The sequence below is a fragment of the Dromaius novaehollandiae genome, chromosome 19 (assembly GCF_036370855.1).
Source record: "Dromaius novaehollandiae isolate bDroNov1 chromosome 19, bDroNov1.hap1, whole genome shotgun sequence".
Lineage (NCBI taxonomy): Eukaryota > Metazoa > Chordata > Aves > Casuariiformes > Dromaiidae > Dromaius > Dromaius novaehollandiae.
This window is the reverse complement of record NC_088116.1, coordinates 1,584,076-1,996,295: the sequence shown is the minus strand read 5'-3', so window position 1 is coordinate 1,996,295 and position 412,220 is coordinate 1,584,076. Positions and strand designations below refer to the sequence as shown.

At 41.7% G+C, this 412,220-nt stretch overlaps 8 protein-coding genes, 2 long non-coding RNA genes and 1 other non-coding gene across 52 annotated transcripts in view; 8 read left to right on the top strand and 3 right to left on the bottom strand.

Moving 5' to 3' along the window:
* Nucleotides 1-13,558: 13,558 nt before the first annotated feature.
* AKAP1 (A-kinase anchoring protein 1) lies at nt 13,559-40,809 on the bottom strand. 5 transcript variants are annotated; one of them, XM_064523068.1, is made up of 12 exons: nt 40,625-40,809; nt 39,685-39,812; nt 24,579-26,277; nt 22,377-22,510; nt 21,068-21,194; nt 20,340-20,467; nt 18,899-19,076; nt 18,478-18,628; nt 17,761-17,828; nt 16,217-16,290; nt 15,355-15,420; nt 13,559-15,228 (listed from the first exon to the last, which is right to left on the bottom strand). In XM_064523068.1, exons 3-12 carry the CDS (start codon nt 26,251-26,253, stop codon nt 15,166-15,168), a joined length of 2,664 nt encoding a protein of 887 aa, XP_064379138.1. In that variant the 5' UTR covers nt 26,254-26,277; nt 39,685-39,812; nt 40,625-40,809; the 3' UTR covers nt 13,559-15,165. The 5 variants fall into 5 exon arrangements, with proteins under 5 accessions (XP_064379138.1, XP_064379139.1, XP_064379140.1 ...); XM_064523069.1 differs by having other exon boundaries at nt 39,731-39,812; XM_064523070.1 differs by lacking the exon at nt 39,685-39,812.
* Nucleotides 40,810-43,832: 3,023 nt separating this feature from the next.
* On the top strand, nt 43,833-47,129 carry LOC135323543 (uncharacterized). Its single transcript, XR_010392247.1, has 3 exons — nt 43,833-43,910; nt 44,049-44,211; nt 45,214-47,129. It is a non-coding gene; the product is annotated as an uncharacterized LOC135323543 (long non-coding RNA).
* A 968-nt stretch (nt 47,130-48,097) lies between these two features.
* NF1 (neurofibromin 1) lies at nt 48,098-227,150 on the bottom strand. 3 transcript variants are annotated; one of them, XM_064523066.1, is made up of 59 exons: nt 227,067-227,150; nt 177,825-177,942; nt 146,904-147,047; nt 144,157-144,240; nt 141,663-141,853; nt 139,308-139,414; nt 138,977-139,044; nt 138,657-138,732; nt 137,957-138,114; nt 137,117-137,290; nt 136,476-136,598; nt 136,100-136,174; nt 134,705-134,836; nt 131,499-131,633; nt 130,418-130,531; nt 127,996-128,075; nt 126,552-126,675; nt 124,543-124,686; nt 123,191-123,437; nt 122,801-122,874; nt 122,608-122,691; nt 121,531-121,971; nt 120,964-121,103; nt 120,277-120,399; nt 119,747-119,830; nt 118,980-119,096; nt 118,250-118,431; nt 117,935-118,146; nt 117,143-117,304; nt 116,512-116,615; nt 115,497-115,632; nt 110,539-110,601; nt 108,232-108,390; nt 107,264-107,361; nt 106,966-107,112; nt 106,423-106,569; nt 105,985-106,095; nt 79,094-79,526; nt 78,519-78,859; nt 77,543-77,745; nt 76,263-76,456; nt 74,679-74,819; nt 74,178-74,457; nt 72,308-72,522; nt 72,036-72,097; nt 71,794-71,908; nt 70,859-70,960; nt 69,654-69,794; nt 69,164-69,290; nt 68,476-68,607; nt 67,768-67,903; nt 66,802-66,959; nt 65,791-65,913; nt 64,961-65,088; nt 64,157-64,257; nt 62,642-62,784; nt 61,751-61,797; nt 60,882-61,098; nt 48,098-52,455 (listed from the first exon to the last, which is right to left on the bottom strand). In XM_064523066.1, exons 3-59 carry the CDS (start codon nt 146,904-146,906, stop codon nt 52,313-52,315), a joined length of 8,301 nt encoding a protein of 2,766 aa, XP_064379136.1. In that variant the 5' UTR covers nt 146,907-147,047; nt 177,825-177,942; nt 227,067-227,150; the 3' UTR covers nt 48,098-52,312. The 3 variants fall into 3 exon arrangements, with proteins under 3 accessions (XP_064379136.1, XP_025962709.2, XP_025962716.2); XM_026106924.2 differs by lacking the exons at nt 177,825-177,942; nt 227,067-227,150 and adding an exon at nt 159,528-159,876; XM_026106931.2 differs by lacking the exons at nt 110,539-110,601; nt 177,825-177,942; nt 227,067-227,150 and adding an exon at nt 159,528-159,876.
* Nucleotides 80,739-84,544, top strand: EVI2A (ecotropic viral integration site 2A). 4 transcript variants are annotated; one of them, XM_064523063.1, is made up of 3 exons: nt 80,739-80,949; nt 82,189-82,411; nt 83,112-84,544. In XM_064523063.1, exon 3 carries the CDS (start codon nt 83,128-83,130, stop codon nt 83,896-83,898), a length of 771 nt encoding a protein of 256 aa, XP_064379133.1. In that variant the 5' UTR covers nt 80,739-80,949; nt 82,189-82,411; nt 83,112-83,127; the 3' UTR covers nt 83,899-84,544. The 4 variants fall into 4 exon arrangements, with proteins under 4 accessions (XP_064379133.1, XP_064379134.1, XP_025962785.2 ...); XM_064523064.1 differs by having other exon boundaries at nt 82,189-82,432; XM_026107000.2 differs by lacking the exon at nt 82,189-82,411 and having other exon boundaries at nt 80,740-80,949.
* Nucleotides 87,247-88,679, top strand: LOC112987195 (uncharacterized). Its single transcript, XR_010392246.1, has 3 exons — nt 87,247-87,368; nt 87,476-87,580; nt 88,646-88,679. It is a non-coding gene; the product is annotated as an uncharacterized LOC112987195 (transcript).
* OMG (oligodendrocyte myelin glycoprotein) lies at nt 91,599-95,485 on the top strand. Of its 2 annotated transcripts, XM_026106965.2 has the most exons (3): nt 91,599-91,794; nt 92,526-93,797; nt 95,204-95,485. In XM_026106965.2, the coding sequence occupies exons 2-3, from the start codon at nt 92,532-92,534 to the stop codon at nt 95,210-95,212; spliced, it is 1,275 nt and encodes a 424-aa protein (XP_025962750.1). In that variant the 5' UTR covers nt 91,599-91,794; nt 92,526-92,531; the 3' UTR covers nt 95,213-95,485. The 2 variants fall into 2 exon arrangements, with proteins under 2 accessions (XP_025962750.1, XP_025962741.1); XM_026106956.2 differs by having other exon boundaries at nt 92,526-95,485.
* On the top strand, nt 184,391-194,056 carry WSB1 (WD repeat and SOCS box containing 1). The gene is made up of 9 exons (XM_026106900.2): nt 184,391-184,570; nt 185,619-185,787; nt 186,791-187,059; nt 187,950-188,081; nt 188,485-188,585; nt 190,758-190,930; nt 191,324-191,437; nt 192,258-192,365; nt 192,913-194,056. Exons 1-9 carry the CDS (start codon nt 184,531-184,533, stop codon nt 193,070-193,072), a joined length of 1,266 nt encoding a protein of 421 aa, XP_025962685.1. The 5' UTR covers nt 184,391-184,530; the 3' UTR covers nt 193,073-194,056.
* Nucleotides 212,113-216,599, top strand: LOC112987162 (uncharacterized). Of its 3 annotated transcripts, XR_003260217.2 has the most exons (4): nt 212,113-212,834; nt 213,358-214,020; nt 214,499-214,640; nt 215,053-216,599. It is a non-coding gene; the product is annotated as an uncharacterized LOC112987162 (long non-coding RNA). The 3 variants fall into 3 exon arrangements; XR_010392245.1 differs by having other exon boundaries at nt 213,902-214,640; XR_010392244.1 differs by having other exon boundaries at nt 213,358-214,640.
* Nucleotides 227,151-231,588: 4,438 nt separating the features above from the next.
* KSR1 (kinase suppressor of ras 1) lies at nt 231,589-309,983 on the top strand. Its single transcript, XM_064523067.1, has 20 exons — nt 231,589-231,984; nt 270,231-270,371; nt 282,672-282,819; nt 285,037-285,508; nt 286,963-286,967; nt 289,066-289,126; nt 290,270-290,353; nt 290,938-290,999; nt 291,107-291,213; nt 291,535-291,703; nt 292,942-292,983; nt 294,100-294,154; nt 294,897-294,942; nt 295,961-296,340; nt 298,404-298,500; nt 299,319-299,452; nt 299,878-300,009; nt 300,309-300,444; nt 300,809-300,942; nt 306,485-309,983. Exons 1-20 carry the CDS (start codon nt 231,613-231,615, stop codon nt 306,561-306,563), a joined length of 2,856 nt encoding a protein of 951 aa, XP_064379137.1. The 5' UTR covers nt 231,589-231,612; the 3' UTR covers nt 306,564-309,983.
* Nucleotides 309,984-310,594: 611 nt separating this feature from the next.
* LOC112987060 (galectin-9C) lies at nt 310,595-320,408 on the top strand. The gene is made up of 9 exons (XM_026106751.2): nt 310,595-310,733; nt 311,275-311,363; nt 312,583-312,793; nt 313,316-313,426; nt 314,887-314,922; nt 315,699-315,746; nt 316,456-316,544; nt 317,987-318,149; nt 318,983-320,408. The coding sequence occupies exons 1-9, from the start codon at nt 310,713-310,715 to the stop codon at nt 319,127-319,129; spliced, it is 915 nt and encodes a 304-aa protein (XP_025962536.2). The 5' UTR covers nt 310,595-310,712; the 3' UTR covers nt 319,130-320,408.
* A 2,474-nt stretch (nt 320,409-322,882) lies between these two features.
* NOS2 (nitric oxide synthase 2) overlaps nt 322,883-412,220 on the bottom strand; it is a 91,775-nt gene continuing 2,437 nt past the window's right edge. For 8 of the 30 annotated variants that reach the window (XM_064523031.1, XM_064523035.1, XM_064523020.1 and 5 more), the window contains 37 exons: nt 396,316-396,388; nt 381,782-381,820; nt 377,372-377,442; nt 367,235-367,416; nt 366,526-366,618; nt 355,746-365,262; nt 352,431-353,024; nt 349,375-349,444; nt 346,745-347,042; nt 345,250-345,342; nt 345,064-345,152; nt 343,469-343,644; nt 342,250-342,328; nt 341,680-341,802; nt 341,438-341,586; nt 338,335-338,497; nt 337,811-337,902; nt 337,263-337,404; nt 336,662-336,801; nt 335,659-335,833; nt 334,796-334,897; nt 333,931-334,125; nt 333,406-333,488; nt 332,948-333,092; nt 332,578-332,682; nt 332,352-332,401; nt 332,063-332,237; nt 331,327-331,459; nt 330,812-330,890; nt 329,618-329,796; nt 328,704-328,867; nt 327,671-327,881; nt 327,237-327,324; nt 326,019-326,140; nt 325,272-325,420; nt 324,342-324,536; nt 322,883-323,720 (listed from right to left, as the gene is read on the bottom strand). In XM_064523031.1, the coding sequence (XP_064379101.1) occupies nt 323,628-323,720; nt 324,342-324,536; nt 325,272-325,420; nt 326,019-326,140; nt 327,237-327,324; nt 327,671-327,881; nt 328,704-328,867; nt 329,618-329,796; nt 330,812-330,890; nt 331,327-331,459; nt 332,063-332,237; nt 332,352-332,401; nt 332,578-332,682; nt 332,948-333,092; nt 333,406-333,488; nt 333,931-334,125; nt 334,796-334,897; nt 335,659-335,833; nt 336,662-336,801; nt 337,263-337,404; nt 337,811-337,902; nt 338,335-338,497; nt 341,438-341,586; nt 341,680-341,802; nt 342,250-342,328; nt 343,469-343,575 (3,438 nt within the window). In that variant the 5' untranslated portion in view covers nt 343,576-343,644; nt 345,064-345,152; nt 345,250-345,342; ... (7 more) ...; nt 381,782-381,820; nt 396,316-396,388 and the 3' untranslated portion in view covers nt 322,883-323,627. The other 22 variants (XM_064523026.1, XM_064523028.1, XM_064523025.1 and 19 more) reach the window with 18 other exon arrangements.

Genomic DNA, 412,220 nt, shown 5'->3' with positions numbered 1-412,220 from the left:
GGTCATGGTGGTGGTGGTGGTGGTGGTCATGGTGGTGGTCATGGTGACGGTCATGGTGGTGGTGGTGGTGGTGGTGGTCATGGTGGTGGTGGTGGTGGTGGTCTTCTCTCTGGCTGCACAAGTGGACGTCGCAGTGTTCATTCCCGGGACGAGGGCAGTTCCCGCTGGGGGAACAAACCCAGCTGAATCCCTGCGTTTGTGTTCTGTGCGCGCTGTAAATTCAGCGTCATAATAAAAAGGGCCTAAATCTTGACTGAATAATTCATTTTCAGGCATGAGGGAGAAGTAACGACTCGCGTTATTTTCCAGCTATGGTTTAGGACGCTGCCGGGATTGAGCGGCTGCTGGGTTTCGGACACGGCCGTCGGCAGCCCGCGCCGCGGCCCGGCCGGTCTCACCCCCACGGGCCTCCGCCTGGCCAACGCTGCTGGGCCGGCGTCATGGAGGGGCGGGGGGCCGCCAGGAACGCCAAAATCCCTCAAAATGCGGGAAGTGGCACTGCCAACGAGGGGGCTCGCGGAGGCATCGCTGCCTTTGGTGCTACGTCCGCGTCTGCAGCCGCCCGCGCGAGCGCGCTGCGGGACGGCCCTGGAGCAGCCGCACTTGCAGGCAAATGCTTAAGCGAGTATAGGCTTAATGAGTTGGGTTTTTTTTTTTTAACCTATCCATTTTTTAATACGCAACTGCCGTTTAAGTGGTTTAATCTTCCCAGGCTGTGAGTTCTCCTCCCGGTTACCAGCAGCTAAATCACACGAAGGGGAACCGCACAACCCAGCGTCGGCCGCCAGGTCTACCCTCCCGCGGGGGCCGCACGCCGGCACGCTGCCCCCGCCCCCGGCCGAGCCGCCGGCCCCAGACGGCCAGAGAAAAGCCAGGCAAAAGCCGCTGGAGTTCGGCTGCGCGGAAGGACGTTGCTCAAAGCACCGCGGCCGGGTCCTCGAGCCGCACGGGCCAGCGGGAACCTCGGCGGCGCGAGGCGGCTCCTGCCCGGGCCCCGCGTCTCGGGTGGGCGTGGGGTTTTCTCCCGGGACGCCCCAGCTCCGCACGGAGCCACTTCAGCGTCCCGCCAACGGAGCCGTCGCTGACCTTCCCCAAAACACCAGGATTTTCGTCTTAATTGAGAAAAATGACATTTTTCAACTGTTTCAAAAGAAGAATAAAAAGCCAAACATTATCAGGCCCATCTTTTAGATGATAAGGGAGGGGGGAAAAAGCGTGGCGAGGGAAGATTTCAAAGCCGGCTTTGTTTTCCGCGGCTTTGAAATCAACAGACAGCCCCGAGAATTCTGTTTTTCAGAACTACAGCGTTTAATTCTGTTTACTACTTCCAGGCAATTCTATATATAAAACGCCAAAGAGCCCAAGCAGACCACTTTAAACGAATCCTCCTGCTTTTTTCAGATGTGTCACTCCTCCCGCGGGCAGGATTGCAGGATACCAATCAATTAAATTAAAAACAAAAGCAGAAAGGGGAAGCGGGGCAGGGAAAGGAGCGGTGGCGGCTGGGTTTCGCTCCCGTCGAGCCCTCCCGGCCCGGCCGGCTCCGGAGACCCCCCTCGCAGGCGCCTTTGAGCTAAATCGCTATTTAAAGATGGGTTTCAGGTGGGGATTTCTTCAGGGTCCTTCTTTCCCCTTTGCTGGTTTCCAGCAGCTGTTGGCAGCTGGACTCGCATGGGATGGGATGGGACGGGATGGGATGGGACGGGACGGGACGGGACGGGATGGGATGGGATGGGATGGGACGGGACGGGATGGGACGGGACGGGATGGGATGGGACTGGATGGGATGGGACGGGATGGGACGGGATGGGATGGGACGGGACGGGATGGGACGGGACGGGATGGGATGGGCGGTCCGGATTGGCACTGGCACCCCGCTAAGATGCAGCCATCCCCTTGCCCGAGTCCTCAAACCGTGCATCTCCACGGGTTTTGCCACCGCGGCGTCCCGGGAAGAGGCACTTTTGGGGCCGCAGATGCTCGTGGCCGGGGCCCCTTTCCTGCCCCCGGCGCGAGGCTGTGCCGCCCCGCTCCCCCCGCTCCCGGGGGCCTCGGAGACCCTCCGACAAACCCTGCCACAAGCCCAGACTAGTAGTGTTAGCTATGAATCTTCTCCCATAAATAATTCCCAGAAGCAGATCAATGCTGCAGCTGAGCCAATGGGTTCACGGGAATCATTTCTCCTGCTACGCCGGGATTTTTTTCCCCCCTGTTGCTACTAATGAATTATGATGATAAAACTACCCTGGAACACCCCCAAAATAAAGACAAACAGCGTGTATTATCGGAGACGGGGGCGTGCGCGGCATCGGAGACGCGTTACCTTCCCCGCGGCACATTTGTCCTCCCCTAGAGACGGTTAAGGAGGAGGAAGGAGGCACCGTGAATGGATGGTCCGGCGGCAACACGGCATTAATTCCCTGGCCTTCCGCAGCCAGCGACCAGGAACCTCCATCTCAATTACGCCGCCGGTGACGGGACCTCGAATAGCCGCGGCGGGTCCCGCGCGCCTGCCCAAAGCGAGCGCGGAGGACGCAGCGCGCCGGCCCGGCCGTCGGGTACCGAAGCCACCGTCGTTATCAGCGCCACGTCACGCAAAAAAATTGGCTGCGGGAGGAAGCAAGAGCATCCAAGGAGAGTCGCGGCGAAACGGCGCGTGCGGCGCCTGTGCAAACGCAGAGCCACGGTTACATGGGCGCACGTTAAAATCCCGCATGGATTTAAAGGGAGCCGAGCTGGGGTGGGAGAAAGGAGCCGCTCCCCGGAGGCCAGCAGCAACAGAAATCTCCAACAGGCAGATGGAGAGATGCAGAAGAGCGCGAGGGGCTGGTAGCCGAGAGCAGCCCTCCGCCGACGGCGGGGACCCCGCGGCTACCGGCACCCGCCCCCGCTCGCGAGGGATGCGGCTTCGCGGGGAAAACGGGAACGATTCAGATTTGGGAAGAACACAGAGCTTGCTATTGAGATCGCTGTCCCCACGAACGAGGGAGGTGAACGATGCGGTTTCCCACTGGAAGTTACTCAGCTGCTTTATTCTGCAGCTGGGTTTTTTCTCCTGGGAAGCGGGGAGGGATTCAGACCCCGCGAGAGCCAAGGCTGGAGTCGCCTCCGGAAAGCGGAGCTACGCATGAGCTCTCTGCTCGCAGAGGCTGGTGTAACGAAACGCTCGGCTCTGCCTGCCGGTGCCGCGGGGGCCCTCGGCGGAGCCCGTCCCCCCCCGGCGAGCCGTCCCGGCACCGCGTCGGCGGGTGCAGAGCATCCCCGCGCCCCGGCTCCATTTCGGGTGTTTCCCAGCTGACTTTGGCGAGTTAATGAATTTATTTAGTTCTCTCCCGTTAGTCAGCTAACCCTTGCTGCTGATGCGGGGCGTGCCGTGGCCGTGAGGCGCCCGTCGGAGGCAACGCCGGCAGGAGAGCGGCCGCGAGGCCGCGGAACGTCTCAGCACCCCTCGGCGGAGCAGCGCTGCCAAGGATCACGCGCGCGCGTCCGCCTGCGACGTTATTTTCCTGCAGCTCAAAAGCAAGGATTAAAAAAAAAAAAAACCTCAACCCAACCATGCAAAGCTCTCCGCAGACGGGGCCGTAGTCCCAGCCGCGCGCGGTCCTGTCCCCGCGTCACGTTGTAGCAGGGTGCAGCCGCGTCCCGCTGGCCGTCGCCCCGTTGGGGTCTTGCAGGGTTTCCTGCGAGAAACGGAGCCGGCCGAGCCCGGAGCGCCTCCGCCACGCGCCCAGCACCAGCCGCTCGGGTGCCCCAGGGCTCCTCGGCCTCCCCGGCATCAACCTGCCGTTGGCGTCACTCGCGGGACGCGCGGCACGGGGCAGCTCGCGGCGAGGCTGCAGCGGGACCGGGGTCACCCGCAGCCTCCGGCCACCGCCGAGCTTCCAGCCCCGCGCGTCGGATGAGCGAGCGGAGGACGCCGGCTCTCACGGAAGCGAAGACCTCCTGCAGCGATTTCGATGCAAACGTAATTAGGCGCCCGGTCCCGACGCACGTGTCCCTTCCCGGCCGGAGCGCGGCGGGAGCGGTCGCCGGCGCCAAGCTCGGGTTGCAGGAACAGTAGCCGGAGCGCGGGGTCCCTGCATCACCGTCCGCCCGCGGCACGGAGCCCCAGTGTCCTCCCGGCGCCACAAAGCCGGACTAAGACCGGCACAAATCCCCTGGCTAAGCTCAGCGGCCCGGGGACGGTGCGTGCGCGTGGGCCCTGCAGCGGGCGCTGGGCCGGGCCGGCTCGAGCTGGGTGCAGCATCCAGGGCGGGGGGTTGCGCCTGCTTTTTTTTGGTGATTTGCTTTTGCACGGGTACAGCGACAAACGCGCGGTGTTTCCTCCCGCGCACCGGCGGCACCGGGCGCCCGAGCCTTGGCGGTGCTGCTCAGAGCCTTCCTCGGAGCCCCGGCTGCGGAGTCACCTTCCAAAAACGCTCTGTTTTTCCTTCCTGTCTTGCTGTTTAAAGCAGTCGTGCGGCTTTGAAGTCCCAGGGAAAGCACGTGAAAAATGCGACCTTTCGGGCCCCGATGCTGGGCGACGAGTAAGCCGACTCCAGATGACAGGCCCTGGGAGCAGCCCCGGCTGTTTCGCAGCCAGCGGACGGAGGCGCGAGGACGACGCGCTCTGCTTGGATGCGGAGACAGACCCGGGCTTGGGCACTTGTTTTAAAAGCATCGGGCGGGGGGGGAGCGTTTGGGCTCCTGGGGACCCACCGGGACGCCCGGGTGCCCGTCTGCGCCCCGGGAGGCTCTTCCAGGGGAGGGAAAACGCCGGGGCGGGCAGGATGCTCGGCGGGGCGGGCAGAGCCTCCCGGGCCGGGAAAGGGCCCGGCGCTAAGGCGGCACCGCGGCCCCGCTGCCGTGTTGGGAGACGCAGCATCGCGGTGCCGCCCGGGACGCGCAGCTCTGCTCACGTCGCCTTCGCCGCCGACCGTCCTCGCGTCCGCCGCAGAGCGTGCTGGGGACAGCACCGACAGCACTTTTAACCGGTTATTCCCAAAACTTTTGCAGACTTGCGCCGTTTGCCTTCGAGCTCGGCTTCGTTGCCCTTCGGTTCCCAGCCGGGGTCGGCGCCGGCGCCGGGAGAGCCCGGGAGCAGAGCCGCCGCTCCGCGGGGAAACGCCGCGGCTTCGCCCTGGCGAAGTTTCGAAACTTTTTACCGCCCAGTCCTCCCCTTTTTTCTCGCCTCCCCGCATGGCCGCAGTTCGTCACGGTTATGACGCCGCTGGAGCGAATCAGCACGGGGACGGCATTTAGCCACTGCGCATCAGCAGCGAAAAGTGAGATGAAATAAACCAAAAGCAACGCAAACTGGGCAGAGGAAGGGACGCGCAGGCCAACTCCATCGCCGCTTCATCCGGCGTTATTGCAGCTCTGCTGCGTTTTGTCAGGGACTCCTTCCAGGCCAAACCGGAGAGATTATCTTGTCCGCGTGTTATGAAGTGGCTAATCCCTTCCGGCGGCGGGGCAGCCGACGGCTCCGCGTTGGGCCCGGAGGAGGGGGGCAAATACGGAGGGGACGAGCAGCCCTGGCGCGGCTCCGCGGTGCTGCCGCCCCTCCGCTGCGGCGCGGGGGGACCGAGGGGAACGGGTGTTTTTAGCGAAGGAAAAGCCGCTGTTTAACGTCGCTGCGCTGAACGAGCTCGCTCGGCCCCAGCTCTCCCCGCAGCAAACATCTCGCCCCATCTCGCTTCCCCTGCGGCGCGAGGCCTCCTTCCCGGCAAACCTGCCCCGCCAAACGGAGCGGGCTTGATCCCGCGGCCCGGGAGCGGAGATGGAAACGCTGCCGTCTCCCGCTACCCCGACCCCGGCAAGGCCGCCCTTGCGTCGCCCGAAAGGCCCCTGAGCTTTGCAGTGACCTTGCATCGCCCCCGAGCCTTGCAGCGACCTTGCATCACCCCGAAAGACCCCCGAGCCTTGCGGCAACCTTGCAGTCCCCCAAAAGGCCCCCAAGCCCTGCAACGACCTTGCAACGCCCCTGAGCCTTGCAGCGACCTTGCATCCCCCCAAAAGCCCCCCCAAGCTTTGCAGTGACCTTGCAATGTCCCAAAAGCCCCCCGAGCCTTGCAGTGACCTTGCAATGCCCCGAAAGGCCCCAATCCTTGCAACGACCTTGCAACACCTCGAAGGGCTCCGGATCCTCGCAACGACCGTGCACGGCCCCTCGTCGCCCCTTTCCCGCAGCATCGCCCTCCGCTCGGGCAGCCCGCGCGAGCACAGCCTGCTCCTCCGCCGCGGCTCCGGGCTGGGAAGCTGGCACGTGCCGGGGCTGCCGGGGAGCACGGAGCTGCGCCCGAGGGCTCGGCTGCTTTTCCAGCCACGGCTCCCCGCGGGTATCGGCGACGCCGCGAGAAGCAGCACCAGGAAACCGACCCGCGAGCATCGTCTTCATTAGACTTTATGGGGCAGAGAAAAGCTCCAGGCCTCTTATTTCCAGCAAAGACAAAGTCTTATTTTCACGTAAGAACGGCTGTGTTTCATCCCTTCAAACTGAAACGAAACAAAGATAAACTTGTCTTACATGGAAATTCATAAACATCTAATCTTTACCGCCGTGTCTATGCAAACACCGCTGACGCACCTCCACCCTCCAGCGCGGGGAGAGATTTCTATTACAGCCCCGAGGGAAAAACGGGAGCCCTCATATCATCATCGCCAGGACGAAACCAGCTTCTCGTCCCTTTTCCGCTATGATAATGGGGAGAGTAAACAAATATTCCACTTGCCCATCCAACACCCTCCCACCTGCCGCCAACCCCATGAACTTGGGCAAAAAAATATTTGCAAAATGTGCAAAGCTTGGGGAAATGCAAAAGGTCGGTCAGCAGGAAAGACTGACCATCCACCCAGCGTGCATATATACATACCTCTACATAAATATGTATTTTTTTAATGTTAATTACTTCTTTTCAGCAGCAAGCAGCGTGCCCATTAAAACCAAAACTGATTGTGCTGCTCCAGCGTCGGGAAACCGGCAAGTCGAAGGTGCGGGAACGACGGCGCCGAGCCGCCAACGTTAAAAATCGCAACCTGGCAGCCGGCAGCAGCGGCGGGGTCGGGGAGCGCCGCGCCGACCATCGCTTTTATACCTCTGCGCTTTAAATAGCAATAATGTGTTGAATGTGAAATGGGCTGTGCTGATGCGGTTTGCTCCGCGCTATTAAAATAACGGCGTCGGGACACACGTTACACGTCTTGTGGTTCTTCAGAGACGTCGTAGGGGAAAAATACAAACTCAAATGGAAACGTGGGGGGAAACGCAGAGGCGAGGGCGGGGGGGGGACCAGGCACGGGGGTCCCTGCGGGATCGCGGGCACCGGGAAGGGACGGACGCTCGGGACGGCGTTTCAAGGCCGGGGCAGCAGGTTGGGCGATGGGCTTCGCCCGGGCGAGGACGGGGGCTGCCGAGCTGCCAGGCATCGCTCTGCATCGGCGCAGCAGCATCTTCCTCCTGGGTCGGGTAGGAACCACGCGCTCTGCCAGCGCATCGCTCTTTTTGGCTGAACAGGTCCCTTAATCCATGATTTTGAAGCCACATAGATATATATATATATATTTTACACACACATATATATATATATATTTACATACACACACATAATGCATATCCATATAGAAAAGGTGCCCAAGCCGTGGCTGCATGAGCGCTATAGACCTGAAAGAGGTAAAAAATAAAGGCGCGTTGCCGGGTTCTTTCCATCCACCTGTGCCGCCAGCGCCGGGGCTCGGGTCCCTGGCGGGTGCCGCACTCCCGCAGCGGCGACCAGGAGCAGGATGCGCCCAGCGCTGACCTGCGCCGACCTTGGGCCCAGGCTGAATGAAATTAAAAAAAAAAAAACCCCACCAGCCATCAACGCTCTTCAGATGCGTTTTGCCGAGCACGGTGCGGCGACGCTGGGTGCCGGTGCCGGGGGTCGCGCGAGGCGGCAGCGGGACGGCCGGCTCTCCCGCCGGGATGCTGCAAAGGGCACAGGAGTGGGGGCGGAAAGCTGGGACGCTCGTGTTGCAGAGCAGGGAGATCTAAGGTCCCATCGTACTCGGGAATTTTATCAGCCTTCCTGTTGCTGTTACAGGTCTGATTTTTTTTAATACTAATTTTTAAGAGAATAGGCCTCCCAGTAAAGTTCTCCCAATAAAAAGCGCCAGAACGGCATAAAGGCCGCCGTATCCCTGCTCCTCGCGCCCGCGGACCCCACGGCGCTTAGCCGAGGTCACGGACCCGCGTGGACCCGGCGCTGCCCCGGGCGCCGCTCGCCCGCCGCGGCTGCTCTTCCCTCCCTGCCCGCTCCGACTCTGCGAGAAGCTTCGACGAGAAGCGACTGCCCCCGGAACGGCGACTTCCGCAGCCGTCCTCCAGCCCACGACAACCCAGGCAGCCGGGAGCGCAACGAGTCCGAGCAAAAAGGCCGGGAAGATTAACTTATAAAGGTTAAAGGAGAAGAGCGGAGAAGCCAGACGTGAGCTGGAAGAGGGGTCGCCCGGGGAGGAGGAGGAGGCAGCCGGGGCGGCAGGACGCGGTCCGCGGCACGGAGGAGAAGGTGAGCGGGACGTTGATTTGACGAGCGGATGAGCTGAAACCCCGAACGCGCTGGAGATGCCGACAGGAGAAAAAGAGGTAGATGGGGAGACGGGGGAATGCCGGAGCGTGCACCGAGGTGCACGAAGCGTTATGGGAAGCAGAAGACCATCATGATCCATGAAATCCTCCAAAGCAACAGGAGCCAGGGCGGGGGCGGGGGAAAGCAGGCGTTTCTCCCCGTTTTCAGCACAGGGAACCGAGGCACAAGGTTGGGATTCCCAACGGGCAGCGGGGCAACCGCTGCCTTGCGGCTCCTTTGCAGACCTCGGCGAGGGGCAGCAGCCGGGACAGGCGCGCGGGCTGTTAGGCCACGTTACGCCGTAGCAGCTACCCGCGAGCCCTCGCTCACGCGACGGCGCTCCCAGGCCGCCTTTCCCGCAGCCCGAGGCCGAGCCAGGCGTTCGCCCAGCGCCCTCCAACCCCCCTCGCGCTCCTCCGTCCTCCCCTTCCCCCGGGCTTCTCCACCCCTTTCTGCCTGGCTGGAGCAGCAGACTTGAGTTATTTGTCAGGCCTTGAAAAAACAGTGAAATTACGGTTATGAGATATTGCACCTTTAGCTCACCGAAAGGCTGCCGAAAGCACGACTTTTGTCTGCGTTGGGGTAACGATGTAGGTTCAGGTTGCAACCAGCCTCTAAAATGTAAACGGCTCTGGATAAACATAAAAATAAGGTTCGGATTTGTTGCTCATGAAGCAAAACGAGCGCAGCCCCGTGCACGGCGCCGGCAGTGCCCGAAGCAGGACGCTTTCCCCCGACGCGGCCTCTCCCGCGGCCCCCAGCGCGTCTCTCCCCGGCACGGCGGCCCAGCAGCCCGCTCCGGCGCCGGGGAAGCGGCGGCTCCGCTGAGGCTGGAGTGCCATCTGCTGCCGCGCCGGCCCTGGGGCTCGGGAAGCTGCGGGGCCCCCCGCTCGCCCGCCCGCCCGCCCGGCCACCCGCACGCCCCAACCAGCCGCACCGGCGGGGAACCTCAGCCCAAGGAGGCTCCGGAGTGGCAGCGGCAGAAAGGAGCGACGCGGCACGACACAGCACGGCACGACGCGGGGCTCCGAAGCCGGGACGCGAGGCGAACGAGCCCCCCAGCCCTGGGATGCGGCGGGGAGCTGGATGGAGGCACCGCGGCCGCCCCCGCGTGCTGCCCGGCGCGAGGGCAGCGACCGCCCTCGCAACCTCCGGCCCCCGCGTAGCCCCCGCGCGCGCTGGCTGCGGCCGCAGGAGCGAAGGGGGCACGTGCACTTCTTGAAGATGCTGCGCACGGAGCAAAGGCCGAGGGGGCGGCGGGGGGGACGTGGTGCAGAGCAGCAGCCGCACGAGGAGCCAACGGCCCCCGGGCGCTTCGGCTCCGAGCGGAGACCGACGACGGCGGAGGAGCCCGGCCGCTCGCAAACGGCATGGAGGAGCCGGGCCAGGGCCGGTCCTGGTCCTCGCGTGGTACCCGACCGACGGGGTATCCCCGCGCGGCCCCAGGCAGCTTAGCAAGCAGCCGGAAAGCGCTTTTTCCGCCCAGGCATCATTAAGTCGCGGGACGCGCTGCCGCAGGACGCTGCGGAGGTCAGAGGGACAAACGGACCGGGAAAGCGATGACACCAGCGCCCCGGGGCACGTGCACGCGGCCCTCGCGCAGGACACGCGCTCGCCCGTCACTCGCGTCCCCCGGCCACTGCCAGCCCGACTTTCCAGCGGCAGCACCGACACACGGACGTGATGCTTTCCTGTGCCTCGGTAGCAAAAAATCCAATGGAAACCTTATTTTTTAAATAGAAAAGAAAAACGCCTGCAGCGGTGGAGTTTGCGCCAGGAAGCTGGGGAGCAGGGCGGGGGCAGCCGCCCCAGCGCCGGACGGGCTCCAGAGAGGCCCCCCTCGCTCCTCCCTCCGCTCCCACCGAGGTGCCCTGGCCCCGGCGCTCCCGCCGGCAGGAAGGGCCGGCCCGGGATGGCCCGGAGCACCGCCACCGCCGCGGAGCAGAGCGGCCCCGTCCCCATCCCCGAAGGTGCCGAGCCGGGGGCTGCTGGAGGGGGAAGGCGGTGCTCACCCTGCGGCCGGGAAGCCGGCCAGACGGAAGTCGTAAATTAGGCATCCCCAGAGGCCTCATTCATTTTACCCATAATAAAATCACCGCTTTTCAAAGGGGAAAGCCCCTCTGAAGGGGCCGGCTCAGCTCCGGCGCTCGGTCCCGGGTCGCGCCAGGAGCCGCGGTGCCGCTGGGGCCGGTGCAGCGATGCTCTGCCGGCGGGATGCAGCCCCGGGCGAGGGGAGGATGCGAACGCGACCCACCTGTTTCAGCCTCCCTCGCTCCTCTGCCTCCGTCCCTGCTCTTTTCCAGCAGGCCATGGTCACCCCTTCCCCATTTCAGCCAGGCCCTTTCCTCTCGTCCATATGAGGAAAGTTCTTCCCCCTCCGCTTCGCCGCTTTAAAACGTGGGGTGCCTGCAAGAAGCCACGCGGCTTTTCTGCTGAAGTGGCCAAAGCTGCTTCGTGCCTGGGAAAGGGGGACGCAGCCACCCACCTCGCGGGCTGCTAAGCGGGAGCTACGCACCAGGGAAAGGGCCTCCAGCGGGTCACGGCCCAACTTCCAGCATAGCTGCTTTTGCTGCAGAAGCTAATAACGTCCACACAGGCCGAGACCTTTCTTTCTCCAAGGAGGAGGAAGCGATGCCCATCGGCACCCGCCAGCACCTGGTTTTGGTTAATCCCTCTCTGCAACACTCCACCTACTACAGCTTGTAAAAACCACAGCCTGCAACGCAAACGGGGAAGAGGAGCTTCGCCCGCGTCGTACAGGCTGGGGAAGACAAGGGACGCGCAGCAAGAGCAAGCGCGGGGGCAGGTTCCCCGCACCGAGCCGCCGGCAGCTGCTGGGGATTTTGCCAACATTGGCGAATCACCGCAAAGCCAGGGAAAACACAGAAACGAAGATGAGTCACTGACCTCTGCAAGGAGGAAGGACGGGAACACCTCCATCCCCAGGCGCAGACTAGCAAGTCCAGGAGCTACTCTAAGCTTTCAAGGGGAAAAAAAACGCTACGGAGTTATTAGGAACTTGCTTGAGACCAACGATGATGGACTGCATCTCGGAAAGCTCTTTGGGACATGGCAATAGAGTCGAGGAAGACCCATTTGCTTCCCCACCTCCAAGTTTTAGCCACCGCAGTGTCTGGATAACTTCGGGATGAAGCTACCACCACTGAACTGTCTGCATTACTTTTTCCCTTTCACTTCGGTATTTGGTGAGCAAACCTCCTGGATCTCCGCCACCCCGCTCCCACACCCCACACAGAGGGAGGAGACAGACCCCACTTCATCCGTTCAGCAGGACTCCAACACCAGGACCAGCTTGGCAGAAAAAGTCTGCGTAAAGTGAGCGAGAAGAGCCCCGGACGGGAGATGGGGCAGGCGGTGGGAAAGCGCCCGCGCGGGAACACGCTCCCGGGGCAAAGCAGCCTCCTGCAAGGAGGAGCCCGCTCGCCAGCGAGGGCAAAGCGCCACCCCGGCCACTGCCACCGCTTTAGTTCCATCCTCCCGCGCTCCGGCAAGGCTGCGGCTAGAGAAAGCAGCAGCAGTTCTCTCCTCCGTGCACGTCAAAACCAACAATTTGTAGTCCTCTATCCCACTGCAAAGCAGGTAAAGCTTCCTAGAGCAGAACAAAACGCTTTGGAAGCGCACGTTCACCAATACAAGCAAACACTTCTGGACACGGCGCCGGCACGAGGCTGCCGTCGGAGCGCGGGGCTCCTCATCTTCTCTTGACCTCATCTCCAGCCTGGCTCCTGTTCCGGACACTGGCAGCAGGGAGCTAACAGGAAGGTCAGTGCCTCAAGGCCGAAACGCAGCCCCCTCAACGAGAGGTTGGCTCCCACTAGAACAGGTTTAGTCAGGGAAAACACGGCCTAGCAGAGCAGGTACCCGGCGAGGCAGTGTTGAGCTGCTGAAGCACTCGAGTTGATGACCAGACAACCTCCTCGCAGCTCCAGGGCAGCTCTTTTCCCTCCCCTTAGCCAGGAACTCCGTCCAGGAAGAGACCCCCGCCAGAAGCAGCACATCCAAATATCCCGCCTGCCGCTCCAGAGCTCCTGCGCATGGATAACTCGAGCACTACGTGCTGCACCAAAGTACCCTAGATTTCGACAGCATGTTAACCACAGTGCAAGGGCTTTGCTGTCAAATTCTTACCTGGAAAATCATGCCTGAGGGCAAAAGCCAGCTCAGGAGCTGCTGCAAGGATTGAGAAACCCTGTGGGCAGAAACCACTTTTCCTGGGGTGAGCTGAGGCAAGAGGAAAGGACATTGCTGAACTTTCTTTGCCTCCAACCACTGCTCTCCCACCAAAAACCCAGATGTGTTACGCTACATCTATTACTTGCCTAAGAAGCACAGAGTTGTAGTCCGGAGCATCCACAAGTGGTGTGTAATTCTGCAGTGAATCCGAGGAATTGGCTCTAATCCTTGGGACTGGGAAGATGAACAACTGCATCAAGGACACTCTGCTCCCAGGTGCACACGTCTCGAGACCACGAAGGCCACGAAGGCAGTACTTCTGTTCTGTGCAGCCCTAGAGGAGTCGGTCTGTCCCAGGCCGCAGCTGCTTTTCCATCCAGTGGGGATCTCTCCTACCGCAAGAACAGGCTTTCCTAGTTTCAAGGTGCTCCGATACCAGGATAAAGACGCCCAAGTTTCACTTTTCAGCACACAGGTATGACAGCAAAGCAATCTCCTCAGTTTGCAAGGTCAATTAATTTCAAACAAAACAGCCTCAACAGCCTTGAGCACCAGTGCTTAGACTAAGGGTTTATAAAAAGTAATTCATCTTAACAATAAATCCAGTTTTCAGCTCTTCCACAAAATTTGAAGTAAAAGAAACCCCAGGAGTTTTGAAGCTTGACCTTTCTGCATCTGCTGAAAAGCCATCAGGATCATATCTCACCTGCTTATCCCACTGAGCTCCCTTCCCAACCCTACACCACAAGAGATCTGGAAATGAAGGCTCTTAGTCATCACAGTTTGATTAAGACGGCTTAAAATTCGAGCTTTAATTGAAATGGAAAGAAACATTCCAAGAGGATATATGTTTTATAGATTTAACTGAGTTACCAAATTTAGTTTTCATTGGACATATTGCAAACATGAACATTGAATCATAAGCGCCGAATAGGAGAGAACTCAAAAATAGGATATAATCATACCATATCGGAAGGGATCGGACCAAATGCTTTTGTAGGCAACTATCCAGATGTGTGGTGCACTGACATGTTAGCTCATAAGATGTAAAGACATCCCTGAATTCACCCGAAAAACTTTTCCAGGGACTTACTACATCAACATTTTCCTGGCAAGTGTCTCCTCTGCCAGCAATAAATCCCAGCTCAATACACATCTACAATGATATACATTAGAGGGGCATGTGTTTAATACTATTAAAGTCAGTTGAGCAAAATTTTAAATTACTTGAACAAAATTTTAAATTCCATATGATAGAAATCTAAAAAGGAGCAAAAAAATTGAGAGAGAGAACACCACTGCAACATTAATGCCAAATTGTTACTTTTTTTTTTTTAAACAGATCTGTACAGCAACATAGCAAAGAATGCAGTGATCACAATTCAAACCAGACAGCAATCTAAGGGAATGCTAATCCTGTATACAGCAGAGCAGAAACACTCCCACATTCGGATGCTCCAAATATGTCAGCTATCCTAACGCACTCCAAACCAGTTCTACCTACATAGGACATTTTGGTGTGAAAAAGTTTCTGTAAAGTTCCCTTTGTTTCCAGTGTTTTTCTTGTACAAAATATTACAATGATTTTTTTATATATATTTACAGACTTGCACAGCTAGAAAAATACAAATTACAATTGGGCTTGGCAATCATTTCTTTTCTTTAAATACATTATTTGGAACATAGATTTCAGAGCAATAACTGTAGTGGTAACATATCCTGCACTTTAAGCATCTGCACAGAGAAGCTTTCTTAAGCAGATCAAGCCCAGAAAACATGATTGCAGTGAGACATGTGCCACAGTAAGTGCAATGAATGCAATTCATCTACCTCCTGGCATCAGGAAGATCCCAGATGAATGCAGTTTGTGCAGGCTGGTGGCACAATATAGAGAAATCCATAAACTGAACATTAAACTTATTAACATCCATTGGTTTCATAGGCAGAGCCTGTTAAAAAAGGACAGCCAATGTAACTTTTAGGAAAAGCAGACACTGAGTTCATGGGGTATTATACATATTCAACAGACATGCAACCACAGTTAACATTTCAGGGGCATTTGCTAGCTTCAAGCAAGCCCCAAGGTTTTAATTTTTTCCATTCTATATTTTTGAGAAGAGGCCAGGGAGAATTTTTTGCTTTAAAGCTACAGTATTTCTCATTATGGCTTTTAACACCCTGCCTTTCACTGAGATGAGGTATGTGTTTCTAGTGAAATGGTAACAGTTGAGCAAAACAAGTTTCAATGGACCGCAAAACTTTGTACACAGGTGTAAACAGTTCTTCCCAAAAGGGGTTGCCAAACCGAATTGTAACAGTGCAAAAAAAAAAAAAAATAAAGGGGGATTTTATTTTGTTAGAAAAAGTTGTCGAGGCATCTTGGACATTGCTAGTAGCTGTCAATCCACTGAGCAAATCCTCTTTCCACCAGAGCTCTGTTTATCGACACCACCTAAAGGGAGGGGTAGAAAGAGAGAGGTGAACAACCCACTAGCCAGAAACATCACCAAGCTCTTAAGCCACAAAGTCTGCATAAACTCAAATTGTGATGAAAAAATAGGCAAGTCACCATACACACCTCATCCCCCATCATACTCCACAACTGTATCAGCGGCAGACCGGTTGCACTGTCGTAATTTGTGACCTGGAAACACAGAAGAGCGTCAGGGGGCAGCAACCCTGGTCTGAGCCACGCCAGACCCAAGCTGGCACCGTTCACTGCGCATCAGATACTCCATACGTGAACTTATGCGTAGACCACAGCACCCAGTACACCAGTACATGCTGCCACCACGCCGCTGGGACATTTAGTAAGTTTGCTTTGTTCCCTCAAATCTATGCCATCGCTAGAACTCGCGATGCTCTTGAACACCGGATTAAACCAAAGCAAGCTATGGAGACTGACTGCCACAGACGCCCTCAGCTTCCCACTCACTTCAGTTAGCTTATGTGGATTGCTCCAGCCACCATTGGAGGCACTTCAGAGAGGTGACTCCCCTTTCGTTAAGATCGGGCACCTTGCGTGGAAGCCTCTGGGAGACGAGCAGAAGTCCCACTTCCCCCTTTGCCAGCAAGAGGCTGGATCTTGGATGCGCAAGGCCAGGGGAATGCACCATCCACTGGCCAGCCGCACTCCATGCTGTGCCCTGCAAGTCCATTCAGCCCCCCTTTCCCTCGGCCCAGCACCTAGCAAAACTGTATTTGCCCTGTTTTGAGCATTCCTCAGAGCCACACGCAGCCGTGAGTGGCACTGATGCTATACAAGGAAATTCTCAGCCTGTTCCCAGCACTGAGATCTCTCCTCAGGAACCCAGCCCAGCGACGAGGCTTAGAGGCCCTGGCTTTGTTTCCGATTTTAACGTGAGCAGTATGCTGGGGAGCAGAAAAGATAACGACTGTAGTAAAAATCAGCAAGGCTTTTCCAGACAGCTCTCATGTACCTGTGCCAGTAGTGCTGTCCCTCTGGTCATCTCGCTAACAGCTGCGTCAGCTTCTGATGAAAAATGATCCTCATCTTTGAAAAGAAAAGAATAGCAGAAAACGAATGAGACATTCACAGGCTTTAAAGGCCAGAAGGGACTATTAAGCTAATCTTGTCTGACCTCCTACATAAGTTAGGCCAGAGAACCCTCACCCACTGTTGCTGTAGGCATTTGTGGAAACCAGTCTATTAAGCTGAAGATCACACAAGAATTATGCCTGCTGCGTTGCTGAAGGGAAAGGACGAAGCGCTTTTTAAAGCCGCTAGCTAAGTTAACGTGATCATAAAGTGGCTGATGAATTAGGAGGCTTTAAAGACACAAGAGTATTCTTCTGCAGTACGTTTGAGCTTCCATTAATATTTTGATCCTTAATAAGCTAAGTTCAGGGGCCCCGGGACTTTGCCGACCCTGCACAGAAAGCAATACTGTAAACAGGAACTTGAAAGCATTTGTACCACAGGCCGGCTGGCACCTGAACAGTGCCAAACACGCTCTTTAAGTGCTGGCAGCTCACATCTCTCAGCTTGAGCAGCAGAGAGGGGTACTGTTGCTAAGCCCACATGTAACACTGCAGGAAACCCTTGTGTCCCAGCCAGCAGAGTTACAATCTACACTGTGAAGATGAGACAGGACACAAGAGTGTTTTCATTTTGGAGGGAAGTTGCTTATTTCCAATCAAATAGTGGCAAAATAAAATTTCTCCTTTGTGCTCCCCCACCCAGAGACCATCTCTGGAAGCAAGTAAACTCCTTACGCCTCCACAAATACTGAAGGAGGTCAGTTACCTCATGCAAAACACTGAACTCTGCTAGGACAGCTTAAACTTTGCCATCCATCTACAGTTTTGGCAGGGGCTGCACCAACTGAAGTCCTGCCAGCCCCACAAGTTCCAGTGATGAAACCTAGCCTGACCCCTAGTTCCTACAACTCACCCTCTCAGCACCCAAAAGGGCAGCTTTTCAGACATGAATCCAGCAAACATCTTTAACGGCATCAAAAAAAAACCCAGGAAGGCTTTCCAGGCAGTGACTGACAGTTTTCCAGTGCTTGGAGGGCAGTTTTTAGAACACAAGACTATACACATCAGTCATTTCAGCAGGACCATGTCAAATGTTTGTCTAGCATATTAAAGACTGTGTTTGCATCTGTTTATCCACAGATGCTCAACGACAGAAGGCAGCGGAATAGTTACAGCTACTTCAGTTATATCCTGCCAGTTCTGCCAACTTGCTGTTTAGGAGAACGTAATTTGTTTTCTCTTCCATGCAGGAAAAAGCCTGGACATTTATCATCTTTCCCCTGGAGTCAAACTGGTTGTGCCACGCTAGCACATACAGAGGAATAGAGTGCATTTTTTCCAATCCTTGCTCTAGTCACCTCAGAGGCTGCCCTTGCAATAGCAGGGAGGAGGGGTAGGCAGAAGCACTGCTTGTGCACAGCTGGCATCCACTGAAGCCAGCAGGAGCAGGAGCGGCAACAGCATGTCTCAAGAGCTCCATTACCTGGAAGCGGCACCACGTTGTCTAGCAAAACTTCTGCTCCTTGGAAAGGTAGTGTTACAAAATCAGACCTTAAAGAGAAGAGAATCAGCCTGAATAAGAACATAGCTTTAAAATTACTTCTGTATTCTCTAGTATTGATTAATCAGCTGGCCTAAAAGGAATTAAGTTTTAAATTGATGACTGTCAAAAACCAGTCAATTTTTTCAACAGTCTGAGCAGCAGCAATAAATTTTGTGATTAGCACACCACACCGGACTGGGCTCACAGTAAAGACCACTTCCCATAATGGAAGCTCTGCTGCTTTTCTCCCACCTGTGGGGCACTCTAGCTGGGGCAATTAAGTATTTGTGGGCTTCTATAAGATAACCCTCACTCAATGTGTTCAGCCAAAGGTGCTTAGGCACAGGGAATCTGAATTTTATTGCTGGCTCTTGGAAAAATTGACTACTCCTTTGGGCCTCCTGAAGGCTTCCTTTTGCTCAGCTTCCACATCGAAGCGGCAGGAATTGCAATCCTTCACCCCACTCCCTCAAGAAAAGCCATGCAAGAGCTTGCTGTGTTCCTGAGGAATCCACACCCGCTGCTGGGGCAAACCATTCCACCGTTTCCACTTCATCTCAGTGCTGGAAATCCCGCAAGTGATTCAAACCATATGGCCGCCTATGATGTAGGCTCAAGCTAGATATGGCCTCAGGCCATGGAAGAGGAGCTGGAGACCTGATTTGTCTGAGTGTGTCAATTTTTACTCTCTCGTATCCTCCATAGTCCACGTATCTGATCTCCACTTCACTGCTTTCTTTGAAGTAGCCAACAACTTGAGCTCTCCACCACGCCCCATCCAGACCTGGAGCCGCACAGATAACACCAACTGCAAAGCATAAGAGAACAGAGAAGAAAAGTTCAGTGTTAGGGGTTTTCTAGAAATCAGCACTTTAAGCACTAGCAGTGTTGCAAAATTATCTACTGAGAACCAAAAAAAAAAAAAAAAAAAAAAAAAAAAAAAAAAAAAAGCCAAGTGAGATACCACATTCTCATACACTGGGAAACTTCCAAAGCCTAACCTGGGGGAGTCAAGCTTTTGCATGACCCTCAAGGAACTCCCTCAACTGAGCAATTTGGGAGCAGCTAAATTACTTGCCTTCTACAGGTGTTGGCAGGGTTGGAATTCCAGGCTGAGAATAGCAGACATACATCTGCTGGTCCAGGCTACGCAGGACGTGGAAAGTGGGGTGCGTATGCTGCTGTACAAACATGTGCCCTGCATTGACTTGGTTAACCACAACCACTTCCACAGTGACTCCATCTGGGAGCATCAGCTGTCACAGGGAAGAAAGGTTCTCATTAGTGTTTATCACAACACAAGCTTCACTCGCACCAGACACATACATCTTCCTGGGTTCCACCAGCAACTCCCAAGGCTTACAGCCACAGGTGGGAAAACCCTTGCACTCTGGAATTTTGTACGTCACTTCCAAAAGGCTGCTTTGGAGTCAGGACCAGAAAGCTACTCAGTGTTACTCTACACTCTTCTAATGGAAACCAGATTTGGAGAAGGGCCCATCTCGTACACAAACAGACTATCAGCACAGAGCAAACTTATTTACCCAAAAGATCAGCGAGCAATAACGCAGGTCAAGTCAGGCTGCACTATCACCACAGTGCAACTTGTTGGGATTCCCTGCCCTCAGCGTTTCTTACATTAAGGTAATCTTAATGTAAGAATGTAATCTTAATGTAAGGTAATGCAGGGACTGTTCAAATTAAGATTTTGTCACAGAGGTCTCTTATTTTGAAGATAATTTTCCCTGGCCACCAGAGAGCCACTGTGCTGGGTAACTTCACAGAACTTAAGGCATTACTGTGCTCAGAATGCATCTAAAAGGCCTTTAGTTTCACAGCATAAACCCAGTTTTCCAGAACAAAGCCTGATTTAACACCCATGGAGACAGTTATATGCGCAGTTACTTCAACAGATTCTAGATGCACAATGCAAGTAAAGGAATGTTTCTAAATACCTGGAAAGCAAAAGAAGTGTAAAAACTCTTCTGGGAAACACTGACACAGAAACCTCCTCTAAGTGAAATTAAATACCTTAAAGTAGTAAAACATTGAGAAGACTAGTTCCAGGATTCCAGGACGATAATGGTAATGAAAACTGATCACAGCAACATTTGGATCACACATCAAGTGGTCCTTAAGCAGACTGGGCAGACAATCTACTTGGCTGCAAACTGAAGCCTTATTTCCTCAGGCAAAGGCATCTGCCTACAGGCAGAAACCTATTAGGCCAGATGTGCAACTCCAAGAAATCAACCCAGGCCTGGTGGAGCATTCTGCTACAATTCCCAGCTCAGGCAGAAAGGAAATGATAGCGGAACAGCAGACTGATAAAGTCTGATCTGCAACGGTTACACATAAGCAGGACAACGGATAGCCACACAAACCAAAAGACTGTTTCTGAGAGAATCTGCTCTTACTGGAAAAGGACCACATGGACATAGCATGCCGTGATGACATCGACCAACAACAGCCTTCCCCCAGCCCCCCGACATCAGCATAGCCAGCAAGCTGGGACTCACCCAGGAAGTCATAGGGAGGGAATGAAGCGTCAGTGATGGGGGAGGTGGAGCATAGATGTTGGTGAGACTGAGCTCTTTGAACTTCTTTCCAATCAGACTCAACGCCTTGTCTACATGATGCTGGGATCCTGGAAGACAGAAAAAGCCATCAGAGAAGGTGTTGCACAGACATGCTAGGGACACATAGACACCCCTTACCCAGAACACAGCTACCAGAAGCATTCTGGGCTACATCAACAATTTAAAAGTTTTAATAGACCAACCATGTAATCTGATAATGGACCCACATGTGCAATTCAGGCTGACAGCCCCCAGCCCCCAGTTTTAACAGCTGTAACATCCAGTATAAACCTATTTAACTGACTGCGCTGATATTTTTCAGCCACATTTAGTCCAACAGTCTCCCCAGTTCACACTAGCAGAAGATGCACAATCAGCTTCCATTTGATACACCTACCATAGCCCCTGTAGTGATCCCGCAAAGCGTTAAACTAAAGCAACCGAGGAAGTTAAAAATTCACTCCCTCTAACCTCCAGTATAGAGGGTTCGCATGCCAGGACATACGTGAGCTGGCATCTACCACTACTGTAACAGCATTGTCCTTGAGCAGAAAGGTTTTTTAAAGCACTGGACTCTGAGCCACTAAACCTGTTTAAATTCCTTGCCCGTCTAATTAAGGGTCCCCAAGCAAGATATCGGACTGTGGGTACAGAGACATCTCACTTACCTTCTATGTGGCAAATCTGGAAGTCCTGGGTATAAGGTAGTGTTGAGATATATATTTTGGCACCAGACGTTTGCTTCAAGAAGCTCACATACCTTCCTTGTTTGCCAATCAAGCGGCCAACTAAGTGCTTTATGAAAGAGAGGAGAAAGCAACTGTCAGGAAGAGAAATGCAGATTTAACACCACTATTGCCACACTTTTCTTGTGGTGCATAGGGCCAGGCAGAATACACATAAGGCAACACTGGACCAGTGCAGAGTTCAACTGGTCTGTGATAAATCAAGGTAGACACAGGTCAGTAAGCACCACTTATTTTGATACATCCATCTTTGTATCTTGCAGAACGCAGCAAAAATACTACAGGACCAAACCAGGCCTGGTGAAAGTTACTGTCCTCCTAGAGTCAGTGAAGTCACATCCTCTCTGAATCTGCCTCCCCCCCACCCAAACTTTTTTTTTTTTTTTTTTTAAAAAAACAATGCTACATATATCTGTCATTTAAAATATAAAGTCTTCTCAGACTAAACACAAGCTAACTAGATTGGAACAGGACTAGACAAATTCACAGGGGAGGAAACCAGGTTATCGTGCCTGTTCAACTACAGAGCCCCTGGACTGCTCTGTGCAGGACGGTAAAGACGTCTCTCTCGTCTCTTATACTCTTTCACTGGCACCTGCCACCACCTACTGTCAGAGACCAAATACCAGAGCAGAAGTGCTGGGCCCAAGTCAGTATGGATAATCCTATTTGATTCAAAATTAGCTACTTTCGGGAAACAGTGACAGCCTGTCTTCACTAACCAGTGAAACATACTCTTCTACTGCAGGTCTGCTTCCTTAGGCCTGTGTTTTACCGTCCCAAAGTGTTTGCTACACGTCTTCACTGGGTGCAGAGCATCCAGGTGCTCAAGGCAGCATGCTTATCCTACCGGGAGCTGGTATCTTATGTCAGCAGCTGTCAGCATTCAGGTCCGCTCAGGAGCGGAACTCCAAGAGCAATGTTGTGCATGCAACTGTGTACCCTCAGAGCCTTCTGAATGCTTTCAGAGCATCAGGCTAACACACAGGGGTAGAAGATACAGGGAAATAATGAGTTTAACACCCATTGTGACCCTGGGCATAGCCCTTACACACCTCTTGTTTACAGGTGTGTACAGGCTCTTCATTCCTGCTGAGTTCTAACGGGAGATAAATGCTTAAATCTTTGTTGATCTGTCTGGGATGGCACTGAGCCAGCACCAGACTGCAATAGCCAGAAGACTGCTATGCGGGGCAGGATGGGAAGCGTGACCGGGCAGGCGGCTGGTTACCTTTGGAACCTCTATTTCCCAGATAGTGAGCTCAGACTTGCTGGATTCTCCTCCTGGCTTCGAGTTCTGGCGAGTCTCTGTCTGCCCCAGGGCACAGCCGCTGTCCACAGAATCCATACTATTTACATCCGAACCTACAAAACACATGCATAACACAGCGTTCAAACAATTTGTAGAGTCAGTCCAGCTACTAGACACAAGGCCAAGAAAATACCTCACTTCATACAAAGGCTAGGTTGAGCTTTGCCTATCCATTCACACAGGACATTTCTACATCACACATCCAGTATCTGGTTTTGTATTTCACACAGCACCAAGCCTTGTCACTCAGCCTCCTCAAAGTTTCCTTTTGTTCCTGGAGAAAAATTGGAACGATAGGAAGAAGCCCAAGTTCAGCAGAAGACCCTCAAACATGACGACACTTACACAGCAGCAGAGACAGGACACTAAAAGTCAAAGTTACCCTGGAAGGGAATGCTAGCACCATGCTACGCTAGCATCAGTACTGAGCTGCCTGCTGCTGTAGCACAGATATTCTGCATTTCCCCCCGATTTAACAGGGCTCTTCACAGGGAGCTCAGCATGCGGGGAAGGACACGCAACCTCTTCACTGGTTGCTGCACTGACATCACATTCCTGCCTGAACAGGGGCTGCACAACGACGCAGAGACCCCTAAGTGTCAGGTGTGCCCACTGCTAGCAGAGATTGGGGATTGCCTCTTGCCCAAATTCATCATATATCTCAAGAAGCAAGGTGTCAGAGCTGTTCTCAAACCAGCAGTCAATATCAGGAACATTTCTACTCGAGAAAGGGAAGAACTTAAACAGTTTCCTTCCTAGATCTAAGATAGAGTCAGTGCATCACAAAGTTGATCCTTCCTCCAGATTAACAAGCAGGAGCACGAAGACCCTCACTTGTTCGTAAGTATTCAGGCCATCCAGTGCAAGACCAAAAAGACAAGTGATCCCAACAGCTGCTTTACGCTTGTCCCGTCTCAACCAGTCACGCAGCACAGATGCCTAGAAAGTCAAAGGCTGACAGAGGAGCCGTTTGCCCTAGACTTTCTAAGCAAGGAGGAAGATTTAAATCTCACAGCCAGGGTGTAAAGGAGAGCTGTGGGATATCTTACCCAACATAGTCACATTCACAACTTCTCCTGATATCTCTCCTCTCCCTACTCTTGAGCTGTCTTCACACAGAGTGCTTTCAGCCCTGCTCATCAGATAGGCTGCACAACACATTCTCATATCTCCCCATCACACCAGCATTCACAGCAAGGCAAAACCATCTTCTTCCTTTATTTAGTGTCACCAGTGAGAATGTTTCATGGAGTTAATCCTAAGTACTTGACAATCCCAATCCTCATGTCTTGCAAGAAGCAGCATTCCCACTACTTTGTAGCAATTACAAGAGACATCCTGTCATTAAGAGCTGTTGGCACCACAGGGTCCTACAAAGGATGTTAACATCCATCCCCAAGGTCACCCAGGTCAATATTCATTCAGACAGCTTTGTATGCTGCCAGGCACACACCATGCGGGAATCTAGAAGGCAAAAGCAATGCAACAAGACAGATGGAGGAACTCCATGAATGTCGCTCCCTGTTGAGATTTCTTGGCATGCACCTACCCTTCCAAGCAAAAAGCCTTCAGGGTTATTGGTCTGCAACCAACAGATTTTATCACAATTCATCAGAGCACTTCTTTGATTCACGCAGCAGCATCTCAGAAACCTGCCCTACAGCCTCCCTTCAGCAGCAGCCCATAAACAGAGGTAAGGACCCAGTGCCTACCAGGGGCTGCTCGAACTGAAGCAGAAGTGATTTGCGTTAGTAGGTCTCAAACCAGCAAGGTGTTCAACAGCCGGACTTTCATCCAGACACGCTCCATTTCACTACGCTACTCAAGCACATAGTTAACTTCAGACAACATGCGTTGTGCTGCAAGGAGCCAGGCTGTCATCCCTTTTTGACATATCCTGAAAATCATCTAGCTAGCACTGGATCCTACAGCGATGAGAATTCTGACAGTAAATGCTTGTGTTAGTTAGATCCATCTGAACACACAGGGCAAGGATTCATATACTGGGGAAGTTTACCATAAAGAAGATTTATCCAATTATTGCATTGTGAATTAGAAGTGTTACATCGCATAAAACCCTTGCTCACCATGTTTTTGTAGGACGCTTTCCACGTCCCTTACCTCCTGAATGATCTCCATCTGTCTCTGTCGTCCAGTTACTCTCATGACGCAAGTCTGGACTGTCTTCTTTCAGCATCCCATTGCTGTATGGCACTTTACTGTCTTCAGGTAGCTTCGGGGTAGGAGGTTTTTCGCTTGATACTAAGCTCTGCTCAGCAGATGTGTCTTGGGTTGCAGATGTGCTCAGCAAGTCCGAATGCTGGCCTGACGTGACAGACAGCATTGTGTTTTGCAATGGGTCCTCAACGCTTGTCCCATCTTCAGACGCACACGTGTTGCACCCAGAGTCCTCCATAACCATATGCAACTCTCCCAGGGACCCTCCATGGCTTTCAACAGGAGTCCGACCAACTCCTGGGGACTCACTGTGCGCACAGTTCTTTACCTGACGGTCTTTTGGGTCTCCCTGAACGGGGCTGGATAAACGGCCGTGTGTTAAACAGCTGGAATATGTCACACACTGATCATGTTCCTCTGCTTGTGGGGATGTAGGTACCACTGCATCATTCTCAGTAGTAACGTGCTCATCCCCTCCCCTAGGTTCCACTGCAAGCACCTGATCAGAAGCAGCAGTGCCTGCCCTCTCCGGAGGTGTCTCAGCTCGACTGGCTGCAGCTTGGCAGATCCGACTAGACACGTCGCTTACGGAACCAGACAGCACTTCCTCGGTTGCTGCCAAAATGACCTTGGAAATGATCTGTATTGCTACTTGCTCAATTTTCTCAACTTCTTCTTTGTCTAAACTCACTCCTCCAATCCTCTCTCTTTCCGATTCATCTCCTTCCGGCTGTGTGTCCTCCCCCTGACAGGTAGGCACAGTACTGTCAATTGACTGGGACATTTCTTCTTCCCTGGACTGCTCCAAGCGAGCAGATTTCATACAACTATCTGATAACATCCCAACTACAGAATCCTTGTGACCTGATACAGCTTCTTCAACTTCATTATTGAGAAAGGCTAGTGGGGTACTGGCTTCCTTCTCCAATCCCAAATGGAGGGCTGTCACAGAGCCAGTATCTGATAGCACAGTTTCTGGCATCTGGCTTTCCTTTGGGGGCTTACATGAAGAATCATTTGACTGCTCTACGTTGCTGACCTCCTCCATGATTCCCGAAGATTCCTGTGTCAGCGTCACTGATGCTGATGGCCACTGACCTTCAGTTGCAGTAGAGCTCGAATCCTGTTCAGGGCTGATCACAGCACTGCTGTGACACTTTGCACTCTTCGAGACCAGAGGGAGAGAGATACAAGCAGGGATACTGCTTTCATCTTGAGAGTCTATTCTTTCCAGTTTTTCACTGTCGTCCTCATGGGTGCTGGGCTGGATGGTCATTATTGCTGGGGCCGGAAGGTCCTGCGAGAAATCTAACCTCTCGTGAGTCTGATGCAGAAGAGAGGGCGTCGTCGACCCTGCTGACAGCACGGAGGTCGAGGTTTCATTCTCTGGGCGTTCCTCTTCTGAGGAGAGAGGCAGTCCTTGAGGAGCGTGTTCTTCTGTTTGGGATGATGAACCATTCACAGGCAGTTCTATCTGCTGCTCTTCTGCGATGGCTATTGCTTGCCTGTCATGATTGTTTCCATGCTCCTTTTTACGGGAAAAAAACCACCACCAGCCAAGAAGTGCCAGCACTCCAGGTAAGGCATACGGGAGGAAAGTGCGGAAACGTAAAGCCATTTTACGGAGCCTCAGCAATTACACCTAGAAGGGGGAATGGAAAGAGAAAATGTTAAAATAGTGAAGTTAACAGAAAGGCTAAAACTTCACAGGATGCCTTGATTTCTATTTCTATTAGTGTGGACAGGCTTGTTCTCAGCCACTGTTTAAATTTGCATCTCTACTCTGTCAGCAGCCCACAGAACAAGACCCTTACCTAGGACTAGGGATACCCAGGCACATCTCACTGTTCCATTTATCTGGGCAAACAGTTTCACCTCCCTTCTCCTTTCTCACCTTTACAGGTTACTACTACACACACGGACGGCATCCAGCACTGCAAGTTTCTCCAGAATCAAACTGGGTCCACAGTACAGCTGTGCTACAAACATTCAAAGACTCGAATCTGATGAACAGCAGCTCTCCTCCAGTTCTCAGTTTAAAAGGGAGCATCCCATTCCTGAAGCACCGTTTTACAGACTGACAACACACACTTATCTCTAAAACGTATCACCTCACCAAAGGAGAAATACTTTGCACACACTCTCATCCACAGCACTACAAAAGGCTGGTGTGCTAGAATGAAACTGCAATCTGCAGTTCATTAGCAGCAAAGCAGCAACATATAGCTACTCCATTTACCTTTACACACACCGTGAAGTAATTCATAAGCAAAGAGGGACTACAGCCTCATGAAGCAAGTGTCTCCCAATAACCAGAAATCCCCCTAAGAGGTTTCGCTCTCCATGGGAAGCTTGACACAGCTCTCAGGAAAAATGACTCTTTTCCCTTTCTAGCCATTAACCACATTAACCACAGGATAGGTGCACATTAAAAACCAAGGGACAATGAGCCCAGCATTTGCTTACCTGTATTCTCAGAGCTCACACATCCTTCCACCCCATACAGTAATCAATGCATTACAAGCTAAGCAGACCAGCAATAAGATCAGGGTCAACTTTCTCATCTACCCGCAGTTTGGTTCCTGCTTGAAGAGCATAGCCACATAATGGAGGACTGAAGATGTAAGTCAGGTGACAGCACTAACAAAGACGAGTTACTTTTCTTGGAGAAACTAACCCAAGACAATGGGCGTCATAAGACCAGCTGGATATGACCACCACATCCCAGCACAGAGGCCTACACAGACAAGAGATAATTACACTTCCCTGTTGTGAAGAGATGCCAGTGGATACCCACTAAGAGAAGGTTTTGCAGGATTGGCTCCTAAGCACAAACGCCTGGGACACGTATGAAACCTGACCTCGATGGTCAAGCGGCTGAGACAGAGGAACAAGATTTGCAAGCTTTTATGTGGATACACAGACTGATTTAAAAATGGGAAGACCTGCAGCTGAAGATAACTTCCAACAAATTCGGGCTACCAAGCAGTGTGCCAAGGATCGAAGGAACACCCTGTGCCCACAGATGCAGCTATTGGATACAAGCAAACCCACTGAAAGATCATTTCAGAGCCTTGCGAAGCACAAAATGCCTGGCTCAAATGTCTTCTGAAACAGCCACTCAAAGATGCCTAAACGACAGGTTTCAAAGTCAGGACTGCAAGAGCAGCAATCATTCGGTCACTGAGCCAAGAAGTAAATGAGAGAGTTGTGCATTTCTAGGGCTAACAGGGACACAAAGCAAGTACTTCAACCAAAAGCCTGGAACCAAGAACTCCAGAGAGGACATGAACTCACTTTAGGAAGAAACATCCCTGTAAGGAGGACACTCCTTAACTTCAAGTTACTTGGATTTCCCTGTACCTTTACACATCTGATACTGGCAGTGCCAAACAAGATTTGCTTTGCAGACCACTCGTCTACTCTACTGTGGAAGTTTGTATTCCTCCCTCAAAGTTTGATCACTCATCAGCTTGCCCATATCCGCTATCAAGCGACCCCCCCCTCCACAGCTGAACCAAGCTTGCTACTCAAGACCGATTCTAGCTAGACACCTCCAAACACACTCCCCGTTTTCAAACTCTCACCCCCATAGTGAATTCCCTCTCAGCTGCACTGAACAGCTTAAGAATAAACCCCCACAAGGAAGCCAGGTCTCCTGCATGCCGAATGCTGTGCTGCGGCAAGTGTATTTATGTTTCCAAAGGACATCGCTCCCAAAGCAAGAGGTCGCCAGGCCTTTCGCTGCTGACTGGTATGTCAGCGTGTCGGTGCTTTAGTAAAAGGTGCGAGTGAAAAAGCCAAAGACTTCTCTTGTCACTAGGAAGCAAGTCTTTTTAACCTCATTAGAAGAATCCCCACGGCTCATTTTGTGAGCCCTTTCAACAGGAATCACCCTGTCATTCCGGCTGAAGGGGAAATCAAGGTTCAATCTTTAGGAGGGAGGAAATCAGAGACATACTGTTTGCTTAGCGAAACGCTATATTCCTTCCATTTCACAATACATTAGAGGGAGAACAGGCAAAGCACTTCCTAGTGCCTCTAACGCCAAGGGAACTCCGGCTGGGTTTGAGCTGCCCGCGGCTTGCAAGAGCACGCTATTCCTGATCCAGTGCATTACAGCGAGCAGCAAGATGACCTTGAAGCTTGCTTACGCTGATCTAAATTACAGCCTTGATACCATCGTTAACAGGACAGGCAGGAAGAGATAAGTTAGTCAGGACTGCACCAGCAAGAGACATCGCTCAAGATATGGAGGTTGCATTTTGTTTTGAGCCAGCTCCTGATAAATGGAGAATCTCTTGCCTTCGAATGGCTGACTAAAGTCACAGCAACAAAGAGGTGTTAACCTCCAGTAGTTGTTTGGGAACACAGCATCAAGAATTGGTGGCCGCAGCCTGTTGCACACCCTTCTGGAAAGTTACTGTGAATTTTGGGAGTGTATCTGCCCATCTGCACAGGGAATACCACTGAAAGAGGGCGATGGTCAGACCTGCCCTGCACGCTTCAGGAACGGTTCCTCTGAGTCAAGCTTAGGGCACAACTGCAGGGCACAGTGTAGAAGACGCAGGCTGCATTTTCTGAGTACAGAGGACAAAGCCCTCCAGGCCTCAGCACGCCACATCGTTCACCAGCACTGCTCGCCCCGGAGAGTCGTCCTTGTGCTATGATCAGAATCCAGGGCACAGGCACATTTGTAACATGCTGAATAGAGTATCACTTAATTGCAGTTTCAGTCTTTTCTTAAAGAGGGTCCTGTGGGTTTTTTTAGGCACTGAAGCAGCTTGGGAGCATGCTTTCACATCTATAAATAGATCAGTAAGCAATACAGCAGAGTGCTTTGCCTCTTCTGTGCATCAGGATGCTGCTTGCATAAAGGCAGATACCATTATGAATCAATTCCATCACATCAACAAGTGCCTAGGTCATGTGAATGGCTAAAGCATTCCCTGCTCTTAGACTGGCCAGGGCATTTGCTCCCCCAAATCTCTGCTGCTCTCTGAAAACAGGCTACCGAGAAAGTACTGCAACAGGGGATTTTCAGAGACGCTAGGCTCCTACGGCTACCTGCACAGCCCTGGGCACCTTGGAGCCTGAGCCGATGCTCCGCTTGTAGTGTTGTCTTCCCTCTAGGCCTAGATGGATCTGCTCCCTGTCCAGCGCTGCCAGTTACATTAAGCAGAGCAGCAAATATAAACTGACATGAGGAGCTTTTAAATTCCAGCTGACTTACAGCACTGGACCTGCAAGAGCGCGCACTCCCCGCGGCCACCCCGCAGGCTGCTCCAGGCAAAGGGAGCCTTTCGCAGTCTCAGCGGGGCCGACTTCTAACCTCACACCCCTGCTTCAGATAATAATCCTCATCCAATTCCTTCCTCTCCTGAGGGAGCTGAAGAGCTCTCTGCAATTCAGCCCCAGACACTGCCAAGAGAGATGCCAGAGACCATCAGCCAGACAGGACCCACTTCTGACCGCGCAGATGCTTTTTGCTGGCCAGTGGACCTGTAAGGGCAGCTCACGATGCGACCGAGGAATGAACTTCATGCTTCCTACCTTGACTTCCAATTCCCCTTGTGCCACACAGCAGTTTGGAAACGGTACTGACCAGGAACAAGAAAGACACATTCGCCTCTTATTTGAATTGTGACCAAGTTTCATTTTTTCTTTCAGCTGCAAAGTAACTGGCCTGTTTAGTAGAATTTTTACTTCATGTTGAGTGAAACCAACACCTTTTCCTCTTTCAGCCTCCCAGGGATGAGCCTTAGTCTTTAGAAGAGATGGGAACTGTGCTACAACATCCTATAATACCGGATCTTTGTCTAGCAGAAGCAGTCTGGATGGAGATCCTATTATTTAGAAGCCCAGCTCCAAAGTCTGTTCCACATCCAAGTTCACTAGGATGACAGCTGTGACCCCTCTGACTTTTGAAAGTTGGAAGCTGCTTCTTCTGTTTAAAAAGTGTGTGGACCCATCCCTGCCTGGACACTGCTGAGAGAGACTCGTGTCCCAGTGATGCTCACCCACTTACAAACCTCATTTGAGTTAAGAGGCAGGGTTCACAGCCTTTCCTTAACAAAGATCTGCACTGGAACACAAAGCTGAACAGTTATCCAGGTCCTCAGAACAACCTCGCTGCAAAGTATTTACAGTTTACATTTTCACTGAGCAGGACTTAAAGCAAAACACAATGTGCCTGACAATGCTTACACCCTATGGACTTTTCTCCAAACAGGCCTCAAGACCTTTGCCAATGAGTGACAAAAATAAAGATTGTTTTTAGCAGATAGCAAAGTCATGGAAGTGGGAAACACCCACTGGAAAAGAGTATTATCTATTTCCTTTTTAGAAGCATAATATTTCTTATACAAGAGAAGACAATCAAGTCAGTCCGTCGCATATGCTTAGTCTGCCTCAACCGGAAAAAAACTGTGTTATCAAAGCAAGCACTCTGACCACAGTTCCCAAATACAACTCCTCATGAAACCAGGGCCCTGAGGAGATTTGATTACATGTTAGCTGGGGGGAGAAAAAAAAAAACATGCCTCCCTCAAGCTCAAACTGAGCATCCAAATCTCAGGTATTTTAATATTCACCCCAGACTTCTCACCTCCTCTCACCTCCCCAGCCATACCCCACAACTTTGAGCTAGCTCAGACTCCAGCCTTGCTTCCTTGTTGTCTACTGCAAAGTCCTAACAACTGTAAAATGAATGTAAATAAATGAATGGCAAGAACAGAGACTAGAAAACTTCCTTGCTCACTCCCAAATTGGACTGACAACAGGCATGATTTAAGAAATCCAGAAATGTCTCCAGTCTACCATGAATGAGATATTTATATAGTTCTGCACAGGAAATTATATTCTGCATTTACTGGACAGTCACATCTGATTTCTTCTAAAAATCAAAGTCACTTCCAAATCGTCAGGTAACTCACTAACTGATGAAGATAAACTTTTGGTTAGTGGCAACATCTGAATTCTCCCTCAAACTAAGATTTAGCATTTAAAAAGAACAATTCTATGCAGTAACTCAGATTTTTTGTTTTTAACTTGGTAAATGGAAAGGATGAAGTCTGCACATTCCTAAGAAAAAAGGTTCACATTTATGCCGTGCAATACAATGGCACATTGTGAGCCCTTGCTAGTGCTCATCTGCTGTCCACTTAAGTTCATTATAATTAATGCAGAACTACCCCACAAGCTGTCTCACAGGCGTACCACAAACTCAAATTAAAGTAGCTCACATAAGTCTATTCCCAACAAGCTTCCCCGATTAAACAGACAGCCCTATTATTATCCCATTCCCTATTAAGTCGCACCAACTGTACAAACAATAGTCCCACACAGTTTTCCAGTGCAGGAAGACAGTAGCAGGATGCTCTACAGAGGGAGAGACCGAGCCCAAAACTGTTTTGTCTGCTAGGCTTCAAGAATCATTTCAAACATTAAGATAATTTAAGACCAAGATCTTCACTCTTCGGCAATATTCAGATCACAGTGGGGATGGCTGGTTTAGCTGACTGCTCCTTGTGGAGCTAGTTTAATTTCAGGTTCTTAATTCGTCTAGTTTTAGCAAGAGCTGCATTGCACTATCAGTGACTGTGTTAACTGGGAATTCCACATCCCTCCTTCTGTCAACTAGCGAAGGAAAACAAGGCAGGCGTTCCGCACAAGATGCCAGCAGACATCTTACAGCTCCGGGTTGGCTAGGTGACAGCTAACACCAACAAACACCTCCTTAAATAAACACGACAGGAAGAATTTGGTGGCCTGATTTTAGCATGCTGGCCACAACGCCACTTTTGATGAGATGCCTAGAAGATGGCCCATTTTTAACCTGCTCAACTGAACAGTGCCACAAAAAAGGCTGCAACATGCGCTCCTCTCTGATTGCTACCATAAGAGAGCTCTCAAAGCCCACACCCACTTTCCAATGCAGCTAAGAGCAACAAAAACCTCTCTCCATTGCTAATTTGACAGCCAGTTCAGGAGTGCAGAGGAGATGGGATCATTTAAACACATGGGGGAAGAAAGCCGGGGATTTTCCTGTCAGCAGCAGAGCAGAAAATGGCAACTTGTCAAGTCACATGGCCTCAAGCACTGCCAAACTGGATGGAGCCTTGCCCTACAGTCTTCGCGCTCCAGAGGCAGGAGGAGCCAGCCGGGAAAGTGCAACAATTCCGGAGGCTTCAGACTCGGGACTATTAGCTTGCAAAAGCCAGAGCCAGTGTGAAGTGCTGGATGCTGCAGTCCCGTTCCCCAGCATGCAGGCCCCATGCACTCCTGCACCAAGAATAGAAGTGAGCTAGCGCAGAGCTCACACGCCGCGTGCGCTCGCACTGCGCCACCGACCACTTCCACTTCCCGCTGGCATTTCGGGAATCTGCTCTAAATGTCACACCTTCTATCAAGGCAGGGCTGCAGAGCTGCAGCTAGGACACGAGACTTTTTCGACTTGCTAAGTAATCCCCACATTAGGTGAGGATGGGATTAAGACATCAAGGGGAGAGCAGCTCTCCAAAACCGTAACTTGACTTACAGAAAATTCCCAATAAGGACCAGGGAGGTGAGTACAACAAGAACAAAAACGCATATGTGCCTACCTTAGCAAATCTGAGGACAAAAAACTCATTCCGCCTGTTTGCATTAGGGTCCCAAAGCAGTGTTTTAAGCCACCTTGTTTCTCTGGCCAGGACAAACAATCCTTCAGTATACACATCCTTATAAGGTTAGAAATGTTTGCAGCATGAGGTTCACAGACAAGCCAGAAACTCATTCTTAAGGTCCAAGAGGAGAGTTTAACAAGCATTCAGTCCGAACGAGTTTCAGAGCTTTCTACACACAAGAAGGTCTGTTCCAGGGGTAAAGCCGCTTCAAGGCTTTGCAAGAAGAGAGATAAAGACAATTCCTGAGGAAGCGAGCCCCCGGCAGCCCCATACTCTGCGGCACCGGCAGTTCCCACCTCACAGTGCTCCCTTCCACCAGGGCACTCCGAGAAGCTACACTTCAAGACCCTGGGGGGGGGGTCAAGGCTGGAACTGAAGACCACCTGAAGCATCACAGAGCGAGTGAGCAGCTAAATTGGAAGTTCAGCTTCCACAGCAAGGCCAGGATACTTCCCTACAAACCCTATAGTTAGTGATACAGCACTTGGGAAATAAATATACTATCTGGGTGAAAGAGAACTGGACAAGGCTGGCACAGTTAAACTAAATGGGACCACGTGGACTCTTAAAATTTTCCATGCTAAAAATAACCAGTAGCACATGCTCTGCCTTACAAGAGGCATAAGAACAGGAGTTGACAAAAACCTAAAGGACTAGAGGCCTTACCAATAAGATTAGGAAAATAGAAATTACTGCGAAGCAACACGCATGAGAAGACCTACCTGCACTTCCCCATGTTCAGCATAAGCCGGGTAGGGTCACCCCAGAAGACCAGGGTGTCACAAGACAGACTATTCAGATCAGCCTCTTCAGCGGGGCTGCTTGTTGCTCCGATTTCCTCCTGGGAAACCTCTTCATGTTCGGACTCGAACCACACATGAGGTGGTCCGAACCACCGAGAGGTCTCCTGCCCCAGGCAGGAGCACGTGGCAAGGAGACCTCACAGGATGGGTCTGTGAAGTCACAATTGTCCGTCTCCCACACAACGGTCTGCGTGTCACCGAGCTGCAACCCCTCGCCTCAGATCCTCCTTTTGAAGGCCGGGGTGTAGACCAGCTCAGCTGCAAGACCTCGCAGCGTTTAAGATCCCTGTCTTTCCCACTCTTTTCTTCCAGCACGTCCTGCTGTACCACAATCAGAAGACCCCCCAGAGGTGACAGCTCAAAACACATGACATCCAAAGACAGGGAAGAGCCAGGTAAACAAGATCTCAAACTGGAGGGGTCTTATTTTAAAGAAAAGTGAACAGGTAAGTTTCTCTATAGTTAACTAATTAAAGTTCAGAGGCCTGTAGTAATTCCTGTTTCAAACACCAGTATCGAAAGACAAGAAGGGCAAGAGATATTCCTTAAGCAGTACCTCCTTTCCAAAGCTCACTTAACATGGGCTACACAACTCATGAAGGAGTCACCTCTGTGGATGAAAGCAATTAATAAAACCACTCCATACCCTTAAAATATTTAAGAATCAAGAGTCCTATTTGCAGAGGGATAAATTATGACATAAGCAAAACTTTGAAAGATCTGGTTGTTGTAGACACCAAACTAGAGCTCTGGAACAAGAAACACTACCAAGACCAGGCTGTCTCTTATCTCTAAGATAAAAACTGCTTTCAGAGAAATCAGCTTCAATGATGTTCCTACAACAACTCCCTCCCTTCCTTTGCAGCTGAAGCTGCAATGCTGACAGCCCAGGCTTTATTAATATTGCATTTAAAAGTTTCTGCTTCTCTGTACTTTCTCCCACTCAGGTGCTAAGGACAGGTCCAGCAGAGCTCCAGAGCTACAACGGTATCACTCCTAGGCCAAAGCAGGGGGATTCAGAACAGCTCGTTCTCACACACTGGAAAACAGAGGTTTACAATAAAAGCACCAGCCTAGACAAAGTGTAGTTCTTCTGCACGTCTTTCTGAAACTACCAAGACACTCACACACATGCAAACACCCCTCCCCATCACAAGCCCTCACCACCTGCACTGCTGCACAGATTAAGGCAAGACCCTGAGCTGATCACTCCTGCTGTGCAATAAGCCCCAGGTTACACTTTGTAATTAACATTAACCCTATCAGGTTATCAAGCTCCTTCCTGCACTTTATATCTTATTACCTTCTTGCTCCAATTGTTTCATTATTTATAGTTTCCTCGACCAAGCTAACCATGAATCCTCTATTACAGAGAAAGGCAAGATACCTTTCTGGCAAAGCAGTGAGAAATTTATCTCAGACACTGAAGCAAACTTCAGAAGTAGCTTCTGTACTGTTTCACCAATACCACTTTTATCTTTCTTTGCTGTTCCTCAAATTTGGTGGATTTGTTTGCCAGTTTTGGAATCTGCTCCAGAAACAGAGCCAGACCAAATGTTCTGCTGCTTCAGATTAGCCAAGAAAGTTTAGCGAACTGGCCAGAGGCCACGTGACCTTCTCATTCTCATCCTACTTTAAATTGCAGAGAAAGTCCTGGGATTCAGACTAATCCTCTCAGCGCACAGGTATCCCTGTCTGGGGAACGCACAGCACTTCTCACAGCCAAGAGGCTTCAGCACCAGTTGTTGCTTCTCCTTCGAAGATCCCTAACCAACAGATCTACACAAAAATAACTCCCTCCCCACCTGCCAGGTACCTGCTGGGACTTGTCTTGCACACGCAGAGCTGCAACCAGCATGGCTGCTTCAGCTGTGCCCTGTCCCTTACTGCATTTCTCAAGCTACTATCCAGAGGTGTTGTGGATTTCACCCCCCTCCCCACTCCCTCTCAAAAAAATCTCTTTCCTCCCTGACACACCTACCAGTCCAGACATAACTTTTTAAAAAGTGTTTTGCATTAAAGACTAAAGAGAACTGGTCCTCTGGAATATACACAAAGCAGCTTTTATCACCTTTATAATCCACCAGTGCATTGCAAACATTTTCCAAAAATCCAAATTTTATCATCTTTCGTTCTTTCTGCATTTTCACCCAGCTTGGAGAATAAGGCAAATCACTTCCCAGAATTTCAGAACAAGTACATTCGATACTTACGCTTTTTTTGCTTGCTTCTACACTGATGAAACGAATGCAGCCTTTGCTACTGGAGGCATTGTCTGAACTTGTGTCCACTAAGCGCAGCTTATAAATGAAAATTTAAGCAAGCAACTAAATCAAATACCTGGCATCTGCATCAGTTTCCACAAAATATGCATACACAACACCCAAAAGCAGAGACTAAACTAACCAGAGGCTTCCAATATACTCCGCCCACAACACAAAAACAGAGATCTGAATTTTCAAGGAGAAAGAATAGTGAGGTTTACATCACAACACTGATACTGCTGTAAGAGACAGTGAGAAAAGAGGCAGTGTTGAGACCAAACAGGTATCCAGAGAACAGCATCAAGACCTGCTAACTAGAAGGTTTACTGTGCACAGCAATGAGACCTTGATAAACAGCTTCTCAAAACAAAAGCTGGACTAGACTTAAACAGAAAAGCTGAAAGTGTTGTTCAGTTGGAATCCCTGCGCGCAGAGCTTGGCTTGCTGAAAATAAACTGCAGAAGTGCAGAGAGGAAGGCTATCGAGCATTTGTGAAATAAGCACTCTATATTCATCTGTGCCAGGAAGGAACAGCAAAGGTTTCACCAAGAGACACTTGGACTGAACACGGAGGGAGATAACTTGTATGCGTTAACAAGCTCGCTGCAAGAAGTTATACAACATACTTGAGACCTAATCAGAGAGAGATAGGCTTCACTTTGATCTGTGTTACAGTAGTACCTACAAGCCCTTGCCCAAATTGTGCTAGGCGCTGTTCTCATACACAGAAAGGCTTTCCCCGACAAAGACTGCAGGCTGCCTCCTTTCTTCGGCTTTGGCAGCCCTTTTTCAAAAGCCAAGTCGAAAGTCTTTCAAAAAGAAAGCTTTCAAAACGCACAGATTAAGTGATTTTCCTGGAGTCACATGGAGTTGGAGGCATCACAGGGGACAGAAAACAGGTCTTCTAACTAAAGACAGGAGCCCATCCTTTTCACCTGGCAGTAAATAGTACTCTAAGTTACATTCAGCTTGGAGTATTTTAGTGAAATGCGTGAATTTCTTTTCTGCACCCCTGAACACCACAAAATTCTTCCTAACCCTGAATTTCAATAGGAAGTGGAACACAAGTCCAAGCTCACAACAGAAGAAGCTCTTATTTAAGGAAGGGGGAAACTGCAGGGTCACAGCACTGAATTTTACAGGGATGCGTACTCCAATCCTTGTTCCAGAGACTTCAAATTGCCAATTCAGAGATTTATCCCTATGCAGAGCTAAGGCCCCCAATACAAGAGGCACATGGACATCATAAGCTCTTGCCAGGAACTGCTGCTATTTATACACAGGGAGTCAAACCCAGGCCCAGCACAGGGTAAGTTTCTCATGCTCATTGCCAGGTGGCAGCAGAGGTCAAAGGCAGCTTCACCCAGGACCCCCTCAGGTCTACAGCAGTTGGTCAGCGGCAGAATTATCTAAAATGATCTTTTTTCTAAAATAACTGTGCCAATAGCGATGTACAAATCCCATAAATTAACAGTCAGCTTCCAGCTAGCGTACAAAACGCAGCAGCAGCAAAGCTGCACAGAACCTGTGCAGGGGACAGTCAAGAAGTAGAGCAGCTGAATGCAGACTGCAGAGCAGTGAGTGACATGCAAACATACCACCTTCTGGGATCCCCATGAGAAGCAAACTCAACAGCCTTAATTTCCAGGAAATATTAAGCACCTGCTGAATAAAACAGCTGCTTACAAGTATTTCAAACCAGCTGCCTGAAGTTACTAATCACTTCATGAAGTTTAACCAGGCCATTTGCATGAAGAGTTGCACATGAGCACTGTAGTTCAAAATCATGATTTAAAGGCGGCTACTCATTAGATCTGAAACATTAAATAACTGAAAGTAATCCATGTTTTTTAATTACTTCTAGATGTTGCTAAGGGCACCTGGGGATACCAACCCTGATTTTATTACAGTCTCCATGGACACTAGAAATACCTTAAATAAATTGCTCATATTAGTTGAGTGCACATGGAAGATGAGAGCTATTGATAAGTGGGGTATATTGCTTTAAAGCATTATGCTCTTCAGATAACTCTACTACTGCAAAAACCATCCTTGCTTCAAATATCCCAAAAGACAGCCTGCAACATTTTCAAAACGCGCACAAGAGTCTCAGCCTAGCAAGTCACCTGCTTCTGGCTCTGAACAGCTTTGGCTGCAATCCTCGACAACCAAACTCCTGTCATGAGACCTATGAGAACCTGCAGGAACTGGGAACCTATGTAGCATGATGGATCTGAACCACAGGAACCTTCACCTCACACTGTGGGTGGCAAGGGGAATTCCTGTTCTCTAACTTCAGGCTTTGGGGAGTGTCTAGGTCAAAGCCCAGGCTTTCTGGGCAGTGGATGAAAGAGGAGAAAGAGAAACTTTCAACGTAAGTATCCCAAAGCACCTCTAGATAGCCTTAAGATGGAATCTGGATCTTCGGCTAGGTATCTAAAGCTGGCATGACTACAGAAAGCATACCTAAATAAGTAGCTACGAGAGTGTACAAGACCTGGGTTCCTACAGCCCTTTCTCCTGCAGCTCCTCCAGAGCCTGACGATATCCTTGGACAGCCTCTTCCAGGTTTTTGTTTCAAGTCTGGCAGAGCAAACAATCTGTGGCCCTACTGGACAAGGTGCTGTACAACTGCAATGAGGTTGTGTGCTCAAATCCCCCAGGCTTGCTGTCTCATGAGATCATTTAGAAGTCCTTGGAGAGCTCAATGAAACACCGGAAAGAGAAGCTGTGGGACTGTCAGACGAGCAGTACAGAAAGTGATGTAATGCAAAGGTGGATTCTAGTAAGCTTACAGCCTAACCTGAGTTCTACAGGTTTATTGTTTCTTTTAACTTACTAAAAAGTTTTAACTTTCTTCAGTGCCTAGAGCACTGGGTGGGCACTTAAATGCAAGCCAATTAACCAAGAATTCAACTGTGCAAGCAAGATACATATAGCAAAACTGCACTATCATTTTTCCAGAAAACACTGTATGTACATTAAGACTCCTAGAAGAAAGGCACATTAGTTCGGCTGAGGGCTGCAGAGTATTTCACCCCCTCCACAGGTAGCTCATTAAAGAACGAGGAGGTTAAGTGAGCTGCATGGGGTCACGTGGTGACCCGCTGGCAGAGGAGCGAGCACTGCTCAGCTCCCTCGCTCTGACAGCTCCAGTCCATGTGCTGCGAGGAAAAGTCACACACCCCTCGCGAGCAGTTGTGCCGCACTCCAGCAAGTCATGTGCTCTTCCTTGGCTACGCCGCGCACAGACATACGGCTGCGACTCCGTAGATCATTCACAGGCGCAAAGCAAACAGGAGAAAAGTAAAGTTACCTTCTCCTGCTACCACCTTCCCCAGCAACAAGCCATTTCCTTTCACCTGAGACAAAGTCCACAGCGATTCCGATAACACCCAGCAGGTGTAAGCACAACAGCCGGCCTTACGAAGGCAGCACACAACCCTGGAAATGCAGAAAGTCAGAATTACTTCCATCCTGTGGCCTCTCACCTCTCCTTACCATACTGCGGCAGCATTCAGGCTTCGTGGCTATTCCCTAACGCTACGGATCACCTGGCGTGAGGAGAATGCCCTTAGCGAGGTACCGACTCATTCTGCGCTCGCGGAGCTGCAGCTTCACGCTGTATTTTACCAGGCTGCTGCAAAGAATTTAGAAAGCCAGACACAGAGCAAGCTGCCCAATGCTACTTTTTTTTTTCACTTGAAGAAAAATAAAGGGCAAAACAACAAGACTTCTTCTAGAAGAGCAAGGACAGTAAAATATTCCTTCCTGAGCAGCAATATAATTTAATTCCCGTGGTGCTGAGTATACCCCAGGCCACGCACTGCCCTTAAGGATAAGTAAAGTTGTTGCACGGTACGAGGAGGTAGTTAACAGCAGCTCCGCGGGGCATTACGCTATGATCAGTAAGTTTTACGGCACCAGAGCGACACGAGCCGCCCTCCCCCCGCTGCCCGGCCTGCGCCCCCCGGGCCGCCCCCAGCCTCCCCCCGCGGCGGCCGGGGCGACCCGCGGGCCGGGCGGCCCCAGCGCCGCCGCGCCGCTGACCTTGGCCCGGCGCGGTCACCCGGCGCGGGCACGGCCGCGGCCTGACTGCCGGCGGGAGCCCCGAGGCCCGGCAGCGCCGGCGCCCGCCAGGCCCGCGGCGGAGCGGAGCGGAGCGGAGCGGTGCGCACCGGGGCGGCCTCCCGCCGGGGCGGCCTGGCGCTGACAGGCCGGGAGCGGGGGGAGGGAAGGGGGGCCGCGGTACTTACGGTGCGTGCGGCGCGGCGCTCCCCGCCCCCGCGCCGGTGCCCGGCGCCGGTCCCGCTCCCGCCCGCCCCCCGCCCGCCGCGGGCCGCGCCGTCCCCACGTGCCGCCCGCCCGGGCCCCGCCGCGCACTGGCGCATCCGACCCGCACCGCCCGCCACGCCCCGCCGCGCCGCGCCGCGCCGCGCCCCGCCACGCCCCGCGCGCGCCACGCCCCTCTCGCGAGAGCGCCGCGCCGCGCGAGACCCGCGCCTGCGCCTGCGCACTCCCCCCAACGACCGTTAGGCGCGAGCGCCGCCGCTGCTACAGCCGCCCTCTGCGGCGCGGAGGGCCTGAGGCGCCTCGCCCTCTCCCGGCGGCAGCCGCTGTCGCGGGGGGGCCCCGCTCCCCCGCCCGGCCTGGTCGCGGCTCTCCGCCCCGAGGCGCCCGCAGACCGTTGCGCCGCCTCCCTGCCGCCCCCCTCGCCTCACGGGAGCGGCCGCGCTCCTGCCGTGAGCAGGGCCTGGGCGTCTGGTCCGCCGCGAGCGGCGAGGAGTGGCTGCTCGCTCCTGTAGGCTGGGTCTGAACCTCTGCTCCGGCTGCTCAGCCCTGTGCTCTGCCGGGAGTACTGGGTTCCTCTCAGCCCGAGTCACAGCATTGGAGCGTCTCCTCATGCAGCTGGACACTGGTAGCTCCCGCCATGCCCTTCCCACACGTAATCAGAGGCAAATCTGCGCTAGTATGCGAAGTTTTAGGCACATGCTGCCAGTGCTCAGCTGGTGAGGAAGTGTTCCGTAGTAAGCAAGCGTACTAGCCAGCAGCTATAGCAGTGCCAGATCGGAGACTCTGCCCAGCAGGGCTGAACCAGACTGACAAATGAAAGTCCATGTTCAGCAAGGTAATTGCTTAGATGCAATAGCACTACCTCATGTTTCACGGGGGATTTGTTTTCATATCGTTGTTAAACACTTGCTATGTTTCCCCCCAGGGCTTTTTGCATCCTTAGGAAAAATACGATGTGTAAATGATTATTGTGTCCCAAGGAATCTCTGAGGATTTGGGGAGGGGATGAAGAGCTGAAAAGGGCATGGTGGTTTTGCTGACACTGGAGTGGTCTGCAGGGCATGGTTCTGCTCCTCACTGGCGGTAGCTTGCAGGACAGTTCTGGGCAGGTCACTTGGAGTAGTCTGTGGGAAATGGCTGTAGTTACTCTGAGGAGCTTGGGATCAATGGAGCTTTGAGCTTTGGAGCTTGGAGCTTTGCACTGCGGGCTGATATGGAGGAGGAAAAGGATACAGGTGTGGCTTGAGCAATCTGAGCTGCAGCCATGCCTGGGGGAAAGTTTGGTGCTGACCCTAATGGTGAATTGTTGTTAATTTCTGTGTTAATAAAACTAACACCCAGAAGAGGAGGAGTTTGGCCTCCATGCTGGGTCTTTGTGGGTAGAACAGTTTGGGAGTGGTGAATCCTCCCTCCAAATAATCCAGCACTGTTGCATGGAAAAGCAAGGAGTCACAGGAGTCAGTTTTTTCTAGGATGCTTCTCCTTCCCATGCAGCCTAGCAAAGTTCTTGCCCCTGCTGCAAACCAGAGGGCATCTGCTGCATCTGGGCACCGAGATGTACCCTGGGGACACTGCTTTACTTGCACCCGTTCGGCGTTTGCTTCTGCCTTGTGTGCAACGAAGAGGAAACTGGTTTTGGTTTGTTACTGGACCCTTGGTAGCAGAGGTGGCTCTGGATTTCCCAAGGGAACAGCTCAAGCACCCTTTTATCATTTTGACATCCAGTGGCAGAGTCAGGGAAGAAATAGGCAAGGGCGAGATGGCTCATGCAAGCATGCTTTGGGGAAGAAGAAAAGAGCAGGGCACAGCAGAGAAAGAAGTGAGAAATGAGCTGTTAAAACAGAGCTGAAGTTTGAAGTATGAAAGCATCAATCTTCATCCTTAGAGCCTGAGTACCTGTGAGAGCTTGGTCTTCCTCTTCATCTAGAAGCAACAAATTGCTCAAAATTAGCCTCCTTTCCCCAGTAACCAAGTCTTTCATTCTATAGAACATTTTCAGTTCTTATAGATTGCCCAGCTGTAAACAGCATGCTATAACTTACGTTCTGTAAATGATGCAGGAAATCTACTATTGTGAACACTTTAACAATCGGATACCAAGCTAGTTTTTTTGGCCTAACGAACCAGGCTAGTAACTGGAATTAAAACTGCTCAGTTGTTCATTTGCACATGTATGCAGCAGACAGTACATTTGACAGTGTAAATGAATCACTTAGAAAAAATCACAAAATAGTGTCTGAGCAGGATTGTCTTCCCAAATTACTCATTTGTATAAGTGTTTTTGTCAAAAGTTCCTGGTTTGTCTAAATCATTTTATTTTGTTTAAAGCAGTCATAAATCAGAAATACCTATTTACAGATGACCAAATGCATAATGTGAAGTGAAAAAAATTAAACAATGCTATGACTTTGCCCTTTTAATGTCTTTAATCTGAAAAAATCTCAGAAGATTGTATAAGAATTCCTGTCAACTGACTGCAATCCTTAACTGTTACAGTGGGGCAGTTCAGGCACTGAGATGTTAAGAGATTTATCCAAGGTCACGAAGACAATCTGTGTCAGACACAAGTAGTGACTGTAAACATTTTAAGCTCTTGGGACAAGAACGCTATCTTACTCTGCACGCATTGCATAGCCTAGTGGAGCTCTTATCTCAGTTGAAGTCTGTACACTTTACTGTAGTGAAACCAAAAAGTAAAATTCTGTTGAGTAATACTAAAATCATAACTATAAGTTAAATAAAACAAACACTGCTAATAGAATGAATAAGTGCTTCTGTGCTGACGAGTCACATTTGTCATGCAGTTCCTGAGTTTTCCATGAGTGGAAAACAGCGTTCTAGACTGCTAGTTACATTTTAGTAATGATTTAAAAAACAAACAAATGTTCCTGGTAAGAAAAATTGGCCCCATACGAAGTAAAAGGATTACTGAAGACCAGAAAAGAACAGACAAGTTATGTCAGCATCCTCAAGGCCAATTTATTCTTGCTTTTTTTTTTTAACCTGTGCCTTTGTTGTAAATTACAGGTATAGCCATTAACATCTCAGGCAGAACTGGAAAATCAAAGCCAGCAGAAGCATACTTGCTGAGTTGCTTTGCAGGGTATTTGATCCATGCCTCAGAGTGATATAGCAGGTTTCCTACTCTTAGCACAAGCTTGGTTTCACCTGTCTGTAAGGGCTCATTGCTCCCAGTGCTGCAGTGCAGAAAAGCCCCACTCCCACAGCCATGACAGACCCGCATGGAAGGTAGAGAGCTGCCACAGCTGAGAGGCTGCGTCACTTCTGAGAGCCATGCCTGTCTCTGTACAGCAGGGCCTCAGAGCAGTGCAGCTACATGGGCACTGGATTTGATGAAGAGAATGGCAGTAATTTTCCCTCTTTCAGGAACTACATGAGACCAGAAGCTAAAAACAAGGGTGGGCCTGGCTGGACAGAGGAGCAGAGAAGAGTAAGACCTGGAGAGCAGATCCTGGGCAGCTTTCAGAAGGACAGAATGCACAGAGTGGGGTGACGGCCTCTTCTCCCCTTTGGACGAGCAGCTCCTCACGTGAGTAATTCAATATTCAGCAGCACAGATACCTTTGCTGTTTGATCCTCACTGCACTGAGGCATTAGATGCTATATATTCTGGGTAAATTAAGTAGTTCCTTCCTTCATTTTGTTGTCCCGCCCCTACCACCTCAGTGGTCTGCCTCATGTTTGTATTTTGGAGCTTTTGTAAGTTTTGTATTGCTCTGAACCAGCCTCTTCTTTGCCTTAGTGCTGCTGTTTCTGCCCTGCCTCCAGCCCATGTTCAGTCATGTCTGTTTACAAACGGTTGGGTGGGTCTCTCACGCTGCACAGAACTGTCCGATGCACTCTCACTGCATGTGCTAGCGGCTGTGAGGCGAACTGAAAAGCCTCTTCTTTTACTTGCCTGACGCTGTGCTAAATGCACTCCAGGGTTCTTTCTGACAATGACTAAGTCTTGCAGTGAGCTCTAGTAGGAGCAGGGAGCAGTTAATAAACTGCCCTTGGTTGGTTTTCCCTACCAAGGATGGGGAAAAAAACTCTGATACTGCAAGGAGCAGGGGGAGCACAGCCAGCAAGTGGAGGAGCTTCATAGAAAGCAAATTAGAGCAAAGGGAATGGAGCCCAGCAAAGGGCAAAGGCAGTCCCCATGGCCTGGAGTCTTCTGTCCATCTCTAAGTAGCCTTTGGCAGCTGAGTCAGTAACCCAGAGCTTGGAAAAGTCAGTCCCAGTTAGGTCTTTTCCTGATAGGCCTCTTCTGGACCCAGCCATTTGATTTACCTGTGTTTTCCAAGGCTGTGGAGGAGGTCTGGATACCCAATTCTTGTTCAGGTGAGTAAATTTGTTGTGTAGGGCATCCAGATCTCCCAGGCAGATCTCATTTTCTAAGTACATTAACCAGAGGGTAGAAGCAGTGTAACAGATCTTGCTAGCTTTTCTAAAGGACAGTCTGCTATGAGAAGAAAATTTAAGTTACAATTTAATAGTTCAGTGGGAGTTTCTTTAGCACATAGTTAGACTTACTCTTTGCTATTTATAGCTGTATCATTTGAATATCCCCAAGGATGCTGTCATCAGACTTTTCTTCATTATTGCTTTGAAGAACAAACCTGTACTTGTTTTAACAAGTCACATCGCGGGAGACATTATTCTACGCTATCCACCCACACAACCCTGGGATTTATTTTCATTTGAGGACTTCTTAAACATTCCAGCAGTCAACTGAAGGAACCAATATTAGAAGACATGTAGGATTCACCACCTGTAAATCATGAACTTTACTTGTGGGAAAGGCACATACTTGCTTTGAGATGGAATGGTCAGTAGCACTCTTCATGGCTACAAGAGGTTGGCTTTAGTTTTTAGTTCTGTGACACTGAGTGACTAATCATAATGCCATTACATGTGTTTAAGTTCATGTGCTTTCTGTCTACCTCTCCTATACAGATCAGTCTAAGAAAGAATAGATAAAAAGCATTTGACAATCACAGAAGTGAGAAACCTGCAGTAGAATTCAATCCTATGGTAGGACATAAAGGACCGGATTTCACCACGTATTATATATACGGGTGTTAGTTTATCTGGAGCAACAGTTAACCCACAACATTTTGTCATGTTAATAGATGGCTCCAAGCCATTCCGGGGTCAGCCAACTGCAGCAAAGAATAGCACATTCTTCTCTCTCACCCCTGCTTCCTCACAACAACTCACTGTGAAAGACAGGATGGCTATTTCCCTTATCATCTGATGTATTTTCTTAAGCCAATTGCCCGTAGCTATGAAGCAGCCTGGGATGAGGCTAATCCTAGCAGTGATATTGCCATTCTGAGGTATCAAATTCATCATAATTTTTGTGCCATAATTTCCCCTAACAGTAGCATTCCACCTGCCTCAGAAAAGGGCTTTTGGCTTTAATGTTTGTACTTATTTCTATATCTGGGATATTGAAAATATTAATATTGAGAGGACTTGTTATTCAAAGTCAGAGCTACTTGGAAATACTTATGCCAGCAGGAGAGACAGCTTAGTACTTCGGAATTATCTGCATCACCTCACAGGTCAGTCCTATTGCAGGAGTTCACAGCAATTGTGAATAACAGCTTCCTTTCCCTTCCTCCCTGTACAGTTTTACCCTACTTAACCTTAGAACAGAATTTATACCCCTGCATCCAGAAAGTTCTGAATTACCTTTTCCTGTGTAAAATACTCTTGCAGCACCAACATCAGTCAGGCGAGGATTTTGAAGCTAAGACATAACTGCTTGCTCAAGGGGTACCATTTTTTCATGTAGGTACACAGTTGTTCAGTTGTCTTAAGACATAGCTAAAATAACTTTCTCCTAACATTACTTTTATTCAATTACTATGTAACTACAGTATATTTTGTGATCTCAAATGGCAGAGAAGGTTAACTGTCCAAAAGAGGAACTTCACAAATGTTTTCAGCAGTAGTGATTTAGTATGCGGTGTTCAGGAAATATCTCCAGTACAGCTCCCTAATTCTAGTCAATGCTGCTATTTCCAATTTAGGATTAACGAACATTTCCTCTAAAGTAAAGAAGATGTGTTTCTTTAGAAGCACAACTAACTCCAATAACTTTAGCCTTTTAATCTTTTTGCTAAGAGGAAAAAACAAAACAAAACAGGTAAGTCCTTACCTAGTTATTTTCATCTGTCCCACCCACATATGAGCTTTGCCTTTGTCTCACTGGGGTGCAGCAAGCATCTGTATTTTCTAATTATCTGGACTAATGCTGGGGTTCATGTAGAGAGCAGGAAAAGTCTGCTTTATTGTGTGGGGAAGGGGAGGTGGATCTCACCTTTTTGTTAGGTAGCAGAACAAGAAAATCCGAAAGCCCTCTCAAAAGAAGTTTCAGAAACTGCTACTCTTCCATCCATACAATCCCTATCTACTGGCAAGAGAAAGGTTACAGTGAGTCAGCTGCTCCCTATTTCGTGTGTGTGGGGTGTGTGGGGTGTGTGGGGTGTGTGGGGTGTGTGGGGTGTGTGGGGTGTGTGGGGTGTGTGGGGTGTGTGGGGTGTGTGGGGTGTGTGGGGTGTGTGTGTGTGTGTGTGGTGTGTGTGTGTGTGTGGTGTGTGTGTGTGTGGTGTGTGTGTGTGGTGTGTGTGTGTGTGTGTGGTGTGTGTGTGTGTGTGTGGTGTGTGTGTGTGTGTGGGTGTGTGTGGTGTGGGTGTGTGTTTTCAACGGAGCAGGCCCAGTAGTGTTTAGTGTGCAGGAACAATAAGATGTCTCAGAAGAAGTCAATGCAGTCTCACTTTAATGTGTTTTTACATCTTTTTACGATTCACAAAGCCAGAATATAAGTACTTATACATTTTAAATAGGAAAGTAATGTATTCCCTAAAAGAAAAATAGATTTGATTAATCAAGTTTGTCATAAAAGTTGCCTCTGACAGTTGAAACTTCAAGCTTCTAAGCTAAAAAAGCCCAAATAGACAAATTATACTGAAATGTTCTTTAAAGACCAAGCAGCTGTTTTATTAAAATATTAAATTTACATTTTAAAAAGAAATATTCTGATTATTTCAGTTATGATAATCTTATTGAAGTGACATGAAATTCATGACAATGGGCATTATTCTGCCTTTGGATAACTGAGTACAGAATTTGGACAATCAGCTTTGCCATTATCTAGAAATGCTCAAGATCACATACAGAGAAAATACACGGTGGAAAGACAAATCCAAGACACTGGATTTCAACTTGATTCTGATTTTTCCCAGAGATAGCAGGTTTTCAGTCCTGGGATTAGGACTGGATCCAAAGCCTGCTGTGATGAGGCCCTTGGTTTAGACCCAAAGAACCAATCCAAATCTCACTGTTCCAAGAAACAGAAAAAGGATTTGAGAAAATACCAATTTTATCCCGAACACAACAAGTCAATGACCTTCGAACAACTTGGAGCAGGTTGAATTTACATTTTACTTCAAAAAAAAGGGAAAGTACATACATGAGGGGAAAATGGGGTGAACAACAATTATCTGAAACCAGGTTTCTACCGTATTCACCTACAGTTACCGACTGCGTTTGAATCAGCAGGGCTCTTGCCAGCTGTCGCACACTTGCTTACAATATGAACAGGATTGTGGATCAAGGAAACATTTTCAAAGTCGAGGCCCAAATGGAAATAGTAAGATATCATACACAGTGTAAGTTTATAATACACAGCATTTTTTTAAATGACATAACGCAACAGCAGGAAGGAGAAGTAGTAGTTAACAGTTACTAACACTAGAATAATCAAATTTGTATGTTATACATATACAGCAACTAACTGCTTTACAAAAAAAGCAAAATAATACAATATATTGTCACATGTATTTACAGTGTAGTAAATATACTTTTCTGTCAAATTTTACACAAAACTATTTACAGGTGAATATACTGCATTAAAAAAAATTGTGGGACCAACACTAAAAGTGACTTTTTGTGGTAAGTTTGTTGCATAACAATAAGACGTGCTTCATTACATTTGAAAAAAAATTAACCTTAGAATGAAACAGAAAAAGCCCTAAAACCTACAACCCAGTTAGGAATAGAGCACTGGAACGCTCCCAAATGCTCAGTCCACAATACTTATTTGAAATGTTTCCTGTTCTTGGAAACCTCATGCACATTAAAGCAGAAACATTGGCATAATTAACAGGTAGGTTATGCACTATTCAAATACTACTGAATTATCTTTAAGTCAGGGAAAATACAAACACAAACAAAATGTTAATCATCTTTACAGTACTTAGCTGTAGTTAGTGTGTAATGGATAACAGGTTCTAAAACAGGGGTGTCAAACATACAGTCCCCATGATGTATTTATATGGTCCACGTTAAAAATCAGATTTTTCTGAATCTGAGTTTTCATTTCAAAATGCACAGATTCCATGGCTGCAGAGCTAATCTTCAAAAACTGATTAGAGTAACCACTGCAATGATGAGTGCCCTGGTCTGCCCTAGCCCTGCCTCAGCCTGCCTGAAACGACGACTCTAAGGTCTGAACTCATGTCTCCCGTTCGCTAGATCAGATTTCAAGCCCACTGATCCTGAAGCATCACCACCAGCAACAAACTGCTGATTACTGTTGTAAATGGAGTAACAGGATGAGGAAAGAAAGCAAGCAGACTGGACTGGGAATCGAGAGTGGTGCTCACAGGAATGAAAGAGAAGGATAGAGAATACTCAAAATAGGAAAAGGGAACAAATAAAGGAGGATGTGAGAAAGAAAACAAAAAGGCAAAATAATAGCAATGGTTATTACAGGGAGCAGGCTTTCTGAGTGATGAATGTGACAGTAAGGCACTGAACAACCAATTACTAACAGAAGTTTAATCATTATAGAAAGGCCATGTTTTCCCCCTTCATCTAAAGAACAAGCTTCCTAACTATTGATACTGGAGATTACTTTGCTGTGTATCTGGGCGTACATGGTCCTGAATATAAACCTTGGCCACAGACTACATATTATACACAAAATTCAGCTCTCTCTTCCTAATGTGTTTGACACCCCTGCTCTAAAATGTTCAGGTCCTCTCACTGAACCCTGCAGTGAAAATATTAAATGACACCCTGTCCCCCCCCTCCCCCCCCCCAAGAAATAGGACAAATCAATTTTGTTGACTTGCTTTATGAGGGTTATCAGTTTTGGTCAGCTAGGACTGAGAGCCTGGAGTAGTTCTAGTTCTCACATGAAAGAATGTTAATTGCTGTCTGTTTTGATTTCACATTACACATTTTAAATAATTTATTAATTCCAATTTAGGGACACCTTTTTTATAGATGCAGTCCAAAATACTGAAAGATACTGAGATGCGCTCAGTCCAAACAAAACTGATTTGGTAATTAATCTGGATTTATTTTTTTAAAGAAAATCTGCTCATAGGTTTTAGTTATTTGTTTCTCCTATCTTTTTCTAACAGTAAATTACCTTTATGGGAGATTCTTTTTTCCTATCTACAGTGAGAACAAATTTTCAGACTTCTACAATTCATTGTCTTCAGCAAAATTGAAAGGGCTGGAATTAGCTTGATTCAACATGATCAAGTGCAAACTGACAGTGATATCAGAGTTGGCTATTACACAATTTGATGTATGAGATGAGAAAGGTTTCTAAATCAGTGACTCTCAAAGTTATACATGCATAGCAGCTTAGAACATGGCACGAGTCACTGCTCTATTCCTAAATTCAGTTCTAGCCTCATAATCCATTTCATAGATTTGTATCAATTCAGTAACCACATTTCTACTGCAGTTCCTACACAATCAATAATAAAAAAATTTGGTTAATTGCACAAGTCTTCATATTTTCCAAGATACCTATTTCAAGATTATTAATTGTAAGTTTTCCTCTTGTTTTGGCAAACTGTTTGCATATTAAGTTTGTGTTCATAGTTTTTCCAGGACTGTAAACAAATTAAAAAAATTAAATTGTTATTTTATGAATCAATACAATAAAGGCATTTTATTTACATAAACATGTTACATTGTTACTGTGTGGATAAATGTGAATTATGTGCTATATCAATAAAATCTGAACAATTAATTGTACCATTCTCTAAATAATTTAGCTGTGGAGTTTGATTTACTGAAAGCCACTAATAAAATTGCACTATAGGATTTTTTTAATATATATATATAGTGGATATAGTTTTTTTTCCTTTAAAGCCACTTATAAATTGTTAATTTCTAACATACAATAGGGATCTGAAACTACGAAGTTTAACTGTTCTTTAGCAGTAGATACACTTAGCCCTAAAATGAGCACCCAGATGACAGGCCCTTTTGTCAGAATTTGTATTTACCTCTGAGATCAAATGTTCTGCACATTTTTAGTCCATAAAGGTAGTATCTGCAGCACTGAGTGCTACATCTTTACACATCATTCAACATAGCAGCATATTATCACAGTCATCCATTGTTAATATACTACTGTAGTTGACAAGTCTTTCACAGTGATAGCAATTTCAGTTTCTTATAACCCCCAAATATGAGTCCTTGCAAACTAAAACCCCTTGAAAGTTCTGCAAGACAGATTTGACTGCAAAAGCCTATACTGATACCAGAAATTGCACTGCAAACATTCAAACGTAACCTGGATTTGACAAAAGTGTCAGTTATCTTTAAATTCATGTACCTTAAGCAAACATTACTGTTTTTATACCATTGCTTGGGCAGCACAAAAGCAGCTTTGCCAAACACAATCTCCCAGAGCTGGAAGTTAACTTCACAAAATTTCCCCCTCCATACCCCAATAGTTATTCTGCCAGGAATTTCTTGAAGGTGCATACTGTTGGGAAGGGTAAAACTAAAGTATATGCTAAATGGAAGAAAGAAGCAATAAATTTTCAACACCACTACAATGACAGCATAGTCAGTTCTTGACGATTTTCCTTCCACTATACAACCTTTTTTAGTGCAGTTAAAGTACAGCAAAAAAACAAGTTTGCTTTGGAAAAAAGCCAGTTTGTCCAGTCTGGTCCATATACAGTCCAAGTATGTGAAGCTATGGTCTGGGGAATGAAGAGACTCATGTGGCCTCCTTGTCCTCTTAAATTTATTGCTAATTACTGGAAATTTAATCTAATCAACCATTTCTGGTTAAGCTCATTGTACTGCGGCTATCATAAGTTTAAGTATGGTAAAAAAAAGTCCACAGCTAAAAATCTTACAGGTTTGAATTAAAACCAGGATTATAGTAATTTCCCCTGGCTCATAAAGCCACTACCTTGAAAGGTGTGCAAACAGGATTAACACTTTCCTTTAAAGGAGAAGCAAACAAGGCATGTAACAGAAGCAAGGGAGAACTGTCTATGAGAAATGGCTTTCGTATTTGGACACGATACGGTACTGCAGCGTTACAGAACTCCTCGCTTCCCTCGGCTACAAGGTCCGTCAGCACCTAGAGACTGTTCTGTCGATGGTTCTGAAACACCGGCTCAAATCAAACACAGAAGAAAAGAAAAGAAGGCATTAAAATTCAGGCAATGCTTCAAGAGTTGATCATCTGGCAACACGGCTGACAGGATGGGAACGTTAAAAATTAAGTGCAGCATCACAACTGGTGGAGGGCTCTTTGCAAAAGCCCACGTCAGTCAGTCTCCAAAAAGAAAAGAAAAGAAAAGAACGCTTCACACAATCTTTTTAATGCTGTGACGTTTGAAACTGCCAGCGCTTCGCTGCTTTTGCACTTGGCTTGCGGAGCCGTGGCGCATCCTCCCGCTGTTGGAGTGTCCGGTGGTGGGCGAGAGCTCCACGTTCTCCTTGTCGATCCCTGAGGGAACACAGGGAGCACAGCGTCACTGGCCGCCGCGGCCCCCCACACCCAGCCGCCCCCCACACCTGGCCGCCCCGGCCCCCCACGCGTGGTCCCCCGCGGCCCGGGCAGCTCCTCCGCCGGGGGAGCGGGCGGCCGAGGCGGGGCAGGAGCACAGAGCGCCCCGCTCTCCAGCGGGGAACTCCTCGGGAGCAGCCCTGGGAGAAGAGGCGAGACTGCACGGCCTGCAATATTTACAAGCGGCTGCTCAGAAACGCAGCGTGTCCAAGCACGGGCTGTCACCGATACTGCCCTATCCCAGAAAACATTTCAGACTCATCCTCCGAACTAGTGCATACGATGGCAGATTTACTAAAATAATAAATTGCAAGTATTTTTAAAATAAGATGCCATACAAAGTCTCTGTTATTGTCTCACAAATGAAGCGTGTGGTATCACTATTTTAGTGCAATGTTGTGTAATACAAAAAAATCATTTTTTCAGGATCAAGTGTGAGTGCCTGTAAATGGTGAAAGCGCAGATTGAATTTGATGTTAGTTTAATCTGGGTCCAAGACTAAAAGATGAAACAACTTGGCTTACAGGCACCAGCTGACATGTTTCAATCCACAATACTTTTCCATGACAAAATGAAAATATATAGGAGTATGAACTGTTTACTCAATTCATCTAGTCACCTGCTAAGCAGAAATAAAAACTTTATTTGATATAGGGAACAGCATACACATTTGTGAATAGAAAGCGGATGGCCAGTCTGATTTAGATGGATGAACCATGAAGATACACTGAATATCTCTGTGCTTGGAACACTGCTAAATTTTATTCTCAGAATATATATTTTTTAAAAGATTCTGTAAATGGGGATTATCTGTTTACTTTAGCCAATGTACATTAAGGATCTGAAGATGCATTTACCTCTTTTGTCTTTCCTCTTTTTTGTTAATTTTCCCTACAGACTCAGTTGAGTAGCAGCATTAAAATTAAGTGCTAACACTAACATATTCCAGCTATTTCAAATTGCACTTTAATAATGCCTGACACGTGGGGCCACCAGGAGAGAATTTTCAGAAGTTTTTGCTCTGTAAAATGCTGAGGAACGTCACATTCTCTTGCTCGTACAATTTGTTTAGTGCACCTTACACTTAAATGTAAAAGCAGCTAAAACACAAACATTTTGAACAGTTGCTAAGCACATGCAGACTAGTGTGTCCCAACGTCTCCTCTATCGCGTGTCCCACGACACCCCCTGGGCAGCAAATCCCACACGCTGAAGAGAGCTGCGGGGCTACGCCTGCTTTTAAATAATCCAGTTATATATATATATATTGCCACTATAACATTAATATACATAATGACAGCAGCATCCGCTCCCGTCCCTGGGGACACGGGCTCCCTGCTCACATGGGCACGCACGCCAACAGGCTTCGTGGCACAATCTACGTGGATACCAGAAAACAAAATACTCTCTCCATTACCCTAAGACGACGTACTTCTGAATTACGAGGAAGGCAACACTAGGGACAAAGCTTGGAAAAATTGGCATTATTGCTTTCCTAAGCCTGCTCTTTCATATCACCTTTTGTGAGAAAGGATTTCTCAGCCAACCAAGAAAGTCCTGCTCTATAAACTGCTGAGAAATAACCAGAGATCCGTACTGAGCAGTTTACAAAGTTACAGCACATTTGAGCAAATGAAGCAAATGTTCACAGTCGAACTCCAGGCACCCACGGAGGGAAGCCCGTCTGCGTACAGCGGGTGGAAAGACAGTGTTCCTAGAGGGACCGGGAGCTCGGCCCAGGCGCCTCACTTTGATGACCTGACCTGCCTTTGGAGGAGACCCCCCTTTCAATAAATACCATCGCTGCAGAGCTCTTGCAGTCACAGGTTCTTGCCCTGACAAGACATCGACAGTCAGAAAGGGTGAAATACTGCTTTCAGGAGCCACTTGATTCCAGCTGAGCTTTGTGTCTAATTAAAATCATATGCAACAGCAATGCAAGAGTTTAATTCCTCTCAGAGTGCAAGCTGTGCCAGGGTATCAGCATATTTAGTTTGTCCTGGGAACAATCCTCTGGCTTAAGGGCTGCAGGTGACTGGCCGGAGGAGATAAAACGTTCACCCAGCACATAAGGGGTTTCCCTCCATCCTCAAAACGTTCACACCAGTATCTGCACTCAGAGGTCATGGAAAGCACTGAATCAAAGTCTCTCTTCCAGAGCCCTTTTTGGCTCTCATTTTGAGAACATCCACTGAACACGTTTTAAGAGCACCCACTGAACAAACTAAAAAGTTTCATGCAAGTTTCTTCTGCCTTTGTATTCCCTGAGAGGCAGAACTGACAGACCGAACATCTGCCTAAACTACAGGCTTCTTCCAGACCAAAATGAGTGTCTGGCATTAAACAGGGGAACAGCTGTGCGAGGAAAGCTCATGTCTGAACCTGCAGAATTCTGTTTTGATGGCAGAAGCCGATTCTTGCTATCAGAGATGATTTCCGGTATACAAAAGTACCCAATCCCCCCTCAATACTGAATCTCTGCGCACGAGCAGAAAGATCAGAGGAAGCGCACAACAGACAAATCAGTAACACCGAGAAGACTCTGCCTCACTGCTGGGAGGAATATGAACTGACAGGTTTATTTTGTACGCATCAGAAGCAGAACTGATGCGGGTTATCACCTGAGAGTTAAACGTCAAAGTGTAGACACCAACTGCAAGGATTGAAATCCTGGCAAATCAAGATTAAAAAAAAAGGATCAATAATTAAGTTTTAAAAAGGAGAACTACAGAAACCGTTTTCTAAGGCTGTTAACAGGAAACACACAAAACAGCTGAGCCTGGAAGTCTTTGCAAGAACTGCCCTCACATAGGCGCAGCTCCACCAAATCAAGGTAGGAGGAGGCTCGCAGAGCACACGGCGAGGCTGAAACCAGGCAGGGTTTACACCCCGGGGCACACACCTTCCTAAGCAGCACTGGAAGTTCCCTGCAGGACAAGGTAACCGTTAGTATGTTGTGCTAAAAGAATCACACTGAACACCCTCACAAGTGAACTGTGTTAGTGTAAACTTCACGCTGACATGACAACACCACGTGAAAGCCTTGGGTTACAGGCCGTTATCCCTAACATCTTAGGGCACAGTCAGTCATTTGCAGATATAAAAACTGAAACTTCCGCTTAATGCTGACGTGCTTCCAGGCAGTTACTGCTTTTGTCCTGATACTACTTAGACATAACCACTCCTGTACCACTACCTCAGTGTAATGGCGCTTCTGCAACACAACGAGTATCTTTGCTGAAGCTTTACTGACCCTCTCACTGCTTACGCTAAGTGTGGGCCATTGGAATGAATAGCATACGGAAAAATATTTTAATGAGAGAGGCTAAAAGTATAATCAACAGCAGAATTTAGGATGCATGACAGTGAATAAAGAGGTTAAGGCAAAATCCTATTCTAAATCATGTCTCCCACAGATTTTTGTCTCATTCATATAAGAAATTCTGTCTCATTTGCATTAGCAAGAGCAGAGAATACTCGCTGCTGTTTCACACAGTTACGGGAACAATTTCCAAAGCCCAGCTGGAAGCTGGCTGTGGGCAGCGCGTCCTTCCCTTCCCTGCGTGGGTGTGATCTCACAAAACCCCGGCTATGATGGGGAGAGGAAGCAACCCACAAGTGGGAGCAAAAAAAAGTCTTCTGCAGCTTTTTCTGACTTCTCCATATAGAAGCAGAAATCAAATGATGTTGATGAATATCCATGTTACTGAGCCTCCATCTGCTACAGTTTAGTCCAACAAACTCATGTCTGTGTTCTGCTGGTGCCTGACTGACGTTAAAGCTGACTACTTATGAATCTAAAGAGGTCAGATGAAATAAATTCTATGTTTTAGTTTAATATCTACAGCAGAAAAATTTCCCATATCAAACTGCCCATTCTCTGTTACCAAATTCATCTTATTCTTAAGGATGTGACTTTCTTTGCCTGCTATATCATCACGTATCATTAGCATCACACAAGAAATGCAACAGCTTAGCACTTACACTGAAGCCATTCCCATGTTTAAAGGATAAGTAAATTACTTCTCATGCCACAAGCCCAACCCTAAAGCAGATCAAGCAGAATCTCGTGCAAATATGATGAAAGTAGAGTGTACCTTGATGAGGAAGCTGCATGAAAACTGCAGATTTAGAGCAAGGCAGAGAAGCTTCACAGACACAGAATGAAAGAAAAAAACGTAAGTGAATAATGCCCATGACAAGGGGAGGGGAAGAGATGATGACAGACAAAACATTCGTAAACAATGATTTTGCCTAGTTCTGTATCCAGAAGCAAGAAATGGAATTTTTTGCATATCTACAATTTAATATATTTCTTACCATAATAAAAAAACTTACTCGGATGAAACTGTTTCTTTAACTCAATGTGATAAAGGAACTCAGCACTGCTAAAACACTTGATTTTCTTGCTCAGTGGTTCTCAGGTCAGGGTAAGCGGATGACCCGCCTGCATCCCTTACTAGTACCACAGCTGCCGTGCTCTGTCAAGAAATCTGTGGTTCACCTTTACTTCATATTCTAGAATTCTTTCACCAGTACTTTTTTTCTTGGTAGACTGTAGGTCTTTCACTACTTACGCTCTCACGCGTGTCAGTATGGTGAGGAAAGAACGGGCTGATGTGCACAGCAATGATAATGCCACCATACCACTAGGCACAATACAAAGTGGCCAGAGCGATTAAATTTTTAATACAATTAAACAGCTTAAAAAGCAAAGCTTGCTCTATGCAAAATTGTAGTGGCTAATATGACAGCTTAAACTAGTGAAAACTGTATGTTGACGAAAGCCAAGCAGTGCAGTGCCAGTGGGATGGAAGTGCAAAATGCAAAGCTCCTGTTGTGACCCGGCCCCCAGTTTGAGAAAGCTGGAGAGCCCGGACCGAATCTCCGGTCCTCTTTCTGTTGAGGCTGCTAAAACAAGGTGAGGACACTCGAGGAATTCAGCAAGACACTAATAAGTAGTAAGGGATGGAGGGAAAATACCACTTAGATTAAGCATTCAGCACAGGCTTTCCTAAAATTGCCATCACTCGAGGCTGTTTCACATTTAGATACCGAGTGTGAAACAGCAACGAAGCTGATCACTGAGCAGCTGCCTTCAGGACACCCATCTTGGCAAAGATGCCTTCAGTTCGGTTATACAAGAAAGGAATCATTAGTAATTTTTTGCCTATATGCAATTTACAGTGTAAATCTGTTTTCTTAATAGATGTCTAAATAAAATGGGATACTTCATTATGCATTTGAAATGCATTTTGTACCGCATTATGCATTTTAAATGTGCAGAAATAAGTTAAGAGATTTAAATGTATCATCTCCTGCACCATGTAATTATCTGCCAAAATTCTTGTTACTAGTGAAGTTTCAGGGGAATAAGCTCCACCTATAAGTTTAATAAAATTACTTAAAAAGAAATAATGTCTAATAATTTAAATATTAGCAGAATAAATAATGCAAAGTCAAGAGTGACAATCCTGCAAACTAGTTTTCAAAGTTTAGAGGAATCCAAGCCTATTCAAATAAGCAATTTTCATAGGTTGAAAAAATTTGTCTTTTTTACTTTCAGCTTTTGAAAAAATCCCAAATCTAGAATAGGTGATAAAATTATTTGAAAATTACACCTGCTTGTTAACCAACAGCTAAATACACTTTTTTTTCTTTCATGTGAACGTCTTGTGATAACGAAGTCCTCCCTTCATAATCACCTGATCTTTGCAATGGTCTTTTAAATTTCTATTTCCATTCAATACATGCATACAGTGGCATAAATGTGTTATTACAGATTCATGAATATCCTGAATCATTTCACAAGTTCACCAGTTCTTCTCTGTTTCCTGAGACGGGACTCTTAACCAGCGCTGGTTAAAATGTGCCTGTTTGTGGAATATTTGCAAGAAATTTTCAACGAGCTGTGTTAATTCCTTCCTCTTAGCTAACAAAGGGGAAAGAATTGAACGTAAAGGGGGAACAAAGAGAGCCATTTGCATAGCATGCTTTTTTTCCCCCAGAATAGGGCCTAATCCTGCATCATCACTTCATCCTTGTGAAAAACTGTCAGAGTTGCCACAGACACTGCACGTGAAATGGAACGCTAGATGCCCACAATGTACTTAGGCTCACAGTGACAGCAGGCTCTACTTTATTTTTTTCTCTTTTTTTTTAAATACCTTTAATTTTATCTCTCTCTCTGTTGTAATATCACAGACAATTTTTAGCTGTACATGGAGCAAGAAGATTTCATTTAAACTACTTTTCTTTTTTTATAACCTTGGTTCTTATCTGTACCTGCACTCTATTAGGGGTAGTTGTTACAGAAATATTTCTAAATACTGCCACTCAAAAATATAACAAGATTGCAATAATTAAATTGCAGCTACTTGCAACCGCTGCTCTTTTGCATCGCTAAAACACTTCCTGAATGGCTTCAAAAGCTAACATCAGTTTTTTAAAAAATCAGTAAAAAAGGCTATGTAACAAGAAAAAAATGAATTCCTGTTATATACCTATTTATAACAAATAATTGACATTGTAAAATGTTAAATAGAATAGCAATCTTTAAAACTTATTCAAACTCATTTTTTACCTGTTCTTACTGCTCAAATACAGTGGGATATTTAAACGGACTAGATGATCTCCAGAGCTTCCTACCCACCTCAGCCATTCTGTGAATGCAACCAGCAAGCCTGTCTCAGGCCAAAATTCTTTTGTTGTTTATTCTCAGGCAGGAATACATAACAAGGAAACAGTACCAAGACCATAATGGTAATAAAGGTCTCCCTGAGGATAAAAAGTGCTTTTAATAAAGTATTAGAGAGAGGTACAACTGTGGAAAACATCCTTCACACTTGGTCTCCTCACTTGGGACAACATTATTTAATATAATAAATCGTTTTGACTTGGAAGAATGCTGGAAAATGAATCCTGTTTTGAGTATATTTAGACGAACAGGCTTCTTAAAATATAATCTTAGAACCCAGCATCAGTATATAAAGAAGGTGATCCCACCAAATTTAAACAATTTCGGTTGGCTTCTCGGATTCTGGAAAATACTTAAAGTTGTAGTCACTTTTCACTGCATTGGAGGGGGAAAAAAACCAAAAAGAAAACACACACTGTTCCCAGAGTACTCAAACACCACAGAGCAATGTCTCACCTCTGCATGTTGAATATTCATTATATTCAACAACAAAACATGCATAGCATCAGTGAGCAAACAGATGATTTGGAAGACCAGATTTCTTGAGTAGAGCCAAGTACAGCGAAGTAGAGCTTATTTTGGGGCTAACAGAAGCCAGTCAACAAGAGAGTCAAAAAGCCCCATCATAAAAACCACACTTTTTAGACCTAAATGCAAGTGGTTACTAACCTACGAACATTCTATTAAGGCTAGAAATAAAACAGATAAAAAGTTGACTAGCTTTCAGAACTGTTGTAGTTAAAACATCATGTAAGAGATATAATACACCATAATTCTCATGAGAAACACGAGCAAAGAATTTCCTCGAGGTATGAGCGAGTAGTCCAAAATCACTTCATGCAGATTTCTTTGACGTATATTGTTTTCTTCCTACATTTAATTTCCCCTAGCTTATGCTCCATATACTATAGTGAATACTTTTTGCTTGCTCTCATTTCTCACCCCTGAAAACCTATGCTGTTAAATTTAACCTCTGCATCTCCCTGCAATTCCCATCTTCCCAAGACAGCCAAGATATTCCATGTTTCTATTCAGTCTTTTGCTGCTTTCGATGACTGTTTTTTCCTGAATGCCTTCATTTTATCACCAGCATATTTTTGGTAATACAGTAGTCTGAACTGACCCAGTATTCCATATGTATCTACAGGAACGCTTTTTTTCTTCAAGGAGGGCTATGACCTCCTTATGGTGCTGCCTATGTAAGTGTATTGGCCTTAAATCATACAGTCAGCTGAAACTGAACCAGCTCTCTTCTGCTGAACGGAGTTCTGGATTATTTCTCCTAATGTGTGCTAGCTTGTAGTACCCAAACAGATATTATTCTCCTTGCAAAATACCATGATTATACATTTATATTTATTAATCTTCTAGGATCCACTGCTGCATATGTTCCATATTAAGATGCAGCTGTTATTCGTTCTGATGCACTTAGTGTTATCTCCTCCATACATAACAACTTGGAAGACAGCTTTTGTGATGGACAAAATCCAACATCTGAAATACCAGTGTAACAGCTTAGTCAACAGTTTAACATTCATTCGACTCAAGAATGCAATGATGCTTGATGCATAAATGTACCCAAGGAGTCGATGAGACTGAGTATTTGGCTAAATAAACACTAAATTCAAGATATTCCCCTTATTTATGTAATATCAGAACAGCTACTGACCTGGGGAGTGCTGGGACGTTGCGAGCGAGGTCATGGAATTGGAAAGGTTAAGGTTAGCAGTAATGCTAAGCTGGCTCTGCACTGCAGGAGGATACGGAGATGTGGGCGTCAGGAGAGATTCTTCACTGGTTTCCTCATCAATTCCAGGCAAATACGTGTCAATCAAGGCATCCAGAAACTTCACTATGAGCTCAGCGTAGTCTGGGATTTGTGTTTGCTGTGGGTAGGGGGAGAAAAAAAGATTGGTTCTTTACTTTCTACTTTTCTGTCATTATGAGCTTTGCCCCAGAACTCATTTAATATTAAACTGATTTTGCCTGAAAACTTTGAAAAGTATTTATGTTAATATCTGTAAAAATCTGATCTTTAAGGTGTACATTTAGTTTAATCGGGAAACCCCAAATCATTTGTAGCTGTAATTTCAGTCACACTAGGAACTACTGAAGTCAGCAAGGAGGAGCAGTTTTATCCACAAGGTGAACAGCCCCAGCTGAACCTCACTAGTTACTAAAAGCAATACTGTGGCCCCAAAGCCTAACGTCCACAACACTGCCTGCTCTGGGCACCTAGTCCTTGCTACAGTGACTAGAGGGAACAAATGGCAGTACAGATGGTCAGTGCTTGATTGATTTGATCTGTTTTAACATAAAATTTATCCTTACGGAATTATCAGTTTTATCAATTCCATAATCCTGTAAACCCCAAGATACATCATCATACAGATTTTCTGAATGGTACTGTATGTCCAGGACCTCTTAGTGAACTTGGAAGCTCTGAAAAAGTTTATTTTCTGGTACCGGGGCACCATGGTACTTTATACAGAGAGCAAAGGTAAAACACTGATAAACATTATAGAATATTGTTCTTACCTTAGAAAATGGGCCAGCAAACCTCCATAACCCATTAAACCCAAAACCTACAACAACAAACTGAATGTTACCACAAAAACACACGTCTTATAATTAATAGAAGACAACCAGAAATCACACATGGTAGGTCACCTGCATTTATTTAAGCATGGAAATGAAGTATTTTGATTTGGGGATGCAAGCATGAGCAACTTTCTGAAATGAGACAACTACACAACACTATTTTATCCAAACCATGTATAAGGTAAAAATGATGGCATTTTAATTTGCATATGAGATACATCAGCTGCAAAAAACTCAGAATTGTCATGCAAGAAATTCTTGGTGATATTTTAGGTGATAAGTTTAGCATATGAATACACATCTCACTTCAAAAATTATGTCAATGTTTACAAGTCTCTCTCTATTATCATCTGTTTCTTATGGATATTCCTGTAAAGTCTTTGGTTAACAGTCACAAAAAATATTTAGGTTTTAAGTGTTTAAGTGTCATATGAAATTGGAGCTGGGGCACTGAAAAACAAATGTTACTCTACAGAATTTACCAATAACACCAGATAATTAAACCAACCCCTAATTTACAAGCCTAATTTAAAATTTCATTTATCACCACCGTTCATGTTTTGTACTGAGTTTCAACTTCTTTTCTACTGTTTACTCATGCAGATGGTGTTATACTTCAATTTTTGATGTGCAGCTGCAACAAGCAGTCTTAACATTCATGTTAGTAGCTGTTTAATATATCAACACTTTTTAATTACTAGGATTCATAAAGTTGAACAGATTCCACATAACAAAACTGATTATTTTGTTAAGGCAGCAATAATTCTGAGACTTTTATTAGTAAATCTAACTTGGAACACAGCAGCGTAAAGAAAGGAAGATACCTACTTTGTAGATAAGAAGTTTGGTATTGGGGTGGAGACTCTTCATGGTAGACAACACTCTGAACAATCCCATGAATTGGATTCAACAAGTTTGGATCCTGGCACAGCGATAAAAGGGTATTGATCTTGGAATCCAATAAATTATGCCTAAAAAAAGAGCAGTGGCTTATTTTTGTTCATTAAATTAAACAAAACTATAGTTCATAACTGACTTTAACGAACAGCTATTAAGGTGGGATTTTCAAAAGCTCCCTGTGATTTTAGAAGCAGAATGCAACTCCTGTGTATGTTCAGTGAGGGCTCTTAAGACAGTGAAGAACTGTAAGAACATAACCCATTAAAGCATTCTCTTTACCTAGCACTGTAAGTTGCAAATATTTTAGTTATTTTCAGCTGAGACATTTTCACTAGATACTTGCACATATTAGAGCTGGAATTTCAAAGCAGCTTCATAAACTTGGGGTGGTACTTGAACTCCTTTGAAAAAATCCAGCTTTAAACATACTGTCTTACTGGAATATGGAATCCCCATGACATTTGATAGTCGGTCTAAGCATACGTAGGAAGGACAGAACAACACACGGTAACTGCACGCCATGACTGAGCTGCAAAAAAAGCATGGGTAGTATTGAGTAGCATTAATACACGCAGTTCAAGCATCCTCTGAGACATCATGAGCTTGCAAGAATTTCCATCATGAGAAAGAGGGCGGTCTAGTCAAGGCTTCCTAATACACTTTTCGGATACAAACTCCAGCTACTTAAAATCGTGATTTCAGTGACTCACACGACTTGCCTGAACTTTGACCATTATTTTATAAAGCCAGAAGAAGCTGGTATTCTTTCTAAATCAGGCACAGGTCAGTTTTAAAAATATACTCAAATTAATACTTGATAGCTGGACTTTGCCAACATGCACTGACTACATTGTGAATACTACTTTTAACTGATATCTGAAGAAATACGTCCACAGAGTATCTTGAACTATACTTCAAATCTGTTTTGATATTCATCTGGGGTACTATTAAAAAAATCCAGATCTGACTGGGGAGAAAGGCTATATTGACTTCTATAGAAACTATTATGAAAACATTAAAATGTAATCTGTTTCTCTGCAGTACCAAATAACTGCTAAAGCCATGCTAAATTGCCAGGCTAGACTAATGGCAGCAATGACACTGAAAGCTTTAGGAGGAAACTGATGGTTGCATAGACAGGCACCCTAGCAACAGCAGTACAGAGCTCTCCCACGCTCTGCCAACCTGCCGAAAAATCTGACACTGAAGAGTACTTGAGTACCATCTGTGGCAGTGATATCTGAGGATGCCTGTTCTAGCGAGAACATTAAATTCATTTAACATAGGGAAAAGGACAATTCTCAAATTGCTACAGAAAATTGTTTCTACAAGGCAAGGATAGTTTTCAGCTACTAACCTACAAATGAATAATTATCTAGGATTAATTTTTTTTTTTTTTTTTTTTAACGGAGTCATCATATAAAGAGAGTTTTAGATACTTACACCACAGGAAAGACCTTTGGGAAGACAACACTGGCTTCTGCTAAATACTCATAAAGAATCCGCTGGTCAAATTCATCAGTAGTGTACTTCACTAGCGTTGCCTGCCACAATGCAAAGGATGAGATCAGCATGCTTCCACTTGAATTTGAGAAGTTATTGGGGAAGGGGGGATTGCTGTTTTTGCTGTAGTTTAAGGTTTTAAGATCTCTGGATTGCAGAAAAGCAGCATTATGAAAGATTATTTTATGTCGTGTTTGGACATAAAGTCAAAGTTTTTTATGTTTATGTGAGAAACAAAAACAGTTGGCAATAGTTTTTATTTTAGCAAATATTTTGGTGCAACCGAGTCTTGTTGAATTATTTCAGGAAGGGAAACTATTGGTGCAGCTGAAGAAAGCACTATCATACCAGAAGCTTTATTACCATTTGCCAAATTTTAAATTGAGTTATGCTGGAATTCCAACAATTTTCATTTCTTAACTTCTAAACTATAACATCCTCTTATTATATAAAGTTAGTGTCTGATATCTCTCTCCCAGGAAAAGGAGACAATTGTAGGAAATGTCTCACAGAAAAACACCAAATAATGAAAATTCAGTATTTGCTCTTACAGACTTTTAAATACATTCCTAAAAGTAATTCCTAGAAAGTTTGAAGAATGGCAAAGAAAGAATACCATTGCACATCACATACTGATTCTGATCCATGCAAATTTAGATATACTGCAATGAACATATGTGCTTCTTTTGAAGATAAAAGACGATCAGAAAATAACGCATAATAATATGCAGAAAGGAGGCTTACAAGAACTGTAAGCAGGAGTGCTTGAATTTTTGGGTCAGTCAGAACCTCTTCATCTAGGAGGACATTTGACTCAGAAACAGAAACTTTTCGAAGATGTGGGTGCTGCTGTGGTGATATTCTCTGGGTTTCTGCCAGACAGAAAAGAGCAACTTATCCAAAGCGCAATAAATGAAAAGTAAAATAGAATTAGTTCTTGCACAACAACTTCACTCATACACAAACTTTAGAGTTCACCAGCTTTTTCAAAAAATGTAAAAGCAACAATGATGCTGTAATACTAGTAGTGCTAGATTGTCACATGGGATGCATTATCAGATGGTAAACAATAACCCCAATTTCCTATTGAGTGAAATACAGGCCCAGGGGTGGTAAGTAACATAGTCGGGGTCAGGCAGCAGACCAACACCAGATACACCAGAAGAACCCTGGTCTTGCATTGCAATTGGGGGTGGGGGCACAGGAAGCAGATGGGGGAGAAGATGAAGAGAGGCATTCGAGGCGTTAGGTCATATTGCAACTTGTGCAAAAATCTGCACTTAGGGCTTAGTCACTTATAGAAAGCCAAATTTTATTTATTTCATTCCACTCCTATATGCTGTAATTTATAGCTGCTCCTTATTCTGGATCTGCAAACTGAGCAAATGAATTCAAATCTCAATTGCCAGTGATATGGAAGACTGTACTCTTCAGATGCCGTTAAGAAAAATACTTATCCCTTACCATGTAGTAACCCAGGCAAATAAACATTGAATTTAGAAATAATCCTTTGTATATATATATACACGCCATTTATAATTAGCATTATTCTTAAAATGTTAGTCCTTTCTCACCCATTTCATAATCATTCTCGGCTACTCTCCTCATTTTGGGGGGCGTTGTGATTCCAGATTCCATGTCTTGCCTTTTAGGAGCCTTTGTGTCCGATATCAAATGGTCAAAACTTTTCCTTGTACCTAAAAACAATTTATCAGGAAATTAAAAACATTAAAGCTAAATCCATACTGCAAGTGTTTCTGATTTGCAAGGTGTGAATTTTTCTGGCCAAGTCATATCTTATCTAAACATATTGATAGGAATCTGGGGACATTTTCACCCATTCTCAGTGGTGGTAGAGAAAATACAGTCACACCATGCCGCTCTCCATCGCAGTTTCCAAAATGCTTCACAGTACATGTGTATAGCATGCAATTTATTCAAATATGTAAGCTGGGGGCATGCTATGGTTTCCTGGTCAACATGTTACATTGAATAAACATGCCAAAATGTGATTACTGAAAAGGAAGCAGTAATAGGATTGTAATGACAGAAATGCCTCTATTCTTCCATATATACCATATAATATAAAAGCGTAACCATAAGTTATGCCAAACAATTCATCTTGTTTCTCTATTATTAAGACTTTGCTTGTAACCCTGATGCATTGAGAAGCCATGAGTAAAAACTACATTTCTTCCAAAACTTCTAAAAAGTTTTGGAACCACCTCTTCTAACATAAGCTAAGGCATTCAACTTATTGGCTTTGCTGGAAGAGAGCTGGTGGCAAAGAATTGGTACTGTGAATCTTTAACATCTGGAACATCTTTTTTTTTTTTTTTTTTGCCACTTCAACATGCACATTTTGTGTGTCTCTCATGCTCCTCCCCCTTCTCTGATCAAAAGAACTAGATTAGTCCTCTTTAATTGCACAGTGTTCTGTAATTTGTATTTTATAGAAACTGCATATATTCCTTTGAATCAGGAATAGGCCCTTAAAGTCAGAACAAATATAGGAATTATTTTTCTCCAGTAACACTTCCTGGGATCTTCTGTAGACAAATGAGCAAATTAGGTATCTTAATAACCTAGAAGCTTTTTAGTGTTGGCTTGTGAAGGCTGCCCCATATCCAAACTCATGGATTTTCGTGTTCGAGGGCTTATCTGTCCCACTGTCGGGTAACTGGCAGCTAGATGTCTTTCTGACCCCTTTGGTGATGACCATGGTTGATTTTCCTTTAGTGTCCTGCAAGTGCAGAGAAATTAAATTAGAAAACCCTTAAAACTGTGCACATTTAGGCATACATTTTTCATCTAGTTAAAGTATCCTTTATTAAAATGATCTTTCCTAACAGACTAATCTCCCAGAAGTACACATTAAGAACAATTATTTTGCTTGCAAAAATATTTAAGCTAGTGAAAACTAACAATCCAAAACGAATGAAATGTCGAAGAGAAAAAACAAACAATGAAATGGAACAGATGCAAATCAACCTAGAGGCAAGGTGAATGACCTTTAAAATCAACTACTCCATACTGGATGCAAAAGCATAGACACTACTGAGAAACCAGGCTCTCCATGTCACTTAGAGGTTGATTCCCTAACTTATCTCTGTGGCTGTTTAGAGATAGGCTATACAGATGTCAAGATTTTCTAATGAAAGGCAATAAGTGACTACTTAGTATAGGCCTAGAGGCTCTTAAGGACAAACAGAATTTTGTTCTAACATACAGATGAGAAACAGGGTGAAATTAAGTCTTGTAGAAAGGGGTCAGCAAAAACCTTAAGAACCATCAGACCAGTTAAGCTCTGAAATTGCTTTATGGATCTCAAAATGAAGTCAATAGGAACTTGATACCCAAATTTCCCTGCGACTCTTGAGCACAGTGTAAGTAGCATATTGGTTTGGAACCACTAACATGCAGCTACATGTTAATTTAGCTTTATGAATGTGGGTTCTAGTTTTCAATATACCACAGGTTATCTAAAGATAACTTACTAAAGGAAATAGACATTAAAATTTGGATAACTTATCCAAAATGAAATAACTGACCTATAGCTAGTGTCACTGTGATGTATGGGATATGTATCCATAGGAACATTTTCCATTGAAACATCTGTCAACAAGAGAGACTTCCTATGCTTTAGGCTGCAGCGACTTCGAACTTCCTCAGATACTGTCAGCAAAGCTAAAAATTCAAAGAAAGCTAACATAAGTTTTCCAAGATAGGAATACAGTGACGAATGCAAGCAATATTCCATCAATTTAAGTTTTTTATTTAGTACAAAGAAGTCCCCTGAAATGTAATCATGCCTTACTGAAATGTACAGATTAAAAGCAAGTGATTAAAAAAGTTGTATTTCCCAACCAGTTAGAATTACTGATTTAAATGTTCTCCCCTCACATGGTCACAATTTCCTATTTCTAGACAACTAGAAGTTTGAATGCTTTAAGGCACACACTTCAGTATTTAATCCAAAAAACCATCAGCCTCCCTGAAGTATTTTCGAAGTGGCACGGTAGCTCACGTGCTGAGCTTGCTCAGCTGGTGAGCCTTCAGCACGCAGTGAGCTTCCACCGACCTGCCCCAGTCTAACGCAGACTCTGGTCTATCTTCAACACAAGTTACAGTGATACACAACGTAAAATTTTATCAACCTAAAGCCACAAAGAATTCCCACAATACCCCATTCCTTTTCAGTTAGCACAACTTTAAAAGTATGTTGCTTTTTTTTTTTTTTTTTTTTTTTTAAATTTTACCTGCTAGGTAAGCCACACTTTGGGTGTTCACCTCAAACTTGTCACAATTCCTATGTTTGTTAACCAGGGCTAGTAGTGTATGTAAAATCCTTACAGTTCTTGCTACAGTAGTAGGAGAAGGATGCCTGTACCCTAAGAAATGAGGTTAAGAAACCAAATACTGTGTTTAATTTTTGAATGTATATTTATAAAGCATTAATATTTTTAAAAATATTTAAAATATTTTTCAGCATGTTCTCAGGAAACTTCATATAGTGGGTATGCAAGCAATACTAACAGAAATTGCACATTCAGAAAATATTTTTTTATGTCCCTCCTCCAAAAATCACATCATTTCATCAAATGTCTGTGCTTATATCTATTTTCTCATAAATCAATCTCCTAAAATAAACAGAAAGTCTGAATACAATCAAACACATGGAGAAAGAAAGCATTCTTAAAGGAAGAAGTAAAGAACAGCAGCAAAGGAAGTCACGCATCCCATGACAGTTCAGCTGCACTAAAAACCATCGTAGGGATTGTGGCAAAGTCCTTTAGTCAAAGTACATTTCATCTTGCCTTTATTCTGTGATCCAAGCAGCTGGAGTAAGTTACTTAATCACAGTTTTCCTCCCTGTATCCTTGGCCTTGCTTTTGTTTCTGAATTAAGGGTGTGACATGTAAAATGAACAGAAGTATGTGCTCTTACCTTTCAGGAGGTGTCCCACTAGCGCAAAATTAAAGTTGGAGTTGAAATTTAGCCCAACAAAATGATCCATCTGCTTACAGTGCCATTCCAGTGGTCTCCTGATCTCCATAAACACCTCTTCTGGGCTCTGACCCAGGAAAAATAAAATATAAGACTATCTCATTGAAAGTTAATTATACCTCAAATTTTTGAAAAGTGACAAAATATAGTAATTTTAAGAGTTTACATGAAAAAAGCAAACACACTCTTGACTAGAACATCTCTATATATTTCCATTCCAATTTGGGATAAATACCACAAGCTTCATCTCTACATTGCAGTTTTACTTTCGATGTTACTCAAGGGACACTATTTGCAACACAATTTTCAGTTTTAGTTGTATAACTAGTGATCATGAGGATAAAGATTTTTTTTTCCTTTTTATCAAATCTAATTGCTTACATGAACTAAGGTTTAATCACAGCTGACTACTAACAGAGGGCTTGCTTACCTTATCATTGAATACCCGAAGGCTGTCCAAGGTATGCAAATTCTGTTCAAGCAGTGCTGTACCTGCTGAGTACAGGTTTACTTCATCTAGCTGGAGTACTGCCATCGCCACCCAAAAGAGGGCCTTGTGCATAGGAGAGTCCTAGAAGGAAGAAGAAAAAGCCATGATTCCGTTTTCAAGTCAGTCCCTATAACTGAAAGAGAAATAGGGCTAATACATGTTTTTATATATGCCATACATCACTATCCTTCTGGTAGCAAGTTCTGTCCTCAAACACGTCCAGCCTGAGAACAAAACGGATGTTCACAGGAACCTGTAGTCTTGATGCACTTCCCAGGTGAAAGTTCAAAGCAAATTAATTTCAAGCTTCTCTCTCTCTCTCTTTTTTTTAAAAAACATGTTACAATGCAATCCAGACGGCCCACACAACACAGCCTTACCACGGAAAGAGCAAAACAGAGTGAAATCAAGCAGATTAACAAACTGTCCCTAAATTCTTTGGCTATGTGAATGAAAGTCAAACAGGCATATTAAACAAGCCTTTCAAATACCCTTGCCAGGAATACCAAAGTTAATTTCTTTTTTGAAGGTATTTTCAAATACACTAACAAATGGGAAGTTGCAGACCCGACCATGCTCTCCAGAAACCCCTTTCAAGAACTTGGCCCTTCTTTTAAATGAACCGCGCCCTTTTAGCTGTGCGTGACAATACAAAGACACAAGGAAATCCCAAGGTGTTTCATAACGGTGTGCCTACTGGTATGCGGCTACGTTTCAAGTTAAGAACTTGAACGTAATATACAGATGGCTGAATTATTTTCAAATCAGAGGAGACTAACATTTATTACAAGCCATGACCCAAAAGGCATATATTAGCAGTCATACATTTGAAAGCCAAGACCAAAGAGCTTTTAGAAAGAATTAAGACAGACTGTAGTATGGTCTCTGTCTACCTGGTGACTGCCCGGTTTGATGAAGCAGAATGGTACGTTCTGCAGCATTTTTAAAGCTTTTGCACAAGTCCCGCATTCAAATTTCTATGACATATTTCCTATATGTAGGACTTTTAAGCATGAGTCGTGGCAGTGAAATGTGAACTTTGGATACCACATCACTTTTATTTTTGAGGTGACACCCATCATTATAATTCTGATTTACAAAAAGTGTTCCCTGTTTACTCTTACAAAAAAAAAAAAGTTGTTTACCTTATTAAGAAGAGGCTGCAGTTTGGTGAGTGCTATAACCGTAGCTTCTATTAGAACTTGGCTGTTGTAATTATCAGGGCCTTTTAAGCAGCTCTCAAGTCCCTTTTCGTAGAAGAAGTAATAATAAGAAATAGAACCCATAATTAGATTTTGCTTTGTAAAAAGATCAAAGTTCTAAACCGTAAGTGTAGCTCTCAATTAGTTTATGAAGCTTGAACTCATTTTAAATGCATTCTCAAAGAGTTTTACAAATTAAGATATACACAGAAGTGATATGTGTATTGCTGAAAATACATATTGCACAATGTATATTGAAAAAAGTCAGGGTGCAGGACAGGATGTAAGAAGTAGAGAATAGCTCTCCTACAATTCAGACACTATTTACTTAAATTTTACATCTATAAAACTCCAATAAAGTACTTAAAAGAAACATCTTTAGCACACTGCTCACCTGCTGTGGAAGACAACCTTCTTTAGAAAACATGGACATAGTTACCAAGTTAGGTAGTCTGTTTCAAATTTCTCTTATATAAATGGTCTGCTCTTTATTGCATTTAACACATTACATTATTAACTTCCTTAAAAAAGCAAGTTGTAAATAATGCAGATGCAGCTAAGTGTCTTAACACAAAGGTTTTCATTTATTTAAATACTGACTTTTTTGATCAATCTCAGTGTCTCAAATTTTAAGCTCAACATTGACAAATACTACCTTTATTCTAGAAGTAGCAGCACTGATGAAACTTACTGCCACCAAATTGATTTAAAGCAAAAAGCTAGGGCTACAAAAACTAAATTTCCTATTAGGTAGTTTTGTGCAAGAATACACTGGAAGAAGGTATTTGTCCTCAAATTATTCTGAGTTCTACATTTCATGGCAAGATAAACCTTTTTAATTGTGAGTCACAAAGGAAAACAGACACAGACCCATATACCTTGCTAAGAATTCGGATTATTTGTTTTATTTGTCCATGAGACACACGTTTGCTTATACAGCCAAAGACAACAAGTGCTCTTGGCTGCAGAGATGGATTATATTGGAACGCAAACCTGTGAAGAAACAAAGTACACTGTATTAAACAAACATATACACAAACAGGCTGTATAATAAAAAGGTGAAAATTGTAAGCGTGCTACACGGACAGTTAGGGGTTACATTTTGTGATCTACAACATACTTTTGAGCTAGCTCAGTCCACTGGTCCAGCCACTTGCATGTTGGAATATCTCTCATACAAGCCTAGAAAGAATTACATCGTTTGAATAAATGTAACATTAAGACAAAGTATTTTTAAAATTCAGAACGTGCAGCTATTTTAGCTCTCAGAAGTCAGCTGCTTAAGTATTTATTACCACATGATGGGAGGTGCATCTCACTACACTGCTTGCCTGCGTGGAAGTGTAAGTAATGCCATTTTTCCCTGCGGATAATTTGTTTTGAACTACATACCTCCATGATCTCCAGCAAAGCTTCAGTAACAGTCTCCAGGGAAGTGAGTGCAAAAGTCTCCCTTTCATAGGAACCGGGTGAGAAGGACCTGTCTCGGTAGCTGGACCGGAAGGCAATGACTGCTGCTGACTTCACTTTGCTGATTCCAAACAGCAAATAAAATTTGGGCAGAGAGAACTCAGTCAAACTCAGCCTTAACACTTGCTTGGTCTCCTCTGTTGAATAAATTTTTTACATATTAGATTTAACATCCTGAAATTCAACTCGCATTTAAACACTATTAAGATCACCCTCCCATGAAAACAAAACTCGATAATCATCCTAGACATCATTTTGCACATTCCAGAACTGTTTTCTTTGCTATTTGTCTCGGCGCGTGCCACGAGAACTGTGGTCTACTGCACAGACTGCTGCAACCGCCAGCACCAGGAACGCGCGTTGCTAAAACAGGTAGAAAGGGATTTGATTGAAGTGGTGGTTCTGTGAGGTTGTTCCTCAAATTGGTTCCCAAAATGGAAACCTGGAGAGTTCCCGTCTGGAAAGACCAACAGGACCGGAAGTCCAAACTGCAGTCAAATTCTGGTTTTGGCCACTGAAGTGAAGAAAGCCGTTTAAATGAGAAGAAAATATGGAGCTGAGCCCTTGGGAAAACATAGGCCCTGCTACCAGCACTGCATATTTTTACAAATCTGAACTTTCATTTCATTTCAGTGTACTTGATTCATTGTTTAAACAGGAAGGCTTGCCTTTCTCTCTGGGGCTCACGGCAAAGCGTGCATGCATGCATGTTTCTCTCTAGCCACATGCAGACGCTGCCTCTCTCTCTCACTCCATATATATATATATATATATATATATATATGTATTTATCAAATGAGTCTTCACATACTTAAAAAACCAAGATTACATAAACATGTAAATATTTCTGCACAACATCTAGCCTGGTTTTATACTGTACTTCTGTGATAACAAACAGCTATATATTTGCTAATATAGGCATTTAAATTTTAATTATTTTAGGACTGCTAAAATACAGCAGTATGCAAAATACCTGCTTTAATAGTATAGTTTCACAGTTGCCTTATGTAATTGATATTTTTGTTACCACATTATGCAACCATTCAAAAGAGGTACATCAGCCAGTTTTAGCACAAGAGTGTTTTCTCCTTTATCTGCATTACAGATACTCACTGATACTTACTTCCTTCCCTTTTTTGGAAACCAGTTATATAAACAATTTTCATTATGCACCTGCTCTTAACCAGCTAGCTATATTTTAACTCCATGCTGTTATCTAGTCTATCTTATATTCTCATTCTGGTTCATATGCAAGCTGAATAGCAACACAGTATTTTCAAACTTTCAGAAGAGATTTCTTAGCATCATAGAAAATCAACCTCCACCACTCACAGAATACTTCTATTTAATTGCTAAGGCTTACTACCTCCACCACTCACAGAATACTTCTATTTAATTGCTAAGGCTTACTAAACGTCTCCCTTTGTTTCAGCTACTCATCTCACCAGTTATTTTATTGTTTTATATGCCAAAAAGCAAGGTTATTCCAGAACTGTTACAGGAAAGAGCAAGTATTTCAACTCATTTATATTTTTCTAACTCCTGGTAATCACAGGTAATTTCTATTAACTTCATTGCAAATAAAATCAATCAATCCAAAAGCAACTTGGCCTTGTCTATCCTTGTCTACACCAGGATTCCTATCTTCAGGGTCAACCTGAAAAGACATCTTAGTCCCATTAGTGGCATGATATACAATGACTTCATGAAAGTGAAGAAAAGACACCTCAAATATTTCTTAAAACAAACTAGAGGAGCAATCAACTTAATGCAATATCTGACAAAAACTTACCACTAAAGTGAAGCTGTGAGCAAGTGCACAGAGAATGAATGATGTTGATAACCAGACCATGAGTGGAAGCTCTGAGAGAAAGGGGACCAGTAGCCACCAATAAAGTAACTACATGGAAGAGGTAGGGGAGATGCGCCGCCACATCCAGAGAATTGTTAAAGGAGAGCATCAGCATGTAACGTGCTAGAATAGCAATATCATCCCACATCAGGTGCTGTTCTAATGTAGGAGTTGGAGACAGACAGGTCTTGTCTATTATTTTACACATCCTTCCAATTACCTGGAAGAGAGCAACCATTTCTTTTAATCAGATGAAGAGCAGAGCCAAAAATTTCAGTCAAAGCCATTATAGTTTAACACTGAAATTATTCTGTTGCTATGAACCCATTTTATAACGCTTGTTGCCTTATTGCCTGTACTTAGTTCTCAGAAAGCAGTGTCACATCATTTTCTCAGATAAAATTATTATATAAGGGGAAATTAAAGCAAAGAGGCACTCACTTTGCTTGAAACCAATTTCACATTTCCAGAAGCAAGAGCTACAGCTGTGTCTGCCATAACCTCAGCTTTTATGGATCCTAACCCTCCCGTGGCACTAGTTTTGATGAAACTGTCCAGCACTACATCAAGCAGATCTGTTATCTGTTAGAGAAAAAAAAACCTGTTAGTATCAGTTAAATTAACTTCATTTTTCTGCAGTAACAGCGTTTTGAATAAGCAATCATTCATTTTTAGTTGAAGATATATAACCAGCATAAATTAAAGCATGTTATAGTGATTTGTTATCCTTCTGGAAAAAAGCCTAATTTAAATAGTTAATAATAGAAGCATAAAGATGAATTCTGTCAGAATTTAAACCAAATCGAAATGCATGCTTCACACCTGTGGAGAAGCTGAAATCTGGTTTGTATTATTTCTATTTTATTTTCCATTTTAAATCTGAACTATTCAAAAAGTACTGATACTAATAACAAGAAACTGGATTTGAAGGGAGAACCCCGACCCCAAACTTCCAAGAAATAACTAAGATTTTATCCATCAAGATTTTGCTTAGAGGACTAGCCATGCATGAGCACAGCTACCAATAAACATGTTTCTTATCAGGTACAAAAAACCTTACATATTTAATATACACAGTTTAGAATCAAATCTGAGCAAGTGCAGAGAGAGGTGTCTGAATGGGATATGTAGGCTAAGATTAGTTCTATTACAGTACAATTCAAATTCATTTCATTTTTATGTTCATAAACTTGGTTGAAATTCTGGGTCAACTAAGTCAATGATAAAATTTCCACCGACTTTTGTGAAATATTTCATCCTTTACTTTCATGTTCTCCACATTTAATTGTTAACGTACTTTCATACTGGACATCACAATCACGTTGCTCTCAGTGTGATTCAAGTTTACAAAGTACATTGATTTATTAGTTTAAGTGGATCAAGTAAGAAAATGCACCCATGCATCCGTTTAAGAATTCCCCCACATTCTCCAGAAGTAATTTTGCAATGCTGGGCTGTATCAGTGTATCAGTTTGGATGACATGGTTTAAAAGCAAAAACAAAACAAACAAACAAAAAAAACACTTCATTTTCTTTTCTTGGGGAGCAGAATGGGGACATAAATTGGTAAAAGTGTTAATTAAGTTAATGATCAGCAGGAGGTTTGACATTCTATTAATTTTGTCAAAATGTTTCTGTTTTAAAAGTTCAAACAGCAAAACAGAAGAAAAGCTCTCCTACCCAGAAGCCTAACATACCTCTGAACGCACAAGTACTTTGTTCTTTCAATTCAATACTCATGCATTCAGGGGTTTTGATGAAATATTTATGACTAATACCAAAGATTTTTAATTTTCAATTCTCAGTAGGGGCCAAGAATATGTTCCTAAAATTCAGAGTTCAGTAGTTAATCACTTGATAAAAGTATTTTATAGAAAAGAAACATATGCTGTTCTCTCCACACAGCTAATATACTTTGCTCCTGTCAAGATCCATCTTATTTTTCTGCATCAACATTTAAGTGACTAAAAACACTATAATTTGCTGTTCACATATAAATTGCAAGAACTTATGGAGAACCTGTACCTGTCCAAGACTTCCCCATATCTTAGCTTGAATGGAAGGATACATCTGCTTTTCATTTATTGTCATTGTTATAAGCTTATCAAGAATAGCAGTGACTCGCTGGCGCTTGGCATCATCATTGTGTTTACAGAATCGGACCAGATTTGATAACCAGGGAGTCATGTACTCCAGACAGAGATGTTTCAGTTCAATACCTGAAATAAAAATTCACTTTGTAACACAAAACCAGCACTGGTCTCTATTTATATGTAAATTATTATTTGCAAGCCCTTTTCATTTCAATTTCATTGTCTAAAATAATTACTATCTGAAATAGGTGAATGAAAGCTGGTGGAACACCTGAGCAAACAGTACTGTGCAAACAGACAAGCTTCAAAAGGAACATACTCTAATAACGACATCGAAGAAACTTCTGCAGGAATCTGGCAAGGAGATTTTGACATTTTAATATCCTATTAAGAGGTGTGAGGTAATGATATGTAAACTCAATATTAGATAGGATTTAAGATAATTTTTTTTTAATCTAGAGAACGTATTCTGAACAGCTTCCAACACTAAAGTTGATGTTGTTTTACGCCTGGAAAAAAGGACTACTAAAATAATACAACAGAACCAGATTTATAATTAAAAGAGATATAAATAATCTGAAAGGATTATCATCTAAATGATATATGAATAAAAAGCCTTGTAACTCTTCTGTGCATGTATCTTCTAGAGTTCAAAACTGCCACTATCATGGACGTCAGATGGGGTTTTGTTCTGCAGTATTTCTGGTGAATTAATTTTTGGCGAATTAATAACAACCCAATATGGATCTAAAGTACATACTGTACAAAATTATCAACAGCCATATGAAACAAATAGCTTGTATTGTGATATCTCTGAATTAACTTACTCATTACAGATCACTGAGATGTCTAGTGAGGCTTGTTCCAACATTAATTTCAGAATATAAAAGACAGATTTTTTTTTTTAATTTAGTTCATCAGAAATGAAAGGGCACATTCAAATGGGCAAATGAAGTAATGTTTTTGCTCCAACAGATTCCAGTCCATTTCATGACACTGCTGGGCTTCAGAGTATTATACAACTTGATTATTAAGCAATGGATACAAATGTGTAATCTTGAAAACCCATCTAAACTGCTCTAGAAAACATCTGCAATTTAAACTTACTGTGACTCAGTAACATGCGATAGCTTAATTGACTAAGACAGACAGCTAGCAACTTAAAGCTTTTCAAATTCATGGTTAGCACTAAGGAATACTAGTGTTACTTACTAGATTTGCTAAATCCAGAAATACACTCTTCCAAGAACTCTAAGGTAAGGTGGGGTTCGTTAGCTGCAAGAGTTTTACTAATAGACACAATAAAGAGCGTGTTGTTGGCAGGAATACACAGACCTGAAGTTTCCAGTAACTGGCCCTCAATCTTTAAATTAAAGGTACAGGTTAAGGCACATAAAAGATTATAGGCAGCAGACCTGAAACAAAGCAGACAACGTGACTTGTAATACTTTTCTCATATATCTTAAAGTATAGGCGTTACACTAAAACACCACAGTAGTGATGCTGATATTTTAAACATCAAATCAATATTGCTATGTAAGTGACTATACTTAAATCCTGAACTGTTTTCCTGTGCTAATTAAGGGTCAGAGACAACAGTACTTGCTTGGAGAAGATGAGGTTACTCCTCCACTTGTTTTAAACGATCTCTGACGAGGTTAAAGAATATGGTTGAAGGACTCTGTATTGGACTTGTCAGAGAGGCCTTCAGTCCCCAGAAATTCTAAGTATTTCCAAGCGCACCTGAGCTGCTGGGAGAGAGATAGCCAAGAGCCCCAAGGCTTCTATTGAGCCACTGTCCGTTTTGAGATAGTCCTTTCTGACAAGATCCTGCTCTGTTGTGAGAGATACGGCTCCCCAATTATTAAGCAAGAAGTTCAACACCATGAAAATCAAGCCTGCCTAATAAGCATACGTTGCAAAGAATAAGTATTTCTCTTTGCAAGTAGAAATTAAACTTCCTAAATGCTTTCAGTTACTCAGACAATATGAATGTTTTTCTTCAGCTACAGAAAAGCTGATCTTTCTTCAGAAGAAACTTAGACTCATTAAAAAGAACATTTTATGTTTGTGGAGCTGTGATGAAAGAAAAACTGTTTTGTTCAAGAGAGATTTGTTAACATCAAGAAAAGCTTGGAAAGAATTCACATTTTTGACCAGAAGTGGTATTAATTTAAAAGATCTGTACCGCAAACTGGGGTCTGAGCTTCCCAGGTTGAGCAGCGCTATGTTCAGCAGAGTTCCCGGGACATCCTTAGGGCGAATCTTGGTGTGCTGCGGGATGGAGTCCGGTTGCGACAACTCCCACCGTGTCCGTATATGAATGATGGACCGAACAATGGCTTCACACTCCTGATGCATGAAAGTGAGTGGTGTGCCTTGGTTGGCAATGGTCAAGGTAAACTGGTTCTCATCAACAAGACATATTTCCTCAATTTCTGAGGCATAGTAAATATCATTTAAAAACACTGTTTGTCCCAGGACTCTTGTTCGTTCTGCTGATGTCACCTGCACCGCTGTAGACCCAACCTTAAAAGCAGAACAGAAGTGTTTCAGCATCATTGGTTAACATTACAAAGAGCAACAGAAGTCTGACACTTAAACATAAGAAACCATAACGAATGCTATGCTTCCTAAAGTGTACATACTAATAAGTTGGGATTTCTCCTCAAGACCTTAGGAGAATTAAGAGACAGTAAAATCTTATTCAAATCTTTATCAAAATACAAGAATTCACTAGGAACAGAGTTAGAGAGGCCTTACTTTAATAGAAACTTTGGTGTCTTTGTGAGCCAGTTTGAGAGCGTTGTGAAACACTTTCAAGTCCTCCTCCAAAGCCAAGGTAGCTGCTGGGAGTTTCTGCTGGTCGTGTTCAATGTGCTCTGCCAGTTTCCCTGGAGAGTCTATGAAAATAAGTCTTTTGCTTCCTTTTAAACCCGTCAGGAGCCTTTCATGGTATTTGGTGTATTCTCTGACCCAAGAATTACAGTTATAAATATAAACTGCTGAGACATTTTCATAAGCAAAGCCTGGAAAAACTACAAACCATTTAGAAAGAAAGTCGGTTTTAAAACGATTACTGGGGCCAGCATGTGTGAGGTCCACTACAATCTCATATGGCTTTGCATAGTATGGCTTCAGAGTTAGCAGGACATGGTATATCAGTAAATCCCCATTGATCTGACCAGTCTTGAACCTGTAAGAAAAGAGGAAAGACATGGTCCGCTTGTTACACCCACACTACAAATATCTGAGTGGTATATTAAACGTACTATTATACTAAAACAGATTGATCTTTCCTAATCCTAAAAACACCATAAATCCATAACACCAAAAATCCATAACAATGCTAATGGACTGGCACCAAAAGCATAAAAGCCTCTGTGATTATTCAGTCATGGATCATCTGTCATACTGGGCTTTAAACTTGGTTAGAGCGTCAAGTCTGACATGGATTCAACTCATGTTCTTCTTGGAGTGCCATGCAAGCCACCGTATAGCCAAGCAATCTCCAGACAGACAGGAGGTCTATTCAACTTCTCAAACAAGGGGAAAAAATAAAATCCATGCTGGAGAGCAATAGTACATCACTCAAATCAAAACTGGATTACAGGAAAAGAGTTACGAGTCTCTTTGAAAACAAAAGTAAAATCCTACAGTCCTTCAAACTCCAACTTATTCATCTTTCTAGGGATTCAAGTTACACCTATTTTTATATGCAGAAAAAGCCTTGTTCTAACTAAGCATCCACAAAAAAAAATCTCAAAGGATCTCCTACTCATTTGATTTGCTCTAGACTGCAGCACACGATGCATCCTAACGCCTGGCTGAGTGCTTTGAGAACGGCCCTCTGCGCAGGACAGGGCATGCGCCTGTGAACTAGCTCTGCCAGAAAAACATTCAGGCAATCAAAAAGATTAAGAACTTTTTGCTCTTATTTAATGATGCTCTGAATTTTATGAGACTGGACATATGATGTGCCTAAAGCAAGTTTCCAGAGATATCACAGCAGATAAAATTCAACTGGGAAGAATTAATTAAAAAAAAAATAAAAAAGAACATACTCAACAGTGGCTTGTGAACCTCTACGACACTTCTAAATACCTGAAACTGTTTCAAGTGAACATCACCTCAAGTCACTCAAGCAAACGAACCGACTACGGAAAGACCTAATAAACACTTCAGGGATACAGGTAGCTTTGACTGCAGTGGAGCACCGCTCTCGGTGACGCTGGAGGTGAGCCACCTCCAAACCAGGCCAACAAGGGGGAGAGACTTCACGAGCGCCGCGCGCTCGGCTGCCCACGAGACCTCTGCCCCTGTGTTACTTCCTGTTGTTCCGAAAGCTAATCTGGGCAAGTTGGTGTTTTTCCCCTCTGACATGTCATGGTATGGTTGTTACAGAAAGGAAGTGTGTCATCTCTGTGGTTTTAGCTCTCCACTTAGAGTAGGCGACATACAATTTCAGTTACAGATTTGTTTAAAGAACACCAGCCTCGTCGAAGTTTGCTTTACGTTAATGGTCGCGTCCTGACAGCGAATATATACACACACAACTCGTATTGTTAGAGAAGTAAAAACCTGCAACACCACTTTTATTTTGACTACAGTTTGACAAGGTAAGTGCACATTTTTCTTCTCCTATTTTAAGTTAAACTTCAAAGGTTTCTTAGATTTTGTAGAAAATTATATGCAAAGGTGTTTTTACAACAGTTCAAGTAATTCAAATACACTAATTTATGATGGTAACAATAGACAAAAATATTATCATATATTAAATTAAGGAAGTTAAATAACATTTGTATTTTCAGCAGTATTAAAGATTTTTCATAAACAGACTCCAAAAAAAGAATCAACAGTGACAGTCGCTGCTCAGCTCTGTTGCTCCCATGCACTGCAGCTCTTACCGTGCTCTCACAGAAGACTCTGTCAATGCCTAGGCACGAAGGGCTGAGCTAAGAACAGCTCTTCAGCAGTCAGTTCCTTTGCTCTGACAATTTTAAGTGAAGCCCTGAACATCATCAGTTTATTTTTAAGCAAAGCACATCTGGTGCAGAACACTACAATTAACAGCGGACTCGCTGTGCTCTCGGAGGGAGCAGGCAGAAACGGAGCTGCAACTCTCAGGCAGTAACATTAAATGTTGGAGTGCATCCGTGCTGTCCTGGCACATGAACCTCAATTTAAAAATTCCAGTCTATGCCATGCAGAAAATTGTTTTGCTGTTGTTGGTGGTGGGTTTTTTTTTTTTTTTTTTTTGAAGTATGCTACAAGGCTACAGTACGCCACAACCTGCACCACATAAAAATAAAAATTCTACCTGGGCCATAGTTCATTACCAAGACGGTTTCTGGTTCAAACTTAAAGATGAGGATTCATCTCAGAATGGAGCCTAGCCTTATGCTCATGGGTGAACAGAAAAGTAAAAGACACATATATCCTTTGCTGTTCCTTTGTAATGCGAGGAGGCAGCCCCACATGTTTTTCTCTGGTTACGTATCAGGCATATCACTGCTTTCGTTTTGCCGGAGGATTTAGGCAAAATGGCCTGCCGTTCCGATTTTGCAAAGATAGGCAAGCTCATCTTTCTGATTTTTGACTGAATATATTAGTTCTTCGGTAGGCATGCTAACCTCTGACTATGACAAAAAGCAAACATTATCTAGCACGCTTCAAAATTACCTAAGCTTACTAGCACATAGATGCCTCTTTTTTTTTTTTTTTTTAACCCATTACTATTAGCAGCTTTGGAAAGAAATTAATAGAAAATAGCAGTGTTACTTTTGGTCAATCTTTATAGTATTTATATTTGAACAAGATATAACACTTGAAAGAAACTTTTCATCCTATCGATGCAGACAGGTGCAAGAGACATTCGATGGGATGAGCGGCCTCAGGCTCCGGAGGTGTCTCACTCGAGCAAACCTGAAGGAGCAGCACTGGACGCGGTTCACTGCTCGCCTAATCTGTCACTATTTAAGTTACCACCTTAGTGCCAGAGCGACGCCCGGATCCGCCTCCTGTCCTCCGGACGGATTCCGCAGGCAGAGATTACGGAACAAACCTGCACATCCCACCAATGTAAATGGGAACATGCTAACAGTAATACCATTTGCATAATCTCAGAAGTTTTAAAGAAAACACACTCTTTGAAGTATATTTGTGAGAAACTTGGTGAGAAGTACATTTGTGAGCACATTTGTGATACATTGCCTGTTGGCTATATATCCTATATATCCTACAATGAAGCAGAAAAGTTAGAGGAGAAAGATTTTGCTAAGCATTTATGAAATACTCAGACAGCTACACTAAGAAATGTAACCAATTAAAGTAAGTTACTCTTGTCGCTTATAGAAATATTTTGTAAATTTTACATGGGTTTCTCCCTTCACCATGTAAAAGCAGAAGTGATGAACTTGAAGATGCAATATGGTTAGCTTTAAAGAGAAGGAACTACGACAGTCTGCATCTACATTTACACATCACTGAGTGCTTAAGAGGAAACACTGTCCTGCCTCTGCTTCACTCCATGTTCTCTTTTAATCTTCGTTTATTTTCTGTTAGCCTCATATCGTCAGAGTTTAGCAGAGAGGAAGTCCCAGACCACGTATTTTTTTCTAGTATTCCGAACAGCTGAACTCATCCCATGTCCACTGAACATGTCAAGTTACAACATGTATCTGTCCATCACAAAGAGCTGTCTACTGTTCCCTGGGAAGTCTGACTCAAATCTCTAAGAACTAGAATTTATTAAACTAATGCTGTAATTTCTATTTTGCAGGTGACTAAACAGGAAGATGAAGACAAAGAGAAGCAGTAAACGACATTTTGCTTTCTTTGCTGCGGTAACCTTTTCTTTGTGTTTGCGTACAAGTGCAAACCATACCGGCCATCCCGGAGTTATAAACGACACCTGGGATTCTACCAGCCCAAACCCAAGTGGAAGCCTGAACACAACTGAAGCTAATACACACTCGCCTTCAAGCACCAATTTCAACAGCAAAACAGTGGCTACTTCTGAAATGCAGCCAGCCACCTCTCAACCCCCATCTTCAACAACGGCCTCGAATCCTCCAACATTTTCTCCTGCCCAAAGTGCCGTTTCTGCCACTGGAGGACCGAGGAACACCACCAAACCCAAGACGACAACGACAAAAGAAACGTGTGAAGACAATAAGCCTCTTATACTGATTTGCTTCATTATAATAGCAGTACTTGTGCTTATCTGCACCTTCCTATTTCTGTCGACAGTTGTAATAGCAAACAAAATGTCCTATCTCAAAAAATCTAAACAAGGCAAACGTACGCCCAGGAGCAACGGTGATTTTCTGGCTGCTAACAGCTTATGGCCGACGGCGGCAGGAACATGGCAGAGGATGCCCAAGGAGGCAGCCGGAACCGACTTGATAATGCAAGACTTGATATCCGAGCGAGATGCCATAATGCAAAGGAGAACTGAAGATGGAACAACCGAGAAACTCACCAAGGAAACGGCTAACGAACAGGAATACAAAGACTCAAAGTCACACGAAAGCATTTTAACCGATTTTGTTGTAGTTGAGATTTAAATCGTATGTAGGTAAAAACTCAGCTTTACCTTTCTACCTCATTCATATGAGGTTAAAAACTCAGCTTTCAAGTAACAACGTGAATTGTAACATGTGAAAATGAAGTTCAGATCTTACATGGGCTTTTTTGTTTTATAACAGCAATGCTGCAGCAACTTGTAGTTCTAGAAGAGATTAAGATGGTTTTAAGTAGCTTTCAGAAATCGTGTCAGGATTGTTCTTACTCCACTGACCAGAAATCACGGTTGAAGGAGCTGAACAGGATAAAACAACAGGACAGAAATCTGCCTATTCTCAAGGATCATTAGGGGAAAAGAGGAAAGGACTGAGAGTCTAGTAGGCATGCCACAACACAAAGTGCTATCTAGGGGTACCTAAGCTGCTATTTTAACAGAAGCATAATGCAGTCACTATTTTACTTGATGCGGTTACTGAATCAGGAACTAGTGTGTCTCAAAATGCTGTTTCAGTTTTTCCATTAAAAATGTCTTACACCAGCTTAGTTGCTTTTGAAACAGACTGAGAGCAACCACATATAATATGCTTTGAGTCCGTGCACGAATATACGTTTGTATGATATGTTCAGATATAAGAACTCTTTCAGTTTGTCATCACTAATAAACTAACAATATAAGTTTTTACATAACTTAAGTTTATGTGAAATTATTTCTCTAATTCATAATATTCCCCCCCAAATTATTACGCAAGACATCTTTAAATATTATATCTCTACAATGCTTGCTGCAGGTCAAAAAAGGTTCTCTCTGAAGATGAGAGGTGATTTCTTGCATCGTGGGAGATCCACATGGAAACACATCCCACTTCATCCTGACACAATCGATTAGAACATGCTGAAAATTTCTTCAAGAATCACCACAACTTTTAGTTACTTTTTTCTGCTAGAGCCTTCCCCGTATTTCTGGGATTTCTGTCTGAATACAAACATCGGACAAAAATGTAATGATCAGCTCTTCCATTTGGGTACTTTTTGTTAAATGTGTACCTTGCCGAAATTTTATTTTCCCAAAAATAGAGCTGTCATGTTCTAATCATTAAGCAACCTCTGTGCAATCATGGCAAGAAGCTAGGCGGTAGCTAGGCACCCCAAGCTAGCAAAAGGGTTTCCACTAGCTACATGCTACAAATGGCAATCCCTGCTCCCAGAGCTTGTAAGCAAAATGCCAATATTATTAATGAGTACAGCTAAAAACATAAAACATCAGGAGTGTTCCCCAACTATGATAGTGAGTTGGTATTATGAACAAGACTGCTTGTAGGTGTGCTTTATTTTCCATAATAACTTCAAGATAAAATTGTGCAGAAGTGTCAATTTTTCTGGGAAAAAAAAAATCAAATAAGGATGAGGGAGCAAAGGCTTGAATTGAAGAAAGTCTTCTCAAGGCTGAAAGTGAGCAGAGGTACCTGCAGGGAAGCATGTTCCCCACTACCATCCCATACACACTCACAGGCTACTTCCCGGGTTAAAGAAGATCAGTTGCACCATGGTTAGAAGCGTTAAAACAGCATGATGACAAAGTTCAAACATCCTGAAATATTTCTGACACACGAAATGGCTGTATGGGTTTGAAAGAATAATTAAACTCCCAATTCATCTCCCATTACATGCCCATTCAGATAAGCTTATGAGTGACACAGAGAAGCAGCAGAGAAGCAAGCAGAAGACAGTATCATTGAAACGGAGAGGGCAAGATCTCAAAAAAATGCAACAGCCCAGGTCAAAGGCAGTTGTCAGAGTAAGGAAGATAAAACTGGAAGAAGGTTGCAAGCCTAGGCCAGAACTGGGAGTCGTTAGAAAGGAAGTTCAGTGGAGATGAAAAATAAAAACCAGATTAGGAAGGGTTTGGGAGGAAATTACAGGAAGAACTCCAAGAACCTCCTGCAACCCACATATTCAGAATTTCAGGGTGGGAGGGAGACAGGGCAACAGAACAGGCAAACGGGGCGGGGGACTACGTCAGGCATTTCTAAAACATGAGTGGAAATGACAGGAGAATAATAGGGGGAAAACTGGCAAATCGGTGATGCAACCTAGTATTTGGAGATGATCAGAGAACATCTCACCTTTCCTACAAGAAAGTAAGCTAAAGGCTGGGGGATGTTGCATCACAGTTACTTTTTTCTTCCAAAAAAATGACTGTGAGCACATCAGGCAACAGCAGAGGCAGCATAAGTACTAAAAGAGAATCTGAGATAGCAGAGGTGGGAATCTGACCTGGAGTAAAACTGCTCACAGCTAGGAAGCGAACATCTCAAAACAGAGAAGGGCTTTGTAAGTAGAATTACCCAGCCCGGATACAGGAACACCAGAAGTTATTAGTGAGTAGTAAGCAGAAATGGTAAAAACATTAATGTCATGAAAAAGGCAGGCAGGCAAAGAGTCATGATCGTATCAGTGGAAGGAAGAAAAAAGTGGAGGGAAAAGGAATCAGTGATAAAGGTAGGAACAGTGGCAAAAGATGGGTAGAGGCTGAGTGGATTGAAAAGAATGTGAACAAGATGAAGGACTCAAACAAGAAGCGATGAGTTATAACGTGAATGTGGGATCAGGATCTGTGTTTGCTGCAGCAGCAGAGAGACTGACTAATGAAACGAGAAGCATGACAATAGCTACTTGGCACCGGCAGGACACACTTGCAAAATGCAGTGAAGACACATTTGTGGAGGCTTTTTTTCTTCTGCCAGGCAGTATGCCTAGACAAATTGCTCATGAAGACAAACGAAAGCAGTTTGGATTACGCTACCAAAAGGTATGGACAAAGACAGATGGTGGGGAAAGAGCTGCTCAGAAAGCATAGACCCTGAGTAACAGTTGCAGCAGCTACCAAAGTTGCCCAAATAGAAAAATAAAACGAGGCACAGGGGGCAGGTGAAGGATGCAGCCTGTAGTTATCTGCCTTTTGATGCAACCAGGCAAGTGAAGATGCACAGGCAAGCCAGCATCCTGGGATCAGATAGCTTTCTATGACTCACTGTAGCGAAGCTAAGGTTGCTTTTCATTAATAATCATGACAGCTCATCAAAACCATCAGTGAAATTAGATCAGTAAGATTCAAATCCAATCCAAACCTACATAATTTGATTTACATAGAAGTAACTATAACTATTTTCAACAAAGACAGGCAAACAGGCATTTAGGAATTTCTACATGCTTGGCGCAGGCTGGACAAAAAGCACAAACATTTAAACATTTGAGTTCTATAAAAACAAACTTTTCAGCGCTGTCGTTCTTAAAGCATGCCATCTCTGAGCTAAAACTCTTAGTCATCTCTCTAACCTTGACACTTCCTGCAGTAAGCTTTGGTAAACTTCCTCTTCAGTTGCAGAAAGCCTGCTCCAACATCAAACAAGCCATTTTAAAGCTGCCTGACTTTTAGCACACGGTCTGTCTTCCTTTAGCTTCGAATGAAAAAGGGAATACAATGTTTGCTTATTAGAAGATAAATGTGCAGGTAAGAAGCAACTTCAAGATGGAAAGGTATTTGTATTAGTATTTGTTTTGAAATGGAACTGCATTATAAAGCTTGTATACAGCGTTTTGTACGCAACTACTTTACAGTGCATTCAAAACTCGAGCAGAGTGTCTCTACCTTCCTCGTATTAGGATACCGAACACACTTCATTGCTAAGACGTTGCCACTATGAACCATCACAAACTCTACACGTGAGTATTATCTGAATATATTTTGGAAGGAGGGGAGCAGAAGAAAATGAAATGGAAACATTTCTACCTGTTATGAACCTAACATACTTTAGATCATAATGTTCTCATAAGCATTAATTTACTACTCATATGCATTTACATTGCTGCATCTGAAATTTTTTAGCGTATTTGTAAATCCACAAAGATTTATGCTTAGCAGTTTTCCAGAGATAGTTTCACATAACTTGCATTACAGCAATTAATGATTTAGCTCAAACTGCACGAAACTAGCTCCAGATAGAAAAAACACTACTTAGTGGACGTACTTTACATGACTTTTCTCATACTGAGATATGCAGAGACTTGGCGGGGGGGCAAGGGGGAGGGATCTGTTCTGTTCCAGCAAGTTAATATGAACAAAATCTCCTCCATTACCAAAAAAATATTCCATGTGCAGGAATTTATTTATAAAAAGTTTAATATTAGAATGCAGTTCCATTACAGCAGCAGTAGTTGGAAACTTTCTAAAAAATACTATGCTCTAAGCCTTAACAGCAAAATAGAAGCAAGAACAGGAAATAAAGTTTAAAAGAACTGTAAACAGCTTTTCACAGGTCTCTGCTTGGACCTACCCCAAAGGTAGAGGGGAAGACAGTCTCCTGCACTCTTGTGACAACCCTCTTTGGCAATTCTGTTGCGACACTGTTTCAAGCGCATAACTATTTATATGACTGATGAAAGTAGCTGCTTTGAATCACTCCTAGATTTCTCCCCTAAGGCCCCTTTCTGGTAAGGTGGGCTGTGCGGGGGAAGGTGGCACTCTCCCCAACGATGTCACTTAAGTAGAAGTATTAATGATCAGTAATGCTGTAGATGGACCTGATATTTGTAAAGTCGGTAGCAAATCTGATGTTAACACAAATAGGAACAGGTGTGAAATTTTAAATAATTGAGTTTAATCTTATTTTTACTACTATAATATTACTGTAAAATTGTCGGAGGGGGTCAGGAAAATATAACTATATAAAAATGCACTTTACAGCTCTAATATTCGAATTAATTTGTTCTATTCTATTGCTGCTGTAGGAGAGGACATATTTAAATAGGCTGTGAGAAAATGGCCAGCAAACAAGTAACGCTGGTTCTCTTCTGTGGAGAAATCTGGAGATCGCTTTCTACAGGAATACCTCCAAATGTTTCCGTGAATGAAGGAGAAGCATATGCCAGTACCAGGAGTCCAGTGGAAGACAAAGTTCCCACATATCAACCGCAAACAACCGTACCCAGCTTGCACACCCCTCAAATCCTCGAAACGCCCGGAGAAGCCACCGATGGAAGCTGGATCGCAGCACTGCTGATTGGCACAATTTTGACTAGTATGATAATTGCTATTGCTGTCATCCTCCTATGGAAATGCTGCAGAAAGCCACGTCTAGTAGATACAAATTGGGCAGGTCGCTCTCCATTTGCGGATGGAGACACGCCAGATGTCTTGCTGGAGCCTGACCAGGCTAACAAACGTTTGTCGATTTTATCCATGTTGCCGTGGAAATTCAGGCAAGATGCACACGTACAGGGCGATTCCTGTGCACCAGAGAAACCACCCAACTGCACTACAGACAATAAGGACGGCCAACCGCCTGCCGCGGGAGCAGACTGCTCTGCTGCAGGAGTCACCAGCACGTCCGTTTCCAGTACGGAGGCATCTCCAGCACCCGGCTCAGAAGGAGCAAGCTGTGCACGCGACCCACCTCCTCATCCAGCTCCTGCAGCCGAATCCCCTGACCTGCCTCCCCCGCCCGACTGGCTCAGGGAACCGCCCGAGAGCCACGGCCCGGGCCTCGGCGAACACCAGGAATCGCCCTCAGAAACACGGGAACCATTTCCCCCACCTCCCGAGCTGGCTGCTCTAGAGATCCACGAATCCCTGCCACAGCCGCCACCGCCAGAACATCCTCCGCAGATGGCCAAAACTGCACTCCAGCACACTTCACACTTCTCTTAAACGGAGTATTCTCTAAATAACTCAATAAAGGAGAAGTCGAGGCAGGCAAGAGCTGTGAGACCACAGCACGGGCAGTTCCCCAGCGTTTCTTAACTTCAGCTTTCACAAAGGGAACAACCTGTTTCTGCCCGAAGCAAAGCATTTCGAAATACAGCAGGGATGGAGCCCACGGCCCCTCGTGATGCCTAGGGATTCCTGATTTTAGAGACTACAGAAAACAGTATAAGCACCTGCATATGCCTGTATATACATATACATATGTGTATATAAATATATATACACACACACAGACACGCTCAAGAAGCAGAGTACAGCTTCAGAGGTACTCAGAGCTTCTAAAATTGTTTGTTCTACTAGACTCTATAATTGAATGCAATAAATTCATTTTTTCAGAATGTCTTTTACAAGTCGATTTTAATAAAGCTTTCTAATTCAAAGCTGTATTGGTCACCTGTATACTTAAAGCACAACTGAATATTTGCTTAGGTCCAAAGCTTCAAATTAAAAACAAAATGTATGTGTCTTGGCACGCATACATGTTGTCCATCATTCAGATAAAGGTCTATTTTCTGCGTATGACTGGATAATGACTTGGTAACAATGGATTGCAAGTATTTAAAGCAAATCCCCATAACAGCTATCAGTTCTTCTTTATTAATAGCAATCAGATTTCCTTTACTGCCAAAAAAATACCACTGCCAAAATCTCCAGTCACTTCATACTATTTTTTGGTAATGCAGAGAATAGTGCAAGTAAAAAGGTAATAAAAATAGTGGATGCTCAAAAGCTGAAGTGGCTCCAAACATACAAAGAACAAGTATAAAAAGGCTTTCTTTTACCTAGATACTTTGATTTTTGTGGACAAAATACAAGCAGTTTATGGAACACCCAGGCACATGAGTGTCAGAACTAGCTATGCGCATTTACTAACTTCTTCCTCTGAAGCAGTACTTTCAGAATGCACTCAATCTTACTAATATGAACTTTAAATTGATGTTGCCTAGACACTAGATTCCTTTTAACTCAAGCTATCTGACTACGGTTTTTACAGGTTCCTGTCTTGGCCCTGAGTATAAGTGAAGCTCAGTATCCTGCCTAAAATCATGCATTTTGGTAAGATAACTTTTTGGGTAGTTGGAGAATAGTTTCAGAGGTAAATTAAAAACAAAACATTTTACCAGTATTTGAATGTTTAGACTCATAGCAAGAAGCTGCTAGATGCCAAAGCTAGCTTTCCATGACATCTCTGCAAAACAGCAAAGGGCTTGTAATTCTGAACTCTTTGGGGCAGGGAATATACTGTGAATGCTGCACAGAGCACTTGTTTGCACATATAACAGCAATAAACTTCAAAGTCTTTAAATTACCACTGAAAATTAAAGTCATAAGCTGTGCATATGCACTGTATGCTGCTGTGCATACAATGGGCATAGGGAAAGATCGTTACAATTTCTTATCATTCATAAGACATATGAAAGCGTGTACCTGAAAAAACGCATTTCTTTTTAAGGCTTGTGACATTATACCACATTCATATTAACAGCATTATAAACCATACCCACCCTTACCATATTGCATGGAGAAATTCAGATAAAGATTTCCTATAGAAACCTGTAAAATCCTACAAGCTGAGCTGTATTTTATCTGACAATATAGTGACAGCCTGATCTGAGGAGTAGAAAACTGAACATTTTAAAATTATAAAAAGATACTCTGGTAGTGTAGATTAAGAAGATTCAGGAGAGGAAGCCTAAATTAATATTAACCATTATCACAAGAGCATAGGTTAAATGAAAGTAAAAAACACCCACAACTTATAGGATTTTTTAAAAAGGATCATTTAAAGGGAAGCATAGGTTAAGCTCAAATAGCCTACAGAAATTCCCCTCGACACTCTTTGCACAGGCAAACTTGCATGCTATATTTTGATGCAGTAACGTATCTATAAAAATGTGCAGAGAAGTTAACTAATTCAAATTACAAAATCCAACTATTTTATTGAATATGCACGCCTTGCCATAAATTTGAGTCAGCACCAACGACAGCTCTGCAGTCCTTCGATGTAGTGCAGATCAGGTGGTTGCAGAGCCCCAGCTAGCAGCAATACGATGCAGCTGAAGAGGCAAGCACAATCCACAGACAGCAACTGTAGCTACTCTCTAGAACAAGACGACCTCTAAGCTCAAATCTTTCATAGAAATGATGTACTGATATTGCAGAAGAGACTACGGTAAGTTTATGTTTTTGTTTTTAATCACAAAAACCTACTACAAAACCAGAGACAGTAGTAAGATCGAAATTATTAGTTGATGACAGATGCTTGCACCAGAAATTTGCTGCAGTGTCAGAGATTTCTTACTAACATTAATTCAGCTTTCAAACATGTGTTACCAGCTTTGAGAATGTAATTAACACTATAATAAGACAAAATAATAACGTGTATGTTGGCATGAGAATGGAATTTAGGTTTCAAAATTCTTCATAATTTAAGATGTATTTTAACCAATTCTATATAAGCAAATAGCATGCATGTATGGGGGGGACTGCTACATTACTGCAGAGATTTGTAAAGCAGATCCAGTTGACAGCCATTTTTTCATCGGTATAAAAGAACACATTATTCCAAATATAATATAGGCTTGAAATCACTAAAAACAAGAAGCAGACATTGTATAACATTTGGAAGAGACTTGCATTTTCGGAAGAAAGCCCTCATTTGAGCTTGAGGGGGAACGGGAGATGAAAAAACAAGTCTCATTCTGCCAGACAACATGACAGTCTATGAAGGGATGCTTTGTAAAGTCTCTCTTGAACAATTATAAAAAGGACTGTGCCACAAAGGGGTTTATTGATATTTTAACTTAATTTCTCCTGCAAGTAGTCAGAGCAAAGACAACCCTTAAAAATAAATAAAATATTATACGGATTTAAAGGGTGTGATTTTGGTATATTTATTTTCAGGCAACAATGGAACACCAGATACTGAAAACATCTACCTGCCTGCTGGCCCTTCTGTTTTTCATACCCATTGCTCTGGGTATCTGTCCTTCTAACTGTACATGCTCAGGAAACGACAGGAATGTGGACTGTTCAGGCAGAAACTTAACTATACTGCCACACGGACTTCAGGACAACATTACATATTTAAATCTGTCCTTTAACCAGTTTATAGATCTTGATCATCAGCTGACCAGATTTACCAATTTGAGGACCCTCGATATTTCAAATAATTGGCTCAAGAACGTTCCTGCTCATCTGCCCAAGTCACTATGGGAATTATATGCCATAAATAACAATATCAAAGTTCTCCAGAAACTTGACACAGCTTACCAGTGGAATCTCAAAGTGCTCGATGTTTCCCGGAACATGGTGGAAAGAGCCGTTCTGATCAACAACACACTGAGCAGTCTCAAGTTTCTCAACCTCAGCAGCAACAAACTTTGGACAGTTCCAACCAACATGCCCTACAACATAGAGACGGTGGATCTATCCAGTAACTTCTTGTCACAGATACTTCCAGGAACGCTGGTGAGACTACAGCACCTTACCAGCCTTTACCTGCACAACAACAAGTTCACGTACATTCCCGACAAAGCTTTTGACCAACTCTTTCAGCTGCAAGTAGTAACGCTATACAACAACCCCTGGTCCTGCAGCGACAAACAAAATATCCCTTATTTGCTTAAATGGCTGCAGGGCACAGCTGCCAACGTCATAGGGGCTCCCTGCGCTAACGAGACGGTGCTTTGGACGAACGCCACACCAACGTCGGCCGCTCCCACGGTCGCAGAGCCTAACCTCATGATTAAGGGAATGAAGGCAGCAGACAAAACTGCTTCTCCGACGGCAACCGAACCAAGCAAAATGACAAAAACGCGTAAACAATTCAAAGCTAAGGAAGTTACTTTAACTGCTACCTTAAGCCAAACTGTACTGTTTACAAGCACAGACCGACCACTGCTCCTCTATCCAGAAGATCTGACCAGCGGGAAAGTGAGCTCGCACGAAGCAGCAGCCACGCGCACCATCTACATCAAAGATTCGACCGAGGTGAACTCGAGCACGGCTCGTCCGACGGGGTCATCCACTACTCCCCTGACGCTGAGCATTACCAGTGGCATGCCTACAAACTACTCCAAAATGCCTCAGAGCACAACTGCTACCTTAAGGAACGAGGAATCCACTACAAATATATTGAATACTCATGTGCCCTCCAAAGCAAGTACCTGTGAGGTATATCTGTTTTATGTTACAATGCTTAATGCAGTGGTGATGTTTATTGGCTAAGGGCTTGCAGTCTCGTGAAGTTTATTCCTGTGATACATAGCCGGAGTAAAGACACCCAGGTCAAATAATGAATCAAAATACAAGAAATTCAAAGTTCTGACTCTGATCTAAGGAGAATAACAGTTCTTAAAGAAGTGCACACTAATGTCTTGATACTAAGCTGCTACTTATTTTAATACGTCTTAATCAAGTAAAACTAACCTATGATTTTGTTTTTAAAAATGTGCTTATTTTGTATTTAAATTTTTAATTTTACTTGCACAGAATAAAACATCAGAATTTTAAGTACTGACTTTATGTATGGTTTTGTCATTAAACATCTGGAGAAAACAGAAGGCCTGTATCATATCTGCATTGTTTTGCTTGACTTGCCAACCAGCAATTCTTGTAATATAGTAGTACAGATCCTTCGTAAGTTATGATGACATGCAAAAGGAAGGGGAAAAAAATAAAAAAAATGAACCTAACTGTTTCACTAACCAGAAGTTATTCCTGGGAAAATGGCTAGCATGTATATCTATGTTTGCTTCATACATACTAGGTATTTTAAATATGAAGAACAACAGTTTTGAATTTAGAAATTAAATATGACAATGCCATGGTGTCCACTAGGAGGGGACAGGCAGAAGACAACACGGTCTAACTTTGGCATGGGGAAGTGGTAGGGGCTGACTTCTCTTTTTGCTCTGTCTTGACTTGGAGGCTGCAGGCAAGTTATTTCTCGCTCTCCATACTTCAAAAAAAGATAAAAGTAGAGAAAAACACAAGATGTTCAATGCCATGACACTCTTGGACAACACAGAGCTTATCTACACAAATTAATGAAATGAAGCACTTAAATTTATTTCAAGTTACATCCAAAAAATCTGAAATAACTGTTATTTCATTATGCTTAACAGAATACCACAACTTGGCCAGAATGTATCAAACTACTACTTTTTGAACAGCAAAATGAAATATCAGCCAATTTGTAATGCAAATTACGTAACATAAGTCAATTATGTAATTAGCTGACAAGCTAACTGTCATTTAAACAATCCTTGAACTGGCCTTGTGACTTAAATTAACGCAATCCATGGCATTGAACATGCCCAAATCATTGTCTTATAAGGATGAGCATGAATGCTATTTTCCTTGATATCTGCACCATCAATGAGTAGAAATAGTTGCACGCATGGTTCTGTCCACTCTAGCACAATAATCTAAATTACGTGGCAAAGGTACTTGATATACTACAGGTAAAGTTTTGCAAACAGCATGAAATGAAAATTGAAGAACAAGTTCATTGAAAAAATTAAGAATTATTCACTTAATATTACAAACCTTTATTAAACGTTTTCCATTCATTTCAGGCCATTTAATTTCCAGTTGTTGTAGCATGAAGGTGCTACAAAACCCAGGAAACCTCACTACTGAGACTGGAGTCCTCTACCTATTTCTCCCAGGTGTCAATGAGGGCTGTCGACCATTTACAACCACTGGTATCAGAGAAATCACAACTTTCCAATTGTGAACAATATTTCTATAACCAGAAATGTATTTTAATTTCTAACAGGAAAGTAAATGTTACACAATGAATTTGTACAGTTATTTCATTGGCATTTAAGTAAAAATAAAGTTAAGTTTGTATTGAACCGAATTAGTAGTAGTGCTTCATTTCAAATATGCCTAGCTACTGTATACTCTTGGGGAGAGGTAACATCACTGAATAGATACTGTTTTAACATACAAACCTATCTTAAACAGGTATTTGGCTAATCTTCATATCTTATGGGAAAATTTATTGCATAATCAAATTATATTACCTTGATACTCAATTTTTCTCTAATGTTGTTTATTAATAAACTGATGAGACCATGGTAACACAGAACAATCTACCCTTCCTACCCTTTAGGACTTGCAAACACCTAAAGCATATGCCTATCCACCACAAAAAAGGTAGCGCTCTTGTGCTCGCTCCCTAAAAATAAAATAAAATAAAATGGCACTTTAGGTAGACAAGTACTAGTTATGCAAGTCAAAGTTTAGACAACCTAGACCATAAGCAACGTATACATGGTACCTTCACTGGCCTGTGGAAGTGCCTCATTATAGAAAGGGGCTACCTGCTGTCTGAAAAATGTCCACTTGCACAGCTCCCGTCTATTTTCCCAGGTTAAGCAATCTGGCACGAACTGCTAAATTCCACAAACTAGAATCAGTACTAAAAAAATGCCACTGCCTGCTTGGATCTCTCTGGACAGTCAGTGTATTTGCTAAACATTAACTCATTATAAAACAGTACCAACCTACTCATCATTTTCAGAATTAGGTATTTCCTAGAATTATCTCACTCATACGGTTTTATCCTACACAGTTCAGAGCAGCTTAGTTGCAAGGTAAGACAGAGATGACTAAATGAGGTGCTAGGACTAAAGCACCTTGAGTGAATTATATTACATCGAGGGAATGATGTGAAATACTACATGTACCCTTGCTGAACAATTCAGTACACGATGCCAAATCCTACTGGATGCAAAAAAGACCCTTCATGGAATCACCTCCACACGCTCTGAGAACGCTTCCCTTAAAATGACACTATTCGGAGAACAGTGATGCTAGCCACAAAAAATTCTGTCTTCAGAAGTTGTTCAGGACAAATTGCAGCTTCCCATACTGGACGACTTGCCACCTGGACTTCAAAGTCTTAAGTGTGCTGATAAAAACCTGGAGGTGGAAACGGGTTTCTGGGGTTTTCCAAACACACATACGTGATATATTGTGAGTATATGCTCACAATCATGGCATGGTGGAAGCTGCAGGGCGTCACAGCCACACTGCTCTCAGGAAAGCAGGTTTCCTTGTATTTAGGTTTCCTTGTATTTTTCTTGCATAACAATGAGTTGATAACCGAGTAGCGAGTAGGCAGGCAAATGTAGGAGTCATGTACTATAGTTGCTTGGCAACAGTGCAGCCAAATTGAAATAAAAGTGATAGGCATGGAGGCGAACGCTACAGAATCAGTTCGTCTAAAACAAACATGCTGGTAAAAAGATTTATCCTCAGAGAAATTCTTTTTTCCAAAATACCTACATAACACTTCAGGATGACTTTTTTTTTTTTAAATGGTGCTAACTTGCATATCTTAATTGCTTGCCCCAAAAAGGTATAGCATAGCTCGTAATAGAAATATGTTTGTTTTTGAAACGTTATAATTGCCGCAGGGATAGTTGTGGCCTGAAGCAATAACTCAGAGGTCTGAATTCCCATGTTTCCTATTAATTTGTTTGGGATATTAGCTTTAAAACTTAATGGCAGTACTTCAAGGTCAATATATATAGACTTATTGAGCATCTTCATAAGAGAGCAAGGATTAAGGAAGGAAGAATACTGGCTTTGAAAGTCAGGTTGTTGCCCAGGAAACAAAATGCAGAGAGAAATGACAGAGGAGATTAAATTTCACAACACGAGGAGGATATAAACTGATCCAGATACATCAGGAAAGTGACTCAACGATGCCCTAGCAACTAGATCTCAAACTAAAAAAAAAAGACGCACACACACCCAGCCTGCTGCAAGCCCTCAAACATACTGGCAGCTCCAACCTAAGCAGTCTTTTCACATTCCACAGCTTAACAAAAAGCATATCTGGCTCTGAACCACAAGACCCCAAATAAGCACCACTCTGGCATGCTCCATCTAGTACAAAAGATGTCAGAATATCCTTCCAGAAAACAGGCCAACCTGCTGGCTTTGAGAAAGCAGCCTCATGGAAGAAAGCCGAAGAATTACATAATTACTGCAGAGAAATTACCTAGCAAAAGAGAGGTAAAGGGAACTAATATTTGAACTAGTAACAAGGCTTATGTCAAAATGCAACTCTGTTTTAGTTAAGCATCCTGTATCTGGATAAAATACAGAGAAATCGGTCCCTTGCCCCCAACTCCATGGAAAGGAGGAGCACGTATCTGACTTTGAGGAGCTGAGGTTTGTGTTCATCCAAAATCCTTGGCACATAGTTTATAAGGTTATTCTATTTAAGGCAACTTTTCAGATTAAGTTGCCAGGTAACTTGGTCAATGACTAAAACTATAGTTTTTACATAGAGTTCAGCATCGCAACACTATGGAAAATATTTCCATCCCTGTAAGACTCAAGAACTGTCTAGCACCATAGGAGATCAGAGGTGGTTTTGGAGCTCATTCTTGTTTATAGTCCTTTTCTTACTCCAAGGGACACTTCCACAGTGGACAGCTTGCCGACTTTCAAACCCTCCCACTGGGGCAGCGGGGGGAACGGGACACAGGGATGACAAAGCAGCATTAGGAAAACAGCACAGCAAACTTTCACAAACACCTGTCCCCAAATTCTTTCAGGTGGCCAGTTACAAAGGATCCTTTTGCGCTGCTAACTGATGCTCAAGCTTTCTTATTCTTTTTCAGTCATCCACTCCTTTCTGCTGAATTCAACAATTTTTAAGTGTCAGTTACTAAATAAGAGGTCACAGCTATCCATACTACTTCCCCAAGGAAAACAAGTAGAAACGCAGTTATACATAGAATAGCTGTTTTAAATTTTTATAGTGACATAAAGGGAATTAAATACATAGTAGTGACATGTGGAATTAAAGAGTTACTATTCTAGGAATTTTATACTGCCTGAACAGCTACTACTTCAACCAAGGAAGTTCAGAAAGATGAAATGAGCTATTTCGGGCAAGTCAGAAGATGAAGAAATATTTGTCTTTACCATTTTCTTCTAAAGTTGTGTTATGTCAGTGTGTGATCAGCTACTAGTAAGCTGGTAATTAAAAAGTATTTGGCAGTACTTTTTATGTAACATTCTCCCCCTTTTTCAACTTAGACATGGAAATTGAAATTTAACTTACAAATATACTTATTGTCTCGATAGGTGAATTCTGCCTGTTGTGGACAAGTTTCAAGGCCAAATTCCAATATACATCCATGACAGAGTAAGACTGACACTACAGTTACAGTCAATAGCTACTGACACCATAAACAAGTTGCATCCTGCTTAACTATATTAGCATTATTCGGGACCATTATTGACTTGCCCAGACCTGTCAAGTTTACTTGAAAACATCTGTGTATTCACAGATGCCTGAGTTGGCAGCTTTGTCCAAGAAACATCACATACCTAAAAGCACAATCAGTATTTAATGATGCTAAGTATTATATACTTTCCCACAAAAGGAAGCAAGCAGAACAAGTTGAATGATCCGCAGAAAAAATGGTGCAAAGATATTGGCCATAAAATCTCATAGTTCTCATCAGCAGCCCTTATACATAGTTATGAAAAGTAAATCCAGCTGTACTTGATGAGATATTCTGCAGGGTTAAGCCTTGTAAGCAATAGCTATAATCACTCTCATGGTCTGGCAACATCAGCTGGTTACCAGGAGGCAAATCACAGGAAGAATTAAGAGCACAAGGTAATTCTCCTGTTTTCTTACCCCAGGTAAAAGTGCAGCTCCTCGTACCCAAGGGAGGAGATTAACTTCAGCACGCGGAGTCATGGCAGCTCCACTGACAAAATGCAGTGCAGAGTACTGATTTACAGCAAAGTTAGAAAGGTAGGTCAATTTTCTCCATTTAAGAAATGCTACTACTTTCCAAAGTCTGTCAGAGAGATCACTGAATAAAAAAACCCAACCCTGAACTTCAAAGCTTCCTGTAGAAAGGTGCAATCTTATTTCAGCGCATTTCCATATATCCTCCAAATTGCGGTCAGCTCTTTTAGCTGACAGCATGCTTGACTCACGACAAGTAGTAAGCAGTACATATACTTTAAAGTGAATGCTACTTAGCCCATTTCAATGACAGATTATATATTTTTGTCAACATATCACCAACTTCATTCTTGGATTTATTACTCTTGGATGTAAACAATCAAGGCCAAGAGTGGTTAATCTATTCCCCAGCTTTTCTTTGGATATCAGCGTTGACTGTGTGAGAACTGCACATTTCTCTAGCTATATATAGACCCAAGAAATATTTATAGGTATCTTACACTGCTATTCTACATCAGCTTTAGGCAGTATCATCTTCAGTAAACAAGAAAATTTTGGACAACTGTTCAAGGCCTCAGCTCTTTTTGCCTTCTTTTTATGTATTCTGCTGCACAGAACTGGAGATGTGCACCTCATGGTGCTGAAGGGGCAGGGTTATTACACACACCATGCCTCTCCAGATGCCTGCAAAACACGCACTAATACTTGCTTTGCTTTTACTCACCAATATTCTAACAGTGTACTTAAAATATTCCTGCACCTTGGACCAGCTAACAGTAAAATATCAAGGTTTCAAATGCCAAAACAAGTGCAAAATAACTATTATGTTATTTTCATGTATGGCAGATTTATATAAGCAGCTGCAGGTCTCAGCTCCAAGTATTGAAACAGTTTGTAAAATTTATACAACAACATATTTTTGCTAAGATGACTTGCACGTGGACCCAGTATCAAGTCAGAGTCACTATGCCTCTTAATTTCCCAATACAACACTGCTATTAAGCCAGATAGTGTGGATAATTTTACTTTTCTGATTTTAAACAAAAGGTAGGTAAGTGCTCAAGCATATGTCACATACTTTTCTATGAAGTTATTTCCAGAAATTCTTTCTTTACATGTGAAATAACCTTTTCTTACTCTACAAATGAAAGCGAACACATTGCGTGTCAAATCTTCACAGAACACATAAGGATGCCCTGGATCACAGCCAGACAGAGAAGCTCTGGGAAGATGGGTTATCACTATCCTTGGCATTTGCATGCTTGATTTCTTGCCTGAAGAGGACAAGATAATAACATAGGCATTTTATTTTAATTGGCACGAAATAAGACATGGATGTCTGATGGAAAAACTGAACTCGAAGAAAAAGAATGTGATGAGCAAACTGTTTCTTTTTGTGGGAGAGGGGGTGTTTTTTCAGCTTTTTAAAGAGAATTTAAGACAGTATCTTCTCTTTGTGTATATACAGGGGACTTACACCAAAGGTCTCTTTGCTCAAAGGAAAAGAGGCAGAGAAAAATTCTGTAATCCTGCCACAGGCTTCCCCCCGGGACACCTCTTTTCCATCAGTTAGTCCTGCGGGTTCACAAGCTATTAGCCACACACCAAGCAGCAGTGCATGTGTGCCCCTTCACAACGCTCCCCTCCCGCCTGCCCTTCTGCAGAGCTACGGGGAATCGCTCCTCACAGTACCCACACAGGAGCAATGGCAGCTTTTATGTTGAATGCCTTTTGTCTAGAGTACATGAATTTAGTTTAGCACAGATGCTTTAAATAATCCTTTCCCATAAGGCTTCCTAATGCTGTTGTATAACCGGCTTTCAAAGGATAACAATCCAGGTCAGAGCAAAAAACACCAGTTCACCTCTGAAGAGAACCGACTTCTGCAGATCTAGTCAACACCACTTTTCTCATTAAACTCCAACAAAGTCCTTCTGTTGAGTACGTAAAAGATGGCACACTTACCCAAACAGACACTGAAATACCACCATCCCACTCCAAATTAAGCTTTCAAGCATGTTGAGTTCCCTTCAATATCTACCTGAGTCCACTGTGCCTCTCACAAGAGGAGCGGGAGAAGAAACTGCATTTAAACAGGCTCACTCATACTAAAGGCAACAACGCAAGTTTACAATGACAGTTTTAAACATACTTCTATAGAAAGTATATTTAGTTATTAGTTTATTTAGTAATAAACTAGATATATGAATAGCTTTGTTGAGCATTCAACACCACTCTTACAGAAGTTGGGGAGGACCTCCCCCCCACTATATGTTTGCCTTAGAAAAGGGCCAGGTATCTTCCAAACCAGAAGTGTTCCTGAGAGTATATTTCTGTTTTTTTCATTAAAAAAAAAAAAAAAATTCTTGTGATGTATACCTGCATCAGTCTCAGAGAAATCGTTTCCGGAACGCATTACTATTACTTGGAAAGGACTCGGGGAGGAATGGAAACACAGGCGGGAGCGGGGAGAAGGGACTCCAGCTGATCCTCCCCCTTTGAGATAGAAGTCTGACAACTCTTCAAGCGTATGTCATTACAACAGCGAACAAACACAACAACTGGGAGAAAACTTGAGTTTCCAAACATCCATTTTTATTCCTAAATTTTAATAACCAGTCTTTTCTACTGACAGCAGTACAACTAGTTTAGAAGGGGTCTGAATATAATACATCATATATATATTTTTTTAAAATTCTGACATTCAACTGTATAAAATTATGTTGTCTAAAACAGTCAGCATGCTTTTTAAAAAAACATTTATTTAAACTGATACATGCTGTCCATGAACACATATCTTTTTTGGCTATATGTTAAAATTTATATTAAGCCTATGCAGAAATCAACTTTTGCAAAATTCATCATCCAAGGATAGGTAAATTTAAGTGTTCACACACTTGGTTACTCACCTACACAATGCAACATTTAAAAACACATCTTTAGTTAAACTTTTGTAACTGTGTGTGCAGATTTAGTTTCAGGAATCTCTAGGAAAAAATGAAATTAAAAACAAAAGGAGTACTTTAAGACAGACAAACGAATTTCAGTGTCAGCACTACATACACTCTCTCAGTGTCAAACTCTGTATCCCAGTTGAATCTTTAAGGCATGAGCCTACTAGCTAGAGTAAACAGTGTCAAACTTAAGTTTCAAGAAATCTGTTCCTAGTATAGAATTACACTGAACATTCAGGCATCCCAGTAAAGTCATTCCACAAGTCTCACACTGTTCAACATTTTATGAAAACTAATGTTAGATATGCAAATATGTTTCTCTGAACACAAAATTGTTTCAGTTTTGGTTCAACAACTTATCACTGATGTTGCAAAAGAAAATTTCCATAAACTAACCCTCTTTTCAACCATTTTGTTGTCAAATGTGAAAGATACACAAGATAATCTAATTTAATACAAGTTAATAACTGTTAGAAACTCATATGATCACTTAATACTGCAAGGTGAAGCTTCATTTAAGATTTTGTGAAGACCCATTTCAGCCAGGACAACAGGCTCAAAGGTGACTCAAAGACCTTAAAAGAGGTCACAAAAGCATAGCGTTGCTTTTAAAGACACAGAAGCAGGACATAAGGTAAGTGGTCCTACTCATCTGGTTTCCTTCCACTCCATCCAACGAGTCAAGAGTGTTGAAAGTGCAGAAAAGGGATCAAGTCAAATGAAGGCAATTTCCCAAGTTCTTCCCCAGACAAGAGGAGGGGGAAGCTAAAGGTTGATTTGTGTAAGTGTTTTCTCATATAGTTTCTATTTCAGAGCTACAAATCACTGGAAAAAAGTTTATGTAAAGTAGGTAAGAACACAAAATTTATGTAACAGAAGTTTCTTCATGCTACTTAGTCACTGTTCCTTTGACTGGCATGGGCTTATGCATTCTTTCAGTGCAGAAATGACACGAAGCACAAGCCTTTCGCTTTCACTGCTACAAAAGCTCTAATTTCCAAATGGTAACAGCTACATTATGCTTTCATTTTTCTTCCACCTCTGAATTTCATTATGTCTGAAGTCTCCCTAGAAGTGATTTAAGAGTTCGAGAACTTTCATAGCTACAAATTTAATAGAATTTAAGCATTTCTTCCTTACCTTACCTGCTTGACAGCAAGGGGTTTTGGTTGTTCCCCCCTCCCCCCCCCCCCTTTTTTGAAAAAGCACAAAAAACCCCGTCTGGCATGACTACAAAATCCCAGAAGGAAGAAACAGTTTGGAGTTTATTTTACCCTCCACAATAATATTGAACAGAAGTTCATTTTGTTTGTCGCTGTGAAAATCAAAAACATAATACAAGAAACATGAACAGATATACTCATTTGTTGAATTTCTAATTGCATCACGCTTAGGAATCCGTATTTAAGCAGCAGAACTCAACTATAAATTTAGAGGTTATATTCGGAAAGGTTCTTCAAAGCTTGTTGTCTATTTTGGCCTTCAACCTGAATTTGGAATAAGGTACAGTTATTATCCAGTGGTAAAACACTAAATAAGTTTTCCAGTTCTTCAAGTTGCTGTCTATTTGAAAATGAGTATTTCTGAGGGGGGATATGGTAAAAGTCATACGGTATAACAGAGCACAAATTTTCTAGGAAAGTAAGTTTGCAACTCAATCTACAACACAGAGTAAAAAAGCACAACTGATGAAAAATTATAAGAATAAAAAAGTAGGGATTTAAAATTTTATTTAATTGAATAAAAAAAATCTTAAATTCACATTAGATAAGATTTCCTTTAGGAATAAGTAAATTCCAGTAAGGCCTTGTTAGCAAGCATCTGTTGACGAATTAAGTAAATCGTTCAACACAAACGGAAGATGCTGCTGGAGAAGCGGTGTGCTCTGCCCGTTCTCCAGTTCTTACGTGAACCCAGAGGGACCGCAGAAAGTTCACCACTGACGACACCTCCTCAGCTCACAACAACGCTTTACACTGGAAGGGGCACCACCGATGAAACTGCCACCCCCGGCCCCCCGGCAGCAGTGCCACCGCCGGGGACAGCTGCACTTGCACCCCCACCAAGAGCTCCCCGCCAGCCCCTCCCCAAGGCGCAGCTCAAACACGAGCCCCCGAGCACAGTCATTCCCAACCATGCCACAGGCAAGCGCACCATCCGCAAGTCTCACAAGCGAGCACCCGGCCGGTGCCAGCAGCAGCCCCACCGGCATCGCAGACACGCGCCCACCAGCAGCAGAAGCCCCAGGAAGAGCCAGAGCCACCACGTGAACTCCACCAGCACGAGCTCAGCTGCTGCCAGCTGCACTAGCAATAGCCCCATCGGCAACAGCAGCGAAAGCAACACCGAGAGCCCCGCTGGCACGAAAAGCATCAGCAAGAATCCCGCCACCACGACGAGCCCCAACGCACCCGCAAGATCTACCAGCACCGATAAATGCCTCGCTGACATGACCCTCACTACCCCAGCCAGTGCCAGTGAGAACTCCCCTGGCCTCAGCACCACCACCACCACCACCACACAACCCCACTGACGCCCAGACCAGCAGTCCCGCTGCCCCCAGCCCACACCTCACCAGCAACACCGCTACCAACAGCAAAAGCACCACCAACAGCACAGAGAAGAGGTACAACAGCTCCGATGTTATCCATCTTTACTGTTCTGCCTTTCATTGCACTTAGCACTTGGTTGTGAGCACAATGACTATTATTAGTATTATTTTTTCTTTTTTTAAGAAGTCTGAGAATGATGTCTAGTACTGAGTGTAATTGTTACAGATACTGTTTTGAATATGCTGTCCTTACTCCATGGATTTCATAGTGCAATTACTTAATAACTAGATTTAAATATCTAGTTTAAATTATATACTTACTGTAATTGCAGCCTTCCTTTATTTCAATCGAATACAAGGTTGGGGTTTTTTTTTTTGTTTTTTTTTTGTTTGTTTTGAACAGAGGTAATTGACTTAGACTGTAATGTGACTAATACTAAACTCTGGGATATTCGTCCCAAATTTTTCAGTACTGCAGCATGTTACTCATTGTCATAATCACTATCTCCCAGAGCAGGGACGACTTAAAGCTTTCAATCTTGCCTAATTGAAAATACATGCAAAACTTGTAGTTCACACTTCAGCATTTGCTTTTCTCATCACTTCAGCGACATTTTCAACACCTCGAACACTTTCAAAACCACAAAACTACTTTCTTAGAACACATTGGTAAAACTGAAGCAATACCACATTACTGACTATGTAAGAAACTTCTAAATATTTGTATTACTCTTGAAAAAGGGATATGGAGATTTCTGAGAAATTTTATCCCACATTTTACTTTGTTCACTTTATACTTCAGAAAGAGACAACAGTAAAGTCACTGATAAAGGGTTAAAATAATGTGACATAGATGTAGTTAACTTATACAGTGAAAAACAATAACATTATTAAAAACTTCAGGTACATTTCTACAGGCACTCAGGTACTACTGGATGGAAAAACTATGGCAGTTCCAATCTAGAAAATATCTCAATTCAAAAATACTCCATCACCAAAATTTAAGAAATAAGCTATTTTCAGATTCTTGTTAAGAAGTTGGTGTCCCTTTCCTAGATACACTTGATACTTTTGATTTTACATGTTTATTTTAGACAGGGGAGGTGAAAGTTTCCTTACCGCCGAGCAATGTAGTAGAAAACAGGATTGCCAGCTTTTGATGTCCCAGCTTGGTAGAAAATATTTAACGTTTTCAGTGCTTTGAACTCCTCTTTTTCATGTACCTGATGCCTAGAAAGCGGTACATTGACATCAACTTTTCACAAGCAACTTGACAAAAAAAGCTTCTTTACTTATATCTTTAGACGAAAGTATTAATAAGCTCACACAATTCTGAACCTTTTTAAACTGTTCAAATTACTGCTTTTTCAGGTTTTCAATTTAACTTTGGATTCACAGATTAAAACCTTCTACTCAAAAATATAAAAGGTATTCATAGAGGCAGCTTTTTAAACTCCCCTTCAAAATGAAAGCTAGAATGATAACTACTTACAATACCTGACATGCTAAAGTCTAAAAACCCACCAGGTATTTTTCCCTCCACAATAATCCTATTACCTTGTCATAAATTCTTCAAATTTGGAACTAGTGAGATTTAAACTGGACCAATGGGTGTCCGCCACAGGTTTATGCTCCGGAGGACCCAGATAGGCAAGAAGAGTGGCCATTTTGTCAAAAGGTCGTCTTCCAACAGCCTTGTGGTCCCTAGAAACAGCAGATTACTTAAAAGACAGGTCTTTCTTCACTCAGCATTATTTATTTTTGTCCAATATCCCTTCTTTATCTTGAACAGGATAAATTTTTAAGAAATTTGTGTCCACTGAAGAAATTAGAAAAATGTGTTACACATGTGACAACTGCTGCAGAAGATAGACATTGGCATACAATTTTACGCTTGCACAAAAGGTTGGCAAGCAAAGAGGGTAACAGTTATGCACATGTCCCAGCAACAGGTTGTCAGTAAGACAAAAAAGCTCCCAAAGGTGAGATATTCTGCCGTGACATTCTTCTCAGTAATTGCTACAAAAGCATTTGAAAGTATTTCAAAATATTGATCTCCCACCAGCAACTCCCTTCTCCATAAAATTTCCAAACTCTTACCTGTTGCTGGAAAGGTACTGGCCAATTTTCTCCTGATTGTTCCACAGCAACCGGTGCAAAGCAAGCACGTTGCCGTCACTGATGAAAGACAGGCTGTGGTTGACAGTGTCGCTAGCTGGGCAATCGGACGCAATATCAAGGAAAAACCTGAAGTTGAAAACCAGTCGTTCCCATGAGCATGGAAGGAAGGGAAAGCAGCTGAGTAGTCTCAATACAAGCTAAAAGGCTATAAGCACACTTTCCCGCTTACTGGTTACACACGACAAAGATTCTTTGCCTAATTTTCCAAAAGGCCTACCTTCGTGCTGCATCAAAATTGCTTTTGACAAAATCATTAAAAGGCCGCATATGTTCTTCTTTTGTAAACAGGACATGGTTGGCAATACTCTGAAGTATCTAAACAACAAAAAGACAGATAAAGCCACGTATAGGTTTAATGTATCAACTGTTATGATTGCCAGGGTAACTTCACTATCACAAATACCCATTTTAGCTTATTGTGAAACTTCAAAACAAAGAAAAGTCACACAAACCAATAAATATACAATACTTTCACTACACTTTCTCTTTCAAAATATTTTCTTTTATGGAACTATTAGAAATAACTTCACTTCTTTATGAACTTTAATCAAGTTTATAACAGAAAAAGAAACAGTCTTCCAAATATACTGTTTAGTTCTTATTTCTTCTGGAAACTTTTACAGACCTATCTAAAGGCAGCAGCATATGCATATATAAAGAAAATTATGATTTCTCAACATTTAAAATGGATAATATACACAGGCCACAAAGGTTACACACCATCATTAAGCCTTCATTTATTTATTTATTTATTTATTAGCAGGAAAATGTACTACATGACACAAGTCTTGAGATTAAGGAGAGCAAAAATGATTTCTTTAGAGCTAGTACGAATTTTTAATCTGTATCTGGCTGCAAAAATTCTCGTTATTCAAAAAGTAATGTCAGTTTCTTTATCTGTTTTTAAATAAGATTAGAAGCTCAAATGAAAGATGCCAGAAGGCATTCTGTTACTTTACACCCAATTTGGGAGAATGTTTCTTCCATACAGACCGATCCCCATAATAGTTAGATTGTTGTGAGCTACAACATTAATATTATGATGTTAAACTACAGTTTAAACAAACATAGTCTTTGCTACAAATAACTAGAAGTTGAACTAAACTTTCTCGTAACGATTCAATCAATGAAAACAAATCAGAGGGAACGCCCAGTATGACCAAATAAAAACATACGCCGATTCACCTTTGACATCAGTTTCAATCCCCTTTCGATCCTTGGTGGAGGCTTTTTGTCCAAAATCCCCGCCTCGTAGGGGGAGACGATGGCAGGGTTGATGAACCGCAGGAACATGGCGCTGCCGACCGCTCCAATGCTGTTCTGAGGAAACCGCTGGCTAACAACCTGCGAGTCGAGAATTGTAAAAAATATTTTTGCATTAAAGAAAGGGGAAGAAAAGTTGAAAAAAGTCTTGCATGGTAATCCAGTTTTAAGTACTCTTTCCACACCATCAAGATCAATACATTTGGGTAGGATTAACCTGACTTGACAGGTCTTCAATCATCTAACAGTCAGAAAAGATAGGGGAAAAGGGCGGAAGCTGGGGCCGGGGGGTGCTACCGGACACTGTCTACTTTTACTTCAGCTTTATGCAAGCTTTCTTGTTAGTGTGAAATTACTACGCTAGCAGTTGTACAAAGCCAAGCAAGCACATTTCACAGTTACCGACCACTTAATTTCAGGCCCCTGCCACTGAAAGCAAAGCGGACACGTGGCGCGTGTTCGTGCTCAGGCATGCATGGACTTCCGAGCCAAAACAGGCAACTCCTTCCAATCTCTCTCGTCTTTTACTTGCATACTTAAAATTTCACTATTACCCACAAGAGCCTCTCCAAAAATAAAGTTTATGCTGTAAAGCTTCAGGAGTTATTTAAATTTGAGGGAAGGAGATACTTAGAGAAACTCTTCAGACCTATCATATCTCAAGAGATTTGCCAAGGGAGAGACAGCATGATCCAGAGCCGAGTGGAAAAATTTTGCTTGGCCAGTGTTCTTCTTTACATATAAATACGCTGTCCAACATCACCTAGCAGGAATTTGCTAGAAGAACTACAGATTTAAGATACTATTCTTTGCTACCCAAAATGAAAAAAATAGTATTTTTTGAAACGGTAAAAGAAAAATAAAAAAACAAGAAAATCCCCACAAACTCCTGGCTTATTAGCAAAACCATTTCATATTAGGAAATCAGCTATGTATTATAGCTTCCAATTAATGGGACAGTTTATTCACTAGATATCCCCCAGCTGATTTTTTAAAATTTCTGAAGTCTTGGGGGGGGAGGGGAAGGGATGTTGTTCTCATTTTTAAATATGCTACATGTGGTTCTATAAAGATTCAGTATCAACACATGTATCTTTATACGAGTAACAGTGATTAATCATAAAGAGTCAGATTCTACTTTTCTCATAATCAGCTTATCAGTTTTATATTCCAGGAGTTACATTATTTAAAAAAGTTACATTATTAAAGGAGTTACATTATTAAAAAAAATTAAGAAAACAAACTCCATCTTACTAAAATACCATAAAACATGACTAGTGCAATCTCAAATCCTATTGAAATTCTTCAGAAAACAAAGCTATTAGCATATACATATCAAGAATTACTCTGTTTCAATAGCTACTTCATTTACAGTTACCTTATGATGTAATTACTGATAACATTTAATTGTAAAATATTAGTTTGCACAATGATTTTGCATTTAAACATAATTACTGTTCTGCTCAGTTACAGCAAAAAGATAAGGGAGTATGTAATAAAAGTCTAAATTTCCATTCTGCCTGTTTTATTCAGAGTATTCATACATTGTATTGTGAAGTCATTGTCAAAAGAAAAGGATAAATCTTAACCTTTAAGGAGACCACTCTAACAACATACATATAAAAACAAACAATATTACTAAGCTGACAACCTAAACTTGTTTCTTTAACAGTGAGTTACTTAAAAAGGGAAATCTGCTTGTCTTATCTTAGTAAATAAATACAAATACTAAATTTTATTGCATAGTCACAAGGCAAACAAAGGAAAATATATAAGAAGCAAGTCACGTAAGTCTCTATTCCTTCCAGTAACCCATAAGTGTTAATTGTCCTTCCCCCAGGATGCGAGCTGCAGTCAAGTTATCTACTGAAGTGTTAAAACAACTAAACAGACTCGTATTATCCCCAAAACCAAGGAAAACATTTTCCTTCTGCATTTGTTTTTGTCCGATTTGAAGATGGTGGCAAAGGTAGAAGAATCAGAATATTAAATACTGAGCAGTAAGGTTAAACATATCTTTCTGTTTACTCAAATAGGCACACAGAGAATATTTTTAAATATAACTTAATTCCAGTGTTAATTGAAATGGAAGCTATTTTGTGCCAGAATTAGTAGAATGATTTTACAGTGAAGGTCCAATAGACTGAAGTGAAGATGTTTGGAACAAACAGCAAAAGATTTCTGTTGTGCTTTGAAAGAAATGGCTAATAAAAAGGTCTCCAAACTTACTGATTTTTTGTTTTCCTTTTTTTCTTTTACGGTAGCTTTATTCAGTAGAGAGTGGCAAGTTGCCTACAGAACAGAGATGAGCACAAACAAGTCACAGCACCAACTACATACAGCAACAAAAAACCAATGTTGACTTGTACATAAATTACACAGTAAAATGTAACAAACATAACCAACAGAAAATGAAATATATAAACTAAAGACTGATGATGGAGTTTTTATTCCACACATTCTTCTTATTAAATCTTATTTACAAAGCACTAAATACAAAACAAGCAAATGTTGCGTTTCAATCATTTCTACTATTTCTGGCTAGATTAAAAGTCAAACCACATTAATGCGTTCATGGTATACAATATTGGGCATTAAATGGTATACTCGGCTTTCAAATGTATTTCACCATCCCCAAATAATTTTAATGGTTGAAATATTAAATGTTACACCTTTGAAATACACATTACTTTTTAAATATATTTAAAGTTTTAAATCTTCCCAATGTTTCTCTGTGTGTCCTTCAATTTAGTTAGGTCTGTGAGTCATCATGGGTTTTGTTACTTTGATAGCTAAACACTGCCGTAAAACACTTTTGTGGAAAAAGGAAGGGGAAAAGAAGCCAGGAGGTCTGCACCTAACTTCTTACAGATTTCCAAATCAAGACATCTGACTTGCTTGTCTCTATTTTGAATTTCATTTCAGTGTAAAGGGACCCCCCCAAGAAGCATCGCACTCCCGTTTCACACCAGGATTTGAGCAAGCTGATACAGCACATCAGCCTTGCCTGCTGCTCCCCCTGGGCAGAGGGGAATTCGGCTCTGGCAGCTCCATCCCTCATCTTCCACATCAGCTGAAACAGTAGGTCAGCACCACTAAAAAGCCCTGTACCAAACAAAACCTGGAGTTGCACCAAGGGAAAGGTGGCAGCGTTCAGCAGGCTGAGAGGAAACACACCCGCAGTTCAAATAAACTTCAGAGTATCGCACAAAAAGGAACTGGAAGAGAATTTCTACAATTTAAGAATGTGAAGGAGTGAAGAGTAAGCGTTAACAAGTAGTGAAAAAGTGACACTAACCAAGTTAAAATTACACAGTTCGAAATTGTGCAAGAACTATTAACATTTAAACAATGGTGCGCCTGCCAAAGTTGACTCTGTATACCTCCTAGAAAGGAGCACAGTTCACCTCCGAAGCAGTCTTATACGTGCTCCATTTATTAGGCTAACACATTTAAAGCAAATCAAATTTCCGCCCCTATTTATTAAGGAGAATGATGTGCGTGCGCGCGTTTTTATGAAAAAGCCAGCACAATGTCTTTGTAAGAGGCACTTTAATCAGGTTTGTTCTCCACCTCGTAACACTGTGAAAGGTGTGTTACCTGAAAACCAGCAAGAGTGAATCTGTCACAGCAACCCGAGGGCTAAAACTTAGTTGCATAATGTTTCCACAAGAAAATAGCTCTGTTCTGGTTAAAAACAAACACCAGCCAGTGTAGACCCCAATATCCAACTAAATACATAACCTGCTTTTCTGTGATATCGCTACCTTAATTGGAACTAGTTGCAAAACATTTATAGAAAGCATCTAATACTTGTTGCACACACTTACTTTAGGACTCCACTTACAAGCATAAAAAGACATGGGGCAAAATTCAGTCTCTTATACCACTGCACCGTATTTTGGGATGGAAAGTAGCCAGTTAACTTATAAAGGTTCCCTAAGTGGTTCTCTTGACAAAAAAATGGATTAATACATACAAAATATTCAGATTTTAATTGTACTTTCTTTCAGATAAAGGCAGCCTTGGCCAGACTGTTCAAAACTCTCTAGAATATGAATGTACAGAACAAATTACTACACTATTTGTGATGTACAAAACACTTGTGCACAAATGTACGTGGTCTAGAAACGGTCAAAGCAGTAAAAGCTGAAGCGGAATCTCAGCCTGCTCAAAGATTCAAATAAATTCACCAGATTCAATTGCCTGATTAATACTTTAAAAATAAACAAACTCAAATTTTCCAGTTAATGCCATGTGTGTATTTGGCAAAGCCCAGTAAGGCGTTTGGTTTCATGAACAAACTACCCTTGCTACCAAAACAATGCAGAAGCAACAACAGAAACGGTAAGTGTTGATATGCTTCCAGAGAAGAATCTTAGACGAAACCCTTTGGTGTACAAATATTTTAGTAATTCCATTTAATGCAGAAATTAAAAATGTTTTGCATAGAAACAACTTTCAGCAAGTTATCTCTGAAATGGAAATAAGTCTGATATATTCTAGTAGCAGCACATAAAAGCTATCCTAGGAGAAGATGTGGTACAAAGAAACAGCAAATAACCAAAGCAATAATGAATGTTTTAGCTGACCTTTTTCAACAGACAACACTTAAATGCAGTCCCAGGCAACATCCGTGAGACCGGCTGCTGAACTCGAAGGAAACCTACTTGTCCTCCTCCTTTCCCAGGTTCACAAAAACCCTGGATACATCCTCCCTATAACCCCTGTCATGGAGAGAGACTGACGGCTTTCCAAGCCATCTACACGAACCATGACAGCGAAAACAGAAGCACACCTCCTGCATGCCTAACGCTTCCCAGCGACTCACAGCAACAGCCCAGGATTCACAGCAGGCACAACATACAAATCACTGGCTTTTAAGTCAGTTCAGTTTGCTGTTTGCTGAAAATCACAGCAGCTACGTTTATTAATACAGTGTTTGCTATAAAAAATAGAAATATACTGCATAGAACTTTTCTTATTACTCATAATTAATAATAAATATTACCACTAATAGCATTAAAGTTTGCTTCACTGTAATTTAAGACAAGAATGCTTTCATTTTCCATAGTGATGCCATACGCAACTAAGCATGATAACTTGTGTCCCTTCCTTCCAAACAGCTCAGACAATCTATTTTCCCTGTTTTACTTTAGACTGAGATACGAGTCCCTGCTTGAGAGGCCAAAATCAGCTCTCTCACAGCCCTTAACTGAGCTCGTAGCTCACAGTCTCTGCTCCGCGTAGCTCCTCTGTGCCAGCCTTCTCCAAAAGGACTGAAAACTGTATTTCCTAGGAGTCCTGCGGGCAGGAGGGACATGCCCGCTGGGGTTTCCACACCAGCCGGACACAGCAGAGGAGCAGACAGCAAAGCAGAGCGCTCTGCGAGCACACTGTGCACGCAACCTGCTGCCGCGCGGCTGCGGAGCGAGCGGCAGGCCCGGGAGGTGACGTACGGAGGCTGGAGCGAGGGTACTCGGGTAGGAAGGTACCGCTACAGAGGAGTTTACTCCACGGAGGACAGTGCGCTACTCAGCGAGGTGTCCTCCCTGCAAGCATCATCTGTAGACGGCAGCAGAAACAAGCCAGGAAGGGGTGGTCCCAGCTTGATGACTTTCCCTTTCAAACCCTGCGTGACAGCACAGAGTTTCAGCCACAAGCCGAGAAGCCAGCGTTACTAACTTGCCTCTTGAAAAGAGCCCTGTAAATAGATTTGGCTGCATCTCTTGCAGGTTCTCTTCCTCCTATTTGATGAATTTCTTTCAAACGATGCCTCAATGCTGCATGTTTGCAAAGTGTTTCATCGCCCATTTGATGAAAGCAAAGCAGCCCCCGGCATATGACAACATGCTCCCAGGCGTGGGGCAGGCAGCTCTTCAGTACTTACATCAAAATGTGTGCAGCCCTCATCAGGAGAAAGATATTTCACTTTATAAACTAAAATGCATACCTGCTTTCATTTTACTCCTCGGCCACAAGGAGTTCATCTATCCCTAGCCATCCTCAAAAGTACAGAGCATCGGCAGCATCCCAGTTGCAAGGCTGTTGATATTTATTAAATCACAGGCCAGTGGACATTCTTCCCAGTACTGCAAGTCAACGGCTTTCCTCACAACTGCCCCAGCAAGCTAGAGAAACCTGCTTCCAGAAAACGACTGCGGGACACGACCGAGCGTGACCAGAGTGAAGCCTGAACGATGCAGTGTCTTGACCTGGCTTAGGGAAGCACACATAACCACAAATGTATTTCTCTAATGAATATAGCCAACAGCATTTTAGATGTGTACTTCCTTCCATTATACTCAGTTTAAATTCATACTTTCTAAAATTTAGGAGTTGTAACTGCTGTGGTCCCACTCAAGTCCATATAGGCTTTCTTCTGTGAGCACCTTATATTCTTTTTAACATATTTTCTATGAAAAATTTAAACTATGAGATTGTGTCCACCTGTACTCGATGACTAAATAATACTCTTGGAGAAGTGACCTGAATAATTACTTTTATAGACTATTTTTGAAAAAATTACTTCAGAGATAAATACTCTTGAAGTAACTCTATCTTTATGCAGAGAAAAACAAATATTTAAAATCAGCAGTTGCACAAGTAGCTATTTTATTCATAGAGTTAACGTTTATCAAGGATGTGATCTATAAGACCTTTGGATAACATGTTGCCTTTGCATAGGACCAATTAAATCAGAAATAAGTAGTAAACAGGCACACTGCTTTTATATTCAAAACATTAGTTTTGCATCTCAACCCAGCAGGGATGATTTTCTTTTTGCTGTCCTCCCCATACAGGACCCATATGATAAACTGACAAAAGCAACTGCACCCATTATGTCCATTGTTAATCTTTAGTCTCCCAGAGATGCTAAAGCACTCAGATTATTGCTGTTTTATTAGCTCTGAGTTCTTAGCTGTGATTCGATTCCTTAAAAAATACCACTGTCACCTCCTGACTGCCAGCCCAAACCCTAAAACACAGTTAAGCCACTAAGCTTAGATTCTGTTGTTTAACAAACCTCTGAAAACAGTCTTTAAGACATGCCCACTATGCTACCACTACTGGGCCAAGCTCCAAACTGCCAAAACGGTAAAACCAAAACCAAAAGTTTGATTTTTGTAATTACTTCAACAACAAATATCAGGCTCTGAAGATCTAAACCCTCCATTCCGGCATACCTGGTACAAACAATGGCACACACTGCGAAGCTGTGGTGGGAACTCCGAAGAAGAATTAATGATTGCATGAAAAAATTTTTCTGTCATTTGCAAGAGACTCCGCTGGTTCTCTTCAAGGCTTTCTGTAGGCTCCAGCCTGAAACAGACCCATAAGTATATGACCGGAATTCAAATAAACCTTATTAGCTGCAATTCTATGCTCAGTGGTAATGTTATTTCCCAGGGTAAACAGGAATCCTACAGAAATGTTAATGATATTTTACACAAAAGATTCCATCAATATTTTAACTATGTAATATACTATGTATATTTTTAAAACTTATTAATAGACAGTTATAAATGGGATTCTTGCACATCATTCCATACAAAGACATATACATATATTCCAAGAGGTTTGCATTATCAGTTTGGGTTTCTCCAAAAGCAGTTTTTGAGGTAGACACAGACGTTTGAGAGCTAAAGTTCTAAAAAGGAAGCCTATCTTTTGGTAAGCTACTTAAAAGAATATGGAAAGTTTTCCCAGAGTTAAAGAGAGAGTCCAAAGTGAGAGAGGAGCAGCTACGAAATCCAAGCCTTCAACAGACAAGAGAGAAATTAAGGCAAAAAAATTACACACAACACACACGCAGTCCCTTTCTTCTGTAACTAATTCAATGACCTAAAGCAGATGCTCTTGGGTACTACTGGAAATCCCCACATTTGTAGCCTACATAGACGTATGAGGCAGCAAGTAGGGGAAGAGGTACAGCGAGGACTCTCTCTCTTCCTTACTCTCAGGGCTTAAAGTGGCCATGCCACAGAATTCATCTCACTGAGTTCCTGTGTTGGACAGCTCAACAATTCTCCCTGACTATAAGGGCTGCAGATACAATGAACGTGCCTGGCAAAGCAAGGAGTGGAAAAGTATGAAACTGAGAAAAAACATTTGCAACAAGGAAAAGGGAATCCTATACCTAAGATGACTGGGAGACAAGTTTATAGATAAATGCATGTCCTCCCCCCTTGTATCTCAAACCTTGTAGGATCCACCTCAAAGCTAACGTGCTGCCATTCGGAGGAGGTGATCACAGTCCTCAGTAAGGGTTCCAAAAGCTTCTGCAAATATGTAGCACCATATACCTATGAAGAAAGAAAAATGAAATATGTAACCAGATTAAAATAGTCATCCACAGAAATACTCTGAAATTCTAGATGCACTATCAGGGCCGAAAACACTTGATTTGTTTTAGCATAAGCCAGTTCTTTAAAATTACTGTTTTTATACTATAGTCTCACTTCTAGAACACAACCATTATCAACTTCTACACATATTGCAGAATATAGATGTTTGTATTTTTATTAATTTTCAATTAAAATTCAGAGAAAACTAAGTCACTTTAAATTTTTGTACTGATCTCCATAATAATCAGATAGGATTCTTGCTTGACTGACTCAACTCCCCATCTCTGTTTGTATAGTACTACAAAACATTTTAAACAGGAATGAAAGCCTAAACAAGACCTCAGAATTTGTCTTCCCATCTTTAAGTGGCCTGTTACATAAAAACGATCAGAAGTACTTAACACCACAAGATTTGGTAGTACTAACTACTATATTTTCCTGTAATTCAAGTGATCTGTAGCAGAGATAAAGATTAGGTAACCTACCTTAAAACAGAAAGTCATTATTTTACTGGCTAAGCTATTTCCTCGGAAGAGTGTCTGCATGGAATCTGCTAGTTCAACTTCCTTTGAAAACATATTCCAAAGTAGCTGGTAGAGTAAGTGCCGAGAATCAAAGAGCGTGACCAGGACACGAGCTAGCTCATCCTTAAAGAAAATAATGAAACGTTAGTCTGACTAGCAGTGCATCAGAGCAACTAAGAGAAAAAAAAATTACAAAAACCCATCAAGCAGCTTGTGCTAAACTTTAAATTTGCTATGAAGTCTTCCACGCGAATATCAAATTAAGCATGCATAATCTCTTTTTAATTCTTTTCTTTGCTACTTTTCTGTCTAAAATCTCTCCCATGATATCAATCATACAAATTTGTAACGGTTAGTCCAGATAGATAAGCAGTTATTCTGCTGTACAACAAAGCCCAATTCACCTTACTCAAAAAAACTCTTAGAGAACAGTCCTATTTGTCTGCATTACAGCACACAGTCTGTAATAAATAACACCAGCCAAAACAGATGTATTCATTAAAATACCTGTAGATAAAATTACTCCTGCGCATTAACTAAAAATGTACTATCAAGCTGCAGTTTATAATCAAGATCTCAGACAATTAGATTCAGTACACTTTTAGGGAATACACCAAAAAAGGCTAGCTATTACAAAAAGTACGCGTAACCTCTCTTTAGCAGGCTACTGTTACACCTTAATGTTCAGAGATGCAGGAAAAAAAATGCACCTAACGCTAAAAACAGCACAAACAGAAGCATGAATCAACTCACCCACTGAGAACAGGGCACCACATTGGCTAAAGCCATAGCAATAGGAAGCTCTCCCTGATCACCCATCATTGTAACCAACTCCACCAGTCTCTCAAACCGATCTGCTAGCACGGTTTCTGCTAAAGTATCAAATTCTGTTCCCTGCTGCAGAATTTTGGTGAGGACTTCCATGAATGTAGCTCTTGTTTGGAGGTCTTTATGATAGCCCAAGCCTGATTAAAAAAACAGAACTACTAAGGAAAATGTAAACATAGATTAAAGACGAATGTCTTCATTATGAATTCATTTATGCACAGTTATCTCTAACTACTTTACCTATTGAATGCATAAGACCACTGTCCACGTTTGCATTGAGTAAGTTTGACATAGCAAGAACAGTACAGTGGCGTAGTGAAGCCAGTCTTCGAGACATTCCACGTTTCCTGCCACCTGTTTGTGCACTTTCATCTTCAACTTCACTACAGTCATTTAGAAGGTTCATAAACAGAGTGAAATATCTAAAAAACAAACAACCCACAAAAACCCTTGGATAAGTAAAAGGGATTCTACAAAAGCAATGACCTTTGATTTACCTACAGCAGAAAACAGACCATATGCTTCCCTAAAAATGTGTCATTCCTGCCACGCGCCTTTTTTGCAGCATACTCTAACTTTAAAAGAACCTGCCCTAAAAAGTTGTATATGAAATTGCTCAGACCAAGCAAGTAAATTGCACAAGCGTATCTTTCCAGATAGTCATCTTGAAAAATATTTTAAGTTTCAAGGACAAAAATCTAAAGTCTAAGTAAGCTAATTCCATGAATTAAGCATAAAACTATGTTGAAAGAAAACAAAGCTAAATTTAATAATTGTTTTCCAAATGAAAAATCTTTCCATAAACCTATAAGGTAGAGATTTGTCAAATAAGATCATGACAGGTGATTTCTGTTGGAGAATAAAATTAGTTCTGCTAGAAGTATACTTTGTAGTGAGAGTAGTAAGAGTCATATGGTGCATCTACTTTTGAGTTAATGTATAGCAGAAATAGTTAAAAGAGACTATTTACTTAAGAAATAACTGGGATTTGGCTTCCATCAACTCAACTCCATCTCCTTCTTCAGGTTGCAGCGGAAGCCCAGCAAGAAGAGAAACCACTGCTTCCATACTTGCTTGGTCCAAATCTCTGAAATGGAAATTTTAAGAAGCTGTGAATCAGTTAGGCAGAATTAGTCCCTCCTTCCCCGTGCCAGTTCTCCCTCCCAGTACCAAGTGCCATTTTCTTATATACTTAACTGCAGGTGAGGAGAATCTTTATAAGAGTAACTGTTTAAAAAGTTATGTCTATCAGGACAATAGCTATCACATTCTGTGGTATAGCTGTGATCAAGTACATCTACTATGGACAATAACCAAAACCAAAATGGTCAGTTAAAAAAATAAATAAATAAAACAAAAACCAGTAAGTACAACTTCAAGGCTATAATCTTTGCTGATTTTATTATTCAGATTGCACATATGAAGACACAGGTCTAGCAAATAAAACATTTACAATCCTAACACTAAAACAGAAAAGTTATTAAAAGAATTAAAGAAAAAACAGTAGATCTTAAAACAAACAAAAGAAACCAGAAACCCACAAAACCTCCAGAGACATGTTAGTTAAGACTATGCTTTAAGTGCAACTCTGATGCTGCTCTCCAAATCTTAAGTTTTTCCTTAAAAATAATACCACTGCTTTAGGAGTCCAAACAACGCAGCTGGTATGTGGATATCGAATGACACCTGGGACACTGTTAGCAACTACAGAAACAGTTTAATAGTACCCTTTCTAACCTTGTCAGACATTTCACATCTTCATCCGTTGCTTGATTAGATGTTCCCATAACCCAGTCTGTCAAATATTCCACCATTTTGTTCCTGTTTAAAAACAGCAACAGAAACCAACGACAAAAAAAAAAGATATAAAATAGATACAGCTTTTTTTCCTCCAGCCCTTGCCCCAAAACATCAAAACATACTCACTACTGTTGGCATAATTCTTAACTATTACAAATTTAGTTTAAGAATTATTTAAACCACACACTGAAGATTAACTCAGTTAATTTTATCATACAAAATAATACCCCAGTCTGTTTCACATACACTAAATTTTTACATTCATTTAGTATCCCCGTAGTCAAAATAAAGTTTTAATGCAGCGTCAAGGTCTAAATTATTAAACCTAAAGAAAAAAATGAGTGAAGAAGAAATACCAGTATGAGATGATTTTTTAAAGTTTTTTTAAAATATGTAACCATCACTCAAAAGAAAATGACACCTGTCCATATTATAGTACCTTAAAAGTTTTATAATGCAATACTTACCTAAACTTCATTTCTTGGCAAAATGACAGGTCATCCCTCCTCTCCATCATTACTTCTACTAACTGACAGAGCTTAGTTTTTATTTGAATTGCATGTACCAAATTTCCAAGCACACGCACATATCTGAAGGAAAAAAAAAAGATTAAATAAATAGTTCACATTTTGTACAAAACAAACCCCGCACATCTGACAAATCTTTCCAGTTCTATGTCAGAACCTACACGCTGGACAACACAGCATACTTGCCAAACTGGTTAGTCAATGTTTCAAGCTAATTTTTTCCCAAGTGAGCAAGCCAGCCTTTAAGTCTGTTGAAGACTAGTATGAAATTTCTTCTGGCTAAGGAAGCTCTCTGTTAGTACAAAGCTGAACAGAAATCTCTGCTTCAACTGGTCCCTATACACCAAACACCAGTGTATAGGAAAGAAACCAGGAATGTTTCCAGGAATGGGAATGAGCCATGGAACAGTTAGTTCTTAAGAAAGTAAGTCACTCTCCATCAGTGTACTTTATGCCATAGTACAAATAATTTCCATGATTACTGTAGTTGTCAGAATCGTAAGAGGGAGGATCAGATGATCAGCTTTTTTCTCCATAGACTCAAGCAGAACAGATGTAAACTGGAAGGGTCTACCTCACTCCTTAAACGTATTACTCTGCTTGGGATGGTCAACCAGGATTTCTTACCTAACCAGATTCAGCATCATTGTCTCAATACTAGCTTGTCCCAGATGTTCTGAACTCCCTTCTGTATGATTATCAAGCAAATTCTTCATTATAGCAATGGTTTGCTCTACAAATTGTGTGTTGGTCTCAGTTAACAAAACCTACAGGAAGAAAGTTTCTATTCTTAATTCTTTACACATAAAGAAGTATATTTATCAAATATTTCTATAACTGTAGCATTTCAAAATCTAATCGATGAGCATTTTCCTAGCATCACCTAATAAGAATTCCAAAACATACCAAGATTAAATGTCTCAGCACTACCAACCATTAAGATTTTTGAGCATTTTCACAGATTCTGTACTCTGACAGTGATAGGTACAATCACTAAGAACTCAAGAATGTTTTTAATTACATTAAATTAAATCTGGAATCACAAATACAAAAATGGATGTATGCTCTCAAATACCGTAATTTTTGCAAGTTCTTTGTACAAAATACAAACAGACACCAATTTCAATTACTTGTATGAAAGACAAGACTGACGCTTATTATATACAAATATGAAAGAATATATCAACACTTTACCTGTCCTTGAGAATCAAAAAACTTGCTGATGGTGTTCTTCAATTTGTTAAACAGCATCGGATAAAGCGCTGGACTCAATTCCAAACCCACCAGATCTTTAATATTAGTCCGTATTTGAAGTCCCACTTTCTCATGGTTACAGACCATTAGAGTCAATAATCGATCTATGAACTTGCTCACAGGAGTCTCTGCATTTCCCTCAGTGGACACCATAGATATCATGGAGCCCTTACGCTCATTGACTGGGCCCATAGGTGGACTGTAAGTTGCTAATCCTGCATTGTTACGATGCTGTAGACATACTCCTCCAAGAGCACATAAAAACCCTGTCATGTTGATCCATTCCTGAAGAGAATCCGTGTCAGACAAGTCTATGGAGCCTCCCCCACTAACATGTGACATTCGTCTCTTAACAATTGTCTTATGAAGACTTTCAGTAACCTGAAAAAGAATGAGCCAAGATGAAATCTCTTCAATTAAACACAAATAATGGAGAGAGATCACAATTTAAAGTATTCTGAAATGCAGTCCTGTCATTTACCAGGTTCCCCAAAAAGCTTTCCCAGTCTCGAGAATTTAAGATTTGCCTGTAAGTACAGTTTAGTGTCACAGTGTAAATCAAAATTTATCCAGAGGTCCTATTTTTAGAAAAGTCAAAAGAGCAGGGCAAAAAAGGAACTGTAGGGGGTTGTCTAGTCCACTCACTGCTCTGAAGCAGGACACAGCATATTTAAGACATGACAGCCAGCAGCTTGTCTAAGATGTTTCAGCGAAAGGGGTGTCAATTTCCCCGGTAGCATTCCAGAGTTTTCACTGTTCTTTAGTCAATTTCTTTTTAATTCTTAAGCTCAGCCTCCATCTTCCTTAAAGCAAATTAAGCCAAATCATTTCTTGCCCTCCTACCATAGGCATGGAGGACAACTAATTACCAACATTTTTCTGGAATACTTTTACAGAGCTTAAGTCCCCCTACGATTCCCCTTCTTCTGGATTAAAACTCAATTCCTCAAAATGAATAAGCTTAAATGGTTACTTTGAATTTCTGAGGTATGAACCTATGGAAAAATTCATAATCACCTGCCCATCTTCCATTTTGGTCTTTGGATAATTGAGGATTAGTTTTGTAGCTTGTTCCCATTTTGCATGTGTATCCTCCCAGGCCTAAAATAAGATACATCAAGATTTACCTTCAAGACTACTTGTAAGAACAGTATTTTCTGCTTTCAAAAAAATACATATAAAATGTATTTAAATTCAGAAGAAAGTTTACCTCTGTGTTGCCTGCAGTTGGATGTTCAATGCGCCTTAATAAAGCCATCACTCTTTTCTGAAGAGCTGCTCTCCCTACAAAGGAGCACAGAACATTTATCCAACAGTTCCTGAAAAACAACTTCCATCAAAAAATGAGATCTTTGAAAGCAATTATGAAACTAGCAAGAGGAGCATACCCCTTTCAAAGTGTTTAGAAAAAGATACTTCTTGTTACACTCAAGAATCCTCATGAATACACTCATCCAAATTCTGTACTCTCTCCGGCAATTCCCACGATTAAGATATTTCAGTGAAAGCAGGAGTAAAAATCAGAATTCAGAGAATGCAAACCCAAACAACAGCTGGATTAAACAGGCAGAAAGAAATATTCTAGACTCATCATTCTTACCTGTTGACATCATATTGCTAACAGATGCAAATTCCATGAAAGTGTTGTAGTTTGGCAAAAAATTATGAACGGAGACTTCATCTACTCCACATCTGATATCTGCTTCCTCACAGAGGTGACGGAAACAGGACATTGCAACAAGGACTGCCTCAATATCAGGGCTCCACAAAAACATGTATAGTGCAACTTCCAATTTTGTTTGGGCTTGGCGACAAATAGGTGTTCCACTGCATCCTGCTGTACTTTCCTTGGGAAATAGAGATTTCCAAATTTGGTAATATTGCTTATGAATATGGCAATTTTCTTTGAATTCAGCTTTACCCATATCCTTCCTTAATTGTGCTTTTATTCCAGTAGGAATAAGCAATCTCAACCAAGATCAGAACTCTACTGGATGCGCTGTTGCACATACACACAGTGACTAAGAGACCACTTCCTTCTGAATGGACAAGACAGTAAGTAAAGGAAGTAATTATACCCACCTCTTTTTTGCCATTTTTGTTTCCTGCCAATAACTTACAACAAAAATCCGAGCAAACTTATGGCTAAAAGAGGATTTAATTGACTTAACATCTAATGAGTGGACAGAATATGCAAGCTGCATGCGATAGAAAGGTGATTTTTAATAGTATTGGCATAGGACTGGAAGCCAAATATTTACTCTTACCCATAAATACCCAGTATGTGTTCTTGATCAGTCACATGTTTCTGCCATAGTTCTATGCTGACACAAATATACTTCTAGGAAGTTTGAATAGCGTTTATAATATATGAAGTGCTTCGAAAGGTAACCTTGTACTTAGGAAACTCATTGCTACTTGAACAACGTACATTAAAAAACAATGAAGGTTTTGGCTCATTAAAGATATCCTGAACATCCCGTCCATTTTTTCCTGCAGCTAAAATAAAATAGTAACACTAGAGCTGAAAAAATGTGTCTGTCAAACCGTGTACTTTACTGAAATGCTTGATTTGTGATATTTCCTAGTATATTCAAACTGCATGCAATACTTAAGTTTCAGATGTATTAACAATAGACAAATGCATAGGTATGCTATTTGCAGTCCCAAGAAAAAAAGATTGACCAATACTTTAATTTGAAAAAGGTGTGAGTTTTTCAAGTCTGAAACATCATAATCAATCAGCACATTAGATAGATACATTATACAGGACACAGCTGATTATTTCTTGGGAAGAGAAGGCTATAGGCAAGCTTTTATGTGCTAGTGTTCTCTTTTTAGTCAATAATTAACTTTCTTCTAAAAAATTACTCCCAAAGTGATTAAATTTCTACTAGCACACAGATTTTTTTCTGCACATCTTGAAAAGAATTATCATTATATGTTACTTACTATGGAAGAATTCCCTTTCCCTTTCCTGAGTGTAGCTCCTGGAGTACAACGTATCATCTCTTCATGGTCAAGAGAAATTTGACTAGTTCCGCCTCCAGAGACATCATAAACGAAGAAAATATGACAGGAACTCCTATCTGATTGCTGTAAGGAGAAAAACGATAAATCATGTTTGTTTGGTTTTTTTAAAGGGTAAAAAGGGCAGATTTCAGAAAGCATACTCATAAAGGTAAAGGTTGAAGAACTTTTTACACAACACCTTTCACGTGTGTGCTCAGACAGCTTTGTAAAGTTACACTCGTTAGTGGTAGCTTCTTACCCTCCCCTAACGCAGTCAGCTCCAGGCTGGAAGGACGCATTTAGAAGGCATATGCATGTACCAGTTTAAGAAATTAAGGAAATACAGACACTACTGAAATGGAATCTGATCCTTAGTTTTTATATGAGTATCGCATCGCTACAATACTACTGCAAGGTAGAAAACAGAGATGGATTTTTTTTTTCCACATGACTGTAGCAGAATAAAGAAAGAGAACTATATTAAGCACAATAGATGTAGAAAAAAAGAGCTGGATGATAGTGGAAAATGAGAAATCTCAAACTCCAAGATAGTAACTCATACAAAAATAATTATCTTGGAACAAAATTTCCCCCTTAAGAAAAGAAAGCAGCATTCTGACAGTCATCTTTGAAAAACATCACCTTATGGTAAGCCCAAAGTGATGCTTTTTCCTCCTTGTTAATTTTCTTCCTTGAATCCTTTATTTTGCTCCTGAAAGTCATCTATAGGCTTCTTGTTTTTACTCCACAGAATATACAATAATATAATTTAAATGTAATTACATCTAAAGAAGTTTAGCTCAGCAAGACTGCACATTTTATTCTAAACATTTTACATTTAGTTAGAAAAGCAGGAAAAGAGACTGTGAAGCAGAACTCTGGTAACAACTATCTTTTTCCTATCCTGATGTAAACCATCATCCTCTAAGCACTGAAAGGGAAGAGATTTAAAAAACACTGTTACTCCTCAGTCAGTAGCAGAATGATGATATTAAGTGGATTCTCTACGTGAAGGACAGTTAATTCCCACTTAAAGACAGGACGTAAAAGTCTTCCTGAATTCACAGAAAGCCTGAATGCCTGAGGTGTACAGCTGCAATTTGTGAGATCATATTTTACAACTTTATATTTAATATAAGATACCAAAGGAAAAAGCCTACTACTCAGCATCACGACAGACAAAAAGTAATCTCAATTATTAACCCAGCTACCACACTGAAAAGAAAAGGAAAAAGTCATTTAAATGGAAAAAAGTCCTTTTTAAGCACTTAAGCATGCTATGTAATGCACGCAAGGCAGTATCCTTCTAATGTTAGCATAGCTACTTTCAGGTCAGATAGGGAAAACCAGAAACTCATTATTTTTTCTATTAAGTCTTTAATTCAAAAAGTGGTATGGCAAGTCTAGTTTTAATTCTAGCAGGCATCTCAAAAATAGCATTAGAATGTGTTTGGCTTGCACAAAGTCTTGGAAAGAAGGAAGTCAGAATTTGAGGAGTCATGTGAACATCAGATACATACAAAAGAAATTTTATTTCATCCATGAGGATGTATATTTTATCATAACCATCTTTCCCTTTTTCTCACCTTGTAGAATATTTCCCTTTTGTATTAAGGCAATTAGTAATAGGTATCAGACACCAATTCTTCAAAAACAACTTTGAGATTTTTGCAAAACATACACTTTCTGGGCAAGGAGAACCCAGTAAAACAGCCTGTGAAGTTAGAGGAAAAAAAAATCTTAAACCTAACTTTAGTTAACCATTCTAATCAAGGGTGCTTCACAGAAAGCATTTTCTCTTAACAGAGAGGAAATAAAGAAAAAGAAAGCATAGGTGTAGCTATTAAATCTCTTTCCATCATGAAAATAACCTGCAAATAAAGGGAGTGATGAAATAGATACCAACTCATTTTAATCATCTTAATAGATAGATGTTAACATCTACTTACTTTGTTCTTTAGAAGAAACTTATTCCTACAAATGAGAATTTCTCTCAGCCACTTGAGGATTTCTGTACTGCTGAGCATCTGATGACTAGTTAGTTTCTTGCAGATATAAAAAAGCATTTGTGAACTGCAGCAAAATGAAATTCAGCATTAGCTTTATCATCCAATAACGTAAGACTTTTGAAAATGATACCACTATATTTTACATAGAAATGCGCAATTAGTATGAATATCCTATACATATATACTAGTGTCATCTTTTTAAATGTATAATAGATATAATATAGGTGTGTACGTTAAATGACAATGCCCCTCTGACCCTTCCCACCGCCCAACTGGCCTTTTTAGTTCCCTAGAGGAAGTTAAGCAATTTGGGTACTTGTTAGAAGTCCAGACTCCAGAGCTGTCGATTCAGAAGTCCTCCATTTATCCACAGAACAGATACAGCACAGACAGTGGCAGTACAAGTTTACCTACACTGCTCTGACAACGTGTCTCAACTCTGTTCTGGAAGGAACACATCTAGGGATGTTCCTTCTTCATATCCATTCAGGCCTCACACTCTCTGTTAAAACTGCCAAAGGGTCCAAATTAGTGTCAATTCTAATGGGTTTCTTCCCCAGCCCGAACAGACCACAAACTCATTTCAACTATTAGAAATTATAGTGATGAGTTTCAGTTATTGCTGAAATACCTATCTAGGTAGAACTCAGCCCCAAACTATTCCAAAACAAGCCTCTTCAGCCATATTTTGCAGTCATGCGGGCCAATTTGTTGATGCTGGTAAGAGTGTTCCTCCTAGACATTAATTCCCTGTCTTCTAAAAGAAACACTTGTACCAGTTCAGATGAGATCACCAAATTGTTTTTTAAAATACTTTAGCTGATACAGTTCTTCATTCTAAGCTCACAGATTCCCACTTTTTGTTTTGAGCTTTTTGTGTAATTCCAACTTTTTTGGAACTCTATTCACCTCAATGTTCTCCAAGAAATCAACTGCAGTTGCTGTGAAGTTATAAAAAGCAAGATGGCAAAGGAGACCCATAGGTCAGGGCAAACAACTAACTTCCTTTAGGTGAGGGCGTCAGAGTCAGGATTAGCAAATCCACACTTCTAGAGTTATTTAGCATCACCCTCCCTCAGTCCCCAAAGAAGAAAAAATTTAAACAGATAGCAAGCATTTGAATGAGGGGAAAAAAATTTTTAAACTAATAATCATTGCTACATCTTAACAACAGACTGAAGAAAGTCATTGAGAAAGCCAACAAGATGTTGATATTTTTGAATTTCAATAGTAAAAGAAAGATCTTTTTCATGAGTATACACAATTTTGACTGCAGATTCATGCTGATGGTGCACAGCTTTCCCAAAATATTCACAGCTATTTCAAAAGGAAAGGCAAAGAAGAACAGCTATTTCTCTTAATTTACAAAAGTTAGCTTACATACCTGATTTCCCAGAAGGTTTCTATAGGAGCATCAGGATTCCACAAGTCAATGCTGTCTAGTTGGTGAAGGACTAACAAGGCCTAAATTCAAAACAAGTTAGAGTATCACTTAAAGACAAAAAATTACCAAGTACTTCAGAAGAGTCAGCAAAACAGGTGCAAACATATTAATTATTGTTTTTAAAACAATATAAAAAGAATATATAAAACATGTATATAGAGTTATGTCTTCATATGCATATATAAAATTGTTCATAAAAAAGGAGTTTATAGTTAATCCAAATCAAAACTATTTTTTTAGTCTTTATTACATATCTATAATCCAAAACAAGAAAATTTATCTTTTATTTCCATGCAAATCCATACTGGACACACAGACACGACATTTAAAAGATAGGTTTTGGCTTTAATACTGAATGACTCAACTGCAAAAAAATTAATGCAAACAATTTTACAGATACAAATTTATAGTGGCAACAACAAAATATCTGTAGTTCAAGCTCTCTGCCAAATCAGGACAGGCAAATAGTTTGCTTTTTGTAACCATCTACACTAGCAGAAACTGTATCACAAGAATAGGTTCTGACCATACCTAAGAGCATACTGGTGAAATATGGCCCAAAAATTTAACCTCTGCTTTTGATTTAGCCAGATTAACTAAAAGAGCTCAAAAATCAACTACTTTTAAATTAGTTGAATACAGTTTTCAAAAGAAATACAGATCTGATACAGTTAAACTGGTCAAAGACTATAAACAAATAGAAAATTATTGGTGAGAAGTCATTAACCTAGCCATAATTATAATAAGTTTTCAAGTGCAGAGTTTAGCCTTAATTACACCAAGCAATTATAGCAAACAAAATCTCTCCTCTGAAGTTAGCCATTACTTGAAGGTGTTCAATAGGCAGGCAAAGAAATCAAATGGCTTTGGTGGAAGTACAAGTTAAAGACAGAAACAAGGAAAGTTTTAGCTCTATTTTCCAACAAATTCCAAACAAGCAAATCTGTAACTGTTATGGCTGTGATAGGATTATTGCAATACTATTAACAATGTCATTTAAAAAAATAAGTGTAGCTGGATAACGATGTGGGTAAGTAGTTATTATTTCAGGTTGGTTCCTAGTTTAAATAAATACTCTAGAAAAGAATTTCTTCAGTAACCTATTAGTTAAAAATGAGCATGAGAGGCCAGTTCCTCAGCCAGTAAAGTAAATAATCAGACCCAAAAGTGATCAAGAACTGAGCAGTATACCCAAATTAAATTGCATAATTAACAGCAAGCCAAAATTTTTCCATCTCTGAGTTCCTGTCATTAACAGTAAGGATGTCACCACTTTACATAAACTTCCCCAGAGACTTTCACACTAAATAGGATCTCCCTTATACAGGAAATATTCCTGTATTCTACCATTAAAAGTATGAAAAGATATGCATTTCATATATGGATATGTATCTCTGTATATTGATACCATTTAGGGCAATTCTGGTTGATGCAAGGTTGACACAAAAGCCTTAGTTTAACTACTAAGACTCAACCATTCATGGAAAGCCTTATTACATATGCGTCTAGTTAATCCATTTTTCAGTCTGTGAACTCTTCACCTAAAACATGAAAGACTTCACTGAAGTACATATGCTACAGTGGACTTTTTAGCATGGGAATCGCTAATCTAAAGGTGGCAGGATAATATAACTAGCTATCCATTGTGGATACTATGGATTAAAAACAAACAAACAAAACAAAAAACAAAACAAAAAACCCTGCTCCCTGTCATTATGCACAAGGAGAAGCTAAAGCTTGCTTCATTACAAATAAAGCGCTCTGGAGACCCACCATAGTGAAAAACATACAGATGTTTACAACTAAACTGGCAAAGTCACAGAATTAACAACAGGACATGGAGAGGCTGAAAGCCAGAAGCGACTCTGGTGACTTTTTGGCTTCTGCAGTCAAAGCCAGCAGGAGGAAGATTTCAGTAGCCCTAAAGTATCCTATCCAACCCCCCCACAACACAACTTTCCCTCATCCACCACGTAATACAGGAACAGACACTACATCAGATGTTCTGGTCACAGCCATTCAGAAAACACAGAAGAGAAGGCTTAACGGTGGTGTCTGCAAAGACGTAACAGAGGAACTGTCAGACTGGATTTGCTCAACACCAGCGAAGAGCAAACCATTCTAAGAGGTGCAGGACAGTCACAAGTGGCAATATGAACTGCTGCCTTTTTAAAATCTTCTTACAGGCCTCTCCGGTAGAGCTTTCAATGTAGGGGACATTTAGAAAAAGATCAATAGAAGCTAAACTCTAAGACACAGAATTTCACAGCTAATCAATACTTCAGAGCTCCTACAAAAGCCTTGATTTGTCTAGCACAGCCTGTGAACTAATCATTCGGCATGCAGAACCTTTATCCCTTACCTCCATGGCTTCTTGTGCTATATCTGGCATGCTGGATTGTGGAACAAGTTGTACAAGGCCTGTAATTAATTCAGCGGTGCTACCTTGCGTCTCGGGCCCTTGCTTCCTTGGATTCTAAACAGTAAAAAGGAAAGCAAGTTTAAAAAGTAAAACTTTTTAATAACTGGCCATGCCACTGACCACTAAAGCAGCTGTGCCATCAATACTCCTGTAATTAAACAAGGTGGATTTCTGGATCTTTAACAGAGTACCTAGTTTCTTCTTCAGCTATGATGACCCTTCCCTGTGTATCATATCCTAGACCAATTAAAATATTTTTTAAATTAAACAAACTAGACAAAAGGAAAACATTCAGCACTGACTGATTAGATCTTAGTACTACCCAACGCAACAGTGCGTATCACACGCCCTGCACACATACACATTTGTCAGATTTGGTAGACATTAGTTTACACCTGCTGCTCCACATTAGAGTTGAAACACAGAAGATTCGTAAAGCCCCAGAAGAACATTCATTTCAGCATGAATTCAAGAGAACATTACACTTGTTAAATTATGGTTCTCTTTAGCATTTTGTTGTTTTGTTTAAGTATGGTTGCCTAATCTTTCCTTTATTCAACATCATAGAAGATATTAACACATGTTTAAGGGGAAACTGATAAAGAGCTAAGAGACCATCTGTCTTTCTACTCACAAAACTGTTACCCGAATCCTTTTTTCCCCCCTCATCTTAGGTTTCTTCTTGTTCTATTCCCCCCCTCCTATTTTTCCTCCTTCAGAGTTATGGAGCTTTATACTCCTTTTTATTGGCTGTTCTAGGCCTATAGATTTCCTTTTGTTGCCTTTTTCCTTCTACAGTATGGAACCATTATAACTGCAGAAAAGAATAAGTAGGAAAGTATCCTACAGGCCAGGTTTACATATTTAATTTTATTTGTTTATAGTTTTATTTTGGTACTTCTAAAAAGTGAAGTTTAAGGTCTTTACTGTTTGAGTATCAAAGTTAACAAAAGTTTAAAAAGTTTTAAAGCATTTTCACAAATAAATTTTACTATTTGGATTAATAATATGATATACTTACACATAGCAAAAGCTTTGGATCGGCATGGATCAGCTTTACCAAGGATAACAGCAAGAACTTGTAGCTTCTGGTTTCCAAATCAGTAGGTTTTTCTTTAAATTTAAGGCTTGTCATTTTCTCTTTAAATGTAAGACTCTAACAGGAGGAAAAATCACAGTAACTGTCAATGAGGTACTCTATGTAGTGAGTTATAATTAAACATTTTAGGAACTGTATTGCTTATATAATCTATAATCCATGGAAAATTTAAAAAGAGGTATATTAAATTCGTTCAAGTAAAATCACACAGCCTTCTACTTAAAAATCCCCTTTTAAAAACACATACGCTATCATTTTGTTATGTCTTTAAAGTTTACTTGAGAAATGTTTTAGTAAGTGAGTTTCATGTGGAAGATTTTGCCTAAGACAAATTATGGCAAAATAAAAACAGGTAAAAGCACTAGTAAGTATTTGCAGGGATATTCTCTAGCTGCTTAGAAATAAATAAAAACAAATGGTTCCAAGTAAGCTGGAATACATGAGCAGGTTTGGAAAAATTTCTCAAAGGCAAAACATTCTCTTTATTTTCTGCCACAATCACAGTCAGAATGATGTATTTTCATCTATACGACCTCTGAAAAGTGGGTTTCACAAGATACACTATCATTAATACAATACACAGTGCAGCAAAAACAAGAGTTAGCTTCATTTGAAAAATTAGTAGATTACTTCTGCACCATTCAGCCTCCTCATCTGGCATGGAGGACATTTTAAGGTATGTATTTAGAGTCCACATAAGGTATTCTGAATTGAGCCAATGTGAAAAACTGAACTAGGTCGCATTCTACCACTGCTGTTCACGCAATGGAATCTAGCTACCAGTATTACCAAGACATTTAACAAATAGCCACGTGCAGTGTTGGCTGTGAAATAATCATACAGGGATGCTACCTGTTACGAGGACTGCAAAAATTTTTATGCTTCAGTCCTACGGCATGCACAGCCTGCCAAAGCAAACAACCCTGTTGGGTGGCATTCAACCGCAGTTTCATCTCAACAAAAAGATATTGGATGTATGCTAATGTCTGTGATGATAAAGACTTTTTTTTACAGATAACACAAGCTTGCATTAATCGGTCCCCAGTATACCCTACGACAGAAGATTTCAACTCCCTCTATTAAGTTCAGACAATTTATATATAAACTTTATCCTATATCACCAGGGATTAAGTTAGTATTTTTGCTTACTGCTACTAAAATAGTTAAGAGAGTAACTTCGACAAAAAAAATTGCTGCTGTGGAAATTCAACACAAGGCAGGATACAACTTTCTTTAGAAACTCAGTTTTTTAAACTATTTTATCTAATTTATTATTTGAGAAGATCTCAACTGAACAGTAACATGAACTTGCTTTTCATTTTCAGTATACATACATACAAGTTTTGAACAAAAAAATAAACTAGCTTGAAATCATCCTCAAGGTAACTGAAGTATAAATATGACATTGTATAATTAAGTTTTACAAGAAATGCTACAACTTCATACTATTTTGCTAAAAAAGTTACAGTGTGAAAACATACAGAATAAAATCTACCATTTAACAAGCATCTGATCAAGAAATTGGTGCCACACTGGCAGAGATAACTAATTCCATGCAAAATCTTAGTTTTATGCAATTAAGGGAATTCTGAAAACAGGCACAGGGCAAAAAACGGCTGATTAGTTTGACTGTGTGAAGTAAATAAATTGCTTCACAGAAACTAAAGACTACCAAAAAACAAAGACAGAGACACAACTGCTCTCTGCAAATACATCAAGGGGATAAACACTGGTTTGAAGATATCACACAACACTGGCACAAGAACAAGGGGGATAAGTTGGACACACATACATTTAGGCTGGAAATTAGAAAACATTTAACCATCAGAGCAGGGAGATTCTGGAAGAGCATCATGATGGAGAAGTAGGGGGCAGAAAGAAAAGAAGAGAACCAACAAAAAGCCTTTGCACCTAAGATGGAGCTCAGTTGGTTTGTGAAAGGGATCATGCTGCAATTGCCAACAACAGCACTGGACACGCAGACCCAGACAGGTCTCCTCCAGTCCTATATTCTTATGTGAAGCATGCTACCTTTTGTATCGGAGATGAAGTGCTGTGACTGCAACTGTGGTAACTATGCACAGAAAAGTCAGAGCAAGGAAAGGCTTTTCTGCGGTAGTTACAAGGGGTCATACTTACAGCAACAGAGGCCCACTGCCATGCAAAACAGTGACTGGTTGGCATCTGACCATGAGAGCGACAGCAGCCATTAAGAACAGAAAATAAGAAGCAGAAGACAAAGCACCACCAATCAATGTCAGAGTTGCCATTAAAACACCCCTGCTATTTTCTCAACAGATGAATATATATAGGTAAAAAGCAAGTTAAACACGATGTAGCTTTCAACTAGGGATATTTTGCTCATGTTCTTTCATATGAGAAGCCCAACAGGAATATTTTTATATGCTGTTGTCGGCCTTCTTCTAAATGAAATATCCATCACATCTGGAAACTACAATTCAGAAAACCAGCAAGTTAACCTGACACATTGAAAGTCCCACGGAAAGTTCAGAAGAAAGGCAACACAGCTGCACATGAACTTATTAAAAAACACAATTAAAAAAAAGCATCTGGATGAACTACAAATTTTAATTTATCCAAGATTTCTTCTAAGAAGATCAAAAGTATTTATTTCATAATGCTTGAAAAAATCTTTATTATTTTGTTGCTGCCAAACAGTCAACTTGCTCAACAGAAAGCAAGCAGGACAAAAAAGAAATAATCATGGTAAAAGCATTACAGTTATGAAAATCTAGCATACAAAAGTATGATTTTTTTTCAGATTCAACAAAAATTGATGTATTACCTAGCTATTTATACAGCAAGAAAGCTTAAAATGGACAACTAGCCATAGAGGACAGTTACAGAAGGAATACTTCTGTGTCGCCCCTTTAAAAGCAGCATGAAAACTAAGAAACATACATCACCAACTGACTATGAACAGTTAGTCAATATACCAAAAACTGCAAGTTTACAGAGCATGTATGGTTCTCTGCTGCTTTTTGGATTGCAGTGTTTTACCCCCTCTAGTTTCCAGTCTAAAGTTAATGAATAAAGAAGCAGGAATGGAATGGAGACACAGAAAAAGCAACAGGTTTGTGTTTTAACAGCTTCTGTACATGTCTTACCGGCGTCATGCGAATTGCTGGATGTGCACCACAACCTTGAATAGCTTTATGAAGTGTCTCACTAAACATGCTGCGAAGCTCCATGGAATGACAGTACACAGCATCAATCTTGGGCCACCAGTCCAATGCAGACTAGAATTAAAAGGCAGTAATGCTCAAGCAGTAAACTGGATATAGATGGGTGACATTATGATTTATTTTTAAATCTGTAACAGTTACAACAGCTATGATATAATTAACTACCTTTAAGGATAGGAGTAGTTGACTCAACATTGCAGTTCTGTTAACTTTTCACTCTAGCCACAAAATTGGTAATATTTAGGTGAGTTATGACAAAAGCCATACTTCCAAGTTAGCTGCTTACTGTATCACATCTCTTTATGAACAACCACAAACTCTGAAACCATGGCAGACTTTAGGATACAGAAAGCTAGTAAGCAATACTTCAAAACAAACATTTAATATGTACTCAACTCCTTGTGATATACTGAACAAAACAGAATTCTGATATTGTAAATGCTTAATAATCTCCGAGATACTGTATAACACAACATATTAAATATAACAAAGCATAGCACCTATTTTGAAAGTGCACAAAAAATAGCAACAGAATTATACTTACAATAACTTCACTATTTCTGCTCCAGATACACCATATCTTAGAGTAGCATGTTCCCCCCTGTTTGTCAAAACGCCTAATACTTTTTTAATATAGTATTCTCACTACCATGTTGGGACAAATGAAGTACAAGAGATTATGTAAATTAAGTAAGGCTGTTGCTCAGCACTGAGGAAGCCGAACCTCACTGACCGAATCTATGTTCACAGTGATCAGGAAAATATTTCTAAACAGTATAAAGTCTTATTTCAGTGATATAAGAAACCAGAGTAACAAATTCAAGATGAACAGTTGCACAAACTCTCAAATTTTGGCACTCAGCATTTACTACTATTTTACACTACTTGAAATCACACTGGATCAAATCTCTAGACAAAACCATAAAGCCAGCTCTTCCCCTCAGTTTCCATGTCAATATACCAGAAGAAGTAGCAGATGATGATGTAACTACGCATGACTTGATATTGTGCAAGTTTCTCACACAGCAATAAAGCAGCACATAATACAAAACCAAAAGTCAAAAAATTTGTTATCCTATTCTATAGAGTACTTAAACATATTTGTATTGAAATTTTATACCAGAATACAAGTTCTCAGACCGGTAATCTAGCTGGAAGACAGAGCGAACAAAAATTTGAATGTCCTTCTTAGTAACAAGCAACTCTTGCTGCATGGATACAGGCAACAAGATTTGGTCTACTATTTAAATTCTATTTACTAACCAGATATTGATCTGAAGAGAAGCCACAGACTTCTTAAACACTTTCAGAACTTACATTTGTGATTATTCGGTGGAGCGAATTTACCAGTACATAATGAAATGTCGATGGGGAATTCTGTGCCAAGCAGATCTACAACAAGAATAATGCATAAAAACTATTTAGGAACACATATTTCTTTGACATCTCTCATAGCATACTGAATAACGTATTGGAGCCTTTTTATTACATTGACAAAATTGTCAATGTAAACATAAGAATGTCTAGCCAGCTAAGAACAGACTTATAAAAACATGTAGAGAGTTATTACTAGGGAATATTTACAAGGTTGAAATTATTTATGAACTTCCAATCGCTGTTGGCAAATCTTTGATAATTCACAGGCCACCAACAGCACGTGGAGAAATGACTTACCGGTAAGTAGTGTTCTCACCTTAAAGTGTTGGTTGTTGCGAGGGTTTATGCGGAAGCAGGAAACTAAGCAGTCAATCATAAGGTCTACATCTGCATTCTGATTGCCTCTTGAGAAAGGTTTGCTTGGATTAAACAGCAAATTCTATACATAAAATAATCAGATACAAAGATCATTCTTGTCTACTTTCAATACATCACACAAGAAAAAAAGGAGAAAGAAGCTACTCAAAGTTACAGTTTTTAACTATATCTAACGATATTTAGTACTTAAACCTAAAATACTCAAATCACATTCCTTTTAATTCTAGCTAAATAAATCAATCACTACTTCTAAAAAAAAGAACCAAACTTTTTGATATAAGCTTGTATTTTAATGTGCAGTTAAAAAAATTACCCAGTGCCATTTCAGCCATGAAACACTGAGTGAAAAACAGAATGCAGAACTTCAGGAGAAAGAAAGCAGGGCATAAGCAAAAATAGTAAGGGAGTAAAACGGAATGAAACAACTGAGTTGGTTTTCTACTGAAATTAGGAAAAAAAGCCAAAAATTTTCCACTGAAAAAACACTATGATATTCAATTAAGGAGAAGTACAATTTTTTTTAAATCATTTTAAAATTCAAATGTCTTCATTGTAATTAGGAAACTGAGATTTTTTTACCTTAAGATCTACTACCATGGACTGCACTAGTAGGAAAATGACAGAATTATCTTCCCAGTTGATATAGGTAGATGCTTTGCACAGTTTAACACAAGCAATAGCAGCACTTTCAGTCAGCTGTCTGCTTCCACTATGGCCTGCAAGGGCTTTCCTGAGATTGTCCAGGAACAGTTTCTGCAGAATTCAAATCAAGAATAGTTAAAACCAGAAATTTTGTAATCTATAGTCAGAGTTTTTAGATCCTTAAGTATTAAAACAAAAAAAAATGGTGCTTTCCGATCAGAAGTCAGGGATACTGGGGTTGCAAAAAGCAACTTGAGTTCATGCATCATTTTGGAGAAACATTATATTTATTAGATATTCATTTTGGACCTGCTAGGGCAATCTGGATGCCACAAAAATAGATGATTGTTTATGCTTTAACAAATATTTGCAGCCACACCAAATTCTGTATCTGCTGCAGGTACTGCAGTTATGCAACACAGTACAAACATTGCAGAACTGTAGAATGGGACAATACAGCCAGCTAGAAGCAATATTAAACTTGCTGCTTTTGGAGACAGTAGAAGCACAACACTGGGATTCAAATCTCCAGAGAACAGTACAAGTTCTAAAACAACATTTGCTTGGAACATACAGTCCATATGAATTATTGACAGGGAAAGAACATAGGTTAGGTTAGAACTTAAAAAGGATGCAGAAATTTACATATGGAAATGTAATGCACTTTTTAGGTAAAAAGAGACATAACAAAATATATCTTAAATATAGAATAAGCCAAGACAAGCACCTTCTAAAATTCAAATATGTATCAGAATTCAGATATTTTTCTTCTCTTACCTTGTTCATTTTTGTTTCTTCTACCACATCCTTTGCTATATCTTGGATTATCTCTGGACACAGGACTAGGAGTATGATTTGCAGGGGCCAAACTGCTGCTTTACGTTTTGTGCTTTCAGCAAAGCCATCCACTAAGTCAAACAACTTCTCTGCACAATCTGCATAAAATATAACCACATTCAGTACCAATTTTAATTACGAAGAAGTGAAAAATAAGTATAAAAGAGCAGCGGGATAGCTCCTCCTAAAAAGGAGAAGGTTCTGTTTTGGATGTTATTGACATGCTACTGGGAATAAAATGGGCTATAACCCAGTTAGAGCCATGATTTATCTGGGGGGGCAAGGGGGGAGTATCATCTCTTTTTGACTAGAGACAAATACAGGTGACTTTCTTTAAACCAATTTTTTAAACACCTATTAAAGAGTTAGCATCTTTTGGGTTGTATTTACTTGATTTGCAAACCAGAAACAAAACTCTTTAAAAGTTGAGTTGGGAGAGAAAAGAGACAAACTTTGCCCAGGCAAAGGTTGACAGAAATATGTTTCTTATTATGCACACTGCACAAGAAGCAAGGAGGACACAAAAAGCAAGTGAATGTGGGGTTCTTTTATGGAAAAACCTGCACTACTTTAAAGGGGGGGGGGGGGGGGGAGGAAATCAAACCAACTTTTGAACACTAAATCATTTGTTGTGCCTTACCAGCCATATCAGTCTGTGGTGTTTGATACAGCTTTGTGAATTCATCAGGATAGTTTTCCACCCAGTTCCAAAATGCCTGCAGATAACACAAACCTTTACATTCATCAACTTAGAAAAAAGTATTTTCTGCATCATGCATTTCAAGGAAGAGAGATCCCACTCCTACTTCTAATGACTCAATGTTTATTGCAAAACATACACGCATTGAAGGGATCTACCACCATATAATTTATACAAAACTACTGAATTACAGCAATTCCAAAATTAAAGATAGCCTGTAAATAAGCAATGAAGCAGAAGATAAATAATAAAATACTTGCCTTTTCAAGACTGTTGATAACAGCTAACTGAGCTACTTTCTTTAGGGCTTTAAACTTGAATACTGTCTCTGCAAAGGTAAAACATTTCTGTGTTTGAAAGAGAAACTTAGTTCTAAAAAGCAACATAGAACATTTATAGAAGACATCTGAAGTGCAAAGCAACTTATACACCAATACCGTTATGCTAATGAAATTTTAAAAATAGTTTGACAAATATATATGAATATTTGGAGTAAAATACAGCAATAAAAAGACATATATATCAATACCGTTGTGTAATCTTTAGCCATATTTAGAGATAAATATTTCAATACACAAGTTCACATCATACCTTGCAAGAGTCGTTTTAGTTTTGAACAATCCACACTGATATACTGTAAAAGTTCAATATCATGAACGTCAGCATTATCTTCTGAACATACAGTCAGTTCCTGTAATCTAAAAATATGCAAAGTAAACTAACTTCTCAGTGAGACAATGTCAGATCAGGTATGATTCTAAACATCTGAGTATCAGAGGAATACATGATCTCCATATATAACCACGTAAGACATTCTTATATGAACATCTCCAGGTTTAGAAATGAAAGACAGACCCTGCATGATGAAGATCTTTTATTATGATATTTTTATTCCATCCTCACTTTGAAAAAGAACCTAGAGACAACAATGATGAATCTAACAAGAGACCAATACCATCTGATGATACTCTGTTTATACCAAGATTTGCCTAAATTCTTCTGTTATTTACCATATTGTAACAGTAATCAGTGTCACCTTTCCATCTAAATATTAAACTCATGGAATCACAACACCTTTTGACTACTGCCCCTTAACAGCATGTCTTGCCCCATGCTAATTTCTCGAGGGCAAAGCAATGACTGATGGTACTTAATACTGTTGTGAGCTACAATTGCTCTTTGTAAGCTAAAGAAGCTCCAGGTTTTCCTGCCCTAAAGAAACTGAATCAACTTTAATCATACCATTCTAAGCACTGTGGTACATTTTCACACTTTTGTATTAAATAATTTACTAAACATCTCATCAGACCCTTAGCCACTAATAACTAAATCACATGTTCTCACAAGCTAAGATTGCCATGACTTGTTCCAAAGCTACAGATGTGTACTTGACATGGAATGCGATTTCTAGGACTACACACAAAAGCTGCTCTTCATTTCTTCAACGCCGGGGAAACTTAACAGCCCACGCTGGGAATGGGAAGGTCCCCACTGCTGTGCTTTTCGTGCCAAAAATCCCCCAGCTGCTGTACAAGGCCTAGAAATATGCCTAAACAGGAAGCACGGGTCAAAAGATCAGCAATGCTAACTGTCGGCAAGCTGACCCCTGTGGAGATTAGCAACAATTGGTCAAACATTTAACTATTTCTGTACAAGCTATCTTAGAGTAGAAAATGGGGAGTGGAGGGGGGAGTGTTCCAGCTCAAAATGATGGTAAAAGAAGGGTTTTGTAGCTTGAGAACTAGACTATAGACATATGAATAAGTATAGGTTCAAGACTAGATTCAAAGGCTGTCAAAAAAGTTCAAGTGAAAACTACCTCCTATAAAAGGAGCAAAAGAAATTATTTCCTTTTTCATAAGCAACTAAATATTACCAATTTATTGAGTAAAACTTAGTCCTCCATGCTAGCTGCCAAGTCTATGTTCTTGAAACAGAAGTTATTAAAAGCTTAAATGCATATATTTTCCAAAAATGTTGGAATGAAAGCGTATTCACATTGTAAGAATATAAATCATTGTTTCAACTAAATTGGCACATTCATTGCTATTTGACCATATAAGGCTGTGCAAGATTCAGTTCTAAAGAATCAGGAATGATGTTAGCTGTAACAATGTGCAATAAGAGGTATGTCACTTCAAGCAACTTTTCAAAAAGTATTTCAGTAATAAAAAGCATAATATACAACTCTAGTGGACTGAAACACTGAAGCGTCAGAACGACCTGGAATAGGGGAAAAAGAACAAAGAATAGACGGTAACACTGGGCCTGTCTCAATAGTGTAAAAGGCAAAGTTATTTTTATGGTTAAGTGTGGTGCAAAACTCAAGCAGTTGGAAGACAAATGATTCTTTTCCAAAGACTAACAAATAGTGTTTGAGTCCAGCTGTCTTGTCCCCCTCAGGCATAAGACAGACTTAAGGGAATAGCCTGCAAGCAGGAAAAATTAGGAAGGAAAACAGTCTCTGGGGCACCAACAAAGCTGCAGACAATTAGAAAATTTACATTCTAAATTCATATATAAATGGATATAAGTCATTATTTTCAGCACTCTTTTTTTCCAAAGCACCTTGCACCCACAGGAACTCATTCCACTTTGAGATACAGCAATATACTTCTGAAGTCATCGTTAGCTTTGCTCTACAATAGCACTTGACTTACACTTACAAAAGCAGATCGAAAAACAATGCTATATATATATAGCACACAGAAAATATGCTGACAGGAATCTATAATGGATATAAAACCGATGCATTTTATAACCTGAAATTTAAGCAAAATTTTGAAAGGCAGAAAGTGTTTCAGTTAAGAACTATCTGTTGAAATACCTTTTAAATAGTCAACATTTCTCAGATGCAAAAGGCTACAATTCATGCAGATGTTCTAGACCCCAGTATTTGTTTGGTTTTCTAAAACACTGGCCAAGCTAAGCTACTAAAGTACTTACCTGGTGGAAATGCGGCTGAACACAGCATTAAAATTATTGCAGCTAAGAGAAAAAAGAACCCCAGAGGCCGAATTGCGCAGTTCAGCTGCATGCTGGTTCCCTTCACGGTAAGTGTGGATGAAGTGGCAGATTTCTGGCAGCAACTGTTTTACCAGCATAGTCTCATCTAGTCGCATGGTATCCTTCGGTTGCTAAAAATAAACATTCAATATTCCATGAAACTTCATTTTGTAGGTTTAGAGGCAAAAAAATGGAGTGTCTAGCCACTAGTATCACAGGACCTGAATCTAAACTTCTAATTCTGCCTGCAGGCTACCACTGACTGTGGTGTAAGCAGTCTCCATAGAAAAGGCTTCTTTTCATTTCGACAATAACCCGTATTCACACAACTTGACATTTTCAGGTTAGTCTCCAAAACATGTAGGACACTAAACTGATCAATATCATCAAGTATCAAGCAAAATACCACACTATTTTTTGAAAAAAAGATACATTTCTGTTGTGAGGACTGTACCCGGTTGATCTGTGTAAAATATTAGCAGTAGAGCATTAAGTGATCACTGTTTGAATGGAAGCTCAAAGGGCAAAAGACCCACCCTCGCTTCTCTTTTGGATAGTATTCTTACCACTGTATTTTGATAGCAAATATTTTAAAAATGAACTGGAAAAAAGGTGATTCGCCTTCGCTCTTCCTGGGATTGTGCTATACGAGTCAAAAATGGCTCAACTTTCCTGCAGAATAAAAATCCAATTTTTGCCAATTTGCACAGTATGAAACATAAGGAAACTATTTACAAAAGAATTTGAAGTGAAACTTTGCTCTACTAAGAGCAAGTTTTAACAGAAGGGTCAACATTAAAGCTTTCTAAAATTCTACCAATGAATTTACCATAGGGAATTGGGAAGTTTCAGAGACTCCCACTTAGTTGACCTGAGTCCTGTTGCCATGAGAACTTGGTGAAACATTGAGCAAGAACAGCGAGCAAGAAATACATCTGAAGATATCACAGAACACAATGCTCTTTGTATAGAACTTTGGCTCAGTCTTATTAAACATATACGGGTTCAGCTTGCTCTCATTTGAACTGACAAAGCAAGAAGCATTCAGCACAATTATAGCCTGTTCAAATATCAGCATGTATCAGAAAAACACTGATGTTGCAAGAAACAAGATATTTTTAAAAAATTAATATAGTAAGTTCAACTGTTTTTTTGACTCACTGAATCAAATACAAAAAAGTACCAAAAAGAGGTATTAACTTTATCTTAAAAAGCTAAAACTATTCTACAAAATATATTTACCTGGATCTTTTGTGAATTTAGAAGAATTCACAATTATTCAGACTGTTTTAGTACTGTAATATAAGACACGCTGCTTGACAAACCTAACCATAATATGTTCATTACCTTATAAAGAAAGAACCTTCAAAAACAGTTGCAGGGAAACAGCAAAGAGCTTAGATGATTTCATGACATTCATCCAGGAATACAGCTTTAAAAAAAAAATCCCTTTCTTGTTAAAGGAATAAACCAGAGATTTACAAATTTTGCTCACAGTGAAGTTTGGCTTTGCAATTATACAGTTTAGCACAGTAAGCTGTACAACCGTTTACATCCCAAAGGTAAAAGCAAACTGCCTTTCAGCACAGCTCTGACTGGAAACCTCAGGATTGGACTCCCCGTGGAAGTTTGGATGTGGTTAACTAATGTAAACTAGGAAACACCTGCAAAAGTAATCTCTGGAATAGTGATAGCAAAGTTTCTGCTGTACATAAAATTACATGAAACTGAAATAACACTGCATAACCAAATGAAAGTCACAAGAAATCTTAAGAAAAATCAACATTGTCTGCAGAAACTTTAGCAGTATAACATTTAAATACTTGTACTGAATTATTTTCTACCTTTAACACGATAAACTATCCTTTACTTTTGAGGGATTTTTTGTGGGATGAAAATTTTTGCAAGTATCTGTTCAAAAAAATACAAAGTAAAATATGCCATAAGCATTCAAAGTTTATAAAAATCTAGTGACACTTGATAACGAAATCTAACTCTATTTGTGTTTGTGTAATTCCTTACTTCAGTTCACATACACGTGTAGACCTGACTACATTTGTCTGCAATTCTTTTTAAAGAATTATTCTAAGTAAATCATTGTTTTTAACTGCACAAACTAGCTGAGTATTGGGAAGGGCAAATCCAAGTTATTTGCATCTATTCAGTTTTAAAAAGGGTTCTAATTATTACTAAAATTATTATCACTGATTTTAGGCAGGAAAGAAAACACTCAACAAATCCTTAACTCATCGTTAATATTAATTACTTCATTTATAGGAAGTTTGGGGTTTTTTTTTTAATTAGCATCAATCCTACTTTTCTCTAAGTCAGATGAGTTTTAACTTTAATAGCAGTAATAATAGATACACAAGCATTTGACTTATACTAACTCATTTTATTCCAACTCAGCAATTGCTTATGCAAGACTACTCACCCCTGCCAGACATTTTTCCAGTGTATCCAAGATAATCAGCTGAGATAGATATAAATTCTTTTCAGCAGTTTCACCAAATATTCTCTAGAAGAAGAAAGGATACAGATTCATCTGAGGCACAAAAATTTAACTTGTTACACATTACAGCAACGTAGCAGAGTGGCACAGTAAGTTATGGCTCCTTTATTACTCTGGCTTTAAGTTTAGAAATAAAAGCAGTAAATATTAGATTAAAATACGAATTAAAACCTAATCACTGAAATGAAAAATATCCTGTCTGCAGTGACAGATCTAATAAGGAACAAGCAGTACCATAAAACAAAACTGGAGGTGCACTGCAGCCCCTTACCTTCATCTGACCTACAATTTATTCAGAAGTGAAGGTTATACATTTTCAGGAGCTATTTTAGTATCAATTACTGTTGATTTTTCCAATTATGTATTTCATTGCCAAAACCTTACTTAACAGAAGTGATGTTACCACAAATCCATACCTACAAACTTGTCCAAGTGCTGCAAAATTTAGCACAGACCACAGGAAGAAACACACATGAGACCCTCCAAGCAGATGCCACACTTTAGATAGGGGCTGTAGCTAGAATTCCATCAGGCATTTAAGCTAGCACCCAATTCTACTGTCAACAACAGGGACTAGTTCCAACAATATTAAGACTAAGACAACAAAACAAAGCAAAAAAGAGTTGGCCAAAAATATACTGCCTGTACAGGGAACAATGCAGAAGTCATCCAAAAGAACTTATATTTAAACTGCTTGGGAGGTTAGTTCAACTAATTGTAAGTTTCAGCAGAGCAAACCCTCAAGATTTTTTTCTGAACTCAAGAGTATTATGACAGTCTATTGGTTTGTTCTGTTCTTTTCTTTTTTCCTCCCGCCAGAGGAATCTTTTAAAAATATTGCTGATTCATATAGCAGCTCTCTCCATCAACCACAGAAAAAGTTAAGTCTTGCTCCTCAATGCAAAGCAAACAGGGCCATTTTTATTGGCATTTTTAGCTAATCTTTCCTCTTGAAATCTACATATCGTATACAGAAATTTGTTTTAATTGTATAGACAATCTTCTCATTTATCAGACAGTTATCTTAAACATCATCACATTCTTTCAGGTTTATGGAGTTTAATTAAAATAAATTCTCTCTCAAAAAGGATTACAAGTAGCTTTAAGAAGTCAAATCCATAACGGCAAGGCAGTATTTTTTGCTTTCTGATTTGATCAATCCTTTGTAGCATTACAGCAGACCTCCATCTCCATACAACTGACATCTGAAGTAGTCCACTGCAAACTATCTTGACAAAACCATAAAAATAAATATAGCTAGAGTTTGGCCAGTTTTATTACCCGTTTCTGGAGATTCCAAATGATCACAAATCACATGGTATCAAGAAGGAATGAACTCAACTTTTCTCGTGACAAATCTAAAACCAGATCCTCCATGAAAAAATCAAACTGCATCTTTCTCCTCTCAAAAGATTCCTAAACTTTCCATTTACCCAACTTGATGGTAATGACCATGACTTAATGGTAATGGTGACTTTTCCAGAGTGGGCACTCCAGGACAACCATATTCAGTTTTATTCCCTTCTAGATTTCTTCTCTTTGCTTCCACTGAAATCTATTTTAATTGACAATTTTAATGATGCTGATGAGTCAAATACTTTGTTGGATATCAGGAATTATTTAATGACTCCCTTTGAGTCACTTCAGAAAACCAGCATGCAGAAGGAAACCATCTACCAAGACACTTGGCTCTCAAGATTTCTCTGGAAACTCACAGAAAGATGTCACATCTCATCCCTTCATATCAGCCTACTGTCCTCAAGTATCATCATTAAGAACCAGTTTCATAAAAGGCTGAGACATATCAAACAAGAAATGGGAAAGATGCGTAGCGCACCCACCATCTTTCATTCATTTTTTCTTGCTGACTTGTAAGATATCCCTTTGGAGGTACAAGTCTATACTGGTGGCATTAGACAAGAAATTGTTTTCAAAGATTTTTCTTACATGGTCCTGACTGAAATTCATCTGGCTGTTAAAATACAAATATATGTGAGAGAGCAGCTAGCAGTTGGCTGGAAATACAAACACTAAACCATCAAAACAGCCTAATAAATTCAAACACCTTAAGTTTTAAATGCTTGTGCTTCATCTTCCCAAAACAGCTCCTAGCAGGTCATGCTCTGGCAGGAGAGAGAAAAAACTCCCAACACTGCTACACAAAGCAGCTCAACAGCTACTTTGCCCAGCTGCATTCCTCCTGTAACAACTTTTTGAGCACCGTTTCTCGAGCTTACTGGAACACCTCTTCATGCTATGGAAAACACCCTCCCTCACCTCCCAGTAACCACTGCTTTCTATTCGCTTGCACAGCGGGTACCTAAAATCGCTCAGAGACTGAATGTAGTATTAGGTGCCTTTATGTACCCACTCCTCAGTTCGCCACATACATTTCTAGCTACAGACTGTTCCCATGAATAACACGGAGGATTCCCCTTAATCACGACCTTTCTTTGGATTGCACTGCCACAACTGTCTTATCAGCTTTATATGCAACAGCTCAATGCTGTTGGTAAACATTATTATACATGAGGATGAAAACAGCAAATTTAAGTGTAAAATGCATGCAACAATTTGACTCAAGTTTCAAATGACTTTCTGCAGAGTTTATGTAATACGAGTAAATAATATTTTGAAAACATCCAGCAATCTAAAATTAGAAAACTTACCATGTTATTAACATTTTTTAGGATATTGGTGAGACCACTTATGACCAGGGAAAACTTGTACTTGGAAATGTTTATGAGACATTCCTTGTTGTGTTCCGTGCTGACTTTGGTGTGGGTATTCTGCTGGCCAGCTTTTATAGGAAGCTGCAAAAAGAGAAAAGTATTGTAAGCTTTTTTTTACATTAAGATTTACATCTTCAAGAAAGGATTCAAAATTTTTTGAGATGCCAGAGACGACTTTGAAAAACACTCCATAAAAAAAACTACACACACACTCTGATTATATCACTTTATCTATAATTATCTTTATACTAGAGATAAAACAAAATACTGAAGCTCACCTACTGCTTTTTCCTGAATTGAACCCAAACCTCCATTTTTGCTTACAAATCAAAGGTCAAAGTAATCAAAAGAAAGAGAAACTCAGAGAGATGCAAGTAACATGGAATCCTGAGAAAAAAGTTCCCTTTCCTGCAGAAGCTGGCTAGCTACCTACGAAAGGCTTTGCAAGGCCAACACCTGCAAGCTGCGAGCCACAGCGTGGGACAGAGAGGCTGTCGCACAGCAATTCACAAAGGGGCGAGCAGGAAGGCGGTCCCAGGAGCATCCTCCTATTCTCTCCGGGAGAAACCGGGCTAGAGGGACAACCGAGCCCCAGGATGAACCAGCAGTGACAGCCTCAGCAGTCCCGGCTGCATCCCCTCTGCTTCCTGACGATTTGGATTACCAGGGAATCCCCAGGCAGACACAGTCCATCAGTCACTTGATGAAGCCTTGGACGCACTTTGAGCACTCACGAACCACACACAACTAGAGTCCCGTGTTGGTAACCCTCGCTCAACACCCTGTGGTGAAAACTAGACTTCAAATACAGCTCTTTCTGCAAAGGTAAGATTCAGCATAAATGGTCAAAACCGAGATGTTAATCCTAAACCGACTGCGTGAACACCAGACATTGTTTCATGCTGCACTCAACTTCAAGGGTCACAAACTCATCACTTCCGAGCGCAGTCACTCCCCTGCACGTAGTTCGCAGGAACCAGCCACTTACAAGCTATCACACACAAAAGTGAAAAGCAGCTCTTTGCAAAAACTCATTTTACTGAAGACTGACTTTTTATAAAAAGCTACCAAATATGGGACAAAAAAGGAACCACTACTGTCATCTCTTCTTTATAAAGCATGTGTCATTTACATTTTAAGTGTGACTCAGGAATTCCCTTTCTATAGACATTTCAATTAAGAAGTGTTTTAGCGGATCTTGACTAGAATTCTCGACGAGCATACGTTGTGGAAGACTGGAAGCTCAAGGATGAATACCGCACAAATACTTTTGCACTGTAAAGGGAATCTTACAAAAAAACAAACAAACAAAGTTAAAGGAAGAATTCCAAGGAATTAACATCAGCTTCACAACTCCAGCATGCTCAAAGGGCTTTGGTCAGTATTTTATTCAGTTCTAGCCTCTTACCAGTTATATTAAAAAGTACATTTACTTTAATACAATCAACACAACACTGAGTTTCCTTTGGCTTATTAAAGAAAACAAAAAGCTAACTAAACTAAAAGCTAAAAACCCCCACAAAGCTAACTATCAAAAATTGTCTTCAACTTAGAGAAAACTTACAGAGATGATTGGGGCTACCATAACACTGATAATTATATTGCAGATTTTTATTGTCTGGGACTGAGAGGGCAAAGGAGGTAAATGAGAGAAATTAATGGAACTACCGATCCCGAGAAATCACTCATCTCCTTAACAGATCCAAGCTTACTCCTATCTTAGACCTCTCAGAAGTGAGCTGTGGTATCAGCTTCCAACACAAATTACAAAGCTTTCTGTACAAGCAAGAACTCTGGATGAGGAGAAAAGAAAAATATTTGGTATTTGTGCTATGATTCTCCTATTGAAAGAAAATTGAGAATAATTAGGTTTCACAGAGCTATCTTGAACATCAACATGCTGACTTACCAACCGTAAGTCTAGCATAAAACTTCATAAATTCAGCATCACTGTTTATTTTTTTAGCCTGATGCTGGTACTTAGGAGTCTTTGACTAACTAACAATGACAACACCAGAAAAGAGTTATTAAAGTATCTTTCCTAGAAAATGTGAGCATATCTTAACTACTTCCAGTGAAGAAAAAAAGCTTTTTTAACCATGAATCATTCTGAGGAACAGTTCTAGAATATCACAACTTCCAGATATCACAAAGAAAAAAATCAAGCTTTCATTATGCTGTTTTATTCTTGCCTAAGTATGTTATTCTGCAATATACCATCAATTATTTTGCAGAAATCAGATAGAGTCAGCGAAAGGGTATAATATTCTTCTATTAACAGGAAAACTAAATAACTGGTCTAACTCAAAAGAGTTAAAAACCCATGAAGCTCTCACAAAGGCTAAGCTTTATTATTATATATACTGCTGAAATCAGTCAAGTTCAACACAATACTCCTAGTCTCAAACTCCCCTGTAAAAGAGAGTTCAGGATCAATGTTTTAGGGCTCAGTCTTGTCTTCAAAACCAATTCCACCTGAATTTTCCAAAAGCGTTATTAAGTTTTTTGACATTACACATGGTACAAATATTGATACTGATTTCTCCAATTAACATAAGAAAACAAGCAATTTTCTCTGATACAGACAAGAAACAAGCAAGCAGCATTGTGCAGTGGAACATCACTCTCACCTTCCTAATAACATAAGCAAGTCAAAAAATAATTCTAACATCCAGAAGGAAGTTCTCTCACTGCAAACTTAAAATAGCTATCGTTTAATAGCTATTTTATTGTTCACAGTACTGAAATTGTAGCGGATATATATTTGGTGATAGAACTTCAAAGGTCAAGAGAAATTTCTAACTGCAGCTATCACTTTGCAATATTTCACTGCTCAAGTCAGATTTAATTTTCTTAATCTAATTGCTGAAGTGTTTCAAATAATGTAAGTATTATCTATTGTTTCCTTAAAAGGAAAATTGGTGAAGATTTTAGAAAGTTCTTAAAGATCACACCATGCACTGATTTTTTGAGACTATGGCCTTTACTAAGTGATGTGGACAACCTCAGAGCAACTTTAAAGAAAATGCTATTTTTTAAAACATTCAGCTGTATGCAACTTTTATAACAAGTTAAAACACTACGAAACATGAATTTCAGATTTTTGTTAGTTTAACATATCAACTACACAGTTAGACTCACAGAAAAGTCTAGGTTGGAAGAGCTCTGCAGACCATACGGTCCAAGCTTCCACTGAAAGCAGGGCTGCAGATTAGGTTACCCAGGGCCTGGTCAAGCCTGGAACACTTCCAGTGAAGAACATCCCACCATTTCTCTGCACAACCTGCTGCCAAGTTTAATTGCACTCACGGCAAACAATATTTTTCTTACATCTAGACGGAATTTCACCTAAGCAATCCTGTGTCTGCTGTCTCTGTCCTGTCGCGACACATCCTTGTGAAGAGAATACCTCCACCTTCTCTATAATTACTTTTTACGTATTAGAAGACTGACTAGATGCCCCGAGTCTTCTCTTCTCTAGGCTGAGCAAACCCAGCTCTTCTGACCTTTCTTCATTCATCAAGTGCTCTACCACTCTAATCATCTCAGTGGCCTTCTGCTGCACCCTCTTCAGTTTCTCAGCGTCCCTCTTGAACTGGGGAAGCCAAAACGGGATGCACTATTCCATGCACACCCGCACAAGTGCCTGATAAAGTGGAATAACCACAGGACTTGATCTCCTGGCTATGGTCCTGGTGATGCAGCCCAAGACACAGTTTGCCTTCATCACTGCCAAGCGCACTCCTGACTCGCATTCAGCTGGCTGCCCACCAGGACCCCCAGGGCCTTTCCAGCAGAGCTACGCCCCAGCCCAGCCTTTTTGGCTGTCTGGGATTATTCCACCCCAGAAACAGGATTTTATATTTACCTTTCTCAAGCCTCATGCAGTTCTTATTGGCCCAGCCCTCCAGACAGTTGAGGTCTCCCTGCAAGGTGCGGCTACCTTCCAGTTTACCTACTTCCCTCCCAGTTTGGTGACATCTGCAGACTTGGTGAGGGCATTCCATCCCACCATCCCGTTAAACTGCAGTCATCCTTCATGAACATCTCTGTCAACTACTTAACGTGACTATTTTTGTTGGCACAATTTAAAGGTGCATATTTAAAATGCTAGATCTATGACTTGTATTAAAAATCCAAAACTTGGAACATTTTTTCCCCCAACAATATGTTTCATTGTATCATTAAATGCAGTCTACTTTATATTGACATTTTTCGTTTGTAGGGAAATGGACCTCTTTGTACTACCTAGCTTTTATGCCCAAAGGTAATTTCCTCCCCAGAAAAATTGTGGTTTGGGTTGGATTTTAAATCAGTTCTTTTGGTACCAAAGGTTGTGCTCACAATGGAAATTTACTCTTTTTCCTTAGAGAATGGTTAACTCTTAAGTCAAAAATGACTAAACTGCCACACTAGATCATACTGAGGACCCATTCAGTACGTTATCTTGTCTCCAACAGTGGACAGCAGCAAATGGCTCTAGAGCACAATAAGCAATCCCTTCTTCCAGTTCAGACAGTGGCTTACGGATCTCCTGCGCGGAGCGTTGCATCCAGAGGACCACGTTAACAGCCACCACCAGATCTGCCCTTACAGGAATGTCTAATGCTTGGCCTGCACAACATTCTAGGGCAACAAGTTCCAAAGGGTAATTAAGGTAATTTTCACTTCATTTTGTCATTGCCTTGCAAGTTTTCAGATTGTAATGCTTTAAAACAGTTTGATGTATTTCAGCGTGCTCATTTTAAAACTAGAAAAGGCAGAACAAATAGCATTTATGACTCAGGCTTTATTTTCATTCTTAGATGTTATTTTTACAATACATTTTCGGAAGTCATTAGTCAGTGGAAGATAGATACATTTAATTAAAATTTTCAGCATTACTAGTACTTTTTATTTGAATTTTCAAGTCTCCGTGCTGACAGCAGCAGAAAAGCTCAATACCACTGAGTGATAAAATACTTCACAAGTGCCTCTCAAAGAAATTGTGTCACGGATCTAGTTCTGTATCCTTCCATGCTATAGAAACATCGTACTCCATATTTTTTGGAGCTTCCTGCCACAACAGCCACTGCAACAAGGTCACCTAGAAATAAAACTGCTTTTTATACTACCATTTAAAATAGGAAGCTGTATAAAAAGGAAATATTAGCACTGAATTTTCTTTTATATTTCTCAGCTATTTCCTTTGTGTACTCTGACAGGCTGAAGCATTATATGTACCCTAACTGAATGCAGTGCTAGTCTTCAGTGACTAAAACAATTTAACTTTTACACAGATATCTATCAATCTAAACACTACAAGGAGAAAGAAAACACAGCTTTACTTTTATTACTGCTAAATTCATTTTAGAAAAAAAAGAGACTGACACAATAAGTTTTCTGTACTGCTTTGAATTATAAAAAGAAATTAAGACTCAAAGCTTAAGTAAACCTGGAGCTTCAAGCTATGAATGTAAGCATCATTTTGAACTCATCAAGTTGAGCAAAGGGATAGTCTACCACACAATTTAACTATTTCCGCCACTGAACTAGGAAGCCACGGTCAACATCCTTATACCTATAACTACACAGATGCAGCTATAATCCACACTAAGGTATGCAGTGATATGATGTCTCTAATCTGGTTTAAATCAGGTTAAGATGTCAAACAAGCTAGAGAGGACAGGAAACAATGGTATTTTGGTCTCTATTTTATCTTATGCAGCAGGTGAGAAGAAAATTAGGTAGAGGAAATCTGGAATTTTTCTACTCAAACTTTCAAGTTTTCAGTCTTATCAATTAAAAAAGAACCTTTCTGCAAGAGACGAGGAAACATCATTAAATAGCTGAGCCAGGCAGCTGCAATGATACAGTACAAAGCCCAGTGTATCCTGAACACAAAATACAAGCCACCTTGTGCATTCTGCTAAAATAACTAGAAAAACAAAACTGAAAGATGAAGAACCTTAGTATCTATCAGCTTACATCTGTATCCCCAGTTGTTCCCAATTGTTAAAACACATTATTTGACCACACAGAGACATTAAGTCACCTTTGCTTCCAGAAACGCATTTCTGACTTCAGCTTAGGAAGCACTGCTGATCTATCTATAATTTCACTCAAATCTGCTATCAGTACTTGTCCTGAAACCTAATGATTCTCACAAGGAATACTAAATGCAAAGAGGTAACAAATTCTTATTAGTGGGAGAAAAAGCAACAGCCAGATCCCACCAGATCATTAGAGCATCTTCATTTCCAAAAGGCAATGATAACAGATAAACCTTACAAATATTAGAGTGCTGAACCACCACCTCTCAAGAAAACAAGATTGTTAAAACCAATCCAGCTAAATCAGTCCCCATTTAAAACAAAATTAAAACCTCAATATTTTTAATTATCCAAAAGATGTAAATTCCTCTCACAGTGTGCTAAAGTAATGTGAATTTCTCCTATCTTCATGAAAAATGTGAATTATAAGCTTCAGAAAAGTATTGTTTAAGAAAAAAATTCAGTTAGGCCAACTCAGACAAATAGCAGAATCATACCACAGGGTCAGCTGCTAACATCTTAAAAAATATTCCTGAAACAGTATTCCAAAAGCTTTTTCAACATCCTCACAGTTTGGCATATGCTAACTTACTGAAGCCTCTATGCATTAATCCGGCATAAATTATTAACCATTCTACAATGGTGCCTAGTAGCTTCAAATCATCTGGCCATCACTGTGTCTCTACAACGGTATCCGCAAAGTCTGCCGTACTGCTGAAGAGGGAAAACCCCAACACTTTCCTGCGCCTAATCGCTCTTACCTCTGCTTCTGCAGAGAAAAGCATCTCAGCCTCTTCAGACTGTGAGGCAATAACTTTGCCAATTTAAAATTGAAAAAGCAATACAGTACTTGGTTATTCCAGAAGAAAAAGATTTAACATGAATACCAAACAAGATCTTTATAGTAAAATTATAAAAACTGGCTTTAAAACTTTAGAGTAAGTGTTACTGTAGAATTCTGCAGATGTTCAAAAAGCGGAAGGCAGCGTAGTAACCGAGAGCATGCAAGACTGCAGTATCTTTGTGAGAGGCCTCACTTCACAGCCTGATGTGCCTTTATTACAAAAAATAGTTAAGGAATCCTTCACTGATCATAAACATCACTTACATGAAGGAATAGTTGCATCTTTTCCATGTGTGCAGGAGAGATGCCAGCATTTTTTTCAGGTATCCTCTAGTTTGATAGCAAATGGTATAATCTGTTGCTAAACTTACACGGACATTGGTTTGAAATTTTGTTTTTTGAATTTTTGTTTTGAAATTTTGTTTGAAATTGAAAAAGTGATAGTCTTGAACATTTCTAGGATATTGCACTCAGCCAGCTGAGAAAAGCTATCATTAAGCCATGGATTCTTCTTTGTAGCTGAAAAACACCAAGTTTAATCATCTATCTTTTGCAAAAGATTGTCTTTAAAATCCTTACTTTCAGAGGTTGTAAAGTACGTTTTATACAAGTGTAAAGTACTTCATCACCTCAACAGAAGTCACCATTTCAACTTTTTTGTGTGTTCTTTGCAGAACATGAGGAATTCAAAGTTTCACAGATCAACATAGTCTGCCGCAGGTTCAGCACTATAGTCATGTAAATCACTGCTCTGAGAAATCTCTTAATGGAGAAAACAATCACTATCCAACTGCACACAGCTACACTACAATTCAGCATGTTCAAGATTGAGCTTCAAAGTGGTGGCAAAGCCTGCAGAGCCCTCTCGCTGCCTCCGCTACCTCCTCCTCACGAAGGGTGAGGCTGAAATCAGCTCTGGCGAGGGGAAGGCGACAGGCCACTCCAGGTGACTCGCCTCGGGCAAGGAAATTCTCAGCTTGCCTGCCACTGCCTCATCATCTTCAGCGAGTAGCCTGAGATGTCTGAATGCACCTGGAGCTTGTATGTTTTATCCAGATTCGGGAGTAAGTAACAAATATAGCATCTAGAGAAAAAACCCTCTAATGCTATCCTTTAACAGCACAGAGACATACCTAACCTTTCCCTTTCAAACCCTTTCTTGGAACTCCTTCAGTAGACAGTAACGCAGAGATGTATTGGAGAGAGAGAAAAAATTTGCACAGTACCATTCTTTCCTCAGCATCAGCATTTTCAGAACCAGCTAAATATCTCAAAAATCAACAAGTATCTTTCCCCCAACTATAAACATGCACTGCACCGCCTTCTAAATAGATATTATTTAGTGAATTAAGCCTTTTGAAGAACACTCAACTCTGAAAATAATTTTCATATGTTGCTCTAAAAAAAATTCAAAAGGTTAACAAAAAATTTGTACTGTGAACAAATGTATATTTACCTATACTGTTAACACGAACTGTTCAGTTCAGCAAGTAAGGATCATCATAGCATCTCAATGCTTTTCAGCAGCTCACTAATGAACTCACGTAACACTTGTTGCATGTGGACCATTCTTTTACCTATTCTTTAGGATCTCCAGCTCTGTGCAGTAGAGCATTTTGTTTTGAAATATATTAGTATATATGTTGTTTTAGAAAAAATAAGAGCTAAGCTGCTTCAGGCTTATGTTAGAGAAAAATGAAAAAGCACATTTTGTGTTTAGAGTAGCATCACAGTTGGTTTGGGTTCTTGGCTCCTGTGGAAATCCATTTCAAACTGAGACTGGTTGTGGAAAAAAGTTTTCTTCTGCACAGATCAGCCTTACCTTTACAGCAAAGGATTCCATTCTGTTACAGTCATCAAAGATCACGTAAACTGCATTAAAATATGTATCTATTACTACTACTGTTTTTTTTTTTAAAAAAAAAGCTGAGATGAAAAACAGCAATGAAAAACACAAAGCCAGTGTCTGCAGTCAGTGCTTTTTCAGGTCTCTGATTCTGTATAGGTTTCAAACACTGCAGGGGGAGGGAAGAAGAGGAGGAAATATTTGCTTTAATTTAATGCCTTTTAATGAAATTAAGAATGGAACATTCCTAGTGGCTTTCAATTTTTACAAAAGCTTTCTTAACTGAAAGCAACCGTATCTCATAAATGGGGAGTCTAAACCATAATTCACGTAATAAAGGGCTTCTTTCTTTAAAGCATATCATAATTGCTTAAGTCACCACAAGTTTATATAGGATTAGTACCTTTTATTGTATCTGATAGTCCTTACTACAATCTAGAGTTAAATGGCTTAGGCAGCAAGGCTTCTGTGAGTATGCTTAGAAGAACTATTTTATTACTGTATCAGCCTTCTCATGATTTCAGCTGTAGCACTTATGTTTAAAAATTCTATAAAAATAGAGTACCTAAAATAAGGGAACATTTCCATAGGAAAAAACAGCTATTTTACAAACACTTGATTATGCCTGAATATTCTTGGTTATCCACTGCAGGCTATCTATGAGATGGGCATGTTTTAGCCAAAGAAGGTATTTAAAGCTACAAAATTTTGAAAAATAGATCATATAGACCTAAAATTGCAAGTATCTTAAGGGTTACCTTGAGCCTTAGAGACCAAATTCAGATCAACCTAAACGGAAAAAATTTCAAACAAAGCAAAAATTCAGCTAACTCCAAATAATTAAATGTTAAACAAAGAAAGAGAGGCTTAGATAGAAGGCAAAGCTTACCAAACCAAGCCTTTAACAACTCCCTAACATAAGCATATTACAAAGGGGGCAAGGGGTGATGCTGAATAGGAAAGCACTGTGGCTAATACTCACAATTTTGCTAAAACAGCTACTGCAACACAATTATATTTAGAGCATTAAAAGTTTCAAAAATTATCATAACTAGTATTACACAGAAAATCAGTGAAGAGATTTTGCATGTGCTATATAAAAAGCGTGATCTAGTCTCACATGTATGGTCAATAGCTTCCTTCGGCACCGGCTGAAACCTTCAAGCAGTCTTCAAGGGTAGCTCAGAGAGGAGAGCACTGCAGGAGCTGAAGTCTCAGAAGTGAGTGCAGCTGAGCAAGACTGGCACTATATTTGAAAAATGTATTCAGTAAGCCAGCCATTGGTTAATTTATAAATCTACGCTTGCCAGTCATTTGAAGCCCAGAGAATCATACATACAAAAGCAAATTTTCAGTTAAAGCGGCATTTATAACAACAAACAAGAGTAGACAGGAACAGACTGGTTTGCACTGAATTTTGTTGTTTTCAGTACAGATTAGCATTCTCCCAGTTTGTTGTTTCATCTGTCTTAAAATGAATTCAAGCACTTAGCAAATGAATGGAGAGCCTGTCTACGTCTATAAATTTCACTGAAAAATGGTTACATTTTCTTCCTTTCTAAAGGAGGAAACCTTCAAAATTTCTAAGTCCTCTCCCCCGCAGAAAAACCCAACCCAACCCAAAACAAACACGAGCTCCCCTTCCTTATTCAAACATGCTCATGATACAATACGTAGCAGCAGTCTAGCTCCCTCGGTGCTGAAACAAAAGGTCCTGCATTAAGAAAGGCAGGCATAACATGTAAGAACTCAAAAATGCATCATCACTACTAAAATAATGTGCAGTATATTGAATATATTTGCATGAAGCATAAATTTGATTCTGAAGTGAGTAATCTAAAATATAAGTAGTAGATAACTTATCAAATAACCACGTGACTACTCAATAATGACATAAAAGTAAGGAGTTAGAGGAAGCAAATAAGCATCACCGCTGATAGATAACACATTAAGTAGTAGCACACGAGTGTCACAATAACCTGGCATTCGGGAATTCGGTTAAGAACAGTCACCTTTCCACTCTGAAGATCACTGTCAGACTAGGCAAGGCAGAGGAAACAAGGCATCAAAAGCAAACAAAATTGAGAACCTTGAGCTGAAATTAATCAATGAGAGCAAAAACTTCTTACAAAGAAGTAGAGATTAGTATCTCATCCTCGCCCCTTTCATCCACTAAATGACGTAACATAAAGAAAAATATTTTGTGCTGGTAAAACACAAATATTCAATAAATGGATTAAAATATTGTAAATAGCATCTATCACGCAAACAACACTGAGTTCAATAGTCAATACTGTATTTGATATGTATTTTGCCTGCAGCTCCAGTGTTTAGCAGAAATCAGAACAGCCTGCCTTCTATCAAAACAGAAGAGGGGATCCCTTATACACCTATCCATAATTATTCTGTGAAGTGTATAGGAAAATACTTCTGTTTAAAAAGCTTAAGTTCTTAACTCCTAACAGATGTTGGCAAGCCCAATTCTACAATATACATAACAAAGCAAACGACAAAGCCTAGGGCCTTTAACACCAGTACACAAAGAAACATTTTCTTGCATTACTGGGAGCATAATCAGTACCATGCCTTTTAAGCTTATGGAAAAAATGATCTGTGACTTAAGATAAGGGGGGGGAGAAGTTAACTATGCAAATATCATGCCTAGCATGTATTGGAAAAATCTCCATCATTTTTAATGTAATAAAATAGAAAAGTTTGGTATTTACCTGTTTTAAACAAAATTCCATTTACAGAACTTTTAAAATAAATGTAAAACAGATCATCTTATTTTTATTCAACCAGGCCACAACCTTTCTGCAGGTTGTTAAAAGCCAAACATCACTAAAGGGGACATGATTACGGCAGGTGAACAAAATCCTCTCTGTTTAGCCAGCTTAACGTTTTTGATAGCTGTTACGCTGAGCAGGGTCTCAGAGCTGTCTCCCCCGTGGCACAAAGGATCTACTCAGAGCACAGCGAAGTGAGACAGACAACACACAAACAGATCCTTCAACCTAAACCGAGCCCCGCTTACATGTCAGGAAAGCGTCCTGGAAGTAAGAACGCACAGCCTAAGCGCTAAGCTTGGCCCCCCTGGGAAAGTCATGCCACCTCATCCCGACGAGCAGCTCCTGCCTGTGGACCAGAGAAGCGCAGAGACCAAGGCCAAGCAACCTCCCTTCCCTCCGTTCAGAAACCCCCCAGTGAATCCCCTTCTCCAAAAGCCAGTGCCTGTGGCTTATCGGCAGAATGAGGTATCCAGCACGGCAGCACCGCAGACCCTTCCCCATCCCGCGCATCCCGGTGCTCCCAGCGGCGCGGGCGCAGCTCCGCTCGGACACCCGGCGCTGTCACGGGGAAGGGGGTGGAGGCGCCCGGCCGCAGCCTCCCGCAGCCCTGCTTAACCTCATCCCCCGGCTTCGATCCCCTTCCGCGGAGCGGGATGATGCAAAGCGCGAAGCGCAGGGACGACGGGGAGAAGCGAGCGCCCGTCGGGAAGAGGCGGGGGAGCAGGGCCGAAGAGGAACGAGCCCTCTCCGCCGCCCCCCCGCGAAGAAGCGAGGCGAAAAGCCGCGGCGCCCGGGGCGGCGCTCGGAGGCCGGGCCCCCCGCCCCAGGCACCGGTGGCGGCATCAGGTCGGCGCGAAGGGGCGCGAGGGGCGCCGGCCCCACCCCGCGCCGAGGCGGCGGCGGCTGCAGGGGGGCGCGGCCGCCCCGGCTCCCCCGGGACGACGGGCCGCAGGGCAGCGGGAAGCGGCCCCGGCGGCCAAGGCCCCCGGGGAGCGGCCCGGCCCGGCCCCCTCCCCGCGCCGCCCCGCTCCTCACAGCCGCCCCCGCTACCTGCTCGTCGAAGCGGTTCACCACGGCCTGCACCCACTCCACCGGCTTGTGGGCCGCCATGGCCCGCCGCCCGCCCGGCCGCCGAGGGGGGCGGGTCCCCGCGGGGAGGGCGGCAGGCGAGGAGCGCGGCGAGGGCGGCGGGTCTCCGTATCGCTGCCGAGCTCCGGGCCCTCAGCTGCCCGCGGCCATCAGCGCCCAGGCGCCGCCATGACACCACACCGGAAGCGGGCGCCCAGGCCGCCCCCACCCGTCCGAGCAGCAGCGCTGCGGCCGCCCGCGCCAGGGGGAGCGCCGAGACAGAGGCGGCGGCGGGCGGCGCCTGCGCGGCCGCGGCGACGCCGCCGCGCCTGCGCGTCACCACCCCCCCCCCGCCCTCGCGCCGCGACTGCGCCTGCGCGCCGGGGCGCGCCGCAGAGGGCTCGCGGGAGCGCGCGCGGCGGCGTGGCGCATGCGCGCGAGGGGGGGGCGTGGCGCGGCCGGGCGGCGCCCTGTGGTGGCGGCGGCGGCGGTGCTGAGGGGATGCGGCCTTGCGGCGTCGACGCTCCGTTACAGCCGCTCTCCTGAAGCGGGAGGCCGGGAGGTCCCCTGCGGGCGGCGGCGTCCTTGCAGCGGGGAGGGTGCGGTGCTTTGCAGAGCTCCCCGCCCTGGGGAGGGCCTCGCTGGGGGGTCGTTTCCCTTCACAGGGCGAACAGGGACGTGTGCGCCGGGGGCTGCGGACGGGCAAACCGGGGAGAGGGGCCGCTTCCCTCTCAGCCCTACCGCGTATTCACTGACTGCTGCTTGTATTCCCGCAAAGCCAGGGGGAGAGAGAGACAGAGGCAGAAAGCCCTAACAAAGTTTAAAAAAAAAAAAAGGTTATTCTTTATTAAATTAGCTTATTGGAGTTTAACGGCTTTTGTTACACCTGAAGACTTCACTACAGAACTCTAGCAGTAACTGGAGATACGTAATGCAGCACACACACACTCTTTCCAAACCAGTTACACGGTACCCAGCCAATTGCTTACTCTTTGTGACTCAGAAAAGTAGGATATGTGGAAAACAAGACAAACAAACATCCACTTCCAGTTTCCTTCAGAGGAATGTTAATTTGTTTTCCTTCTGGGTAGACAGAAGCACAAAATAATGACTTTTCAGGCTAGAGTCAAGTTAAAATTCTGTAAATAAAGACAAAATTGATCTAGGATCCCTTGAATGTAGGATTTAAAGTTGACAAATGCATAGTGAAGAACTGGAGACTAAAATGGACTTTCTTTACCTCCAGGTCCAGATTTCTTTAGTCCATGACCAGAAAACTACTTTTGTATGTTTCTCTGAAGCATAATTAATGCAGTGTTTAGATGGATTATCATGAAGCATCTTTTTTAAGATAACATTTAAAATGCAAATACAGCAAACTTTCTATTCCATCCTGCTGTAATCTGCAAATCTGTAAATTTTACAGGGGAAAAGCAAATGGGAGGGACTGTAATTCCACTTCTCATCCAAGACAGAATCACTCTGATGAAATATGCATTACTTCTCTTTACCTTCAAAGTTTATACTTAGTGTTCGATGTTGTCAAATTCCTATTGGAATAGATGGAATTTAATCAGGCCCTTTACTAAGGTGCAGTTCATATATTCTGACATATAAAAATAAAATTATGCATGTCAAAATAGTGTACTGTATGACAAACTATTCTCAATTTCTGTTTAATCCCACTTCAGTCAAATGTGCAACATGTACTATCCTACACAGATTTTTGAAATGTTAATATGAATTAGTAGGTTGAATTAAAAAGTGCTATCAATTAAGCAGAGTTGTCTTAATCTGCATATCAGAGATAACATTACATTGTAACATTCTCTGCTTGGATTTAATTTGTGCATTTTTTTCAGGTATATGATTGGATTCAGTATTTAAAGTAAAATAAACCAGGTTTGAAATCAGTTGAACCAGTCGTGATTTCCACCATCTCAATTTGGAAAAACACTGTGTTTACTCTAAAGCACTGAAAATAAAAGCTATCTGATACTGCACATTAGACTGACTAAAAAGAATAGATTATGAACAATTCAGCTGCTGAAGCAAGGACAGATCTCATTTTCCTTTTAGACGAATATGGAAGAAAAACTCAAAACATTTGAAAAACAGTAAAGCAGGCTGTGTAAAATTAATGTTTAATTTGTGTAAAGATATTTCTTAAAAATTCCTGAGTCAGTATCTGTGATGTAAATAACTTACAGTAATAACACTAGGAAAAACAGGTTAGTGGGTAATAAAAACACAGCTGAGCCTAAAATAAGGCACTGTGGTAAAATGTGCACTTATAGGAGTCACTACCTTCTTCCAACCTTGTCTGCCTACTGTTTAAACTAGTATGTGTATGGAACTTCTACTCTGCCCAGTAGGGCCCTTAATTTAACTTAGAGACTATTGCTATTATCATAATACATACTAATTATCATCAGCAGTAGCAATATCAAATGTATTCTGAGGTAACTTTAAGTGTAAATAATGGACAGTGAAATTCCTGTAATTCAGATTTACGATATGAACAATTACTTTGCATACTAGTAATAAATTCAGGAACTTAGTTTATGTCTAGTATTTCAAGAGTTTTCAAGAGTTCAAGTTTATGTCTAATATTTCATGTTTATACAAAGATGAAAATCAATTGCAAATATTTTATTTAAGAAAAAACGATTAATTGGCTGAAGAATAAACAGTAGTTTTCTGTCTGTACACTTTGTGGTACTATCTTTCAGGAAATGCAAAAAGCATTCTGATTTATACAAATTATGAAGTCTAATATTGGGCTGTTAAGTGCACTGAATTTTGTATTATTCATTTGCTGTGTACAATAAACTAGCTGTGGTGTAAAGGCTATTGATTCCTTTGCATTAGAGTGCATTATAATGCTCAGCATAAATATGTTTCAAAAAGATTTTAAAAATAAATGTTGCGTTACATTCTAGACAAGGCTTCTACTATATTGCTTTTAAATATATTTATGTCCACAACAAACATATATGATACGTATATTTGCTTAATTACTGAAATCTTAACCGTCTTGGACGGAGAATCAAGCTGGTCAATGGAACCTTTCTAATCATATTTTATATGTCTGAGCACAGAGAAAGTCTCTGCCAGTAACAACAGCAAAAGAGCAGTGTGTATCACTGTATCATTTTATAAACATTCAGTATTCTTCCCAACAGTTCTGTTGAAAAGGTAAATGGTTACTTCAAACTCTGAAAAACAGGATAAGGCTAGGGGGGTCTGTTCTCAGAGATTCCCAGCTCCTAGTGACTTTTATTCCATGTACAGGTATGCCACGTATCTGAAAACAGCCAATACTGAGTTTCCTGAGATAACAATTTCCACAAATTTGTCAAATCTCCTTTTTGAGCTGTTTATATATTTGACTTCTACGTATCCCATAGCAATCAGGCAAGAATAACATTCACTTACAGCAGTAAAGCTAAAATCTTCATAGGAATCTCTACATTCTGCCAGATCTAAACAATAATCATTCATCTGGGGGGCAGGAAAAGGCTTCAGCTTACGGATAGGCTTATGAAAAACAAGTCTCAAAAAGCCAGAAAGAAATCAGGGGTGGTAAGATTAGCTAAGAGAAAAGCATCTTGGGAACCCCTGACTTTAGTAAGAAAAAGATAGGATATTTCTTCCCCTCATAATTTACTAAACAAAACAAACAGGGCTTCTTCCTGTTTCTTTCTTTCCCCTCCCCAAAGCAAACTTGTTCCTTAAAAGAAATCATAACTTTCTAAAGTCTTCCCTGATTTTACGTGGGGGAAGCTTAGGTGATATTGGAAATTCTCATAGTGTTTCCCCTAAACTGTCTGGAAAATCCCAACTACTATATGGTCAAGATTTATCTTTCTCTATGCTCTCTGCTTCCTTTTAATTGTTTCCTCTTCTTACTAGGCTTAGTACAGAGTGCTTTAAGATTCACTATCCCAGAAAAACGACCTATTACCTAGAAAAAGAATACTCACAAAAGTAGGGACAGAGGAGTACAAAGAGCAGCAAGGTAATTTTCATACTGCAGGGGATGTGGCATTGGCATTTGAAGAGTTACTAAAATTCCAAATAGCATGACTGAAAGCTGCCTTAGCTTAGGCAGTTATACCTGTATGCTATAGCCAACAGCACATCTTAACAAGAGACAAAAAGCAGTGTGATGGTCTATGTTTCTGCATTCTAATAAAAGTTAACAAATAGAATTCAAGAATGTTTGGAAGAAAACACAGTGTCCCTACTATTAATGTTGGTGTTAGACCCTGTCTACTGGACACATGAAAAAACTATCATTGTCCTCCAACAATCAGATGTGACAATTTATAACTGGTAGTTGGACATTACTTGAAGAGGAATCATTCCAAGCTCCTAAGCTCCACATAAATTCTGAGTTGCAGTACCATTTCTTTAGCATCTCTTGACAATCGCTTGGTGCTTTTTGGTTATTTTGGTGTGTTTTTTAAGACACTTAGCATGAGCTTCTTAATCCATTTCTTTAAGCTTATGTGTAAACTCAAATAAGAAATTACAGCCTAAGGCACCACATCCACAAAATAACCCCTACTTTCTTGTCAGGCTTTAGAGTGAATGCCAATGTTTTTTCTCACCAAAAATTTCCCATTGTTGGTGTCAGCAGTGGCAATGGTGGTAGGAGTCGCACGTAAGAGGAAAGTCCCCGCTATGCCCTCTACTCCTTCTCAGCATAGGGTTAGAACTACTAAAGCCAAAAGAGCCAAGCCAATAGAAGTAAAAGTTGGAAATTCATCTACGTGCGAGCAGCCCCTCTCATGACATTTCCCAGCACTGATGATTCTAGTCAAGCCAAAAAATGACACTTGAATCACTTCCTTTGAGGTATTCTGGCACTTTTGCCTTTTGCCTTAGCAAGAAGATGGGGAACCAGATGAGAAAACTGAGCCACACACAGCAAATGACCTGCCCAGATCTGCAGTAAAATCCACATTAATTCTTGACTCACTAGCTTCGTGTTAATCTTATGCGGTTAGATAGCATCATTTAACATCTTTTAATAAAATTCGCTTTAAAGCTAGAAGCCCTTAAGCAGAAGGCATTTCCTTTCTTTCTGATATCTTTTACCCATTGAGATTCAGTTGATTCCTAGATATCATCTACAATTTTCTCAGGAAACGTGGGCATCTTCTCTCTTTTACTATGCCTGAACCAGCTTTTCTGGAGGTAACACTTTTCTTGGCTTATTGCCAGAGAATATGTTGTTTTTCCCAATATCTTTATTTTTTCCTTTTTTCTACTTTGTATTTTCAACTCAAATTATTTGCTTATTAACTTCTCCTTTTAACTCTACTCACTACAGTCTCTGTTTCATACTTCTATTTCTCCTCTTCTTTCCTCCCATCTTGCTTTCTGTTTTTCACCAGCATTTGTCAAACATTCCAACAAAGGCCCCAAGATGCTAAGTGATACTTTTAAATTTCTATTTCTCTGTTTTTTTTTTTCCAGAAACCTACCATCACTTTCAGAAGCATTCTTCTGTAAGGCATACGTTTGGTGTGAACTCCTGATAAATGGGGGATTGTACTGGAGATGTTCAAATCTGCGACCAATGGCAAAAATACTTTCATACTGTTCTTAAGTGAAGCTAAACAAACAAACTTAGATTAAATGAGGAAGGAAGGGAGAAAGGATCATATCTGCCAAGTTCTTGGTAAGAGGTGACTTAATATCTCTAAGCTACCAACCCCTTAAACATGGATTTTAATCTAAGAGCTGGCAGACTCCCAGTGAAAGCTGTACAGCCTATCTGGCAAAGCTACAGCTCCTTTTCCATTTTGACACTTGATTCTTTCACCCCCTTCGCATAATGTATTTCTTATGAGGACTTTGCTCCAACAGATTTGTCCATTAGAGGGCATTAGAGGCCACTGATATCCTTGAAGTTTGATTTACCTAAAGGAAAGGAAAATAGTTCTTTTTATTTTTGTCTGATAAATTGTGGGAGTTTCATATTCTTTCTATGCTATTTACCTTATTAACTTGTCTGAAATGTGCTGGCTAGGTTTCAAAATAAGAAGAAATTTTAGACCATGTATTTGCTATATTATTCCCTGCTTCCCACTTTCTCCCTGACTGAACTAGCATCTGTTAAATATGAACAGAGCAAGCAAATGAACTAACTAAATTAATGGTAATCACAGAATGATGGATTATGCTTTAGAGAGGTTAAGAGATTCTATACAAAATATTCACACTGGAACTTTTTATCCCAGAAAGTCTATTCAGCACAGGGGCAGCACAGATTTAGGGGGCATAATTAAAGCTGTAGCAAATTATTTCACAGCGTCTATTTATAAATGCTGCAGTTTGAAGGCAAATAATTCCTCTTGTAGTAGAAATCTGGATTTTTGGAAATTTGGATGCAAAACACCAGGAGTTTAGTCCACGATACTTCATCTGATATGAAGAAGTGCAAGACATTATAGTAAGAGCCCAAATATTCTAAAAGAAACTAATGGAGCAGAGTATTTTCTGAAACTGATGTTTATGCCATGAATTGTAAATGGATAGAGATATATTAACTTAGTGCCTGCCATTTTATTTTAGAGGTATAAAACATAAGCCCTTTGTCAAACTTCAATTAAGGATTGCTTATTACAATGATTCCCAGTGTGTATGTTTATGTTCTAAAAACTTCACAGGAATGAGATCATTTTGTGTATCTACTTCTTTCCCTATCAAGCAATGCCCTTACCAGATATTACAGTTATCTGCAGAGGTTATGTTACTTAAGTATCAAAAATAATATTTTAATTGTTCTGGATGACTAATCAGGTCTGCCTAGACCATCACAGTGCCCCAAAGGATAATTCAAGGTTATCTCTTCCTCTCCCTGAAATTGTTTCCTTACTTGTTTATCATACAACTGGAGTCAAAACAAGGGGAGATTTTACAGGAAAGGAATGCCAGATAGGCCTTGTGACTTCAGTACTGACAGATATTTTCTGGCTTCTTCTCTGGGTGATCTCATAGAAAGGGGCAGGACTTTTATTCATAGAAAGAAAGCTGGAGGTCTGGAATATCATTTGGATCCGACCTGGAGAGAGAAAAAGGCAGCAGGAGCTGCAGGCCACTCATTAGCACTCGGTGCTCTTTCACTGTAAGGTGTCCTCATTAGATTCTGTCTTTCAGGCAAAGAGATTATGCTTTGCTCCTGATTACACTGAAACAATTAAGCATTGTTTTTCTCCTTCAAAGCAAATCAAGACTATTTTAAAGATACCAGCTGTACTACTGCAAAGGTGCAGATTAACTCCTCATTAACTCCTCATATTGGCTGCTACTATAAATAACACAAACACCATCTCCTTCTCTTGGTTGTGCTGGCATTAATTATTTTTCATGTTCTTAATCTGTATCTGTATCTTATATTGCTCGTGTCTTACTGCCGCTTGGGACAGTTGCCTCTAGCCAAAGCTTTGGGTGGCTACCAGACGGGCATCTGCATGTCATGACCAGAGGCACTTGTTCTCTTTGTTTTAGCTGTGTCTGTGGCTTGGGACATTTTAACTGCTTATGCAGACAGCTCCAAGGGGAAAGCAGTCTTGGTTCTCCAGAGTGGTAGCAGTTCTACGACTAGCTCTTGGACAATGTAGTTCCCCTAATTAGGAGTTAATACGGCTATTTCGGCCTCTGCCCACAGCTAGACTATGTAGCTGGATGCTACACCTTCCCCTCTCAGCTTCCTTACAGGCCTCTGCTGCTCTGCACGCTGCATCCCCTAGGAGCAAAGCCCTTTTGGGCAGTGCCTCATCCTTACTTCAGAATGCGTGATTCTTAGTAACATCATATTATAGTTGCTTGAATGCTCTTTTATAGAGAGCTTTCCAGTGCCTTGTGGTCAGACTGTACACATACCTGCAGTACAAAGGTGAGCTAAATGAAGTAAGGCTGTGCCAAAGGCTACTCTCACCCAGATGAACCTACTCAAGAGGTCTCACACAAATGCCCATTACTCAGATGAACTGTGAAATTAAAATTAGTCCTGACTTGCTCGAAGACACAATAAAATACTGGGTTTAATACTTTTCCCCCCTTACACTATATAAAATGCTGTGTAATTTCCATTAACTTCACTGGAATTATTCCTCATTTAGATCAACTGAGTTGAGATTATAATCACATCATCTCAGAGCCAGGAGTTGGATTCAATAACATCTGCACATCACTAAAGCATGTCTGTCTTTACACAGCATTCAGAGTCTCAGCTCTACTGACCAATTCCATACTGACAACATGATTGGTATCAGATACATATTATTTACTTCTACAGATATGAGTTAATGGTTAGCCAAGATCTGCATAAATTCAAAGTTGGTCTATTTGTACTATTATTTTAATTTACTTTAAACACAGTCAGATATTTGTGCAGCATGTAAAAATGCCACTGGATCACCCCATTCACCAAAGAGAGCCGCCTTTTCCTCCTCCCTCTTCTTAAACAATCAGGTGCACAAGAGGGGCTGTAAAGAGAAGCAGGAAAGAAGTGCCTGGTGGAAAGCTAAGTCTTTAAGAACTGGGAAGATCTCAAGACTGGGATTTAGTTTTCTGTTTCTTTTCTTGCAAGCCTGATGTTAGCTTGTATCAGTTTATGAATATAAAGACTCTGTTACTGAACAATTCTTACCAACTGCTGCTTTATTTCCTTCCAATGAGTCATGCCACTAACTTATGCTGCCCTATTTAATTTCTACTGCTGCTTAACCCACATGAGCTCTTCTAAAATTAAAAAAAAAAAAGCTTATTTGAAATACATATCAAGCAGCTTGAACTGATGATGTATTGCGCTGCCCTCCGAATACAACAAAAGCTAGTTTGCTGGGTTTCCAAATAATGCTGAACAGCACGGAGTCCTCAGATGCAGTGTTGGAGAGGTGCTGTTAAATGGAGCTGAAAATTGAGAGTGAAGCTTACTGTAGATTACCTCTAGGACACTGAAGTACCAATATTACTATTTGAAAATCCATAGAGAAACATTAGGAAGAGAAAAATAGGAAGGTAACTTTTAACTCCATTGAAATTAATTAGAATTGAGGGTGATCCATTACCTGGATGGTAGATGATAAATGCATATTTGCTAAATTTACAGATATTTGCTAAGCAACCAGTGATTCTATTTTTGCTACTGTCTTTGAAGGCATTGCTGTATTTGTCACTGTTTCTGCAATGCTTTTATCAATGGCAAATTGTGACCTGATTGGGAACAATGATAAGATCTCAATCTAAAATAATCATAAACTGCCTATCTGTTGTCTATTGGTAAAGTCCTTTAAACCTACTCCAGGGGACTCAAGGAAGCAAAGTGCAGGCCGATGGTATCACTTTCCACCATCTTTTCTTCTGTATAGATAAGGTCACTAAAAAAAAAAAGACAGTAGAAAGGATCTATCAGACATGGTGAGGGCTGTTTCCTGCTTCTGAGAACACTGGACATCTAATTATTCTTAAATCTTAAAGCAACAGCACACTTGGCGCTGTGAAAGACCTCAAAGCCACGGAGCTCTTAGGAACACTGTTTACGCTCGCATTTTCCTGGTATACTCTTAGCCAGTATTCAAACATAGGTCCAGTCCTTTATTTATTTATTTTTAATTAATTGGCCACATGGACAATGTGAATATTGGCGAATCAAACTGCTGGCCACCAGTAACTATTGTTGCCTTAAACCTGGACCTGACCCTTTAAGAAGCAGGGCACTCATTAATCCAATTTGCAAATATACTCTTTGTTTTTGTATTGTGAGGGTAATCGTGCAGTACTGCAGGTCCACAAAGTTCCTAAATACCATCAGGTGACTTAAAAGCAACAGTGAAACAAAGACACCACCTCTGCCTTACTTGTAATTACAACAGAGATTGAGAAATAGGAAGAAAACATTCCAGAGCTGCAAAGGGCAGGGAAGAATGCCAAACTCTTTCCAGAGTATGCAGCATGACAGGAAAAGCCAGCTCCAGAGGAAAGGAGTGAGAAGGCAAGAGGAAAAAATACTTCCTTGCTCAGACAGAAAGGAAAGAAGACGAAGTCTCAAATGCCTTCTTCTGTTACACCTATGAAGCACCTGAGCTTCCTCCCTGTCAATCCTGTAATGGAATTACTCTTAAAATACTTTGCTGTATTAAGCTGGCAGAATTAAAGTGGACAATTCATCCTCTCCTCCCATGTACAGAAATAGTTCTACTGGTAAAAAAAATTATTCCTATTCTGGAAAGCAAAAATATTACACAGTCCTGTGCACTTTTACAGCAGTACAGCTTTATCAGAGCTTTCATTGGCACACAGATTTCAGTAAAAAAAGAAAAAAATTACACCCTTTCCTGACATAATCATGCCAGTACATGCTTCAAATACAGACCAGAAGGGTACTGTTTGAGCTGCTTTGTGGCATAGAGGGCTTTATCACATTCACATTGAAAAGATTCCAATTGCAGTGTAAACATTAGAAGATTCACAGACATAAATCGGGCAAAGTAAGCTTCTGTCTCCCCAGCTTCCATGTGGCAGTTTATCACACTTACAACAAAGTTGTGAAACAGAGCTCTTTCTTGTACAATGTGCTGTTTACATTGCAGTAGCTTATGGGCAGTCCCACTGAGATCAGGATCCCTTCATGCTAGGTGCAGTACAAATGCAGATTAAAAAGAAATCCTTCCCCTTGCAACCTTAAATGGTAAAAGAGGCAAAAGGCGAAAGGGCAAACAGAAGCACCACAAGTTGAAATGACTAATTCACTGCTCACAGAGCAAGTCAGTAACATTGCCATGAGTACAATGTTAGTCTCCTGACTCCCACTTCAATTCCTTTCCTGTTAGGAAAGGCTGTCTCTTCACCAGACCCTCAGAGAGCAACTTATTTGTCTCCAGAAGAACACAGGCTTGGAACTTAGCAGTATAAGTGAGGATAAACACTAATTAGTAGAGTTTAATCACTTCTAATTTGGACAATATAGCATCAAAAAGTAGCTTTACCCATTTTCTATTTACTGCTATACGAGAGGAAGCACTACGTCATCAAGATCTATCCTCGCGTTATCGTATTACTTGGCAACACCAACAAACTTCATTTCTTTGGAGTCAACATCTTACAAAGCAATGCAAAGATGTTGTGTTGTGATAGGGTGATAGGATGCAGCAAAAGGGCAAATCAAGAAGTGGTTCTTGAATTGGAAGGAACTGGCAGAAAAGCCAGTGTAAGAGTACTGGGTACCTTTAAGGATTCTTCACAATGAATAACTTCAGCTGTTTGAGCAGCAATTTTAATTCCTTGGGGAAAAAAAATCATGGAAAGATTCCAGGACTGCAAGTTTCCTTTCTGAATCCCATTTCCTTCCTTATTCCTTCCTTCCTCTCTTTCACTGATGACAGACCAGAAGAGACAGAGACCCTTTAGTCTGAATTCATGCAACAGCTCCAGTTTTTATAGGTCTACACTATATCCTGCAAAATAGAGGGCTCTGCTCTCTGTTGGCCGATACATCTTCATTGTAATTGTGGGTGTAATTGCAGGAAGGCTGTAACATGCATTGCAACAGTAATCATAAACCATTAGATGTTTTTCAGCATTACATAACCAGGGCAAGTGGCACAAGAATATGTCAGGCAAACTGGAGCTTGCTGCAAAGGCTTCAGCACACGCTTTCTTCCTGAGCAGTGACATTGTTTCATTGCCACTGGTATCCAAGTGCCCTCACTTAAAACTGTCTCGAGTATACCTACAAACACGGCTATCAGCCTCCTAATTGCATTGCAAACTGAGCGTGGTGACCCAGGATGTTTATACCATACGCTGTTGCATCAGGGCATGACCAGGCGCTATCACATGACGCTATGACATAACATTATACACTGATTCTGTCATACGAGCTGCAGAACAGACACTGCTCAGCTGAAAGAAAACTGGTCTCTCTTTCTGGTAAAGCTGCAGCATAGTAAGGGAGTCCTCTCCTCTTGCAGGGGCTGGTATTCTGGACATCTGTAAGACTAGCAGACTCATTCATTTTCTTCAAAATTTCCCCATAATATTTACATCAGAGAAGAGGAAGGAAACCTTGTGATTAAAACTCTGAACTGGTTCTCCAGTAGGATGGACCTGATGCTTTGCTGTTTCTTGAGTGACACTGGGCATGTCACTTAGCACAGGGTTTGTCTGACTAAGCAGGTGCACGTGCTGTAGGTGAAAAGGTTAAGGCTGAGAAGGGAAGGACCTGGAGAGATGACCAGGACCAGGAGTCAACCTGGCTTTCAGAAGCTTTGACATTAGCAAAGAACACAGAGAAGCCACAGTCCCTTTCCCATCTGCACTGCCCTGGTCAGCTATAGACAGTGCTGATGCTTACAGCTGGCCCTATGGAGGGCTTTTTTGCAGGCATGTTGCTGATGTTTACTAGCTCTGTGAGAGAGTTTCACAGCAAGTGCTCTCTCCTACAGCAGCAAGCCCAATACAAGGATTTTGTCCAGAAGTAAAAAATATAAACACCTTCGTCATTAGAAGCTTTCCTGACATGCAGGAGAACCATGATTAATGAGCATCATTAATAGCTTTGAACAAAAATGCTGATCATAGCCAAATGGCCTGTACCCAACAAAAGACAAGTGATTAACAAATTCTGTGGAGCTGCAGCGTAATCTAATTGCTTTAGTAACGAATCACAGTCTATCCTTTAATATTCCATGGCATTATATAACTTTTTTTTCTGCATTTAGCAGGTGATAAGTGCCAGTGAGTTTGACTAGTTACTTAGCTAGGGATCAGCTAGGTCCCTTAACTAGCTACCAGCTAGGGAGATTTACTCGGAATATCTTGTACCTATATAACGTAGCACTCTGTGTGTGAACTTCTGTTAGCCTCAGTAGGGATAAAAGGACAGTTCTTAAGTTAAAGTGTTGGACCAGGGCCCTGGAATACTGTTTTAACTCTTCTAGAGACTATCCCATGCAAAATTTGGTAATTACAAAATCTAGTAAATCTCCTTGATCTTCAGTCTAAATTGCTGTATTCATCTAAAAAACAATGATAACAACAACCAGTAGTCAAAGCCATGGGGAGCCTTAAATCTTCAGTGTAATTATTTCCTGTTTGTGGGAGTACAAATGGTTATTACTATTACAGCATACGATGCCTGACTGAAGAGCAGAATTCATAGCACATTTAAAGCACATTTTTAACTTACATTATGTTACTGAATTAGAATACATATGTACCTCCTGTTCGTGTCTGAATATGGGCTTAAAGTTCAGGTCTTGCAAGAATACTTCCTCTTTCCTGTGTCTTTATTTAACAACAGTCTTTTCCAGTTCAAAACTCTAGTGAACAGCCCATTCACAAAATGTTAGAGGCAGCATACAGCTGCTGTGAGACAGGATGTTCAGCCATAATTACATTTCTCCTGCAGCCAATAAATCCATCTGTAGTTCTGAGCATGTAAAACTCATTCTCCCTGTTTACGGTCACCAAAATGATGTCTAGCAAAAAGGTAAATGATGCTCCCCCCAAATCCTACTTTCCTTTAGTGGGGAACCTATTACTATTGTCAAGACTTATTTATACCTTATCTATATAACTTGTGAATTCAGGAGAGATATAATGAATGTAACAGCTAGAAATCTCTTCAGTCCCTTTTGTGAAGCATTTATACACAGTATAAGTTGACAGACACTAGTCAAACTTGACAGGTACTAGTTAAACTTGAACTTAGACCTGTACACATACTGCCCACTGTACTGCTTGCACCAGCTACCTATTAAGTACTAATGGCAAAACTGAGCTTTTACTTTTCATTTTACATAGGCTGCCGGAATAATGGAGCACATAATTACATCCAGCCACTCTTTAGTACTCAAATTACAAAACTGAATCTCTGTGCCAGACCTTCAGGAAGTAAGCGATGGAAGGACTCTCACAAATAACGTGCAATTACATTAATGCAGAGAGCAGATCCTTTCCTTAAAAGCAGTCAGATTGATTGAAGTGACCCTGTCTGGTTGATCGCAGAACCAGATATGACATTTCAGTGGAGAAAAAAAGTAATGTCGGAAGTAAATTACAACAATCACCATTTTGTTGCCTCTGTATCCACATCCGTTCAGAAATTGATATAACGAAACAAAACCTTTAGTGTGTAACAGTTAAACTGTATCAATATGCCTATCTTACTAGAGCTTATTCCTTTAATTCAGAGCAATGAGCTGTATTGACATAAGGTACTTTTATATGATTATAGCTCTATTTGCACTAGGAGTCTGTATTGCTGTAATTATGTCTACTTCCCAGACTGTTTTACTTACAACCATCGGAAACTGTCTGCAGACTAGCACTAAGATTTACACAGATCTAGCTAAGCTGTCAAATGACAGGCAGAAATCTGGACACTGCTCAAGTGCCACATTATAGAAATTTGGATAAAGCAGAGATCTGATGGGGGAGCCAGAACTAAAGAAGATGACACTACTGAAAGGCTCGATATGGCTAGCTTTTCCTAAAATTGGATTAGCATGTGCCTGTAGAAGTGGTATTACCAGCTACTGACATTTTCTAGGCAAAGAGCTCTCTAGGTAGCCTGCAGCATACAATGTTTGTAAGAAAGAATAAAACTTATGGTAAGAAAGTAGCTCAGTTTACCCATTTCTGTGAAGTAAACCTTTTTCTAAACACTTTCTAAACACTGTTTTTACCTCTGGTTGTTAATGGACCTTTGCTCCTTTGCCTGGAATCTTTGCTGCTTATGTCTCCTTCCTTCATTTTTCTTCAGCTTTTAAATTTTACCCTAATTCTCTGTACTTTTTTTTGTGTGTGTAGAGAATATTAATGATAGGTGCTCATCTATGCCAGTTATGGAAAACGCCCTTTTCTGGAGCATGTCTCCTTCCAGTACTAACGAGACCAGGATTTTATTCTTAGTTCTTTGTAAGGGAACCCAGAGAGCAGTATCTGTTTTAAGGTATTCTACATTTAGGCATATAGTGTCCTAGTTAGTATCTGATGCAAAAAATGCCCATATTTAGGGCACAAAGGGATTTGCCTCACAGCTCTACTGAGTCAGAGATTTGTGGAATCTGGATTCTGATGACATCAGCTGGGAGGGCCTGGAAAATGGAGGAGAATCATTCCAGGGCCCCACAGAAGTTGTCTGATACTCAAGAATTTTGGTGGATTAAGACAGTGACGAGTTGGGATGGTACTGAATAATTAACAACACAGTTTTCAGAATGAAACCACATGATGCCAGATTGCTTGTTCTGATTCACTAAATCATCACAGGGCGCACTGACCCTGAATCACAGTACACCATCAGTAATACCAGCTAAAAGTAACACTATTGACTTCAGAGAAGCTACTGTTGGTTTCTGCTGCAGTGTCCCAGGTCAGATATTAAAAATAAATAAATAAATAAATCATATTTATATAGAAGTGTATGGGACTGAAGAGATTCAGAATATTCCCTGCTATCTTGTGGATCCATTACATTCAGTGTCAGGCAAGTCACAGCCCTTATTTTGAGTTATGTGACTCTGGTCTCGCATCGACTTTCCAGTGGTAGCCCTGTTTTGGGTTAATGTATTCCCGTCTGCTGATGAGACGATGCAAGTCCCCTTTGCATCTGCGGAGGCAGCACTTTTGCTCTGTCGGGTGCAGCCTGCTACCAACTGAGCAGGCATTCAGCTCTGCTGGCTTGTATGTGTATTAAATACTCCTAGGCCCTTTTACAGGACAATATATGCTGCTGAGGAGCTGGTAAGAGACCAGCCCTATGGCCCTCAGCCCTAGCTTCTCATCCTAAACAGGCTCTGGCTGGAATATGTAACGGTGCAGTACTTATCAGGAGCAGGGAACAAAGAGCAGGACAGAAGAATAACCAGTCCAACAAAGGCTATTTTGGATCTGGCAGACAGGGCTTGTTGCAGACCAAAACATCAGCTGGTTAGATCCTCCTCCTCTATATCAAAGCAAAATAAATTTTCTCACAAGGTGGCTGTCTCATTTGACAGCACTGCAGTGCTGAGTGTTGTTTGATCAGCACAGCTAGTCAGACCACAGCTCTCTGAAGATGAAAGACAAATTAGGAATCTCGCATCTTTGTGAAGGAAGGGGAGCAGGTTTGCAAAACAAACAAACAAACAAACGGAGCGCACTGAAGTATAGCTCTCAGCAGCCAAACAAGAGCAAAGCCATGTCTGCCTGCAGTCTGCAGCTGTGCTGGCAAAGGAAGGGGGCCAAGAGGCATCATCTCTCAAACAGCGTCTGGGCTGCCTGCCTGTGCTGCTTTGGGGAAGGAGGAGGTGGCAGAAAAGATGAATACTGAAGCTCTGAATGCCTTTTTTGTATATTCAACAGGAAGCGGGCCAGGATTGGACCTCTGTTCAAACCCTATCAAGCATTGGCAGGAATTTGTGCTGAGGACTGTTTCTTCATTCAGTTAAACTGCACCTTACGATTGCCAAAGAGGACTGTCCCTGTTCCCCCTTTTCCCCCCTCGCAAATTACCCATATGTCACCAGGCCTAATTTTCTCTGGCTTAACATCTTACGTCTTAATTTATACTATTCTCTCAAGGTACATTTTGCTTATATGTAGGAGGCTTCTAAATCTACAGGGTAGAAAAGAAACTGACCCACAAAATAATTCAGTATTCAATTATAATATTTTGCAATTCTCCTAAGACTTAGTATCTCATTATCTCAAAGCACAATGTAACTATTCCAGAATTGAGCTGGTTTTATTTAAGTTTGTTTTAAGGCTTGTCCAAATTCACCTAAGAAACCTGTAGAAAAGTTAGGAAGAAAAGATAACTCTTCTGACTCTAGGTCCCATGCTTTGGCCACAAGACCTCGTATCCTCTCTGGTTTTAATGAAATCAATCAAAGCAAAGTTTTTAACCCTGGTTCTAATGACAGACATGGCATCTTGCACCACTGTAAATAACCAGCTATAATTACAGAGCAGAGCAAGGGAATTTAAACCAAAGGAATATAAAACAGCTCAGTAACATTTTTCACTGTAGAGTGGAAGAGACTGTCATTTCAAATCACATGGAAACACTGCAGACTGAGTGCCTGAGCCTGCCAGGCATTATGCTCCTCCTGGAAGGAGTCTGAATGCCTTCAAACACATGGAAGTTAACGGCAGCTGAGTTCAGAGAAAACACAGGCTGAAGAGGAGCACATAGAACTAGTATGTTGTGGAAAGGTTTTAAACAAGAGAGTGAAATAGCTGTGCAATAGATGTTAGTAATATCTGAGATTATGCTGTCATATATTAGGGTGGGGATACAGTGAACTCAAGGTTGGCCTAATTTCTGCATTGCTGGAATTGTTCCTGAGTTGTGTAGTCTGTCTCATCAGATAGAGTTACCCTTTAGGATGCTAAGATACCATTAACAAGTAACGATTATAACTTGCCATTCAATTGAGCCTTCAATCTTTTCTCATTTTTACTATAATAGCAGGCTCAGACTCTGGCTGAGAAGGTCCCATTCTGTAAAATCATGCAGAGAGAGAGAGAGAATTTCTGTCTCAAAGAGTTTATATAAACACCCATAAGAAAACCAAGTAACTTGCCCTACTCATACAATATATCTAGGAGAATAATACAAGTCCTCTAACCTGCAGCTTAATACCATGTCTTCTAGCTCATCGGTAAAACTTCTTGGACCAACAGACCGCTGTCAACTTTAGAATTTCTTGCTCATTCACAGCATATGCACATTGAGCTGAGAGCACTTTTTCTGTTTAATATGATTCTTGGGCCTCAGCCTACCAGCAGTCAGTTGAAGGAGGAACTACTGCTCTGCTTCACGTTATCTCACCTCTCAAAAACACTTTTAGTTAATTAAAATATGCAATATACTGCTAGAAGAGAAGTCCTGTTTCTTAATATATCTCACATGCTGCACTAGAGCTACAGTATTCTTTACCATTTACACGGTAAGATTTTGTCCTTCTGTATATCCCCGCTCAGGTTGTCAAAGCACTTTAGAAAAGGGTACCTTAATTGCACTCCTGGAAGACAATTTTAATGTCTTCTCCTATTTCAGATGCTCAGAAAGGTCAAAAAAAAAAAAAAAAAAGTTCCTGGCTCTTACTCCCATTTACCATGATGTTTGTTTTCGTAAACAAACCAAAAAGAAATAGACACTGTTCCACAACTGTCCAATTCTCCTGCCTCTGATAATCAGACTGTCAGTTACTCTGTTTATTGGAACAGTGCACTCCACTGTCAGGAAGTTTTTCCATTTATTTTTGGTACCTCTGTGACTCCTCCAGGGTGGACATGGGCAATGTCACCTTACGAACTGCTCTCAGCAAACAGGTTTGAGTCTCTTCACGCATTCCAGCAATGTCACTTTTACATCCTGAGAAGTCTCCTGCATGATAAAGAAAGAAGGATGGAAATGAGGACACAAGAATAAACACATAGACTGATTGCTTAACTAGTGTCTTGAAGTGAGAAAGGCTGGTATAAAGTGGCATTAACGCAGGTACAAGTTCTTTTAGCGAATAATCCCAGTGCAAAGCTTTCAGTTAACCTTCAGTACAGATAAGATACAGGGATGAGCAGGAACAGGCTAGAAGAAAATAAATAATGCGCACATCCGTGGGGAAGCATCACAGACCAAGAAAGACCTTGCAGGGCTCTGGGAGTGAATGGCACACAGAGAATTACACAGGCTGGGCTGGAAACTGCACTGGCTTCTGCTATGTTTCCTGAGAGGAGAAGTACGCCGAAACGCAGTCTCCAAGAGAGCTCAGATTTCTGAATCAACCCGATTTTCCAGTGAAGATGATTACTTTCTCCGTACTACCAAGGACCCTCCTCTACTGTCGTTGTTTAGGAGAGTTCAAGCTCAAAACTCCCAGCATGACCTAAAGCCATCTGAGCTAACAGCTCTTGTAACTTCAGTGGGTAAATTTAGCACAGATGTAGCCAAAAGCAGCTCCCTTACAAGGTACAATACCCACAGCTAGCTCACGAAGAAGGAATGTTTTGGAGCCTAAGAAGCCCAGACCTCCCGTCTCTCCTTATTCCTGTGCAACTAATCATCATGAAAACACTGAATTCGCTGCCTTATTCCTGTGCAGCTAATCATCATGAAAACACTGAATTCACCACATGCATTAGGCCATCTGCTCTATTTATTATACCACAAAGATGTGGTCCAAAAATGATAAAATCCCTAAGAGACCAAAAGAACGCAGGGAAAAAAATTAATCCAGTTTATCTCTGATATTCCATCTCTGCAACTTTTCCACAACATCCTCTTTCAGCAGGCTGTTTTCAGATTAACCCGTTAGGTATCAAACTCCCATCTGTTCATGACATCTATGGAAAACAAATTCTGGTTTTCACAATAAGCAATGGTGGATAAGAGCAATGGGGGAGAAGGGGACAGGGAAACAACAACTCAGAATTGCGGCGAGGGGAGGCAGTCTAGTCCAGTGCACGAGGTGCCTGCGGGAGAGGCAGAAGATGACGCTCCTGGCCGCGCCATGATGACCCTGGGAAAGTGGCCTCACCTCCCTGTTTCCCCTCCCAGCCGTTGTTTGTCTTGTCTGTTTAGACTGCAAACGCTTCAGGGCCAAAAGTCCCATACTAAACAGCTGAACTGTGCCAATATTACTCGGAGTCACCAGGCAAACAACACATACCTGAAATAAAATAACGGCTGAAGCCGCCACGCACAGTGGCATTTCACTAGAAGGGATAAATGACAAGGGTGGCAGGGAGAGACTGAGAGGGGCAAAGACTGCTCAGAGATTTTTTTTGTAATGTTTGCAGTACATAGCCTCATACAGAAGACCCCATACACTCTTAACAGTTTGCTGCAAGACTGGGGTGGGGATTGGATGGGATGTTTTTGTATATGAAGTTTTTCTAAGCCTTTAACTTGTGGGGTGGTCACTTGGACCACCTTCACTTTCTGCTGTACTTTAGTGCTGCTTAACCTCTGCCTCAGAAGTCTTTTCATCTACTATTTAGTCTTAAAGTTTTTCAAAAGAGTTTCAGGCATTTGTTCACCCAATTCCCAAAGTAATTCAATGAGCACTGAGCGCACAGCTCCCAGTGCTTTTTTAAATATCTTTTTGTTAGAGTCGAACCTTTAGTCCATTCTCTCTCAGGTCAATAATCCATCCTGCTTTACATTTTTTCCTCTTTAGGAAGATTACCACCAAGGTCCGAGTTCTCCATTCTCCAAAACGGAGAATGCTGAGTCTGCAGCCAAATTACATGCAACTTTCATTTAAAAGCTTTTCAGGCCTTTTAGTAGCTTTTCAAAATCCAGTTCAGAAATCCTAAACTCCTACTTAACAATAGGGATCAGGTCCTGCCTCTTCTAGTCGGTGCTGATAATCATTTGATTTGAAGGATGACCCTGAGCAGAGGCTTGTTTTAAGTCAGAGTTCAGGAAGGCATATATTTTACACAGTTTTCCTGTTGTTAATAAATTAATAGATTTTGTACAACACAAAATTCGGACAAAGGTATTCCAAACCATGCACTGAGTATTTCATAACTTTCCTATGTTATCCTCTGATTTTACTAAAGCTTGACAGTAAGCTGTTAATTAACAAAAGTCCATCCAAAATCCCAGAGCCTGCCGGGTTCTTTCCCCACACGGTCTCTATCTCTGGCAGGAGGAGAGGTTCAAGCTTTCGCCACTTCCCTGGGCTCCTGGCATCCCCAGTCTGGCAGTGCTGAGCTTTCCAGTGTGTACTTTGGCAGTAATGGCTGCTCCTCTATCTTGGGATAACTGCCCTTCTCTCTGACCAACGTTACTTTTCTGTTGTTCAGCATTCTCTTCACAGCAATCTCTTTTTCTCTTGAATCCTCTTTGCCCTCTCTCCCTTTCTGCCATTCTGCTCTTTCCTTTCACCTTCTCTTTTGCCTCCACAAACTCAGGCTGAACTTTCTCAATCCCAAGGAGACTACTCAAAACAAACAGGAGCTTGTGAAATATTAACAGTGTAGATCAGAAATAGCATATTTTTTTAATGATAACCAAACCACCAAGATGCACGCACTACTGCACAGATCAGCTACTTTGGTCTTACTGTCATCGGCCTTAATTGTTCCCCCAGCTATCATTTGTCACGAGTACTCGATAGAATGGAAACGGTAAAGAGGAGGGACATGCGACTGACAAAGCCCCACGTGTTCTTCTAGTACATTGCTATATATGTGACATAGCTACCACTGCTGATCTAACTCCAGAGGCCTGTTTATGCAATCCAAACAGCGACATCTAACAGAAACTGATAACCTCGGTGGTCCCTGAACAGAATACCCTGTTGGGATGGCTTGCGCAAACTGAATGAGGATCTGCAGTTTCTGGATGGAAACCATGATCTAAATTGATGGTAATCTATAGGCTTATAAATAGGATTCAGAAACACGAATGAGTGGCCTTTCAGTGGTAGAAGCTTTCAGGCAGAAAGGCATAGCGATGGAAATCAAGCACAGTAAGCACACTGCTGAGAGTCTTGCAAGTAGCTAGAATATAGGAAATGCATAAAGAAAACACCTAGGCTCATCTTACCAAGTCTGGATAATATTACAAAGGCATGCAAAGAAAAATCAGCACGAAAACCAATTTCTGTGAAAGCAGCACAGTCCTCTATTTGCAATATACCCAGACTTCAGATGGCTTGCCTAGTTTGTTCTAATAACTAAGTCAAAAAGAATTCAGCAAGGCTGATTAAGAGAAATACATGAAGCACATCAATTAAAAAAAATTCAAAGACGGAAACACAAATGCAATGTGTGCATCTAGATTCACTACATCAGTATGCAAGAATGTCAAATAAGCAGATCCTGGTGCTTTAACAGCCTAGGAAAAAGCCACGTAACCTGGTTCTTAGAAAACACTTTCAAAGCAGGCAGACAACAAAAAAGTCCTCTTTCATTTATGAAAGCTTATTGTAGTCTGTAATGTCTTGATGGAAAAAGATGGCAACGAGTGTATTAGCTTCCCAGCTGAACAGCACTGCAGACTTGGCAGCTGCATCCACAAGGGAAGATAATGGAAAACACATAAATCAGCCTTGAGTCATTCGCGCAGCCTTGCAGGCCCTTGCAACATGTGACTGCGTGGGGTATGCAGCCTGGTGCCACCCTTGATTCCATAACTACGCCTCACCAGAAAGCACAAAAATTATCTGAAAAATAGTCCAGTTTGGTTTGCTTACAAGGAAAAGAAACATGACAAGGGCTCAGAGGAAGGGAAGTGTGGATTCTTTATCTCCTCAGGTTTTGAGTGCTTTTTAAAAAGATATCCTTACTGATCAGAATGGTTCAGTTGGTAGCCTGCAGACAGCACCCAGTTTTCCTCTTCTTCTACACGTCCTTCAGATGTGGGGCAACTTCCATTGCAGTGAGGCACGCAGGGAGAAGGGGCTGGTGAAGTCTCTAGAACAGTCTCTGAAGCCAATTTCTAATGAGCCTGCAAAAGCCTGGGAATTTACATATCACACTTTGCCACTGTGTCCCTCACCCACAGAATGTGGACTGGCAAGTTCAGAGACCAGCATTTGGACTCCAGTGTTTTAAAGGCTGAACAACAATATAACTTCTAAAATTCCCCACTGTTTGACGACATATTAAATTAGACGACATTATATTCCTGTGTTATACAAAGACCAGACTAAAAGATCTAATTATCTCTTCTGGCCCTCAAATCTACTATATTAACGAGCAGAAAGCACACTGAGGAAGAAAGACCAACCATTGAAGCATTACTTACAGAAATAATAAATTGCCAAATACTTCACTTCTTTTAAGAAAGCTATCAAGAAAGCCAGTAACACAGTATAAAACTGTGCAACTTGTCTGTTCTCTTGTCCTCGATATAGCAGCCCCTCAAGATAAGCAAACAGAACAGAGCCTTATTCCGGCTGCATGTAGAGCTCAGGCCTGCAGGAGAAATCTTACGCAGTGAGTCACCTCAGCTATGAGACGGCCTGGTTCAAACATTCACAACTTATGAGTAACTCCAAAGCAGCATTTCACAATATTCACTGGCTACAAGTCTCCCTTGTTAGAAGTTGTTGAGGGGTTAGTTGAAGACAGCTGTTTTGGGCTTTTCTGTCAGCAGCCAAGAGAGAACTGATAGAGCGGGAACAGGATCATGCTGCTAGAAAGTACTGTGACGACTTGGTGCTAAGATGTGTTAAGCGAGTGTTATACAAACCAGATTTGATAAACACTTTAACTGAGTCATGGTAGTGCTTGGACCACCAGATACTCAAACCTCCTTCCTGCTGCTTGCTTTGACATTGCCCTACCCCACGATTTTAATAATGCTTCATTGGCCTTGCTTACATAAGAGCAATTTCTGGATATTGCTACTGCAGAATAGCAGCTTAGAATAGAATCCTTACAACTATTTCAGTATAACTACTGCTTTGGAATAAAATCATAGTTATTCCCTAATGTCTGCAGCTAATTATCCTATCATCTGCTTTCTGGAAGTAAAAAGGGCAAGGAAGGAGTAATCTAGTGTCAGAACAAGGGTAGAATTCAGATATGCAAAAGGAGGAAAAAAAGAGGAAAAGGAAGGGAAATAGAAAGGAGAATGTATAGATGTTAATTCAGAATCACGCAGTGAGTGAGGCAGCCTCAGGGTCTCTTTCTCCCCGAGTAGTTTACGGACAACCTCAATAACTTCAACAGAAAATTCAAAACTTTACCATAAACCAGATCTTGGATTTAGACACTATACGATACAGTAATATGAAAAAACATCAGGAGAATGGAGTTTTCTAGCCTCTGGTTAGGGAAAACCCAAACCAAGTGCACAGCACGCCTCCATTCCACAACAGTCCCGTAAGCTTAAGCGCACTTTCTGTCTCACGTGTTGCCGTGCAGTCCCATGACCACCAGACACGGAGGATGTCACAACCCGGCTAGCAGATAATGGAGACGGTATCTGTCTCGCTCCCCACGGCAGGAATGTTAATGCCACGGCAGAACACTCCTTATCCTACCCGGGAACTATGCGGTTTATGACCACGGCCGCGTTACAGCCCCGTGACGGCAGCCGTGAGAAGCCTCCTGCCTGCAACGCTGGGGGAGTCACCACCATTCTCATCTATATTGCGAATGCTCATGTTTTGGGGGATTCAGATACAACAAATTTAGCTCCTTAGTACAGTTAAAACGTGACTCATCTTTTGGCACAGATGGGACTGAAAGGCGTTGCCAGAACAGGCTACGACTGCAGACCTCGCCACGATGGCACAGCAGCCCGGTCTTGCTACGGCACCGCCGGGTACCATTTCCCCCCAGCCACAGCTACATCACGGTTTTACTTAGAGCAGGAACAGGCTATATTTTAAGCAAGTCCGGGAGGGGGTTTTACAAGACGGGCTGTTGTCAGACTGCACGTTTTAATCCTCGGCGGGAAGGTGCAGTGCTTTCTGCAGGGGGGACAGGCCCCGCTCCCGCGGGGAGCCCTCGGCCGCGCCAGGGAAAGGCCGGACTTAGAAACCTCAACAGTACGACAGGGATTAAAGCAGCGCACCGCGAAGCACGCAGTTTAAGTTTAAGCCGGGAATTGCCGCTCCGCTTCCGAGGGCGGCGCGGAAACGTGGCGGCAGCGGCGCCTCAGGGAACGCCGCGCGGGCCGCCAGCCCCGTTGCGGACAGCGGAGCACGGGGCCTGCGGGGCGGCTCCCCGCCGCACCCCCCTCGCCCGGAGGCCGCCGGCCAACCGCGGGGGCGAGGCGAGGGGAGGGGAGCGGAGCGGCGGGCGGACCGCCGCCGCCTCCCGCCTCCCGGGCGCGGGGCGAGGCCGCCGCCGCCTCCCCCCCGCCCCCACGCTACACCCCGCGCCGCGGCGGCCATTTTGTCCCAGTCCCTGCGTCTCCGGCGAGCGGCGGTCGCTCTCGCTCCGTTGCGCCCGCTCGTGCCGCAGGTCCCGCTCCGTGCCCGAGCCGGTCCCAGGGGCGGCTCCGTAGATGGCCAGCTTTCCCCTGAATGTCAACGAGAAGCTCATCGGTGAGGGGCGGCCGCGGCGCCCGGGGGGCGGGGGGGGCGGCGGGAGGCTGGCTGCCGTGGCGCGGGCCAGGTCTCGCCGAGCAGCGGTCATGTAACGCTGTTCCCTTCACAGCTCGCCGCCCTCTCTGCCCCAGCTCGCAAACGCGCACGTGCTGCGCGGCGAAAACGCGCCGAGGGGGGCGCGGGGGCTGCCATGGCGGCCGCGGGGCCCCGCACGGCGCTCGCCGCCGGCGGGGTGGGGTGGGGTGGAGTGGGGGGCCTGCCCCTGCCCCTGCCCCTGCCCCTGCCCCGCCGCGCAGCGCGGCCGGCTGCAATAAGCCGACGTTGCCCGCGGGTCTGCCCCGAGTGGCCGTGTACGGCGTGTTCCTGCGCTGCCGGCCGGAGGGCGAGCGTCGTGAAAAGCACGGGTAGGGGCTCCTTAGGCCTGTGCCCCCCGCCTGAGCTGCAGAGGGAGGCTGCTCTGTGTGCAGTCACGTTATAAAGCAGGGGAAGACCAACCCGATCTGATCGCGCAGGGTTAACTTGCTTCCTATGATTGTTGCTTCAAGTATTTTTTCTGAGGGAGGGGCCGGATACTAAAGCATGCAAATCTATTTGCATTTTTCTTTAAGCGTTTAAAAGTTAAGAAAAAAAGCCACTCCTAGGCGGCTTAGTCACTGCACTCTCGAGTGTGAGGTGCAGCTGGAGCGCAACTCCGCTGCTCTCTCCAGAGCTGCAGTTAGAATAATTTCAATAACAGCCGTTCTCAGTAAGTTCTTGATTGATTTCAGTTGTGCTTCTGGCATCAAGATGTGACATTACTTACATGACAACAAGGAAATTTTAACACTAAGCTGTTTCTCTTTAGTGACTTAATCTCTTTTGCAGCTGCGGCTTACTGTTTTCATGGGTTACATAGCGGCAGTAAGACACTGCCCCCCTCCCGTCAGTTTCACAGGAAATAAAAGCAAAATATTTAAGTAACATACTGCCCAGTTCCTTTGTAATATTTTAAAATACGCTGAGTTTAATATTTTTTAATGGAATTTCCTCTTTGTTTTCTTTATAGCTCGGTCACGTACTGTAGGAGAACTCTTAGCCCCAACTTCTCCTTTTGACAAGAAGTGCGGACGTGAAAACTGGACTGTTGCATTTGCTCCTGATGGCTCATACTTTGCTTGGTCACAAGGGCATCGCATAGTGAAGCTGGTTCCCTGGTCTCAGTGCCTTAATAACTTGTAAGATAAAACCATACAGCTTTTAATTAACCTGAAAAATTTAGGAATTTCAAAGTAGGAGATAGTAGATTAAAATTCATGTGTTTTTTTTTTGGCTTTGATGTCTTTGGGAAAAACTAGCATTATTTAATTCCTTAATCTAAAGTATGAGCTATCGTCTCTTCTTCCCGTCTTGGAGGATTCTGTGGCCAGCAAGGGCAACAACTGGATCACAAATGCTACGGAGGAGTGATTTATTAATTCAGGTGTTCTAAAATAAGAGGAAGATAGAATGAAAAGGAAACTTAAAGACTAAACCAGATTTGGACTTTATAATTTCTTATCAGAACGAAGAACTTGGTGTTAACTTCTAGGAATTTATCTAAAAGGAAAGCTGTTTCCTTACTATTCTTTTTAGAATACCAGCTAAATTCCAAAAGACACACCTTATTTTCACTCGTAGATTACAGCTTAATGAGGTTAGTAACCTACGGTTCCATCTTTGTAGCTAGATAGTTACGTTGCCCCTTACAGCAAATCTGCTTTCTTTCTCTTCGTGGTGGTAATTTAGTTAGTTTTCCTGTGCTGGCTTCAGCATCTCTTCCCAGTTTTTATGCATGTAGGTGAATTTCAGGGAACCTCTTGCTCATTTAGAGCAAAGTCTTAGAATATTTTGTAATTCATTTTCTCTGTAAATGCTTCCAAAATGTTGTTTGTCAAAGTAGGTTAAGTTAATGCTCCCTACAAAGGTAAAAACATACAAGAAACTTACCATTATATTATGTAGGAAGGTTCCAGGGGTTAATAATTCTTCTGACAGTTGTGAGAAAACTGCTTTTATAATTTGAATGTAAAAATGCTTCATTATGGGCCTTCAAAATGTATCTCATGCCAACCCATATATTTTTTTTACATCTTAACAAAGACCTTTTTGTTCTAGTTTATTCTGAATGTTACATGATATACTACTACTTATTTTTATATTAAAAGATACGCTTTATACTATTTTTTGTTTGTTTTACAGTTTGTTGCATGGCACAAAGAATGTGGCAAATTCAGTCAGTACAAGACTTTCGAGACAGAACAGCGATAGTGGTCAGAAAAATAAGCCTTGTGAACATATAATAGACTGTGGTGATATCGTCTGGAGCCTTGCTTTTGGGTCTTCAGTGCCTGAAAAGCAGAGCCGCTGTGTGAATATAGAATGGCATCGTTTCAAATTTGGGCAAGACCAGCTTCTACTTGCAACAGGCTTGAACAATGGGCGCATCAAGATATGGGATGTATATACAGGTAGAGTGTGCGAAGCGAAGTTTGCATTTCAGTGTCACTTTCTGTAGTAGTAACATCATTAATGCATAGAATAAATTGCTTACAGAATTTTAATTGGGAATTGAACTTGAATGCAAGTTAAATAATCTAAAAATAGCATGAACTCCTGCAACTAGAAGTGTTCAAATACTGTTTGAAGAAGCAACAGGCTCAGGTCATACTTTTGAGATATACTCGATAGATGATAAAGCCTTGTTGCTGCAAAATGCTTAAGTATGTGATTGACTTCTGGTGCACCAGCTGCTCACTCTAAAACGTTCTGCTGGATCGTAGTTTTAAGATACTTTCAAATAAAGGAAACTTTCAAAATGGGAAGTTGCTTTCAGTTCTCGAGTATGATGAAGAAATTACATTGATGAGAACCTTTTATTTTTTTAAACGTAAATATTGTTCAAGTGATAAGGGACTGAATCTGAAACCAGGGAATCTCGTAAGTTAGCTGGTAACACATTTAGGAGAAAGCTTTTCAGCTTTTAAAAATGAAACTAATGACTACTGAGTAATCTGTTATTATATCCTATAAATTTAAGCTCAGCATGCAGATGTGTATCAAAAGACAGGTCTTGCCTCATTTGTCAGGCATCTGGTCCTAGTATATAGATTTGTGCAAAAAGTTACTACCTTTAAAGGAAATTGCTCTTCAGTGCAGAAGAGTCTAAAAAGATATACATGCATTTTACTGTATGAAGGATTTCTACAAAGAATATTTGCTGTAGTTATATATTCTTCTGCCTGTGTTCAAAATTTCTTGTGATTTCTTTTGGACTTCAGTTTTTCCATAAGGGATTTAATTGGAATAAAAGGCTACTCTATAATCTTTCATTTTAAACTGTGATGTTTTCACATAACAGGAAAACTCCTCCTTAACCTGATGGACCATACAGAAGTTGTTAGAGATTTAACCTTTGCTCCAGATGGCAGCCTGATTTTAGTGTCTGCATCAAGAGACAAAACACTGAGAGTGTGGGACCTGAAAGATGATGGTATGCATTTAAGAAGTTTATCTGTTGTAATACCTAGGAGAAATATGAACATACACTCCTCCAGTAATTGCTGTAAATTCAGCTGGGTCTACATTTCTTTAAAAACTAACTTCCTTTTTTTAGTCACTTGCTCCACACATTCCCTTGAAATACTTTCTCTATATGTGCCCTAAAAGTACATCTTGGCAGTGGGTTAAGAGCGTATGAACTGACCTTTCTGAACAGGGGCTTAGGATTTGGAGACTGCATGACAGATAACTTTTTATTTGAGTGTAGAATAACACTGCAAGATGTCATTTGGAAAAGAGTATGAAATTTCATGAAGGAAAAACTAACTGGAAAAGCTGTTCATATTGGATTGGGAATCTTTAACCAATTCTTACAGAAATGTCTTTCTTTTTAGGAAATATGATGAAAGTACTAAGAGGACACCAGAACTGGGTATATGGTTGTGCATTCTCTCCAGACTCTTCCATTCTCTGTTCTGTTGGAGCTAGTAAAGCAGTATGTGTCAGAGTTTCTTGTTCATTAAATCTACTGAATTGTGTGCATAATCATTTTAAATCTAAGTAACATTAAGCTTGTGCTCGGTGTCATGAACTTCTAATGTTTTATGATGATGTAAAAGTGCATGAAATAAAACTAGCACATGGTGCAGAGACACTGATTTATGAATTGAACTTGCACTGCTTTTAGTTGAAGAAACTTTAAGCATTCCTTGAAGTAGTTCTGCACATGTATACAGTATAAAAACAAAGATGACTAAAGCTTCTAGTGTTAAAAGATACTTAGATTAATGTATAAAACTATTTTGCTATTGATTTTATCCTTTCTATTTCCTGCTCAATGAAAAGGACTTTTCAAAGTCTGAGCCAGTCATGGTATCTCCTGCTGAACAAAAATGTTCCTACATGTTCTCCAATACAAAAGGCACTCTTGTGTCTAAAGATCTAGAATGAAGAACAGCATACTGGTTTTGTTTTCATCTGTATTCTAATGCCCTGCTAGAGAACTGAAAGCAGTGCAGGTAAAGCACATATACAGTAAGCTGCTTTTCTTAGCACTGAAGAGTCGGTATATAGTAGAATAGGGAATTCAGTCTAGTTACTTTTTTTTTTTGTAGTTTAACAAAGTCTAGTGGTGCTGAGTAAAAACACAATTAATGTGAACTTTGAATACTACTTTGTAAGGATGACTGTTCAAATGCATTTTATACATTAGAGTAAGTTATCAGTGCAGATTTGATAGAGAATAGTTGAGATCTGGGTTTTGTTTTTTCTTTAAGTAGAGCAGATGTGGATGTATACATTGATATCTTTAGGCTTTGTGTTTTCCATAAGCTTCTTGCTTTCCCTGTCACAGGTGGTGGCAGCAATATTGGTGTGATTGAGGTTAAGCTGGCACCACTCACACAGGAGCACAATGGTGTTAGCTGGGCAGAAAGAGTGGCATCTCTGGCTACCAGGCTGGGGGCGAACTTTACCATAGGATGAAGTAACCTTGCATTCGACTGCAAGGTGTACTGTACGTACGCAGGTGCTGGTTGATGTCCACTTTCTGCTTTCTTTCTTTCTTTTATTATTATTATTTTTTTAATTTTCACAGCAGTGAAACACAGTGACTCCTAAAACGTAGTTTCCAGCTTTATGGAATGTTGGGGTCTTCCTGGCGAAATTGATCAACATGTTTATAACTTATTATAAAACAGTTCAGTTTTAGGAAGTATGTGAGGCACTAAGGCTCTGTTTGCTTTAGTCAAACATATATATTTGCCCAAGATGTCAGTACTTAATCCGTACAGTAAAACTGAGTTGGGGATAAATCAAGGACCCTACTAATGAGCTCTGTTAGGGACATAGTATTTTATGCCAAAAACTTGCATTTTCTGTAAAATCATGCTGCAGTACATAGCTCTTTCCTGTTACATTATTCTGCAGTCTTCATTTTCATTACATATACTGTACAACTACATGTAAAATTCCAAAATACTATTATCTTTTATCAATTTTTATAATATAATATGCAATAAGCTGGGTAAATTTTAATATTAATGCACTTTTTATTGTTGACTTGATTTAAAATGCATAAATACTTTCTAATAATGTGGTTATACTTCCCTGTTGTTTTGCCAAAGACATAACTTTTGGCTGTGAAAATTCTCTTTGCTTGCAGTATCTGTTTCTCTTCCTAGGCTGACGTTGGTGATCCAAGCCAATTGTAAACAAGTGATCTTAAAGGGATGCCACTGGAGTAACAATATGTTAACCTTACATTTTCTGTCTGTATATTTCTTAAAATTTTGGTAGTTACTGAAAAGAGGGGACTGTAGCGGTTAACCCTATTTATTTCTGCATATTTTAATAAAATAGTTTTGTAATACACCAATTTCAGTAAGCTACATGCTTAAATTGTGTTGCCTTTATCTTACATTTTGGCTTATTTTGTTAATAACATTTAACAAACTTGAGTTAGAACTTGCATGTCTGCTTTAATTATTTTTAAAAAACTTGATTTTAATCCAAGTATGACACTGAGCATATTTCTTAATTGTAGTAATTCATAATGCCTGATTTTAATATTATCCTAAATAAGACTAGCAGCTATACTTTAAAAAGAAATGTAAATGCATCATTGTATCTCTGGGCAGAGCTATAACATTAGCTTTTTTAATTGCAGGTTTTTCTCTGGGATATGGATAAATACTCCATGATACGGAAACTAGAAGGACATCACAATGATGTTGTAGCTTGTGAGTTTTCTCCTGATGGAGCTTTACTGGCTACTGCATCTTATGATACTCGAGTTTATGTCTGGGATCCACATATTGGAGTTATTCTTATGGAATTTGGGTAAGTAAAGTAGTCAAATCTGGAAGCCTTTTCTCCTGGAATGAAGGTAGCTACTTAAAATTAATGTGTTTATGTAATTAACTGATAACTAGATTTGGGAAAAATCGCAGTAGTGGCTGATGGAAATACCAAAGTGGCAGAACAGTGGAAGTTTTTCTTCTGTCATCTGACAAATAATTTAAAGCACTAGTATTTTCAAGTGTATTAATTTAAGCATCTTCAATAAAGCTCAAGTGTTCAGTACTACAAAAGATACTGTAGTTCAACCTCCACTTCTGATTACCGTTAAATGTTTAATCGATTTTTTTCTTCCTCACCTTTGCTAGTCCTGCTAAAGGAAACCTCTTCCACAGTTCTTAAACGTTACACTGTTACGTGTCTGTCTATCTCCAGGCATCTGTTTCCCCCTCCTACTCCAATATTTGCTGGAGGAGCAAATGACCGATGGGTCAGATCTGTATCTTTTAGTCACGATGGACTACATATTGCAAGTCTTGCTGATGATAAGTAAGTATGAGGAAAGATTTGCTAGACTACTTTAAAAGTTGATGTCATATGGGAAGAATTAAATACTAAGTCAGCCCCCCCCCCCCAGCAACTAAGAAGTTACTCCTGCTGGGCTTAGTAAAAGTAGATGAGTTGTCTGGTATGTGCTAATGTTCATTCTGAACACAGACAAAGAGTTGTGTACAAGGTGGCTGATCTGAATAACTTAGGTGTGTAACAAATGACTGAAAACAAAAAATAGGGTTTGTAAACAGTGAAAGACATAAATGGAGCTAATGATGCAGTTAAGTCTTCTGTATAGTTTTAGATTGCAAAGTAAAATGAAAATTACTCTGATCTGGTATTTAACTTCTGCTAATATTGCAAATCCTATTTTGAAGAACTGTATTTTAGAAGGTGAAGAATGGTTTCCTAAGATGACAGTGTGGGTGTTAAACTATCTAAAGGAGGTTTTAGGATTTGTTTGTTTGTTTATTTTTAATTAAAACAAGCATTGTTAAGATTGCTTAGCATATGTGTCACTTATTAAAAGATCAGCTATCTAAATCTGTAGTTCAAATTATTGCTTCCTGCTGTTGAAGGCAACCTTTTACTTCAGTTGACACAACGAGAATTGTTGAAGATGTGCAGATCAAGGTATATATTAGGAATGAAGTTACAGCATTTCAGGCCAAATTTGAAATGTCGTGTATGCATATTAAAGGCTTTATTAAATTCCCTGAATTCTGCTTCAGAGCACATTTTCCTCTAATGCTGTGCAATAACTTGCAGAATTATATGGCTACTCTGATAACTTACCACTTAATTCTTCCCTTTTCAGAATGGTGAGGTTCTGGAGAATTGATGAAGATTACCCCGTACAAGTTGCACCTTTGAACAATGGGCTCTGCTGTACCTTTTCTACTGATGGCAGTGTTCTAGCTGCAGGGCAAGTATACATTTAAACTTTTTCCCTAAAATGTTAATACAATACAAACCTTGAAAAAGTTGTCTAAAAGCTGTAAAAATCTTAATTGTGACTTGCAACTTGATGCTTTTGAATTTGTTTAATCTCTGGTACTATTTGTTTAAACATTCCTGGAATAGCAGTAAAATCTAGAAGCTGATAAACTCCTTTCTTATCTTTGAGAATAAATAAAATAAGCATACAGACCCACAAACATATGAATTGGAAGAACCCATTAGATAATCAAAGGAAGTTATTCTGCTTTAGGTGGTACACCAAATAGCTGTTGGAGGATGTTGCATAGACAATCAGTACCATATGGTACCATAATGACTCTAACAAGTTGCTACTGTGCTGCTATAGCTTACTAGAAGAACTGGCTTCTAGTGTAAATTAGTCTGGGATCAGCTAGAATTAAGCAACAGGCAGTTCAGAGCATATTCCCCCTAACTAACAAATGTATGTGAGACCTTATAGTAAATTGAAATCATTCAGGTGGAGTAATTCTGTTTTCTTTTTGTTTCGGCAGGACACAGGATGGAAGTGTGTATTTCTGGGCAACTCCAAAACAAGTTTCCAGTCTCCAACACCTGTGTCGTATGGCAATTCGAAGAGTGATGCCCACCAGCCTAGTCAAGAACTTGCCTATCCCATCAAAAGTGGTGGAGTTCCTTTGTTACCAGATTTAAATACAAGGGAAAAAAGAAAAAAAAATGGCAGGTGGCCCAGCTGCTGAAACTGGTTAAACACTTCAAAGAATCCTCAAACTTTACAGCCTTTAAGCTTAAAACTCTACAGGTTTTCAATAGCTATTTAAATGGATAACCTAAGTACTATTTTGTCAAAGTGTCTGACAAGTTTTTAATATTTATAGAAAACACAGTAGAAGTATTCCTGATGTTCTCAATTTTCTAAGATACACAACTGTGAAAACATGTACATACATAGACATAAGCTGCTATGTGTTATCAATGTACCTTTAAAAATGGCTTTTGTGATTTTTAACGTGTATCATGTATATATTGCTTTTGTAGGGCCATCAGATGCATCTGTGCTGTAAAGTGGAAGGATAGCTATTCTGGGACACTGAGTTAGAAAAAATATTGACTTAAGGAAGCTTAACTGCTCTGTATGTATGTACATTGGTTGGGATTCAGGAAACTGATACAGAGATGCAAATTCATGTTAGTTTATTTCATGAAAAGGTACAGCTTAGCTTTTTAGAGCAATGTATGGTGAAGGGAAGTAGGCCGAGGTAAGGGATAGATTATATGTAACGTGAATCCAAGAATGTTGCCTGTGTGTCAGCTAAAAAAGGCCTTAAGTTTTGTATCAAAAAAAAAAAAAAGGTTAAATTTCAGTATTGGGCAGTGTTAAAGAAATACATCCTTACATTTCTAAAATCTAACTACTGTATTGTTGCCTGATACTATGTCTGTAAAGAGAGACAAGTTTACAGACCCAGTTTATTATTCTTTGACCCTATAATATCTCTTCGGGGGTGATTATTGATTATTGGCCAAAGATAAGCAAAATACTTGTTTTTGCCTTCTGTTATTTATCTGTACCTGCAGATACAAAGAATGTATGCATTGCATAAAATGCCTGATTATATATATATATTTTTTGTTGAATTTTTTTATTAAAAACTTGTATAAAAGTTTTTTCTGATATCATATGTGGTGACTGATTTATCGACACCTGTGTGCATGCAAGTAACAATTCTGATGGGAATCTGCTATGACAGGGCTCTGTATAGTTTTCCATTTCAGGACCACAGTATATTTTATGTAATTAGGAGTGTACTGCAAGATCCTGAACTATATAAGTATCTCAGAATTCATAAAATACTCTGATGCTAGACTTCAGCATGCTGATGTGAGTGGAGATGAGCAACGTAATCCGTGCTCAATCCCTGCTGATGCTAGCAGATCAGCACTTATATATAGTTTTAAACAGGTGGAAAAGAGTATTTATTGTTTCACCCTGTCAGCATTTAGGAATGTTTTGTTTGGAGATAAGAGGAGCTCTTCAGTGGTATTTATAAACATACACCATTGTTGTGACTATGTGACACTAAATGCTATTTTTCCCCCTTCTTCATCATTGTAACACTGGGGGGGGGGGGGGCATATACATGCTGTTTAAAGTGCAAGTTACAGTATAAGACATTTTAGTTACAGAATAACAGTATTTGAATAGTTGCTCAGAGTGTAGTCTGCTGTGAATGCTATTCCCTACCTGGTGGTAATAACTTCACATGCTATTAGAAGAGTAGGTGACAGTTGAATGGGAGAAACAAGTAAAACAGAAATGAGTTAGAGCAAGGCACAACCCACCTCAACTTGCACACAGAGGTGAGTGAAGAATAGCAACAAGGCATGAAGTTTTCTGCCAGGAAGCTTTCTAATTTACAAACACATGCTCCATCCAAATGCAGATCAGGACTTCCATGTTTTCTGTCCCTTCCTAGCCAAGCTGCACTGGAAGGCATCGCTGGGCTGGCAGGCCGGAGACCGGCACTCGTGTGGCTGATTATCAACATCCGTACCTGCACGACTTTGGGACACTACCTAAGGCCTGAATTCCAGAGACAGTGAGCAACCTCAGCTTCGATTCATGTCAAGCTGGGTCCTGCACCATTCTGGACACCGAGCACTTCAGCTCTCCTCTCCTCTGTTCCCAACCTGCAAACCCGGCCTTTGAGCCTCTTTTGTCTGTTCAGAGTGTGAACTCTGCAGAGGAAGGACTGTTTCTTACAAGATGGGCATTGCTAGCAAAAACCCACTCCCCCGTGCCAGATAAACAACATCAACACCACCACCCTTGCAATCTCTACAAACATTTCTGTTCTCCTCCACTTCTCACACCTGCAGCCTTGAAAAGATGTCGCGCCAATACACTGCTGTGGAACATCCCAGGAATAACGCTTGCATCCCCTTCTACATATCAATAACATGCTTGAGCCTAGATGGTTCAGTGCCACACAGCTCTACAAAACATATCCAGTTCCTAGAATAACTCATGAAAGAAAGAGGAAACCTAAGCGGTACGTTTGCACTTGTTGCACCGACCAGGACGAGCGTCTTCACAGCCAGGATGCCTGCATGCCTGGTACGTCCCCTGGCTTCCAGCTGGCAGCACCACAAGAATCAAGCACCAAATATATTTCTGGAATTCCTGACTTCATCATCAGATTTTGCAAGAATGTAACAGCTTTCCCAAACAGCCCATCTGTAAATAAATTTAGTGCAAACTAAACCTCACAGAGTGGAAGGGGCAGCTACTGCATGTTCCCGAGTGCCACGTGAAAGTGCTGTGTCTGGCTGTGCCCATGCAAAACTTACATACAGTAGCTAAAGGATAAGTAAGTACGAGTAGCTGCATACTATCACATGTGAAGCTAATAGCAAACTTTTACAAAACATAGTTTAACATGAATCACTACTTGAAAAATTGGTCTAGAGAAGGAAAAAAAAGTCACTATCCTAAGTATTTCCCCCCGCCAAGTTTGAAGCCTCATGCTTGTGAGGAAATGCTTCCCACCCCTCTATTTATTTTGTTTCCTACAGCAAAACAAACAAACAAAAACCCTTCTCAGTGCCTGACCCATTCCTGCAGCTGTCAGGATCTCCAAAGGGCTCCCTGGGGCTGCTTCTAAGAGGTGTCAGGTGTAAGAGCATTGATGGGATTAACTATTTCCTCAGGCTAAGCAGAGTTGTGCCTAAAGTTGTTCGTAGCCATGTAAAAATATATTCTGCATGGCAAAAGCAGTATTACTAGCCATTCTGGTATTTTTGCTGTGCATGTAATCGATGTCTATAAAGCATTCTGCAGTCCCTTACTGAAGTGTGCTCTGGGTATTAAAGAAAATCAATCAAGCTGACAGGAACTGAGCAGAGGGAGCAGGAAGCAGAGCTAATCCTGCACACGCTGACACGCCGCTTCCGCTATCCAGCGGCAGCGAGCGCTGCCAAGCAAGGGGCAGGCAGCAAAGAGGATTAACAGGAAAAGGGGATGATGCAACCGTTTGCAAAACTTCCTGACGGGAGCAGAGATATCGAGCAATAGAAGACAGAAAGATACAAATAATGGAGAATCACTAGGTAGCAGCAAATGTCAGAAACTTTTAAACAAGAAAGTATGAGAGCAGCACAAACACAATAGACAGGTGGGAGTCCAAATGGGAAAGGGGGAGGTGGACATTTCCAGGAGAATACAGCGAGGAGGAACTCAGTAACCTACTCTGGCGCTGAGCACTGAAGACCTGCACGTCGCTGCCCTCCCCAACGGCAGCTGCCCGACCCTGCTGGGCTAACGGGCTCCCGCGCTTGCAGCGCAATCGTGCAGCCAAACCCTTCCACTCTGGATTTCCTCCTACTCAGAGGATATTTCTGTTCCGAGTCTAACAGCTGCCAAGTGAGGGCCATTTGGCCTCATCGAGGTCTAGGAGTAAAGCCTGGATTGCATGCTTTGTTTATGATTTAGTTTATGACTTTTGAGAAGTCACTTAATCTTTCTGTGCACCAGTTTCTAGGTGTTTAAAGAGATGCTGCCTGCTTCAAGTCTATGAGTAAAAGCTGCCACGTAAGCGTTTTCTGCAACAAGAACATGGACTCAGCAGAAAGGCCTTCGACCAAAAGCGCACGGACTCCTTGTTTCCCTGAAACTAGAATTTTTGTGCTAACAGATTTCAACCAGGCCAGAATTACACCTGTTATCTTGCAACTCCAATAGGCATAAATAAACACTGCATTACAGTTCAGCTATTACCATACATTATAAGGTAATGTTACACAGCTCTCTAATTTGGAGTTACACAAGCACGCATAATTCTCTAAACTCTCAGAAAACTTGCACAAGACACCCTGGCCTGCTTCCCCTGCCTTCACCAACTCTGAACGCAGCGCCGCAGCTACTCCAACAGCAAACCATGCCCGCCGAGTCTCGGCCTGCTTCTCCGAGCTCTGCCAGCTTCCCTTACCTTGTTTTAACACTCCCTCCAGGACCTCAAGGATGATTTTAGAGCAGGTACACAGGCTACTTCATTAGTAACAGTATTTATAACTATTTAAGTGTTTACAAGCCACTGCCTGCTCTGCAGCAGGGCATACCACACGCAAGCCTCCCAACTGATTCATCCACAACATCCTCCAGGAGTTTCTGGTTCTGAACATTGTAAAAACCTGAGCCCAACAAAACAGCCAGGCATGCGGTTTGTCTCGGGGACACAGAAAAAGCTGCTCAAAGCACAGCACCTCCCTTGTAGGCTACCGCGGAGAGGACACTGCATTTCTAAGCAGTTCAGCAGGGGCTCAACTGCTTTTTCCAGATACGCCTAAACATTGGAGACATTTAAATCTGCATTATATAGCTGTGGAAGAGTGGTACCACTGGTGATTTTTTCACACTACCACTGTGTGATTAACTCAGTACATGCCAACAGCTTATGCTAGCGCGTCAGGGAAGACACCTCACCAGCTGACGCTAACTGAAACAAGCTGCACGTGCCATTGGGGCTTGAGGTCAGCGAACCCAGTTAAGAAGTGCTGTGACAGATGAGCTATAAAGCTGCTGGTGCTCCTGGTAGCACAGAGGGACTCGGGGGCCTTTGGGTGACACTGCAGAGAGAGGTCCCACACTTTTCTGGGAAGCTAGGAGTAAAAACTCACCTGCACCCAATGAATATTTATTCTTCCTTCAGTTTGCTCACAGTAGCACTTTCTAAAGGGCCTGGATGTCTAAGCAGCCCAAGCTTTGGGGACTGAAGCCTCTAAAAATCACTTTGATATTACCATTTCCAGAAGCACAAGAAAGCCACAAACAACTTACAGGCAGGGGAGCTGCAGCAGACAGGCAGGCAGGCAGCCAGCCTGCTCCGGGGGAATCACTGGACACCAGTACACAGTCAGCAGAGACACAGGAGAAGGATCTGAGAAGAAGCAGTGCTCATGGGGAAGGGCACAAGATGGGATACACCCCAGGAGACCCCTTCCCTTCAGAAGGCCCAAGAAGAAGGTAGGGACTGAGAAATTAAAGGACAGCACTCAGACCCAACTGCAATTAAGCCTATCCCAGGCTGATATCAGTTCTGTCCCAGCTGTTCTTAAGTAACTGCAGCCAATCAATTAGGAGGAGAAAAAGCAAACTAGCTCTGAAGCCCCCCTCCAGCTTCACAGGAGCAGACCAGCCCCGGGGGGAGCAGGCCTTGCTTGGGAGCACTGCAGCAGCCTGGACAGACGGATGCTGTTACAGCCCAGCCCTTGACAAGAAGCTGTGACTGAGGTCTTTAAGAGTAACCACAGAGGAGAATCAGGATGGCATGTGTCAGACAATGTACTTCTCTCGCTTCCAAAGTAAACCCCGTACTCTGCTGCCCTGGAAAAGTCTGTGCTTTAACTGCCAAAGTCTCTTTTACACAGGCACTAAAATTACGAGGTTGGATTCTCTTGGTGTCAGTCCCAAGGAGCTAAGCAGATTTTAGTTTGCAAATCTAGTGCTATGCAGCTCCCTGCCAGCCCCATCTCCTCCAAGCATCCCGTTGAGCTCTCAGATGAGAGGCACCAGGAGTCCCTAAAGATGCAGAGGCATTTGCAAAATGGTCCCGAGCGATGGCCCGCTCCTGGAGCACAGGGCCCTGCCGAGCCCCCGCACACAGACACGGGCCCTCAGTGGTTGCCTGGGGGTGCTGGAAAAAGACCAGTCCTAGAGGAAACCGGGATGCCAGCCAGAAGGAAGAGGTTTTTCTGGAAATACTCTGAAAACAATCTTCCACATTCATATATGGTTGTTTAGTTGAATCACTTGGCGAGAGAGTGAAGAACACTGCCAAGTATTTTGCGTGATTTATTTTTTAATTCTGAACCCGAATGAAGTCTTCCAGTAGAACAATTCGGAAATAGGGTGGATTAATCCCATAACCTCTTTTCCTTACATAATACAAAATTCTCATAAAGTATAGAGGTTATAGAAGACCCCATGGGAAATCTGGTAAAGGTGTCAGGCAGACAACGTTTATACAAGTAATGACTTCAGCTTAGAATTACCTGAGTGAGGCAAATGGGATTTACCTGTGATGCTGGTTTCTGCACAGGGATAATTTTGCTTTATAAACACCACTCCATACAGCACACAAATCCAGATGCAACAGGCTATTTCAGAACAGCTTTAATTATTCCTACACCAGAATGAAAGCAAAGCCAGTGTAAACTCGAGATAAGTAATCAGTAACTTTGTTTAAGTCACTATAACAAAAATATTAGTTATCAGCAAGGTTATGCCTTGTATAACTAGTTGAATTCCAGAGAGAAGTTCTGGAACAATTATTATTAATTTCTAATGTAGATTAAAAGACCCTGATTGCTCACTTTTATTCCAGATGGCTGAGTTCTGTGCTGTATGAAAGAGAAAAATAGGCATTTATGGGCAGTTTTAACAGGTCTGCTGGGCTGAGGCTACACGACGGAACCATAATCTCACCTCTCTGACCTCACTTCTTAGTCTACACAAACATTAAAGATAGCTCAGCTTGTCTGCACACTAGATGATTAACTTTTTCTCACGTAATGGGAGTACACTTCAAATTTCTTCAGGCACCTAAGTGACGGCACAACATTAACTTCTACATGTGCAGTTAAAAGATAGCTTTACGTTTGCACGTAAAACAGCTACACTTTCTGCCTGCATGGCTCTCTGTGCACATGGAAAGAAAATAATGAAAGAAGAAAAACCTGCAGAGTGAAGTCTCCTTAATCGAGCCCTTTGTGTATGTAAATCTGCTTTCCATGGTGTTTCTAAGCTGAGCACGAAATGATAGCTACTTTCTAGTGGTAGCTAAGAAAGATAAAAGCACAGGACTGTGCATAGTTCTGAAACTGCCAGGATATTTTTGCCATGTAATGCATAGAACTGAAGGCAGAAATCAGTTTTAAGCACACTTCCTCCTTCCCCTCCCAGCCAGCAACACAAGGCTTGATGAGATAGTCAAATACAGAGTATTTAAGTCAATAAAGTTTGGCCTTCTCCCGTGAAGTCTATGAAGTCTCCCTGAACTGCTGCTGAGTGTCTCGGTCGGGAACACAAATCATAACTGAAAGAGACTGAGCAGGTACAGATCTGGGGGACGAAATCCACTTCGAGTACAAAGCTGTGCTCGGGTCGAATGCAGAATTAGTTCAGAAGTTGGGCATTAGTTTAGAAGTGATGTCTTGGCTACCACCTTCCCCCAGCCGTCCCTGAAGACAACGTTTTCCAGCAAAAACTAACATCCTATATAATTTTGAGCACTCCTTAAAATCCTACATGTGTTTCTCCCTCTATAGACACATGTAAACACCCAAACAGGTAGTTGATCTATAAAAGGCATAGCCCTCCTACCTAGGGACTTTACAGCTCCCTATTAATTTTGTATTAAAAATGGTGACTGACACATTTATGAAAGACTTTTCTAACTCATAGACTTTATTTTAGTGTTTCTGGAGCTCGTATGAAGCCATGAAAGGATTGTATTGAAAGAAGGTATTGTGGTTGGGTCATGACAGTAAAAGTCAGGAGAACTTTGATTTATTAAACCCCCAAGAGTCTTCCTGAAAGAATGAGAACTGTAAGGGATACGCGCCCTCTGAACTAACGCCAGGTGCCATCATTCATGACCAGCTGTAAATACTTAAGTGCCAATGGCTTATTTTATTCTTGCATTTGGAAAGAAAAGTATCTTGACTATACTTAAGACTTTCTTATTCAAAAAGGAGTTCTGGCCTAGGGCAAAAGTTAGCTGGCTCATGGGTTGCCCCAGCTCACCACAGTTGATCTGGATCCTGGCACATGGGAGCACAGTATCTTCCTGAACTTAGCTCCCCATTCTCTAAAAATCCCTGCTTGTGTCTACACCTTTCCATACCAGCTTTAACTTAGAAAGAGCACTAGCTGCTAAAGTCAGCCCACAGAGGGCAGAAATGAATAGTGAATAATATCCCGAGGGATGCTTTGTCTCTTTGGTAAGTGCAGATATGGAACAGGTCTTGATTTTTGTTACAGTAGGACACCTACTTTACACTTCATCTTGGGGGAAGAAAAGGAGGTCTGCTGTCTGGCTCATTGAGTAACAGTCCTACTACCAAGAACTCATGAAAACTGAACTCTTAAAAACAAAACAAAACAAAACAAATTTGTTGCTACAACATATGAAGTGAGATACCAGCAAAGGAATGCATTTTAATGCATTATGAAACATTTAAAACTGGCAGTAACTAATATTTCAAAGGCACGGTGGTTTCAGAATCTCAGCTGAATTGGGAAAGAACAGGTCTATTTACATCCAGGCTGGAACTACTCAAAATGAATGATAACAGGATTGCCGGACTTTAAATCCACTTTCTAAAAAATCCAGTTTCTAAAATAAAATCTATTTGTGAGTCCGTCCCCTGAACCAGTAAGGCCTCGAGTACAATTTTCAGTCTGGCAAAAGTTACAGTAATTTGGTACAGGTAAAACACATGCATACATTTTTTTTAAGACCAGAAGGGTCACAGCTTGGAGCACATTTGGGCAGTGATACTCTGAGTTTAGTTGCTATATGTGAGCTGTATGATGGTGAAGAAGCTGGAGTGAAGGAGGGCTAAGGCAAAAAGCATCATTGCATTGCCAGGGCTCAGAAATTCCTGTAACTGTGAAGGACAAGGAGAGAGTTATGGATGAACTGTTACTTTGGAAAGAAACTCTGACTGAGGGCTGCCCTGGCAGACAGGAGACCTGGCCTGCGTCCCACTGAAATGAATAGTATTAGTCATGGAAGCGTGCCCTAGGATCCCATTCATCATAACGAACAAATGTGTTTTATACTGCCATAAATTATGATACGCTGTGCAGAACCACGCTCCCTTTGCAAGGTTACAAACTAGTGTTTTTAAGGAGGCATACTAGAAATGATAATCAAAGACAGGAGTTTAGGATGATTTAAAGCTGGGAGAGGAAAGCTGTCACGGTGTGTTTCTGACAGACAGACGGGAAACTTTTCCTTACTTTCTACCCCTGTAAAATCTGAACCACCAGATTTATCTGTGCTTTCTCCCATCCATAATCTTTCTAAATCTTGTCTACTCTGTAGAAAAACATAGTTTTTTGGCATGCCAAGTGGTCTCTGCCATGAATGATTTCACCCTTAATCTTTTGAAAGCAAAAGGGCAGAAATATCTGCTCTGATGGATACTACTCAATTTAAAAGCATCACTCACTAAGACTGCATTTTTATTACTCAGATCACAAGTTCAGTACAGATAAGATTAACTGGAGAACTAGCCATGCAATCAAACAGAAGATTTGAGTTCCTTTTCATTTTGTCCATAAATGTCAGAGTTTAAGAGATAAATAGCTAAATACTAATTAAGCAAACAGGCTGGAAACAGACTCAAACACATCTTGTAAAGGTGAATTATGAAGGAAGAATACATACATATACTGTATAATTTACTGCTCTGTTAGAATAAGAGATTTTTCTGCTTCTTTTTATGACCTTTTTATTATTATTTTAATTATATTAGGCCTTGTGCTATGTATATAAGGCAACCAACAAAATTCAAAGCAAAAAGCTCATAAGGTCAGTACTTGAGATCATGTTAACTGATCCATGTGGAAACAGGTTTCTTTTTAATTATACAAATATAATTAAACCACTAAAATTATACTGACACTACTTCCTTTTCTGTCACCTCTTGCTCCAAAAGAAAAGTAACTATTTGAGGAGACTATCTCAACCTGCTTTCAAAAGATATAACCTCAAAAAGGAAAAAGCATTTTGTACCAGAATAAATACCCAGATGGGGAAATAAAGTGGTGTGCACTATTTTCCATGTAAATTCAAATCTCACTGTGCACCTGCACAGCTTCCCTGTGTAGACAAGCTATCGGGGTATGTTTTGGTGGGAATATTAATTATTCACTAGCTCCTTGTGGTCACAGTAGAAGAAACATGTCCAGAGGGATGAAATATTGCTTCATCTAAATTGCATCAGGTGAAAGAAAAAAAAAATCCAAGGTCCACTGCAGATAAGAGGAGTGAGAAGACTTAGTTTGGAAAGAACTTTGATCCTGATGTGGCATGTCACAAGACTGAAATACCTGTTTGCTGCTGTCCCAGTTCAGAGAGCTGCTCTGTTTCCCGTTAGGCCGTTGGCACTTCTAAAACAAGGATCCCTCCAGGAATGGGGGCAGCTGAGAAACTGCCTCCCTGTGCACCAACCTCAGCAACGTGTCTACAAAACAGCAGGCCATCCTAGAAGGACTACAGGCCACCTGGTATCAAGGACAGGCTTCTAATGTGCTAAGCAATTGTCTTGACACCCACCCCAAAGGCACTGTTCATTTAGGCCAATTAATCAAGTGAAAATACTACAAATAGCACACCGGGGGGAGAAACAGGAAATTAGGTGGGTGCACATTTTTCTGTTTTTGTTATAAATCAGCACTAGATCTGCCCTGCACTTTGCTTACACTATTTCCCTGACTTCAGTGCTGTCACAGAAGGAGATTGTGATCTATCATCTAGGGAACCCATTTCTGGATACACTTCAACACAACACTATGAACGAAAACCTAGCTCAGCAGAGCACGAAGTGACAGGAGGCTGAGAAGGGACGGGTCAAATCCTAATGAGTCATATTAATACCAAAGAAAGATTTCCAATAAAGCAAGGGGAGTCTGACACATTGATTCTGCTGCGAGGTGGGCAGGTGCGGGGAGGAGCACCTCCATCCACGCACGTCTGAGTGTAACTCAACAGCCGTGGTGCCCTCTTGAGCAGTGAGGTGTATTTCCTGAGACCTTCCCGAGCCTGGGAAAAGACTCAGCACTTGTGATCTACGTGGCACAGCAGTCCCACTTCAAGATGAGCATCAGCTGTGTGTCCCAGTGGAAGGTGCAATGACTACCGGGATTCGCAAGGTTAATTTCCTGTGTCCACGGAGCTGGAAGTGGGCTGCTCATGGGCTTGTGTTTGCTGAAGAAAAAGCCAAGACATGTGCTGCATCTCCTAAGGTGACTCTCTTGTGATAAAGGTAAGGTCTGAGTCACTCAGTATCAGATAAAGCCGTGCCTTGGCTGCCACGGAATACGCATCGCGCAGACCTCTCTGCACTCCCGAGGAAGCGTCTCCTTACAGCTAATCTGCATAACCAGAGCTGGAGGGCTCGACCTACACAGAACTGCTACTGTCTGGAGAAGGGTACGCGGGCCAGACCATGAGCTCTTTTGGCAACAGACTCCAAAGAAATGAATTCAAGATGTCCATCTGTGTGGATACAGATCTTTTTTTTTTAAATTACCCTTCTCCTATGCAGTTCTTTGCCCAAGAAAGCAATTACCGTTAAGACTAAGCCATTACCGGACCCCAGGTTCCACTCAACAGAGATCTTTATATACAGCTGGGAGGATGTTTTGTGCAGAAAACGGTTTCCTCTTTTTAATATTAGTTCTCTTTAGTAATTCACAAGAAATGTGGTGTTGTGGGGGATTTTTAGTCTCATTTTCTCCTGAATCTGTAATAGTTCTCAGATATAGCAGATGCTATTAACTACTTATTATTCAGGAATAACCCACTATTTTGAATAACAAATTATCTCAAATCATGCTTCAGTCAAAACGTAAGTCAGTAGCACGTATGCAGAAATGTAAGGATAAAAGCCTTCAGGATGTTTATAGAAATCTGTAAATGTTTGAATTATCAGTATTAGTACAATACAGTAGCATCTAAGCTTTTAACAAACACGACTCTAGTCCAGAGAACTACTAATCTAACCAGACAAGAGACAGAGCTGTGAACAACAGAAAATGTTATCCTTCATCTACAGATAAATAAATGAGGCACAGAAAGGGAGTCCAAGGAAAACTTTGCCCAACTTCAGAATATAACTTTCATCTCTGTTGGGGTAAGACAGTACCTTCTGCATATGCCTATCTTATGTCTCAGCACAAATATCAAAAGTAAATACAGTCAGTCTAGTCAGTCTTTAAAGTCAGTCTACAGAGATGCTCTGGACATCTTACTCCATTCATTGCAGATGCTGCTTTGCTGCTAGCTTGATTTTCTCTACTCTTTCAAAACAGATTACTGCCAACTCTTGTGATTTTATACCAAGTATTGGTACTCTTAAAAGCTCAACTGCTAGAGCAACATGATCTCAGCTGAGTCTCATCTCAGACAGAGGGGAGCAAAATTTTCTTATATTGCTAGAGAAAAGGTCGAGAACTGGAGCTCTAATTACTTCTGTACCAAAACCAAGAGGACTATCCCTGAGTATGTTATTTTTAAGGCCCCGTGCTTTGTAAAGATAGTCTCAGTATTTTATATTGACCCTCACACTTCAAATGTGCAGGGCTGGTAGTCCTACCCACCAGCTCTGATCCTGTGTGTACCCGGTCATGGGTGACCTTGGCTGGGGTTTGTTTGACTTCCGAGAAACTGGGAATTGTTTCTAATTTTTGCTCTATTCTGTTGCCAGAAAAAAGGCGCAGCAGAGGAAGAAGAAGAAACCCCATTTTTAAAAAAATCCAGTTAAAAAAATTGTTGCAACAAATTTACGAGGATTTGTCTCCTCCCCAGGACGGAACCCTTCCTGGGTATGTAGCGCGCTCTGCTGGGTGACACCCTGCCATTGCTCTCACCGAGCTTAAAATGGAAATACCCTCTCCCCTGGAAACCGAGGTAGCCACTGCCTGCCAACTAAATCACTCGGCTAGTAATGCTGAAAAGATGGTGAACTCCGTGTTGTCAAGTTTCAAGTTGCCACCTGCTCTACAACTACAGAAATTGCCTGCAAACAAGAGAAGTATAGCAGAAAATACAGCATCCTGTTGTCAGCAAAGGTTTGCTGTTCTCCTTCATCAGACGTGCCTGGTGTCAACTGCCAAGAGACCAGAAGGCAAGAGATCCCGGAGTGCATTCCCGACTCCTGCAAGCATTTACTGATTACTGAGCAATACTTATTTTTCAGTAGTTGCAATGATTATAATATTGGCTTTCCTCAAAAGCTATTGTGCGACTAAACCGAGAGCAAAGGGATTGCCATGTAGATCAGATGAAGGGATAGACAGTCCGGTCTCTTGTGCAGTCTGAGGACGTGAGAGAAAGGGAGGCCTAAGAGGGAGCACAAGAGGGTCCAATCAACTCCTATCCCAGTGGCTTTTCACTAACTACAAAGGTGTTGACATTAACACCGCTACTAGACTCTTTGGTCCCTCTGCACTACTACCTATCTTGGACTATAATCTGAGGCAGTGACTTTCTGGATGGGGAAGGTGGCGGTGTCAGCTGCAAGGTTCCCTAAGCAAGCACGCCTGCCGACCTCCACACAGTCCCGGAAGAAGGTCCTGATATTCACTGGTGGCCTCTCCATGTTTGTTCATGAAGGTAGAGACTCTGAGGTCAGAGTGGAGAAAGCAGCCCTTTAACAGGTAATAAAACCACTAAGGTGCGTTTACACGGGGATTTGCAGTTTGCCCTGGGTTTGGAGGTGAGAGTCTTGCAGCAGCTCCGCTCTGCACCGTAACAGTCAAATGCATCCCACTGCAAATAGGATTTGTCAGCTCTAGAGAGAAAAAAACCAAACTGTGTGGGATTTTCTGACCCGTTAGTGTCCTGGCTTCTTGTAGGTGGCTTGTGTAGATTTGCAAGCAGCAGCATATAGTATGAAAGGGGTTCTGCCAAGGTTAGGAGACAAAATTCTGATTTGTTTTGGTTCCCCTTCTTTAACTTGGAAAGAACCAACACATGAAACACAAGCAATCCCAGAAAACAAAATAACTGCAAGTCTTCAATTCTTTCTTTTCCTGAATATACACCTCTGTAAGCTCCTTCACGACACCTCTCTTGCAGAAACAGCCCTTCTGAGACTACAGCTGAGCTGGGCCGCATGTGAACTGCTGCCCTCTGAGAGGAAGAGGAAGAAAATCATACATTATGTGCTAGGCCCTTCTTGAGGCACTTTGTGTATGAATCATCAGAGCATGACAGCAGCCTGATGGTGATTAGAGACTGGCATCTATCGAAGCTTGGTTTCCTCCTTCTGAATTTGCTCACTGACATCTGCAAGCAATATTTTTGTGGGCCTGCAAACAATCATGCTTTTGTTTAGTGGGACTGCATGGGAAGAATCCTTCTGCTGAAAAGTGTCAGGAGAGTCCAGCTAAAGCTCCTTACTTTCATCACTTCTGGGAAAGAACTGTCTGGCTCTTGGCCTAAGGAAGAGTGGAAAAACTGCCCTTCCAGCAAGTTTTGAGGAATTATTTTCTGAAATTGTCTCAAACATAATGAAACCATCAGTTGTCACTTTATAGATTTCCAGTGCATAAAAACTTTGTTCCTCTGTCAAACACAGAAGATATTTTGTTAAAGAACTGAGGTTTTGCTGCAGCTTTCAGGTCTTACTGTTCTGCGTTGTTCACTGTCCCCAGTCTCAGCCTTGCAAATAACATCTTTCCCTGCTATAGAGTTAGCAGTTCCTTTTCCAGAGAGCCGGCTGTTGGAAAGATGGATTTAAGGTAACTCTGGATTCGACTTCCATCTCTGCAATCATCTTCCTGTTTTATGGGGCTAAGACATGGGGCTACTATGCTACAGCTCTGGTAAGAAAGCAATAATAGGAAACGCCAGCTGTATGAGGCAGCAAATGGAGAACAGAGGTGGCAGGAATACAGAGCCACTTGGACTACCTGTGTCAGTGATGTTGTGTTTTGTTTAACCATTATCTCACTTACACATGGGAACCAAAGGCCCCTTCCTTGTTGACAGAGCAACCTCAAGCTTGCAACAGCACACCCATCATTTATCTCTCAGAAGTCTCCTTAGGGACGGGTATTTAGGAAGGGTTATAACTGGGTGGTGCTTATGGTCAGGAAAGCAGTTCCAGGAACAGCAGGAATGAAATCATATAACTAGCTCCTATGTAATCAAAGGACTATTTTTAGGAAGAGGCCTAAACCGGAACTTTATTACTGGGTCTTTTAGGGCTTGTTTCTATTTTAAGATGCAGATAGTTAAGCGAGCACTGCATGAGTTTATGCAGTCACATGAAATACCTGAGGGTGCTGAAGTGACCTTTTCAGCGGAGCACAGAGGCTAAAATTAGCAAGGGCACGGGAGAACATTTGGGAAAACACACTGGAGTGGTATTTACAGAGGGAGAGGCCTTCGAAGACTTGCATGACATGCACCGAGCCAGGGCAAATGGTGTCTGAGCACCTATTATGCCTTTGATACTCTTACCTTTTATTTACCTCTGTATGTGGGATGACTATAATGGCCTCATTAAAAAGGCATCTGAGCACCACCCACTTCTACATCACGGTATCTTTGGGAGACAAGGAAGCCCTGGAGTATGTTTGAAGCACAGAGAAGTTGGGGAACTTGCCTGTAGACACACATGAAGCTTGTGTCAAATCAGAGATGTAAATACAGATTCCCTATGTCACTAACACTCATATTACAGAGGCGTGTACTCCTTAGAAAAAAGAAATGAGGCTGGCTACTAGTAACAACAAGCCAGAGTTTTAACAATGCCTTATTTCTTTAGCAAATGCACTGATTATTTGGTAACCCTTACTTTAATAATTGAGGAACAGAATTAATGGGACCTGTTAGAGTACATAAACTACCGGTAAAATTTTAAGCTCTATGTAAGGTAATGCTCCTCTGCTTTCCTTGGGCTTTTAATTGAGAACCAACATTGATCAGACGTTTTTTAGTCCGAACTTCTGGTCCTGTACTTACGTGCAGTACTCACTTCTTGGGTCAGAAGGACCTGATGCGACTGCCAGAGGTCACTTTCTTTAAATAAAAAAGTAATCCAGATCAGCACGGGATTAGAGGGTACAAAATCTTCCGATGGCTAAGCAGGGTCAGCGTTCTTGGCTGGCAAAACTGCCCTGAAGTTTAGTTTGCAATAAAATACCTGTCCTCCTCTTTGCTGTTGAGTTCTCCTCCCGGCAATCAGTCTGCTAGCGCTAGGCTAGTTTGCTTTTTAATGAGGAGTGACCCTCGGCTAGCTCGAAGGATGTACTGAACGCACCCACAGGGTTCCAGCAGCCAGGACCAGGTTACAGCTCACTGCCTGCCTTGCAAATCAGCCCAAGAGTACAGATGTGCCCCGAGGTGCTGAGCCCTATAAAACAGTCTTTTCTTGGGTGCCAAAAGGGTAGCTGAGCATTCCGGGAAATCTACCCCTATAAAGCTGCCATCACTATTTTCCTCACTACTGTTCGTATTCAACACACTTTCTAGTCACGATGGTCGACTTTTGGTATTGTGGCAAAAGACTAGGTCCATCTGTGTTGGAGGAAATCCTTGGGGAATTCTCGGTACGTACACGGGGCCAAAGCCAGGGCTATGCTGAGCCAGCTGCTTTCACAGGAGCCCAATCTCCCTCAGGATTTGCCTCAAGATATATGTAAAACTCCCTGATTTTAGGCTCTCCTTGTCAGGATGTTCTGTCCTCACAAAGTGCCTCTCCTACGGCTTATTTGTTTTTCTCCATTTATTTACACCTCCTCTGAAATCATCCCTAGCAGCAGGAGCTATTTGAACCGTCTCGGTGCCTCTGACAGAAGAGGCAGGAATGTCTGGCTTAGCCTGAGGCTCAGCAGAAGCCCCAGGTCAAGGAAGTGTTCAAGGCTCACTCAGGAAGAATCTGTACATCAGGATGGATTACGGGGTTGTGGTCTGTCTCCCGGAGAGAGAAATCCGCTGGTGCAGCGCCAGCATCGTCACGACCTCAGCTCACGAGCTCTTTTGATTCGACCACCCTGTCCTTGCCCACGCGTGATACCACCTCCTTCACTGCGCGCTCTTCTGAGTGCAACGGGCTGGAGCCTGGACTCCTTCGAGCACGGGGCAAACCCAGCTGCAGCACAGAAAGAGGGGCCTTGTGCAATGTCTCGCCCTCCATCAACACACGGAGGGTGTTATACTCCAGGATCCTAACGGAGGGGGCCACAGGCCCCTATCGCCCGAGAAGGCAGAGATGCTGAAAGGAACCGGAGGCTCTGTCCTCAAAACAAGCACCCGTTGGGGCTGCTGAAAACCCATCTGCCTGCTAGAAATAGACTTCAGATGAACCCATTGAGCAGTGAGTGAGTTCGCAGCTGGCCGTCAGCCTGAAATGACTTCAAAGCTCCGCGCTGGGCCCAACATCCTCTTCCTCTGAGCTCTCACAACACCTGTGCTTGAGCAACAGCCCTCCTCAAGAGCTCCTTTCCTGATAAGCAGTTCTAAGATCTACACATCAGGAGCTGCAGGCAAGGCTGTGCCAGGAACATCAAAGTCAACTTCTGTTGGCAACTGTACCTTTATGGAAAGCGGGATATCACTTCTGGAGGACATTAGCAATGATTTTAGAATAGCTGTGTTTAAAAAAATAACAATAAAATAACTTTAAAAAACAGGAAACAAAGAAGGGAAAGAACTGAAATCAAAGTGCTCCAAAACAGAATATCTGCAGCATGGGACTGCAGTGGTAAGACTCAAACCACTAAAACAGACACCTGAAAAAATATTTCATCAGGACACGAGAGTGACAAACCCTTAAAAATCATTACTGCATGTTGTGGATGGTCTAAGGTCACCCCCCAGAGCGTTCCCTTCACATTTTGGTTATCAGCAGGGATCGGATAGGGTAAGGTAGTATTCCTTTCAACAGGACTGATGCAGATCACCTGGCATGCATCTCATTTCGTCATGTCCACAGCAGGAAAAACTATCCTCTCACAGGCAGTTCTGAGAAGAAAGTAGACTTGACAACGATTATGCAACAAGTCTGCTAAGTCCACTGTTGATTTAATGGGCTGGATGTTTTCCTTATATTTTTCTCCATTTTCTTAATCTCCCTGGAGTATCTGTCAACCTCGGGAGCAAGAGATATAAAACACTGTATGTATATATACACAAACACACATATACTGTAAATGCTTTTGGGCAAGACCTATTTGCTTATTCTGGATCTGTCACTATCTATATTCCCTCGTGACTTGAACAGCAGGAAGGCAGTCGCTGACTGAGGCTCCTAGGGCAAAAACATGAATGCATGGTGTAATGAAGAAAAGAATATCTAGGTTCAGGAATAACAAGTCCATAGGAGATGCAAGAGGGCTGTGTATGTGCAGGGGCTGGATGTGGGGAGAGCAGCTTGCATTTGCCTGCACTGTAAGTATTCTTTGTATGAAACAGTACTTGGACAGCAGCGGCAAGAGGACAGGAAGCAGAAGAGGTCTGACGCTCCTCTTGTTTATGCTGCCGTTACTCCAGTTTTTGCAGGAGGGCTGCTCTTGATTTGTACGTATTTAAAGAAAGTAGGTCCTTTATCTGCATCTTGCACGTGGCTCAGTTAAAGCACAGAGAGGAATCCCAGGGTTGTATTTTATAAAATCCATGGATGGAGGGGTAGAGGACTGCATAATATAAGGGGGTGGAAGAAATAACATTCATGCTCACCCTGCAGCCACATGTGTACACATTGATGGAAACTCTCCCTGGCTGTGTAACTCCCCTTCTTGAAGAGGGCAGCCTCAGACGCCCGGAACGCGAGCGTGTTAAGTTAATCTAATGAAAACAACTGTCTCCCAGCAGGATTACATTTTTTCATTTCCTGCGATTGTCTGCAGTTCCTGTTAGGGGAGCACTCACGCCCGCACCACGCTGCCCTGCCACCAGCCACACCAGTGACTCACTTCCTGCCCCAGCAGCCACACAGCCCTGCCTGCGCCGCTGCCCCCAGCGCCGGTGCCGATGCCGGGCCCAGGCCGAGCCCAGGCCCAGGCCCAGCCTAGGCACGCTCTGCCGCCCGCTCACCGCCCGGCTCGCCTGGCTGCAGAGGGCACCAGAGCATCGGGAAGAAACCCGGCCCCGGCCAAGGCAACCGCTCGTCCTCCTACCAGGGGTGGGGGCAAGGGACAAACCCCAGCCCCTGCTGCACAGTTTCCAGTTATGTCTATGGAGAGTTTACGGGAATACCCTGAATCCTATTATGAAACACTGCTGCTGCTTCAGGACCATCTGGCACTGCTGACACTGTGCTAGGAGAAAGAGAGAACAAGCCACGGCGCCAGCGAGGGAGCAGAGCGGGGATTTACGGCCCAGAGGAACTTGCTTCATCTGGTCAGCGGCTCCACACCAAGAATAGTAACAGTAAATACATCTGAGCAACCAGCTCTACTTCTCACCTAAGTAATATCCTGGACTGGGAGAAAACGAAAATTGAGCAATGTGTTTAGGTAGTTGTTTCCTTGGTATTTTTTCGCCCCAAGGCACAGGGAGTGTCTAAAAGCAGCGTAGGCTGCTTGTCCCCGAGACAGCCAAGGACCTCGGCAGCTGCAGGGGAGCCGTGGCCTTCGTGCTCAGGACGGTGGACTTCAGGTGTGCAGAGACAGCAAGGGCTGTCCACCTCCACTGCACCAGTCACGCTGACCCAGGTAACCTCCCACAGCTTTCACACACCCAGGTCCCCAACTTTGACGTAGCAATGAACAAAAGCTCTCATAAAATTTGCAAAGATGTGCTGGGGGCTCACGTTGGCTGCTTTTCAGAGCATGTACCAAAGTCACAGTGAAAATGGTACATTGCCCCCTGACCGCTTAAAGTCATCAGGAGACTAAATACAAATAAAAGAAAACTGAAGGTAAAGCAAGGTTAAAACCAAAATGTGGCGTGTTCACACTGCAGTGCCCCGCATCGCCAAAATTCCCATGTTAATGAAATTTTTCATTCTCGGGGTATTTGGGGTTTTGTAACGTCCACACTTAGTTATAGCCCTTACTTGTAAAGTTACGACAGACTCCACCATATGCCTTACACCAGCGTAGCGCTAACTTACACTGACACGCTCGTCTGTCTTTCTAGACTATAACACCAGCCTAAAGGCATGTCTATGACAATACGTTATCTTTGCTTGATCAAGTTATCATCGCATGACACCTTTCTCACTGTATTTTGCAGTTAAGTCTGTGCTCATCTACCATCAGTCTACAAGCATCCAGGGAATATTTCAGATCATGGCTACAAAGCAGCATCTTCTCTGCTCTCCCCCATTTTCCCGGGTTTGGGTCTCCACATAACTATTCTTTAGCTTTTAATAAAGCGGATGTGTCTGCATCTCTGGCTTATTGCAAGATGCTTTTCATGGATCAGAGGGAGAACGGGTTAAAAAACTGCCTTTGGTTTTGGCAGAAAAGCAATAGTTTAGAGACAAGTCAATTGAGAACCTTTTGAAAGACTTCAAGAAATCACTGGATGGAGCCCATAAGGAACAGGAAATAAGCACTACTCTTACCCGCAACATCAGGTCCAGCAGCTTCCGTGGAGAGCTAGCACTTGTCCTGCAGCTTACTGTGGAGAAGTGTTTAGACTCGGCACATTTTTACCCCAGCATCTTTAAACATCCCCACAATATGTGAAAACTGCTGAAACTGTTACTCGCGAACTCCAGGTGGGAAGGGCTAAGCTCCCAGCCTTGAACAACCTAAACCTGTCAATATTTCAGATCTTCACCTGAGTTTAGCAGATGGGACCTGTCATTACCAGCAAAGGAAAAGGACCGTGTTTTCCTTATGAGCTCATCATCTACTCCTTTCGTGACATCATTGCAGAATATTTAGCTAAGTAACTTGATAAGCCTTTGGGGGTTGTTTTGGGGAGGGTTTTTTTTTTTTTTCACTTTTAAATCAATAAGGGCTCCATTGTTGCTCCAGATAAGCAGCCATTTTGGGTTACTTGAGTACAAGCTGCAGATAAGATGACTGTCTCCTGGAGGCTTTTGTTCTCTCTTTTTTGCTTGTGGTTTTTTTGTTTCTTCCCCTCTTAAAGTAAAATAGGGGTAGCACTAGCTGAAAGTTCACTATGAGGTTGTTCTTCATGCATGGGAAAGTAGAGTGATCACAAGCCCTTCCGCAATGACTAGCTGGGGAATCTGCACTGCCCTTGGGACTCCAGGGCCTGAATTTGCAAGTCTTGCTTGCGTATGTGAGCTAGCATGCGCGCGCACACACACTGCAATATTGCAGCCTTTTCCCCCTGCAGGGTGGGTTGAAGGCTGGGCATACTGTTAATATAATTAATATCTAATGTTTCTCTGTTAAAGATGTCTGTGATGCAGAATCTGGGAACCAAGATCCTTGCATGATGAAAATGGACACAACTCTGCATCAGCCCTGGAAAACACCGATTTGTGAGCTTACAGCACGATATGTGGGAATACTGTCCTTCATCTTTTACATGCCGAGGTAAATAAATGGAAAAACTAGGATTTTTTTGTTCTAAAATTTTATCCTAGAACAAAGATAATGGGAATTCAATTTCTGTTATAAGAATGGAATAACAGTGCAAGTTGGACAGAAAGTTTTACCAAGAAGTAAAGGATTCACCCAACAAGTTTTGATTCCTGCTATTCAGCTGTGTACAGGTCACTGCACCTCCTCAGCGCCCTCTGCTCTAAAACGCAGGCTGATATTTATTTACATGCCCTAACACGGTATCAGCCGACTCAGTAAACACTACTAGAGGGCCAAGGGCCATTACTTCTGGTGTTTAGACACAGCAAGTAGAGTCTTTCTACTGAATCATATATACCACAACTCAGGTCAGGCAGATCTGATGTGTGTCCAAACACTTCTTTATTTTTCCTTTACCAAACAGTTTTACAACCACAAAAATGGTGTAAAGACGTGACCTACAAACAATTGCTCTACGTGCATATAAAGCTGGGGTAGGACTTAGACCATGCTTCGTTGCTTTTCATCTGAGTTCTTCCAGCTCTTGGGAAGAGAAGGAAACTGTTCTGACCATCCCGCACAACCCCCTGGACAGCCCACGTCAGAGCCCTCCTGCCATTCCCTGACTACATCCCTGTCCTCTGCCACAATGAGCCCAGGCAATAATCACAGGGGAGTGCCCACGGGCAAGCGGGGAATGAGCCAGTCCAGCCTATTCCCTGATTTGCAGGGTCAACAGTTCCTTGTACCACTTCACACTTGCAGAGCATATCCCAGAGGATGCAGACCCAGGCCACCAGCTGAAACAGTTGTGCTCCGCTTTCAGCCCGACAGTAATTCACAACATAAAGATGGATGACCAGCTTTCCTTCCTTACTTGCCTGGGTTCTGTAAGGCTTCGAACAGCTCTTAATTCTGTTTGGTGCCTTGCCTAATAGGGCTTCGAAAAAGTTCCTCTAAATAGGAGTCATTGTGATAAATTACTCCTCATTAACTAATCAACCTGCTCAATAACATTGTGAAAGATGCAGTTAAATAAGTTTTATCAGCCCCAGTTTACAAACAGACCACGAGATTACCTGTGAGATATGCTCAAAGCTACATACCATAAACAGTCAGAAGGAAAGCCCAGACTAGACTTCTCTCCTAAAGCCATGCTGTGGTCTCCAGAGAGCGCACTACCTCTAAAATCAGTCTTTATCATCAGGTCCTCAGGCTCTTGCAAGAGTTCTCTCATCCTCATCCTCCTATTTCACAGACTCCATTTCTCTAAAGCATGCTGGAAGAGGCAGTCCTGGTACTTGAGCTGTACTTGACTATGAAGCATCTACCCCAGATTGCAGGAAACTACTGCACTTACTTAAGCCTGCCTTGAACTTTGGTACAACATACCATGGGGACCATGTCAAATCACACTCACCTCCCCCTACCCAGGGATACACAAGCTCTCCTAGCACCCCTGTCCTGATTCAGGTGGTTTAACTGAGCATTAATGATAATCAGTTACTCACAAACATCTGAGCTGAAACTTCTCATTTGCTGAGCTTTTGTTTTCCACAGGTGTAAGTGCACAGGGCTCCACACCCTGCTAGTTTCCAGTCTTTGTTTTCCATACTGCTTGAATTTCCATCCTTCCTCCCCACCACACCTGCCACAGAGGAAACACCTAATATGCCTGTGTATCTTTTTTTTTGCCTGTAATACGTTAACTTAATTCAATGGGGCATGTTGATTCCTGAGAAGTGTGTAAAGTCAAGGAATGCATCTTCTAGGGGATGTAAGGTTGAGGTGATGGACCTCTCAGGCAGTGTTTCCCCTACACCACACAAGTAAGATAGAATTTTTCACCTCTCCTGAAAAAAAAAAAAAAGAAAAAAAAGAAGGCTGTCTTAACATGTTTATAACTGTGGCTGCATCCTAGAAAATAGATAACCTGAGGAAAAAAAATAAAAGACTATGAGGTATTAACTATTTCTGTATGTTCTGGTGTTCTTATTACTTGTCGTTATGGTATCGTTTTGATCTGCATGTGATTGGCCCTCCAAGTATATACCTGTTAAGTTCCTATTAAAATGAAAGGGTTAAATACAAATACTCTGTGCAGCAGATGCACACTGGGATGACTTTGCTAAGTGTTATGCTTCTCCATTATTTACAGGCTTGTACCGTCTGCTCACAGCAGGCATGCCTTACATAAGATTAAAGGAAGCAAAAAAGCAAGAAGAAAGTCAGGTCTCCCTGGCAGCACAATTTACATATCTTTCTAACATGCTGCATTATCTGCCTCACAGAAGAGCGGTAACCCCTGCAGAAGATGAAACAAATTACACCTTTATTAAGCACTTTTTTCTTGGGGAGGAAAGGGGGGTGAGCCTAATGATGGAAGGCTGTATCGTTCTAACCACATCCATTTAGTGAAAAATGCATTTATGTATACTTAGAGCCTGAGACACTTGGAAATACTCTATAGGGAAGATAAGGCCCTAACATCTATGCAGCTAGCCAGTATGTTGCCATCCATAATACTGTATGGTTGCTTTTCATTTACTCATGTTGTGGGCAAAGCCCTGTATACTTATTTTCTACTTTCTATATTGTCCTTGCTCTTTTTCTCCTTACTTTCTTATGCAGTTCTAATCTCAGTTCTCTGGATTGTCCAGGGGCCTTTAGCTGAGGCCAGAGGTGCTACAGCAATAGCAACTGTAGGTCAAAGCTCAAGTTCTTTCCTCAGCTCAGCTGCTAAGCATAACCTTACTTTTTCTCCCCCTCCGTAATTCCCAACTGCTTCTCTGGGAGCAAAGCCCCTCTGTTTGGGGATGCCAGTTTGTGCAGGCTGTAAGAGTCTGCATAACTCAAGGAACAGGCAGAAGAAGGGGTCAGCCACTCATTTCCAGTTTACCTCTGAATCATTGTGCGGCCTAAGGCCGATTCGTTGGGCTGCCTGTGCGTAACCTTTCAGATGTCAAGTAATTCTGTGAGCAGCCAGTGATACAGATTTTGTGTTAAATTCATGCTCCAAATGAAGCCCTTCTTATTGGTAGGACATTTGTGAGAACTTTTCTTGTGTGTCTAATCAGTCATGAGTTCATGCTACAGCTTGCGGCTTTTATCACAAGATTATTTTCCCCAAACATGTAGGGATTTTATTATCTCTAATATCTCCACTCTTCCATCAAATTTGCTTGAAGTCAACAAACAGGTTATGTGGGATCCACACAAGCCTCCTTGATCTAGCTCGTACTTTCATAAGGAGAGGCGGTGCACCATGTGGAAGGGCAGTCCAGGGGTCTCTGCTGCACGCTCCAGTGCACAGGGCACCTCTCACCCATATGTTCTCATGCACTTAGACAGTTGGCAAGTTGGACTGAGAACTGTCTGTATAACGACTAATGTAATCAGAAGCCAATCTGGACTAATCCCTCTACATATCACTGTAAGAAAAAAAAAACAGCAGGAAGTCTGCACTACTAAAAACTAGGCTGAAATGCTTTGACCGCATCACAGTAACAGCGATTAACAGGGCTAAATGTCTCCTGTCATAGCCTATTCCCAGCTTTCCCTACACTGCTGCACTAAGCAAAGTAGCCTGTTTGTTTTTCTAGCACAAGCTGACCTTCTGCGCAGTCAGTATCTAAAACACATTGTCTGAGGAGAGGTAGTTCACGGCGTTGAATTATGCAATTATATGAGTGCACCCAAGCATTTAGCAATGCAGACTGATCCATTTCTGCTGACTAGTTATGATTTTCAGATACATTGGAACTGGCAGGTCTTGAAATGTGAATTCTTTGCAGATGGCTGTATCTGCTCAGCATGAAGCTGCAGGCAAAACTCCGCTCTGATATTCTGAGCAGCTCTCCCGCTGCGTATCTCTGGGGCATGTAAGAAAGCGAAAGATGTGAGCAGAAAGACATTTACAGCTCCAATTCTGCTGTTTTCCAGATGGGCCAACCTTGATAAGTGGAACTGGACAAATTTCTGTCATGACCCTCCTGTCTGTGAAACTTTCCCAGTTTAAAGGGCATGGAGGGGTTAGGATGTAGAGAAAGTATTGAGAGCACCTGCTAAAATTCCCAGCACAGGTGAACAACCCATGCTATTTTGAAGACATATGGGAGAGCCAACAACTGGTGAAACTTCTCATTCTCTAAAGAAATACAGCTACATAAGAGAAATAAAGAACTGAAAAGGACCACGTGAATTCTCTCCTAGCTTGAACACCCATAAAATTAATAGCAAGACCAACATCCTGATTATCCTTCATGGAAACACCTGCAGTTCTCTGTCTTTGGTATAAAGGTTACTAGGGAAGGGATAAGGCTTCTGGTATGGGTATTTCGGATTTCCAAATTAAAGGTGAATTGTTTAGGGTAAATTACTGTGTTTGCTTTTAAGGAGGGGTTGTCTTTTTGTTTTCATGCTTTGATAAAAGGCAATACTACTGAGCTATACTTTTCAGTTTGGAGGAATCTGCAAAACTCAGAGATGGCGCAGAACTATCAGGTTGAAACGGAAGAAGACTGGGTTCATGGATGGGTGGGAGCTGGAGACCGTTTCAAACAGCTACAGCTGCAAACTCAGCAAGAAGAAACAACACGGAGCACTTAGATCTAACGTTTTAAGTTCTGACTTCATTTAACTTAATGAATATCTGGAGTAACTCCATTAAACCAACTGGATTATTTTTTATTATAACACTGTAATGGCTAAAAACTGACCTATTGAAAAGGGTTCTGGGAAGCATGGATAGGAATCACATCTACCTTATTCCTCCTTATAATTTTAAATCCTAAATGCTCTATATAGTTTAAAAAGATATGTCAGACAGAGGAAGCATTATCATTTCTATTTCACGGGAGAGGCAGAAGGATTAGATGATTTGCCTAGGGCTATACATTATGAAAGAGACAGGAGTTGAACCGAACTGGCCCAGTCTTAATGTCTCAACCACAGGGTCATCGTTCCCCTCCTTGAAATCATTTCCAAAATCATGATTATACGGACCGGAAGCCAAAATAATGGAAACATGCACTCCCAGTAAACCACAAGCTACAGAGATGGGGTCTGTTCTTGCACTGCCTGAAAAGAGTTTCAGAATATTTCCCTTGCTCCTTCAGAGCATAAAAATGTATTCCGGCTTGAAGGGAAGACAGATTTACCGTGATGTTGCCAATCTGTTGTTTTTGAAAGCAGTCTTCAATTTTTATTGAACTGGACTTTCCCATGGGAAAGAAACACAACGTGCTGCTTCGTGACGATGTCTTCTTCCCCTATAGCTACTACTGGATTCCGAGGGACGAGGGGGATTCATCTGAGCAAAGAATAAATGGAGTACTTTGAAAGAAAGCATTGAGTGGTGGAAACATGACCTTCTAAGATGTGAGAGACATCATGCCAATCCACTGGTTCTTTAGAGTCCAGATAGCCAACTTGATTCTTTGCACTCAGCTACTTTACTTTCGCAGCTTAGTGTTCGCTTTGAGTTACTCCAGCTGGGTTGGTACCTTACATGAAGAGGGCTGCTGCAAACACGTTGCATTAGTATAATGCAAGTGACCAAAAACTGCAAAAGCTGGCAACTCCGTAGACTGTTTGGGAAGCTGTAGCTGTAAAAGGAGTTTAGAATAAAAACAAGGAAGGAAACGGAGAGAAGAGGCATGCAGATGGCTATTGTAGTACTGGTGTCTCTCTATTGCAGTCAGAAACAAATTCCTCCCTGTTTTTTTAGATAGCTTTGCAAAGAGGATGTGCTAGTATTACTTCCTGACACTGGGGGTTTGTTATCTGTGAGTACGATGAGAGACAACATTCCAGGCAAAGGCCTGTGTAAACTGGTTGTCATCCCACATGCAAACAGATCCAGCTTTCCAGTTGCCTCTTCATGATGAGCAAGCTAATAATAAAATTTCCCTCCCTCTTTTCCTTCAGATGAGTGCCCAAGTTCCTAGAGGATCTGCTGCACAGGAGACAGAGAAGGGCTTATTTTCTCAAGATAATTCTTTTCTATGTGTTTTTAATTTTTTTGCCATCATGGAGACTTGCCTCTCCCCTGTCAGTATGCACAGAAAATACAGACCAGGGCACTGATTTCAGGACCTGCAGTTAGAAATCCTGCCTTCTCAGTCACAAGCTGTTAATCATCTGCTATGTAGTGCTAAGTATGTCATTCATCCTCACGGTCTCTACTCCTCCACCTTAAGAACCTGACGATGATCTGACTGAAGTCAAAGGGAGTTTCTTCCCCAGTTCGAATTGGGCCTACATAGTTACATGCAGACACACTGGGAAGATCAGTGTCTGTATAACCCTACAGAAGTATAAGGTTTTCTGTATTAGCTTTTTCAACTCGTTTTTCTCTTCTGATGAAAACAACCCAGAGTTTGGTGTGCAGAGGGATCATTCCAATGGCAAAAGCTGGGTTTCTTGCAGCTGCTTTCCCAGAATGGAGTGAGACTACTCAGACTGAGAAAACGTACTGTAGCAGGCTCTGGTTTAGCAAAAGACTTAACTATTGACTGTTGTAGCACTTAAATACAGACTTAAAATTAACTCTGCTCATGTAACATCCTGAATAAAAACACCTTCCTGCACTGAAACCTCTGTCCCTATTTTGATCCAGTGCTGAGGCCTCGTCAGACAAAACTCCCCATCAGAAAACAGCAGGGACTTTTACCTGGTGATCTGCAGAAGCAGGCAGCAGCCAGTGCCCGCTGACTATTTCTCAGCTTCTCGGACTCTTCAAGTTCGCAGTGAGAGCAGAGGTAAAGAAACTTGTGGGCTGCTGGATCAGGAACATCGTTCCTCTCACATGTTTTAAAACTAAGCTCAAATATGAGGGAAAGTGCTGGGGGTTTACTTTGTCCTTTCCTGTACATTTGTCTGCCATGAATGGAAACAGCTTCCTATTTGGTGCTGTGGGGTGAGAGCCAGAATTTCAAAACCTTGGCTCAGCTCCCGCTAGCATTCATGTTCTGCTTATCTCGCTTCCGGGGCAAACCATTTCCAGAGAGAGTGTTATTGAGAAAGTCAATGACTGTGATGGAGACTGAGGAAGAGAAGTTAGCAGAAAACTAAAAGACTGAATGTAAATGCTGACGAGCACTGAGCATGACCATCCTCTCTCCAGAAGTTACCAGCAAACTTAGAGCATGTCTGTGCAGAACTGGGGCAGCTGAGCCCTACCGCACCAGCAGCTACCGACAGAAATAGGGTAGTGACACTGGCTGTGTTTCTTAGTACCTTTCTTTCTAAAGAGATTTTTGGAAATCAGAGCACTGCCACCCATCCCAGGTGTCTGTACAAACCCTGTCAGCAGGCTCTGCTCTGCTGCGAACCAGGCAGAAGAGGGGACTGCAGTAGTGAGAATGCAGTGCGAATCTGATGTGCCCACACTGGACACGGACCAGAGCTGCAGAACTCAGCTCAGGAATAAAAGTCTGACCACTGCAAAATGAGAGTCTGTTCAGAGCTGGATTTCTAAATCATCTTGTTATATGTACCCTGATTCAGCAAGACACAGAAGCGTATCTCCAAGCCTGGCTTTAGCAGGACAACTTGTGCTTAAACCTTGGCTGAGTCAGGGCCAGTAACAGGAGCTATTTTGTAACACTGCACATCCTGCTTCTACAGTCCAGCATTGCAGATAGCCTAGCTCATATCCATCCTGCCTCCCCAAAATGATCCACAGCACTGGAGCAGAAGGACCACGCAGCACTTGCAAAGATCAACCATAAACATAACCGATTAACACAGTCTGCTAGCACCTGTTGCAGGGAAAGGATATATGAGATACCAAAATTAGTAAAAGGTGTAAGCACAAACAGCAGTGGCAGAAAGGATTTTTGCCATCAAAAAGCTAGGGATCAAAAAGGCCTTCTGTATGTACGGTTTTGAATTGTCTATTTGTTGGAAATTCTTTATTCTGAAAGACTTTATTCCAACTGTCATGATTACATATTTAGGAATATCATATATGATAATCACAGAACAAGAAGGAAGAGCATTTATACCATGATAAGCTTTCAAAATGAAATATTAATGTAAAAATTATGCTTCTTAGTTTTTCTACAGATTTTTACAGTGAAACATCTCTCTCAAAATTTGGGTTTAAGTACAACACAAAATATGTAGTTCACTATTTTCTGTAGCATCATCAGAAAGCAATTTAGCTGTATATACACTTGTGCTTTGTGAGTAGTCTACAGCTATTTGCTGTGTGAGAAGTTAAGTACACATATGAAGCCCTAGGTCTTTACACTAGCTGAGACAAATGTTTCCATTTAAAGGAAGTTTCGCATAGTCTTGCACAGCAAGTCTGGACTATCTTATTACTTCTTACACTCATGCTAACATATGAAGTTAGCTGGTTAATTCATGGATGCGCTAAGTGACTTAAAGGTGGTATGACTACCATAATCCAGAGTCTGGACTGTATGCAGAGTTCAAGCAGGGTTTCAGGAAGTATATGCCCTTAAAGCTGACTTTCAAAAGTAAAACAAAAAAAGTTATGAATATTTCTTTGCTGAGAACTGAGGTATACGGAAATGACCCGAAGGGATTTTAAGGATGTATCTTTTTACTTCTCTTTTACCTGACAAATTCCTTTTTGATTGAAATTGTTTACTATATAGAGACATACCATCACATGATGGGCCTGGTACACGTCTAGTAACTGTCCGTACCCTAATGGTAAGGGAGGATCGTTTTGTGAATATGAACAGTACCTTATCCGGACCTCTTCATGCAACCATTGTCAGGGTAACAAATAATTTGCAACTCCCAAGGGCTCACAAATCAGGACACAAATCTCTTTCATGTCAAGAATTTGGCCTACAAGTCAAAGAATCGGCCTGGTTCCCATCAAAGTATAAACAGGGAAGTTCTTTTCTTTGTCTTCTAGTTTACGAATGATTATGTGAACTCAAAGTCACATCTTCAAGATTTTCTCTATGATGTGAGGACCACAAACATGCATTATTATATATTATATATTTTTCTTTTTCTAAATGAAACCAAAGTTCTCCAACATTTTGCTTCCAGGAGCTAGGGGGCATAAAACCAAGTTCTGTAAGACTCGGACTTGGTCTCTCTCTCTCTAGTTTTCTTTTTTAATGCTATGGTCCAGTGGATGCTCTCTGACGGCTTCCATGCACCCTTTAGCATTTTCCTGCTTACACTTGAATCTCAATCTGTTGCCTACCCTGAGGCCTGACCCAGTTTTACACAATATGGTACACAGAATCCTTGTTCCCCAATGACCATCACTGAGTTTAACAGAGCCCCACACGTAGTTTATATTACAGTTTTTGGTACCTGGATACTGGGTATTAGGATGATATACAGAAGGCAAGGAAGGGGTTAAGTTTTTTAGTTAGTTCTGAAAAATTGGGTGTCACTTTGAGCCAGAACTAAAGTGAGAATGAATCCAGCCTGCAGTTGTTTAGGACATACAGTGTTTCCAATGCATCTCCCTTTGCCTCTTCCCTTTAAAATCTCTCTCTGATACATATTACATTTATTACACTGTTATAAAGAATTATTACGTAAGAATATTTAAGTAACATCATAAAATCTACTAGGATGAGAAACTAATATTCTCACTGTAAATACGCTTTTCATCAAACAACTTGGTGCTACAGAAATCCTTGTGAATGACAAAATGCCAGACCCTAATCAGGACACAGCAGGAATGGGACTTACATTCTCTCTCAGGCCTCCCCTGGATAAAGAAAATGCCCTAATACACAAGGCATCTTGGATACCAGATGGCTGATTATTAGATATTTTATGAAGAGGAAGGAAGTAAAGGGAAACAGCCTGAATTTTCATGGTACTGTAGGGAAAGGAAGACAGTATGAGGGCCTAATCCAAAACTCACTGACTGAGAAGACACTGATTTCAAAGGATGCTGAACTGGAAGAAACAAAAGATCTATGTTTGCTTTTCTTTCTCTAGATTAATTCTAGACTCATCAAGAGCCAGCATGATTGACAGGTGAATAAAATGTCATTTTTGTCATCACTGTAATAACTTACAGCTGAGCCACTTTTTGTGGGAGACAGGTTTGAGGTTTTAAATATTCACAATAATGATGCAAGTTTTCTTTAGACTATCTGCAGGCTTTTCATAGAACTGGTTTCCAAGAGCCTGACTCAGCGAGCAGGAACATGCTGTGAGGCCAGTAGGTGCATCTGTACATGCAGGCAGTGCTTGCAGAACTCCCCCTCCTACAAGGAAACCTGGCAGGTGATGCCAATCAGATGCATTTGGGCTGATCCTCTCTTAGTTTAAGCTGACCTAGTCCATTTCACACCAGCTGAAACTAATTAGATAGCTGAGTTATGCTACGCCTTCAGCTACACAGATACCACTACAGGTTAAAACAAGCAAAACATACTCTAATCAAAGATATTTACCAGAATATTCAGAATATCCAAAAATTACTTTAATGTATATATATACTGCATATGCTATAGGAATTATTCTTCCCTATCTCAACTACTAGAGAGCTCTGAAAGCCAGATCCTTCCATGTCTACCTACTGTGGGGTTCCTGCACCTCTTTTGAAACACAGGTGTTGGTCTATCCTGACTCTCCCCAGAGCCCTCCACAGAACTGAGAGCTAGAAGACACATGCCCCAGAGTGCTTAGGGAAAAGAGACTTTCGGGGTGTAGCACAAGTGGGAGATGGCAATAGCTCCTCCCGGGTCCCACCACGCACAGTAGAAGGACACAGCTATCCAGATATGCAAATGAATCTTGGGAAGAACGTGGATTTTGGATCCAGTGGTCTCTGTGGTCCCATGTGGTCTCCTCCTCCCATGGCAGGGGACATGGATTATCCAGCAGGCCCAGCTGATCTCAGTACAGCCTTGCTGCTACATATGTGGAAAGAGACGTAATGAATTGTTTGAAAAATGCATGTGGCCACCCCACTTCTGAGGCATTGCACATGCAGATGTAGAAGCAGGGTTGCAAAACTAGAAGCAAGGCCTCCCACAGACCAGTGTGAGAACTGCTGGTAAAATCTCTGTCCACAGAGAAGGGACTGCATCAGGAAAAGTCTGGTTTTTAGTTTTGCCAGTATAACTGGGCTAAGGTTAGAGTTTTGCTGGCAGAAGTACGGCACACAGGTGTAAGGAATTTCTTCATTTGGCTAATCAACATAAGCATACTGCCAAAACACTGAAGTACAGAACAAGCCTTACTCAGGGTGTGCACAACAGAATTTGGCCTCACGTCCCTTCTACAGGCCTGTCATATCAAATGACTCCAAGAGTACAGAGTATAATGTGAGCAGATGTTTAACCTGTCCAACTCCCTGTCCTTTACTTAAAAACAACAAGCAAGGGCTTGGGGGAAATGAAGCTAATAGTCACCTGGGATAAGAGCTCTGAAAAATGTAACCATGGACTTTAAGACTTTTTCACACAGATGAAAGAGGGGCTGTTGTGATGTAGTTCCAGTAATGTTCTAATGACAGAGGTAGTGGCAAAAACAATTAAAACCTTCAGCAGCCTTTGAGCCTCAGGGCTGTAATCTCCTTATGCAATACACTTGACAAAGCTCCCTTGTAGAACATGAGCCGGCTTTTTCCACCACAGTATATCCCCCTCGCCTTGCCAGACTGGGGGTTATTGAGGGCTTTTTTTCCCCCCCACTCTTATAAAATTGAACAAAATAATACGCCTATTTTGCTACAGATAAAGCAAACCCAGGGGAGCTTTGCTTGCAGGACTAGGTATGACTGTCTGAGGGGACTAGCAGCAGCTCACCTGCTGCAGTGTTTTGAGGTAAAGCTGCCTAATTATTTTGATTACCCCATGTTGTTTTGTTAACCAAATATTTGTCTTTCTGCCTCACACACACATCTAATGCCAATATACAAATTGCACAAGGGGATTATGCCAGCATGAGTCAATCTCGGGTGTGTTTATCCACGGAGAGACATAAGCCTGTGTTTCTAGAGGCGGGTGTATCTTATTCTTGTTAGACCTATGAATGTATTCTGCCAACAAAATTTGTCACTTTTCACTGTTGGCATGTTTGCTGCTAGTACGAGCACTGCAGGCTGGCAGGCTTCCAAGCAGGGTGGGGGATAAGTCCTCTGTGGCTATCATTATTTAGTATTTATATTACAACAGAATTTAGAGGCTTCTAGCTGAGATTCAGGCACTGCTGTGAAAGCAGAGTAAGAAGCACTTCCTGCCCCAAGCAGTTTATAGTCTAAACAGAAGAGACTAGTGATAAATGGCAGAGAAAAGGTAGTATTATTGCAACACAGCAAATGTTAAAGAAAAACTACAAAAAACATGAGTTTTTTAAAAAATAAATGTTGACATCTTTTTAATTTTTCTATAGACTACTAAAATTTGTCTTTTCAAGCTTTCTTAGTTCTTAAAGTTTTTGTTTGCTGTAACAGCTGAGATTCTTACTTACAGGACTCCAGGAGGTGAGGTCTTTTAAGAGGGGCGCGTCATCTCAGTGGTCCTCCTTCCAGGTCCGCTTCGAAATTCCTTTCTTCTGGCCTGTGCACACAAAACATTGACCACAGCTAAGCAGCTAGTTTCTTCCATCCTCCTATTTGCAGAGTGAGGTTTGTTTGTCTTATATTGCCCAAGCACAACAGTTTTTCCCCCACCCATGCAAATATTAAGAACAGTAGTAATTTTTAATTTTCATATCTCTTCCTCTACTATTCTGAGTCTACAGTTCAAAGTTTCCTTTATTTATTCAAGGTCTCATTAGTAAATGCTATTGCCAATGTTGTGAATTTGCTTTTCCATCCCTTACTTCTGACTCTGACATTTTAACTGGCAGAAGACCCCCAGCAAGTTCCTGGGTTCTCTGACAACAGGTGATATAAAAGAGGGAAAAATAAGCTGGTAAAAAGAAGTGGGTGTTTTGCCTGCCCAGCTGGGCTTCTAACATAATTAGTGGGTTAAGCTCACAAAAGGGGCAGTCGTGCAGGAAAAAAAATGCTGGTCTGTGAAGAAGTGGACCTCTCCTAACCATTTGGTTAAAGGTGCAGGACCAAATCTTAAACTGATACAAAATGGTTTGGCCCAATTGCAGGCAACGGAGATATTTAAATGGAGAAAAACGGTTCAGATTTGTTCCAGGACCACCATCTCCCCAGCTTTGCTTTCTCTGTATATCCTAAAAAGAATATCCAGCAGCATGTTTAAAAATAGGACAGAAGTTTCTCAACTTCACAGCAGACAAGCATGCCAGAACTACTGTGCATTACTGTGCTGCGCTGAAATGAGAAAGAAATACTCATACTGTCTGTGTAGGAGGAAGCCTTTGAGGGGAAAATCATCGATAATAAAGGCCTCTTTTATCTGAAACACCTAACATTTCAGCTCTTCAAATCCCAACACTGCATTTTCTTAAAACAGGTTTCTATTATCTGTGTTAAACACATCAAATTGAGTAATTCAGTCTCATCATCTAAATTCAGTGTTGTGATAGCTGAATGAAACTGGGGCAAGCTAGCTAAAAAGGTAATAGAAGCCTTTCTTAAAAGCAGCATGTGAAATGCATCAGTGCTTTTCTTTCTTTGAGGAGGAAAAAAAAAAAAAAAAAAAAAAAAAAAAAAAAAAAGTCTCTGCTTTTCTCCAGTGTGCTTACATTACTGAGCTGAAGACTCTTGATATGGTCTACAGGGCAAGACTTGCTAGAGGCGATTAGTGGGATTAGGGCTCTATTATGGTAGTTAGCAAAGGAAAATCCTTGTCCCAGGGAACTTAGTCTGGGTGGACAAGAGGCAGGGGGTGGGGGGTGTGTGGAAAAATCCTTTCAGTGCTTAGATCAGTGGCTGAACCAAGCATTTAGCAGTTCTCTCTGACTGCTTTAGGCATTCAACATTCTATTGTTGTTTTCAAAACTATTGTTTTTCTATATGCAAAAAGGCCACTGTACTCTTCTCTGCTGAATGATGTACACCATGTGTCTGTAGCTTCTCTGACTCAAGAAAAAAAATATTTTCCTCCACAGAATGCAGTTCTTAGGGCTACCACACACAGTACATTCAAGAAAAGTCCTAACAAGTGTATATCAATAAATGTATGACACATGACAGAGATGTTATTTTCCTAAATCTCTGGGCAAAACACAGCTCATTCAGATTGCTTGTATGGCTGTTCTAGCATTGACTAACCACTGTGTTTCTCTCTTCAAGTCCTCTGAGAAAGCAAAGTGTTTCTACTACCTTTTTTATAGACAGCTGAGATTCCAGACAAATTATCCAAGATCACACATGAAGTCTGTGGTGAAACAGGAACCTGAACTGAGTTGTCAATAGACATGTATTTCCTCCCATTTTTTTCCCTGTATTTTTATACGCAAAGACTATGACAAATCACAACAGGGTCAACCCGGTAGAATTTTACATTGTCTGTATAAGGTGCAAGATGTGGGGAAATATTGCTCAGTAGGCACAACAAGCAGACGGAGTTGGAATCACTCCCCCCGCCCCCAACTGCATTTTCCAACACACATTCTCAAAACAGGCCTGACATAAAATACAGTACGAGTAAGAAATTAAATGCAGGCCCTAGAACCTGCATGTGTGTGACAGGGGAATGGAATCTGTGTCCCACCATATGACTAGTATATGGGGATGCTCTGTTACAACTGCTTTTGTGGGGCTGGGATAAGGGACACGTTCCTTGTGGAATACTGCTGGCTACACGCATGAAATCAGAAAAATTACACTCCCTCTCCTCCCCCATCCTCGCAAACATCTGCTCCTGGTGTCTCAATATCATGCCTGTTCAGCGCTCACCCTGTATGACGCAGGCCGCAACTCTGAGGGACACCCAAGGTTGCAAGGACCAGCAGCTCTGGGGTTCACCTCGGCACGGGACAATGGTCTCCCTGTGGTTTGGCGTGCGGCTCTGCGCGTCTCCTGCCACCCTTGCTCCTGGAGTCGGAGCAGCTAGCCGGGAAGAGAATAGCTCACTTGTGCATTATCTGCTTCCACCGAGGAGCCCTCAGAGCAATCTCTGTTCAGCAGCCTCGTGAGCACACGAGCAGTGCTGAGCAGGGACACGAACGCAGGGCGCCCGCAGAACGTTTAGTCAGCACATTTTTCCACTCCGGCCCGGAGGGCAGTCTCGGACGCCAGAGGCTGGAATGCCGTCCGCTTATGGCAGGCAGTTAATTAGGCTGACACTCCCCACGTGATACACAAACCCTGCTTGAGAATGCCAAATGCCTCGTGATGCACAGCCCACTCTCTTCCTAGTTTGCTTTCTTATGCAACACACCGGGTTTGTCCTCTATTAGCAAATGCATGTTCCGAGGTGGACATACCGAGGATGTCTACGAGAAGAATATCCCTGTAATAATATTTGCCAGTTCCACAGACACCTGCATTTGAGGTTTTCAGTGTGCCAGACTTTCAGAAATTAAAACTTCAATTGCTGCATTTCCAGTGCTCCTAAGAGGAGGGTGGATAGATAAAGATCTTTGTATAAGGTTGGGAAAATGAAGGTAATAATAAGTAAAACAAGTAAGTGACTGTCCCAAAACCACAGAACTCATCAGATGGCAAACTAAGTAAACCCTAATCCAAGAAAGCCCTTACAACACGTATGAAATTCACAGTATGTGAATAACAACAATGAAATCAAACACTTCGCCTGATCCACATGCTTAAGGAAATTACAAAACAGTATAGCCACCCTACTCGATGCAAATGCAGCCAAACTAACCTAGATACCAGTTTCCAGCTAACCACGAGAAAGCAGCTCAGCGCAAACTAATTTACCCTATTCCAGTGGAGACCAGTTACACCGTACATGTGCCCCAGATCCTGCATTCATGTTCTTCCCCCCCCCCCCTTTCTGCATAAAACTCACTTCTGTGTTGCTACATGTGGCTCAGGTGTCGTTGCAGCTTTCAAAACCTGGTGTCAATTTAGCCCTAATTAAGCAGTCTCTCCTCTGTCGTCAGCAGCACACAGCTGAATTGTCTTTCCGACTCCCTCACTGCAGATAAGCAAACCTGGAAAGAGCCTGAAAAGGTATTCTTTGTGCTTCGACATCTCACACGTGGTGCTAAGCTGCAGCTCAGCGCGGCTCCATCAGGCTATGAACTCAAATGCACCTATAACGTAGCTACCTGTAGCATTTTTTTCCCGGTGTTTCCATGGCGAAGGCTGAAACCACCCATGTTCCAGGATCCGCAATAAAGTTCCCTCCTCGCCGTGATATGAACAGACCCACACGACTGCCACGCTGCAGTGTTTATATCCGCTGAAAGATGTTTATAATAATGCCCACTTCACACGCTAGGCCTGCACTTATTCTTCCCCGAGTAAACGCTCATGTCATACAAAACACACAGCGGCGATTTGTGAGACATTTCAGAAAAACTCCAGCGAGTGACTCAGATAAGGCTGATCCCGGGTCTGTGTCAGCACAATCCCACGGGCATCACCACGGCCGGTTAAACTATAACTCTTATTTTCGTGCCACACCACAGACTGCGGCCCCAGCGGCTCTGCCCGCACCACGGCCCCTCAGCGCGGGCACCGCACGGTGACACGCAGGGCCGCTTCCCTAGCGGCTCTAACCTGCCTTGGGGGTCCTGCCCCCCACGGGCACGGCTCACCTCGGTGCGTCGCGCTCCCCCCGGGGCCGCGCCGGGCCCGGCGGCCTCGCACCTTTACGGGGGCGGCGGCGCCCTGCAGGCCGCGCGCTGCGTCACGCGCTTCCCCTCAGGGGCCGGCGCCGCCTCCGGCCGCAGGTGCGGGCCGGGCTGCGGGGGGGAGGGGCCGCGGCGCGCGCGCGCTGAGGGGGCGCTGAGGGGAGCGGCGCGCGCTGAGGGGCGCTGAGGGGAGCGGCGGGCGGCGGCGGCGGCGGCGGGCGCCCCTGAGGCCGGGGCGGGGCGGGGGGCTGAGGCGGATCGTCCGCCCACGCCCCCTCGCGGAGCGCCCGCCCGGGACGGCCGCGCCCGCGGCGACTCGCCGCCGTGCATGTTAATGCGCGGTAATTGCCGGGGGAGGCGGGGCGGAGCGGAGCGAACCGCCGCCCGCCGCCCTGCCCCTCCTCCCCCCCCCGCCGCCGCCGCCGCCGCCGCCTCTGCTGCCCGGCCTCCCCGATGCCGAGGAATGGATAGAGCGGCTGCCCTGCGAGCCGCCGGCATGCTGGAGAGGAAGGAGCGCAGCGGCGGCGAGGCGGCGGCCCGGGCGGTGGGGCCGGGGCCGGGGCCGGCGGCGCGGAGCACGCTGCAGCAGTGCGGGCTGCTCCAGGACCTCATCGACATCTCGCTGTCCAACCTGCGCGGGCTGCGCACCAAGTGCGCCGCGTCCAACGACCTCACGCAGCAGGAGATCCGCACGCTGGAGGTAGGGGCCCGGCGGACGCCCCGCGCCTCGGCCGGCCGCTCCAGGCCTCCCCCCCCCGCCGCCCCGATCCCCCCGTCAGCCGCGCGCGGCCCCCCGGGGCGGGGGGTGGGGGCCCGGGGCAGGTGCGGGCGCAGCCGGGCTGCGGCAGGGCTCGCGGCGGGAGGGCTGCGCTGGGCTGGCGGCCCGCTGTCCCCGAGCTGCGCTGCCCGCGCCGCGGGGGCGATCGGCGGCGCCCGGGCGGGAGCCGGGACGCGGCACCAGCTGTCCCCGCAGCGAGTCGCCTTCCCCCGCGGATGCCGCCCCTGCCCTGCACCTCCAGGCCCGCCTTTCCACGCCTGGCTCGGTTCCGCTGCTCTCATCTGATCCCCCTTCCCACCCGGCGTGAGGCTGGCGGCAGCACCGCGGCCCGGCTGGGGAGAGGCGCCGCTGCTGAGAGCTGGAAACCAGGCTCGGAACAGGGGCTGGGTCCCTGCCCGTACACGGGTCTGCAGGGGTGCTGGGAAGGGGGGTTTAGATCTGCTTTTGTTGGTGCTTTTGCCCTTTAGAACCTGAAATAACATTATCCTTTACCTTGTGCGCAGGTGATACTGCGCTAAGCAGGGTAAGCAACCCCTCACCTCACCCTTGATCAGAAGTTTCATATGAAACCTAACGGTCCTTTTCTTTACCCTGCTAGTAGGGGCAGTAGAGCTGGACCATCAGACCTTTAGAAAGAAAGGCCATTACAACAGAGTAACTGTAACAAACAGGCATGCTGTGAAATCCATCACATAAGAAATGAAGTTTGGGATAAAAGGTGTGAAACAATAGGTGGTAGCTCTTGGCACAGTCTCTTAGAAATCCATCATTTTTCCTTCCCCCTTCCCTGCGTTTTTTTTTTAACTTAGAGTACTACTTTTCCTCCTGCCACCCCCAAATAGCCTTCAAAAGGTAAGAGAAAACACTGCTACTCTTTATAAAACAACATTTGTGCAGATATTTTGCAACCCTAGTGACTGCTTTTTCAATACTCAAACAATACCAATCAGCATCATTTTGGAAAATCATCATTAGCACTTTGCTCGTGACCCATTCTAAAAGGAAACCTTTATTTACAAGGGATGAAGGTGTGCTATGGCCTTCAGACTCTTCTTAAGGCAACAAAAACTGTTCCTAGTGATAGTTGTCAAGCCTGTGTATGCATTCCTCTTAAACATTTAACTGTGTAAACAAAGGGGTGCCACATTCATTGGTGATCATAAAATTTATCCCGTAGTGGCAAATATTTCCCTCTGATACACTGTCTGCTATATGATTTCTCTGGGAATACAACCAAGTACTAAATCTTTGCCAGCATGTGAAGCTACAGCCGTGGGGATGGACTGGACGGACCCTCTGCCCTTCACTCTGTTCGGTCTGCTCTACCAAAATATGTGTTGTCAAGCATAGCCGGAGTCTTGAGCTTAACAGCTATCTGTGCCGGTCTGAAGTGGGTTTGTCTGCAGCCACAGAGCAGAGAATCAGACTGTGGGAGAGGAGGGTCTGTGTTTTCTCCTGTAAGCTGTAGTTTCCCATGGTGTGCCAGAGGGACACCCGGAGCGCGGTGGGCTGCACGCCCTCTCGAACAGCAGGTGGTCTGCTGGTGGCACTGCGCAGTGCGATTGTTGTGCCCTGGTTAGTGTGACAGAAGTGCATGCACATGTGCTCGGAGACATTTGCATATCAGACCAAGTCAGCACGGACAGATGCTCCAGTATTGCACAGATCCAGCGCGACTGGTGATCTGACTGCAGTGCACAGTTACTGTGCACGCCGTCGGTAAGTCCTCACTAGTCGGTATTTTTAACCAAAGGCCCAGACTTTGAAGTCTAGAGACTTCTTATGTCTGCAGCGGTCCTCTGGGTGGCCTTGACGAGTGACCGAATGACTTTGTGGATCATGATTAGCAGCTACTAGTGGTATGGCTGCTGGGCCTACAGGCCCCAGCTGACTTTGAATTTGAGCCTGTGCATGTTTTTTGTTCTTGTGTGGAAATTTTTCATGGAAAAAAGCTATAAAAAACTTAGCTGTGTCACTGTAACTGGTAAACTGTGTAGCAAAGCCACACGGATATGATAAAAAATGAGATGGATACACGGTGCAAACTGGAAGCAGGAAGCACTAGTTTGGGAAGGCAGGGGACTTGACTTTGGAAGTTGAAGTAGCAGCTCTTGATGCCAAATATGAGGCTGCACATATGTGTTTTTAAGACAGTCCAAAATATCATGTCAAAAATCAGTGTTTATTGATTTTACTTTTTTTTTTTTTCTGAAGGAACAAAAAAGCGGGGAAGCGTCCATAATACACTTTCTCTGTAGCGCATACATTTCCAAAAGTTTTGCAATGCCTAGTTTTGGTGTCAGAAGTGTGAACTTACAGGTGGAGGGATACCTCCTTGAAGGGGGACTTCTGTCTCAGTGAACCACAGGCGTTCTGGGCACCCGTGCGCGAGGGTGGATACTGCCAGATGTACGTAGCTGTCTAAGCTTTATAGCAATGCAGATCAGACAGCAGTGTGTGCTGTTTGCCACCTCTGGTCCCAAGGTTAGCAAAGCCCTGAAGTAAAGTTCTGAAAGCAGTTTTAATGTGAAAGGAATCAATACCCTAAAATACCAGTGAAAATTAATCTTCATTTCTGTGTTTTTTTATTTTTACCTTAAACATACTAGTTTGGTCCTTTTGTCACCTCTTCCTTCTGTGTCTGTTCACAACTCAGCTGTCATGTATACCATATGATTCATAGTGTGTGTGTGTGTTTCAAAGCCAGAACATAAACCTAAGCAAAGGTATTTCAGTGTCTGCTTATGTTCCTCTCAATTTACTGAAACGCTTTAAGCCCTTCCTCATTCCTCTTAGGCATGTGTATATGCTCTTCTCAAACTAAAGCACGTGGTGGGTAAGGATGTCAGACTGGGACTTTGATAGGTAAAAATAAGCACGCATGCTCAGCGTAGCTCTAATGATTGCAGGGAGAACTTTCTGTAATACAGAAGGAAGAGGAGGGAATAAAGGGCTGTGGGAATTGCTTGCAGATAACTTGTTCAGTGTAGCTACGTTACGTGAGCTGACCCTGTTTCATGTGTAGGAAAGCTGTTTCTTAGAAGGGCAGGGAGTTTCCCTGCAGGGCAAAGTAAACTGTTAGTTTGGTTATTAACAGAGCAGGTTCTCTGATACCACAAGGTCTTGTGTCTTTTAATTTTTATATGTTCTGCTGAATAAGTGCTTGAGTGTTTTTACCCAACACTTTAGTATATGGGTTGCTTTCAGTTCTGTCCTAGCAGGTTTACTCACTTCTCAAGTAGACTTCAAAATGAAATGGAAAATAATGGTAATCTTAAACCATACCTAAGAGAGAAAAAATGTCTTGCTATGTGATGAGCACCAACATTCCTACAAGCATCCTTGGAAAGAAGCAACTCTTGACGGTTTTAAACTCTCTCCCTATGCTAATCCCTTGCATGACTTTTAAATTGTTTTTGCACAGTTATAAGCGTATTATTTTTAGCCACACTTCTTTGTGAAAGTGGTATCTTTCTGGATCTGTGTCTGGCTGGGAAGCCGATAACAGGACAAGACTTGACAATCTGTAGCAAGGCACATGAAACCTCTAACATTATAGCTCAAGCCAATCTGCTGGAGATAAGGAAGAGAATATAGTCCTGTGTGTTGGTCGCAAGGTTCTTTTGGTTTCCCAGTCTCTTCTGCTGGAGACAGCATAGCTAGTTTTATAAACTGCAGGAATTACCAGACTAAGCAGGGCACTTTGTCCACCTTTAACTTAACTGCAACAAAGATGAAGCAGGACCAGGATGAACTGAGCCCTAAAGTGTATTTAGACTGCCAAAGTATTTTCTTTCTACCTTGTTTTTTATATGGTAAGAGCTAACTGTATTTCTGGCAAGGAAGCAGCTTCCAAACTGGTTATGGTGGGAGCGTCAGGGTGGGGCTGTAGTACGCATTGCAGTTTGGCTAGAATACCTCTGTGACTAGAGACACAGCAAAGATCACTTTGACCTTTTCCTCAGGACTACCTTCTGTTCAGCACCTCTGGAAAGCATGACAGCAGATCGTAAAGCCTGATTCCAGCTGTGCTGTGTCACAAATAAGTGTACAACTCCACAAATCATTCCTTCAAACTGGCTAAATGATACCCGTGGATTAAATATGTTTGAACTTGCGTTGACAGATCCTGATGCATTTGGCAATTTGTCTAGAAAAGGGTTATCTTTTAACAAGCAATCTCTAAGCAGAAACAAATGCTTTGAAAATAAGGGGAGCATGAGAGGAAGAGGAATTGCAATAGTCCAAACTTGCACACTGGAAATTGGGCATGTGGTGCACGCAAAGGGAAGACAGTTGTTTGTAAGTTGTAAGCGGTAAGAGTAACGAATTTTTCAGGCCAAACTCGAACCTGTAGCCACATGTTTATGAACCTTGCTCAGCTGAAGACTTCCTTTTCCAGCAGGTCTTACATAAGAGACCTTCTCTTACTTCATCTTACTTTTTGCATATATGCAACATACGTGTTTTTCCTCAAAGGTATCTATCTTTTTTTTTTTATGACTTGTTCTTTTTTCCTAAGTTTGTGCACTTATTTGTATAAGATACACTTCCAAAGAGAATCTGCTTGACTTGGAAGGAGGCAGAACTATATATTATTACCAGATTTGTAGACTTCTGCTTTCCTTTGTCATAATGTGTCTCTGTGATCAGAATTTGCACATCATAATGGAATTTAGCTTATCTCCTACCACTGATTTTGTATAAATGTTTGCACAAGAAGTTAGCAGCAATATTTTAACTTACCTGGAGTTTCCAGGACAAGCTCTGATGAGTAGGTTATCATCAAGAGGAACATATGAAAAGGGCCTATCTTCACTTTTCTGTCAAAGTTTGTACATACTCCTTTTCTTGGGTTGGATTCTGTGATGTACTAATTAGGAGGCAAGAAAGGAAGTATCAGAGTAAGGCTTCATGCTGCCCTTGTCCCTCTAAGACTGCTTTTTGTGGCCACTGAATTACATTAAAACAGAATTATTCCTGTTCGTCTTCATGCAGAATCAGCTTAGAGACCCTTTACAGCAACGGGGCTCCAATTCAGAAGTTCTGCAAAGCCTGGAGTTGAGACTTCTGTACGTGCGTGTCCACATGCCTTAACAGGAACCCACAGTCTGTCGTGCCAGACAAGCCTCAGTCTCCACATTTGAATTCTGATGTGCTGCATGTTCAGAATTGATCTAATCAGCCAAGTAGCCTGACTTGAACTTCAGCTGTATCTAGCTAAACCCGTGGCTAAGCCAGGCTTGCACAGATACCACCTGAGCAGAACTTGGTCTGCTACTCAAGTTCAAACACTAGCCAGTAACTGCATTTTACACCAGGAAAACCCCTGTTAATGTTACAGCTGCATACTAATGACAGATTTACAGATATGAGTCAGCTATGGTAGTACACAAATTTATCACCTGTTGTAGCTCATAAATAGGAACACCTAATGAAAAGAAGTCATGTAACACACCAAATTATTTAGGGAATAGTTATGCATAAAAAGTTACTTCCAACATAGACAATGCAGTCTTTCAGATGCTTGAGACAAAACCTTCACTCTTCCTTTCAGTCTTAAGATTTCCCATCCTTCTTTTCAGCAAATGGGGATATTTTCTTTTACTGAAAGAAAAATTGTAATGAAATCACACTTGGCTACCTCACTGTTTTGAGGGTTGGGGTATGTGTTGGTTAGATTAGCGCTGTAGTGAAAGTCACAGAATGATGTATAGGTGACACCACCCAGAGACACTGACTCAGACCTCCCTTAGAGAGTTCCCTCCCTGCTTTTTTCCCTCTCCTATGGAGCAATCCCACACAACCTACTGCTACCATGGCTAGCAAACTGGGGAACAGAGGCTCTCTGAGTCTGGACACACCTGCTCCAGGAAGAATGAGTAGCCCATCGACTATCCCTACCAGGATATAACTTCTGGGCAGTCATGCATAGAAGTATCCTGGGCGCTCTTACTTGGTGCGAGCCTGAATGTAGTCAGAGACTAGCTCTGAAAGATTAAGAAACAGTTCGACATTCTGACTTGACTCTGACTGCGTCTGTGCTGCACTTGACACAGCTTGAGTGAGGGCAGGCAGTAGGTTATAGTCCACTATGCCTGAATTTAGGACAGATCAGATCCCAGGCCCAGGACAGATCAGGCCCAGATCTCTCTGGGCGTGCATGCATCATAGCCCAGTCTGCCAATGGATGTCTTTCATTCATCTTTCTGTAAGCTCTGCACGTACGTCGTAAGTCTGAGCTATAGGAGCTGCATATGGATGAATGACACAAAGTCACCGGGCATATGCACAGGAGCTCAAGACAGTTCAACTAGCGACATGAACCTATACTGTGATGCTTTTATTTTCTGTCAAAGTCAAGGGGCTATGCAAGTACACAACAGCTGAGGAGCTGGCTAGTGTTTTTGCTGCCAAGAAGTGAGTGGTTAAAAAAAAGGGGAGGGAATAAGAGATACTACATGGAAATAGCTTGCAGCTGGCTGCAGAAGTATACAAGTGTAGCCTAGGAGTAGGATTGCCGTGTTCCACATATTGGGAAAAGCACATGATGGCAGAAAAGATTTAGTTTTACTGCAGAAAAGACTGAGTTGAACAGGACTCAAAGCCAGAATATTTACTTGCTTTGACTTTGAGCCTCGCTCAGTCTTATTGAGGGTATTGTTTAGCAGTGCCTAAAAATCACTCAGGCTTCCTGCAAATTAAAGTCATGGCAGGTAAAAGCAACTAGCTTTTCAATAGGAATCTCCCCTCCTAAACATGAGCTGTGAATTTTGTACCTGACTAGCAAACTCTTTTGGTTGGTCAAAAGCGATTCAGAGAAGGGGTGTGCAGCAGATGGTGCATGCAGAATGTGTGGTTAGCTGACTCTGACTCAAATACACTTTCCATGCTTTAATGAACGAGAGGAAAAAAAAGCTTCCTGTTTTTAGCAGTGATTTTCCTGAAAGGAGAAAATAAGGAGTTTTAATATGTCTCTTTTTCAGGTTATGCAGGAAGAGATTGTTGCGGGGGACAGTGTTGAGGGCTGGGGGCTGAACCCTACTGCAGGCCCATGGCTTTCCCCATCCAGTTGCAGAACTCCCTAAAAACAAAATTGGTCACTTCTGCTCATTGGTTTAATTTTTTTGTGTATATGTCATCTTCCTCCCTCTCACCTTAGAAAAAGAAGGATGCCCTGGCCCCTCACAGTGCAAAACAAGCCGCTGACCGGGATGTCCTACTTTTAAATTCCAGCAGGGAGGGCCTAACTTGATGTTCTGCATTTTAGAGAACTGATTCTGTATTGTCCACGACTTATCACTGGGGCTACCGTGTGTTTGCATGTGTCTACAGTGAAATGTTACATTGCCCTAAGTTACGGAAGTGACTATCCAGAAAACAGTCAAATAATAGTTCTTCTTAAGTCAGTGTAAATGGAGTTACAGCTATCCTCTGCAGAACCCCCTGGATATTTGCTGGTATAACTTAGAGAGCAGTTGCAACGAAGCAGCTTTGCACTCGTTCTTTACATGCTTTCAGGGCCGTGAAGGGAGGATTGGGCCCAATGCCTCCATCTTGTGCTATTTGCTTTAAATTTGGCTTTAAAGTTAAATATAGTATCTTTTCTCTTGGGAAAGTATTCTAAAGTGAAAACAAGAACAGAGGCCAGGTCCCCATCATTCCTTCTCTGCCTAGAGATGGAGTCTAATTTGTACTCTGTTTGCATCTCTGGGAAGCAGAGGAGAATCACAGGATACTTTATCAATGGAATAAGGAATCGTGCTTTGACCAGGGGCTGTAGAGTGCATTTCATCTGATGATCATAAGTTATTCCAAACTTAATAGCTCTAACAGCAGAAACTGAGAGATCCACTTCAGAGCAATAATTAACGTGACAGCTGAGGAAGCCTGCTAGGATGCGGGAGGTGCAGGCTCTGGTCCTGTCTGACCTGACGCTGCCAAGACAGGTCATTGACCACAGTCCTCAGAACGCAGCCGCGAGCCGGGGAAGCCGGGCAGTTTGCTATCCCTTGGGTTTAGGTCCCTGAAATTCTTAAGAAGCCCTTTGTAAATAAGTTTAAAAGGGCAGGCAGCCACTTTCCTGCCCCGTTCTAGTCTCATTATTTGCTTCTAAAAGATGGGTTTGTTGATTTATCAAAGAACTTTCACTTCTGTTTGAAGCAGTCTAAATTTAGTAAGGAAGTCTTGAGCTTCTCAGTGCTGCTGTGTGTGTGGGCTATTATTGAGGTTTGCAGATTCCAGTGTGAGGTTTTATTTTTAGCTATTAATGATGCTGAATATACTGGAAAGAAGACAATTTTTTTTTCCAGACTGAGAGCTTTAACCAGGACTAACCACTAAAAGATGTTAGCTATGCAAACATACATGTCACTGCACTTGGTGGAAGATGTGTGTCAGTGTCCTTATGCTGCCTTACAGTCCTCAACAAGAACCTCTGCACACCTGTTTCCCAGCCGTTCCTGAAGCATAGGGAATTTTTTGTAACTCTTCATCTTCCAGTGCAATGTCATCATCTTTTTACTCGTTAGTAAATCCTGATTTAGTGGACAGTTGCATAGCTCCACTGAAATAAACAGAAGTAGTAAGTTTTTGTTGCTTAAAGCTTCACGGAAAAGAGAGACTGTTTTAGACTAAACTTTCCATGGAAGACCTCTGACTTTCAGGTGTCTCCCCTTTAACAACTGTTCTTCATCTGCCAAGCAAAACATTTCAATTTACAGGCCTTTTTGACTTTCTGACCAAAACCGAAACTTTCCGCAGAATAAAACGCTTCTTAAGAAGACTTCTAACTTTAACTTTCCCACAATTTCTATACAGGCAGTTCTGAGTGCTTTCAGACCGGCACCAACAGTAGTATTAGGCTGTCTTAGTGCAGCTGTGGATCTGACCCAATATTTTTTTCTCTCGTTGTAGTGATTTCTGAAAGCCATAGCCATGTCCTTTTTTAATCCTTGTTTTAAGGAAACAACTGACTGAAATGCACAAAATGAAATGGTCCAGTCAGAGCAGCAGGGATTTCCATAGGCTTTCAACCTGCTCCTTTTGGAAAAGGATCTCTTTACCTCTCCTTGCTCTCAGACACAAGAGTGTCTGTAAGCTCTGTGGAAGAGCGAGGAGGTGATGTTGAAGTAAATCAAGGTGAGCACGAACAAAGACATTTAGCATTTACTCACACAACTCATCTGGGAGAAACCCCAGAGCAGATGTCAAAGGGCTTGTCTTGTATTAAGCCAGTGTATTGCCTGTTAAAACTGGTTTGGTCTTGCTTTGTGGGTGAAACTTAATATTCACAGAACCACTGGCTGACTGCTACAGGCCTGGTTTAACCACTGTTGTATCAGTGGCATTTTGTATGGATATAGTGAGACAGAGTTTCTGTGGGACATCTCTCTGTGCATCCCAAATTGCTGGGCCATCTGCAGTCAACATTGGTGACTTGAGTGAAATCTGTGGAAACTAAGGTTTGGAGGAGAAAGGAAAGCTGCTGTAAGGCCAGGTTTTTAGTTATTGCACTTAGACACTGACTGGGTTTCTGCTGAGGCCAAATTTGTAGAAAATACAATTCTTTTGGGGAATATATATATATTTTTATAATGTCATTGAATACATCTCTGTAACAGTAATTACCTGTTTGCATCCAACTAAATAGCCTCATTAGTTTCCATTTTCCAATCTATAACTGGAGACCTAGCTAACTTAGCAAGATCTAAGTCCTTCTGCTAGGGTGACACTAATACTCAGTTTTTGATTCTTATGGAACCACAATCTACAGCAACATGCTGCTGCCAAGACATGCTCCAGTTCTGCTGATGTGCTCTTTCCTTGTTTTTTTCTACTGTTATTCAAATTGCCTCAGTTGCCAAGAATAACTAGTTTGTGGTCTGAGGCTAAGAGCTTTGAAGTTAATGAACTCCTCACAAGGTAAGACTTCAAATTAAAGGTAGCAGGACCTGTCCATTAATTTGAGAAACGAGTGCTTTGGCAGCAGGAAGCCCGTGGTGACGCAGCACTGGTCTCAGCAGAAGTCCCCTGCAGTATTAGAGCACTGCTTACATCTCCTCTCTGTGGTGTGAGTCAAACTGCCTTTGCCATGTCCCTTAGGGAAGGGTCAGATTCTGTCCTTAGCATTTCCCTAACATCTTCTTGGTGGTTTTATGAACACTTATTCCAAGAAGGGTGAGCTGAGACCTGACATCTGGCTTTGAAGGACCCAGTTTTCCATGGCAGCACTAGGAAGAGAATGCAGAGCTGGTAACTGCAAGATGCATTTCTTAGAGCCATGTACAGAAATTGCTTTGACCATTGCTGTGACCATCAGCTTTGTGGTGAAGTGCAACAACTCAAAGCTGTTTGGAACAGGAAGCGAGGAGGAATGAGGCGAGAAGCAGTGACCAGTGCCGGTGGCTCTGTTGTCTCTGCGGTGACGGGCCAGCCCGGGAGGAACTGCGGTAAAAGCTCTGTAACATGCTGACCACCCACTGCTTGTGGCTGCTTCTGCCCAGAGAGCTCTGGGTTAACACTGCTGATGTGCAGGTCTTTGGAGAAAGGAGGGATGTAAAATGCCTGTTACCGGCCTAGCTTCAGAGGCCAGTTTTTCTTAACCCTGATTTCACTGATTTCAGCATCTGGAAGTGTCCATGATGTGGCAGTGAAGCCTGTGACAGCGTCCTCCTAAACGCCTGGAGCACGTGGGAGGGCATCGTTCTCAGTGCTGGAGGCTGCTGCTCCGCATCAGAAGAGCTTTGAGCAGACCGTTGGGGAGCTCAGCATACACCTGTGCTTGTTTCCGTGCCTCTTCATTGAGCTAACTTAGCCAGGGCTAGCTAAATCCCTCCACTAGAGTTAACCTGCATCCTCTTTCCTGTTCCATTAGTGCAAAATGCTTCCAGTTCTTCATCTTTCCCAGGCAGGGTTTCAACTTTACCTTCAGCCTAACGAATTCTGCTTGTTTCTATAGTGGGTGCATCACACCCTTTGACTGCCCCTACCCTGCGGCATCTTTCCAGCTTCTTAGCTTTCTGCCTTATCGCAAGGCTTTGTCCTCTGGCTTAGACACTGCGGACAACCCCTCTGAGGCCCCACAGAGATGTCCTGACTCAGCAATTTCCCGCAGTTCTGGCTCGATCTTCCCTGCAACTATAAAACCAAGGTGTGGGGGAGGGGGAACATGAGGAAACACGTGATCTGATCCCTGCCTCTCCCCTTCGCTTCTCAAGAATCCCGTATATAAATAGGCTGTCTCAGCCTTTTCTCGTCTTCCTGACAAGAGCAGCCTGGTGCGAGGTCTCTTCCCTGCAGCAAATGGTCCTTTCCTGTTGCAAAGACTGAAGCCTCCACGCTCAGACTGTATCCTGCAGGGGTGGTTAACAGCCCGGTCTTCCTGACAAAGCATCTATGGGTGGGAACAGCGTCAGCACGCGCTGCAAGTCTCCCTCTGCATTGCTGAAATTCTTTAGAATTCTTCTGAATGCTGAGCTCCATCTTCAGACACTCATTGCAAGTAACTGTGGCTCTAAGATTTATCTGGCCTCAAATTTTGCAGCAGAGGATATGGGGAAAACTGGAGAACCACCCCGATGGGTGAGGAGTTTTAAAATTTTTTAGCGAGAACAGCTCATTTATTTGGGAAAAGAGATTTGAGAGTTCTTCTAAGCAGCCCTGCTACCCCCCCCCCTTTTTTTTTTTTTTTGCAGTACTGACAAATTAAAACAGTCCAAAGCACCTTCTGCTCACAGTATACTGTAATATGGTTTCCATGCTGCTGTGCAGATAGTTGCCAAGTTTTCTAAGGATAGGCCTTTTTAAAATATGTGACCGTCTTGTCCTTAACCGATAGGTATTTGTTAGGACTGGAAACTCTCCCTACTGGGAAAGCTGCTTTTCCGGTTACCCTGTGCAGTAGTAGTAGTAGTGAGAACTACTCAGCACCAAGAGGGCTGAGTTTTGCAGTGGTTTATTTTCAAAGGGTGGAATAGTCTAGTAACTTCTTCCTTAAGGAAGGACCACGTGCACCTGAACCCCTTGTAACTGCACATAGCCTGGATAACATGGCAAAGCTTTGCTCCGATCTCACGTAGCTGCACCAGAGTTATGTTTAATTACTTCAAAAGTCTGTCTATAAGCAATAGATTCCCTTGCCACTGCTGAGATAGGCAAGCTCAGAGACTAGGCTGAACCTTCATTTCTGCAACTGCTGGAAAAGTTACTGTTGTCTTTGTTCTTCTGAGGTTGCAAAACGATGGGGAGAACTAAGCTCAGCATGACCTTTTACAGCTTAAAATCTGAGGCCAAGTGAGAGGAGGGTGGGAAGAGGCGGGTTGATCCCATGGTCAGTGGCCCAGCTCAGGATGGCTGGTTCAGTTCTTATGACATTTCTAGGTCACTTGGGGAAGTGCTGGGATACAGCAAGGTTATCTGTAAATGAAGAACAATGGCACTTCATGCTAGCAGAGCACCCTTCCCTCAGCCATAGCACTGGTGACATACTTTTACTCAAAGAGAGAGAAAAGCCTCAAAGTCAGCAAGTGCAAGTTGTTGGGGTTTGTTCGTTTTTTACTAGAAGGCTCAAGTCCTTTTCGGGTATAGATGCACTAGAAATAGGACTTGCTTGCTTTGGTTAAGCGTCTGACCCCAAAGTAGGAAGCACTTCCTCTCTGGTCTCTGATAATTTGGGGATCAGAGTTCCCCTGCTGTTGATTGCAGTTACACAGACAGTAGCTAACTCCAAGTGAATGACTTTGGAAAGATCTCTTCCCTTACCGACTGTTGTCCACTTGAAGGGCTGTCTGCCAAATCTGTCTAGGAATGGTGTGGTTGGGGACCTGCCAAATTCTGATTCTGATATCATTTAACGTTGCTTTAATTTTCCACTTTTGTTTTGTCCTTGGCTGCTGGAGGCATGGGGAAGGTTGTTAGCAGTACATCCTCAGAAGAAACCTGTTTCCAGGTGCTAGAAAATTGGGCTCTAAGTATGCATTTGTGTCTCAGGGCTGGCATGAACTCAGCATCAGGAAGGGGTGATTTATTTCACCTTCTAACATGGGCTATTATGGGAAAGTGTTATGATTTGGGTGTCAGCACTGTTTTTAAGTATCCAGCATTATATTGGAGCAGTTTCTGTACTCTCACCAATCCCTATGTTTAACCTAACTTTGTGCTGCTACCAAAACAAAACACAACAAAAACACCCCCACACCAAACCCACTCAGATGTTAGAATGAGAAAAAGTAGTACTCCTTTAAGAGAAAAGCCCTGATGGTACCCTGGACTCCCCTGCAGCTCATGGAAAAGAAATGCCTCATTTATTTTTGTCTACCTTACAGGAGACAGACACTAGCATTAAAGCAGTGTGCGTATGGTTCATGCCATTCTTATGTACTGTATTTTTACAGAGTACAAAGTCTGTCAGTATTTTCTTCAGTAAGTTCTTAGTTTCCAAGCAGAACCCTGAACTGGGCAATATGCATTTACACTTTGGGGCTATTCTAGATTTATACCTAAGTCCCTTATGTTATGTCTATGTACAGGTCTGTTTTTACATGCAAAACAAGAACTCTTTCCTTCCTCAGAGGCTGAAAGGCATGGCGAATGCCTGCTGTGAGCTGTGTTCCTTTTTCTTGAAGCACATGTGATTTGCATCAAGGTTGTCAGTGTGTTCCTATAATGTATTTCCTAACTGTTCTTTAATTTTAAAGCTGTGTATCTGCTGTACTATGAAAGCATGTTTTATGGATTAATGATCTTGCAAAGCTGAAGTTTTCTAGTATTGGCCATCAAGTACTATACTCATTAATAGCCTGATTGCTACCAGCAGTCCTCTATATGGCCTATATATATTTATATATATATAAAAAGCAGGTGCCAGTTCTGTTTCACTCATGCAGTTCCTGACTTTACCTGCTGTCTGCTGCTGATCACCAGAAGATGCAATAAACACTTTCCAGCCTGGTTACCTAAGAGATTATGTACTTATTCTGCAGATGCCCAAAGGTGGTTTATGCCACTCCTGAGGACAGCCAGTATTCTTGCTGTCACTTCAAATGCCCAAAGGCAGAATGAAGGAACTGCCTCTAGAACAGCCAGCATTGGACAGCTAGAGATTGTCACAATGAAGCACAGATGAAGGTACCTTTCTCTATATTAATCTCATGTTTTGATGAGCTACCGCTTGCCATCTGCCCTTTACACACTCATCATATCGTTATCTGTTCTTTCAGAGGCCAATTTAATTAGATGTTCTTTCAGTAGGTTTTAATCAAGTGTTATGGGGTTGCTCATAAATTATTTACAGCCATATCACTTGATGGAACACTTGGTCCTCTAAAGCCATCACGTAAGTAGAGCGACATCTGTAGCGAACAATACAGCTGTCTATCTTAGGATCCCACTTGTGTTCGTTGGGTTTATCCAGTTGACATTAGATGCATGTCAGGTTATGTGAGCCCATTTTCATTTACAGTAATAGAAACTGAATATGACTACTAAAAACAATGCAGTTGAGGCAGTGCAAGATGAGGGTAAAAGCTGAATTTAGCTGTAGTTTCTGCTGGCTCAGTTGTTTTATAACTGCCTTTCAGGGTTGAAAACCCTGAATAGTGTGGCCCAGACCTTCACTTAAAGCTCCAGCTCTTTCAGCAGAAGTGCTGTTTGCATAGTCTTCAGACCTAGTTTGATGTAATGTAAGTGCTTTTTGCAAGGGAAAGGTAGTAAAAGACAACACTAAAAAGACAAAGGAGATAAATTGAGAAAGTGGCTATTTTTTAGACTGCAGAAGGATTCTTTCTATGTCTTATTGATGGAAACCAGTGCCAGGAATTTTTAAAGGTGACTGCTCTAACTCTTTTGGAAGTGATGTCTGATCCAAGCCTTGTACAGCCAAATGAGAGATGCGTGATCAGGTGGACTTGTAAACTTATACCTCAAAAAAAAAAATGTTGCTCTTTATTAACTGCACAAGTAGTAGGATGAGTCAGAGCAATGTGTGTAGCACTATCAAGTTTCCTAGCTCATTTGAATGACCTCTGGATGGCCCATAATATAAGCAGGTTAACCTGTACCACGCTGAAGCCTGCTGTAATAATGCACTATTGTGTCACTTTCCGTAGTGATTGGGGCTGATTCAGAGTGCAAACAAATTTCTTTCCACTTCAGTAGGCTTTGATTTAAGGTCAACACAAGTGTTATTAGTATATTCATATGAATGTGTTAAGTTTCTGATCCAATTGTGGACAGGGAAAGTGATTAGCGTTATATTTACCAAATGTAACATTGGTCCAAATCCACAACCCCTCCTCCTCCTAGCTGAAGGGACTGTTCCTACCTGGTGGCTATCAAAGGCAGGCAGCTATTTGGCAAAGGCTTCCTGGCTTTTGACTCAATTCATTTTTTTCCCCTGCAGTAAAAATGGTATCTGCATGGTATTTTTGCTGTAAGATCCCAAATATGCACATTAGAAGTTGTGTGCTAGTATGGGTCTCTTGCAATAAAAGCCTAGCCACTCTCCCTTCCAGCACTGCAGGTGCAATCTATCAAGTGATGAATTCATGTAGCTAACATATCTGTTTAATATTCAAGCTACCTCCATCTAATGCTTTCAATATTCTACAGCTTTCGGCATGTCAAAGACTTGATATTGGTGGCCCAATGGTTTTTCAGCTCATTGTTATGCAGGAAGCACCATATTGTCCTACATGGAGTGTTAGAAAAAAAGAAATCCCTTATTCTACTTCAAGGGAAGTTTTTACATTGTTTTTGTGTGTTCAGTCAGCATCTAAGGCATCCTCTTTTATACTATAGTTCTAGAAAACTTATGTTATGTTGATCTGATGCACCTTCTCCTACAAAGCCTAATGCAGCCAAATCAGTATCCAATGGTTTAGGGTCAATTTTCCTTAAAGAATATCTGACAGCCTTGTAAGGATGACACCTAATAAAACAGGATTGCAAAGTAGAGTGAGCACAGTATATATGAAATAACCATGGCATAAGCATGACAAAGAGATGCAACATAAGCAAGTACTTACTACAACTATATAGAGTCAAGGTCCCTGAAGAGATGAATGTTGTTTGCTAGCATAAGGGCTAAAAGCCCCTTGGCTAGGTCTAAGCGGCACAGACCAACAACCTTGCTGCTGAGAAATCCCATAAGTTAGGCTGAAAACTAATAGAAAGTAAGGCAGGGATCCTTTGTGTTGCACTCAACACAAGTGAATTAGGACCCAGCAAATATTGTCATTAACATTGTTAGCAAGACTTGGACTTAACCCTGAAAAACAGGGCCGACCTTACCCCCAAGATGATAAAGAGGGCAGAATACAATCCAGGAGATTGCTGGACTCCCCAGGGAATAATTTAATCAGAGTAAGACTCTAGCAGTAAGACTCTGCTAAAGTAAGACACAAGTTCATGGCTTAGGGTAAAGTCTCCAAAAGCAGTCAACTATCTTGGATTTAAAGGCCCTCTCTTAATTTTTGGCCACTCAAACCTAACAACAGGGAACATTAGCTTCTAACTTGCAAAAGTTGGAAGACCCAAAGGACAAAACCAATGTTTGATAATACACAATCACTGTTACAGAACCATCACCTATGGGAATCTTATTCCAGGTAGGCGACTTGCTTGTTCAGTATTTACAGTGAGAACAAGCTTGTGTGGCTTTTCTTTTTCTGGCACTTAGTGCACAGCCTGTAATGCAACTCAACTCGCAATCATCACTGGAAAGTGAGTAAGAACTTCTGAAGATGGGTTAATCTTTCTTGCTTCTATCAAATTCCTTCCAGGGTGGGAATTACAGGAATAGTTTTGCAGATTCTTGGTGGTGTCTTGCTTCACTTGATGAATTTCTAGTGCTGAGGTGGAGTGAATACAGCTCAGTTTATTTTGAATCAGATCCCAAAGCTTTGAAAGCAGCAATCTGCCTTCATTTTGAAGCACAAAGCTCAACCGAGTGCATGGAGAAAAGATATCCGATACACTGTGAAGGCCATATCTAACATCAGGCCAGTGTCTTTACCCTGATTTTAGTTCTCCCATAAGCGTGGGAGAACAACAAATCCTGGCTTGACTTACATCTTGTGCATCTGATCTATGAAAGTTGATGCAGAAGTTATCCAGACTTGCAGTTGTGCAACCAAGTGCAAGATTTGATGGAGTTATCTTACGCAATATTTAAAACTGGATTTAAAGGGGAACATACTGATTGTCAGAGTCCTATTTACAGCTATTCTGCCACTGCTGGTTTCCAGTCTATGAAAACTTTTAATCATCTACACTAAGTTGCAACTTACTAATTCCCCATGCCCACTGCACAAGGGCAGAGGACTGCGCAAGTTTACAACACCCTGTGACAAGGGCTTTTAACTTACTTTGCCTGCATTACATATAGGACCAATACCACACTAAATTGGCATAATACCTTGACAGTGATAGTTTTTAGAGCTCCCTTAACTTCCTCTGCACGGTAACTCAATTACTGGGTTGTTTATTGAATGGACAATTAAATAAAGGTTAAGCAAGGAAAAATAAGTAGGAAGAACATCTCAAAACAGTTCTGTAGTAATGATTTTCAGGCTTATCTAGTTAGACAGTTAGGATTTAGGCAATACTTTGTTTTTCACCTCCACTAAAATTAAATAAATACCTGCAGATGAAGAAGTTTTTGCTTGCCAAGGACTGGGTTTAGTGCTGTCTGTGTAGACATCTGTTCCACTCAACTGGATACCTCTGTCAGAAGTACATGCTGTAGCTGTAAACGCAGTTTCTGACACTGAATGTTTTCCTCTAGCAACAGTTTAGTACTTGTGCCATCATTATAATTGCAGTTCTGTCCCTTTTTAAAAAGCCTGAACCTTTTTCTAAGGCCTACAGTCAAGTATTAGTATAGTTAGGAGTTGAGAATTATGTGCAGCAAAGTGACTTTACCATTACTCAAGCCATGCATCCTTTCAGGGGATAAGTGCAGATGTTTGACTTTCAGGACTTTAGGAAATTGTGTTCAGGGAGGTCCTGGAAATCCCCCGAGACCAACAGACAGTTTAACAGGTCCTTGCATCTCCTTGGAGATAGTTGTCATAAGCCTTTTGTGAAGAAAAATACTAACTTGTAATCTTATTGCGTAGGTACACTGGATGTCAGCATGTTTTGAAAAGGTCCTCAGGATGAGCAATCAGCGCGAGAAGCTGTATACTCCACAGTTCCCCCCCTGCAGTAAGGGGGAAGACTGCCTACACTCAGCTCATGCCCTTTTATCCTTCCTCATTCCCCAGAAGGGCCACAGCCAAGAAGGGAGGCTTTTTATGTTCCCAAGTGAAAGCTGAACACTTTATAGTCTCAGCTGATAGGCAGACTGCTTTCAGTTCCTTTTCACGAGAGTGTTTTTACCAGCCACATTTGTTCCAACACAGCACTTAAAGTCTCTCTTAGCAAGTAGCTAGTGCAGACATTTCAGAGGAACTGCTTGCAGTCCTGATGTTATTGAGTATTTGGGAGACAGGGCAAAGGTGAAAGTTGGGACAAGAAGGAACTTTATTAGCGCATTGTAATTCCTGCACAGGAATGGCTGTGACAGCTGGCACAGTAACAAGACAAGCAGAGCCATAGCATTGCTTGTCTAGATCAGATGTCTGAAGCAAGCTCCTGACAGGTTACCCGTTAGCCTCAAGGTTCAAGCTTGAGTGAAACTATACAGTAGTTTGTTTTATAGCCTGGTCCCTTCTTTTGAGCTACTGTCCACAACTATCAGTTTTCTTAGTTCCTGCAGATTGTGATCTCTCCTTTGTGCAGTTTAACCCCAAAGGTTTTTCTTCTATCCTTCTCCCACTGCTGAATTTGCTGGTTTCATATGTATCACCACTGGTCTGAAGCTTTTTGCAGCTGCTAGGAGGGTATTTGCCTTGGCAGCAGAAGGCAGGTTGCTCCATGTCACTTAGAGTGCTGCAGTCTGTCTTTTCCCCTCCCCTAGACTTGACTATTATTATTTATGCAACATGATCTAACCCTGAGTGGCTGGGAATCGACGGTCCAGAGTTCACCTCCAGTTGTTACTGCAGTACAGAGTCAGTCTGGTTGGAGGTACTCATTTCCAGCAAAGACCAGATACCTTTTGAAAGCATAAACAAACTTGAGATCAGTTTTACTTAGCTTCATGCACAAGTGTTTCAGCTCAACAGGAAAAGCTAAATAGTCCATGACTGTGAGGGACTGATTCAATAGTCGCCCTTACTAAACTAAGTGGAAGGGAGATACAAGGAGCAATGAGCTCTGGAATGGTAGTGAGAGTTTCTCTTTAGTCACTAGAGATATATATATCAAGGCAAAGCTAAAAGTTGTACTCAATACATGTTGAAACTCCCGAGTTGGGGCATACCTGAATAAAACCCATGCAGAAGTACCTTGCTGGGTTGGGAGTCAGACTTCAGGGGCCCCGGCAGGCTTTAATGGGCTGAACAGGTACACCTGCCGGCACAGCCCTCCGCTGCTATGTGGGCGTAGCTGCCTGGCCTTCAGTCAGCATAGCTACCTCTGACCCAGCTAGCCATCTTAACTGCAGTGGGGTTTTTCCTTATCTAGGATGCTATTAGAAATCTTCCACAGACAAGATCAGCTGAGGCTCTGGCTTTAAAGGCAGACAAGTTCAGATGTTGTTGGTGTGGATTCTTAGACTGGAGATTAAGAGGCTGAGCAAGGTGAATCACTACTTGTAAACTATGGACTTCTGGCATGGGGGTACCATCTCTCCTGTTCATACAGCCCTAGCAACAATGATTTGATTATAACCTTAGCCAGCATGGGAGTACTTAAGTGGCAAGGATGGTCAGCTACTTGCAGTAAAACCTCCCGAAATTGTACTTTTCTGCATGTTAGTATGGCAGTTTGAGGCTGAACAGACACTTTGTACTGCTCCATAACTGTACTTGGAGATGAGACTACCTTGTGGTAATTCCCTCCCATTGCCGTGTTCCAGGTAATGATTTGTATGCTGTTCTGGGAAACAAAGTCAGGCAGCTCATTGGAACTAGTGTCATAAGAGGCTGTTAAATTTAAAGTTTAATAGGGCAGCACAGCACGCGAGCAGGGAAGGGCCACCTCCGAGCTCGACAAACGGGTCACACAGGTTTCCAGACACCTGGTCTGGTGAAAGCAGAGCACCAGTGCTGCAGTGGCTGGATGGTCTCAACTAGGAGCAGCCCCAATACTTTGTAAGATCAAAGGTCAGCAGAGTTTGAGGCTCCATCAAGTGCTCCAGCGCTCAAGCTATTTTGTTCACGCTACTATTTTGTTTAGCAAAAACCAGTCAGAAGTAGCCATTAATTTAAGCTCTTTGCAGTTAATTAAGTTCCTCCCACAAAGCACCACTGATGTCATTAAGTTCCTAACCCAAGATTAGCAGCTTCATTTTTGGTCCTTATTGTGGTCTCTCCTTGCTTTAGGGGGACACCAGTTTGGATATTGTGCTCCAACCACTTCTGCCCTATTTAGGGAACAGGGGTCACATCCTGCTTTGTCTCTGTACAGGAATAAGGACTCCAACTCTTCCTGTTATCTCACTCTTTCTGTTCATTCCTCTGCAGAGCAGCAGGGGAGTAGGAAGGAAGCCACAAAACTTATTCAACACAAAGTCACAGAAACCCAGCAACTGAATAGCAATCTTGGAGTAAAGTAGTAGAGCTTACATGCAATTCACCTCAGTAACTTTAAGACAAAATCAGGAAAAAGCAACAATACCTTTTACAACGCTATTCTTCCTCTTCATAGCAATTCCCCCTCATCTTACATCAAGTCTAGACTTCTTCCACTAATCCTTCATTCTTATTGCAGCAACACTGTCTCCTTCAGAGAGATGGTCCTGGGGTTTTAGAGAGGACCTTTACCCACAATCCACCATGGGAAAATCCCTCCTCTGTTTTGGGTGATTGGCTATCAGAATGCTAGTCAGGTGTTCTCCCTTGTTCCTAATTGCAGAGAGGCAAATTTCTCAAACACCATAACAACACAGGTTCCTAAATTTCACAAATCTTTAGCTTTTTGTAAATAGTAGACTTAAATGAATACCTCTGCTGTCCTCTAGACTAGGAAATCAGGAGTGTTTTGGAGAAGTGGTTCCTGAGCTGGGGCTACTTCAGGCATTGCCTGAGTTTTCCTTTCAGCGTGCTGTAGGGTGGTTGTGAGCTGAGCTCACCCACCATGTTACCGTGAGACTTGGTTTGGGGCTACTTGCCTGATGGAGGGTGTGTCCCAGAGCTAATGGGCTAGGCGCTGTCCCCTTGCATTGTCTTCCCACTTACAAGTCAAATACACTTCACAGAAGTGTGGCTGCAACCATAATGTTGCTGGTTTTGAGGCAGCAGGAAGCTACCCGGAGAACACAGGGACTTGCAGAGAGGGAGGAGGTGGAAGGATAGGCTGTATGGGTTTGCTTGTCTGCTTCCTCAGAAGGAAGGGGAGCTGGCCAGGGAAGCAGACGCAGTAGCATGCCCACTTACTAATGACACATCCAGTGCTAAGGGAAAGGAAGAGCTCATACAGCCCAATGACTCCATCTTATTTGTGAATTATTTCAAAAGCCTTTTCCAGAGCTGAGCTGTGGATCACCAGCTCTTTAGCAACTGTATTTCAGCCATGCTGCCAGAGAAGATTTTTCATTCCTGTATTTCCTGCTTTGGCTTGGCCCCAGTGCATTGTACAGCGGGGTCAGGAAGCTTACTCCAAAACTGATGAGCAAACTTAAAATCTCTGATCCCCACTGCATGGCAGAACAGATCAAGGTTTTCCTTTTTTCCTCTGAAAATCTGAAATAAGGGGACTTGCATTGTAGCTCAAAAGCGTTTTGTACAGAAGGGTTTTCAGTGTTTTTTTTTTTTTTGACAATCCCAAGCTATAATCTCATAGCAGCTTTTTGAAATAAAGCTGTTCTGCTGTTTTAAAAGATACTTTCAGAGAATGTGGCAAGTTGCCACATTTCAGTTAAGCAATTTCCTATAGTTCACATATTAGAAAAAATAAAGTGCTTTTCTCAGCCATCTCCCTTTTCTACTTTCACTGCAAGAAGCAAAAAACCACCACAACACAGAACCCCCCAACCCCACCCCTGCCCTAATGGGTAAAACAAATGTTACTATGGAGTGGTAGGGAAGACTTGAAATAGAATATGTTGTAAATAAAAATATTATCTTAACGCTTGTTTTTTCTTTCTGAATGAGTTACTATTTTAGAAAACAGTTATATTGCAGGTCCCAAAGTTTCCATAGTTGTATACCTCTTAATTGCCCCGGGGCAAAGTGTTACTGATGTATAAATAACTGCATGATGGATGAAAGAGATGTACAGATATGGAAAATCCACTCCCAGGAGCTGAAGTTCGTCTAGTTATGTGACACTAAGTTATTCTTAGACTTAAAACAGTTGGCAGTACAAACATCTTTACATAAAGAAATAAAAGCTTTTATGTGAATTGGTTTTTTTTTCTCTTTCCCCTTTTTACATGGCTTATCCCCAACTCTTCTCTAAGGATATTCAGATGGATTCAAAGAATCCATTGCTTTTTGCTGAGGAGTCTCTGTAGAAGCAACTCTGGTAGCAGTAGTTTGGAACAAACCCGAGTTGCCCTCGTCATGAGAACAGAACCTGCAGCCTTGGCGCTAGTGACTGTAACATACATGCCAAACCTTTTTTAAGAATTGTCTTTTCTTTCATGTGGATAGATTTGCTTTTGTTCCCTGCAGTAGGCCTCGAAAGCAGCTCGGCAGTGGAATCCTTGGGAATCCTGCCCCTGCAGATTTCATCCTGGGACAGGGGACCGAACCTGTGGTTGTTCAGCCACATCCATGGCAGCAGCGCTGTAGCTGATGCCCTGCTACAGTTTAAGGTAGAAAGGCTTGCTTAAGATGCCGTGCTCCTTTTCACTGAAGCAGGGGGGTAGCCGTAACTGCGTTGCAGAGTTCAGGGGGTGGATATGTGTCCTGAGAAATCTGGTTTTAGTAGCTGCTTCTAAGAACTCGGCCATCTATTGAGTAATCGCAATGGAAGAAGGGCAGGCAAGTCCTCAAAGTAGAGAGTCATGCTGTCGTTTCCTATTTTGGGGTGACTATGCTCTGTCCTCTCCCTTTCTCTTAGCAATTGTAGAGACCTACTGGACACTTCTTTTTTTTTTTTTTTTTGATATGCACACTTCTTTCTGTTTTGTGTTTTTGGTATTTTTCCATGTGTTTTGCCCAGTCTAGCCTGAAGAGCCCCTGTTACTGAATTTCTCTTTTCTCCCTTCACTCTTAATGGTGACCAGTGTCTCTGTCTCTGCGCAGCCTTTTTTTGGAGTGCGTGGTGATGCTGGATTTGAAGAGGCAGGTCTCTCTGAAACAGAGGCTGTGCACAATGGGCTGGTGGCTGTGGGAAAAGGATGTATGAAAACAGAGGAATGACCCTGCCACCAACTCCCAGAGCCCTACTGCAAGCCCTGTCTCATGCTATGTAGTCATGGGCTTATGCGAGAATTTCAGCTTTCATTAAAAAATGTTTCTAGTGCTGTGGTTTGAAAAGAAGAGGTTGAAATTGGGACCCACTGTACTATAAGGGTCAAAAATTTTACTTTTTTCTGGGGTGAGTTTTTAATTCGTTTTTGTTTTCCAATTTTGCAGTGATAGGCAGTGGCAATATTCAGCATGGAGGATTTTTGCAGGCAGTCTGTGAAAATAGACTCCAGAACATGGAATACTAACCTGCTGACCAGCTTGGCTAGCCAAACTGCTTGGATTGAGCTCACAACCGCCTGTGTTTCTAACCTAACCTGGGGCAGGGCTCTGACGCCAGCCCAGACAAGGGCATCGTTTGGGTAAGAAACAACGCAAACAGGACCTAATCCAGCATTCTTGGAAATCAGTGAAAGCTTCCGATAATTTCAGTATTCTTTGGATCAGGTCACAGCTGGAAAGCTAATAATAGTCTGCCGTTCATTATTTGCGCTTTCAAGAGTATACTGTAAACAATCTAGTTGAATTTGCGAGTTCCCTTTGCCAAACACCAGAGAAACAAAGCTATGGAGAAAGAGGGTGGAGGTAGAGAGGTTTCCCTACCTTAACGTGCTCTGGATTCAGAGGCTGGATGCTAAAGAAAGACTGCAGATGCTTAGGGGACCCTGCTACTCATCATGTGATGGCTGAGCAGGGTGGAAGTTCGTGCCTGTGGAGATCTTGGGAACAGCTGAGCTTTAGAAGGAAAGCTGATGTATTCTAGCTTTCAAACTACTGTCTGAGCCAAACCTTAGGAAAGCCCTGTGTGGGCACAAACTTGGTGCCTGAGAGATAGATGCTAAGCTGTCTGCAGCACTGCTGAATTCCTCAAACATTTATAGGCCTTCACCATATTTCTGGCCTTGATACTCTAGGAGAGTACCAGAGGGAGAATTACCCCCAGCAGTGTTTTGTATCACACGTAGCAGGAGGTGTAGCAGAGTACCAGTAGCATTTAGCATCTTTCGTTGTGCAGGCGTGGGGTCTGGGTTTTCAAAAACATCCTAGGGAAGTTAGCATTTTCAGTAATGCCTAACTTAGTGAGGGTTCTCTTGAAAAGCTCAAGATGAAATACTGTACTGTAAATCAAGAGAGTCTAAAAAAACCATGAGTGATCTTTGCAGAAATACGGAGTGTTCGTTGGCTGCAGTGAAAAATCTCCAGGCTTAAGGAATGAATTTGTATCCAGTGCTGAGACTCGTCAGTTCAGAGGCAGAGAAACACAACATAGAATCCCTTTGTCTTTCCTCCCCCCTTCCTTAGGAGGGGGGGTATTTCCATTACAAAATAGCATGCAGACTTGTAACAATGGCTTTTTATTTTCTCCTAAGCAGGCGTGTTTTTTTCTCTTTTCTGATCGCTCTCCCTCAGCAGTGTCCTTGCTCTGATGCAGTCATCTAAGCAAGAGATCAAGCAGAAATCCTGAACCCTAGAGGCTGCTGAACTTACTCATCAGTGGATAGTCAGAAGTATTACTTTAAGATGAAAGTAATAATTAAGCATACATACTGCAGAGGAGGAGCAGGAAGAATGTTTCCTAAGGAGAATGTGGAGCGTGAAAGATGTAAAAACTGCAAATGCTTTTACGAAAAAGTACCGTGGGCTTCATTCAGATCTATCCAACAGCATCTTTCCGTTGCTTAAGGCTTCTCCCCTCTAATGGTGTGAAGTCTGATTCTCTTTGTCGAAGGCTCTTATTCCAAATCAGAACTTCAAACAGTATAGCAATAGTAAGCTAGATTTTTATTTTTAAATATCAGTGTAATTATAGTAGCATAACTGGTCTTGGGGACACCGTTGTATCAGTCTAAAGTTCCCCAAGACTACATAATGTGTTTCCTGTTCAGGAGGCAAAACAAATTCTTATTCAGAGACACTGCATTTATACAAAAAGTAGCCAGGAAATGAGCTGGTGGTTGGGCAGGCTTCTGTCAATCCCTGCCTTGAATCCAGCAGAGCAAATTCTTGAACCTATGTCCCAAGCGAGCAACCTGCCCACGAGATTTCCAGAAGTAATGTCCAGGACCTCAGAATTTTTTGCACTGAACTCAGGATTTATCGCTGGTGGAAAACTGCTTTAACCAAAAATTGTTAAGTGACATTGCTTACCTACATCGTTTGAGTTTCCTGTAAATTTTTTTGTTTAAAGCAGCAAATCTCTTGTTTAGGCCAAGCAATGAGTGATTTTTTTGGATGTTTTTAGCAACTACATTTATCTCCACTTTCTAAGTGCGCACAACATAGTTTAAATGAAATCCTCAGAGTCAGAAAAGACTGGTTATTGTGGGGTGGGAATCTGGCTCCAGGTGTCTCCACTCTAAACACTGTATTTGTGAAACCCCATTTGGTTGCTATAGGCAATGTTAACTGGTAAGACAGTACCCCACAGAGATTTTTGGACAAATAAAATACGAGCAGCGAGTCACAGCAGCTTTCTCACACCGTGTCTATGAAAAGGGAAATGTGACTGCTGTGGTTGCCAATATAGCTCTATTCTTTCTAGTAGGAAAACTAGTAACTTGGAGCATTTCACAGGGTAAGGTTTCATAGGTAAGATTTCCCAAAGCTACAGAGAAACAAGTGTCTTCAGCTGTAAGACCTGGAACCTGCTCCTACACAGACTTAAATTTTTTTCTGTATAAACCTCTTTCCTCTTTCCCTAAGTCCAGTCCAGCAGCAGTTTGGGGGACTGTGTGTATGCCAGAAGGAGGACACTAATCCCTAAGGACAGCATCCTGGGCAGTAAATGGCTCCGTTAAAGGAGCTCAGTTCCTTCAGAGCCTTCTCCAGACAGAGTACTGGGAACTTGCCGGACAGACGTACAAGGTACGGTCCCTCAGTTCCTGCTGTCTCTGGTGAGAACTGTGGGTGTTCAGTACCCTGCAGGATGAGGCTTGCAATGGGGAGGAAAGGAAAGTCCAAGAATATGACGGGGACCTAGAATTAGTCATTCCCTTCCTGACCTTGCTGAAGGAAATGTCAGGCTTTGTATTTTTTGCTGTAAATTCTACTCCTTTATTTGCACTGGAAGTTTACAATGCACAGATTTCTTTTTTTTTATTCTCACCCCCCCACACACTGTAAAATTGAGTATACTTAAGAGTTATTTTACAGCTATGTGAGAAGGAGTAGTGTCATCATAAAAATGATAGAGAACGTTATCTTTAAAGGCACTTTAAGTTTGGAATTTTACGAAGACTTCCATGGATTGTAACACCCCCCTTCCCCCATAAAAAATGACCTGGCGTTTCCTCTCCAAGTTATGAACCATTTGTAGCCCTTCACCCTGTCACTTGCTGCTTTCTGGCTGCAGTCATTGTAAAACTGGCGGGGGGAACAGGGTGGTTGCTTTCTTTCTGGGAGGAGAGATGCAGTGGATTGCCAAGAGAATGAACAATTATAGGGAGAAGCATAGTATTAGTATTATCTTTGGGCTGCATTTGCCTTTGTATAACTTCATGAGCTACAGCAGATAACATGAAGTAATTCTTCATCTGAGCTGCTTTGAGAGGCTGGTGTTACATTAGGCTCTGAGCACCTCACAGACTTCCCTCTCTGCCCCAGCGTGGTGAAGCAGGGCAGCACCATGAGGTGCTCTAACAAACCACGACCTGAGACTTGAAGACTGTATGGTGTAGAACCATCAAAGTGTATAGGCTCCTAACTCATTATTGAAATTTGGGGTGGATCTGGCCTTCAGTGTTTTGCTCAGGGACATGCAGGAAATAGGAAGGAGAGCAAGGATTTGAGCCTAGGTTTCCCCAGCTGTCAAGAATAATTTCTTTGGGGCTGATTTTCTCTTGGGGCAGGGAGATTGAAATCCTAACTTTCTTGAGGTTTTCCAGCTTTCTTCTCTTTCAGTGGCGTTGTGATGAAGGTCAGTGTCACAGCCACCGGACCGCTCTACCTTTTAAGGCATACAAGCCCTGGAAGGGATCTCAAGGGATCCTCTTTTTGCTCTCTTGCCAAAGGCAGGATTAGCTCTACCTAGTCCATTTCTGACAGATGTTTGTTTATTGTTTTGTTAAAGACCTTGGTTGAGGGCCAAGTCTCTGTTGAACTAGGTGTTGTGAAGCCTTAGCTGTTGAGGCCCAAGTTGCTGACTGACACTGAAATTCTCCCTGATTGCCACCAAATTTGTTGGAGCTGGTTGTGATTAGGCTGCATGTGAACAGAGACAGGATTTGGGGACTTTGCTGATGGACCCAAACGAGTGAGAACAGGAGGTGCTGTGCTTGGCCAGAAACATCCTGCATAGCAGGGTGAAACCATGAACCTACTGAGTGACTCATGCACTGATTTCATGGTTGGATGGGAAACCTTAACGGGTCTTCAGGTCACTTTGGACTAAAGATATCCTTCAGTATCTTTGTGTAGGGAGAGGGATTAGTCTTCATGTGCTCCATATGGAAATATAGTTAAGCTTAATGAAGCATGGCTGAGCTAAAGAAGCTGGGTGCTGGAGAGAAGTCTGAGCTGAGAGGAGGTGAGCTGCAGAGCTGATGTAACAGCAGCGTTGTTGTGCTTAACAAATGGTAAGAGTGTAAATGCAGTTCTTAGCATTGCAGAGCTCTCATAACCATTCTGTTGCAGTTGCACGTCCTCAGGTTATAAAGGGGGAGAACTTTCAGTTTTAGTGTGCACTGATACTTAAGCGGAGGACTACGCCTGCAACTGCATTAGGCTCCTGTGCCTCCCTAGGATGAAATCTCTGAAGAATGTCATGTTACCGGATACAGGGAACCACCTGCATGTGCAGTCTGCTGCAGAGGCTTCGGCTGAGTGTTTACAGCTCTCAGATTCTGGAATTGTGAAAAAAAAAAAAAAGAGGAGAGAGAAAAGGGGTGGTACGTGGCCTCCAAGTGACCCAGAAAAGATGCTGTGTACATCATCTGACAAAGCAGAAATAACATACTGTACTGCTTGGGCAGTGGCTATTCTTGTGTCAGCCACTGGCATGACTGAAGGTTCAAAGGAAAATCCATCCATCTGCTCTTTCATCTCTCCCTATCTCTCTGCCTCTCTCTGTCCTTGTATTTACTATTTTTTCTTAAAGCTTTTTTTTGTTTCACTGAGTGTACCTTGGTTGTACACTTTACTGCTGTCTTGCGCTGGGTCCTGTTTTGCAGGCTTTGTTTGGCAATGCATTGAGAAACTATTTCCTTTTCTTTAATGAGCAAACCCAAAAGTCTGTCAGTCAACCCAGACACCAAGTCAGAACAAGGAGGTCATCAGATGTTTCTGTGCTGTAGCTGCTGCAGATGAGGCTGGGATGGACACTCCAGGCACAGATGCTCAGCTGATGCAAACTAGCACAGCTCCCTCACTGCAGCCTGCAGAGCGGTGCACCCAAAATGTTGATGTCGCTAAGAGCTCTTATTCCCATCCTTGTAACAGTCCTGATTTCATCTGCTTTTTAGAAGCTCTATAGCAGTTAATGCTGCCATGATCTACTGGTTAGAGCAGAAGACTGAAAACTAGGTCTTTCATGACCTGTTTTTAGAACTGCTCCTTGATTTTGTGCAAATCATTTATAATCCTTCTTTCTCTTACTTTCTTACTTTTAATAAGGTGTTACTCACAGGGTCTTGTGAGTGTGTTAACACTCATAAGTTATTTTTGGCATTCAGAACAGCAGCACTGTTTTGCAAGCTCTCCCTTTTGCAAGGGGACTGTGCCTGTGGTTTTGCATAGTAGGAGTCTCCGTAGCCGTGCCTTTGGTTGCATTGTATAATCTGTAGAGAGGTGGATGTGGAACAGGCGCAAGGAAGCAAGCGGTCTGTTGGGGCGGCAGCAGAACCAGAACTAGAAGGCAGGTCTCGTATGTTGGACAAGGGTCCTGCTCGCTCTACCATGCTTCCTTGCTGAACGAGTCGGTCTGGTACAAGTACGTGAACGTGAATTCCACAGACTGCAAGTCAGGGTCTGTCGTGCATACGAGCTCCTTTCCTGAGACACCATCTCAAATCAATAAATAAATACCCACTACTAGATATTTCTTTGTACTGTTTTATCTGCTAGCTTCACCTTCCCCGTCTGTCTGACGAAGATACATGTCAAAATATCATCCTTTAGTGGATTCAGTTCTGTTGTTTTTGAGGGCAAAACTATGTGGATGAGAGATTTAGTGACCTCATTTTGTAGGATTTAGATCATACCTTGAAACGGTGCCTGCCTGTTTTTGCATCTTTTCATCTTAGATTGCGTTGTGTTCTCTGCCCTATGCAGCCCTTGTGCCAGCCTTGAAAAGAGCTGTTTGAAATTCATGGTAGATTTGAGGTAGTTTTGCAGTACATGACATTATAAGACTCTCCGGTTGACTCCTGTGTCGTCAGGACTCACTGGAGAAACGGAGTGCTCCTAATGAAAGCACAGATGAGAAGGGCATATGTAATGCTAAAATGATAGAGACCCACTCTCTCCGTTTCGTCAGGCACATGTGGTTAAACCACTCAAAAACTTGCATTGGTTTAGGTCTGCCAGTACTGGAAAGAGAATAGTCCACATTGTTTTAAGGTATCCTTATACCTATATAATTCATTCACAGTATGGGACAGCTAGAGGCACACATCATCTCCTCAGGAACATTATTGCATTGTTATTGAAACTGATCTCAGGCCTCAAGGAGCATTAGGTGCTCGGAAGAAAATGGAGGCAGCCTCCTTTTAGAGGCTTTTGTGATGGCTGTGTACCAGTTCGGAGTGATGTAGGATCATCTGTGTCACAAACCTGCAGGTGTGCTTGGGTTTGCTGGTTTTTGGAAAGGACAGTTTAGTTAGACCCTCACAACAAGCTAGTCCTCTGAACACAGAGGGGAAATGAGAGTTTCTAAGACTTCGGTTGTTACTTGGTGTTGACAGTGATAACCATTTAGATAGCTGGGAGCTATTCAAATGAGTCAGCTGCTTACAACAAGTTCACAGGAGGAACAGTTCAGTTATGTGGAGTGCAAAAGTTGCAAGTATAGTTGATTTGTTGTCAGTTGAAGGGTATGGCAAAGCGTAACTTCTCCTTGAAGCAGAACTGTTTAGGATGGTTGACTCACAGGCCCCCATGAAGTGGTTTGCCTTGTGTCTGCAGATCCCTGGCAGAGCTGAAACTTGAACCTACGTTTTGTGATCCTCCGTGCCTCTGCCCCTTACCCCGTGCATGGTTCCCGGGGTGGACCAGGCAGATCACAGAGCTATTTCTGTATAGTGGTTCTTTGGCCTTACTCTTATCTCCTGTAGTTGGGCACTTTGTCCTTGTCTTTTTCTTTGGGTCTCTTCTGGCCTTAGATCAGCTTTTAGGCTCAACAGCACTCTGATCACAAACCGTACAGATCTGCCGTAATTAGATTCTGCTAATTAAGGAGGAACTGGAGAAACCAGCTGGCATTTCTACTACTTTGGTGTTTGCCACTTTGGTATTTTGTCCGTTACTCTGGTATCCAGGTGCCTTATCAGCTCTATTGTGATCATCTTTCCAAAACCCGGTGAAAGAAGGCCTGTTCTTACAGCTACTTCAAAGATGAGAACCTGGGGCAGAGCAGATGGTGACAACTGTGTCTCAGAAGTGCCAAATAATTACCCTCATAGCTGGGCTGCACTTACATAGTGAACCACTGTCAGTGCCTTGCACCAATTAAGTCACGGAGGTGTTAGTTCGTTAATTAGTTGTGCCAGCCATCTGCACAGGGGTGTCCTGAGCTCTTGTGCAAATCACAGGTTCTTCCCCAGCTCTCTGCTTTCATACTTCAAAGGAAGCAGCCTAGCGTAGAGCATAGCTTGCTCTATAAAAACGAAATACTAGCTCTTTCCTTTGCGTGGACCAACTCAGTTGCATCTTTTTTCTTTTTCAGTTCAGATGACTTTGAAAAATGTGTCCTGAAGTACACTCACATTGCTGCTGGTCTCTGAGTGGTTGTGGAGATCTTTATCAGTTTCTCACATGCTTTCTGAGCATGACTTCAGCTGACTGACTTCATGACTACTTAAACTTGGCAAGTCAGATTCTGAACTTTTTGTGTTTTCTTCATTGCTCAAGTTGCTCGAGATTTTTTTTGGTCTAACTTTGGGCTTGTCTATATAATGCCACTGGGGAAAATAGATACAAGTCAGCTAAAGGTGTGAAGTGCATCCACTTTCACTGAGTGCCTTCAGATGACTCATCTTACTTCCCCCAGTGTCCACGTGCATGAACCCTGCGATCAGGACTTTTGTCTTCTGTTTCAGAAGGCAGAAACGAAGAACCGCCTTTGCTGTACCAGGTACTGATCCAGCACGTCCAGTGTCCTGCTCCCAGCAGCAGCTATCGTCTGATGCTTCAAAGCGTGCACCCTTGCCCTCCGGGTCCTGTTCTTGGCAGGAGGTTAATAGAGCAGTTCCTTCCTGATTAATTCCTGTCTGAAGGAAGATAGATGATTTGCATTGCTCTTAGCCACATGTAAGAGCAGGGTCATACATTGATCTCGTCCTTTTAAAACTTCAGGGACCAGCTTGTTAAACTGCAAGGCATTAAGTGGTTGTAGGCTTGGAAGGAGTGGTGTAAGCTCATATTTATTATCTTCTCAAGTGTTGTCAGACTCGTCTCCAGGGACAGGGAAGCACATTCTGCTTTTGAACATGTGCTTCTCCAGGGACAGGGAAGCACATTCTGCTTTTGAACATGTGCTTGATTCATTGATTAAATAATAACAATTGTCTGTTTTGGATGTGGCAGAAAAACTCTTCTAAACCTGGCATCTGATAGCTTTCAAGTCATCAAGAAAAGTGCTAGGCATCAGTGAGCAGAACGTTATAGGTTTGAGGGAGAAAATGTGAAAACATGAGATCTGGTTGTCAAATCTGTGACTGAATAAAACTCATTCTCAAACTGTTGATATTCTCAAGGATATCGGGTAGTACTTTGGTACCGTGTCAGTGAACCAGTTTTAGAGATGCCATTGCTTTCTTGTGCCATATCTGCAGAAGTCCAGCTGAAAAACTAGTGTGTATGTGTGTGTACGTGTGTGTGTGTGTGTGTGTGTGCGTGTGTGAGAGAGAGAGAGATTTTTGTTTGTAGTCATCAAAACTCCCAGCTGTTAGTTAGAGGTCATGGGTACAGGCAAACGTGTATCTCAGGAGATCTCCATCTCAGGAGGCCTGGCTGGTTATTTCGTATAAAAAAAATAAAGAAGTGCAAGTTTGGCTGTTTTTTTCCTAAACCTTCTGGGTCCGTTTCTCACGTATGCTGTAAAGGGATATTAATGTAAAAGTGCTGTGAGAAGGAGGTGGATGTGCATCCAGGACCATACCTTGCAACATGTGTGATTCTTACAGTGAATGAGAACCGGGTCCTGGCCATCAGCTGCACCAGACAGAGAGAGGGAGGGCTCTAATGGAGCACCCGTGCGAGCAGTAATATGCTCCGGCTGCTCCATATCCTCTCCCTGCTTTTGTTCTTTCCCATTTCCGTGGATTTAAGGTAGTTGGAATACCACTGCCTCTGTTGCGGGGTTTGCTATTTGTGATGTGTGGGATGTGCTCTTTGGCAACCAGGCAGTGAAAAGGTTACTATTGGCTTTATCTCTCTGTCTAGTTTGTGGTTGGAGACCTGTATGTTGTTTGTGGGTTTTTTATGTGCGTCACTGAACGCAGAAGTTTTATTATATTCTCAGAAAAGGGTTTTGCAACAGCTCAGCTATTAAAGCCAAACCATGTAGTTTAGTTAAAAGTCTGGGCAGGAAATAACAAAATGAGATTCATCCTAGGGGAGAAGTGTGGTGTATCTAGGGTGGGAAGAGAATGCAGATATACTATTTATAGGAATAGAGGAAAACAACTTTGGACATGAAGAGTAAATGCAAAGGAGTTAGCATGGGAAAACCGGACTTGGTGATCTAAGATACTCAGATCTGTGCTGTCAGACTGCTTTTCCATTTTTAAGTATTATATCTTTGCTATATCCCAGTGAAGAAGAAAAGTTTGAAATTGAAATCCGTGTTGCACCGAGTGTCTTCTTGCAGCGTCCCTTTAGGAGTTTATGCTGTGAATGAGCCTCATTAAGTGCAAATATTTGAAGTCCTGTTATTTTAAGCAGTACAAAAATAGTTGAAACAGCGCCTACTCCAGGGAGTTTGTGCAATCCAAACTGGCCAAGACACATGCAGCCTGGGAGAGGAAATGGATTATTTAACTTGTTTGAGGTCATGCAGCAGGTCAGCGGCAGAGCTGGGAGTGGAGTCCAGCTCCATTGCCTCACCCATTAAACGGGATGCTGCTGGTGTTGCCCTGAAACTGGTGAGGAGACCTTTTGTGGGGAATTCAGCAGTAGTGGCTCTTAGTACCTCCAGAATATCCTGCCTCAAAGCAGAATGCAGTCCTCCTACTGACGCTGTAGGGATCGTAATAGGATTATGTGGGGCCATACATTTTTATGGATAGCTTCTTTTACTTACATTGTGATTTCTGTTTGTAAATAGATGTTAAGTCCATTCCACCTTCCACCATTGCACTGGAACAGAGATGCCCAAACCTTTTCTTGCCACTGTCAACATGTGCAGTTCCCGGCTTTGTACTGGGTCATGTGCTACTTTTAAGGGATTTGCATGTCATTAGTGCTACATATAACTAAGCTTGGAGCTCTGGCTTTAGAGAATATGCTGACATCTTGTCCTTCTTCCAGGAAAATAAAGCTTGCTTGATAGGAGGTCCTGCACTAAAATAGCAGATTACAATCAGATGGAGGAACCAAGCTGTTACTTTTACACATTGGCCTGTCACATCTGGCTGTACCAGTTTGAAAATTACTGTGCAAACAACCTTTCTTCCTTCCCCAGGTGCTCAGCAACCTTGAGGTATGCCCAGGAATGGGGAAGGGGTGAGGTGACCTGGGGGAAGAAGCAGTAACATGCCACAGCACTCTGGGAATTCAACATCCTGTGCCTTCCAAATGTGCAGCTGAGTTGTTTGTCCTTGGCTGGGTTTTGTAGTTGCAGTTTGTATATCAAAGCAAGGGGCATATAGCCATTGAGTGTTACTTGAAATGGCCTCCAGAAAAGGGAGAGTTTGGGTGATTTCTGTCTTCCCTCCCATCTCCATGACATATCTATTGCACAGCCAGGAGGCTGTATACTTTTAACTTTTATAGGCTGAGCTTTTGGCAAACTGGGGGCTATAGCTAGTCGTCAAACTTCCTGCAACCTCCTCTTTGTGTCCCTTATTAGGGGACCTTCCCTCTCTGTTCATACCAGTTCTTCTCTCTCTCTGTTGCCTCCTTTCTTGCTCTGTGCTCCTTGCTAACCTCACTTTTAGCCTATGATCCCCTCCTCTTTGAGAAGGAAAGATGTGCTCCCTTCATTTTTCCTGTTAGGACTTTGGCTGTCCTGTTTCTGTCTTTACCCATGCCACGGTCCCCCTTTCTCACTCAACTCTCTTCCTCCCTAATGTCTGTTGAAGGAGGAAGTCAGGATGCAAACATGATACGTTTGTACGCAGTGAGAACGGAACCAAGCACCTGGAGTGGAATGAATCTCTGAGGATGAGAATGTGGGTCTTGTTAAAAAGGGTTTTTATAGCAGATGGGCAAAATCACAGTTGAAATCCATGACAGTGTTCAGTCTAAACTGTTAACTGTGGGAGACGGTATTTCTGGCTCCTCTCCCTAATAAATGGGAGTTACCCCCAGGATGTGCACAGGCTTATTTTTAATTGCTGGAGAGATCTGTGTAGTTGCAGTGCATCTAGTGCCGTCCAGCTGGCTGCACAGCGTCAGACTGTATACAGTGCAAAGCCAAGGCATGAGCTGGGGGAAAGCACTCCAGTGAGCAGCAGAGGAAACTGAAACCAAGCAGTTAGTAGGGAGGTATTTTGAAAAGTATCTTCAAGCTCATTTCTGTCCTGACTGTGATTTTTGTGAGTGGGAGAGCTCCCTGGATAGGCTGTTGCGAGCAGATGGGTATGACAATGAGAAAGCAGAAGGTCAGGAGTTAACCACCCAACCACATCATGTTTGCCCCTTGTCCTCTCTGAGCTAACTCTGGAGGAACAGAGCGTGCCTAGACCAGAGACATCTCAATTTAGGGGTGTGTACAACTGAAGGTACAACTGTGCTAGAGTACAACTGAAATCAAGTTCAAGAGTACGGGTACAGGCAGAACAAGTTGCAGCATTGATCAAAAGTCATGTAGTCACACTAGCACGTGGTGCTACGATGAGGGAGTGAGATGACTTGTCTCTAATTGGCGTAGCGTGAAGGCAGAGGACGGTGGCTGCCCAGGCCCCTGCTGAGCTGGTCTCCAGCCTAGTTGGAACCCAGCTGGCTTCAGCGAAGCCCTGGCTGCCTGCAGGGACAGGGACCTGCCCCACACTCTTCTGGAGCATTGGTCTGACTAGAGAAAGCAGGCAAAGGGTGGAAAAAAGGAAGCACCACCATCCCTTTTTATAAAAAGAGGTACCGAGACTGAGAAAGATTGAGTGGGATTTCCAAGGTAATTTCTGTTAGGTCTTATGCTCCAAAGTCATGTTAGGAAGTTATGGTTAGAGGGTTCCTCTGGGTTCAGCTGGGTGGTCAGACTGTAAATGCAAAGCAGTGGCTGAGTCTTCTAGGATACAGCAGTCCTTTCAGTGCACAGTTGCCTCTCCTACGAGTGATATTGCTTTGCATTTCTCTATGCATTGCATGAAGTGTCTGAATTACTCTCTTTTGATTGCATCAATCCACTTTTTGATAAATCTCAAACTTCATAGCACTGCTTTCTGAATTCAGAAGTGTGTGGGCAGAGACAAACCTTGCTGTTGTACCGCTAGTTGCAAGTAGACAGATTGCTCATAAAACAAAACCCTCAGCTAACTTTACAGGAAAGCACTCTTGACTACCAGGCTGTGGCCGTGCAAAAGCTGAGGCCCGCAGCGGCTTGATTCCCAAGATGTTGTGACTGTAGCTGGAAACACTGTCTCATCAGCCATTTTTAAAGAATAGTATTAGCAGTGCAATAACTTAGAGGATGCATAGTTTCCTTGTGCAAGCCCAGGTCCTCCTGCTTAGTGCCTGTTTGTGGTAATGGTGTTTCTGCGTATGTTTTGTTCTTATCCTCTGCAGAGCCTTTCTATTTTAACAGGGCTGTGTGTGAGCGGACGCGGATCAACCCCATGGTTATACACTTGCGGGATTGGGTCACAATACACAAGTTGAGAAGGAGAAAGAATTCCCCCCCTTTCAGTAAAAGGTGGATAAAAGGAGAGGGTGAGTGGGGTTCGGTTCTTGCGTTTTTAAGTCCCTTCCAGAGGTAGTTAATCCCATTGCCTGGAATTTTGGCTTCAGAATTTCAGGGATGTGTATAGGTCTCCTACTTTATTGCTGATCAGTATTTGCACCATTTCTTACCTGACTGTCATCAGACTGTGCATCAAATAGCATCAACTACTGTGCTTCCAATACACTGTCAAGTTAGCATTTGCGGTTTTTCTAGGACGGTTATTAGGAGTTATTACGAGGTAGTAACTCTTCCAAACTGGTCTGCAGCTCAAAAGCATTGTGCTCCATATGGAGGTCATTCAGTTTAGATCAAATGCAATATCCATTTCCCTTCTAATATCTGACACATCCTTTATCTGGGGAAGGAGGAGATGATCTAATTTTCTTTCACACGTGTAACTTGGAGATTGTGTGTACAAGTCAGTATAACGTCATTCAGATGCATTGACCAAAAATATGTGAGTGGAAACTTGAGAGGAGAGATACTATCATGAACAAAGAATCCGTGTTTGTTTTTTCCTTTTTCATTCTGTAGTCTGATCTTGTCCCAAATGCTGAAATTCTTAGTTGACTAAGGACATGTTTTGGTTTATAAAACACGGATCAGCTAACTTGCTTTGAGGCATTGTTTTGTTAAGAAGTTTTTGAAGCTTAAGTTTGCCCAGTCTCCCCAGTGGGAATGTGTGACACAGTGAGAAATCTTTTTGAGGGTTTTTTCTTTTTTGATAAGCAAACATAAGGCACAAATAATATTCCTTTTGTGGTTTTGTTTTTCTGTGCCTGAAGTGACAATTTCAATGTAGTGATTTTGGCATGAGATGGTCAGGTGATAAAAGCTTTAGTTTTTGTTCTTTTAAGATCGTTGTTTTTATTGTTGGCTTTGTAACAGAAATGCCTGTCAGATAATGTGTCTCAGAGTCTGTGAGTACCGTTGGCTATTCCTGCCTTACTGAACTTCTAGTCTAAATGAAGACCAGATGTAAAAGGGTATAACAAACATATGGGAGAAGTGGATGCGAGGACAGAAAGTCCTGCAGGTTAGACTGGCAATACCACAGTATCCAGAATGAGGTTGCGTATACACGTGCATTGCTTTTAAACTAAATGTAATTGATTGTTTCAAATGGTTTGGTTGCCCTTTCATATTTTGGCATCAAACCCAACCACTGCAGAGAACTTTTGTTGATACGAGTTTAAGGAAGGGGCCTGCAGGGATAGACGCTGCAGGGTCCTGCCTTCTGTTGAAATGTTGCAGAATAAAGATGCTCGGTGTGAGAGAACTGCTTCACTGTATGAATTTCCCTGAGTGCTTGTAAGAGTATATCACTGTTATATCATAAAAGAGCCCCACTCAGCAACCAGCATCCCCTTTTGCTAGGTGTTATACAAACATTGCAGAGAAAGATGACCTATCCCAAAGAATTTAACTGTTTGCTTTCTGGATCCCAACAGGTGAAGCTGATCGACTACATCCACAGACAGCGGCAGTGTAAGCTGAGTGTGCCCCTGAATGACAGGACAGCAGAGCTCAACAGTTACCCAAGGTTCAATGACTGGTTAGACATTGTCAATGTGAGGAAAGAAGTTGTACAGGTAAGGGGAAGAGAGCCCTCGGCACAGAGCCTTCCTGCCTTGTCAGGTTTGACCTTCCCAGCTGCCTGCTGGGTGTAAGTTAGTTTCCTGAACTTACTTTCAGGCAGGGTAGGAGCGTGTGGGTATGAGTGTGGACCTTTGGTGGAAAGGGTGCTTCCTCTCTCCCAGAAGCAATGATCACACAAAGGGAGTGGTGAAATACTCCCTCCCCTTTGTTCTCCTCCCAGAGCCAGTAGAGATCATCTTATAATAGCATTTGAAGCAGCGCTTCACAGTTAATGCTCAGTATGAGAAAGAGATCCTGCATCACCAAGGCCTTCTCTCCTTCTGACTGCTAGGTCCAAGAATGCCACCATAACTCATTCACTTACTAGGTTTTAGGTAATAATAATACTGTACCATACTATCTTCTCTGTGCAGTACTAGCCGAAAAAGGGATCTGGAGTTAGAATTCTGTACGCTGACATACCCAACAAATGGACAAAAATGTTAAGAGTTGTTAAAGCTTAAGAGTTTTCTCATTTCTGAAAGGTGTATGTCATAATTATAAATCAGTGAAGATCCAAAGACAGCCAGTAGCGCTACCTCCGTCTAAACTTAAACCGACATAAGGGTGGTCACAGTTTACAAGTTTGGCCCAGAGTGATGGTTCAGAAACTCACACAGCTCACACAGCACTCAAACTACACAAACAAATACATAGTGCCCAGTATCCCCAGTAGTGCACAGGTGGGAAGCTGTGGTCTGAATTTGGAGTGGGTGGGAGTCTTTGCTCAGAAACAAATCTTTTTTTCATTACATCCCCCCTGCCCCGTGAGTAAAGTCTCTGGTTCAGACTGGTATCAAAGAGCATTGCATCAGTATGAAAGAATGGAATGAGTAACTCTCCCTTGGTGTTCTGTGTGGTGGCAGGCACCAGATATTCATGCTCACAGACCAGGGCTCCTTCTGATCTTTACAAATTCTTTATGGTTTAATTCTTAACATGCAAATCACTCCTGACCACTGCACAAATTAATCTGACACTTCTGCTGGAATCAGAAGTAACCAAGTAAACCAAGGCCTCCAGCTCCTCTCTCTGACACACTTTTAAAAGAAGAACCTGAAATCATGTTCATGCTTAGGTGATTACTAGAAATTCCAGGACTGCAGGGCACTGACATCAGATTGTTCCCTGGGGTCTGGACTGTGCATGACTTATCCATGCTGTTCTGTACTGGGGACTATTCAGTTCAGTGTAACGTTAATGGCAATGTAAGTACAGCTCGGTCCACTGGTGGCTAAACAAAGCAGAAAGGGCTTTTTGCATTCTTTTTCCCATTTTTGGCTCTGCAGACCAGGTCCCGATGTTCTCTTTGAATTTCCTTTGATCTTTACACAAGCAAATATTTTCCTGGACTTCAGCAGGAATCTGCATGTTTCCATGGAAGTTATTCCAGATTGATGCTGATGTTAACTAAGCAGATTCTGGTGAAATAGGATGAGTTCAAGACTGAGTTTTTCCTTTTATTTACTAATATTTATATTGAATGTGATGCCTTTAAATGGAGACTGCCTTGCAGCCTAGCTAGGGTTTGGGTAGTACAGCTAGAGGTGCAGGGATGACAAGGAGAGAACAGAATAGCAGCCTGTTGCTGTGGCCAAACTGCCAGGCTCCCAGCTATTGTTGGTTTCTAGGGTTACTGGAATTGCCTGAGCCTAAAAGAATGTCTTTGTAGCTCTTTTTGAAATCCTTTATGATGCCTGCAGAACTGGGGGAAGGGCAGAGGTGGAGAGGAGTGGAGGAGGGGGAAGGACAAGTCAAACCACATCCTGCTAATTCAGGGAGCAGACACTGTCCGGTCCATCCTTCCATTTGTGTGGTCGCTAAAAAGGGTGAACAAATTCGTATTTGGTCTAAGTCAGGAAGAGAATGTTTTCCAACTGTTTATTACTTTATTCATGCACTCTTATGATCCTTTCCTAAGCAATCGCCAGTGTAATAAACTATGTTCCTTCTGTTCCCAGGGTCAGAAGTATTAGAGGTGTAAATGGCATCTATTTAAATTTCTCTGTGATCCGAAATATATGGTTATGTTTTTAAGTTCTGCATCCATTTCATGCAGCTGCAGACAGCTTCTGTAGCATTCAGATTAGCTGTACAGAAGAACTGCAACACACACTGGATCTTCAAAGTGATTCTTGAGTAGGCATGCCGGAATAGGCTCTAATTAGTGAGAAATGGAAATAGCTGGACTAATAAAACAACTGCTGTGAAGAGCAATTGAATTTGTACTTCTTGCATTGATTCTTTGGTTGTTTCTCTACTTAGAAAACAGCAATGCAGCCACTGTTGGTTTTTTGTGGCACGGATGACAGCAGGTATCTGAGCTGCAGACAGTGCACAGGAGATGTTTGTCTGTGATGAGTTGTGTGCCAGAAATGTTACACGTATCGTGGAGTCATTCCTGCTGTAGCTCGGATTTCATACAGCATGTGAGCTGCATTTCAGCTGAATGCTTTGAGAATGGAAATCACTGACAGAAGGAGCTTTAATAGGTTAACTATTACGAAATATATATTGGTTGCTCTTAGCTTTATGAACACTGCCTGTGACATGACCGGGGAGAGAGGTGATTAGTGAGCTTTTAAAGAGATGGCTCAGTAGGTGGACAACGAAAATTGTGACACTTGGGTCCCATACCTGGTTCTGCTGCTGGCAGACAAGGTAACCTTGGGGAATGATGTCATCTCTCTAAGGTTCATCTATAAAACTGAAATAATCACGCTGGGTTTCCTTCTCACACTTCCAAAGAGTGCTCCAGGGACAGGGAAAACCCCACAAATGTTGTAATAACATTTTGATGTTAGGTACCTACCCCTCTTGTCTGTGAGACTTTTAGGCTCTGAAACTGATCGGAGAAGTCGTCAAATACTTGTAGAGTCTTTGAGAACTTTCCCCCTACCTGATCCTCGAAGGTGTCCAACTGCAGCAGAGTCCTGCCCTGGCCAGCTCTGGGGGCTAGATGGAAATAGCAGGTACAAAACAGGAGGCGAGCCTGAGTTCATGTTTTGTTCCTTTTTTAAAAGATTCTGATCCCCTTTGCATTTCTAGAGTTGCTGGAAGGAGCATTACAAGATTGTGCTAATCTGTGACATAACACCTTTGAAAAACAGCCTCATTGCTTTAGTTCAACAACTAGAGAAACAATGCCCTCTTTCTCTCGCGCTCTCTCTCTTTCTCTCGCTCTCCCTCCTCCTCCTCCCTCCCCTTTCCCCCAGCCCCCTCCCAAATAAAGCTGCCGTGCAGGGAAGCACAGAAGCTCCCAGGCTCTCCTGTCAGAAGTAGAGCACCGGCTCTAATTTAGAGTATCTGCTGACTCCTCGAGTCCAGAGTGAAGCCTATTTCTTACTCAGTGACTTGCTGCAGACATTGTGAAGCTTGAAAGCTCTCGCTGTTATAATTGCTGTCTTGTTGTTGGGCTCCTTTCTTTCCGTGAAAAATCTATATATTAAACAAGAATAATGACTGCTTGTAAAATCCTTTAGTTCTGGAAGAGATTACAGTAATAACAATGCACTGTTTATGGCGCTGGGCAACGGCTAAAACTCCTGCGAACGTGGATAACAGTCAGGCAGTCACGCTGCGCGGAGCGAAAGGGCTGGTCTGCGTGGACCTGGCAGACCTGGAGGTAGGTGGTGACTACGAGCTTCTGGTTTGCGATCCTGTTTGCTCTCTGTGCACACACGTTCTGAGGGGTAAGGAAACTCTGAATCCCCCCACCCTTTGCTATTTCTTTTTCTTTGTTGTTATGCCTCTAATCAGCTACCACACAGATTTCTATCATAGTAAACACGGGCTAACATGGAGCAGGTTCTGCTTTGGAGGGAGACTAATATTGTTCGGTAACTTTCTTTTTAAGTATTTTCTAGGAAATGATGGAGTCCTTGTTTTTGACTAGGAGTTTGGGAGATGAATTAGTGCTGTGTATGTGTAGCTCATTACAGAAAATGATGCATAAATACTTAAATATGGTGGCTGAAACTGGGAAAGGACTGAGAACTATAAAAAGTGGGACAAGGAACCATGCAGACAGGGAGATGCATTTAAGCTCTGTAGTGGTCTCCAAAGGATGAAGGTTGCTCTGAAAACGTACCTAGGAAAATATACTGCTCTGGATTGCTATTCTCCCCCCGACAACTGGGGTCAAGACTTGAGGGGGGAGTGGGAGGGAAAGAGGATGTGAACAGAGCATTATCCCCATGCTGAGGCTGACTGAAGGGGTCTCTTGCACACCTAGGTTACTTGGTTTCGGTCTTGGGACTTGTCTACCGAAAAGAAGAGAGGAGTAAAAAAAATCCATTGGTTTATTTTCTCTGTTGCAGAAAAAAAAATCCTCTCTGTCTTTACCCTTTTTCTTTCCAGAAACTTCACTATTCTGTTTGTTCTCACATAGAATTTGTCACCATCTTAAAAAGTAATTTAAGAACATAGTCATCTCCTTATCGTCTTCTGAAACATGCCTGAACTAGCCTTGCTCTTCGCAAAGCAGGGGTTCCAGTCAATCAAGTTTGGAAAGCTGTTTTTAGGGTAGTTAACTGTCGTGCACAGGGAGGGGCAAATCCTGTCCTAGCGACTCTTGGCTGCCAGCAGAACTTTGCCACCACCAGGCCCGTTTGGGAGCAGATGAAACGATGCACTGGTGTCAGGTCTGGCTTATGGCAGTTCCAGGGTATAGATTTTTTCTTAATAACTCCTGTTTGCTTGTGATCTTGTTCCCCATTTAGCATTTATGCCAAGGGTGGAGAGTGTGAGGCCGGGTGCTTCTGTGCCTTGTCAGGAGTGCATGGACAAGCGGGGGCAGCGCTTGGCGCCCCGGGGAGCAGAGCGGTAAGGGGGGTGCCTGAGTGGGATGCTCTGTTAAGAGTCTCCCGCGGCTCCTATGGAAGTCTGGAGGACAGGGCATCGGCATAGTGGCAGCATTAGACCGTGCCACGTGGTTTGACTTGCCCGGGCTGTGATCTAGCTGGTAGCAGATCATGCTGATCGGTTCTCGGAGGCACAGTGTAGCATTTATGTGCGTGCATCCTTACTTTGGTTGGGGGAATGGAAGGGACAGATCTGCCTAAGCCTATCATGTTTCCACAGATGCATCCTCTCATCTTCTGTCAGGATATCTGCATGAACAGGCTGTGAGGACTTTGGCCATTTGCGGGGATTTCCGTGGGTCTGGCAGCAGAAGCTCTGACTGGACTGCTAGATAGCAGAAATCCTGAATGTGCTAATTGTGTGTATGCAAATTAACTCTGTCCCGCAGGCTTCCTGCGCCTGAAACTGTCTCACCATGGTGCAGGTGAGGGCCCTTCCCAAGGGCAAACAGCTCTTGGAAAATATTAATGTCTCTCTCCTACTGCCAGGCTCCTGGGTTCACTCCCCCTGCCATAGGGGCCAGCTGCCCCTTGCCACCCTGTTCGCTGTGAGTTGCTTGTGCCATGGGTTCGGCACGAGGCTCGTGCCACCCCTCAGGATCTGCAGTGAAACACTTCAAATGCGGCTTCTGCCTCCCCCAAAAAAGGTGACGGCAGCTCTCCTGCCCACCCAGAGCAGCCTGAACGGGAATGGGACTGCCCTGAAGATGTCAGCTCCTCTCGAGCCCACCTGTTGTGTGGGGCTGCGGTTAAGAGCGGGAGGGAACATCCCTGCTCTCCCACAGTGCACAGCACACTGCTTCCTTGCAAGCCAGGCTGGGAGATAAGACACAACCTTTTGAGCTACAGATTTCCCCTAGGAAGGACTGCCTGCAGTATCCGTCCAGCAATACAGACCTAAGAAGAATGGCCAGGCTCTAGCAGTTAGTTCCTTTTTTCCCCTCTCACAGCATGGCTTATTTAGGTGTGAGTATGGACAAATTGAACTGATCCCTCGGAGAACTCAGAACTCATTCCAGGCAGGGATTCAGTTTGCTTCCACCTGTTGCCACCATCTTGGAAAGGATATGCCATTATTGAAAAGATGTCTGCTGTGTTTCAGTATTTATTAGGATACTGTGACACTAAAATGTATGGATATGAAACTGCCTGGAACCCTTCTTCTACGTACAATAAGCTACTTCCCTATGCAGGATTTCTCACACTATTAAAAAAAAAAGCATAATTTCATGATCTAAGAGTCACCATTATGCTGTTTTGTGAGTACCTTAGTCCTGAAAAATACAGACCACAATCCATCAGGTCATTTCTTATTGCACTGTCATTTGCAACTCAGACAAGGGATTTTTAGCTCCATACGTGAGGAATATCGGCATGTGTGCTGAAAGGTAAAGCAGTGAAGAGGGAGATGCTGTGCAAAACCATACTCTGTGTACACTCAGGGCTTAATGCAAGCTATAAATTTCATGTGAGAGGCCTTCCATGATGCTCGTAAACTCTCCAGAAATCTAATAATGCAAGGAATTTTCAGTACCTTCTTCACTAGGCTCTAGAAAGCCAGAGCAGAATAAAAACTATCAGGCACAAGATGTTCTTAAACACATCCTTACATGCTTTGCTTAGAGCTATCAGCAGGAAATTAAGCACCTTATGTAATGGGCTTTCTCTTCCAGCATCTGCTTCTTTATGGGAGGATGACTGGTGAGGGTGTTGATTTAAGGGGAGGCATGTGGGGCCCTGGCAACTGTCTGGCTTTATAGGAACAGCCGTGCCTACTAAGATGAGGGACAGGTCAGACTGATTTTACTGAGTGCTAGCAGTAGCATTAGCTCTGTAGGCTTATCTGCAGGAGGGAATCTTTACCAAAAATATCCCATCCAGTGTGCTAGATAGCAGCATTTTTGCCTTGTTTCAAGGTTTTAAATTGGACACTAGACAAGATTAAAGCCCTTCTTATACTACCATGAACTCTTCTTCACAGCTAATTCAGAATAACCTTTGGATGGCTTCTTGGATAGTCTGTGGTTTGCTTTTCTCACTTCTGAACATGTATGCTGTGAAGTGCACAGTCTCTATGTCTGATAAGCAGGTGCAGGTGGGTTTTGTAGAAAAGTCCTTTCACCTGTTCTAAGAAGGAATGATTTCCTGGTTTGGGCTTTTTTAGCATCATTTCTGCTGAGCAACATGTGGTGAGTAAGGCTTTAGGTTTTTTTGGCAGCTGCTAAAATACTGAAAGGTTCTGTCTCCCTTTTTTTTTTTTTTAATCTGACTTTATTGTTGCTGTGGTATCTGAATATCTTACTGCCTGCTACATCCTTCTGTAGTCAAGGCAAGGTGTACCCAGGGAGATGGTATGTAGCTTGGCTGTAATGCAGGTCTTCAAGCTGCATTTTTTTAAAGCCACAGCACTCAAGGAGAAGCAGGTACAGAGAAGTCTGTTGGACCCATGTTTCTCACCATCAGTGCTGAAGATTTGGAGTAACTGCCTTGCAGGTGCCCAGAATTGCACCACACTGAGCAGGTTGGAGCCCTCGACATGGTCCTCTGAGATGGACACGAGCAGGGAGGTTTGCAGGGGACATTCTTCTGCTCAATGCAGCAGCTGAGTGAGAGCACCAGCCACAGCTGAGCCAGGTTTAAGAGCTGTCTTGAACTAGTGACCCTCATCATTATCACGTTGGCCGGGGGCTAGCACAGAGATAAATTATATCAAGCCAATCTTGCAGGGATCAGGTTGACCAGTTTCATATTAAGCCACCACATATGTGCAGCACATGAGTGGCTGTTTAAAGAAAGCCTCTTACTTCCCCTCCCTCCCCCTCTGCGGAGGCTTATTTCTTTTGTCGTGTGTCATGGGGGCTGGCAGCAGGTTCAGAAAGTCTGAGCTCCTCCAGCTCAAGGTCACTGGGATTGTTTAAATATAATCTCCTTTTCTGTGCTTATACTTTCCTACAACTTGCTATTCTGTCTTTCTAAAATTAAACTATTGCATGGAAGAGTAGATCGGGACCGGTGCTATGCGCAGCCCCAGGAAGGAGGCAGGCCGGCAGCAGGCTGGCCCCCTTGTCTGGGTGCGTGTCTGCGTGAGATCGTGCGAGCGATGCACAGCGAAGTCAGCACTGGAGAGCTGGGGCTGCCCTTCGCTATTCCGCTATGCCTGCTGTGAGCCGTTAAAGCTTTTCGTAGCAGGCCGCACGTTGGGCTGGATAAAACACAGACCGCTTAAGGAAGTGAAACCCATCTGCTTAGCGACGACCAAGCCCAAGCCCTCCAAAAGGGCAGAGTTGTGTCCTGCAATGAATGAGACTTAAGGAAAAAAATGTCCTGACACTTCTAAAAAGCTCAGCAGTTTGGAATGTTTCATAATTTATTTTTTATTAAACTGTTTTAAAGGTTTTTCTCTGCAATCAGGAAGGCTTGAATTAAAATGAAAGCCAGGGATTCCTGGTTACATGAGTTTGAACTTAAAAACAGAAAAGCACTTAATACTTTCAGACTTGCAAGAGCAGGTAATCCTGGGGTTTAACCATCGGGCTGCCATGGGACAAAGATGAGAGCTAAATTCTCTCAGGTACACGTGAGCCTGTGCTCACCTCTGGGCATGCAAGGAAGGCCCACGGAGCTCCGAGTGCTCCTGCGCCGGCCCCAGGCCCGCTCCGTGAATGCTGCCCCCTCGGCTGTGAGCGCAAGAATTTTGTGCCTGTGAGTTGTCCCTTGGGCGTGCTGACTCTGTGCTGTTACGAGGCAGGAGCTAAGCCTGGATGCCATTCCTCATAGCCCTTACAGCAGGGAGCGGGAATTCCCTGGTTAAGCCTCGTCTATACTAGCCCAACCAGGAGCGCCGACTTAGGGTAAGTTAAAACAGTCCATACCACCTCACTGATACAGCTCGAAGCACACACTCAGTATATAGGCTTTTTTTTTTAGTATAAAGGCCTCACAGTTCATTCTTTACTCCGCTGACGACTGACTGCACAGGTAGAGTGGCATCTGCCCTAGGTAAGCGCTGTACTTTGCCCTTCTTCACGTAAAAAGGGGAGCAGCTAGAGCCTAACCGTATCTTAGCTACCTCAGTGGACACGCTTGCAGAACAAACTAATTTCCTCCTTTTTTCTGGTCTCTCTGCATTTTGAAACAGAAATTATTTTATTAGGATTTGGTTTACTGACTCTGCTGTGATTTGCAAGCTGGACCGACAGAACCGTTTTCGGCATCTGATACCACGCCTGCTTTTACACAGCGTTGTGGCTCGCTGACTTTTTGCCAGCCCAAATACTGGTTGGTGCCAAGTCGTGATACCCCCTGTGCCAATCTTTACATGAAACATTAACGCTGTAGATCGGTGGTGCCTGTCCTGGACCCTGGCACTGGAGAAACCAGCTCCCCATGTGCCGCAGCAGCCCGCGCCAGCCGCCCCTGCGTCCAGCTGCTGCGCGGCATCGAAGCCCGGGTGCACGGCGCGGGCGGGCGCTGAGCTGCGTTGCTTGCCAAGGAAACCGCGGCCTCTTTCACTTTACTGACTCACTTTCTAATAGCTCTAATAAGTTACTAGTTACACTTGTGCTGTGCAAAGGACAGGGCAGTTGTGGCGATACTGGGTAACGTGACCAGACGGCTCCCGCCGGGATCTGGGATGACGGCGTCAGCGCAGCGGCTCAGCAGCGCAGGGTGTTTCCTCAGAGGGGAGCGGCAGCGGGGAAACGTTTCTGGGTAGTTCACCGATGACATAGCTGCGGTCCGGGTTGTTGTAAAACTATGTAAAAGCAACACCTACACGAAATGGGATAAATATTTCTGTAAGGGACACTGGCTTTCCCATATGCTTAAGGGAAGCGTAAACGTGCACGCTTCAGAGCGCAGGGGCACCAGTGGTGGTTAGCAGGCACTTTTCTGTGTTACGCTATAACGTGTTTTGGGGGACGGGTAGGAGAAGGCACTGGAAGGGTGTCAGTGGCCGACTCCCTACCCCGGTGGACACCGGCTAACCCAACACACACTCCTGCACTGCGGAGTCGCGTCACGCTGGCCCCACGGCTGTTTGCCCCCGGTGACTGTCCCTGGTGGAGCTTCTCGCGCCGACTCCCGAAGTGACCACTTGCCTCTTCGCGCTGCCCCTGTGACGCTGCTCAGCAAAGACGCCTCGGAGCTGCTACCCAGGTGCGCTGGGGAGGAACGCAGCGTGCGGTGGGGAAAGAGCTACCTCTAAGGTCGATTTGGGTTAATTTGATTGTTATCGGCCCAGTTCTGGCTGGGGCTTTTTGCGAGCAAACCTGCACTGCTTCACGCTGGAAAATTTCAGCTGGGGATTTTAGGATGATTAGGTCAAACTTAAAGTTTTTAACACTGAGATGCCTAAAATTAGGGCAGGTTCTTTCTATCCCTCAGTCACTTTGGTAGTATGATGTAATTTAGCTGTGTGTACTCAATATGACTATTTGAGCATTTCAGAATGCTTGAGATCAAGTCACCCGTGTGAAAGCAACCAAATCCGTTTTGATTCATCTCTTCATTTTAGGAACCAGACTTGCTTCTATCCCCTGAGAATATTTCCATTTGAATAAAATTATTCCAGATTAACTGGGTTGAAAATGAATTCCTGGACTTCTCTTTGGCCTTTTGGCATATGTAATATCAGGTTAGCAATCCCAGGAGAGCAGAATTCACAGTGTATTTTCACTGGACTCATAGGATTTCCTGCTTGTTATCCACGTGGAAGTCATTCAAGAACAAGCTTTCTTGGGGGGATTCGGTTATTCTTGCATTTTGGAGGTGCCAATGTGCAGGAAAATGGACAATAACAGCCAGTAATCCCAACCTCAGGCAGGGTATCTGTACCATTATTATTCCACTAATATCAATTATAAAAGAAAAAGAAAATTTATGACAACTTCTCTGAACTCTGGCTCTACAGAACTACTTTGTGTTTACTGAGCCTTTAAATTCTTGCTCTCCCCAGTCAGCCGCGTTTTGTGTTTCATCCTGACAAGGCATGTCACCAAAGATACAGGATGCATTTCCTAGACTTTACTCCTGGCCTTTCTTGCTTTATTATTTTTCTTTGCTCTATGATAACAGTCACTGAAAATGGAAACTATGTGATTACTCGTTGTGTTACCTCATGCAAAGCTCCAAAGGTTGGGTCTCTGTTTGTAGCACTGTCACAGCTGAAATTAAAAGCCGTGAGTCAGGTCTCAGGGCATGAGTTTGTACTAAGAAAGATGTGCTCTTTAGAGGACATCCAGCAGCACTCATCCACATCTGATTTACAGCCTTTCAGGGCTTGAAGGGTGTTCTACGTATCTGTAGGGTTTCAAGCTTTTTATTGTCAGTGAGGAACAATTCTGAATTTCCCCTTTAAATAAAAGCCTAAAAACCTCTATCACATAGCACAATTCCGGGAGTTGGAACTTTAGGAAAGAGGCCAAATATTGTGAAATTTGTGATCTCATTGTAAGAGTAGGCAGCAGTGAGGTTTGTTTAGGCAAAACTTTCAGGGAAATTCCTGGGTATCTGGGCTAAGTATCCTGGTTTTGTTTATCAGCCACAGTTGCTGCAGACTTGCACTGGAAACATTTGAACGGGGGAGGAGGGAGGCAACGCAGCTCAACTTTGTATCTGGAAATACCGGATCATTTCATGCTTTTTAGTGCCCTGTTTCCTTTGTGTCTGCCTGATTTAAACCTTATCATTTGGGGGACTTCGGCATATGAAGTAGTACATGGAGTTCTGCACAAATATCTTTTCAAGCAAGATATGGGTAAGGCTGGTTCTCTAGTGGAGAAAAAATTGCTTGAGGAGGAAAGTTTCTGTCAAACCATTTAATTTTTTTTTAATGAAAGAAGCCGTTTTCCTCACTGTTTTCACTTTTCATTTCTCTACTCAAAAGCTAAGTCTTTATCTGACTTTTTTCCATTTTCTTATTGATTTTGTTTTGCAATTGTTATTTTTAATGAAAAAGTTAAACTTGCATTAGTAACTTTTCAAAAAATACTATGGGTGAAGCTTTCCACTTCAATCACCTCTAATCCTGACCTAGTACCGCAGAGCGACCATAACGTGCTCGTGGCACGAAGCACGCTTCGGCGTGCGCCTGCTCCGTCACGGTGCAGGGAGCGAGAGCAGCTGTCAGGCCCTGCTGTCACCTGCTGCGCGGTCACTACTGACCCAGTGACCCTTAAGAGAGAGGCACTACCAAAATGAGTAAATCATGAGTCAGACTAGGCAGCGAGACAGTGGCACTACTTAAAATACATCAGAACAATGAATGGCAGTCTTTTATATATACATATGTATGTGTGCATGTGTGTGTGTGCATATATATATTTATACATACATGCGTGCGCGCGTGTGTATATATATATATAAGTATGTATCATCTTTTTTTTCCTGCAGAGAATACCAGAGGAGCTAACCTTAGATGCCTTACTAGAAATGAATGAGTCAAAGGTGAAGGAAACCATGAAGAGATGTGGTGCCAGAGATGAGGAGTGCTCCAGACTCAATGGGGCACTGAGCTGCTTAAGGAAGGTGGCTGAATCAGGTACCAACCGCCTTGTTGTTTTATGGGATTCATTTCTCAGTAACTCAGCCCCCATCCTGTTTCCTTTCATATGAGACAATCTCAAAAGCCTCTGAAAAGTGTCGTTAGATACATTCTGTAACCCGTATTAGGTTATGACTCTTGGATATACATGAAGTTGCAGTGATCAAACACATCTAGAGCTGAGGATGGGGATCCGATTTTGACAGCATGTTTACCTCTGGAAATAACTGTATAGAAATATCCCCTCCAGCTCAAAAGAGTTATTCCATGTTCAGAATTGGGTCTGATGCTCCCATTACTCTGTCATTCAGTACACGTATCCTTGCCCTACTGAATGCAACCTGATTTCTCATAATCTCCTCCCCAGATGTTGCCAGCTCAGAGAGAAGGTGTAATTCTGTTTTCCCTGGCTTTGCTCAGAAGACCGAGTATTGTTCATCTTAATGCCCTGGAAGGACAAAACATTCCACTAACGACCCTTTAGCACTGCATAGCTTGTAGCATGCCAACTGATTCACTCCTGTTTAAAACCACTTGCCACCTGCTATTTTTCCTACCAGCTGCTAGAATCAATAGACTCGTTAGCCAAATGACAATAGCAGATATAAGAGCTAAAAAGAACTGCAATTTACCTTGAAATTGTAGAAAGAAGGGGATTGTATAATTAGAAATGTGCATGTTCAGCATGCACGTGGATCTGGACAAGTTATTTTAGGAGATAAACTCTAGACTCCCAGAATGCTGTTTCACCATCATCCTCCATCCTCCTCCCCAGGCTGTTTTTAAATGCATTGTAAATCCTGCTTGTATGAGAGTGTTTCTCACAGCATACTGGCACTAACGTGCGTCGGATCTTTCTTTGCAGAAGTTATCAATCTGTCACCGAAAGGTGATGTTTCCTGTTGGTATTATAACAGTCCATACCACCCGCAAATCATAAAGACTAGTTAATGGAAAAGCCAGCAAAACAGCTCAATTTCATATTTCCTTTTTGTAATCTTTCTGTTTTGGGCTGTCAAATATTTTCCAGGTGTACTGTGGCAAAACCAGCCATTGTTCAGGAGGCATAGCATGCACTTATTACAAAGAAACGGCATCTGACTCAAATTTAAGTAAATATATTATTGTTTGTCTCCCTTCCTTTAAAAAAATGTTTTGTGTTTTGAGAGGTATAATTACTATTTAAAAAACTAGGTATATGTTCAACCACTGACCGTCAGTATGACTTCAGGGCCTGAAGTCTTGACTTTTCACCTTGATTTTTTTAAGTCACTAAGGACATACTTAAAATTAAGCCAAACAGTTATCCTGCTGAGTTATGCCTCAGATTATCCCAATAATCTATGCATTCCTGCTCTACTGCCTGCAGGCATCTGTACTTGTTTTTCCATTTTATACCCAGAACTGGTGTGCCAGCTGCACTGGACCATTCTGAACTACAGTGATAAGCATTGTAGAGGGTAATGCTGGGCTCCGCCAGGGACCCAGCGTGATGTTTTGGTTCCTTTTTGTCCTGCTCTCTGTCCCTGGTAAAGCTCCAGTTAAAACAGTCTGAACAAACACAGCGCTTCTGCGCTGAGCGCTGCTGCTGTCGCTAATTGAACAGCGGTGCCCCAGTACCAGCATCGGGTGAGCTCCAGGCAACGGCTGCGTGTCGGAGAGAGAAGCGCTCGACGCAGCGCCTGGGAACTCCTAGGCACCCATCGCCCCCAGCCCTGTCCAGTGGCCTTTCTCAGTTCCATGAGGTGGTATTTAGGAGTTCGGTTGGCTAGTAAGATAAAGTTTCCCCTCCTGACCAAGGTCCAATCTAAAAATAGACAGAGTAACAGGTTGGATGCACAGATTTGTCTAAAGGAGTTGGCAGCAAAACCACGCAGGCTTGCAGTGGGATGTAGCTGCCTGCTTCGTGCACTTAAGTATATTCCACATTCATCAGTAGGGCCCCAGTCTGGTAAAACGCACACCATCACAGAATGTAAGACCTGATTTTAGCTTTTGAAATACATGGCTACAGATAGGAAAGAAGGGTAGTTACTCGCCTTATTTTAAAGGTAACTTTAGCTAATGGCTTTGAAGGGTCCTAGGGGAGGAGGAACAATTGCCTGGCTAGGCACAAAGGTGAGAAAAAACCCACCTCACAGCCTAGAACTGCACCATGGGATGTGCCTATATACGATGACCTTTTTCCCTAACACTGCTATGGCTGGTGAACAGGTGGGGAGTTAAAAGACGACGTGCTGATGAATCTTCCTGAGGCACGCCGAGAGAGCGGCTCTACGCACCCGACAGACCCCCCCTGCTCCGCTGCGCCCACGTGGACTCCCACTGCGTCGCACCTTCCCAAGGGCAGCGGCCAGCAGGCACGTTCTGCATCGGTATCCACAATCCCATCTTCGGAGTCTCTCGCTTCGAGTCACGGACCCTCTATCTATGCAGATAACCTCCTGGACCCCTTTGCCTTCCCTGCACACAGCGGGAGGTTAACACCAAGGACTCCTCATAGCATCACTATCACTCCACCAACCACTCCTCAAGCCAAGAGACGACATAAGTTGAAGCCGCCACGGACTCCTCCCCCCCCTTGCCGGAAGGTTTTTCAGCTGCTACCTAATTTTCCAACCCTCACGAGGAGCAAGTCCCATGAATCACAGTTGGGAAACAGGATAGATGAAATTCCTCCAATAAAGTAAGCAGGACACTTCCTCCTTCCCCATGGGCACTGGAGGGCTGTGTTCACATCAAAGGGTATTCAGCGCTCCAGTTCTGATGCCCTGTAAAAGAGCTGGTGCCTAGTTGCCTGGTCATGGTTTCACAGTAGGCTAAGACCCTATCTCAGCACGATGTTGTAGGATAGCCACAAAGCCTGCTTATTAATAGTGTGTACTGTATCAAAAATTGCACCTGCTGGGGAGGCTGGGATGGCTGCTGTTATTAAAGGGCTCTGACCAACTTTTCCTTGAGTATCTAATAATCTGTTCCGCCTACAATAGTTCTCTTCTATCCTTTCATGTTTGTCACAGTTCAGGTGGCTGTTATCTTTTTTTCTTTTTATCTAAAGATGTATTTTAGCTGCTAGGATAAGCTTTAAAACAGCCATGATTTATTATAGTATAGACAACTGCACCTTCCTAAGAAGACAAATGGTCTCAGGCTATATCTTTCTTTGGACTGATGCAAGCTTTGAGATATGCTTTCTTGGGGTAGATGGGCTGAAAGGTATTAATCTAACGTTTAACTAACAGGTGGAACCGGGAGAGAAATGTGCCTTCTGCAGATCCTGGCTATCCCTAAACAATGCAGAAACTTAGATCAGGATCCAAATTCTGTAGCTGGCACCAGACCATTGTATCTTAACTAACTCTGACCTCCTGGAAGTGTTTAAAGAGCCTGTTGATTAGGAGCTCTTTGCAAAAATTACATTGTTACACAAAGGAAACTAGCCCAGCTCAGAATGGCGTTGAGATTTTGGGTGTGAGCATTAACAAGGGAGGGCTGTGTTTCTGATGCTGCAGTACTGTACTGCTTGCTGATGAACATGAAGGAGGTCATTATAAATGTGTCATCCTGTGAGCAGTACGTTATTGTTATACACTGTGAACGCATATGAAGTACGTACTAAACCCTGCAAATTGCTAGACCTCTAAATGCAGCAAGTAAGCAGTTTCCACTTGGGAATGGGTAAAAAGGGTGACCTTGAACTGAAAAGACCTGTGGCCAACACACAGCTTTGTTTTGAAATTCAGTGGTAAAGACCTGGCCCTGCTGTGATCCAGCTTCTACTGAATGAGTCCGATAGGAAGGGCAAAATATAGCACTTCCTTGATCCAGACACTTCCCTGGAGCCTTCCAGTGGCCTGGGGTTCCCGGCTCCGTTAACAGTTCTGGTCTGCAAGCCAAAATTCTTGTGCGCTCCTGCACACTCCACTGACAGGCTGGAGCTGGAGCGCTACCCAGCAAAGTCTAGTCTTTGTAGGCAGGGAAATACTAGCTATGCAGTGACTTCAGGAGCCTGTGCAAAAACAGAGATGTTTGTAAATCTGACATCAAAGGCTGCAGGAAAGTGTCTGCTCTAACAAAGTCTGTATCCTGTCACATGAATACGAATGTCTAAAAAAAATTTTTTTTTTTTCTGTCCTCTAGGTTCGGTAAGAGATTTTTACAGGGCTCTCTTCATTTCATTGCCTGAGAGGGAGAAACCCGTCAATTATCTGCAGTATGATCATCATCTCTGCAACTTCTGGAGGTCCTCAACAGGGCCTCGTATCCCAGAGTTCCTGTTAGCTTTAACAGGAGCTTGGCCTGCTGGAGAGCTGCAGGATCCTTACAGGGTCCTGGTTTGTACCTGGTAGTTCTTCAGATGACTAAAGCAACAAAAAGGAATACAGATATTTTAAAGATTAGTGCAAGGTTTTGGTTTTGGTTGTAATTGATTGTCTATGACATCAGACAGCTGTGTGTGTCTCTTAGTACTAGAAATACTGTAACTTCATTTCTTTGGATCTCCAGTGCTAAGTTTCTTTGCATAATGAAGTCAGATGGCTGCATATGCAACCTTCTGGGAAACAGTTCAGCACGTGCTTAAATGGGACTATTCCTATATCTAAGGGCTTGCAGGACTAGGACTTGTGCTTTTACCCAGCTAATATTCCGGTATTAGTATTTTAGCTCTCCTGACATGACTATGTGCATCCATCTCATAGACGCAGAATGTGTAACCCTGAAGCTAACGTAAAGAGCTGTGGGCTTACTGAAAGCTTCTCACCTTCCTCTTAAGTATAAAAAACTATAAGGACATTATAGCACCACATGTATATTTAATGCCCTTTACAACAAAAATCCCAGGAATTACTTGCAAAAATGAAAAGACAAAAAAAGTAAAATGAAAATGTGAAGAGAAACCTGAATATTTCTCTGTGGAGAGTGATAGAATTTATGTAGTAAATAAAAAAGGCAAAAAGAATTCAAACGGAAAAGAAGTCCCATTCAATTCTGCTTTTTCTCTTAAATTCATTAGGATTCTTCAGTAAGGGTTTAGCAATCTTAACTGATGTTAATATTATTAATTCAGTGTAGGTTTGGATGGCCAAACTAGATCAGTTTCATGCAAATATATTCCTTCAAAAAACAACTAGTTATTACAGCCTACTCGAAGATGCCGAAGACCACAGATGCCTTAAAAACTTCACTGGAATAACGATAAAAAAGAATCTGGTGCCATCTATGGTCAAAGAGAGGGACCGGCTTTTTGTAAGCATGACGCTGTCCAGCCTTGAAGCTGTGTTAGTGCCTGTGGATTGGGTCTTCTCCAGATTTGCAATATGGCTATAGATTTGATGCAGAAACGTACCAGAATCTCAGTGTGTGAGGCTTGTTTTAGTCAGCCTTATGGTGTAACTACTGGAGCACCAGAGTCTAGATCTCCTTTTCTGCATTTATTGGCTTGCTAAGTGGTCCCACACAACTCTCTGTGTTCTTCTGGGTCACACTGGCTCTGTCTATAAAACAGAGATAATACAGTTCTCATTGTAAAAAATACTTTGAAATCTATTCATATTGCCTGAAAACTGGGTGATAGTATTGGTGATAAACCACCTTGGAGTAAACGATTGTCTGACTTTCAGCTTTTAAAATCTGCTCTCTTAATTGGGCATCTGATCACATTTGATGAGAAGCATCGGAGTATACCTTCTTTTCTGCAATCTTCTTTCCCAATTCCTTGGCCACATATTCAGTCTGATTTAAAAACTATTATATAGATATATGGCTAGAGCTGTTCTGAATTGTCAGTCTAGTTTATCAAAAATTAACTCTTTTTCTAAAAGTAAGTCTCAGCGCTGCATTTAGTTTCCTTGAAGAGTAACAGATTGAGAAATAGAAATATCCATTGGGAGCACCAGTTTAAAACCTATTTGGTCACGCTTTTTGTTTTAGGATGGCTACCTCCCTGAGAGGGGTAGACCTTCTGTAACCCGTAAATATAAGACGGAAAGAACAACATTTAACAAAAAGGGTGAATTCTGGTTCCACCACCAAATCTGATCTTACATGGCTTCTGTATAAAAACAAATAAAAGAGCAATATGTGGTAGCTTTACAGCAGAAGGCAAACCAATCTCAGCTGTGCTACTAACAGTGTCATAGCTACTAGTCCTTAGCTGTAATAGCGATCATTTTGTTTCTGTCTAGAGTGGTAAGCAGACTTGTGACTAATGCTTCCCTAAAACATCCTTTTGTTCTCCATCAGAACTCTCCCAGGGATCCCCTCAAATGGTACGAAGAGACTTCGGCTTAGCAGTAACACACAGGTAAGCGGCATGTGCTCCGTGAGCCACAAAAGAGAGAAACGGGTCAGACCAGTACTGCACCCTATTTTGTGCTGTTTGGAGTAGGGATGACTCAAGATGGGCTTGAAATTAGGCTGGGTACCTCATTTGTGAAGTTCAGCTTTAGTTTCGTATTTCAGCTTCATTTGTTTTTAACATGCTGCTGCTGCTGTGTCCAGCACCTGTAGTCCTCTTTTCAAAGCCAGTTGACTGGGATTCTGTGATGACTGGTGTTTCAGCAGTGGTAGTGTTTTGTGTGGGGTCATGTCCAGGGTGACGGGACTAAGTCTACCAAATGTCTAACAGTGTCTTTCCTGGAGCACTTTCGCTGAGACAGATGAAAGGGAAGCTACTCCTCCCTATGTGGAAAGGGCATATATTTCCCTTTTTCTTCCTTGCAGCTGGCTGAATCCCCATTCCCAAATCCCAACTGAAACTGACTCCCCAGCCAGTTCTAACATCAAACAAACCTTTTGGTTTACTCTAATTTTCTGGTAAAAGGGATAACGCTCCTCCCCACAAGCACCACACCACACACACCATAAATTGTGTTTCAGTTATACAGAAACGCTCAGGTGCATTAATCTGCACAACATGACTTGTCCCGCTGACCTGAAGAGGGACACCAGTGGCTGGTTAGCAGCAGCACGTGAACAGGCTGGATCTGCACTTGGAGTGTGTCCTGGCTGCTCCCTTTCATAACACTTGCTTATTTCACGAGGTGAAGATCACTCCAGTTTGAGCGTGTTTTGTGAAAAGAAATGATCTATCATTCAGGTGTCTTTGACCGCATAAAGCTTCAGATCTGTAATCTGCTGCACCTTGATGATCTACAGCTTTGAGGACCTTCTAGAGATGTTTGTTCAGGCATACCCCGTCTCCATAGTCAGAATCACCTCTGAGCACCTTTCAGGCGTTTTGCAAGAGCCGAGGGGCTAGCAGGAGGCCAGAGTTGGTGCCAGCCTTCTCTAAGTTGCTTTTGCTTAGAAAAGCGAGAAGCCCTTTCCACAATACTGCTTACCCTTCTCACAAAGAGGTAGACTATAGCCTGTCTGCAGCTACCTACGAACTTTACATTTTCTGTAGACACTAGTTAACATCACTTTTCCCCCCTCTTCTGCTTAGGTTCTCTACAAAGTCTTGGTTATCTCAGATTTGCCAAGTCTGTCAGAAAAGCATGATGTTCGGGGTGAAGTGTAAGTACTGCAGGTGAGCACACAGAGATGATCTTTTACAGAAGAACTTTACATTTGATTTATTAAAGTTTGTAAGTACCAAATATATTTCTTGATGTGATGCACTCTTAACAGTGGCATCATTTTTTCAGTCAGCTTCTGAACTGGCAATGGGATGTATCGGCATGACCTGTATTTAGGTTGGAGCCTGACATACGGAGGAACCAATTTAGTTGCCTGCCACAAGCTTCCTACCTGATCATGGGCAACTCTGTTAGTGGGAGCTGGATACCTAACTAGCTGTGAGGATTTCAGTTTTTGATTCTCTAACTAGATTATCCATAGCACTAAGATTTTTAGCAATCTTCTCTCTCATGATGGGAATCAGTGAAGGAAACTGTATTAAAAATAAATCAGATGCTAAGATATGTATCTGTCTTTAATTAGCCTAGTGACATATGTAGTAGTATCCTTGACACGAATGCACAGGCCTGCAGTAGGGCTCCAGAGCTTTCCAGAGCTCTCTTTGAGATTAGCATAAGCACAACGAATGAAGGCTAGCTTCCTCCTTCGGGGAATGAACAAGTGGCTATTTAACGTGTAATCTTTCTCTTTCAGGTTAAAATGTCATAACAAATGTACTAAAGAGGCACCTGCTTGTAGAATATCCTTCCTTCCCAGTAAGCTTTCTGCAAAGTCTTAGTATTTCAGCATAATTGATGGTACCACAAGAATAATAAGCCTGATTAAAGCTTTTCTTTCCTCTCTTCTCTAATCTGTTTTTCAGTAACAAAAATAAGGAGGACAGAGTCTGTCCCTTCAGATATCAATAACCCGGTAGAGAGACCAACAGAGCCGCAGTTTGGAACTCTTCCCAAAGCACTAACTAAAAAGGTACTTGGAGACTGAAGTGAGTCTTGTGTCTGTAGGTGACTGAGGAGCTCCGTAAGGACAGGTGGCCATAAGGACAGCAGTATCTTGCTGGCTGGAGCAAGAACCACACTGTTACTAACATGCTGGCATGCGGGCCTTCACTTTGCAAAGAGACTCTGACACGTGACGTTTTCTCCATGTAAAAAAATAGGTCATACACAGTTCCAGCCCCTGCTCACTTAGAAAAAAATATGCTATAACAGGCTAGCATCAGCTTTCTTTTCTCTGCTAAATAAACATTGAGGAGAACTTTTCTCACCAGTGACTTTAATTGCTTTGCAGGAGCATCCACCAGCAATAAATCATCTGGACTCCAGCAGTAACCCTTCTTCTACAACCTCTTCCACACCATCTTCCCCAGCACCTTTCCAGTCTTCCAACCCTCCCAGTGCAACGCCTCCCCCAAACCCATCTCCTATGGGCCAGAGGGATGGACGGTTTAACTTCCCAGGTAAACCCATCTCTTTCGGGAGAACTGCCGACCTAGGAAGGCCTCTGTGCAAGAAGAGGCTGATCAAGACTTCCTAGGTAGTTGTAGGTTTCTGAAAACATGGTTGCATCTTATGCAAGGTATGAAGGTGAATCAGTTATCTGATAAAAGAAAAGAGTCTGTTCTTACAAATTTTTAAGTGGTATCAACAATAAAGGATACCTTTCCAGGAGACAACTCACTGAGGAGTGCTGGCACCTTTCTTACATGATCTGATCTTTCAATTTTCTCCTTTGTAATGATATACTCCCCCATGTTCTCACTGTATTACAAAGTGCATGCTGCTTGCCATGTTTGGTCACCAGTTGTTTTAAATCATGAGCAAGTTGACTGCTAGAGCAAAACGTGAAAAGGAGAACTGGGATAAGTTACTTTACCAGTCCCTTCCAAAGATAACAAGCAACTAACACTCGTTTCTAAACATTTGTCATACAACTATGGTGGAAAATAATTTACCCTACATACTTTACAGATAAAGGGTATAAATGTGCAGTCTTACCAAAGCTGATGGAGGCAAGGATCCCTGACAAGGGCAAAGACTTACATACAGAGAATAAATTTAATTCCTTCTACCTGGAAATTAAGTCACATGCTCCTCAACAGCTGCCACATCCAGCCTTTGACATAGCTGTATTTTGCATCGAGCCTTTCATCTGCGAGTGAAAGTCACTATTTTGGCCCACTCAAATGGAGCAGAATCAGTGCTGAGTTTAGTATAAGAATTCTACTGAACCCACTTTATTTCACTGAATTTTAACAGTACAGCCTAAGAAAAAATGCTTGCAGGTGGCTTATGGACTTCAGCCTCTTAGCTCTGAAAAGCTGAAACTGAAGGCAAGGGAGAGCACTGAAGCATCAGAAAGGCTTTTACCTTTTAGCATCCCTGGGTTCTCTACCACTGGAAGTCTGAATGCATTGTTTTTTCCACCAGGCTGTTTGTTTACTGGTAATATAGCTTTCATTTGATGGTTGTGCATCATCTTAGTCTTCCAAAAATGCATGTGCTGAAATTCACCCCCTCAAGCAAGCTGACAGATAATCTACTAATCTATTTCCCAATAGAGAGTTGGGACTAATTCATTGAATGCGTGGGGGCACTTGCTGATGGTCCTCTAACTTGTTTTTTTTCCCCTGGATTTTTTTTTTTTTTTTTTTGCTGTCTCCCCCTCCCCTCCCCCTTTTTTTTCTTTTTGGAAAAGCTGCCTACTACATTCAGCATAGACAACAATTTATCTTTCCAGGTGAGTTGATTGTTTTAATTCTACTAACAGCTTATGCTGCTTGTTTGTAACTTGTATAACTTGTGCTTGTTTGCCAAACTTGTTTTTAAACTTCTGCATGCTGCCTGAGAATGATGATTCTGATTTTCAAACAAAAATGTATCTAAAACAAAGCTTTCTCTTACCTCAACATATAAATCATAACAATTCAGACCTCTTTCTCCTGATGTAGTGTGATTTATGTACTAGGATGAAACTCCTAATATTCAGTTGTATAACAGCAGATTTCTGCTATGGGATTCTATACATGACCATGTTCTTCCTTTAAAAAGCTAGCTTTCCTCCCTCTACAGAGTCATATTACTTAGCTGGTACAAACGGCCACCCTTTCGTTTCAGGAATACTGAGCTAACCTATATAAACTGAAATTCTTGCCTATGGGATTTAAGAATGATGCAACTCTATTCATTTAGACAGTTAGAAGCCATATGAAAATGCATTTAAGGAAGCAGCCTTCATGCTTTTCAATGTGAACTCCTAAAAAAACTGCCAGTAAAGGTGTGAATCTTTTTAAAATGTCACATAAGTGGATCTGCAGGTACAAACTCTTTTCTCAGTCACTGTTCATGAATCTTTGGAAACAGCTTGTTTCCCACTTGAGAACTGGTGATGTAGAATGTAAAGTACAGAATATTTACTCTGAATTTTGGATGGATTTGCAACCCAAGCTGAACTTCCTGTGCACTGGTGACAGCGGTCACACCAGACACAGTTGGAATACATGACCTGCAGCATAGATGCTGTCCCAGTTCTGTGAGGATTTAAATACTTCTGATTGTCTAAGGCAATTTAAAGGGGTGCGAGCAGATTACAGACAAGGACTGATCTTGCAAGATGTTACAGATAAGTCAATGAACGGGAAGAAGATTGGGCTTGGTCAATATACAGGCATGTAAGTACTTTGAAAGACAAGCACAGTTTTAAATGAATAAAGATATAAAATCCTATAGTCTGTAGTTCAGTTTACTTTGTAATTCCTGAATAATAAGCAAATAATCATTATTGCAAGTGTTAAAACTTCAGATCTGTAGGGGGGAAAGGATAAAATATGTATCGCAGATCTTTTTGTTTTCTCAGAAATTCCCAGCCCTGCACAAGTAGCACAGCATCCAGAAACAGCTGAAAACACTAAGTAAGTATTATTAATTCTTTTATTTGCATAGCATTTACCTGATAATCTTCAGGTCACTGCATGAAAGCAGTATGTTTTGACCAAAACCAAGTAGCCTGCTGAACTTATCCTCCAAAGAGCTAAGGGTTAATTTTAGTCAGCAGGGATGATACTGCTGTTGCCAGTTTTATAAAGCTGAATGTGATATTTGTTTCAAATGAGAGAGTAAGAAGTCTCTGCCTCCAATACCTGGTTATGCTTGTGTGCGAGTTCCCCAGATCAAAGCATCCAATGAAATAGAAGTTACAAGTTTTTACAATTTAAAGAGCATAGCATATTCAGCTGCAAGCTGACATCTTTTTAAGGATTCTGAATTGCAGGACCTGCAAAAGCTTTTAGCCTACATTGCTAGCACTCACAATTGCTTGACCCACTGTAGGTGCTTCAGCAGTAGGAATAGGAGTATCCGTTACTGGAATAGACTAGTACTGCAGCCATACCACTGCCAAATCAATTCCTATCGCTTAACTGTTGAAAACCACTTCAAAGTCTTTGTCCTTCATTTCCCAAAGTAAGCTTAGAAATTCCTTATCTGTTAAGCAGAGCAGTCATTGTATTTTTCTCTGACTTACTGTGTTGCTATCAAGATCTGTTCTCTGTTTACTTCTTTCCACTCCACTAATGGTGTATGCAGCAGCCCACTTTTTTAGCTCAGGTGGATATACAAGTGTTATTTTTACTGTAACCTATCTTCTCTTGTTAGTGCTGATGATCAGCTGGACACAGATGGAGTTCATTGTGAAGAAGAGGTAGGTTTTCTGGCTTACCCTTTTGTACAATCACAAATGCCATGCTAAAAGTGCAATAAAAATGTTGTGGCCCTGAAATTATTTGTGGAGTCACAGAGATGGAGTTCATTGTGAGTGTAGATTAGCTGTGCCGCACCTCAGTCCCACCAGACTGTTAGTACTGCAAAGATCAACTGAAAATTCATGATTTCTGAAGCTAGGCCGAAACAAGTACTTTTAACAATTAACTTTTTCTAATTGGGCCAGGATGATATTTTTTAAACTTCTAGCTCACTCAGTTTGGCACAGCCATTTCTAACATTACAAGAGGTGTAGGCCTGTTACTGCAGTTGTGAGGTCTAAGTGTTTTGCAGACTTCAAATCTGCAAGTAATGCATGTGTAGGTGCTATCAGTGTCAGACTGGCTCACGGTCGGTCCTACAAAGCAACGCCTGCAAGTATGTGCTTATGCTTTGCATAAGAAAAGCTTTTTGTAGCTTTCCACCAGACTGTTCATGTTGCAAGTTGAACATGTGCTTAGGCACTGCTGGAATCAAACACTGAAATGGGTTCCTCCTAGGATGGGTGAACCAAGAAAGGTGGATTCCATGATTTGAGCAGAAATTACTGGATTCTGAATCAAGCCCAAAGGAAGAATTTTAATAATCTCAAAAGAAATTTGCTTGAAGAATGAAGAGGCTTTTGACTCTTCGTGTTAAAGTGATCTATAGCATTCCCACACACACACATGTTTAAGGCCAAATCTTGAGGGATGCTGAGCCCCTATATGTCAGTGCTCATTCTACGAGTTTAGCTCTATGTGGGATAAAGCCTTTCTTGTCTTCAGCTGCATGGAGTGACTTGCACGATGTACATCCTGTAGCCTTCTGAGATAACCTTACCTTATAAGGCGTATTCCTGGACCATCCAACCCATTAAAGTCCTTCTCTCAAAACAGCCTTTGCTGTTGGCTTGTAGGCTCATCCTGCCCCTCAGATAGGACTCTGACATATTTTTCCCTCCTGTTATTCATAAACAGGTGGAAGAACCAGAGACAAATAAATCAGAACCTGAAGATGACGACGATGAGGTGGAAGACTTGCCAAACAGACGGCCCCACTTGCAAGGGATGATCTATCGCAAACCTAGCCAGACCAGCGTCTACCTGCAAGAGTGGGACATTCCCTTTGAACAGATTGAGCTGGGGGATCCTATTGGCCAAGGACGATGGGGGAAGGTTTACAAGGGAAAATGGCATGGAGAAGTGGCGATCAGGCTGTTGGAGATAGATGGGAACAATCAGGATCATCTCAAGCTCTTTAAAAAGGAAGTGATGAACTACAGGCAGACCCGGCATGAGAACGTGGTACTTTTCATGGGAGCATGCATGAACCCTCCTCATTTAGCAATCATTACCAGGTAAGGACATAATTTCTTATCTCACTAGTACTGTACATAAACCTCTCACTGCAGTCGGGAGATGGCAGACATGAATGCAGTCCGGGTTGAAACAGAAGCCAGTCGCTGCTACTGCAGAGTACAGAAAGGACAGACTTATCAATGAACCCCTACCAAAGTGTGTTTCCCCCACCAAAAAGAGTGGAGAAAGCATAGGTTCAAGGGTCTGTACAGGCTCCATGCCTCAGTTTGGATCCCTGCCTGAATTAGAGAATTGAAAAGCTATGTGGTGCTAGTACTGTTCTTGAGCGTCTGCCCCTTTCCGTACTTCCTGCGTCAGACTGAGGTGTTGAGACAGTGGATAACAGAACTACCCTGGCCCTTACAGAAACAATTTACAGAGAGCATTTCTGAGAACTCCACCCAGAGGAAGCCTGACAGTCCTTCCCCAAAGGGATGCTGGCTCTCCTAAGAGAGCCTTATGCATCTGGCTGTAACCATGGCAGAGCAGATGCTCTTTGTACTTGCAAGGCTGTTGCCTCGTTTAATTTAGGCTTTCTGGGCCTTGGACCGTGAACTGCAGGGAACTGTTTCATGCTTAGCGGAAAAGCCATATGCCATGAACTGACAAAACAAGAAAAACCTAAAAAACGCACACACACACTTGGAAGTTGGTCAGAGGGTCAGATACTAGAAGTGGAATAGACACAGCCATCATAAGGGATAACCCTGTTGTAACCATGTTGTTTTTGCACTTTCATTCTGTAAGATCTCTTTCCTCCTTTTAGGGAGTACCTAATATTTTTTTTTTTAGCAATTTCCTTCTATTTATGAATTCTTAAAAAATAAAAGAAAAGAAAAAAAAAGAAAAAGAAAGCAATCCTAACTGGAGAAAAAGTCTGGAGGAAGCTGTCTTTCTGTCATTCAGTTCAGCCAAGTAGCAATAAAACAATATGCATGAGGCCGATAATGCAAATTATCACCATGAAGCCTTCCCCTGTTTGAGGTCATTGCCTCTCCAGCATATACACAGTGGTTTTGCTGCTAACAGAGTTTCTTTTCCATCTGTAGCCAGTTTGTTCTAGGAGGTTTCCCATCAGGGTTTCTTGCCCTTCAGTTATGTCAAATGCTAAAACAACTCTATGTATGATGGTATTTTGAGAGGGGCAGGCAGAAACAGGCAAGACTGAGGGAGCCTCTAGAATAACTAACACAAAACAAACCAATAAATTATTTTTAGAGAAGAGAGGAAGACAACAACAACAACAAAAAAAAGCTGTAAACACACTGTGAATCAGCCTGCCCTGCACCAGCACGAAGCAGCACTGCGGATGAAGTCCCCACACCAATTGTGGATTGCCTTGCAGGTTTTAAAACCAGTGTACAAAATTTAAGCCAGGGTAAAGCCATTAATCTCTTGCATCCTGTTGCGTTCAGAAAGCCATTCCTCTCCCAAGGAAGTAGACGCTCGAAAGCAGAACACCGCTAGCATCAGCTCCAAGGGCTCTGCGAATATCTGCCTGCATTGCCTTTCTGTTCCTCTTGGGGGACACTTGCTGATTAGGCAAAAGTTTAACCATTTTTCATCTTCAGTATTAGCGTCATTTGGCCTCCAGGTAACAGCTTTGCAATGTTCATGTGCAGGCTGAACTGAACTAAGGCTGAAGGCAACTATCTCATGATCTGGCACAGAGGTACTTAGTCATATCTAGGTGACGATTCCAAAATCGGTTTCCTGCTCAAGTCACTGGTAGCACCAGAGGCAGGGTCTGGTGCTCAGATTTTGAAAACTGGACTTCAGTAGTCAGAATGGCATGAGGGCTCTGAAGAAATACTTTAGCACGTTACATATCCTTGAATGCTTTTTTCTGACAAGTGTCCTGTACATGTATACACACACACACAGAGCTGTAAATCAGTTGGGTTCTTAAAGTTCTTCAGAAGAGCATTTCTTAGCAGTGGGAAGAGGGATGGGATTCCCTCAGCACGACAAGAAAACCAACTGAACATTCGGTGTTAAATTTTTTATTTCCCTCCAGTGTTTTAAAGATGTTTTTCAAGATTCTTGTTTCTCTTTCCTATAGCTTCTGCAAAGGAAGGACCCTCCACTCATTTGTGAGAGACCCCAAGATATCCCTGGATATTAACAAAACTAGGCAGATAGCACAGGAGATCATTAAGGTAAGAGTATGTCATGCTAACAGAGGAGGGATCTACTATCTGGGTGTTGCCTCAGCTGTAGAGCTGGGGGGGAGGAGGTCTGTAAGGCTCAGCAGCCCAACAGGGTGTTGCAGCAGAAGAAATTCAAACTTGGCTGAAAGAAAAGTGTTAATTTAGTGGGCGATAAGTAAGGGGCTGTAGGGATCAGAAATAGGCCTCTCGCTTGTCAATAAGGAGCTGGGGATGGAGAATTTAGATAAAGGGAACCATGAAGAAATGCATGCAGGACAGGTTACCTTTCCAGTTTCTGCTGTTTATAGCTAGCTGCCACTACGTTAACACATTCTGAATAAGAGGCCATTTTCTCCACTGTTTGCACAGTGCTTTCTGTGCTCGCTTTGAATATTGCTCAACTAAAATAGCATCTTCAAAGCTGCTGTTTCCTCTTCTGGCAGAAACACCATGTGAATTTAGCCCACTACTGAACAAGCTTGTGTCAGTTGTTCGTTGTTCTTGTACATACAGACTTCCTAGGAACTGGGAGCTCTACAGCCACTTAATGCTTCCATTAAGGGTCCCCCCTCAGCCTTGCAGCAGCCCTGCTATGCAGAGGATGAAAAACAAGTCAGAGGTTAAGCACTGAACTAAGACCTGCTTCGTTACAGACTTCCCTTGCACCCTGCATAAATCAGACAGCTGCTGCATCCCCACTTGCAAGTAATCTCTTATGCACAAATAGTGAGAGTAAACTTGTGAAAGCAATCTGAAAGCAAGGCACACCCAGAGAGAGGGGCAGGGGGTATAAAAATTTACATCTCTAAATATAAACTTTCTTCCAGGGCATGGGCTATCTTCATGCAAAGGGGATTGTACATAAGGATCTGAAATCCAAGAATGTTTTCTATGATAATGGGAAAGTTGTGATCACTGACTTTGGATTATTTGGAATTTCGGGTGTGGTTCAGGAGGGAAGGTAAGTGGAGACTTCAATGCCTGGTCCGCTCCTAGAATAAGTAGTGAACAAACAGGGGACCTTATTTTGATGCATTGCGCTCTGCAAGTAAGGAATGTCAATTGGTTTAGTATATATACACATTTTGGAATATGCACTTTTCTTTAAAACAGTCCTTCTTACACTTCCAGTAGCACAGGGCTAGAAAGTTATGGATGCACTAGGGCTCAGAACACAGAACAAAGATGACTTTAAGCCCAAGAATGAGCCGGAGAGTCAGGCGAAGATGCACATGTTGTTTAATATAGTAAGAAACTTGGAAAGAAACATCAGCCAAAACATTTGAGTAAATAAAGTCAAGGTATTAGGTGAGGCACAGATATGGGCCCTGCACTGTTTTGAACTTGAAGCAGTTTACCAGTACCACTTCTTTTTCTTGAACTCAGGAGAGAGAATGAACTGAAGCTGCCTCATGACTGGTTATGCTACCTGGCCCCTGAAATCGTTCGTGAGATGGCCCCTGGGAAAGATGAAGACAAGCTGCCTTTCTCCAAAGCTGCAGATGTCTATGCTTTTGGGTAAGAAACGGCCATGAGTACCATGGTAGCTTGCTAAATTAGATCTGTTACAGACCTGAGCTTTGCAGGTCACTGGTGGTCTTCTCACAGACTCAGGACTCTAGCTAGGATGCCTTTTCCTACCTACTGCAGAAGACAGGGGCATGACAGTCTGGCAGGAGGGTGGGCAGGGTGGAAGAGATTTGCTGCACAGCCCTGTGCACCTTCAGAGCTTGTGTGAAGCAATTGCAACTGTGTCAGGGTTTCCTATCTTCCTCTTAGGAGCAGGCTAAGCCTCGATATGTCTGTTGATGTTTCAGGACTGTGTGGTATGAGCTCCAAGCAAGAGAATGGCCTTTCAAAAACCAGCCTGCAGAGGCACTTATCTGGCAAATCGGGAGTGGTGAAGGAGTGAAACAAGTCCTTTCAACAGTTAGTTTGGGGAAAGAAGTCAATGTAAGTACCTCAGTCGCAGGAATCCTCACAGATAGCTATTTACCAGGGATGCTGGGGAAAAGGGAGCTGCTTAAAGAGGTTTATCTTACTACAGTTCTCAAGCAAAAGGGCAGGAGAGAGAGCACATTAGAACTAGATACCAGATTAGGTACGAAGCCTCTGCCCACAACTGTCATACAGAAGTGGACATCCACAAGTATCCAGGATATTCGTCAATATTCATCAATAAGAATGTCTAAGACTTTTGTTAAAAAAGTATTCCTAGCTGGGCTCCCACAAATCAGAGTGCTCGAGCAGTTGCTTGCTCTGACTAGTTAACCTGTGAATTGACTGGAGATAAATGAGTCATAAACATCCTTTGCAGGAAATTCTCTCAGCATGCTGGTCGTTTGATCTCAGTGAGAGACCTAGCTTCACTGTCCTTATGGATATGCTTGAAAAGCTGCCAAAATTGAATCGTCGGCTCTCCCACCCAGGGCACTTCTGGAAATCTGCAGAGTGAGTATCCGCTACAACGTAGAATGTTTCTGCTGCTCAGAATTTGCTAAATGATCATTTCTGTCTTTTATTTTGTCTTCCTGGGGGTTGTCAAACCTCTAGTTACTAGGATATTATGCAATGAAACATGCACACACTTCACACAGTTAAATTTCTGCTTCAACATATTCCATCCTCTTTCAATAAGTTTCAATAAGTTATTTGATCAGCTACATGTTTGGTTTCCAAGGGAGTATCTACCAGCAGTACTGGAGATGGCCTGCACTGACCCCAAAGTAGTTAGAATTTCCCCTGTTTGGCTACTGGAGACTGAGAAAGGAAAGGGCCAGAGAGCATGCCACTGTTTGCCTTTGAACCTGAACTACCAAATTACAGAAGAATCTTAAGTTTGCAACCTTCTTCAAGGAGCATGTAGGCAAAAGAAAACCCTCCTCCTTTTTATGGAAGATAGAAGAATGCCCAGTTCGCACAGCCAGATAAATAAATGCAGCATTATTGCTGATGCAGAATAATTGGCTTTGGAGAAAACCAAAATAAGTGCTAATTATCTTCAGAATCTCTAAATTGCTTGATACACCCAGTAAATTGACAGCTAGTAGCAAGCTGCAGTGTTTGAACTGAATGTAAGTTGGAGTCACATCAAGATTTAGACCAAATAAAGATAAATACTGAAACGTCAGCATAAATCCATGTCAGCTCACTGTACTTTCAAAGTCAGGTTCTTGGTTGCAGTTGAGGAATAAAGCCTTCATAAGGTCAAGCATTTGTAAACTGTCAAAACTGGAAGAAATCCCTTAAAAATACCTAGCTGATGTACCTTGTGACATCTGTGACGATAGATCGGACCAGGATATAAAATGCATTCTAGTTGAGATTGCATTAACGTGAAGTCACAGGGCCTAAAACTTTCAGCCTCTATCTCATGGATAGCCTGTCGGTCTCTCAGTCAGAGATGATTCCCACTTCTCCTTCTACTCACATCAGCAGGAATCTGTCTGTTGACTAAAGTAGAAGCAAAACGGATACAATCCCAGAGCCAGGAGACTAAAACCACACCCCACTCAAGACCAGCTTTATGTCAGTTGTCTAATCTCCACTGCTGACATCCTGTGCTCCCGCAAGGAGCTTCCTATTCATATCTGTTGGTGGGTTTGGGCCTTCAATTCCCAGCATAGGAAAGCTAGTCCAGTTTCAGGAACACCTTAACATTTCCTTAAGGCACAATGTTATATTTTGGTGACCTCAGTGTTTTTTTCCTTAAAAAACAAGATCTGTGGGAAACCAGACGTGTTTGCAGCCAGTGCATATTCACTAAGTAGTTTCCTCAGTGTTTTTCATCAACCAAACTTCCAATGCTTATTTTCTCTTTTCTCTCCTTTTTGATGTTTAATCTGCCACTTTCATTCCCATAACATTTCACGATCTTCCTGCAATATCTTACCATAACTACCCAAACACTTTTGTTTACTTGTATGGCAACTGTCATGGCATTTTGTGCTTTAGCGGATGTGGTTTGTTTGGAGCTTTAGTTGAAAATTTCACCTGTCTCTTGTGCAATTTCCCTAACACTACTACTAAAGCCTTAATACATTATGATGTCTAATAATTTTAAAATGGGAAATGCTTCTAAGACCATGGTATCATCCTTATACAAAAGGGCACTACTATTAGCAAAAGATTCTCCTTCTAGACTTACTATCCAGTCACTCCTAAGTAGAACTATGATTTTTTCCTTGCACTGGACAGATGTATATGCAAATCACAAAACTCCTTTTAAAAAGATGTATAAAAAGATAGAGAGGTAAAGGTAGATGTAAAGTATTCTTACATTTGACAGTAGTTACTTGTCTCATTAATTACTGCTTCTATGTTGTAGCACACAGCTGAGAGGCAAGGTGTCTCTCTGCACCCTGAATACTTATTACCTCAGCAGAACTATCATAGCTACAGCATCAGTCCTTGTGATTTCAGTTGTCAGGATTTAAATAAATAAATAAATAAAACCAGCAAAGCCTGAGCTAGAAGTGTAGCCATATGCAATTTCTCCTTATCTGTTTTTCAGCTGTAATTTAAGAGAAACATTTCATTTTTTTCCTCTTCTGGCCTAGAGCATTTTGAACATAAGTCTTTCATGCAGGTAGTGGGGTTAGAGAGCAAGTGATGCTACACTCGGAGCAGTTAGAAGGACATCGGTACCCACAGCAGTCACCAAATCTGGTCCAGCATGCTAATGAGGCTAAACAAGATTAAATGTAAGAATAAAACATGAATGTTACAGTGACCTTCTGACATCAACCAGTAGGCTGCAAAGTGTGATGATCAGCAAGTTTTTTTCATTTTCATCTTTGAAGAGTAATTGAGTCCTGCCTTCATCCTCTAGCTTAGGAACAGGCAAAAGCACCTAATGGCAGCTGCTGGCAAGCAGAGGTGCAAGCAACAGGTTTAGGAATGAGTCTGAGCAGTGAAACGCGGCTCTGTAGCGGGAGGTTAGACTGGGCTGCGCTGCATGGCCGGAGGTGGCTGCAGGGAACGGGGGGGCCCTGCCTGGTCCTGCATCCCCGGGGTACGCAGCCTGCCTTCGAAAAGGTGGCAGGGTCTGCCAGTCGACGTGGATTTGAAGAAGCAAAAAACGTGCCCTGGCTCTTCCCTAGGCACACTTGTTCCACATAACCCATGCACTTAAGCCATATTTTTAGACACCACTTGCGCTGGCCTATCTGTACCAGCTGCCTTGAGTTTGTGCTTTTCAGCTCCATTATCCAGTCCCTTAAGTCATTCAGCCTCACTTGTGACTTTTTTTTTTTAAACCTAATCCTCCACTCTCTCAGAGAAGGATGACTGTATTTAAGTTGTCATCGAAACATCACAACAGTTCTTTTGCTAGGAGATTTGTGTAATACGGTAGAGTCCTTTCGGAAGTATTTTTCCCTTGCTACAGAAACACACTGTACTCCAACACCAGCGTTCTGCGTGTCAGCACTTGCATACCCTCATTTCTCTATACAGTAAGAGCCACTTGTGTTGGATCATTAACTCTGACAACTGTTTTGGCATCTTTTCACCTACGTAACCAGACGCTAGAGAGCAGACAGAGCCCGGACTGCCTACCCTTTCCCCTGCAGACGGTCACACTCTTGCACTGTCCTCTACCATCGTGTTGGAAATTAACTTGAAGTAACGCTTCCCATTTGGGCCATCAGTTCATGAGAATGCTCAGTTCCAGAGTAATTTGCTAAGTGATTATTTTGGATTAGTGTTTCCATATGGAATTAGTCTTGAACAGCTTGTGGAACTGTGGAATTGTGTCTAACATAGCAGCTTCCCTGATTATTTTCCCTAGGTAGACAGACAGCCTTCCCCCCACCAGTGCTTCATGTAAATCTGCACACATTAATACTTTCCCCCCCTCCTGCATGCTTTGAGCAGAGAAATATTTTAAGTGTCAGTATTCATTATCAACATTGACAGCTGAATTAGCACCCGTTGAAATGAAAGGGCAGGCAGCTCGGTTATTGTTCATCCCCTGCAAACCGTGCTTTAGTCAAGTCACGCTGGGGAGGTTCTCTGTAGCCACGTTAGCCAGAGACCGAGTCAGATTAAAACTGGAGACATACACTCATATCCCCTCTGACAAATCCTTCGACAAACATTGCACTAACCCCATGCTTTATTTTGGCGTGAGCTTTATAATATGTAGTTCTCAAAGGCTTGCTTTAAATAACTGAAAACTAACTCTCACGGTGTCTTTTTCCCTTCCCTCCCATATTTCTTTGTAGGTTGTAGCTACTGGTGCAATAATGGGCTCCACCTTGCATGCTTCCAAGTGTTGTATCCTAATCGGCAACTTGGACAATCACCTTCCATTTAAAACAAAAAAAACCACCAAAACCAAACCAAATTAACCCATGGACATAATCAACACTTTATCCGAATTCTCCTTTTCTGCCTTTTTCTGCTTGGTGTGGGCTGTTAGCTTGAATAACAACAACTGTCTGCAAGAAGTTACTGTCTAACAACGTGGCCATCTCTCACTTCTGAAGCGTTTCAGCAGGCTGTAACTTCTTCCTGGAAATGTTCTAGCGACCTGCTCTCTGCCTGGCAGGGCGTCAGCAACAGCGCTGCGCGTGTCCTGCCCTGCAGCTTGGGGGTTTGGTTGAAACTGCTACGACTGTGTATGTCCTGCAATCTCACGTAGCGGAGGGTGCAGTTCCTAGTTGTTGTCCGAGGTTACGCCTGTCACCTTAGTGCTAGACTGTGGCGCGTGACTGAAGGTAAGCGGTGCGTTTCCCTGGGCACAGCTGATAACCGAGCGCACAGCTTGAACTGCAAACCAACAAGAGTCAAGGGCCATGTTATGCCAGATCTCCCTTGGGACCAGAGCCAGCATTACACTGAAGCCAGTGGCAATTTTGTCAAGGGCTGGATGAAGCATCAGGTGACTGGTGCATGAAGAGAAGGATGGTCGTTGCTCTGCTTGGGGCAGTCTGCAGTCCCTTAGCCTGCTTGGGGCCGGGCTGCCAGTGCTGCTCCCGTCAGAGCTAGGACAGGCAGGACAGTAGTCCTGCCCCACGGGGTCGGCTATAAAAATAAAGCAAGAGCTCCTTTCTGTTCCTCTTTCTCCCTTCCTCACAAATCCAACTATTCGTATTTTATGATTTGCTTTTGTTTTCATCTTCTGTTCAACAAAATGCCTGACTTAACACAGGGGCTTTGCAGAATTTTAGCTAGCACAGCAAACGTGCCTTTTTATGAAAGGTCTTTTTCCATTTTTTATTGATTCATGATTTTGAAAAAAACCTCCTTTCAGGAACGAAAGGATGGGGACAAAGGAGGGTGTGCAACAAGAATCAGAGTTTGTTTTGTTTTGTTTTTTTAAACTGTCTTTAGCGAGGACAAAAACACCCATACTCAGTCCCTCAGGAAGTCAGGTGCCTGCATGCAACGAAAGGAGTCTCCTGCAAGAGCTCGCACCCGGGCTGTCTGCCTTGCTGTCACCTGAGTGCATGTATGTAGAAAGGCAGTTTGCAAGTGAAAATATTTCTAGCTATGTTTTTTTTTGTTGTTTTTTGTTTTTTGTTTTAAGATGAAGGAAATGACATCTCTATGCACAGGCTACAGTCTGAAGAGGAGCAATTTTTTTTTTAAACAATTAATGCATCTTGTCAAAATGCTCCTTTCCCTTAAAGAAATTCCGTAAGTCATTTTTTCCTTCCCTTCTACCTCAAGGGAACCCAATGCCCTTTGGAAATAGCTGTCAGGCATCTGACCCACTGTAGGCATTTATGAAAATCTCTGGTTTTCCAGGCTTTACTACTCCAATTTGAAGCAAATCAGATTTGTGCTACGTTTCCAGTGATGAGGTTAGCATGAATAAGTTCATTGTTTGCTGTGTGATTACTTAAATCTCTTTGCCAGATGATCAGAAATTGTATGAGATCAGAATCTAACCATTTTATTTCCTTTTATAGGACTCTAGCTTTGTAAAAGGAATTAAAAATAATTCTTCCCCCTCCCTTCTCCTCTCCCTCCCCACTCTTTTCAGCATTAACAGTAGCAAAGTTGTCCTGCGTTTTGAAAGATTTGGCTTGGGAATCCTGGAACCAAGTAATCAAAAGATATAGCATGGTGTGTAATTGTCTTGTGATAATGTTGTCTACCTACTACTTACACAAAGCATCAGAAATCTGCACAGAATCTTCCAAGCTATGAAACTGGTGCAGCCACACCTGAAAGCCACGTCAACATCAGTTCAGTCCTGTGCTGTTTGCAAAGTCTGAATTCTGCCTGAGCACCAGCAGCTACTTAAAGAATGTTTACATTATACTTGTGTGAACTATATATTTTTAAGTATAATAAAAGGTGAATCAAATTTAACTGCAGCCATTCAAACAGCACTGAAAAGAAGAACTTTCTAGTTCCTTCTTGTATCTATGGTATAAATAGAAGCTACCTTCTGCTTCCGAAGCATTTGTTTTCCGTAAGACCAGTGGAACGGGTTGGTTTCAGAATGGCTGTGCAGCTCCTGCAAGGGGATGGAGTTACAACTGCAGTTTTCTTTCAGGAAGGTAGAAGTGATCTGCCGCACTGTGACCTGCCCAAGCCTATCACTGAGCTCTGCGATTTGCTTCAGAAGGGTTGGTCTAAGCTCTGGCTTACCTCAGTTTGAGTTACACTAGTGCAAATCTGCTGATAGTAGAGTTTGTTATCACATAGGCTAGATTTCAGTTAAAAGAGAGTCAAGGCCTCTTCTGCAGAGATCACAATAAAAGCTGTTTGTTCTCCTGTAGTCCAGTAGCAGGATTAAGACTGATGACTGGCCTTTAAGGAAGGGGGGCGGGGGTAGCTTTTAAATGAGGAACTGCCTTAAATTCTCTTTTGGCCTCAAGAAGGAGCGGTACCCACACAGCGATGCCTTACGGCTTTACTCTGTAAACTGAAGGCACCTTCTGCTCCTGTTGGCTTTGCTGGAGCCAAGTCTGACAAATCATGCCAATGACTTCTTGCACCTCAGGATGAAGAAATGCAGCCTGCTTCCTTGGGGAGGTCATTTACGCTGCTCTGTGCCCTGCTGACAGCTCAGGCTAGGCCAAACAGGATTCCTGAAGAGCTTGGGTGTTTCCTTAAACCCTCAGCACGTAAGTGCGGGAGTAACACAGCAGTACCGGTGGCTTGGAGGCTTCCTACCCATGCCAGGCCAAGCCAGAAGGTAATTAGCTCCCTGTCCCTACATTCCTACAGCAGCCTTCCCTTGAAACTCCTCCCAGCTCCAGGTTTGAGCGCAGTCTGATAAGGCCGGTCAGAAGGGCTACATGCGATTACCCCGGGGAAGGTGACAGATGCATCATCCCGCTCGCAAACGAAACAGCGGATTGCAAGCAGCGCAACGAAGGCTCCTACCTGCCTCCCATTCCCATTCCTCCCCCACCTCCAGCTAGCGGGAGCAGCAGAGGGACCCTGATTGCACAGGGCACATGCAGGTTCCTTCTGTCCTTACAGTTTCATTTTGCTGGGATAGTTCATCAGGACTCCCTAGAAATCACTGAATTTCCTTTCTCCAGAGGTGCTACTCACAGCTCTAGCACATCACGGTGAAAGGGGCAGTAGGGCTGTGTAGTTTGCAAGGCTTTGAAACAAGGATCATAGGAAAAAAGAGCTCTGAAGTTCTCCTCCAAGGCAAGCAGGGCAGCAAGCGCTCCGCTTGGCTGCTTGCAGTGGCCAACTTCCAGAGAAAAATTAGGTGACAAAAGAATTCCCGAGTTCTGTTGGGCAGAGAACTTTACTTCTACTCTACGTACGAGTCAGCAGTTACTTCTTCTACAAGTATTGTGCTAGAATGAATTTTTAAATGCATCTCAAATATAAAACAAAAAATTGGTTTGGTGGTAGCCCAGCGTGGCACTGCAGTACTCTTTCGGTGTCTTCCTTCTCCCACCACTTATTTTATTAAGCAAATAAGACCCCTCCAAGTATACCTGTGTGTTTAACCTGCGCCATTGGTTCTTACTACTGTTTGTTCTCTCACAGTAAGATTCAAGTTGCATCAGCAGTTTTAAGCAGAATTTGTTTTCCTCGCAAGTGCTGCTTAAATAGCGATAGCACGATACAAGCCTAAAGTGGGGAGAAATGTGCTTCCTGGCAGTGGTGACGTTAGGAGCTCGGTAGGCAGAAACCTCCATTGGCTTCACTATGCATTTTGCTGGGGGGGGGGGGGGGGGGTGCTGCTGCTGCTGCTGAAAGCAAATTGTTGCTTTGCAGCCTCCCGCTCCGAGCGGCCCGTTTGCCCTTTCGGCATTTGGGGGTGGCAGCAGCCTTGCTGCGCTCCTCACTGCTTGCTTCTGCCACCCGCGTTCCCTAAAGCTGGGACACCCCAAACTTCCCAGTGTGGGAACCAGAGCATTTCCTTGCCTTTTCCTCAGCATTAACATCACTGTGACAAGAGTAACGCTGAGAAAGCAATATATTCTTAATCTTTTTCTATCAGACGACTGGCTAGGACATGGTGACCCAGCACTAGAGGACCAGCCAGCTAGAAGAAAGCGGCCGGGGGGGGGGGTGGAAATCAGGCACCGTTTGTCCTTCCCCCCCCTCCCCAGGTGGGATTCAAGCACTGTCTGCAAAGACTGTTCCCAGGCACTGGCTGTATTGGCACCTCTGCTTTTAGGCAGAGCTTCCCCGCCTCTTTCAGCAAGGCCTTTTGCTTAAGACCTGATGTCCCACGTGCAGCACTTTAAAGCGCGTTGAACTGCGGTGGGAGACCCCGATCCCTGTGCCCCCGCTGCGCTGTGCCGAGCCGAGCCCCAGCCCCGCTCCTAGAGCTCCGGTCCAGGTGCAGGAAGGGTTCAAAACCTGCCTTTAATCATGTGATTAAAGATTCTGACTCAACCTTATCTTGGTCCTGTGTTTAACTCCTGCAAAACTGTTCTTTTAAAAGCAGAACCAGCCACCTAGGTGCAGTACTTTAAAGTAGGGACCGATTCCGGTCTCTGGGCATGACCCTTCCCTGGTGTAAGCCAGCTGACGTAAGACGCGGAAATCGACTGAACCCAGTGGAGCTGTACTTCAGTGAGGAGAGCCGAGCTCTCTTATTCCTAGAGGCGTTGCAAACCAGGCAAGGGTCATTACACTGCACTGTTTTATGATCACTTGTACTATCTCTTCTTGCAGAGATGTGGAGGAGTGAACAGCATGGTAAGCCTGTATCATTTTAGACTTGTAAATGTGAAGCTGGCTGTACAATGCTGCTACGATAGCCACACGTCAGTAGTGAATGTAAATGGAGTCTGTAATATGGTGAAAATGGACACGTTTTCTTTTCAAATGTGATGTAAACTTTGTACAGTAAAATTTTTTTATATTTTCTATCAACTGAGTGTCTTCCAGAATTGCTATTAAATTAAAAATTGTTAGTATTAACAAAGGTTTCTGTATTAGTTTATGCAACTGGCACAAAAAAGAAAAAAACAAGTGCACTCGATGCTAATGAACTTCTGGATGTCTAGGAATCTTTTCAGTGAATAAATCTGTGCTCTGGATAAAGCAAACGTTACAGAATTGTGGTTTGACCTCCCCCCCCCAGCCCTTACTCATAGCCAAATTAAAATATGTGCAGATTTCCATAGTGACCCACTAATATTTCACACACTACAGAACATTGTCCTGAAGGATTCTCAACTCTCTGAAATGTTATTTACCATATAGTAGCTTATATTGGAGCAAAGCTTAGAAGTCTGCCCCTCCACCCCCCACAAGACTTAGAAGTAGTGTTGGGTCCTAGAAAGTTCACAAGCAAGAATCAAAGAAGAAGGTGGTCCTTCCTGCACCATCTCTCACCTAGCTGGTGTTCAGCCCTTGAAGGAAAGAAGGAAGGATGCCCTGACTCCAGTTAAACATGCCTTCGCCAAGTAGTGAGAGAGGGTCACTGCAGCTTAGAGTTGGGAGTTAAAGGCAGCGTATTTGGAAGACTGGAGGATGTAGGACGAGCATATGAAGGAGAAGCGGATGGACAGAAGCGACAGTCCTATCCTGCTCTGTCATCACTTTCACTATCGTTCTTCGTCCCCTTCCTCCCTGCCCTTCCCTTTTCTTGAACAGGGAAGCAGAAGCGAGTTTCCCATGAGATTTTCCCCTCCCACGTTCAAAAGCCCAGTGAACGCGGGGAAGGGCTGGTCTTGGAGGCGTGAGTAACCAGGGCAGCTCCCGCGGGCTCAGGCCCCCCCCAGTCTGCAGCTGCACCCGACCCCGCTGAGCCGCCTATCCCCGGAGGTGCCACCATGACCCAATACGTGAAGCCCGTGAGTGCGGCGGGGCCGGGGGAGCCTGGGGGGGCCAGGAGCAGCCCCGGCGGGGAGGGGGCTCCGATGGGGTGCAGGAGCTGCTTTCCCCATGAGCGCGGTCGCGGGGGGCCAGCAGCGCAGAGAGGTCGGGCAGCCTCCTCCCGCGGGGGGTCAAGACTGGGCTGGACCAAGCCCTGAGCTCACAGCTGGCCCCGCTTTGAGCAGGAGGCTGGTCCAGCCAAGCTCCCAAGGTCTCTTCCAACCTGAGTTATCCGATGACCCAAAGCCCGCTGCCAGCCCTCGCGTGGGGCTGCTGGAGAGCCCTGCCCAGGAAGGCAGTCCGTCGGAGCTGAGGACAGGCCCCCCGGTCCTGCCTGGAGCCGCAGGAGCCAGCGCTGTGCCCAGCGATAACCGCAACCCGCCAGTCCCTGCAAACAGCCTGTCCTCGCTGAAGCTCCCTCAAAAGCTACCTCAGATATGCTTCTGTCATCACAGGTACCAGCAGTGACACTCATCCTTGCAAGCTCAGTTAAGTAATAGATTTCTTCCCCTATTTTAGAGTATCCCATTTACTGGCGCTATCCCTGGTGGCCTTCGTGATAACATGCTGGTTTTGGTGACTGGAAGCGTTCTCCAAACGGGGGACAGGTAGGCGTTTTGGACGTGCCATTCCCTGCAGCGGAAACGACAAATCTTTGTTTCTCTGCTATTGTGATACTCCAAAACCCCAGCCGGGATTAGTGGTCACACTGCAACTTCAGCTCATCTCCAGCTTGATTCATAACCCCCTTAGGTACCTTTGTAAGCCTCAGGAAGCAATCTAGTCTCTAGACAGCTCAGTCCCTGAGGTATTTTACAGCCCAAATTATTTGCAAAACTGTAGCGATTAACAGCTTCAACTGTCCACCTGTGTCAGTTTTCTGAGGTGCTGCTGGAGCGATAGAGGCAAGGTGAGGATAGTTTGAGCTGTCTCTTCAAGAAAATTAAAAACAAGAAAACATTTCAGGTGCTGGCATGATTTCCTAAAGACCATACTAAAGATGAAACAGAAACCTCTGGCCAGAAAAACACGCTTTGCTTGCAAAAGGCCTGACATTTTCTTGTGGCATTGTTTATATTACCAATTCTTTTCTCATGAGCAAACACAAATCCCTGGGAAGACAACCTAGAGCTGGCAGTCAAGGACACACGCTGAACTGTATTTTAGTACCTGAAACAGAGGCATGGTGCATGCCATCGGTGTAGTCTTGAAGAGACTAGATGCAGCTGATTTAAATGATCATCCCTAGACTAAGGAGCTTTAAAGAAGCAGATCTGTGTAAGCAGAACAAACCGTTCACATTATAAATACCTTCACAGCTTAGCAGCTCTCACCTCCACCTCTTGGCCTTCCAGCTACAATCGGATCCTTCAATATGGTACTGCTTTAAGTAAATGGGACTTCTGTGGAAGGTCTTGTAACATTCATCACATTCTTCACTTGAACTTGTATTTGCAAGTCTAAGTACTTCAGACTAATCATAATAAACACACAGAACTAGGGACTGACAAGATCATAACCTTGCAAAGCCAGTTAGTTTTAGGAACACAAACATCCAGAAGAGACAGAGATGGTTGTTCACCAAAAAAAAAAAAAAAAAAAAAAAAAAATCCTTATTATGTATTCACAATATCTTTTGATGAGGAAGTGGTTTATACTTAGGCAGCTCTAGATCTTCAGTAGCTGAAAGCTGTCATGGAGAGTCCTGCAGTGTGGGACAGGAGCTATCAGGAGACTGTGCTCAAGAATGTTTGAGATTTCTGGATTTCAGCTAGAATTGATTCATCTTTTACCACCCTCCCTCCATCCCCCTGCTTCTGTTAACAGGTTCAGCGTGAACTTTCAGTGTGGAACTTGCCAGTCTCCTCGGGCAGATATTGCCTTGCACTTCAACCCACGATTCAACAAGGGTGGCTATGTTGTTTGCAATTCCCTTGTAAAAGAGAGCTGGGGAAAGGAAGAGAGAAAATATGAAATGCCTTTTGCTAAAGGTCAACCTTTTGAGATTGAGATTTTGATGAGAAATGAAGTATATATGGTAATTTTATTTTTATCACATCTTACTCATGAGTTAAAGTTTATATCCCAGTGAATTAGATTAAGATTATTAAGAAACAAACAAATGAAAATCTTAAGTTCATGGGAAGCCTTCCGGTAATACAAGCAAGATCAACAGCTATTTACTTCTGTATTTTATCTCTGGTCTTTTAGTCACTTGTGCCCATATTTAACACTAAGCATACAAGAATCTTCTTTAATTTCAGTGGCATTATCTGTGTGTATTGAGGTGCACACACACATGCAGTTCACATTACATGGACAACTCAAATGTTGAGTTAATTTGGTTTATGTTCATAGAAAGTTTCAATAGTGTAGAGTCCATTTATTGTGGCTTACTCAGCCGGGGATGATGGCTTCTTACTCATTCTACTACATACACACACACGCACACTGCTCACTCCTCTTTCTAACGGGACATCAACAAAATGGTTTAGAATTTGTGAAGATTTGTACCCAAAAAGGTCTTATTCTGAGTGAATGACTGCTATTTGTTGTGCAGGTGGCTGTTAACGGGGAGCACTTTTTGGACTTTGAGTCCAGGATTCCCCTCTCCAGAGTGGATACAATTACAGTGTCTGAGAACGTGGATTTGGAGCTCATCAGTTTTGAGGTTGTAAGAACTAAGTCTTTATGTTCACTTTTCCCCAACAAGGCAGAGAAAAGCCTCGAGACGGCAGCACCTTCAGGGAAACCAAGTGTTCCCTGGGAGTCCGGGCACCTCTCTGCTTCTCTGGCCTGATCTAGGGCTGGAGCTGCACCAGTGTTAGACAAGCAAACAGAGGGGCGGCAAGTTATACAGTGCTTTTTCCCTACTAGCAAGCTCGGTACTGAGAGCACATTCAGTGACATCATCTAGCAGTATTTACTCGAAGGAGCTGGCCCTGACCAAGTCCAAAGCAAGTGTCAATTGACTCCAAAAACCTCCAAGTTCAGTGGGAATTAAGGCTTCCTTTCAGGAATCACTGATGGGGCCCCTGGGTGCCACATTTCATCCTCCCAAAATAGATTCCACTGGAGTGGGTGAAATAGAAGAACTATTCTGAATGTTCAGTGGGAGGAAGAGGAAGTAAAAGCAAAAAGGAAAAATAAAAAACCCACACCAAGAACCCGCCCCACCATCCCTTTGGACTAAAAAGTTCAGAAGGAAGAAGAACCAGACTTAGAGTTAAAATTTTTAAGTCTAAGCTGTTTCCAAGGAATACCAGAAACTAAGCCCACGTGGCTATTTGCTGCATTTCCAGACACTGAGCAGCGAGCTAGAAGGATTCTTGATTATTTCTCGTATTGCTCATCTGAAGAGACGCGTGGGGGTTATCCCTGGTCTACCAGCTGGTGCTCTTGAAGCAGAGAGCACGGTATATGGAGTACAGTACCTCTGCACTCACACCGCAGTACAACCTAGTGCATGTTAAACACCCCCCTCTGAACTGGGCAAGAGTAAGTCGCTATCGTGACAGAAGGTCCTGTTTCTAGAAATCCTATTGCAATAAAGCAGATTTTGAACTAATGTACTCAAAGGGTGACAAAAATCTCAGATTTAATTCATGTAAGAAAAGTAAGTATCAGAATGATACTTATGATACTGCTTTTGTCTATGGACTATTCTATTTCTTATAGGCTTCTTTTAAGTAGTTCAAAGGGTCTGAATTAACAAGTCAGCCTGATATTCTTTCTTTGCATAATATTAACTTGGATCATTGACATCCTTCCACAAATGGGGTTGTAAGCATTTGTCTTTTTGCAAGAATGTTTCACTTTGTTTCCTCTTAGAAGTCAAACTTGAGAGTCCTTCAGTTGGAGGACAGCTAGCAAATCATTTCTTCACCTTGTATAAAAGGTTGATGCAAGAGGCTGTTCAGTTTTTCTGCTGTAACTACTTGGCTTTTACGACAAATCTCAAACTAAGCATGACAGGGGCATTAAATTGAAAGCCTGGATCTGGGTTCTCTTCTCCATGTTCTTTCTTCACAAGTTGATAGTTTATGATGTCTCACGCACAATTTCTTTCCTGTGATTTTCTTGCCTCCTCGTGGCTACTTCTGTTAACTACAGATATTTTTTCCCCTCCAGGTCCTTGCAAGCCTCCCTCCTGGACCAATGTATGATGTAAGTTTAAGAGATGTTGAATCTATCTGAAGTTATCAAAGAAAGTTTTCCCTACTGAACAAGATGGGCCATGTTATTTAGTGATTTAGAAACCCCACCATTTGGTTTTCTTGAAGCATTAGACCATGTTGAAAGCAAGTTTAGTCTAGCTCAGTATTTTAGGATTGCTTTAAAAAAAAAAAAAAAAAAAAAAAGCTGAAGCACAGTATCAACTTAGTTAATCATGCAAGAGTAAGACCCAGACATCAGGACTCCCCTAAAAAAGTAAAGTAAAGTGACAGTTCCAGGCCTAGCACGAGAACATGGTCAGCATCTTCTGCTCAAGGTGAAAATAAAAGGCAGCAAAACTAGGTAAATAGACAAGTGCTCTTTTAAACACTAATCAAGAAAACTTATCTGGAAGATGGAAGTTTTTCAAGCTACACAATTTCTAACCTCTGAAGAAAGTGTTCAGTGAGGATGTCTAAAAACAGAGTTTGTCATTTATTTTTAAAGGACGTTTAGTTTTAGTGAACTTCAAAAAAGATTATCTTAAAATTACGTTACTGGAAGTTCTTCCCTTTCTCAGTGCACAAGTCATGACACGCTCCCCAGACCCCTCACCCCCCAAAAAAAAAACCAAGGAGCAGAACAGTAACATTCAGACAGGTTATTAAAACTGGATTTAAGCACATGAACTACGACTTACAGAATTTTTAGATGCACTTCCATTGAAGCTATGCCTGCTTCTCCCAGCTGCCTGCTTAGTCACTAAATCACTTTTATTACCTTCCTAGATAAATCTTGCCATCCCAACTGCACCATTCCAGCCTCCACATGATTACGTAAGTCTTTCTCAATTTGTTTTGGGAGGGAATACTCTGAAGGGAAACCTCTTTGAAGCATTAAGATGAGCTCAATAGGAACGTCAGAGCACACGGCTTTCAGAGCACCAATGGATTTCCCTGGGTAGCAGATTGCCCTACAGTCAAAGGCAAGCATAGGTTTTGCTTATCTCAATGCAGTCCAACTGGCATGTTTTTTCTTTTCCTTTTAGAAGCAAGGTTGTTTCTAAATTTGTTCAGTAGTTTTTAAGATACAAGAATATAGCATGAACTGAGATTCACCTGGCATTTCCCGAATGCATAAAGAAATGAGAAACAAGTGTCTCAAGGCAGCTCTCCTCATTGCTCATCTCACTTCTAGACAAAGATCTCGGCTGCATTAAGTGTCTTAAGCTCCATTCTCTGCACAGCGCTGTCATTTATACTTAACATCTAAGTCTGCATATGGATGTTGTGTGTCACACGGCCCTTTTTTGTGACGCACAGGCAAAAAACATCACTCAATTCCTTTTGTTTTTCCTCCTCACAATCGAGAACAAAAACTTACCACAAGCTTTTCTCTCAGTCCAAGATACTTTAAAAGGCCTGAATTCATTTGTAGTATTAAACATTTCATTGACTTGAGGTACTAAACCCGTTAGACTTTTGTTTAGGAAAATAAATGGTTAATATGCTCTTAACATCTATAGCCCATTTTCTTTCTTTGTAGACTATACCATACTCTGTTCCAGTTTCTGGAGGAATTTATCCAACAAAAAACATCATCGTATCAGGGACAATTCCACCCAATGCCACGCGGTAAGGAGCAGAGATACCCTTTTATCTACACTGTCATCAGATTTAGACTCCCCAATGATTAGCAAAAGAAATAATGGCTGGCAAAAGCCTCCTTTGCCTTCAACATACCACCATGAAAGCAGAAGCTGATGAAGGTTAATTTCGGCATTCCCTCCATGCCTGGTCCTGATGCTCCTTAGAACTTAAGGACCTTCCCTGCATCTTTGCTCCTCCGCCCCACTAACGCCTGCAGCTGGGCCAGGGCACATGGACCGGCTCAGCCTGTGGATAAGCTCACGCTAGCTTCCTCGTATTTCAAGGGAAACTGTTCCACTAACTTCACAAAGAGGCAGCAGCTCCACAGTCTCCCTTCCAATATCGGCACCCCGCATCACGTTTTTGAAGTTTTGTCGCTTCCAAGCCGTGTAGGAGGTAGCCCAGCGCACTGGTCCTGCACCACAAACCTCAGCACGGCTCTGTCCCCAGGGAGCTGGGCACCTGCCAAGGCTCCTGCCTGGAGCTGCTGAGAGCACCTAGAGTCTCCCATGCAGCAGATCCAGCTACAACATTTTCACCTACGGACTGGGGGGAAGAAGCTCTGCCAGGGCAAACCCAGGCTGCTTTGATGCCCTTAGTGGAAGTGACTATAGTGTGTTAAATAATCCCAGAATATTATACCTCTGCCAAACAGCTTTATACTGAAAACAACGGCAGCATTGTGCTATCCTGCAGGGAAAAGGCCAGGGAATTTTAAAGAGTACAATTATACATCTCATCAATTTTATCTACATCTTTCATGTGTGAACAATGAAAGGCTTTAGATAAGTTAAGCTTTGTTGTTTTTCTATACAGAATATGAAAGAATGAATTTAATCCTCAATTAAACTTGAAGGGCAAGTTTTTAAATAAAAAAAAAAAAAAAACAAACCACAGACCTAAAGCATGAACATTATATTCTGTCAGCTGCTAACCAGAGCAGTCTGGTATTTGCCTGGCTGTAATCACATCCAAGTAATTGTAATCTGGTTGTCTGAAGCACCAACCGCTTATCTACCTGAAGCAAGATGCCTCTTCTCATGAAGAAGCGTAGCTAAGCTTGCACTAAGCTGCTAGCAGATAGAGGAAAACAAGAAGTATCTGTCTCTGTAGAAAAGAGATTCCCTTTGCAAGTTCATTTCCCAGATCAAGGGGCATTTTTATACTAGACAGTTTTATTTGCAGAGTGGTTCGAGTCAGCCTGCAGAGACACATGCAGTACGTGGTAGTACCGCCCAGCAGCACCCTCAGGAACCTAGGTCCTCCGGCCGATCCGTCAGAAACAAGCTCTCATTTTCACCAAAATTAACTGTATAGTTTCCTTCACTTTTCACATCCTCTTATTACTGTTATTCCCATCAAGGTATTACAGCAAGCACTGGTCTTACTTGCTTTGACACGTGGATTTTGTGTCTTTCTGGGTTTAGATTTCACATCAACCTGAAGGCAGGTGAAGACATTGCACTTCACGTGAACCCAAGGTTTGGGGAGAAAGTCATCGTCCGCAACACCCTGCTGAACTGCTCGTGGGGGAAGGAGGAGCGCAGTCTCTCCGGCAAAATGCCGCTCTCCCAAGGGCAGAGCTTCACAGTAAGCAAAGCCATTTTACATTGTTTTACATTTTGCACCAGCTGACGCAGGCAAGTCCCTGGCACAGTCTGTCACCAAGACCCACTAGGGAAGAGCTATTCTAGCCATTTTGAGGCTTTAAGATGACATCCACCTTTCTAAGGGCCTGGAGGTCAGCCTTAGAGAGCTAGGCAGTGGTGATGGGACAGGTTGCAAAGCCTAAGAGCTAAGCGGTTGCGAGCCCCCAGTCATTTTTTTCAAATTCACAACCGAGACAGCAGACGGTATCTGCGGATACGCTAATCAGGACGAGGACTAGAACACGTCATGCTTCAGGAAACAACCAGTGCGTTTTCTGAGATGCGGCAACACTCCCCAACACTTCACAAACATCAACGTTCTGCTCTTTGTTCACGTCAAACCCCGCAGGAGGCAGGTCAGCAAAGCAACCAGGAGGTACAACGGCTCTAGTAACAGCTGGCAGTTGCCACGCTAACCGCTGCAGATCACACTCTGCCGACCCTTATCTCAGACCCACTAGGTAAGATGAGCCGTACTGAGTCACTCATCTTACGGAGCAGGAAAGCAAAGGCTCAATGACTTTTTCTCTGCTGCTGCACAACCAAACAGCGAGAGCTACATGCAAAAGCTACAGCCGCCAACACAAACCAGCCCTCTTTAGTGCATCACCCCTAGCAGAACAACCAGTACATTTACAAGAGCAGCTTTGGAGACTTGACTAACGTGGAGCTTTGCGTTTCCTGCCCATCTCTTGATGTCTGTTATAATCTATCTGAAAGATTTGCTGTGGCATTTCCCACTGTTCTCCCCCCCCCCCCTTTTATTTTTTAAAGATTTGGATCTACTGTGATGCCCAGTGCTTCAAGCTGGCCACAAATGGACAACACCAGTTTGATTACAAGTATCGGATTCCTAATCTGCAGCAGATCGATAAGCTTGAGGTTTACGGAGATGTTACTCTGACCCAGGTTCAAGTTTAGAGACAAGATACTGTGCACAGCTTAATAAGTCATTATGTATCACAGTAAGACGTTACTTAATGTTGGTGGCTATCCAGAAAGTTTGGCAAATCACATTGTTATGAAAACTTAAACCAAATACCTGTCTTCTACTGAAAGCCTAAAAATACTTTTTAGCCTATGATTTGTACAATACAATGTACATCTTCATTCATACGTTCTGTTTAGATCATGTTGTTCAATTTTTAAGAGCCTTTACAATATTTCTTTTACAACAATGAATAGTCTAGACTCTGCTTTCTCTGAAGGAGAACAAAAGCTTTTTCAAAACAACCAATACTCACATCTCAACAGAGGCAAATTCAAGCAAAAAGAGAGACCGTTCATAGCTCCGGATGGCTACCGTATAACACTCAATTGCATTTTAACCTTAAAACCCAAAGGAACCATTTTTACCAGCTTTGCTGGACAATCCCAACTGTTCAACACTCCTCACGGTGCAGATATATGTCACTTCAGTCCAGCCACGGGGCTAGATTGGCCAAGTCCCTAGAGGAGGCACCAGACAGCAACCCACAACACAGATCAGAACACAAACAGCCAGCTCAGCTGAGATCTTGGAAGAGCTTGACACAACACATCACATTTCCACCCTCCCAGAAGACAGCCTGCTCCTGCCCGCGAAAGGCAGCGGTTCAGGCCCGTGCCTCCAGGCCTAACCCTGGCTACCCAGCACCATTACTGGGGCAGGCCAGCCTCCTGCCCACCCAGACCTCCCTGCATTTCAGAGCACACATTCAGAGAGGAGACACTCTACACAGCTATAATACAACACACCAATAAAAAAAAAAAAAAAAAAAGAAAAAAAAGCCTCTCTCCTACCTGACTGCGCACTGCCATCCTCATCCCAGAGCTCCTCCATCCACGAGCCTTGCAGCCACACTGCACCCCACGGTCCAGCCTCCTCGCTGCCAGCTGGTTCCCATCACCCTGCCTGGCCGTGGCTGATCAGGCACACCTGGCTGACACAGGTGCCCTGAGCTGGGCTTCCCTCCCAGGCAGGCTGCACGGCCAGCAAGGGGGAAGTGCAGCCCAGCCTGGGCAGCTACTACAGCTGGAGGCACTTAAGGTTACCCCACTTGTTACCCTATGGCAAGGCTTGAACTGTTGTTGGCTCTCAGCTATGCAGTAACATGCTAATGTACCATATCCACCTATCATTGCATTTTCTAGCTAGCAATAGCTTAATTCCTTCCAATAAAATTTTGTGGCACTTCTGGAATGTATGAATATTGCTACTGATACAAAAGTAAAGAAAGATTGATAAAAAACTGCAGTGCTAATTTCTTACACAAGAGCTGCAAGTCTCTACAAAATCCAGATTACAGCCAGGATATATACTGCTTTCTGTCTGCCTATTTGCTTGCCACTACTTTTTGTTTGTTTTACATAATGTACACAACATACTGCACAAATGCAGAAGTATTTTCTGACACAAAGACCTTATAACCCAAGTAACAAAGTTGAGGTGCATGAATGAGCTATTTGACAGGCCATAGTAATGCAACCATGCTCTTAACCCATAACAAACATGAGGCAATATGTACTAACTTAAAGCTCAAGGAAAGAGGCTTAAGTTAATGGATATTACCTAACAACACGTTAAAAGTACATACAGACTCTGTTACTGTGATCAATCAATGCTAGATCACTTGTTAAATCTCAGAAACACATTCATATGTCTGACCTCCACAGTTTTATGGGATATAAGGAAGCCATTGGCATATCTACACTGCAAACCCAGTGACATACCAAACTAGCATGGGGACTGCTAGCTCTCTGTGGCAACTTGTAGCTCAGCTGGGCCAATTTACTCTGTATCTAAGAGGCCAGGGAATCTTACCAATGATCAAAAGCAACCAGAGTAAGCAAAAGGCCTGCTTTTCAGTGGCTTGGCACTGAGGCTTTTTTGAATGCTGACTTCCATCAGCCATGTAAGTTGGACTCATTAATTGCTTCAGAAAGTGTTGATCTGTAATTTAGAATTAGGTCCCCAAATCAGCAAGGCACATAATCATCTCTGCAAATTTTAGCCCAAATTTTCCTCCATCTCTAACAGAATTCCTTAAGTGCTTAAACTTACACACATGCTTACATACTTTACTGACTCAGGGCTGTAACAAACACTTCAATAACTGCACAGCAGGCTGTTTGATCATCTTCAGGGTTTTAAAAGAGATATTCTGCATCTGGCTTCTTAAATGAAGTTTCGGGTTTTATCTTGGAATAGAGTAATTATCTACTGACTATCAGCTGCACTTTATCTTCCCCATTTATTTCTGTAGGAAAAGCAATTATATATAGCTTCAGATCAGTGCTGCAATTGAAATTAACTTAAGATTGGGACCAGTCTAAATAAATTCACAATGAATTAAAACAGATCTTTGCTTTTTTAATCCTTTCCCTTAACTGCCTTCTTACCTCTCCATCAGGGGGAAATTCTTGCAATGATGGAATTAAGAACCACAGTAAAACTTGCCCCATCAGCTTCGAATGTATCCAGTGGAAAGACATGCAGCTTCTGAGCTGACACATAAATGCATTTGCCTCTTATTCTAACTTGTCAAAGGCCTATGAAGGAACAAATGTTCAAATGTTCTTGCTTCCCTAGCTGGTAGCTCTCAGTGGTGTCTCACGTCTTCAGGATATGGCACTATCTGAGGGCACCCCAGTCTGCTCTCGACTTGGTATAAACAGCACTTTTTTTTTTTTTTTTTTTTTTTTTTTAATTTCCCCACCCTCCAAATGCTAGTGAAATATGGTTCCTTAATAATAGTACAAGTGAGCATTTATAAAGAATTATGGTAATACTTCAAAATAAGTGATTACTTTGGAGATGAGTTACCTGAGATACAAAGAAATAATCCCAACATGGAAAATCACCTATTAAGTCATGTGCGTGGAAAACGGGATGTGCTGTGATACACCCTTCCTAAGGGCAGGGAGCATATTAGCACTTTGAAGTCTGGAACTTATTTCTTCTGTTTTCCTACACTCGTGGGACTCATTTGAAGTCCAGAGCTCAATGAAAACAGAACTTGCCTCCCAAAGGAGAGCCTTCTTAATGGAAAGTGAAATCACTTTGTTCTATTTCCATCCCACCCCAAAAACTAGTCTCAGAGAACATCAATGGAACATAGTATAAAATAACACTCACAGTGTATGCTAGGTGACCATCAGGACTCCATACCTCCTAAGGACCTCCTCTTTCCATTACTGTCTTTGTGTCTGTTGCCTGAAACTTCCTGTTCTCTGACATCACTGTTCAAATTCTTTCAACTATGCTGTACTTTTGGTCTTATGCTCAAGGCTGTCCTGAAGTACACATGAAATACACTGCCTATACACATTGTTGACTTTCGAGTCTCAACTCTTTCTTCATCAGATTCCAGCTCCTGGAGAGAAGGAGTAACATGAAAATCTCACATTTAGCTTTTTTAATATGAATATATAACCCTGGTGATTTTAGAGAAAGAACTAGAAGTTGTGACATAACTGGAAGGCATAAAAACAGCCAAAGACAAAATGCAAGTAGGGCAAAATGTATGGCTATTATTACCATTTTATATTCCTGCAGTTTGCAAGCCAGTCCCACAGTCCATGGGCCCAAACTGGAGCCCAAACTCACTCCACTGAACCCAGAGAACTTAACTACCCCCACTTTTTGTAGGATGAAGCCAATAGCACAAAGAGGTATATTTAATCCATACAGACTTGTTTGTCTCAATATAAAGGCATCATTTATTACAAACAAATCAAGTAAGTCAGAGCACAGAATACAAACATACAAAGTGCTTATGATTTTTCTGAACCTCACTGCCATGGGCTCTGTAACAGCAACAATTCAGGTGCAAGTGTTGAATCACATAAAGCAGAACTCATAACTGCTACCTCCTCATATGTATGCGTTTGAAGTGTATGCAGCAGGTATTTCTGCTTTCAAACCATTATATTATAATCTCATTTACAAACATTACTTCAAAGTCAACAACTGGTGTGACCACACGTTTCCAAGAAACACAACCACTTGCTTTAAAGTGAAGATAATATGCACACTAAAACAATCTGATATAAATAAATCCACATAAACAGTCCATTTCACAAAAATATATGCATTCTATAATATAGTAAAAAACTCTAAATTTTCCTTATGAGCAGATTTTATTTTGTATTTACAAAAATGGAAAATTTATACTAGTCTAGATGGAATTAAAAAAATAATTTGCATCTGCACTATAAAGGTAATAGTAAAAATCCATTAAAAGAAGTCTGAAAATAAATAGCAGCAAAAGTTAAATTTATTATTTTTCTTAATTAAGGCTAAAGTTTAAAGGCCAAATCCTACTATCAGATACATGTGTATGACTTGCCATGAATCAGGAGGAGGATTTGGCCCCTTCCTTTCTGAAAATAACAACAAATGTGCAAGAACTGTCTAAAACATTGTTTGTTGATATGCTCAAGGACTGGTGGATTGCAAGGCTCTTACATCTCTTTTGACTTCATGCGGAAACACAGCCCCAAATATATCTTCATGGTATCGCTTTTGGCTCTGCAAAAAAAGAAACCCAAGAGATGAAATAAAACGTGCTAGCTGCTCCTTACATAACAGTAAGCAACTAAAGGTCTTTCGTAGTCATATGACTGATTTGGTGACAGCGATCTTTTCTTACTATATAAAAGGAGTGGGCTTTTGTTACTGTCAATAAGGGAACCTATCAAAATCCCAGATTCACATGATCCAGGATGAGTTCTGTTAAAACAAGGGTCCTAAAAAGCCATCCAATCCAGTGCTGTGTTTTCAGTTATATGCCCACTCATTTCTTTAACTCACTTTCCTCCTCCTTTGGTACTACAAAGTCTCATATTCTCGATATTCCAGTCACACTGCAAAGCTAACGCCCAGAATCCAAGAGGAGACACTGGGCAAAATGGTAGGTATACGAGAGAGGAACATGACATGTCACTCACACACCCTAACCAAATAGAAGCTATGCATTTTAATAATCATGGTGGGTGGACAAAACTAATCACTTAAGCTTTTTTCTTCAGCATGCTGCTGGAAAGAAGCTCATCATAGCCCACAGGATCTTGACCGTGACTTTTAAGTCTTCTGCAACCCATGCTGGAGCACTGTCTGAATGGAAAGAATGCCTTGCATATCACAGCATACCTTTAGCTGGAAAATATACTCCTCTGCCTGCTGCTCAGTAAGGTTCAGTTTACTTGCAAGCATCCCCTTCAAAGCCTGAGCAACATCCCTGGCCATGCGTACATCTCCACAGACATACAGATGCCCTTCTTCCTTATGCAAGAGGCTGCACACTTTGGCTTCCAACTTGTTTTGAAGAATGTCTTGAACATAGACCTTAGAAACAGAAAAAAGCATCATTAGACAAGGTCTCCTTAATGCTACCTTGACTAATTGATATTCTAAATATGATGTGAGTCTACATAGCTAGGCTCTAAATGCCCTAACTATTCCCGCTGTGTTTTGTACCACAGCAGAGGAGCTACATTTAGAAGCTTCAGATTTGGAGGCTGCACCAGTATCTTGGTTAAACAAGAACAGAACTAAGATTGTTCTTTTTTAGAATCAGTTGCTACTGCCAAAGACTCCTATCTTGCCAAGATAGGAGGACAGCTGAAAAGAGGATAGTTTAAGCACTGCTGTTCTCTCCGATCAGGGTTTCTCCTAGCAGAAGAAATTTCCAGGGTCAGTGTGTCATTGAAATGGTGACAAATAGCCATAGTCAACTGATTTCTAACTCCTAGTCTAATCATATCCCACGAAATTTAAGGTTTCGGAAAATGTTACACCTTCTAGTTTCAAAGGCTGTTTGCACTTAAAGGTTTAATTATGTCTATTATCCCTCTCTATATAGCAGCAAGGGTTTTTTTATATATAGCTTGCTCATATTAAAGTGCACACTAAAATTCTCCTTTGTTTTGAAGGAATGGGGTCTTCTGCCACTTGTTCACAATACACTGAAGCAAAATGCTAACAATTTTTTAAGACAAATTTTAAACAGTGTCCAAATCTTAACTTGAGGGACCATTCCAAAAGGAGCCCAGCCCTGAAGAACAGAGGAACCAGCCTTACTTTAGCTTGGCCAGGTTGCCTGGAGTAAGCCGTATAGACTTCTTTTAGGACTCCTTTCCTCTTCATTTCCTGCACTTCTTCTTTGTAGATGTGATCCATGTCTGGCTGCCGGCAGCCAAACAATAATGTCATGTCACCACCTTTGATTCCTGAAACCAACATCGGAAAGTTGCTTTTTCTTTCCTAGTAAGGACTATTATCTCTTATTATCCCATTAAAAGGCCCCATTGTCTCAGCAACTACTCAGGCAATGCAACTGATATTTTCTAATTAGCCTTCCCCACCAAACACCTTAGGAGGAGTGTGTGTGCGCATGCGTTTGTGTGTGTTCTGACAACTTCTGATTTAAGGGCCTGCAGTAGAATTGAACTTGCCTGAAACCTCAGAGAACCATGTGGAATCTCCTGCTGCAGCATATCCCCAAACAGACTGATATAAAGAGACCAAGGCATTACATCTCTGTGCTGTGGCTCTTGTGTGAGAGACTGTGGCAGTCAGTGAATATATAATATTTAAAAGAACACACACAGGCTTCTTCCTCGAACTGACAGAATGGTTCAAGACCACCAGAACGGTCTCAAGTGGGGTGGAATTACTAGCTGTTTGAGTGCAGTGTTTAATCAGCTTTGGGATGACAAATCTCTACAAGGTTTATTTTGCTAAAATTTCTGGGTGTCTTTCTGCAGAGATTTTGTCTTCTGCTGTTGGCTTAGGTGCAGTCTTCTCTTGTGCCAATCCCCATAGTACCTTTCTTTTCCAAGTCATAGAGACGCTGCTGCCAGAAACTTCTGAATGGAGCAATTCCTGTTCCTGGACCAACCAGAATGCATGGCTTGGTTGGCTCCCTTGGGAGCTGGAATCCATTAGCACTAACAGGCAAAAATACATAAAACTCAGAATAAATCTATTCCTACAAAGCTGACAATTGTCTCTACTGCCCTGAATCTTCTCCTGTTATGCTAAAATACATTAGGGTAAGTTTGGCTTGAAGGAGTGAAGAATCGGACTCACTATACTTTTAAAGTATACAGTAAGCATTAACACTGATAATTACCCAATGATGCAGGAAAGTATTCATCACTGCAATTTTGCAGAAACATATATATATTGAATATATAATTCAACTATATAATAGTTGAAATATGGGGTAGAAAAAAAGTACATGATGACCTCCTCCCTTTGCCCACCTTTTTCCCAGTCTATCTAGAAGACCATACTGCACTGCAGTAGATATAGAGGCAACGCTTATGGAAAACTGAGCAAACATTTCTGAACAGATTTAGCAGTACTGAACAAATTCTTTCATTAGAATTCAATAAAATTTCAATTATTTTCCTGAAAATACTCACAGGAATTAATTTCAGGAGAGGTTGGGTGAAAAAATCCATGAATTTATACAGAGGGTAAATATTTACAAGAAGATTTTTACTCAGAGTTTACCTGAGGCTTCTTTGAAATGATATGGAGTAGATATGGGGGGAGAAGAGAAATAATATGCTGCACTGCAGAGCTGCAAGCCCAAAATACTCAAAGAGATAATCACAGCAAAGAGTTTATGACTGACTTGTCAGTGTCAGTTGCCTGAATGATTCTGAACATTGCAGCTTGAATGATTTTGACCAGTACAGCCTAAGTTATCAGTTTGAAAATAGTAAAAAGGCTTAATGTGGTGACTTCGCTTATTCTTCCCTCAGCTTTAATTGCTCTATAGTGGATATGCAAAGAGTAGGGATACTGCTTTATTGATAGAATTCTTTCAGAATTTTCTAATAATTTATGATTTTACTCAATATAAGACAAGGTAAAGCATCTCCTCTCTGGAAGACGGGGAGTTCCCACCCCTCTCAAACTCAGATATTCCAAATTGCAATCACCAGTCACTTGGAAATCATAAGCAAACAACCAAAAAATGCTGAAGAAAGTGAGCCAAGAACTGCTGGTATTTTCTTGCTGTCATACACTCACCTGCGTACAAAGCATGGGACTACTTCATTGACAGCTATTGTATTCAGCCATGTACTGCAAACTCCATGGTGCAAAGGCCCTTGCCCACCTAATCAGAGGAAAAGAAACACATTTGTGAGTATGGAAAAGCTGGCTCTCCTTTTTTTTAAAAAAGCATAGTTCATACTTAAAATTGAGGCGTTTAAATAAGTGGATACGTACTAATGATTTCTAAAACAAAGATACACTGATGAAGCTGCAGGATTTAAAAAAATCCTGATACAGTATGAACAGCTGCACTGCTGTACACTATTCTGCATGTAGAATAATATCATAATACAAGCTTCTTGTTACAGATATCCTTTATGGCATATGGCCGACGAAGTTTTTACTGAACCACAATGCAGCCTAAACGCCATTTAATTAAGAGATACATGAAAGCAACAATGCATTACCTCTTGTCTTGTAGTTGACCACTGCAACTGTCAGATGAATCTCTCTGGGTGTCATGTCACAGGAGGAACTGACAGAGTAGTACCTGGGTTTCAGAAGTGGCAGCTGAGTCAGTAAGAAAGACGTTGAGATCTCTGCAGAACGAAACTCCTCCAGGACCTCCAGGATGTTAGGGCTGTTGTAAAACTTCCATTTACTGTATTCTTCTGTGTTCTAAAAGCCAAAGGCCACCATTACAAAGTTACCAGGACATGTTGAGTTCAGGAGAGCAGCAATGTTTGAAATGTCACTTATAAAATAAGATTCCTGCTTTACATTTAATTAAACATGCAGTAACCTGCAGATCAACACAGAATTCTCAAAACATTGCCTAGCCAAATACCGGGGTTTCCTAAGAAATTGTTTAATTTTTGGAAACAGAAGTGTATAAACAGCCTCTATAATTTTTTTCTCAGTAAGTAATTGCTACAGGGAGGATGTCAAAACTAAAGAAGAATCTGTTTCTCAGCACCCTGCTAAGGGATATCCACAAAATCATTTGGACCCAGGTACTGAGCACTTACTGGACCCAGCAGGAGAAGGAAGCGCATACCACACCCATGAGTCTTTGGTTACTTAAACCTACATCCCTCCTACTCTTGCAGTACCAAATTGTCTGCCACATATATCTACCAGCTTCCCTTCAACCTCTCCACCTGCAAACAGTAAGGTCTGTTAGTGGTTTATCATTAGAAACCACCATGAGGCAGACAACAGAAACAGGCAGGCAAACTGACCCACCCAGAACCACACAGGAAATATCAGATCAGAAGAAATCTCTTGATTCCCACGCCTGAATTGAACTACACCACTATCCTCTCTCTCACTGAAGTTGGTTTTAAAGTGCACAGAACATGCAATGGAGGGACAAGAATCAAGCACCATCATTACCAAAATTTCTAGAGCTCCTGCTACACAGTAAAAGGGCATCAGATGGCCTCTGATTTTTCCAGTACATAGATGTCTTTTTAGCATAAACCTAGCCCTAACACTTACATGACATAAGACTTCCAGTCTTTCTTTGTCTCCTTCCTCTGTTACCAGCTGGGAGAGTTTTTTTAGCAGTTGTTGAGAGGGTGGAGTAGTGATATCAAGCAAGTATGTCAAAGCTTGAGCGAGTGTACAGGCTGGAATTTTTTTGTCACTTGTCCAGTAGCCACCTGAAAATGAGGGAAATAACACTTAGCAATTCCCAAGGCATTTGACAGCTGTAGGGCTTCACTAGACTCAGTCTTTTAAAGGCTTCACAAGACTCAGTCCTTTAAAATATGACTTCAGAGTATACGCATGCAGGTCTAGACCACAGGGCCCTACTGAAAAGAGTATCTGCTAAGAAAATTAATCTAAAACCTCGGTGATCAGACTGTGCAGTCTGCTTAAACCTGAAAGAAAAATTTGTTTGTTAAAGAGATTAATGTGAGAGTTCAAATTTTTTTTAAGTGGAGGATCTGATGCAGAGAATTGCATGATAACAAAATAACACTTTTAAACATAAAGAATGATGGAAATCATCCTTTCTGTATGACAAAAGCCTATGATTTAGCAGATTGCTGCTACTAAGATGGGGGAGATGGTCATAACCTGGAAATCTATTTTAGGACTCTGATTGATTTCAATAAGCAAACTCTACTAATTAATTTGATTGCAGTCAATAGCAAAGCTAGCAATTGCATTACGAACAGTGTCAATCCAGGACAACTCCACCAGCACTGATGAAGTTACCACAGACTGCCAAAGTTTGCAAAATCAGAATGTAGAATTAGAAGAGCTACTAAAAGCATCAATAAAAATCCTATTAAAACCGAAAGGGAGGATAACAGAATCAACTTCTGTCTAGAAGAATTTGGAAGAATTTTTGAAAAATCTGTCAATTTTCTGTCTGCTATTTTGTCTGAAGAGAACCAACTCACCATTAGTGCACGTTTCAAGTCTGATACTCTGATCAGCTGGTGGGGCATCCTTGACACGCGCAATGAGGCCACGGACTAATTCAGGCTGATTGCCTGGGAAAATCCCAATATGTTCTCCAGGCAGATAGTGCACTTCCTGACTAGTCTCACAGGAAAGCTTAACCAGGATGGTAACACGACTAGATTTAAAAAAAAAAAAAAAAAAAAAAAAAGAAACAAGACAGGTCTTGGTTACGCCAACAGGATTTCTCTTAAACTGTACAGAAAAGGAATAAATCTGAAATGACAGCTGGCAAGGGTTTGTGTTCATTATCAAATTATCAGACCAGCTTAGTAATTCATGGAGACTTAATTGAATAATAGTCTAGATACGTGAAGTATTTGTATCAAAGCAAATAAGATACTGAAGTGCTGCTTGATCAGTCCAGTATAGAATAAATCTGCCTATAATCAGCCAGTGAAAGGAAGCGCAGCTCTGCTGAAGACCAAATAGCTCACATCATAAACAAGCTCACAGGACTTCCTACAAGGAAGTCTCATTATATTTACATAGAATTATATATAGAAGTATATATATAGTGTATATAGTGTATATATATATATATAAAAAGTATATAAATATATCCTTTATATAGTATTTAGAACAGGGATGGAAGAGACTTATTGGAAGATGTTGGAGACCCATTCATAAATGCTGTTTCTAAGGCAAATGTTGTAACTGTATCCTTTTGTGCTTGTGTACTGTCTTGTCTCAGCTGGCTTTGCAGTATGACTGCAAGCAATACAGCAGCTTCTTGCACTGTCTCTCTTCCTTTCTTTTTGTCTGCTAATGGGCAATTTTGTTTTCTAAATGAAGCAAACATTTGCTTCGCATGTAGTAAACCAAGCAAGAGAGAGGGACCATACACGTGACTTCCACATTTGGTAGATATCAAAGGGCCATATTCACAAAGGAATTTAGGTCCCCACAGTCCCAGAGACTTCACTGTGAAGTAAGGCACCTAAATAGGAGATAGGATTCTATGTATTCTTGTGTTCTTGTGATAGTGATTTACTTCTAATGATGGTACCAAATTCAAATATATTTCTCAATAACTACAGAGAGAAGATGTTTATATCTGGGCACTTCAGTTATTTTAAGATTATAGTAAAATGTATATGTATTGTAATATTCAAAAGAACGAGGTACAATACCTGGATTTTAAACTTTGCAGATTCTGCCGGAATTTCAGCTTCATGGGAATTACATCCTTTGCATGAATGTCTGCAAGTGCTATTGAGAAATGAGGACATGACTCGTCAATTTTGTGATTGTGTTTGTTTAAAATGTCTTCATGTACATGCAGAAAACAATTGAACTATGTTTGCCCTAGAACATACAACAGTTATGTGTCCTAGACAGAAAATAAAGATGCTGTAATGATTTGCACACTTTCCCTGACTAAATGTAGTTCATTCCAGTCTTTGCTTTTCTTCTGAAACTGCCAAAATATCTGCCAGTTCTGGTGCTTTGATGTTACTGCATTGGAAGAGATAATGAGTTACTCCATGTAAATCTATGTCTTTTTTCTCATACCACTGTATTTCATTATTATATGAATTCTACCATATAGCACTGTAGCAGGGCCCATATCGCTCTTGGACAACCTTTACAATTTGGACCTATCTAAAGTAAATAGACAGAGGAAGTGAGAGGTGGGTGGTAATACCTTTAGTCAAGTCCATGGTTTGAGAGTCATGTACTATCCTGTAATTCTTAGGATCCCAGCTTTCGTCTGAAGTATATATCCCAGGCAATTGAATATTGTTTTTCCCACGGATGTTGAAAATGTCACAGGCAGTCTAAAAAGAAGAAAAAATTAAGGCTATTAATGGTAAAAAAAAATATTCCCATCATTGTCTTTTGTCACTTTGCTAATATTTCTTAATGCTATGCTTATTTCAGTAAAAATAGTAATGACACCAGGATGAGTTAGAGCTAATTATGGTCTCATTTAATACTAATAGGGAGACTTCAATTTCAATGATTGCTACTATTTACTGATTCAGTTGGGATCAGTGATGTTAGAGGGGTTCAGTAAGGTTCCAGTTCTATCTCCGTTTATCTAGACAACTGAACTACTTAAAAAAATTCTGATGTCTGATGCTGTTGTCCTTGCTCTTACTATCCCCAAGAGGTTCCATGGACCTTTATGCGAAGGGAATAGAAAAGAGGCCCAGTTCACTCTGCAATTTAGGGAAGCAGTAGAGGAGAGGGGCATTCAAAATTCAAATCTAAATCCACATGTTAATTTTGCCAATGGCTTTTTTCTCTGAAATGGACTGAAATAAAATGAGTATGTCCAGTTTCATGAGGTATTTAAAACCATTTTTTTCCATTTTTATGGGATGCTAGTTAAGACTGAAATGAATGAATGAATATATGAGCTAACTATTTACAGTCACCTTGAATGCATTGACTGCCCAGCTGCGAAAAGCTTCTTCCTGCCCATTGAGTTCATCTCCTTCACCCACTGGAGTGAGCTGAGAAGCCCCTAGCTGGGCCAGTTTTTGGTCAATGGTATGAGCAAAGGCACAGAACTCTGGATACATGGTGGACCCCAAACCAAACACGGCATATCTGTAGAATGAGACATAAACAAGTTTGGGGAAAGGCATTGTTAACAGACCACAACGCTACGCTAAATAAAAGGCAAAAGAACTCATCACATGCAAACAAATAAAGTATTTTTACCTAATTTTTTTTCTCAGCAATTTCAGGGTCAACAAGGAGTTCTTCAATGCCTGAATAAAAATTCATAAAATATTTAAGGTTAGAAAAATACCCTTTGGTTGATTTAAAACAGAAGCAAGACCCTGATTCACATCCTATTCAAACACAGGGGACAAACAAAAGGGTGGTCTTTGGTCTCAGTGATCTTTGAGTTAAGTTTCAGACATGCTTCTGAGTTCAATATTACCTTTCCATTATTTGGAGAATCTCCATTTCCAAAAGTGCTGGTAACCACTAAAAGGAGTGTTTCTTTTTCCAGGTCACAGATTTTGTACTCATCCATGCACATAATCTGGAAGATAGCAAGCTCATGAGAAATTGCTAGTGGACATAACTGAGAACTAGCATTAGATATCTGTGTGACTGTTAGATCACTGTTTACCAAATCTATGACACACTGTGCTAGATCAGCAAAAAAATTCAACTTCTAGCAAGCTATTTTTGCTGGACATTCAAAACTTCAAGTGAAGGCTTACAGAATGAAGGAACTTGCAGAAGATGATAAAACTAGCCAACCTTTGCTCTCCATTTAGCATGGACAATTTATACTTTCTTACCTTAGTGTCGAAGGCACAGTTGAACAAGCTGCACAGACTTCTGGCTAGTGTTTCAGATTTCCCAGTCTCTGTCGCATAGATCACAGTGACCTTGGATCTGACTGCCATTGTTTTTCGCATGAGTGAAGATGCAAAGAGTACAGCCCTGAAGAAAAAAAAACAAACATGCATCATTTTGAATATAGCTACCAGTAATTCAGATCAATTCACAAAGAAGCTAGGAAAGGCTGATCTTGACCATGGCTTTTTCCTTAGAATGTATTTCTTTAGAAGAAATACACTGGAGGGAGTTGTGAGTAAGAACCTCCGCTATGAAAATTACCTGTGGACATGTGAGTCTGTGATTCAAACAATTCAAGTAGTCCTATTGCAAAAATTACTCAAAAAATGTGGAACAGGAGCATCACAAGAACAGAACAGTTGGATGAAAGTACTGAGTCTTTTATTTGAACACTTACTTTGCCAAGATGCTAAGCTTTATTTCTTTTTTCTTTGGCCTCCGGGTCTCATCATGCCAGAGATGTGTTTTCCAAGCATCCACCTTAAAAAAAAAAAAAAAAAAAAAAAAAAAAAAAAAAAAAAAAAAAAAAAAAAAAAAAAGTTTCAGGTATGAAATGTAAAATAATAAATACACAATTTGTGTGTCTTTGAGAGTGCCAGATTCAGTACAATCTGTATATATGATCTGTTGCCTGATGTGAATCCTGTTCTCTACTGACTGTGTAAATACAGGATCAGCCTCTGTGCAGCACTAAATTACATTTTAATTACAGCTTGGGAATTCAACAGAACTAATATAATCTCCCACAGTATAACAGAGATTGCCTACTATTTATGAAACTATCCGTGAATTTTCTTTTGCATGCACCATGACTGACAGTGATGCGAGTAACAAGGGCTTTTCATTCAGACTTTCTGAGGTCCCATGTTATCATCTGCACTGCTGAAGTTGCCTGCTAAAATCACTTTTTGATGACATGTACCTGGTAATAAAAGAAGGGAGTGAGGACATAGTTCAGCATCTCCTGGTGGAACACTGGAGTGATGCTCCCTGACATAGGAGGCACAAGCCACACCCAATCAGCTGGGCAGCCTCCTCGCACGCGGTACTCATTCTGCATGTATTTCATGAAGGACTCGGCAGCAGAGTGGTGATCCATGATAGTAACGTTTTGTTTCTAGAAGAATTGCAAAAAGAAAGGAATAAATTGAAATGCCCCTTCTGCTTTTCTCCCTGACATAATTAAAGTAATCTTTGCTTTGGTTGATATTTGGAGGATTCTATAAAGTTCTGTGAAATCTTTATTATCAGCAGCTATTATGTAGATACTGTTCTATATGGACCTTTGACTTGGTTTCTGTTGTTCATTTCAAATCCTTCTTTTCTTTAGCATCAGCATCTTTTGTCAGCGTTCTACCTCTCCAGCATTAGTAGAGCATACTAAAATGCCTCTGATTCATTTTTACCTGTCTCTCATACTGTTAGGATAGCTTAAATACATAGCCATTGTAAAATGAAAGCTGTTAATCCAATGGCTTTACAATGATTTTGACACATAGACAGATGTGTTAAAAGAATGAATAATCTTGCCCTTAACTTCCTTGTCTCTCTTTTTCTCCACCTTTTGCCCCCATGTGAGATTTTTATCAGGCAACAATATAAGATAGGGATCCCTCCACTTTTCCAAGTGTAAATTAGGAATAACTCCACTGGAGTTACATTGATAGCCTCCTGTGAATTGAGTGTTGGTCCACTGGCACTATATTGGTATAAAACTGCTGTAAGTGAAAGGAAAACAGGGCCCACAATGTTCAGTGTCTCTCCAGATACCAAACTCATTGACATACTTGGAAGCTATGAAGCACAGCCACATTAATCTCTACAACAGCTCGGTCTTTCCATAATGATGAAAGTTTGTTTGTTTCCAGTCCCATTCTTCTTCCTACCTCCTACACATGAAAAAAGGAGAAAGAGGGGAAAAAGCAAACTTAATATGCAGGACTTTAACCTGATGATCCCTCTACTTTATTGAAATAATAACACAAGAAAAAGTATCAAGGAATGGGAACAGGTCAGTCCTATGCTGGGGAAGTGATGGCAGCAGAAACAGTTGGTGTCAGAGGTAAGCCTGAATCATGGAATTCTGGTTCTCGAGGCTATCCCAGTCTGGTGAAAGGGAGGGGATTGCTCCTGGGCTAAATGGTTTCAAAGCAGCAGTGGCTGGTAATAAGTAATCATTATTAATTTGGACTGGCGAGGTGCCCAAGACCTGCAGCTATGAACAAGGACTCCATTGCAATGTCAGCAGGAGACTGGATCTGACATCAATACACCTGTGAGATATACACTGACAGAGCCCAAAAGTCCTGAATCAGCAGGACTCAGGGTAAAACTGGGGAAGGATTCCCTTTAGGACAGCATTATGTATTTCTTTTACAGTTGCGCTTTCACCATTCTGGCCTGGTATTTGGAACAGATACTGTCAGATCACTCTGAAAACAGTCATACAATCTGCAGTCATAATCTTGGCAGCCATTCAAGATGTCCCACAATAGTCAGAATATGGTGTCAGATTAGCATTGAAGTGTTAGTGTGAAGTAAATGCAACACCCATCCCAGCAAAGACTGATAGTGCTTCTCTTTCAGAAATGCTCCACCAACTAAGTCCATTTCCTTCTTGGACCTACACACTCCTACTTCAGAAGATTACCTTCAGGATATTGTACCGCTGTACATCACAGAAGTCTCGCACTCCTATCTCCGTCCCCATGTACCAGCCATTGAAAGGACATGCTGTAAATTCCAGGCCTCCCACCTCAAGAAGCATGTTGGCAACAGCAGGCAGTGCATACCACTTCAGATCCAACTCCTTAAACCATTCATACCTGTTAAAGAAGCATTTTGATTTATTAGTTTATATATCTCTTCCTCCTGTAGGCAATAACCACAAAAGTTCAGGAAGAGAAAGAATACTACCTGTAGGAGGAATGACCCATGGAGCCTGGTCTGCAAAAGCTCATAATAAAGTTTTCATATGCAATGCGGAAATTAGGAATTGTCAGTTAAAGAAATTGCGCAACAGCATTACAGATTTCTGTAATCTGCAGGCCACTCCCAAAGCAAACATGAAGAAAGACACAAAGAGAGAAAGGCAGCAAATATTTTGTTATGAATGCAGCCACTAGCAAACACTATTGTACAAACTGAAAGTATACAAAGAGGTAGCTGGTAACAAGGCAAGGCAGTAAACACATGAAACACCTAACAAACAGATTGGTAGCCAGGGCAAATCAGCATGGTGCTGCATCACCGCTGAGCTGACCTTGACCACTTACAGTTGAAGCTGAATGTTGATGATTTTGCTTTGAAATACACATGCTTAAATCTTCTAATGAATCAAAGCCATAATGATTACAAGATTCACATTTGACAAGTGGATTACACTGCCATAAGACACTGAGTTGTTTTGATTCTGAATACGATTGAAATGGAAATTAGAAAAAAGAGATTTCTAACAAAAATGCTGTTGGTTTCCATAACTTAAATCTCATTTTGTTGCTCAAACAGGCATTTTATGTTTCAGGACAATTAACCATAATTTCATCCTAACAAAGAACTCACAGGCACAGGCTAATAAACATGGCCTTATATTAGTCTAATAGCCCAGGTGAGGCAGAGGCAAAAATGCAATTATCTAAATCTTCTGTGCTTACTTTGGATGCTCCATTGGCACTTCAAGGATAATTTCTGGCGGGTACTCAAATATTTCTGGGTCTTGGCCGTTTGCTTGGAGAATGAGTGGAACTACATCAAAGCGGCCATATTTCGGCTTCCACCCAAGCTCAATGCACAACTGTAAGTAAACAAAGTAGGTTTTGTTTTTTTAGGTTTTTTTCCTCCCTGGATTTGAAGACAAAAGAATGTTAACTCTTTAAAAGTTGTTGAGGTAACTCCTCAGTGGTAGAGACTGTCTTTCTTCATTCAAAGAATGCCAGGACAAATCCAAGTACTGATTGTGTCCCCAGTGTAAGGGGAGGATTAGACATATTTTACAGCACCAATCATTGCCTTGGAAGGAGCCACAAGGAAACCTTCCCTTGCTCTGACATGCAGGGGAGCATTTCATATCAGGACTGTAAGACATTATTGCTTCAGCCTGCACCTAGAAACTGTGGGACAAAAACCATCCCATTCATTCCTTATCCCCACACTTCCCGTCCACTCTGCATACACATACAAGAAAAATAACTAAATAAAAGACAGATGGGTTAGACAAGATGGAAAGCAGTTATGATTCTGTATTTGGAACTGTACCTGTGTGAGCTCCACACTGGCAGGGTCTCCCATGATAGACCCATCTGGCATTTGATACCCAGCATATCGAATGAGCTGGCTGTTCCAAACACGGAAATCATGTTTCCCATCAGTCCTCTGGGGGAAGACAGTGATGGCTGATCTGCCCAGAGAGACAATTAAATCCCACTAAACAATAGCACATCAAACACATTGTAATTATTAAGACATAAGTTGTTACTCACCGCAGTTATTTTATATTTCTAAAAAAAGAAAAATGAGCAGAAATAAAATCATTCACCCTCTCCACCCAGTTCCCAGAATCTCCATATCATCTCTTCTCCCCGGGGATTATGAAAGTTTTTACAACATCAGCCATAAAATTTACAAACTTTTGAAATGGTTGATGCTAGATATAAGAGGAACATGTAAGTGCCAGGAGAATTAAGTGCAGAAACAAGCAGTCTAAGTATTCAGATATATCATTTCAGATCTTTTGCAGAGTTCTGAATGCAGATCTGGATCTGATTTTTGCTGTTTAAAATTCAAATGAAATAAGAGAGGCCTACCTGATATTTCCATTGTTTGTGGCATACTGAATATGACGACAGATATGCTCAAACATTTCCCTGGCTGTTTTACAATCACGTGCATCGAATACCTACACGTTTCCAAAAGAACAGTAAAGAAGAAAATTGATTTTGGAACACCAATGTAAGATCATTTTTCTAAAATAGGGTTTTTTAAATCAAGATTAAGAAAAACACCGAAATGAAAAATCAGGATTTTTCTGTCTAATTTTAGCTCCACTATGAAAGATTAATTTTAATTGTTCCCATATGTACTATTTTCACATGCTACAATCCAACAAGGCACAAGAAATGCACCTAATTCCATGGCTTAGTTGATTCCTACAATACGCTCCTAAATGTTGTAATTCAACTACAGAATAGAGAACAAGGAAAAAAATGTTTATTTTGTAGGTACGAGAGGGAGTCGATGCAATTTGGCATAATCTAACAGAAGTCAAGGACATTCTTCAGACTTACAGCAGATGATAATTTGGCCTATAATTTCTAGACTCATAGGTTACCTGTAGATTGGACCACTGGATTCTCCCAATGCATCTTGGAGCATTCCTCCAGGCCTGTTTGGTAGCAAAGATCAGTTCATCCTTTGTCAGATGATAGGTTCCTGTTGTTTCTATCTCTTTGGTCACTGTTTCCAGTCGGGCCAGGTGTTCTTCTATTTTTAAACTGTTGAACAGGAAACATCCATGAAAAGAAACAATCAGAATTTCATTACTTAGAATTGATTTAATTTGCAGACACACTTCTTTTATGTTCCAGGTGAAGAGCAGCATGGGCTGCTTAAGCCATAAAGTTTTTGACAGCAAGGCACCCTTTTTCAGGAGAAGACTTCCAGTTATAGAGCAAATTTCCAGGTACAGTGTTGGTATCTAGGTAGCTGGATAGATCTGGCAAGTTTAGATATACACTGAGAAACCTGCCCCTGTTATAAATCTACACTTTCTGGATGCGAAACAGCTTGACCTAAAATACTCTATCCTTTGTGAAAATATCCATTACCTCCTGAGGTCAGCACTGTGTTCCAGATGTGAGAAGTCATCATCACCTCCTCCTCATCTGCCCTCCACTGCACCACTCTTTAGTCCCCAAAGCATAGCTGTTATCTATTGTGACAATCCAGGTTACAAAATTTTTATCAAAAAGCAGTGGGTATTCTAGGTAAAGTGCATGAGTTAAGTTGATAAGACTCTGACTGAGGTCAGATGAGGAGAGCTTTTTCTGGCTTCAGAATTTAGGAATTGTCCTTTGAGTGCAAATAACAGAGCTCACTAGCCTAATGAAGAATCAAACACACTAGAAATTTATGCAGTGGCACCATCCTTTCACTACCTAATGTACATATGCATTGATCACAAGTTTTTCTGTGTCAATTTTCAGCTTAAATTTGGATATTCTAGATTCATTTGTCAAAAGCTGTCAAAACTGGCAATGAAAAGTAGAGAGCAGCTTAGCTTCAGGCCAAAAGCAGGAAGTGGAGAGTTGAAGAGAGGATTATAGTGAGTGTCTCTAAAAACTCTATTATTTTTACAGGGGCACAGCTCTTCTGAGCAAAGTCAGTAAGGTTTCCACACCAGAAAGGAGGTGCTGAGCAACTCCTTTGGCAAAGAAGCCAACCTCTAAAATTCTTTACTTTGATAACACAGAATGAAGACAAAACATGAGGAAATATTTATCACAGCACAGACAAAAATTGTTTTGTCGGCTAACAGACAGAATGAGAATAGCCTGCACTGTCTGAGAGTTTTCATATTTTCAACAAGATGAAAGATCAAGGGCAAGCATGTAAGATAGCGTAAATCAATGTGATCAAATAGCCAAGTAGTGAGGTCACCCTGAGCAGAAACAGGGAGATGTGCAAATATAATGCTCTGGCAAGTGAGCCTGGCCAGTGTGTAAGACAGGGATTTCAGCAGGAAGAAAGCTTTGTAGAATAGTTAAAAGTGTCTAAAGAAGTAGCCATTATGTGGTAGAGTCCCTTTGAAAGTCTGGTAATACGTTATAACGGAATGAGCAGACACTTAATTGTTTTGAAAATCTGGTCACTTGAAAACTTGACCTGCAAACTCTTGGACCCAAATCCTCTTTCATATGTCAGAACACATGAAGACACCGACAACATATTCTTCATTAAAATGATGAAAATGAGAAGGGAATTAAATCCATCAGTTCACACCCAGCCCATGACAGTGCATGCAACTCTTGTCCCATAGTCTTACATACCTATGCTGCTAGCAATGAGAACTTAAATTATCAATGGCAAAAGTACATTTTCTGTATTAGTAACTCAGAAAGAGCTGGGTTCTGCAGGCATTTATCCATATTATGCATTTTACTCCCCAATGCAATGCCATTCAAACCAACGGACTCCTCCTGACAACAAAGTCCTGCACTTCATTCATCTGGTCCTACCTAACACAAGGGTAGAATCAAACTGAAAAATCAATGTCCCTAACAGGAAAGAGAATAAATTCAGAAAAGTAACTTAAGAGCTAATGATGCAATGAAATCCTAAAAGCTCTTGTCTTTAAGTATGACTTTAGATAACTATGAGCTGCTTGGTGATGTGAAAGTTCATTAACTCTTCACAGCTGCAAAGAACTTTTCTGATATCACAACATATTCACATGAAGCATAAAAAGAAAAAGGAAAGCGCCTATAAAACTATTAGTAAATTTTAATCATATTTCATAAAACTGGACATGGCCTACTTTTAAAAGAAAAAATTTGTAAATTCATCGAAACCACCAGGGAAGGTAACCGTGGGACCTTGCAGAATCCTGTAAGGCTTGCTAAATGCTCAAGTCCACTCAGCTGCAGTTGAGTCAGTTTGTTATGTAGGTCAAATCGTTATTCTTTATAAAACCCTACTGACCCTGAGCTGATAGAATTTGAGGCAGAACCAGATGTTCCAGCTTTCTCTGCAACAAGATCTCTTTGCTCCATCTCCACTTTTGTGAAAACACAAACATTTTTTCTGAAGCTAAGGAATCCCTCTCGGCATACCCAGTAAGCTTAGGCTGATGATAGCATAGAACAAGGCTGAGAAGCAAGAGACTGGCCTTTCAAACTTTGGCCAAAGCCTTGAAAGTCAATAACTTCAGGCAAGTTATAAACTCCAGGTATTGTTGTTTGGGTGTGTACTGCCCTTGATCAAAAACAAAGAACAGAGGAACACAGAGAAAAGATAACTGGAACAGCACAAACCGAAAGTATTATCCACATTAGCCACATGTCTAAGATTGACCTAAGTGAGTGCTAATCCCATTAACATCCAATGTTAAGAAAACAGAAGGCAACATTCTGCAAGAAAGGGAGTAATGACCAAGCTGCTTATTAGAATGTATCACATTCAGGAAGGATGGGGCAGAGGAACACATTGTACAGAATCTGTTCTTGTATTCCCCAAACCGGGGATTAGCAGACATAGCATATGAAGTACAGTAATAGTTCTAACCACCTTTTCTAATAGTCCTTATCCATTTTGTGACAGCATGCTATGTAATAGGATGGTTGCTGATAGTTGTGAAGGAAGCAAGCTTTCTAGGCTCACAGACAGGTAGGCAGGTAGAGGACTTCTGCATCAAAAATGAAGCTAAGGTTGCTTACTCTTTAAATGAACTGTAGTACTGCTTGACAAAGTCTATTGCCTGAGGTAAAAGCTCTGCTGGCGGAACTGGCCCATCTCTAGTGCCTCTCACCAGGCCTTTGGGAGTCATGAGTGCCCCTTGGCAAGCTTTGGTCCGGCAATTGATAACCTGAAAAAAACCAAGAAAACGTGGAAAAACAATGTTGCACTCTCTGTCTTCCCACAGTTATGAAAAATCACAGTTCAGGTTTTTATATCTTACTTCCTTTGCTGTCAGGTGTAAAGTGTCAAGAAAGCTGGTTCCATTTTCCAAGTTTCTTATTTTTACATGTCTTGGACATCTTGATACTTGGTTTGAAGCTTTGATACCATTTTGGGGGGGGTTCTGGACAGAGAAAAGAAAGAATACACACTGCCTTCAGATTTGTTAAATATTTTAAAACTTCATTTTTAGTTTTATTTGGCCATTAAACTCTATGAATTAAATTAAAAATTAAGAAGTAGGTGTAAACCTCATTTTCTCCAACATGAGTATTTATTCATCTGAGTACAGAACTACTGACCTGATCCACAGTTTGATACAAAATGGGCAAAAAATAAGTATTTTTGTATTAAGCAAACAATATTTGCCACTGCGAATCACCTCTTTAATTTCAATGGGGCCTCTTAACATAATAGTCTTAGTCTCAGGAAAAGTCTCCTAACCTCTTGTTGTAACCACAGTTACTCTTGCTTTTAGAACTTCTGGAAGTTTTGAGCAGCGAGCACAACCTCTGTGAACTATTAGTATCAAACAATGAAGTTAGAAACAGACTTTTCTCCCATCACTGACCTCTGCTGAAGTTATGATAGGCGGCATCTCTATCTTCTTCTTGCGCAGATCATAGAATTTGGCATCATCTTTTGCTAAGCTTTAAAAGAGAGAAAGGCAATTCAATATAACATAACATGCCTAGGTTTTATTTGTTAGCTTTACCTTCAACATCAGCAGGGAGATGCCCAACATTGTCTCTGAAAGGTATTCTGACTCAGTATAACCACTCTCAGCAGGGTGACAGGTAGAGCAGACTAGAAGTCGACAGTAAAACTGCAACCACCCTTTCCAGATCACTATGTGGGAAGGAATACAACAGGGCAACCCTGGAACACTAAAGGTTGAGTGTAATTGCTATAAGCTAAACAAGGCATATCTGTACAGCCATGACCTGGTCACAAGCTATGCAGAGCTTAAACAAAGAGGGTGAAAGCATCTGGGAAACAAATGTGTGGAAATTTCAGCTAGGTCCAGTCTCCAGTTAATTAAGCAAATAACATTATTTTATATTAATTTCCTCTGTTTTCTGCATTAAGTCTGAATTTCTGAACTCTTTTACTTCTTACTGTGGATACCAGGTTTCAGAAGATGTTCAAAAACACCAAGAGGCTCCCAAACCATGAAGTCGAAACAAAACCCTTAGCTTGGGGATGGCAATCATGTTTTTAGCTAGAAAAGAGTATGTGATCATCCATTTCCACCAGTCAGTTTCACATCTTTTCACATTTGTATATGAACTATTCTGAGTAATAAAAGTAAAGGGTAGGGAATGAGGAGAGAAATAAATTATATACAATAGAGAGCTGAAGTAAATAACAGCCTCTGAGAAAATTAAGGTGCATGTGCTATTTACTTTATCCAGTGTCTTATATAAACTGTATCACAGAAATACTTTACCAGTTTTAGCATTAATAATCGCTCTGCTAATTTTTATAGCAAACAACTCCTAAGTCATACCATACATGAAACCATTATAGCACATCAATTAAATTGAGAACTATGGAAGATAAAGCATGATGATTTATTTCCTCGGTGATCGTATAACTCTGACCCAAAAGCTTAAATATATCTTACCCAGGTCACTACCTCCCAGTGATCCCCGGAGACAACTGTTTTTCTGTTAAAGTTATTGCTTTGGAAACACACTACTAATTTCTCCAGAACCTCATGGCACTTAATATCTTTCCTTTTCAAGTGAAGGAGAAAATATGAAACCATTAAAGAACAGAGATCTTACCCATGGACCTTCATATTTTTCTCCACATTATTATTGATATCCTTCTCTTCAGAGGACTGGCTCTTGGCAGCATGAGGTTTGAATACAAACTGCCACGGGCACAACATTTTGTGTACTTTATTTATGATTTTACTTCACAGTGCTGAAATCTTGTTTTGTGTGATGTGAGAACACTCCTGAGGAAGAAAAAAAAAACAAGGTCAGTTTTTTTTTTTACTAAGAAGGTAACTCCCTTTAACAGGACTCAGAAACTCACCACACTGACTGACTTGATCTTATTAACTTCCTGTGATTAAAAATGAAAATTACTTGAATCTTGGAGTAACGATACTAAAGCTAATTGTTTTCTTTGTCAGCCTAATGCTGTAGCCATGGCTTATTCTAAACTACTGGCAAGAGCATTTCAAATGTCCCACAGCTGCATAAAACAACAAATATCATGCTTCAATTCTACCAAAAATACCCTTTGAAATTTGTTTTTTTTAAGTTCTCTGTTCTTCAAAAGTTTGTTAGGTGTTATTAGATGCACTGTTAATTTACATCACTATATTTTTGCACGGAAAAGGGATGTAAAATCTTACTGTCTTATTCACATAGTGAAGATTCCCATCAGAAAAAAATATTGCTTTATAAATTAAACCAAATCTCTTTGCAAGACATTCAGGCTTGTCAGACCCAAACAGAATTTTGAGATTCTAAATGCTGTTCCAAATGTGGATGCAAGAATCTTCCATGTGTTCTCTATTGGTAAAAATATACATAGCATATATATATATAAGAATGTAACATATACATTTATATAAGACTGTAAAAAGTTGAATGCTATTCATCTGAACATAGATTCTCTGCTAATTTCTGATCCTAAAACAAATTTTTTGCTCAAGGGAGAATGTGTTAGGAGAAAAATAGCAAATTAGTAAGAGGCTAGGCAAAGTAGAATTAGTCTCAGAGTTTATATCTCTTTCATAACACAAATCAAAAACTGACGTTGCCAAAAACTGAGGACAAAGGAAAGAGAGAAATTATACTTTGGCACATACCCCTGATGTAAACTAGGTATTATTTTATTATTTACATTATTCTTTCAGTAAAAGCCCCAGTCATGTACTGGGCTCCCAACATGCTGTCTGATGTAAAATCAGACAGGAAAAGAAATGAATGCAACTGTCTGTGCAGAAATTGCAAAGTGTTAGAACTTGTTCTTTAATCCTAGTTTTTAAAAAAAAAAGTATGTAATAAGCATTTCCCTGCAGTTACAAACTAGGAACAAATCTAGATTATTAAAAGAATATATAGGCATATTACTATAAGGTATATGGAAGTAAAGAGGAAAGGAGAGCAGACAGAGAGAAGGGGAAAACAGGAAAGAGAAAGAAAGGACAAAGAAAGGCAGAAAGGTAGACAGAAAGAAAGAAAGAAAGAGAGAGAAGGGAGACTCACAGAGATAGCTCAGCGCAATCTGATGAAATGCATTCTTTACTCATTTCTTTTTCCCATTCACAGGCAATCAGAGTAAGAACTTGCTTGTTTTCTATGTTCTTCATAACAGAATAATTCAAAGAACATTTACAATATTACTTATTTCATGCACAAACCTTTAAAGACAACAGCAAGGAGGATAAAATTTTCCAGGTAGCAGGACAGTTTGGAAGTAAAGCAGGGGATTGATTCCAAAACTTTGCTCCTAGTAAAGAAAAAGATAGTCTGCCATAAGCTTATTTCACTTGCAAGCTGCAATTAATGACTGGCCAGTTGAACAGTTAAACATAGTGCTGTCTTACCGTGCTTTTGTGAAAATTTTTTCTAAAGCTGCTAGGAGATGGTCTCTTCTGTCAAAGTTCTGTTCCTTTAATCTCTCCTGCTCTGTATTCCTCCTGTGAGGCAAAAGCATTTTATAGTCCAGGATTATTTATGCAAAACATCAGAGTGAGACTACATGTGTACAAGCACTAAAGGGGAATCCCTAAATGGCCAGTATTTTCTTTCGGAATGACAGGGTGTAGCTGATGGGCTGCTATGGTATTACATAATACGCTATGAAAGGAGGCAAAGTTGTGACTAGCTCCTGATGTTAGCACATCCTCCTTCCTGCATGGTATGCCGTAATCATGGTTTCTAAATGAGCTTGGTGATAAGGAAAGTATATCATATTGAAAAGTTTTTGCAACCTTTTAGGCAACGTTAAAATAAATCATTTCCTGAAAGAACTCTTACAGACTAAATTAGACCATTCTCTTACAGACTAAATCAGCTGTTGAAGAAAGGGTGTCAGTTTATGACTTCTGTAACCAACGCCTACAGAAATCTTTAAGTTTTACAAACCATATGACTTTAGGATCTAGATCGTAAAGCATTTAAACAGGTGCTCATAATTAAGCACAGGTATTCTATGTCTAAGAGTAAGTACTTGGCAAGATTTCCTTATTTCCCTATTTCCTTATTTTTGATCAAATTTTAAAGGAACTTTGTCAACAGAGCATTTTGAGAATTCCTTCCTCTCCAGTCCAGCTTATTTTAGCTGTTGCTGCCTATGAGGTTTGACACTTTGTGCATTTCCAACATACTAGAAAAACTAGAAAGAATCTCTGTATTTCACTGAAAGTGTAAGATATTCCCATAATGTTGTATGTGTGAATGTCAGGAGGACAGCTAGATGTTGAAGATGGGATTACTGAGCTGATTTTCAATTTTATACAATGCAACATTACAAAATCAGGCTTCTACCTGAGGTCTGAAAGACACAGGTAATGCAGCAGCCAACGGTGGCATGCAGTACAACGTGCTGCCGGGCAACTGTCGACTTAGAAATGCCGTGCTGTGCCAGTAGAGGCTCAAGGATTTTGACCTGAACTATGTGTTCATGTATAGTATACGTGACCGATTGATTAACACTATCTTAGGGGAACTAAATGTTTGCATCTGTTTTCAAATTAAAGACAAGTCTGAGAAGTGTTGACTAACACAGGGCAAAAATCATTACAATGATAACTAGAAAAAAGTGCTTATCATGGATCTACTGGAAGACACAAGGCTACAAGAAGAGAAACAAGGAAGTATGTGGTCTCTTTTCATCTGTCACTGTTTTACCCAACAAGCTTGGGCAAGGCAGTTTTTCTTTCTGTATTTCAGTTCTCTATTTAAAATGAACATTAAGTGCCTGTGTAAAAGACTGTTGGAGGTGAACTGAGTTATGTGTACATGTGTATTTCCCACCCAGAGCAGCTTGAGATGAATCTCTTGAAAAACAGACCTGAGTTTTCTGTAGCCTGAGCATACCTCTGTTTGACTGTATCATGTCCATGCTTCTTTGCATTCACTGTTCATGAATATTCGCGGTCAGAATTTTTTACATGATGCCCTTCCTCCCACTGGAATTAACCCTTGACATCCCTGTGCTTTAAATATTCCAGACATCTAATCAGAAGGTAGAAATGACACATGAGCGGGGTGATCCAATGCCATGCCTTGGATGTCTACTTTGCTTCTGAACAATGATAGCTCTCCCCAAATCCACAGATAAAATTGCCCAAGTTTGAATACAACTCTGTGTATCTCCACAGTCAAATCCAAAGATCTGTAATGAAAGGAAATTTCAGAGTTCAAGGAACAAGCTCACACTCTTGACACTTGCTGCTTTATTGGGGTTTAAAAATTCTATTAGTACCCTTCCCTTTCTATTAAATCTGACCTCTCCTATAGAACACAGGGAATTTTAACATCTAGTACTGTAAAACAGAACACATTAGTGGAGATTTAAGTGAATTCAATTATGTCCAATGGTTTCTAAGCTTTTGCTACTTATCCTCCCTATTTCCCCATGCTTGGAGACTGTTGAAATCTCTACCCCTCGGGTGGCTGCAAGACTGACTGCATTCCATGCGGTCGGATGACAGACGCTGCAAGACGATGGATGGAGGTGGACAGGCTGGCGGAAGTTATAAAAGGGAGAAACGGCTCATGGAAAGGCTATGCCAGGACTGGATATGGGAGTCCAGATTTGGAACAACCATAAGAGGAGAAACATTCTTAATCTTCAGTTGGTCAGGGGATAGCTTAATCACTCCAGTTTTTCAAGCTCTTTAACTCACTGAAATCAATGATAAAACTCCCTCTGTATCATCAGAATGAAAGAGGGCCATTTATTTCTTAGGTGGATCCAGAGATTAACTAAACAAACTCAATGTGCACTCCTTCCACAAATATTCTCCCTCAGAAAGCCAATTCCACATGGATTCCTTTCTTTTGCACAGCCACTTCAGCCTCTGCCATATCAAAATGCAAGGACTAGTTTCTTTTCTTGTATTAACTTTGATGAAAGAGGTGACCTTTCAGAGCAGAACATTTGACCTATTCAATAGCATTCTGAACATGCTACAATTTTCAGTCAAATTTTGTTTTGCTTCTGGAAATGTGATGGCCTGTAGCCTCAACAACAGATTTTCTGCTATTCCACTCAAAATGAAGCCACATTCTTTGACTGACTGTAATATTATGCATCAACACAAGAAGTTGTAGTCTTAACATTTTTTTAAAAAATAACTTATGCTTGTAAGGCTGTTTCTCTGAGATCAGGCAACCTTAAGTGTTAAGAGAACTGTAACACTGAGGCAAAGCTGATGATAACAAGACCTGATTTGGCTAACTTCATGTAACCCCAGAGACGATTCTCAGTTGTCCAAACTCTCCTAAATTACAAAGGATTTTCTTCTAATTCCCTTTGCCTATCTAATGTAACTCTGAGATTTCTCTATGATGTTCTTTCAGAAATGCCCCATACAATATCACATATCAGAAATACAACGTTGCATCATTGCTCCAGTCACCTTAAAAGATTTGTTAAGACTTCACATGCTCATCCCGTGACAAGGACAGGTATTGTATGTGCACTTACAAACTAATGGCTTGGTTCTTCATGCATTTCTTTCCTCTTCCTAAGGAAACATGTGCTCTGCTTCCTGTTGTACCCTGTTCGACTAACTCCACTGGCTTAAAAAAAATTTGGTCCTTAAAGTACCAGTAACACACAACCACTAAAGCAGGATTGGAAAGGACCCCCACGTGGCCCCTGGTCCACCTCCCTGCCCCCTAGCACGATCAGCTGTAACTAAGCTATTCTTGGAAAACAAGTACAAGTCAGTACGAAGGGCAAAACTCACAGCAAAAAAGCTGCCTAATAACCTGAGATGGGACCCAAAAGAGTAAGGCAATCAGTCAGAGGGGAGTCAGATCATAAAAGACCATTTCAATCAAGGAAATGACTCTTCAGTAAAATGCTTATTACATCTTTCACACTTGACTACATTGTGGTACAAATAGCATAGTCCATTTGGCCCAGCAAGAACATCCATTCACTTTCTGTTCCTTTTCTGGCTGTAAGTTCTGTTTTCTGTCCTTGCTATGACATTTCATTAACATTTTCCAGCTTATTGTCACCTGACTGTAGAAGACACACCATTTTCCTGGAAACCCTTTACTGTTTTACAAACTAAAAAAGTTATTTTAGGACAAGTTTTGTCCCATTGTTTGTTCAGCATCCTATGCCCAGTACAATGGGGCAGTGAGCCACAGTAAAGCCTCTCTGTACTTTTACACCTCTGAGGTAAATAAATACATGAATTATGGCATGGTGTGGGCTGGTGTCATAGACTGGGTGCAAGACCACCCTGGGATAGTGCCTACAACTCTCAGTTTGCTAGCAACTTTGCACTTCTTGCCCAAAAACATTTCTTGGGGGAAAAAAATTAGTTTCCAAATTCCTCTACTAGATACCAAATGTACCAGACACAGAAGAGAAACCTGTGATACATGGGTTGTACAGAATCCGAGAGCTGTATAAGAGCTTTTTAACAGTTACAGGTGACTCACCTCTTCTGTTGTTCTTATTTTTCACTGCTTGATAATCTTACCTGTGTATGTTTTAGAGTCATAGTCCTTAATGCTCTTCTGGGTGGAGTACAGTGGAAATGCCCTGTATTACTGGATGGAGATAGAAACAGTGACACTGTCTTACACAAATGTGTATGCATGTCACGCTCAGAGAACTGTAAAATAACACAGACTAGAAATTTCCATTTTCTTATCCTCTATTTTATTCTACTAATTTAAATGACCAATGGATACATGCAAAATGAAACTAATAGTTGTTATCAAAATGCAGGGCTTTATCAAATTTGCTGGATTTAATTCAGAAGGTGAAAAAATGCAAGAATAATTCTTAAAACATGTTCTTTCTTTATGGTATCCCACCTTTAATTATAAAAAAGCTGGCCCATGACAGCCAGCTCTCAGACACTGTATGTTCTGAAATGAAGATTTATGCAAGAAAGCAATAGAGCTTCTCACCAATTCTTCCCTGCTTTTGTGCTCTGGAACTGCAGTAGATCGACTGTTTTTATTGCAAGCTTCCTTGCCATACTAGTTTCTAACACAGAAATGTATAATTAGTAACACTAATGACTACTATTAAAAGATGCTCCCAAATATCTCCTCATATTGACTACTGTTATTCATCATCTTTTACACTGGTTTGAACTCGATTTTCATTTCCCAAAGAAAATTTGTTTGTTTTGAATATCCCCTCACATTTTGCAAGTTAGCGATACTGGTTCTTTGGTTTAATGTTTTGCTTGCTTGCTATATCTTTAAGGACAATCCGTACCATTTCAAAGGATTTTAACATATTTGCCATTAAGCATAGCATCTTCATCACTGGCTTCTTCATTATTTTGAAACGTTCTTTACAGAGTTGGGGAAACAACCGCGTTAAAAGCTAAATTGGACTCAGGTCTAGCCACTCTAAAATATGCAAGTACAAGTAGGATCCCACATCTGCTGTCTGGACTCATTTTTAGTTCCTGCCAATTTAAGGTATCTTAAAAGCAGCAGTTTAGGGTGAAAAGTATGATGTTCCACTGGTTCCCTCAGTTTGATGATATCTGCAGAGCTGATGAGGGGGCACTTCATCGTCTCCTCCAAGTCACTGATAAAGATGTTCAACAGGACAGGTCACAGGACAGACCCCTGTGTAACAAATCTATTGTCTGGACTCATTTTTAGTCCCTGACAATTTAAGGGATCTTAAAGCAGCAGTCCAGGGTGAAAAGTATGATGTTACATTTGCCACCTCCTGATCTAGACAGTGCAAAACTGCACGTCAATTCCTGACAGGGCAGACAGTGGAAAATTTCGTGATGGGAAGATCGGAGGGTAAAAATGAAAGTGAAGGAGAGTATTACATTTGCGGTGCTACGATAGCAAACCCACCCCTTCCTGCCCGCAAGTTGTAAGAGTCAGCCAAATTCAGAAATGCAGTAATAACATAAAATCCCTTCATCAGCCATCTTTTTCAAAATTCCCAAGTATGCATATTACAAACATCAATGAGGAAGTAAAGGAGGGAAAAAGCAGACAGACAATCAATAATTAGATTTTTTGTGCCTGGATGCACTGCTTCTCAAGCAGAAGTGACTTCTGAAATGTACTGACTCCCTGGCAGGATCCTGAGCCAGAACCACAGCAGTGAAGGCTATGTACTAGCAGATTAAAACAAGGAAGCAAAACAGCAATTGGCAATTGACTGGGCAAAAAACCTGTAGTTTGCATGTGGCTGCAATGACTTGGGCTCTGTGCACGCAGGGCTGTGTGCCCTACACTCCCTGACTAATTTCATTATATTTAGACTCTAGAAGATTTCTCTGTCTGGAATATAAGAAAAAGCTGGCATTTGGCTGGGGACCAAGTGTACACTAGGGCTGCTTCTCTCTGGTGCTGCAATTCATGCTTCTCAAAAACAGCTTTAATGTAAAGAAAGGTGACATTAAGATCACATCCTGCAAAAAGTTTTTTGCTTGAGAGCTAAACAATGAACTAAAGAATGGCAGATGTGCTCAGATATAGTAAAAACATGGTCTGAGGAAGTAACTCCACTCTAGGTAACAGAGCACTGCTTGACAGTTCTAATCAGTTTCAAATGATACAGGAGATCTAAATTCTAGTTTTCAAAAAAAAGAAATCAGAGTTGGAATTAAGAATAAAATATTGAAGTATAAAAGTAACTTTAGTTCTAGAAAGTTAAAAATACCTAAAACAAAATGGAACAGAAGCTAAAATTCAGCCTGAGAAATCACAAGTATTACTTTTATGTGGTATAACTACATTCTGCATTTCTGTACTTTCTCATCCAAAGATATTAAAGTATTTTTAAATGTATGTAATCACTCTAATCTCACAACACTGTTCCTGACCACAATGTGAGGGAAAGGACTGCCAAAGGTTATTATCTTTTCTCATGGGAATATGCTATAAAAATAATGAAAACAGTGCATTTGACAGAAACTGCTCTGAAAATTGTGAAGTTTAATAGAGAATGATACAGTTTTGGAGCTTGATTCAGCCACTCCATAAAATTCCTGAGTAGGGTTAAATTCTGTTATCATGGAGGTTGGATCATCATCTTCAGTTTTACAGGACTTGAAAACTTACCAGCAGTTCACACACCAAATAAATATCTAAAGTCGGTCTGGGCAATGACAAGTGCTCTTAAATCCGTATTTCTGAAATATGACTGTTTGTTTTTACTTTTCTACATAACTTTCTGTTAAATGACTGATTTCCTATGTTTACATTAGATTTACTGTAATTGCAAATTACTGCTTTGCATGAAATATGAACATAGGATCTTTCTTCAGTTTAATGAGCTCTCAAGAAGGTTATTAAGTCAGTTCAGAAGTCTACCAAAATCTGCAAAACCTGAAGTTTGTGTACAATGCAATCTATTTCTGCCACACTCTGTTTTGGAAGCATAGGCATGATTTTAAAATATTGAAAAATCGGGATTTTACTTGATGCTGAAATGGGCAATATACATTCAGGATAAGCTTAGATGCAAACAGAAGGAACAATGCTCCATCCTGGATTAAGGAAGCAGGAGGTTAATTCATTGGTAAATGATTAATGATCTTACCTGCATCAGGAAACAATCAGAAAAGATGTTTTAAAGTCTGTTTTTTCTCCTGATAGAACGCTTTCATTTTCATTCCCTTTGGCGACTGCAGACTCACTGTGAGTGCAGGCAATGACATTCATGGCGATCTCTTTCTCCCTCTCCTTTGGGGGTTGTGCTGAGGTCTTTAGATTCCCTCTGGAGCTCAGATCAACTGGTGAGCATGCTTCCTCTGTTAAAGCATCACTCCTCTTCCTGCCAGCCTTTGATTCAAAATTTTCCTCGTCCTTCTCCTGTACTGGCTCCAGACTGTGTATTCCACTCTTCTCAGTTTCTCTCAACCTACTTATCTCCCTATCCAAGTGCTTTCCTAACTGTTAAGTTAATACTGTGCGCTACTGTGCACATTTTTAAGAGGTGCCCACCCCTGTTTATTTGACTTGGGTCAACTAAAATTGGCCTTAGGCCTAAGTTCAGATATTGGTTGAATTCCACCCCAAAGCAAGTGTTTCCATCCACGGTACTGCTGCATCTGAAAATTCTAGCTCTGAAGAACATGGATCAGTTGCCCTAACCAGAGAAGGATGGAGCATCATTCAGTTGTGTATTTCCACACTGAGGAAAGATCATGAAGCTCAATTAGAAGAGGACAATATCAGGAGAAAATAAGAGTGTACTGATAAATCACTTTGTCTTTTGAAGGAGCATTGTTTCTTTATTCATGCCACTAAACCACACGCCTTCTTTGTGGAGCAACTGTGAGACATTTTTCTTCCACAAAAAAACTGTAATATTGCCTGGCTGAAGAATACCAAACTGGAATCACAAGACAGTACTCGTTATCAAAACGGAGGGCTCCCTCCTGCTGAAATCTCCACAGTGTTTGGAGCAGTTGCAACTGCTGCAGCAGTTGATCTGCTTAGGGCAGACAAAGAATCACTAGGCACCTTGCTCATTTGCTCCAAAAGCCTAAAATGGCACCTCTAAACACTCCATATCAAATACAAAGAAAATACACCATTTCAAACTATTTGAGCTGCATATTTACCACATCTTTCTTTCTATCAACCCCTAATAGCCACACATATACCCAAATCTCTGGAATTTTTCTCTCCTAATTGATTTCTTCTGAACGACCAACAGGAAACTTCTCAAAAACTGCCTAATATGTTATGTCAATGCTATCCCAGACTGCTTTTCTATCTGATAAGAAAGGGGACCAAAAGTGCGGGTAGATCAAGAACATTTCCCAGCTCTAGAAATACTAAATGCCATTCTGCTGACCACATTATTAATCCAGCTTTTGCACCCAGCCTAGCTGTAGTTTTACATTATCACTAAAGCTACAAATAAGCCTTCTCTTATGAAACAATATTCTAGAAAACTTCAGATCTGGAAATGCCTGAGGACAGCTCTGTAGAGCCTCACTTTTTAGTAGTGGAGTCCCTCCTCACAGACTACCTGTCCAATGTAATGCACTTCTTGTTGCAACAAATAACATTTCTTTGGGGTCAATTTCAGTTTGACAGACTTAACTTTATCGGAAATGTTTTAAAATTTTCTCAGTTTTGGTGACAGCCTATCATGAACCATCATATGATCTCTATGTAAGGCCTGTCAGAGAGAGGCATTCATTATGCAAGCATTTCCAATCTGTCAGCTGCATGATGCAAAGCAAAAGTCATCTGCTCTATCTCATCCTGGAATACAAGTTTTTCTTTGATTCTTTGGGTTCAAATATACTTGTCAATACCTATTTCTAAGAGTCAGTATGAAAAATTTCATAGAAACTGGTATATCTGTTTTTTGTAAAGGACAGGGGTTGCTTTAAATGGCTTCTAAATTTAGTTTTATTTAGTCCACTGGGAATCTGTCCTGCCATCCTATTTTTCCTGATCAGAATTACTAGAAGACCTTCCTGACTCAACCACTCAGTCAATCACAGGCATTTTCTCTTATTACGACCTGCAACAGGAATGTATCAGGTTAATGAGTTCACTTCCCCTCATATCCATCTCTCATCTGTTAAGTGTAGTACACGAGCTCTGAGATCTCTTTGCTAGAAAGGAAGAACAATTCTCCTTTCCTAACTAGAAGATTTCTCTATTACTCTTTTTCATTGAAACATAAAGCACTCTTGTTGGAACAATTTCAATAAAATTCACATGCTTATCTCCCATCACTAACCTATAAGCCTCTAACTTCCTTTATACTAGCAACTACCTACTCAAGGTGTTTTTTCTCCCCACACACAAAGTATCAAACCCTGGTCCGTGTGGCTTAGCTGCTATGTCCTACACAAAATCACACGTTTGATCTTTGTACCTTCAGCTGCCTCACAATGTTCCCTGGATGGAGAAAGGGGTTTTCACAGGCAGTTTTATGACCCTGTCTGAATTACCTTCTATTTATGAGCCTTTTTACTGGCAGAATATTTTATAAGTTTTTGCAAAGCACTATGGTTAGTCCAGTCTTGCCTAATACTACACAATTTTCAGTATGTTTGCCAAAATTACATCATATTTTCAAACAGCTCAGAGTGAAATCACCTTCTCTGTCAATATAAAGCTAGTGTTAGAGGGTTTGTGGTAATGAGGCTAGATCTCCTTTAATAGCAGCTCTTTCCCTTTCACTGCTAAGACAGACTGCTTCCATGGCAAATTCTTCAGCTTCTTCAGAGTATTGCTGGTCTCTTTTCATTGATTTTGAGCTGCAAGTTCAGCTAAATACATATAAATTGAAGCACTGACAATTTGCCCTGTCTCTATTGGGTATACCAGAAAGAAAGCTTCTGCAGATCTGCTGCCAGTGCCAATTCATGGTGTAAATCTTTGGACTGATTCAGGAAACTTGGTCCCTTATCACAAATCTAGATAAAGACTTCACTCTGACATTATACTCGCACTATATCTTCTATGTGATTTTTCTGTTTTGCTCATCATCCACTGATTACATGAATTGCAGAAACATTCATCCTAAATTGTCAATCAGTAGAAATCCAGCAATGTCTTTTACTTGCAAACTCCCATTCAGGCAATGCAGCTAAAAGGGGATCCTTGCTTGCATCCTGAATGCTTTGTCACTTCACTACATATAAAGGCGCTTCTTAAGAATACGTCCATTTGGAGATTATTTTCACACATATGCTGACTCAGGTTCTCTACAGCTGAATGAAACAAATGTTTCCTCAATGGGAACTGCCTACTAGCAAAACTTACATGTAGGTAAACTTTAGGCAGTTGCTGAATTATGGTACATTGAATAGTGCTGTGACTTATTGAATATTCCTTGAGATGCAACTCCAGTGACTGAAATGAAGTCAGTAAAGAAACTTACATGATATATTGGACTATAGGAAAATTTAGGCTGGAAAGAAATTTAGGTTCATCTAGACCAGCCTCCTGCTCTAAACAGGGTCAGCTGTGAGGTCAGACGAGGTTGTTCAGGGCTGATCCAGTGTGGTCTTGAAAATCTCCAAGGAAGACGACTGCCTAGGCAACGAAGAACTTTGTGAGTTCTGCATCTTCTTTCACAGTTGAACAAGAGACTTGGTAAGTCATATTAGCATTGTAGACCTCAAACATAACATGCTAACCTAATATTAGTATCATCCAATTTTATCACAAAACAAGTCAGCATTAGTCAGCTAAAAGTGGTATAACGTCTATCTACTTGATTAGAGAGTTATGTAGATATGTTAGTAGTTGTTTGGCACTTTGAGATCCCAGCATGAAGTACCTATAAACTGTGATACTAAACTTTGAAAGCCTTTACTCAGCTGTGCTAATAAAACTGACTACTGTAGTTTCTGTAAAATACACACCAGTACCCAAACATGCAAGACAAACATAATCTTTGCCTCAGAGATCTTACATTATATGACAAGCAGGTGGAAGAAGTTATACAGTTAAGCCTTCCTCCACTTTTTATAAAAGTACATATGGGGGGAAAAATGGGAATTAAGTACCAAGGTTTAGATAGCTCAAGAGCATTAAATGTCAAACACAAGGCAGGCACAATTAAAAAATCTGTGCTGAAATTACCCATGCTGCAGTAGTTGAGTGCCTAATAGTCATCATGATACTAGACTTCCCCCCTCCCCACTGCAGTGTAGTAAAAGATGTGGATATCCATATTGTGCTGCTTTGCCCAATCTACTTTAAGATCTCCAGGCTGGGAACATTTTTAGCTTTGTTTTTGCTTTGGCCAGCAAATAAAAATACTGATTATTCACACAACTCTGGAGTACATTGGCAGGGAGGATGGTCTTTGAAGCTGCATTTGTAAGGGGGAACACCACCTGGGAATTAGAAATGTCACTATTGAAAAACAGAAAAATAACAGATGTGAAAGAACCTGTGTTGATATAAAGTAAGGTCAGATTCGAGAAAGTTATGGACCAAATAATGAAGTGGGCTAAGTCATAGGGTTTTGTCTATAATAAGTAGTCCTAGCAATAACATCAAAGGATTGTTACAGATTAATTAGCAGGTACTATTATTATCCATAACAATTTTCATCTCTATTCCCAAAAGGATAGGATAAAATAATGACTTAATGCAGTCTAAATGCTTCATCTAACTATTGCAGTAGGTGGGTATTGCAGCAGTGCCACCCAAAGCAGAAGGAGCTGATGTAGACTGTGTACTTCACTGTTTACAAAGCTTACAGCTTCCTGAGCAACAAAGAACAACAAGACTTTCGGTTGGGAGCATGACAACCAGCTGTTCTTGCCTCATCTTGTGTTTTCATGATGATCAATTTTGGTTTAGTCCTCAGAGACACAGTAGAAGGGAATGTAACGGGGAATTTTCTGTGATTTTCAAGCACTGTCCATACAGTTATAGCAGCTCAAGAGAGCTGCATGGCCAACCCAAGCTGAAAACCAGTAAGTTATTTCCTCTTCTCTTCTCATGCACCATCTTGGCCAGCTCCAGTATGAACAGGTAGTTCTTAAGACTTAATCACCATCTGAGAATTTTCCAAAACATGTTGTTCATCTTTGTGGTTGTGCATCTGGGCATCAACATATCTTGGTGTTTATAGTTGATTATGTGCATTACTCAGGTAAATGACAAAAAAAGTAACACCATCCCGGAATACGATATATCACTAAAAATGTAAATTACACATTAGAAAATGTTACTGTGCAGATAGTGAATTATGAACCCTTCCATGTAATCCAAGGGGACAAGACAGAACACGAAGCAGAAGTCCAGAGAAGTGATCCTATTTGTGGCACTTTATATGGCAGCACAGTGAAATATGTAAGACTTAACACCAAGCGTAATTTTTAAGGTCTCTCAAGTCAAGTACCTAAAAACAACTTGAGAATTACTTTTGAAAATCTCGCCATAAAACCACAACCTACTCTGAGATACTTCAGCTTATACAGAATAAATTCTGCAGAATTCTTCAGAGATAGAAGCCTCCAAGACTCAGTAGGTGTTTCTACGTTCTATACTGCAAATGGCAATTAAAGACACCTTTGGCAATGAATAAAAAGAGGAGAAAACACAGAAAATAAAAGAGAGCAGCCTTTGCCGTTGCACAACTGTGGAAAACCAAATAGTCTATTTTTAGGCGTGAAAATCAACCCTCACATCACTGCATAGCAGGGAGGTGTCTCCAGCAAACACAGTCATTGCTGTGCCTGCCATCATGATATAATATTTTCCAGACTACTAACTTCTCTTTGATGTTTGTTTTGAAACACAGTGTTTTCCTTGTTCCTTGTTTCATATCATCTGAGATACAATTGACTTTCTTTGGATGAAATGACCATTAAGAAAATGAAAGTAAAACTCAAAGTCCTTGGATCCTGTGTGATGTTACCAAATACAGAACATAAGTCAACCTAATCAGTTGCAGAGTTTATTACCAATTTTATCTTTTAAAATCCACTTTTAAAATCCATTCTATACAACAGCAAAAAATATTAATCAAAATACCATCATTTTTAAACTTCTTTCAAGAGCATGGAAGGATACCAATGACTATGCAAAGATGAAGCTGTAAAAGGACATAATATGCACTAGCTTTTAAACAGATTAAGTTGAACCATAGCAGAAAGAAGCACACAGGTAATGAGGCAGTTCAACCTGATGGTGTGGGGTGGCAGCTGGAAAAGATTATTTTACATGAGATAGTGAAGCATCGAAATAAAGCTTGCTCAGATGTCATTGACTCAAATAAATCAGGCTAATCCTTTTCAAAATGGATTAATGCAGAATAAAAAGGCAGGTAATTTTGGAGAAAAAGTAACCAAAAAGCAAACAAAAATGTATTCAGTGTTGTTGCAAAGTACTATCTCCTCTAAAACTCAAGTTATTCCTAACTTTTCATGTACAGGCATGCCAAAAAAGTCCAAATTCTCAAAGGAATCTTGAGACATTATTGCCATTGAGTTCAATGACATTTTGGTGTGCACATAACTAAGGATCTTGGCGGAACTGATCTGCTCAAAAGGCACCCAGGTTGATGGGGACTAAATGGGAACTTAACTTAGGACACCAAATTCCTAGGTCAGAACAGTAAACAGCAGGTACAGAATTCTCCTCTTTGTACTCTACTCCCTTAAGTGTGCAAGATTACCCACCTTTTCAAGTGTGCAGCATCAGGGACCTCTCAGACCAATGACACATGCATATGTTGTTAAGCTCTTAACTGCAAATGACAAATGTGTCATTCAGCTTATGAACTTTTAAAAACTATTTAAAGTATCAGCAAACACAGCTATGAAAAAAACAGAAAATATGCTTCAAAGAACAGGTTTTTTTTTTTTTAAAGTTGATGTGTCTGCCCAGATCAATCGCAAGCTGAAAGGAGTACTTGATGACTACTGTGTATTTCAGTTAACACTATTTCATAAAACCTGGCTTGACAGAAGTATAAAGATAAATTAAACCAAATAATACAAAAGTTGAAAGATGCACCAGCTGGCTCATGCTCAAGAATAAATACCCTGCCTCTGAACAGCAGGAAAAACTACACTAAAGTAACTGACCAAGTGGGCAGGGCATCAGCGTAAAGCCATTTTCATGTGTTACTGGCTCACTTTAGAGCACAGTTCTCAACATCAAAGAGGCTGCTCACACATTTTAAATAAACACATGCTATTTTGGATGATGCCAAAGGACATTGCATTGTGCAGGATAAAGCTCTAAAGACTCTTTCTTACATTTCAAGGTCAAGGACTCTGATATTGAATATTATGATACCGAGCATCTGAGACTCACAACCCCTGCACTGTTTGTTCAGTTTGCATCTTATCAGAGCTTTATAGGAAGGCATCCTTTGCAATGCCAAGTTAAAAGCTACTCACAAACATAGAATTTTTTCCCTTCATAAAGATTATATTGAATATTATTTGTTCCTTTCAAAAATAATGTGTACCTGTGTGCTTGTTCCCGGTAGTACCACAGTAAAGATCACTTCCTTGTGGTATTTGAAAATGAGCCAGACACCATAAATGTTTCCTCAAGCATCAAATTCTTCAGCTCATGTGTGGAAAACAATGTCTGTGACATAATGAACCAAGTGAAAGAGTTTACAAAATGCTGAAGCTGAACAATGATTTAAGGAATATTCAGCTATGGACAAATAGTGCTAAGCAAAACCTGGCTTGGGCTGGAAGTATTCTGTTCAGTACCCGTAGGTCTCAAGTAACTTTCAGAGGCAAGAGTGAACTGAAATCAGTAGCATCTCTGGCATAAGAGTGAGACAAGAAATATATACATATCTTTAACCACAGGAAGAGCAGAATACCTTCCTGTAGGTTAGATTAACCACAAATTTCCAACCTTTTCCCATACGCAAACCTGATATTAACAAATTAAAAAAAGGAAAGACTTTCACTACACAGAAAGCTTCCATATGAGGCTCCAAGGTTGGTAACAAGAGCAGACCTTTTAACATTTGTCTGTGGGCTTAGGAACCCATAATACACCTCGCTAATCATAACACATCAACTAACTCACCAATAAACTGTCATTGTTCCAGTCTTTCCAGATATGACACTGCCACATTTGTAATGTACTGATGATTTCCCTACAGTTTCAGCTTTAGGCTCACAGTGTTATATATATAAAAAAGAAATCACAGCACCAAATACGGCTACTAGATACTAGCAAATCTTGAGTTCTATCCTTAGACTTAACCTTGACAAGTCTGTAAACTTAAGCTAATGCCTAAATTTCTCATTTTCCATAGCTGAAATGCGATCTACATAATCAGTTTCTCCATACTTTAAGAATTAAAAGCATGATCCCAATCTACTAAACTTTCAACTGTACACCAAGTCTGTCAACAGTCTTTTCTGTTGTCCTAATATTTGTCTTGCATAGCAAGACTTCCGTGAAACCCTATATGTAGCTTAACAGAGAGAAGTGCTTGTACAAAACCTTTGAACTGTTAATTCCATTCGGCAGTTAAGATTTCAGCAGTAGTGAACTGCTAAAGGAGCATTTACAAAGAGTTACCAACTCAAGACCTTACTAGAAGCTAAACTGATATTTCTAGGATGTAGTTATTACATTCCTGTAAACACAATGAAAACCCTCACACCAGCGCATCACACTGGAAACGGTGCTGCTAACTGAATGCTTATTGCAGGAAAGTCCATCAGTAGGGCCAATAAAAACAGGGGCTTTGATGTGACCTTCTGAAAGGCCCTTAGTTATTCAGCTATTGAATATTTCTTTGCAACCACCATCAGAAGATCCTGAAGGGGACTGACCAGTGAAATACTCCCATACGAGCAGCAGGAATATAGCTACATTTGCGATTGTATAAGCCTTTTCTTCCACAGTACACAGCACTTGGTCCTATTACAGCCATTGGCACATTATCATTAGCACAGCAGCATTAACAAAATACCACACATAGACAGGTACATTGATATATTATATCAGTGTTTTCTCAGCTTGGAACTGGGCTAAGCTCTGCTGGTGCAGAGACACTTCATCTATGACTCGTAGGGCTTACACCAGCACGACTATGTCCAACAGCTGGCCACTAGCAGCCATAAATTAGAAAGACTTCTAATTTAGAATGGACTCTGCTTTTTAATGAAATGTAAAGCAGAAGCAGCAGAAAGTAGATCTGGTTACAGGGAGTTTCTTTGTCTTAGCTGGGTGCCTTGTCCACCAGACTACAGAATCAGAACTGTTCTTCCATTCTTTTACTATGAATGTTTTCTTTCTACAGCTCCAGCACCTGCAGCAGACGGACTCCACCAAACCATGACTGCAATTTGGTCAGCTGAAAGAAACTTACCTGAAAATGCAGGAGTTTGAATCTCCTCACACTGTGTAAGGTAGTGCAAGAGCTCTAGTCATCAGACTACTACATTAAAGAGGTGAGCACAACACCACCATGACCATCTTTAATGCTGAATTTCACATAAAAAGTGGCTTCATTCTGCCTGAGAGATGCCCAATCTCAGAAGTGTTATATATGCCCTGAGCAGTCCCACCTGATTGAATACACTGGTGGAACAGAACAGGTTTTCAGTCTCAGCAAGGCTGAGTGGAAGAGAGGCAAAGTTGCTCAAACTAAGGCGACTCTGGGATGTGATGGAGAACTCAATTTACTGTAGGAACCTTCAGGTCAAACAGGATGTGCCTGGTAAATCAGGGCACCTGCAGTATTAAATGACTTCTGAGCAGAAGTTTACTGTATAATAATTTTGAAATGAAGTGTCTAAGCACTGCCTAAATCCTATTTTAGAGTTCAGGTTCTCATCTACAGCTAGACTAATACAACAATTTTGGTTTCAAATTATGTCACCAAAGAACAGGATTAGTACTACATCTTGAAAGCAAGAAAGCCTTAGCTACGCAGTTGAGTGACTCTTCAGTCCTGCCATTAGAGAAACATGTCCGTCTCAGACATCAGGGATTACTTTCACTATTACAAGGAAGTAAATAGTTGTTCGCATCATGTTTCCCCACTGCCAAGAAAACTGTTCCACAACAGAGTAAATAAAGTTATCTTCACATTACATTTCCATTCTATTAAAAAGTATGCTCTTCCAAAAAATCAGACTGTTTGCAGGAAAAAAAAATGACTCAGACATCGCATCATGCCCTACAACTGAATCACTACTGTCAAAATGCTTAGTCATGATGTCTTCTGACTCAACAACCATGTTCCCTTCTGCACCCTAGAAGGAACTCCATGGTCTATCTATTTCCAAGGACTAAAACTCACAGATCTTGGTCCTGCCATATGAGTCGCATCCACTCACTGTCATACCTCTGGTCTGATGTTCCCACATCTCAACTGGTACCTCAGACATTCGGAGCTGCAGATATGCCGTGGTTACACCTTCCACCTCCTTGGTGCTTTTCCTTTCAAACTATCCATAAATTAAATAACAGGCATATAAAAATTATCTGCATACATAAAACTATCCTATTAAGTAATTGAATAAAACATTGCATCTCACACTACACAAAGCTAGACAATTATAGCAATGGATCATTTTGAGCATACCACATTTAAAGTTCAGGAAACCAGTGTGCTTGCACACACTGTTACTCCTACTGAGGCTTGATTTTTCACTATTGCACTGATAGAAAGTTAGTGCATATCCATACCCCCAAATGGGTCCATCAAATCTCCATACCCATCAAATATATACAGCAGGAGTAAAGTATGGTTCAATTGTTTGCTGTTCTTGATTAAAAGTAGCCCATTCAGACATCTATAATCAAATCTGTTTAAGCTTTTTTATTAAAGCATTGTTTCATATTGTTTATTGTAAAGTATGTTTACAATACCTATGTTTCTATGTTATTGTAAACTGCCAAGGCTGACATTTTCCATGCTTTACCTTGCATCAAACTACTTTAGAAAGTTTAAACCAAAATGGTTGCACTTTGCAAAATGTATTTAAGTAGGAAGAAAAGTGGTTTTCCACACATTAAGCAGTAAAATGCACACAATTTATTAAGAAGCTCTATCACCTTCAGGCTTTATATCTGAAACTAAGCAGAAGGGTGGTCCCTAGCATAAGACCTTAGTATCTTTTGATGTTCCTTTAATGTCAGAAAACGATTTGAGGAGGAGAAAGTGGGGTAAAGGGACTAGATGAGAGAAAAGAGAATTAAGGCAGATGTAGAACAAGAGCTATAGAAGCTGAGGGAATGTGAAATAATGCAGGACTAGAGAGAGAAACAGCAGTAGGGAACAGCACAGGAAGAAATGACAGAGGCAAGAATTCTTGAAAATGAGGGGGCAGGATGAGCAGAGAAAAGGAAGGTGGTTGATACAGCACTTTATGGTATTAATTTTCATATATGTCCACAATTTCTTTTTTTAGCACTCATCTGAAATTATTCTTGACTACCTAGAGCTACTAGATTACTTAAACTTCCTTTGGCTTCTTTGAAATTAAAAAAAATCTGGAGCCTAGAAGAAATCTGGCTACAGCACCTGAGCTGTATTTCTGGAGGTGAGCGCGCTCACCGAACCGGACACGGCAGAAACGACCGAACGCAGCCTCCAGACCAGCCTCCAGATCCCGGGACCTCGGGTGTGCGTGAGCGGCGGGCGCTGCCACCTGGCGGCTGATGGGTCCAAGTACAAATACACGAAAAGGTCACGTCTCGAAAGGGAACTTACCCCTGAATTTTATTTAAGATAGCTGGTATTTCTTTCGAGTTTTCCCTGCTGGAAATCTAGTAGGGCAGTGAAAAGAGGCTCTTTTTAAAAAGGACATGGACAGCCATTTTTAAAGGACATTTATTACATGTTGCAAAAAACTGTGAAAGTCTCTATATTTGTTCAACATTGCACGTTTCTGTGATCATACCAGTGAGCGCACGTAACCTGGCTGAACGGTGTCCGTTTCCATGGGAGCTTAGAGGTCAGTATCACAGGCAACAGGCACCCACCTTTATTTAAAGACAGACAACTAGTTCAAGCACAAATCTGCAGAGCAGAATGAATGTATGCCTGTAGCAGGGACAGGCAAGACATGAGCCTAACCAATTTTACTATCAATAGGAATAGAAATACTGTAGCTCAAGTTTCATATGGGCTTACAACCCTCACGGGTATGTAAGTTCTCCATTCAGCAGCCTATATGTCTTGTCTTTGCTACTTGATTAAAACTAGACCTGTGCTCCAATCGGATGTCTGTTTTACTCTGAGAACATCTCTATGGTCCTGACAGAGGATGGTCCTATGTCAACAGATCCAGAACATCATCCAGACATGATCTTAAATCCACTGGTACTTACACAAGACAACCAAATAAACAGCTTACAAAACAAGTGTATCAAATATTATTAAGATATGCTGGATCCAGGCCTAACAGTATAATGTAGGCCGCAATCAAGTAAAGAGTAATTTGCTCTGACACTCAGTGAGACTTTGTCAAGTTTGGGGCCTTTCAATATAGATCTTTATGCTCAGAGAGTAGTTAAGTTCTTTTAGATGAGACTCGAATTCATCAGATATGAATGACAGGGCACTATATATAATTTGTTAATGACTTGTATTGCATTACACTTTTATGCTCAGGAAGACTTCCTGAGCATAAACCTGTGCTCCTCAAATCTTAGGGAAGTTTGGGCCTTTAGCTAATGTTTGTGATCATACACGCTAATACTTTGAACCTAGACTGTACCTTTTTTATCTACAGTCTCAGACAGCTTCAGAAATACTAATTTAGCTTCCCAATGTCCTGATGAGATATAAGTTATCATTTTTGTATTATCTAGGGAAAAACTACAGGCAATATCTATACTATAACACTGGGCTTATTTCCTAGTAAGTTATCTAAGGATGTATACCAGTGACATTCTTCATCTCCAATCTTCCTCTTCTACTTCTGTTTTTTATACTGAAGAAAAAAAAAAAGTGGTAAGAGTGCATAACTAAAAGTAACAATTCATACCAACATGGAGTCACAACCAGATTCATGATTCACACAAAATTACTTCAGTTTCCTTTAAGTTAGATTGAAGTTTGATAGGCCTTCCCTTTAACATATATACTGGACATAATATAAAATACTGGACATACAATTGCTTCTTGATAGGCACTGTAAATCTGACCCTGCTCTCACTTACACCATTAGAAAACTGTTAACTGAATGTAGCAGACTACAATCTCTGCTGCAGAATCAGAATGAGGCTTTTCATAATTGCAGGAAGAATAAAATCAGATTCAGGCACAGACAGTTATTTACTAGGCTGTAACTGCTGGGATTTGGCTACTGCTAAAATTCTATAGATCTATGACTAATCGGTGTTTGCTCCTGTAATAATTCTCACTTGGGCTTCATGGACTGGCAGAGAGAGACTTTACAGTTGTTTAATAAATTAAATCACAGACACTTAGGGGAAGCAGCACTTTTGACTTGTTTCATTATATGCTGAAAAATTCATGATGACATACTATGTTCTCCAGCCAAATTTAAACCTAAGGAAGTTCAGGTGACTCTCAGCTGTATAATGGAACATAAGCAATCTTAATTCTTTTATCTAAGAATCTGGTTTATCTTTCAAGCTACTTTTCTTCTGCTAGTGTGATCTGTTGATGTGGCCTTTCCAGCACAGAATTTGAGGGAAATCTTTCAGCGCTGCCTTAGAAAGGAGGCAGTTCCACTGGGTGGAAACTACGGCAGGAGCAAAACGACTGTTACAGTTTTGCCACTATGTTGTCTAACCCTGATCTGCACAGCTCAGGCAAGATCTGAGAAAAGAGCATTCTGGGAATCCATGAAAACTGATTAACAGAGGATAGGTTGCTGTTTGGAAAGGAACTGATAGATATCAATGAACTGTGGCTTGCAAAATATTGTGGCTTTTTCTCTATAATAGAGCTATACTAGCCAGTGTTGAACAACGATTTACACAGAGACCAATTTACAGCATAGCACCATTAATACTAAGAAATACAGTTAGTGTATATCAATAATGAAGAGCTTTTAAACAAGAACTATCTCAATCATAAATCCCTAGTGCCTAGGTATTTCCCTTACCCACACTTTTCAATGCCCAGGACAGTAGAACAGTTTGCTGCTCCTAATTTGCTTTCCAGTGTTTTCTTCTTTGATCTGAACCGAGTGAGAGCAAGACTTAGGACTATATGATGCACTTACTTTATTCATGACCCAGTCAGCATCTTCTATGGCTCTTTTAATAATCTGCTGGATTCGCTCAGGGTTGTCTTCATCTGCATGAACTTTGAAACTCTACAACATTTGATCAAAGTGTTACACTGAGTAGCCAACTTAATGCAACAGTTGTCAAAACAAGGATCAGTTTTAAACACCAAAGTAAATAGTTGATAAAAACAAGCTTTTGATCTGAAAAGGTAACAATGTACATTGTAGCAACCTGGCTGTGATCTTTTCATAACAAGCCTTGGTGAAATAATTTCCTATGAAGTATTTCACTCCTTTCATTCATCACCATAGGATCAAATAGCAAAAAGTGCTAAGACAACAAACACAGACTCCCGAGAGCTTCAATGCAGGACAACAAAACAATCTATTCTTACTTAGAAAAGCATCAAGGTACATGTATAAAATTAATAAGCATGTTGCATGCCAATAAATTCAACAGCACCTAAACAAAACCCTGACTAGCAAAGTTTTCTTGAAATTATGCCTGGAACAGTGAAACTAAAAAGGACACAGACAAGACAGCAGATATAATCAAAGGTACAAAATTACTTCCATATGAACTATTAGATAAGATTTACTCAGCTGGGAGGGGGGGGCATGGAATCAGTGACAAGGAACCAATAAGGGTCTGTAACACCATGAAAGATGTGATTAAGTGAATAAGGAATGATTGTTTACTCACTTGACAAAAACAAGAACTAAAGATGGAGGCAAATGAAAACGGAAGGTAGCAGATTCAAAACAAACAAAAGGAGGTGCTCCTTTACACGCTCCCAGTATAATCCTTTGAATACATTCAGGTTTCAAGTTTGCAGATGAGTAGTTTTTTCAGTATCAGGAGTTATACAAAGTTGGTGCAAACAGCTGGAGAAATAAAAGAACACTACAAATTACACTGTGGGAAAAGAAATCCCATTCTCACCTGTCTGATTGCATGCCTGTAATGCTGACGAATATTCTCTTCAGGAAGTTGCTTACAGCATCGAAGCAGGTAACGATATAACTGTAAGGAATTCTGAACTAATTCAGCATTTGGTAGTGGAGCCATTATGTTATTTAGCTGTTAAAAATAAAGATTGAAAAAAATCAAGAAACCCAACAAATTTTTATCAACACCACAAAAATAAGACTGAAAAATAATTTTACAACAATTAAATTTGGGCCTGTAAATTAAAGTTTAGCAGCATAACTTGAAGAAACCTTGAGAAGAAAACACAATATGAAACAGATCAGAACTTGGGTAGTTTATGGAGAGATGGGGTTAGTTTGCATTGATCAAGGTATAAAAATTAAAGTGTACAGTTCATTCAAAGATCACTTTTTTGTGGTAGTATTAAGGTCTGTTTCATTTTAATTTTTTTTTTTCCAGTTTAGAAAGGAGTCCTGGAATATGAGCCAGTATAAATATACAAAAGAGTATCACAGCCCAAGAGGGCTGTCTATTCTCTGAGCCATGATCTCTACACTCATTCACACTTCCAGTGCTTTCACTGAGTGTTCATAAGGGTTCATTCCACATGATTGTTTTGCAAAATTAGGACCCTCATAATTGCTATGAATGGTGTCGGATTTCAACAATATTTCCTAATGTTGTTATTGTCTCAAGGGCACCATGTGAACTGGCTTGCAAATTTCAGGCTTTAATTCAAGGTAACATTTATAAATACAGGGGAAGACATGCAAAAATATTGAGAGCTTTGAAATTTTCCATTTAATGTAACAGCAACAGGAAAAGAATAAATCTAGCAAGTTTCAGCTCCACAACTATACATGTACATTGTAACAGTAAGTCCATCCAAGCTATATATATAAAGTGCTAATCAAATACTGTAAATGAGTTGTCATTTAACAGATGGTTACCATCTGCAAAGAACTAAATTAACATTTGGAAAAAAGCACTTTTACATCATTACTCTTTTAAGAATAAAGATAATACATAAGTAACTGGATAATGAAGTAGGTGTATGGTATTATTTTAGCACCCATTATGATACTTACTCATCATTTAGAATATTTTTTCTCCTTTTCTTAAGTAATTTAAATCTTTTGGCCAAATTTATATCTGAGTAGAACGCCCCAGTAATTGTGTCGTGCTTGGGCTGCTTAGGCTCCAGATGATGAATTTATGCTTTCACCTGAAAATAATTGTTTCTCTCAGACTGCACTAGCTACAGCTGAGTGTAATGACACTGCCAAACTAACTGCTCCTGTTTCCCAGCAGTGCAGCCACAGCTCCGTCTTCGCGCGTTCTGCTTGTGCTCTCTCTCTATATATGATACTGTATAGCACAGTATCCCTTCATGTGACAAATTCAATGTACAATTGCTCCAGGCAGCCATAGCCTGGACATTCCTGCGATGAGTTAAAGGCACGGGATGAATATTCATAGCATGCCTCACAATATAAAGCCTATACTACAATTCAGTATTCATACGCAGACATAATGACAGAAATAAAACAATCCCTTCCAGTGCTCCCTCTTTATAACCCTGGAGGCCTCATATCATACATAGTGAATGCAACAAGTCTTATTTTTAGCAGGAGTATCATGGAGTGAACCATCTAATTCTACAGAAAGTCAAGATAAATGTATAGGATTTTAAATGACCCAGAGGAAATCTGATCTGGGGTCTGGTGGACTAAATAGAAAGCAGTAGTATCATAAAATTCTGCTACTTTTGTGGGTAACTTGGCAAGGGAAAAACAGCACTCTCTTGGATAACAATTTCAATTTCAGGCTTTACATTAAAACAAATTTTAAATTCCAGCTAGAAGCTCATGACCAGGGTCAGACCCTACAGGTCTCAAAGCCACAGGACTGTGCAGTTCTGGTGTCCTGCTAACAGAACAAGTACTCAACTTTTTCAGCCAACTTCAACCATCAAATGGCTCACTCTATCAGTCTAATTCTCCACATCTGCCAGGTTTCAAACCTGTGGATGCATCCCCTTAAAACTTCTCTTCTACCCTTGTCTCCTGTTTCATGGAACACATCTCTTAAATTTGTTATGCTGATAGGAATTATAAGTGTACAACCATCCTTAGGGGATGATCTTTATGCCAGAGCTACGTTTTTATTCATTTAATTAGATTATGGCCCTACATCACCTGTCAAAAAGAATAAACATGACTAATCTACTCACATTCTTTTCATACCAATCCAGAATGGTAATGTGATAGAGGAAAAATGAATTTGATTAGAAGAAGAGTTATACTAACTAGTTAGTGGTCTCTGTGTAGGATACAGTATCAGATTTGGTAGACCTTTTCTGCCTAAATTTCTAAAGCTAATACATAGGACTATCATATATCTGGATTTCCCTACATACATTCTTTTACCACCCAGATGCTATATTCAGCAGAATTTGAAGTTCTGCTAGAGACTTGTGGAGGTCCAGCCGGACCCTAAGTTTGGCTGGGTTGCAAGATGTCCAGAAGCCCCAGGCACGTGCGCTGCACACACACAGATCAGCTGCCCTGCTCACTCGCCGCGCCTCACGCGAGTGAAGCTTCAGATATCAACCATGGGGGCCTGGGCAGAAATGCAGCAACCTTATAAATGTTTCTCTCTACATCGATTGACAGGTAAATTTAGCAGCCAGAAAGAAATAAATGTTACTCTTTCTTAGCAACAGATTCTGCTGATACTACAGTGCTTGGAGCTGTTGTAATTATCTCCCGAGCATCTGCCAGCCTTTACATAGTATCTTCATCTCAAAGCACTTTCTAAAAGAAGCAGAGCCAGCATCCCTGGTTCACACTTCAGGAAACTGAGGAAGAGGGAGGAGGCAAGTGATTCCCCAAGGTTAGCCAGGAGGCCACTGCTAAAAACAAAATTAAAGTCTCATGGGTTCCCTCTGGGAGAGAAATGAGGGAAGAAAAAGAGGAAGGAGACAAACAAATGATTAGTGATCTGTCTCTGGGAATCCAAGTATTCGGTCCAACCCCAACTGGAAAATACATTGGAAATACATAAGGCCATGAATTTGCCAGCTTAAAATAAAACACCACACATAATGGACAATGACATCTTTAAAAAAAATTAATCTATATAAAAGGGGAAGAAGTGCCTGAAGTTGTACAAATGTTTCCTTCTACAGGATAGTTTTCTCCTCATCTGCCATGGAATTTAGTACTTCAAGCATTTTGAAACAGAACAAGATAGAAGCTCTAGGACAATAATATTAGGAGACATTTTAAAATTATCTTTCTAAGCATTTATGTGTATTTCCACAGACCAGAACTTTTTGCAGTGAGGAAACTTTTGACTGTGCTCCTATAAAATGCCCATCTTAATGGGATAGGTACTACTATAATCCACATTTTCAGTAAAATGAGATTTCATCTCAGTCTATAATCATATAGGTATAAATTTGCATACCTCTATAGCAGTAACAGGAGCTGACTGAAAATCTTTAAGGCAAAAGTATTTAAGTATGATTCTTCTGTGTGATCAAAATTAAACAACTCTATCTGAAAAATACATAATAAGCTTTATTCTGGAGATATGGGTCTCTACAATGTCACTTTACTCCTGGTATGAAGCCGCAGTACAAGGTCATGTCTGAGCACCTCATGGTATTGCTTTTTCTGTTCATTACTGAAAGAAGGGGTGAAATCTGTGCTATATCAATTTAACAAAAGACAGATTCAAGAAAAATAACATCCTGTAAAATGAGAGAGCTGTTCCTGTGGCAGAGCATTTTGTCTACAGGAGATGCGAGAGAAACAAGAGCTTTGAAACATTAGCAGTATTATCCGTATTGGAACCGCGCCCACACTCTTCAGCAAGGGATCCAGGCCTTACCATACTGCAGGTATATGTAGATATACACACATGCATACATGTGTTTATATATACATAAAATGAAAGTTTGTGCCACAAAGAATTTGCAGGGCAGACTAATGACAAGTCATCAGATGAGGCAGATGAGCCAAACAGGTGGGATGGGAATGGGGAGGAGGTGACAGTAACATGAGCATGTTTTTGTGTAGCCTAATAGAGCACACAATATAGCTCACCACCTGCTTAGCTGATATCAGCAGGCAAATTTTCTAACACTTTTTTTTTTTTTTTTTAAAAGGACCTGCAGAAACATAGTGAGTCACAGCTGATGATAGGTGTCATGGAAGCCCCTAAGATAGGCTCTGATGACACTTCAGAAGAAAAACCCTTTTTAGCCTCCAAGGAAAAATGACAACTGTTTCAGGGAGTATATAACAAGGTTACTTATCTCATGAGCTGATAACATAAATTATTAAAACTAATTCAAAGATATACAATATGCTTAAGCAGCATAAACCTTTGAAGAACATATGTCAGCATCCCTTTCCTGCTTATTTATACTGTCATCTTATCTGTCATTTGCTTACATCTGAAATGGGTTCTATGTAGTCCATTTGTGACTTTAGTCAACGTTATTTTAGCACCACTCTCAGTGTACATTTTCAGATCCCAGGGCTTAACGTTTCTCCCCACGTCACCTGAAGACCGAATTTCAGCATGAATACAATTGGAGGCGAGAGGGAGGCAAGATGCTGAGTTACCCTCTATGTATTTTGACACCCGGAATGTGTCAGTACAACAGACAGAACCTGTCTCTGCTACAGCATCTAAACAGTTATAGCTGCCAGTTGTAGCTCCAGAGATTTAAAGGGCATGTGGACAACAGGCTGGCTTCTCAGAGAAGAAAATAGTGTAGGAAGACAATTGGAGGACTGTCAAAATAGCCTAGAGCACAGAAACTACTGTACAGGCATTACTACAATTTAACTTGCAATATAACTGCAAGGTGATATCACTTATGACTCCAGCAGGGGTAAATCAATCATATCAGTATTTCCGTTACATCACACAGAACAACTCCTCTGTGTAACTGGAAATCCATGTAACCTGGTTTACAACCAAGTAAATCACTTGAGTAGACAAGTACTTTTTGCCCAACTGTGTTTTTTCTGAAAAATTCAGCTTTGACTCTAACAGTGGACCTACAGTCCTATCAACCGTCAAGGCTTTAATGTGGCAAGAGTTGAATTTAACAAAGCCCTCTTCCCAACAGTATTAAAGATTTAGGATAAGAGCTGCTCAGAAACAAGCGTCAATCACACTGACTAACTCTAGTGAAAAAGAAATACCCCCAAAGACTCACAAATCTAGGTCACAGTGGCTTTTTGAAAAAAAATCCAGTCCAAATTTCATTACTAATATGCCACATTTTTGACTGCAATGAGTTGAAGGATCACTGTATGCTGCCATTTACCCTGCATCTTTTATTAACACTATGCCTGGTTTAAAAAAGGATTGTTGGACCCCCTTTTATGTAGAGATGACACCACTGTAGTGGCTTTGGACTGGCTCCAACCTCCCACTGGAGCTAATACAACACAGCCTGCCAATTACCTGCAAAAGATCCAGCTTGCTAGCTTCCTTAATTAATCAGAGGGAAATGACTGTTTATTCAGGTGATATCAGAAAGTACACAAAGGATGTTCCCAAGATGGATAGATGGGTGATGCCAATGTCAAACATAAGCAGGAAGTACTGTTGTTTTGTACTTGACATGAATTTAACATTTGCAGTAATAATTTTGATTGGGTTGTTTTTACTGAAACCTTGCATAAAGATCTTAAGGACTGAAATGGCATAACATTTAGGTAAGATCCCATTGACAAAATAAAAAAAAAAAAAATTTCCTTTATTCAGAAGTAGATGATGTTGACTGGTGTAAAGTTCCAAACACCCTCTCTTTTACTGTTAGTACAGAAGAGAACTGTGTTGTGCTTCTCACATTTATAGAAAAATAATCTTAGAGAACAATATGGTACTATCAGTAAAAAGGTACGATCCTGCTGCATGCACCTGCAGCTGGTATCAGAATTTTCTAAAAATGTGCATTCACTGGCTATGCAACATGATTGAGTGGATCTGACTGGATGTGCTATTACAGCAGTGACCTCTCCTGGGCATAAAAATCTTAATTATTTGGCCCCTGGATTCCAGCATCACAACTTTCACTCTCTGCCACTTATCCCCCGTTCCCACAATTGACACATCACAATGAAGATAAAACTGCACAGGCCTCTGACAGTTCAGTGATATGCCAGTAAAATTCATTCACCCTTAAGTAGTCGCATCTTTCTCTAGTATCTCTAGAATAGACCAGTAGTACAGTGCACCTCTGCATTTTGAGCTTCCTAGGTATCTTTGAATATTTGATACACTATAAGAGAGAGATGAGGTAAGACTTCTCAAGGATGCCTCCTGAGAATTATTCACAGCCAAAATATGGTTTCCATTAGGTTTCACAACTGATTAGAAAACTTTCTTCCATCACAAGTGCAGTAAGTTGGCTTTATTCTGTTGTTGCAATCTTCTCATTCTGCTTATTTGATTGCAATTCTGTTCTTTATTTGTTTAATAAAAGCCATCCACCCCAACATACAAGATTTGAATACTGCCCTAAAAAAATATGCATATGGTGAAGAGATGTTATAAAAATTCAGAAATACAGACCAAGAGCTGACTTTTCAAAATGGCTTCAGTCTACTACATTTGTTAGCTCACTTTGAGTACACAAGATGTGTTAATTATGGCTTTAGCCTAATAAGTTCAGATCAAAATTAGATCAGAACTCCCCCAGGCTCAGAAATGTTCATCTCTTCTTTTCTTCCAATCTAAATTTTCTCTCTAAAATATAATTCACTTTACAATGAAACCTACACTAGGCATCCGCTCCATACATATTTTGGTCTGGATTCATTTCACTTTGGCATCTGAGTAACGATGATGATTATACTCAATAGTCAGTAGAAAGACCTCTACATTCCCTCCAACCAGAAGATAAGCAACTCCAAAAAGTGACTTGGAGAACATACAGACCAAATCACTCCCTGCCCTTCTCTCCACTGAACACAGAAGGGGAGTAGGACAACCAAAGTTATAACATAGACACTGCAGTCACAAGCCTAAATTAAGTAGGATGATTTCAAGACTGTCTTGCATATTTTGAAAATACAAATAAAATAAGTGAGCTCATTCCAGAGCAGATCTCAGTAACACCCTGCCTCACTTATTTGCTTTCCAAGTGTTGAAGGCCTCACTTGTTTTTCACCCCAAATTAAACTTTCTGCAATGAGCTTAAACAGGCTCTAGTAGTTCACAATTTCCTCTAAGAAGCTATTATAGTGGTGGCATGTACAGGCCAAGAAGAGAACCCAACTGCAAATATCTTCCAGATATGATCTTTTTATAACATTCTTTATGTAACTTTACTACAAAAATCTGTGTTTGAGTTTGATCATGCTACAGTCACAAGCTATCACCTTGTTGCCTGATGCTTGGAAATGTGGCAGCTTGCACCTGCCATGAAAAACCCCTCTGACAGTGCATCCGATGTCTCCAGCTTGTACACTGTCCCCTGCAACCTGAGGAACACTCTTCAATTCCTTAGAGTTCGGTCTTGAATGTTAAGCAATTTGAGAGTAAGCTGTTAACTTATCTAAAGACTTGCTGTTCCACAGGCAGTAGACATACTCAGTGACAATTTACCCTGAGACTATTATTTTGATAGATCATTATTATGAAAAAGTCAAACTAATTAGAAAAAGGTTTGTAATCATGATAAACATGGAAATAAAAGTGCACACAGAAAAACAACGTGTAATAAAATATATCTGAGGATCAATTATTTTCCTAATTGCTACATGAAGTTCAATCCTACAGCTTCTCCTTCAACAGTAAGAACTGAGGGCATGATTCCAGTATACACCTTTTACTCCACTCTTAACACTCACAGCACTAAGTTCCTTCCTTGATTTCTCAATTTTTTTTTTTTTTGTTTAATCAGGTACTCAAATAGAAGGAACCTTCAAAGTAGATTCTAGTACCCTACTTCAATTTCTTCCTAGCACTCAGTTCAATGATATCATTGTATATCCTTTCTGTGCGTCAGTGGAAAACGCAAATGAAAGATGAAAATCGGCTTGGACAAAGCTTGTTTTGTTATGCAAATGCCTTTGCTTTGCTTTCCTGCTTAGGAAAAATTTAGTTTCACCTGACACCTGGCTCTTTCTCCCCTGCTATGTAAATGGAACTTGCAGAGTTCAGCTGGTGTTATCTTTTTAATCAAAGCATTTTGGGGTTGCCAATATACATCCTATATTGTAAGAAACATTTACTATACAAACATCATGCTAAGTTTACCCCCTTCCATTTGCCCTGGCATTTGGTACTCCAGATGACAAAAGTTAGACCAAATAACATTCCTGATACATACTGATACTTCAAGAGATCCCAAACACCATTCGATTTAGAGTTTTTGTTTAAAAAAAACTGAGATGGTAAGGATCCTCCCCCCCCCCCCCCAAAAAAAAAAAAAATCTAGATTTACTTTTTTTCATGACCAGAAGTCAAAAGATACAGTAGCATTTTGTGTGTTGTCTTTGTTTGGCAGTCTTAAATTTTTTACCAAACAAAATTCTTCTTCATATCATTGCCTTACTTAAGTTGTGGCAGTCATCATTTACTGTGCAAGTCTGAAATAACATTTGGTTAATTTGTGGAGTCTGGATTAAGTTCTTCCATATGTTAGTCATTCTTTTAGCAGTGGAAATTTTGCTCATTTTAGGACCACCAGATTTGCAAAATCATCGTAACTTCAAGAATACATTTCATCTTTCTGTGCCTCAGTCTGCAACTGTAAAGTAAAGCTAATTATAACTATGTAGTGTGTAGTACTATATATTGAATTGTGAATTTCAGCAAGATTTCTAAAATGCTTTAAGATCATATTAAAAATTTTACTGGATGGAAAAGTTGTACAGAGTCCTATAACAGCAAAGCACTTGATCCTGCACTGGACCCCAGCACTATCTCAATTTCTCTCTAAACCTTCGTTGAGCTTCCTTGTAATCAATAGTGGTCGTTTTATAATCTGTAGTATTAAAATATCATCTGAACAGGCCTTTCCCTGGTTTCACACTTTCCCTCTTCTAACCTTTCTGGGACTTAGAGCTATCTCCAAAATCCAGGTTCTGCTGAATATTTCCTCAACTCTCCTTCTCTTCAAAGTCCCATATGTAGTTTTAAATACCTTTGCAGTAGTCTGTCCCCTGAATTATGAGTTCTTACATTCCTGCCTCATGGCCAACTCTACATCAGCTAGGTATCCCCATGTTTTTCCTGCCATTAGAAATTACAGAATAAGTCTCTGCACAGAAATGTCAAATAGCTAACACAAAATAACACAAGAAAAACACCTTCTAGTCTCACACTGCAGGTCTCAATGAGCTGTCAAGAACAAGGATAAAATCCAGAACCTTTAGAGCTAACTATTTCCTTGGTTATCTAGGTTAAAGACTTAGCTCTCTTCAATTTGGCCCAGTCATGCCATGAGAATAGATGCTAGCACACACTACATTAACATTGCCCCTTTCTCTTCTACAGATTACTTCATGTGGTGAAAAGGAAGTCCTACAATCTAGATAAAAAGTAAAACCCCAAGCTAATGGAATTTTTTCATACAGTAAACAAACACAGTCCATAGACATAATCAAACTTAAATAATTTATGACTGGCATTATGAACCATGACAGCACAAGACGGTCACTGAATCCACCAGACAGACCAAATGGCATCACACAATTCCTCACTCTTACTAATGTCTCAAGATCCGCACATGTTAGTCAGAAAAGCAAGTGCTTCTAATCATTGTTTTTCGCTACCTATTAACAGGCTCTGCCAGTGGTTAACCTGCCCTCAGCTTTACAATGCTGCAGGCAAGATGGCCACAGAGCAGAAATCTAGTTCTGGGCTACCTACCTGCCTGGAAGACCACAGAAACAGACTGCAATTTCCAAAACGCTGGAGAGTGGACATTCAAATAGGAGCTTCTTTTGCATCAGTAGATTTCCCATACATGTAAATGTAAAGCAAAAAGAAATCGAGTTAATAGATTTTACCATGCTGGTTAAGACCATCAACTGTGGCAACTGAAATTGTTCACACAGAGCAGGAGCAAGATGGAGAAGGTCAAGGGTCTTGTGCTTCTTTCTGAGATCAGCAGTTTCCACTTTGAGTCACAACAATAGGCCTGTCCCAATATAAAACAGCTTTAACACACTTCCGTTGTTTATAATAAAAAGATTCGCCTGTCCTTGACATTCTTGTAATCTTTTTTCCCCAGCTTGAACAGTGATAGCAACAGAAGAGAACAGAGAAAAAGGGGTGTATAAAACTCCTGGCAGCAAAAGCAGAGAAGTATAGAAGAGAAAATCTTTTGTTTTCTTGGGACAGGGTGTTATCTCTGTCAAAGCTGGAAGGAAGAGAGTGCTGAGAAGGCATCATACAGTGGCCTGAAGTCACAGTCAGCTGCCACTGGAAAAACTTAAATTGATTTGAGTAAGCCTCCATACTCAGAGCACAAGGGAAAAAAAGAAGGCCAAATATCATCCCATGGTTTTCTCCCAGTTTCCAAAATCCTTCTCTTTCATCAAATAACTTCAAATCACTTTCCCTCAGAACAATTTCCTTCTATTGCTATAACTAGAGCACAACTTGCATTACCTATCTTCTACCATTCTTTGGCATAGAAAACCCTTTACTCCTCCCACGGAAATTCCCCCAGTTTGCTAAAATTCTACGTTAGTCCTCCAAGGCGATCATCTCCCAGCTACATCTTTCCTGTCCTGCTTCACTGGAAATCTACCACAACACATGGAAAACCCAATGAGTATTTTGGAAATGCAACTGATTTAACCAGAAACCTTCTTATGACCTGACCCAGTATGAGGTTTTCAGACAGTGACACAATAGACCCTAAAAGGTCTAGGTTAAAGGTAAGGTTAAATTCTACACTTGTATACCTCATGACATCAGAGATTTTGCATAGTTATTACTGATAATTTGACCCTTACTTTGCACAAAGAGGACAATTGAGCATAGTAATAATTTGTACTACTGCCTTTTGCTCTATAAACACCCCCTCCCCACAAATCCCATAAATGTTACTGGTTTTATTTGCCAAGATCATCTCTCTTTCAGTAAAAGACCCTCAAGCATCACAAAAATAGGGCTGTAATCCTGACTCCAATAATCTAAATCTCCTTCTGATAACTTAAATATCATGCATAGCACAACAAACGAACTTTCTAAACCAAGAACTGTTGAGTCAGAAATGAAATAATCCACTAATTGTGCTTTTCTGGAATGGATGACTGTATAATGTCCTAATCAGAAAGCTGAAATCACATTTGCATTTAGATAAAGGCTTGTTTAAAAAGAGACAAGTATAAAAGAGACACTGAGACTACTGTGGTATTTCTCTGCATAGCATAATCATTTACATTCCTGATAATGATATTCAGATAGTGAAGCAAAGGCTGACCAAAGCCAATTAATCTTGCACTCTGCATTAGCAAGCTTGTCAATTGACCCAGTGTATAGCTGTACCCATGATACTGGTATGACACTATGCCCCTGCTCTCAGATGTTTTTTTTCCTTCTACTGTGACTGTTTTTCAAGCAAATCTCTACAGTTCAACAATTAAGATCTCAAACCCTCCAGGCTAGAGTCAAATAGGCTGCAGAAGCTGGGCTTCAGAAACTGAAAGCGCTAGTTAAAGGGCAAGAGTTATCTATCTAAACTGTCACTGTTTTTAGTCCCCCCCCAACACATTTTTTCTTAGGCTGAAGACATGTTTTCCTTTTACTTCAAAATCCTAGTCCTGGTATTGGTTCTTCAGAAGTCTCAGGTATTTATATGATTATATGATTTAACATACTTTACAAAGGTACCGTACAATCAGTAACACAGTACAATTCTGCCCATTTCAACAATGAGGAACTGAGACAGGCCTGGATTCCTTCCACTGAACTCGGGCACTTCACTGATGTAAAATGAGTTTGGGACACTGTCTTGCCAGCTCCCTGTAGTCAGGTGAGAGAGACACTTACCTCCGCATGGCAACTAACATCCTAAGGTGTTGAATACAGCCACCAAGTAAATTTTAGCAGAACAGAGCCAAGTTCCCACAGACTACCTCAGCGTTCAGATCACAGAGTCATCTTTCATGTTAAACTGAACAATCAGGTTCTCTGCTGGAAAATCCATCCCCATTACCATACCACACAAAACCAAGCACAAAACAGAAGTTAGATGGAACAGAAACTGGACATGAGGTGACAGAACCATTTGACACTACTTTGTACTAGTAGGTCTATGTTACTGAAACTACCTAGGGTCCTGAAGCTGATGCTAGTGCTTGCAGCTAGCTTCAGGTTCCTGCTCCAGACTGCCTGTTATGTGAGTTGATCACACTGCATGCTCAGGAATAAATTCAACAATAAAAAGAAAGAGAATCCTACTGTCTCCCTGGTTGTTAGCAGGCTGTTTGGACTGAATCATAAATATGGCTGAGAACTGACACAGTAGATTTTGTAAATTAGCAATTGATCAAACAAACCTTATAAAAAATTAATCACAGAAACATAATTGCAAAGCATCAATTGAGTAGTATTAGTTTGAATTAGGAAGAAACCTTGGAATATTCCCAGCAGTATCGGTACTCATGTAACAGTAGAGAAGAGACCTGTTTTCTCAAAAGTATGTGTGATTTTAAAGTATCTCAGGAAGTCAGTGCTCATTTGAAATTTCATTCAATCATTCAGTTTGAAAATCAAGCATCTCTACAGTTATCTACAGTGCCAAAATTATTTGTCCTCCTTTAAAATGTAAGTCTTGTAATAGACTGATATTTTTTTCTTTCAATCACTAGGAGACCTACTATTACAAATTCAGAGCCAAGCTCTAACCTGACTCATCATGCCCTCACTGAACCTGCTGACATTAGTATGAATAAAGATCCCCAAAATACTATTTATGTAAAATGAGATGCTAAAATTTTCTGTGCAGGGAAATAATAAGCAGATTAGCAACATAAGAATGAAAATTGGAAGCCTCTTGAAACCTCTAATCACAAGACATCTTGGTTCAGGTTCTGACACTGGTCCAGGAAGACTCTTGAGTGGACTGTTACTACTCAGTGGGATCCTTACTCTCTTTTGTCTTAAGTCTCCCTTCCAGGTTTCACGGGCTCCTAGATGGTAACTTCATGAAAGGCCTATGACTCTGGACTCAGACTTGTTTTACAACCCACTGTAGCACAGCAGCAGACTTCTTTCTGTTCCAGTGCAGTAACTGCCTTCTTTGGCTATTACCCTGTGCAATATATCTTCTTTATCCCACAGTAGGTCACAGCAGACTGAACAGTGCACTATGTTCAAGGCCAGCTCTCTGGGTTCTGCTGCCCTAGGCAAACCAACAAATGTCCGTCCCTACCAAGTCACATTTGCTCATAGAGTTATGAAGGTTTTGCTGCCCTAAGCAATAGCCTGCTCTGTAGATATACCCTTCCTTGTGTATGGGCGAGTATGTACAATGCTGAAGTCACATTCTAATGAACACATCTCTCCAGCATGCTGGGCTTTTTATTAGGATCTACTGTTTTGACATGACCATTTCTGACGAGCTGTGGCCCATCATTATTGTGGATTCTGCCCTTTCTAAGTATGATCTGTAACGTCCTACTGCATGAATGATGATAGCCAGACATTCTTGTTCTGTTCATTTCTATTTCTATTCTAAGCTTAATGCTCTGCTTGATGCATAAGGCAGAGAAACAATGTCAAATGACACTGCAACAACAGCACATTTTAGAGACTCAAACTCACAATGTAAAGTTCGCATTACACAACATCAGTAGAGCATACAGGAGATTAGGAACTGGCTAACTGACAGACCTCAAAGATCTGTTTGTTGATAGGGAATCATCATTGATTGGACATACCTCAGGCTGTTCTGCAGGCAACAAGATTAGACCTAATGCTGTTCGACACACTCAGCAGTGGTCTCCCAGAAAACAAAAATTGTAATTGGCACAGCTTGTGGATGACAGACTGACGACAGGGCAATCAGAGAATAGATGGTAAATTTCTGGATAGGCTAGGCCCATTCCAAACTTTGCTTTAATGTGTCTAAACATTATACAGTGTGCAGGTTACATCTACAGAATAAGGAACTTTTTCCCCTAGATGGGGAAAAAGATCTAGAGAGTCATAGTGTAAGCATGCAACTGAATATAGCTCCCAGGGAGCTGCTGTGCAGAAAAAGGGATAAAGTGATGCCTAAACGCAAAAATAAGGGAGTTAGGAATAAAAGAAAAGTAACTTTACCTCTGTAAGCAGAATGAAGCTCCATTTAATTTCGTATGCCTACATTAAAAAAAGAAAAGAAAAAGGCATTAAGGGGGTGGAAAGTGCCTTGACGTGAGTCTTATACACCTCAATCTTTAGCTTAAAAAAAAAAAGTGTGGTGATTTGATTTGAGTGCATATGCACCTTCATGTGAAGAAACACTGAAAATTAAAGGGCTCTTTAATTTAGAAGAGAAAAGCAAAATCAGAATCAATGGCCAAAAGCTGAAGCCAGGTAAGTTTGAATGATAGAACTGGCACAATTTTCTAGCGATGAAAGTGACTAGTGGAAACCCTATCAAAGAGGGAACAGCACCTCTGCTCTCTTGATGTCTTCAGATCAGGCCCCTTTGTGCAGTATGTTGTAGTCCAGGAGTACCTAATATTTGCAGTTGGGCAAATCAGCCACCCTGAGGCATCAGAACCAAACACCCCAGCCGCATCAAATGATTAGACCTAGTACATTGCAGTTACTCTTTGTAGACAGACTATTTCCTAGAAGTATCAGAATACATGTGCTACTCAACTCACATTCATAACTGAGTACTTTGATCATTTCCATTTCTTGCCACTATCAAAACAATTCATGCAACCCATTCTCAGGAAGCACTATAGTAGACAAAGTAAAGTGTGGCCTGGATGAAGCATCCTTGTGACAGCAGCCTGTTCTTAGCTATCAGTATGCCGGAGGGTCCACTTTCCCTTCTTTATCTTGTTGGCACCTCGAGTAACTGGAAGGGTTTTGGGTCCTTGGCTGCCAATGTCTTAACAATTCATCCAGTCCTCAACCTGCCACTGGAAGTCCACTGTAAAAGATGAAATGGAGAGCTTCACACAGGTGAATTGCCCTGGCAAGCAGCATACAGCCTGAGAGCTGCAAGGCAGAGACGCATTAGTCCAATACAAGTTGTCTGACTCAATTTGCCTTAATACAGAGGGTCTTGGATGAAATTTTAATAATGTATTATAAAGAGTCAGACCCTGGCCTTAAATCCTGTAAATACAGGAAAGTCTTGAACAAAGAACTGAGCACATCTGGCAGCATCGCATGCTGGCAGCACATAAGAGATCACTCTTTTCAGGCCCTGAGAAGAGTTTTCTTACAGATGAAATGGAGATTGTAATTTGTGTTTGTACTCACTTTACGTTCCCTTTACTGCTGATACAGTGTAAGGCAGCTTTAAGATAACTGGAAATTTGACCTATAATATGTTTTTGTCAGGGTATGAATGAAAGCTTAAAAGATGCTTTATGGCAGAGAAAAACTGAATATAGACTTAAATCAATAAGCTTAGAAAAGGCACAAATGAATTCTGTTTTGGCCATAACATGACATGAAATTCTTTTCATGATGAAAACCACTTACATAGGTTATCCAAATAAAGCCACAGTGCAAATGTTTTACCTTACACTGTGATGTCACAACACAAAGACATAATACATCAAAAACAGCAAATAAGACACGGAGACTTTTGCAGTCTAACACCAGTGAAGTTAACGTACTTCCCACACTAAAGCCTGACTACCCTTTCTGTTTTGGTTAATTGATGAGCATGCCTAGATAGATTAAAGAAATATTTCTTGTAGTAGCATACTCACTAAATGCCACATTCAGATAGCAATAGCAGAACTGACAGGAATCTCCCTGCTTTAGGTGCAATTCAAGTTTCTTACTTTTTTCTGCTGACTTGCAAAGAAAATTCTGAAAGGCATAGCCTCATAAGGGCCTGCTGCCTGCAAACTGCTCAGTTCAAGCACTGTCAACATAGATCTTGTTCTTTCTGACCAAATCCAAGTGTTTATCTTTGAGGTCACGTCTGAATATGAACTGAGTTATACCTTGGTGCCATCAGCTTTAAAACAAAACTTCCCACTCCTTCATTTCTTTCTTGTAAATACTGTATTTTGAAATGGTTCCAGTGCTTACTTCCAGTTCAGCTGTAGCAGTTCCTCCTATTACTTCATGGTAACATACTAACTTTCTGGCTGTAATTATGGGTTTAAAATCACTTCAAGTTATGTTACAACAAAAAAAAGATACCCAGTTAAAAAACAAAGTATGCAAGTTCTTTCGAAGGGTGCAAACACATGCTGTCTTTGATTATTTCAAATAGAGATCTACTGCTCCAGTATTTGATTAACTCTGAAACATAGGAGCATGGGAAGAAGTGCCTTACAACAGGGCCAAGAACTTACACAAGTCTTATACAAGGCAGTAGATCAGTGAGCAGAAGGTTTCTCAACAATGATGAAAACAAATTATTTGGGAACAAAGCTGAATAAGCATGTTCAAATGAATAACTGAAAACCACACCCACCAACCCCAGCCATCACACCGCTGGGATGTGTCATTTTGATTGATTCCGTTTCCCTACCCTACTCGGCTCATTGATGATTTTCTGAGACCAAACACCCTCCCCAGTAACTCTCACACCTCATTGACATCTGTTCTTGGATAAGGAGGTCAGCTCTGTCAACTAAAACTACAGCCTCAGATCTGAGGATGAAAACAGTGCTGCTTAGACTAAGGGATTGCAGTGGTGCTCTTTGTATTTCAGATAACTGATGCACCATTATCTGCGTATTTTTTCTTCTACCTAGCTCCTTATAAGCTTGCAAGAAACAGATATCTGACCTTCTGTTAAAGGAGAAAACAGACCCAAGATTTCATCCTCAAATAATACCAACATTCAATAACAAAAGTCAGCAAACAAGGAAAGTTCTGCCTCCTATTTTTCCTCACTGAGCTACTTCAATAAAAGCATTGCCATTACCTAATCTTTTTTGTGCTGTAATAAAAAATCCACAGACTAGGCAAAACAGCCAATGCTGATCTTACAGGCCCTCTGTGGGACTCCTGAATGCCAGGTATTTGCCTTGAAAGTGAGTTTTTCTTCAGAAATCACAGTAATGCTATGTTAGGAAGCAGACAGAGCAAGGTATTTTGGCTTGGCTGTATGGTTTGGATGATGTAGTCTGAATTATTTTCTGAGTAAATACTGCACCACCATAGGAAAAAATCCTGTCTTTGCCCCAAGGAACATAAAAAATTTAGTGTTTATATCACATATAAATGTGATATGATAGAGAACTGCTTTTGTAGACAAAAAATACTTTCCTGACACTTAGAGATATTTAGATTCAGGTTTCTAGTTTATAAACTGTGAAGATGACTATGCCAAGACATAACCTACAAACAGATTTGCTGTTCAGGCTTCCCAGGAAGCAGACTGGCTAGCCACCCATATGCTCTCTGAAAGGGAAGAATATAAGAAACTGGACTGCTAGAAAATTTGGACATAAAGTCCTATTGCTTCCATGAGAATAACATACATCATGGTGTAGTCATATCACTTACGTAAGTCATACCACTTACAACCTGTGCAAATAAACATTTACCTAGTAGCACAACAGTCTGAAACTGCAAGAAAATACAGGAAATTATCTCTGTCCATCTTTAACCCACCTCAGTGTCATGCCTGGGGAAATAAGACAGCTGCTTCAAGTTTACTTCCTGGGTCTTGTCAATGTGCATCAGAATTCACACTTTAATGCAAGCTTTCAGCACAGAATAACAATATACCAGATTAATCCTCCAGAAACAGAATAGGAAAAAACAGCCATGCTTCTGACTGCAGTCAGAGGTAGTTGTAAAATCACTTTCACTAACATTTTTGAAGATAACATTGCATAACCAAGTTACAGGTAGGATGGTAGCATGAAGTCAGTATGTATAAGAGATGATTAAATACTTGACTAACTCCATGCTTCCCACTACAGCTAGCTCACAAGAATGCAGTTTTATGCAAGACTCAGTTACAGCAGTTTGATCCTCCTTAGAAGTATTCTGAAAACACTAGAAGGGCCTAGATTTCTCTTGTGTGCGCTTCCTCTTGGTACAGAAAGAGGACTGCCTCTGCATAGTCAAATATGACAGCCCTTATGAGCTCAGATCTGTGGTTCTTAATGAAGCTGTTCATTCATTACTAACTGAAATAATTCATTGTTACATTTTAATCTCTATGTCCTTTGCCAACCTATTTGGTCATCCTTCTTGACTATTTGAAAGGACTGGAACAGGTTAAAGTTTATTTTAATGTTATAGGCCTGCTTTGCTCATGCAATCCTGCTTTATCAATTTTTAATGAAAGGGTAAAAAACCACACGTAATTCAAACAAGTAACTACCACTTAGGTCAGAAAGGGCCTACTTGGGAAAGCGAGAGTACAAGAGTTCAGTGGAAGGACAGAGACACAGGGAGGTAAAGAGACTGGATTTATGAAAACAAAAGGAAATCACTGTGACCCACACTATTGATTAAATATCAATATATTTTTATTTTATTGTATTTTTTTAAACCAAAAATACCTAAAATATGCCTGTTAGCATTCCTTCAGTGCAAAGACCATGTCTAGTCTAAGAGGGAAAAAATCTACAGTACAGAGCTTTCCAGGATAACCTCTCACTTTGTTGATCCACTGTGGCATGCCCTTCTCAGTCTTAGCTATACATACATAATCCCTAGAGCAATCTTGACAGAACTTGTACAGTGTCCTGGCATCCACAGTTCATCCTGTAATTGTCCTTCCCAGTGGCATCAAGAACAACTTGCTCTCTCATTATCCCAAGTCCATACCTGCTGCAATTTAACATCTTCCAATCCTTTGCCCTCAATCCAAGTAATAATCTGAGCCAAAACCTTCCCTGGCATAAACCCTGTCTGTGGTAGAATTACACTGTGGGTGAATTTGGCCCACAGTGTCTTGAGTGGAATACGTGCCTTTTCTTGGGGGAGATGTTTATAAGCAGTAGTATTACATTTAAGTCTAGGAGTCTTTAGCCTCTTAAAGCGGATTTTAACTTGTACAGTCCATTAATCAGGGATTGTTACCATACCAACAGTTAATCATGTGGACAGATGCCCACCAGATCTTAGGAACATTTGTGAGGTCTTAAAGCCCTATCTCAATTTTTCCTCAAAAACTTTACTGTCGCTATGGCCTCAAAGAGAATCTGTTCTGAAAAACAACAAAAAGTCTGACTAGCAGCAAGCTTATCAAGAGATCCCAGTCCTGCAACTGGTTTGAGACAGGACCCTTGTCCCTGAATGAAACTGTTGGCTGCATTGGGATTCTGCAAGAGCACTGCCCACCAAGGCCAACTCATGCGAGACTTACATATTCTCCCTGCTCTGGATGTTGAAAACTATGCCTCCCCACCCCTTCAACAAATCATCTTCCTCTACATATTACAAGATAATTTTCCAAAGTTGTAAGATACTCTCTTGAGGTGAAAAAAATCTTGAAGGAACTCCATAATTCATGAAATGGGTACCTGGCTCCAGAAAGAGCTATTTAACAATTGATTCCAGCACTCCATGATTTGACTCAATAGAAGAGGGAAGTGATGAAAGCTATGGCCAACTTAGTGGTAGCAGATGTTAGTGTAATGTATTTAAATTACAGGAATTACAGGCCTACATACTGTTTGAGCAAATGATTAAATATGTGTTGTCATCTGCATTAGCTCAATCCTTGCCGTTTCTCTATTACGATTTAATATAGGCTTCCAGAAAGAAAACAGAAGTTGTAAACTGGAAAAAGACAGTTTTGCAAATTCCAAACAGGTTTCCAGAGTCCACTAATAGGTCAGACTTTCAAAAGTCAACAGGCTGGCATGTTTCCACTGACTAACAAACCTACAGTGATTTACACCAGTAGAGGATCTGGCCCAATGGGAACAGAAGTCTCTGCGGTGCTAAAAGCATCTGCACATCCCAGCCCATCCTGTGTAGTAGACCCTTTGTCATTTATTTTCACAGTAGAGTCATGGACTTGGTTTAGATGAGAATAGAAAGCACATGCTGAGAATTTCCCAGTTAGTAATGTTACTTCCCTCCCTGTTCCCTCCTTCATAACCACCTAGATTTAGATTACCAGTCAGAGTAGTAAGATAAGCCACACAGTATTTGGGGAAAAAAATATAAGAGTTAAGAACTGCGTAGCTATTGCTTAAAACAGATAATCAGCTCATGACTACTAAATAACAGCATTATGCAGTGATGCAATATGTATATTAGCTATATTGCATTGCAGCTTTTCAAAACAAAAGGTTATATTCTTTCTTTCCAACTTAATACCATCAGAACTTAAGACCAGAATGCTGGAATAGACTCACTTTCACTTGTCCCAGCATCTTGTAAGGACTTTTCAAGCAAGACAGGGTTTTATCCAACTTCTACAATTAGTCCTAGAAAACTCAAGCAGTCTATTAAATACTCTTTACCAAATACAGAACTTCCAAATACAGAAGTCTGTTATCCAGTCAAACCAGCATCTTCTGTCCCTTTTCTGAAAAGTAAGGCTGAGACAGAAAGAGATCAAATACTTAAGCTTGCACATAACACATCAATAGCAAAACCAAAAACAGATCCTGGGTATCTTGTCAGTCAGGCTAAAGTTTTTATCAGCTTGGACATGATTTCAAGTTTTCAATAGTTATTTTTCCTTTGGATACTTCTGTCATTGAGCCAGAATGATACACAAGAAAAAGACCTAATGGAGCTCTGCAGGACACTTATTTTGGGGGTATGGAGCTTGCTTTTAATTGACCAGTTGCAATACACCAACTATCTTGAATAACTAAGTTATAGCTCTGGCTGAGATGAAACTACAAAAACAGTTTATGTTCTCTTGTCTGTAATTATTAAGTTCAAGCCAAAGCTCTTGAGCTGAGCATCTAGCTCAAAGCTCATGCAATAATAGATTAAAATGAACATTGTGAGCTTTGGCAAAAGTGGAAGTCAGATCTCAGTTTTGGTCCTTGAGATCCATGGGTGCTAAAGTTTGTTTTTACCCTTTGCAAGGCCGAGTTGTTATTATACCATTGCAGAGATCCACTGGAATACACTAAGACACCAGCAGATTCAAATATCCTGTTTTGCTAGACCTAGACTATAGACACACAGAGACAATTGTTGCCTCTTTATCTCTAAATTAAGAGACAAAACATAGCTGAGAAGAAACTGCACTTCAGGAAATGAAGTGGCTTGTGCAAAGTCACTCAATGAGTTAGAGCTAGGAATAGAAGCCATACTTTGATTCTTGAACTAGTCTTATAGAAGGAATTGTGCTATTGCTCATTTACACAGTCATTCATAGTAGTATCCCTAATTCGAAGGAGATAGGACATACCCTGATTCTTTAGAACCTAATTCCTTTCACCGTATCTTAGCAAAGCCAAATTCAATACCCTTTGTATATCAGAAATTTTAATAAAGATTCTATCTGCCTAGATTTTGACTGAATGGTTCTGGGGGTTCAAATACTTCCTTTCTTAAAGTGTTTGGGTGTTGAAGGAGAATGCTACAGGATTCTTTTCCCTTTGCAGCAAGACAGCGCATCATCAACACCTGCTTGAGTGACTGAACATGGCAGGATTGTTCTTCAGACTGGCAAAAGCACTTGATGGAAAGAGAGCTGCCTTAATGTTCATCTATGATTCAGATTTGTTTACATTTTATGAAACCTCAGGAAAAGGGGGATAAAAGCTTCAGTTCAATTGAAGTCATGTTGCTAACCTCCAGTGCTAATTATTAACTAAATTATGCTGAATTAATTTGATGTAATTATTGGGGATGGTGCAAAGACAGCAGCCCAGAGAAAGTTTGAGAGACAGGAAGAACAGAAGTCTTAACAATACAAAATACTCCATAAATAGCATCCTTTTTTGCCAGAATGAGTCAAATACATAAAATGAGTTCATTAAAGTCATCTGGCTTCACTCAACCCTCCAAATTACCCCAGTGCCCAGACATAGCTGTGAAATCCAGCAAGTGAACTAGAATTAAAACATGTACTGAGAGCTATGTCAAATTCATCATGACAAGTGTCTTTCCCCATTCTATCATCTAAACAATACAGATTTAATAACATATTTAAAGAGAGCCACAATGCTTTCCCTTTAACCAAAGATATTAATTAAGAACATGTTATTGTTATAGTGTTGTGTCAGTTGGTGTTTTTTTGATGAACGATCTGGAGAACGCTTATTGAGTCTTTTCAGTTGATCTGCAGTTTTTATCTAGTATTTTCAGACTTATTCAGTTTAAAAAACAAACAGACTCCAATTATAAAACAAGCATCCTTCTTTTTTCCTTCCCCATTTAATATTTCTGTGATTTGCTTTGGAAAAGCACAGAATAACTGAAATCTTATGAAAAACAAACATGGTTTACATGAGGTGTTTTTAATTTTCCTCATGATCTTAAAAAAACAAAAAGGATGTTAAAGTGTTGGAAAGTGATTTAAATTGGAAGACAGGCAGAAAAAAGAATAGGAAATTCTAAGCAAATAAATGCTTTAATTGCCACCAGAATCTCTTTATGACTCTTCTCCTTCCCCCACTCCAGGAGGAAATGTACATAGATTACTAGGATAATTCCCTTTACAGCGTACTCTGCCATGGACAATGGATGTATTTACCAAATAAAAATCAAATAAGACAGAATAACAAATACTGCAGCCAAGCCAAAGACATCAGCCTCTTACTACTTGTGTTAAAAGCTGTTGTGAGCAGTATGTCTCCTTTCCCATTTGTGAGCCTGTCCACCTTGAGCGCACAGCTTACCACGCACCAGCTTCACATACAAAGCCTGTGGCACATATTTCATTGCCATGTTTCTATCAAACTGCATTGGGTGCACGGATTTAGCACAATGGGTGGGCTATTTTGCGGTTGTAAAAAAAAATTTTTAAGATAAGATTTTAGATTACAGCATCAATATATTTAATTTAACAGCTCTGAGGGCCAGTAATTTAGCCATGAACAATTTGGTGTCTTACCCTGTCTAGCTTCAGTTTGAAATAGTGTTTGATTTACATCTGTCATAACCCAATAAATATGAGCTTCCAAACTTCTATTGCATTTCTATTATCATTGGTGACAAGAATAAAAATATTGCCTCTACCATCACCAATTACTTCTGAGAAGAGATTCTAAGTGCTCAACTGTATGAAATAAATAGTATTTTTCTAATTTGATAAGTGGGTGCTGCTAGTAGGCCTACAGATCATATCCACATCAGGAGTTCTGCTGATCTGCAAACACAGTTGATCTTTCAGAACTCATTTTAATTTCTATCAGCCTCCTATCAGACTCATAATTCTAAAGCAAGTTGTATTACAGGTGTAATTTATGCACTGATTTCAATAGATCATTTTCTGCCCAGTTCTGAGAGGGAAAGTCTGTTTTCCATGGGGAAGCTGCTAATATATTTTCTGAAGAACCAAACTGACTTTCTTATATAACATATTTTTAATTATTTGGGAAAAGACTACATTTTAAAGTAAATTTAATGCTCTTTTAATATGATGGATTGAAGTCTCCTATTTTATATGGAGAACTACTGAAAGTTTTCTCTATGCCTATTTATATCTCAGCCTACTTTGTTTTGTTAATGGCTTGCCCAGTTGAGACTGGCTTAATATCACCATCTATTTCCTACTGTGACCAAAAAAATTTTCTGCTTTGTGTCAGTACTGATTCGTGTTGTGCTTCTGCTGTTACTTCAAGAATGAAAGTTTTGTACATGACTGCCAATCCCTTCTGCCACCTATGAGTAAAGCTACATACCAGAAATGACATCACAGAAGTCCAAAAACAATGAAGACTGGCTTCCAGGCTGCTCCGAGCATCGCCAAATTCCAGCTTTGAAATGTATTCTGACTTACCCCCCTCCAACAAAATAAGTCTTGTCTAAGAAATACATTAAGTCAGTAGCTGTCCAAGGCTTATAGATCTTCCTTGCACACTCACATTCTACTGCTCCCTCTAAAACTTATGCTATTGTAGTCACCAGTTAAATCAGCAGGTATTATACACCATTTGTTATGTTAGTACTGTAATGCTATGGCTGATGCACTTTTGTTACAATAACGCCAATGCTAATCGTGATGATTATATAGTTTTGGATTGCAATAATGTCTATGATACCTACTAATGAACAGCTCTCCATTTTATTATGCATTGTTAAAACATAGGACAAAATTCTAGGGAAACTTGGCAAGATGAGCCAGATTCCAATTTAATTCATAGGTGCAAGTTTAGAACCACCCCATTAATTTGAAACACAGAGGTGTAACGAATTGCAATATGCCTGCCTTCTCTAAATCACTTTTTTCCCTTCAGTGCAGTCACTTAAAAACAGTGCCTAGTTCAAGGAAGCCTCATCCTGCAAAATTAAGAGATCACTGAGCGTATTGCTGATCCTCTCAGCAGCCATTCTACTGTGTTTAACAGAAGATGCCTTTTTCACACCTAGATATGAGAACAATTTGCATTAGTGACTTTGCAACTGTGACATTGTCGCTGTGCCATTTCTTTAAGCATACTTAAATGAGAACTCCAATATATTCCAGTTGTCAAAGTTCTTTCTACATTTCTGGCACACACTGAAATGAAAATGCTTTACCATCTTATAGTTTAAAAATCTTTCGCTAAACACCAAATTGTAATGTGTAGTTCTCAAAACTAATCTGACTGCTCTCAAAGAAGTTTGAAAGAGTAATTAATCAAGGTTTTATAGAACTATCTACACCAACAGAAGACATGGTATTTGTTAAGACTAGGTTATACAGGAAAAAGTTTAACTTTTTAAAAATACAGTAGAGACAAGGAGAAGGTAGAGAAATAATTAAAAAGCCTGACCCAAAGCCCCTTGGGAGGAAGAAAAAAGGATATGTATATATTTTTATATAGCTTTATATATACAGTATATGTTGCCATATACCCAACATAAGAATCTGGAATACTGATATTGGATTGGTACTGGAATTTCATTTGGAGGACTTAATTTTTCTGCCTTAGTTTCTCCAAACAAATGCCTAATTATACCACTGTAAAGACAACATTAAACTCACCTGTCCAAATTCCTGTATAGTGTAAACCAACCTACTTCTATTGCCTTCCATTGAACCAAAAAGATTTATTTTTGCTGGCAACCTGAAAAAACTGCGCCTGTGTTTTGTGAGAGCAGAGGAGTTTCTCCAAAGTTACACTAGAGTAACAGAAGAGGTATTCAAAACAATTTGTTATACAGGAACAACACTTGTGCCATACAAGAACCTTGTAAGGGTTAATTCATGTTTTAAAATACTTCCAGTATTACATACATATTATATATTATATATAAGCACTGTATGATATAAGTACTCAAGGCCTTTGACTGGTCTACTAGCATTTAAGACATTATACAAACCATCTGAAAAACCATTTTTCATACCTTTCCATTGTGGTTTAAGTCAATTTTTCTAAGTCTGGTTCACAAATTTTGTGTGTTTTTCCCCAGTTTTCTTTCTATTTCTTTCTGCTTAGTTAGGTAACTTTCTTTCCTCTATCATTTGAATTGGTTACCCCTCCAAAAAAAAAAAAAAAAAAAAAAAAAAAAAATCATCCAGCAAGGTACAACCCCTACAAAATACATTCAAAAACAACAGAACAAACCATCCAGTTTCTGCATATGAAGTTGCCACAGAAAACACTTTGAACTCTGTGCTTTGATTACAGGACTCAGGAAAAAAATCCACTATTAGCAAATTTAGCCATCATGCCAATGATTTAGCTTCAGCCAGTAGGCTGAAAAAAGTGAAAAAGGCTGAGCCATTTTGCATTATATCAGTTTTAACCTTGGAAATTTAATGATGTTTTGAGAAAAAAAACCACTAATGAACAATCCCTACCCTCAAGACAGCGTAACAGATATCTCAGATAACTAGTCAATGAGAATATGGCATTTAGATCAATTCCTGCAAGTGACTGGGTTAAGACAGAGCTGAGTTAGCAGAGACATGTCATTTAAGTTATTTCAGCCAAGATAAGTCAAGTTGGGGAGCAATCAACCAGTTCAGCTTTGAGATCTGAAAGGGCGGGGACATGATCACAAAGGAAAGGGCAGGTAACAAGTCCTGCAACAAGGTGGAGGCAAGCATGTATAATAACTTTAGCCAGCACAGAAGGAACTAGAGGAGCAGTACATGGTCTAATATATTCTAAAACCACTTCACACCAACCTGGCAATATAAAGGGTGTTTGCATAAATGAGAAATTCAGCTTTTCCCCTGACACCAGCCCACGCCTCCATCTAGAACTCCCTCTTCCACACCCTCAGCCCTGCTTTTCATTCTGTCGTCACTGACTTGATTTTCCCTTTCATGGATTTTTGCTTGAAAAAGCATCACTGCCTTGATTGTCTATTTTCAGCCTATATTTAAGAAAACCCTTTGGTTCCATTTGTAGCCACATCCTGTCTCTGCCTCCCCCTCTTTTTGTTCCTAAATATAAGGCTGATGCAATTTGATGTGACATGACAAAATAGCACATTTTCAACAGCAGAAACTTTCTCTCAACAGCAGTAATTAAAGGGAGTAGAAGGGACATTGCTGAAATCTGTTTATTTAGCTGGGGGGGGGGGAGAGAAAACTTAAAGAGGACTTAAAGAGGCATATTAAAGTATGTGAAGAACATGAATCCATGAGTGCCGCCTTTTACATGCTTCCTTATTCCAACAGGAAATGGTAGCTCAAAGCAATTTAATCAATTTAGAAAGATAAAAGGAGATTTCTTCAGACTATATTCTTAACTAGGGTGGTAGAGAAATAGCTTAACATATTTCCTTGAATTATAAATAGTACCAAGACACACTTGTGGTTACACGCGAGAAGACAAGGTCATTGAATCTCAAACTTGAGTTTCAGGCATTCACAAATTGAGCAGAATGGGACTGAGATCTCATTGATTACAGGGAAATTAGATGCTTAAAGATATTTAAAGTTTTGCAATGAGATGCATCATATCAGATATGTACTCACCTTCACCTACAGCACAAGCTTTCGTTAGCTGTCAAAAACAGGATTTCAGAAGTGGTAGACTAGGGCTCTGAATGCAATGACTTCAACAGGATTCATATGGTAGGTTAGAATCAGGCTCCTACAAAACTTACAGAATAATTTGTTGCGACTGACTTCACTGCATGGATCCATGCCATATACTTGAGACAGGACCAGATACCATCAGCTTCCTGCACTGTATTCCATTATGGATGGAATCAGTGGAAGACTAGGGGGACAGGACAGGACACATGGATCTGTATTTATGATGGCAAGTCTTGACATGCACTGAGCATGAAAGTGTTCTAAGTACAGTGTAATGAGGCAGAGTAATACACACACCTCATGTTTCTTCCATATAGTGGAGCCCTCTGAATATGGGCAGTCAATGAAAAAACACTTGATTACAGAGGTAGGGAAGACAGCAAGTTTTTGTAGAATATTGCCACAGGCTTTATAGTAAAAATCCTTAGAATACAGTTTTAGGAGGAACAGCTTTCAGATCTTAGAGCTTATGGACCTCATCCCTGTACAGCCTAATAAATTTAGGAGAGTATCTAGAATATCTGAAAGTCTAGAGCTATTCTTGTTTTTAGAAAGTGACTTTACTCAGTCCATGTGAAGAATTCACATACAGGTATTGATAGATGTACCATAAACCACAAGATTTAACAGACATAACATGCTTTAAAATGAAACTTGTTCTTGAGAATCTTCTTTTGCTTGTTTACTTCAGGCTATTCTTCTAAATCCATCTGTGATAGGCACTACGATTCCACTTAAAACGGGCAGACCACATTCTGCACATTTTCATTGGTGCAAGAATATCAATTGTTTAAAGACACTTAAGAGTGTGGAATATGTCAGTAGCAACACGTGCAACTATTAAATACAGTGTCAGAAAGCGGTGTCCAAAGGATCCTGAAGTACTGCTAAAACAAAATCAGAAACATGCATTCTTCCATTTCCAGACTCCTATCACAGGCTGCCGCCCTGCAGTAACTTACCAGATGCAGGACATGAAATCAGCATACTAGATTGTAAGATATATGTATAGCCCAGCTGCCCCAAAAGCCACACTTCCTAGTTTACAGTATGGAAAGCAGGCAAGTCTGCTCCTGTAAGCAGCCCTAAAACAGTAAAGACATTTTAAGTGTCCTACTATGTTATTACAGCATCCGAAATTCAAGCAACTGTTGTGCTAAATGACAGCATCAGGACCACCATCCTGTGTCATTAAAATAACGGGAGAGATTTTCACCTGCATGTTCTCATTCCTCTGGCTTCTCTGTACAAATTTTGTGGTAAAGACATTGTACTGATACTCAAGTTGTTCTATTCTCAACCAAATACAATACACACAATGCAAGAATATTCCCACCAGAAGCTAAGATTGCTTATCCAGTTGTAATCCTGATTAAAAGTATCTTTCAAAATATTGTTACCTTTGGTATCTTTACAGACCATTCACAGTAAGAGTTCTGATACAGCATTTATCAACAGGGTTCGGGGAATACAAAACACCACTTAGAAATCACACCTGCAGACACATACAGTCATAACAAATCTGCACCCACTTATTTTACTATTTATTTGCCCTTTGAGCAAGGGGGGAGTAGAGAACACTTACAGCCTTCAGAGCAGATGAACTTTAGTTATCTTCACAGATTAGGTCTACTGAGGTCCAACAGTAAGCAAGAGACCTGCAGAGAAGAATCAGTTGTTCATTATCTGTTCCTCCCCAACTTACTACTTAACACACTGTCAATGAAGAAACACAGAGCAGCTCATCTACAGCACATGCCTGTCATGTAAGCTTTCACTTTTGTCTAACTAGTTACTTTAAACACAAATTCATGGTCTTAAGATGACGAGGTTATTGCTTTCAGTAATCTAGTCAGAAAACACTTTAATAAACATACGCTACTAAAATTACAAATAGAGAGTAACTTCAAAGTCTGCAGTGGAACCAAGTCTTCAAACTTTCCTGTTAACTTTCTGCAGATACAAAAATATTATGCTATTTAAAATAGCACAGTTTCTAGCATTTAGAATTTTGTACAAATAATTCCAGTGAAATTACATATTTGTCAGAGCAGAGCATTGCTTTGGAAAAAGCATTTACCACTTCAGGACAATGCAGTAGCTCCTGATGGAAGTCTAAGAAGTATTGGGCCCCGATGATTATTTGGCATTCTGCTCCCCCGCTGTGAAGAGCTGCGCGGGCAGCGGTACTAACTGCTCAGAACATCCCGTATGCTGCTGCAGCAAGGAGCACAGGGAGTAACTTTTGAACAACACCCTATTTGCACTATCAATCTAAGCTTTTAGAAATCAGCTCCCAGAAGGCTGCAGAAAACTAGAAAGGACTTCCTTGAGAATTATTTTAACCGAAAACAAATGATGCACAAAGGTTTTTTTTTTTTAAAAAAAAAAAAAAAAAAAAAAAAAAAAACAGCTCTAGTAGACAAACATCTGAGACAATCTTTTTTTACAGTATTCTTATTTGCACATTTTAACCACATGCCACATGTGAATCATACAGAAAATACAGCAAGGTGCAACTCTAAAGCAACATGTGGCCCTAACAGGAAAAAAATCAGGTCTGTTTTTTCCACCTGCCCATATTATTTGTGTTAGCTTACTCCCAGGTTTTTGATAGGACAAAACATAATGGAAAGGTTTTGACCCACAGCAAAGGACATTTGATCCAATGAAGGAAACTCCCGCTTTACCAAATATTTGGTACCATGTTAACAGAGGACAATGTACTTCACAGAGCAAGTCAAGTGAATCAAGTAGTAATTCTCTGAAGTCAACACTGTTTAGAACTTGATCAGAAGTTTGTTGAAATCAGACTGGATTGCACTATCCAATGATTTCTGGATCATGCCTTATCTCAGATGTGGTACCTCAGAGAAACCTTCAGAAACAACTTGAAGCAAAAGCCTGGGAAGGTGAGAGACATCTGAACTGATCCATTACACCTTCCTTTGAAAGATGTAATTCTTCAAAAAAATTTAAGGCAAAATTCTGAACTACATTTATGAACACATAAATAAGGAAAACTGTAAGTGTAGGTGAAAAATCCTGAATTCAGGTACTAATTATATCAGAATTTGGCCACATTATGGGTGACCACAGCTTGGGATGCTCAGTCTGATTTGACATTTACACACTCCTAATGACCCTCTGAAGGCACACAGTTACACAAAGAAGTTCCTCGATTTAAGCATTCAAAATCGCATTTTAGTTATGCTCATAAGAGCTGCAAATATAAAGTACCTAAGGCCTATATATTCTATTTTGCACGTCATCTCTGAGGCAAAGTCTTTGTCATCCACACAGCTAACACCATCATCCAGATTCTCAGTCTCAGGATGCATTCACTGCCCTTTTCTCTGCACTCAATCTCATCCTACTATTGCTCATCCATGCTGTGAAAAGCTTTCCTAACCTGTTACTTCAACAGTGTCAGCCTTCTCTTTGTATTCCCTTACTGTCTTTCCCTTCCATCACACAAATATAAGCTATTTGACTTCACTTTCAAGTCCCTGATAGCCTATTCTCTCCCTACTTAGCTGACAGGGCTGTGGAATTTTGCCTCTAACCAGCCTATAACACTAACTTCCACCATTTACTTGTAAAGTTTTAATGTATTGATTATCTGTGTCTTGATGCCTCATGAATTAAGAGGAAATTGTTACAATAAAATGAAATTTAAAGAGCCCCCTGATTACAGCACATCAAAAACACCCAGTAAGACTGCATGAAGCTAGGTCTTATCATATCAAGATATACACAGGAAGAATTCCCATAGGGGATACTAGAAGAGCAGATTTAGCCTCAATAACACCCAGTCCTGCATCCACTGAAGGATTCTAGTTTTGGTACAAGAACTGAGCACAGAAAGCTACCTTATCATGTTATTTCCATCCATCATCTGAATTTTCTTTTCTGAATGGCAGAAAAGACTTTCAATATCTATCCTAAATCAGTCCTGTAGAAAACATTTATTATTCAGAATTGTTAATTAACATTTCGTGGATATACCTGCTGCTAGTTACCCCACTAGGACATTTATGATGCCCTTTCAGAAGTACATTGTCCTTTGCTGTTAACATGTGGCTAATATAATAGCCAAAGAGCAATGCAATTAACTCCTCCATGGGCTGAAATTTAAACCAGCAATTACTTCTATAATTCACTTAGCAGAGCATCACTCACCTTTGCTCAGAAAGCTTTCCAAATCTATTCAAAAATGCACCCAATTTAGCTTTGAGAACATGATAAAATAGTATCTGTTGCTGCATTTCATTGTTTAGTGATAGATATTGCCTAAGATTTAATTTGAATTTGTACTTTGGGAGTAGGAAAGGGCCTTTGAAAAGAACAGTTAATTCGTGTCAAGCTTAAGGTTCCTTTACATTGTATAAAGCAGTACCAGTGTAAATCTGAGTTACATTCTTAACATGTTTACTAGCTGGTGTAAATCAGTTAAAGCCAATAATCTACAGCTTGCTGTGCTATTTATACCAGCTAAGAGCCCAGTGTCTTCTCTTGATCTCAGAATACAAAGCTTATCTGTACCCAAATCACCAAATCTTATTTTAAGTCATTGATAATATTTCTGCATAGTCAACCAATTTAAACTGCTACGGCCTGGAACAACTCCTGTATGACACTATTTACTTTAGAATACAAGTCTTCTCTCCCCACATCAAGCTCTTGAGTACCTCAGGACTGTTCGAGAAAATACGGGCTTGCCTTCCATTTGTAACAGCATACTTCCAAGCAAGCTGGAGCACACTCATGCCTATTTAGAGGTGAACAAAGTCTTTTAATATTGCTGCTCAGTTTCTTATTTATCATTCCATTTTGAACACCCTTGCCATAGCCCAAAGGGATAGAAAAATACTATGAGTGTATGTATTTAAGCTTTCCCATAAAAAGTGATTAAAGTGTAATTTGTCATGCTTAAGGTAGAAGTCTGCTGTTTTTAACACTAAAAATTAAGTACCAAAAAGTTTAAAATGAAGCAACAGGTAGGAAAAGTGATCAGGATTACATTCAACTCCCCTACTACAGCACAAAAACATAAAATTCTGATCCAAAGTCCAATGAAATGAATGTGAGAAAAAAACAGCATATGCAGGAACTCAGTTCAGAGATCTGCAACTAAATGGGATACCTTAGTCTTGATAATTTTGGTTTCCTTGGAAAATGCAACTCTTAAACTCCAAATAGTAAAAATGAGATCATTCTTTATGAATATTTTATTTTGCAATGTTTGTTTTCATGCAAGTTTGTATGGGTGGTTGGATGAGAATTGAAGAAGCCATATATAGTTTTTAAATGATTTGCCAATGTTGTTAATTAGCTGAATAATAAATCCCATTAACTTGCAACACACCACTGTCTTATATCGCCGTTTTATTTCTCATTATGGTTAGAACAGGGCTAGACACAGAATCAACTGACATCCACATTTTTCTTTCACAGGGCCCACCAGTCAGTTTGAGAAACATTTTCATAGTAATCTGACAAAAATGCTTCCTCACTTGATTGCAGTGAAAGAGTTAATTTCCGTGACCCAAATATGGAGACCCATTTTAAACTTGCTGAAAATTGCTTTTTAATCCTAGCTCTCGAGGATTTCCTTTGAAACCATCTGCTGTGCACACTGAGTACTCTTTGCCTGTATATATGCAGGATTACTATAATATGGATTCTTTTGTGTAACTTAATACTTTTTAGCATATTAAAAAATATTAGTTGAATACTTTTTATGATTTCAGCCACATACCAGAAAATGACCATAAAAGTCAAAGCCAGTATGTTCATGGCAAAAGCAGACATCCATATTTATCTTATGTACCGTAGTGTTTACATTGAAATAGAAATTCTAATATATTTAGTCTGATATAAGTGTTTGCTTAAATCTTATGAGTCATTTAAGTAATGTAACTTATGCACATGCTTAAAACTAAGCTCAAGCATTTTCCTGGATAGGAATAGATTTAAGCATGTGCTTTCCCAAATGGGGTATAGCTTGGATACCAATTCATTTTTTACTGATGAATTAACATGCATGGTAAGCAAAGACTGGAAAAGACTTCCAAATATTCTTCTCAAATCTATTGTTCATCCTTTCTATTTATTTGCTATGAACTTCTATAGAGTCGGATTTTTCTAGTACAAACATGAGGGCAAGTAACATTTAAAGTCATATTCATAAGTAAACTGAATTTTAAAATTGGCACATGCAACTAAGTACTTTAGCAATCATCCAAACAGAAAACAAAGCAAAATATTGCTTATCAGAATATTCACAGCCAGCATGATTGAAATAGCAAACATCCAGCAAGACACATTTACAGTCAATTATATTGATCCATAAAGTCAAAAAACAAAATCAACACAAGTAGTGAACACTTTCAACATGGAATACATTTTAAAAAAGTGCTTTGCCTACAAACATTCTGAAAAGAGGAAGAGCAGAAAATTACTTCCTTAGTTTTAAACACATAAGGTGGTACCAGCATTTCAGAAGAAAGACAAACCAAAACCTGTGAACTTCTTAAGTTGCACAAAAGCACACTTCAGAGGAACACAGTAGTGCATGGACTTAGTGCTAGCAACCCTCAGTGAAATCTCATTCACATTGCTCCATTTCATAACCGGCCAACTAACATATAGTAAGGTTAACAGCAATACAAAATCCCTCACCAAAATATTCCCTTCTTAACTGAAGGAAGAATTCCATATCCCTTGCTGAGTTCTTCCAGCAAAGGAACAATCAGTGTTAGAAATGATTGATATACAGCAGAGATCTACACATGCAGATGTTGGAAGAATGTGGAGAGAAAAAAACCCAAGCAAATCATTTTGTTTCAGCAATAACAGATGTTAAAGCATCATCCTGCAGACATGTTACTTTTAATACAAAACGGCTTATGAAGTGACTGAGGGGGCGGGGACAGAATCAATGCTCAATTACCCAGTTATTTCAGCATTTCCATTTTAATAAGGTTCCTGTATCATTTTGTACTTATAATTTTCCTTCTCTAATGATCACATGAAATTAGTTTTGTCTTAAGCATTGGTAAAAAGAATCAGCTGTCTAAAAAATTGTCCAAAAAAATTCTAAAACTGCTGCTAGCAGGTTCTTAAGAATCATATGTCATGCTGCCATTTACTTCTGTATAAAACCAGATTTATTCACAAGATCTTACAGCCCCGCTTGGGATTAGACTAGCATAACTGAGAACAGATTCAAGCCCTATTACATCTGCTCAGATGGCCAATGGCTAGTAAAAGGCTATAACAGTGCTATGGCACATGCAGCTATATCAGTGCTGAAGAAGTGGGGCAGCGAAGCATAAATAGATTAAATCAGCTTTTCTTTGGCTAAGGTGTGGACTAACTGAAGCCTGGTCCACACTCCAGCTGAGGAGTAGCTTTCTAGATTGCACATGCAGTTCACATTACAATACAATACTACAGCTTCTTTTCACTTTCTTAAACCTGGTCAACAACATTAAGGAGCTAGAGAGACACCAGGGATGCAAGTGGTGCCAGTGCTGTGGCTGCAATGGAAAATGCAGCTGATGCCAGTTTAGCTTTCACCCCTTTCCCCCAGCAAATCTGTCTCCATATACAGCACAAAAAACAAACCACAAATACACACATGCACAAATTCTGCAGTGTTTCACTGCAACAATGTGCCAGACATGGCAGTGGAAGTTCAGTGCGAGAGGGCTCAGCAGGCACTCAGTGGGCAGAACCGTCATTGATAGCTATCCACAGTCCCTACTGCTACAGAACAGAAAGTGTCCAGCTTCTTATCAGAAGTAATTCTGCTTCTCAGCTTACATGAGGCAGATGTGAAAAAATGACACTGTATAGGTCCTCTCAAGGATCTGCTGAGCAGCACAGCACCACAGAGCAAAAATAAAGCTTGTCCAATATTGAGACAAGAGCTGTCTACTCTTGATCAAATACACTGGTATACACAGCTGCAACAGTGGCTTCTGAATTGTGGCTGTCATCTCAGATGCAGTTTCTCTTAAGATCGCACCCTCTTTTCAATGCCATAGGCTGCTACTATGCCAACCAGTCTTATTTACAGAACATTTACATTCCACTTTCCTTTAGGCTGAATTACATTGAATATCATTAAGACCATAGGGGGAAATAAAACTTACTGACAAGCTACAGGATGCCTGGAATTTTAACACTGCTACATTTAAGACACAGTGCCATCATAGTGGCTTCAGACAGATAGGTTGATGACCATAAAAAGACAAATTTATGCACCAGCTACAAACCAGCTATTGTAATTTGAGTCCCCCTTATCTTTTGGATGACATACTATTCTCTTTGGTGTAAGCATTTTGAGGAAAGCTTGATTAGCTGTGCATAACATGGTCCCTCATTAGTACTTTGAGGAATCTGTAAGCAAAGACAATTAGCACCCCAAAAGGAGCTGTTCAAAGCTCCCACGCAGTTCTTCATGCTCATGCACACATCTGCAAGTTTTCAATAGCTGCCATGTAAAAGGCTTATTTAAAACAAAAAAATTCCCCCAAAATTCTCTCCCCACCCTCAATGCAGTCCTGGGTGTTTACAAAAAAAGCACTCCCCCCAACTGACTTGTTCACCAATACCATGAAAATGAGTGATGCATCACTAATTGACAGACGTCTCTAGAGGGGGTGTATCACTGCTGGTTAGATTGGACAGCAGAAAAGCTTTAGTTCTTCTAGTAGGCAAGGAATTCATCTGGTAGAGGAAACCCTCCAAAGGGCACTATCAAGTCAAAAAGCACAGTTTGGGAAAGTGTTAATAGTCTGAAGATGATAGAAACATTAGACTTTCTCAATTAATACTTTTATTTTTAAATCTACTCCTTTTACTTTTCAATTCCCCTTCCACTGAGTCCAAGAAAAATAAGAGTATTAAATATTCACAGAGCTTTGGAACGTTATTCATGTTTCTGGAAAGATTTTGCATTGGGTTCCCCCCCCCCCCGCAATTAATTTTATTGCCCATCCTTATATACATTACTCAATTTATTAAGTGAAATAGGTACTCTATTCATTACAGCCATCTCTGCCAAGCAAAATAGAGAAACTGCAAAAACACAATGCTTACAACACTAATAGTTAACATATAGTGTTACTGTGAGACTTGTGGGTTTTGCTCCCACATGCACATAATGGAATATTAATTTTCTGTAATCAAAACATCCGCTTTCCAATACAGGTTTATGTGAATTGACAGCACAACTAATGAATTCTCAAAGTGTACCTCACATGGAGAATTTTTTTCATCTGCATGGTATGTTTAAAATTAAAGTTTTTTGGACTTCAGGAAAGAGAGCACTACAATATATTCTGAGAAAAGGTAACAAATGTTTTAGCTAACATAGCTCATGCTGTACCTGCTACTGTGTTCTCCTAGTAGTCCTGAATATTGACAAGGACTCTGAGACCATCAGGAAATCACACCCCTCAAGCTATCTCATCATTTGGATGGAAAAGTAGTAGCAACTGCTCTTAAATTAAGAAAATTCTCCATGTACAACATAGTGATCATTGTCTGTCTAACAAAAGACAAAACAGACCTTCCAGGCACCTGAAACACTAACTCCCAGGCCACATGTAAATGAAGATTTCCTAACCATTCAATCTTTTCTTAGCAAGTAAGTTTGAATCAAGAGTGCAAACAGGTTACATGACATGTAAAATCAGATGCCAAATTAAGTAGGAGACTGTTTGCAATGTGCTTACTCAACACAGAGCTGAGAGGTGTTAAGTATGTGATTAGTGTCAGATTCGTCCTCACTGATAAGCCTCTTGATCTTCAACTCTATCCCTGACATTAGACTCAGTGCGCTTAAGAACACATAACCAAATAATGGTTTTACACAATGCAATATATACTAGGTATTATCTTGACACTAGACATATGCTGCAGAAAACAAGGGAGTCCACAGCATCTAGCAGCAAGAGCAGTCCAATGAACTTATCCAAATTGTAACAGACAGCACAGGGCTATAGTCCCATAGGCTTTACTAAGACACATTAATCAGTTTCCTTGAGAGTTTTGCCCATGCATCACAGTATTTTACATTATCATAATTTCTATGCACAGAGGCCAAGGGTGCCCAGATGCTGAGCTGGGGTAAGTTAGAATAGCTCTAGCTAAAAATAATACCCAGCCAGAGATGGCAAGTATAGTCTTTACTCCAAAAACAGTAGATCACGAAGCGTGGCCACTAAGTGTGCTATATGTTTAAATAACAAGCACATGTTGATGCAACTGTTATATTTTAACTATAACATCAGGTATAAAAATGAAAACCAAAGAACTTTTTCATGGAGACATTTTTTCCATTAACAGTATTGTGAAAAACAAAAATAAAAAACTTTTGGCTGTACAGTTATTATTGATTACTGACAATTAGCTACTTGAAGTTCCACTGAATGTCTCTACATATAAAGTTTTCTGCAGTAAAGATGAGCTTGAGGAATCAAAATATAGGTAAAGTTATTGCAAAACAACCAGCATCAGTTATTAACTCTGGCACATGATTCACCTGCTCTGACAAAAACCCAACAGGCTCAGACAAGCAGCACTAGTATGAACATCCAGTGAACAGATTCACAGAAGTTAGATAAAGCACATGGAAAATGCAAAGCATTTAATGGTCAGCTGAAAAGTGCTGTGAGTTCTAAAGACGGTGTTGGGTCAAGATGCCCACAGTCCAAGATGATTCAAATAGATTCCACATGCAAGGACTCTACGTACTTCAAAAATATTCTAAAGCATTTCACAAATAAACAGAATAAAGGAACTACTGATACTGCAAGACTGTACTTGTACTGTTGTATCACCCATGTAATAGCACCATGAACTGAAGTACATTTTCCCAAAGGAACACTTACGCTACATTCTGCCCTTTACATTGATACAGTGCAATATCAAGCAGGAGACAGACAATTAGCCTTTCACAACAAGTTTTACTACATGCCCCTGATCTTTGCAGCATGCAGGCCATAATAATACAGCCCACAGACACTTCTAAGAATGCTGACTGCTAAGTCACTGTGTTGGTGTGAGATAACGGGGGTTTCAGCAGAGTGTTCTTACAAGTCTGGGCATCTACCATAATTCAGATGATCCTAGCCTCTTTAATGGTATATCTTATCATTTTTACCTGATAAGCCTTGCTACGTGCCCCTAATGGTTACATTAAAATATGCAAGCACAGTGCCTTACTATTACCTCAAGAAAAATTTAATTACTACAAATGATACATCTGTATATATGTAAAGTAGTAGTTGGTTTGAATGTTTTCTTCTACCTCTTCCTGAAACAAGCTATATTTGTTGAATCTACCTGAAGGCTGTCCTTGTTATCAGTCAAATGTACTTCAGGAAGAAGACGACACATGAAGACTCCAAAGCTGCTATTCTACACACTGTACTCAAGGTTATGTGGCAGTAACACAAAAACACCTTTTACCAAGCCTAATGTAGAAGACGCACTCAATTCTGATCTTATCTATCCCTGCATAAATACAAAGCAACTCCATTTAGATGAAGGGTGACAAAGAATCTTGGTTCCTACCTTGAGTCCACTCACATTAATAAGAACACTACTCCGTTAAAGAAAGGTTAGAATAGTAAAGATTAGAATAGTAAAGATTAAAACAGCAATAGATTTGCTTACAATTAATCCCACTGACCTTAGTCAGTTCCTGTACTGTAAATAGAGATACTTTTGCATAAGTATTTGCAAACTGTTCTCTGTCACCTTTTTGGTTTTCAAAGAGAAGAGGCTTCTTGGGAAGAAAAAGTCTTAAAATTTAGAATGTTTGAGATGTCTAAGGAAGAATGTACTACTACACATTTCCCCTCGCACATGCTACCATGATGTGGTACAGATGAAACTGACAGAACTGATTAATGTTACTGTATTGCTGTTTGGAAATAAAATGAAGCAAGCAACTTTTTTTAAATAAAAAAGTAGTCTTGATCTTTAAACTATTTCTGTTTTAACACAGTTGAAGAACCTTGCTCCTGAAAGAGTCCAAAAACTAAAGAACCCATGGAGGTCAGTTTGAAAGAAGCCATGGCAACTTACATGAACTGAGGATTTGGCTTAATAAAGTCCCTTTCAAATTAACATTAGAGACCAAAGTCTACTGCCAGAAATACCAGATTTCAGTCTGGAGTAAGTATGAAATTATTCCCATTTGTAATATCTAACATGCACAGGCTCCAAGTCACATTAGCTACAACATAACTTAAGCTTCTTGCATAGAAGATATCTGGCATTACACAATCCTAGTTCACTGCAGTCCAATTCTGAAGACAATGTCCGAGTGAAATGTTGTCCTGAAACAGGTGATAAGTTTCCTATTACTCTGAGGTCTTGATCCTGTATGCATTCATATCTTGACTATGTATGACAGAAGAAATATAGTAAGATTGGCAAGAAGATGGGGAATGATCGCTACTCTGTAGCTCAGTGAAAAATGGCCTATTTAAGCTGCATTCTCAAAATTGCCCTGCTATAAGGGATAGGTACAGCTCTTGCACAGATCTCAATTTAAAAGTTACTGTTTGTTTTTAACTGTTTCCCTTACGCACTGTTCTTTTTTGATACTGAATGCAAATGATCTATTATACAACTCAAAGAGCTAACACTGCAAGGGTGAAGGGTTTGAGCTATTCTAGACAAGATCAGTCATTACACAAAAGCACTAAGAAGTTATCTAAACTTGAAATAAAAAAAATCATAACAGGCTGGATTTTGTGTTACCATTTTACAGCTACAGCAAACAAAACAGAATTTAATAGCCTAGAAGTTTAATCACCTACCCAGTATTTCACTAAATCAGTGAAGTCAGACCTGTGGAGTATAGGCTTAAAATAAATCTATTCCAACATAGCAACTTTTTGCACTCACTTTGCATTGGTGTAATCAAATGCAGAACAAAAAATAATCATGACCACTAGTGATGTTGCCAAAGTGTTTAGCAGGAGGCATACAGACACATTAGTATACAACCAATTCAGATGAATTCAATTGTTTTGTTCAATACATTGTCACTGGAATCAACACCAGAACAAAAGCTAGCCCTGAGACAACCACAGCAAGAAGTCAGGTCTCAAAGATGGCATTTCCAAGAATACCAACGCAGCAGCAGTATTTTCTATTTTGAAAAAATCTACAATCTAGAAAATTCAACATATCATAAGTACTGGTGTCTTGGTCTCCCCCGCCACCCACCCCCCAAAAAACATTGAATAAAAAAATGTTGGAGAAGCACCAAGAGCTGGGATATTATACTTACTGTACCTACTTCAGTTTGGAGAAAAATGCATTAACCTATCCTTTCTCTGCTCATTCCATAAAACATTATTTAGGGATACTGCTCAGACATAAGTGGTGGTATTTTCAATTCTCCACCTTCTAGGGAAGATAAGCTGTGGAGCTATTTTAAGAAGGTATCTCATTCACAAAGGTCTCCAATTCAGACTTCAGAGAGATTATTTTCTTGCTGCTTCAAGATCTTTGCTGGCATGACGTTTGCTTCAGAGGGAGTTCATTTGCTGCTCCAACATCAAAATAGAGCAGAAACAGCTGCCAGGAGAGGGATGAAAGGAAATGCTGGTGACAAAGAGCAGCAGGGTCATTTCTGGTGCAAAGAAACATAGAGCAGAGAAATGCAGAACTGTCACTTTCTCCAAAAAGCCACAGGAGATAAAGACCTCCTCTCTACCCCCTGCAACTAGTGTTTAGCAGGAAGAAGGGAAATAAGACAGAAAAAACTCAGTAAACAAGCAATTAGGCCCAATTCTTTAAACAAATTATTATAAATCCATTTTAAGCATCTAAGCACTCCCATTTACAGTCAAGCTCATGCTTAAGCTCTGTGGTGAGCAAAGGACTCAGCAACTCCAAGAGTCAGAAAAACCACTTTTGGCTAGAAAGCATTGGAGATTATACAGTCCAGTGTTTTGGAACTAAGTCTCTGGGATGAGTTCAAGCCCCACTGCTAATCATGATCTTCATATTTGTATATACAGCTTACTGCACATATTTGTGACAAAGCTGTCAACTGCAACATGACAATCACAAAAATGACACTAAGAGCTGCAAACAGGGCTGACAGTCCAGCAAGTCAACATAAGTGCGTTTAGACTCTGATCTCTAACATCAGAGATGTGCACTATCTTAGGTGACACCATCTGTCACTTACACCAGTTGTCCCCTACCCCATCTCATTCACATCTGTACAGTTTTATTCAAACAAGTAGCATTCCATCTTTCTACCACTTCTCCAAGAACTGGCAGAGCTCCCTCACAGCTGCTTTAGAGAATAAGATCAGGGCCATCTTAGTACATGTGTCTTTAACAAGACTAACAAGCTTATTCGAGGTCATGCACTTGTTTTAACTACTTGATTTCCCACACACACACACTTTAAATACATTGCCCACCTCCTCTCTAATACATTGCCCAGGGATTTGTCCATCATTCAACAGCATAAGAGAGCAGAGCTCTACTCAGATGAAGGCATACTGGTACCTTCACAATATCTTCATTCATAATCAGAATTACAACAAAATACCCCCCATGTCATCCTTCTCCCCCCCCCCCCCCCACTTCTTACTGCATTTTATTAATTAATAGATAAATTGCTTTGTTTCCAGTTTTGTAGAGGAAAAAAGGTTTTAAAGACAAAAACACTGTAAAGTTATTGTTCCCAAAGAAAAGGACTAATACATATCAATAAATTTTAATCCTGTAGATACAAGAAGTAAACACTAATATATGCAAAGTAAGAGAGTACCACAGTTTAATTAGAACATATTTATCTGACTAACCAAAACCCCTCAAATTAACATGCATTAACATAATGCTGCATTTATGATATTTTAACAGCTTCAGTAGGATTTATGAATAAATTATCAGGGTGCTACAGAATACTGAGGAATGTATCTACAGAGTTGTGTACTGAGGTAAGTGTGGGCTTGTCAAACACCCACATGGTAAATTATCAATAGCACTGCTCAGAGTATCCCTTTTATGGATCAAATAAAATCTATACAAGCATTTTATTATGCTTTGTTCCATTTAACGTTACTTTTGCATTAATGGGTCACAAGAAAAAAACATATGCATAAGTGCTGAAGGATATTTAAGCACAACACTCAGCCATAAAAAGACCTAATACTAGAATTCTTACTTTCACAGCTAGTTCCTACAGTACAAGAAAGTCTACACCTGGAACCAGAGTATAACATTTTACATACTGCAATAAGATAGCCTTAAAAATCCTTTACAAAAGAGGGTAAGAAAGCACTGCTGAGGAGTATCAAAGAAATAGAACAGGCTGATTACACATTGTCTTCCACCACTTACCCTTGTGCAGAGTGCTGTCAAAAAGATTATACCTCTGCAGTGCAAGTGGCAAGTTCAAAGGGAGAATAAACTCCCAAGAGTTAGGAGAAAAGAGACTAAACTTGATATAGTAGGTTTTCATAAATGGACAAGGCTGTGCCCTGTGTTACTAGTGTACAATACTTTTAAATGTAGTTTTTAAATGGGTTTAGCTAAAAGCGTCTGACAAATTTAGACATACTAGTGCTCAGTGATACTCAGACGGCAGATTTGCTATGGCTTTACAGCACTCTCGCTGTGAATAAAATAGTAAGAGACAGATGCATGTCCCCATGAATAACTGCCTTTACCAGTAAGAGATTAGAATTGATCTGTCATGTTTCATCAGCAGTAGTCACCAATCACATATCCCCATGCATCACTGGAAATGACAAATTAGTTGCAATCAAACTGGGCTTTGGCAGGATCTGGAGCAGTGTTTCTACTTGCCCAGTTCAAATTACTATGGCTAGATTTTTGCCAGCTTACTCACCAAGCAGCTCAGACTCAATTGGACTACTCACAAAGTGATCTTGCTCAAAGTTATATAAGCCAGCTCTGTAATGAGCTCTCCTCAGCAGGCTTGTGCTTCTTATACTGAGGCATTAAACAAAAAAGCACTGACTTGCAACACTACATGATGAATTCACTCTGCAACCCTGTTTTAAGTAAGATTGATTCATACAACTAATAGGTAACATTCATTTCAAGTAGCAGGTTTCTGTCTCAGGTCTGTACAGAGGAAACAAAAGGTCTATATGAAATAAGCACTTTGTCTTTGTCTGCAAGTTTCACATTTCCTTAATATTCTTTTAAAGGTTTTTTTTTTTTCCCTTAAACATATCCCAGTATGAATCAGCATGGATCTTGTTCCCCTTACCTTTCATAGTATGAGGTGCCAAAAAGCAGCTGAACTGACAAAGTTAAGCTTCACAGCATGACAGACCAAGGACACCAATTAAAGGTTTTATAAACCCAATGTAGAGGAAAGATATACTTGTCAGGGTGGGTCTTTCAGCACTGGCATCTGACATGCCTCCATATGGAGGCATAAGATAAGTGTATCCCTTCAGCTGCCATCTCAGTCTTTCACTTCACTGAAAAGAGCTGTCTCAACTGCAAAGAGCAAATAAAAGATAAATAGGGTTGTACAAGATACTACCAAACTTCACTAGCAAAGTAACTTTTAGTCAATAACAAAAAGCCCCAAAGATATGGGTCCCAGTTTTTAACTTCTAGTTTACAGATATGGAAATTGGAAAGCATGACCCGTAGTAGTGCAGCTAGCAGAAGAATCAGTGGAAGTGCTAGGACTGCAATCTTGTTCTCCTCTACTTTTATTGCTGAAAGTTGATCTACAGCTCAGGCAGAATTGGCATGTAGCTGCACTGAAATACAATGGCTTCTGCACTCTCCACTGAAAACGCTAATGATTCTTTTAGAGCAGTTCTAGGACAAGATATTTATTTACTTATGTTTAATTAAAAAGTCACCAAGGATCTGATTCACTAAAACTGACAGAAAAAAAAGGCTATGACAAATCAGCAGGAAGTCAGTAACTTTAGACATACAAACAAGCAGGGGAAGTGGGACAAACTCTTTATGCTGATATAGTTTAGGCAACTAACCCCACTCACCAAGTAACAGACCTAGCAGTTGTCCCAGAATACTTGGTGGCAACATATAAATAAGCATCCAGATTGAAGGTGGAGCTGGTTACGCTTTTTCCGCTTTTGATCTCCTTTATAAAGTGCTTTGAGATCTACTAAGAATTACGTCTACCCAAAAGCTAGAAGCTTTTGGTGGCAACTACGAGGAAAAGAGCAAATAAACAATACAAGACTTAAAAAGGACAACTGTGGTATTATTACTTTACTTTTTTTAAAGCCTAAAATTATTTTTCATGAAAGACAATGCAGACAACATTAATCATAATACATCATGTGATACTTGCAATGGAAAGCTGCACATACATTATACACCCTCAGCTATGAAGATGCTGAGACTCTTGCAGAGAGCAGTGCAGTACATCTCTTCACCATTCAGCTATAAGGAGCCTCCAGAGGCTAGTCT

Bases quoted from the DNA above. Each gene is read 5' to 3' on its own strand.
- AKAP1 (XM_064523068.1), bottom strand. From the start codon at position 26,253: ATGGCTTTACGTTTCCGCACTTTCCTCCCGTATGCCTTACCTGGAGTG. The intron at 19,077-20,339 runs GTGAGTCCCAGC...TCCCTGTGACAG, and splicing joins CCCTCCCTATGACTTCCTGG to CTGATGCTCCCAGATGGAGT. The intron at 16,291-17,760 runs GTAATGGAGCTC...TTCTTTTCAAAG, and splicing joins CAACGTGGTGCCGCTTCCAG to ATGAGGATCATTTTTCATCA.
- EVI2A (XM_064523063.1), top strand. From the start codon at position 83,128: ATGAAGACAAAGAGAAGCAGTAAACGACATTTTGCTTTCTTTGCTGCG.
- OMG (XM_026106956.2), top strand. From the start codon at position 92,532: ATGGAACACCAGATACTGAAAACATCTACCTGCCTGCTGGCCCTTCTG.
- NF1 (XM_026106924.2), bottom strand. From the start codon at position 159,587: ATGGCGGCCCACAAGCCGGTGGAGTGGGTGCAGGCCGTGGTGAACCGC. The intron at 130,532-131,498 runs GTAAGTATATCA...TTTACTGTTTAG, and splicing joins ATCCAAAGCTTTTGCTATGT to AATCCAAGGAAGCAAGGGCC. The intron at 78,860-79,093 runs GTAAGGCCTCTC...TCTGCTTTTAAG, and splicing joins ACACCAAAGTTTCTATTAAA to GTTGGGTCTACAGCGGTGCA.
- WSB1 (XM_026106900.2), top strand. From the start codon at position 184,531: ATGGCCAGCTTTCCCCTGAATGTCAACGAGAAGCTCATCG. The intron at 184,571-185,618 runs GTGAGGGGCGGC...TTTTCTTTATAG, and splicing joins TGTCAACGAGAAGCTCATCG to CTCGGTCACGTACTGTAGGA. The intron at 192,366-192,912 runs GCAAGTATACAT...TTGTTTCGGCAG, and splicing joins GGCAGTGTTCTAGCTGCAGG to GACACAGGATGGAAGTGTGT.
- KSR1 (XM_064523067.1), top strand. From the start codon at position 231,613: ATGTTAATGCGCGGTAATTGCCGGGGGAGGCGGGGCGGAGCGGAGCGA. The intron at 282,820-285,036 runs GTACCAACCGCC...GCTGGTGAACAG, and splicing joins AAGGAAGGTGGCTGAATCAG to GTGGGGAGTTAAAAGACGAC. The intron at 289,127-290,269 runs GTAAGCGGCATG...TCTTCTGCTTAG, and splicing joins GGCTTAGCAGTAACACACAG to GTTCTCTACAAAGTCTTGGT.
- LOC112987060 (XM_026106751.2), top strand. From the start codon at position 310,713: ATGACCCAATACGTGAAGCCC. The intron at 310,734-311,274 runs GTGAGTGCGGCG...CCCCTATTTTAG, and splicing joins TGACCCAATACGTGAAGCCC to AGTATCCCATTTACTGGCGC. The intron at 312,794-313,315 runs GTAATTTTATTT...TTTGTTGTGCAG, and splicing joins TGAGAAATGAAGTATATATG to GTGGCTGTTAACGGGGAGCA.